Raw genomic sequence first — 576,716 nt, 5'->3', positions numbered from 1 at the left:
GGTGAGGCCGCCTGGCCGAGGTACTGGTCCTCCTTCCCCGTTGTGTCCCTTCCACCCAAACTCTCACGCTTCAGGACACTGCATTTGAGGCGGTAGAGGTGGGATCCCTCGCTGAGTCCGAGGAAAAACCGACCTTGGAGAGTAAACAGATTAAGAAAGAAAGATAATAATAATAATAATAATAATAATAATAATAATAATAATAATAATAATAATAATAATAATAATAATAATAATTATGTGGTTCGTGGTGTGGGTTACCGTAGTCACGTCCTAGCTCGTGAACTATGGGTAGCAGCTGAGTGGCCTAGTAAGTGGTCCTGAGAGTGGGGATACCAGTCGCTATGCAATGGGAGTGGGTATATCCGATATATTCTGTGTCATGGTCCTCCTTGTGCTCAGGCGGCTAGAACTATAGCCTACAATCCACCGGTAGTTTCTAACCCATTAGAGGACAGATGCTCACTGGGACTATGTGTAAGTAGGCTAGCATCCTGCTTCACTGTTTTTCTTGTGTTTTTTTTTACAAGTCGCTGTACGTCACACCGACACAGATAGGTCTATGGCGACGACGGGAGAGGAAACGGCTAGGAGTGGGAAGGAAGTTGCCGGGGCCTCAATTATGGCCCTTGTGTGAAAATGGGAAACCACGGAAAAACATCTGCACAGAAAGTACCGAGTTCAGTACGTGTTTTGCAAACCTCAGACCTATGGAAGTAACGGAGTCCCGCTTCCATTTGACAGGCGAGGGATTCCTTGGAAACAACATAGCGAACGAAATGGAATTCGATATGGGGCCTATTGGAGATTATAAAGTAGATATAGCTGAGTCAGCAAATAGGATGCATCTGGATGTGTTAGGTATTAATGGTTTTCGGATAAGGGGAGATGACGAGGAAGAGATAGGAGATTATAAATTGTTCTTAACAGGTGTCAAAAAGGGAAGGGCAAAGTGTGGGGTAGGACTGTTCATCAAGAATACCATTGCACCCAGCATAGTTCCCGTTAGGCACTTAAATTAACGAATTATGTGGGCAGATTAAGCTGCTGGAGAAATTACAGCACGAATTGTCTCAGTCTATTCACCGTGTGAGGATGTGGATGTGGAGCAAGTTGACAAATTTTATGAAGGACTGAGTGACATCATAGTCAGGGTCAACAGCAAAGATAGGATACTGTTACTGGGTGATTTCAATGCGAGATTTGGAAATAGAACTGAAGGATATGATAAGCTGAACGGTAAATGTGGTAAAGTTATGGAAGCTAATATAAATGGGAAAGGTTTACTAGTCCTCTGTGCTAGTATAGGATTAGCAGTTACGAATACTTCTTCATTAATAAGGCTATTCACTGCAAGGGTGGGCAGATGCAAAGTGGGTTTCGGCCCATAAGTGGCCACGGCTGGTCCATGGTCCGACAGTTCTGCACTCTGACCGGCCAACCGAGCAGAGGAGAGGTGGCCACGGCTCTACCGTGGTCTCTACGCCTCTGCATTCGGGAAACGGGACACGGCAGGCCCCAACCGTCGGCTGTCCTGAGAATTGTTTTTCATGGTTTCCCATTCTCCTGCATTAAGGCGAATGTCGGGACAGTCCTTAGTGTAGGCCAATGCCGCCAACCCCCTCACCTTCTCCGAGCATCACCTTCACCGTAACAAATCTCCCGGTCTGAGAGACGGTGTCACCGTCTAAGAGGCCCGCCTCCCCCTTCAGGGGAGGAATGAAAACATTTTAGTAGTAGTAGTAGTAGTAGTAGTAGTTTAAAGCTACACATGGGACGGTAGGAGCGCCAGATTTATGACAGAATAAGTCATAACCGACTTTGAATTCAGGAAAACTGTTATGAATGTGCCGTTATTCCGGATTTTTTTTTTGATGATGCAGACCGCAGTCTGATCTGTTGTGAACTAAGTACCTCTAGGCCTAGGAGAGAGAAATTGAAATCTGCCTGAGGACGAATAAGGGCAAAAAATCACCAGGACGAGGAAATTATATAGAAGTACATGGACATTAGTGAAAAGTTCCAAACAATAGGCAGTAATCAGATTCAGGATATTGAAAGAGAATGGATGGCATACTGCACAAGGATTTTGTAGTAGAAACAACAAGGGAATGCCTAGAAACAACTGTATTTAAAGATGAGAAAATGCGAATATCTTGGTGGAATTATGAAGTGAAAGCAGCCTGTAAACGTAAAAAGAATGCGTATCAGAAATCGCTCCAAGCAAGGACTGGTACAGGCAGGGAATCGTACGTAGATGAAAGAAACAGAAAGAAGCAAATAATTTTTGAATCCAAGAAGAAGTCTTGGGAAGATTTCGGTAATAACCTGCAAAGATTCTGGACAGTAATAAACCCTCTTAGAAAGGGAGGGGAAAAGGAAATGAATAGTGTTTTGGGTAAATCAGGTGAATTCATAATAGATTCCAGAGAATCAGTGGACAGGTGGAAGGCATATTTTGAAAATCTTCAAACAACGTAAAATGAAATCTTTCTGATGACAACGCGAACGCCCGAGCTCATTGGGAGGAAGACAATCACGTTCGTGAATTGCGGTTGGGGAAGTGGAAAGGATGGTAAATAAAAGTCGTTATAATAAAACCGTAGGAATAGATGAATTTAGAGCTGAAATGCTGAAGTACAGTGGGGAGGCAGGAATGAAATGACTTCAGAATAATAAGATTGGCGTGGAATGTTAGTAAGGAACCTTCACATTGCACGGAAGCAATAACTACACATATATACTGTATAAGCAAGGGAACAGGAAGGATTCCAACAGCTATCCGAGGTATTTCATTGATCAGTATATTAGGCAAGGTGTTCACTGGCACTTTGGAAGGGAGGGTGCTATCAGTAATTGAGAGTAGGATATTTTTTTTTTGCTAGTTGTTTTACGTCGCACCGACACAGATAGGTCTTATGGCGACAATGGGCGAGGAAAGGCCTAGGAATGGGAAGGAAGCGGCCGTAGCCTTAATTAAGGTATAGCCCCAGCATTTGCCTGGTGTGAAAATGGGAAACCATGGAAAACCATCTTCAGGGCTGCCGACAGTGTGGTTCGAACACACTATCTCCTGGATGCGAGCTCACAGCTGCGCGCTCCTAACCGCACGGTCAACTCGCCCGGTGAGAGTAGGATAAAAACCGGTTTGGTTTGAGACCTGAGAGGGGCCGTCAGGATCAGATTTTCAGTATGCGCCAGGTAATATTGAAAAGTGCTACAAGAGGAGTAGACTGTTATGTTTATGTTTCGTAGATCTAGAAAAGGCATGTGACAGAGTAGTGATGGAAAAAATGTTCGCCATACTGGGGGACTATGGGATTAATGGCAGGTTATTAAAAGCAATGTAGGGGCTGATGACCAAGATGTTAGGCCCCTTTAAACAACAAGGTTTATCATCATCATCATTAAAAGCAATCAAAGGAATTTATGTTGACAAATGGGCTTCTGTGAGAATTGATGGTAGAATGATTTCTTATTTCAAGGTACTTGCAGGGGTTAGACAAAGCTGTAGTCTTTCGTCTTCGTTGAAAGTGAAACACCAAGACCGAGAGCTGTGATCACAATGCAATTTATTCCACATATTAGGAACATGACAAGACACAAATGATTATAATTACAAAACTGTACATGCACGGTGATCGTGGAAATTCAGTACGACGTAGCGCCACCACGCACTGCAATCAGAGCCGCTAGACGTCGTGGCATGGAATCAAAGAGCACCCGAACATGCTGCTGGGGAATACGCTGCCATGAGGTTTGTAGGCGCGTCCATAAATCATAAATAGTGACTGCAGGAGGACCTGAACGAACAAGATGCCGACCGACCATATCCCAGACATGTCCAATGGGTGGCATATCCGGCGAACGGGCAGGCCAGAGAAACAGTGGTATATCTCGTTCTAAGAAGAAGGCTTGCACATTGCTCGCCACATGCGGCCAGGCATTGTCCTCCTGGAATATGGCGTCTGGAACGGCCTGCAGGAGGGGCAGTGCCTCGGGCTGTAAAACCTCCCTGATATGGCGGTAGCTGTTCAGATTGCCCTCAGGGCGTAGGAGGCGAGATCGCATGTTATAGGCAAAAGCGCCCCAAACCATCAGACTTGGCGTTTGTCCGCTATGCTGCTCAACAATACAGCTGCGTGATGGCGTTCACCACGGCGGCGTCTAACGCGTATGCGGCCATCGCTGTAGGACAAGTTGAAGCGGGACTCGTCCGGAAACACTACATTTTGCCACTCAGCACGCTAGTGTCGGTGTTCACGTGCCCATTGAAGTCTACGGCGTTGGTGGTTGCTGGTCAATGAAAGCCGGCGCAATGGCATGTGTGCCACAAGTCCGGCCCTTAGAAGACAGCATCGAACCATCGATGCAGATCCCCACACCCGTTGCAGTGCCCCAACGTCGAGCCAACACCGTGTACAGAGCTGTTCTGTCCATTACGGCCAAGCGGACAAGATGGCGGTCATTTCGCGCTGTGGTCACATTGTGTCATCCAGTACCCTGTCGGCGCTGTGTAGGGCCCTCTTCTCTCCAATTGTTCCACATACGCCTCACTGTTGAAGCAGCGTACCCTGTACGAGCCGCGATGTCACGGAACGACAGGCCCATCTCCCGGAGCCGTTCGAACTCACTCAAATGCTGATATTCCCTCCTGTGATGTCGGCGAAGGATAGTGGCACTAAGGTACACGTTTCCACTTCGTATGACGGCTCCGCACTGACTGAGCGTTGCGTAACACTGCCCTGGCCGGTCACACACAGAAGGGCACTGCTGGGCCTACGTGCACGCCATCTCTCTACAATTTAATAATTTAATTTAATTTAATTAATTTAATTAAAATAATTTAAATAGCGACAATTTCGTAGCCAATCGAAAGCTTATAATTGGCACGTACATTTTACATGACCGTATGACAGTTTGAAGTATTGTGTATACTGACTGAGCAAATGTCATGGGATAGAGGAGCACTGATGCGCAGGTGTGTTGTCTGCGCACCACACGCCCCCTGTGCCACCGGCAGTTGTGTAGGAAACCTTGTGAGCAGTGGCTGTGCATGTGACAGGTGTAACATGGAACGTCGTCATGAGCTGACACCGTTCCAACGGGGTATGGTGGTCGGTGCCCGACGGATGGGAAGTGTGATTTCGGAAGTGGTGCGGGAATTCGGCTTCACACGATCAGCCGCTTCCAGGGTGCATCATGAATGGTTGAATGCGGGTGTCACCATCCACAACAGACGAACAACCGGCCGTCCAGCAACCCTCGATGACCGTGACCGGCGACATCTCAGACGGATTGTCAATAGTGACAGACGGGCGACCGTGCAACAAATCACGGCTTAATTCAACACAGGCCGTGCTAGACACGTCTCCCAGTGAACAATCCGTAGGAACATGGGCTCTATGGGGTATGGTACCCAGCGCCGCACACGGGTGCCACTTTTAACCGAACGTCATCGGGCACAACGACGCGCATTTGTCGCCAGTCACCAGGGATGGACACTGGAACAATGGCGTAACGTGATATGGTCGGACGAATCACGAGTTCAGCTGCACCATGCCGATGGGAGGCACCGTGTATGGCGCAGACCACATGAAGCGATGGATCCCACCTGCCACGAAGGTGTGGTCCAGGGTGCTGGTGTCTCTGTTATGATCTGGGGTTCATTTTCCTGGTATGGAATGGGCCTCCTAGTTGTTCTGGAAGAGACTTTGAATGTTACGCGGTATGTTGAGCTACTCGGAGACCATCTCCACCCATTTTTGGCCTTCCAGCGCCCAGACGGTTCTGCGGTGTTTCAAGATGGTAACTCGCCCCCACATCGCTCCCACGACGCCCGGGAATGGTTCCAGGAACATGCAGCGGAGGTCCAACGACTGCCATGGCCACGCAGGAGCCCCGATATGAACCCTATCAAGCATATCTGCGATGTCCTGGAACGCAGGCTTCGTGCCATGGATCCTGTACCCACGAACAGAGCAGCACTGGTGGCCGCTCTGCAAACGATTTGGTGTCAGCTGCGTCCAGAGGACTACCAGGGACTTGTCGACTCGCTTCCACAGCGTCTCACTGCAGTTCGCAGGGCCAGAGGTGGCCCCACACGCTATTAGGTAACTATCCCATGACATTTGCTAAGTCAGTGTATCTATATGTGTATGTATGTATTGTGATCGTTCACAACGTCACGTACAGAATGTCATGATACCCAGGAGATGAAATATGCCGTTTTCCGCGTCATTCTACGGTAAAAACTGTCCAAGTTTGGATTTTCCCACCCGCTCCGGGAAACGAATGGCAGTACGCTGACTCGCGCGACCCAACGCTAGTTGTCGGTAATTGGCAGCGAGGCAGTGCAGGAGCGCTTGTACTTGAAGTTTTCTCACTCCAACTGCGAGCGAGATGAAAAGAGACGCGTTATCACGTGCCTGAGAATCTAGGTCACTAGTAGAGCTCATGGAGGATATCCAACGTAAGAACTCGCATTATACCGTATTTCCCTCATCCATTCACCACTGCCAACTCGTCGAATTCAATTGTTTTCCACCAGATCATTAATATAAATCGCAAAATACTCAACGGAGAGTCACGTGCAAACATTCATTCAAATCAGAGAATTTTACACACAATTATAAAGCCGAGAAGTGCTCTACATAATTGAAAGAACGGTATTTACGCCGTAACAAGGGTGCGCCTTAATGGTTACCAGATGCTGGGTCTCAACCGTGGCAACTAGCTCGAGGATTTTTCTGGCGCTCGTCATCATCCACCGACAGAGACCAAGATTGCTTGAGAATCAACGAAGCTATTTTAATTAGATTCACTCAGTGGAAATAGGAGTACAGGAGCTACAATTCGATACCCCGTTCGTTACTCTCCGCTACGTATTACCGGAGCACATTTCGAGAAAGGGGTGTGTCTTCCCCCCACTGCCAGCTTCAGGTTATCTTGCCTATATAGTTCAGAGCTGCAGAACAGACACTACCAGTTCATTTTCAGTGCGACATCAGTTCGTTACCAGTTCGTCGTGATTTGTGTGCGAGTCCTTTACGAAGAAATCATTCTGAAGTGTGAACAGTGTAATACAGTGATTGATTAAAGTCTGTGAATGTATGTGGAAGTAACCATAATCTGATTATTTGCGCGTACAGTGTGACGCTAACAAATATAGTAGAAACGGTACGAAACCGTGATGATCGCTGTCCGTGTGACGAAGAGGTCGTGCATCGAGCCTCATATATGCTTAAACTAATACGGCTCAATTAACATAGGTAGGCACGCATTTAACTAAGTGCGTGGAACGAATGTATCAGAGACGAACGTGAAATATTTAGGAAAGTGAATGAACGGCTCGTTGTCGGCATGTATAAGGGCACTGCCTGGTCAGACCAATCCCTAACGCAGTAGAGAGCTCGATTTACGTATGACTAAGTGCAGTGGAGTGTGCCTGAATTATTGTTATGCAATACGAGAATGTTAACACAATAGTAGCGAGTCCAGTGACAGGTTTAAGTGAACCAGTGAACTTCAGGACCTAGAGTAGCTGTCAATAACAAGGATAGGTAGATGAGGAGGGAATAATGTTGCGCTTCAGAGACATAACCGTCATTAGGCTGGGTGCTCGTGTCATTGAGCAGATCCAACCATACATTTAATTTGTGATGTGTGATATAAACTAACGCATTCACATGAAATAACTTCCCCTCATTTATATAAGGAGTCTACAAGAACGTCGGAGTGAACGAGATATCTAGCTGCCTGCCGGTATTTCGCCTGGTATAGCAGAATCGTTTGGAACTTCGCACGAGATCAAGCCGTCATGTTCGTGACTCGCCAGTTGGTCACCAAAGGGCTTCACATCGCCGAGTGAATTCATGGGTGTGCCCTCCTGTAAAACTGTGTTCTTGGTTCCTGAAGGATGAGTATATTTCAACTATTAGTATCTTTGAACGTCGTATCCTAGTGTAAATACAAAGTAAATTTGCATGTAGATGTAGCGTAGATCGCCAATATGCTATTTCAGCGGGATTACAGCATTTTATTTGATGGGTTTTATAGGAGATGTTTCTTCATGGTTGGGAAACCATATTTCATTTCTGTTTATTTACAAGGGATTATTGTGCATGACGTAGATTTAAGAACCCTAGATTAACTAACTGCGAAGTGTCGTAAAATAATAGGGCGTAAATACTCTGTATAAATGACTCAGATCATCACTGATTCACTAGCTAACAGGAGTCATCACAAGGTTCTCAATATGTTGATTGGACGCTTCGCATAATGATATAAGAATTCCCCATTTAGGATTTAAGATGTCGGAGACAACGAACGAGACATGAGAATGGAATATGCATTGTGTACCTATTTAGCTCGGAACTGCTTAAGATAACTTGACCCATGTCGTAGAATCATCTGCCAGGTGGCTTGTTTTCAGCGTGTCGAGGAGTAAGAGACAGCTTATTATCCAGGCTATAGTTCAGACTGGTATTGAGAAATGTAAATGAAGCTCCTTTCGAGTAAAATTGCTTAGCGCGTGGCATATGCCGCGCTATAGATAAAATAATTAAGGCTGGAAGTAGATACAAGGTGTAACAAGTTGAGATAAGCCGCCAGGAAAAAAATAATGTATTTCGCTGTGCGGAGACGGATTTAAAGAGCCCAGAGAGGCGACCCTTTAAGTGAACCAGGCCATAGTGAGCGTGATTTATGGTACCCGGCGAAAGGACGAAGACAAGCCGACCGCTCGCCCTGTCTGTGAAGGTTATAGGAGCAATATCTGTCGTATATCCCTAAAACAATTATTCCAAGCTGCCATTTATTATTAGGACCGTTGATTAAGCTGCAGTATTCTGCAATTTCTGCAATCCCGACAATTTCCTCTTTAACTATTTAAAATATCGGGTTACAGATTAGCACAGTCATATCTCAGGAGACCCAGGTTCGCTCCTTGGATACAGTGAAAGTTTGTGTTCACTGTTACTACCAACAGATGGACTGAACCTCCTGAAATTTCATCTAGTGTACTTAAAGTGCATATGTTTGTCTATTTATTACAGGAAATGCAAATTGTATATTCATGAGATATTGGATGTTGAAGTCGTTCCATGTTTTTTTCGTACACAGTGATGCAACGTGGTATATAATGTCATGTTTGGTGCATTTGCTGGAATCCTAATGAAACAAGCGTGTGTATTATATTGCATATTTAGCAATAATTAATTTAGGGAAATGACGTCATACGACTTTCAAATATTTGGAAATATAGTCATAAAACATACAATTTACTTCAGTTCATCCGATGTTAGGGTATCGTAACTTGGTATAAATTGAATATATTGATTTTCGACAGGTAAACAGAATTATAGCAGGGTATGCCCATACTAATTAGGCGTGTGCAATCGTGATAGGCATTGCGCAATGTGAGAAGTGTAAGTGAAAAGTGGAAATAACTCAAGAGGAAACGCCTCTTTAAGTTTGAAATAGTGTAAATAATTCAAGAGGAAACGCCCCTTTAAGTTTGAAATAATTAAACGTCGAATGAGGTGTAGAAAGAGACTAACGAACATTAACGACGTCAAGATCACTCTAAAATATGATATGTAAAGTATGTTGTATGGCATATCCATGTGAATAAGATGTGTTTCATTAGTACAGTAAAGTTGTTATATAAGATATAGTCTCTCTTCTCATTAGTAATGAACTAGTATTCCTCTCATAATTAATTTCCCCTACTATAGAGATTATTAGAAGATTATCGCCCCATCGGACGGCCCATTCAGGCCCGTAATGCTATACCGGCTCAGCTAGCATACTATTCTAGTAGGGGAGATGAGACTTCGATACTGGGCTGAGTCCGAAGTTCATCGGAGGTGCTCTATTCTAATATAATATTTATAAGCCACGGTAATTCGTTTATGTACTGAAGCCTTGGACAGGTACAGTATGTATGTATGTTTGTATGTAATAGTAATAATTAAAATTAAAATCCTCAGCCTCTTTCCAGTCATTCGACTGGGTCAGGAATGGAATGAATGAAGCCCCTATCTAGCGGTGAGGATAGGAACCGTGACGGCTGCCTAAACCTGTCGCACTCCTCTGGGGCAATGATTAGTCTAATGACTAACAGAGGTTTTTTTGCTAGTGGCTTTCCGTCGCACCGACACACATAGGTCTTATGGCGACGAACTGACAGATTTAATGAAATGATATTGGAGAGTGTTGCTTGAATAAAAGATGACAGGAAAAACAGGAATACCCGGAGAAAAACCTACACCACCTCCGCTTTTTCAGCACAAACTTCACATGGAGTGACCGGGATTTGAACTACTGAACCCAGAGGCGATAGGCCGGCGTTCTGCCGCCTGAGCCACGGAGGCTCTAATAATAATAATAATAATAATAATAATAATAACTCCCCTGTTACTGTTGACCACAGCTATAAGAAGTTACTATTGCATTATATCGCCGGAAGACTTCGCTAGTAGGTAATTGTGTACAGGGTTCGTAATCACGGGAAGAAGTTTGCTTTACATTGTGGGTGGAGAATCGTTCAATTTATATTAGTGCTGGTAAATGTGATAACTGCACGCACTATTTTTATCCTTGTCATACTAAGGTGTACTTCATGCTATGTAAATCAAAGAATAGTGTTCGCATCTTTTAATATTCGCTACAATACAGCATTGTACCAAAGTTGCTGTGAATTTTACTTTTACGGAGCTGAGTATCGAACCTGCCAAGTTGGGGTCAGAAATCCGTCTGAGCCACTCAGCCCGGCAGTCGTAATTTTAGTTTTGTTGTACACTCACTGATTAGTCTCAGAAAAATGCATCCTCGGTTATAGGGGTTCTGATGATGATGCTTGTTGTTTAAAGGGGCCTAACATCTAGGTCGTCGGCCCTATAGGGGTTCCACCAAATTATGAGTGGAGAAGCAACCATACAAGGAAATAATAATAATAATGATATTTGCTTTACGTCCCTCTAACTACTTTTACGGTCTTCGGAGACGCCGAGGTGTCGGAATTTAGTCCCGCAGGAGTTATTTTACGTGCCACTAAATCTACCGACACGAGGCTGTCGTATTTGAGCACCTTCAAATACCACCGGACTGAGCCAGGATCGAACCTGCCAAGTTGGGGTTAGAAGGCCAGCGCCTTAACCGTCTGAGCCACTCAGCCCGGCCATACAAGGAAATGATTACCGAAGTTATTTTGTACTGATTTGCATTCTACATTGGTATATTTGAGACATGAACACATATTTTGTTGTGACCCCCCTGAGATTTTTTTTCACGAGCCGCCACTGCTCCGAAGAGTCCCCGGTGTTAGTCTTGAATTGACGCCGTCTAGGCATGATGAATTCTAATGCTGAAGACCGCACATATACACACACGCACACAGCCCCCCCCCCCCCCCCCGAGCCACTGGATTTAACCAATGGTTGTTAAAATCTCGGACCCGGTTGGGCCATTGTGTGTAAATGACAACAAGACGCTAACCGCACAGCCATGGAACCGGACTCCAGATGGATGATAACGGTACACCCGGTGGTAGTGTTATCAGTTGTGTTGCTGGTTAATAGATCTACGTGTTGCTCATGCATTGTGTCTCCATGCTGATTCACATGACCCTCACTTATCACCAGACAGTGAAATGTATAAACAAGTATTGCTTGACTGTGAGTCAGCAGTTGGTCTCGCAATCAGTTGGCTATTCCTGTGAAATTCACCATTGAATATGCCGACCGTCCGCCTCTGTGGTGTAGTGGTTAGTGTGATTAGCTGCTACCCCCGGAGGCCCGGGTTCGATTTCCGGCTCTGCCACGAAATTTTAAAAGTGGTACGAGGGCTGGAACGGGGTCCACTCAGCCTCGGGAGGTCAACTGAGTAGAGGTGGGTTCGATTCCCACCTCAGCCATCCTGGAAGTGGTTTTCCGTGGTTTCCCACTTCTCCTCCAGGCAAATGCCGGGATGGTACCTAACTTAAGGCCACGGCCGCTTCCTTCCCTCTTCCTTGTCTATCCATTCCAGTCTTCCCATCCCCCACCAAGGCCCCTGTTCAGGCCGCCTGGGCGAGGTACTGATAATTCTCCCCAGTTGTATCCCCCGATCCGATGTCTGAAGCTCCAGGACACTGCCCTTTAGGCGTAGAGGTGGGATCCCTCGCTAAGTCCGAGGGAAAAGCCAACCCTGGACAATAAACAGATTAAGAAAGAAAGAAAGATATGCCGACCAAGTGATCACGAAGCTGTTTTACTCTTAGTTATAAAGAAATGGTTGAAAGGAGGTTGTAAAAGTAAGACTATTGAGCGGTATCATATGGCTGATTGATAAGAGAGGCGCGAGGAAGCATGGCATACATATAGAAGAGATACGCTATGGAGGAGGATTTAAAAAGACAAGTACTTATGATCGGTAGATAATGGTAAATAAAAAAATAAACAGCCTATGGAATAGGTTTAAAGCAGTCGCCGAGGAGTGTGAAAACAGGTATGCAACTTAAAATGTAGTAAGGAATGATAATAATTTTATTTCGTGCGGCTATTTCTAGTCGGGTGCAGCCCTTGTAAGGCAGACCTTCCAATGAGGGTGGGCGGCATCTGCCATGTGTAGGTAACTGCGTGTTATTGTGGTCGAGGATAGTGTTATATGTGGTGTGTGAGTTGCAGGGATGTTGTGGACAGCACAAGCACCCAGCCCCCGAGCCATTGGAATTAACCAATGAAGTTTAAAATCCCCGACCTGGCCGGGAATCGAACCCGGGACCCTCTGAACCGAAGGCCAGTACGCTGACCACTCAGCCAACGAGTCGGACGTACGGAATGATAAAGACCCACTATATTATGTTAGAGAAATAAAGAGCTTAAGCCTGAAGCAGTAGCGTAGCCAGGATCGGCCGATGGGTGGGGGTGGGGGGACGGTATAGATACAAAATGATGATAGAACACAATGAAAGTGCTTGTGTGGTGCATGCCTTGTCAATAAGGACATGGATAAAAGTGAATTATGCTGATATTCAGATTACAGTGCACTACAAAACCTTACATTAAAATACGATCAAGGACATCGGTTTTGCAACGAATGGTATGTTCACTTTACAATCTAACATCCAACTTTCGAGGCTTCTTAAAATATAGATAAAAGATCTGTTGGTTCTACAATTATGTCTCTGAATGTTTATATAGTTTATTGTTAGTTTCTGCTTATTTTCTTCTTAATCTGCTTATACCCCAGGGTTGGTTTTTCCCTCGGACTCAGCGAGGGATCCCACTTCTACCGCATCAAGGGCAGTGTCCTGGAGCTTGAGACTTTGGGTCGGGTTACAACTGGGGATGAGGACCATTACCTCACTTGCTATGCTGAACAGGGGCCTTGTGATGGGGATGGGAAGACTGCAAGGGATAGACAAGGAGGAGGGAAGGAAGCGGCCGTGGCCTTAAGTTAGGTACCATCCCGGCATTTGCCTGAAGGAGAAGTAGGAAACGACGGAAAACCACTTCGAGGAGGGAATCGAACCCCATCTACTCAACTGACCTCCCGAGGCTGAGTGGACCCCGTTCCAGCCCTTGTACTACTTTTCGTATTTCGTGGCAGAGCCGGGAATCGAACCCGGGCCTCTGGAGGTGGCAGCTTATCACACTAACCACTACACTACAGAAGCGGACTTCTGCTTATTTTCCTTTTGTAAAATTTCCATGGGGGGGGGTCCTAACCCCCAATACACCCTCTCCCCTCTCCCTGACCACGCCCCTGGAGTGAGGTGCAAGCTAAAAAGAAACAGAGTATGGTTGTGGAAGTAAGGAGAGTTCGAAGGATCTTGCTGTCACTAGGAAACTGAATTTATCAAAAATGTCCTCTAATGATAGCATGATGGCAAGCATAATTTGCAGTCATATGAAATTTAGTGAAAAATTAATGGGAATGTAGGCCTATAGGCACTTTAACACAGGGCAGAATCAGGTCCCATGAAGGATATTCCAGGAAATATTAATGAATGGGAAGAGTGTACGGATATATGTTAGGATTTACAGGAGACAGAAGTATTTAATTAGTAGTAGTTGGGCATCGGGCGAGTTGGCCGTGTGGTTAGGAGCGCGCAGCTGTGAGCTCGCATCCGGGAGACAGTGGGTTCGAACCCCACTGTCGGCAGCCCTGAAGATGGTTTTCCGTGGTTTCCCATTTTCACACCAGGCAAATGCTGGGGATGTACCTTAATTAAGGCCACGGCCGCTTCCTTCCCATTCCTAGGCCTTCCCTGTCCCATCGTCACCATAAGACCTATCTGTGTCGGTGCAACTAGCAAAAAAAAAAAAAAAAAAAAAAAGTAGTTGGGCATAGGGATAATGTCCATGTAATAAAATTTACTTGTGATAGTAAAGATGTTTTAAAAAGATTCAACAGTTGGAAACTAAAAATAAAATAGAAGCTAGAATTTATAAGATTTTGGGGGATATACTTTTTTTGCTAGGGGCTTTACGTCGCACCGACACAGATAGGTCTTATGGCGACGATGGGATAGGAAAGGCCTAGGAGTTGGAAGGAAGCGGCCGTGGCCTTAATTAAGGTACAGCCCCAGCATTTGCCTGGTGTGAAAATGGGAAACCACGGAAAACCATCTTCAGGGCTGCCGATAGTGGGATTCGAACCTACTATCTCCCGGATGCAAGCTCACAGCCGCGCGCCTCTACGCGCACGGCCAACTCGCCCGGTAGGGGGGGGGGATAAACTAATGGCAATGGGTTGGTATATAGTATCATCGAGGAGCATATTTCCAAAACGTCCTTTCTCCACATTTTGAGAAACGGACTTATGGGTACCTTGATAGTGTCCATCCATTTCTCCATTGAAGGATGAGGAGATCTTGAGGAAAAATGTCCTTTCAACAAGCACAGAATTACAAAGTGCCTCTTTTCCATGCAAAAATAGCTGTCTGGAATGCATTACAATTATATTTATAAAGTGGCTCTTCCTCTGTAAACTGCATAAGGAAGACTGCAATTAGAGTTTCATAGCGGTCACCTAACCTCCAAAACAACTACCGTACATTTAAAAGCAACGCAACGCAAATAATTTTATGATATTTATTTATTTACAAATATGTTAAAAATTCTGTAATGTCGACATTGGCGCATTACTATGAGGTAAATTATTTCGTGTGGCTATTTCTAGCCGAGTGCAGCCCTTGTAAGAGGTAGACGGCATCTGCCATGCGTAAGTTACTGCGTGTTAGTGTGGTGGAGGATAATGTTATGTGTGGTGTGTGAGTTGCAGGGATGTTGGAAACGGCACAAACACCCAGCCCCCAGGCCATTGGAATTAACCAATGAAGGTTAAAATCCCCGACCCGGCCGGTAATCGAACCCGGGATCCTCTGAACCGAAGGTCAGTACGCTGACCATTCGACCAACGAGTCGGACATTACTATGAGGTAAAGAAAAACAATAGAGCAACTTATTATAGCGCGGTAATGCTTTGTTTGGTTCACTGCATTAATTTAGAATTAGAGTAGACATCATAAATACTTAAGATCTACCTGTTCCAACTTTGTATTCCCAACTTGACATTCAATTAATTTAGGTTTCTTCCCTACAGGCATCAAAGTCTTGTAAATGCTAATTTTCATATCATACTCGTTGTAACTATTTTCAAGTTAGAATACTGCAGGCTTTCAGCACATTCTGCCATTAATACCAAGTTATCGACATAGGCCAAACTCCTTAACGTACTACATTTCCTCCTAAATGAATCCCTCCCTATCACTTTATACCTTTCAGTAGATGATCCTTGTATAAAATATGGACAACAAAGGTGAAGGAATAGAGCCTTGTCCAACCCCTGTAAGTACCTTGAACCAAGAATTCATTCTTCCATCAACAGCCCAAAGGTCGACATAAATGCCTTTGAATGCTTTTAATAATTTACCCTTAATCCCACACTCCCCCAGTACGGCTAACACATTTTTCCTTGGTATTCTCTCATTTCTAGATCTACGAAACTTAAACATAACTATTTATAGCTCTCGTAGCTTTTTTCGCGCAGCTGTGAGCTTCCATTTGAGGGATAGTGGGTTCGAACCCCACTGTCGGTAGCCCTGAGGATGGTTTTCCGTGGTTTCCCATTTTCACACCAGGCAAATGCTGCGGCTCTACCATTATTAAACCGACGGCTGTTTCTTTCACACTCCTAGCCTTTCCTATCCCATCGTCGCCATAAGACCTACCCGTGCCGGTGCGACGTAAAGCACTTCCTTTTTCATGTTTTCTGTTGATTTGGGTAGATTTTTTATTTTATCTTACACTGCATTCTGTAGCAATTATTTGTATCTGTTTGTGTCCTGATAGGAATATTTTGTTGGAAGAGTAAGAATTATTTAACTTATGTATGTTAGGCCTATACAATGTAAATCTCCCATGATCCCTACCTTGCATTCTACATTCCTTGCCAACCCCCGAGCCCGGGTTCGATTCCCGGCTCTGCCATGAAATTTAGAAAGTGGTGCAAGGGCTGGAACGGGGTCCACTCAGCCTCGGGAGGACAACTGAGTAGAGAGGGGTTCGATTCCCACCTCAGCCATCCTCAAAGTGGTTTTCCCACTTCTCCTCCAGGCAAATGCCGGGATGGTACCTAACTTAAGGCCACGGCCGATTCCTTCCTTCTTCCCTGTCTGTCCCAATCTTCTCATACCCCCGCAAGGCTCCTGTTCAGCATAGTAGGAGAGGCCGTCTGGGAGAGTTGCTGGACCTCCTTCCCACTTGTATCCCCCCGACCCCTTGTCTCACGCTCCAGGACTCTGCCCTTGAGGCGGTAGAGGGGGGATCCTCGCTGATTCCGAGGGAAAAGCCAACCCTGGAGGGTAAACGGATTAAGAAATAAATAAATAAATAAAATAAATAAATAAATAAATAAATAAATAAATAAATAAATAAATAAATAAATAAATAAATAAGACTTCCGAAGATAGACCGCGTAATATGAACTGCAGTAGAGGATTACCGGTAGCGCTCTTTGTCGTTTAACGCATAATAATGATAATAATACTAATTTCTATTAATTTCAACGTACTTTCTCCCTGTTCGATGAGAAACATCTATTAATTTAGGCCGTACGCCCAAGTCTCTTTTAGATCTACTCTTCCATAGTTTATAGAATCGACTTATATTTTCATCTCATAGAAATATTAGGAAGCAATGCTCTCCTCCTGTAGCAATGGGCGATATGTAACTCATGATCATCATTATCATCTGTTTACCCTCCAGGGTCGGCTTTTCCCTCGGACACAGCGAGGGATCCCACCTCTACCGCCTCAAGGGCAGTGTCCTGGAGCTTCAGACTCTTGGTCGGGGATACAACTGGGGAGAATGACCAGTACCTCGCCCAGGCGGCCTCACCTGCTATGCTGAAAAGGGGCATTGTGGAGGGATGGGAAGATTGGAAGTGATAGGCAAGGAAGAGGGAAGGAAGCGGCCGTGGCCTAATGGTAGGTACCATCCCGGCATTTGCCTGGAGGAGAAGTGGGAAACCACGGAAAACCACTTCCAGGATGGCTGAGGTGGGAATCGAACCCACCTCTACTCAGTTGACCTCCCGAGGCTGAGTGGACCCCGTTCCAGCCCTCATACCACTTTTCAAATTTCGTGGCAGAGCCGGGAATCGAACCCGGGCCTCCGGGGGTGGCAGCTAATCACGCTAACCACTACACCACAGAGGCGGCTTGTAACTCATGATACACATTAAATTACGAATATTTCATAGTGGATGCGTAAACTCGCTTTTGGAACTCCCTGTTCCTCTCCCGCGCTTGCCATCGTCAAGCCTTTATCTGTGGACAAGCAACGAGCCACTCTACTGCTTTCTCGACTGCAGGCAGTAAACGACGGTTAGTTGAGCGATTTAATTTCATTGTACAGGTGTAAATCTCAATTTCTCCTGCCCTTGTGTTAGGAGACCACCGCCGATAGTATAGCACCTTGGCACCCGGTTGGTTGAGGTTCGGTTCCTGACTTTCAGACTGGGACGGGGGCACTCGCCATCATAAGAGGTTTTTTTAAATTTGCTTTACGTCGCACCGACACAGATAGGTCTTATGGCGACGTTGGGATAGGAAAGGCCTAGAAGTTTTGAAGGAAGCGACCGTGGCCTTAATTAAGGTACAGCCCCAGCGTTTGAAAATGAAAATCCACAGCCTGTTTCCAGTCATTCGACCGGGTCAGGAATGGAATGAATGAAGCCCCCATCTAGCGGCGAGGATAGGAATTGTGCCAGCTGCCGAAGCCTGTCGCACTCCTCCCCAAGCATTTGCCTGTGTGAAAATGTGAAACCATGGAAAACCATCTTCAGGGCTGCCGACAGTGGAGTTCGAACTCACTATCTCCCGAATGCAAGCTCACAACTGCGCGCTCTTAACCGCACGGCCAACTCGCCAGGTCCATCATGGAGTATAAATATATCAGCAATGGAAGCAAACCCGTAGCTACCAAGACGGCTGCTACCCAGGCGGATGACTTGCAGATATTGCAGTGTCACGTCCTCAGCATGATGATTTCCTCAGCAGTATTGCTTGGGCTTCGTAACCGTTTACGCTACCTCTTATATCATATAGTTCCTTACTTGGTCTTACGAGGTGAATTAAACCCCGTTGCAGCACTAAGTCCGGGATTAAAATCCTTGGACGAGGCAGGAATCGAGCCCAGGTCCTCCGGGGAAGAGGCAGACACGCTAACCCTACACCACGGGGCTGGTCATGAAGCAGAGAAGTAGATTCACGTCCAACTCTCCACATCCTAGAACCCTACAATCGGTAGCCCTGATGATGGTTTTCCATGGTTTCCTGCTATTTCCAAACGAGTTTGTACGTTATATAAGGCCAGGACCGCTCCCCTCTCAGCGTCGCCGATCACCTATGCCAGTGTAATGTGGAACAAAGGAGAAAAAAAAATTCACTCCTACTTAAACACACGGGACTGTTAACCAAATTGTTTCGAACTGCCCTACACGACAACGATAAAAGGGGCTTTCTTATTAACATGGCCTCGCCACATATATCTGACAAACTGATAATGGTCCAGATTGTTTACTGCACTTTAACGGGCATGACACACTGAGCCATAGGGTGCACTGACTTTCTGACTGCTTTTCTGGTTTTGTTAGCAAGCTTTCAGTTCGTACTTTTTTTTTTTTTTTTTTTTTTTTGCTAGTGGCTTTACGTCGCACCGACACAGACAGGTCTTATGGCGACGATGGGACAGGAAAGGCCAAGGATTTGGAAGGAAGCGGCCATGGCCTTAATTAAGATACAGTCCTAGCATTTGCCTGGTGTGAAAATGGGAAACCACGGGAAACCGTCTTCAGGACTGCCGACAGTGGGGCTCGAACCCACTATCTCCCGGACGCAAGCTCACAGCCACGCGCCCCTAACCGCACAACCAACTCGCCGGTAAAATAAAGAAATGATTAGAGGACCCCATGATAATGTCCAAGTCATTGTAATGAGAAGTTTAGCTCAAAAGTGGATACAACTTTGATACAGCGATGTCAAGAGAACTGTTAGTAGAAGTAATTCAATCCGTAGAAACCACTGCATTTAAAGTTAGAGCAGTTGTATGTGACATGGGACCTTAAAATAGGAAATGTATGACTGATCTGAGTATTTCGTTGGACAAAACCTCGCTGGAAAACCCATCAAGTAAAGAACGTAACATGTGGTTTTCTTGCCTGTGCCTCATGCACTTGAATTACTGCGGAAGGATATCAACTGAAAAGTGGGCAATCTGTTACAAAAGAAGCATTTACAAAATTAATTGAAATGCAAAGTGGGGGCGAAGACCTGCAATATGAGCATACTCTTTCAATGAAGCATATTCTTGTGACTGGAACGGAGAGGCAAAATGTATGGAAAGCCGCTGAACTGTTATCACTGACTGTGGGTAAAGCAATATGCCACAACTTTCCAGAGCTCAGCTATGTAGGAGAGACTGTAATCACTATTAATAATGGATTTGACGTCCTAAACTCCCGTGTCCATGTGTGTAGTACAAACAGCTTAAAAAGTGCCTATGGGAATTTTATAGAGCAACAAAATCATGCTCTTGACAAATTATTCGAATTAATTTTCAACATGGAAAGCCTCTTTCCCCTAAAAACTAGTGACCCCTGACATGGTGGAAGAGGTTAACATTTCCTCAGGGGATTTTGACCAACATTCCACCGGCCAGTACACATTTATAAATAATTACTTATACAATAATACAATGTTAGGTTTTTACAATACTACTTAATAGTAACAATTCGCCAAAACAACGGTAAAAAGCATCCCGTGCGATTGGTCATCTTTCTTTATTTTTAATAAGTAGTTTTAGAAATAAAGTCCGCCTCTGTGGTGTAGTGGTTAGCGTGATTAGCTGCCATGCTTTAGCCAAGTACTCAATCAGCTGACAGGTGAAAGAGAATGATATGATTATTGTTTCAATGTCCGACTCCATGGCGAAATGGTTAGCGTGCTGGCTTTTGGTCACAGGGGTCCCGGGTTCGATTCCTGGCATGGTCGGGGATTTTAAACATAATTGGTTAATTCCGCTGGCACGGGGGCTGACTGTAGGCTGTGTCGTCTTAATCAACATTTCATCCTCATCACGACGTGCTGGTCGCCTGCGGGAGTCAAATAAACAGACCTGCATATCGCGAGCCGAATTTGTCTTCGGACACTCCCGGCACTAAAAGCCATATGCCATTTCATTGTCTCAATAAAGAATAGCTCAATGTTTTACGATGCTACACGGCCGGAATAAAACCTGCAACGCCCTCAAGGACTGTGTTTAGTGGCACGAGGGTATAATATGTGTATACTGAGGGGTTGTTGTGTTATATACCGCATACTACTACTACTACTACTACTACTACTACTACTACTACTACTACTAAAATGTTTTCATTCCTCCCCTGGAGGGGGAGGCCGGCCTCTTAGACGGTGACGCCGTCTCTCAGACCGGGAGATTTGTTACGGTGAGGGGATGCTCGGAGAAGGTGAGTGGATTGGCGGCCGTGGCCTATACTAGGAACTGTCCCGGCATTCGCCTTAGTGCAGGAGAATGGAAAACCATTCTCAGGACACCGACGGTTGCGGCCAGCCGCGAGTCCAGGTCTGTCCCGTCTCCCGAATACAGACCCGCGGTAGAGCCGTGGCCACCCCTCCTCTGCTCGGTTGGCCGGTCAGAGTGCAGAGCTGTTCGGCCACGGACCAGCCGTGGCCACTTGAGGGCCGAGATCCACTTTGCATCTACCGACTATATACCGTGTATGTTTACAACACTTTTCCCTTCTTCATATTTCATTTCAGAAGAACATGAAAACGTTCTATCATTTATACGCAATCGTAGTTATTTTGAGGGGGAAATTATTTATTAGAATATCTCCCTTGACAAATTATTCCAATCCCTAATTCCTCTTCCTAGAAACGAATATTTGCCCCTATTTGTCCTCTTGAATTCCAACTTTATCTTCATATCTTTCCTAGTTTTAAAATCTCCATTCAGCCTTATTCGTCTACAAGTGTCGATCCACGCTATCTCTCCGCTGAGAGCTGGGAACACATCGCGCAGTCGAGCAGCTCGTCTCCATACCCTCAAAGTTTGCAACATTTTCGTTCCTGACTTTGGACAGTGAACCAATCAAGATTAGTGCCTCAACTATCCGCGACAAGAACTTAACACAATGTATTTTATTGCGAAAACTAACGTAGTGCACTAACCCAGGATTAAATTTCCTTGTCCGTTCGTTAAGTTTGCTAGGTATGGAACTACAAACTCGTTACCTACTTATTTGCTGCTATTCTTTTCGTCTTGGGCTGTACCGTGACTATACGCCTCTGCATTCGGGAGACGGGACAGGGCTGGACCTCACGGCTGGCTCCAACCGTCGGCTGTCCTGTGAATGGTTTTCCGTGGTTTTCCATTCTCCTGCACTAAGGCGAATGCCGGGATAGTTCCGAGTATAGGCCACGGCCGCCAACCCCTTCACCTTCTCCGCACATCCCCTCACCGTAACAAATCTCCCGGTCTGAGAGACGGCCCCACCGTCTAAGAGTCCCGCCTCCCCCTTCAGGGGAGGAATGAAAACCTCTTACTAGTAGTAGTAGTTCGTCTTGTCTTTTTTTCTAATTTACTGGCATCAGCACTTGCTGTGGATTTTGCCCAGTAGCACGGCCGGATGTCCTTCCTGACGCCAACTCTACGTGAAGCGATGCATTGACTATTGCGTGCTTCTGTGACGTGTTGTGTGTATATGAAGAGAAGTGTATTAATATCCAGTCTCCGGAAGAGAGGAATTAAATCCCCCGGCCCACCACAAATCGATTCTGGGGTCCCCTGAACCTAAGGCCGGTATACTGTCCATAGAGCCAAGGACGTGCAGTTTATTTTCATTTGTCTCTCTACGTAAAAATGAAATGACGCCTGCCTGTCTTCCTTCCGAAACGATATAATGTCTAAACCACTCGGCGAAGTTTCACGCAATTTTAACAAACCTTCCCAGAGAGACTTGTCACATGACTAGGTATGTTTTATTTCAAAATAAAGGTCTGAAAATATATTATTTGTGAAAATGTTTGAGGAAAAATAGTGTAATAACCAGGGCCAGGATTTTGATGACCTAAAATGTTTAATAATGATCTGTAAAATGACGGCAAAAATCCAGCAAAATGATCCAAAAACTTTAAAAAATTACATAAATTTTAAATTAAATTTTACATTCAATTTACTAATCGAGTTGTTACAGCCTATATTTACGTTATAGACATTTTAATAAGCTTTTGGGCTTTTGTGATGCCAAGAAAACAAGGTGAAATTCCTTACGTTTCGCAGAGAACTTTGCTTCGCGTATTCAAAAAAAAAATCTCGACTGGTCACGAGCAAGACTTCTCCAATTGGAGGTGTCTCTCTTGGAACGTGGGGAAGTAAGTGGTGAATAAAGTTTCTTTAGTCCCCAGATTGATAAAGCGTTGTGAAGATTCTCAAGTCTCCGTATTCACCTTCACTTAAAGTTGCGACAATATCCAATACCACACGGTTAAATGCTTCGAAATCCTCAAACATGTAAGAAAATTACTCAAAAAGTATAAAATAGTGTAATACATTTTAAAATGACCAAGTAATGGTGTATGATTTTAGACAGTCGGGATCGAGACAGCGTACAGTGCAGACGTGTCAGTGGAAACGAGGAGTGAGTGATGGGGATAACGGGGCAGCAGTACAGGATAAGGATAGGATGTTGGCAAGGAGCAAGGTGGTGCAGGACGATGTGTGGAGTGGAAGGAGGGAGAGATGAAACAGCACTAAGGCTGCTCGAAATCATGTTATGTGCGGTGGTGATAGCAACGCTGTTGGTGGTGCGAGGAGTAGGAAAGAACCCAGGCCCCAATTCGGGACCATTTCGGTGGGAGGAATTGGAAGAAATAGAGTGGTAAAGGAAGCGAGTAAGTGAGAAGAGATTAAAGAAATGCTGCACGAACGCCGATCCACACAAATAAGAGAGATGAAGGACCTGAAAACTTTTATAAAAGAAGAAGTTGATGGTATAAACGATAAGATAGCTGCCTTAGAAGAGGAAGTGGGAGGTTTGAGAGAGAAGGTGGTTGCATTGGAAGAGGAATTGGCATAAATGAAGAAAGGAACAAGGCTGGCGATGCAGGAGTCAACAAGAAAGAATGTTTTTGTATGTGGAGTACCAGAGGATAAAAAAGAACCGAAAGTGGAGTTGGTGCTGAAAGTGATAGATATAATTGCAAATAAGATGAAAATGAACTCCTCTGGAGTGGACATTGAAGATTTGTACCAAGCAGGAAGGAACAATGCGAATAGGCCGCTGAAAATAAGAATGATTTCAACCCTGATGGCGGACATATTATTAAGAAATGTAGTGAATCTGAAAGGCTCACAAGGGTGAGAGGAAGCAGATGGAAATTTGAAAGCGGCATATGTGGAAGGCAAGAGCACAGGGCCTGCGAGGGAAGATAGTAGGGAAGTGTTTGGTTACAGCAGATAGGAAATGGTCGCGAACTTGGACCCCGGAGAAGCTGCTGAAGCTGGAAATGGGCGGAGAAGAAGGGAGTTGCAGTGACCGAGCACAAGACGTCATCAGCGGAGATAATGGAGACAGAAGAGACGGCAGTGTCAGCACTCAGCTGTTGATGAATGCGGACACTTTGGTGACTCAAAGCAGCACAGGTGTAAATGAAACGAGAAGAGAACAGGAGATGAAGGAGAGGGAAGAGACATAATTAGACAGGGTAGGGATCCAGCCTCCCCGATGAAGGGGAATACAGATAGGAGTGTGGAGAGAAGACAGGCGTTGAATAAGGGAAGATCAGTAAGTCTGAAAGATTTATAGGGGTATAAAGGGTTCCAGCTCAGGGAAGGGGTAGGAGGGAGGGGACAAGAAATATAAGGAAGATGAGAAGGCTGAGGAGGGCTCACAAGGGAGAATTATGGGAAGCAAGGCAGGCAGTGGAGTAACACATAAGCCGAGAGGGGGGAGGAGAAAATAAATAATTATATATATCGATAGGGATGCTGAACATTGAGGCGTTAATGGGGAACTTGGAGAACAGAGAAATTGTGGAATTAGTAAAAAAAAATGAATTATTGAACTAGTCGAGTATTGGTTAGGGCAAGGTGTAGAAATTGAATGGGACGGATATAGAGTAGTAAATGTGATAACGAAAAAAATAGGGAAGGTGGGAGGGAACCCAGGGGGAATACTAGTTTTAATAAGAAACGAGGTAGTCGGGAGAGTAGAGAGACTCCAGAGTGAGGTAGACGGGGCAGTATGGTTTAGAATAAATATGAGAAGAGGGGATCATGAGTCAATTTGTCTGGCCCTCCTATACAATCATCCAAAAAACTCAGTATATGCGAATATTTTTTAAGGAATTAATTGAGAAAATAAACACGATTAAAGTGTTGTATGAAGAAGACGGAATGATTTGAATGGGTGAATGGAATGTTCGAGTTTGCAATAGAGTACCGGATTATGGGAGATATGATATGGAAGTCAGGGGGTGCCGAAGGAGAAGTAAAGATAAAGGTTTAAATAGTTATGGGGAAAGGTTGCTGGAGTTATGTGCACTAGAAGATTTATATATTTTAAACTGGTGGATGAAGGGAGATTGTGATGGGGAATAGACATACATAACAACGAATGGGGGGATCGTAGTGGATATAGGAATGAGTTAGGAGATAGCTTTATGGAGAGTGATAATTTATGAAGTGTTAGAGTGTGGGTTGACAGAACACATGCCAATAAAATTAAAATTGAGAAGCGAGGTAGATGAAGAGGAGGGAGATGTGACAAAAAGAAGGCGATGGTATAAGGCTGAGGGGTGGAAGTATGTTTGGAATGATACAACGGGAGAGAAACTGAGGTTGGAGATTAGGGAGAGGGGAGAAATATTAAGGGTGGGAATTGAAAGGGCTTTGGAAGGAAATTACATAGATGGGATGTTAGAGTTAATAGAACTCCCAGTGCGGAGTGTGAGGAAGAAAGTTAAGAGAAGGGAAGATGGAAAAAAGAATAGAGAGACTGGCTGGTTTGATGAGGACTGTAGGAGGAAAAGAGAGGCTGTAATGAGAACCCTAACGGAGTATAGGAAGGTAGGAGAACAAGGGAAGAGGGAGGAATGTTGTAAATTAAGAAGAGAATACAAGGGGATATTAAATGAAAAACGTGGGTTGAAGGAGGCGGAAGCAGAAAGAATAAATGGATACTGTAGGGAAAATAGAATAGATAAGATATGGGAGTCTATAAATAAGATAAGGAGAGCGAGACCAATGGAGAAGGGGATAAGCATAAGGCAGGAAGAGTGGGTGGAATATTTTGCTATGTGCTTTACGTCGCACCGACACAGATAGGTCTTAAGGCGACGGTGGGATAGGGAAGGCCTAGGAGTAGGGAGGAAGCCGCTGTGGCCTTAATTAAGGTACAGCCCCAGCATTTGCCTGGTGTGAAAATGGGAAACCATGGAAAAACCATATTCAGGGCTGCCGACATTGGGATTCGAACCCACTATCTCACGGATGCAAGCTCACAGCTGTGCGACTCTAACCGCACGGCCAACTCGCCCGGTGTGGAATATTTTAAGAGGCTTTTAGAGGGGGAAGATAACTGGTATAGAGAAATCGGGAAAATATAGGAAGAGAATTAGAAGTAGGAAGTCAGATATTAGATGAGGAGATAACAGAGCAGGAAGTAATTAGAGTATTAGGTAATACAAGACCCAAGGCAGCGGGGGGTGTAATTGGCATTACTAACAGTGTGTGGAGGGAAGTAGGAGCCAACGAAGCGATGTTAAGGGGGATAGTAAAATTCTTTAACATATTGTTTGAAACTGCTAAATATCAGAGTGAATGGAGAAAGGAGGTATTATGCCCAATTTATAAGAATAGAGGAGTTAGAAGCGATCCGAATAATTATAGAGGGATAACACTCCTAACCGCCTTGTCAAAGGTGAACACGGGGATCTTGGCTAATAGGATAAAGAATTGGGCGGAGCAGTATGGGAGAATATAGGAGTTTCAGACCGGATTTAGGAAAGGAAGAAATACGGTTGATAATGTATGTGTCACCGGTCGATGGGACGGAGAATTGGAACTACAGTGTGCTTAGAAATATAAATTTTAACGTTTTTTGTGTGGCTTATCTGAAGGATTTCATTTTTGTTTGTAATATTTTGAGAAATTAAGAAATAAGAACTCTGGACTCTGCTGGAATATTTTTTTATGTAACTGAAATATGTTTGTAATTGTTTTTAAAAATATGGAAACATCACGATAATATGGAACTGTAAATGAACATTGCAAGATACGAGAATTGTTTTCGAAGTGATTTTTTTGTATGTAAATTTTATGTAATTTATAATTTAAATTAATGTCAGCAAGGGTGTAACTTGTCCAAAGGTTGATTTGATGTTTGTAACGTGATTTAAAAATGTAAAAGGTTATTTAAATTGAATCACCCTGTACCACACGTGTGGTTTCCAATGATGAAATTTTGGTGTTGTAATCGTAATGTTCCAGAACTTGTGCAATTGCTAACGATGTTAAAATGACCATATATGGTCACGAGATTTCCTATTGGCAAAAAGGTCTAGGAATCTAGGGTAAGTTTGATCTTATTGGTTAATTGTAATCGGGCCATTTCCGGCCTTGTGGCCGGCTTCGAAAAATGATGCGTGAGCTCGGCGGCAATTTCCATCCGACCGCCCAAGCGAGCGTTCGCGCTCGAGGGCTACTACCCTCGGGAGCTCCATCTTTCCGCGGTAAGTGTTTTTCAGTGTTTTTGCAATGTTATTCTCAATGTTTTCTGGTTTCGTTTCACTTAGTTTAATTCCTTTTGTGTTTCATTATTTCTTTGCTTAATGTCATTTTAAAAGTTTAATTTAATGTGTCCGAGTTTACCCTAGGTTCCAATTGCCGTAGTTTCAATTCTTTCATCCATTAAATACTTTCGGTTTAAACTATACCTTTAATGTAGCATCACCTTCTTTGTTAAATCAAATTTTATGTTAAGTTACTTAAGTATGTCTTGTTTCCGTGTCGTGGAACTGTATTTTGTAAAATTTTCTTGTCATTTTTAATATAGTTGAGCTAGAGGGTGTTTCTTGTAAGTCTTTTCTCCCCCATAACGTCATACGTTCCCATGGACCTCATAGATAGGGCTTCCCTGCACGTTCCACTATCCTGTCTTAGTTGTCATTTTTAGGCCTGTAAGTGTTCCCTGTATTTGGTTTATATGAATTCTCCGCCACTGCGTCATTTTCCTATCTCATTATTATTATTATTATTATTATTATTATTATTATTATTATTATTATTATTATTATTATTATTATTATTATTTATGTGTAACTGTAGTTGTACCGAAACCAGCGGTTACAGTATGGATACTGAACACATTGATTACGAAATATGTGAGGATTGCAGGGCTCGAATTGTACGTAGCGGCGTTTGATTTAGAGAAAGCTTTTGATACAGTGAGCAGCGAGGTGCTACTCACGAGATTAAGGGTTATCGAAGAAAATGAGAGGGGCAATTGAAATAATTTATAAAAAAGTGAACTCGTACCCTTATCCCGAGGTGGTGCAGCTCTTCTCAGGCACACCCCCGCTGGAGGTGAGCTTTATGTACCATTTCAACCACATACAGCCCTGCTGCCATTCTTAAATTCCTGGTACTATCGGGAATCGAACCCGGGCCCCCTAAGACGGCAGCTAATAACACTAACCGTTACACTACTGAGGCAGACATTCAAATAATGTAATGAAGGTATTTCTGATGGTAAAATTACAGGGAGGAGAGTTGAGTAATTGTATTGAGCCGAAGATAGGTGTGAAACAAGTGTGTAAGCTATTCTCAATATTATTTATAAATAATATATTAGAGAGCCATGGAGGGAAGAGATGGCAATGTACATGGATAGGGAGGAGGGAAGTGCCAGGTTTGCTAATCTTCTTCTGCTGCTACATTTTATCTGTTTACCCTCCAGGATCGGTTTTCCCTCGAACTCAGCGAGGGATCCCACCTCCACCGCCTCAAGGGCAGTGTCCTGGAGCTTCAGACTCAGGGTTGGGGATACAACTGGGGAGGATGACCAGTACCTCGCCCAGGCTGCCTCACCTGCTATGCTGAACAGGCGCCTTGTGGCGGGGGGGGGATTGGAAGGGACAGACAAGGAAGAGGGAAGGAAGCGGCCGTGGCCTTAAGTTAGGTACCATCCCGGCATTTGTCTGAAGGAGATTAGGAAAGCACGGAAAACCACTTCGAGGATGGCTGAGGTGGGAATCGAACCCACCTCTACTCAGCTGACCTCCCGAGGCTGAGTGGACCCCGTTACAGCCCTCGTACCACTTTTCAAATTTCGTGGCAGAGCCGGGAATCGAACCCGGGCTTCCGGGGGTGACAGCTAATCACACTAACCAATACACCACAGAGGCGGACGGTAGCGTATTTCATCAAGCAATAATGTATCTACGATGTTGGAATGCATAATAATAATAATAATAATAATAATAATAATAATAATAATAATAATAATAATAATAATAATGTCCGACTCGTTGTCTGAATGGTCAGCGTACTGGCCTTCGCTTCAGAGGGTCCCGGGTTCGATTAGCGGCCGGGTCGGGGATTTTAACCTTCATTGGTTAATTCCATTGGCCCGGGGGCTGGGGGTTTGTGCTGTCCCCAACATCCCAGCAACTCACACACCACACATAACACTATCCTCCACCACAATAACACGCAGTTACCTACGCATGGCAGATGCCGCCCACCCTCATCGGAGGGTCTGCCTTACAAGGGCTGCACTCGGCTAGAAATAACCACACGAAATTTAATAATAATAATAATAATAATAATAATAATAATAATAATAATAATAATAATAATAATAATAATAATAATAATAATAATCCGAAGTTCAAAGGTAAATTGATAGATTCCATGATTTTGATGTAAAATGAAGTTAGAGAGCTTAAGTCTAATGGTAGGTAATCATGTTTTAAATAGAGAATAATATTACATGTTTAAGTAGGAATCCATTGCTGACTTGCAGAGATATAAATGTTGAAATGTATTTCGATCTAGAGGTCCGAAATGAACGATGGAAAGGGTGATTACGAGTATGAAATGGCATCCCTGAATATAATTAAGAAGTGTCCGGCTCCTTGGCTAAATGATTAGCGTGCTGGCCTTTTGTCACAGGGGTCCCGGGTTCGATTCCCGGCAGTGTCGGGAATTTTAACCTTAAGTGGTTAACTTCGCTGGCACGGGAGCTGGGTGTATGTGCCGTCTTCATCATCATTTCATCCTCATCACGATGCGCAGGTCGCCTACGGGAGTCAAATAAAAAGACCTGCATCTGGCGAGCAGAACTTGTCCTCGGTCATTCTCGGCACTGAAAGCCATACGCCATTTCATTTTTTTCATTAAGAAGTAAAAGAATAGAGTCTAGAGGACCATGTCGCGTATATTAAATGAATATCGTCTTATGGAAGAGGACGACAAAGTGAATCTGTGAAGTTATTTAGCTCAAGTGAATTAGAGCAAGTCTACGTTGAAATAATGAGAGAAATATGGGGAATGATGATATTATTAGCTTAAATGAAGGGAGCTCAAATCTACGTTGAAATATATAAGAGAAACAGAGCTTGGATTTGCCAGTAAATCAAGTTATTAGCTCAAGTGAATTGGAGCTCAGGTCTACGTCGATAAAGATAATTGAAGGAAAGTGTTGAATACACAAGATATAGCAGGGATGCTGAGATACTCAGAGATACTCCAATGAAGGGAGGATGGACCGAGATAAAACACGAAGCCGTTGAGCGAGGTAGCAATGAGATAGGAGTTATTTTGTGATTCTTGAGGAAATGATTTAATTTCTAGACTGAAATTTTGTGCTTTGTGTTATGAGTAAAATGAATTTTTAGATTGATTGGCACCAATAACACCTCAGCGTATGTAAAAGGTAATAATAAAATTATAACCGCGTGAGTTAAAGTAATCGTTGACTTAATATGTTTTGATGTATCGTGAGGACTTGTGTTATTCTGTAATAATAATTCAATTAATTAACCCTGATTAAAACCAGTTCGCGTAGAAGTTACGCGGATATCAGAGTATTTTATTGAATTCATTATAGGCGTAGGTTAGGTTTGTTTGTGTTTTGATCTTCCTTTGTTTATAATGAACGCTATGTTGACAGTGTTGTGTGATATTTGTAAATATAAATTTCAAGCAGGATTGTTTATAGTTTACAAGGACAGCCCGTTACTCGCCATCCATAAACCATAGCATATTCTTTACGCTGCTAAAGGGACCGCATAAATAAACAACAAGGTCACAACCACAATTTATGTAAATTAGGCTTGAATCATGCAAATGAACCGACCTTGGATTGTATGCAAATGTAAAATAATACCGCAAAATCTACTTCAAGAATGTGGAACCTGCCGCCAGTAACAATGCAATGTGTTACATATGAATTAAGTAGGTTGAAGGTAGCAAGCGGTAATGTATCTTAGGTGTAGAAGGCGAGTTCATTTGACTTATGACAGAACAGAGGCATTTCCTGTCATTGTAATATTTTTTTGTCCAGTAACCATCACAGTGAACAAATTTAGATTTTATTATGGCTTATCAATTAATTTGTGACGTTTATTTGATTTAAGAGTAAAGACGGCCATGATAGGCAACTTTCAGCCACTTGGAGATAATAGTGTATCAAGGTTTATAACAATAATAAGAGAAGTAATGTCTCAACTGGAGAACAGTGTGTTCATGGTATAATTTGGTTTAACATTATTTTCATGGTAAATTTGAGTTATTTGACTAGGTTGGAGGTCATGATTTGAGAGTGTGAAGTTCTGTTACTATTTGTGTTGTGGCAGCTAAATATTAATTATTTTGATTGGTTAATTATTTAACTTGAAATAAAATCAAATCACAATCTCTTTATTTGCAAATGAGGCGTCTACCTCGGTGGTAAATGGTACACTAAAATACATTATTGGCAAGCACTAAATTTTAAATTAACAAAAGAAGAAGAAAATTTTCCTAGAATACAGTATTATACAATTTACGCTAACAATATTTCTATTAAACACACAGCTCACCCTTAATAAATTTATGTTGTTTACAAAATTCTACTTATAATATCTCCTGTACTTACAAACATAGTCAACTCATTGACAGTACGTGGAATTACAACTGGTATAAGATTAAAATTTACATTGCATTTATTTACTTATTTATTCTTTACTCATTATGGAACCTAAGTAGCATGATTTTTAATCATGTGGTAATTTCAATTTGAGACTTTAGTTTATGATATTATGAGCCTAGCCTAGATTGCTAGAAGATTTGGAGAAGACTTTATTGCATTAGCGCCCTTTTGACGAGCATGAGTTAATCCATTAGTTTTGTTATTTAATTTGGAATTAATCCATTTGGTTGGTTGTTTAATTTAAGTGAACCTTTTCTTTTTGTTAATTAATTTCATTTAATCCAGTTTAATGCAATTAAATTGAAATTCAAATCTGTGCTTAATTACTTTTGCTTTCGTTAATAAATTATATTCATTTAATTTGAATCAGTCTTGGGTAACGTTATTTGTAGCTAGCTTGACCCCTAGTTACTTCTTTCCAACCCCCTCCCCACATCAGCCCTAGTACGAGGAAACAATGGACGCACCACGCCTGAGGTAAGAATCAACGCGTACGGTGAGTATTTTTATTTTTCAGCAGCAACCGAGGCAAGAGTCTACATGAGGATCACCGCCACATATGCCTTGAAAAGGGCACAATATATATTTATTCTTTGGCCGGTAGATGCAGAGTGGGTCTCGGCCCACAAGTGGCCAATGGCTGGTCCGTGGTCCAACAGCTCTGCACTCTGACCGGCCAACCGAGCAGAGGAGGTGTGGCCGCTGCTCTACCGTGGCTCTACGTCTCTGCATTCGGGAGACGGGACAGGGCTGGACCTCACGGCTGGCCCCAACCATCGGCTGTCCTGAGAATGGTTTTCCGTGGTTTATTATTCTCCTTAAGGCGAATGCCGGGACAGTTCCTAGTATAGGCCACGGCCCCCAAACCCCCAACTCCCTCACCTTCCCTGTGCATCTCCTTCACCGTAATACATCTCCCGGCCTGAGAGACGGCGTTACGGTCTAAGAGGCCCACCTCCCCCTTCAGGGACGGAATGAAAACGTTTTGATAGTGGTAGTTGATATTTTTACTGGCAAGATCTTTCTCTGTTGAATCATTGGTTCTATTCACATTCGCCTTAATAAGGACTTTGAAATACTTGTCAGTCAGCTGTTACATATACGTTCACTACATGCATTCATTCACTCATAGATAAAAGAAACAGTCAGTTAATTTCCTTCTAATTCCATGCGTGCTTTCCAACAAAAACGATTTTCAAATGTTCCTGATATTTCGGCAGACAACTTCCCACCATACATATTTGGAAACATCATTTTGGAATTATCATACTTCTTGACTCATATGTGCAAATTTTCCATGCTATAATACTCATTATAAGATTACAATACATCCCTACACACCAGCATGAAGCAATTTGCTACATGCCCAGTCCATGACATAATGGTTGCTGTCTCCTGTACAACATCATATCCATACTCATTTACCTGATCAACTAGCTCACGCCATTTAGTGACATTAGCTTCAAAATTGCACTTCATTGCATCATTGTGAGTCAACAGAAAGTTTGCAACATCAGATTCACAATTACTGTCATGAAAAGCGCAGAGCAATTGATTTACCATTACATCTCTTATCGCACTGCGAAATTTTGTTGCATCTGGTGTTACACTGTTACCTCCTTTTGCTCTAATGATGGAAAAAAGTTCAATGCAGCCCTGTGTGATCGTCCTTGTTAATTAATAGTGGAAAGCATAATCATTGTGTAATTCTGACCACAATAGTTTCAGTGCAGAAATACCACAATATACTATTGCTTAGGAGAATTATGTTTCTGAATTCCGTTTCTGTAAAGTGTCCGAGCACACTACATAACCTTTATTCAAATTTTCTGGTCCTTTGGACCTCAGAATCTCATCTAAATCTGCCCTTATGCTCTTCACAACCCATTGAGTACACCTGAAAACCGATTAAATGCATAGGTTTAATCATAATAATGTTTTAAAGAAAGTACGTTCACATAAATAGAACAAGTACAGGTACGTAAACATTAACAGGTATGCTCACAGCATGTTGTTTTTATAATCAGTCGAAGGACTTGCGATCACTTAGTCCTTTGCAAATATTTTTTTTTTTGCTAGGGGCTTTACGTCGCACCGACACAGATAGGTCTTATGGCGACGATGGGATAGGAAAGGCCTAGGAGTTGGAAGGAAGCGGCCGTGGCCTTAATTAAGGTACAGCCCCAGCATTTGCCTGGTGTGAAAATGGGAAACCACGGAAAACCATCTTCAGGGCTGCCGATAGTGGGATTCGAACCTACTATCTCCCGGATGCAAGCTCACAGCCGCGCGCCTCTACGCGCACGGCCAACTCGCCCGGTCCTTTGCAAATAAAAGACCCGTATATAGCACAAATAACTCCTCTTCTGCAATTTCAAAATAGTGATATATCGGGTGGTACAGCTGCCCCTATTTTTCCCAAACATATGCAACCAGCTAGGATTTAAATCTTGCGCAACATTTTACAGCAATTTTAGTACGTATAGTCCGATAAAGACTTCCCCGCACAATGCAAAAACGGTACAAGAGTCAGTAAGTGAGGCCCATCTCAAAATCACTGTACCATTTTATGTGGAGCGCAATCCAGTACTCCAGTCATTATTACGAAATGTTACTAGTCTGTACAAACCATAACCACTCCTTTAGCTGTCGGTAAAGAATTGCGCACCTGATTGGTTCAAATGCCATTTCCTTTTGACAGAAAATGTTGGTCACGGTATCATAGAGAGCATGATAGGTTAGGACCAATTACAGACATGCCAATTCGCCGGTCCGCCTCTGTGGTGTAGTGGTTAGTGTGATTAGCTGCCATCCCCGGAGGGCCGGATTCGATTCCCGGCCCTGCCACGAAATTTGAAAAGTGGTACGAGGTCTAGAACGGGGTCAACTCAGCCTCGTGAGGTCAACTGAGTAGAGCTGGTTTCGATTCCCAAATCAGCCATCCTCGAAGTGGTTTTCCGTGGTTTCACAATTTTCCTCCAGGAAAATGCTGGGATGGTACCTAACTTAAGGCCACGGCCGCTTCCTTCCCTCTTCCTTGTCTATCTCTTCCAATCTTCCCACCCCACTCCACCCCCAGGCCCATGTTCAACACAGCAGGTGAGGCAGCCTGGGCGAGGTACTGGTCGTCCTCCCCAGTTGTATCCCCCGACCCAGAGTCTGAAGCTGCAGGACACTGCCCTTGAGGTGGTAGAGGTGGGATCCATCGCTGAGTCTGAGGGAATTGGGGAGAATGGCCAGTACCTCTCACAGGCGGCCTCACCTGCTATGCTGAACAGGGACCTTGCGGAGGGATAGCAAGCTTGGAAGGGATAGACAAAGAAGAGGGAAGGAAGCAGTCGTAGCCTTAAGTTACGTACCATCCCGACATTTGCCTGGAGAAGTGGGAAACCACGGAAAACCACTTCGAGAATGGCTGAGGTGGGAATAGAACCCACCTCTACTCAGTTGACCTCCCGAGGCTAAGTGGACCCCGTTCCATCCCTCGTACCACTTTTCAAATTTCGTGGCAGAGCCGGGAATTGAACCCGGGCCTCCGGAAGTGGCAGCTAATCACGCTAACCACTACACCACAGAGGCAGACCAAGTAATAGGTACACACTCTAATCGCAGGGAATGGTTGAAACTATCTGGGCTTAAGAGAGACATGATTCTTTAGCATGGTGTTTGCAGCACCGGACGAGTTGGCCGTGCGGTTAAGCGCGCGCGGCTGTGAGATTGTATCAAGGAGATAGTGGGTTCGAATCCCACTGTCCGCAGCCCTGAATATGATTTTCCGTAGTTTCCCATTTGCCGACCAGGCTGTACCTTAATTAAGGCCACGGCCGCTTCCTTCCAACCCCTAGGCCTTTCCTATCCCATCGTCGCCATAAGACCTATCAGTGTCGGTGCGACGTAAAGCCACTAGCAAAAAAAGTGTTTGCAGCAAGGTAAACCTGTCTGCACATTCGAATTCAGAAACTGTAACATACAAGACCTCCCCTGTGAACCATGTGACCTTGCCGCGGTGGGGAGGCTTGCGTTTCCCAATGAAGCAGGTAGCCGAGCCGTAGGTGCAACAATATCGGATGGGTATCTGCGAGGAGACCAGACTAACGAACGGTTCATCGAAAGGGGGGTAGCAGCCATTCGGAAGTTGGAAGGGCGGAAATCTAGATTGACTGATATGGTATTGTAATATTACTTAATATGACTTAGCTATATTGATACTGCTACACAGCTGAAAGCAACGGGAAACTACAGACGTACCGTAACTAACTCCCGAGGACATGCAGCTCTCCCTGTATGAATGATGCACTGATGATGGCTTCCTCCCAGGTAAAATATTCCGGAGGTAAAATAGTCCCCCATTCGGATCTCCGGGTGGGGACTACACGCGAGGGGGCAATCATCAGGAAGATGGATACTGATTTTCTGCGAGTCGGAGCGTGGAATGTTAGAAGTTTGAATCGTTGTGGTAGGTTATAGAATCAGAAAAGGGAGATGGATAGACTTAAGTTAGATATAGTTAACATAAGTATAGTACGTTGGAAGGAGGAGCAGGAATTTTGGTCAGGCTACTACAGAATTATCAACACAAAATCAGACAGGGGAAATGCAGGAGTTGGTTTTATAATGAATAAGAAAATAGTGCAGCGGGTAAGCTACTACGACCAGCATAGTGAAAGGATTATTGTTGTCAAGACAGACACCAAACCAATGCCCACCACAATAGTGCACGTCTATATGCCTACTAGTTCAGCGGATGATGAAGAAATCGAAAAAATATACGATTAGATAGAAGATTTAATGTAATATGTTAAAGGTGACTACAATCTAATTATGATAGGAGACTGGAATGCAGTGGTAGGCTAAGGAAGAGAAGGTAACATAGGAGAATTCGGATTGGGACGAAGGAATGAAAGAGGAAGCCGGCTTGCAGCGATCATAATTTAGTCCTTGCCAATACTTGGTTCAAACACCACAAACGACGCCTGTATACATGGACGAGACCTGGAGACACTGGAAGGTACCAAATACATTTCATCATGATTAGGCAGAGATTCAGAAACCAGGTGTTGGGTTGCAAGACTTTCCCAGGAGCAGATGTGGACTCTGACCACATATGAAATGATGATGAAGACGAAACATACACCCAGCCCCCGTGCAAGCGAAATTAACCAATGATGGTTAAAATTCCAGACACTGCCTGGAATCGAACCCGGGACCCCTGTGACAAAAGGCTAGCACGCTAACCATTTAGCCGTGGAGCCGGACACTCTGACCACAGCCTGTTGGTCACGAAATTCCATCTGTAATTGAAGAAATTGAAGAAAGGAAGGAATGCAAGGAGATGGGATCTAGACAAGCTGAAAGAAAAGAGTACAAGGGATTGTTTCAAGGAACATGTAACACAAGGACTAAATGAAAAGGCTGAAGGAAACACAGTAAAAGAAGAATGGACAGTCATGAAGAATGAGATCAGTAAGGCTGCTGAAGAAAAGTTCAGAAGAAAGGTAAGATCAACTAAGAAACAATGGATAACTCAAGAGATACTAGACCTGATTGACGAATGACGAAAGTACAAGAATGCGACAAATGAGGAGGGCAGAGAAGAATACAGGCGAATAAAGAATGATATAGATAGAAAGTGCAGGACAGCTAAAGAAGAATGACTGAAAGAGAAGTGCAAGGATGTTGAATTTTGTATGGTCCTAGGAAAGGTAGATACTGAATACAGGAAAATCAAGGAAACCTTTGGAGAAAGGAAACGTAGGTGAATGAATATTAAAAGCTCAGATGGAAAGCCACTTCTAGGGAAAGAAGACAAAGCAGAAAGATTGGAGGAACAAATCCTACAGTTGTATCAAGGTAAAGAAGTAGATGATAGGGTTCTGGAACAAGAAGAGGTTGTTGATGCTGATGACATGGGAGACCCAATTTTGAAGTCAGAATTCGACAGAGCTTTGGGAGACTTAAGTAGAAACAAGGCATCGGGAATTGATGACATACCTTCAGACTTACTGGCTGCCTTAGGAGAAACCAGCATGGGGGGGAGGGGTTATTCCGATTAGTGTGTAAGATGTACTGCATGATACAGGAGAAGTGCCATTCGATTTGGGGCAGAATGTTCTTATACCTATTCGCATGAAAGCCGGTGCTGACAAGTGTGAAAACTACCGCACCATTAGTTTAGTATCTCATGCCTGCAAAATGTTAACACGCATTATTTACAGAAGAATGGAAAGATAAGTTGAAACTGAGTTGGGAGAAGATCAATTTAGCTTCAGAAGAAATGTGGGAACACGTGAAGCAATCCTGACTTTACATCTGATCTTAGAGGACCGAATTAAGAAATACAAGCCCACATACATGGCTTTCGTAGATCTAGAAAAGGCATTCGATAATGTTGACTGGATTGATTCTGAAGGTGTTCGGGATCAGATACCGAAAAAGGAGAACTATCTACAATCTATACAAAAATCAAACTGCAGAGATAAGAATCGAGGGTTTTGAAAAAGAGGCAGCAATACAGAAATGAGTGACGCAAGTCTGCAGTTTGTCCCTTCTCCTTTTCAATGTTTACATAGAACAGGCGATAAAGTAAATCAAAGAGGAATTTGGAAAGGGAATGGAAGTCCAAGGAGAGGAAATCAAAACCCTGAGATTTGCCGATGATATTGTTATTCTGTGTGACTCTGCAAACGATCTGAGAAATTGCTGAACGGTACAGACAGAGTCTTGGAGAAGGAATACAAGATGAAAATAAATAAGTCCAAAACGAAAATAATGGTGTGCGGTCAAAGTTAGGTGGTGCAGGAAATATTAGATTAGGAAATGAAGTCTTAAAGGAAGTAGATGAATGTTGTTACTTGGGTAGTAAGATAACTAATGATGATAGAACTAAGGAGGACATAAAATGCAGGCTAGTACAAGCAATGAAGGCTTTTCTTAAGAAAAGAAATGTGTTCACCTCGAACATTGATATAGATAGGAATTAGAAAGATGTTTTTGAAGACACGCGTCTGGAGCGTGGCATTGTATGAAAGTGAAACATGGACGATATCTAGCTCAGAAAGAAAGAGAATAGAAGCTTTTTAAATGTGGTGTTACACAAGAATGCTGAAGGTGAGATGGGTAGATAGAATCACGAATGAAGGGATACTGAATCGAATTGTTGAGAGGAGATCGATTTGGCTAAATTTGACCAGAAGAAGAGATCGAATGATAGGGCACATCTTCAGACACCCAGGACTTGTACAGTCGGTTTTTGAGGGAAGTGTAGGTGGTAAGAACGGTAAGGGTACACCAAGACACGAATATGACAAGCAGATGTAAGATGTAGTAGTTATGTAGAAATGAAAAGTTTGGCACAGGATAAGGTAGCATCAAACCAGTCAATGAACTGTGCCCTTTACAAGGCACCCAATGCGGTGGTCTTCTTTCTTGACATGTGCGCCGGCTACTCCTGCAAATATTGACATTTAAAAAATACCTACCGCCTCATGTAGACTCTTCTCCTCAGGGGTGGTGCATTCTTGGATCCCTCGGGTTGATGGGCCACACGTCGATCGGGGGTGAGGAAATGAAAGATGGGGTAAACTAAACTATTAAATGACGGTACCCAAAGACTGAATTAAAATTTAAATAAATAAAATGATTTATTTAACAAAATTTGCAAAGTGTAAAATGAAAGTAAAATGGTGTAAAATAAAATAATATGAAATGAAATTAAAATTTAAAACAATTAAAAGATCTGCATTACAATAAGTTAATTATCTGCATTAATAAATTTCGACTGAAGGTCGCTTAAATTTAAATATTCTGGATTACATCGAACCACTGCCTCCATGACAATGACGTGACTACATTCAAAACACTCGTCAAAAATACAGCCTCATTTGAATAAATAATTTACAATACCTTGGAAAATGTCCTCTCAAATAAATTTGAGTAATTAATTAGTTAATTTGTTAATTCGTCAAATTGACGTTGACTTTGAGGTGTCTATCAAATATTTAACCCATATTCAAATTCAGTTGGGAAACACCCAACTCTAAAATAATTATAGAATGCACTAACCATGTGTAACAATAAAAAGAAGAGAGGAAAACCATGAACATGGTACTTTATCCGTTATATAACCTTTGCCACATACTTAAGCTACTCGTGTCTGAAAACAAGAAAATTTATTGAACCAAAAACCTGAGTGCTACCATCACTCATTTAATTAGTTAAACCTTACTTATTTAACTGTGATAGTCTGGACGCTTAGAGTACTTAAATTAATTAGGCCAAGTGCCTCAAGTTTTCTCCTTAAATGAAAGCGATCCCTTTACATCGTTAACTTTACCTAGTTTGCCGCTGCCTGCATTTTCATTGCGAATGCATATTTGTGTGGTACCAACTCTAGATGTAGGCAGATTCCATCTTATTTATGTAACTCATTTGCGGCACTTGTGATACAACTGCTTATTAAAGATCGCTTCATTTGCCTAACTGAAATGTAGTGGATTTCTAAGGCTTGGTAATTACTAACTGTCTTCTGGTGTGAGCATACCACTACTATGGTTTTGACTATGAACTAATCGATGATCTATTACCCTAACACATGAAATCTTATTTACATAAATGAGCATGTCAATGGAGAAACACTGTTCCCAAGAAATAATGAAATTAAAATAACCTGACTACACCTATTTTATTTACATAAATTAAATACAAACACTATTCACGTATCATTAGATTCTAAAATAATACGGTGACAAAATATATGCAAAGAAAGGATATTGTAACAAGAATCCAGATCCCAAAAATCGCAGCCTAATAAAATTTTAAAATAAAAAATGTGCAATATCGAAATATAAAATATTACCCCCACACTGATTCAAGTAGCAAAATTATGTGAATTTTTGGCAATCTTCTAACATCAGACGAAAATGTCTGGACATAACACTATTCAATCTTTACGGACAATAATTATTGGTGTTACATGTCATCAATGATTATACATGACTGTCGAAACACACATTGATCGGTCGCTCTGTTCACGATTCACTTCGGACCCTAACTTGCATATTTTCCGAGCATCTATTTTCCCTGGAAACTATTTGAAACAATACAGGCTTTTCACCTACAACCATCACACATGTCGTCGCATATTTAACACTCTCGGTTAAATTATTCATCTCTCAATTCTATTTATTCATCAATATTCTCGACGTAGTAACTCATAGTACGGCCTCGCTCGTATCAGGCGGGCGAAATAACTGTGTCGTTCACATATCCATTTTTACGACATTATTCATGACATGGTCCAAATATCACATTTTCCATTTTTCAACGCAGATCATCAGGGATATTACTATTACTTTGCTCGTTATCGTGATCATCTACCGTTTCACATATTATGAAATATCAGAGTTAACTAATCAATGGCTTCCTGTCACTAATTATTTAACTGAAATAACAAGATTGCCTCTCAAAAACTACGGCTATCGAAATGTGTAACCACGTTTACATAAAGAAATTAAATTTTGCGTATCAACCATATCGTCGCGAAATACAAAGTATGAGAGCTACCGGAAACGGTCATCTGAATAATGATTACATAACATGAAATAATAAACTGGATGCGCTAATAGCAAAAGTAAGCATTTAAACTAACATGGCGGCATCTACAAAATCAAAACGTCAACAAAATAACACTCATTACCATTGTTATTATTATTATTATTATCATCACTTTAAAATCTGCACTACACTATATGTAAATTTCTTAGTAAAATAGAATTCTCATATGTCAAAATGACTTACTTCAAAATGATCCAGAAATAATATGAAAAACATTTACTTAAGGAAACTACGCAAATAACACTCGCTAACACTTATTTATTATTATTATTATTACGATCCTAATTTTTATAATTACTATTATTGTGACACTATGGCATTTATATTCCGAGTCGTCAAATATAATTGTCGTAGTCTCACGTTTAACTCAAAAATGAAAATGATATCAAACTACAATTAATACCATCCGACACGTGAATTGTTTACGATCCTATCTAAAATTCTAAACTACATTTTTGATCATCGATTGTTCATAATCCTACATATTTACATATTTATATTCTGCTCATTTACCTTATTTGTGCTGGAGGCAGGTCGGATCACCCTCCGGTCTCCGTCATGATGAATTTATTACTCCATCTTCAAGCTGATGTGGTTATCCGAGATGTCACACGCACAAACTTGATGCATTTTTACGATAGCGTTGCACACGTCCACATTTATATTAGCACTCGCATTTTAACACTCCTATGAAGATTATTCAATGACACTGCATTGAGCATCTGACGTGAAGTTGAAAGTCTGGACTCCGCTACCTGCCTAGCCTCCTACTGTCGTCTCTCTCACCCCTCTCAATTTGTTTGTGTAAAGGATTATTGGTTATTCACCTTCTCTGACCATAACACTGGACTCAAGGTCTTAGTGCCGCAGCATTCCACTAGCGAAAACAAAGTCCTTCTCCCTGTAACTGTCTTGACTAATTCTGCTCTCAAATATCTCACTTGCAATAGTAGTTCTATGAGAGTGTGGAAAAATTTAAATGTAATGTTCCCGATGATATGTGGAGAATTTTTATAATAATCGTCCTCCAAAATATGACTTTTCCACGAAATATACAAGCTACACATGAACTAGGGAAAATGTTATGCAGCTACGTGTTACGAAGAGATTCATTGTTCATCTCGGTCCTAGTACGTTATAAGTTCATTCAAGGCAAGTGTTGAGAATATAACTACCATTGTCATTTGTTAATTTAATTGCCTGATTATCTCTGCATAAACTAAAGTTGAATAAAAGTTTGTCAAAGTGTTCATTTCGGCTAAGATATTACTCACACAAGTAAATATATTACTCACTCGGATGCCAACAACTGTCTCTTATCGCGTTCCGTAGAGTCGCCTCCGTACATTTAAGTTCTCCCGCAAGACTGTCGGTTCGGACAAGAGCAAATTCTCAAACAAGACCGGAGATTCTTACAAGACTGAGAATTCACCACACTGGTGTCGTTGGTTTTGTAAACTGTCCCCCGCCCACTTCGAAAATAGTTCTGTGGAAGGGATGTGGCGTAATAATCCTGCACTTGGGACCGATTTATCATACGTCCGTAGGTTAGAATTTTAGGAAATATGTTCTAAACATTCCTAATTTTGGTCCGATTTACGTGTTACACTGCGTTATGAGAAACGATCACAGGTTAATTTATATGATGGCGCGCGTCACTGGCTCTATTTTCTGCAAGAGTATGGCACCTTCGCGCCATGACTGTTCATTTCCTGGGTCATACCACTCTTCCGTGTAAAATTGAAAATTTCTTATTTAACCACTGATTAACCATACATTTGCACTGATAAATCCTCAAATATTGTTTGGAAGTCAGAACACAATCTTTCACAGCTACTTCGGGCACCAAATCGCGAAATACTAGCTGTAGATTCCCGCTATGACAAGACATTAAAATTTGCAATTTTTTGATTGGCTGAGACGTTCGCGCTCTTAGTAGCTTGGATTCTTCCACTTTCTGCTAAGGGATGACGGGCATTATTCGTTTCTCTCTCACACATCTAGGTAGGGCAGATTCCGATGTGCGGATTCACGTGGGAACTGGATAGAAAGTTTCCACCTCTCGTCGGCATCATAAACATAATTGGACGTACCACTCAGGCCAGCTACTTCCTGTTCGTGCCTTAAGACGTATTCTGTGGATATATTTTCAGTCTGAACGGCGCCTGAATGTTGCTTTATGAGACTGCAAGCTTTTCCCAGCCTTCTGCAGTATTCCCATATGCGAATTATTAAACATTTAATTTATGCATCTATTACGCACATTCGCTCATGGGTGCAGAACTGATGGCCAAAACTCAACATACAAGATCAATTTCGAAGCGATAGCGTAGTTTATTCCATTAGTACAGAGATACGAGACCTAGTCTTAGCCGCCTGGAGTGGCTACATGGTACTAATCGCAGCCAGCATGTGATTTTTCCGACGGATTCAGAGATCGAATCTAGCTACGTGCTATACTCTTAAGGCTTTTGTAGTTAAGGTTTAACTTATTAAGATTTAACTTCCCTAAGTCTCAAAAGTCACTCTTCACCTTTAAAAAGAAAGCATACATCAAAAAGGAATAATAACATGCGACTTTTATATGGCAAACGGCTACAACGAAGCGACTACACTTATTGTCAGCATTATGCCACAACCATTCAACAAAGTAACTGCGTACGTTCGACTCGAAGGCGACTGGACTTCATACGTGGGGCACATGAAACAGCACATAGACTAGTAATCTTTACAGCAGAGTGCAGGCAGGTTCCACCCTATACGTTGCAGCAAGCAAGAATGACTTAACTCTACCGTACTCAGATATGCATTAAATAAGGAGGTGGTCATATTGAACATTTCCTTCATTAATCGAATGGCCGTCCGCCCCAGTGGTGTAGTGGTTAGTGTGATTAGCTACCACCCCCGGAGGCCCAGGTTCGATTCCCGGCTCTGCCACGAAATTTGAAAAGTGGTACGAGGGCTGGAACGGGTTTCACTTAGCCTCGGGAGGTCAACTGAGTAGAGGTGGGTTCGATTCCCACCTCAGCCATCCTGGAAGTGGTTTTCCGTGGTTTCCCACTTCTCCTCCAGGCAAATGCCTGGATGGTACGTAACTTAAGGCCACGGCCGCTTCCTTCCCTCTTCCTTGTCCATCATTTCCAATCTTCCTATCCCCCCGCAAGGTCCCTGTTCAGCATAGCAGGTGAGGACGCCTGGGCGAGTTACTGGTCATCCTCCCCAGTTGTAACCCCCGACCCAGAGTCTGAAGCTCCAGGACACTGCTCTTGAGGCGGTAAAGGTGGGATCCCTCGCTGAGTCCGAGGTAAAAACCAACCCTGGAGGTAAATATATAAAGAAGGAGAAGAATCAAATGGCCAACATGCACAAGCCCATTGCACCTCAGTCGGTAATAGCTTATTTTACTGCAAACAGCTCATTTAAGAGCTACTTACAAAATGAACATAATTGAGTACCTGCAACATAAGAACTGATCATGATTTAGATTTGTCTTCAACAACGCGATTCACACGAGCATTTAACAACAACAAAAATGTCTTAAATCGGACTCAATCCGACGACATATAAGCATCGCTTTCCTCCTCTAACTTCAAGCACTCTCGGCTACCACGAGCTGTCGTTCGCCAGCGTTATATCAATACTTCATTTTCATTCAACCATCATATTCTCTGTACATGAAATTTCTGTGATACAGAATTTTCACGATTCTATACAATCATTCGGTATTTTATAGTTAATGCTGATTTCTTTGATACGAATAAACGAATTATAGAAACTGTAGTAAGCCAAGACATCGCTGTGAGTTGCCAAGGTCAATTCTCGATTGAGAACGATGGAAGTCTAAAGCACAGTATAATGTAAGCTGCTGACACACTGTTCCATTTACAAAACTTGAAAGCGGTGAGAACGTCGCAGGTATTTCTGAGAGCAAGGCATCGGAGACTGATATTGCTAGTTGCTCTACGTCGCGACTGATATTGCAGCCCAGACTTTGGTCCGTCTCCCCTCTACTCGTCCCCGCGGCTTGCTGCTGTATATCGCCAATACCGGATAGGAATGGCACCGGGGGGATAGGTGTGCTAGGCTTCGGTCCATCAGATCGCCACTTCTATCAACCATGCGTTACTCTTCGGATATACTTTCTCACCTCATACTTTTGACTTAATCGTATAGATAACAGAGTGCTGATATTTCAGTGGCGTGCCAGGTGCGACCGTGCCGCATGCGACCCGTGCCACTAGCGACCGCATAATCTGTAACCGTGCCGGATGCGACCGGCGTTGACAAGCAAATTGTCATTTGATGAGTTGTGTCATCACCCAAGATAAGGTAAGCTAAACAAAGTGCAATGTCATTTCAATAAGTCCTATAAGCAGCTACTGCCCCGACTTTACATAACACTTCTGGGCAAAACTCATTTTACAATACGAAACATGGTGATGCGTTTACGTTTTTACCAGGCGAGTTCGTCATGCGGTTAGAGGCGCGCGGCCCTGAGCTTGCATCCGGGAGATAGTGGGTTCGAATCCCACTTTCCGCAGCCCTGAAGATGGTTTCCGTGGTTTCCCATTTTCACACCAGGCAAATGCTGGGACTGTACTTTAATTAAGACCAGGGCCACTACCTTCCCATTCCTAGCCCTTTCCTATCCCATCGTCGCCTTAAGACCTGTCTGTGTCGGTGTGACGTAATGTCACTAGCAATAAAAAAGATCCTAATTCTCTGAAATTATTTACGACTTAGGCCTACTTATTTATCGCGTCCTATTAATGCCAGGAGTGTCCGAGGACGTGTTCGGCTTGCCTGGTGCAGGTCATTCTACCTGACTCCCTTGGGCGGCCTGCGCCTCTGGATGTGGGATTATGATAATGAAGTAGGGAGAGATGAAACCAGGTTTCGGCACGTAGCCTACTCCTCTCGAATAATACCAAGGGGTCTGCTCAATGCTTTACGTCTCCATCCGACGGCCGAATCACCATTAACAGCATCATATCCCCTCACTCCATTTGAACACTGCGAAAAGGTTTGGATTTGAATCCCGGCTTTTGGCATGCAATCTAGTGATTAGAAACTGTCTACCACCAACTTTCCTACCCTGCCGGCCAACATTCTGATGGTGATTTTTTTTTTTTTTTTCATCCAGGCTAAGTGGCTCAGACGGTTGAGATGCTGGTCTTCCGACTCCAACTTGGCAGGTTCGATCCTGGCTCATTCCGGCGGCATTTGAACGTGCTCAAATACGTCAGCTTTGTGTCGGTGGATTTACTGGCACGTAAAACAAGTCCTGTGGGACTAAATTCCGGCACCTCTGCGTCTCCTTAAACCATAAAAGTACTTACTGGGACGTAAAGCCAGCAACATTATTATTTCTTTCGACCAATGGCACTCGAACCTGCTAACAACGGTGTCAGACCTTTATTTTAGAAAAGACCAAGTTAGCTACTTATAAGCAATCTGCCACTTGGTGACAGCCCTTAATGCAGATCAACTGTAAGTGATTGATGGATCGCATGCGGCACGGTGCTTATCCGCTCGGTCGCTATTGGCACGATAATGGCCGGGTCGCATCCGGCACGGTCGCACCTGGCACGTAACCGGTATTTCAATCCCGTTTACTTCTACATCCTTGTAGGCCGGGCTGAGTGGCTCAGACGGTTGAGGCGCTGGCCTTCTGACCCCAACTTGACAGGTTCGATCCTGGCTCAGTCTGGTGATATTTGAAGGTGCTCAAATATGTCAGCCTCGTGTCGGTAGAATTACTGGCACGCAAAAGAACTCCTGCGGGACAAAATTCCGGCACCTCGGCGTCTCCGAAAACCGTAAAAGTAGTTAGTGGGACGTAAAGCAATTAGCATTATTATTATTATTATTATTATTATTATTATTATACATCCTTGTAGGAAGACACTGCAGGGCTGCTGTTATAGGAGCGGTATAGTTTTCTTTTTATTGGTAGATCTGCTAAAATGAAATGCCATCTTTCAGATTTAGTGTTCTCTTTTGTTGGCTGGAATCGAACCCGTGATCACGGGTCGAACACCACCACTGATCTCCCGAGGAAGCTAATTGACCAGTGAAGGATGGGTACGACCGCTGTCAAATTCAACATATTTATTTAACAACAACAACAACAACAACAACAACAACAATAATAATAGTAATAATAATAATAATAATAATAATAATAATAATAATAATAATAATAATAATAATAATAATAATAATGGGGCATGGCATCTGTATAGGATTGGTGGTGACCTAATGAGGATAGAATGAATGGCGAAGATGTCATAAACACCCAGTCTCCAAGCCGGCGGAATTAACAGTATGAGTGGGTTGATTCTGAAAACTGAACCGCGGCCATCGGACTAAAGGCAAGCATTCTATCCATTTAGCCACAAAGCTGGACTTCGATTTGCTAGACCTTAGGCTACCATCTCCACTGATCAGGGGTTGAGCATAGGCAGTAGCAGACGCCAGGGCAGTAGCTTCTGAAGCAGCCTTGACAACACAGCAGGCTTCTCCCCTGGCTATTTGGCTGCAGCTCAAAACGCTTCAGGCTTGACGTTCACTAAACCAACCATCAGAAAGGGGTAACCTAAGTCTAGTGGTACCCCACGTCTTGATCGCAGCATACGCCACTGGCTATAATCTACGGGTTCCACAAAGTTGAGTGAATAGGGGCAGCTGTACCGTTCGGCATAACAAGCACAAATCAATCAGTCAATACTGATCTGCATTTAGGGCAGTCGCCCAGGTGGCAGATTCCCTATCTATTGTTTCCTAGCCTTTTCTTAAATGATTTCAAAGAAATTGGAAACTTAGTGAACATCTCCCGTGGTAAGTTACTCCAATCCCTAACTCCCCTTCCTATAAACGAATGTTTGCCCCAATTTGTCCTCTTGAATTCCAACTTTATCTTCATATTCTGATCTTTCCTGCTTTTAAAAGACACCTCTCAAAGTTATTCGCCTACTAATGTCATTCCACGCCATCTCCGCTGACAGCTCGGAACATACCACTTTAAATGTGTAAAATTTTATTGCGTCCACCTCTGTGGTATAGTGGTTAGTGTGATTAGCTGCCACCCCCGGAGGCCCGGGTTCGATTCCCGGCTCTGCCACGAAATTTGAAAAGTGGTACGAGGGCTGGAACGGGGTCCACTCAGCCTCGGGAGGTCAACTGAGTATAGGGGGGTTCGATTCCCTCCTCAGCCATCCTGGAAGTGGTTTTCCGTGGTTTCTCACTTCTCCTCCAGGCAAATGCCGGAATGGTACTGTACCTTTACGTTACAGTCCAGATGCAGGACAGGCAAAATGGCGCACGGCAACTTCAGGCAGAATAAATAGCCTATATCAAAAATGTCACCAAAACTCAGATCAACTTAAGTTTAGAAGGCATGGAGTTGCAATGGCTACGTATAAGAACGTTGAGATGGAACAAATATTGTTTTAAAAGAATAATTGAAACCTAATTCAGCCTTTACTGGAAGAAAAAAAGATTGCATTACGTAAAAAACATCGGAGAAGAAGGAAGACTGAATCTGTCGTCACTGCGGATCGAAAGAACAATTTAAATATAGATTGAAGAAAAATTGCGTGCTATATAGCATGGGAAAAGAAATATAAATACGAAAAAAGATACGATATCTTCAACTTTGAATACCGGCTGAACGTGATATCGAGACCGCTGTAGAGGAGCGATAAGGCAAAATTCCGTACTTCAGGCAATGTAGTACATGGAAGATAAGTTGGATTAGTAATTGAAATCCGCATTAGCCTGGGAAAGATTTATTTACAAATAAGAAGCTGTATCCAGATAGTAATAGATACCCAATTTCAAGTCTGTCTGTTAGGTCATCAGCCCAGAGGCTGGTTGGATTCTCAAATAGCATCACCAAAGGCTATGCAGTTATAGGGAAACCACAAAAACCAATGGCAGTACCAAAATGAGGCGTACTAGGCAAGATGAGGAGTGAGGTAGTTTGCCAGTGCTTTCCTCACTGGGCCAGACAGTGCTATTGTAGCACACTAACCCTATGAGCAATACCTTTCATGACACTCAGACACACTGGTTGTGCTCTGAATGTCATTAATCAGCACCATCCATACCCCAGCAGCTTCCATATTGTCACAGCCATGGATGAGACTGGGACTTCAGTGGAAGCTACACTTTGCTCTGGCCTGTGCCAAGAGATGGATGCAAAAGTACTGTATCCATGAAGAAATGGCAGCAGGCAGCAATTTCAAGTAGCAACAATAATAGTATATTAAGAGGCTAAATGAGTATTTTAAATATGTATTCTGCCAATCCAATGTTGATTTCTACTTTCATGAACAACTGTAACATCATGGAATCCGCTTAAGCTGAGGGAGAAGATTACGTAGGATGCCATAACGAAGCATAGCAGCATCAATGCATTGGGACCAGAGATAACGTCCGGAGAGGCGGTAACCAGCCGCATGGAGCACAGGTAACATCTGAGAAGAAGGAGGCAGTTATAGAGGAGTGACGAGATACGAGATAATTTTCTTGTTTAAAGGTATTTATATCATTACCTAGAAATATTTCCTTTCAACAAAATTCTCAGTCAGATTTATTTTATGTGCCAAAATTCTAACCATCAATAGAAGATCTTGGTCATAAAAACCACGAATATTATTTATTTTAATTGATATGTATACTGACATGTAAAGTGATATGGTTATGTTGATGCTTTTAGTGAGCATATTACATATCGATACATGATACCAGTCTACTGTGGAGATGGATCCTACCTGAATTATATGAGTATTGCAGAAGTAATATCGTCGCGGGAGATTATTATCGGTTTTTTTTGCTAGTTGCTTTACGTCGCACCGACACAGATAGGTCTTATGGCGACGATGGGACAGGAAGGACTAGGAGTGGGAAGGAAGCGGCCGTGGCCTTAATTAAGGTACAGTCCCAGCATTTTCCTGGTGTGAAAATGGGAAACCACGGAAAACCATTTTCAGAGCTGCCGACAGTGGGGTTCGAACCTACTATCTCCCGAATACTGGATACTGGCCGCACTTAAGCGACGATTATTATCGTAACAAATGAGATGTTATAAGGAGGAATAATGAAATGAGAAGAATGATGGCTAAGAAGAGATAGATTTGAATTGTGTATTAGTGGAAATATTGAGAGTTAAGTGTTTTTATTTCGAAAGGTTATATGTAAGAAGAAGATATTACGAAGTTGTATGATATATATCGATAGAGGATCGTATTGGATAACTATTATAGGGTTATTCTCATGTTGAGAAGAGTGTATTAGCAAGAGACCAGCTGATTTTATGTCAATTTGAAACACATAGTGACATATTATGAGTAGTTGTTAGCCTCCACATGCGTAATGGTTGAAGATGTAAGGATATATAATAAGAGTAATCGACGTATTTAGGGTCTTTCTTTTCCAAACGATCCGTAGATTGAGATATTGAGTTAATTCAAGTGAATGGCAAGGTGGAATATGAAATGAGGTTAGACTATAATTGATGGTGGAATAATAATATGACTGCTTGGCACATACATTCGTTTACTATACTAGTTGATGATTAATGAAAGGTAAATTTAGCTTGTTTATATTTGTAATATCACTGATGAATTTTAATACATAGCATAAATTTAAGAATATTTCATTTCTAATAACATTTTTGAAGGTATGGAAACAAATTTTGGTCATATGAAGGAAACTTATCAAATATCTCGAATCTCACAATTAAAACATGGTCATAAGAAGAAACCCAAACACTTTGTGTGAAATAATAAAATTGGACATGCTAGGGCTCCAATTATGAAAATTCCCACATATAATAAAGATGAAGGTTTTGTGTAGGGACGTCAGGATGGTCAAATATGAATGAAGTTAGATGAAAACTAACCATACTACATGAATTATATTTTCAGTAGGGCATCTTATTCATAACGTTAAACTTAATTTTCCTCCCCTGCGAACCATGTGACCTTGCCGCGGTGGGGAGGCTTGCGTGTCCCAATGAAGCAGATATCCGAGCCGCAGGTGACACCCTATCGGATGGGTCTCTGTTGAGAGACCAGACTAAGGAATGGTTCATCCAAAGGGGGATAGAAGCCATTCGGAAGTTGCAAGGGCAGCAGTCTAGATGATTGACTGATATGGCCTTGTAATAATATTAAACATGGCTTAGCTGTGTTGATACTGCTACACGGCTGAAAGCAACGGGAAACTACAGCCGTAACTAATTCCCGAGGACATGCAGCTCTCTCTGTATGAATGATGTACTGATGATGGCCTCCTCCGGGTAAAATATTCCGGAGAGAAACTAGTCCCCGATTCGGACCTCCGGGCGGGGAATACACGAGAGGGGACGATTCACAGGAAGATGGATAGTGACATTCTGCGAGTCGGAGCGTGGAATGTTAGAAGTTTGAATCGTTGTGGTACATTAGAGAATCTGAAAAGAGAGATAGATAGACTAAAGTTAGATGTAGTTGGTATAAGTGAAGTACGTTGGCAGGAAGAACAGGATTTTTGGTCAGGCGACTACCGAATTATCAACACAAAATCAAACAGAGGAAATGCAGGAGTTGGCTTAATAATGAATAAGAAAATAGGGCAGCGGGTAAGCTACTACGACCAGCATAGTGAAAGAATTGTTGCCGACAAGATAGACACCAAACCAATGCCCACAACAATAGTGCAGGTACATATGCCTACTAGCTCAGCGGATGATGAGGAAATCGAAAGAACGTATGAAGAGATAGAATATTTAATACAATATGTAAAAGGTGACGAGAATCTAATTGTGATGGGAGACTGGAATGCAGTGGTAGGCGAAAGAAGAGAAGGTAATACAGTAGGATAACTCGCATTGGGCCAAAGGAACGAAAGAGGAAGTCGGCTGGTTGAATTCTGTACTGATCATAATTTAGTCCTTGCCAATACTTGGTTCAAACACCACAAACGACGGCTTTATACATGGGCGAGACCTGGAGACACTGGAAGGTATCAAATAGACTTCATTATGATTAGCCAGAGATTCAGAAACCAGGTGTCGGATTGCAAAACTTTCCCAGGAGCAGACGTGGACTCTAACCACAACTTGTTGGTCATGAAATGCCATCTGAAGCTGAAGAAATTGAAGAAAGGAAAGAATGCAAAAAGATGGGATCTAGACAAGTTGAAAGACGTGAGGGATTGTTTCAAGGAACATGTTGCAAAAGGACTACATGAAAAGGCTGAAGGAAACACAATAGAGGAAGAGTGGATAGTCATGAAAAATGAAGTCAGCAGGGCTGCTGAAGAAATGTTAGGAAGGAAGAAAAGATCAACTAAGAATCTGTGGATAACTCAGGAGATATTAGACCTGATTGATGAACGACGAAAATACAAGAATGCTAGAAATGAAGAGGGCAGAAAAGAATAAAGGCGATTAAAGAATGAAGTGGATGGAAAGTGCAAAGTAGCTAAGGGAGACTGGCTGAAGGAGAAGTGCAAGGATGTCGAAGGTTGTATGGTCCTAGGAAAGGTAGATGCTGCATACAGGAAAATCAAGGAAATCTAAGTGTATGAATATTAAGAGCTCAGATGGAAAGCCACTTCTAGGGAAAGAAGACAAAGCAGAAAGATGGCAAGAACATATCCAACAGTTGTATCAAGGTGAAGATGTAGATAATTTGGTTCTGAAACAAGAAGAGGCTGTTGATGCTGACGAAATGGGAGACAAAATTTTGAGGTTAGAGTTTGACAGAGCTGTGAGCGACCTAAAAAGGGAACAAGGTACCTGGAATTGATGACATTCTCTCTGAGTTACTGACTGCCTTAAGAGAAACCAGCATGGCAAAGCTATTCCATTTAGTGTGTAAGATGTATGAGACAGGAGAAGTCCCATCCGATTTTCAGCAGAATGTTGTTATACTTATTCCCAAGAAAGCCGGTGCTGACAGGTGTGAAAACTATCGCACCATTAGTTTAGTATCTCATGCCTGCAAAATTTTAGCACGTATTATTTGCAGGAGAATGGAAAAAGAAGTTGAAGCTGAGTTGGGAGAAGATAAATTTGGCTTCAGAAGAAATGTATGAACACGTGAAGCAATCCTGACTTTACGTCTGATCTTAGAGGATCGAATCAAGAAGGACAAGCCCACGTACATGGCATTCGTAGATCTAGAAAATTCATTCGATAATGTTGATTGGACCAAGCTATTTAAGATTCTGAAGTTGATTGGGATCAGATACCGAGAACGAAGAATTATCTACAATCTGTATAAAAATCAGTCTGCAATGATAAGAATCGAGGGCTTTGAGAAACAAGCAGCAATCCAGAAAGGAGTGAGGCAAGGTTGCTGTTTGTCCCCCCACTCCTTTTCAATGTTTACATACAACAGGCAGTAAAGGAAATCAAAGAGGAATTTGGAAAGGGAATCACAATCCAAGGAGAGAAAATTAAAACCTTCAGATTTGCGGATGATATTGTTATTTTATCTGAGACTGCAGAAGATCTCGAGAAGCTGCTGAATGGTATGGACGAAGTCTTGGGTAAGGAGTACAAGATGAAAATAAATAAGTCCAAAACAAAAGTAATGGAGTGCAGTCGAACGAAGGCAGGTGATGCAGGAAATATTAAATTAGAAAATGAAGTCTTAAAGGAAGTAGATGAATATTGTTACTTGGCTAGTAAAATAACTAACGATGGCAGAAGTAAGGAACACATAAAATGCAGATTAGCACAAGCAAGGAAGAGCTTTCTTAAGAAAAGAAATTTGCTCACTTCAAAAACTGATATAGGAATTAGAAAGATGTTTTGGAAGACTTTCGTGTGGAGCGTGGCATTGTATGGAAGTGAAACATGGACGATAACTAGCTCAGAAAGAAAGAGAATAGAAGCTTTTGAAATGTGGTGTTACAGAAGAATGCTGAAGGTGAGATGGATAGATCGAATCACAAATGAAGTGATACTCAATCGAATTGGCGAGTGGAGATCGATTTGGCTAAATTTGACGAGAAGAAGAGATAGAATGATAGGACACATCTTAAGACACCCAGGACTTGTTCAGTTGGTTTTTGAAGGAAGTGTAGGTGGTAAGAACGGTAGGGGTAGACCAAGGTATGAATATGACAAGCAGATTAGAGCAGATGTAGGATGCAGTATTTACACAGAAAGTTTAGCACAGGATAGGGCGGCATGGAGAGCTGTATCAAACCAGTCTATGGACTGATGACTCAAACAACAACACACTTAATTTTTCCTGACAGAGGAGTCGAATTGTGATTTAGATGCTACAAGATGGTATTACATAATTCAGTGCCATGAAGTTCAGTATTGGATGGATAAGTTTATATCCTAAAGAAAATCCCATTTCAATAATGGGTCATTGCCAGAGAAAAATAATGTAAATACACTTAAGAAAATTGATATTACAACACCATGAAGGCATTGGCCGTTTGTGTTGAATTTCAAGATATGGAACGATGCCATGTAGGTATGTAAACGATCAAAGTTTCAGACCCATTGGATTGTTGCTACAGGTCTCCCCACGTGATTGGTCGCGGATGAATCCACTCCAGTATACGGACTCTGGTGTAGCGTAGTTGTCTTGCAGTCTGTGCAGTGAAGTGTTCCCCGTCAAACATGCCTCGACGACAGGGAAGAGCACGCTATCAACAACTGTCGCCGTTTCAGAGGGTTCGGATAATTGGGCTGTGTGAGGCTGGATTATCGCTAAGGACTGTCGCTGCACGTGTTGGCCGACAGGTATCTGCGGTACAACGTGTATGGTCAAATGAAGGTACTCACACTCGTAGACCTGGCACAGGCCCAGCGCGACAGACAACTGTGAGAGACGATCGCCGCATCATTCGGATGGCCCGGATGGAACCCCATGCAACAGCAGCGCAAATTCGAGCAGCTGTGGCACTCCACGTTACACAACAAACAGTTGGTAATCGCCTGCGTGCAGCTGGCTTACGAGCCAGTGTCCCTGCAGAAGGTGTTCCATTGACCCCACAACAGCGACGTGTAAGGCTTGCCTGGTGTCGAGAAAGATCGACGTGGGTCGACGAATGGCATAGGGTCGTCTTTAGTGATGAATCGCCCTTCTGTCTTGCCCGCAGTGATCGCCGGAATCGTGTGCGCCGCCGTACAGGGGAGAGGGGCCGCCCAGATCTTATTGTCGTGAGGCACACAGGGCCAACACCAAGCATTATGGTCTGGGGAGCTATTGGCTTTAATGTGAAATCACAATTAGTGCTTGTTGAGGGCACTATGACTGCTCGACAGTACGTTGATAGGGTACTCAATCCAGTGGTTGTCCCTATGATGGCGAACATTGCTAATGGGATGTTTCAGCAGGACAGTGCCCGGGTTCACACTGCACGCATCTCCAGAGAAGCTCTCCACATCACAACCTTAGAATGGCCTGCCAGATCCCCGGACCTCAGTCCTATGTGGGACATGATGGGTCGACAACTGGCCAACCGTCCTCAGCCACCCACAACTCTGGAACAACTGACCCGTGCAGTGCAGCAAGCATGGGCCACAATTCCTCAGGAAGCGATCCAGGGCCTTATTGACCCCATGCCTCGACGAATTCATCAATGTATTGCAGCTCGTGATGGGTACATCCTGTATTGATTGTTGTCCAAACTTGCAGTCAGAGGGACCTGAAAATGTAACCATCGAATCACAACCGAACACTCGTCCTGCACGTTCAATTGCAGCAATGTAGCACCACTCCTTGTGGGTGTTACAATTTCCATTTTCTTCAGTGTAAGAAAGATGGTATCACAGATGATCACCAGAAATTATTTATTACTTTTTTGACTTTGTATAGAAGCACATTATTCTTTTCTCGAGATTATCAGAATTCATATAACTTTTCTTCAGATTAGCATGCTAATAAATTAGTATAAATGATGAAATGGAAATGGCGTATGCCTTTTAGTGCCGGGAGTGCCCAGGGACAAGTTCTGCTCGCCAAATGCAGGTCTTTTGATTTGACTCCCCTAGGCGACCTGCGCGTCGTGATGAAGATGAAATTATGATGAAGACGACACATACACCCAGCCCCAGTGCCAGCGGAATTAACAATTATGGTTAAAATTCCCGACCCTGCTGAGAATCGAACCCGGGACCCCTGTGGCCAAAAGCCAGCACGCTAACCATTTAGCCATGGAACCGGACAGTATAAATGATAATTTGGATTTATTATTTATGTAAGATAGGGTAAGATATGTAGAGTTAAGGTTACAGATCCATTTGCGTCGAGGGTTATTGATACTGAATATCGAATGGAGACGTCCACCGACAAGAATATGATTTATTGAGCGATATTTAGAGGACTGGAAGGCGATCTTTCTCGGAACCTACGATGAATAAATAGAATGTGGCTGAAATATTTTTTTCCTGAGATGCTACCGGATTATCTTCACTCCGACGTAGACGCAGGTGGGGTAGAGTACATAACTTAAGGCCACGGCCGCTTCCTTCCCTCTTCCTTGTCTATCCGTTCCAATCTTCCCATCCCCCGGCAAGAGCCCTGTTCAGCATAGCAGGTGAGGCCGCTTGGGCGAGGTACTGGTCATTCTCCCCAGTTGTATCCCCCGATCCAAAGTCTCACGCTCCAGGACACTGCCCTTGAGGCCGTAGAGGTGGGATCCCTCGCTGAGTCCGAGGTAAAAACCAACCCTAGAGGGTAAACAGATTAAGAAGAAGAAAGTAATTTTATTGTGTACTATTTTCCACCTATTCAATACAATCAATCATAAGATTAATGTTCTTTCCTCATTAAACTATGAACATGGGACATGTTTCGCCCCTTATAAAGGGCATCGTCCGCCTCTGTGGTGTAGTGGTTAGTGTGATTAGCTGCCACCCCCGCAGGCCCAGGTTCGATTCCCGGCTCTGCCACGAAATTTGAAAAGTAGTACGAGGGCTGGAACGGGGTCCACTCAGCCTCTAGAGGTCAACGTCAGTCATCCTGGAAGTGGTTTTCCGTGGTTTCCCACTTCTCCTCCAGGCAAATGCAGGGATGGTACCTAACTTAAGGCCACGGCCGCTTCCTTCCCTCTTCCCTGTCTATCCCTTCCAATCTTCCTATGCCTCCGCAAGGCCCCTGTTCAGCATAGCAGGTGAGGCCGTCTGGGCGAGGTACTGGTCATTCTCCCCAGTTGTATCCCCGACCCTATGTCTCACGGACACTGCCCTTGAGGCGGTAGAGGTGGGATCCCTCTCTGAGTCCGAGGGAAAAACCAACCCTGGAGGGTAAGCAGATTAAGAAAGAAAGAATAAAGGGCATCATCAGCTTTATCATCGCCTCAATACCAAAACAGGTACCTGTTTAACTATGACATAATCTAAAAATTCTTATAATTTAAAACATTAACATGATTTATAGTCGTTATTTAAGGAACTTGATTAGATATGAGAATCATTAGGCCTAATATGTTAAATACTTCGGTCAAGGGTAAAAAGTGATTAATTTAATCTATATGGCACAATAGACATTGGTAAAATTGAAGTGAGTTAAAACATTTTTAAACAAGATTTAAAAGGGATATACCTTCCAGCGCTTAAAGTTTTGACATATTATTTAACTATATGCTCAAATCTAGTGATTAGTTCTCATTCAAAGGTTTATAAAATTCGATGTTTGCAACTTTCGAAGGTAGAAGTTATTTTATTGTGTATTCTTAATTGGTCCGCCTCTGTGGTGTAGTGGTTAATGTGATTAGCTGCCACCCCCGTAGGCCCTGGTTTGATTCCCGGCTCTGCCACGAAATTTTAAAAGTGTTACGAGGGCTGGAACGGGGTCCACTAAGCCTCGGGAGATCAACTCTGTAGAGGTGGGTTCGATTCCCACCTCAGCCGTCCTGGAAGTGGCTTTCCGTGGTTTTCCACTTCTCTTTTTTGCTAGTGGCTTTACGTCGCACCGACACAGATAGGTGTTATGGTGACGATGGGATAGGAAAGGCATAGGAGTTGGAAGGAAGCGGCCGTGGCCTTAATTAAGGTACATTTGCCTGGTGTGAAAATGGGAAATCACGGATAACCATCTTCAGGGCTGCCAACAGTGGGATTCGAACCCATTATCTCCCGGATGCAAGCTCACAGTTTCCCACTTCTCCTGCAGGTAAATGCCGGGATGGTACCTAACTTAAGGCCATGGCCACTTTCTTCCCTCTTCCTTATCTATCCATTCCAATTTTCCCCATCCCCGCCGTAAGGCCCCTGTTCAGCATAGCGGGTGAGGTCGCCTGGGCGAGGTACTGGTCATCCTCCCCAGTTGTATCCCCCGATCCAGAGTCTGAAGGGGCCGATGACCTTAGATGTTAGGCCCCTTAAAACAACAAGCATCATCATCAAGCAGAGTCTGAAGCTCCAGGACACTGCCCTTGAGGCGGTAGAGGTGAGATCCCTCCCTGAGTCCGAGGGAGAAACTGACCCTGGAGGGTAAAGGCATAAAGAAGAAGTATTCTTAATTGAAGGCTTATTATTGAGTACTATATTTGGTGGCGCATTAAAATTGTAATAGTGTCATTAACTATATTTTTTTGTATACACTAGAATTGTGGTGTTGGCGTGCTGCGTCGATGTTGTGGCATTCTAATGTTAGCTTGTTGATCGAAAGGAGAACAGGCTGTGGGATAGTTGTGATGTCACGCTGTCGGGTGTATATAAGCTCTGAACATCGGCGACCACCAGTACTCACACATCAAGGTAACAAAAGGAATAAACAAGAATTACACAATTCTAAGCTGCAGTTAAGCCTATCCTAATTACAACTACAGAATTCTAGTAAGAGAATTTCTACGCATACCTTACGGATACCTCTACTATACTACACAAATATTTTTCAATAATAGAATACAAAACTATTTGGCTTACAAATGTGACACTTCCAACGGACACAGCTGACTGCAGTAGGAAATGAAGTTAGTTCCTCGATCTGCTAGATGGCACGTAGAAGCGGTCTCGCCAGTTTCTAACAGGAGTTTCCACTATTACCATATTAAGCTATATGGTTATACGTCGCACCATTACACATAACGTTGCGTTCCGAATAATCCCTTTCCTTTTCTTTAAATATGTTATATTTTGTATTCTTTGATTTGTTTATTCTCTGTGACTCTGTTTTTGTGTACCTCTTTTGTGAGTATGTTGCAAACGTTGCCTACGTTATAATACAAGGCCTGGAAATAGAGCCCGTAAAACGCTATGGAAGTGGTTACACTGAAGTTCAATGCCGAGCCGCTAGGATCGCTTTCTTGCCCCCTGTGTATCAGGCTCGCGCCTTTAAACGTGTTCATTAACTGAGTTGGTTGTGAATGTATTATGTATTTGTCTGATGTTAAGCATTCGCAGTTCCAGTCATGGTTTATTCACGAGAAATTAAAGGTAGTGGAATTTCGTTTCACAAGTTTGCAGGGAATGTTCAATGTTCGAAACATTATACAGAGGAAGTATTACGCATGAGATACGACTTCAAGCTGATCGAAGTAGGCCTCTGTTCCTAAGTTTTGATCCGAGTTACGTCATAAGAATCGGGCGATCCCAAAATTTGTCACTGGACGTATTTTAAACTATGCTACCGTGACCGGCAATCATTTGAGAGGCATCTTCAAACTCAGAAATCTTAAATTAGGAAACCAACGAGAAAAATAATTTGCCCGACAAATTTGGAGAAAATGAATATAGCAAGAGCTAAAAATATTGTATTTTCCCCTGAAGCAATCTCTGGTTTGAAAAGTATGGAGGTGGTTTTGTCCCGAGAGCATAAAATACAGTTTAAAATAAGCCATTTGTTTTATGGAGCATTTTATTAAATTGTTCAATGCGCATAACGTCTGCAACACCTCACATGGGACATATTCCAGGAACGAGAACAAACGGGCATCTTTTAACCGGGCGAGTGAGTCGTACGGTTAGGGACGCGCGGCTGTGAGCTTGCATCCGGGAGATAGTGGGTTCGAATCCCACTGTCGGCAGCCCTGAAGATGGTTTTCCGTGGTTTCCCATTTTGATACCAGGCAAATGCTGGGGCTGTACCTTAATTAGGGCCACGGCCGCTTCCTTCCAACTCCTAGGCCTTTCCTATCCCATCGTCGCCATAATACCTATCTGTGTCGGTGTGATGTAAAGTCACTAGCAAAAAAGAAAGCATCTTTTAGTACTGAAGATGAACTCCTCAGTTGGTTAATTAATGATTTCCCGTCATATATTAAGAAACTTAAAATGCATTCAGAGAAAGTAAAAAAGAATCATGAGAGAAATGTATCAGGCATAAATCGTGACTGCCCAGTCCACTGTGGCCTGCGTAAAATACCTCATAAGTATACATTTGCATTATGCATTGACGAGGAACATAACGAGCTATGACATCGAGCTCTTCTTCAGCTACCTAAGACGCCAAGCGGAATACAATGCCATTATGGTTCGTGTGGCAAAAGAAAAAACAGACTGTAAATGCTGTTTAGAACATATCTGTTCTCCAGCTACTCAAAGTCCAACATTGTGTCTTATTCGTTTTCAAGATCGAAGAGCCCTCAGATACCGAAAATCATCGTCTGTGGCACTTCTGCAGTGAACGACGGAATTTGTCACTTCCGCTACTCAGTAGCCTACTTGTCCCGAAGAGAGTTAATAAAAGGTGTACGTTTATTTTTTCGAAAGTCATGTTCAACAGTGAAATTAAGTGTGGAAAGTGTAAAGGCGACAAACCATCCCTTTTTCTACTATCAAAATTTCTGAGACCTCTGTTAGACAACATTGCTTTGAGCCACTCAAGTAGAAGAGAGAAAGTTTTGAATATTGACAGAGAAGCCCCTCAGAAGGAAAGTTTTGAAACTTCAATGACATATCCAAGCCAATACAGCGCCGCTCTATAAATAAAGTACTGTCAATACTCGCAAAAACATTCAGTTCTTTTTATTTAGGATATACTTTACTTATTGACATCTACGGCCATGCGAATACAAGGGGGCAAGACCGAGATCCTAGCGGCTGAATGGTGAACTAGGCAGCAACCCGTTTCCACGAGTGCATTTCAAGGCCTTGTATTATAGCGTAGGCAACGGTTGCGAACGTTGGAATCTAAGAACACCTATCAAATATGTTAATGTTCGATTGTTTCTTATTAACGTAATGAAACAAACGATTGGTTACACCCGTTGGTTACGCTATTATACAAGGCTGGGAAATGAGCCATGAGAAGTGAGGTCACCGAATTTAGTTTTCAGTTCTCCCGCCAGGATCGCCTTCCTTAGACACAAGTTTTGAATATCTTCCTATGTTCAACATGGATGTTGTGACAAGTGCTTGTGGAAATTCGCTAATATATAGCCAATTATGATGTTGCTCGTGATCCATTTTTGTTGTAGTGCAAATAATCCCGTCAATATGATATTAACGTGTCCTGTTGGAAACTTTTTTACATCAGTATCTTTAGGTTATGAGTCGTCGTAGTATGGACCCACAGTCAACTCGAATTTGTACATATTTACAAAGGTGTTTTAAAGTGTTTGGGAAATATATACCGTAGTCAGTTTATACTCACGTAAAAGCTATTACTTAAAATGTTGTATTTGTAATGGGTCTCCAGTTCAGAGCCACCATTTGAATCTTACATCACTGCCGAGCCTTACTTAACTTTAACACTTTTCTGTTCAAAGGTTTTCGGTCCAGATTCGGAATATTTTTTTTTCACTTTGATGAAATGTTCCTTGCAATATTGTCCAACAAAGGCCTGAGTAATTTCTGCAGCAACAATAGTGGCAATGTTTCGTTATTGCAGGTCCTGCACATGAGTTCCCTTAAAAACCTGTCTTTCAGGTAGAGGGTACAGATCGGTAGATAGTGTTTTGTTGGGAGATAGTGTATTGCTTCAATAACAAAATCGTAACACATTTGTATCAAAGTCTGAAGAAATCGTTAGGGTACCTTAACCCTCCCCTGCCTTGAAAACGGATTAAGCATACTGAAGGACTATCAGTGGCAGGTAAGAATATTATCTGTAGACAACTGTCACAGCCAGTTTCTTCTTCTGCTACATGTATCAAATATCCAGCTATCATTGACAGTGAAATTGATGACAGAGTAACTACAGATTCTGAAAACAGAAAAAAGTAATTATCACTGCTGAGTTAAGGATCAAATCATTTGTAAGCACTTTTAAAAATGTTTGTTAAATGAGCCTGAAGATGACCTGTAGGACAGTAATATGCAGACCTTTATAGTGTTCTCTCTGAATTTACACTTTTGTTTAAAAAAATTCTGAATCACCGGGCGAGTTGGCCGTGCGTGTAGAGGCGCGCGGCTGAGAGCTTGCAACCGGGAGATAGTAGGTTCGAATCCCACTATCGGCAGCCCTGAAAATGGTTCTCCGTGGTTTCCCATTTTCACACCAGGCAAATGCTGGGGCTGTACCTTAATTAAGGCCACGGCCGCTTCCTTCCAACTCCTAGGCCTTTCCTATCCCATCGTCGTCATAAGACCTATCTGTGTCGGTGCGACGTAAAGCCCCTAGCAAAAAAAAATCCTGAATCTGCTCAATCAAGAAATTTGCTTTCAAATCACCTTGTTCAGCTAGTAGTGTAGTAGTAGTGTAATTTTATTTAGTTGACTGTCAAGTCCGTGTTTATTTTTTTCATTTTTGAGTTGATGCACCCTTTCTTTTAAAGTTGTAAAAATATATTTTTGCTTTGCTATAAGTGCTCTTTGTTTCCTACATTTCCTGGCTATTCTTTTCAGTTTCAAACCTAATTTAGTGCAGTGTACTTTATGTTTAATAGAACACTGTGTGGCTGTGGTTTTATATAATGGTTCACTGATAAGTAGAAGTGGAGGGTCATTCTCTTCACTGGCTGTAGACGTGCTTGGTTCCACATGAAGTTCAATTTTCTTGTAGGGTTTAGCTTCATTTCCCACTTCTAAAGCCTTCCTCTTAAGTGGTCTTACTGTATGTGATTGTGTTTGTTTGTGTTCGGGAAAGTCTTGAAATACGGATGGAATGACGTTCGGAAGTAGGATTTTTAATGCTGTTCTCACACTGTAATCCGAGTCCTTAAAATGCCTACTGCAAACAGTGGAATGTATACTAGGTTTCCAGCGAGATCCCATCTATTTCCCTGACGAGAAATTTCCAAACACTATTTAGTTTTAAGTTCTTCGTCTTTGGGAAATCTATGAAATGAAATACCACACCCTTTCGAGATCTTTGATTTGCAATAAGGAACACTACAGCACACCATGCTTTTTAAGTTTATCCGATGTTCATATTACGTAAATACGGTCATTAATTTCAATCACTCAATTATAAGCACCTGCACTAGTACAAGAAAGCTCATAAAATGCGAATATACGTCTTGACACGCTCGTGAATGTTTGAATGAGTGCCTCGCCCGCGCAATTTTATGTCTAAGAAGCGCGCACCTAGCGGCAAAACTATGCGTTTCGCAAGCCCGAGCGGGAACCAGTTTCACGACCAGCGAGGCCTTGTATTTCCCAGCCTTGTATAATAGCGTAAGCAACGGTTACACCCGAATCAGGTAAATTCTGGTCCCTAACAAGTTAAGGTGACCTCGAATAGGCTCATTGGCGGAAGTTAGTGAATGCAATTGGAAAATTGTATTTATGCTACGGCAAATCACATGTGTCGACGATGGAGTTAGACAAGTTAATCAAGGCAAGGAAACTCGTAAGGATGTACGCTTGTACGGTATGCCTGAACAACATCTAGGATGCGAACGAAGAGGAACTACAGTTTCTACCGACCAACATGGAGAGGTTAGGAACGGAGATGGTGACGCTGGACGAAAAGGTACTGAAGATGCTGCTCGAGCAGGATGACGACGCATACACCAGTGAGTACGAAACCATTGATCATTGTAGAAATAAGTTGGACAGTGTTAGATTGAAAGGTTCCAATAGGCTGCAGTCTATTTTCGATAAAAGGGCTCGAGAATTTGATCGTTCGTCGTCTGATTTGTAAAACCAGAAGACAGTTAAAACTGCCTAAGATTGAATCCATTAAGTTTGGAGGAGATGTTAAAGAATGTCTAGGATTTTGGGGATAATGCAAACGTATCCACGAGGATGGGGATATTGAAGTTGAAGATAAGTTTCAATATCTCATTCAGGCCACAAAGGTAAGCAGTGGAGCCAGAGAGTTAGTAAATGGTTTCCCACCGAATGCAGAAAATTACCAAAAGACACTAGAGTATACAAGGTAGGTTTGGACGAGATGGTTTAGTGACTGAATATTATGTGAGGGAGCTTATAAGTTTTGTTACCGGTGTTGCAAATGTTGGTAATAGGAAAGTAAAAACTAATCTTGCTGCTTTGCATGATAAACTTGAAACCCAGTTGAGAGCGTTGTAAGAGTCCATCCGACCGGGCGAGTTGGCGGTTAGGAGCGCGCGGCTGTAAGCTTGCATCCGGGATATAGTGGGTTCGAATCCCACTGTCGGCAGCCCTGAAGATGGTTTTCCGTGGTTTCCCATTTTCACGCCAGGCAAATGCTGGGGCTGTACCTTAATTAAGGCCACGGCCGCTTCCTTCCAACTCCTAGGCCTTTCCTATCCCATCGTCGCCATAAGACGTATCTGTGTGTCGGTGCGACGTAAAGCAACTAGCAAAAAAAAGAGTCCATCCGTGCCACTAGTGATAGATATGTGGCTATGTTGTTTCCATTGGTTTAGTCTTGCCTCTCTGAGGAAATTCAGCATGTGTGGACGAGGAATCAGTCGACTACTGCAGCAGAGCAAGTGTGTAACCATGCATATAAACTAGGAGTGTTACTTACCGGTATCTTATTTAAAGGGGAAGTGAAAAGTGAGGAAAGATTAACTATTGCTCAGGCTGGTAACACATTTAAGTTGAGGGAATCTGAAGATAACCCTCCACCTACTGCCAGTGTTTTGTTTACAAGCAAATTTGGGGGAGAGGAAAATATGTTGTACCATTTGTAAAAGACAGCATGAAAGTAAGGAGTGTCGTTTCGCCCAAGAAATTAATTTAAACGACAAGCGTAAGCAACTAGTGGAGAACAAATGTTGTTTTGCATGTTTAAGCGTTGGTCATAGGGCAACAAGTTGCACAGCAAAATTGAGGTGTCCAGTGTGCAGCAATAAGCATGAAGTGATTATGTGCCCTAGATTAAATGTCAATAAGTTTTCTACCAAGGATGATGTGATACTCAATGATAAGAATATAGATAATAAGGAAAATGGAGTTGTGAGCCTCAATACACAAGCAACAGCTCTTCAAGAGGTTTTGTTGCTTCTTGGTTAAAGGGGCATAACATCTAAGGTCATCGCCCCAAGAGGTTTCGTTACAGACCCCTAGTGTTAGACTAGAACACAATGGGAAGGTGAAAATTGTGCATGCTCATAGAGGTTCATAGAGGTCTTACTCACGAGAAAGAACAGCGATGGAAATGAAGCATGTCCCTCTAAAAACTGAGAGGATAGGCCATAGGCTGTTTGCAGGTTCATCAATCAGTGAACGGGACCACTATGTCTGTGTTTAATTACTGCACTGATGGGGTGAAAGTTCATGGCGATCATTGTAAGTACCTAGGTGTTAATATAAGGAAAGAAGTTCATTGGGGTAATCACATAAATGGGATTGTAAATAAAGGGCACAGGTCTCTGCACATGGTTATGAGGGTATTTATGGGTTGTAGTAAGGAAGTAAAGTTTTTTTTGCTAGTTGCTTTATGTCGCACCGACACAGATACGTCTTATGGCGACGGTGGGACAGGAAAGGGTTAGGAGTGGGAAGGAAGCGGCCGTGGCCTTAATTAAGGTACATCCCCAGCATTTGCCTGGTGTGAAAATGGGAAACAACGGAAAACCATTTTCAGAGCTGCCGACAGGGGGGTTCGAACCTACTGTCTCCCGAATACTGGATACTGGCCGCACTTAAGCGACTGCAGCTATCGAGCTCGGTAGGATGCAAAGGAGAGGGCATATAAGTCTCTGGCAAGACCCCAACTACAGTACGGTGCCAGTGTGTAGGACCCTTACCAGGATTACTTGATTCAAGAATTGGAAAACTCCAAAGAAAAGCAGCTCGATTTGTTCTGGGTGATTTCCGTGAAAAGAGTAGCGCCACAAAAAATGTTGCAAAGTTTGGGCTGGGAAGACTTGGGAGAAAGGACACGAGCAGCTCGACTAAGTGGTACGTTCCGAACTGTCAGTGGAGAGGTGGCGTGGACGAATAAGTTTGAGTGGTGTTTTTAAAAGTAAGAAAGATCACAATATGAAGATAAAGTCGGAATTCAAGAGGACGATTTGGGACAAATATGCATTTATAGGAAGGGGAGTTAGGGACTACCAAGGGAGATGTTCAAAAAATTTCCAATTTCTTTGCAATCATTTAAGAAAAGGCTAGGAAAACAACAGATAGGTAATGTGCCACCTGGGGGACTGCCTTACATGAAGATTTTGTTTGTTTGTTTGATTGATTGATTGATTGATTGATTGATTGATTGATTGATTGATTGATTGATTGATTGATTGATTGATTGATTGATTGATTGATTGATTGATTGATTGATTGATTGATTGATTGATTGATTGATTGATTGATTGATTGACATTTTGGCTAGTGGCGAACGTGATTTGAAGAAACATAAAATACAGGTGTTATGCCAGATTGTAATATGTGGAAGAATTCCAAGGTTACAATATGGTCAGTGGATGAATGAAATTAAGAATCGAAACATTTGGGTTTCCCTGATTTTGGTCCAGACCCTCCTGTAATAGAACTACTTATTGGTACTGATACTGCTGGTCGAGTGTTCACTGGGGATTTTGTTCAGCTGAAATTTAATGATGATGATGCTTGTTATTTAAAGGGGCCTAACATCGAAGGTTATTTGCCGTGAAAACCATTGTTCAGCTGAAATCTCGGTTAGTTGCCATGAAAACCATTCTCGGTTGGACAGCTATGGGAAAGGGGTTACATCGCGCATTCCTATCTACGAAATGTCACTGTAAAATTTGTCACAAATGGAACATAATAATTGCTTTTACTTGAATGAAGTGAAAAATCTGCGGTAAATTAAGAAATGCCGTTGTTGTTAGAGAAATTTGAATACATACTTAAGGCCTGCAGACAGGACTCCTTTATGTCGTATTCCGCTGCTGGTGCCGTCTTTTGTTAATTTCTTGAGGTCCAGGGCTATCACCGAGGAATGGGATAATTGCTTTTACTTAAATGAAGTGAAAAATCTGCGGTAAATTAAGAAATACCGTCGTTATTAGAGAAATAGATAAGGCTTGTTGACAGGACTCCTTTATGTCGTATTCCGCTGCTGGTGCCGTCTTTTGTTAATTTCTTGAGATCCAGGGCTAGCACCGAGGAATGGGAGTGCTATGTCTGTGGATTCTCATTATCTTTGTCCATATGACTAGAGTGGCCAGTTCAAACAGCAAAATGGAGGTCAACAGCATTCACGATGTTATTTCGTTCTTCAATGAGGCAAATGACCATGTTATAGTGATGTGGCTGGAACTCTACGGAAAAACAACTAAGGACGCATTCGACAACTTGGTGCTGCACATTACATAGAAATATCGCAGGTACCACAAAAATGATTTTTGTTGAAAGAAAAATAGCATGATCCCTGGACCAATAAATATTATTTTTTTTGTTCGAACGAAAATAGCATGATCCCTGGACCAATAAATCACTAGTCCACAGAATTCTTCTTATGTACATTGGCCATAGCTTTTTGTCGCCTATTAAATGTTGTATATGGCGATACAATTCAGGAAATGATGTCATTGACAACTGAAGCAAAGAACTTCAGTGAACACTGACATCACACACGAAATTGTTGAAAGTGTAAGCCAAACAAAAGACATACGTGTGTTACTGTGAGCGTAGCACCAAAGGTACTTGTAAAGTAGTAAACTAGGTGTACATAATATTCTCCAAAAATAAAATATTTCTTAATTTATCGCAGATTTTAGACTTCAACTGTGTAAAAGCAATTATTATGTTCCATTTGTGACAAATTTTACAGCGACGTTTCGTAGATAGGAATGCGCGACGTAACCGGGAAAGGTTTGGCAGAAACTTGAGGACAGCGAATCTAGGCTCTCTATGGTAAATTACTTGTTTGTGTAAAACATCCCCTTTCATGAACTGTGGAGTGTGGAAACTACCGCGATTAGAGATCCCATTCATACTCTTACTAAACAAGAGGCGGAATTGCTACTCTTAATGATTTTCAAGACAATGTCAGGATGAACGAGGAAGGAAGATATAATGTTGCACTTCATTGGAGGATAGTTGGCGTCTTATGAAAGGAAATAAGGATATTGCATTGAAGAGTCTGAGTTCTGCTACTGATCGTCTAAAGTAGGAAAGGAATTTTGAGTGGTACCAGCTAAGTTCAGGGGCTGCCTGGCCGAGGCGGTAAAGGCGTGATCGGTTCGCCCGGAAGGACGTGGGTTCGAATCCCCGTCAGGAAGTCGTAAAATTTAAGGAACGAGATTTCCACTTCCGGAGGTGCATATGGCCCTGAGGTTCAATCAGCCTACACCAAAAATGAGTACCAGGTTAATTCCTGGGGGCAAAGGCGGCCGGGCATAGAGCTAACCATTCTACACCATCACGTGCCGAGGTTAACAATGGTGGAAGCCTTTACCTTCCACTCCTCCAAGGGCCCCCCAAGGCTTTTTTACCAGCTAAGTTCTACAAGTGGGGAGCAGAGGGGATTATAGAAGAAGCCTATGAAGAGGACATTTAGGATGCTGGATATTACCTACCACACCGAGTCGTCTTCATGGATGGTACGACCACTGCTGTCGGACCAGTGTTTGATGCGTCCTGTAAGTTGAGTGGAGGACCGTCACTTAATGATTGTCTCGAAAAGGAACCCAATTTACTGGAGATTATTCCATCAATCTTGGCCAGGTTCAGATTGAAATAATTGGTGTCATATCGGACATAAACAAGGAATTCTTATAGATACCTTGTCCGCGATGCTGACAGCATTTTTTTTTTAAATTTCTATGTTTGAAAGATTGGCATAAGAAAAGGCTTAAAGTTTACCGTCATGAAAGGGTAGTGTTCGGGATCAATTGCAGCCCATTCTTACAAGGAGCTGTTTTGGATCTTCATCTGAAAGACAATTTAGATTTTCTGATACTGCGACAAAATTAAGATGCTCTCTGTATGTGGATAACTGTGTGATTGCCGTGGAAACTGTAGAGGAGCTCACCCAATTTATAGACGAATCGAGAGAGTTATTGGCCGGTGCTAAGTTCGACCTTAGGGGTTGGAAGCACACGAAAATGACATTGAAGGAAGGTGAAATGTTAAAACACCGGGCGAGTTGTCCGTGCGGTTAGGCGCGCGCGCAGCTGTGAGCTTGCATCCGGGAGATAGTGGGTTCGAACCCCACTGTCGGCAGCCCTGAAGATGTTTTCTGTGGTTTCCCATTTTCACACCAGGCAAATGCTGGGGCTGTACCTTAATTAAGGCCACGGCCGCTTCCTTTCCACTCCTAGCCCTTTCCTATCCCACCGTCGCCATAAGACCCGCCTGTGTCGGTGCGACGTAAAGCCACTAACAAAAAACAAGTTAAAACTTTCTCCTGTGTTAGGTTTGTTCTGGGATCCTGTTGCAGATGTCTTGTCGTGTAAACGAGCAGATTTCGGAACAATTAGTGAAAGGGTCACTCGAAGAAATGTTTTATCAGTGCCACAAAGCATTTTCAATCCCATTGTTTTTACTTGTCCTATTTCAATCGTACCGAAAATATTTTTACAAGAAAGTTGGCAGCTGAAAATGAGTTGGGACGATGAAATGAGCGAGGTCATGAAAAACAGATTCAATAGATGGATGAAAGATCTGCCTGCAATTTGTGAAGTGAAGGTTTCCAGGCAACTGGCAAGCAGCGAATGTGCATCTTCCTGGAGCTTTCATATCTTTTGTGATGCAAGTCACGTGTAGTACGCAGCCGCTGTCGTTTTAAGGTCCTTCGAGGGACGGAAGATTAAGGTTCAGTTTGCATCTGCAAAATCCCCTAAAGAGCACCACGATACCGAGACTGGAGTTACAGGCCTGTACAATAGGATCTCGTCTAGCTGCCTCAGCAATAAGTCGTCTGGGTTTAACTGGTGTCCCTGCTACTTTGGAGTGATTTTCCACGGCACTTTGCTGGATAAAGAAAGGGGAGTCATGGGGAACTTTCGTTACCAACAGAGTCAAGGAAATTAGAACTTTGACGGATCCCGAATGTTGGTCTCACGTGACCGGAGTAAACAACCCAGTTGACCTGCCCTCTAGGGGTTGCTCCGTGTCCCAGCTGATAGCTTCTAAATGGAAGGAGGGACCATCGTGTTGAAACTCCCAGAAGATGAATGGCTGTCCACGGCTACTCCAACAGATGAAGAGGAAGTAAATAGAGAGAGATAAAAGAACGTTGCCATTGCCACCACTTTAAATCCAAGTCCATCCGGATGGACCAAGTACTGCCTCGGCTAGGTAGCGCCTTTTATAGGGTAAGAGTAAGTATTTCGGCCTGTACATACATCTGGAATAACTAAACGATCTCACCATCTCTGGTTTCGACAGTAGCCAGAATGCTAACTTACTGGGCTGGCGAGTTCATAATTAAAGGAATTGAGTTACAAAGCTAAAGGTGTGGTTTCCTCCTCAAAAATATCTGATTCTCCTACATTTTAAAATCAGAAAACAATTATTTTTGTTCTTCTTTTTTGATGCAGCAAAGCTCATGCATGCAGCTCACAGTTTCTCTAAGAAAGAAGTGAGTTATCGGAACGACCTGTCCTTACATCGGTGTGTTTTCAGACCGACTTTGCTGTACGGAAGCTGGGTGGATTGAAGAGATCGTATTCATAAGTTAGAAGTAACGGACATAAGAGTAGCGAGAATGATTTCTGGTAAAACAGGTGGGAACAGTGGCAGGAGGGTACTGGAAAAGAGGAGATAAAACAGCTAACTTAGGAGTAAATTCAATGGATGAAGCTTCGATAGATGGGTCATGTAAGGCGAATAGAGGATGATAGATTACCTAGGAGAATAATAGACTCGGCCATGGAGGGTTAAGAGAAGCAGAGAGATACCAATGTGACGACGGTTAGACTAAATTTTTAATCATTTAGTTATAACAAATGTGGAACTAAACGAGGCCACAGAGATAGTTGGAAAGAGCATTGTGTAACCGTTTAGTTATTTCAGTCTTGCAGACAACGCTGAAATGTATGACAGACTATACTGATATATGTAGGCCTATGTATTGAACCCTTTAGGTCCATATTGAGGGATACCTACCTTCCTTACCTATCAGCAAAGTTCATGAGATCTGTCTCTTGGGTCGTTTCGGGTTCTTCGTCACTTGCTGAGGTAAAGGTAGGGTTCATTAATTCTAATCTATCTACTGGAATGAAAGGTCTATTTAAAGGATTCCTATTTATTCAGGAAAATTCTGAAGTAATTTACTATGTCAACGGTGTCATAGTCAATTGTGTCCACTGGACACCACAATCATTTTTACATAAATGTCAGAACACTGGTGTGAGACTTTAACATAACTGCCTGATGGGCATTCTTACTAGAAACCATTGTCTCAATTATTAATCATTTAAGAAAGGAAAGTCTGGAAATCCTTAAATTCGGCTTCCATGTGAGATCACATGTACCATCATAGTGATTCGTTATGGTCCAGCCCTCGTAACACGAACTCTGGACTCTGAGTATAATTAAGGCCGTCCAATCGGTGTGTGCCACACAGTGGTTCTACGGCATGGACCCTTAATTGAATCGATGTGACCTGCGTCTATGTCATGGACCGACCTCTAATCTTTTAAGTTACTTTAAAGTCATTGTGGATGATGACCGCAAGGAAATGATGCTACAATGGCATATGGCCCTAATCTAAGTCACTGAGGTTGATGACCCCCTGACCATCCAAGTTTCTAGGCTGAAGGCTAAACACAATTAAGTTACATCGGTTGATGACCAAAGTTTCCACTTTACTATCCCCAGCACATTCACTGCTCAATCAATCAAAGTTCAATAATTACAACAATAGCAATGCTCGCAAACTTTGTGGCAGTAAAATCCATTTCCTTCGGATATGTCCCTTTAATCTTTACTTTATTTTTAATATTCCCCAGACAACAAACTAAAATTTCCAGAATGCATCTCCAAGTTATTCGCTTGATTAAAGTTATTTCAAAATGCGGTTTCACTGAATTTAATAATTTAATAAATTTAAATGATTTATCGAAATGTTAAAGAACAGTAAATTTTATCTCCGCGGACTCTGGTTTCTTCACAACTTTCTACGCAGCTGCGATGTGAATTCAATATTGCGATGTTTATCTGGCTGGAAAAGAATTTGTTACCTCATTCATGTCCAGCTATATATCTCGTATCGTGATATCACACTTTAAAAATCTAATCTAATCCTAACCGTTATTAACACTTGGATATCCTAATAATCCACGTACAAACCAAACAACTCGCCATATAATTACGATGTCATATCTCGTCATTACCATTATGAATTTTGCACACCCCTCGCAGACAAATCGATCATCACGACCATCGCTCTATATTTTGGACAACCTTGAAATTGGGTTACTCTGTTCCTTATACTCAAAGTTCATGGTTTCGAATGTTCATTACGTCCCCAATTACAGTACTTCACAATACTTAGATCATTACCGGCTATGAATTTTCAATTAAATCCAGCATTTTAACGTTTCCCTGGCCGAGAATACAGTCTCAATACCAAGCCTGTCCCGTTAGATAGCTGAGGTGTCTCACCCCCCTCGCTCGCTTGGCAGTTACAGGAACCACCTGGTTTATTCACAGATGACTGACTTCTCAAATGTTCCCTTTAAACTCTGCCGACATAATTAAACAAATACGATATTCTAACCAACAAAATGCACAGATTATGCTTCAAGATGCCCACACTAATTATACGCGTCGCCAATTTTACCGCTATGGATTTCTATGAATTTCTTTCCATTCTCAACATTATAAATATTCCTCGGGCTATCATATCCCGGCTTCAATGACAGGACTCTAACCTGATTCGCACATCTCATCTCAACTCATATAAAACATTCCTCGGGCTTCCGGGTCCCGGCTTCAATGACAGGTCCAACCTGATTCACAAACCAACCTCTGTTTCCCAGCTCCACAATTATCATCGACCAAGAACTGGAATAAAATCCCCACTAGAAATCCCAACATCTAATATCGCACAATGCATTACTCATGAATAACTTCGCATAAATTATATCGTATTTAATAACTTGATTTTTACGAGAAATGACTGAAACATTCTACTAGATCTTTTATTGTCAGTCAGACACAGTTTAAAATGGGCATAGAAAAACGTTTCTCTCCGTGACAAATTTCATCTCCCTTGGCTCTCACCCGACAGCGCGCTTCCTCTCGATTGAAAATGAGTAACCATGGATTATTATTATTAACGTCAAATTGCAGACAGAAGAATTTTACATCGAATGAACATCTTACTTCGACATCACAAAATACATGCAGTACATTCACACGGATGACGATCTACATTGGACGTGATATCACTTCGGAACCCTATTCAATAACTTTTTACAACATTATATGGCACTCGCAAGACTTCAAAAATTTATCCAAGTGGGAAATAAAACAAATGACTCTTTTAGTCGTACTCTCACATTTACAAAACTTAGTAGGGGTGACCACTGCGTCGTAAATCCCCATTCAAATACAAGAAATCACGAGACAAGATATAAGAGGTAGTAAGATGGAAAGCCACCTACCTCATGTCCACGCCAGTATTCGTCTTAGGGCTCACCTGTGACCCTGGCATTTATTTAGCCATCTTTACATTCATGGCTGTACATCTCATTATGTTTCTTCAGGTTTCCTGGAATAAAGCATAAAAAAAAGAAATACCCTTCACTTGTTTGCGGAGCGCACACGATGGATTATAATTATTCCCGCACACGAATTACTTAATCACATTAGAATATTTCAGTACTTTGACCGTCCTATCTGATACACTTATTTCTCTCAAGAAAACTATCTCCCCATGGAGTCAAGACTTAGCCGCAATGGCTAAAATCTGCAGCCGAACTCAGTCTACTTTCGTTGGTTTGATTTCGCAGAGCAGGTCAACAATTTGTCGTCCGCTATGTATCACAAATGCCGAAGAAGGAAGCTTCGTCATGGCGTCCCTTCATATTTATAGCAGTTACCCCCTCTCTTCAGGTCTCTCCCTTTGCCGCCAAGAAAAATTTTATAAATTTTCTGACTTACCTAAACTGTAATTTCAAGAGTTTTGAAAGTGACTACATGCTTGCTACATTTCTGGCGGTAGTGTTCATGGACATTTAAAATTTTTACGGGTTCGATTTGTGAGATGATTGACGTCCTTTGATAGGCACTACATTTTTTTGACTTGGCGTGGTCACGCCGTGTACACGCGCTTTGGAATAGTTCATAAAATTTACTTGAGATTCTTCCGCCGTCGACACGTGTGGTTGACGTCACGTACCCCAGAGCGTGGGACCGAAGGTAATCACCCCCTCGTCGCGTGTCAAATCCATGCTATCAAGAATCCAACTTTTAATTTAATTGTTATACTATGCATAATGTTCTTAGGGCACAAAGGTCATGGGTTCATATTTCCCCCAAGACACGAATTCCTTTCGCACAGTGACAAGGAATTTCCTTTAAATACTCCAGATGGCGAAATTTCTAATTTTGACGTTTGATGAAACATGACCTTTGAACATAAATTCCTTTCCTCTCTCTTATGCAGTTGTTCATCTTCTGGTGTACGGATACTGGTTGATGCCTTCAGCTTCCTGGTAGTTCTTGGTTGCTTGGAGAGTTCGGGGTTGCGGGGTAGATCTCCAGTGAATTGTAGTTGACTTATTGGAAGTTGGGTGGTTTGTCCTTCCAACTTCTTGACGAACTTGCATTCACATCAAAATGCGAAGTTTCTGGGTTCAAATCCCTGTCTTCATTACTGTCGTTGTCACTGACTTTCTTCATTTTTGCTGGTGGTTTACCGTTCTTCTTCTTCATCATTCTGCGCATCTTCTTCATTTTAGCAGCTGGCCGACCCTTCTTCTTCATCATCCTTCTCATCTTCTTCATTTTAGCAACTGGCTTGCACATCTTCTTCATCATCCTCATCTTCATTTTAGCAGCAGGCTTACCCTTCTTCTTCATCATCATCATCCCCAAGTTCTTCATTTTAGCAGCTGATTTACACTTCTTCGCATTTGCTTTAGCCTTTCTTGACGGACTATAATCGTCATCGCTGGCATCCTCGTCTGAATTTTCGTCCCTCTCATCACTGCTGCTTTTCATAGGCCTCTTCTTCTTATTGGCACCAAATCGTTTAGGTTTTGCTTTTTCCTCTTCAGACCCATGCCATAGATCAGAATGTCTGGATTTGTAATCATTCCATCTTCTATCGGCTTCATTTCCACGATGGCGTCTGCGTCTTTGGTAAGAATTTTCTCGACATCGACCCTGGTTCCTCCTACATGGATCACGGCGTCTATTCCACTTTCCGTACAGGTAGCTAGGCTGTTCCACGTTCTTACTATCCTGGATTAGTATGGTTTCAAACCGTTGCTCATTATTCTCTTGTATGACTGCCTGCGAGACATCCCTATCCGGTCTACTCTCTTCGATATGGTTTGCGCCATTCACTTGGTTTTCCACATGCTTAGTTACTTGTGGCGCTGATTTAGGAGACTCCATGTTAGTAAAATATTCAAGTAGACGGGTGAATATAACCTCCACTGTTTCTAACTTCTTGTTCGAGTCTTTCGCATCCGCCTTTATATTTTCACTTGGTTCCTTCAAGTCTGCCTGTACCTCCTCAATACTCCTAGGCGTTTCTTCCTGAGTCGTACCTAATTTTCTTATATCCTCTTCTACCTCTGTCTTCAGATCTGCCCTAGGCTCAGCTTGATCTGACATCAACTGCTGATGTAGTTCCCTACTTCCGTTGACGTGCCTATCGAGGTCTCCTCTAATTATGTCCCGATTTCCCCTGAGAACACGATGTAGCTCGCGAGTTTCTATGAACTGCTGATCAATGTTATGTTTAAATTCACCAATGTCCTTCCTAATATCAACGCTAGCTTCCTTACAACTATCCTGAGTGTCCTGCACTTTAATGTCAACATTTTGAACAACTTCCTTCATACCTTTTAATTCTACATCTGCACTATCTAATTTATTGTCCATTGTTCCTACGACTTCCTTCATACCTTTCAATTCTGCCTCTGTACTATCCAACTTCATACTCATACATTTAATATTCACACTTAAGTCCTTCCTATCGGCATCCATTCTCTCCATAAAGTCCTTCATCATTTGGACCACCTGCCCTTGGGCCAATTCTCCCTCCTGCATAAACATACTGTATTTAACAGAAAACGATAGGTCATCGGTGAGCCCGAGACTTCAACGGCGTATAATAGGACTACAACGATAAACATCACAACATCCTCCTATCTAACACATCACACTGTTAATGCAACATTCTCTAAAATTTTTATTTAATAAAACGTGAACTGCAATGTTCACTCGATCAAAGTGATCAGCCAAAACACTCAAACCAGTATTCAAAAATTTGGGAAATTACACTAACACACTTAAATTATACCTTTCATTCAGTAGATAAATTATTCTTATAGTGGTATCTCCTAGCCTTACTCATCGGGCGTTTATCTATTTCTTCGAGTTCACTATCAACTCTGGCGCACGATTTTATCATCCATAATGTGGCATAGCCTCAACATTATTTCTCTTTTCCTCTAGTACACGATTTTTCCAAATATCCTTATCGTTATCGTGACTTAGGTTCCCTCATCGTTATCGTGACTTATGCCCCATCGTTGGTGCGACATTTTAATGGTCGACCAACGTATAACAATCCTACAATTGGTCATCGTTTCACTGATGTCAACCAATTTAACTTGTAGTTCTTCTCTCGATGTACTTAGGCCCTGTCTTACGTGACTGAAGCCACCACGTTGGGCAACATTTTAATGTCGTCACTTGCTGAGGTAAAGGTAGGGGTTCATTGAATTCAATATCTATCTACTGGAATGAAAGGTCTATTTAAAGGATTCCTATTTATTCAGGAAAATTCTGAAGTAATTTACTATGTCAACGGTGTCATAGTCAATTGTGTCCACTGGACACCACAATCATTTTTACATAAATGTCAGAACACTGGTGTGAGACTTTAACATAACTGCCTGATGGGCATTCTTACTAGAAACCATTGTCTCAATTATTAATCATTTAAGAAAGGAAAGTCTGGAAATCCTTAAATTCGGCTTCCATGTGAGATCACATGTACCATCATAGTGATTCGTTATGGTCCAGCCCTCGTAACACGAACTCTGGACTCTGAGTATAATTAAGGCCGTCCAATCGGTGTGTGCCACACAGTGGTTCTACGGCATGGACCCTTAATTGAATCGATGTGACCTGCGTCTATGTCATGGACCGACCTCTAATCTTTTAAGTTACTTTAAAGTCATTGTGGATGATGACCGCAAGGAAATGATGCTACAATGGCATATGGCCCTAATCTAAGTCACTGAGGTTGATGACCCCCTGACCATCCAAGTTTCTAGGCTGAAGGCTAAACACAATTAAGTTACATCGGTTGATGACCAAAGTTTCCACTTTACTATCCCCAGCACATTCACTGCTCAATCAATCAAAGTTCAATAATTACAACAATAGCAATGCTCGCAAACTTTGTGGCAGTAAAATCCATTTCCTTCGGATATGTCCCTTTAATCTTTACTTTATTTTTAATATTCCCCAGACAACAAACTAAAATTTCCAGAATGCATCTCCAAGTTATTCGCTTGATTAAAGTTATTTCAAAATGCGGTTTCACTGAATTTAATAATTTAATAAATTTAAATGATTTATCGAAATGTTAAAGAACAGTAAATTTTATCTCCGCGGACTCTGGTTTCTTCACAACTTTCTACGCAGCTGCGATGTGAATTCAATATTGCGATGTTTATCTGGCTGGAAAAGAATTTGTTACCTCATTCATGTCCAGCTATATATCTCGTATCGTGATATCACACTTTAAAAATCTAATCTAATCCTAACCGTTATTAACACTTGGATATCCTAATAATCCACGTACAAACCAAACAACTCGCCATATAATTACGATGTCATATCTCGTCATTACCATTATGAATTTTGCACACCCCTCGCAGACAAATCGATCATCACGACCATCGCTCTATATTTTGGACAACCTTGAAATTGGGTTACTCTGTTCCTTATACTCAAAGTTCATGGTTTCGAATGTTCATTACGTCCCCAATTACAGTACTTCACAATACTTAGATCATTACCGGCTATGAATTTTCAATTAAATCCAGCATTTTAACGTTTCCCTGGCCGAGAATACAGTCTCAATACCAAGCCTGTCCCGTTAGATAGCTGAGGTGTCTCACCCCCCTCGCTCGCTTGGCAGTTACAGGAACCACCTGGTTTATTCACAGATGACTGACTTCTCAAATGTTCCCTTTAAACTCTGCCGACATAATTAAACAAATACGATATTCTAACCAACAAAATGCACAGATTATGCTTCAAGATGCCCACACTAATTATACGCGTCGCCAATTTTACCGCTATGGATTTCTATGAATTTCTTTCCATTCTCAACATTATAAATATTCCTCGGGCTATCATATCCCGGCTTCAATGACAGGACTCTAACCTGATTCGCACATCTCATCTCAACTCATATAAAACATTCCTCGGGCTTCCGGGTCCCGGCTTCAATGACAGGTCCAACCTGATTCACAAACCAACCTCTGTTTCCCAGCTCCACAATTATCATCGACCAAGAACTGGAATAAAATCCCCACTAGAAATCCCAACATCTAATATCGCACAATGCATTACTCATGAATAACTTCGCATAAATTATATCGTATTTAATAACTTGATTTTTACGAGAAATGACTGAAACATTCTACTAGATCTTTTATTGTCAGTCAGACACAGTTTAAAATGGGCATAGAAAAACGTTTCTCTCCGTGACAAATTTCATCTCCCTTGGCTCTCACCCGACAGCGCGCTTCCTCTCGATTGAAAATTAGTAACCATGGATTATTATTATTAACGTCAAATTGCAGACAGAAGAATTTTACATCAAATGAACATCTTACTTCGACATCACAAAATACATGCAGTACATTCACACGGATGACGATCTACATTGGACGTGATATCACTTCGGAACCCTATTCAATAACTTTTTACAACATTATATCGCACTCGCAAGACTTCAAAAATTTATCCAAGTGGGAAATAAAACAAATGACTCTTTTAGTCGTACTCTCACATTTACAAAACTTAGTAGGGGTGACCACTGCGTCGTAAATCCCCATTCAAATACAAGAAATCACGAGACAAGATATAAGAGGTAGTAAGATGGAAAGCCACCTACCTCATGTCCACGCCAGTATTCGTCTTAGGGCTCACCTGTGACCCTGGCATTTATTTAGCCATCTTTACATTCATGGCTGTACATCTCATTATGTTTCTTCAGGTTTCCTGGAATAAAGCATAAAAAAAAAGAAATACCCTTCACTTGTTTGCGGAGCGCACACGATGGATTATAATTATTCCCGCACACGAATTACTTAATCACATTAGAATATTTCAGTACTTTGACCGTCCTATCTGATACACTTATTTCTCTCAAGAAAACTATCTCCCCATGGAGTCAAGACTTAGCCGCAATGGCTAAAATCTGCAGCCGAACTCAGTCTACTTTCGTTGGTTTGATTTCGCAGAGCAGGTCAACAATTTGTCGTCCGCTATGTATCACAAATGCCGGAGAAGGAAGCTTCGTCATGGCGTCCCTTCATATTTATAGCAGTTACCCCCTCTCTTCAGGTCTCTCCCTTTGCCGCCAAGAAAAATTTTATAAATTTTCTGACTTACCTAAACTGTAATTTCAAGAGTTTTGAAAGTGACTACATGCTTGCAACATTTCTGGCGGTAGTGTTCATGGACATTTAAAATTTTCACGGGTTCGATTTGTGAGATGATTGACGTCCTTTGATAGGCACTACATTTTTTTGACTTGGCGTGGTCACGCCGTGTACACGCGCTTTGGAATAGTTCATAAAATTTACTTGAGATTCTTCCGCCGTCGACACGTGTGGTTGACGTCACGTACCCCAGAGCGTGGGACCGAAGGTAATCACCCCCTCGTCGCGTGTCAAATCCATGCTATCAAGAATCCAACTTTTAATTTAATTGTTATACTATGCATAATGTTCTTAGGGCACAAAGGTCATGGGTTCAGTATGTATGTATGTATGTAGGCTATGTATGTATGTATGTATGTAATTAATTTAATTTCGTGTGGCTATTTCCAGCCGAGTGCAGCCCTTGTAAGACAGACCCTCCGATGAGGGTGGGCGGCATCTGCCATATGTAGGTAACTGCGTGTTATTGTGGTGGAGGATAGTGTTATGTGTGGTGTGTGAGTTGCATGGATGTTATGGACAGCACAAACACCCGGCCTCCGGGCCACTGGAATTAACCAATGAAGATTAAAATCCCCGACCCGGCCGGGAATCGAACCCGGGACCCTCTGAACCGAAGGCCAGTACGCTGACCATTCAGCCAACGAGTCAGACTGTATGTATGTATGTATGTATGCTTGTCTTTTTGAATGCTGTTTGTGACAAGACAAAGGATAACTTAGTGAGTTTCGGATGTTTCCAAGTTAAGTGATAAAATGTCCATCAATGTGGCGAGAGCATAAGTGTGCCAGATGTTCTTCACTGATCCAGAATGCCTTTAAATATCCCTGTAGTTGCATGTAATTTGTAATAAAAAGGTGTCGTTGATGAAATTTATTTCATAAATGACTAGCAGTTTCCCGCTGGCTCCGCCCGCAATGTGCAATGTATGGTGTTGTTCGTTACTATCCTCACGGATGTATTTACAAAGTTCCGACTTAATGAAATAAAGCACATGATCTGCTGCGGTAATAGAATGTAATATTGTGTCAAGAAAATACATTGCACAAAGAAATTGATTTAAACGTTCCTTGGAACAACACTACGCGACGAACTATTAAAAAGTCCTTCAAAGATCTTCGTCATGGAGACAAATGTACTCATAACTTTTCTTAGAATCTAGAAATTTAAGTAGTTATTACCTCAAAAGAAAGCGCTTGATCCACTGAGCGTTTTTAGACCAAAACGAACTGCGTATCTCAATTAGAACGAAAGATATGATTGATTCAATGATAAAAAATGTTGAAATGAGACGTCAAATTTAATGTGCACTCATAACTTTGCTCAGAATGAACCAATTTGAATAGTTAAGAGCTTAAATGAAAGAACCTGATCCACTGAGTGTTCTTAGGCCAAAACGAACTCCGTACCTCAATTAGAACCAAAGATATGATTGCTTCAAATATACAAAAAATTGAAAAAATGAAATAATTTGAGGAAGGTGGAAGTTAAGTGATTTATAGTACCTGATGACAAATTTGTGCATGAATACCCTTAAGTTAAAACAAAAATGAAGGAAATCGACCAGATAGAATGGCCGGACTGACTGACTTTAATTTTCATAAAAGAAATTTAATATATAAAAAGCAGCTTCCCGCTGGCTCCGCCCGCAATGTGCAAAGTATGGTGTTGTTCGTTACTCTCCTCACGGATGTATTTGCAAAGTTCCGACTTAATGAAATAAAGCACATGATCTGCTGCGGTAATAGAATGTAATATTATGCCAACAATACACTTGAAAATACATCACACAAAGAAATTGAATTAAACGTTCCTTGGAACAACAGTACGCGCTGAATTGTTGAAAAGTCCTTGAAAGATCTTCGTCATGGAGACAAATGTACTCATAACTTTTCTTAGAATCCAGCAATTTAAGTAGTTATTACATCAAAAGAAAGCGTTTGATCCACTGAGCGTTTTTAGACCAAAACGAACTGTTAACGAAAGATTTAATTGCTTCAATGAGAAAAAAAATGTTGAAGAAATGGGACGTCAAATTGAATGTGCACTCATAACTTTCCTCAGAATCAACCAATTTGAATAGTTAAGAGCTGAAATGAAAGATCTTGATCCACTGAGTGTTCTTAGGTCAAAAAGAACTCCCTACCTCAATTAGAGCCAAAAAATGTTGAAATGAGACGTCAAATTTAATGTGCACTCATAACTTTGCTCAGAATGAACCAATTTGAATAGTTAAGAGCTGAAATGAAAGAACCTGATCCACTGAGTGTTCTTCAAAGAGACAAAAATTGAAAAATCAAATAATTTGAGGAAGGCGAAAATTAAGTGATTTATAGTGCCTGATGACAAATCTGTGCATGAATACCTTTCAGTTAAAAAAATGAAGAAATCGACCGGATAGAATGGCCGTACTGACTGACTTTAGTTTTCATCAATTTTTTTTAAATATATAGATAACTAGCTGATGTACCCGTGCTTCGCTACGGGATTCTCAGAAAGACTGACTTGGTGGTTTTCCTAACTGAATTCAACATAGGTCATTACAAAAACGTCAGTAGAAATATAGCGATTGAAAGCAATGTTATCATGTACAATATTGGATCAAATGAAAAACCGCACACTTTCTCACTTTCAACGAACAGTACTACGGTGCCGATCTACGAGTCCAAAGTTCCAGAGCTGGAATAACCAGGTCGCAGACGGACGTGAACACTCCTCTGTCATTATTCAGTTAAATATGCACACTACTCATTCCAATCGGTGCCTCAGAGTAGGGATTGAATAGCTCGAATACTATGATGAACCAGTTTGTTACGTACCAGATATATCAGAAAATGTATGAACCAGAGGAATGGCATGCTAAAGAAGAAAGTTATCTTACTCCCCAGCTACTTCCCGCCAATATACAGGCAGGCTGTTACAGTCGGTACGACCAGGCAAGTTGCCCGTGTGGTTAGGGGCGCGCAGCTGTGAACTTGCATCCGGGAGATAGTGTATTCGAACCCCACTGCCAGCAACACTGAAGATGGTGTTCCGTGGTTTCCTATTTTCACACCAGTCACACCGGGCTGTAGCTTAAAGCCAAGGCCGCTTCCTTCACACCACTATTCATTTCCTATCCCATCGTCGCCATAAGACCTACCTGTGTCGGTGCGACGTCAAGCAAATTAAAAAACCTCGGTACGCTGCAGTAATCCTATCTATCGGGGATGAGAGGAAACAGAAGACAAAAAGCACATCACAACAAACAATGGTCAATGTAATGTTATTGTTGATAAAGTTTATGAGCTTTCTATATTGCAGGCCTTCACATTAGTTTTCTTTCGACTCTGTGATATTAGGGTGTCTTACAAAATTATTTTCGAGATTTCTGTTTTTTCCTGCTCCTTATAAAGGGTCTTTATTTGATAACTGTGCAGCCGCAGGAGAAGAACTGAAGCCACAGCAAGGTGCTGCATTGACATTTGTTCGCCAGCTGCTAAAATACGTGCCGTATTTGCGCACTACTCAACGTCAAATAACTGTTACAGAAAGCTGTTTATGATGAAATTAAGAGACTAAAAGTTACCCGGCATTAAAGGAAATATTCAAAGAGACATCTCTCAGTTCTCAAACACGCTTGGCACCAAGTAAACAGGTTTGCAGACACTCAGCGAATTTCATCCTACGTGTATTTGTTAAGAGCAGACCCGGTAGAGCGGGACTTCTTCACTCTACTCTTATTTTCTTTCTTAATCAGCTTACCCTCCAGGGTTGGTTTTTCCCTCGGACTCAGCGAGGGATCCCACCTCTACCACCTCAAGGGCAGTGTCGTGGAGCGTGAGACTTTGGGTAGTGGGATACAACTGGGGAGGAGGACCAGTGCCGCGCCCAGGCTGCCTCACCTGCTATGCTGGACGGGGGCCTTGTGGGGGCCATGTCGGGGTGGGTGCGAAGATCGGAAGAGATAGACTAGGAAGAGGGAAGGAAGCGACCGTGGCCTTATGTTAGGTACCATCCCGGAATTTGCCTGGAGAAGTGGAAAACCACGGAAAACCACTTCCAGGATGGCTGACGTGGGAATCGAACCCTCCTCTACCGAGTTGATCTCCCGAGTCTGAGTGAACCCCGTTCCAGCCCTCGTACCACTTTTCAAGTTTCGTGGCAGAGCTGGGAATCGAACCGGGGCCTCCGGGGGTGGCAGCTAATCACACTAACCACTACACCACAGAGACGGACTCATTTCTTACTTAGTTAAATGCAGCATTTCACTGCTCTTGAAACCGTTGGCTACTTTATGACAAGAATGGGTGGAAAGTTTGTTTTTAGTTCAGAGTTTTGACCTCAGAAATTTGCTTTCCTTTTCTGTGATTCGTTAGTGGCGTATACTGGGGGCTACCAAGGCTATCAGTAAAGCCCAAACCTCAATTGAGAATGATGGAAATCTAAAGTACATTATATTGTAAGCATCTGACACATTGTTCCATTTACAAAACTTGAAAGGAGTGAGATAAAACGTCGCACGTATTTTTGAGAGCGAGGCATCGGAGACTGATATTGCAGCCCAGACTCTCGCCCCTCTCCCCTCGACACTCGCGTCTTGCTGCAGTAGGCCTATATCGGTTAGGAGCGGTGACCGAGGGAGATGGGTGTGCTAGGCTTCGGTCCGTCAGATCGCCACTGCTATCAGCCATGCGTTACTCATCGTATATACTTCCTCACTTCATACTTCTAACTTAATTATATATATAACAGAATGCTGGTATTTCACTCCCGTTTACTTCTGAAGGCATTGCAGGACTGCTGTTATAGGAGCAATATAGTTTTTTTTATTTATTGGACGATCTGCTAAAATGAAATGCAAGCTTTCAGATTTAGTGTTCTCTTTTGTTGGTTGGAATCGAACCCGTGATCATGGGTCGGACACTACCATTGATCTCCCAAGGAAGCTAATTAACCAGTGAAGGATGGGTACGACCACTGTAAAACTAAACATTTTATTTAATAATAATAATAATAATAATAATAATAATAATAATAATAATAATAATAATAATAATAATTGTACCAGGAGGTACACCCTAACGCCGCGCATTTAAATGTTGCGCCTAATAGAACTCCTCTACGGGAGGAACAGTGAACTTGAAACTAGACCTTCTTAAACTTTTACTCAGAAGATGTCACTACAGTAATTTGACGTAAATTTGTTATTGTGAAGTTTCCAGTACTGTGTGAATTTCTACTTGTTTTGTTAGCCCTTTATCAAGAAGTTTGAACTTCCTTCAACAGATGTCACTGCTCAAAAACTATGATCATGCACCCTGGTGCGAAGTGGATGAACTTTGATTTAAAGTAGTTTTGTATTCATAAGTTTTTCTTTACTAAATTTCGTTCATTCATTTTTGGGTTGGCAATATTGATCATTTCTTTCCGCCAGTTTTGAATCCAGCCAATCCCTAATTTTTGTAATTAATTTCCAACCTATCCCGTATTTCTTCTTCTATTCTGAGTGTCACTTTTAAATTTGACCAATAAAACCGTGTGGGTGTGTCTTCATTATTCATGAAAGGTCTCGAACTTCCCCCGAGGGTTTATAAACTGCGGATTTTCACGTATCTTAGCCAATTGATCGTCATCTAACTTAGTGTGTTTGTCAAGCAGGAGGCGGGAGGCGCCTCTTTCATCAGGCAGCAGTTCTTCAACAAGGGTTAATGGCCATCTAGCATCTTGCTATTTTGCTAGCTCCGCAGTTTAACCTGAGGGAAAGGTCCGAAAACTTAACTATGTAACCAACTTCTCTAAAATGTAAGTTCTGCCGGGTAATGTAAAAATTTCATAAAATCTCCAACTGTGATTCGGGGATAGAGAGTGACGTACCCTCTCGAGCTCCCCTTCATATTGGTTTGAGGTGACTACGTTTTGTAACTGGTTTTCTTCCTTTCCGTAATGTCTTAAATTATTCTTATACGAGTCACCTCCATAGTTTGGGAATACCCCCTGTTTCATCGGCCTAGTGCCCCTTAGGTTTACAGACTTCATATCTTGGAGTGCAGATACACGCCTCCAACCTATTTGTGTTTTGGGCCATTTACTTAACCTGTTCTTTTCTACTACGGCCCAATAGGTTGGGTACTAGATACCCCTGTTTCAAATTTTGTAAGTTGTGCCTTGATAGCAAGTAGAACTGAGAGCACGTTAGCTCTTTTTCTAGTGTTGTAAAAGTGCCTCTGGGAGGCCGGATCTTGTAATTGCTGGAGCAAGGCCTCCACGTATTAGGGGATTTCTTCCCTTAAGTAAAGTTGTGATCTTTGTAAAGTTGAGCGTGTAGCTCAGGAATTGTAAAGTGAGGGCTTGAAGCCCAAGATCTGTTTATACCACCAATCTTGTCTTTCCTAAGACTTGTTCATTGCTACTGGTACCTGTACATTGTTACTTGTTTTTTTTTTTAAAGAAAAAAATATACATAACCTTTGTTACATTTTTAAATTAACTTTGATTTTGTAGTTAGACCCATTCACCCCGGCACCTTTTTTTCACCTCTGCTGGTCCACGGGTAGCCCCGTAACAATAATAATAATAATAATAATAATAATAATAATAATAATAATAATAATAATAATAATAATAATAATAATATATCGGGCGAGTTGGCCGTGCGGTTAGGGGCGCCCGGCTGTGAGCTCATCCGGGAGATAGTGGGTTCGAATCCCACTGTCGGCAGCCCTGAAGTTGGTTTTCCGTGATTTCCCATTTTCGCACCAGGCAAATGCTCGGGCTGTACCTTAATTAAGGCTACGGCGGCTTCTTTCCAACTCCCAGGCCTTTCCTACCCTATCGCCGCCATAAGATCTACCTGTGTCGGTGCGACGTAAAGCCACTAGCAATAATAATAATAATAATAATAATAATAATAATAATAATAATAATAATAATAATAATAATAATAATAATGGAGCATGGCATCTGTATAGGCTTGGTGGTGACCTAATGAGGATAAAATGAATGGCGAAGACGTCATATACACCCAGTCCCCAAGCCAGGTGAATTAACAGTAGGAGGGGGTTGATTCTAAAAACTGAACCGCGGCCATGGGACTAAAGGCAAGCATTCTATCCATTTAGCCACAAAGCCGGACTTTCATTTGCTAAACCTTAGGCTACCATCTACTACACTGACCAGGGGTTGAACATTGGCAGTAGCAGAGGCCAGGACAGTAACTCGTGAAGCAGCCTTGACAACACAGCAGAGTTCTCCGTTGGCTATTGGCTGCAGCTCAAAACGCTGAAGGCTTGTAGTTCACTAAACCAACCATCGAAAAGGGGTAACCTAAGTCTAGTGGTAGCCCACGTCTTAATCCCAACATACGCCACTGTCAAAAAGTTCAGTTCTTAAAACATTTAAAAATTGTAAAATGGTCATTTAGATTGTAAATGATGTAGGCTAACACTAGTGGTTAACAACCTACAACAACAATGGCAGGCTACTATTCCATTATGACAATAATCACATAATTCACAAGAAATTAGCCACCGTACTATTGCACACCTTAAGGCCGGTCTTCACTGATTAACATTTAAACACCAACATGTTAAATTTAACATGTTACAATTGACATGTATATTGTGATTGTGTCTTCCAATTGACTTTGCATGTTAACTCAGAATGTTGAGGTTAACACTTTTAACATTTTGGCGTGTTTTCCGCTCCAAGTGGAAAACATGTCAAGTTAATTCGTTGTTCATGAGCTGTTGGCACAGCTTCATCCAAGCTTCATCAACTTCCTTTCCGGTTCCATGTCAACAGATAGCCAAACGATGCAAACGACGTGCTTCTTGTGAAGTAGAATTATAGTTACAACACTCCGCAACACTCATTCTCTTTTTTTATAAGCTACAAATACAGTACTGGTACCGATACGCGCACGTGTCTCATAAAAGGAATGCAGGGATAAAGCGAAGAAAGCCGACATTTTACAGGAATTCTAAATTATCCTTAATTGTTCCCGCGAATGCATCGATAAAAAACCTAGCGTCCCTCCGCTCCCAGTACAGTCGAGTATTGCAAAAAAAATCATAAGTCGGGTGCGGGAGCGGACGAAGTTTATACTTCAAATTGGTTTGCTTTTGAAGCAATGAGAAGGATGAGGGGAGGAAAAGTGCCTAATAAAACTGCATTTCTAAATCATAAAAAGAAGCAACAGTGGCAATAACTATAAGGTCCAAATCCTCTTCATTTGAGTCCATTGTCCTTATTTGAAAATACTAGACACCACCTAAATGTATTACCACAAATTGTTATGATGAACTACTTAGGGCCTATATATAAACAAAGAAAGTCAAGTTTAACATGTTTATTAAGTGTGGACACAATGTTAAATGGAACAGTATTCAACATTTAACATTGAACATGTTGATGGTGTCACCAGTTAACATTTAACACTTTTTTAACATTAAACATGTTGTTGTTAAATGTTAATCAGTGGAGACCGGCCTTTAGAAATAACATTACACAGCATTTCGCAGCACGGATAACGATCGCGGTAAGACGAAACGGCGTAAAATTAGGCTAGAGGACAATAAATAGTCCGCTCTGTAAGCACGACCTTACGGGACCAAAGAGAATTAGTACGGGAGTAGTATCTTACTAGTTTAGTAGTTGAGGTCCGCTAAAGGTGTTGTAATGTCTAAAAACAATTCCAAAACGTGCCTTCCCTTATGATCACTGCCGAAGGCAAAATACTAAGGATGGAGGGGTGGCAATGGAATAGTTAGTCGCTACTGGCGATAGTGTTAAGGAAACGGTAAAGGCGTGCTCGGTTCGCCCGGAAGGACGTGGGTTCGAATCCCCGTCAGGAAGTCGTAAAATTTAAGAAACGAGGCTTCCACTTCCGGAGGTGCATATGGCCCTGAGGTTCACTCAGCTTACACCAAAAATGAGTACCAGGTTAATTCCTGGGGGCAAAGGCGGCCAGGCGTAGAGCTAACCACTCTACCCCATCACGTGCCGCGGTTAACAAAGGTGGAAGCCTTTACCTTCCGCTCCTCCAAGGGCCTTCATGGCTTGTACGGAGGTGTCTTTGTTTTGCTAGGACTGCGAAATATTGCGCAACATTGTATCAGGTGGGGGAACATGATGCTTGGGACTTATTACGTATGGCGACAGTTCCGGAACAAAAAATTGTCTCGGAACAGCCTTGAGGCCCATCACTTACCTTGCTCGTCACGAGACACGTGGGTATCGCGACAGTCCCAGAACACAAAAAAGGTCTCGGAACAGCACTGAGGCCCGTCCCGAGACACGTGTTCCATGACTTTGTCCCTAGGTGTGTACTAGACTTTAACACCACTGTCAATATCCACACATATTTCCAGGAATTCCGTGTTTTTAAGGAATAACAAAATTTAACTTCCATTTTCGACTGTCTCAAATGATGTAATTCGCATAGACGTGTAATTAATAATTGTCACCTGCCTCGCACAACAGTTGCAACAGATACAGAATATTGTTGTTGAACGAATATAATCTTAATGATCTTATGGGGCATGTATATTCCTTTATACCACGATATAGTTATACTTGACCGGCTCCTTGGCCGAATGGTCAGCGTCGAGGATTCTGAGTTCGATTCCCGGCTGGGCCGGGGTTCTTCACTCGCTCTAGCCAATTCTTCTACCTCGGGGACTGGGTGTCTGTGTTTATCGTAATAGACACAACACAGCACACTACCATCCACTACAAAACAAGTAGTAGTAGTAGTAGTAGTAGTAGTGGATATATCCTTCTACACAAGGTTGGCAGCAGGGTTTTTAAAATTGTATTATTTATTTATTTATTTATTTATTTATTTATTTATTTATTTATTTATTTATTTATTTATTTATTTATTTATTTATTTATTTATTTATTTGATAACGGTTTAACGACACGCCAACTCAAGACAGCGATCGTAGTCTAAATTAAGGTAGGCCTACAAACTGGCGTGAAAACTGAAAACCATAGAAAACAATTTTCAGGGCTGCCGATATTGGGGGGTTTGAACCCACTATCTCCCGAAAGCAAGCTAATAGCTAAACGATCCGAACCGCGTAACCAACTCGCTCGAAGCGTCAGGAAGGGTATCCGGCCGTAAAGCAGGGCCAAGTGCATTTGTGCGACACAGTGTGCGTCCATGACCCCACTAGTGTGCGAGAAAGGCAGTGGTAGAAAAAGAAGAAGAAGAAGACGTAATAGGTATTACAAGTGCAATTATAAGTAAGGTTCAGTAAATTATGTTTTCCGGCTACCTGGCTGAATGGTCGGAGTACTGGCCGTCGGTTCAGAGGTCCCTAGGTTTGATTCCAGGCCGGGTCGAGGATTAATTCCTCTGGCTCGGAGACTGGGTGTTTGCGATCCTCTTAATACACTTCTCCTTATCTACATACAACACACCGCACTGCCAACCACCAGAGAACCACATAATAGTGAATACATCCCTCCAAATAGCGTTGGCGTCAGGAAGGTCAACCAGCTGTAGAATAGGGCCAAATCCAGAGCATATTACCGACGCCATTAAAATTTGAGAAAAGGCCAGGAAGGAGAAATTTAGTAAACTGTGTAGTCTACGTACTATCCAGTGGGTGATAAATAATCATCCCTGGTTGGAACAGCTCGTTTTATAACTAGAAGGTGGGAAGGCTCGACTCTGAGGGAGGGAAATACCCCTGCCCATCCCCCTTCAAATCGCACACGGAATTTGTGGGATCGAATTCTAATAACTTACAATCTATTGGTCTTCAGGAGTATTTAAACAAGAGAGAGCAGTATCTGCAGATCTACAGGTACGTTAAAGAAACAGAGTGTCGTAACAACAGAAGTTGAAGGGACGTTAAACGCACATCACTATCACTAATAATATTGTTACTGATCTTACGTCCCACTGCCTACTTTTACGGTTTTCGGAGACGCCGAGGTGACGGAATTTTGTCCCGCAGGAGTTATTTAACGTGCCAGTAAATCTACGTACATTTTTTAAACACCTTCCACTACCACCGGACTGAGCCAAGATCGAACCTGCCAAGTTGGGCTCAGAAGGCCAGCGCTCTACCGTCCGAGCTACTCAGCCCGATTCATCATCATCATCATCATCATGATCATCATCATTCTGTTGCTCCGGGCCTTGATATAAGCAGGTTAAGTATATTTCTGAACTACAGTCCAGGTGAAGGATAAGAATCACTCGTTTTGCAGCTCATTCTGCGAATGACGATGGTGCCATTAATGAAGATGAACCCGAAATGTTTACTAAAGGTAAATCAGTTTTGTGTGTGATAATCTTTGCTTCACTTTAAGGACTAGGAAACATGCGTTTATCATCTCGAATATTTCCGCATGTGAAACCTTTCCGACTACTACTACTAAAATGTTTACATTCCTCCCCTGAAGGGGGAGGCGGGCCTCTTAGACGGTGACGCCGCCTCTCAGGCCGGGAAATTTGTTACGGTGAAGGACATGGTCGGAGAAGGTGAGGGGGTTGGCGGCCGTTGCCTGTACTAGGAAGTGTCCCGGCATTCACCTTAGTGCAGGAGAATGGAAAACCACTCTCAGGACCAGCCGACGGTGGGGACAAGCCCCTCTCCGTCCCTCGGTTTTTTACACCAACCATACATGTTTCCGTAAAAATTGCGGGTTCAAATGCGGCTCAAGTCGGTCGCCTTTATAGGGTGTTTCAAAAGTAATAACTCCGTCTCGTTGGGTTTCGGCACATTAGAGAACTTCTGCGGGACAAAATTCCGACACCCCAGCGTCTGTCAAGAATTAGGATTTAGTATGGACGTAAAACAATGATTATTATTAGTATTATTGTTATTAGTATTAGTAGTAACAGTAGTAGCTACTACTACTATTGTAATGCAGATACAAAGCTAATTAGGGTAATAAACCAAACGAAATGCAATTACTCTGTATCGAAACATCGGAGACCACGGATCTCTTATACTAATATATGCAGAAGATTTCCCTGAACAACCTCCGACACATTTCGTCGGTGGATTTCGGGTTCACCCTGTACCAGGTGGCTCTCGAACGCCGTACTTTCTACTTATAAATGCCCCGCATGCACAAATGATGAATGGGATGTCTACCAACTGATTTTCACAGCGGAACTACTGCCAGCGGGCAGGTTACGTCAGAATATGAAGAGATAAGAAACGGAGTGTCGCTCGCAGCATGCTACCGGTCTAATGCACCCCCTGCATTAGTAAATATCGTTTTCGACCGCATAGTTCTAGGCTGGTGTATGGTGGTGTATGGTACCACCGCACTATATTTGCTGTCTGCATATCGGCAATGGCTAGTGTGATCACCAGCGGTGAATACATAGACATTATTTAAAGCTGGACAGCCTGGTCGGAGTGCAACAGAAGCCCCAAACAGACATACGCTTTCTACAAACTTATTTCGCCGAACAGTATTCGTTTTTATTCCATACAATCAACTCTTTTATCGAGTGGAATGTCTACACGTGTCTGAATTAATAAGTTATTAGATTTCATTTATTGCATCTTTGGCATGTCTACAAACTGTAGCGGCGGTTAGGGGGTGGTGTGAAGAGGGACGGTCGCTTCCGCCCCCACTTTGTAGAGTAAATATTACATTTTATTCCACTTTAGCCGGCTGGAACAATGAATTATTTTTAAAAGCTATTTTTACAAGCCTTGTTGTCTTATATGCTAAATATTTCCTTTATTGTATAGCGCTACGGCAAGTAGTGGAGACTGCATGTGCTGTGAGGAAGGGTAGTAGGGGTACATACTTTTTCTGCCGAGGTCGTGGCCACTGAGTTATAATTCACCCGCTTGCCGCGCGCATTCGTCAGTCTGGCAATCTCTTTATTGTCTGTTAGTTTCTTAGTGTGCATTCAAATACTAAATGATTTTTAATTGCATAATCATGGCGTACATCTATGTAATTGTACCGGGCGATCTGGCCGTGGGGTTACGGGCGCGCAGCTGTGAGCTTGCACTCGGGAGATAGAGGTTTCGAATCCCACTGTCGACAGCCCTGAAGATGGTTTTCCGTGGTTTCCCATTTTCATACCAGGCAAATGCTGAGGCTGTACCTTAATTAAGGCCACGGCCGATTCCTTCCCATAAGTTCTATCTGTGTCGGTGCGACGTAAAGTCAATTTCAAAGAAAAGATATATTTAATTATAATTTCATCGCGAGAGAATACCAACTTTGCTCTCACCGGACTAAATTATTCCATTTGTATTATGTTATTTTATATGCAAATGTAATTAATCTGCCCCGTGGATTATTCATAATAATAGTTTTTTTGAGATTTTGATTCAATGCTGTATAATAAAATTTTCACCAAGTCTCACAAACATACTAAGGGGCATTTACTTAATAAATAACATAACACAAAGAAATAATTTAGGAACGTTGGTATTAGCTCCTGTTGAAATACGATTACAACTGAATAGTTTTTTTTTACAATTGGCTTTACGTCGCACCGGCATAGTTATAATTTATGGCGACGATGAAACAGAAAACGCGTGGAAAGGAAGCAACCGTGGCCTTAAATAAGGTACAGCCCCAGAACTTGCCTGGTGTGAAAATGGGAAACCACGGAAAACCATCTTCAGGGCTGCTGACAATGGGATTCGAAACTACTATCTCCCGAGTGCAAGCTCACAGCTGCGCACCCGTAACCCCACGGCCAGATCGCCCGGTATAATGAAATAGAAGTACGGTATGATTGTGCAATTAAAAATCATTTAGTATTTGAATACTCACTAAGAAACTAACTGACACTAAAGAGACTGCCAGCCTGATGAATGCGCGTGGCAAGTGGGTGAATTATAACTCAGTAGCCACGACCTCGACAAAAAAATATGTACCCCTACTACCCTTCCTTACAGCACATGCAAAGTCTCCACTACTTACCGTACTGCTATACAAATTGGTTAGCCGCGACGAACAGATTTTGTGCGTATTTCCGGCAATAATGAAGTTCATAATTAAGGAAAATAAACGAAGGAATTAGCAGATAAGATAACAAGGTTTGAACAAACAGCTTTTTAAAAATAATTCCTAGTTCCAGCTGACTAAAGTGGAATAAAAATATTATGTTTACTCCACAAAGTGGGGAGGCGGCCTACTGTCCCTCGTCGCCCCACCCCCTAATCACCGCTACTGTTGGTAGACACGCCAAACATGCAGAAAAGGTAATCTAATAACTTATTAATTTATACACGTGTAGACATTCCACTCGATGGAAGAGTTGCTTGTATGAAACAAAAACTAATACTGTTCGGTGAAATACGTGTGTAGAAGGCATACGTCTGTTTGGAGCTTCTGTTGCACTCCGACCAGATTGTCCAGATTAAAATAATGTCTGTATATTCGTCGCTGCTGATCACACTAGCCATTGCCGACATGCAGACAACAAATATAGTGCGGCTGTACCATACACCACCCTAGAACTACGCGGTCGAAAACGATGTTTACTAATGCAAGGGGTGCATTAGACTGGTAGCATGCTGCGAGCGACACTCCGTTTCTTATCTCTTCATATTCTGACGTAACCTGCCCGCTGGCAGTAGTTCCCCTGTGAAAATCAGTTGGTAGACATCCCATTCATCATTTGTGCATGTGGGGCATTTAAAAGTAGAAAGTACGGCGTTCGAGAGCCACCTGGTATATCTATAAACAGTGCTGTGGGCTCATATTCGTTAATAATTTTGAATTTACTTTTCTGTTTACTTTTGCAGTCGTCCTTTATTATACGAACCAGGTACGGGTATTTCGTTTACACATGTTTGAGCCAGGAGGGTGCAAGTACAGTAGACCTTCGCGACGCCTATATCCGGAGTAATGTGATAACTAGAGCCCGGATTTCCATGCAAATGCATGTTTTTAAATAAGCTGGTTATGCTACATTTCTCAAACTTTGCAAATATTCCTTTTATGACTTAACGATTCCAAATAACCGCTCTTTTTCCCTGCATGTTTGTATGTTTTGGCCTTTTTAGAAGAAAATTCATGCATAATGCATATTTTGAAGGTGTTGGATTTAATAGTAAATATTTGTACGTTTAATATTGCATATTATGACCTATTCTGACTGGCGCATGCATAATGTTAACTTGCATGGTAGTGCCTTTCATGAATGTCAGTGTGCAGAATTTGCGACCGTTTTTCCACGTTATACTGTATGTCTACTTCGTATTACTGAGGGACGGAGAGAATGTATTCCTGGCACCCTATGTTACAACCAAAGTTTGTACATACGGTGGAGGTCCTATAATCCAATTAAACAAGCACTGTCTTATCTGTTGCTTGAATAAACATTTACGTAAGCCGGAAGTCCCCACGTCGATCCCTGTAAATTCTTAGAAATAAGGTGTCCCAGTTATACATTGCTATAAATTGAACCTTAAATTGTTCATTACTCATTGACGGCACATTTGCCGGTCTATGTTAGACGAACAAAACAAAACTTGTATCACACTTCTGTGACTCAGCGTTACTGAGATAGCAGCTTACAAACCTTGGTTTTGCACTGAACCCTCTTCCGTTCTTATCCTGGAATTTCCTACCCGGAATTCTCACTCGTCACACATCTTCGTTACCGCAGCAGGCAATCGTTACAAGTTATTGAGGATATTAAAAAATGTCTGCAATCATCGCATGGAGAACTAGGCTAGCTGCGGCAGCTAGAGAGAGGTCGAACACAGTGATCCGTTCAAATCCTGACTTTGACTTCGTCAAGCTTAGGTCCTATATAAGACGTATTGTGGTGAAAATGCAAAAGACGTACAAATTGACCTCACTTTGTCCCAAATGTCTTCATTTAAGTATGCACCTGCCACTTCTTGTGACGTAGAAAGATCATTTTCTGTGTTTAAGGATATGCTGACAGATAACCAGGTGAGCTTAAATCAAGACAATTTGGAGAAATTACGGTAGTTGTTGTACAATGTTCCAAAAGGAATTGAATTTTGATAGTGCATATTTTCCAGTTTATTGTACATGTTTTGCCATATGACAGTGCATGAATGCATACACATATTTTGAGATTCGATAGTGGATGGGAATACGGGCTCTAGACTGATAACTAAATATTTAATTAATTTGGTGGATACCATAGTCTGTGTTATCTCACTAAAATGTTAACTTGCATGGTAGTGCCTTTTATGAATGTCGGTGTGCAGAATTTGCGACCGTTTTTCCACCTTATACAGTATCTGCACTGCAGATTACGAGGGGCGTGTGGTCAGCACGACGCATCCTCTCGGCCGTTATTCTGGGCTTTCGAGATCGGGGCCGCCATCTCACAGTCAGATAGCTCCTCAGTTCTAATCACGTAGGCTGAGTGGACCTCGAACCAGCCCTCAGGTGAGAGAAAAATCCCTGACCTGGCCGGGAATCGAACCCGGCTCAGACGGTAGAGTGCTGGCCTTCTGAGCTCAAGTTTACGGGTTCGACTTCACATCAGTCCGGTAGTATTCGCAGGTAGATCTACTGCCACGTAAAACAACTACTTCGAGACAAAAGTTCCGGCACATCAGTGGCTCCGAAAACCGTAAAAACTATAGTTAGTGGGACATAAAACCAGTAACATTATTATTAACTAGAATGAAATTTATTCACCTTCCAGTCAAGAGTAAATAATATCGACTTCAAGTCACTGTCATAGTGGTCTGTACTGTAGTGTAAATGAAGTGTAAAGAAGAAAAAAATATGAGAGGAAACATAATCTATATATATAAAGTAGCTTGTCCTGACTGACTGACTGACTGACTGACTGACTGATTCATCATCGCCGAGCCAAAACTACTGGACATAAAGAAATGAAATTTTGGGGATATATTCATATTACAATGTAGGTGCTCGCTAAGAGAGGATTTTTGGATATTCCGTCCCTAAGGGGGTGAAAAGGGGGGTGAAATTTTAAAATGAGTGTGTCTATATCTCAAAACTTTAAAAGTTTATAGATGTCAAAATTGGTATTTAGAATCTTCTTTAAAAATAAGGAAACACGTATTTTTTTGTTTTCAGACAATCCCAATAGCAGGGGTGAAAAAGGGTGAAAAAGGGGTTGAATGCCTTTAATCAGGATACCTGTACTTATATCTCAGAAACTGAAGATATCACAGACCTCAATTTTGGTACTTTCGATCGCTGTCAAAAATAAAGAAACAAATATTTTTTGTTTTTGGAAAATCCAATTAATGCGAGGGTGAAAGGGGGGTGAATTTTTAAAATGAGTGCATCTATATCTCAAAAGTTTTAAAGTTTAGAGATGTAAAAATTGGTATTTAGAATCTTCATTATAAATCAAGGAACACGTAGTTTTTTGTTTTCGGAAAATCCCAATAGGAGGGGTGAAAAGGGGGTGAAAATTGGGTTGAATGCCTTTAAAGAGAATACATATATCTTAGAAACTGAATATATTACAGATCTGAAAATTGGTATTTGGGATCTACTTTAAAAATAAAGAAACCGGTATTTTTTCGTTTTTGGAAAATCCAAATAATGGGGGGTGAAAAGGGGGATGAAATTTTTATAATGAGTGTATCTATATCTCAAAACTTTTAAAGTTTATAGATGTAAAATTTGGTATTTAGAATGTCCTTTAAAAATAAAGAAACACGTATTTTTTGTTTTCGGAAAATCCAAATAGGAAGGGTGGAAAAGGGTGAAAAAGATGTTGAATGCCTTTAATGAGGCTACTTACATTTCAGAACCAGAAGATATTACAGACCTGAAAATTGGTATTTGGGATCTACTTTAAAAATAAAGAAACAGGTATTTTTTCGTTTTTGGAAAATCCAAATAATGGGGGGTGAAAAGGGGGGTGAATTTTTAAAATGAGTGTGTCTACATCTTAAAACTTTAAACGTTTACGGATGTAAAAATTGGTGTTTAGAATCTCCCTTAAAAATAAAGGAACACGTATTTCTTTGTTTTCTCTAAATCCCAATAGGAGGGGTGTAAAAGGGTGAATAATGGGTTGAATGCCTTTAATGAGGATACATATATCTCGGAAACTGGAGATATTACAGAACTGAAAATTTGTACACGGGATCTCCTTTAAAAATAAAGAAACACGTATATTTTTGCTTTTGGAAAATTCAATTAATGGCGGTTAAACAGGAGTGGCAAATTGGGGTGAATTTTTTGAAAGACTATATCTACAGAATATCTGAGAAGCGTAAAATGTTACAGACGTAAAAAGTGGGTATTTGGAATCTCCTGTAAGTGAAAAGAAACATAGGTGATTTGTCTTTGGAAACTCCACTTAAGGGGAACTAAAAAGTGGTGAAATTTTAAAATGAGAATTTCTACAGTATATCTTAAAAAACTTAACATGTTACAGAAGTGAAAAATGGTAATTTTTTAATTCTATTAAAAATAAAGAAACGTGTATTTTTAGTTTTCGGAAATACCACTTGGGAAGTGGGGGAGGGGGGTAAAAGTGACTGAAAATGGTGTTGAATTCTTTTAATAATAATGTTATTTGTTTTACGTCCCACTAACTACTTTTTAAGGTCTTCGGAGACGCCTTGAATTCTTTTAATTAGGCTACTGATATCTCAAAAAATGAAGATGTTACACACGTGAAATTTGATTTTTGGAATCTGCTTTAAACGTAAACAAACACGTATTCTTGGAAAATCCAATGAAGGGGGTTTGGGGGGTTAAAGGATTGAAAAAATTGACTTAATTGTATGAGAATACATACATCTAATAAAAACTAAAGTTGTTACAGACGTGAAAATTGGTATTTTGATCTCTTTTAAAAACAAAGAAAAGCGCGTTTTGGGGGGGGGGGGAATAACCTCGGGGTGGGGGGAGTGAAAAGGAGCTGAATTCCTTTCATGAGGACACATAAATCAAAAACTAAAGAGGTTAGAGTGGTGATAATTGGTATTTAGAAGATCCTTTACTATTAAAGGAACAAGTATTCTTTGCCTTAATATCACTTTGTGAGGGGGGGGGGGGAGTGTGAAAGGAAGTTAAAGAAAGTGAATTATTTTTAAGGGGATACTTATATCTCAAAACTGAAGGTAATAAACGTGAACATTAGTATTTGGAATCTCCTTTAAACATAAAGAAACACACCTTCTTTTAATTTTTTGGGGGGTGGGGGTAAATAAACTTAACGGCGGTGGGGTGTAAAAGGCGGTGAGACCAATTGATTTTACTGTTCATAATGTACTTATAAGGAGCCTCCGTTGCTCAGGCGGCAGAGCGCCGGCCTCTCACAGCTGGGTTCCGTGTTTCAAATTCCGGTCACTCCATGTGACATTCGTGCTGGACAAAATGGCGGCGGGACAGGTTTTTCTCCGGATACTCCGGCTTTCCCTGTCATCATTAATTCCAGCAACACTGTCCAATATATGATTTCATTTGTCACTCATCGATCATTGCCCCAGAGTGGAGCTTCGGCAGCCGGCACAATTCATATTGTCGCCGCTAGATGGAGCTTTATTCATTCCATCCCTGATCCTGTCGAATGATAGGAAACAGGCTGTTGACTTTCGATGTACTTATTCTGATCATAAACCGATCATTTTTAATCTTTCCTGGGTTCTTTTTCAACAGCCATCTTTTCCTTCGGAGAACGTTCTTAGATTAGAGTAGATTCTCCTGGCATATAAATAAAAATTTAAACACATTTGAAATAAACGATAGGAATGATATTGACCGTCAAATTGTTCACCTCTATAATAAGGTCACTAATACACGGAGGTATGTCATTCGTATCGCCAGAAATCCCGCTCACTTGCCTACGCGCGACAATGGTGCTGGCCACATTTTCAACAATGACAATGGCAGCAGATGTAATTTACCGCCAAGTAGCGGTCTTGCATATTGCTGTGGGGTCCAGAACATATAATAATAATAATAATAATAATAATAATAATAATAATAATAATAATAATAATAATAATAATGTTCTGGACCGTCGTCACATGTGCGGACCACGCTGGAAACGGGTCCTGGACGGCTAATGACTAAGAATGCAGTCCGGCCGCGGGTTCAGTAGGCTACCGCCAAGGCACCCAAGACGACACCACGACAGATCCCCTGAAGGATTTGATTCATATTAAAAATGCTTATAGGAAAAGACGGCAAAGATTTAGGGACCCAACTAACTGGGAGGAATACCTGGACCTAGCCCAGGAAGTACGAAATCGTTTGCTGGAAAGAAAGATTGAAAAATGGGAGGAAACTTGCCGTAATCTATTAGAAAACGAGTCAGATCGCGAATTTTGGCGGATTCTCGCAGAAAACTGGTCAGATCGCGAATTTCGGCGGATTATATATCTAAAACAATAAGCATTCAATTATAAATTTCAGTATAATACCGTAGCGAAGCACGGGTATCTTGCTAGTCTATATATATAAAATAACTTGTCCTGACTGACTGACTGATTCATCATCGCCGAGCCAAAACTACTGGACATAAAGAAATGAAATTTTGGGGATATATCCATATTAAAATGTAGGTGCTCGCTAAGAGAGGATTTTTGGATATTCCATCGCTAAGGGGGTGAAAAGGGGGGTGAAATATTAAAATGAGTGTATCTATATCTCAAAACTTTTAAAGTTTACAGGTGTAAAAATTGGTATTTAGATTCTTCTTTGAAAATAAGGAAACACGTATTTTTTTGTTTTCAGAAAATCCCAATAGGAGGGATGAAAAAGGGGGAAAATGGGGGAAAATGGGTTGAATGCCTTTAATCAGGATACCGGTACTTATATCTCAGAAACTGAAGATATTACAGACCTGAAAATTGGTACTTTGGATCTCTTTTAAAAATAAAGAAGCACGTATTTTTTTGTTTTTGTAAAATCCAATTAATGGGAGGGTGAAAAGGGGGTTAATTTTTAAAATGAGTGAATCTATATCTCCAAACTTTTAAAGTTTGCAGATGTAAAAATTGGTATTTAGAATCTTCATTAAACATAAAGAAACACGTATTTTTTTGTTTTCGGAAAATCGCAATAGGAGGAGTGAAAAGGGGTGAAAAAGGGGTTGAATGCCTTTAATGAGGCTACTTATATCTCAGAAACTGAAGATATTATAGACCTGAAAATTGGTGTTTGGGATCTCCTTTAAAAATAAAGAAACACGTATTTTTTTGTTTCTGGAAAACCCAATTAAGGGGGGTGAAAAGGGGGGTAATATTTTAAAATGATTGTATCTATATCTCAAAACTTTTAAAAGTTATAGATGTAAAAATTGGTATTTAGAATCTCCATTAAAAATAAAGAAACACGTATATTCCGCTTTCGGAAAATCGTAATAGGAAGGGTGGTAAAGGTTGAAAAAGGGGTCGAATGCATTTCATGAGTCTACTTATATTTCACAACCTGAAGATATTACAGACCTGAAAATTGGTGTTTGGGATCTCCTTTTAAAATAAAGAAACACGTATTTTTGTCTGTGGAAAATATAATTAATGGGTGGGGGTTGAAAAGGGGGTGATTTTTTAACATGAGTGTATCTATATCTCAAAACTTTTTAAGTTTATACATGTAAAAATTGGTGTTTAGAATCTCCTTTAAAAATTAAAAAACACGTATTCTTTTGTTTTCGGAAAATCCCAATAGGAAGGGTTTAAAAGGGTGAATAATGGGTTGAATGCCTTTCATGAGGCTACTTATATTTCAGAACCTGAAGATATTACAGACCTGAAAATTGGTATTTTGGATCTACTTTAAAAGTAAAGAAACACGCATTTTTTCGTTTTTGGAAAATCCAAATATTGGGGGTGAAAAGAGGGGGTGAATTTTTTAAAATGAGTGTGTCTACATCTTAAAACTTTAAAATTTACAGATGTAAAAATTGGTAGTTAGAATCTCCTCTAAAAATAAAGGAACACGTATTTTTTTTGTTTCCCGTAAATCCTAATAGGAGGGGTGTAAAAGGGTGAAAAATGGGTTGAATGCCTTTAATGAGGATACACATATCTCATAAACGAAAGATATTACAGAACTGATAATTTGCATATGGGATCTCCTTTAAAAATAAAGAAACACGTATGTTTTAGTTTTTGGAAAAGCCAATTAATGGCGGTTAAACAGGAGTGACAAATTGGGGTGAATTTTTTGAAAGACTATCTACAGAATATCTTGGAAACGTAAAATGTTACAGACGTAAAGAGTGGGTGTAAATCTCCTGTAAATGTAAAGAAATATAGGTGATTTGTTTTTGGAAACTCCACTTAAAGGGAACTCAAAAGGGGTGAAATTTTAAAATGAGAATTTTTACAGTATATCTAAAAAAACTTAGCATGTTACAGAAGAGAAAAATGGTATTTTTTTATCTCTATTAAACATAAAGAAACGTATACTTTTAGTTTTCGGAAATACCACTTGGTTGGAGGGTGGGGGGGGGGGGGGGGAGTAAAAGTGACTGAAAATGGTGATGAATTCTTTTAATTAGGCTACTAATATCTCAAAAATGAAGATGTTACAGACGTGAAATTTGATATTTGCAATCTGCTTTAAAAGTAAAGAAACACGTATTCTCGGAAAATCCAAAGAAGGGGGGGGGGGGTGAACGAATTGAAAAATTAATTGACTTAATTGTATGAGAATACATACATCAAATAAAAACTAAAGTTGTTACAGACGTGAAAATTCGTATTTGGACCTCCTTTAAAAACAAAGAAGAACGCGTTTTGGTGGGGAAACCATCTTGGAGGGCGGGAGTGTAAAGGAGTTGAATTCCTTTCATGAGGACACATAAATCAAAAACTGAAGAAGTCAGAGTCGTGATAATTGGTATTTAGAAGATCCTTTACTATTAAAGAAACAAGTACTTTTTGCGGGAAAATTCACTTAGGGGAGGGGGGGGGAAGGAGTGTGAAAGGAAGTGAAAGAAATTGAATTATTTTTATGGGGATATTTACATCTCAAAACCGAAGGTAATAGACGTGAACATTGGTGTCTGGAATCTCCCTTAAACATAAAGAAACAAGCATTCTTTTAAATTTGTTGGTGGGGGGGGGGGGGTGGCGGTAATTAAACTTAACGGCGGTGGGGGGTGGGGTGTAGAAGGAGGTGAGACCAATTGATTTTACTGTTATTAATGTACTTATCAGGATCCTCCGTTTCTCAGGCGGCAGCGCGCCGGCCTCTCACAGCTGGGTTCCGTGGTTCAAATCCCGGTCACTCCATGTGGCATTCATGCTGGACAAAACGGAGGCGGGACAGGTTTTTCTCCGGATACTCCGGTTTTCCCTGTCATCAGCCATTCCAGCAACACAATAATAATAATAATAATAATAATAATAATAATAATAATAATAATAATAATAATAATAATAATAATAATAATAATAATAATAATATTCCGGACCGTCGTCAAATGCGCGGACCGCGCTGGAAACGGCTCCTGGACGGGTAATGACTAAGAATGCAGTCCGGACGCGGGTTCAGTGCCACCAAGGCACCCAATATGACACCACGCCGGATCTCCTGAAGGATTTTATCCATATTAAAAATATTATAGGAAAAGATGGCAAAGATTTACGAACCCAACTGACCGGGAGGAATACCTGAGTCTAGCCCGGGAAGTACGAAATCGATTGCTGGAAAGGAAGATTTAAAAATTGGAGGAAACGTGCCGTAAAATCATAGAAAACCAGTCAGATCGGGAATTTTGGTGGATTCTCGCAGAAAACGAGTCAGATCGCGAATTTCGGCGGATTATATATCTAAAACAATAAGCATTCAATTATAAATTTCAGTATAATACCGTAGCGAAGCACGGGTATCTTGCTAGTTTATAATAGATTTCTTTTTTCTTTTCCTTTTCCCCACGGCACTTAACGCCCTTGAAAGGGCCTTGGCTGCTCAGCCCGAAGGCCTGCAGATTACGAGGGGTCGTGTGGTCAGCACGACGCATCCTCCAGGCCGTTATTCTGGGCTTTCGAGACCGGGACCGCCATCTCACCGTCAGATAGCTCCTCAATTCTAATCACGTAGGCTGAGTGGACCTCGAACCAGTCCTCAGCTTCAGAGAAAAATCCCTGACCTGGCCGGGAATCGAACCCGGGACCTCTGGGCGAGAGGCGGGCACGCTACCCCTAGACCACGGGGCCGCATTGACTTCTTTAGAGAGACAATTTCCCATAGAGATATAAAATAGAGTATGTAGCTGTCACCATGGTTTAAGAGTTTGCATGTTAGTTTCCTGCCATGATGATCTGCTAACAAGAAAATTAAATCCTAATACAGAAGTTGGAAAGGGGTGCACTCTGCGTCGTGAAGGCAGCTGAGAAGAGAAGTGGGTTCGAATCCCATTTTCGCCTTTCTATTCCGTAGTTTTATGCCTCAACTTCAGGCAAATGCCGGGATGGTACTAGGCATTGGGTTACACCATCTCAATCCAAAACTCACTTTCTTACAAATACATGCACCAGTAGAGAGACCGCAAACTCCCCAAGTCCTCATACAAACTGTTGACCAAGATGGTGCAAGATCCTTACACCTAGCCTATTTAGAAATCTGCCACGCCCACAGTAGGTTAACTCCGGAGACCTTAATATGAGGGACAGGCAGTTGAATAAACAGGGTTATTTAAATCTGTCAGATGCTATTCCTTCTAATTAAAGATGCGAGATATCTCTGTCAGCGATTCTCTCAAGGAGTTGCCTAGTATCGATCTTAAATCATTGTTGTGATTGTAAAATAGAATGCCCGAAGTAAACGATCTTCTCTTTACTCCGATATAAAAGTAGAAATTATGTCCTCTTATGAAGATTGAGATTTTAAAGGATGCATGCAACAAACTGCAAAATATGAATGTTGATCTTTTATGCAGATAGGTGTAGGAATTATCATGAAAGACACACAATTGATAGTTCTTTAGAATTGTTCCGAATTCTCACACTGCTCAACTGCAAAGAATGCCGTTCATGCATCTACGATTGCTTAGCCTGAATAGGTAGTCGCTTATTGCTACGAAAAATAATTGTTCATACGTAGGGACTACTTAGTGAACGGAATGATGTAGGAGCAAATAAGAGCGCGGCGGCGCCGGGCTAAGCAAGGCAAGGCTGCTAACGAGCTGTGCTCACCCCTCGGCGCGTGGTGCGTTGGGACAGATATTGATGATTCCCAACGTTTTGAGAGAGAAAGAGAGCGTTTAATATAAAGAGTGAGAGAGGGAATTGCTTGTGTGACTTGGTGGGGCTCCGCATAATCATTGTTGCCAAATTGCCAACGTACCCCAGTATAAAGGACTTTACTAGCTGGAATGTTGATAAATTTGTACCTATGTCCATCACTTGGCCAGCTACTTCTCATATACGGTAATGAATGAATGCATGAGGTATTCTAGTGCAGGTATGAGAAGCAGTCCAACTACAACGAGCACAAGAAAGTAACACAACGTGTAGAGTACATTTACAGCTATAAGTGGATAGTAAATATAGAGATATGCGTCCTATCAAAGTATATGTATATAATGTCAATAGGGCTACCGGAAGTACTGGCTACATGCGCTAGGCTACGAGGTCTTATCATTACACACATTTCTGTTGTTAATGGTTCATACTCTGAAGTAATATCGAAGTAATTACACAGTTAGGATGCGAATACTACGACGACGGAAATCCCTTAAGGGCTCATAACCATTGAATAATTATATGAAAGGACAGTTTCGATTTGCTGCTCGTTAATGGCCTAAAATCCACCTGAAAGCACATCACCTTTCCTTGTATATCTGCCCATAATAAGTCCAAATATGCCAAAAATATTCTGCCACCATATCATTTTTACGAAAGGCTTATGCACCATATCAGGTGTACGAACCAATTTCCCAGTCATATTTTAGCACTATACCCTATATAGTACAATATGACAGCGCATCCTACTTGCGATCCTCAGTTCCTATTTAGATCCCAACTAAGCTACATCCCCCCATTGCCTTAGGCGTCCACGAAGCTCCGAAGGAGAGATGAGCATAATAGGATCGTTCCCAGCGGCACAGTACAGTAGCATTTTGACAATCGGGGTGGGACGATTTTCTGAGATTTATTACTTTAAATCCCATGATATAGCAGAAATGCGCAGGGTTTCTGAAGTGAATTTGAAATTCTATCAACATTTTTGTCCACAGGTATTAATTAGTCTCGCGCTTGGTGTGAAAAATGTCACCAGACAGGAGCGTAAGCCTCACTGAACAAGTTTTTCCTACTGCACTTGTAGAATCTGTGAATAACAACGGATCCTACGCTTTGTTATTCTGTATCTTATTCTTTCCCACTCCAGATAAGAGGATCAACATGGGAACAATTGTTTACATTCCACGGATAATATAAATAGTATCAATGCATTATAATATAAGAAAACACAGTACTGCAGTGGGGTTTAGTTCAGATTTAAATTCTTTGGAAGGATTAGGGAAAATTATTTATTTCTAATGTATTTGAGATCGAAGAGAAGTTTAAGCGGTAGCGAAAACTTTTAAGTGTAATTTTGAATGAATAATGCGTTACTTTACGGATTCCTAATTGATCATGCACATTTTTATCCAGTTTGACGAGCTTGTAAGTTGTTCAGTGAGGCTTACCGCTCCTGTCTGATGACATACGATACTTTTTCGTCCCCACTATAAATCGACTTAATCAACAAATTTATGTTAATTAGGAATTTCATGGCAATATGATGCTTTTCACTCCTAGTGCCCCGCAGACTGATTGCTAGTGAGGATGAGATTGATTCATAGTAACTGTCCATGCTAAACAATCAAAAAATAAATCTGTCATAATTTTTATCCTTACGCAGTCATGTAACGGGAGTCTAAAACTGAAATTTCTTAAGACGCTTACGCGTTTCTATCGGGGGACACTCAAAGTAAATTTACCCGCATTTAATTTATTCCATTTCCTTCCGAGCCCGACGATAATTTTGGAGGAAAAAAAGATCCGCTCTAAACTGTCAATAATTCATACCGCGGTATCGTCTGTGAGCGGGTGGGCTTATTACATTTGGCAACAATGTATAAAGGTACGGATATTTTGCCGTGTGAGCGCCTTTCAGGGGTTTTAGCTTCTCTTCCTGAGTTTATAATGTGAAACCGTATTCATTAAGTCAATGGCAGTGTTAGATTCATCCCATATTATGAGTGGTCTCCAGAAATGATCCATGAATTGGTTTAGAGTGCAATTAATCGTATGCGGATTGTTATTAATGTGTCTGTCAGATTGAGAGGGAAGTTGAAGTCGATGTCTGATGGAGTTGTGCGAGAGCAATTATGGTTTGCAGATGCATGGAGGTGAATGTGGAATTTCCTTAAACACTGAAATGTACCATTACAAGAATAGTTCTACTGGCGTGCAGCTGTGGTGGAAGTGAATGAAGATTGCTTCCTTAGTTTTCTTCCCAACGAAAGTGTCATGTCGGCAAATCATTGTGTTCTGTGTTAAGGTTTGATTAAGAATGAAGATGACAAATTATTAAAGTATATATTACGGTCGTGATAAACTTTAATTATGTATCCGTGTATTTGACTGAATTTCTTGAACGTCATTGGTTATGGAGGTACGTACAATTCAAAAGTTTTCCTTGTGGAGTAGAAAATAACCTGTGTCAATAAATGCACACGTAAAATGAAGGCTCGGGGTGTGAATGTGAATGAATTGTCCTAAATCTTACTCAAATGACCAAGTTACTGAGTTTCTTCCAGACACCGATGTTTTAAAGTCCCTGTCCTTGTCACAGTTGTAAACACAAACCAAGATTGAAGAGCAGTGGTGTAGAGATTCGCTTATTCAGAAAGAGAACAAAAGTGTTATTTACACCCTCGTGATATTTTAATTTGATTGTTGAATACAATGTGACGTTTATAGCTAATCATATGGTGGCAGCATCGGTATTTAGGTGAAAGGGGTCTTGATTTGACAGGTTGAGTGAGGTTAGGTTAACAAGGTAATATGGCCAAGTTATGTGTTTTTGAGATGTTGATTTTTGATATTATCCGATAAAAAGTCAGTATCTCAAATATATATGTAACTCCTAACATACATTTCTGTCGTCAGTCACGGCAGGATGGATGAAATGCTTGTTTTAAGTAAGTAGGAAAGGATGTGCAAACAGTATAGCCTAGAAGGAGAAACCCATTTTTCTCATGTTGGGGAAATTTAGGATAGGCCTAACATAACTTACTTTTGATTTACACAAAAACAGGTAATATAAGTTAGGCTTAACGTACTTTTTATTTACTCAAATACAGAGCACTGATAACTAGTTTGCAGGCAGCTTATAGAACTCCTAGAATTTATGTTACTCTTCCTGCATTATGGAAGAACAGGTTGCATGACACTTCCTACTGACCAAATTAGTTTGCATTCTAACCTATTAATGAATAAAACTCCAATGTCTAATTATAAAAAACAGCATAACATTAAAAAAATAAATATGGGTATAAACTACTAGTAGGAAGGCACTGAAAGGAGAAATTTGGCTTAAATTAAAGAGTAAGGTGGTCAAACACTACTGTTGAATTTCATAGTGTTATAGTGACTTAATATTTAGGTTCCTGAATGTTAGCTGTTTATTATAATTAGATATTGGACTTTTAGGCATTAATAGGTTAGAATGCAAACTAATTTGGTTTGTAGGAAGTGTCGTGCAACCCTTTCTTCCATAATGTAGCAAGAGTAACATAAATTCAAGAGTTCTATAAGCTGTACCCCTAATGTTGTATGCAAATCTCATAGCATAACAGTTGTTCAGGATAGTATACACTTGTTCCTCACTGAAGTAAGTTTGCGTTCTAACCTATCAGTGCCTAAAAATCCGGACTCTGACAATAATACCTAGGATATGCAAGCAGTTTCCTGTTTTTAAAGGGACTGTAAATAAATGTGGAGCAGTAAGGAGTGGAGGGGAAGTTTAGTAAGACATCCTTGAAGATTTTAGGAAGATTATGGTGATTATTGTTTTAAGAAGTATGGGTTATTTATAATTGGTCACTTGATTACTGGTACATAGATTTTAATAGCACAGAAAAGCAGATAAGGACTATTATGAATACTTATGACTGAATTTTGTTGTGAATAGGAACTCTCAGTATGATGGTGTATAGCTCAATGATTTCAAATGAGTCTGTATTGGGTGCGAATAAAACTACTATTGATGTTGGTTTAAATAATGCCCGTTGGACAAAACTTTCACATCTGTGGAACGACTTGTTTGTTTACATGCTCGCGACCTTCTCGGGAAGGGGATGTTGTCAAGTGGTGGAGTGCTGACAAACTCTGTACTTAGGAACTAATGAGTGAGTGGAGCTTCGATAGCTGGTGGTGGTGATTATTGTTACACGATTGGTGAGGAGTTGTTCTTGCCATGTGGACGTTAGGATAGGACCTGGACAAGACCAGTGACCGGGGGTTGAGGGGCGTAAGCCCCAGGTTAAAAGGCGCGAAGTGGCCCTAGTAGTTTTGTATGGAAACAAGATTGGTCTGGACTGTTCTTGCCGTGTGGATGTTAGGATATGATCTGGACAAGACCTGTGATAGAATGACAGCAGCGCATTCTATGAGGTCTAGTGTTTGGAATATGAATTACAGGTTCCTTGTGTACTTTTATTCGCTACTTCTCATGTTACATTTTCTTGCGCTTTTATTGTGCTGGGGTTGGTAATGGATTATGATTAACATTATTGACGGAAAGGAGATCACGTGCCACATTACATTGGCCAATAGAAATGCAAGTAGCTAGTTCAGAAATGAAATGGCGTGTAATACTCTTCATTAGGTTATAAAAGTAAATTTACTTCTTGGGGCGGGATGGTGGGTTCCTGGACACGCAATGAACACATCTCTCCTCTGAGATGCACTCCAAGTAAGATTTCATAATTTCCACTTAGTTTAGAAATATGTTCTCCAACGGGCTGGACTATGAGGTTTGGTGTTTGGAATATGAGCAATTGTTGTTGCAAGTGTGTCAACCTGCTGTGTTGAAAGAAGTTGAATGACAGCTCATTATGAGTTCACTCAAAACCCGTACTATAAGTGCGTATAAGTTAAGGAGTTTAGACCAAAACACAGTTAAACCCATATTTTAATGTTTTCAGATCAGTAGACAATTGACAGACACATTAATTGCTGATAAAAGATTAGATGCATCCGGGAGATAGTGGGTTCGAATCCCACTGTCGGCAGCCCTGAAGATGGTTTTCCGTGGTTTCCCATTTTCACACCAGGTAAATGCTGGGGCTGTACCTTAATTAAGGCCACAGCCGCTTCCTTCCAACTCCTACGTCTTTCCTCTCCCATCGTCGCCATAAGACCTATCTGTGTCGGTGCGATGTAAAGCCACTAGCAAAAAAAAAAAAAATAACCTTAGACAGACATACCATATTTGGTACTGACAGTGAATGTGAGGTTATGAACTATTGCGTTATATTAATTATATAAGGAGCACTCGAATGAGTATTAAGTTTGTTGTCCCAATTTACATTGTGCTGTATTCTGTTCGAGTCTTTATTCTGTTCTTGCACTTTAGCAGATGGTAGCGGTCGCACTTTTCCTTACACAGTGTACAAACACAGTCATCTGTTGGATTGTGGAATTTTGTCTTTGCGCATATTTTGTGGTGGAAGCCATGTATTGCATATCTTGTTATGACATGTCTTTGCTCTTGAAGTTGCTTGGTCCAGTTTCGATCGATCATGGCGTCATTTCCGTAGAATTCTGGGTCTATTTCCGCGCGTTTCTTGAGAAGTTTTTTCTGAAGCTCTTGGAATGGGCCGGTAGATGGCAGTGGTAGATTGAGTCGTAGATCCTCAATGAAGTAAGTTTCCCGTGCCAGTACATAAACAAGTCTGGAGGGTGCCAGTTTGCCTACTCCTAGGGCCTTCTTCAGGAACCTTGCTTTGACCCTTTCTATCCTCTCCAAGTCACCGATTGTCAGGTTATCCCATATTATTTCGATTCCGTACGAGACAATTGGGGTTATTGCGGTCTTGAATAGAGTCATCGCTGTGTTAAGGGATAGCATAGAAATATTCTTGATATTGTGGATGGCTCTGATTGCTGCTGTCGTTCTGTCTATGACGTGGCTGTTGAAGGATGCCATGCTCGTTTGGAACGTGATGCCCACGTATTTGAATTTCTTGACTATTTCTAGTGGTTTATTATTTAATGTTATAGCGTCGTCCTTGGCCGCCTTGCCACCTTTTCTGAAGACCATCTGTACTGTCTTTTCCTGGTTAATTTCAAATTTGTTATCTGAAGCCCAAGCTTCTAACTTCATCACTGTCGACTGTAGTTCTGCTTTTGAGCTCGATCCCAGAGCCATGTCATCAGCGTACATTATTAGAGTAGTCTCAGGGGAGTCCGTCATTATCTGTGTGATATCTGCTGTTGCTACGTTGAATAGTAGCGGGCTTAGCGGGTCTCCTTGGGGTACCCCGTTTGTTTGAATTACTTTCCCGGATGAGGATGCTCCATCTTCAATTTTGATTAGGTTGTAGTCTAGTATGGTCTCAACGATTCTCACGAGCGTGTTGTCACCAATCATTTGTTTCAATTTTCCTATCAGAATATCTCTGTCGATAATATCAAAAGCCTTCTTATAGTCAACAAAGAAGATGTAGTACTTCCCTTTTGGATGCCTCAGTGCCTCTTCAATTTTTTCTTTCAGGCATGCTGCGGCTTGTAACGTGCTTTTTCCTTTGCGGAAGCCTAGTTGGCATTCTGGTATGAATGGGTCTATTTCGTTGTTCAGGCGATTCGCTACAATAGTTGCAAATGCTTTGTATAAGTTGCTTTCTAGAGCTATACCTCTATATGAGTCGGGGTTGTCAGTTTCTCCTTTCCCTTTGTACAAAATCTTCAGCGTTGCCGTTCTCCAAACTTCCGGTATTTTGCCTAAATTTAGACATTTGTTGAATAGTTCTGTCCAAAGCTGTAGTAAATGGTCTTGAGTACTTTTTAAGTGTTCTGTATATATGTTGTCCGGTCCTGCTGACTTCCCTTTTTTTCCTTTGCTGATTACCATCTGTACATCCCCTGTGGTTAGTCTAATTTCGTGTTCTGGATCGATAGGGTGGTTTGCGGTGTCACCTTTTGCTCTGCTGTCCCTGTTTAGAAGCGCTGAGAAGTGTTTTTCCCATGTTTCCATTGGTATTTCCCTCGCTCTACACTCTTGCTTTTTCTTGAGGGCCCGAAATGGGTCTGTTTCTGCCTCGACTGCAATCTTCTTGGCTTCTGCTTCCAGGTATTTAGCTCGCTTCTCTTTTAGAAGTTTCCTGTAATTTCTTCTTTTGATGGCATATGCTTCCAAGTAATCAGCGGTCTCCATTTTTCTGGCTGAGTATAACGCGCGTAAGGTGTCTTTTCGTGCTATGTAGCATTGCCTGTCAAACCACTTTTGCACTCTCCTTTCTTTCACAGGCAAAGCGGTTTCCTGTATCAGATTTGTAGCAACTTCTACTGCTTCATCTAGATGTCCTCGAGCTACAAGTGCTCTTGCTTTTTGTATATTCGGGTGGTTTTGCAGTTTCGTTCCATCAATATTTCTTGAAATTGTGATGCTTTTATCATCGGGGATTAGTGTTTTCCGTGACTCTTTGTGTTCAATTTCTGTGCAGATGGGTATATGTTTTCTGATTGGCGTTGACCCTGAGGACCATAGACCTTCCTGTTTCCTTATCATAAATTTTTCACCTCTGTAGAATAAAAGATCAATTGCACTAGAGCCATTTGGTGCAACGTATGTTTTAAGGTCTTTTCTGTTTATCATTGTGTAACCTTCATCCCTCAGGATTTGAATAACTAACTCCGATTTTGCGTTCGGCTTGTCTATCCTGCAGTTGAGGTCACCCGCGATTATCACTTCTTCCGCAGTATTTACTTTCCCTATTGCATTAAGTACTGATTCTACTACATCTTCTATTGAATTATCTGGTGCAATATATATTCCTATTAATGTTAGGTCAGTGGTCTTAACTATGATTGTATTTTCACTTCTCTGGATTTCATGTACTCTTCCAACAGTTGGTTTGAGGAAGCATGAGACTCCTCCAGCCGGTCGACCTCCTGTTGGCGTTGCAAATGTGTGGTATCCATAGAATTTTGGTAGGTCTATTGGTTCTATCACATTGAATTCAATTCCATTGGATTTTTAGGTATTAATACGTTAGAATGCAAACTAATTTGTTTGTAGGAAGTATCATGCAACCTGTTCTTCCATAATGTAGGAAGAGTAACATAAATTCTAGGAGTTCTGTAAGCTATAGGCCTGCCCTAATGTCTATACAAATCTCGTAGCATTCCAGTTTCAAGTTTCATAGCTTACAATAAAAAAAGCCAGAAGACAGTAAGGTTCGCATAGGCCTAATTGTTGTTTATAAGTTTCATTTCCGTATTGATGGATATTACTTTACATAAAAACAATATATATACAATTCTCCACCTTATCAATACGAGTTTATTTTACATTACAAATATTCAAGACTAGTTTCGACCCCTATGGGGTCATCCTCAGTAATTGCCTAATTGCTCGATTTTGCTTATTTACTGATCGAGGTTTATAGATGTTAACTTTATCTGTATTGCATAGTATAGTTTCAAGTTTCTTTGAATCATTTTTAAATTCTAGTTTTCAAATTACGTCTCTTCATTCACTAAGCACTAACATGTTTGCTTTTCAGTCAACTTTTTTATTTTCCTACAATAATGTTTCTCTTTAGCAATATAAAGATGTATTTATTAAACTTGGGAGCAGGAATTCATCCTTTATCCTCATACTCTTGCCTGTTATTGCATTTTCTCTTCACCTAAAATTTTCAAACTCTCCTCATTTTAAGAATATTCTTTACTCATTACTCATTGTTGGCATTTATAATAGGGCAGTGAAACGCTCTCTGTTTGTAGAATGTCTACTGGACCTTTGGGGAAATACAACATTTTTCTTATGAAGGAAGCTTGTGGTTTATGACTGCTAGCTACTCAAAGAAGCAAGTTATTTATATTTTTGAACATGCATTGCCATTAATTTGAAACCATCATGTGTAGCTTAACACTACTACTGTATAACTAATTTAGTAAGAGACTTGGGAGTTTGCATTGCCTGGCAATCATTGTTTGATTGGTAATACTGATTAGGAATATTACAGTCTGTTACTTTTCAACAAGTATTTTCACTCTCACTCCAGCCTGATCATTACTTCTGCCTGCATTACCAAACTTTCACCACATACACGTATGCACAGAACGACTGTCCTTTGTTTACGTCTCGCAGCCTTCTTATGCGACCGATGGAGTCGAGCGGTGCACGAGGTTGCCAACCTCTCTAGTTAGGAACTGCTGGGAAGCCAGTCATATGGGGACAAGCAGAGGGGGTCCGGTAGGCCTCTGCTTTCCTGTGGAAACTCCATTGGTGTGTACTGGTTAGGGGAGGACCTGTAGTAGACCATTGAATGGGAACAAGCAAAGGGGGCTTCGGGGCATAAACCCCCAGGTTAGAAGCCACGAAGTGGCGTTAGGCCTCTAGCTTCCTGTGGAAACACCATTGGCCTGTACTGGTTAGGGTAGGGCCTGGACAAGACCATTGTGCTTTTATTGTGCCCGGATTGGCAATAGAATCTAGTTGTTATGATTGATGGGAATGGCGCCACATGCATTATTACGTTGGCCAATAGGAATGGAAGTTGCTGCTTCACAAAAGGAAAATGGCGTGTATTGCTCTTCTTTACGTTATAAAAGTAACTGTATTTCTGGGGGTGGGGTGGTGGGTTTCCGGACATCGCAAAGAACTCATCGCACCTCTGACACTCTTTCCAAGCAAGATTTCATTAATCTCTACTTCCTTAGAATCTCACAAACATAAGGTAGTACGGAATAAATTTTTATGGATGATTTTCCATAATTTTCCATTTTCATACCATGCAATTACGACCTGGGTTACTTCCATACCAATCCTAGTCCTGGCCTATCCCATTGTTGCCATGAGACCTGTCTGAGTCGATATATAAAAAAGTACCACACAGAACACTGTAGGTTAGAGTAGATTTTATAGTTCCTTGACCTGATTCACAGACTGATCAAAAGCAGACCTGGGATCAGGTTCTGGAGTGCATGGATTTAAAACATTAAGTCTCTTCTTGGGAAAATATGCCACGCTGTTCCAAACTGAAATAGGCCTCTTGGCTATATGCAGTCTTGCAATGCACGTATGAATATAAGAAGAACTTTTGTCAACAAATGTTCTTATATTCCCATACAGCCAAGCAGCTCATACGGCTTTACTGTGTTCCAAAGTGACTTCTAAACTGGTAAAAGAATATGTCAGTACTCTGTTGAACCTTGGAGAACAGTGATGTATGTGTGTTGTGAATCCCAGGTCACACAGGCATTGAGGGAAATGAAAGAGCTGACAAAATTACCTGGCAAGGATCAGCATCATGTTTACTAGGACCAGAACCTGAGAATACCTAAGTGCTCCATCAGCGAAGTGATCACGGACTGGTTCAAATGATCCAGAGTTGAACACCTCAAGAGGTGGAAAGCAACAACTGATATCAAGCATGGGAAACTATTTATTATTATGATGATGCTTATTGTTAGGGGCACCGAGCTCGATAGCTGCAGTCGCTTAAGTGCGGGCAGTATCCAGTATTCGGGAGATAGTAGGTTCGAACCCCACTGTCGGCAGCCCTGAAAATGGTTTTCTGTGGTTTCCCATTTTCACACCAGGCAAATGCTGGGGCTGTACCTTAATTAAGGCCACAGCCGCTTCCTTCCCACTCCTAGCCCTTTCCTGTCCCATCGTCGCCATAAGACCTATCTGTGTCGGTGCGACGTAAAGCAAGTAACAAAAAAAAAAAAAAAAAAAAAAAAAAATATTGTTAGGGGTCTAACATCTAAGGTCATCGGCCTCACTATTTATTAAGGGACCGTGAAAGGAAAAAAAAAACCCGAAACATTACATAGATGCAGTAGAATTCATTTCATTCATAGTAGCTTTACTCTGGAAAGACACAAACAAAACACACACATGTGCGAAGAAGCATTTCATATAAAATGAGAACTCTAAAGAACAGCCTAGAATGCACATAATGCAGGAAGGAGATTATTCATCATATAACCTGCTTATGAGAGGCTCTGGCCTGCAAGGGGTACAATACATTTAGAAATATGATCATTGAACCAAAGGAATTAAACAGACTCGTTACTGGGACTGTTCGTTCTGGTTAAGAACATGGAAATAATGGACTGATGTTAATATCAAACAGGGTAGTACCTTATCAGTATAGACTGCGGTACATCCAAAACAATGCTGATGGGGCTTTCTTTCCAGTGTGGCAAACATGGGTCACGAGCAGAGTCTGACATTGTTCTCATTTATTTGTGATAGGTGTGTACTATCATCTTTCCCATCTGACCTCCTTTGGTCTTCTCTTATTCCCACAGTGGTATTGGTTATTCATAGTCCTGGATGATTGTCAGTTTTGCCTTTCATGGTCCTCCTTCATTGGATCTCGGTATCCTAATTATTTGATAACTTGAGCCCATGGCCAATTTTTTCCTAGTCCACCCATCCCAGTATTGCTGAAAATGTATCAGTGTTAACATGATGTCAAAGCGCTAGTAAAATCCCCGAATTCTTTGAGGGTTCCTATTCCTTCTCTTTCTTCTTTGGAGAAAAACATGACTTGATAATAGCATCTTTATTGTTCAAGCTTTAGTCATGATTCATAGAAATTTAATTTTTGTTTATGATATACACTACTATCTATGATAATATATTACTTCTTAAGTATATTAATACTTAAGAGCTGACAGGCATAATTAACCTCATAGATCAGATCTGCCTGTATGAATATAATTAAAAAGTGGACAGATGTGGTTTACCATTTTCACGCCAGGCAGATGCTGGAGCTGTATCTTAATTAAGGCCACGGTCACTTCCTTCTAAATCTAAGCTCTTTCCTTCATATAGATGGGCTGCTTCATCACCACTCCCAGTTACTTTATATTCCTCCTTGGCCCCAGATGAGCTTCTTTGATGGGAGGATCAGCACTTGTCTAGATACCTGATAGATCATCTTGATGTAGGAATTGACTTTGATTATCCTAGCAGCTTCTATCAACAGTATTTTGCTAGAAAGGAATGTGCTCTTGGATGAAATTATCCTTACATTGCTCTGTTTTCAGTCCAACTTCATTTTAAGGGAGTGAAAGCTGGGTTGACCAAGGATATCTTATTCATAAACTGGAAGTAACAGATGTGAAAGTAGCGAGAATGAATGTGGCTGGAAACAATGGCAGGAGAGCCACTTGCATGAGGAGAAGGTAAAGACTAAGAATGAACTTGATGCAGTTGTTTGTATTAACAAGCTCCAGAGGTAGAGCTGTTAAGGCAAATGGAGGATGATAATAATGGATTTGGCCATACAGGGTAAGAGAAGCAGAGAGACCAAGTTGATGATGGTTGGGTTCACCTTTTGTACTGAGAGAAGAGGTGCGAGACTAAATATGGCCACATAGTTAGTTGCAAATTGCGGCCAGTATCCAGTATTCGGGAGATAGTGGGTTTGAACCCTGCTGTCGGCAGCCCTGAATATGGTTTTCTGTGGTTTCCCATTTTCACACCAGGCAAAAGGCCACGGCTGCTTCCTTCCTACTCCTAATCCATTCCTGTCCCATCGTCGCCATAAGACCTGTCTATGTCGGTGCGACGTAAAGCAACTTTACATGTTATAAATCTCATTGCGACTGTATTGGATATCAGATTATAAAAATTGTAATTGAAAACAATAAGTTAAACCATCTCTCCAATACTTACCAATCCTTATATTTAGGATACAATCATTACAACTGGTGTTATGAGTTGGGACATGTTTCGCTTAACTGTCATAAACATCTTCAGCTACAATAAACTTAACCTAAAGTTTGTTCAGGGCCCTGAACCTAGCAATCTCAAAGTGTAGTAGTTCTCTAAAATCTAATGTTCACATTAATGAAGATCAATAACCATAAAACTAGTGTGCAAGGTTATAAAAGTTTCAAATAATTAAGATAATGAACTAAAAACACTACATCCATATTGACAAAGGTTAAACTACATCAAATTATATGAGCTGACTAGCTGATGTACCCGTGCTTCGCTACGGAATTCTCAGAAAGACTGACTTGGTGGTTTTCCTAACTGAATTCAACATAGGTCATTACAAAAACGTCAGTAGGAATGTAGCGATTGAAAGCAATGTTATCATATAAAATACTCGATCAAATGAAAAACCGCACACTTTCTCACTTTCAACGAACAGTACTACGGTGCCGATCTAAGAGTCCAAAGTTCCAGAGCTGGAATAACCAGGTCGCAGACTGCTGTGAACACTCCTCTGTCATTATTCCGTTAAATATGCACACTACTCATTCCAATCAGCGGCTCAGAGTAGGGATTGTATAGCTCGAATACTATGATGAACCAGTGTGTTAGTACCAGATATATCAGAAAATCTATGAACCAGAGGAATGGCATGCTAAAGAAGAAAGTTATCTTACACCCCAGCTACTTCCCACCAATATACAGGCAGGCTGTTACAGTCGGTACGACCAGGCAAGTTGGCCGTGTGGTTAGGGGCGCGCAGCTGTGAGCTTGCATCCGGGAGATAGTGGATTCGAACCCCACTGTCGGCAGCACTGACGATGGTTTTCCGTGGTTTCCCATTTTCACACCAGGCAAATGCTGGGACTGTACCTTAATTAAAGCCACGGCCACTTCCTTCCACTTCCTAGACCTTTCCTATCCCATTGTCGCCATAAGACATATCTGTGTCGGTGCGACGTTAAGCAAAAAAAAAAAAAAATGGTATTCCGTGGTTTCTCATTTTCACACCATTCACACCAGGCTGTACCTTAAAGCCAAGGCCGCTTCCTTCGCACCACTATTCATTTCCTATCCCATTGTCGCCATAAGACCTACCTGTGTCAGTGCCACGTCAAGCAAATTAAATAAACCTCGGTACGCTGCAGTAATCCTATCTATCGGAGATGAGAGGATGATTAAAATAATTTATAGCCTAGATTGTAGCGGTTCATCACCCGACTTTACATTCCGATTTTCATTAAATTCTCTTCAGCCGTTTTCTCGTGATGTGTGTACATACATACATACATACATACATACATACATACAGACAGAGAGAAATTACGGAAAAGTAAAAAATGCATTTTCTTGTTACTGTGGACATGACCAATACAGAAATACCATTCTTTTCAAATTCTGAGCAATGTACAGACAAAACTCTTATTTTATATATATAGATTACATTTCAGGCCTTCCCCTAAACTACCATTTCACTCAGTGGGAATAACATTATTGATAGCCTAGATTATAGCGACCTATTCCCCGACTTTGCATACCAATTTTTGTGAAGATACGACCAGTAATAAAATAAATATTTGACAATTACATTTTAGGCCTTCCCCTAAACTACCATTTTTCTTAGCGTGTATAGATTATAATGTAGCGACTTATTTCCTATCTTTGTCTAGCAATTTTCATTAAGACACGACCACTAATAACATAAATATTTGAGAATTAAATTTCAGGCCTTCCCGTAAACTACAATTTCACTCGGCGTGATTAAAATAATTTATAGCCTAGATTGTAGCGGTTCATCACCCGACTTTACATTCCGATTTTCATTAAATTCTCTTCAGCCGTTTTCTCGTGATGCGTGTACATACATACATACATACATACAAACAGACAGAAATTACGGAAAAGTAAAAAATGCATTTTCTTGTTACTGTGGACATGACCGATACAGAAATACCATTCTTTTCAAATTCTGAGCAATGTACAGACAAAACTCTTATTTTATATATATAGATAATAAAGTAAATAAAAAATCATATTAGATTTCACATTGCTATCTGTCAGTCACTAAAATGATTTTTTTAAAAATACTATTAAATTTTTTTTAATTTTTCGTTGAGTGAAGTCTAAGGTAAATTGGAATAGTCACTAGTTAAATCTCATTCTGTTGCATAGAAATGAGTCAGGTACGAAAAACCACTTTATAGTTGTTTGACTAATGGAGTAGTTCATCTTAGAATGGGACTCTTTTCCTAAATTTGCAAATGATAAGGTGTCAGTCACGATGAGTAAAAAACAAGCAGTTTTAGAAAATAAATTGACATTTCTTAAAGAGTCAAAAATAAAATTAGTCAGATCTTTCAAAATCACTAGAACACCCTCTCCCCAAATCAATGTTGTTCCAAACACTGTGAAGGTGCCCAACACAAGCTTTTCAGACAGTAAAATGTACCTTTTAACAAAGGTTTTAAGTTTAACTGGCCCAACCCCAATAAAATTGATGATCTGGTTACCAACACTACAGAAATCGAATCTAATATTTCAAAACTTCCTATTGAACATCATAACGATGTTAAATATGATATAAAAAAGAAGCTTCTTTTCTTAACTAATGAAATAAAATCCAAGCTTTCTTTAGATCTTAACAAGCAATTATCTTTTGTAAAGAACAAAATCAAAAACAATAATATAATAGTTACAAAAGCCGACAAAGGCTCTACAACTGTATTATTAAATAGAGCGAATATATTGAAAAAACTGAAGACTTCTTTTCCTCCATTACTTACAAACGAATCGACAAAGATCCCACTTTAAAGATCCAACGTAATTTAAAGAACTTGTTGAAAAATTCGTCTTTTCTCTTTCAAGAGCATGAACATTAAAAACTCACTATTATGAATCCCAGGTTACGTACGGCCAAAGCGTTACCGAAAATACATAAAAAAAGGGTACCAATGCACCCTATTATAAACAGTCGAAATAGTCCCACCTATAAGGTATGAAAATTTCTACACCGCTTTTTAAATATTCATTATAATTTCAACAATGAAGTCTACGTAGAGAATTCAATTGATTTTTTCAGTAAACTTTCTAAATTTAAGTTGCATGACAGTTATGGTTTCGTATGATGTCACTAGTATCCAATAAATGAAACCATTAGTATAATAGAAACTAACCTTTTGAAACAGAACACTATAAGTAAATGTGAAATAGATGTTGATCAAATTGTTAAAATTTATCTTAAACAACAATTTTTTTTACACTTAATAACAAAATATATCATCAGAAGGGACTAGTGATGGGCGACCCGATATCTGGAATCCTTACGAACATTTTTATGGATAACCTGGAGACTAATAAGATAATCAATAAAATCAATGGTTTACAGCTTTGGCTAAGATACGTCGATGATACATTTGCCATCATCGACACCCACCTTAATAATAGTGATAACACATAAATGACCTTTAACGTCTGTGACAGCAATATCTGGTTCACTAAGGAGGACAAAGTCAACAAGTCTTTGAATTTCTTGGACCTAAACTTGACCAGAGTCAATGATAATTTCATTTTACAAATTTACAGAAAGCCCTCCGCTGCTCCTTTGACAATAAGGAACGAGTCTTTACATCCTCAGTCTCAAAAACAAGCAAATTTCTACAGTTTAGTTTATCGAGCATTAAATGTCCCACTATCTACTTCTAATCGGAAAAAAGAATTCAAATACATAAAAGAACTAGCAAAACTTAACGGCTTTAAACCTGGCATGATCAATAAGATTATTGGTAAAATAAAATCAAAAAATTCCACAAACTTAAGTTCTGATAAGTCTAAAAGAATAAAAATTGCCACCTTCACCTTCACTGACCCAGCTGTATACAGCATTACTAACCCGTTAAAGAAGCACGATATCAGAATCGCCTACTGTACTCGCAACACTAATCGGAACATATTTTTAAATTCCAACTCTGTAAAATGTTTCTCAGGACAAGTTTTCGAATTCTGGTATTTACAGACTTAAGTGCACCCAGTGTGAATTTTCTTATATTGGGCAAACTGGCCGTAGTATTAAAACTAGGTACTTGGAACATTATAACGCCTTAAAGCATAAAAAATACTCAGCTATGAGCAACCATATGAGGGATTCCGGCCATAATTTTACTACAATTGATCAGGACTTTCGCATTATTAAATATGTAAATAAAAGCAACTTAATGACCGAATTTGAAAACTTTTTTTTTTTTTGATCAGCACTTTAATAACAATAATAATCATTTGAATGAAGTTTCTGAAAGCAATAGCCCGATAATTGAACAAGTCCCCAGGTTGCTTACTAATTTTGATATAATGATATATATATATAATGATATAATGATTTAATGAGAATTTTCAATTATAAACTCTTAAATAACACCCCAGTCTTAACAGCAGCTTCCGCCTTATCTCCTCCTTATGCCATAACTTCGCTGACAAATTCTAGCGCTCTCAAGGTTGCGCCTACCCCTCCCCTCCTGACTTGCTCTCCGCCCATGCAGGCACACCCCTACAACACACGTAGCAGTGGACAGACGATTACCAGACCTCCTCGAGCGGCTAAGGTGACTAGTCGCCTCTCTACCAACATAAGCGGTCTTAGACTCTCACTTTATTGGGTACTCTATTTTTTTAGAAGCTGACGCACATCTTTTATCTTTTATATTTTCAGACCTCATTACACGCTCATTGCGTTTCATTCTCCATCTAAGACTTTTTGAACTCCCAGTAGAAACTCGAGGACATCTGTTTTCAGTTTCAACCTTTTATTGAAGGAAATCTGGACATTTTCTGCTACATACTTAGGTTATGCAGTTTCAGGCGTGATTCAATTCTGTGATGTGAACTGCTCCATTAGTCAACCAACTATTAAGTGGTTTTTCGTACCTGACTCATTTCTATGCAATAGAATGAGATTTAACTAGTGACTACTCTAATTTACCTTAGACATCACTCAACGAAAATAAAATAATAGTATTGTAAAAAAACCATTTTAGTGATTGACTGATAGCAATGTAAAATCCAGTATGATTTTTTTTATTTACTTTAATATCAGCTCATATAATTTGATGTATTTTAACCTCCGTCAGTATGGATGTAGTGTTTTTAGTTCATTATCTTAATTATTTGAAATTGTTATCGTACACACTAGTTTTATGGTAATTGATCTTCACTAATGTGAACATTGGATTTTAGAGAACTACTATACTTTGAGATCACTGGGTTCGGGGCCCTGACCAAACTTTAGGTTAAGTTTATTGTGGCTGAAAATGTTTACGACAGTTAAGTGAAACATGGCCCAACCTATAACATCAGTTGTAATGATAGTATCCTAAATATAGGGATTTATAAGTATTGGAGAGGTGGTTTAACTTATTGTTTCCTTTTACAATTTTTATAATGTAAAGCAACTTGTAAGAAGATTTCAATTGTGAACCAATATATCTGGCCCAGCATAATATATCATATAACAAATATCAAACACAGATTTTTAGAGGACATCGATACGACTGTGAAAGGATGAGCTAAGGAAATCGTTGGACTTCCTCGTGATTGTCCTGATGGAATGTTAAATGCTCCCAAAAAGTATTGAGGCCTACCGCTGATGAGGGCCACTTGGGAAGCCTCAGTTCAGTACATTAACATATGTAATACCTTGCTGCACATCAGCCACTCATTTGCACTTTCTCAGAAATCTTCCAATGGAAAAGGCTTTAGCCCTAACTTAAACAACTAGCCAATCAAAGCCATTTATTGGACTGGTAAACGCGTATGGAAGGAACTTTGAAATGATGCCTTTAAGACCTGAAAGGCCTTTTAAGAGGCAAGGGAGTCATTCTGTACTCAGATGTTCCTCAAGCTAATTCATGGGTGAGCAATAGAAAGGGTATTTCATACTCCAAATGGACAAATGCTCTGAAGATGTCATGCATCATTACAGTGGTTCGCACAATATCCGGTCCATGTTCCAGCACAGTCCGCTGCCATTTTCCAGACTGCAGTGAAATTGAAACTCTTGGACCTCTGCTGAGCTCATGCCCCAAACGTGAATTGCTGGTGAACGCAAGACATCGCTAATTGAGAAGTGCTTTAGCTTCATCCTTGAGATCATTAGGATGGGAAACCCATGAATTCCTGCAGGGTGCTGGGGATGAACAAATGGGTGTACATGAGCAGTCAGCAGGTTCCTGTAATGTTAGCTGGTGAGGGATGTTGACAGATATGCCAGGGCTACCATTTTATACCAAGTGAACAGTCTTCATACGAGGATACCACCACCACCATCAACTAAGCTGTAACCTACTGGCAAGAGGGACCCATTGTCATGTGTTCTGGGTGACTCAATCATAACCTGTCAGCGTGTACCACCTGGTACTAGATTCATCTGACCAGGCGACCTTTTGCCACACTTTGAAAGTCCAAAGGCAATGTTCCTATGCCTTCTGATGTGTGGTGAGCAGAGGTGCCCTGTGGGATAGTGACTCCTGTACACTGTTGTGAGGAGATGGTTCTGGATGGCATAACTGCTCTTGATTCATTGTTGTCAGCATTGAATTTTCTAGTGATCTGCTATGTTCTAGACCTGTCTATCATTGACCCTGATGGTCTTGGTGGTATTTCCTGAATCCATGTACTCATTGAATACACTTGACGTCATGGTCCATGGAAGGCCAGTACCTCAACGCCTTCGGAGATGGAATGACCCATACGGCTGGCACCAATAATCTGTCCACAATCAAATTTGTAGAGATCTCGTGTCTTGCCCATCCTGTGGTCAACTGTTACTCACACGGTCAGTACAAGGTCTGACGACATTGCAGTCAAGCGCTACGCGATACTATTGCATTTACTGGGCCGACCACAACCCATTTGCCCAAAACAGAAGCTATCTCTAATTCACTTGTTCATCAGTGTGTATTATTGTTAATTGCACTCAGGTCTAGCTACTATTGTGACATTTTACCCACAAAATAAACATTAATAGAACAAAAAGAATGATCTAATACTTATTGTTTTTTGTGTGTAGCCTCCAGACAGGCATGGTGCAGGTCTTTTGAGTTGACGCTTTGCAGGTGACCTGCGTGTCTGCGAGGATGGGACCCTACCTAAGATGATGATTCCTAATTTTGAAGATGGCAAAAACACCTAGCCACGAAGCCAGAAAAATTGACCAATGAAAGTCAAAATCTCCAACCTGGCCTGGAATCGAACCCAGTACTCTTTGACCAAAGGCCAGCATGGAGCCATGGAGCCAGACATTGAGAACATGACATCTCAACATAGTAACCATGTCGTACAAAGACTAAACAAAGTGATGAAACTAAATTTTTCACTCTGTGGTTAATAAAGCCAGCCCTGTGGCATGATTACAATTGAGGAGCTATCTGACTGTAAGATAGGAGCCTCCGTCTAGAAAGCCAAGAATAAAAGCCAAGAGGATTTGCCATGCTGATTACATAACACCTCGTAATCTGCAGACGTTTGGGCTGAGCAACAGTCGCTTGGTAGACCAAGGTCCTATAGGGCAGTTGTGCCATGGGATTTGATTTGTTTGGTAGTTAGCAATTTCATGTTTCAGCTTTTATCTTTTACTTTTAATTGGAATTTTGTTCGACCGACTAGAAAATTTGTTATAATGGAAGCCGGTCATTGTATTTCCAATTTGATGCTTCAGTCATTGTACTTTGTACTACTTCCTATACAGTGTTTTTGGTAATATTGTAGTTAATTGGAGAGAACTAATTTCTCAATTTTTATTGTGAGTCACAGTCTGTCCTTTCTCATTTGTGCATGGTCATTTTGTATTTTGTTTTTATTGGGTAGTTATCATCATGAAAAAGTTATATAAAAATATGTAAAGTAAGAAAAGTTGTTTCTCTTAAATAGAAGATGAATAAGAACTTAACCGAGCAAGTTGGCCCTGCAGTTAGGGTCTTGTAGCTGTGAGCTTGCATTTGGGAGGTGGTGAGTTCGAACCCACTGTTGGCAGTCTTGAAGTTGGTTTTCTGTAGTTTCCTGTTTTCACACTAGGCAAATGCTGGGGCTGTACCTTAATTAAGGACACAGTTGCTTCCTTTCCTGTCCTAGCCTTTTCGTAGCCCATTGTTGGCATAAAACCTACCTGTGTTGGTGCAGCGTAAAAAGAAAAGGACCCATTACTAACCATTCAGTCATGCAATTTCCTACAGTTATAGAACTTAATATGAATAATGTGAACCTTTGAATTAATTCTTGTTTATTTCATATAGTTTGTCACCACCTACGCGAATAACAGTAATGGAACACATGGAGGAATGTGCCGTATATGGCTCCCTGCTTTAATAAGCACCAAGGCAGCAATGCCAATTTACAGTTTTAACTGAAAGGATACCCATTTCTATTGCATACATAGTTGATCGTAAGCAACCACATTCAGCGATGTAATTATTTCCTCAGTCAGACGCGTAGCACTGATGGAAAGGAGTATTGAAGTGTGAATGTTTTCAAATGTGGTACTGTTAGGAATTATCCATTGGTCAAGACAAAGGCTTCGTATGATTCGTACCTCTTCTTGATGTCACCAGACAAGTCTGTATACAAACGACATCTGAAGCATCATGCTGCCATGTCTTCAATGTTCAGAATGTTGGTGCAGAAATGGGTATAATTCAATTTATAAGAAGAAATTTAATATCTCTGCCTTGGTATGTGTTAAAGCTAGGGACATACTGCACATTCTGTCCTGTGCTCCTTTTGTTATTCACCTTGATGAAATCCACTTTGTGTAATCTTCAACTAGTCGGAATATATTTCAGGTAAAAAATTTATGTGGGCCTCATTTGTCTGAGTGTGTGTGTTTAAATTCATGGATAAATGTGTACCATCTTCAAAGAATGTACCTGTAGTAATTGTTGATGGTATGAATGTTCTTGAAAGGATAACTTTCATACTGAAGTAACAGGAATTTAGGTAAAAATATCAGTTAAAAATAATTATTGCATGAAAGAAAATTAATTATTTGTTTGGTAATTTTCTATGCTTATCTATGTCAAGTGACTAACTAGTAAATGTCCGTTCCAGTGCTAGTAATATATTAGCGCTTAGCACTGTCTATTCTTCCACAAATATCAAGGACAGTATTTTCATATAAGTATTTCAGTGAGTGACAGTTAAAAATGTCTATACACTTCATCTTGAATCCACAGGCTGCTTGTATCCAGACATGTCATTCTTCTCAAATGACCTTTAAAGCTCTTAATCCTTATTAGTATTTTAGATATATATATTTATATATATATTTTCTTGAGAAAATATTATCTGAAACTGATTTAGGCTCTTGTATATACAGTGACCACTAAATAAGAGTTTACGGCAAACTGAAGGAGTCTTGCATAGTGAGTTGATGTAAAAGAGCCCTACCGCTCCTTCCCACTGGAAACTGCCACTGTTCTCTTCAGCAGAAAGGATGAGGAAACAGTCTCATTATCATAAAAAAACTCGGAAATAAATAAAAAGTTGCTAGTGTTTTTCCTTTTCTTACCTTAATGTCATAGCAGCTGCTAAAAATGACTTCCATTTTCGTTTATGCAGACCTGGCATTTTTTTTTTGAAGGACATTCTGTGTCACCCATCATAATTCATCTTCTGTTATTTCACTCTCTACCCCCTGTGGATGGGGGACGCAGATGAAGAATACACCCACGGTATCCCCTGCCTGTCGTAAGAGGCGATTAAAAGGGGTCCAAGGGGCTCTCAACTTGGGAGTGTGGGTTGGCGACCATGGAGCCACTAACCTGAGTCCTGGTATTGCTTCCACTTACTTGTGCCAGGCTCCTCACTTTCATCTATCCTGTCCGACATCCCTTGGTCAACTCTTGTTCTTTTCCGACCCCGACGGTATTAGAGTATTCGAGCCCTAGGGAGTCTTTCATTTTCACGCCCTTCGTGGCCCTTGCCTTTCTTTGTCCGTTACTTCATTTTTCGAAATGACGGATGACTACTTTTTTCTTCCTTTTTCTCTTTATCTACCCCCTGTGGGTGGGGGACACAGACAAAGAATACACCCACGGTATCCTCTGCCTGTCGTAAGAGGCGACTAATAGGGGCGACCAAGGGATGATCAAATTAGAAGCATGAAACTATTCGTGATTAGTACCACCACACGGGGAACACCATGGGTCAACTTTCTTGCGCGTAGTACCACTATGTTGGGTACCAAATAGGTTTGTGATTAGTAGCAAACGTGGGCACAATGGCTTTTACAGTACCTGTGATTAGTAGCACTATATGAGTGACACCATGGGATGAAGGAACCCATGGTTCTGGCTTGCCTATGATTAGTACCCCCTATATGAGGAACACCACGGGATAATACGAGTCCCTGTGGTAATTTATCATCTTATTTCATCACATTTCGTACCATTAGGGGCCGATGACCTCGATGTTAGGCCCCTTTAAAAAACAAACATCAATCATCAATCAACAACAATATTTCACTCTCTTGATTTTGTTTTCCAGAGCCTCCATTAGACCTGTTTCATAATTTCCCCACAAATAAAAGTCTCACATCCTTAGACCTGGAGAACGAGCTGGCAAAATCCCCTACTGATTATCTGGTCATCGAACACATTTCTAATGCAGCCATAGAAATACTTGCAATGTGGGCCATAGCACCATTTTGCTGAAGGTAGGCGTAGTCTCTCTCTTCCCCAGTCAAAATTTTAAAGAAGGGATGCACAATAGTGTCTCCAGTTGTCATTCAGAGGTCAGTGTTTCATAAAAAAATGTATGGGTCCAGTTATTCTTCCCTCACTATCTGCACACCAAATGCGCACTCTTGTATCATGAAGCGATACCATGGGGATTTTCAGTGTCCCTGTATCGAGTCCAGCAGAAGTTAACGTGAGGGACAGAACCAACAATATTTAACTTGTGCACTGTGGAAATCATATAGGGAAAAATGTTGGAATTTTAAGCCCTCTCACCACTGATGTGGATGCTAAATGGCTAGACGGTTTATGAGGGATAACCTGAGGTCTGGCTCCCATATCTTAAAATTTTTTGTCAGCTAAAACACTCTTCTGATAATGTCTTTTTCTGTTTAAGATAGATTCAGTTGCACGCCACTTTACAAACAAAGTGCTAACATACGGCTTTTATGGTATAGAACTTTTGGTAATCATTTGCAATACTTCTGCACTTATCTATCATACGATTTTTTTTTTACCTTTATACCTTCCATTTGAATGCATTGAGTTCTGGATGAATTGCGCCTTGATTGGATACTTGCCTAACATTCCTTGTATTTCCCATAACAGAGGTTATCACAGCATCATGGACTCACAGCTTTAGGGTTTTACACATGCAAGAACATTTTTAGACATATGGTTCCAAATTACACTGTTAAAAGTTTGATATTTCTCATGCTAGCATCTTTTAGCAAATCATGGTGGGCAAGATCTCTATAAATTGACTTGATGAGGAGCATTGCTTCTTCAAGAAGTTCATGGTGTTTGTAGGCTTCCTTATTTCTGCTGTAATTTTGTAATTGTAATATCTATACCAGTTAGGTTCTTCAGATAGCTGTGCTCTGTGTAATAAAATAAAGGTACATATATAAATGTAGCGTGGAGAGTGAAGTCTGGAGGGGATGTGGTATTTCTAGTTGGGAGGGTAATGAAAAATGATAATTTAAGCATTTGGAGTGCAAATTTGATAAAATAAAAGGTTGCAATTTATTGTACACATATTTTGAGGCATTTAATGCCCCTTACAAGGGATGTTTATAGTGGGACCAGCTATTGCAACTGGAGGTGCAATGGATTTATGGGCTGCGACAACACAGTTTCTCAATTTTTGTCGCAGCCCTCCTGACTTTTTAAAATAAGGCAAACAAACCAGCCAACATTGTGAAACAATAATCGAGAATGGGACCGCTAGATTGAGAAGAAATTGAGAATGCTGTTGTTCCAAAGTTTTAAATTTCATCGACGTTTTTCCATCACTTGTCACATGCATTTCGCCTGCAAGTTATCTCAGGCTTGATTTCTCAAACTTTTACGCTCCCGCTCCCCTCCTAGCCATTCGATGTGATGGTGTCTGTACAAAAGCAGACATTCGGCCTGAATTTTCGACACAGTGATTTCATACTGTTTTGAATTGTTATATCTTTTCTTCTTAGGTTAACACAGTTTTTAGATTCAATTATGTTTAGTATTAACCCCTTTTTTCACTGAATTTTATCGCAGTGAGTTATTTATTGCTCCATATAATGATGTAAATGTTGTATATTGTGCTGTTTTTATTTCCGTCATGTCTCTCTTTTGCTTTTTCATTTGTTCCTTCATTATGCTTTTTGGCACATTTTTAGCTTGTATTATATAAATTACTTTAACCCTCCCCCCCTTATTTTTTTTACTGAAGATGGCTCAAATGAGTTAAAACATGTTTGTGATTACTCCATCTAATGATGGAATTACATGATGTATTGAATTAGGACAATACACTTAATTTTTCCTTTGTAAAGTAAAGCAACTTGTAAATAAAATTAAAATTAAAAAAACATGAGTGAAAGAGGATTTAGAACCCTCAGTGCTCTGAGAAGCCAGCTATCTACTCTGTATAATTCCATACAGCTACTTGAAGCATGCAGCTTTGCATGTTATAATGCTGTATTCACTAGGAGACAGAAGTGGTCACTTTAAAAATCTGCTTGTGTGTTAAAGCCAAATGGCCCAGTTTTAAGCCTTCATTGAACAGTAGTAATTATTGGCATAAGCTATCACCTCTGAAGCATACGATTTATGTGCCATAGTGAGTAGACATGTCTGTAATTGGTCCTAACCTATCACGGCTTTTATAATCCTGCATCCACCCTTTTTCCCTCGAAAGGAAACAGCCTCCTTGACCAAGCAGATACTCAGTTCTCAAGTAACAGCTTTAGATAAAGTAGATGAAAGTTTGCACAGTACAGTGACATTTCATGAAAACTATTAGGGAAGTGGACTCGACAATCATAAAAGGGTACAGTTTTTTCATGATGTTCCTTATATGATAATATGTTGCATAAGATACAACTACAAGATATTTAATTCCTAGCAGGTTGAACATATTTCAGAAAAAAGTCACAGCTGATTCACCTGATACATAGAATGGTATGGATCTGATTTACTAGGGCTTTGTTCTTCTGTAAGTCACTGGATCCCACAGTGGTCACGATAATTATAGTAATAGAACCTCTCAGAGTTGGTAGCCTACTCTTGGTAACTGTGACAGGCAAACTTTGTGAGGATTGATACCATATTTGAAACACTTACTATTAGTCTAGTATCCATAGCCAATCAGTGTTATGAGAAACACCTCTTTTTTATTTAAGAATCTGTTGGAAAAATATGATTAGGTCTATCACTAATTTTAATTAGCGATAAATTGGTTGAATTGAAAATATTTTAAAAAATCTTCGTAATATTCTAATGTGATTTTTGAGCCCTTACTTGTATATTAATTATGTTTTCTTTTCTTTCACAGAGAATGTTAATACTTGTGAAGTGATCCGCCATTTGGCGTATGCCTCTGGTAGGTATGGAGCCATTTGTCACTCGAATAGGAGATGTTACAATCGAGAGGGTGGTACCTAGGGCAAACAAGGAGCCCAGAGATAGCATTCCAGTGCCGTCCGTCAGTCTTGCTAAACGAGGCGGTGAAGAAGAAAACATCAGTGATGGAATCAGTGTTAGTGATGACCTTCAGATTTTCCTCAAACCTCCCCTTCATGATTCAATAGAATCCAAAATTCTCTTGGATCATGGAACTAGAGAATGTTTACCCAATGTTCGTAAAAGACATGCAAAATTGTCAACAGATGATGAGGGAAGCGAGGAAGAAAGTGATCTGGAAGATGAACAAAGTAGCAGAGGTGTGCATGATAATGTTGACAGTGAGAGTGAAAGTGATACGCGAGTGAATGTAAATCAAGTGGAACAGGATGTAAGAAACGAAACTTGTGTTCAAAGGGAAGGTAAAGTTGAACATCAAACTTCTATTATGGCAGGGGATCCAGTGGGACTAGGTGATGGCATAGGATCCAGGGAGAAAGAGAAAGAACTGATTGAGATGACAAGTAGTCAGGCATCTTCTGATAAGGCTGAATCGAACAAGAGGAAAGCAGAAATAAACTCCAGTTCTCTTATGATGAAGAAGAAAGCTAAACTGTCTGGTGAGTACCATAGCACTGTTATGAAAAATGTGTTAGCATTGAATAAAATAGCAGTAGTGTGTATGGTAAATATTTTCTTGTTTAGTGTAAGTGTCTAATAAAACAGTTAATTGTTCCTTTAATAGTGTAAATCATTCAGCTTTCAGTTATTTCACTATGTTAAAAATATCTAATTGAGTAGGTACCAGGTATGGTCAGTTGTATGCCCTAGTTCCACCTAGACATGGCTTTTGAAGATTCCGATAAGAAATCTAGAAGAATGCTGCATGTTAAAGGAGAATTGAACCAAAAATTTATACATTTATGTTTGTCAGGTTGGATTCGTCTGATAACAGTACAGTCAAACCTCTCTTTTGCGGACATCGTTGGTTACATGAAGAAACATCCGTTACGAGAGGTGTCCGCTAAAATAAGGTTGTAAAAATTAATTTAACATTTTAACGGCAAGGAACATTCACCTTAAATATGCGCATACATCGTTATTTTGATTATTCTAATTAATTTCTAACTAAATACTTGCCTGGGAGATATTAGAAGTAATTTTACAGCCTTTACAATCATATCTTCAGGAAGCAATAATTCAGCTGGGTAAATTTAGCACATTTTTCTATACTGCATTCTTTTTGAAAAGAGAATAATGACCCAGCGTGAGACACAAATTCTTTACTGATTTAATCTCACCTTTCAAATTACTTGAAAATTCTTGCACGTTTTCTTGTACCATTTGCCCACTCACTCTGTTTCTGTGTTTGAACACATTTGAACCACTCATACACGGTAACGTTCACTTCTGCGAAAATTGACTCCCACATTCTTTTCACTCCTCAATTCCTATTTTTCTCTCACTCACTTAAAATTTTATTTTTGTTCTTCACAATTGTGTTTATTTTAGGTTTCCTGGAGGGAGCTTGATAGACTTTATCTCATTTGAGTACTCTCCTGGTATTCTTCCACCTTTTTGTAACAGCAGCCATTCTTCTTACTTTCATGTCTGTTACTTTTGACACATGAATGCTGTATTCTGAGCCCACCCAGCTTTCACTCCCATACAACAAAGTCACATTGTAAACAGACCGTTGTAAAGAGCTTCATCTGAGAACTTGCTTGCAACAGCAAACTCACTGCATTAGGTTTGCTGCACCTTGAGATTCAACTTCTCTTTTTTAGAACTACCCTCTGTTGAGAGTAGATCGTACAGACTCGGTATACCGTCATTGATTTAATAAAATTGTTGTCTATAAAATAAACTCCCTAGCACGTAACCCTATACACTACAGGCACAAACTTACTCTTTCTTCCCTTAATACTGAAGGCAGTGATTTTTAGTTATTTTCTAACAGTTGGGTTCAGTTCAGTGTCGCTAACCATACAGTTTATGAACCCTACTTGCCGATAATGACGTCTTACAGATACTGTTAATCTGGCACGTTGGCACTATAACATCATGGTTTATTTCGTGATTTGCGAGAATTACGTATTGCCACTACTGTATTGTTAAAATCACTAGTGTTACATTTGCGGGTATAATTAAAGTATATTTTCTTTTTCTGTGGGATTGTAAATCTTAATACCAGGTAAGTAGGCTACAGTTGTGGCATGTTCAGATAATGCATTTGTTAAATGACAAATGCAGCATTTTATTAATTACGGTCTTATTTCATCCAATACTTACGTATAAAATTCAATTGGGCTGTCTAAGAAGCAAGAAAAATCTGCAAGCACTCCTCTGAAAAGCAAAGCAACGTTACGTTCTCTATAAAGATCAGTTCATTTGAAATGGAAGGAAATTTCATAAACTAACCTTGTTTTGTCACAAATTTGGTATGGTTTGCAGATTTAGCCGTTGTGTATTCTTATTGATTTACGGGGTGAGTGTATGTAATACATTTGCTTGTGTGTATTAGTACAGCGTGGTTTCACTTCAGTCCGACAAGTAATAGCAAATTTCAGGAAGGGAGCTGAATTATTTACACATGGCAAACAACAAAGAATACGGTTATAGTAATGCGTATATCAAAAAAAGGAAGAAATATATAATATTAAATTGAGTGAGGTTGACAGAGTGAGTGTTTAGTTCCTTAATTCCTCACTGAGTTGGAAAACCAGCGTAATTATGAATATCTTGAATGATAATTTACTTGGGTAAGGGAACCTCCATTATTGATACTAGCTCAGAAAGAAAGAGAATAGAAGCTTTTGAAATGTGGTGTTACAGAAGAATGCTGAAGGTGAGATGGATAGATTGGATCACGAATGAAGAGATGCTGAATCGAATTGGCGAGAGGAGATCAATTTGGCTAAATTTGACGAGAAGAAGAAATAGAATGATAGGACACATTTTAAGACACCCAGGACTTGTTCAGTTGGTTTTTGAAGGAATTGGAGGTGGTAAGAACGGTTGGGGTAGACTATGGTATGAATATGACAGGCAGATTAGAGCAGATGTAGGATGCAATAGTTATGTAGAAATTAAAAGTTTAGCACAGGATAGGGTGGCATGGAAATCTGCATCAAACCAGTGTATGGACTGATGACTCAAACAACTACAACAACAACAACATGTTGAGGTTCGTTTGTTGATGATTATGTCCTGTGATTTCAATATGTAGCATTTTGCAGCAGTGATGAGCCATTAACCCTCCAAGCGGCAAACGCCTGATATGAGGTGTGTTATGCGTTTGCCCAGTGGCAGCGCCTGATATCAGGCATTTTGACAGGCTCTTTATTTTATTTCGGTAATCGAATTATTATTTATAAAAATGTGCTAATTATGAATCAATCGAAGGAGAAATCTTCGGTCATAATCATGAAACAGTTTGTATAATAGCATGTTGCACTAATCTAGTGTAAATCGTTGCCAAAGTAGCGTCAAAATCCCACTGTCCTGTGCTAGCTGCTACGTACTCAGCGGCCGGTTACACGTATGTCTCAGCTGAGCCAGCCAGCTATATTTAGCCGCCAGTTTTCCTTCTGATATCAATGTGAAGTGTTGATATGCACTCATGTCAGCAATACTGAATCATTTCCTCACACAAACAGTGAATAAATCTTCAAAGGGATGTCTCACATTGTTTTAGGTACAAAACATGAACCTAGGCAAACCGTTTACTTTAGGCAAGGTGACGTTCTACTGGTTGCTTATAAAGAGAAAACACGGAAACCAGTTTATTGTCTCACAACTGGATGTCACGCTGAGGACAATGTTGTAAGGAGTCGAAGGGTTGAAACCACTACTGATTCATAAGTACAATATCTTCATGGGGGTTGTAAATAATAAAGATAAGTGCATTTACCATGCCATTTGTTCCAGACCAACCAGAAAGTACTGGAAGCAAATTTTCTCAAATCTTCTAGATATGACATTATTAGATGCATACATTCTGTACATAAAAACAAGCCTTTAGCGAGACGAGACTTCATGGTCAGTATGGTAAGGGGATTGCTAAATGATCAGTTCCCTATATCTATTACTTCGGTTTCTCTATAGAGCTCATCTGGTTTTACCAGCACCACTTCCAGAATATTCTTCCCTGTAGCTGGTTTCGTCACTTTCTGAATCAGCTTTCCTTCCCATATTAACTTATTTGCCATTTGTTGGTCATGCTTCCTCTCGTTCGCATTACCTTCCCAATTGACATTTGGTAAATTGAGATCTCCCGCTACAATCACATTATTTTCCATGCTGTTTCCCATGTAGCTGCTTATCTTATCAAATAATTCCGAATCGGCGTCCATGCTACCCTTTCCTGGTCTGTCCTCTCCAAAGACACCAAGTTGCCTGTTATCTTTAGAGATGAGCCTTACACCTAGAATTTCATGTTTTTTCATCTTTAACTTTTTCGTAGCTTACAAATTCGTATTTCACCAGAATGATTATTCCCCCTCCTACCATTCCTGTCCTATCTCTACAATACTCACTCTAGTATATTATCTTAAAACAATTAAGTTTTTTTTAAATGGTCAACCTATTCAATACAATACATTCATAAGAATGTTTTTAACTTATACATGACACTTAAATTGGGACATGTTTTGCCATAGTTGCAGGCATCTTCAGCCTAACTTTCATCCTAAAAATCAAATGTTATCGAGATCCTGATATTTTCATATTGAACCATTTTTTTTTTTTTTTGCTAGGGGCTTTACGTCGCACCGACACAGATAGGTCTTATGGCGACGATGGGATAGGAAAGGCCTAGGAGTTGGAAGGAATCGGCCGTGGCCTTAATTAAGGTACAGCCCCAGCATTTGCCTGGTGTGAAAATGGGAAACCACGGAAAACCATCTTCAGGGCTGCCGATAGTCGGATTCGAACCTACTATCTCCCGGATGCAAGCTCACAGCCGCGCGCCTCTACGCGCGCGGCCAACTCGCCCGGTTGAACCATTTTAATAGCTAAAATAGTATAAGTTAAGAATACAATATATCGGTCTTATTATTGACAGGTGAACAGTTATTTAATGGAGTTCTTGAAGCAGTCTTTAAAATTAATTCACTAAAATATCTGGTGTTTGCACCTATTAAAATATTATCATGTGGTTAGTTACCCTCAGTCTTATAAATCATTGTTTAACAAATAAAGATATATTAACACTTGATACAAAATAAACCCCACATTAGGACACTATGTACAGTCACAGGATAAAGAGATTTAAGATAAAAGTTATGTGGATGTTACTTAAAAATTTATTGTCTGATAACATCTATCGATATTATTCAAAGGATATTAGAAAAAACCTCTTGATGTATCTAAAATCGTAGTCCTATTTTTTCTAAGTTCAAGCCTTCTTTACAAACGGCACATTAACACATTGTGAAATCAAAACAACTGTGAGTTAATATTGTAGCCAACCACTTGGCTCATGCTCATTTAAGAATGATTTTTAATTGTCTGGCGACCTAATTTACACACTGTAATGGTTTGGAGAATATGAGATAGTAAGGATAGTTAGATCACCAATAATTCCAGAGTGCTCGAAGTATGTTTTCTGCCACAGTGCTGATGCTGGTTAAATGGGAGACTCTCGAAAAACAGCCTTTAAGACGGAAGAATGATATCCATTGAGGAAGTAAAGTTGTTAGCTGCAACACTCGGAAGTGCGAGAGCAGTAGCTGTCAGTTGAGTTGGTGACACGAGTGATATGATCTTGCCACATAAAACACAAGGAGACTTTCTAACAATTTTATTTCCTCAGTGGATATCATTCTTCCGACTTAAGGACTGTTTTTCGAGAGTCTCCCATTTAACCAGCATCAGCACTGCAGCAGATAACATACTTCGAGCACTTTGGAATTAACGATCGTTGATCTAACTATCCTTACTATCTCTTATTCTCCAAACCATTACAGTGTGTAAATTAGGTCGCCAGACAATTACAGATCGTTTTTAAATAAGCATGAACTAAGTGGTTGGCTACAATAGAACTCACAGTTGTTTCGATTTCACAATGTGTTAATGTGCCTTTCGTAAAGAAGGCTTGAAGAAAAAATAGGACTACGATTTTAGATACATCAAGAGGTTTTTTCTAATATCCCTTGAATGCTATCGATAGATGTTACCAGACAATGAACATTTTAATTAACATCCAGATAACTTTTATCTTAAATCTCTTTATCCTTTGACTGTACATGGTGTCCTAATGTGGTGTTTATTTTGTATCAAGTGTTAATGTATCTTCATTTGTTAAACTTGACACGTCTTATAAATCAAACACGGAGGGTACCTAACCACATGATAGTATTTTAATAGGTGCCAACACCAGATATTTTAATGAATTAATTTTAAAGACTGCTTCAAGAACTCCATTAAATAATAAGACCAATATATTATATTTTTAACTTAAACTATTTAGCTATTTAGATGGTTCAATATGAGAATATCAGGATCCTGATAACATTTGATTTTGAGGATGAAAGTTAGGCTGAAGATGCCTGCAACTAGGGTGAAACATGTCCCAATTTAAGTGTCATGTATACCGAGCTCGATAGCTGCAGTTGCTTAAGTGTGGCCAGTATCCAGTCTTCGGGAGATAGTGGGTTCGAATCCCACTGTTGGCAACTCTGAAGATGGTTTTCCATGGTTTCCTATTTTCACACCGGGCAAATGCTGGGGCTGTACCTTAATTAAGGCCACGGCTGCTTCCTTCCCACTCCTAGCCCTGTCCTATCTCATCGTCGCAATAAGACCTAACTGTGTCGGTGCGACGTAAAAAAAAAAAAAGTAATGTATAAGTTACATTCTTATGAATGTATTGAATAGGTTGACCATTTTAATTAACTTAACTCTTTTATGATAATATACAATTTTCACTACGGACCACCATGAAGTTCATTACATGTAAACTCGCTCTTAGTTCCATAAAAACATTTCTGCATCCATTATATCATTTCTCAGCTGTGATTCAACTCCTATTACAATATCTGGTAAGTGTATATCTATTAAATTACTTAATTCTATTCCTTTCTTTACAATACTTCTACAGTTCAACACTAACATTTTCATGTCATCTCTTCTTGAATGTTGGTATACCTATTCCCAAGAAAGCCGGCGCTGACAAGTATGAAAACTACCACACCTTTAGTTTAGTATCTCACACCTGCAAATTTTTAACACATATTATTTACAGAAGTATGGTAAGGCAAGTGGAAACTGAGTTGGGAGGTGATCAGTTTGGCTTCGGAGGAAATGTAGGAATACGTGAAGCAATCCTGAATTTATGCTTGATTTTAGAGGATTGAATTAAGAAGGACAAGCCCTCATACATGGAGTTCATAGATGTAGAAAAGGTATACGATAATGTTGAGATTGTGAAGGTGATCGGGATCACATACCGAGAACGAAGAATTATCTACAATCTATATAAAAATCAGTCTCCAGTGATAATTGAGGGCTTTGAAAATGAACCAACAGTCCAGAAAGGAGTGAGGCAAGGCTGCAGTTTTTCCCCTCCCTCTTCTTTTTGTTGTTTATATAGAACAGATAGTAAAGGAAATCAAAGAGGAACTTGGAAAGGGAATCACAGTGCAAGGAGAGGAAATCAAAACCTCGAGATTTGCCGATGTTGTGTTTATTTTATCTGAGACTGCATAAGATCTGGAGAAATAGCTGAATGCCATGGACAGAGTCTTGTGGAAGAAGTACAAGTTGAAAATAAATCAATCCAAACCAAATGTAATGGAGTGCAGTCAAATGAAGTCAAGTGATGCTGGTAATATTAGATTAGAAAATGATGTCTTAAAGGAAGTAGATGAATGTTGTTACTTGGGTAGTGAAATAAGTAACGATGGTAGAAGTAAAGACAACATAAAATACAGACTAGCACAAGCAAGGAAGGCCTTTCTTAAGAAAAGAAATTTGCTCACTTCGAACAGTGTTTTAGGAATTAGAAAGATGACTTTGAAGACTTTCATTTGGAGCATTGTATTGTATGGAAGAGAAACATGAATAGTAACTAGTTCAGAAAGAAAGATTACTTAACATGCTGATGAAAAAAAAAGGAGATAGTGAACAAAAATATTATTTTATGAATATGTGAATGAATTGGCTAACAAATGATTTCAAAAATGATTCTGGAAGATGATTTAAACTCAAACCTTTTCATTTTCTTGATCAGCTATTATGTTTGTTTATAAACCAGCTGCCTTGTGAAAGGTGAAACACACCGGGCGAGTTGGCCGTGCGCGTAGAGGCGCGCGGCTGTGAGCTTGCATCCGGGAGATAGTATGTTCGAATCCCACTATCGGCAGCCCTGAAAATGGTTTTCCGTGGTATCCCATTTTCACACCAGGCAAATGCTGGGGCTGTACCTTAATTAAGGCCACGGCCGCTTCCTTCCAACTCCTAGGCCTTTCCTATCCCATCGTCGCCATAAGACCTTTCTGTGTTGGTGCGACGTAAAGCCCATAGCAAAAAAAAAAAAGTGAAACAGTGTGAAAACAGTATAAAATAATGTTCCTAGATTGCTCAAATGTACACTGACCAGCAATTAAAGTGGATCATTTAATTTTTTAATAAGCCTGAAACTTTTTTTTTTTGCACAATGCATTGCATTGGTTGTGTCCTGTGTGCATTATCCTCATCACCAAATTCTCCTTACAATATGACATTTTTCAAGAAGTTGTAATTTTTAGCATTTTTGCTGAATCGAAGTGAAGGGACAATTTTTAATTCATGATCTTGCAACTGAACATTGTCTTTGCTATCCTTGACCACTTTCATCTCGCTACTAATGTATGTTTCCACCCCCTGATGACATTTCCTAGAGGGTGGGCATCCAGTCCTCCAGTAGTGCTGGCCTCATCTCATGGTAGGAAAATGTTGACATCAGACATTTCGGCCAAACATATCCCACTAGTTCCTTTCTGTGAGATGCAGTTAAGGAAAAAACATTGATCAAAAAAATGAGAAGATTTGAGTTTAAATCCTCTTCCAGAATGCTTTTTCCAGTTCCAGAGAGATGGTGATATTACTTGATAGTGTGCCCTGATAAAGGAATGGAAAGTAATGCAATGGAAAGGATTTGGTAAACAAATGATTGAGTATGTGCAAGCAGTGTACAAAAATTGTTGACGTGTGCTGTCACCACTGTTATTCAGAATGGTTATGGACAAAATTGTGAACGGGAGAAAGGGGACAGGAAGCTGAATGTAATGCTGTTTGCAGATGATGATATGGTGTGGTTGGGAGCAAACAGGAAGTACAAGGGCAACTCTGTATATTGAGTGAGATTATTGAAAATTATGGAATGGAAATAAGCATAGTAAAGATGGTGCTGTCTAGGAGAGAAAGGAATTGAGTAACATGTTTCAGAATAGCTCTACGTCCACTTTTTTTTAAGAAACTATTTCCTCAAGGGTAAATCCATCATCGAGTTTAGGAACGACGTATATCTTAATATGATGCTGGCAGATGTAGCCATGAGAGTTTAGTGTTTAGTGTTAGGCTTATGTCCAGGACATCAGGCAGTTCTGCACTAAATAAAATTGTGGGCTCAGTAGGGTGCGCTATAGTACTACCCAACTAATCACGTGGATTACTTTCTAGAAGGCTGTGAGTTGCATGGAAATTAAAACAAAACTCTAGTCTCTTTGTTACTTAACAAATTACTATACTTGTTCAGCTTTTGTCCATATTATGAAAATGAGTGAATGAGAAAGTGAGTCACTTTTGCAAGAAGGTGATGTACCAGTTCCTAGTACCAGGAAAAGGAAGAGAGGTATTACACGTCCTTCTGCATATAAGCAAAATGTGATTAAATATTCAAAAGTAAAGGGATTAAAATATAATAACCAGAAAGGCAAGGTGATTCCTGCAAAAACTGTAGGACCCGCTTGTGACTGTCACAGTAAGTGCTTTGTCTCTATAAATCAAGATGACCAGTTGTCAATTATTAGCCACTTTGTTGACTTCAGCATGAAGATGGACATGACTTTTATCTACCAGGAATGACTGATGCTAGTGATGTTAAACTTCACAGATCTAGGCAAGCTAAGAACCCAAAGAACAACAACTTCAAATATCACTGCATGATTGGAACAAATCCTGTCCTGGCTTGCTGGGAAGCCTTTTTAAACTTGCATGCAGTCAGTGAAAAATGAGTCTAAAAAATTCACCAGCTTCTTCTACATGGCAAAAGTCACAAGGATGGGAGAGGCAAAGGAAAAAATGGCAATGCAATGCAATGCCTGATTACAAACTTGCCAAGGTCCATGAACATAACATCCTCATTTCCAACCACCGAATTCCACTCTTAAGGCAATGAGTACCGTTGTTTAAACAGGAGAATAACAGGAGCATAAGGAGAAACAGGAGAATAAGAACAGTTAAGTCATCCTGATTCTCTCATCAAGTACAAATGTTATTTCAAAATTTTAAATCATGATTTACAGTTTCATTTCGGCAGGCTGCAAGTAGACACGTGTTGAGAATGTCAGATGTTATCTGTCAAAATCAAGAACAATTTTTTTGAATGAAACATCTAGAAATGTGTGAAATGGTGGTACATGAAAGGCTAAAAAATGTATGCTATTTTGAAAGTTAGCCAGACACTTGCAACCAAAAATGAAGCTATTTTGGCCCTGAATTTTTATTATATGCAGAATATAAGTTTTCTGAAAATTCCAGTGCAAGATTTGTTTTACTTTGCAGCAACTGACTGTCAGTGAAATAATCAGATTATGTCAAACTTCTGTAGACAGTGGGAGGTTCAGGAAAATAGAACTGATCTTTCCATTTAGAGGTCACTCCTTGTCACGCAACCGAGGCTTTGGTTGCATGAAACGGGAGCTTCGAAGATCAGACAGAATCTATACTGTAAACGACTGTATAGAACTAATCGTTGCCTCTTCTGTTAAGAATAGGTTCATGGTACATATTGTACAGATGTCTGAAATTGTGGACTTCAAGACCTGGTGGAAGCAACTGTATAAGAAGACTGTTAAGTTAGTGGAATTTGCATCTGCATCAAGGGACCAAAGTGTGGCTTTCCATGTGTCAAACTTTCATCAAACATCTTTTCTGGAGATGCATTTGGGACCATGAGAGCATCTGCCATGATGATTGGGTTAATTTTCCATACATTCCAGTTTGGTTTGCCTAGAGTTTCATGTGAACATGTGTGTTTTCCCATCGAATGATCTTATCTTGAGGACTGCATTCCAGTGAAAGGGAATAAGATGGAAGGTATTAAAAAATCAGCTTCTTATGTCATGCAACAAGAGGAACTTGTTCTGGACTTTTGGAATGAGATTCTCCAGTGGTTAACAGATTGAAGAGCTCAGAGTAGAGAAGGGTGTGAATTATTGAAAGGGTTAAAGAAAATTACACTTTTGTGTAAGAAAATGGTAAATTCACTTCTTTTTTTGAGGGTATTATTCATACTTTTATGTTTTTAAATACAAATCGACCTGAAAAGTGTGTGCCTAGTTCATATTTTTGTACTAATGCTCACTATGTGTAAAATAAGTATGTACAGTTATATTGAAATTTATTATAAAGGAAATAATGAATTATTGCAGAAAGTGCAAACACTTTAATATTGTGATGTTTATGAATTTATATTCCTTAAATGTTGTAGACTATCAGCTAAGAACGGTATCTTTTCAATCCCTATAGTAAGCAAAGCACAAATCATTATGTCAGTCTGATGAACAGTTTTTTCCTTCTCGAAAATAGATGAGGTGGCCATATGGCCTTTTTCTGAAATAAGTTATTCTGTTATAATAATTAGGGGACAGAACCTTGAAATTGTGGAGATCTTGAAGTACTTGGGAAGCGAACTGATGCATGATGCAGAGCTGGACATGGAGATCGGTAAAAGGATACAACAGAGAAATGCATTCTACCAGAGTGTGAGAAAGTTGATGTGGAGAAAAGTAGTACCAATGAAGTGTAAAGTGGTGATTTATTAGAAGTGCTGCTGCCCAATATTGATATATGCATCGCAGATCTGGACACTGACAAAAAGAAGGAAAATAAAGTCCAGGCCAGTGAAATTAAATTTTAGTAAGTATGATAGCAAAGACAAGAAAGGACAGAGAAAGAAATGAAGATGTCAGGAAGGAAATTGGAGTGGAAAAGCCTTATGACAGAATGGAGAGGGATAAACTTACATCGTTTGGTCATGTTGAGAGGATGGGAGAAGGAAGGATACCGAAGCAGACTTTGGAGACCCAGATAGAAGAAAGGAGGGCAAGAGGGAGACCTAGATTAAAGTGGTTGAAAACAATTAAGAATAGTTTGAATAGCAGAAACCTCGATTGGAACACATTCTTTTTTACAACTTGCTTTACGTCGCACACAGATAGGTCTTATGGCGATGATGGGAGAGGAAAGGACTGGGAGTCGGAAGGAATCAGCCACGGCCTTAATTAACATACAGCCCCAGCATTTGCCTTGTGTGAAAATATTATTATTATTATTATTATTATTACTATTTATTTTACGTCGCACCGACACAGATAGATCTTCTGGTGACAATGGGATAGGAAAGTCCTTGGAGTGGGAAGGAAGCAGCCATGGCCTTAATTAAGGTACAGTCCCAACATTTGCCTGGTGTGAAAATGGGAAACCACGGAAAACCATCTTCAGGGCTGCCGACAGTGGGGTTCAAACCCACTATCTCCCAGATGCAAGCTCACAGCGGCACGCTCCTAACTGCATGGCCAACTCGCCCGGTGTGTGAAAATGGGAAACTATAGAAAACCAACTTCAGAGCTGCAGACAGTGGGGCTCGAACCCACTATCTCACGAATGTAAGCTCACAGCTGCGCACTTCTAACCGCACGGCTAACTCACTCGGTTGTTGAAACACAGTTAAGGAGGAACAATGGTGGGTGGGTAGAGAAAGACAGAAAGGTGCCGTAAACATCTCAATTCAGCCGTAACTGGATGAGGGAAATTGTTGTTGATTATGTTACCCCGTAGGTGTTCAATTTGATTGAGGTCTGGGCTAAATGCTGGCCAGTTCTCGGTTTGTATCTCAACATTGCAAAGAAAATCACTCAACCATCGACATAGGGCAGGCATTGTCTTGCATCAATCTTAAGTTTTTGCCAACAAATGAAGCAAAGGACATTACACTTAAGTTTCTCATTGTATCGGTGTGCATTCAGAGCACCTCCATCAATGATGACAAGCTCCATTTGCACCTAGGAGCTGATATCGCCGCAGACCGTGAGAGAGTTACCTTAAAATCGACACCCTCTTGAGATATTGCAGTGTTTTATCGCTGCCCAGTCCGTTGTCATACTCTTTCTCTACTATTAGGTGACTGGATACAAAATCACGACCTATCTGTGAAAAGCACTATTAACCACTGGTCCACAGTCCAGTTCTGGTATTGACACTCAAACTCTAATAATTGTGCTGCTCGGTGCAGGGATGCGAGGTGCATGCTAGTGGCGAGTGTTATTGACGTTAGGTCGACTTTCAGGAGACTTTGTCTTACAGTCCTCTCACTTACTGCAACGTTTCTAACTTCCTTGAAATGATTTTATGGCCTTGACTGGTAGTGTGGTGATCTTAAAAGATCTGTCATAAGATATAAACTAAATAATTGATCTGTATTGACAGGATTCACAATATTTCAAGTGAAAATAAGTCCACTTATTCAATAAAAGTTCAATGTCAGATTAATAGATCTTACTTGCATTGAATAGGTGGACCCTTTCTGAACTTCACTTCAAATCTTGCAAAATCTGACGGGCCAGAAACCTGGCAGTTGTATATCTCCGATGGCCTGATCCATGTCATCCCTGATAAGTAGAGTTTGTAGAATTGTTTCAGGACATGCTGGATACTTCTAAATGATGCACCAATCACATTTGTGGCATAACAAATATATCATTCATCCTAGATTGATGCAATAGCTCTTACAACATTTTCTGAATCAAGAGGTACTTTCTTTACTCAACAAATGTGAAAGTAAAACTGAAGAAATGTTAATTGTTACAAAAATCGTACCATATGTAGATAATCCATCAATAGCCTCCGTTCCAGTATTGCAAAAGCTTTTCCAAACTGAAAGTTTCTATTGCCCATGGGTGCAATTAAATCTGCGCTTAGCACATAGTCTTGACAAGTGGCTCATAGAGGCTGAACCTCCTTCAGTGGAAACCACATCTATATGTTCATGCTTGTTTCTGATACAATTTGTACACATTTATTTGTATTTATTTGTATAAATTTACTTACGTATATTGGAATCTTGAATGCATTTGAAGACTTACAAAAATGTATCATATCAGATCCATGGGAAAGACAGACATAATATACATAATATCTCACAAGAACGTATTTCAGCATTCACACACACACTCTCTCTCTCTCTCTCTCTCTCTCTCTCTCTCTCTCTCTCTCTCTCTCTCTCTCTCTCTCTCTCTCTCTCTCTCTCTCTCTCTCTCTCTCTCTCTCTCTCTCTCTCTCTCTCTCTCTCTCTCTCTCTCTCTCTCTCTCTCTCTCTCTCTCTCTCTCTCTCTCTCTCTCTCTCTCTCTCTCTCTCTCTCTCTCTCTCTCTCTGTAGAAATGTAGGGTTAATGACACCACTAAGCACAAAGAACTGAAACACAGACATTAAATTCGTGTAGGTTTAGAAACTTGAATGTAGTGAATGCCTCAAATTCTTCGTTGGGCAAATCAGTCAAGATTTCAAAACAAGATACACAGAATACTTTAGAGCTCTCAAACGTTAAAAAAATCTGCATACATTTGCTAATCATTTTCTAGGCACAGGATTTGAATACACAGGATTTTGTGCTGATATTGAGGTTTTGGTGGGCCGTAAAATAATCCTGGAAATTATCAGTGCATCATTGTCATTGTATTATTGTCTATCCTGCCCACCATAAAACTTACAGGATGGCTGTACAATTATGAATGGAACAGTCTAGTCTGTATTATATGCTGGAAAAATATATATTTGACCAGGCACAAGACAATCGTTATACCGTATATTGTATACAACGGTAGTCTGAGCAAGTTGGCTGCATGGTACAGGTATCATAGCTGTAAACCCTGAAGATGGTTGTATGTGACATCCTATTTTCACTCCAGGCTGTACCTTAATTATGACCACTACCTCTTCCTTCACACTCCAAGCTATTTCTTATGTCATTGTAAATGTTAATCGTGTATGATTAATTCTTCTGGCTCAGGTACTTGGTGTTTGTGTTTGTCCCAACATTCTCCTCTTAATATTCAGGCAACACACCACACTACCAACCACCACAGAAACACGCAATAGTGATTAAATCCCTCCACATAGGGTTGGATTCGGGAAGGGCATCCGGCCGTAAAACGGGGCCAAACCCACATTTGTAAGGAATAGCAGCAGCAGCAGAAGAAGAAGAATCAGTTTCCACAGATTTGCATTTAGGGCTGTCACCCAGGTGGCAAATTGCATGTCAGTTGTTTACACACTCTTTTCGTAAATGATTTCAAATAAGTTGATAATTTATTGAATATCTCCCTTGGTAAATTATTTTAATCCGTAATTCCTCTACCTATAAACAAATGTTTGCCCCAGTCGGTCTTCTTGAATTCCAACTTTCATCTTCCTATTATGAATTTTCTTTCTTAAAAAAACAAAAAACAAACTCCGTTCAGGTGTATTAGTCTATTAATGTCATTTCACGCCATCTCTGTACCAACAGCTTGGAACATACAGCTTAGGCAAGCAGCTTGTCCTATTGGAGGTGACCTACATATACATACCAGTCCTCCTGCCAATCTTAAAATCCTTCCAGAAGGGCATAGGGAATGCTGTAACGGATCAAACACCCTATATAGATAATTAACAACAACTGCACGCTGGACGCCAGGCTTCGAAATTAAATGTAACTTGAAACCGAATTTAGATATAAAAAGTATTAAACATAATTTAATGAGACTATCTCAGTCGTAAGGTATAGGGATACTAACCATTAAATACCATGTGGAAAAACATAGCGAACCTACAAAAAAAGTCAATTATTTAACGATGTAAAAAGCAAAAAGTTTTATTCTAAAATAATATGAAATTACGTAAAAACGAGTTTTTTAAATCAAAATTAAAAATTACTGACTGAGATTACAATTCAGTACTACACTCGTGGACTTGCGATAACAGGGCTAACTCATACTCACCGGAGTTGATCTACTCGTAGTCTGCTTCCGTGGTTGATCGTTGTCGTCCCTCTTCTAACAGCATCATCCTCGTCATCTGCTTCATGGAATGGATTCCACCCTGAATCTATCACTCCCTATTTTGCTGAGTACCAAAAACATAGTACCAGCCTTACAATGTGAAATTCCACATCGGAATTAATTGAATAGAGAGAACGGAAAACATCCAGTCCTTCTATATTATTTGAACTTGTCTTTCTAAATAATCTGAGTAAGTCTCACAGAGCCGATAAGAAATGTTGAGTATAAGCACATAGTAAGCGATGCACTCAAATAGCAGAGTTGGATGCAGAATGCCGAATACAGAATCAGAATCAGAATCAGAATGGTGAATGATCTTCACCACGCCGTGTAGATCTATATAAATCCTCTTCAGATTCCCACTTTCTCCCTTGGTGTCACATGACATCTCGTTCCAATGAGAGCCGATATACGTCACCTCCCCGTCTACATATAGATGAAGTATCTGTCCTTGACAGAAAAAGTCCTCCTGATAGGAGCACGTGATATGGGGTAATTTTGCGTCCCAGCAACGAAATTAGGTATCTTCCTCTTGCTGTTGCGTACGTTTCCAAGAACTATCTAAAATTAACCTTCCTGGACTATTGCGAGACACCAAGTAGCCTGTTAGCGCAATACCTGTCTTGACATTAACACGGAATATTCTAATATATTACAATTAAAAATTATTTCTTGTTCTTACGTACAATTACATAAATGATGATGATGGACGTTAATAATGAATAAAATTACATATGATACATGATACATATATATACAATTAATTCGGGTGGGCAATCAAATTATGTAAATGTCGTGGCGACCATGATTATTACAATGCATGTAGAATAGAAAGGACAGACGACTGGCTGTGAATAATGTCTGCATTACCTGATGATTGCTCAGGCTTGAATGTTCTCATCTCTCTCATATAGTGTAGTTCTAAGGAATATAGAAAGAGGAAATAAACTCGTGTTGTGGAGAACCTTGCCAACCCGCATTTTATGAGCACTTCATGTCGTCCCTTCCAGTGAGAGGTTGTTTATCCCAGTATACAGTCTGACCTCTGTACGTCAATAGCTTCACTACATTTCTGTCTCTTCCAGTGTGAGGTTGTTTATCCTAGTCCATAGTCCGACTCTCTAGGTCAATGGCTTCACTTCATTCTCCTCTCTTCTAGTGAGAGGTTGTCTGTCCTAGTATCAGTCTGACCTCCCTAGGTCAACAACTTTACTCATTCTCTTCTAGTGAGAGGTTGTCTTGTAGCAGCTATACAGAAAATAGCTGACACTGGAAATGTCATGCACAGACGTGAAGCTGGTGGGGATAGATGTGACCTTCATGCAGAGAACCCGGGTTGGGGTATTCGCCAAATCGTGGTAGTGGTAGGAGTGTCCCATTGGACCGTTCTACAAACATTACAGGAACACCGACAACATCCGTGTCATCTGCAGCGTGTTCAGCATGTATTGGAGAGAGATTATGCACCGCACATGGCCTTGTATAAATGAGTCCATCATCCACCCAAAGACTTCGTGAATCATATTTTGTTAAACCACAGTATGTTGTGGCTACGTTACAATCCGTGAAGGATGGGCGAAGTTCTCCCAGTCACTCTCGATCACTGCTGCGATACCCAAGTTTGAAATGGAGGCAGAAAATAATGAAAGGAGGAGGACAGAAATCCATGTCATTTTCAATTTACGTTATATGAAAAAAGTTCATTGCAGGTTATGTATTTTGTATGTATTTTGACCGGATAGGCCTACAACCTCAAATATTTTTATAATGTTTGTAATGAATTACAATTTTCACTATTATATTTTAAGAGGTGCTTTAGAAACAGTTTTAATATAATATGGAGTTACGGTGGATAAGCCGTTGCTTGTGAGTGTTTGGGTTTAAATTATCTGATAAACTCACCAACAATCCAATCATGCTTACCGGGAATAACATCAATGAGGTTACTTATTTGAAGGCATACTGTACATCTATCTGGTAGATATATTTACGTTGTTGCTGTACTTTGATCTTGGATAGTAGCCTAAATATCTATGTCGTCACTTGTGCTGAAACTCCCTCTCGCCATTTAGAGGCTAGCTGTTATCACTGGTCACCTGTTAAATTTCAAATACTATTTTCAGAAATTCAGTGAACAGGCAGAGTCACACAACACTACTACACTTTGCAAAATAATTGTTGCATTATGTAATTATATTAATGTTTGCTTAATGAATAACAAAAATTTTACTTAAAAATAAATGAAAATACTGTCATTCCCATGCAAGGAATTGTAAATCATAGCTTGTATGCCTAAACCCTGTACCTTTGTAGATGGTAACACAAACATTATAACTTTTCAGTTTTCTCTGAATGAATAAATATAAGAAAATAAAACTGTTTATATCGAGGGCAGTATAAATCAAACTGGAATATCTTGAAAAGGTCAGTTTTTTGTTGCTATTATAGAGTTTTATTTTAAATAATGTATCCCAATCAGCACTTCAGTGAGTAGTGGAGGAGAACTTCGTTATCACAATCGAACGTCAATGCTCCCTCGCTTCCCTGCGAAGTGTGTTCGCCCTCTCACTGCGACATGTAAGCTGCTTACATCTACGTCACGCCAGCCCGGCCGCACATGCAAGCCTCAACAGGCGCCCAGCTGAGCACCTCTGTCATAGACTGACTGGCATATCTTATCTACATTTTCTACCAAGCGAGTTGGCCGTGAATTTAGGGATGCGCAGCTGTGAGCTTGCACTCGGTTGCTACTGAGTTTGTACCCCACTGTCGGCAGCCCTGAAGATGGTTTTCCATGGTTTCCCTTTTTCTCATCAGGCAACTGCTGTGGTTGTACCTTAATTAAGACCACGACTGCTTCCTTCCTACTCCTAGCCCTTTGCTATCCCATTGTCGCCATAAAACCTATCTGTGTAGGTGCGACGTAAAGCAACTTGTAAAAAAAAAAATACATATATATATATATATATAAATTTTGTAGAAGGCACTCTACCACTACTACTAAAGAATGTGTACCCAATGGCTCAAGTGTTCCCAGCATGATGGAACACCCCTGCACATTTCCAATGCTGTGTATAATGGAGTAGGTAGGGTCCACCTATTCAATACAAATTTTAATGACAAATATATTTTATGTTATCACTATCTTGGGACTAGACCAACTAAGAGGTCATCCTTGGTCATTTACATATACAAATTGGCAGAAATCATTAAAATAGTGAACACTAAAAGAGTTCAAGAACAATTAAGATGTGCATGAACATAGGCATGTTGAAAAGATTTCATAAAATCTTCATGGAATCTGTGAATCACTGGTTATGACTATGCATGAATTGTCTTCTTTTCGGGGTACATGAAATCTGAGGTGTGTCCAGACATCCTGCTAGCAACCATGTTCTGCAACCAAACACTGGATGTATAGAGTGTGGCCAGATACCAGACAACGGACTGCAAGAAGTAGACCCAATGAATGAACACAGTGCCATCAAATGAAGACTTTGAATATATTGATCATGTTAGTTTTTATTCACACATACAAAACCATGGAAAATATTAAAAACAAAATATTATGAATTGTGGCTTTGTGCTACCAGACTACAAAATGTAATTGGCTGTGTAATGAGTAGAACATATGGGATGGAATTGAATAATAATAGAAACATTATTTTCTTTTACATACAAGCAAAACTTAATAAACTATACTTTTAATTAATAAAATAAAGAGTTTAGAAAACAAACAAAGCAAATTACTTGCAGTGAAGTTTTTTGACTTTACCATTATTCTGCAACATGTCCTGTAATTGAAATATTACTGCAGAAGGTTTTTGTAAAACTGTTCACTTTCATCCTTCAGGTAATCCATCATATCCCGCAAGTCTCTCTTCTTCTCAGTTGAAAGTCTTCTGATGCAATTCAGGACAGCAGAAATGAGGCAATATAGTTCAAATTGACTTTCTTCCTGAAAACAGCACACTCGGCCCACTGTTGAAAATCATTGAAAGTAGTGCGAATCATCAGTATTCCAGGTTTCTTCTTAGTCATTCTGATCCACCGAGCTTTTCAGATATGAAGTTTAGGTGTTACAAGAGTTTCTTTAGAAGCAGTTTTAAAGTCATAGTAGTCAGATGGATCCATTATACTGCAACATATGGATGGGAAATTATTGAGGAAATAATAACTTTTACTAAATATAAATATGCTTACGTTTTTCAATTTGAGCAAATTCTCAATCACCACTTCAGAAAGTGTCTCCTGAAAGTAGGTATTGTATAACGGTATTATTACGGTAAAAATAATGTTGTGATGTTTACTTCACTCAAAATAAGTCCTGAATGAGAATAGGTTACTGTAATGGCATAGAGTTTCATTATAACTAAACAGATGACACTGACAGCACAACAGCACAAAGCATGTTATATCTTCAAACATAGATGTACCATGCTTGTAGTGCCATCTTTGGAAAAGTCCAAGTTGACTTGACCCATTATATATTTAAATAACAGTTGTTTCATAGCACATTTAAGACAAAATTATGAAAATCAATATTTTTCTCACTTGGTCCTTTTATATATATTCAATGACTTCAATGCCTACTTGTAATTTAACCCATTCAAGTCACAATAAATGTCCACATTGTTGACTGTGGAATCAGATTTGATTTGCCTGCCTGTAGTTTGAGTGTACCTGTCACACACAAACATGCATAAAATACTAACTAATGAAGATAATACACTCACATTTTGCATCCATTCCATTGAAAATTGAATCAGTCATTTAAGAAAGGGCACATGTCCAAATTGTAGTTTTCTTTTTTTTTTCTTTCAGATTAACATTCCTTTCATCCGAGCGCACCTTGTCACAAAAGAAAGGTCACTTATCCAGCCAGTAACATGCTGATATTTAAGGTTCATTTGGGTGTTGTTTGGAAGTCATTTAAGAAAGGGCACATGTTCCTGGATAAGTGCCCTTTCTTGAATGACTTCTTTGCTTACCGGAAGGAACATCTGCCTGTTCTGCCTGAAGAAAACTGCATTAGAATGCAAGAGTAATCCAGAAATACTAGGACTGTGTTTTGATTACGGTCAAAACCTTTCCCTGCCAAAAATACCAGTGCAGGGCATATTCTACATGCAACAGCTTTGGGTGAACACGTTTGGCATTCACAATATGCAAAACTATTCATCAGTGCTTTATGTTTACCACGAAGGTGAAGCTTGTAAAGGTGCCAATGAATTGCGTAGTTTTTTGTTAGACTATATCCAAACATGTGTACCAAAGAGTGTAAAATAACTTTGATTGTTCTCTGATGGCGCTGTAGGGCAGAACAAAAATCATACAGTGATCCGATTATGTGCAGCACTTGTTGACATGAAGCGATTTGAAACCATTCACCATTACTTCCCTATGCGAGGGCACTCATTCAATGCCTGTGATAGAGATTTTGCTATCATTAAACGAGCTGTTAAAAAATTGATCGAATTTATGATGTGAAACAATATTGTGAAATCATCCTACGGGCACCTAAACGTCATGACAAGTTCACCATCATTCTGGTAGAGACGAGTGACATTCTTAACTTTACTGCATGGTGGCCGAAATTTTATAAGAGGGGAGGGTTGTCAGATGAATCTCGAGGAAGAGGAGGGCCTACCAACTTGAAAATTCGTTTCCAGCCAGCATCATTCAAGAACTTTCTTTACTCTGCCAATGATCCGGGAACCGTACGGACAAAACAGTTCATCAATGGCCTTATTGAACACACCTTCCGTTTGCATCTAGACAGCAACATTCAGCTTCCTAACGAACTAGCCTACGACGAACCAATCCCTACTGACAGGAATAAAATGAATGACCTAAAGCGTCTAGAAGTGTACATTCCGGGAGAGTACAAAGACTTTTTCCACGAAATACTTGCGTGGCCAACTGTTCGTGTGACTGATGATGATTGTGATTAACTGTCATCATTCAAATGTTTATTATTGTAGAACAACGACACAGTGTGTCTAAATTATCAGAATAAACAAAGTGTTTTTGCTCCAAAACTGATTTTCATTCAGCCATCATTTTAGAAAGGGCATATATCCATTTTTTTAATCTGCCAATTACCGTGAAGTCCTTCATCTTTATTCCATATTTTATAATGTAACCTATCCACAACCGTTAACACTAACGGACAAAATACATACATTTAACGTAACTAGAAAGATTGGCTTTTAAATAAGTTTTTTGCTCCTCCTGAAAAGTTGCATTTGTGGACATGTGCCCTTTCTTAAATGACTGATTCAATTATGACTTACCCATTCTTCATTCATTGAGTGACTGCTGGCTGTGGTACAAATGTTTCATTTGAAATCATTTCCAAAAGAGCAGATCCGTGTACTTCAAAATCGTTGCAAGTTCAAACGGTGGGCGGACTCAAATTTTTCGTAAGTATTTCTGAAACACCTCTGTATCCATGAAATGGATATACATCAGGATTATTGTCTTTTTTCTCCAGTTTCCATTCACTATGATTCTTTTGTGTCACCGCCTATGCGGGTGGGGAAGACCTGGCGTGGCACTTTCACTCTCACTTTCTTCAATGCTCTTTGCACTCGAGTAACTTTCACTGTTTCTGTCAGTACCCTCGAACTCTGATTCATTTTCCGGTATGTCATTATTGCCATGAATGCTATCTAAAACACCATCTACAAGCACTTTCAAACTCTCGTCATTACCATGATGCTGGTTTGCCAGGCTGAGTGTCTCAGATGGTTGAGGCACTGGCCTTCTGACCCCAACTTGGCAGGTTTGATCCTGGCTCAGTCTGGTGGTATCTGAAGGGGCTCAAATATGTCAGCCTTGTATTGGTAGATTGACTGATACTTAAAAGAACTCCTGCAAGACTAAATTCCAGCACCTTGCCATCTCCAAACACTGTAAAATTAGTTAGTGTGACATAAAGCTGATAACATCACCATCATTGTTATTAGTATCGGTATTACCGCATATTGAATACTGAAACCGATGAAAATAAACTGCTGTTCAACAATCCCAGTGTCACACGGAAATACAGGCAGCATTGTTACCAACAGCACATGCCTCTAATTCCTCACAGTGTGTATTGTGGGAGCTTATATTGCAAAGGGAATCTAATATACAAAGATAAATGAGGCACTGCATCATTGCAAGCTGAGCTCGTCGTTTGATCCATATGCCAGAACACAGTGCGCGACCACAGCTTGTCAAATGAAGCGAACAGGTTAGGTGTTCAAGATATTGAAGACCACTTCTCTTCCATCTTTTTGAATCCAATAATTGCCTATGAAAAGAGTACCCAGACTGCATCAGTGAAGCACAGCAAACACTCAGCAAATTTTATGAGATAAAGATAAGCAAGAAGAAGGTAATTTGTGCAACAAGTAAAATAGCAGTTGATACAGCCTGTACAATCTTGCTGCTCAAAGGAGGAGAAGAGCTAAATCCATCAAATTGGAGAACTATATGTTCCGTATTACAATGTATTATGGAGAGGGTTTTTGAGGCCAGATTAAGGATTTTTGTGCAGTTCATTGAGAATCAGGGAGGTTCACTAGATCACCCCGTTGTCTCATCAACAGTACCATTCTGAGTTCACCGAGCGAGTGGCTGCGTAGTTTGGGTCACGTAACGGTCAGTTTGCATTCAGGAGATAGTGGGTTCAAACTCCACTATCAGGAGCCCTGAAGATGGTTTTCTACAGTTTCCCATTTTCACACAATTAAGGCCACGGTCGCTTCCTTCCCGCTCCCTCCCCTTTCCTAAGCTGTCGTCTCATTAAGACCTATCTGTGACCGTGCGGCGTAAAGCTGATTGTAAAAAAGAAAGAAAAAAAAAAAAGAATCTGGGATACATCCTTCAACGCACTAAACTTGGGAAACAAGATGTAACACTCCTTTTCCTCAACGTAAGTGAAGCCTTTGTCAGTGTTTGCCACTTACATCTAAGACATACTCTTAGTTCTTCCAATTGTCCCTCTCAGTTAACTAGAATCATTTGCAATCTCCAAGAGAAATAATCAGCCTGTTTCCGGGTCTTCTTGGGACTAAATCTATTACTTTGCATCATTGCAAGGGTCCTGTTTCACCTGTCTTACACAATATCGCTACTGACTACATATTTAGAGAACAATGAAAACAATGTATCTAATGAATATGGATACACTATGGGCATTGTGTTAACTCCACTGACAATTCTGGGCTTTGCTAATGATACTGTGAGAAAACAATCTGTGCTCGAAATTACTAACATAACATTTGAGAGATTTTAGAAATGAGGGTTGGAAATATATGCAAACAAATCAATAGCCATCACCATTAATAAAAGAAAAATCAGCAGTAGGAAATACGCATATCAAACAAAACACCTATGAGGTGAATTTCCGGATCTGAATGGATTAAACACCTGGGAGTCCACTTTGCTGACGCTGTTGTATTTGATCCTAAGCAGTCTGTCAAATTACTGCATGTCTTGAGAGCCATGCCAAGAAAACAGCATTAAATACAAATGAATGCACCGTTGGTTTCAGCTAGTGTCACCATAGCGAACTTGCTTTGCTGCGATTCTGTCAGCTCGGAGGTCAGTATTCAAACCACTTCCCTGGCAAAGATTTATTCTTCGACTGGTGCTATCTCGTCGGTCTTTAGCCAAGTACAGATTTAGCAACAGTGCTGTGCAAAGGCCATTTGAATTCGCCCACGAAGTGATCTGATTAGCAACTTCAGATGGGCTTTGCGAGGCGGTGTTGCTAAATCTGCACATAGCTTATGATCAGCTTGAGAGCACCAATAGATGAAGTAAACTTTTCCAGGGGTGGGACTTGAACAAGGAACTCTGTGCCCCATAGCAAGCACGCTACGGTGGCATTGGCTGAAACCCCCAGTGTGTGTTTGCTCATTTCTCGGCATGGCTATTAAGCCCGACCAAGTCACGTGTAGATGTAGCAACAGCGCCTCGTAAAGCCCATTTGAATTCGCCCATGAATCGATCTGATTGGCTAACTTCAGCAGCTGATAAAATGACGAGCCGGGCTGAGTGGCTCAGACGGTTGAGGCGCTGGCCTTCTGACCCCAACTTGGCAGCTTCGATCCTGGCTCAGTCCGTTGGTATTTGAAGGTGCTCAAATACGTCAGCCTCGTGTCGGTAGATTTACTGGCACGTAAAAGAACTCCTGCGAGACTAAATTCCGGCACCTGTATATGCTCATATACTCGGTTCACGTTTTTTCCGACCATCCTGTATAATGTTACTAATCATATCTTAATACATCATTACCCAGAATATCAAGCTGGGACAGAAAACATCAGTTAGTGAAATACATTTTTATATAACATGAGGTGTATTATATAACAGTATACAGGTAAAAAAAAATCACATTATTCACAGCAATAAGTTAATTTTTGATTTGGTACATAAAAATAAGAAATAATCAAAGCTTTAGATATACGTTAGTACTGGCATGAAAGATTTACTACGTAACGTTTACGTAACATATGTTCGTGCTGTTAGTATTCTTATATCTGCATTTGTTAGCATGGCTGTCTTTTCCTTGGTCAATGTATCAGGAGTATCAGGGTACAGAGGTGAAGGTGAAGGTCCACAAGGATGTAGATAGTTTATTTTAAACTCATCCTGTGTCTTCGTCCATATTTAAGTCAACCTACCTGCCAGTAACCATCATACACGCAACAGACCCTGTTACATTACCGAGCTCTGGTTCATTTTGACCTCTTGTCAGTGATTTCACTTTTACTTCATCAGAATTTGAGAAGATTTTTCTCTATAACCCAGATGGTATAACACACTGTAGCTTTTCTGTACCTGGAATTGTGTGAATCTTTTCAAAATGCTTATGAAGGAAGGAATCCTCTTCATCATATTCCATGTTAGTGGAATAATAAAAGTTACATCATGTACTGTTTTCTGAACACCATTCAAATACACTGGTGGAAAATGAAATCACAAAACCAAGAAGGAGTTGTGCTAGATAAACAAAATTTGGGAGGTGTTTTTGCACATCTGAAAGATGATGCGTATTCAGATTTGCGTTCTAGTTGACGAAGAGTGGTGCTGGTAGCGGCACTATGATCTTGCAGAGGAAGTTTGCTTTAAATACGTGCTGTACACTTTGTGAGCGTTAGTCATTGTCCGGTATTGACATTGTGAGGTAAGTGTGAGTCAAACATGCCTTTATGGAGATGAAGACTTGGCAGGGATATATCCATAGTGCATCGATGTTGGCAGCAATGTTCATGGGAAGGGTTCCAGCTGCACACGGGCCACTAAGGAGAGGGAAGACTGCTTTATTCACCATCTGGTTGTAGTGGATCGTACTCCATCTGCAGCAGCTGTTAGAGCTTCAATTGGCACCCGAGCGACAAAGTGAACTGTAACTAATCGATTACTTGAGGGACAGCTCCGAGCCAGACGTCCTCTAACGTTTGTGCCACCAACTCCAAATCACTGCCATCTGCGACTTAGTGGTGTCAAGCTAGAGTTCCTTGGAGGGTGGAGTGGAGATCTGTTGTGTTCTCAGATGTGAGCCGTTTCTATCTTGGTGCCATTGATAGCCGTAGGTTGGTAAGGAGGAGGTTAGCTGAGCACCTGGAACCAAGCTGTCTACAGCATCAACACACTGGACCTATACCAGGAGCTATGGTCTGGGGAGCAATTTTCTTTGACAGCTGGAGCTCTCTTGTCATTATGCTGAGAACCTTGACAGTGAATTTGTACGCTAGAGTGATAATTGAACTGGTTGTGCTGCCATTCATTCACGGTATTCCAGGGGGTATTTTCCAACAGAATGACACTTGTTCTCATACCGCTGATGTCATGCACTGGGCTGTACAGTGTGTTGATTAGTTGCCTTGGACTGCAAGATCACCAGATATTTTGTCCATTGAGCATGTATAGGACATCATGGGACGACAAATTCGGTGTCGTCCAATACCAGTTTTAACTGCTGCTGATTTGACTAAGTGCGACTGGCACGTAACTCCATCCCTCAAAATGACAGACGGCACCTGTACGACACAATGCATGCTTGCGTTCAAAATTGTGACGATTACAGCGGTTATTACAACCGGGCGACTGGACTGGGACATTGATGATGATGATGATGATGATGATGATGATGATGATGATGACAGTGTTTATTAATGTACCACCATGTCACATGTCTTCTCAGCCGTGTTTGAACCTGTGACCTGGAAAATTTAATCAAATAAATGTTGCCTAAACAATCGCTTAACCTATATTGCGTTCCTCTAAAGTAATGTCTTCTTGTAGACATTATATAAGCTTTTGTGTCAAGAATACATGGTCCTTTCTCTACGTTTTTTGGAGAACTTTGCACCGCATCTTCAGAAGAAAATCTTGACTGTTCACAAGGAAGACTTCTCTAGTAGTGAAGGTTTGAACTTACAAATGATTTACCGTTGTTCTAAGTAAGTGGTACTCATTTGTAACGAGATGGCACACTGTATGCTAGCACAGCGCTAGCATTCCAATTGGGAGCTGACATCACCATCTAAGCTCCAATTAAGATGTATCTTGTTACGCTGTATGTGCATTGTGAAGTAACAAAAAAGTCATCGGGGGAATCAGGGACGAATGTGGTAGAAGAAATAAATAGAAATAAAAATAACAAAACAAAATAAAGTGCAACAATAGACTCCCAGGATAGAAGAAAGGAACATTGATGAAGAATGGAAGGAAATTGTGTAGGAAAACAGAGGTTAAAGAGTGTGAGTCAATCTGGGAGGGGGGTATTACAGGTATACACATGTTTTGAGGTAACCTGGAATGAACCATCTAGTGATGAACGTGCAAATTTGGAAAAACACCAAAACGAAATGACAGTAGTGAAAGGACTGGGAAGAGACCTATCTATGTAAATCGTTAATGGCTGCATACCACGTATTAATTGATAGCCAGTGTCCCTGTTGAAATTGTTAGGATTTTTTCATATTTCAACAGCTTCCTGTACAATTCAAGACCTGTAATGTTTAGTGAGGGTAAGATCTTGGAACATCTTGGAACACGACAACATGTCCCGACGATGGGGCGTGCTCAGCTATTGCCGACTTGTCTGGCTTATTAAGATGGATATTTTGTTGGTGTCCTTGATACGAGTACCAATGGACTGACATGTTTGGCCATTGTATACCTTGAAGGAAGTACAGGGAGTTCTGTACACACCAGGGTGTAATGCTGTTGGGATTTCACTTTCTGCCAGTGTAATTGCCTAGGTGTCATATGATCTGCAAGTTGTATGAACACTGCAAATTGGTATGAGCAGCAAGTCTCTTGACAGTACCTGCTATACCGTTACATGGTCCTGTGCGTATGAACTGTGTGAAGTGACAAAGAAATGTTGTTTTGCTGATATATTGATATCTTTATAATGGAAACAAAGGTCAGCAGAAATATTACTTCTTTTTATACTGCACTGCAGACCCATCAGAGGAGTAATAATATTATTAGATGTTCTCTTGAAATTAGATGACAGAAATTTTATTAAGTGGCCTTAGAACAATGTTCACTGGCACACTGACAGTATCATGCCAAAGGCATTCTGATACTATAACAAAGGAATTATGATCTATTCCAAGAGTTTCAGAATTTCTGTAATAAGCTACGCATGGGTGGATCATGCCTTGTGCATTATTCCGATAAAGACCCTTCACCTCGGCCTGAAGAGCAAGTGCATAATTTTCTGCAAAATCACATATATCAATATATTCATTGTCAGTAAGCTTATTTTTCAGTTGTGGTAAAAAACAAGACTCTTGGGCTGCTATAAAAGAATGTGGCAGCAGATGATTTAATTTTTCCTCAAAGATTTCTATACATTTTTTGTACAGGATGATAATTGTTTGAGGTGTTGTTCTTTTTGTAGATGTCCATATTTATAAGTTATCTCATCAATTCAGTTTGTCTCAAACATAACAGCTAAATATTCTTCTAAAGTAGATGTGCTTGACCAGTTCTCACCTGATGAGAAGTAACACCTTACATGAGCTGGATTACAAATGACTTAAGAAAAACAGTCTTTGTAAGTGTTTGAGTGGAAAGTCTTAATCTTTTTTTTTTTTAAAGAAGGAAGCCATAGTTTCCAGTGTGACTCTGTTGATGGAACTTGAAAGCTTCTCTTTCTACCCGTCTCTGCTGAACAGAGTTATTGCCTACAGCATTCCCCTCACTCCCCTACATAGCAACCACAACCAGAACAAGAGAACTGGCTTTAGTCAAAGCGTACTTACTGGAGGTAGTGGACGATTAGCAGCTTAAATTAAGCACTGAAAACTTTCTCAAGTTACTAAGGTGACAGTGGAAAACTATTGCGATCATAATTTGTCTCACTTGTTCATAACATCCCTATTTCACTATCATTGACAAAACCATACAAAGTAAATGATATTGTACATGTATACAAATAGTTTAAAGTGATTTTATAGAATCTGAGGATGTTCTTATAAAACAAAACATGCCATTCTTGTTTATTAGTGTGTGTTTTTTTACATGTATGTTATAGTGTTATTTGTGTTATAATGTGTTTTCGATAAACTGTATAACTTGAAACATGTTATATTAATCATTTATCAACTCATTTAATATACAACTTCCAACATTAACTTAACATTCTGAAAGCAGGTATAAGTACCAACATAGTTGGGGATGTGTGGGACCTGGTAAATGCAGCACAGGTGAAGTTGGGGATGTGTGGGACCTGGTAAATGCAGCACGGGTGAAGTTTAAGGAAGCGGAGATTGTTATAAGTGGAATACTGTGTAGGAGGGATACTGACTGGAAGGTGACTGGGGATTTAAATGAGACTATGGAGTGGGTATGTGGGAAACTGGGAGTGAGATTTCTAGATCCTAATGGGTGGGTAGGAGATAGGGATCTGCGCTCAGATGGCCTTCACTTAAACCGCAGTGGTACATATAAGTTAGGAAATTTGTTTAGAAAGGGGAGATACATTCAGGGAAACAGGGTGGCCTAGGGAGCGGTGTTAAGGGAACAGGGAACTGGAAATCAAGTAGGGATGACATAAAAATGTTAGTGCTCAACTGTAGAAGTATTGTAAAGAAAGGAATAGAATTAAGTAATTTAATAGATATATACTTACCAGCTGCCTGCTGCCATTTCTTGAAGGATACAGTACTTTTGTATCCATCTCTTGGCACAGGCCAGAGTAAAGTGTAGCTTTCACCGAAGTCCCAGTCTCATCCATGGCTGTGACAATATGGAAGCTGCTGGGGTATGGGTGGTGCTGAGCAATGATATTCAGAGCACGACTAGTGCATCTGAGTGTTATGAAAGGTGTTGCTCATAGGGTCAGTCGTGCTGCAATAGCACTTTCTGACCCAGTGAGGAAAGCAATGGCAAACTACCTCACTCCTCGTCTTGCCTAGTACGCCTCATTTTGGTGCTGCCATTGGTTTTTGCGGTTTCCTTATAACCGCATTACCTTTGGTGGTGCTATTTGAGGATCCAACCAGCGTCTGGGCTGATAACCTAACTTAACCATACTTACCAGATATTGTAATAGAAGTTGAATCATGGCTGAGAAATGATACAATGGATGCAGAAATTTTCTCACGGAACTGGAGGGTGTATCGTAGAGATAGAATAGGAATGGTAGGAGGGGGAGTATTCATTCTCTTGAAAGAAGAATTTGTAAGCTACGAAAAAGTTAAAGATAACAAATACGAAATTCAAGGGGTAAGGCTCATCTCTAAAGATAATAGGCAACTTGATGTCTTTGTAGTGTGGGTAGCACAGATACTGATTCAGAATTATTTGATAAGATAATCAGCTATGTGGGAAACGATAAGGAAAGAAACGTGATTATAGCAGGTGATCTCAATTTACCAAATGTCAATTGGGAAGGTAATGCAAATGACAGGAAGCATGACCAACAAATGGCAAATAAGTTAATATGGGAAGGGCACCTGATTCAGAAAGTGATGGAACCAACTAGAAGGATGAATATTCTGGATGTGGTGCTGGTAAAACCAGATGAACTCTATAGAGAAACCAAAGTAATAGATGGTATTAGTGATCACGAAGCTGTTTTTGTGGTAATTAACAATAATTGTGAAAGAAAGGAAGATATTAAAATTACGACTATTAGCCAGTAACATATGGCTGATAAAACAGGCATGAGGGAGTTTTTAATAAGTAACTATGATCGGTGGAAAATGGTAAATCAAAATGTAAACAGACTCTGGGATGGGTTTAAAGCAACTGTTGAGGAATGTGAAAATAGATTTGTACCTTTAAAGGTGGTAAGGAATGGTAAACATCCACTATATTATAACAGAGAAGTAAAGAGACTAAGAAGGAGGTGCAGGTTGGAAAGAAATAGTTAGAAATGGCTGTGGAAGTAAGGAGAAATTGAAGGAACTTACTAGGAAATTGAATCTAGCAAAGAAGTCAGCTAAGGATAACATGTTGGCAAGCATAATTGGTGACCACACTAATTTTAATGAAAAATGGAAGAGTATGTATAGGTATTTTAAGGCAAAAACAGGTTCCAAGGAGGACATTCCAGGAATCATTAATGAGCAAGGGGAGTGTGTATGCAAGGATCTTCAAAAGGCAGAAGTATTCAGTCAGCAGTATGTAACAATTGTTGGTTACAAGGATAATGTCCAGATAGAGGAGGTGACTAATAATAAAGAAATATTAAAATTTACCTATGACAGCAATGACATTTACAGTAAGATACGAAAGTTGAAAACTAGAAAAGCAGCTGGTAATTGATAAGGTTTCGGGGGTTATACTGAAGACAATGGGTTGGGATAGAGTATCATATCTGAAGTACTTGTTTGATTATTGTTTGTATGAAGGAACTTTATCAAATGAATGGAGAGTTGCTATAGTAGCCCCTGTGTATAAAGGAAAGGGTGATAGACATAAAGCTGAAAATTACAGGCCAGTCAGTTTGACATGCATTGCATGTAAGCTTTGGGAAAGCATTCTTTCTGATTATATAAGACATGTTTGCAAAATTAATAACTGGCTTGATAGAATGCAGTTTGGGTTTAGGAAAGGTTATTCATTGAAGCCCAACTTGTAGGATTCTAGCAAGATACAGCAGATAGCCTGGTTTCAGGAGATCAATTGGACTGTATCGCGATTGACCTGTCTAAGGCATTTGATAGGGTAGATCATGGGAGACTACTGGCAAAAATGTGTGCAAATGGACTTGACAAAAGAGTGACTGAATGGGTGGCTCTGTTTCTAGAAAATAGAACTCAGAGAATTAGACTAGGTGAAGGTTTATCTGTCGCTGTAATAATTAAGAGGGGAATTCTTCAGGGCAGTATTATTGGACCTTTATGTTTTCTTATATATATCAATGATATGTGTAAAGAAGTGGAATCAGAGATAAGACTTTTTGCAGATGATGTTATTCTGTACAGAGTAATAAATAAGTTACAAGATTGTGAGCAACTGCAAAATGACCTCGATAAGGTTGTGAGATGGACAGTAGGCAATGGTATGATGATAAACGGGGATAAAAGTCAGGTTGTGAGTTTCCCAAATAAGAAAAGTCCTCTCAGTTTTAATTACTGCATTGATGGGGTGGAAGTTCCCTTTGGGGACCATTGTAAATACCTAGGTATTAATATAAGGAAAGATCATCATTGGGGTAATCACATAAATATGATTGTAAATAAAGGGTACAGATCTCTGCACATGGTTATGAGGGTATTTAGGGGTTGTAGTAAGGTTGTAAAGGAGAGAGCATATTTGTCTCTGGTGAGACCCCAACTATAGTATGGTTCCAGTGTATGGGACACTCACCAGGATTACTTGATTCAGGAACTGGAAAAAATCCAAAGAAAAGCAGCTCGATTTGTTCTGGGCGATTTCCGACAAAAGAGTAGCATTACAAAAATGATGATAAGCATGGGCTGGGAAGACTTGGGAGAAGGGAGACAAGGTGCTCGACCAAGTGGTATGTTAATACCAATATAAATGGTCCATTATTGGACATTATAAATTTTCCAGCTAACTCATTCCTCGCTGCCAGTGTTTTGCCCCTGTTTGCTAGGTTGGGCTCATCAGTTGGTACCTAGCACACCCACCAAGACGCTGGCTAGTGTATACCGTGGAGGCCACTGCGTAGGCTACTTGGAGCCACCGGCAGTGCCAATGCACTTTGAGAGACTTCGTCTCTTTAGAAAAAATATATGCCTGCTTGGCCATCATATGATATAGATGTTGATTCCCATAGGGAACCTGAAATATTTGTCCCGAATGAGTAAATTTATAATACCAATATAAATGGTCCGTTATTGGACATTATAAATTTTCCAGTTAACTCATTCCTTGCTGCCAGCGTTTCGGTCGTGTGTGCTAGGTTGGGCTCATCAGTTGGTACCTAGCACCCCCACCAAGACGCTGGCTAGTGCATACCGTGGAGGCCACTGCGTAGGCTACTTGGAGCCACCGGCAGAGCCAATGCACTATGAGAGACTTCATCTCTTTAGCAAAAATTGGTGCCTGCTTGGCCATCAGGTGATATATATGTTGATTCCCATAGGGAACCTGAAGTATTTGTCCTGAATGAGTAAATTTATAATACCAGTATGAATGGTCCGTTATTGGACATTATAAATTTTCCAGCCAAGGCAGTTTGGATTTAGGAAAGGTTATTCCATTGAAGCTCAGTAGGATTCCAGCAAGATAAAGCAGATATCCTGGATTCAGGAGGTCAAATGGTCTGTATCGTGATTGACCAATCTAAGGCATTTGATAAGGTAGATGCTACTGGACTAGACAAAAGAGTGACTGAATTGGTGGCTATATTTTTAGAAAATAAAACTCGGAGAATTAGAGCAGGCGAAGCTTTATCTAACCCTGTAATAATTAAGAGGGTAATTCTTCAAGGCAGTATTATTGTATCTTTATGTTTTCTCATATATATATATATATATATATAAATGAGTAAAGAAGTTGAATCAGAGGTAAGGCTCTTTGCAGATGATGTTATTCTGTATAGAGTAATAAATTAGTTACAAAATTGTGAGCAACTGCAACATGACTTCGATGATGATGCGAGATGGACAGCAGGCAATGGTATGATGGTAAACGGGGTTGAAAGTCAGGTTGTGAGTTTTGCAAATAGGAAAAGTCGTCTCTGTTTTAATTACTGCATTCATGGGGTGAAAGTCCCTTTTTGGGATCATTTGTAAGTATCTAGGTGTTAATATAAAGAAAGATCTTCATTGGGGCAATCACATAAATGGGATTGTAAATAAAGGGAACGGATCTCTGCACATGGTTATGAGGGTGTTTAGGGGTTGTAGTAAGAATGTAAAGGAGAGGACATATAAGTCTCTCGTAAGACCCCAACTAGAGTATGGTTCCAGTGTATGGGACCCTCACCAGGATTACTTGATTCAAAAAATGGAAAAAATACAAAGAAAGCAGCTCGATCTGTTCTGGGTGATTCCGACAAAAGAGTAGTGTTACAAAAATGTTGCAATGTTTGGGCTGAAAAGACGAGCTGCTCGACTAAGTGGTATGTTACATGTTATAAACTTCATAGTGGATTATACATAGTATATAGATTAAAGTGTTCACAGTGTAATTTTTCATACGTTGGACAGACTGGAAGAAGTTTTTTGACAAGATATATGGAACATGGTAATGCAGAAAAGCACAAGAAATACTCGGCGATGGGTTTACATATGAGGGAGACTGGACACTGGTTCGAATCTATAGAGAAAAATCTGACAATAATTAGGAATATGGGAAAAGGGAGAATGTTAAATGAGCTAATAGGTTTGTATATCTATTTAGATCAGACATATAATAAAGATCAGAATCTTAACGATGTCACGGACATTAAAAACTCTTTACATGAATTAACACCTGATTATTAAATACGGTCAGTTCAGGTAGAGTAGAGATCCCTCATATATTTAATTCTTTATGCCCAAAGGCCCCTTCCGTCTCTCCGGCAATCGGGCCCGCTCCTGCCAGTCAGAGTAACTCCCCTCCTTCGACAGTTTGACGTGGATAGCCCTGCCTACCCCTCCTCCCTTCCACACTTCTTAACCCTTCAAACCCCCCCCCCCCCAGTTCCCCAACGTCTCTGCCGCATAGATACAACATGACTAACAGAGCTAACAGACAAGTGAATACTGCTGTAACAGAAGGTCAGATGTAATATTTCACAGTGAACATGTAAGAACCCGCTCTAATTTAGTCAAATAGAAGACCCCTCTCTTTTGATTTCTGCTTTTAAGATTTACTTTCCTTCTCCTTACAGAGAACGAATTGTCCAGTAGGCTATCAAATGTTCTGTACAAGAAGACGTACATACTATGTGACTGCATGGTATTCTGCATTTTAGCTTCATGATTTTATACAGTGGTTCCAGGTCACACCTAATTTTACAACTAGGACCCTAGGAGAGTTTAAAATGCTTTTACATCTAATGACAACAGTAGCTGCATGACCACGTCTTACGCAAGACATACTTCCTGTGCTTATGACTTCACGTTTCCTTTGTTAGAACATATGTTTTTACCATTGCATTTGGAGAAATAGACAATTCAGAGAGACATTCTATAAGGACTTCACAAGTTCATATAAGATGAAGATCTAGTTTTAGTCTCGGAACACATGGTTTTAGAATGACTAAGTGATAGTTTTTCAATGACATTTTGTGGTGATGATGATGATGATGATTGTTGTTTAAAGGGGCCCAACGTCTAAGGTCATCGGGCCCCAATGCATTTTATGACCGTTTTTATTTAGTGTAGTCCATATACCACACTTAATGCACCAGAATTTTAAGTATATAAGGTCACAAGGCTAATTACCTAGCTTCTTGTTTTAATACTTAAGGTTAATATTTTAAGATTGATTTAAGGCTGAAGATGCCCTGTAGAAAAGTCGGAACATGTCCCGAAGGTATTTGTAATTGTATGTTTTTGTAACCACTTACAAGTGGACAGTATTGAATAGGTGGACTAATAAAATACCTTTACTGGATTTTAAGTGGCATGTTCCGAGCTGTCAGCGGAGAGATGGCGTGGAATGACATTAGTAGACGAATAAGTTTGAGTGGCGTCTTTAAAAGTAGGAAAGGTCACAATGTGAAGATAAAGTTGGAATTCAAGAGGACAAATTGGGGCAAATATTCATTTATAGGAAGGGGAGTTAGGGATTGGAATAACTTACCGAGGAAGATGATCAATAAATTTTCAATTCCTTTGAAATCATTTAAGAACGGGCTAGGAAAACAACAGAGAGGGAATCTGCCACATGGGCGACTGGCCTAAATGCAGATCAGTATTGATTGATTGATTGATTGATTGATTGATTGATTGATTGATTGATTGATGTTATATAATAAAGGACGTTACTGTGACCAGCAGACAAGAGGAGAAACGATGTGGTGCATTCCTTGATTGACAAGTGTGTCTTAATTACAGTGTGTTCTTGTATTGTGTGTGCAGTTACGACTGTCTAATAAACGAACTGTAGATATTACCTGTAGGAGACAAGGACAGTCCTGTGCGAGTCGAATGGGAAAACTTGTGCATATGCGCAGAGCATTATCTCTGTCTCCATCATACACCCCACTTACCCTTCTCTTACCTGAAGCACGGCAGCGGCTTGTGCTCTGGCATAGCAAATACGGCGAGTTTGTCCATTCGAATTGCGCACCCGGATGTAACAAAGTAACTTCATTTTCTAAAAAAAGGAACATTTTCTCCTCTAATGCGATTGCTCCATCATCTATATAATATTATATATAAAATAACATGTCCTGACTGACTGATTCATTATCGCCGAGCCAAAACTACTGGACATAAATAAATGAAATTTTGGGGATACATTTATATTAGGGTGTAGGTGCTAACTAAAGGAGTATTTTTGGATATTCCATCGCTAAGGGGGTGAAAAGGGGGGGGGGGTGAACTTTTAAAATGAGGATATCTATATCTCATGAGGAGACTTATATCTCAAAAACTGAAGATGATACAGACATGAAAATTGGTATTTGGAATCTCCTTTAAAAATAAGGAAACGTGTATTCTTTGTTCTCGAAAAAAGAAAAAAGGAACGTTAACGGGGGAGGTGTGGGTGTGAAAGAATTGAAAAATTAGTTGAATTATCTGTATGAGAATATTGTACCAGGAACTGTTTTAGCCAGGTATATTCTTTTAAAGTTGCCGAAATATTTGGGAAAAGGACGGCAGTAATATGTGTTCATGTGCCCGACATCTTATGTGAGCTCGATACGAAGTTCCTCGTGGCAGGCAGGACACGTCACGAGCGATGAACCTGCGGGTGACGTCAGTGCCACATGTTGTATGCCTTTCTCTCGAATGTACTGGAATTATAATTTACTAACTTTTTAATCGATGAAGATACAGACATGATACATACTTCGTCGTGTAGCTAGTATTCTGAAGGCAAACATATGTCAATCCCAACAAATTCCATCAAGGCGTTCAAGAGATAATAAGCGAGAAAGAAACCACATTTCTCCTCGTGACGTGGCGAGTAAGTAACCTTGGCCTTACGGAATATAAGCCGCGGTCCGGAAATATCCTAATAACCCCCTAATAAAGTTATTAAAGAAACCGGTGATAAGGGATATACTCTAAAACACAAAGTGTAAAAATCATATATTGTAACAATCAATATCACATATATAAGATCACAAATAACCCAACAAGAAAATGAAAAACGTGAAACAGTTATTGTAACACTGCAAAACACATTGTAAAAACACAAAATATGTAAATTGTAACCCAACTGTAGAAACTGAAAAGATCAATAAAACACTTAGCCAAGCGGTCGAAACCCCTTCCCCACTCCTTCACCGTATCAAAACCCCATCTCCCCTCTCACAAAATCCATCAATCCTCCAAACCCGCTGAATCTCCTGGCCAGAGAGAAGGCGTTACCTTCTAGGTGGCCCGCCCCTCCCCTTCCGGAAAGGGAATGAAAACCTTCCCTAGGTCCGAAGCAATCCAGTTCAAATTCTTCGCTCACAGCTGGCTTACCAGTCATGCTGTTCGCGACAACTGAAGTCGAACTTAGTGTTCATTCTACGGGAACTTTGTGATACTTGTATAATTTTCGACAGCAAGTTGACAGTTATGTAAACACCAATGAGTAACCAGTGGATTTTCGTGAGAAGTTGTTGGACTTACAATTTGTCAGGGATATTTGAACTTCGGAATTTAATGTGTTTATAACGTCGAAGTTGTAAGACTTGTAATATTTCGTCAATATTGGAACTTATAAAATATCTCGAATCCGTCTGAATAACTTTGACTAAATTGAAGCTAGCACGACTACTTTAAATTTTAATAATCACGAACTGTTTCAACTTAGAACATCGTGAGTGTAGGTTCACACATTAACTATTTTGAATATTATCAAAGTCTAAAACCACTTTAACTTGTGCATAAAGACTGTTTCCTCACTTTCGTAATAGACTGTACAATCTGAAAGCAATTCGTGTGAATAGACTGTTTAATGTACTGTAAATGCGCCGTAATACATTACGCATACTTCGTAATTCAGTGACATTGTGAATTATAGGATTCGTACACGAATACTTGAACTGTGACAGTGAGAAGGAACATTACGATATATTACGAGTGAAGAGCTATTTATTTCTTTACTGTGAAAGTGAGTCATGATAAACTGTGCTTCGAACGAGAATTATTTCTGACAATACGAACGGTGTGCAGCGAGTGTAAAGATGAACTATGCATATAAATGTGTTTTTCATTTTCCATTTATCGCAACTTAGAAAAGAAACAGTGCTTCGACACATTTCTCATCTAGCGAATGGTGATTATTTCTGAAACAGTTACAATCAGTTCTAACAGCACAAATCAAATGGTGCTCGTTTCAACATAGCCCACGCTATCAGTGGCCTAGTCAAATGGACTTTCTCGTGTTAAAGCCACTCTTTTATTAACATGAGAAATCCTGACTCAAGACGACGGAGAACGACGTAGATTTGATGCAGATCAACGCGGAACGTGGACTAGGTACTACGAGGGACGGTTCCTGAGACGTGGTACTATGAAACATCGTGGTGCTTGCTGTTAGCTGAGTTCCAGATTCTATTTGACTCCCGTAGGCGTGATGAGGATGAAATGATGACGAAGACAACAATTAACCAATTAAGGTTAAAATCCCCGACCCGGCCGGGAATTGAACCCGGGACCCTCTGAACAGAAGGCCAGTACGCTGACCGTTCAGCCGAGGAGTTGGACAACAAGACGACCTAATTCAGGTGGATATAAGTGTCTTTTCATTCAGAAACATAATTCTGCTTTCAACAGAACTGTTAAAGACAATGTCATTGCTGACAAAGAACTTCAATTCCATTCAGGGCCTGGGTAGGAGGGGTTTCGGGTGGGGAGAACTTAAGATACTGAAGAATTATCACCTTGTATTTTCTATCCCTTCACTTTCCTTCAACTTCCGCCTGTACTTCACCAGCATCCATTTAACCTATTCTATACGTAGTTATTCCACTTATATATTCGCATACTAATCTAATTTTACCTACCTGATATAAATTCCTCGCGACAGGCCGTCTTGAACCAGCGATCTTCAACTCCGTAGTTCAGCAGCTTATCCACTCAGCTAACATGTTCCTTGATAGTTTCAGATGTAAACGATATCTATATATATAAAATAACTTGTCCTGACTGACTGACTGACTGACTGACTGACTGACTGACTGACTGATTCATCATCGCCGAGCCAAAACTACTGGACATAAAGAAATGACATTTTGGGGATATATTCATATTAAAATGTAGGTGCTCGCTAAGAGAGGATTTTTGGATATTCCATCGCTAAGGGGGTGAAAAGGGGGGTGAAATATTAAAATGAGTGTATCTATATCTCAAAACTTTAAAAGTTTACAGGTGTAAAAATTGGTATTTAGATTCTTCTTTAAAAATAAGGAAACACGTATTTTTTTGTTTTCAGAAAATCCCAATAGGAGGGATGAAAAGGGTGAAAATGGGGGAAAATGGGTTGAATGCCTTTAATCAGGATACCGGTACTTATATCTCAGAAACTGAAGATATTACAGACCTGAAAATTGGTACTTTGGATCTCTTTTAAAAATAAAGAAGCACGTATTTTTTTGTTTTTGTAAAATCCAATTAATGGGAGGGTGAAAAGGGGGTTAATTTTTAAAATGAGTGAATCTATATCTCCAAACTTTTAAAGTTTGCAGATGTAAAAATTGGTATTTAGAATCTTCATTAAAAATAAAGAAACACGTATTTTTTTGTTTTCGGAAAATCGCAATAGGAGGAGTGAAAAGGGGTGAAAAAGGGGTTGAATGCCTTTAATGAGGCTACTTATATCTCAGAAACTGAAGATATTATAGACCTGAAAATTGGTGTTTGGGATCTCCTTTAAAAATAAAGAAACACGTATTTTTTTGTTTCTGGAAAACCCAATTAAGGGGGGTGAAAAGGGGGGTAATATTTTAAAATGATTGTATCTATATCTCAAAACTTTTAAAAGTTATAGATGTAAAAATTGGTATTTAGAATCTCCATTAAAAATAAAGAAACACGTATATTCTGCTTTCGGAAAATCGTAATAGAAAGGGTGGTAAAGGTTGAAAAAGGGGTCGAATGCATTTCATGAGTCTACTTATATTTCACAACCTGAAGATATTACAGACCTGAAAATTGGTGTTTGGGATCTCCTTTTAAAATAAAGAAACACGTATTTTTGTCTGTGGAAAACATAATTAATGGGGGGGGGGGGGTTGAAAAGGGGGTGATTTTTTAAAATGAGTGTATCTATATCTCAAAACTTTTTAAGTTTATACATGTAAAAATTGGTGTTTAGAATCTCCTTTAAAAATTAAAAAACACGTATTCTTTTGTTTTCGGAAAATCCCAATAGGAAGGGTTTAAAAGGGTGAATAATGGGTTGAATGCCTTTCATGAGGCTACTTATATTTCAGAACCTGAAGATATTACAGACCTGAAAATTGGTATTTTGGATCTACTTTAAAAGTAAAGAAACACGCATTTTTTCGTTTTTGGAAAATCCAAATATTGGGGGTGAAAAGAGGGGGTGAATTTTTTTAAATGAGTGTGTCTACATCTTAAAACTTTAAAATTTACAGATGTAAAATTGGTAGTTAGAATCTCCTCTAAAAATAAAGGAACACGTATTTTTTTTGTTTCCCGTAAATCCTAATAGGAGGGGTGTAAAAGGGTGAAAAATGGGTTGAATGCCTTTAATGAGGATACACATATCTCATAAACGAAAGATATTACAGAACTGATAATTTGCATATGGGATCTCCTTTAAAAATAAAGAAACACGTATGTTTTAGTTTTTGGAAAAGCCAATTAATGGCGGTTAAACAGGAGTGACAAATTGGGGTGAATTTTTTGAAAGACTATCTACAGAATATCTTGGAAACGTAAAATGTTACAGACGTAAAGAGTGGGTGTAAATCTCCTGTAAATGTAAAGAAATATAGGTGATTTGTTTTTGGAAACTCCACTTAAAGGGAACTCAAAAGGGGTGAAATTTTAAAATGAGAATTTTTACAGTATATCTAAAAAAACTTAGCATGTTACAGAAGAGAAAAATAGTATTTTTTTATCTCTATTAAACATAAAGAAACGTGTACTTTTAGTTTTCGGAAATACCACTTGGTTGGAGGGTGGGGGGGGGGTAAAAGTGACTGAAAATGGTGATGAATTCTTTTAATTAGGCTACTAATATCTCAAAAATGAAGATGTTACAGACGTGAAATTTGATATTTGCAATCTGCTTTAAAAGTAAAGAAACACGTATTCTCGGAAAATCCAAAGAAGGGGGGGGGGGGTGGTGAACGAATTGAAAAATTAATTGACTTAATTGTATGAGAATACATACATCTAATAAAAACTAAAGTTGTTACAGACGTGAAAATTCGTATTTGGACCTCCTTTAAAAACAAAGAAGAACGCGTTTTGGTGGGGAAACCATCTTGGAGGGCGGGAGTGTAAAGGAGTTGAATTCCTTTCATGAGGACACATAAATCAAAAACTGAAGAAGTCAGAGTCGTGATAATTGGTATTTAGAAGATCCTTTACTATTAAAGAAACAAGTACTTTTTGCGGGAAAATTCACTTAGGGGTGGGGGGGGGGGGGGAAGGAGTGTGAAAGGAAGTGAAAGAAATTGAATTATTTTTATGGGGATATTTACATCTCAACACCGAAGGTAATAGACGTGAACATTGGTGTCTGGAATCTCCCTTAAACATAAAGAAACAAGCATTCTTTTAAATTTGTTGGTGGGGGGGGGGGGTGGCGGTAATTAAACTTAACGGCGGTGGGGGGTGGGGTGTAGAAGGAGGTGAGACCAATTGATTTTACTGTTATTAATGTACTTATCAGGATCCTCCGTTTCTCAGGCGGCAGCGCGCCGGCCTCTCACAGCTGGGTTCCGTGGTTCAAATCCCGGTCACTCCATGTGGCATTCATGCTGGACAAAACGGAGGCGGGACAGGTTTTTCTCCGGATACTCCGGTTTTCCCTGTCATCAGCCATTCCAGCAACACATAATAATAATAATAATAATAATAATAATAATAATAATAATAATAATAATAATATTCCGGACCGTCGTCAAATGCGCGGACCGCGCTGGAAACGGCTCCTGGACGGGTAATGACTAAGAATGCAGTCCGGACGCGGGTTCAGTGCCACCAAGGCACCCAATATGACACCACGCCGGATCTCCTGAAGGATTTTATCCATATTAAAAATATTATAGGAAAAGATGGCAAAGATTTACGAACCCAACTGACCGGGAGGAATACCTGAGTCTAGCCCGGGAAGTACGAAATCGATTGCTGGAAAGGAAGATTTAAAAATTGGAGGAAACGTGCCGTAAAATCATAGAAAACCAGTCAGATCGGGAATTTTGGTGGATTCTCGCAGAAAACGAGTCAGATCGCGAATTTCGGCGGATTATATATCTAAAACAATAAGCATTCAATTATAAATTTCAGTATAATACCGTAGCGAAGCACGGGTATCTTGCTAGTATATATATATAGATACATATAGTACATTACCAGTAACAAAGATGGCATCGCAAAGTAATTAATATTTACCCCAAAAGATGACACACACACACACACTCTCTCTCTCTCTCTCTCTCTCTCTCTCTCTCTCTCTCTCTCTCTCTCATCTTCTTCTGTCCACTCCTGTGCCAACTTATGGTGAATACCCATAAATTCATATCCTGTCTCAGTGATTGCAGTATACTCGTATGTATAGTGTTGCTGTCCCATTCGTGATGCAATCACCAAATTCAACAGTCGCTCAATTCGCAATGCTGTCGCACCTAACTGAATCTAACCTAACGTCTCACTACCAGTGGTTTTCGGTGGATCACAGCCTTACCCTTCATTATCAGTGGTTTTCCGTGGATCACAACCTTACCCTTCATTATCAGTGGTTTTCCGTGGATCACAACCTTACCCATCATTATCAGTGGTTTTCCGTGGATCACAACCTAACCTGTCACTATCAGTGGTTTTTGGTGGATCACCCCGCTGAATTAGTAATGCTGTCGCACCTAACCAAACCTAACCTAACGTGTCACTACCAGTGGTTTTTGGTGGATCGCAACCTATCCTGTCTCTATCAGTGGTTTTTGGTGGATCGCAACCTATCCTATCCCTATCATTGGTTATCGGTGGATCGCAACCTAACCTGTCACTATCAGTGGTTTTCGGTGGTTCACAACCTACCCTGTCACTATCAGTGGTTTTCGGTGCATCACACCCTAACCTGTCACTATCAGTGGTTATCGGTGAATCACAATTGCTTTCGTAAGGGATGCTAGAGGCTGTTTGCCGCTTCGCTTACGCCTCCAAACCCCATTTGCTTGTCTCCAGACCACTGGTTTTGCCACTAGCCGGACCTAAACAAACCAGACCAATGCTTTTCATACTTGCCGGACGTACTTAATATACGTAAAGTTTTCGCGAAATCAAGTCAGCCCCATCATATCGCATCGTGAATATCTATTTCACGAACCAACTAGTCAAATTGTAACCCAATCTAGTGCCTGTGAATTGAGTTACGCAGTCTCAAACAGCTAAATATACCAGACCATTAATTCATACATTTACCAGCCGCTACACGTTCCTTCGAATTATCCGCCACAAACATCAGCTCGCTAAACAGCAGCAGCCGCAGAGCCCGTGCTCGCCCGTGCCGGCGGATCCTGGACTTATACCCAGAGGCTCACTTACTTAATATTTGGACGAACAATTATTAGCAGATTATAAACGTCAGAAATTAACGTTTTACAATACTTAAACATACAGACAGACTTTTGGAAGGCGGTGTGCTCTCGTAATATTGTATGCTCTCACTTGTTGGAACTTTAGAATTTCAATTCAGTGCTTTATTTATAGTGAAGGGGAATAATACTCTTAATTAGCAACATACATAAAAAGTGTATAATATGTTACGTAAAATAGGACAATACTTAGAACTTTCTACCAGAAGATCGAATTTAATTTCAAGTGTTTTATATTTGAATATAAATAGTTTGAAATGTTCACGAGAAGGAATTACAAACATTACTTTGTTTAATTTACGTAGAAAACATACTCTGGAATCACAGGTGATAAGAGAAAGGACTTTAGGATTTCGTTGAAGTGGAATATTAACTTACTTTCAACATGCTTTATTATTTTATATCAAGAAAGTCATGATGAACATAACTGGTTGAAAAGAACATTATTCAGTTGGATTTTTACACGACCAACATAATTTTTTCGATATTTTGTTGTTGGAATTGGGGTATATTTTCCAATAAACATCTATGATAATTACAATTCAGCGATATAATAGGGTAACTTTTCAGATTGAATAAATGGAAGAAAGTTATGATGTCTATTATTTCGCCTTGCGATCCTACCTCTCTGTACCCACCCTAAGGACTAGGCACCCCTCAGAACGACCTCATGCTCATTGAAATTAATTTTTCATGTTACTATATATACAACTAGCAAGATACCCGTGCTTCGCTACGGTATTATACTGAAATTTATAATTGAATGCATATCATTTTATATATAACCCGCCGATATTCGCGATCCGACTCGTTTTCTGAGAGAATCCGCCAAAATTCGCGATCTGACTAGTTTTCTGAGAGATTACGGCAACGTTCCCCCCATTTTTCAATCATTTTTCCAGTGATAGATTTCGTACTTCCCCGGGCTAGGTCCAGGTATTCCTCCCGGTCAGTTGGGTCCCTAAATCTTTACCATGTTTTCCCATAAGCATTTTTAATGTGGATTAAATCCTTGAGGAGATCCGGCGTGGTGTCGTCTTGGGTGCCTTGGCGGTACTGAACTGGCGGCCGGACTGCAGTCATACTCATTACCCGTCCAGGACCCGTTTCCGGCACGGTCCGCACATTTTACGACGGTCCAGAACATTATTATTATTATTATTATTATTATTATTATTATTATTATTATTATTATTATTATTATTGATGTTCTGGACCCCACACAGCAAGATGCAAGACCTCTACTTGGCGGTAAATTACATGTGCTGCCATTGTCATTGATGACAGTATGACCAGCAACATTGTCGCCCGTAGGCAAGTGTGCAGGACTTCTGGCGATACGAATGACATACTTCCGTGTATTATTGACCTTATTATAGAAATGAACAATTGCACTGTCCATCTTATACTTATCGCTTATTTCAAATTTGTTTAAATTTTTATTTATATGCCAGAAGAATCTACTGTAATCTAAGAAGGTTCTCCAAAGGAAAAGATGGCGCTTGAAAACGAACCCAGGAAAGATTAAAAATGATCGGTTTATGATCAGAATAAGTACATTGAAAATCCACAGCCTGTTTCCAGTCATTCAACCGGGTCAGGAATGAAATGAATAAGCCCCCAGCTAGCGGTGAGGATAGGAATTGTGCCGACTGCCGAAGCCTGTCGCACTCCTCTGGGGCAATGATTAATGAATGACAAATGAAATGAAATGATATTGGAGAGTGTTGCTGGAATTAATGATGACGGGGAAAACAGGAGTACCCGGAGAAAAGCCTGTCCCGCCTCCGCTTTGTCCAGCACAAATCTCACATGGAGTGACCGGTGTTTGAACCACCAAACCCAGCGGTGAGATGCCAGCGCGCTGCCGCTTGAGCCACGGCGGCTCCTGATAAGTACATTAGGAACAGTAAAATCAATTGCTCTCACCTCCGTTTTCACACCACCGCGGTTAAGTTGATTTACCCCCCCCCCCCAAGAAAAAGAAGGCGTGTTTCTTTATGTTTAAAGGAGATTCCATATACCATTGGTTCACGTGTGTAAACTTCAGTTTTGAGATATAAGTATTCCCATAAATATAATTCACTTTTTTCACTTACTTCCACACTCCCCCCTCCATTAAGTGAATTTTCCGGCAAAAAATATTTGTTTCTTTAATAGTAAAGGATCTTCTAAATACCGATTATCTTCAGTCTTTGAGATATGTGCCCTCATGAAACGAATTCAACTCCTTTTCACACCCGCCCCCAAAGATTATTCCCCGCCCCAACCCCAATACGCGTCGTTTTATTTTTAAAGAAGATCTGAATACCAATTTTCGCGCCTGTAACAACTTTAGTTTTTATTAGATGTAAGTATCCTCATACAATTAATTCAATTAATTTTTCAATTTTTCAACTCGCCCCCACCTCCCCTCATTCGATTTTCCGAGAATACCTGTTTGTTTACTTTAACAGGAGATTCCAAATACCAGTTTTTACGCCTGTAACATTTTACGTTTCTGAGATATGCTGTAGATATAGTCTTTCTAAGAATTCACCCCAATTTGTCACTCCTGTTTGACCCCCATTAATTAGATTTTCCAAAAACAAAAAATTAATGTTTCGGTATTTTTAAAGGAGATTCCATATACTAAATGTCTGGTCTGTGATATCTTCAGTTTCTGAGATATAAGTATCCTCATTAAAGACATTCAACCTCTTATTCACACTTTTCACCCCCTCCTATTGGGATTTACGGAAAACAAAACAATTACGTGTTCTTTTATTTTTAAAGGAGATTCTAAATATCAATTTTTACATCTGCAAACATTTGAAGTTTTGAGATATAGATACACTCATTTTAAAATGTCACCCTCCCCTTTCAACCCCTCGCTATTTGGATTTTCTATGAACAAAACATACATGTTTCTTTATTTATAAAGGAGATCCCAAATACCGATCTTCAGGTCTGTAACATCTTCAGTTACTGAGATACAAGGATCCTTATTAAGGGCATTCAACTATTTTTCACCCCTTTTCACCCCTCCTATTGGGATTTTCCGAAAACAAAAAAATACGTGTTTCTTTATTTTGAAAGGAGTTTTTAAATAACTTCTACGTCTGAAAACTTTCACAGTTTCGAGATATAGATACACTCATTTTAAAAATTCAGACCCCCCCTTTTCACCCCCATGTTTGGATTTTCCAAAAACAAAAAAATACGTGTTTCTTTATTTTTAAAGGAGGTTCCAAATTTACATTTTTATGACTATAGCATCTTCAGTTTTTGAGATATAAGTCTCCTCATAAAAGGTGTTAAACCCATTTTCCCCATTTCTCACCTCCCTTTATGGGATTTTCCGAAAACAAAAACATACGTGTGTCCTTATTTTTAAAGGAGATTCCAAATGCCAATTTTTGTTACTCTAAACCTTTAAGTTTTTGAGATATATATATTCTCATTTTTAAAATTAACCCCCCTTTTCACCCCTTTAGCGACGGAATATCCAAAAAACCTCCCTTAGCGAGCACCGATATGTTAATATGAATGTATCCCCAAAATTTCATTTCTCTATGTCCAGTAGTTTCGGCTCGGCGATGATGAATCAGTCAATCAGTCAGTCAGGACAAGCTATTTTATACATATAGATTATTTTATTTATATATATATAAAAATCTAAAGATGTTACAAACGTGAAAACTGGTATTTGGAACCTCCTTTAAAAGTAAACATGCATTGGTAAGGCGGGGGATGAAAACGGAGACTAATTTCATTTACGAGGATACATATATCTCAGAAACTGAAGATATTACAGTCGTGATTAATTTGTATTTGGAAGCTCTTTTAAAGAAACGGGTACTGTTTGTTTTTTCAAAATTCACCAAAGTGGGGAGTGTGAAAGGAAGTGAAAAAAAAATGAATTCTTTTTCTGGAGAAACTTATATCTCAAAACTGAAGGTTACAGACATGGAAACTGGTATTTGGAATCTCCTTTAAAAATAAACTCAACTGGCGGCGTGGAGTGAAAAAGGAGTTGAATTCTTTTCATGAGGATACTTATATCTCAAAAACTGAAGATGTTACAGACATGAAAATTTGTATTTGGAATTTTCTTTCAAAGTAAAGAAACACATAATCTTTTGTCTTTGGAAAATCCACTTAAGGGGGTGAATTAAGTGGAAAATTAGTTTAATTCTTTGTATGAGGATACTTGTATCTCAAAAACTAAAGATGTTGCCGACGTGAAAATTAGTATTTGGAATATCCTTTAAAAATAAAGAAACTTGGGGGCGGGGGCGGTGGAAAAGCTTAATTTTTTATGAGGATACATATATCTCAAAACTGAAGTTGTTAGTCATAATTGGCATTTGGAAGCTCCTTTATGAATAAAGAAACAAGTATTCAAGGTTTTCGGAAAATTCACATAGGGTGGGGGGTGGGGGGAAGGTGAAGGAAGTGATAAAATTTAATTATTTTTATGGAGAAACTTTTATCCTGAAAACTTAATGTTACACACGTGAAAATTTGTATTAGGAATCTCCTTTAAAAAGAAAGAAAAACGCATTATTTGGAAGGGGGATCAACTTAACCGACCTGGGTGAAAAAGGAGTTGAATTGAGTTGAGGATACATATATCTCAAACTGAAGATGTTGAAAACGTGAATATTTGTATTTGGAATCTCCTTTAAAAATAAAGAAACAAGCATTTGTGGTTTTTTTTTCTTCGGAAAGTCGACATAAGTGGTGTGGGGTTGAAAATAAGCAAATAAGGAGTTGAAATATGTTTATGAGGATACTTTATCTTAAAAACTGAAGCTGTTACAGACGTGAAAGTTGATATTTTGAATTTCTTTTCAAAATAAAGAAACGCGTATTTTTTGTTTTCGGCAAGTCCACTTAGACAGGAGAGGGGTGGAAAGAAGTGAAAAAGAAGTGAAATTATTTTTATAAGTATACATTTATCTCAAAAACTGAAGGTGTTACAGACGTACAGGCATAAAAATTGGTATTTGGAATCTTCTTTAAAAATAATGAAACACGTATTTTTTTGTTTTCGGAAAATACAATTAAGAGGCTGAAAAGAATTGGAAAAGCGGGCGAATTTTTTAAATGAGGACCGGTATATCTACATTATGTCAAAAACTCAACATGTTGGAGACAAGAAAGCATATACCTTTATGTTTTCGGAGAAGGCACTTAACGGGGAACGAAAAGACGTGAAAAATAGGTAAATTATTTTGTATGAGGATACTTACATCTTAAAAACTGGATATGTTACACACGTGAAAATTGTTATTTGGAATCTCCTTTAAAACTAAAGAAACATGTATTTTTGTTTTCGGAAAATACACATAGATGGGGTGGGGGAAGTACTGATCAGGGAGTTGTATTCTTTTTATGGGGATACTTATGTATAACTCAAAAAACTGAAGTTGTTACAGATGTGGGAAGAGATTTGGAATCTCTTATAAAAATAAAGAAAACCGGGCGAGTTGGCCGTGCGCGTAGAGGCGCGCGGCTGTGAGCTTGCATCCGGGAGATAGTAGGTTCGAATCCCACTATCGGCAGCCCTGAAAATGGTTTTCCGTGGTTTCCCATTTTCACACCAGGCAAATGCTGGGGCTGTACCTTAATTAAGGCCACGGCCGCTTCCTTCCAACTCCTAGGCCTTTCCTATCCCATCGTCGCCATAAGACCTATCTGTGTCGGCGCGACGTAAAGCCCCTAGCAAAAAAAATAAATAAAGAAAATTGTATTCATTTTTTCGACTTCAGAGAAGACTGTTTCTCACATGTACAGTTCTATGTCTCATGGACGTCTTAGCCCCAAAAGGTAATACCACAAACATGATTTACAAAGAATTTCTGGGGTAAATGAAACTCAGTTTTTGGGTTAGTTTTTATACTTTAGGAATTTTCAGATAATGTCGTAGTACAATTGCCGAGGAACGATTACTTTGATCAAATTACGAAATCCACGCGAGTGAAGCCGCGGTTAATTGCTAGTCTATATATATAAAATAACTTGTCCTGACAGATTCATCATCGCAGAGCAAAAACTACTGGACATAAAGAAATGAAATTTTGGGGATACATTCATATTCACACGTAGGTGCTCTCTAAGAAAGGATGTTTGGGTATTCCGTCGCTAAGGGGGTGAAAAGTGGGGTGAAATTTTAAAATGAGTGTATCTGTATCTCAAAACTTCAAAAGTTTACAGACGTAAAAATTGGTATTGAGAATCTTCTTTAAAAATAAGGAAACACGTTTTTTTTTTTTTTTTTTTTTTGGAGAGTCCAATTAATGGGGGTTAAACAGGAGTGACAAATTGGGGTGAATTTTTAGAAAGACTATATCTACAGTATATCTCAGAAACGTAAAATATTACAGACGTAAAAATTGGTATTTGGAATCTGCTGTAAAAGTAAGGAAACATAGGTGATTTGTTTTTGGGAACTCCACTTAAGGGGAACTTAGAAGGGGGTGAATTTTAAAATGAGCATTTTTACAGTATATCTCAAACTTAATATTTTACCGAACTGAGAAATAGTATTCTTATTCTCTATTAAAAATAAAAAACATGTATTTTTTGTTTTCTGAAAAACGACTTGGGTGGAGGGGTAAAAGTGACTGAAAATGGGGTTGAATTCTTTTAATTTGGATACTGATATCTGAAAAGGTGAAGATTTGGAATCTGCTTTAAAATTAAAGAAACACGTATTCTCAGAAAATCAAATGAAGGGGGGGGGGGGAGGTGAAAAATTGAAAAATTAATTGAACTAATTGTATGAGGATACTTACATCTAATAAAAACTAAAGTTGTTGCAGACGTGAAAACTGGTATTTGGATCTCCTTTAAAAACAAAAAAGAAGCGGTTTTGGGGGAAATAATCTTGGGGTGGTGGGGGGGGGGCGGGCGTGAAAAGTAGGTTGAATTCCTTTTATGAGGACACATATCTCAAAAACTGAAGATGTTAGAGTTGTGATAACTGCTATTTAGAAGATCCTTTACTATTAAAGAAACAAGTATTTTTTAAACAGGAAATTCACGTTGGAGGGGGGGGGGGGGATTGTGAAAGGAAGTGAAAAAAAGTGTATTCTTTTTATGGGGATATATATCAGAACTGAAGTTAACAGATGTAAACATTGGTATTTGGAATCTCCTTTAAACATAAGGAAGCGCACATTCTTTTTATTGGGGGGGGGGGGGAAATCAACTTAATGGCAGTGGGGTGAAAAAGGAGTTGAGACAAATTGATTTTACTGTTCATAATATACATATTCTGATCATAAACTGATCATTTTTAATCTTTCCTGGGTTCATTTTCAAGAACCATCTTTTTCTTTGGAGAACATAAAGTTAGATTACAGTAGATTTTCCTGTCATATAAATAAAAATTTAAACACATTTGATATAAACTATAGGCATGTTATTGACCATGCAATTGTTCACCTCTATAATAAGGTCAATAATGCACGGAAGTATATAATTCGTGTCGCCAGAAATCTCGCGCACTTGCCTACGCACGACGATGGTGCTGGTCACATTGTCAGCAATGACAATGGCAGCAGATGTAATTTACCGCCAAGTAGCGGTCTTGCATCTTGCTGTGGGTTCCAGACCATAAATAATAATAATAATAATAATAATAATAATAATAATAATAATCTGGGCCATCGTCGAAATGTGCGGACCGCGCTGGGAATGGGTCCTGGCCGGGTAATGATTACGATTGCAGTCCGGCCGCAGGTTCAGTACTGCCAAGGCACCCAAGAAGACACCACACCGGATCTCCTCAAGGATTTGATCCATATTAAAAATGCCTATAGGAAAAGATGGCAAAGATTTAGGGACCCAACTGACTGGGTGGAATACCTGGACCTAGCCCGGGAAGTACGAAATCTATTGCTGGAAAGAAAGATTGAAAAATGGGAGGAACTTCGCCGTAATCTCTCAGAAAACAAGTTAGATGGTGAATTTCGGCAGATTATATATAGGTTAAGCATTCAATTATAAATTCCATTATAATACCGTATCGAAGCACGGGTATCTTGCTAGTTCTTAATATAACATGAACATCCCTGATTTTTTTTTTTTTTTTTTTTTTTTTTTTTTTTTTTTTGTCTGTAATGTTCTGATACATCCTGTTTATGCAGAAATATATGAATACCTTCTGAATATGCACTAACCTTCAAAATAAGCATTTGCATTTGTGTATATGCATTTTTAAAACTCTGGGCGCTGTTAATTACAAATTTTATATTTCATTGTGTTTTAATTATGAACTTCATTTTACATTTCGCAGGAAAGGACATACCAGATATCAAAATGGAACCAAACAAGTCATCATGTTCATCTGATTCTGACGACACATTCGAAGGAGACCACAACAAACCTGCAATGGAACGCAAAGTTTCCAACTTAAGACGGAACATTCGTGAAGTTATGAATGAGAGTCAACTCGATGAGGAAACTTTAGCTGCGCAACGGCAAGAAATGGAGCGCTTACGTCGTGTTCAAGAGCAACAGAGGATAATACGAGAGGTGAGGTGAAAATAATAGTAATTTCAGTTGAATGTGAATAATAATTGTTTAATGTTTATGGTAACTTAGAAAATTTCTACGTTTTAACTCCTTGATTTTTGTTGTAGTCACTATGCAAGTATCACATTGTAAGTATCACACCTTATAGCTGTTAAAGAATGTTAGTGAACATGGCAAAATAATATTTTGTTGATTAAAGTGTTTAAATAATGTATTCTGGATATTATTTTTTGCTACGGCTGGGTGAGTTGGCCATGCGGTTAGGGGCGTGCAGTTGTGAGCTTGCATCCGGGAGATGGTGGGTTCGAATCCCACTGTCAGCAGCCCTGAAGATGGTTTTCCATGGTTTCCCATTTTCACACCAGGCAAATGCTGGGGCTATACCTTAAGGCCACAGCCTCTTCCTTCCCATTCCTAGTGTGACTTGCTATTGCTCACTTATTTAAAAAGTATAGGACTGAAGTAAAATGAAACAATATTAAAATATTTAATTGTCAAACTATGTACTTACTTTTAGTACTTACCTGATTACTTGGACATATAATTGTTGATGGGTGCCAGCTACAAATAGATGTAATGATAATAGAATGAGAGTCTTGAATATCTCTAGGGTGTGAGGTATTAGGCTTACTTTGGCAGCATAACATATAGGTTCTGGGAAAAGGAAATTGGCGTTCGGTTTCCCCATTAAAATATGAGATTCTGTGATCTACTATAGAAGTGAAACAATTAATTTGTTTGATACTAAACAAAATATATTCCTTAAATGCTGATTTTAATGAGTGAGATTTACTGCAATATTTCAAAAGATAATATAAAACTCTGACATTACAACGGAGGGAAACTGTAGGCATTAAATTTGAAATCCTCTTGACTGGACATTTGAAAGTTGTACAAGAAATTTATCCCTCACTGGTTCACTTAATTGTACCGTGAACACTTTGAGTGTTATTACGACGTATTCCTTTGAATTGGCATCAGCTGTAGGTATCTCAAACCTAATTTGGTGATGTATCATTTTAGTTTCACAAATGAGATATAGGATGGCTTGAAATTAAATTCACACTTCACAATCAAATTTACAAGTAATTCACTGATAACTGTTAGAGTGCATTACGACGACTCCGTATTTGGCTTTCACCAAACTGACACAAGAACTCGACCGAACAGATGCACGAAACACACTCCGAATATATAATCCATTTGGTCACTGACGATTACGTTTCCATATCACTGTTCCCCATTCGTCTCCTTCCAATTGACTTCATGGCAATTCTCTCCATTCATCTTCTTCCAACCAACTGAACTATCCAACTGACTGTCACTATAGGATACACTTTTATATATATGCATGAGTTGGTACACCCGCATCAGAGTTTAAAACAGATATGATGTCACTCCCACCCAGCTACAAATGTTATATATTGTGTTGAAATTGCCTCAGGTGAACTAGGAGTTTCCTGAATATGATCTCATCGCTAAATGCATACAATGACAGAGCAATGACTCGACAATTACTGTAGCAGTATTACACCATATGTAGCAATGTCGGAAGGTTTCACAAAACATATCCATATCTGATATTAAGCATGAAGTCTCACTGTACATAATTTTAATGCCAATATACGCGTGCGCGCGCACACACACACACACACACATACACACACACTCTCTCTCTCTCTCTCTAAATTAACTACAATGAAGCAAGCTTTAATTAATATATGGCAAAATCAGATTATAGAATTGAATCAAACAATAATAATAGTTAACTACAACAACAACAACAACAATAATAATAATAATAATAATAATAATAATAATAATAATTTATTGGCTTATTCTATATTGTTTCGATACCTACTCCCCACTATGTATGTTTGGGATTATTGGATGTTTGTTATTTTGCAACTCTAGCTTTGCATGTGCTGTGGTAAAATTGTTCAGGAATGGTAGGAACAATGGAAAATCCATGTGCATTTTATAGTCATGTGAGTTTGTTTCCAGTGAACTTAACTATAGATTGTCATGTAGTTTTTTTTTTTTTTTTTTTTTTTTTTTTTTTTTTTTTTTTTTCCATTGTTCTCTGTGTTAAGGAAAGTGGGTTTGCTTGTCCAGCAGCTCTGCGAAGGGGCTCTTGTGAGCATGGCTAGTTACTAGGGTTTGTGGTAATGGTGATGTTCATCATGAAGCTAGCCTTCATATATTCCTAATCTTGAGCGAAAAGATAGTCATGAATGGGGTAAATTAAAGGAATGAACTTCTCCGATAGTGAGGTGACTTGCAGTAAAATGAATTGTTTGGAATGCAAGTTCTTACATTCTGATAAGCATTAAGGAAAGACAAAGATCTTATTCACGAGCATTTGTCCTACCTAGTGCCTGGGTCTGCTGTGCGTGTCCATTTTGTTCGGTCATGGATCATGTCAGGGTGTAGATTTACTGTCTTCATGACTTGTAGTGTATCTACCTTGCACCTTTTTCCGATGACTTCCAGTATCAAAGGGTAGAGAAGGGTCCACCTATTCAATACTATTAGCTTAATATAGTGTCCTATATAATTGGTACTAGTTTTGACCCCACATACCCTTTGATAATGATCGTCAGTATGGACCATAACTAAATTCATAACATATAATGACTTCCATTGCATAGCCCAAGTTTGGAATTGTACCTGCTCCTGCTTGCAGCACAAGTCTAAACCCTATCGGTCTCCTTTCATACATTTTCTTGTGGATCAGCACAATGCCAGTCCAGCTCCATGGCTAAATGGTTAGCGTGCTGGCCTTTGGTCACAGGGGTCTGGGTTCGATTCCCGGCAGGGTCGGGAATTTTAACAATCATTGGTTAATTTCGCTGGTACGGGGGCTGGCTGTATGTCGTCTTCATCATCATTTCATCCTCATCACGACTCGCAGGTTGCCTACGGGCGTTAAATAAAAAAGACCTGCATCTGGGAGCCGAACTTGTCCTCGGACACTCCCGGCACTAAAAGCCATACGCCATTTCAATTTCAGCAGAATGCCAAATTGTTTCCTTATATCTACATCGGAAACACAATCAGTGTAATGACACTGGCTGATCATCTCAGCACCTTTGTTTCCATGATGTTTAGTTGATGTTCTGCCTTTTTTGTAGTTTGACAAATTTGGTTGACGATAGCCAACTTTTATAGGAGGTGAACACAAGGTTTTTAATGCACCTGGATGATATAGGAAATGATGGGTGTTGCGTCGGTCACTCATCCATTCTTGGGTTTGGTTTTGGAAATAAGATTTGCTTTTGGTGGCTAATGTGATGTCGTTAGCAATGAGAAGGATCCAGGGTATTGGTTGGTGCTGGTCTGCCATAAGAGTCTCAATCACAATAACGAATAGAAATGGTGATGAGGCTGGACTCTGATGTCAGTTGTAATGTCAACATCGTCCTGCAGAAGCAGTGCAACTTAAATTGTATCAATTGTGTTGCAAGTTTTCTCAAATCTAGCTTTGTTCTTGACATTGGCGGTGATAAGGACCCTGCAGACCCCGTGAGGTGGGGGAGCCCATGGCTTATGAGGGGCCCATGACTATTTCTTAATTCAGTAGCCGAGGAGTGATTTTACATATTGATAAAGCTACAGCACACAACCCAGTAATATTTGTATTACAGAGGGTTATTCCAAAATTAGGCCGTCGTAGTGGAAAGCTTCTTTTGTCAATAGGACTACGGTAATTATTTCTGAAAGAATGTGGGTTTTTCAACATGTTCCGATCATAAACATCCCTTGCTGCCACTCACAAAAGTCAACAAGGCTTTTGAAGTAATTAGCCAGTTCTGAGAACCCAGTAGTCAGTGCAGATGCAGTAACTAAGATGTTCTGATCTAAAAAAATATAAACTCTAAACACTGAAGTTTCGAGCCTGTTTATAACTCTCGGGAGTCAGTGTAGCTGAGTAGGCCTATGATGAACGGTTGAGTTGTAAATAACAGTAAATTATTTGGTCCAAGGAACAAGATTATTTCTTAATATTCTGACAGCATGTTTTGGTTACTATAATAGGAATATGCATTTCTTTTGTGTGTGTGTGTGTTCATACCATATAAGTGTATTATTTTAATTTCTTCGGATTTGAAAACTTAATTGTGTAGCTTTCTCTTCTTCTTCTACTTATTATCATTGTTGCTGTTCATTGTAATAATATACAACCTTGTACTATGAAATAAACTTTTAACTTTCCTTATCGGGAAACAAGGGGGCTATTTTCAATTATTGCAAGGGGGGCGGCAAGCTTCTTAGCGCTGCTACTCATTCTTGACCATTTTGACAATTTCATATTAACATTTCTCTCTCCATAATCACAGATCTTTCTCATATGGCTTAGATGTCAGATTGGGTAGTAGCACACTCGCCGGAACTTCTCATTTTGAAGATGATTATAGTGATATTCCATTGTTAGTCAGTTGGTGTTTGTCCCTGTTTAATAATTTGGTTGAATGACAATGTTAATCTTTTCACTCTGGTGAGCTGCTGTAGCAGTTGTGTGGGAGCGATGACATACAGCCGGTGGACTGCTGTAGCAGTCAGGTGTTGTTCTACAGCAGACTGTTGGAGAAAATTTTGACCTTCATGATTCTCTCAGTTGTCTTGAGTCTATAGTTACTAGTAGTCATCAGAAATCAGGGGCAATCAGTTAGAAGGTAAGGGCCAATTGCAGAAATGATGCTTAGAAGATATCTACTGTTGAACAGTGTCTAAGTATGGCTGTAGCATAGCAGAGACGTTATTTATCACTTAGATCCTATCTAAAACTGATGTTCAACCAGCCTTGTTTAAGCTCTGCCAAGAACATTCATGTCAATATTATGAGATTTAATTTCCACCTAAAGCAATATTATCTGTGGGCCAGTCATGCTCATGCTTAGCCATATTTGAGTAATGTGTAGGAAGACAACAGCTGACTAGCATTCGGCACACACACTGACAAATTTCATTGGTTGCGACAAGCAAAGAGTTCCATGAAAAATACTTCTACCTCCATTTTTGAACCAATATTAAAACTCTAAATGATGTCTAGTTAAAAAGCTTTGTTTTGGTAGACGTTGTCTAAGGCTTAAAACTAGTAATTGTTTCTTCAATCGGTTCTAAGGGTTTGATTGATCTTTGCATTAATAATTTGACATGTAACTGCTGTTCACTGCCAACATGTTAGTGCTTCTGTGGTAACTTCAACGCATTGTGGTACTGCGTTTTATACTGCATAAGTGGATGAAGGTCTTATCTCCATATCAGTTAGCGACTTTGAAGAAAATAAAAACTGAACTCTGCCAATGCTGTGTCCAATGCCCCGGATCTAAAAAAGGGCAGCTTTGAATGAATGAAGATGACTTAACATATACGCAAAGGTATTTGACTGAACTCATATATATATATATATATATATATACAGGGCAATTCAAAATGATGGACCTGATTTCATAAATTTATTGTATGAAATCTAGTGAACATATCATACTGTGAGATATGTGCAAAGAAAGGCAAACTCTCAAAATTTAGTCGAGTTTAGATTTCATCGTACGTGGTTTCATTTTCAGCCGTTACAACCGCGCAGGAAGCGAGTAAAGAAAATGGCTGTGGCTGGAGAGCAGAAGTCGTTCTGTGTGCTTGGTTACCATGTAAACAAGTCTGTGATTAGTGTTCAACGCCATTTCCGTACTGGAAAAGCCATTCGTGCGTGGTATGCAAAATTCAGAGACACGGGCTGCATCTGTAAGCGAAAGTCGACTGGCCATCCTTTGACCAGGGAAGAGACAGTGGAACGTATTCTCGCCAGTTTTGTGTGGAGTCCGCAGAAGTCCACCTACCGGGCAGCGAGGCACCTTGAACTTTCACAGGCAACTGTTTGGCGCATTCTGCGGAAACATTTATGAATTAAACCCTACCACTTGCAACTGGTGTCGGCCGTAAAAGACACTGATTATGATGCTCGAGCGTCCTCCTGTGCTGATTTTCTCGCATTAATGGAAGAGGATGGGTTCTCCAAAATGGTAATATTCAGTGATGAAGCAGCTTTTCACCTTTCTGGGACTGTGAATAGATACACCGTAAGGATCTGGGGAACTTCTAATCCCCATCAAGTTGTGGAACACCACCGCGATTCTCCCAAGGTGAATGTGTTTTGTGCCATTTTCCATGAGAAGGTTTATGGACCCTTTTTCTTCATTGAACCTACTGTGACAGGAAATGTTTTTCTTGATATGCTGCAACAATGGCTCCTGCCACAGCTCAAAGAGGATAGTGCAGATTCATCCTTCAACTGGATGGTTCCCCTCCGCATTACCATGGCAACATTCGGAGCCATCTCAACGAGACATTGGCACAGCATTGAATAGGTCATGCATCTCAGGAGGATCAAACTCTCGTTCGTTGGCCACCGCGTTCCCCCGACTTAACCCCCTGTGATTTCTTCTTGTGGGGTTTCGTAAAGGATCATGTTTACGTACCACCTCTTCCACTAACATTGGACGACCTTTGTGCCCGCATCACAGCAGCCATCGCAGAGATTGATCGCGACACACTACACAAGGTTTGACAGGAGATAGGCTATCGGCTTGATGTATGTCGTGTTACGCGAGGTGCTTGCATAGAACACTTGTGATATGACTGAAATTTTTTTTGAGAGTTTACTGTTCTTAGCACATGTCTCACATTACGATATGTTTATTAGATTTCACAGAATAAATTTATGAAATCGGATCCATCATTTTGAATTGCCCTGTGTGTATATATATCTTGTACCAGGAAATTATTTAATAATAAGCCACGACTAGATGTATCGGAAAGTTAAGATATCTCAATTACAGGGCACACTGGGTGTAGACCTGGAGATGGGTACAGAGAGAGGTCCTAACTACAATGAGCTCAAAAATTTTCTTTTAGTTGAATTTATTCACATGAGGTTCACCTTACAATTGTGCTGGTTGCAGTGAAGTTGTCTCCATAGATCCTCCTTGATGTACAGCGACCCAACAATGGAAACACAATCCCTCGTGTTCAGCAACCAAGCAATGGAACCACGAACCCTTTATTGGAGCAGTCAAACCATGGAAACAAGCTCCCTCATGTTCAGCATGCAAACCATGGAACCACGATCCCTTATAGGCAGCAGCCGAACTATGGAAACACAATCCGTTGTAAGCAGCAATGGGTCGACGTTCATTCTTGAAGGTCTCGGTGTGGGCTAACAACTCGCTGATTATGTTACGCGAGTGTCGGCATTTAACTGTCCCCTGAGTATTGGAATGATTTCACGTACCCCACTGCACTTTGTAACCTTAATGTAATATTTAATCATTGACTCAGCTCTGACTTAGACCAGAATGTTAGTTTGGTAAAATAAGTTGCACTTGTGTGAAAAAATTGTGGCCGTTTCCCCACACACACAAAAACAAAGTTTGAATCCCTTCACCTAAGTGTCAGTTAGCAAATCACAGTTCAAATGGAAATTTCACTCGTAATCACAACATTCTATATGAATGTCTGAAGTAACCTACGACTGCACTTGTGACATCGCAAATTACAGTTCAATTGGAAATAGCATTTATAATTACTGCATTCTACACAAAGCTCTTATTATTATTATTATTATTATTATTATTATTATTATTATTATTATTATTATTGTTGTTGTTGTTGTTGTTGTCGTTACTGCTTTCACGGCCCGTATTTAAAGACATGATACTGTATAGGCTTTTGGGCTATGCCGTGTCAAGGAAATAAAGTGAAATTCTTAACGCTTCGCAGGGAACTGTGCTCTGCGTCCTCAGAAGAAATCTCAACTATCCACGAGAAAGGCTTCTTAAACAATGACACTTTAAATTTGGACGTTATAATAGAAGTGGAAAATGGAACGTTCATTCGCCACCAGATGGCTCTCAGGATGTGGCAACGCTAGCGTTCGAAGCGGAAGCTGACCGAACCATCACAATCAGTCTAAGCGGTTCACATAACGTGTTTGCGTAACACATCACATTGGTAGGTGGATGGCATAGACACAAGCCTGGAATGAAACATCTGGTGACGAGGAACGTACGAATTTGGTAAACATCGAGACACTTCCTCTAAAGCATTACTTTGTCAATTTTATATATTTTTCATCTAACAGTGTTATATGGCTGAAGATGTTGATAATATACGAAACATGTACCACTTTTGACCATTAAAAATTGCCTTAAGCAATCATTGTATCGACTAGGTGGAAAATAAATTAAATACTTAATTGTGAATCTAATCTTAGACCTGTCGTGTCTAGTGTGGGTAAGAGCTTGAACATCTTGGAACGTGACATCATGACCCGACAATAGGGTGTGTTCGCCTATTACTAATTTTTCTGGCTGGTCGAGACAAATATTTTGTTTGTGTTCCTTGATATGAGTACCATTGGACCGGCATGTTTGGTCAATGTATACGAGGGCAGATCAGAAAATAAGTTGCACTTCCCAGTTATGGCCATTTCTTACATCACCTATACAACAGCAACACTACTATAACGTCATACGCTGTAACGTCACTTTTCCACATAGTTTCCAAGAGACTCCAAACATGTCTGCGAACGCACAACCAACTTGTTGATGCCGCATGCATAGAAATTTCCTCCAGCGTTCTGCAACCACTCGGAGACAGTGGCCTTCACCTCCTCATCGGTCTGGAAACGTCAACCACCGAGCTCCGTTTTGAGCTTACCGAACAGGTGAAAGTCACATGGCGCTAGGTCGGGACTGTAGGGTGGATGTTGCCAGACCTCCCACTTGAAACGCTGCAGCAGTTCTCTCGTTTGGCAGGCCTTGTGAGGTGTTGCGTTATCGTGCAACAAAATCACACTGGCGCTCAATTTCCCCTGGCGCTTCTCTTTAATCGCTTTATGCAACCGGTGCAACGTTTTGACAATACGACGCCGCGTTGATTGTCGTTCCTTTCGGCATGAATTCCACGTGCAGCAACCCCTCCATGTCAAAGAACACTGTCGCCATAACCTTACCGGCTGAAGGTTGAACCTTAGCCTTCTTTCGTTGTGGTGATGAGGGGTGCACCTGTTCCATTGATGTTCGTTTCGTTTCGGGGGTGAAGTGGTGGACCCACGTTTCGTTGCCTGTAACGATTCGCCGCAGAAACCCGCTGCCGTCTGCGGCATAGCGTTGCAAAAATGCCAGGGAGGATTGGAAACGTTGTCCCTTGTGCTCATCGGTGAGAAGACGTGGGACCCATCTTTGACACAGCTTACGATATCCAAGGTCCTCGTGAACGATGGTGAACACACTGCCATAAGACATGCTCAGCTGCATCGCGATTTCTCTCAGTTTAATGCGCCGGTTCTGTCTAATGATTGCATTCACACTGTTGACCGTTGCATGGGTCCTGGACATTGCGGCCTGCCTTAGCGAAGGTTGTCCGTGATATCCGTGCGTCCGGCTTCGAATTGCTGGCACCACTTTACGATACCCTGCTGGGAAATGGCCCGCTCCCCATACACAGCACTTATTTCACGATGAATGTCCGTGCAATTTTTCCTATTGGCACATAGGAATCGGATTGTCGCACGCACCCCATATTTGGAGTGAACGTCCAGTTGACGCGCCATTGCATTTGGCCCCTATTCACACAATACTAGACGAGACACCACAGCAACCTGCCTAACAGATGTGTGGGCAGTGTTTGTCCCTATCTCCGCTGTGCCCACGTTTGCAACACACAGCATGCTGCTGCAGCGTGTTAGTGCAACTAACCTTTTGATCCACCTACGTACCTTGCTGCAATTACAGGGAATTTTGCACACCCCAGGATGTAAAAATGCGGGGACAATTTATTTGGTTTTACCTAGATTGCTCACAATCTCAAGTACTTGGATGGAGCCTGGCTGAGTGGTTGAGGCTCTGGTCTTCTGACGCAAACTTGGCAGGGTCAATCCTGGCTCAATCCGGTGGTATTTGAGTGTGCTCAAATACGTCAGCCTTGTGTCGGTAGATTTACTGGCACATAAAAGAACTCCTGCAGGACAAAATTGCGGCACCTCGGCATATCTGAAAACAGTGAAAGTAGATAGTGGGACATAAAGCCAATAACATTATTACTCGCATGGAAGACTGAACATGTGATGAACAAAGACAACTACTCCACAAGATACAGGTGGTTATTTTTCTAGTTCTATAAGCACACACTGTGTTCGACACATGAAAACTACAGGGTGGCACACGAAATGTCATACACTGGAAATTGTTTATAGAAAATATAATATACAACATATTGAATACAAAATGGTGTTACAACATTCACTGACGTGTGCTTGGTTAGTCCGTGTGCAGGACATGTTCAATATGTCCACCTTCTCGGTGTACAACAGCTTTGAGACGAATCCGCATGTTCATGATCACTCTACAACACAAGTCCTCACTCAACCCTCGGAAGAAAATCACAATGGCCGCTTGCAATTGCTGTACATTTTCTGGTTTATGGCGGTAGATTGTCTCCTTCAAATATTCCCACAGGAAGAAGTCGCAGGGATTGAGATCGGGGCTATGCGGTGGCCAGATTGAGCCGCTCTGAAAACTCTTGGGATATCGATGGGACATTACACGGGGCCCTAAATGTTCATTCAGGACGTCCAGAACATTTTCTGTGAGCGGACAAGCTCCATCCTGCATGAACCATTGTGTCTCTATTGGTAGTCGTGATGCAAATAGTTCTGGAAGGAAACTGTTTGTCAACATGTCCAAGCAATGCGCACTATTGACTGTGTCATTGAAAAAGATTGGCCCAATAATTCCATGACTGGAAATTGCAGCCCACACACACACTTTCACACCCTCACTTTCAACCTTGTGTACAATAGCAGGCCGTTCTTTCGCCCAAAACTGAATATTCTGTTTGTTCACTGCACCATTGAGATAGATGTATGCCTCATCACTGAACCATGTGTTGTGCAATACGGGATCACCTTCTGCAATAGCCCACACAGCAAATTGTACTCGCCGTTACTTGTCAAGCGCCATTAGTTTGACCTGTTGTCATTTTGTATGGAAACACGTCAAGGTCAGTCTGCAGTATTCTCTGAATTGACCGACGAGAGATGCCCAGCTGAATACATGCAGTTCTGGTGGATTTGGAGGGGCTCCGAGCCACAGCCACTCTCACAGCAGCAACATTCTCCGGTAGGCGGCCCGGCATGAGGCAGGGCCGTTTTCTCTCCAGTATGTTGCCTTCTGTTTCAATTGCCTGGCCAGTCTGTATTCCGTCTGCCGGCAAGGAGCCCACCAAGTACGGAAATGAACACGAAACCTTTCCTGGGTCCGAGCTACGCTCTTTGTTTCCGCATAAAACAACACTATCTTCACCTTCTGTTCACGCGTCCATCTCCCTTTGTCCGCCATGCTGTATAACTGGCAGCCGGTTTGGATGCGCGATATGGGGTGCTGCTTGTCGGATCATGCATGAAATAAGGTTTCTGTTCATGAAAGGACATGGTTATGAGCCCAGGTTTACACATTTTATAAAACATTTCCATTGTATGACATTTCATGCGTCACCCTGCAGAAATATTCTGGGAATTAAATCTGTAATGGCATTCCTTGTGTATCCTTATGAACACTTCATACACTTACTTTTAAAAATCAACAAAAAAATTGTAGTTTGTGGTGTGTCATTCGTAAAGGCATAATTATGATGGGAAATTTGTGATTATTACGACTGAATCATAATAGTTGGCATTCTGATAATGTATAATCATACATACGTAACTCCTATGTAAATATATGAAATGCATGAACTTTTGGGCCGTAGTTACTGCTATGTAATGGATATCAGCAAGAAATATACAAATCTTTTGTTCAATTGTGCATCTATGAAGGTACTTCTGTTGATTTTTTATTAATTCTGTTTCGCAGGTGCAGCGTCAGATCGCACTCAATAGACAAAACACCAAAACCCAGACGAGGGTTATCTCTTTACTTCAAGGTAATTCATCTATCCTGAAGCAAATCCCTGGTACTTCCGGTTCCTCAGGCACCCAGGTTCGATTACCAAACACAGTACTCGTCAAGTTGGCTTCGTCGTCATCATCAGCAGCTAACAGTGCACCACAAAATAGTAGTAATAACAAAAAGGTAATTGTAGACATATTATGAAATAATACCTGCTAGCTTAGTTCATTGATAAGTGTGCATAGTAGCTGTGAAGTTCCAGTGTTGTGTATGTTAAAATTGTTGCTAAAATTCTATTGGCAAACCATCCAGAGTGAAATGTTTCACCCTCTTTTCCATAGACCATTCTTCATATGTGAAGCCTCCGTGGCTCAGGCGCCAACGCGTCGGCCTTTCACCGCTGGGTTCCGTGGTTCAAATTCCGGTCACTCCATACGAGATTTATGCTGGACAAAGTGGAGGCGGACAGGTTTTTCTCCGGGTACTCCGGTTTTCCCTGTCATCTTTCATTCCAGCAACACACTCCATTATCATTTCATTTCATCTGTAAGTCATTAATCATTGCGGAGTACAACAGGCCTCGGCAGCCGGCACAAGTCCTATCCTCGCCGCAAGATGGGGGCTTCATTCATTCCACCCCTGACCTGGTCAAATACCGGAAAACAGGTTGTAGGTTTTCATTCATTCAATCTTCATATGTATGATATATATTACTGAAAACATCTAATACAGGACAGTTGTAACCATTCTCTGGGGTCAGTTGCATGAAAGAAGAGCTGCAGTCAGCTCTTAACTCAATGCAGTAGAATTATGAAAGCTGCCGCTCTGCTATAGGCATTAGTTTGGTGGCTTCCTGTCCCTCGGCTCAAATTTTAATGCTGGTTTGCAGTGTCTAGAAAAAGTTATGCTCTATCTCTGGAACACAGTGAAGAAGTGAGTTAAAATCACACTTCTCACCATCTTAGAAAGTTTATTGGTGGTTGACTGTGTAGCCTTTTCTATTCAAGATTACTAAAATATATTGGCATTTAAGCATAATTAAATGTTAGAGATATATGACAGTATATTTATTGGCATGGTAAGAAACTTATTTTCAAACAAAATATCAGCATTCTCTTTCTTAAAATGATGATGATGATGTTGATAATAGATTTACATTCCAGGAACTGCTGTAATGACTGTTATGGTTTTTGGAGATGCTGAGATGCCAGAAATTGTCTTATCACAGTTCTCTTAGATACTGGTTAATCTACTGACGCAAGGCTGATGTATTTGAAATTATTATTATTATTATTATTATTATTATTATTATTATTATTATTATTATTATTATTATTAAATTCCACATTAATACTGGGATATCTAACGTATAATCTTCCCAATCTTCATAACCACTGCACAACCCAAAGTAGAAGTTGGAACATCATGAAGATCTCTCTCTCTCTCTCTCTCTCTCTCTCTCTCTCTCTCTGTGTGTGTGTGTGCATGTGTGAAATTGTTCTGTACTGCCTGACCAAAAAAACAAAGCACCCTGAAGGGGAGGAAGTAATGAAAAGAAATGAAACTTCACGTTTTGGGAGTGTATGTTATATTATTCCAGTGATTACAAAATTGAGTCAAATTTACCAAGAAATTGGTAGTACGAGCACACTTATCAGTATGACGTTGCACCCCTTCTGGCCTGGATGCATGCACTGATTCAGATGAGAAGGGTGTCATAAAGTCATATCCTCGCCTGAGGCAAGCTGGCCCACAACTGTTGTAACTGGCCCTTGATATCCTGGATACTGGCACTGGAATGGGGTTCCCGTCCGAGCTGGTCCCACACATGTGGTATCGGGGACAGATCTGGGGATCTTGCTGACCTCAGGAGTACCTCAGTATCACACAGACAGTTCATAGAGACACGTGGGGTGTGTGGACAAGCATTGTCCTGGTGAAAAATTGTCCCACGATACTGTCGCATGAGAGGAAACGCATGAGGACGCAGGATGTCAGTGACGTACCGTTGTGCCATCGAGTTTCCTCAATCACTACCAGCTATGACCTGAAGTCACACCCAATGGCTCCCCACACCATGACACCAGGAGTAAAAATGCTCTGTCTCTCCAAAACATTGGAAGAGTGGCACCTCTCCCCAGATCACCGCCATACTCACAGACGATGGTCATCCAGGATAGTGTAGAACAGTAATTCATCGCTTAAGACAATGTAACACAATTCATCAGCAGTCCATGCTTACTCCAAATGCAGCTGTTTTTGTTGTGGTGGTAACAGCAGCCTACTCATGGGACATTAATTCCCTAGAGTGACTGCTGCTAATTTCTGACCAATGGTGCAGGATGACACAGAATATAGCAGGGAGTCCATTACTTGTTCTCAGATGGCTGACACAGATGTGAAGGGGTTACGATGTGCTTGGTGCACAGTAAAGCAATCCTCCCTTGTGGTTTTCAGATATGGTCAACTGGAACTTTGATGATGTGTATACCTACCCTCACGTTTCCATGCAGTCCAACTTCGGGCCACTGTCGCATCCGAATGCCCCACAAATCTGGATATTACATGATTCGACCAGCCGGTCAAATGGAGGACCATTTCAAACTGTCAGGTGCTGATAACTGTGTCTCACGCGAGTACGTTGCATCTCCGTGTTCTTCACAGTGACCACTCAACATCTGACGCTGTTTATACCCCTTATATACCCTACCAGGCCTGGTAACTCTAAACACCAAGGTCAGTCTAGTAAGGTCTGGACATGCTACCACAATCCTTTGCGGTGACGGCCATATTGAGTCTTAAGCATCATTATGATGTGGGCGAGTTCGATGTGATAATGTGAAATGTATTTCCATTTTTAAGGAAAATAGTGTACTGCACTTCACCAAATTATCAGTATAAGTCAATTAGTAGAATTCAAATGTTTTGCTTTCCAGTGATAAGCAGTGGTGAGCTAAGTGGGTATGGTACTGTATTATTGGCGTGATAAATGGCAACCCACTTATAATTCCGTCTCGTTCAAGGTTCTTGCTGTAAGTTATTACAGTGAATTTATTCCTGAAGAATCATATATTTATATGAATGATTTTTGTATTTGCATGTTTCATCATGTATTTGCTTCAGATATCATTTTGATGAATCGTGTTTTGAACAGAAGAAGGTAGATGGACAGAAATATTCAAGTAAATTCCATCCAAAAATGTTCCTAATCCACCCAATTCTTTAAAATGTTCTAGCAAAGTTTCCAAACAACGATTTTTTCTTTAAGAGAAGCAACTAAGTAATAGGATCTATATAATAATATTATTCCAGTTTTCTTTTTTGTGTTAAAAAAATATTGATTTTTAATATGTTCACTATAGTTCAAGGTCATCATTTTAAGATTAAGTTAAAGAGCTGAGGATGCTCATTAAGTGAGCGAAACATGTCCCATAAAGAGATATAATTGTATGAAACTGTAACCACCTAAAGGTGGATAGTATTGAATAGGTGGACAATAAATAATTTCATATTATAATTGTTGTTGATATTAGAGCAATTGAAGCCTGGGGAGTCTTTCATTTTCATGAACTTCGTGACCTTTCTTTCTTTGGCCGATACCTTCATTTTTGGAAGTGTCGGATTCCTTCAATTTTTACCTCTGATTAGTGTTCATAGCAGATGGTTGCCCAGGTGTAGTTCCTCTTAAAACAGTAATCACCACCACCACCACCACCAGCACTTTATATTATTTAGCTGCATGGGTAATCCTTAAACTACCGAGCTCGATAGCTGCAGTCGCTTAAGTGCGGCCAGTATCCAGTATTCGGGAGATAGTAGGTTCGAACCCCGCTGTCGGCAGCCCTGAAAATGGTTTTCCATGGTTTCCCATTTACACACCAGGCAAATGCTGGGGCTGTGCCTTAATTAAGGCCACGGCCGCTTCCTTCCCACTCCTAGCCCTTTCCTGTCCCATCGTCGCCATAAGACCTATCTGTGTCGGTGCGATGTAAAGCAACTAGCAAAAAAAAAGTCCTTAAACTAATTAGAGTAGCTAAGAACATCACTCTTGTGAAGAGTATTTTTGCCTCAGAAACCAAGGAATTTACCACATCAGTGGATAACAACAGCTAGCAAACATAATTAAATGCACTCAAGTGGCATTAGATATTTATCAACATGCTGAAGTAACCTTTTAGAAATGCAGCACCAGTAAATAATTTCTTAGTAAAGGAAATGCCGAAAGTAATTTACTACAACTCTCTTTAAGTAGGTACTTTAAGTTGAATATTCCATGTATTTTTAATATAACAGAGGTACCATACAGATGTCTCTGTTTCTGTCAATGATGTTGCATATTTTGACTGATGATATTAACTAGAATACCAGACAGCGCAAAAGCGTTCCTCGGCGAGCGAGCGAAAATTGCCGGGAACGCAATAGCGCTCCTTACGCAAGCAGTTTTATATTTGCTTGTAGTTCTCGGTTTTCGTACAGATAGCAGCACAATACAGGTGATCTAGATTCTTTGGAACCTGTAGTTTCTAAATCTACCACAACTATCGCGCCAATCACTGTATTTATGGAGATATGCTTTTTCAAAGCGACCTATATTCTGTACACCCTAAAAGTTTGTGAGTGGGAAAATGGACTCTGCCGCGCGTATGTGTTCCAGTACGATGACGATTTAGCTGAATATATTAAGTGTCTGTGCCGATGACAATTATATTGATTCTGATGAAGGTGTAGCTATATCAGGGTCATGTAATAATGATGTTAGTGATGTTATTTCAGAGATAGGAAGTGAGTGTAGCGATGACATTCCACAGTACAATAAATCTTGTGGTATTGTCATTAGTGAATGTGACAGTGATGCTGATTCGGAAAGTGACGTAAATGAAGACCATGTAGGCTGTGATGCAGGCAGTAATAACAACGTCTATATGTCGTTTAGGGGAAGGCCTAATTCAGTTCTCAAAAATCTATGCTATTAGTGTCCTAATGATAAATACTACATAACAAAAGTTATATAGAATTTAAATTCCAATCATTTATTATGTCTAATACGTTTTTACCATACTGACTATGATAACACAGATATTCGTGAATTTCAATTTGTGTTGCTAAGACCATATCAATGCCAAGCCATGAGAAAATGAGTTAACATAAATCGGTATGTCAGAAAATAAAGCCCTACAGCAGGGCCTCTCAAACGCCCAAACTCTCACGCGTGCAGAGCGAGGTGCATAGGCTCTGTGCACTGTGCATCGGTACGCTTCGCCTCAACTCGGCTTGACTCGGATGGTGTAGTGTGCTGAGAGCGACGAAGCGTTTGGTGGTAGACGACGTGTTTATCAGTGAAATAGACAAGCGCACGACAACAACATAATAATGGAGCAACCTGTTTTGAAGAAAGCAAAGACTTCCGAAAGTCCATTTCAATCGAACTGGGAACTTTCGTATTTTTTTTTTATTTGTTTGTCGTGACGATAACGCCAAATGCTTAATCTGTGGGACGATAATTACGTGCGTAAGAGAATCATCTATTGAAAGACACTACAACAGACTACATTCGGAAAATTATTGTGAAATCATAGGAGACGTCAGAGAAAAAGAATTAAGGAAGTTGAAACAGCTTGAAGAAGAGCATTCTATATCCACAAATGAGTTTTGTTCCAGTACTGTAGCATTTTCATTTTGGTTACGGGTTCTGCATTTTTTAAAAATTATGTTTACATTCCTCTCAAACATGTATGTGTATTTCTAATTCACTTTTTTAATTTTTTTAATAACGCTGGTAACCTTGTCCCATACAACTGTGCGTCTCCGCTCACCACACATAAACATTTCGCAGTGGGGGAGAAACAGCAGTGAAGGTGAGGAACGCGGAGACAGGCCGAACGGGGAGACAGGTGTAGGGAGAGAGGAGTGGGGGGTCTGCACTCTGGTCGACCAAGCGAAGTCGTCTTTTGCACCGTGCACAGTGCATGCACCACGCGCATGCACCCTGAGAGGCCCTGCCCTACAGTCAAGGTATAAATAACTTTATTCATGCGGATGAAATGGTAGTTTAGGGGAAGGTGCCTAAAATTTAATTTTTAAATACCTACATTATTATGCAATTGAATAAAATCTTCTTCACAACATGTACACGACTCCATCTAGATTTCTGTATACAGTGTAGAATTCCGTAGCAAAGCACAGGTACACCAGCTAGTATCAAATAAAATCTGGTCCTTGAGCAGTTCAACAACAATGGAACAGGTCTTCACTGGGAGCATTTCAGGGCCTTGAAGACTGAAAAGTCATGATGACTTGTGGTGCATATACCCTGTGTCTATTGTAAAGGAGCTTATAAACGTGTTGCTTTGTATCTTAAAACCGTATAGGAATAAACATATTTTTTTCTTCTCTGAATTTGGAATATTGCCGCATCTGCTGGGAGTGGTAGAGAATACGGTGATCGTACCTTCAGAGTCCGAATTCTGGACATATTAATGGGTCATATCAGTTGGCGTTGTAAATTCCTCTCCCCCCTCCATCCTCTTAGGGTAGGCATTGAAATAAAGCATGCCTGACTTTTGTTATTATGAATATATATTTACGTGTAAATTGAAAACAATTAAAATAACAATCTTAGGCAGTTTGTATCAAAATTATTTATTACAGAATATTCTTTTCAATAAAATTTATAGAAAGTAACAAACAAAAATCATGAATTGCAAACATTAGTGTAATTGAAGTTTGTAGGATGTAAATAATTAAGAATATCAACCATAAGAAGTTTGAATCAAAATTATTAGGTTATACAAAAACTACTTTCATTAAAGTTTCTAGAAAGTAGCAATTAAAAATAATAATTGTAGGTAGTTTGAATCTAAATTATTAATTTAAAAAAATAATTTATGTTTGTAGAAAGTAACAATAGTCATAACTATAGGTAATTTGAATCAAAGTGATTACAACAATTACAATTAAAGAAATAGTTTCATTAAAGTTTGTAGAAAGTAAGTTCTGCGTCATTGGCACTGAAGAATGATATAATATCCTAAGTGCTGGTAGACACACATGTGCATCATCGATATAAAAAACCAAAACCAGACCCCATGGCACTACAGCCCTTGAAGGGCCTTAGCCTACCAAGCGACCGCTGCTCAGCCCGAAGGCCTACATATTGCGAGGTGTCGTGTGGTCAGCACAACGATCCCTCTTGGCCATTATTCTTGGCTTTCGAGACCGGGGCCGCTATCTCACCGTCAGATAGCTCCTCAATTCTAATCACGTAGGCTGAGTGGACCTCGAACCAGCCCTCAGGTCCAGGTAAAAATCCCTGACCTGGCCGGGAATCAAACCCAGGGCTTCCGGGTAAGAGGCAGGCACACTACCCCTACACCACGGGGCTGGCCGCATCATCGATATGCGTGTTATTAATACAATATATTGCATTGTAACAAATGATATTACATTGTTATGTAGTAATCATTCACACTAAGAATATCCTTCAGTAACTGTTTCTGATGCAGTACTCAATATTATTGTAGACATTCACATCATGTATAGTGCTTAGTTGTAAATCCTAAAGCAAATGTCCTAAACAAAATGCTGGAATTTCTGGGCATTGTGGACAACAATAAATGAAATAACGTCTTTTCTCCTTATCGTACCACTATTTACACTGCTTTGTCATTGATTTGCCTTTTGGAGTTACTTTTTGTTTTGCTTGGAGGTGGTTTGTTACCTTTGGTGACTTAAGGTTTTATTGCTGGCACTGTTGACAAAGACAGAAAGATGTCAAAAAATAGTGTATTGAAAGTCATATAAAGATATTTTCACTCCGGAAAACCTTATGTATAAATTAAGTGTATTGACCAACATCATTTGGAAGATATGCACCAATTTTCTTATAGCAGCAAATTGCTTTTCTTTCACAGGATTAAAATGTGAGCATTTGGTTGCCAATCAGCATCAGGAGATTATACTGTAGTACAGTATTTCTTTTGGTTTGTTCTTGGTTTGACCTCTCTTGTTTACTGTGTTGACCATTTTATCTTTAAATTCTGTGAAAATGAAGAGATCTCTCTTACCATTCCACTTAGGCTGGGATGTGTGTTCAAAATTTTGCTTTAGCCAATTCTTTAGGATTTCTTTTGCTATCAGTTTGAAGTGTTCCAGTTCAGTAGGTGTTCACATTCAGAAACTGTATGGCCAAGTTGTAGCTGTTGTAGGAATTGCCCATGAAGAGCGAGTGTCCTACATTCAGTTTTCTGTCCATTAATCTCAGTAGAGCATTAGCAGTATGTCTCTTTATTCCCACATTGTATGCTTGATCTGCATACACCATAACGTGTAGTACCATACCACTAGGCTCGATCAACATGTACAGATTTATGCCATATTTGTCTCTCTTCCCTTTTTTTTTATGTACAGTTGGAATACTTAATCTTCTTCTCCACAAAACCATAGATTCATCACTTGAGAGATTCTTTCCAGGATAATACAAATTATCAGTGGTGGTGTTGAAAATGACTTATGCTGGGACTGTATCTTGATTAAGGTCATGGCCGCTTCCTTCCCACTCCTAGCCCTTTCTTATCCCATTATTGCCATAAGACACACCTGTATCGTGCGACGTAAAGCAAATCGTAAAAGAAAAACTATTGCCATGACTTTACCCATCGAGGGCATGTTTCTAAATTTCTTCTTGTATGGTGATGTAGTAAAATTTCATGGACAATTTCTTTGCCTCTGGGTCATAATGTTAGACCCACGGTTCATCTCCTGTTGCTGTGCACGAGAGAATCTTTTCTCCCTCAAAAGTGTTCCATTTTAGAAGTTTGAAACAGATGTCTTTCTTGGCCACTTTATGCTTGTCAGCCAATTTTCAAGACCCACTAGGAGCAAAAAATTTCTGTAACCAAATGCGTGTTGATCACAGGTGCTTTTCCAATACCCACTATGTTACAAAGTTAACACTTAGTACAGTGAAGCTAAAGACTTCTAGTAACCATCTAGTACACATAACATGATGAAGTGCCAGGTTTGAAAGGAAAAAAGTAGGAGTCATTATTTTCTGACTGCTGTAATAATTATCCAGTATTTGTTGTGGAGCACAAACCCTATTTTTTAAGATTTCTAAATCAAGAAGTTAAGTTATAGAACTGAGAAAAATCTATGACATTAGTCTTCAAGCTTGCTAAATCATTTGGTTTGTCTTTTAAACATGGAAGAAAATGAAACATACAATACACCCCCTGTGGGTGGGGGACGCAGACGAAGAATTCACCCACGGTATCCCCTGCCTGTCGTAAGAGGCGAACAAGGGATGATTATGTAGAACCATGACTGCTTGTAATTAGTACCACCACGCGGGGAACACTATGGGGCGCTTTTACTTGCGTGTAGTACCACTACGTTAGGTACCAAATAGGTTTGTGATTAGTAGCAAACGAGGGCTCGACGGCTTTTACAGTACCTGTGATTAGTAGCACTATGTGAGCGACACCATGGGATGAGGGAACCCATGGTTCTCGCTTGCCTATGATTAGTACCCACTATATGAGGAACACCATGGGATAGTACGAGTCTCTGTGGTTAGTACCCTTATGTGATGAACACCGTAGGTTTGTGTTGCCTGTAAATGGCGCCGCAATGTGCGAAACACCGTAGGTCTGTAATACATGTGCTAATTTCTTTACCTGTGAGTAGTACCATAATGTTTGGAATACCACGAGTCTATGCTACTTTTGATTAGTACTGCAACATGACAAATACCATGGTTCTACTATCCTAGCGATATGTACCATTGTGAGTGGCTGCTGACTTGGATTTTCGACCCCTTTTGACTACAAGTATCATCGATTGAGTATTGTGCTATAGAAGCAGTCCCTTGGTCAGTACTACTATTGTTCTACGCCAGCTTCTGTGCATGTGAGGCACTATGGGTCGGTTCCACTGATCGTCTTAAATCCATCCATTCATTCTTCGTCCTCATGTTTTGAATTGTGGTCAGTGGATGTTTTTGGGCTTTTAATTTGTCATTTCATTTCATTTCATCTCATTCCGCACCATTAGTGGCCGACGACCTAGATGTTAGGCCCCTTTAAACAAGAATCATCATCATCATCAAAACATAGGATACATCATCTTAGTCAAATGGGTGACAGTACATTTTCATTCATTCATTCATTCATTCATTCATTTAGCTTCCATAAACGATATTTAAAAAAAGGTGATAAAAAAGAAATGCAATAACTACAGTGGGATCACCCTTATTGCCCATGTAGCTAAGATATTTGAGAGACTATTGGAAGTGAGACTAAGGAGAAAGCTAGAAGGAGAAATGGAAGAACAGTATGGTTTTAGTTAAAGACAGATGAAAGTTTGACCGGATCTTTACATTAAGACATATGATGGAGAAAAGATGGGAGTTTGGAAAAGACATAGTGATGACATTTATTGACATTGAGAAGGCTTATGACAGTGTGTCTAGACAGTTGGTATGGGACACATTAAGGGAAAAACAAGTTAACGGAGTGGAAGTGAGTCGTCCATTTGCAATACCCGTTATGTCCATTTTTTCTCAAAATGAGTTATCACCACCATTGTATGCAGCTCATCAAAATACACAATCCAGTAATGTAATACGTGAGCAAAGGTCATTTAATTCATATGTTTAAAAGTGACAAATAACGGAATTGCTGCAGAAGTCGTTATGTCCAGCGTGTGTTATGCAGCAAAGCTCGTTATGTCCCAGAACCCTGTAAGAGGATCATACTTACACGAACAAAATCAGGCAACTGTGTGATAAGAGGTGAAGTAAACTATAACAGCGATTGTGGTGGAAGCAAAAAGCATATTGAAGCATGGTAAACCCTTTTCTACTATTGTGCCAGTACCACTGGAGGAAGGGGTTCCTCTGAAAAAAGAAAAGCTCATTGACCTGCGCACATTGCTGACCAAACATTACAGGAAAGAGTGGATAAGGAACGACAACCTCACGTTCTACAAGGCACTGTTTGACCAGCGGCAAAATTTAAACAATGAAATGTCAGACTGTGGCATTGATGTAGGAGATTTTCTTGAGGATAATAACGGATTGTTAATATAACTGTAAAGAATGTTAAAGAACTTATAAAACATCTTGAATGAGTGATGATTTCTTGATGTAATCATTAAATCAAAGAGCGGGGATTAGATATCAAAACATTATATCTTAACTTTAAATTATTTCACTCATGCTATTTTTATAGCGTAATACTTTCAAACGTAGTTAATAAAACACTTTCACCTGAAATCTGCACACTCTATTCCATATACTGCTGCAGATATCTTTTATCTCCGCAAAAATGCTGCAAAACTATTTTCGAAATGTTTTTTGCAAACAAAATAGGTTCTATAAGTTAATTTTTGTGGAAATATTGCAGTATGACAAAGATGAACGCTTACTGTTTAATTACCAAATTTCAACCTCCTGTCTTTGTTGCATAACAAATGACAGTTTTTTTTTACACTTTCTGAAAAATTTCTTTGTTTGCACATAATGGGTTTTGCAACTGGATGACTCAGGTGCAAATGATAAAAGCTATGTACAAAAATTGTGTTAGTAGTGATAGACTAGTATAGGAAAAACAAAATGGTTTAAAGTTGAAACTGGTCTCCGACAGGGAAGTGTACTATCCCTCATACTATTCATCATAGTCATGGATGAAATTCATAAGAACATTAAACAGAGATTGGGAAGACAGGCGACAAAAGCCATGTTGTTTGCAGATGATATAGTGATATGGGGTGAGGATGAAACGGAAGTGCAAAAACAAGTAGATGTATGGAATCAAAAGACAGAAACATTTGGGATGAAAGTAAGCACAGAGAAAAGTAAAACAATAGTGATGACAAGGGGAAGGAAGAGGAAAGATAAAACTGCATGGTAAAATTCTGGAAGTGGTTAAAAGTTTCAAGTACTTGGGAAGTGTGATCACAGAAGATGGAAAGATTACTGAGGAAATTGGAAAAAGAATACAACAAGCAAACATATTCTGCCAGAGTGTAAGGGGTATTTCGTGGAACTAGGATGTCCCAAAGAAATGCAAGAAAGTATTATATTCAGCCTATTATGCACTCATACTAACCTATGCAGCTGGATCGTGGACTACAAAAAAACGAGAGGAGAGTAGAATACAGGCAGCAGAGATGAAATTCCTAAGAGGTATCGAGGGCAAGACCAGAAAGGATAGAATTAGAAATGAAGAGAAAAAGAAAAGGACAGGAATCTTGAAACTTCAAGACAGGACAGAAACAACGAAGCTAAAGTGTTATGAGCATATGATGAGAATGGGAGAAGAGAGAGTGCCAAACAAGGCTTTTTCAGAGAAGTTAACAGGAAAGAGACCACGAGGAAAACCCCGAAAGAGGTGGACAGATTCAGTGTGGGAGTGCATAGAGAATGGCGAGGAAAACCAGAAGATGTACTTAAAAAAGGAAGAGAATGGTAGAGACAGGCAGCGATGGAGATCCTTGATTCACAACCCGACCCGGGAAACGGGAAATGATGATGATGATGATGATGATGATGATGAGACTGTGCTGTACAATCATATATTTTGAAATATGCCAACAGTATAGCAATTGTAGAGTGATTTTTTAATACTAACAATAATATATGCACAATAATAAACATTTTGAAAAGGAAAAAGGAAAAACACCACCATCAAATACCTCAATGTTAGGACAGCACATCCTAATTTTTGAAAATAATAAATAGTATTGATAATCAATATTTACAAGACAAAATAAAAATCTATGAGTGTGGTGTTAACAATACGCACATAATCAATGTGACAACATATTTTTAAGGCTATATACTAGATATTAAGAACGTTTACAAGTTAATAAGTAATAGCATCATTACCAGCACTTCGTGTATTCTTCTTTACTATAGAAGCAGCTACTCAGCAAGAGATTTTTTAGAGCTGTGGTAAATGAACTGTAGGGACTAATATCTTTAATCTTATTTGGAAGCTTATTATATAATCTGATTCCAACAGAGTCTACATGTCTCACGGCAATGGTTTTACTCTTGTGCTCGATAAAAATATTATTTCTTGTTTGCGTCTGGTAATTGTAATAGTTAAAAGTTTTTCTGAAGTGACCATTTTTTAAAATATTATTATTATTATTTTTTTTTTTTTTTTTCCACGTGTAGAATGCATTGCATGACGTTTATGCTTGGTACTGGGAGTATCCTTAGTCTCTTAAATAATGGCCTGCAATGATCTAACCTGTTACGTCTCGATATAATTCTGATAGCTTGTTTCTGTATTCGAAAAATAATATTAAGATTTGATTTGTAGCAGCCCCAGAGACCAGTAGCATGAGATGACTGAATGGAAATATCCAAAATATGCTATTCTGACATATTCTTCACTACAACTATTAGACAAAATCCTTTAAGGCAAAGCAAACAGAACTCAGAGACTTCCCTATTTTTTAATATGATGATCCCATCTTAATTTTTCATCAACATGGACACCTAGAAATGTTGTGGTCAGCGTATTTTCAATTACATTTGCATTTAATATAAGGTTGCAAATGCTGGGGCTGTACCTTAATTAAGGCCACGGCCGCTTCCTTCCCACTCCTAACCCTTTCCTGTCCCATCGTCGCCATAATAAGGCCTATCTGTGTTGGTGCGACGTAAAGCAACTTGCAAAAATATTCTTCAAAGACTGTATGATTTTAAGACCTTCCAATTCTGTTACTAGAGTTAATTACGTAGAGTTTTGCACAAAGTTTGGGGTTCTGGTAATACATCTGATGTATTTGCATTTTCAAGTTTGTATGGTAAGGATAGAAAGAAATCATTTATATTATTAGCCAGATGATGAGGGTCATTCATTAGTATTCCCTTAGCATTTTTTATGGCAGCAACTTTGTTTCCAACTGAGTGTCTGTCTGTTGGTTTATCCCTTGATTACATTCCATATGGTTTGTGATTTATTGCACGACTCTTTAACTTTCTTGTTATTGTGCATTATCTTAGCCGCCCTAAGAACTCTTCGATAGACTGATTTGTAGTTTTTAACATACTTGCAAAAATCCAGGTCACAACTCTGTTGTACTGTAATTAACTCCATTAACAGAATTGGAATGTCTTAAAATCATACAGTCTTTGAAGACAATAACTATGACGTCGTTTGATGAGAGTTAATCAACTTTCCTCAAGAGGATTTTCACTACTTCTGAAAGGGGGACACTTGGTTGAATAAAACCTGTCACTTCACTGTCAGCTTGCAGTTCTGCTAGATTTGTTGAAAGGCCTCGACCGTGACTATTACCAAACAGTTTCACTTTCTTCTCCTTCCTTACTTTCTTGATCACGTTATCGGCGTGAATTCGTTTTTTGTTGTTGTCGGAGAACTCTCATCTTGGGAGAAAGGAGTGCGTCCTTGCTCTTCCCGAACTTCAGGTAAAACGCTGAATCTGTTCATCACTGCAAGATGATTTCCAGGTGAATTAGGCCTAGTTAGCGACATTTTTCTTTGCCGCTACATAACCTCGCTCCATGACGCGCCAATGCCATCACCATCGCAATTTTTTTTAGTTTTTTTCACTTTTTCAATCAGATTTACCCTTTCAGACCGTACGTTTTTAATTACAAGGTTTGCTTCTACCAAATCCTTATGTAGCACTTCTATTATTTTGTGTAGTAATTCAACAGTTTCATGGACAGATGAAGGCACCATTTTAGCCCCCCCCCCCCACACACACACACACACGCAGTGATACAGAGAGTGCTGAAAATATTGTATGTGAGAGAGAAACAGAGCCTCCTTCTAAACGAAAGAAGAAAAACATGGCGAATTCAGAAGCTATTTTATCACTATTTTCGTGGCGGATGGATTACTTTTCTCCACCAGACTTTCAAGTAACTGTGACAGACTGAGGACCAAGTAGTATTTGATGACAACCCAAAAATCATTGATTTTTAAAAAACGTTTGTGCCAGTGGAGTTGGTGCAGATAGTTGAACAAATTGGCATCACAAGCAACCAGTAGAAAACATTTAACTATCACCACATTCCAGGTTTAGAAAGTATTTTAAAATATCAGCTTATGTACTTGTAAAAAGTTACATGTGTTAGTTGCCCACAGATTTTAGGAAATATTATTATTTTGGGCTCTTTACTTTGTATAAAGATAATGTACGCATTGGAACAAAAGTGCAATTTTGTTTTCTCTCAAAATAATATTGAACATAAGTGTAGGATTTTCCATTTGCATTTAGATTTATAAAGAACCAACATTTATAAACACTTTTAGCTAATCACCCCACTGATAAGTTAAAATTTGAGAGGCTTCTACAAAATGTTTGACATATGAATGAAAAAACGCAGCACTGAGGTGCCAAACAGTCAACTGGAAACTCAGCACTTAAAAGGTTAAATGATGACAGTGAAAATAAACAACCCTATAGCTATGACTGGCGAGTCAATTGGTGACATCTCGGACTTTATGGACAGTGATTCCGATCTTGGTGACGAATCAGGTGCCGATTTCGCCTCAGAATGTGTGCGGAATGTGACTACTTAACAAAGCGATAGTCATGATGTTGATACTAATAGTGACTGGGAAGAAAGTAATGTTGACCAGGACAGTCCTGTGCAGGATCCACAACAGTTCCTGGACTCGTTAATTCTTTAATATCCTCCTCTTTTACACCACTCGTCTTACACTTCAACGCCTTCACATGCAAACAAGTCAAGGAACTTTAAATATTGCTCAAGATTATTGAAAGACAGAAAACAAAAAAATATTGTCAGAACAGGTTTGCTTGAACTCTCTAATGGTTGTGCCAGGATTAGGCGCCATTTTCAGTCTAGAAGGCCATCAAGGGATAAAGAAATAAAGCATCTCTCAGAGCGACGTTGACAAGTTTCGTTCATTTTTTTTTTTTTTTTAATTGCTCACAGCGACTCTGGCACCAAAAGAGTTAATGTGGATCCCAGCTTGAAAAAAAATGAATCTGATCATGGAGATGTATCCTGCTGCTCATTTGAAATGAGATGTAGGATCGGACACTAGGACTGAGGCAGACTGCTGCAGACTACAAGATAATATTGAGTTGTGCTTTTTCAACCAATCTATTTGGCACGATTTCTTCTGCTCCACGACTGCTGGAAATCAATCCACATTCATCAAGGCACCGCAGCTGATTTTAAATTGATAAATGAGAGAGAGGAAAGCTGTAGTGCGCTCTTTTCCTGAGAAGTGTGCTCTACAGCTGGAAACAGTAAAGTTTTAAAAATAAGGAAGTTGGAATGAGAATTTACTTCATATGGAAATGTGAGAACGATCAAAGGAAAATGAGCGTTTTTACAGAAAATGATGTGAAGTGCTCTGCCTTGACACTTTACTGGTAGCTGGACTGCTTGCTTTGTGTGTAGGAGGTTTACTGATAAATTAGCTGATATAAGACCTCATGTTAGGCTCTTCTAAGGCTCGTGTCTTTAATTGACATGTTTCTTCTTTCCCTATTCACCCCTATCCTATCCCATTGTCACCACAAGTCCTCTCCAAGTCATTGTGACAAAAACAAATAGCAGGTCTACATCACACTAAACTGTCCATAATATGGTGAAACAATTTAGAGAGACTGGGAATGTGAAATACACTCATGTTCATAAAAACCAGAACACCGTGGAAGACTAGCGACAGGAAGTTCATATACACAGGACGTGTGCATTAGTATATTCTGAAGAAATAATTAGCATTTGAACCATGTCGGCCTTCAGGTTCAAGGTCCACATCGATATCTCGACGCACCACCACCAACTGGTAAAATGTGCCTGCGGCTCTCGTTGTCGAAGGTAATGGATCAGTGTGACTTGAGCAGACGTGCAGGATGCCTCGCAGCCTTATACAAGAACCGTACCATCAAATGAGTTAGTTTGAAAGAGGGCGCATTATTGGCATGAGAGAATGTAATGCATCCATCCGGGAAATTGCTGCTCTTGTGGGACCAAGTGTGTTGGCAGTGCAACGGGTGTGTACAGAATGGTTCACAGAAGGCCGTAGAACATGACGAGATGGATCTGGTCCCCCCCCCCCCAAGAAGATAGACACCTCATCCGAATGGCATTGCAGGACAGATCCACGTCCTCGGCTCTGGAGCAACAGTGGAACTGTGTAACACATTGTACACTATCAGGAGTGACAGTCTGTCACCGTTTATTACGGTCTGGGTTACTGGCGCGTCGTCCACTTCTCCGCCTACCTTTGACTAATATGCATAAACGTGCTAGACTGCAATGGTGTGTGGAATGATGTCACTGGGGACAGGAATGGGAGCAGATAGTGTTTTAGGATGAATCCAGGTTCTGTTTGTTTGAAAATGATGGCCGCATTTTGGTTCGCCGCAGACAGGGGGTGAGGCTTGACATTGACTGCATTCGCTCAAGACATACAGCGCCAACTCAAGGCCTTATGGTGTGGGGTGCTATTGGGTACAACCACAAATCACAGTTGGTGCATGTTCAGGGCACTGTGACCAGTTCGACCTACACGAAATGACATCTTGCGACCCGTAGCCATACCTTTTCTACACGACACCCCAGACGCAAATTTCAGTAGGACAATGCGTGACCACATGTTGCTGCACGAACATGCGCTTTCTTGTTGTTACAGGATATAAGACTGTTGGCCTGGCTCGCCCGATCACCGGACTTGTTGTCAATTGAAAATGTGTGGGATATGGTGAAATGATGCATGCGGCACTATGACCCAATGGCAACCACCTAAGGTGAACTGTGGAAACAGGTGAATGCAGCATGCATGGCTATACCCCAGGACGCCATTCACACCTTATACGTGCCCATGGAGGACCCAGTGCCTACTAGGCAACAGGACACATGCTGAACCTAGGTGACGGAAATGCTAATCGCTTCTACAGAACATACTAATGAACATGTCCTTTGAATATGAACTTCCTGTCTCCTGTCTCCTGCGTGTACATTAATTGGAATGCTAGATACATGAAATTGCTCTAATACTTGGTCACTTTGGTATGTAGCATAACAGAATTTAGAAAAACCGAGTGCGTTAGCCATGCAGTTAGCTATCAGCTTGCATTCAGAAGATAAAAGGTTCGAACCCCATTGTTGGCAGCCCTGAAGATGGCTTCTCAGTGGTTTCCCGTTTTCACACCAGGCAAATGCTGAAGCTTTTCCTTCCCACTTGTAACCCTTTCCTATCCCATCATTGCTGTAACACCTACCTGCGTCAGTGCAACGTAAAACAGATTGTTTAAAAAAATGTGGAAATTTTCAACTACAAGAGCAACAATAATGTTAAATCTGAAACCGTATAAAATTAGTGTAGTGCAGGAGTGACGAGACTATGACACACCCACCAATATAATTTTTTGTAGTGGTTCTTAGCCCTGGTTTACAGTAACGTATTAGACCCTGAGAACTTGTGGTTTTATCCTGCCATTCAAAAAACAAATGAACTAAAGATACCTCACAAAATACCCCTTGAATCTTGACTCATGATCAATAGGTTAATGTCTGGTGCAGTATTATTGAGGTCAGAATTATTGGCCATCTGTCTTCATTTTTCTGTTGGGGGTCCGATGACCTGGATGTTAGGGGCCTTTAAGCAACAAGCATCATAATTTTTTCTGCTGAACTAAGTGAGGAAGGATGATGTTATATTGCACTGAGATTCTGTCATTGTACATGAACCAGTAAATGTAATATATTTTATAAATAGTAATAATCATTTGTAATAATGCTATTATTTCACTGTTTCATGAATAACAATGCAATAATGTAATAAAATAACACTCCGGCCATCAGTTGGCAAATGAGAAAGACGCTGGCACACAGTTGGCTTTCCAGTCACCAGCGATGCCGTCATGTAAGTGATCAAGGTGTGCAGAACTTCCTTGTACTCCAATAAATGATCAATGTAATCCAATATGAACATGTTACTTTTCCTTGAATGGAACTGGAGCTATTTTATAGAATAGAATAGCATAGCATTTCACTGATTCATTTTACTTTTATACACTTTCACAGGTATTTGAACTGTTAAGAGTGCAGAAGGGAACAACAGGACGTGGAAGTTCTCCTGTCAACAGGTCAAGTTCTGTCCGTACTATGTTGGGAAAGACGCGTTCCCCTGGACAAGTACACATGATGACGCCATCTGTCTCTATCGCTCCCGTGATGTCCTCAGTTCGGAATACTGAGCCTCCTTCAGAGTCGGAATCTGAAGGGGAAGAGGGTTCTGACAAAGATGCAATGGCTCGGGCAGCTCTAAAGAAGGTTGGAGGGAAACCAAAAGGGAAAGGTAAGTAATCACTTCATTGTTCTGTGTTCTTATGAAAAGGGTAATATAATTGAGCCATATCTAGAAGGATTGAAAGGAACACACAATAGGATAAACACAATGACAGTTCAGTATTGGAAAGGAACAAACAAGTGTTAAATAAAGTCATTATAATAATAATAAAGTTTTATTGCAGCCAATGGCCATATATAAATTGTTCTACTCTTTACTATATTCATGTAAGGTCTTTTCTCTTTTGTTACACTTATTGAAGTGGTATTGTTCACATATTGTCCCACAATTTGCACACACGTTCGTCACTTGGTTCGTGATATCTCTTTTACACATAGCTTATGATGAAATCCGTGTACAGCCAGCCTGTTGATAGCACTGCGCATGTTCTTATTTGGGCCCATCCAGTCTCTGCTTGTCATAGCATCCGTAACGTAAAACTCTGGTCAGATTTCTTCTCTTTTGCTTAACCTCAGATTTACAGTAGGTGAACAATGGCTTGAGGTGTCGATGGTAGAGAAAGATATCTAAGATCCTCGATAAGGAAAGGCTCCTGAGCTAACTCATAAGCTAGTCTAGATGGAGATGTCTTAGAAATACCTAATATTCTTTTCAGAAAGGTAGCTTTCACTTTTTCAAGGGTAGTTTGGTCTGATATTGATAATTTGTCCTAGATTAAATCTATGCCGTATGTCAGAATGGGTAATAACTTTGCATGGAAAAGTTTCATTGCCGAGCCTATTGATAGTTTGGTTGGGTCTTGTATATCATAAATTCTTCTTATTGTTGCTGCTGCTCTTTCCCTTACATGTATTTTGAACGAAGATCCTGACATTTGTAGAGTGATGCCGAGGTAACGAAACTTATTTACTGTAGTCAAGTCTACCCCTGCATATGAAATTCTGTCTGTCGCTGCTATTCTTCCTCCTTTTCTGAAAACCATACAGACCGTCTTGTCCTTGTTAACCTGGAAGTCGTTTGTTTCGGCCCACTCCTGTAATCAATCTATCTATCTATCTATCTATCTATCTATCTGAAGATCTTCCCTGTTTCTTGATCCTATTATCATGTCATCTGCATAGGCATAAGCACTGGCAATAGATTATCTGTTATTCTTGCGATGTCTGTTGTAGCTACGTTAAAAAGCGTAGGGCTAATGGGGTCTCCTTGTAACACACCGTTTGAGTGATGTGAGAAGAGTGATACCCCATCATTTATTCTCACACTATTGTAGGCTAGAAGATTATTTATTACAATCTTAAGTTCATTGTCTGCTCCAATCATACTGTCTAATATTCCCATTAGCTTTGATCTGTTGAGCAAGTCAAAGACCGTACTGAAGTCAATGAATACAGCATAAAATTTTCCTTTTTGATGCCTAAGTGCTTCTTCCACTTCATCTAGTAAATTAGCGACAGCTTGTAGAGTTCCTCTGCCTTTCCTGAACCCGAATTGTTCCTCTGGAAGATGATCATCTATTAATTCGTTAAGTTTTGGTTAATGATTTTTGTATATACTTTCATGATGTTCTCTAACGCTATCCCTCTATGTGAGTTTTCATCATCAGGCTCTCCTTTTCCCTTATATATGATTTTTATGTAGGACATCCTCCAGCTCTCTCGTCACTTCATCTATTGTTATTTCTAGATTTTTTGTCGAACTACATTTTAAGACATATAGTGCTAATGTTCGTCCTCCTGTATTTAATACATTATTAAAGTGGTATTCCCATATATTCATATTTATTTGATTCGATGGATTCCCCTTTTCTTCTTTAAAGCCATAAAAGGCTCTCTTAAAGCTTCTTGGGCTTTCTGTTGTGCCTGCATTTCGGTATGATTGTTCCTTTTCATTTTCAATAGTTGTTTATAACTTCTTTGTTGTATCGCGTAAGCTTGTAAGATGGTTACAGTTTTAAGTCTTCTGACTATATGTAGTAAGTTGAGCATTTTTCTTCTTTCTACGTAGCATTCTACATCAAACCATTCTTTGGACTTCCGAGGTTTTTTGTGGAACAAAGAATCCCTTATTATTCTATTGATGATACCTAAAGCTGTTTCGAGATTACCTTCCTCAATGAGCTTATGAGTCTCTTCTATCCTTTGGCTGTTTTCCCTGAGTTTGTTTTCGTCTATACTTTTTGATCTTATGTGTATATTCTCTGTTTCATGTGGGACCTTTTGTCTAATTAAGAAATTTGCCGAGACTGGTAGATGTTTCCTTTGTGCGGCGATACCTTGATTTCTCATAATCTGATGTCCTATCAATTTAATATTTCTTCCTCGGTAGAAGATTAAATCGATGGTACTGGAACCGTTTGGAGCCAAGTAGGTGACCTCTTCACTTTTATTGATTAGACGGTATCCTTCTGTGAGCAGCATTTCTAATACGATACCTGTTTTGCTATTCTGTTTATGCAGACAACAGTTAAAATCTCCAGCTAGTATTACATTTTCATCCTTGTCAGTAAAGGCTAGAAGTTTGGCTATTTGCTCGACAGTGTCTTCCACTTTTTTCAACGGGCTAATATATGTTCCTACTATAGTAATTTCTTCTGCTTTCAAGATTACTAAGTTTTCATCTATTATTGTATCTCTAAGTCTTCCCATTTTGTTGTTGTACGTGCAGGTCACCCCTCTTTCTGGCCTTCCTCGGTCCTTATGAATTGATAATGCGTGTTTGCTGTAGTAGCCTGGCAGGTCCATCCTCTCTGTCAGCATTGTTTTTGTGATCACAATTATATCATGTCCTGCCGAAGGATTTTCTGGAGTTGTTGAAAGCAAGCCTCTTATTCCTTCTACATTCCATAAAATCAAGTCAAGTGTGAAATTTCCTGAATCAAAGTTAACTTTTTTGATTAATGTGTTCATTAACCTATTGAAATTTTGCGCCGCCTTGCCTTCTGTTTCGAAAATGAAACTGTCTTACTAGAACTCCGGCTGACCAGATATCTGGTTCCATGGCTTGTTCTTTTTCTGTAAGCGGGATGGAAATTTTAAAAGATTTGAAATATCCTCTAGTTTGTAATTCTTCACAAGTTACCTCGTTTGTTATTCCTTGTTTTTAAAGATGTTCCTTAATTTTTTCTTCTGTACAGTAGTATCTCTGTGAAGTTTTCCTATGTATAACAAAGCCTTTCTTTTTCCATCTTGAAGCTCGGTATTGCTCATTGTCCCAATTATTGTGGGCTCATTACCATCCCTTTTATTTTTCTGATTATATTATCGTGTCGGGGTACTCCTGGGCTCTTCACTTTTCCCATTTCCACATTCCTATTCATTGTGGTTTCATTGATTTTGGATTTTGTGTCCATTTCAGCATCCTCTGTGATTTTTTGCATTTTTCCTTTGTATTTCCAAGTGGTTTATTCCCTGTATTACTGATTATCTAGATGTTTGAGCAAATTCTGTATTATTTTGCTGTGGAGCTGTAGATGTTATTGTAATTAGGTCAGTTTGCTTAAGTTATGTCTCCATTAAAAGTCATTTTTGTCATTAATGTTTCACCTAGATCTTCTATTTTGTCTTCTAATTCTTTATAATTGCTATTATAGTTTCTGGCTATTTCTGATTCTTCTTGCGAAGTTTTACATAGACCATAGTTTTGAAGCCTAAAGCAACATGATTCGCCCATCCATAGAAGGTTTCCCTTTCGTGAGTTCAATGCCTTGATTTTGGTTGCTCAGAGTGATGTACATGAATTGTGATGCCATGAATTGCAGCCATCACATCCTATGGAATTATCATGTGTAAGTTCTATGGCGCATTTTGTACAATGTTCAGTGTTATTTCCTTGTGTTGCTGGCATAATTGTCTACTCTCTGATTTTTGGTGCATCACAGTCAATATAAATAAGTACAGTACTCTCTACAGTTGAGATTATTACTCTTTGATGTTTTATATAAAAGTTCTACAGGAAATTCTCTGTATGTATAAGTTCTTGGTAACTACTAGAAGACCAATATGTCGACCGTTTCTATAATGAATGTGTGTTTAAAAATTAAATCACTTTTACACACGAAACTTTCACTGGTCTTTCGGCAAGTATAGAATCTCGCCTTTTGCTGGTGTATTCAGCTTCGGTTCACTGTAATAACACTCGTTTGTTCCCAAATTAATTCACTTTAAACGCACACCAAATTAAAATACCTTCTGTCCTTTTTTTACCACCTGTATTATCTTATGCTTCTTCCCTTTTCCTGTATTTATCCGGATTTTTTCTTATCCTATACTTCCCACATCAAGACTGTAGATCTGTCAAGATGGCCCGGCCTCTCAATGAGTGTTGATGCCCACCCTCCTGATCAAGCTGGGAAGCAGAAACAAGCTTGTCGAAGGGGGAAGGGGGGGGGGGGTGGCGGCTGTAGATGGATGGGGATTGATGAAGAATGAGTCTATGTATGAGGCATGTTCTTTAAGTAAGTACCGTTTTGATGTAATGGAATTTTTAAAGAATTTTTTTTTTCATTTTTTTTTTTTTTTTTTTCATGTAACTGTACCTTAAACTACTTCTCAACATAAGTTCCAAGCATAAGCCACTTTAAAAAAATAATTTGCTTTACGTTGCACCAACACGGATACAGGGTGACGCACGAAGTGTTATACACTGAAAATTGTTTATAGAATGTTTAATATAGCATATTTAATAAAAAGATGGCATTGCAACACTCACTGAAATGTGCATGATTAGTCAGTATGCAGGGCATGTTCAGTATGCCCACCTTCTCGGCGTACTACAGCTTTGAGATGAACCTGCATGTCTAAAACCAAGCTGTAAGATGTGTCCTCACTCAACCCTTGGAAAGAAGTCAGAATGGCTCTTCGCAGTTGCAGTACATTTTCTGTTTTATGTCAGTAGATTATCTGCAACAAATATCCCCACAGGAAAAAGTTGCAAGGATTAAGATCGGGACGATATGGTAGCCATATTGAACCACACTGAAAAGTTTGACATATTGATGGAAGATCACGTGGGGTCTGAAAGGTTCATGCAGCAAGTCCAGAATAATATTTGCTGTGTGCAGACTAGCTCCATCTTGCATGAACCATTTTGTCTCTCTCTCTCTGTAGGTAGTCTGTTTTGCAACATGTCCATGTAACGCATATTGTTGGCTGTCATTGAAAATAGTTCACGCAATATTTCCGTGACTGGAAATTGCAGCCCCTGCACACACTTTCTTAAGCCAGGCTGACTGAATCAGATGGTTGAGGTGCTGGCCTTATGACCCCAATTTGGCAGGTTCGATCCTGGCTCAGTCCGGTGGTATTTGAAGGCGCTGAAATGCGTCAGCCTCGTGTCAGTAGTAGATTTATTGGTACGTAAAAGAACTCCTGCAGGACACAATTCTGGCACCTCGGTACCTCACACCATGTCTGTCTACCTCGTGCACAATATCAGGCTCTCCTTTCGCCCGAAACCAGACATTCTGTTTGTTTACAGCTCCGTTGAGATAATTGTATGCCTCATCACTGAATCAAGTGTTATATGGTATGGGATCACCTTCTGCAATAGCACACGCAGCAACCTTACTCGCTGTAGGTTATCATTTTGTATGGGAAGAGGTCAAGCTCAGACTGCAGTATTCTCTGAATTGACCAGCGATAGACGACCAAACACAGACAGTTCTGGTGGATTCTGAAGGGCTACGAGTCACAGCCACTCCCACAGCAGCTTGAGACGGGGTTGTTTTCTCTCCATGATATGATCTTTAGTTTCAGATTCGATGGCTAGTTTGTATGCTGTCTCCCGGCAGGGAGCCCACCCAGTATTGATATGAACACGAAACCTTTCCTGAATCCAAGCTACACTCTTTGATTTTACACGAAATGAAAGGAAATGGCGTATGACTTTTAGTGCCAGGAATGTCTAAGGACAAGTTAGGCTCGCCAGATGCAGGTCTTTTTATTTGACACCTGTAGGCGACTTGCGCGTCGTGATGAGGATGAAATGATGATGAAGACGACACATACACCCAGCCCCCGTGCCACTGAAATTAACCAACTAAAGTTAAAATTCCCGAACCTGCCGGGAATCTAACCCGGGACCCCTGTGACCAAAGATGAGCACGCTAACCACTTAGCCATGGAGCCGGACATTTTACATGAAAGCGCTCTGCTTTCACTTCCTGTTCATGTGTCAAGATGAAATTCTAAAAGAATTTGTGTAAAGTGTGAGCTTGCATCCCGGATATAGTGGGTTCGAACCCCACTGTCGGCAGCCCTGAAATGGTTTTCCGTGGTTTCTCATTTTCATAAACTTCTTGCGTCAATGTCACCCAATACACTTCTCGTTGTGGACATTAGTAAGGCCTTTTTTAAATGCTCTAATTCATTTTCTTACCATTCCTTCACTCATAGTGTGTTCTTAATATACTTCACTAATCTGCCGATGAATTTCAACAGCTTTCACATCTTTTGCATTGAGAAAACGAATCATAGCACGTACTTCACACTTCGCAGGACCATTGTCAGAGCCATTTTCAATACGCACAGACAAATGTAAATACGGGTGAATGCTTCCGTAATGGTGTTTGTGGCTAGCCTACAGATGTACGTACTGAGCGTGCCTGCTCCGAATGACAACCGAAGCGCCGCAGCGTCTATATTTAAAAACGTTCTTACTTAAAAAACCTGCTACTTATTTGAAGACTACAGTTTGTGAAGATGTGGAGATTGTCCTTGTCTTTTTGTGTTTTTTATTATTGTCCTTGTCTCCTCTTTCTGTGCTCTCTTCCAGCTCTGACCCGTCATTGTGTTTGTCTTGTTGGGTGTTCCTTTTCTTGTTCCTCTGTCTATTTATGACAATGATAGGTCAGTGTGGGAAGATTTGGATCTAGAAAGAAAACACAAAAGAACAAGGACTATCTTCACGTCTTCATACACTGCTATCTTCAAATAGAGTTGCTCTCTTCTCATCAATCCCAGTTCTTCCACATCCATTTCTCCACATCCCCTAACGAGCTCATTTCTGCCTTGCAGCAGCATTATCAGTAAGTTGGGCTGAACACCCACTGAGGGACGTTCTTGACAGATCTTCAGTCTTGATGTAAGAAGTGTAAGAAAAGAAGAAAACCAGGTCAGCACAGAAACGGACAAAAAAGAAAAAGATGAATACAGGTAGTGAAGAGCTAGGAGCACAGGACAGACACTCGAGGAGAAAAGGATCATGACGGGTTAATATAAGTGTTACCGTGTTTTAGTGGTAGGTAGAGGTGAAAGAAGGTGCGGGCATGAACGGGTCTCAAACTACGGAATCAAAGTTAATGTAAAATTTAACAAGGTTATATTTTCTTTTTAAAATGAAGAAATAACAAGCATTGCAGGTACAGAGTTGCAAGTCAACAAAATGTAGGTACAATATTTACTGGATTTGGGCTCAGCGCCCTTACATCACAATTCGTGGGCAATCAGCCCAACCTTACTTCAAAATAAGTTTTACCAGAGGGGCAGAAAACCCCATTCATGTTCAGGAGCACTTGCTCCAAATTACACTGAAAAGCCTCCACGAGGCATACAACACTCAATTTTCGAAAAAGAGCCACTCGCTCTCAACTTTAAGCCTCTCAAAGGCCACACCAAACTCCACCTTCAAGTTGTCCTCTCTGGACATAGACACAGGGGTAAAATACCCCAACCTACTGAGGTCTATTAAATGTAAAAGGGTAATTATATGACCTCTAAAATAACAATTTGAGAGGAGGCGAACTGCACTCCTAATGTATTTGTTTCAAAACCTAATTTGGCTCTAGGCCACTGATGCAAGGGCTAATCCCATACTACGGAGGTGACTTTAGAAAAGAAACAAATTTACATAATGTTAAGGAAGAATAGGTTGAGAAAATAAGTTCACCTCAAAACAATATGAGTGGGAGCTCGAGAGGGTTAAGCACTCTCTATTCCAATACGTAGTTTAAAAGATAGAATAGATACAAGTTTCTTTACATTTTTAAGGAAGGTTACATAATGGAAAATCTTCGGACCCGCCCCGAGAGTTAAACTGCTGAGCTAGCAAGGAAAGAAGTTATTAATTGGCCATTACCTTGTTGTTGACCGCTGCCGAAGAAAGAAGATGTACAATATTATAGGTTAGGATCCACCTTTCAATACTCCGTAATAAGATGGTAAAAAGTAGTTACAACCTGTTTAATGGGACCGGTTTCAACACATTTTAAGTGTCATCATCAGCCAATTTGCGAAGATCTTACAACAACTAGCACATTGAATACAGGCAAAAAATTAACATTGTATCATAACGTAGCAATTCAGTAAATGTTCAAAACACAATAATCACAGTCAAGAGAGTAAACAGAACATCACTATCTTGCGCCGAAAACAAATATAGCTGAAGTTCATAAGCAGGTCAAATATTCGCTTATGTAAAGTCGTTGCTAGGCAGGTCTTGTAGGCATTTGTTTCTCCGGCCGAAGAGCAAAAGGTGACGTGAATGAATATATGGATATATAGGTTTTATAAAATAATTTAAAACGTTAAAAAAGAATAAAGCCAAATAAAAAATATATTTAAAAAATAGGAAGAAATAATGAAAGAAATACGAGGTTCAACTCGAAACAACTTGCCGTAGTAATTGATAAAGAAATGATAAATAAAGAAAGGGGGGACGTTAATTAGAGGGTGGTGATGGTGGTGGTGGTGGTTATTGTTATTAGAGGAAATACAATTGGGCAACAATCCTTAATATAATACTAATTCGAAGAAAAAAGAAAAAGAACCGACACTTCGAAAAATGAAGATATCGGTTAAAGGAAGACAAGGGCCACAAAGGGCGTGAAAATGAAAGACTCCCTAGCCCTCGCAAACCTAATAGCATCGGGGTCGGAAAAGAACAAGAATTGACCAAGGGAGGTCAGACAGGATAGATGAAAGTGAGGAGCCTGGCACAAGTAAGTGGAAGCAATGCCAGGACTCAGCTAAGGGCCCCGTGGTCGCCAACCCACGCTCTGAAGTTCAGAGCCCCTGGGGGATGGAGGATGGGAAGGAAAGAAAAAATGGAAGGGATCCGATACTTCGAAAAATGAAGATATCAGCCAAAGGAAATTTGACGAAATTAAATCCTACACTGTTTTCCTAGGACTTCATTCACGTCACCTTTTGCTCTTCGGCCGGAGAAACAAATGCCTACAAGACCTGCCTAGCAACGACTTTACATAAGCGAATATTTGACCTGCTTATGAACTTCAGCTATATTTGTTTTCGGCGCAAGATAGTGATGTTCTGTTTACTCTCTTGACTGTGATTATTGTGTTTTGAACATTTACTGAATTGCTACGTTATGATACAATGTTAATTTTTTGCCTGTATTCAATGTGCTAGTTGTTGTAAGATCTTCGCAAATTGGCTGATGATGACACTTAAAATGTGTTGAAACCGGTCCCATTAAACAGGTTGTAACTACTTTTTACCATCTTATTACGGAGTATTGAAAGGTGGATCCTAACCTATAATATTGTACATCTTATTTCTCTATTCAATACGGAACAATAATGAAGTTTTTAGCCGAAGAAAGAGGCGCTTCCCGCCCCTTGCTATGTACTTTACACACTGAAAGATGGAACAGAAGTGGCCCGGAGACCCTAAAATCAGCAGTTTATATCCTCTCGCGGAAGGTTCGAGGCGTTAGGGGAATGAAAACACCCTCCCACAAACTCTTTATTGGGTAGGATACAGCAACATATTCAAGTTGGGGGAAGATAGATCCAATTGGTCAGAAATTACTAAAAGAAATTCGGGATTGGCTAAATACAAAACAAGGGGAAAAGGAGGGGTATACAGCCAACTTAAACAATAACAGAAAGAAATTTAACAAGAAACAAACTTTTGAAATAAAAACTTCTCCAAAAAATAGTTCTTTCACTCCGCACTAGGGTGCACTATGGTTGATCTTCAGTAGTGTCCTCTAGAAGAGAAAGTTCACACTTCTTACTACAAGCAAAACAAAATACGTCGAAAATGACACAGTTCAAAAACTCTAAAATTTCCAGGTAGTGACATCTTCTGCGAAACTTGAAAATTAATACCGTCAATAAAGTTCAGACTTCCTCCAGCAGAGGAGTTTCAACTGGCGCACATTTTAAATTAGCGGCGTGGAGGTGTACCGCCCGGTACAGACCTCCCCCCCCCCAAAAGTTCCTCCAGGGGTGACACATGAAATCTGTTTGAGACAAGGTCCAAGTGATGATGTGGATATGAAGATTGATTGCAGAAGCATTTATAAGATTTTCTTAATTTGGTTTGATTCAGTTTCAAAAAATTTTGTAGTAACTGCGGAAGTACTGTTTTAATGTTTGTAGAAGGTGAATTCAAAAGATAAACTTTAGTTTTAAAGTCGAGGAAAAATTTTCTAAGTCCACCAGATTTTGTTGTTGAATTCCCAAGTGTAGTCATTGCTTATAGTAACTGTCCATGTAGTTGATGTTGATTAAGTTGGATGGCCGATCCGGCCGGGAATCGAACCTGGGACCCTCTGAACCGAAGGCCAGTACGCTGACCATTCAGCCAACTAGTCGGACTAGAGAGGTAAAGGAAATATTAATTAATAAACATGGAACATCATTTCGCTGACAGATATTAAACCATGCTCACTCCCATAGATCTGTCAGTTAATGATAACGGTTCGCTAAGGGGGTGAAAAGGAAAGTGAATTTTTAAAACGAGTGTATCTGTATTTCAAAAACTTAACAGTTTAAAGACGTGAAAACTGGTATTTGGAATCTTCTTTAAAAATAAAGAAATGCATATTTTTTCAATTTCGTAAAATCCTCTTAAGGGGGGGGTGAAAAAAGGAGAAAAAGGGGTTGAAGACCTTTTATGAGGATACTTATATCTCAAAAACTGAAGATTTTACAGTCATGAAAATTGGTATTTGGAATCTCCTTTAAAAATAAACACGTATTCTTTTGTTTTTGGAAAATCCAATTAAGGGGGTGGGGGAGATAAATGAATTGAAAAATGAATTGAATTCTTTATTTGAAGATACTTATATCTCAAAAACGAAGGATGTTACGGATGAGTAAATTGGTGTTTGGAATCTCCTTTAAAAATACACATATTTTGTGGTGGAGGAGGGGGGGATGGAATCCACTTGCAGGGGCGGGGGTGTAAAAGCAGTTGAATTATTTTTATGAGGAGGATAAAAATAAGAAGTGGACTTAAAAACAATACACCCTTAGGGGGGTCTTGACTGGGGGAGTGTGGTGGGGAATGATGAGAAAAATGTGCATTTATATGAAACCGTTTGAATTATGAAGTTAAAATTTCAAATGATATCCTAGGTATTAAATAACAGAAGGTTTGAAACAAATTTAACCGCTTAGAGAATTAAAGGTGAGGGGTTAGGATCCGAAAATAAATATATTTATTTCTTCCTACAAAACGGTTTAACGTACGAAGACAACATTCCAAATTGCGGTATATATTTTAAATCCTAGGGAATATTACAAGATGGGTGTTCTTTTCCAGTCTAGAAAGCCAAGAATAACAGCCGAGAGGATTTGTTGTACTGACCACACGACACCTCGTAATCTGCAGGCCTTCAGGCTGAGCAGCGGTCGCTTTGTAGGCCAAGGTCCTTCAAGAGCTGTAGTACCATGGGGTTAGGTTAGGTTAGGTCAGGCTCTTCTTTTATGTCCTAGGTGTAAAATATCGTGTACTTCAAAATATTTCTCCCCTAAGGATTTAGATGGTGGTTGACGGTCAAAAACACAAAATCCATTCTTCCGAAACCGTTTCAGGCAATAACTTATTTTTTTATGAAGGTTGGTATTCTGTATCCTAGATGTTAATAAATATTTTAAAACATTCACCCCTTAAAAAATATTCATTCCTCCATTATTGTTTGACGTACAAAATAAAAATTTTACAGGTTGGTCGCTTTTACATCCTAGATTTTAAATAAGATAGGGTTTAAAACATTCAAATTCTTCCGTATGGGGTTCAAATGAGTGTTAGATCAGAAAATAAATAATCATTCCCCCAAAACCTTTTGACATACGAACTGAGGGCATATTTTACAGTCTCAGCTGACAGCCGACTCTCCAAAATTTAAAACTTTGAATAATAATTTTCAGTTTAAAACCGTAGCAAAGCAAGGGTATCTTGCTAGTGGGAAATAGAATAAAAGGATTAGAGCTTTGGTTGAAGTACGTGGATGATGCATTCGTTATTGTCAATGAACAGGAACATAATCCGGATAGTTTGTTAGAACAGTCAAATCTATGTATATAAAATAAGAGTTTTGTCTGTACATTGCTCAGAATTTGAAAAGAATGGTATTTCTGTATCGGTCATGTCCACAGTAACAAGAAAATGCATTTTTTACTTTTCCGTAATTTCTGTCTGTCTGTCTGTCTGTCTGTCTGTCTGTCTGTCTGTACACGCATCACTAGAAAACGGCTGAAGAGAATTTAATGAAAATCGGAATGTAAAGACGGGTGATGAACCGCTACAATCTAGGTTATAAATTATCTTAATCACGCTGAGTGAAATGGTAGTTTAGGGGAATGCCTGAAATTTAATTCTCAAATATTTATGTTATTAGTGGTCGTGTCCTAATGAAAATCGCTAGACAAAGATGGGAAGTAATTCGCTACAATATAGGCTATACACCCTGAGAAAAATGGTAGTTTAGGGGAAGGCCTAAAATTTAATTGTCAAATATTTATTTTATTAGTGGTCGTATCTTCACGAAAATTGGTATGCAAAGTCGGAGAATAGGTCGCTGTAATCTAGGCTATCAATAATGTTATTCACACTGAGTGAAATGGTAGTTTAGGGGAAGGCCTGAAATGTAATCTATGTATAAAATAAGTGTTTTGCCCGTGCATTGCTCAGAATTTGAAATGAATGATATTTCTGTATCTGTCATGTCCACAGTAACAAGGAAATGCATTTTTTACTTTTCCGTAATTTATTTCTGTCTGTCTGTCTGTCTGTCTGTCTGTCTGTCTGTCTGTCTGTCTGTCTGTCTGTCTGTCTGTCTGTCTGTCTGTCTGTCTGTACACGCATCAATAGAAAACGGCTGAAGATAATTTAATGAAAATCGGTAATGTAATGTCGGGTGATGAACCACTACAATCTAGGCTACAAATTATTTTATTCACGTTGAGTGAAATGATAGTTTAGGGGATGGCCTGAAATGTAATTCTAAAATAAGTTACTTATGTTATTAGTGGTCGTATCAATAAATACTACATAACTAACATAACTTTAGTTATGTCGTAAGTTAGTAGTAGTTATGTAAGAAGTTATTAAATTTCCGAACACTTAGGTCTTATACATTTTTACCGTACCACATATAATCAGAGATATTCATGAATTTGGATTTTTGTTACTAAGTCCATATCAGCGCCGAGTCACGAGAAAATGGGTGAACAGAATTTAGTGAAAATCGGTATGTAAAGTCTGAGAATAAGGAACTACAGTCTACGATATAAATAATTTTGTAAGACACCCTAATATCACAGAGTCGAAAGAAAACTAATGTGAAGGCCTGCAATATAGAAAGCTCATAAACTTTAACAACAATAACATTACATTGACCATTGTTTGTTGTGATGTGCTTTTTGTCATCTGTTTCCTCTCATCCCCGATAGATAGGATTACTGCAGCGTACCGAGGTTTTTTTAATTTGCTTGACAGCGCACCGACACAGGTAGGTCTTATGGCGACGATGGGATAGGAAATGAATAGTGGTGTGAAGGAAGCGGCCTTGGCTTTAAGATACAGCCTGGTGTGACTTGTGTGAAAATGGGAAACCACGGAATACCATCTTCAGGGTTGCCGGCAGTGGGGTTCGAATCCACTATCTCTCGGATGCAAGCTCACAGCTGCGCGCCCCTAACCACACGGTCAACTCGCCTGGTCGTACCGACTGTAACAGCCTGCCTGTATATTGGCGGGAAGTAGCTGGGGAGTAAGATAACTTTCTTCTTTAGCATGCCATTCCTCCGGTTTATACATTTTTTGATATATCTGGTACGTAACACACTGGTTCATCATAGTATTCGAGCTATTCAATCCCTACTCTGAGGCACTGATTGGAATGAGTAGTGTGCATATTTAAGAGACAGAGGAGTGTTCACGGTAGTCTGGTTATTCCAGCTCTGGAACCTTGGAGTCTTAGATCGGCACCGTAGTAATGTTCATTGAAAGTGAGAAAGTGTGCGGTTTTTCATTTGATCAAGTATTTTATATGATAACATTGCTTTCAATCGCTACATTTCTACTGACGTTTTTGTAATGACCTATGTTTAATTCAGTTAGGAAAACCACCAAGTCAGTCTTTCTGAGAATCCCGTAGCGAAGCACGGGTACATCAGCTAGTAATATAGATAAATATGCCCAGTTTACAATTTAATCGTGCAGTCGAGTAAGGAACTAAGTCAGATTTTGCTACTTTTCAGGAGAGCAAAAAAACTGATTTTCTTCGACACGCTTCAATGAATAGTTCCCATTATTTTATATAATATTTAGTTCAGTGATAGATATGTAACGGAGGTAACAGGAAAATGTTCAAGAAAAATTTATAAATTTTATGACCGTTTGAACTTTTTTGACTTGGTTCCTTTCTCCAATAATACCGGAAAAAATTTTGAGTTTGGGAATAAATCTCTCATACAAACTACACCAACATTTGTTATATATTAAACATAGCATAATGCAATACATAAGCACTGTTTACAGTTTATCCAACAGAAAAAATCAGGGAAAACAAATACAAATGACCTTGAAACGCCAAATAACCACAGTATTACAACTGAGACTACTAACCTAAGGGGAATTCATTGGCTGCGAAATAATGTCCAAATAAAATGCCAAAGCATCCTCATTCGCAACATATTTCAACAGCTTACGCAAGTCCTTTATCTTCTCAGCTTTTATTGGAACCCCACCCTCTGGATATGCTGCCATTGGTTGCAAGGAAAATGTGCAAAAGTTACCTTTCCCAAGATGAAACGTATGTTTCACAATGCTGTTTATGAAGGGAAGTGCTACAAGAACTTCTTGTTTCTCTGCCCTATATCTGTATTCTTTAAACGAAGGAGAAAATGCAATCTTTCCAGCACGAGGAGTATTCTTTGTCGATGTTTCAGCTGATAGTCACTTTTTTTAAAAACTCAGCCCACCACTTGTCAAAATTAAGTACTGCACTTGAGTCTACTAACTTAACTGTAACATTTGCTTTGCTGTTTACAATAATTGCCATATACTCTTCGATAGTATAAACTCTGTCTACTTTTTTAATGTTTTTTCTTAAATACCCCAAAGTCCCTGTCGCATGGTAGGAATGAATGACCCCTCTCGGGAAAGTACTGTCTAATCTCCTTAAATCGATTTGAAGCTGCCAGGCCTAGCATTAGTCTTATGACCGTATGGTTCTTATTTTGGCCTGGAGAACCATCAGAGAAAACGTGTAACTGGTCAACATTTTCTGACACAAATTCGTCTGTATAATCTTTCAGGAAAGAAGCAACTTCATTCGCACCCTTCTTTCCTTGGCCTTCATGATACATATACACAACACACTTGTCCGTTGCAAGATCATGAATACAAAACACATTCACCCACAACTGTCTCATGTAAAACACTTCTTGCACCGGTATGTGTGGCAGGGGCAGATTTTGCATAAAGTCAAAGGCAAGGCCTGTCACTTTGTCATTTGTTCTGCATAGTGTTGCAACTTCTTTCAAAGACCTGTAGAATTTCCTGCTTCTTCTTTTATGAACATCATATTCAGCCTGAGCTGCACGCTTTGCTGATTCACAAATATGTGGACTCCTAAGTTTAGCTGTGAACTCCTCACGTTTGCTGCAGACATCGATCTGTGGTTGTCCGAATCGGTAGTTATAATTCTCAACAAAATAAGTCCTGTAGAAGCTGTACTTGACTCCACACTCCAGGTATTTTGTGACAAACATATTGTGCATTTCTTTAATAGTTAAGCGGGCATCTAAGTAATGCACTTCTTTCCCTCCATAATGAGTCCGTTTCAGAGGGAATGATTGAATATGATCGGATATCAGTTCAGTGACATCTTTCTGGTATTTGGATTGGTTCCTCTCTTGTCCCTGGGAATTTCTCCATGAAGAAGAAGAAGCATTGTGATACGGAATACTCTTTTCTGAATGACGGCATGCATGCTCATAAAAGTTGAATGACATACCTTCTTTCTATTGTTGCCATCCATAACAAAGTAAGTGAAACTTGCTGCTCGCTGCTTTGAATTTTCATTCCTTGGTCTTTTGGTCTTAATTTCATTCTTCTCGATGAGGCGCTGCAAGTGTAAATCTTGTGCATCCTTACTGGGAAGTTGAAGAAACTTGGAAAGAATGGACATGCGAGCCTCTTCGTTGATAATCTCAAAGCACTTCTTTCTGCATCTAGAAGAATAACATATTATTAATACTAAGTATAAATCTGTACCATACGTATTGTTATCTAAAACAAGAGTAGAAAGTTTGGTTGCATGTTAGAATATTATTTACTAAACAATCCCTAGTAATACTTCTCAAGCTCCTTACTTACCTGCAGTCAGAACCGGTTTCTTTGCCTTCCACAACTCTCCCACGTTTATTCACATATGCTAGTCCTCTGAGTCTTGCGTGTTTCAGAACACTATGTTTATGGCCCTCAGGCTATGCTTTCCTTTTCTGAGTCATATTCTCAAACGTAATACAAAGATCACTTTGTCATCCACCGAGATACAAACTGAAATACTGTACACTATAACCCACCATGTACCGTACGATTTCTGTTTCCCTCCAGTATGTTGTCCTTTGTGTTGTACCAATGCCGTAAATTGAAATATCCCCTGTTATACCTACATCGCATGCAACGTACAGCAAAGAATGGAACTAAGTCATGAATAGCAAGTGGTGAAGAAACGCACTAAGTCTGACTTAGTGCGTTTCTTCACAATATGCCTGATGTCCATCCACTGTTTCTCCTACAAGGAGAAGGCTGACTTATTTCTTTCCTTTACCAAATGATAGGTCTTGGTTATGTGAGGTAAATGAGGCAATAAAATGAAAATGGCCGATTTTGACTTAGTTCCTTACTCGACTGCACGATTCAATTGAAATGGAGGAGAACAGAAGTTTGAACTATTTGGATGTAACAATAACTAGAAATAATGAACATTTGGCATACCAAGCAACCCACACAAACAGATGTCTTAATAAACAGCAGTTCTATCCATCCAGGACTACACAAGAAGGCAGTATTCTATAGCATGATTAATAGAGCCATTAACATACCATTAGAGAGAAATGAATTCAATAAAGAGATGAACATCATATATGGCATTGTCGGAAGAAATGGTTGGTCCAGAAATTACGTAAATAGGATCAAGAGTAAGATGGTGAATAAACCTAAAACTTTCCTCGTAAACAAGAAAGAAAAGAAATTTGTGACAGTTACATCAATAGGCAATCATATAGTCTGGCCAAACTTTTTTTTTTTCTTTTTTTTTTTTCTCTTCTTCTCCTTCCAGGTTTGTGGGTTCTTTAAACTATGAAAGCATTGAATAGCATACATTTTTATCAACAAGAGGACTACTTTCTTGCCCCACTTGATGGTTTTACTCACAGTTGAGTAGTACAACAAATGCTGGTCTGCTCTGTCCTCTCCCTTCATGTATTTCTCTTGCTGAAAGGTGTACCCAGGGTTCTTCACAACACCACCTCTTCTAGTTTTAGCAGGCTTGATGGTAGCTGTATGTACGTTGCTAACCATTCGCACCACCTGCTTGTCTTTCCAACCTTGTAATACCCCATCTCTCTTTTGGAAATACATGCTTTCCCCTTTCTCCTTTCTGTTTACAGCAGCTGGAAGCTCATATGGAAGTTTCCTATTGGCATTTATAGTCCTACTAATCCTAGTCTTCCTTGCAAGCAACTTATCTGCAGTTACTACACTGTTGTAATAGTTGTCCTGGTCTAAATATGGTTCCAGTACAGAAAAAGTGGTTTCTTTCAGTCTTTTACACTTCCTACTATCCATTTCCATATTACAGATATACCTGTAGTGGCCTCACACACACCATTTGCACCATTAAGCCATATTTTGCCAGCTTTCCAGGATTTTAGGTCCTAACTTTAGATTGCAGAATCATGGCCTCATCAAGTGATAACTGCTGGGTGGGTTTTTATAAGGTCTGAAATCAATCAATGAAATTTTTGAGTACAGGTCTGGATCATCCTCCACTGAATTATCAGTAAAGTGCTATGTATTCTATATCTGTTCCCAACAATTGTGACTCAGCTGTCTGAAAACAGGAGTACCAAGGGAGTTGGCCATGCAGTTACTGGCGTGTAGCTGTAAGCTTGCATTTGGGAGATAGTGGGTTTGAATCCCACTGCCAGCAGCCCTGAAGATGGTTTTCTGTGGTTTCCCATTTTCACACCAGGCAAGTGCTGCGGCTGTACATTAATTAATTAAGGCCACAGCTGCTATCTTCCCATTTGTCCTTTCCTATCCCATCGTCGCCATAAAACTTGTCTGTGTCGGTGGGACGTAGAGCAAATAGTTAAATATAAAATGTAGGAGTCTGTCAAAGGGTCTGTACTCCAATAATCCCTGTAACTGTCTATCTTTACGTGTCCCATCAAAATTAATTACAACCAAACACCATATAATATCAGTAACTGAAATGTCAGTCCACTTTAGTGTTTCTTAGGGATTGTTTTATATTTATGTACATTCTAACTATGGTAAGATGAGATTTATTACAAAAATGTTCAATAACTCGTAAAAAAAAAAGTTAATTGCAACCTTTGAAATACTATACAGATCATCGGGAACAAATGTCAGACCTCAAACAGTTCCAAATGTGTGACTGGGGATTGTCTTTTGTGTAGCCACTGCTCATAGCCATTCCAAATACACTCATAAAAAAAAAAAGTTTATTACAACCTTTGAAATACTGTACGAATAATTGGGAACAAATCTCAGACCTCAAACAGTTCCAAATGTGTGACTGGGGATTGTCTTTTGTGTAGCCACTGCTCGTACCCATTCCAAATACACAAACTTCTACCTGAATATCACTGCCTACCATCTCATGCACGCATTTTCAGTTTGAAGTGTAAAAAATTGTCTTGATTTTTTATTCATTAGAAGGTTACAAAATACAATCACATTGAAAAAAAAAAAAAAGAAATAATAGTTCATTTTCTTTGAAAATTACACAGACCTCATATGAGGCCTATGTGCATGAAGGGAGTCCATACACACCACACCACAACTGAACTGTGGAATAATTTTCTTGGAAGATATTGTGCGCAGGATGTCAGTTTTACACGCATTTTTTACCAAACTAAATTTTGGATTAAGAAGTTGCTGTTGTTGTTATTGTTATTTCCTGCTAAGGAATTCCTCAAAACGCTCTGGACAAAGGGCTTCTTGGCAGCGACTGGACATACGTGGTTTTCCTTGAACAACCATGATGCATAATCTTTGTTGGTTTTTTGGGGATAGTGAGCACCCCCCCCCCTCCCCAATCCTTCCTCAGCTCATCGGGAGCCTTCAATTTCAACTTTTGTTGTTGTTGCTGGTGGCATCTGTGAAGCGGGTCTTCCTTTCTTGGGTTGATGGCTGCTTCCCGTGTAAATGAGAGAAGTAGCTACTGAGCCTTTTGGTGTATCGATAAAGACCTACGAGCAAATCCATTATATCTACGCCACCCATGTGGAAATTGTAAATGCTCCTGGAATATGGTCGTGGAATGTCAGTGATTGCTTGCAGTTTTCGACACCATCTCTTAGCAACACCTACTGGTTCTGCTCCCGCAAATGCAGTTGCTACTTGTAGAAAAGAATTATCATGCCAGTGGGTTATTGTGATGTTGGACTGCGACGTTTTAACAGAGTATGGCCCTCTCGGTTCCTTCTTCATGGTTTTCACAGACCACAGCTTGAGATCAGCACCACAAAGCCTGTTAACTCTGACAGTCCTGGAAGCATAAATACCATCTTCAAGAAGTTTCTCGAGAAAATTAATCAGCGTAAACAGATTATATAAAAAAAAAAAAAAAAAAAGGCTTATGGCTTTTGAACTTCACGTCTTCACATAGCCTAGGAACAACATCACCAGTTGCTCCAAATTTAGAATGACCCTCACCATTTTGCACTTTTCCTTGGTAGATTTCAAAGTTATGGACGTATCCTAAGGAACCGGCTAAGATCCAAATTTTGAAGCCCCTATTTTTGGGGTTTACTCTTCATATATTGTTTCAGCTTTGATCGGCCTTTCAAACTGACCATCATCTCATCAACTGATAAAAATTCTTCTGGCTGGGAAGAACATCTAAAGACGTGCTTGGAATGGTCAGACATAGGACGTAAACGTATAAACCTATCATTGTTGTCTGCTGGAATGTTCTGATTGTCAATGAAGTGCAAATACTTCTGTATCTCACAAAAGCAATTGTATGTCATATTTTCAGCTAATATTGACAATTAGTACCATGCTTGGAGCTCCAACACTACCTCAGTCGTGCATACCGTAAGTAAGTAGTGATAAAGTTGATGCCCAAGTACAATTTCAGTTTAGGAATTGTCAGTGAATTGTCTTTACCGTTCTGGCCAGCATAAAGATTCGACTAGGTCACGATCTCAGCCATTACCGCTGATATTTGATTTGTGCTTTCCTTCAAACTGTGGGGCGTTATTTACAAGGTCATTTTCTTTCTCGGCGTACCACAAGACAAGTCTTCTATGTTGTATGACACTCTGATTGTTTCCATCTTCTGCTGGAACAGGTTGTTCTGGAATTTGAAAAGGGTCAAGATCGTAAACAATGTCAGATCTTAGTGGCTGCGTTTCTACATCTGGTGGGCATAGTTCATCTTCTGACTCAGAAATTCCGTCCTCAGATCTACTGGGGATATCCAATAGTTGATATATTTGGTCATCAGTCAATGTAGAGGGATTTTCCAATTTCCTGAAATAGGAAACCAAATTGTTGAAGTAGTTCAGTATCGAAAGAGACAGCATATGGTACATCATAAATTACAGTGTTCAGTTCTCTTCTAGTGTGCCTGGACTTTAGAAGTGTAAGATATAATCCTAATATAGCCTAAGAGCAGTTCATATACAGTATTTTGTGACATGGAATATTATGAATCTTATTTACCTCTTCTCAGGACACAGAGTATATTGTGAAATTCGTTGTGAAGACTGTATTTTTTTACAGACAGCCCTGGTTCTTCGTCCATTTTTTTTTTTCTAAAAGCATAGAAATGAGAATATATGACAAATGTGCCATGAAACACCAGCAGTCTGTCTTGATTAGCATTGAAACTTCCATCAAAACATCACCAAAACACTACAAAATGGTGTAGTTTCAATTGAGGTTATGATTGTGAACCATAACCTCTCGTACATTTAGACCTCATATGAGGCCCCTATATTATTACACAAAATAATGGTAATGAATTGCATGTACAATAAAAATACTAATACCATGGAAAGAGAGTGCTTTTCTACTATATAAAACATTTTTACTTACCAATTATATATATGTGTAATAATGTAGTTTGCATATGATGCACCCAAATAACAACTGCGCCACAACTGCCTACATCTTTGCAGCTGCAAGGAAGTGCTGCCATCTCATAGATATAGTTGTAACTAATATCACACCTCACATGATGTCTGAAGTGAAGAACCCAAATTCATAACAATATTAAATAAATGGCCCACAAAACTAAACATGATTTAGGGACCTGAGGCTTGTGCGCACAAGAGGGTTAAAAAAATCTTAAATAACTCATATCAAAAAAGTTAATTACAATTACAATCATTGGGAACAAATGTCAGACCTCAAACAGTTCCAAATGTATGACTGGGGATTGTCTTTTGTGTAGCCGCTGCTCGTAGCCATTCCAAATACACAAACTTCTACCTGAATATCACTACCTAGAATCAAAGTCACTCACCAAAACACAGGGACTTTTTGTACGATTAGTCGATGTCCATTTAGTGATAGGATAATAGAATACTTTTAATAATTGAATAACATCCATCCAGTTATTTAAATAGTAGAATACATAATAAAAGAAATGGCTATTATTGTAAATTTATGTCAAAGGAAAAAATACCTTATATTAGCTTTAAGACCACAGCAAATGATGATGATGATGATGATGATGATGATGATGATGATACAGCTATCTCTCTTTCATTCACCAGCTGTTATTTTCCCCTGTGGCTTGGTGTGCTAGAATAACATCCATGGTATCCTTTGCCTGCCTCATAAAAGGTGACTAAAAGGGGTCCCAGGAGCTATTACATTATTTAAGAAAAGTCTAGGTGAACAATTGATAGCAATCTGCTACCTGGACAACAGCCCTAATTGCATATCAGTGGTGATTTGATTGATTGATTGATTGATTGATTGATTGATTGATTGATCGAGCGTGGGTTGGCAACCACGGGGCCCTGGCCGAGTACAGGCATTGTTTCCACTCGTGTCAGGCTCTTTACTTTCATCTGCCCTAACCGACCTTCCTTTATCAACTGTTGTTCTTTTCAGACTCTGACGGTATTAGGTTTCCAAGACCTAGGGAGTCTTTAATTTTCATGCCCTTCGTTGTCCTTGTCTTTCTTTGCCTGATACCTTCCATTTTTTGCCTCTGATTAGTATTAATAGAAGACAGTTGCCCAGTTGTATTCCCTCTTAAAACAGTAATCACCACCACCAAATTTTCCTTCAATGTTTTCAGCCCTTATTGATTTGTGTTGTCCATTTACACATTTTCTTGCATTTTCTTGTCTGGGGAAAGAACCATAATCAGTGTTGCCAACTTAACGATCCAGAGTCTTTTTGGAGTCATTTACTGGCAGAATTTCAAAGATAGCAACTTCACCATATTTTAGAGAAAATTCTGATAAATTTTAATTTATGACTTGATAAATTGGATGAGCCAAGTAGTCAACACTGTAGCATTGTGCTTCGTGTAACTGCGTGGGCGCTTGATGCAATATATTACTCTATGCGCTAAAAATAATGGCATCTGAGTGCATAACTCATTCATTTCCAGAAGACTTATCAGAGACCGTTTGTCCCACTCACATACTTCCTTTAAGGGAATGGAAATAGGTAACTTTAATTTCCCTGTGATGAGATTGATGAGAACATTTGGATCACTTTTCATTAGATTATTTTGAAAGCATTTGTTATCCAGTTACCCCATTCATTCGAATGGAGTTTTGAAGGAGTAATAGAGAAATAATAGTATGGAAAAAATAATTTAATAAAAGATTGAATAAAGTGGAATAATCAAATAAGCAATTATTTTGTATTCAATTATCCGATCACTATGTTGAGGGGCCCAAAAACACTGCCACTATCACTATTTTCACTCTACTTTATTTGGCACATCAGATAATGAATCTGCGTATTAAGGCGACACTCTGAAGATAAAAATCGATATTTTGGTCATTTTGGTGAAATTTTTTTAATGACTGAAATTGGAAGGATTGAGTTTCTTTCTTCTTGGCATGAAGTTATTCTGCTGAATTCAAACAATTTATCACTGTAATAATGCTTTGTTTGCCAATTGTAATTTTACATTTAAATCCCATTTTTCTCCCATAATATTCTGCCAAATGTAACCGAATTTGTGTGGTATATTTATCACAGCTATATTAAGGAACCTGTATATGGAATTTTTGATTGCAGAATTTTTTCAAGTAGTAAGAATTTTTAAGTCCAAAATTTTAGAATGTAAAAATTACACAAACTTTAGTACAATGAACCTCCTTATATAAATTGTGTAGAGAAAAATCGATACGTAGTGCTTTTAAAAGAAGTATTATCTACCTAAATCAAATTTACATGAACATGTTAATTAAATTTCATGAAAAAATGGAATTAAAAATTGTTTAAAAAATATTTTGGAAAAACTATTAATTGTATAGAAATGTTTGTGATATCTGTACTTTTATGTAGGTTACATTCCCACAAAATTTTGTGAAAATCCATGCATTAGGTAAAAGTATCCTTTTATCTCCGGAGTGTCATCTTAATCGTTCATCATACAAGGCACATTGCTATGGGCACACCATCTTGTACATTGACTCTAGGTACATCAAGAACGCCCATGTGTGTAGGTGATTTTCATGGCTACAGTGATTGTACAAGTGGAAATATATATTAGCTCTAACATCTACAATCCCATTACTCCACTACATGACTGCAACTACTTTGAAGTTTAGTCAACAGATAGAACGACAAGATGCAACAGAGCCTGTGTGTAAAAGCCAAGATTTCCAAGGCCCATCATCCACTGCTAACTGAAATAATACGGAGGTCTCTGGAGCCCATCATCAATGTGTTCATAAGAAAAGTATTTCTTCTTTCTATTTAAACTTTCTTCCCTGAATAAATGAGCAGGCTGATGTGATAGTTTGTGTATTTGATTATGATAAGATGTACCTGCTTGATTATTGAATTTATAATGTCCTTAGTGCTTGTAATGAGATTTGAATTTTGGTTATTTAACAGATGTGGTGACTATAAGCAGTAGCAGTGATGATGATGACTGCATTCTGCTTTCTGAGCCGTCGAGTGGTGATGAAGCCGACCCAGTAGATGATCCCACTAATTCAGGAATGCACACAAATGACCTATACAATGTACCGGATGAGCACGGTCGTGTATTAGTTAACGTGGGACATCCACCAGAAGAGGAAGACATTTTTCTAGCACCTCAAATTGCACGTGTAATCAAACCTCATCAGGTAAGTGTATTTAAATGTCAGTACTTGTTAACTGCAACAAGAATGGTGTTTGTGAGTAAATTGCTAATTACAAGAAAAATTGTATTCTACATATAATTTCAATCATCAGTCACCAGTCACCATTGATTTGCTTGCATTTTTAAGGCTGTCACCCAGATGGCAAGTTTCCTGTTGGTTGTTTACCTATCTTTTATTAGAAGATTTCAAAGAAGTGGAAAGTTTATCCGACATCTCCTGTGGAAAATTGTTGTCTTTAATACGTCTTCCTTGAAAGAATATTTGCCACAATTTGTTTTCTTGAATTCCAAATTTATCTTCAAATTATGATATTTCCACTTTAAAAAAAACTTCATTCAAGCTTATTTGTTTACTAATGTCATTCCATGCCATCTCTTCTCTGACAGCTCAGAACTTGCTGCTTAGTCCATTCATCAGTTTGCCTCCTTACTCCTAAGTTTTCCCAGCCCGAAGTCTGTAACATTTTGATAACACTACTCTTTTGTAGAAAATCTCCCATAATAAACTGTGCTGCTTTCCTTTGGCTCTTTTCTAGTTCTCAAATCTAGTAATCCTGGCGAGGGTCCATACACTGCTTTGCAGTCCTACCAGTGACTTATATGCCCTCTCCTTTATATACCCTCATAACCATATCAGGTGATTCGTAACTTTTATTTACAATCTTGTTAATGTGATTACTGCAATGAAAACCTTTCCTTCTGTTAACACCTAACCACGAGGTACTTTTACTTCAACACCACCCCTTAAAACTGAGAGAACTTTTCCTCTTGGTGAAACTTTCACCTCATTTACCATCGTACCATTGTCTGCTGTCCATCTCACAAAGTTATCGAGGTCTTTTTACAGTTACAATCCTGTAACTTGTTCATTACTCTGTACAGTTAAACATCATCTGCTAAAAGCCTTATCTGTGATTCCAGATCTTTACTTTTATCATTTCTATATATATAAGAAAACATGAAGGTCCAATTATACTGCCTTGCAGAACTCCCTTCTTAAACATTATAAAATCATCTCTTACTCTAATTCTCTGAGTTCTGTTTTCTGTAAATTTATCCACCCATTCAACCAATTTGTTTTCTAGTCCATTAGCCCCCATTTTCATTAATAGTCTCTTGTGATCTACCTTATCAAATGCCTTGAGTAGGTCAATAGCAATTCATCTATCATTTAACCCTCTGAATCTAAAATATCTGCTATATCTTGCTGGAATCCTGCAGGTTGAGTCACAGTGGAATAATCTGTGCTAAACCCAGACTGCTTTCTACCAAACCAGTTTGTAATTTTGCAAGCATGTTCAATACGATCAGAAAGAATGCTTTCCCGGAATTTACATGCGATACATGTCAAGCTTGTAAATATCCGCTGTATGTTTATCACCCATTCCTTTGTACATTGGGGCTACTCTAGCAACTCTCCATTTATTTCGTACAGCTCCTTTATGCAAACGGTAATAAAATAAATACTTTAGATTGGCACTATATCTCAACACTTTGTCGCCTATGAATTTCAGCAGCTTTTTCAGATTTCAAACTTTGTATCCTTTTTCTAAATATCATTATTATTGTAGGTAAATTTAAGTACTTTGCTAGTATTAGTCACCTTCTCTGCAGGGGCGTTATCCTTATGTCTGACTGTTTTGACACACTGCTGTCTCTAAATCCTTGCATATATGCTCCCCTTGTTCATTGATGACTTCTGGAATGTCCTTCCTAGCACCTGTTTCTGCCAAGAAGTGACTATACAAAACCTCCCATTTTTCACTAAAACTCATGACTGCCAGTTCTGCTTGTCATCATGTTATTTACAGCTGACTGTTTTCTAAATCAATTTTCCTAGTAAGTTTCTTCTTCGCTTCCACAAACATTACTAACTGTTACTTCTTTCTAACCTGAAACTCCTCTTTGATTTCTTTATTTCCCTGCTGCAGTATCATGGTTCATTACCATTCCTTACCACTTTTAAAGCTCCATGCCTATTTTCACATTTGTCAAAAATTCCTTTAAGCCCATTCCATAATTTGTTTATATTTTTATTTACCATTTCCTACCAGTCATTTTTAATTGTTTTAAACTCCCCCATGATTCTCTTATCAGCCATATGGTACTGCGTAATAGTCCTACTTTTACAACCTTCCTTTCTATCACATTTATTTTTGACTGCGACGAAAACAGCTTTGTAATTACTTACACAATCTACCACTTCATTTTCCCAATAGAGCTTATCTGTTTGTATCAGCACCATGTTGGTTCCATCAGTTTCCGATTCATTTGTACTTCCCAGGTTAACTTATTTACTGGTCATGCTGTCTGTCATTCGCAATAACTCTGTTGGTAAATTGAGATCACCCGCTACGATCATGTTCCTTTCTACGTTGTTCTCCACATAGCTGATTATCTTATCAAATTATTCAGCATCACCCCCTTCCAGGTCTGTACACCCCAAGAACATCAAGTTGCTTACTATCTTGAGAGATGATTCTTACCCTAGAATTTCATGTTTCTGATACTGAAATTTTTCATAGCTTACAAGTTCGTCCTTCGCCAGTGTGAATACTGTATTTCACCACATAATCATCACACTTTTTATACAAACATTTTTTGGAAAAAGAAATATATTAATGTGCAACCATCATGCAAAGAATTTTTTAATACCATTATTTGTATTACTCCAAAAATGAATTTACCGTATTTCACGGCATAATCGTCGCCACCGCGTAATCGTCGCATCCTTTATTTTCAATACAAAAATCGGACTTTAAACCTTTAATTACATAATCGTCGCACGTCCAAATTTTGTTCACTAATCTGGTTAAAAGGTAAATGGAACTGCAACTTAAGTTGCACATGAATGCGCAATTTAAATACGTGTATGGTTTATGGGCAATTTGGCAACACAGTCACGTTTGCGACATGTTGCACAACGTATAAATAAATAATACTGATATATGTACGACGCATGGCTTACTGGTAGACTATCGGCAGTTTGACAACGTGGTCGCGAGACAGTGTACTATTTATTCACCACCTACATATTATGAGTTCCCATTTGAAATATGTAAGGCTGTAAGTTATCGCTTATCGGCAACGTCGCCAGGAAATACCGGCTAGGTAGGTTGAATGGACCTCGAACCAGCCCTCAGATACAGGTAAAATTCCCTGACCCGGCCGTGAATTGAACCCGAGGCCTCCGTGTAAGAGGCAAGCACGCTACCCCTACACCATGGGGCCGGCTCCTGTGTTATTGCGCACGAAGTGAAATCCAAGACGATAACGCAGATTTCCACGGAATTATTCAGCCGAATTATTTACGATGTCTCAGTTGTCATCGCTAGACTCTTATCTTACTACTACGTCATAAGTGTCCGGGCATGGGATGAAAACTTTTATCCAAGCAGTCAAGATAATTATTATCCAATGCTATTAAAGTTTTATTTTATAAACTCGTCGGTAATGTAATGTAAAATCATCAATAACTGGGAAGAAATATTAACCTAATTACCGTATGTTTAAAAGAAATTGAAAAAAATGAATGTTTGTTACTGACGTCTCGGAATACAGTCAACTATACAGTAGATCTACACCGCGCTAGCTAGAGCTCCGGTTTGCGAGCTTTGCGCAAGCGCAGTAGTGTGTCGCAACCAACGAGCTAAACTGATAAATTGTTGCATGCTTCCTTGCTGCCTAACAGTATTGGCTGCTCTGGAATGGACAGATCACAGATGCATTTATTTGTTTCAGATTTACGTGATTACTGTAGACATGTGTGCGTGAGAATTTAAGTTTTTAATTTGTGTTTTGGATGTTTGCAGAAATAATTTGTTTTAATAGTGAACAATTACGGAAAGTCATTTATATCGCAAAACATTAACGTGTGAAGCATTTATAAGCGATTATGGGTAAATATAGAAACTATTCTGCGGGCTTCAAGCTAAGCGTAATTGCCTTCGCTGAACAGCACGGGAACAGAGCTGCAGAAAGAAAATTTTCTGTGAGTGAAAAGTTGGTGCGTGACTGGCAGAAAGTAAAAAACAAGCTAAAAAGCACAAACCCTTCTAGACGCGCGTTTAGAAGTCCTAAAACAGGGAAGTTTCCTATAATTGACGAAGAAGTGTTTAGGTACGTCAGTGAAATACGTAACAATGGCTGCAGTGTATCATATGAAATGTTACAAATTAAGGGACAGGAGGTAGCGCGCAAACACAACATACCGGTAACTCAGTTTAAGGCGACTCGTGGGTGGATTAAGAGGTTCATGCGACGACACAATCTGTCAGTGCGAAGGAGAACAACACTAAGCCAAAAGTTGCCTGCTGATTACACGGACAAGATTGTAAATTTTCACCGATTTGTCATACGTTTGCGCAAGGAGACTTCCTACTTGCTTTCTCAAATCGGTAATGCCGATCAGACTCCAATCTTTTTTTGATATGCCTCGCAACAGCACTATTGCGCTAAAAGGATCACGGAGTGTATTAATGAAAACCAGCGGTAGTGAGAAGTTGCGATGCACGGCAATGCTAGCCATTACAGCTGACGGGAGAAAGTTGCCGCCTTACATCATTTTCAAGAGGAAAACGATGCCTAAGAATATACAGTTTCCCCGTGGAATTCATGTACGAGTGCAACCAAAGGGTTGGATGGACGTAGAACTCATGCTGGACTGGGTTAAAACTGTGTGGAATAGAAGACCTGGTGCACTACTAAAACAACCAGCTCTGCTTGTTTTAGATAGTTTCCGAGGTCACCTCGTGAACGAAGTGAAGCAAATTCTCACTACAAATAAGACACGACAGATAGTCATTCCTGGTGGCCTAACATCTGCTTTGCAGCCACTAGACGTAACAATAAACCCTTTAAAGACCACTTACGTCGATTTTACAACGAGTGGATGATGAGCGGCGATCAGCAATTGACGCCCGCCGGAAATATCAGGCGTCCACCCTTGGACTTGTTATGCTCGTGGGTGAAGAAGAGTTGGGATCTTATACCACCTGAACTAGTCTCCAAGAGCTTCAAAAGGACTGGGATTTCGAATGCACTAGACGGTTCCGAAGATGACGCAGTGTGGCAGGGAGACGAAGAATCTGATACTGGTATTAACAGAGGCGAGGACGGCGCATCAGATAGCCAAACCTGCGATAGCGACACCGAAGATTTGGAATAAATTGCGTACCGGTAAGTCCGCATTTCACAACAAAGCGATAATTTTTTGCAAGTGTAATATTTTAACTTTAATACTCAAATTAATGACTAATTAACTTAATACGTTCATTTTTATTTTCAGGTTGGAAAAACGTTCGCCGAATTGTTGCAAAAAATTATGAATTTTGTTTTAGACTATTTTAATTATTTTTATGTATAAACGCGAGTATTACGTGCATCTTAAATTTGTATCAAATACAATTTAGTTATAAATACATTTTTTGAGTAATACAAATACTGGTATTAAATATTCATCGTATAATGGTCGCACCCTACAATTTTTTTCGAAAATTTTGGTATAAAAAGTGTGACGATTATGCCGTGAAATACGGTATAACAAAATTGTATTTGATACAAGTTTAAGGTGTAAGTAATACTCATGTACTTAAGTGTATGCACTCCACAGACTTGACATAAAAAAGGAAAGTCTCCCCCCAAAGATTGACGGAAGGAAACTACGCGAAATTATGAGAAATCGATCCTTTCAGTCGTGGTGTCAGCTACCACATAAAGGAAAAGGAGTAGTGTTGTATTCAGACTGCCCGAAAGCAAACTCCTGGATGACTCATAAATCACCTCTGTCCTCCTCTGAATACATGAATGCAGTGAAGATGACATGCAACCTCACCGCAGTCAGGTCAGTTCCCGGTAGGTCATTCAACACAACCCGTTGCCGCCAAAATGGCTGGAACGAGACAGAAACCCTTGGACATGTGCTGGGATTCTGCCGGAGCACTGAACTAATGCGCAACCACCGCCACCACCGTGTAAGATCGTCGATTGCTCAAGGCTTGAGACAGCGTGGATGGGAGGTGCACGAGGAGGTTCACTGCATCTCTACCGATGACTCTAATCGGAGGGCAGACATCGTAGCCATCAACAGAGAGGACATGAAAGCGATAGTCTTAGATCCCACCATTCGCTTTGAAAGGGACCTGGATCAGTCTCGGGATGTGGACCTAGAAAAGCAAGCTATTTATATTCCATGCTTGCCTTACCTTTCATCTAAGTATAAAATACCTATCGATCGGTGGATTGTCAGAGGCCTGCTATTCGGAGCAAGAGGCGCCCTCCCTAGTCAGACATCAAACTTCCTACAAAACTTGCAAGTTCCATTCTGCGAGTTAGAAAAAATAGTAATACAGATACTGAGGGACTCTCTGCAAATCATTCACTTCCATCTGTACCTGAGAACGTGATTGACATTTCTCCCCCACTAACCCCGGGAAATAAGATAACAGCTTCAACGATTAAATCTTCATTTCTTGATATTTTTAAACTCCATTGAAATTGAAACTGTATTCCGGATCCAAATGGTCACCCTCATTAGAGGACGGACGATTTATTTCTTTAATAAATCTCTCTCTGTCAAAATAATTAAAATAGTCCAAATCAAAATTCATAATTTATTCCCAACAGTTCGGCAAACATTTCTCCAGTCTGAAAATATAAATAAACTTATTGTCATTGATTGAGCATTCAAGTTAAAATATTACCCTTGCAAAATATTCTTGCATTGTTATGAAATACGGACTTACTGGTAAACAATTTACTCTAAATCTTCAGTGTCGCTATTGCTGGTTTCGGTATCTGATGTACCGTCCTCGCCGCTGCTCACACCACTATCATATTCTTCGTCTCTCTACCACACTGCATCAATTTCAGATCTATCTAGTGCATTCGAAATGAGAGCCGTTTGAAGCTCTTGGCGACTAGTTCAGGAGGTATAAGGGCCCAATTCTTCATTACACTTGAGCATAACAAGTCCAAGGATAGACACCTAATATTTCCAGTGGGCGTCAATAATTGCTGATTGCCACTTGTTGTAAAATCGACGTAAGTGGTCTTTAAATGCTTTGTTAATTATATATGTCCAATGGCTGCATAGTAGATGTTAGGCCACTGGTTTTCATTGAGAAGTTGGTTCTCTTCATTCACGAGATGACCTCGAAAACTATTAAAACCAGCAGAGCCAGCTGTTTCAGTAGTGCACCAGGTCTCCTATCCCACACAGTTTTCACCATGAGTTCTGTTTCTGTCCAACCCTTTGGTTGCACTCGTACATGAATTCCATGTAAAAACTGTATTTGCTTAGGCATAGTTTTCCTCTTGAAGATGTAAGGCGGCAATTTCCTTCCGTCAACTGTAATGTCAAGCATTGCCTTGCATCATAATTTCTCACTGCCACTGGTTTTCATACATACACTCGGTTATCCTTTTAGTGCAATAGTGTTATTTCAAGGCTTATCGAAAAAGACATGAACCTGATCAACATGACTGATTTGAGAAAGTAAGTATGAAGTTTCCTGGTTCAAACAAGACAAATTTATGAAAATGTACAGTTTTGTCTATGTAATCAGCAGGCAATCTTTGATATAGTGTCGTTGCATGAACCTCATAACCCACCTATAACTCGCCTTAAACTGAGTTGTGGGAATGTTGTGTTTGTTCGCTACCTCCAATGCCTTCATTTATAAAATTTCATATGATACTGTACACTGCAGAAGAAAAGAAGACAGAAGAAAATAAAAGTATGGGAATTAAAAAAAATTAAAGAACTCGCCAGAAATTTCAGCAGGAATTAAAACAGCATGTCCCTATATCAGAAATACAAAGTATAGAAGAAGCAGGGATCAAATTTAAAAACATATTGGTAAGCTGTGCAGAGAAGGTTTGTGGTAGAACTTCGGGGAGAGTGAAGGAAAAGGAGACACCTTGGTGGAATGAAAATGTGGAGGAGGTTGTTAAACAAAGAAGAAAGCATGGAAAGAATTGAATAGAGATAGGAAGGAAGGAAGGAAGGAAGGAAGGAAGGAAGTAAGATTAAGCATCAGGAAATTGAAAGTAAGTGTAAAAAAGTGGAAAATGAGAAAAAGAAAAAATGTTGGGAGAGATTCACACAAGAATTGGAAAAGGATTTAATGGTGGAAAAGGGATGTTGTATGGATTGATAAAAAATAAGAGGAAAGAAAAAATCTGCACAAAACAAGCAAAGAGAGTGGAAATGTGATAACAGACCTGGAGGAGACAATGAATAGGTGGAAAGATTATTTCAATAAACTCCTGAATGTGAGAAATGATGCAGAAGTTAGTGTAGTGGTAAATGAGGATGATTCAGAAATGGAGAGCGATATGGCAATGGCAGAGGTGGAAATGGCTGTTTAACAAATAAAAACAGGGAAAGCAGCAGGGATGGATGAAATATGTGTGGAAATGATAAAGGCAGCAGGACCTATCGGTCTACCTTGGCTATATAGGCTGCCAAGGTATGTATGGAGGAAAAAGAAAGTACCTGATGATTGGTGTAAAGATGTAATAATACCAGTGTTTAAGAAAGTCGACGGGAGGAGGTATGTTACAATTATCGAGGAATTACACTGTTGTCACAAGTATCCAAAATATTGCAGAGAATAATAAGGAGGAGGATGAGAGGAAGGGTGGAAAGAAATTTAGAAGAAGGAGAAGAAGAAGAAGAAGAAGAAGAAGAAGAAGAAGAAGAAGAAGAAGAAGAAGAAGAAGAAGAAGAAGAAGAAGAAGAAGAAGAAGAAGAAGAAGAAGAAGAAGAAGAAGAAGAGTATGGATTTTGACAGGGCAGGTCAATGATAGACCCTATATTTACCATGAGGTTACTGATGGAAAAATAGTGGGAATATGGAAAAGATCTGGTGATGGTTATTCCTTGATATAGAGAAGGCATACGCTAGTGTTAATAGAGAAAAGGTGTGGAAAACTCGGGAAAGAAAAGGATGTAGATGGCAGTCAAGGGAACTTGTGAAAGCAATGAATAAGAATTGGTCCATTTGTATCCAGACTCCAGTGGAGAGAACAGATTGGTTTAGAAACCAAACTGCAGGTAAGTGTATTGTCTCTAATTATGTTTATAATGGTTATGGATAAAATTCTAAAGGAAACAAAGGCAAGATATGGAGGTGATATAAAAATATTGTTGTTTGCAGTTAACATAGTGGTCTGGGGAGTCAATAATACAGAAGTGCAAACCCAGCTAGAGGCTTTAAATGACAATATTGAGAAATATAGTATGAAAGTCAATGTGGAGAAGAGAAAAACGGTAATGACAAGAGGAGAAAGGGGAGGAAAAAGGAATGTTTTATATCAGGGGACAAAACCTTGAGGTTGTTGAATATTTTAAATATTTGGGAAGTGATGTAATACAAGATGCAAGGTTGGATAAGCAGATCAGCAGAAGTGTATAAGCGGGAAATATGTTCTACCAGAATGTAAGAAACCTTGTCCGGAACAGAGAGGTTCCTGTGAAATATAAAGTGAGAATGTACAAGATGTACTATACCCATATATTAATGTTTCCTCAGAGACTTTGACTTTGACAATGAAATTAGAGTAAAATTCAGGCCAGTGGGGTGAAGTTCCTGGGGAGTATGGTAGGGAAGAGAAGGAGAGACAGAGTAAGAAATGTTGAAGTCAGAAAAGAGATAGGGGTAGAAAAACAGAGTGATAGGATGGAGAAAAATAAATTGAGATGGTTTGGACATGTTATGAGGATGCAGGAGGAAAGGATACCAAAACAAGTGCGGGAGACTAAGGCAGAAGGAAGGAGGGTAAGAGGGAGGCCCAGAGCAAGATGGATGGACTCTGTCAAGAACAGTATAAGAAAAAGAAAACAGGACTGGAATAAAATGAATGAAGAGGAGTTGTGGAAGGAGAGGCAATGGTAGAGAAGTTCCATCAACACCCCGACCTGGCAGGAGCTGGACAAGGGGAAATGAAAATGACACTGCAGCCATTGTTACGTAATTCATTGAGGTACACAAACACATCTTTATCGTTTTTATTAATGTTCCCGGTTTTAGGACCTCCAAATGCACATCTAGAATAGTTTATGCTTTTAGATTGTCTTTTAATTTCTGCCAGCCCCGTACCAAATTTTCACTCACTGAAAATTTTCTTTCCACAGCTCTGTTTCTGAACTGTTTGCTGAAGACAATTGTGTTCAGCTTGATGCCCGTAGAATAGTTTTGATAATTATCCATAATCGCAAATAAAGGCTTCGTATATTAATGTGTTACTGTGTAAATTACTGTCTGTAACTGTTCATTATTATAATACTCAATAGAAAAACATTTCTACAAACATGCCAAAAACAATAAAACTTAAATTCTCATGCACATCACATCAGTCACAAACACACATGTGCATCTATACATTCCAGAGCAGTTATACTTCTGCAGGAGTATCTAGTATACTTGAAATAGGTAAAAAGCTGTATACCTCCAGGACATGGAGAGGTCCACTTGAAGTGAAATACAAGGATTGCAAGCAGGGAGGGGTGTGCCTATTCATAAATTTCCCAGTACGGGCTGATGTACATAATACTGGAATGTTCAATTATGTACTAATAACAGACCACAAGAATGTGGCTGGTTACATGACAATGTTATGATTTTTTTTTCATTTTTTCATTTTGATGTTTACCATTTATAAGAACAAATCTTAACTTTTTTTTTTCTTCTCGTGAATTAGATTTTCAGTGACTCATTTTGTCGCCGTTTGCCTGCGCTTTCTGATACCATTGCACCTCTGGTTGCAAGGTTTTGAAAGCCGCACTAGAAAACAAGTATGTGCAGTGTCTGTATTTCCCGGCGATGTTGCCGTCCAGTGATAACTTGCAGCCTTACGTATTGCAAGTGAGAACTCATAATGTGCCGCTGGTGAATAAATTGTATATTATCTCGCGACCATGTTTTCAAACTACTGATAAGCCATGTGCTATACGTATGCTGGTATTACGTATTTATTTATACATTTTGTGACGTGTCACAGACATGACTGTGTTGCTAAACTACCCATAAGCCATAAGCAATTTATGTTGCAGTTCTGTTTACCTTTTAAGCAGCTTTTTGAACAAAATTTGAACATGCAACTATTATGCAATGAAAATTTAAAATCCAATTTTTGTATTGAAAATAGAGGAATGTGACAATCATGCGGTGAAATACGGTACCCCTGCATTTAATTTTATGCTGTCTCTCCAATAAACACTCAATTCTGTGACAGTATTTCTGCATCCATAGTATCATTCACTTTTTAAGGTGTATTACTTCCACCTTTTAATACAAATCATGATATATGTTAAATCATCGAGGATAACAAGTCATGTTAAAATGTTGGACATGTTTTGCTCCTCTTGTGGGACATCTTCAGCTACATCATAAGTTTAAGTGATAAAAATATGCATATATGAATGAAAATATACCACTGTGTTGCATTAAAATTGAATTTGGGAATTTGTCAATAATCCTTCCATTGTTTTGGGTGCACTTAATAACTCTGTGAACAAAAATGCCACTATAAAATACTACAGCACTGTTACAAGACACACACAACTCAGTGAGAAATGTGCCAAAACTTTGAATGTTCATCAGATATATTGAGAATACAGGTATTGAGAACCAATGTCACCTTGAGCAACTCTGATTGTTATACAAACTTTTAAGAAGTAGTGGGGAATGCCTCTCATAAAGTGAAAAACAGTTTTTCAAGAAGAATCTTAATGTAACTATGGATTGAATGAACCAAATACTGAAGGGAACTTTCCATTGGCAATTGTAAAATGATGTCCCACCAGACATAAAAGAGGAGTCACTAAAGAAAAAGGCAGAAGAAAAGAAAACTGAAATGAAGTGGGAACCGCAAAGAAAAATGAACCAAACTAAGCGATGCTGAAACATACTATTTACTCCCCCCCAGCCCTATTGGATATGCTGTTTTCTGCTGCCATGTTTGTGCTCGACTGACTGCAACATAACTGTGGTTGCTGAGGAGCAGCCTTGTTGAGGGAAGGCAGAGGAAGAATGCGGGGAGGGACTAGTGTGGGCATTTTCCTTTCAGTTCCCATTTCACTCTACAGTAGTAGTATTTTTTTCTTTTTTCTCTATAGACTCTCTTATGTTTGGTGGAACATCATTTTACAATTGCCAATGTCAAGTCCTCTTCTGGACTTGGTTCATTCAATCCATACATACATTAAGATTTTTCTAGAACAGTCATTCACTTTCATCATGAGAAGTGTTCCCTGCTACTTTGGACTCCATCAACATGACTTGTTTATTACCTATATCTTAAAAGTTTGTATAACAATTACAGTTGCTCAAGGTGACATTGGTTCAACACCTTTGTTCTCATGATATCAGTTGAAGATGCACGTTTTTAATGCATTTCTCATTATGTTGCATGTATCTTGTGACAGTGTTCTATTTTATGATGGCATTTTTGTTCACATATTTATTTTGTGCACCTAAGACAGTGTATGAATTTTTGACAAATTTCCAAATACAATTTTAATGCAACACAGTGCTATTTTTAAATTCATACAGTATATGTATATTTTTATAATTGAAGTTTATGTAGCTGAAGATGTCTCATGAGGAGGAGGACGAAACATGTCATTCATTTTAACTTGACGTGTTATCCTTGGTGATTTAATGTATATCACAATTTGTATTGAAAGGTGAAACTAACATCTCTCTTCAAAAAGTGAATAGTCAATGTAAATATGGAATTTAGTATGAAGTTTATTATATACAATCCATAAAATCACTTCTTAGCCATGATTCAACTCCTGTTACAATATCTGGTAAGTATATAACTAATTAATTTCTTAATTCTGTTCCTTTCCTTATACATACTACTTTTACAGCGTAACCCTGACAACTTTGTCCTCTGTACTTGACTTCCAGCTCCTTGTACCCTCATCACCTCCCCCTTGTCCATCCCTTTTCTCTGAATAAACCTCCCCACAACCCTTCTAAACAAACCACCTAACTTATAAATACCCTTGTGATTCTTTGATGTCTTTGATTTATGAAAATTTGCCAGTGATATCTGAGGTGTATGCTCATTTAATTTTTACAGATTGGAGGAGTCAGATTTTTGTATGACAATGTTGTAGAAACAATAGAAAGATTCAATACTTCTACAGGCTTTGGCTGCATTCTGGCCCACTCTATGGGTCTTGGCAAGACATTGCAGGTAGGTAATGCTGAACCATAATTGAATATAAATTATGTGATAGTTTGGTGAGAACCGAGCAAGTTGGCTGCGCAGTTATGGTCGCATAGCTGTGAGATTGCATTCGGGAGATGGTAGGTTTGAATCCCACTGTCGGCAGCCCTGAAGATGATTTTCCATGGTTTCCCATTTTCACACCTGGCAAATGCTGGGACTGTACCTTAATTAAGGCCACAGCTGCTTCCTTCCCAGTCCTAGCCCTTTCCATCCGATCGTCGGCATAAAACCTATCTGTGTTGGTGCGGCGTAAAGCAACTAGTAGAAAAAAAACCTGTAAAAAAAAAAAGTTGTAAATGAGGAAAAGAAAAAAAAAAGTCGGGAGAGATTCGCACAAGAGTTGGACAAGGATATGAAGAATAGGTGGAAAGATTACTTTATTGCCTGTTTCAAGTTTACCATTTTTTGTTTGTTGTGTTTTGTTGTTTGATGATGTTGGTGAACTTGATATTTTTTAGTTGCTGTTACAGCTGTGCTATAATATGAAACAAAATACTTCAGTCAGTTGGAAAGTCTTCATATTGGGATACATTTGCTTTCTATTTTCATTAATCTGTCACATTCTTATCCTTGGCTATGACAGTGTGAAAATGCCTGAGGGATGAGCAATGCTAGTAATGCCATTCCTAATGCAGCCAGTCCCTGCTATGAATGGTTTTGAAAATGTTGCTCATAGGGTAGGTTGATGCATACATTTTAGTGGGCTTCACAGAGTGATATATGATAGCAACTTCTCGCACAGTGAGGAAAGCAACAGGAAATTACCTCGCTCCTCATTTACCTAGTACACCTCTTCAGTGATGCCTAGGCCATCTATGACAGCTAATGGTGGAGCTGTTGAGGATCCAACTAGCCTTTGGGCTGAGGACTGTACATACATACATACATACATACATACATACATACATACATACATACATACATACATGAAACAAATCAGTGTGACAAAAAAAAAAAAAAAAAAACCATTCCTCCACTAACTTGATCTGGTAAAATTACCCTCTACGAAAACTTGGTAAGAAATCTTGGTGTAATTATAAATGAGAATCTTAACTGGGGGGAGCATGTTACAAATATCTGTAGAAAAAATGTGACCGCAACAGATAACAGTCACCGTACTGTAACAAAGTCCACAAGGTTTTGTAGTAGCAGTCAAAGGGACGCACCATCATTCAAATATTATGACCGAGCTCGATAGCTGCAGTCGCTTAAGTGCGGCCAGTATCCGGTATTCGGGAGATAGTAGGTTCGAACCCCACTGTCGGCAGCCCTGAAAATGGTTTTCCGTGATTTCCCATTTTCACACCAGGCAAGTGCTGGGGCTGTACCTTAATTAAGGCCACGGCTGCTTCCTTCCTACTCCTAGCCCTTTCCTGCCCATCGTCGCCATAAGACCTATCTGTGTCGGTGCGGCGTAAAACAACTAGCAAATATTATGAAAGAAACAAATCAACTCCTCAAGATTTTGGATTGACATCCCTTTTGACTAAAACCCTCATAAATACAAACTACTACCAACGGAAAATCTGATCGTAAAAACAAGACTAGTTCGATGAAACTAACTAATTCAACATTTTACTGTTCAAAAATATTAAATTACAGTAGCAAGCCTCAAAATTAAAACTTGAAGCTGAATTCCAACATATCCAAGATTTTAATCTTCAGACACCAATAAGTTTTAACTATAATTACGACTCAAATTTTAACATAGAAGTCAAATTACAATTATTTTTAATAAACTAGAACTTTGAGAAAGAATTTTAGCCAAATTTTCAAAATTTGAAGATACTGTGCTTTGGACGTCAATATCTTTAGAATTAACGGTTATTCCAATTTTTAGTATAGTAATTCATATTGTTAAACTATTAATATGTTCATAAATTCCTATGTTTATATATTTTATTACTTAATTTTAGAATTATAATTAAGCACTAATTTGTCAAAGCAAATCAAATCAAATATGACAGGTCTTAACCTTGAGATGATTATATAGGCTGAGGATGCTTGAAATTCAAGCGAAACATGTCCCTATAAAATATTATTGTAGCATTATGATCTAACAACATAAAACCAATTGTATTGAAAAGGTGGAATAAAAATCACAATATTGTAAGCATATTATAGCAAATTCAATATGGGTCTAATCATGAGATTAGTTACATGTAACATACCACTTAGTCGAGCAGCTCTTCTCCTTTCTCCCAAGTCTTCCCAGCCCAGACATTGCAACATTCTTGTAACGCCACTCTTTTGTCGGAAATCACCTGCTTTTCTCTGGATTTTTTTCCAGTTCTTAAATCAAGTAATTCTGGTGAGGGTCCTATATGCTGGAACCATACTCTAGTTGGGTTCTTACCAGAGACTTATATGCCCTCTCCTTTACTTCTTTACTACAACCCCTAAATACCCTCATAACCATGTGCAGAGATCTATCTGTACCCTTTATTTACAATCATATTTATGTGATTGCCCCCATGAATCTTTCTTTATATTAACACCTAGATACTTACAATGATCCCCAAAAGGAACTTTCACCCCATCAACACAGTAATTAAAACTGAGAGAAGTTATCCTCTTTGTGAAACTCACAACCTGACCTTTAACCCCATTTATCATCATACCATTGCCTACTGTCCATCTCACAACCTTATCGAAGTCATTTTGCAGTTGCTCACAATCTTGTAACTGAACCTTTTTTTTTTTTTTTGAAAAGACACATGTCAAGATTTTGCCACAATTGAGTTAAGGCAAGTAATACAGTCTTTAAGTATAGATCTATCGTTTTCTGCAGAAACTACACACGTCACTGCATTGCTTTTTCCGGTAGCTCTGCCTGGTAATAATAGTTTGTTGGAGACACTGTACGTTTTAAGTGGATATCTCCAAACTAAGATTTATTGATATGTGCTGTTTAAAAAAAAACCCGATTCAACTGAATTATTACTTTATACAGAATAACATCATCTGCAAAAAGCCTTATCTCTGATTCCACTTCGTTACACATATCATTGATAGATATATATATATATATATATATATATATATATATATATATATATATATATAAGAAAACGTAAAGATCCACTAATACTGCCTTGAGGAATTCACCTCTTAATTATTACAGGGTCAGATAAAGCTTCGCCTACTCTGATTCTCTGAGTTCTGATTTCTAGAAATATAGCCACCCATTCAGTCGCTCTTTTGTAGAGTTCAATTGCACTCATTTTTGCCAGTAGTCTCCCATGATCTACCCCATCAAATGCCTTAGATAGGTCAGTCGCAAAACAGTCAATAATAATAATAATAATAATAATAATAATAATACATCACCAACAGTTCTCTTCTCCTTACGCATTAAAAATTAAGTAGCTACAACACAGTCCTTTAATGAACTATGGACCACAACCTGTTTCACCACAACCAGAGCAAGACTTATAAGAGTTAATTGTGCATGAATGGACATCGCATACCTCCCAACTTTCTCAATTCAGGCAGGAGACTCCCTATTTTTGACAGTTTTTCCAGCCTTCTGATTATTCTATTATTTCTTCTGATTTTAGCTTATTTGCAAGTAATCAGCTTCATTTTCCGTATCAAATTCTAATCACAGTGACTTACAGTAATTGAAAATCTTCCACCTTTTTGATACTTTTTATTTGCTTTTTAGCAAATTAATTAATTATATACAGTACATGTTTCGTTCTCACTTGAGAACATCTTCAGCTGTTCTTAACCCCTCAGCGTCGCAGCCATTTAAAGAGCTTCCTATCCCGCGGCCATATGAGATTTCAACTACGCGCAACTGAAATACATTGATTCACTTCAAGCATTACTAAAAGTATAAGAGTAGCCCGATATTCACAAAATTTGGAATTCCTTATGATAGAACTATGTACATGCAGATAATTACATAATTGTTTCACATTTCCTTAGTAATTTAGTTTCATGTGATAAGAGTTCGAATCACTCTTCGAGACAGAGACCCAAGTCACACTCCTGGCAGCAGTGCACAGACTTCTTCTTTCCGCCGTGTTTTGAATATACGATACGTCTCTGAGGTTTGGATTTCTCACTCTTGGGTGCTAATTTCCTGATAAAACATCTTTCCAGCAACCTTGGAACTGTATCATCTGATGCGCGCCGGCATTGAATATTTCGCTCCCCACCCGAGCGAGCATATTTTGTAAACAAACCTTCCATCAGCTGAACCCAATAAGATAACTGCTGAATGTTTGTCCCTCTGACTTGTCTGAATATTACTAGAGAATTCAGGAATCAGAATTCACTGTTGAAAACTTCCCGTTGACCTGTATAATTATCCATATTCTCCCACACAAAATTTCCAAGTACTGGTTCCTCCTTATCGTCACTCTCATCTTTTACGACTGCATCCGCTACAGCCACATCATCTATTTCATTATCACTGCTGCTAATACTGTCACTGCTACTTCCGACTAAACTTTCATCAGAATTATACAATATTTAAAGCACGTTACTGTCAGTCAAACCACGGCTGAGCGCGGCGCGTCACACGGACCGATGAAGCTGCAGCGAGACCGAAAGCAGCAAGACGAAATTGAATGAAGGGAATAACATTTATGACGAAACAAACCAACTCGAAACATATTTCAGATAAAAGGTCGAGACATCGTCTTTCAAACGAGACATATACCACGAACAACTGTTTCTCGTATTGTATGACAGAAAGCAGCAATAACTCATGCCTACACAGTGCGCTTGTGGAGAGTTACGAAAATGTTATAAGCTGAGAAATAAAGACAAATATAATAAATAAACCGCACTCTTAATGTAAAATTAGAGCAAAGAACATCACGTGAAAAGACAAACTTCTCCGAATATCATTTCTTTATTTTATTCTGTGCGAAAGAATGAAGCAAACATACTTTTAAATAAAACAGAGATTAGTGCTCAGACTTACTGGACAAATATTTATCCTTGCAAAAAACAACTTCATTTTAACGATTTTCAATTCTTTTTTACAACACCGGTAAACCCGAAAATGTCTTCTTGGAAACAAAACAATTTGCATATCCATAACACGAAAACTCTTCACGCTATAGCCGTAAATGCGAAACCATGTATGGGTCTATACCACGTATAGAGGTCGGCGGCTACGGAAGAAAAGAGGGTCTATACCACGCATAGAGGTCGATGCTGAGGGGTTAAGCTTAGGTGAATTGTTAAGTTTCTGAGTACATTATTTTCAGGTACATTGTTCCTCTGAAAAACTATTTGAATATAAATTAAATTAAAATGATGTTTAAACAATGTGGGGGTTAATGGGTTGATGAAATGAGACAGGATGAATACATAGTTCGCCTACTTAAAAAACTATATATATTCATTGGAATAGTTGTTAAAAGTTTCAACTCAGTTACACTAAAAATATCTGTTTGTCTTCCAGTTAAAAGGTTTTAAAAAAAATGATTGACTTCTTGACACTATTCTAATTATTGTTGAATGTTCATTCCTTTCACTCCTTCCAGGTTGGCTGTTAATTATTTTGAGCTTGCTTAATGTGCCCTAAATTGAGTCTAATGCAGAACTATGAAGCTGATTGCCGTTCACTTTTTGAGAAGGAAGCTTCGTCTCAATTTCTTACTGTTGTTAAACTCCTATTCTACCGTGACCCTGGAGGGGCTACGTTTGAAGCTGCTTTATGTCTTGTATAATAATAATAATATAATAATAATTATTAATAATATAATAATAATTATTATATTATTATATTATATTATATTATTATTATTATTATACAAGACATAAAGCAGTTTCAAACGTAACCCCTCCAGGGTCACGGTACAATAGGAGTTTAACAACAGTAAGAAATTGAGACGAAGCTCCCTTCTCAAAAAGTGAACGGCAATCAGCTTCATAGTAAAGCCAGTTGTGAAAAAAAAATTTAAAAAATGAAGAACTGGGTAATCAAAGGGCATAGAAATTTACTAATATTTTGTGTGCAGATTCTTATATGGATATATTTATTTGAATTAAGGTAATATTACTTTCATGTGTTTAGTTGCTATCTTCTTTTAATTGGATCGTTTGTACCTAGAATTACTCGATTGAATTTGTTTCAGGTTGTGTCATTCTGTGATGTGTTCTTGAGGCACACGAAGGCACGTACAGTGTTATGTATAATGCCCATCAATACCCTTCAGAATTGGCTTGCTGAATTTAACTTATGGCTTCCTGATAAAGACATGCAAAATAGTCCACTGGCTGTCCATGGTGAGGTGCGATCAAGAGAATTCCCTCTTCATGTCCTTAACGACTCTCATAAGTCCATGACAGCGCGGTGCAAGGTAAGAACTGAACATTATATGTTTTGGTTTTCTTTAATCAAATTTTGCATTACTGTAATTTATAACTGTTAGGTTCTTCAGTCTGCCTAAACTAATTTTGAATAAATACATTTATAAACTGCCTAAAAATAAGCATGGTATCAGAATTATCCCTGAAAAAAATCTTTCATTCTTGAAAGAATACGATTAGATTCTATCACATCACCCTCAAAAATATTTAGAAATGTATCAACATTTATGTTTAAATTCTGTTTAAATCCTTATAATCTTGTTGGAATTTATCTTAGAGATTTCCTCACTTCTCTCCACTCTAGCCTAGAATGCAGGTTGGTACTGGTACTCTGTCGCTGGCATGAGTCCAGCTGGCTAGTTACTCCGTTAACGCAATGCCCCCGCCCTGGCTAGGTCATCGATATGCTGAACCGCACTTTTAGGTGTTTTTTACTCTTAGTGTTTCCCTTAATGTTGTTGTTATTTAGGGCTCGGATGTTTAGGAAAAGACATATTTTTTCTTTGTCTCTATTTTTGTGCCTGATGGATATTGGTGCAAATCAGTTGATTGTAGTCACAATTAAGTGATTTTTATTTGTCATATAAATGCATATTTTGGCTATTTTTTTGTCTTAAGGTCATATTTTAAGCTATTTTTGTAGAAACGTCATTTTGGTCATATTTCGGCAGTTCGACAGCTGTAGCTATGCAGTATCATCTTCAATTTATCAAATGCGAACTAATGTTCACAAAACTACTTCTTGGTATCACATCTGCAAATCAAATCAAATATGACAGGTCTTAACCTTGAGATGATTATATAGGCTGAGGATGCTTGAAATTCAAGCGAAACATGTCCCTATGAAATAGTATTGTAGCATTATGATCTATATTTTGTCGCAATAAGTTGTTTTTTACTCTGCATATTGATGTAAATATTGTATATTTGAGCTAATTTTGTTTCCATCTAGGCTCTCTTTTGTTTGTTTTTTCATTTGCTCTTTCATTATGTTTTTTAGCATTTTTTCAACTTATATTATGTAAATTATTCCAACCCCCCTAATTTTATCACTGAAGATGGCTCAAGCGAGCCGAAACATGTTTGAATTTGTTTGCTCCGTCTAATGACGGAATATATGATGTATTGAATAGGAGGATACTCTCATTTTTTGCCATTGTAAAGTGAAAACTGTCAAATATCTTCTAATATCTTGTAAGGAAACGTTGTCCACTAGTGTTAAGTTACAGAGCTTTGTTAAGGAATTCGGAGAAGAATATTTCTGTACAGACGGTTTAGTTCTATTTTGGAAGTTGTGTGAAGTAAAATCGTGGCTGAAAAAACATTTTAATGTGCAACAACATTGTAACACTGCAAAACACAGCAGCAATGTCAAACGACAAGACGTCGATAAGAAGAGGCAGCACTTGATATTTTATAAGGCTGTTACATCTTCAGCAATGGACAGATGTTCGGATTTTTCAAAGGAACTTTGTGAGATGATGATGTCTGCAAACATTCCTCTAAAGGTGCCCATAGACGTGCAATATTATTGCGCAAAATGGATTGTACAATATATCGTTAGCTGCCCACAGATGTACAATATTATTACACAACAATCTGGTTTGTGCAATAAATAGAATCGTGTGAAGATAATATTGATGGTTGAGCAGTATATTGTGCAAAGCGGTCATAGACGTACAATATGCGTGGCAATATATATTCAGTCCATGCCGGTATTTTGTTTGGTGAACACTCTTTTTCTGTATCATGAAGCCACTCCACTCCACTTCCTTCCGGAAGTTTGTGCGCAGAGAACTGATTTAAAAAAAAAAAAAAACTTCTTGCTTGTCAGCGTTCGAGTACTTTTCGCGATATTTCTCAATAAGCACCTCGTTCTGTTCATCTTTTTTAACGCGATTGCTGTAATCTTTGCTCTTTACGTCCCATAGAGCCGGAAGGCCATGGTATGCTTCGATAAACTCCAAAATAAACTTTTTCACCACCTGTTTGTCTGCCATCACGATACGTTTTCCCCCACTTGTTGATACCAGCTGGCGGGAGGAAGGGATATTGCACAATATTGCCAACACACGGCACAGTATTTTGCGATTTGCGCAATATATTTCAAACTTTTTTTTATTTCATACAATATATTGCACAACCCTTCAATATTAAACACACACTATCAATTATATTGCACAAACCCCGATATTGGGCAATAATATTGCACGTCTATGGCCCCTTAAACAATGTGAACAATCCCCATTTCAAGAACTTCCTGGAGAAATATGCAAAGAAATCTGTTCCTACAGAATCAACACTGCGATAAAAGTATTTATTGCATTGCTACGAAGATACTCCAAATCGAATACGACACAGTGTAGCAGACAATAAGATTTTGATATCTATTGATGAGATGACTGGCACTGCAGGTAGATATATAGGGAATGTAATTATTGGAACACTCCGTGCTGATAGCCCTGGGGATATTTTTCTACTAACCTCAGAAGTTTTAGAGAGAGCAAATCATTCAACTATTGCAATTCTTTTTGATAATGCACTAAAATTTTGTGGAAGGATGAAATTAAGTGGGAAAACGTTCTTCTCTTTGTTATTAATGCTGCTCCATACATGGTGACAGCTGCTAAAGGCCTCAAGATGTTTTATCTAAGAATGACTCGCCTCACTTGCCTTGCGCATGCTCTGCGTAGGGAGGCAGAACAAATTCTGGAAATATCCTGAAGTCAATAAATTAACGTCCAACCTCAACATTTTTTTTTTTTTTTGAAGCACCACTGCGGGTTGCGACTTTCAAGGAGTTAGCTCCCTCCTCACCACTCACTCCACAGACAGTTGTTACTAGGTGGGGGACATGGCTCGCTGTTGCGTTGTATTATTGCAAAAACTACTCCACTATCAAAAACATTGTTAATGGCTTTAAAAAAAAGATGATGCCTCTTCTATCAAGATTACGCAGGAATTGTTTTCCAATAATTTGTCAGAAAGTCTGGCATATATTAAGTCGAACTTTGGAATTATATGAAATGCAAGTACTTGTTTAGAAGCTGCTAGCTTATAGAGCGTTCCAACCTTAAATTGCAGTACAGCGTAGATGGAGCGCGCTGTTGCGAAATCGACTCGTGAAGATCACGCTCGAGTGTGACTCAAACAGGGCGTAACAGTTACACATTTTTCGTTTGTAATTTTGTAATTTTAAGTTCATTCATAAATTGATATTTGTAGGATGGTAAAATAAATACAACATACCTTAATCACTGTTGTTGCTCTCAGACATTGGACCTACACATTGTATCATTTCTGCAAGGCCTGATGTTCCCCCTTTGGATGAACTGGGTTCGGGAGATGAACTTGAGGATGATCCGGACGATGAAGAAAGTGTTATTAAAAACTTTCCATCGTCGACATCGTCCTGTAATTCGTCTGCTTTCCACAAATCTCTTTCTAGTTCGTTCACGTAATTTGCCCAATTGTCTTATGTTCTTATACGCAGCGGTGTTAAATTTTCCATATCATTTTTCTTGAATGATACGTTATGATACCGGATGTAGTTTTTCACCTGGAACCACACCATCTCAATAGGGTTTAACTCGCAGTTATAAGGCGGTAGACGTAGAATCTGCCAACCTGCTGCTTTTGCCATTTCATCTATTCTCTGATTATCATACAGAGCCCTATGCTGAGAAGCGATGTGCACCAGTTCTCACTTGAACATCCCGTTCTCAAGATATTTGCTTTTTAAGTAACCACTGTACGATGTCATCTTTTCGCAAGAAGCCACCGGCAAAGGTTCCAACTTACGGGAATGATAAGTGGCATTATCCAGCATGATCACAGCACCTTCGGGAGTGTTCAGTAACAGTTTTTCCGAAAACCACTTCTCATAAATTTCACCAGTCATTTCTTCGTAGGCGGCCGCCGTGTTTTTATGGCATAAAAATGTTAGTTCAGCATTTGGAATAAAACCATGTTCATTACCCCCGTGGATTAAGGCGAATCACGGTCCTCGGCTTTTCGGTGGCCTAAGTCCCGAACTCACACCTTCAATGGCGGCCTGCCGTGCACTTTTCACTTTTGTATCCTTCCATTCTTTTGTCACTGTCTGCCCAATATTTATCCATGATTCATCTATGTAAATTATAGCTTTATTTTGTGCCCTCAAACGTTTTATCTCCCTGAGATATCTGTGCCTCCAATGAATAATTTCATTGGTTTCAGTGAAAGCTGCTTTACTACCTCATCTTAAATAATGGAAGCCTATATCATGTAAGAAGCGATACAATGTAGTTTTGGAAAATCGTGGCAAAGAATCTTCTCCTTTCACCCGATTCAAAATCACGTTCAATGTATGTGGTATGATAGCAAATAAGAGTGAACCACCCGATGCACTACACTTTGCACAATTTCATCATATTTAATTTTCCTTGTATTTTTCTGCCGTCCTCCTCTTTTTTGCTTTTTATGGGAGTTCGCAAAGGACCATGTGTGTGTTTCTTCCTTATAGCATAGATTGTTCTTTCAGAACAACCTGTAGCTTTAGCTGTTTCACTGACTGCGCTACTCACATTCATAATCCAGGACACTCATTACAATATTGCGTTCTTTTCCCTGAATTTACCTACGGAACGTTTCTTTTTAATTTGACGATCCATTTTACATCCTTCTGCACTTTTTCTTCGAATTAAGAACCCCCCGCACGAGCACGAACTTGCAACTACGCAGACTACACAAACACAACAAACACAATCCACTTGTCCTCAAGAACTATACAATTATCACTGATCTTTATTTAATCAATCTTATAATACTGATTAAATGAACAGCATTGCACACGGCTGTCAGTATATTTAAAAGCTCACTGTTTGGAGATCCCTACTGGCCAGCCAGCCAGCCGAGTCACTCGTGAAACGTAAACAAACGAGACGTTCTCCATGTCATAAATTAAGAGATAATGAGATAAGGACTTGAGGTATGATTTAAAAATAACTTCCATATCCGAAGACCATTTGCTTGACTTTAAACAAGCCATGATCCTTCTGCACTTTTTCTTCGAACTAAGATCCCCACACACGAGCACGTACTCCCGAACCACACAAACGAAATACACTTGCCCTCAAGATTTGTACATATGTCACTGATATGTATTTAATCCCTATTATACATACTACTGACAAAATTAGCACTGCACTGCATGCGATTGTCTGGAAATGTTAAAAGCGCATGTTTGGGAGATCACTACCGGTACTTCAGCCAACCAGACAGCCAGCCAGCCAGCCGAGTCACGCGTGAAACCAAAATTCAAGGAGACATTCTTCCTGTCACAAATTTAGAACTAAGCAAGATAAGAACTTCAGGATTGTTTTAAAAATAACTTCCATATCTGAAGTCTACTTGCCTTGATTTGACCCCCCATGCAAATTCAGTAGGCCAGCGACTGACTTTTTCGTGAGTGCACATAAAAATCCCTGATCATGACTGAAAATAAACGCATATACTGCATTTTGTTATCATTTAAATTTAAAAAATAAACTTATCTACATCAAGTTAAAATGTTTCTTTACTAGCAGTGAAAAAATTAGGAAAATAATGAATATAAAATAGGAGTCATGACATGATAAGTTCTATGCAATGAAGATTTCGCATTTGGCTAACTTTCCATTCTATTACCATTTTCACACTAAATGATTTTTTTACATTTTTTTGTTAACCGCATCAAATGCGCCTTGAAATTCTGGACATAACATGTTAGTCGCCCATTTTAACTGATAACATTCTGATTTACGGATATTTGGCGAACCCGTTGCATTAGAGTAGGACAGTGCTACCCACAAGACATGGGAGAAGGAAAGAGACAGAATTATCCCATTACTGCTGTACTGCATTTTAAGGTTTGAACGCTCTATAGAAATTCATGCAAGTATCGAAACAGAGAAATGTTGAACTTTCAGTACAACAATCACATGGAATAATTCACGACAGTGTATAACAGAAACTTCAAAACGTGATTAATCGAAATGACTGTTTTCGCCGTGTGTGCAAGATAAATGATGTTCTTAGAGGAGAAGGACCAGTACTCTTCAAGATGAATGCATACTCGACAGCAGTGATTTAACATTATTTAAATATGCACCAATAACGTCTTGTGACGTTGAAAGGAGCTTCTCTTCTTACAAGAATGTACATACATACATACATACATACATTATCATTATAGACTGTTATGCCTTTCAGCGTTCAGTCTGCAAGCCTCAGAGAATTTACTAAACGTCGCCACAATCCTTGATTTGCAACTAGTGTCGTGGCCTCATTTAGTTCTATACCTCTTATCCTTAAATCGTTAGAAACCGAGTCTAACCATCGTCGTCTTGGTCTACCTCTACTTCTCTTACCCTCCATAACAGAGTCCATTATTCTCCGAGGTAACCTATCCTCCTCCATTCGCCTCACATGACCCCACCACTGAAGCCGGTTTATGCGTACAGCTTTATCCATCGAGTTCATTCCTAAATTACCCTTTATCTCCGCATTCCGAGTACCATCCTGCCATTGTTCCCGCCTGGTTGTACCAGCAATCATTCTTGCTACTTTCATGTCTATTACTTCTAACTTATGAATAAGATATCCTGAGTCCACCCAGCTTTCGCTCCCATAAAGCATGGTCTGAAAACAGACCGATGTAAAGATAGTTTTGTCTGGGAGCTGACTTCCTTCTTACAGAATACTGTTGATCGCAACTGCGAGCTCACTGCATTAGCTTTACGACACCTTGATTCAATCTCACTTACTATATTATCATCCTGGGAGAACACACAACCTAAATACTTGAAATTATCGACCTGTTCTGGCTTTGTATCACCAATCTGACATTCAATTCTGTTGAATTTCTTACCAACTGACATCAATTTAGTCTTCAAGAGGCTAATTTTCATACCATACTCATTGCACCTATTTTCGAGTTCCAAGATATTAGACTGCAGGCTTTCGGCACAATCTGCCATTAAGACCAAGTCGTCAGCATAGGCCAGACTGCTTATTACATTTCCACCTAACTGAATCCCTCCCACCCCAATGTGGCAGGTTCGATCCTGGCTCAGCCCGGTGGTATTTGAAGGTGCTCAAATACGCCAGCCTCATGTCGGTAGATTTACTGGCACGTAAAAGAACTCCTGTGGGACTAAATTCCGGCACCTCGGCGTCTCCAAAAACCGTAAAAGAGTAGTTAGTTGGACGTAAAGCAAATAGCATTATTATTATGAATCCCTTCCTACCATTTTATAACTTTCAGCAGATGATCCATGTAAACTACAAACAGCAAAGGTGTCTAACCCCTGTAAGTATCCTGAACCAAGAACTCATTCTACCATCAATTCTCACTGAAGCCCAATTGTCAACATAAATACCTTTGATTGATTTTAATAATCTACCCTTAATTCCATAGTCCCCCAGTATGGCAAACATTTTTTCCCTCGCTACCCTGTCATATGCTTTCTCTAGATCTACGAAACATAAACACAACTGCCTATTCCTCTCGTAGCATTTTTCAGTTACCTGGCGCATACTGAAAATCTGATCCTGACAGCCTCTATGTGGTCTGAAACCACACTGGGATTCATTCAACTTCCTCTCAACGACTGATCGCACCGTCCCTTCCAAGATGCCAGTGAATACTTTGCCTGGTATACCAATCGATGAGATACCTCGATAGTTGTTGCAATCCTTCCTGTTCCCTTGCTTATAGATAGGTGCAATTACTGCTTTTGTCCAATCTGAAGGTACCTTACCAACACTCCATGCTAATTTTACTACTCTATGAAGCCATTTCATCCCTGCCTTCCCACTATACTTCACCATTTCGGGTCTAATTTCATCTATTCCTGCTGCTATATCACAATGAGTTTATTTACCATCCTTTCCCCTTCCTCAAGCATAATTTCACCATCACTTACCTCCTCCCCATGAGCATGGCTGTTCGCAACACCACCAGGATGATTTCCTTTTACATTAAGATGATGTTCAAAATATTCCCTCCACCTCTCCAGTGATTCCCTGGGATCTATTATGAGTTCTCCTGAATTACTCAAAACACTGTTCATTTCCTTTTTCCCTCCCTTCCTAAGATTCTTTATTACTATCCAGAAAGGTTTCCCTGCTGCTTGACCTAGTCTTTCCAGGTTGTTACCAAAATCTTCCCACGACTTCTTTTTGGATTCAACAACTATTTGTTTCGCTCTGTTTCTTTCATCTACGTACAAATTCCTGTCTGCCTCTGCCCTTGTTTGGAGCCATTTCTGATGAGCCTTCTTTTTACGTTTACAAGCTGCTCTCACTTCTTCATTCCACCAAGATGTTCGCCTTTTCCCATCTTTACACACAGTTGTTCCTAGGCATTCCCTTGCTGTTTCTACTACAGCATCCCTGTATGCCACCCATTCACTTTCTATATCCTGAACCTGCTTACTATCTACTGTTCCAGACTTCTCACTAATCATATCCATGTACTTCTGTCTAATTTCCTCGTCCTGGAGATTTTCTACCCTTATTCGTTTGCAGACAGATTTCACTTTCTCTACCTTAGGCCTAGAGATACTTAGTTCACTACAGATCAGATAGTGGTCTGTATTATCGAAAAATCTGCAGAAAACTCTTACATTCCTAACAGATTTCCTGAATTCGAAGTCTGTTAAGATATAGTCTATTATGGATCTGGTACCCCTAACCTCCCATGTGTAGCAGTGAATAGCCTTATGCTTGAAGAATGTATTCGTAACAGCTAAACCCATACTAGCACAGAAGTCCAGCAAACGCTTCCCATTCCCATTAGCTTCCATATCTTCCCCACATTTACCAATCACCCTTTCGTATCTTTCAGTTCTATTCCCAACTCTCGCATTGAAATCGCCCATTAGCACTATTCTATCCTTGCTGTTGACCCTGACCACGATGTCACTCAATGATTCATAAAACTTGTCAACTTCATCCTCATCTGCACCCTCACATGGTGAATACACAGACACAATTCTAGTCCTAATTCCTCCAACTGACAAATCTACCCACATCATTCGCTCATTTACGTGTCTAACAGAAACTATGGTGCGTGCAATGGTATTCCTGATAAAGAGCCCTACCCTAGACTCTGCCCTTCCCTTTCTAACACCCGTCAAGTATAATTTATAATCTCCTATCTCTTCCTCGTTATTTCCCCTTACAAGAATATCACTTACTCCTAGCACATCCAGATGCATCCTCTTTGCTGACTCAGCCAGTTCTACTTTCTTTCTTTCTTTCTTCCATAAGCCCCATTAATATTGATAGCTCCCCATCGATTTCGATTTCGTTCGCAAAGTTGTTTCCAAGGAGTCCCTCGCCTGTCAAATGGGAGTGGGACTCCGTTACTCCCATCGGTCCGAGGCTTGCTTAAAATGTTCTGAGCTCGGTAAATTCATGAAGCAGGATGCTACCCTACTTGCACATAGTCCAAGTGAGGATCTCTCCTCTAACAGGTTATGGACCACTGGTGAATTGTTTAGTCCTAGCCACCTGAGCACATGGAGGGCCATGACTCAGAATATGTCCGAGATGCCCACTCCCATTCGATAGCAACTGGTATCCCAACTCTCAGGACCACTTACTAGGCCACTGAGCCGTTGCCCATGGTTCACGAACTAGGACGTTACTACAGTAACCCACAAACATGAACCATGTGTTTAGTGATAATTGGAGGTCTTTCGCACCTGATGCTTTGAAGATGAATCTTGTCATACAATTCAGTTCCACTTGCAGAGAAGAAAGGAAAATGTTCGTGAGTTTGCACAATAGGCCCTGCCTACCATAATGTATTGAAAGACATGTACTTAATTAGTTTCGTGGTGTTGAAATTAAACTTTAATACATTTGAATAATATTAATGGTATTTGGGCTTAAATGTTTCAAAATATATTCAAAAATAGGTTGATTTCTAGTTTTGTTGTATTTCAAACGACCAATGCAGAGCGCAAACATGTTTTGACTTTTAAAATGTTGTGTGATCTGATAATCTGAATGAACTTAGTACTTTATAGGTATGTATTTACAAATGTTTGATAAGTGAATCAACGACAACAGACTGTGAATAACTGCTAAACATGTATATTCAGAAAATTAATATGAAACTTAGACTAAAGATTTTAGTTAACAAATATGTATCAAAGGAATTGCCATTGTGATTTAGGCCCTATACTGTAATTTATTTTAAAATGGCCATGTTTAGGTTAATCATTTTTGGGTCATATTTTTTAACTTTTATATCATATTTTATCACTTTAGAGGTCATTTGCTTACATATTTTGGCTATTTTTATGTCTTAAACATCTGAGCCCTAGTTGTTATTATTTGTTTTATAAACTACTAGCATGTGCCCATGGCTTCACGTGTGTTTATTCATTCAACCACGTTAGAAGTTTCTAAACCATTTGCTCAAACTGTGACATGAATATCCGACTGGCGCATTCAAATCACCGTCACAACGATGACCGTTCGTCTGCTTCCAGTGCATGCACTCAACTGTCTCCTGCAGGGACAAGACTAAATGACATGGTACCATACCACTGCGCCATCATGCGGTCAATCTCAGAACTTAATGACATGTACTACATACATGTTGCTCTCATAGGACTCAAACGTGTTCCAGATGAAATAATTTGTTTACTGCCCAATGTAAACTACCAGTATTTGTTTGGAACATCTTAACAACCATTATCAGCTTGTTTTGCCTGTTATTTGTACATAATCTTTTGAATATTTTAAAACATTGTTAATTTGTATGACACAACCTGTACACAGTTGGAACATTCCTATCGTTAAAGTAATGTAAAAGAACTCCTGCCAAACTTAATTCCAGCACTTTGGCATCCACAATAACTATAGAAGTAAATTAGCGAGGTGTAAAACCAGAGTTGTTGTTATTAATGAACTTCTCCAGAGTTCACACTAATGACCAACAGCACTTTTTCTCCATCACTACTCGGAGAGTTTGTAACGTTTTATCGTAGACATGTTTATGTTAAACTAATAATACTAATGACTTCTAGTGACTATTATCACCCTGATGCAGTGCTTTTAAGGCTGACCTTCTAATGAGGGTGGGGCATCTACCATGTGTAAGAAACTGCTTGTCAATATAACAGAGGATTATGTTGTGTGTAGTGTGTGAGTTGCAGGAATGTTGAGGACAGAACAAACACTCTGTCCTCATGCCATAACGATTAACCATTTGCAATTAAAATCCCAAAACCTGGCTAGGAATCAAACCCGGAGACCGAATGCAAGACACTGACCAGTCACTCAGTGATGCAAAATACTTGGAACTGATCAAAGAGGTTAGGAACTGTTGCTCAATTTCAGGAGAATATTGACTCTTAAGAAACTTATTCCTCCATTAAGAGATTCCCTCTTGTACAGTGACCAGGTGGAGGCACGGACCATGCTGCACATTGCTCAAATGCTGGCTACTGGAGGTCAAGAACGTATAAAGCCTTACCCTTCTGTATCACTTATTTTACTTTGATGTATCCACAAAGACGTACACAAAATGCTGTCGGTTGTATACCTAATTTTATTACAAACTGTTGTACATTTGTCACACACACATCAATAAACCACCATTTTGAACAACTATGTATCATGAAGAATGAGGTGACTGCAACCAATGCATGTCAACTACCAACTCAACAAAACCAATTCACATACTTCAAACACTCGCTAGCACGACTTCTAGACATGTCTCATCAAAACAACTCTTTTCAAACAACTCAACTCCACCATCAAGACTGCCTCCTTATATATGTTGCCTGGCCAGGCTTCTAGAAAGATATGTCACAACAGATCTTGTAAATTCTAGAGTGCCTAATAGCCTAGTTATAACGTAAAGAACTTTCTATAACCATCTAGTGTCAAAGATACACCATTCTGGATATTACAGTGTGTTGCACTATATTGTAGTGGATTGTACATCATATGTGTGTATATGTTATCTTCAGCCTTAAGGCTGGTTGGATTCTCAACAGCTCTGCCATCAGCTGTCATAGATGGCTTAGGCATTACTGAAGAGGTATACTAGGGAAATGAGGAGTGAGGTAGGTTCCCATTGCTTTCCTCACCGAGCCAGAAGTTGCAATTACATATCAGTCTGCCATGCCCACTGAAATGCATGCACCAACCGAACCTATGACCAACATTTTCACACCATTCATAGCAGGGACTGGCTGCAGAAGGAATGGCATTACTAGACATTGCTCACACCTCAGTCACTTTAATATTGTCAAAGCCAAGGAGAAGACAGACAGATCAACGAAAGTAACAAAATTGCTCTAGCCCATACCAGAAGACATAGTGCAATGTAAACACTAGGTCCTGCCAGCAAAGGCATAATACATCATAAATATACAGGTAATAATAAATTTTATACTATTAATTACATGTTCCTACATTAACTAAGTGCATATTAATATATATACAGCACATTTTTTGTGACATAACCTCACAAATAATACGACCGTCCATTAATAATAATAATAATAATAATAATAATAATAATAATAATAATAAATGGATGTAAACACTTCATAGCCATACCTCACAAGTCAAAATAATAATAATAATAATAATCATAATAATGATAAAAATAACGATGATTCGAGCTCGATACTTGCATTATTTACCCATGGGTTACAGAACATTTTTTTCGAGTTATATCAGTCTATTACACTTGTGTCAACCTTTCCTTTCTTTCCTACATGTTTTCGGTTGATTCTTTTGTGTGGGGGACGCAGATGAAGAAGACGCCAACGGTATCCCCTGCCTGCCGTAAGAGGCGACTAAAAGGGGCAACCGAGAGATGATCGAATTAGAACCACGAGACTACTTGCAATTATTACCATCACGCGGGTAACACCATGGGTCGCCTTTACTTGCGAATGGTACCACTATGTAAGGTACACAATAGGTTTATGAGTAGTAGTAACAGAGTGTGAATCAGAATGGGGTTTACAGTACTCATGATTAGTACCAGTACACGCAGAACACCACGGGCTTACGTTGCCTGTAATTAATACCATTATGTGAGAAACACCATGGGTCTGGGCTTTGCCTGTGATTAGTACCACTATGAGCGACACCGTAGGTATGCATTGCCTGTGATTAGTACCCGCTATGTGAAGAACACCACGGCGTAGTATGAGTCCCTGTGATTAGTACATCTATGTGAGGAACACCATAGGTTTGTGTTGCCTGCAAGCGGTGCCACAATGTGAGAATCACCATAGGTCTGCGTTACATGTGTGTGTTACATTACCTGTGAGTAGTACCATAATACGTGGAATACCGTGAGTCTACACTACTTTTGATTATTACTGCAACATGACAAATTTCATGGTTTTACTTTACTAGTGATAAATACCATTATGAGGGGCCGATGACCTGGATTTTGGACGCCATTAGACAACAAGCATCATCGATACAGGAGTGTGCTTTAGAAGCAGTCCCTTGGCCAGTAATACCATTGTTTTACGTAAGTTTCTGTGGATGTAGGGCATCGCGGGTCGGATCCACTGATTGTTTTAAATTCATATTCATCCATTCATTCTTAATCACATTGTGAATTCTGGTCAGTGGATGATTTTGGACTTTTAAATTGTCATTACATTTTGTCTCATTTCGTACTATTGGGGGCCGATGACCTAGATGTTAGGCCCTTTTAAACAACAAGCAGCATCATCATCGTGTTTTCGGTTGGCCTGAGATGCAATTTATAAAAACTTCATGTTAATATAATATGTAGCAACAGATTAAGAAATTCTGTGCCTCAGATTATAGCAGAGAAGTTTTATTTCCTTATGAATTTTTAATATTTTTGTTTTGTGTCATAGTTTATGGAAAAATTATTTAATGTTTGACTACCACCTTAATGATGTGATTTTGTTCTATTCAGGTGATCCAGGAATGGGGCAGAGATGGGGGTGTGCTACTTATTGGCTATGAACTTTATCGCCAGTTAAGCCTGAAACGTGCACACAAAACTAAGAAGAAGAGAAAGAAAAATTTGGATTTTGTGGATGTTGATGAAGAGGACAAAAATAAAGCCCTTCTTGATGGTGAGTTGATTTTTGACATTGTGTAATCAAGAATGCTGTACAGTAGATTGCTGATAATACAAACCTTAATTTATCAAACAAGGTTTCATATCTTCTTCTTCTGATGATGATGGAACATAGTAATTTTCGAAGTGTTAAAAATACAGTCGATGTCTATAGTAGATGCCATGTAAGCACATTTACTGAGGGAGCAATCTAATTCTTTCTCCCCTATTATCACTGAAGGTAGTGATTTATAGTTTTTTTTCCCTAACTATTTGGTTACATTCTGTGTTACCAGCCATACAGTGTAAGGACCCTTCTTGCGATACGAAATCTTGCAGTTAAATTTTCAACTTGCATGTTGGCATCATCTGCCGTGAGTTGCACAGTGAAAACCCACTGCCAACATTTATGTTGTGAAAGTCGCTGCTGGTGCATTTCGCAGTGAAATTGCTTAATACTCTTTCTATTTAGGATTGTAAATCTGTGAAGATAATACTAGGTAAAAAGAATTGAGGCATGTTTGAATAATGTAATAATAAATAATAATGTTATTTGCTTTACGTCCCACTAACTACTTTAATGGTTTTTGGAGACTTCTAGTTGCCAGAATTTAGTCTCGTAGGAGTTCTTTTACATGCCAGTAAATCTACCAACAGGAGGCTGACGTATTTGAGCACCTCCAAATATCACCGGACTGAGCCAGGATCGAACCTGCCAAGTTGGGGTCAGAAGGCCAGCTCCTCAACCGTCAGAGCCACTCAACCTGGCTTTGAATAATGTATTTAATAACCTAGTTTGAGTAAAATTACGAATGACTTTCAGGAAGCAAATGGTGTTATTAGTTCCTCCAGTTCATATTTACATTTTCATTGAGACGTTCAACAAACAAGCAAAATCTCTAAGAATGCTTCCAAAAATGAAAGTGAACTTATATATACGAGGAATTGAAAACGTAGAAACATGGGGTGTAAGAAGATCTGAAGTAGCAATCCTAACAAGAGTTGCTAAATTGGTGAGGTAAGTGCTTTAATCTTGTTTCTGTGTTAAGTTTCCAACCTAATGTGAATTAGGCATAATTTAATCAAATCTTTACTTTCATGATTAACCTAACCTAGCAGTACCACATTGTTCAAATGTTATTCTCAATTTCATGGTGGTGCTGTTTGTATTCTGTCAGTATTCTCAGTTATGGCAAATGTGTATGTTATATATTTATTATTGTATATTATTACAGCATACATTCAATACAGTTAAGAGAGGGAAAACAAATTCTAAGGAAGGTGCTTGACTTCTTACATGTGGCAGCGAACCTCATCGCTCGAATTGACAGTCTTACTAAACAAGCCATGCAAGCTTTATTCATGGTAAATTACATCAAGGCAAGTTAACTTCACAAGGAATTGCAAGATTATTTATGATGAATTATATTCAAACAAGATAACCCTCAGAAATATTTTTGGCAAGTAGACTATACTGTTTTTTAAGCTTATTATTACCTCGACTTCTCTCTCCACAGGGGAAGTAATAACTGCTGCAGAGTTCTTCTCCAAATGACAAACGTTTCACAGAGTTCTATCAGTGGTTCTCATCTAATACTGATTTTGCCTTCTCCACTGTTAAGGGATTTCTGGTCATTTTAAAGTCTCACCTCACATACAGTTTTTTAGACCAAGCATCAACTACAGAGGGGTATTTCTTTGGTTTGTTTTGTATTTTGAAATTCACTTGTCAGTGTATGACTGATGTTAGGCATGCAGAGTTAGACTTCATTTACATGTGTTTATTCTGAGGGTAGCTTACTGGGCATTACAGTAGAAGTTCGTTATAGCGAAAATTCATAACAGCGAAAAATTTACTCGCTATAACAGATTGTCGTTATATCCGATTTTTGTATAAAAGTCTGAAAACCCTTCATGCACTTTAAAATCGGTATGAAACGGCAATCAGTTTGTTCAAAACTTGCGTTTCCGCAGATGATATCCACACTATGGCTTACTTGTTTGTTATTTTTCGTAATCCGATACTACGTGAAAGTGTATGTTTAATTTCATTCTGAAAAAAATATAGTTCCATATTTCTCCGAATCCAGATGAACCCCACTTTTTCCTTCAAAAAAATTTAATCAGGCTCAAAAAGAAGTTTGTAAAATCGTACAGGCCTACGCATTTTTAGACTATTTTTAGACGCCAAACATTGACTTTCATCACGCCGTAATTCATTTTTTTTGCGGCTGCACAATTATTCTCTATTTCCGCAGGTTTAAGGACCATTAACTTAACATTGGCATCATAATACTGAAGAGAACTCGTTGAAAATTTTCCGGCAATACCTATTCCATGCGTCTCTACAATACAACGATCCATCAGGAAATTATTCTTGCCGTCTCTAAAACTGTTACTTTTACGCAGCGTCAGATATAACCGGCTACCGCTACACGCACGTCTCGCTTGTCGGGTGCGGCCATTTCAACGGCTAGTGATGTATAGACCTAATCGTGACCGTTGAAAGTCAACGAACAAATATTTTTGCGCCACGGTATGGCCAACCGCCCTTGCGTTTTTCGTGCACATACCTCACAATTTCATCATCGACTTCTTTAAAGTGTCCTTGTTGTGGACCACTGAATGCATTTTTTGTACAGTACCGGTACGCATTTTTTTAGCTCTTTGTCTTCACGCTAACACCAAATGTTGGCTTTAGTTAGGCCTATGCCGTATTTTCTTGCGGCTGCACAATTATTCTACATTTCCGAGTGTTTAATAAACACTAACTTAAAATTGGCATCATAATATCGACTAGAACCCGTTGAAAATTTGCAGGCAATACCTTTTCCACGTATCTTTACAATACCGGTACGACTATCCATCACGAAAATATTCCTGCTGTCTATAAACCTTAATTTTACTAAGCGTCAAGTACAATAGACGCGTTATGACTCTGCCACTGAGTAGCCCTGGCTTTTCTAAGAATTCGAAGGGTCGCATGTTTTGATGGCATTCTGCAGATTTGAGAAACACACAGGCACTGTACACTGTACAACCGGTAGTGATGTGTAGTAAAGAAGCGGTCATCAATGAGTTCTGTGCGCGTGTGAAAAGCAGCAGCGTGGTTACCGTGGTAGTTACCAGTGGTATCCATTATCTTACTGTTAGGCCGCGAATGACATTCTGAGAGAAAAAAGTCTTGGATTCGGAGAAATACGGTATCACTCCAGAGATTTCTATGGCAAATACCTAAACTTTATTCTTCAAACAGCGTCACCTAACCTAACCGTATATGTAGCCTATCATGAAAACATATTTGAAACACATGTAGAGAAATAACCTCCTCGCGAAAAATTTACATGTAAATAGCCGTAACTAGACGCGAGAAGATATGAAATATCCTCTGAAATCAGTGATGCACTCTGCCATATCTTGAAGTGTATGACATTCGGCCACGTTATTTACGCATTTATTACGAAAACGTGTTATCCTCTTTCATTTCGAATATTCTTTAGAGAACAGCAGTCGATGGGTATTACTAATCAACTGTCCGACTCGTTGGCTGAACGGTCAGCGTACTGGCCTTCAGTTCAGAGGGTCCCGGGTTCGATTCCCGGCCGGGTCGGGGATTTGAACCTTTATTGGTTAATTCCAATGGCACGGGGCCTGGGTGTATGTGTTGTCTTCATCATTTCATCCTCATCACGACGCGCAGGTCGCCTACGGGCATCGAATAGAAAGACCTGCACCTGGCGATCCGAACCCGTCCTGGGATATCCCGGCTCTAAAAGCCATACGACATTTCATTTTTCCACTAATCAACTCCAACATCGCCTTTGAATGTCAACGAGAGAGTTTGCAAATGCACAAAGTGAGGAAAATATACCTTACCGAAGGTGATCGATCGCATTTTGTTGCAAACGTTTCAGTTTTCTTATTCAAACAGCGTCACGTATCCTAACTTAACCGTACTATACGTATGATGAAAACACACTTCAAGCGCCGGTAGAGAAATTATACCTTTCTCGCTATAAATTTTCATAATAGCCTTTCTGTAATTTAACCAGACGCGACAAAATACAAACTAACGTATGAAATCAATTAAGCACTCTGCCATATCTCAAGGTGTATCCCATTCTTACTTAATTGCAGTATTTCGACTCAAAATTAAGCGGTCGTTTAGTCAGCCTTAATTTTTAACGAGTTAACAACCGTTATCGGACACGTTATTTACGCATTTATTACAAAAATATCTTCTCTTTCATTCCGAATTTTCTTTACGGAACAGCTGTCAATGGATATTACTAATCAACTCCGACATCGCCTTCGAATGTCGACGAGAGAAATTGCTAGTGCACATAGCGAGGAAGATCCCGAAGGCAATCGATCGCATGCAATATCATCGCTGGGGTGCATAAATATCGGTAACGGAAAAATTCGTGCACGCTTAATTGCTCGTAAGAACGGATGCGCCAGTGATAGGGTTCTCGCTGTAACCGAAGGACGACAGACAGGTTAATATAGGAATTTTGAAGGGACAGAAAAATGTCGTCGCTATAACGTAGTTCTCGTTATATGCCGTACTCGCTATAGCGGACTTCTACTGTATTTATGCTGGAACAGAAGACTGCTGTCGAGAACAACAGAAATTTACCAAATTTCATATCTTGCATTACTTGAGTAAAATTATTGTTGACATAATTACACTGGAAAATTACATCACAACAAGATTTCTGCCATAATGTCTCTTTGAAAAAACTTTATTACACTATTGTTTTCATATAAACAAGAGCCCACATGACAAAATCACACAGTCACACATTTTCAATCCTTCAGCCTTAGCAGTGTTCAAACTATTCTGCCTCATCGTGTTACAGGAGGTTCCTTCAAGTAAGCTGGAGGTGAATTCTTGACACCACTTTGATGAGCCACCTTGTTTCTTAAGTCTTCAGCCGAGGTAGTCAATTCCAAAGGGAAGATCTGTTCTACAGGTCTAGTGAGTTCTCCTCCAGCACCCTTAACCTTAACAACACTGGGTTTGCCATCTCTGCCAGGATATACTTCAATTACCTTGGCCATGGGCCACAAGATTCTCCCTTTTCTTTCCTTTTCCACCCGAGCAATGTCCCCAATCCTTATTGTGTTCGTAACCTTCCCAGGTAGTTGCAACAGCTAACTCAAATATTCTGCTCGGAATTGGTTTTTCAAATCTTCTCTTTATCTCTGTTGGTAATATATCCTCTTATTAAGGTCCTCCTTATCAAAGTGATCAATATCAGGAACTCCCACTGTGGAAGTTTCTTGAAGCAACATCCCTGGGGTTAATGGTTGTTAGTCTGTAGGATCTTCAGATACATATGTCAGTGGTCTTGACTTAACTACAGCTTCACACTCATACACCATAGTCAGTAATTTTTTATAATGGGGAGCAGCCTGCCCAGGGATTCTTCTTAACAACTGCTTCACCAAGTTTCCATTAGTCAGAAATACAAGGTACCACTCTTGCCAACCTCCCCACCGTGCAACAATGGGAGAATTAAATTTCCACTCAATTCTTGCTACAGCAGTCTCGTTTCACAAGCAGAAACCTCTCGCTGAACATTCTTGACTAACAGCTTCTCTGCTTAATTCCTCAGTTGGTTAGTTCTCAACCAGTTCTTGGATATTTCTTCCATGCATTGTTGACAGATCTCAATATCCATGCGATCACTCTCAAAATCTTGGTATACTTAGAGAAGTATGTACAGTACCAAGGTTGTTGGTTTGTAACATCAACTTGTGTTGTTACTACATTGCCTTTTCTTTCCATGTTTACTTCCTTCTCATTCATTAAACTGTCTGATTTTGGCCAAGTATCCTCTTCTTCCTTTAGCAACCCTGGCCCGCCCACCATCTGGATTCTAACAATTTCTTCACTGAACATCCACGAGAGGGAAATCTGCTGGGTTGTCTCGCCCTGGGATATGATACCAAGCTTCAGTCTTGTCAGAGAAAGAATTTATTTCATCCTATTACTAACAAATGTTGCCCAACATTCTGCTTTTTGTACCCAACAGTGTCATTGTAGAGTCAGTCCAGTAGTATTTTTTATAAACTTTTAAACTCAATGTCCTCGTTACTGATGTAGTCAACTGTGCTCCAATACAGCATGCCAAAAATTCAAGTTGGAGTATCATTAAACCCATAAGGGATGCAACTCTCGCTTTTCCTTGAAGTAGTTGAACAGTGATTCTCTCATCATCTTGACATCTCAAAAAAACTGCAGCAGCATAAGCTAAACCTGAAGCATCACAAAAAACATGTAGGTCATATGCTTTGGAGTTGTGAAGTGACACACATCTGGGAATTTTCACTTCACTCAGTCAAGATAATTCTTCTAACCAATTTGTAAATCTCCTCCTGGTTTCATCATGTATCAATCAAATCATTCAATAGTGATCTGCATTTAGGGCAGTCGCCCAGGTGGCAGATTCCCTATATGTTGTTTCTTAGCCTTTTCTTAAATGATTTCAAAGAAATTGGAAATTTATTGAACATCTCCCTGGGTAAGTTATTCCAATCCTTAACTCCCCTTCCTATAAACGGTTATTTGCCCCAAAATTGTCCTCTTGAATTCCAATTTTATCTTCATATTGTGATCTTTCGTATTTTAAAGACACCACTCACTTACTCGTCCACTGATGTCATTCCAAGCCATCTCTCCCCCCTGACAACTCGGTACCACTTAGTCGAGCAGCTCGTCTTCTTTCTCCAAAGTCTTCTCAGCCCAAACATTGCAACATTTTTTTTAACGCTACTCTTTTGTCGGAAATCACTCGGAACAAATCGAGCTGCTTTTCTTTGGATTTTTTCCAGTTCATGAATCAAGTAATCCTGGTGTGGGTCCCATACACTGGAACCATACTCTAGTTGGGGTCTTACCAGAGACATACATGCCCTCTCCTTTACATCCTTACTACACCCTCTAAACACCCTCATAACCATGTGCATAGATCTGCACCTTTTATTTACAATCCCATTTATGTGATTACCCCAATGAAGATCTTTACAATGATCCCCAAAGGGAACTTTCATCCCATCAACCCAGTAATTAAAACAGAGAATTTGTCACATAAGGAACATAATCTATATCTTCTTTCTCTATAGAAACATGCAGAAATGCTTGCTTTATATCTGCTGCAACTTCTGTGTACTTTTCACAAAATTTAAGCAGTAGAGAAATAATTGTTTCCAGAAAATTAGGTCCATTCATTCGACAGTCATTCAAAGATAGAGATCCCTTTGATTTACAGGAAGCATCGAACACATGTTGAACAGGTGTAGTTGGACTGTCTTTGAAGACATCTCTGAGGGAGGTAGTGACAATTAGAACATTCAGTCATTTGCTCAGGAACTTCCTCAGTTACTCTATGTCCTCTTGCTTCCAGTTCTGTAAAACCACATCATAATGATGAAACATAGCTAGGTTAATCAGTTTTGCAGAAGTAGAATTCAATATTATCTCTGCAATACCCTTGTTGTCAGGTAAGTCCACTCGGTTGTCCTTCTGTGGGAGTTTCACTTGATAATGACCATCATCAATCCTCGTCAAGGTCTTTTGAAAATGGTTAAGAATAATTTCTTTTTCTTGGCTTCTTGTCATACCTTCACTGGCGTCAGAAATTCCTAAAACATCAAGTTTCCATTAGTCAGAAATACAAGGTACATGTGTCAGTAAAGTTGTCTTAGCAATCTGATTACTGGTACTTGGTTCTCCAATGGTTCTGCCCATCATTACCCATCCAAGGAATATGTGAACTGCCACTAAACCAGATGATAAATTAATCACTACTCCTCAATACAACGTTCCAGCATCGTCGGCTCCTAAAAGAAGATACTAACAGTACCAACCTAACAATGGCTTTGTACCTGGTGTGTTTTTACAATAGTTTTCCTGTTTTTTTGTATTGAAGTTGACTCTGTGATATGGGAAGGGGCATTGTGACTTGCTAATCATGAAATTCTGAGTGTTGCCTTCATCTGTTATGGGATCTCTGATCATTCTAAACACACAGAAACAGATACACATACCCCTTACATATTTTTAATGCAAAGAGTTAACTTCAAAATGGTATTTACCTAAAATCATCTCCAGTGTATTTTCATGTTGGTATACAGTGGAACCTCGATTCTCCGTTATTGGAGGGACCCCCGGAAAAAAAAAAACCGGGAATGAATGAACCATGAACAGTTTGGCTAAACATCACAAAAAAGAAATATGTATACTTAATACACCTCTAAACCAAACCAAATTACAGCCCTAATGGGCTTTCCACCTACCGAGTGACCACAGCTCGGTCCGAACGCCTGCAGATTACGAGGTGACGCATGGTCAGTGTGACGAATCATCTCGGCCGTTATTCCTGGCTCTCTAGACCGGGGTCGTCATCTCACCATTAAATAGCACCTCAATTAAAGGTAATCGTAGAATGAGTGAACCTGGAACCAGCCCTCATATCGAGATAAAATGCCTGACCTGGCTGGGAATCAAACCTGGGGTCCTCCGGGTTAGAGGCAGGCAAGTTCAACCGCGGGGCCGGCTTCAAACATTAATTCCTTGTACGCGACTTAAAAGTCTTGAAACTGTAATTCAGTTTTACCGGGGAAACTTCGTCGGTTTCCTCCAAAAACTTCTTTCAGTTCAGCAACTTTGATCTTTCAAACTGTTCGAAAAACCTAAAAACATCAAGCCAAACAATCGACCACAAGTATTTTTTAATTCTCTAATCTAATAAAATAAAGCACATTGGATACAAAAGCGCCGAACATGATGGCGAAATCCCTTTTTCTTTAAATCTTCCATTGTAATTTGGTCACCGGTATACTGTTCGTAGTCAGTTTGTGGAAATCTTGTACCGCGCAAATTAGGCCTTCGGCCTACATAGACTTTTAAAGGTTATGTTGAACTCGAGAATATTGTTTAGAATGTAAGTATCGATTCTAAAGTTTTTGAATGCATTATATTCAGTTATGTCCGTCACTAATCACGATTAAATTGGAAAGAGAAAAGTATCATCAAAACTTCCGAATTTACGGTTATTCGTGACCTTGACCTCAGCTGGAAAACGCGCTCGCTGTCCAAGTCGGTACGAGTACGAAATGATGCAAAGGTTTTTACATGTACCGTTACGTGCGCATATAAAACGACTGCGGTTTTGACATTTTAACACAATAACGTGAAATTCCTAGTCTTACATTTAGGACCAAAACAGTAATAGGTAATCCCAAAACCTCCCATGGCTTTATGTATGTAAGAAGGTGCAACATCTGTTCTGGTCTCGATAACGTAATCGTATGCAATAATATTAAAATACTAAATTTGCGTTACTTAAGAAGGAGCTGTTTAGATTCCTGCCTGAAAGCTGCGACTATTCAGTGCCCTGAAGGAAATGCCGAAAACCTGTTCGGCGATACACTCAGAAAAAAAAATAAAACAAAGAAAAGAGAAGTAAACATCTAACTCTGGACATAATGTAGACGCTTTGCAAGTACGAACATTTGATGAAACTCGTTCCGTCTTCACGTAGAGCTGTCGAAATGCGCTCTGTCTCCTTTAAATTGTTGTGGACACTCTCTGCTTTGTGATTTCGATTCTCTAAACAATACCACCCGAATGGGATGCTAAGATGGTCCCTAATGCAAGTTCACCGCCGATCACTTTTCCGCTTCCTCAAATTACCGCAATGACTGGACGTTAACACCAAGATCCGCAAGTATGCATTGCCGTCTTTTTGTGAGATACAGTTTCATGAAAAACGCGTGATCGAGAATTTAGCGTTGATGGGACTGAAGTTTCTGAACGGGAAATAGTTTCTTCGAGGAACGGGTAATACGGGATTTTTACAACGTGATTTATTAGGATGCTCGTGGGACCACGTAATTTGAACGGATAATACAGGAAAATGTAGCTTCCGGGAACGTATAATCGAGGTTCTACTGTAACCACTTATTCTCAACTCGCAATTTACAGTAATCGGATCAAACGCATTATGGCTTAATCGCAATGCCAAAAACACTAAAAAATGCACAAGTGTTAGGAGTTACAGTAATATAAGCACAGGAGTTACAGTAATATAAGCACAACAAACAGTTACGCATGAGTCTGCCTTTGGCAAATGTCGAGTTATTGCTGGAGTACATTGAGGACCAGTACGATGCTCTCATCACCGAAAAACTTGTTTTGTGAAACTTAAGAAGCAAAATAAAGAAAAAGTGCTTCTCAGCACAAAAACAGAAAACCATGTCTGATTATTTTCAGAAACAGTAAAGTTAGGTAGTCTAAATATTTTTTCTTTGCCTTATTAGTTTCAACAAAAAGTGCCGTTTATTTTTCCATTGATTAATTGTGCTAAGTGCTACCTTTACTGCAACGTATTGGGTAAGTTAATAAAAAACAATGCTGTAGTATCATTTATTACCAGTTTAACTGTACTTTCAGTACGCCTATTCTATTTTTAACTTTTTGCAGGTTAACCATGATTTTACTTATCCGGGGAAGCCTTAACCCTACATTATCCCGGTTAATTGAGAGTTGAGTGTACTTGTACCTATTAGGTTTGTCAATGTGTGACTGCTGCATGTCAGACATTTACTTTCTAAGCATCTTATTTCTGAGGACATACCACACCAGAACACACTATGCATGGAAGTTGCTCAGGAAATGGCCAGGAGTGAATGTCTTAAAATAAGTGATGGACTTCCAATGCAGATATAATTGAAGTACATTCATAAGAAATTTTAGTGCAGTTTAGTCATTCGATCACTTCAACTTTCGGTTTCACTGCATTTAAGTTGCTCTCACTTAAAATCAGCCTTTTTTTTTTCATTCAACACTAATCACAATTTTTGTCTATTAGTATCCCCGAAGAAGGTGATCTGATATTTCTAGGGAATACTTTTTTTTTAAGAAAGCAGGTCAAGTCAGGATCATCCTGCTACCATATGTAACAGTAGATGGGAATATCTGCAGCTGTCTGGCTGAGGGGTCAAGTGGCCTTTACCAAACTTGACACAATAAGGGGCGATCAACGACTATGGGTGGAGGAGTCCTCCCTGTGGAGGCCAGGAGAAGCCTTTGTGTAGGAAACAACACATGAATTCACCAGAAAGGAGAATTTGATCAACAGTTTACATGGTGGAAGAGGACCCCAGGCCCAACAGCAGATAAAACTGAAGAACTTCCTCCTGTCAGCAACGTCTGTACCTCAGTGAAGCATTTGAAGAAGGCATCTGTACTCACCAAGGAGTGGCCTGAAGTTACACCTGGCAGTAGGTATAAAATTCATCTGGGAAACGTGACTTCATCATCTTAATAGCCTAAATATGTATATGGTACTTGTATTTATTTATTTATTTATTTATTTATTTATTTATTTATTTATTTATTTATTTATTTATTTATTTATTTATTTATTTAATTAATTTGTTGCATATTTTTGTCATCATCACCACCATTATCATCTTCCTTAAAATGTAAATAAACTAATATTTAAGGTAATAAATTATGTTTATCTCTTTGTATTCATTTATTTCTATTTCTTTGCATATTATAATGAGATATATTCCTATGACAACTTGCCTTCTTCAAAATGTAAATACCGGTGTACAAGTATTTAATCCAATATATATCTTTACCTGCAAAATTGAGATACGGCAAACATCTTTAATTAAGGCAGATATGTATAATTGAAGAACTGAAGATCCACGTACATGTAAGTGGGTTGTCCTCTAGTTGAAGTCTGAACTGTGTCTCATTTGGGACAGTAAGTGATGACGAATCACGAGAAACTGAGTGACTTGGTTGTGCCACATCGCTGTGAGCTTGCATTCAGAAGATGGTGGATTCAAGCCCCACAGTCAACAGATCTGAAGATTTTCCATTTTCACTTCAGACAAATGCTGCACCAGTACTTTAATCAAGGCAACTGTCGCTTCCTCCAATTCCAGTCTTAGCATTCTCTTGTCTCACTGTTGTCATAAGACCTGTCTTCAGTCGGTCTGACTTAATGCCAGTAGCATGGTGAAGTATAGTGGGAAGGCAGGGATGAAAATGGCTTCATAGATTAGTAAGATTAGCATGGAGTGTTGGTAAGGTGCCTTCAGATTGGACAAAAGCAGTAAATGCACCTATCTATAAATAAGGGAACAGAAGGATCGCAACAACTATCGAGGTATCTCATTGATTAGTATACCAGGCAAAGCATTCACTGGTATCTTGGAAGGGAGGGTGCGATTTGTGGTTGAGAGGAAGTTGGATGAAAACCAGTGTGGTTTCAGACCACAGAGGGGCTGTCAGATCAGATTTTCAATATGCGCCAGGTAATTGAAAAATGCAACGAGAAGAATAGACAGTTATGTTTGTTTCATAGATCTGGAGAAAGCACATGACTGGGTACCGAGAGAAAAGATGTTTGCCATACTGGGAGACTATGGGATTAAGGGTAGATCATTAAAATCAATCAAAGGCATGTATGTTGACAATTGGGCTACAGTGAGAGTTGATGGTAGAATGAGTTCTTGGTTCAGGGTACTCACAGGGGTTAGACAAGGCTGTAATCTTTCACCTTTGTTGTTCGTTGTTTACATGGATCATCTGCTGAAAGGTATAAAATGGCAGGGAGGGATTCAGTTAGGTGGAAATGTAGTAAGCAATCTGGCCTATGCTGACAACTTGGTCTTCATGGCAGATTGTGCCAAAAGCCTGAAATCTAATGTCTTGAAACTTGAAAATAGGTTCAATTAGTATGGGATGAAAATTAGCCTCTTGAGGACTAAATTGATGTCAGTAGGTAAGATATTCAACAGGATTGAATGTCAGATTGGTGATACAAAGCCAGAACAGGTAGATAATTTCAAGTATTTAGGATGTGTGTAATATAGTGTACTGGCAGCAGCGGTATAGAACAAAGTCCCCGCAGTTAAAACTTAAACTTCGCGCTGCGTGCTGGCTCAACAGCAGACGACAGCCAGAGACAGCGAGCAACCTGTGTGTGTGACGTGGAGCGGGTTGACGTCACAGCGTCTCTCCCCGTGACAGAGAGCCTACGTCAGTGTGGAACATTTGAAATGTTCTTTGTTTAATAACCTTCCTCACAGTAAGGTTTGCATTAAATCAACATCATCATCGTGTAGCCACATGTTACCTTCATTTCTGCAAAATGTGGTAGAAATCCAACAAGTGACAACTGAGTCATTAAACGAAATGTAAAGACAGACTTTCGCTCGATTTGAATATAAATCGAGAGCAGTTTCCCTAGGCAGGGTTTTGTGTGTGTATGTGTTGTTTTTTTTTTTTTTTTTTTTGCGAGTGATAAGTCTTATTTCACCAAGTCTTAGGCTTAAACTTTGTAACACTGTGTGTGGACTTGTAAATTTTCCGTGATTCACGAGTGATAGAATCTAGCCTCAATTAAGAGTGGTTTAAACTGTAATTTGCCATAGATTCCAAGCAATTTAATATTTGAGCAAATGTTTCATACTTACATTTCTTTTTAAGTGTTGATGAAATAATGTGAACAGTGATGGATTGTGAACGATATTCGCCTTGCCAAGTAATTGAAATAATTTTGAGAGTTTTATGCTTTCAAACTTAGAATTTCTCAGTCTGTGACAAGTGATTGATTAATGGATTCATTTCAATTTGTGACTGTGTCACCAGACTTACAGAAGTCGTGAGATTTTCCAATATCTTGTAGACGTTCATAGTAGACATTGGACTGTGAATTAATTTCAGTCTGTGAACTACGTATTTCGACTGTGCATTCATTGTAGACATTGGACAGTGTGTCAATGATAGACTGTAAAATACTTATTTGGACTGTGCATTCATCGTAGACATTGAACTGTGTGTGTTAATGACAAACTGTCGATTTCATATTCGAACTGTGCATTCGTAGTAGACATTGGACTGTGTTTAAGATGTGCATTTACAATAAATGATGAACTGTGAAATTAGACTGTGCATTTATGACAAGCAGTGAACTGTGCACTTGAGCTGTGTGTTTCCAATAGACAGTGTATTTTGTATGATCAAATGTGAAGGAATAGAATCCATTTAATTTAATTTCAAGTTTACATTAATGAACCAAATCAGTTTACGAATGGAAGACTTTTTATTTTATTTTATTTTTTTTTCAAGCGATTGAGTTTAAATTGCACAGAAACTTGAAAAAAATATTTTCTGTGTGAGAATTTCAAACTGTTTCAAGTGTCACATTTTTTCAGTCAATTTTATTGACATTTGACGACACTAAATTACGAGTGATTCTTTAGTTCAACCTTCAAATCTGTTAATTTATAGTCAAGAAACTCTTTCCGTGTCCCAGGTGCAAATGTGTACAGAAGTCATTCTCTGTGCAACCAAATCTCAACGCTCACATTACTACGTTATCTCGATCTTCTAGATGTTTTATGGATATTCAAGAACTTCTAGAATTTCCATCGTGGGAGGAATTGTGGTTCCATGGTGCAGATAGGAGACTGATGGCAGTATGAGGAGAGCAGCCAGATTTCGAGTACATCACCACCCCGGATGAGGAAAGAATCTTTACCTGTATATCTGCTGTACGTAGGTGATATCATTTTGAACTTTGTTAATAAATTCAGAATTTTAACAAATTTACGAATCATTTCTAGAAACCCTCTCTTCCTCTGTAAGCACTTCAATCAGAAACAGTACATGCTCATCAAAGTACTGTATTTACTGTTACAATAGTAATATGGTAATATAGTAAGTGAAACTGTATCAAGGTGCAGTAAAGCTAATGCAGTTAGCTCGCAGTTGTGATCAACAGTATTCTGTAAGAAGGAAGTCAACTCCTGGACGAAACTATCTTTACATGGTCTGTTTTCAGACCAACTTTGCTTTACGGGAGCGAAAGCTGGGTGGACTCAGGATATCTTATTCATAAGTTAGAAGTAACAGACCAGGCGAGTTGGCCGTGTGGTTAGGGGTGCGCGGCTGTGAGCTTGCATCCAGGAGATAGTGGGTTCGAATTCCACTATCAGCAGCCTTGAAGATGGTTTTCTATGGTTTCCCATTTTCACACCAGGCAAATGCTGGGGCTGTGCCTTAATTAAGGCCACGGCTGCTTCCTTCCCATTCCTTGGCCTTTTCTATTCCCATTGTTGCCATAAGACCTATCTGTGTCAGTGCGATGTAAAGCAAATAGAAAAAAAAAAAGTAACAGACATGAAAGTAGCGAGAATGATTGCTGGAAACAAATGGGTGGGAACATTGGCAGGAGGGTATTCGGAATGAGGAGATACAGGCTAAGTTAGGAATGAACTCTATGGATGAAGCTGTACGCATAAATCGGCTTTGGTGGTGGGGTCATGTGAAGCGAATGGGGGAGGATAGGATACCTAGGAGAATAATGGACTCTGTTATGGAGAGTAAGAGAAGTAGAGGAGACCAAGGCGACGATGGTTAGACTCGGTTTCTAATGATTTCAACATAAGAGGTATAGAACTAAGTGAGGCCACAGCAGTAGTTGCAAATAGAGGATTGTGGCAACATTTACTAAATTTACAGAGGCTTGCAGACTGAATGCTGAAAGGCATAATTATGTATGTATGTATGTATGTATGTATATTAAGCGAGTGAAGGAGAGTGTGTATGTATAGCTCAGGCAGTAGAGGGTTGGCCTCCTGAGGTCATGTTGGTGGGTTTGACCCCAACTCAGACCGGTGATATTAGAAGGTGCTCAAATACGCCAGCCTTGTGTCTGTAGATTTACCGGCATGTACAAGAACTCGTACAGGATAAAATTCCAGTACCACAACATCTATGAAAACCTTGAAAGTAGTTAGTATGACATTAAACCAATAATATTATTCTCACTTCCTCAGTGAGCTAACCTAATTACGTAGCTTGGCTCATTAGTGCTCTTGTACATTTGCTGGGTAAACTTGATGAAATAACCATCCCGTAAGCTGAAAATATGCCTACTAATGTCCCTTCTTTTGCTGCTTATGGGAGAAAGAAGAAAACAGTGTTAATGCAAAAGAAAGGGCAGATATATGTTCAGTAAGTTCCAGAACTTTGAAAATCACACTACAAATATTTATTAAATAAATGAAATCATTCAAGATGTATCTCTCATTTTAAGAATATATTATAGAAACATGCATGTCAAAATAAAGACAGAAATATATAACATTAAATTGAGCAAGGGAGAGAGTGTGTGGGCTTTTTTTCTGTTAATACCTCGGTGATCTTGAAAACTGACTTGATTATGAATATTGTGATATGGCATTGTATCATATGGCAATACTAGCAACATACCCGTGCTTCGCTATGGTATTATACTGAAATTTATAATTGAATGCTTAACATTTTATATATAATCCACCAAATTCACGATCTGACTCATTTTCTGAGAGAATCCACCAAAATTCGCGATCTGATTCATTTCCCGAGAGATTACGGCAAAGTTCCTCCCATTTTCCAATCTTTCTTTCCAGCAATCTATTTTGTACTTCCCGGGCTAGGTCCAGGTATTCCACCCGTCAGTTGGGTCCCTAAATCTTTGCCATCTTTTCCTATAAGCATTTTTAATATGGATCAAATCCTTGAGGAGATCCAGCGTGGTGTCGTCCTGGGTGCCTTGCTGGTACTGAACCCGCAGCCGGACTGCATTCATAGTCATTACCCAGCCAGGACCCGTTTCCAGCGCGGTCCGCACATCTTGACGACGGTTCAGAACAGTACTATTATTATTAGGGTGGGCGATATTAGTTGAATTTAGGTGGTTATTATTATTATTATTATTATTATTATTATTATTGATGATCTGGACCTCACAGAAAGATGCAAGACCGCTACTTGTTGGTAAATTACTTCTGCTGCCATTGTCATTGCTGACATTGTGACCAGCACCATCGTTGCGCGTAGGTAAGTGCGCGGGATTTTTGGTGATATGAATGATATACTTCCTTGCATTATTAACCTTATTATAGAAGTGAACAATTGCACCGCCAATATCATTCCTATCGTTTATTTCAAATGTGTTTAAATTTTTATTTTTTATGCCAGGAGAATCTACTGTAATCTAAATCCAACTTTAGGTTCTCCAACGGAAAAGATGGCTCTTGAAAACGAACCCAGGAAAGATTAAAAATGATTGGTTTATGATCAGAATAATTACATTATGAACAGTAAAATCAATTGGTCTCGACTCCTTTTACACCCCACCGCAGTTAAGTTGAATTACGCCCCCCCCATAAAAAAGACGGCGTGTTTCTTTATGTTTAAAGGAGATTCCAAATACCAATGTTCACGTCTGTTACCTTCAGCTTTGAGATATAAGTAAACCCATAAAAAGAATGAACTTCTTTCACTTCCTTTCACAATCCCCCCTCCCAAAAGTGAATTTTTCGGCAAAAGTACGAGTTTCTTTAATAGTAAAGGATCTTCTAAATACCAATTATCACGACTCTAACATCTTCAGTTTTTGAGATATGCGTCCTCATAAAAGGAATTCAGCTCCTTTTCACCACCGCCCACCAAGATGATTTCCCCCAAAAAACATGTTTTTCTTTATTTTCAAAGGAGATCCAAATACCAATTTTCACGTCTGTAACAACTTGAGTTTTTATTAGATGTAAGTATCCTCGTATAACTAATTCAAGTAATTTTTCAATTCTTCCACCTCCCCCCTACTTCATTGGATTTTCCGAGAATATGTGTCTTTTTTTAAAATTTAATTTTATTTTTTTAATTACTTTTAAAGCAGATTCCAAATACCAATTTTCATGTCCGCAAAATCTTTCGCTTTTGAGATAATAGCATCTTCATGCTAATGATTCTACTAATTTTTGATTCCCCCTCCACTTTAGTGGATTTCCAAGAACAAATATTAACTATTTCTTTATTTTTAAAGGAGATTCCAAATACCAAATTTCATGTCTGTAACATCTTCAGTCTTTGAGATATCAGTATCCTAATTAAAAGAATTCAACCCCAATTTCAGTCGCTTTTACCCCTCCACCACCACCCAAGTGGTTTTTCCAAGAACATGTTTCTTTATTTCTAATAGAGATAAAAATACCATTTTTCACTTCTGTAACACGTTAAGTTTTGAAATATACTGTAGCAATGCTCATTTTAAAATTTCACCCCCTTTTTAGTTCTCTTTAAGTGGAGTTTCCAAAAACAAATCACCTATGTTTCTTTACTTTTACAGGAGATTCCAAATACCAATTTTTAATCCGTAACGTTTTACGCTTCTGAGATATACTGTAGATATAGCCTTTCTAAACATTCACCCCAATTTTTAACTCCTGTTTATCCCTCATTAATTGGATTCTCCAAAAACAAAAAAAACAAAAAAATGTGTTTCTTATTTTTTGTAGGGGATCCCAAATACCAATTTTCAGGTCTGTAATAGTTTGTTTCTGACATATAATTATCCACATTAAAGGCAGCCCCTTTTTCACCCCTCCCATTGGGATTTTCCAGAAACAAAGAAATGCGTGTTTCTTTATTTTTAAAGGAGATTCTAAATACAGATATAGATACACTCATTTTTATAAATTCACCCCCCACCCCCCCCCCCCCACCTTTTTACCCCCTTAGTGACTGAATATCTAGAAATCCTCCCTTATCCAGCACCTACATTGTGATATAAATGTATCCTCAAAATTTCATTTCCTTATGTCCAGCAGTTTTGGCTTGGCATTGATGAATCGGTCAGTCAGTCAGTCAGGACATGTTCTTTTATATGCATAGATGGAAGACAGTGATACATCTTAACATTTTTGAACTACAGTATTGACTTTGGCAAGGGAGCCTCCATTATTGATGCTTACATTGAGGTTAGTTTATGATTGTTTGATGTTAATATGTATCCAGTCAGATTGGGAGCAGTGATGATCCTTTAACACTGGAAAGATGGACGGGTCATTTTTGACCCTTTTATGAATTCAACACTGCTGTTGCCATAATTTATCTTAGATTTCATTCAGACTATGGCTTTTCATCACTTTGACTTCATTTGCTGTCAACGTTTTATTAAAAGATTTCGGGTCCACCTTATTCAATACCTTACAATTTTCTTGTGTAGATATCAATTACAGCATATTATGATTTCATTTGGTACTAGTTTCGACGCTATACTGCATCATCATTAGCTGAACGGAGGTTTTTGAAAAATTGGCAATCATGTAAGTTTGTCAACATCAACTTCATCACATTTAAAATCATATTAATAGCGAAGAAACTGTGTTAAAAAGTATACTGTGTGTTTGTCCGTCCTTATTTTTCAACAAGTTGAAGACTTGGGGGGGTCTTATGCAACAAACTAATAGAACATATGCAAACTGGTTTGCTCAATTATAATACAGATGAATTCAAAATAGAACAACAGAATATAAAATAGAAATAGTCTTGAAAACTACTAGTGCCTAATTGTTTGCACTTCGTAAAACATCACGTAGTATCATAGTAAAAATAAGTTCCCTAAAAACTACAGTGTCCCTTTGACAGTGTTGTTGAATGAAGCAATCCTAATGAGGTGGAAACGAACACAAGTCCTTTAAGGTTTTATCAAGAATAACATTTCCCAGTTCAATGCGGACCTGTAAATAACAAAATATGCTATAATTATCACTGCACCTAGAGGCAAGATATAAGGTTGTGTCCTATAGCGTAATTGCTTCTACGTGACTCACCTCAAAAGGTCGCTGACTGTGCGAAGTGCAATGAAGCACAGCAAGCAGTGATGTGATAAAGAGTTCAAGTGCCCAAGGTGAGTTGGGATTGAAGAGGAGGAGTAGGGGCATGTGGGAGGAGCAAATGAGGAGTGGCAATGTGGTTGGGCTCTGGAGGGCGTGGACGTAAGAAGCAACTTGCAAAGCTATTATGGATATTACGAAACCCCAAACTAATGACTGGGACCTGTACATTTTAAAAACGCAATAAGAAAATCAAATAAAATTTTTGATTTTTCAGAAATCTCATTTAAATTAAGGTTTGGATTGAAGTATTGATCTAAGTGTATAAAGCAACATTCTGTAACATCTAGCAAAATTCCTTTTTCTAAGTTCACCAGGACCTCAATGTCACGCTCTATAGTTGTGAATTTATGATTCAGATCGTGCATATGCTGGCCTACAGCGGAAAACTTGTTATATTTTAAGGCACTAATATGTTCTGTATATCTAATTTTAAAGTTGCATCCTGTTTGACCCAGATATGTGAACCCACAGTCGTTACATCTAAACCTATACACACCCGATTTGGAATAAGGGTTAGATCTATTGATTGAGGCCAAATTATGCAATACCTCAGTATTACTATTATCGGTACGAAATGAAACCCTGACGCTTCTTGAAAATATTAGTAAACCTATAAATATCCTTGTTAAAAGTAAATATTGCAAAAGCCTTTTGACTAGGTTTGTCTTTGACCAACGTGGTTTGTGAACGATACCTAATCTTGTTGATTATACATTCAATAAAGCCTTCATTAAAATCCTTAGCCTTAGCCATTGAACGGATGGTGTTCAGTTCTTTATTCAAATTAGCCTTCGACATGGGGTCCTCAAAGCTCATTCTACTAAGCTATTGTATGTAGAGTTTTCTTGATTCGGTGGGTGCTCTGAATCTTGCCTAATAGTAACAGCTGTTTGTGTAGGCTTTCTAAAAATACTGTAGGAAAAGAAGAATCGGATATGTTAAGTCTAGAAAATTAATTGATTTCATGTTTTCTGATTCCAAAGTAAATTTTACCTGTGGGTCAATGTTATTAAGCACCTCTAAAGTAGAAGGTGCGTCCCTAACACATTCGTGTAAAATTATGAACGTGTCGTCCACATATCTAAACCAAAACAGAATGTTCTCAAATTCACTGTCGTTCTCCATCGTGTAGACCTCTAAAGAATCAAAGTAGATTTCCGCCAAAATCCCTGAGGCCGAGACCCCATTGCCAAACCATCCTGTTTATAAATGACTGCCAAAGATGAAATAGTTATTTATTAGCAACTTGACCATTTTTATGAAATCTTGAATTTCAAGTTCATTTAGGTGACTGTAGGTCTTTAGATTCTTGATAATAATAGGAAGCAGCATATTGGTTCTTATACTCAGGAACATATTAACGATGTCAAATGAATGTGCTTGCTGTGCTTCATTGCGCTTCGCATAGTCGGTGACCTTTTGAGGTGAGTCACGTAGAAGCAATTACGCTATAGGACACAACCTTATATCTTGCCTCTCAGTGCAGTGATAATTGTAGCATATTTTGTTATTTACAGGTCCGCATTGAACTGGGAAACGTTGTTCTTGATAATGCCTTAAAGGACTTGTGTTCGTTTCCACCTCATTAGGATTGCTTCATTCAACAACACTGTCAAAGGGACACTGTAGATTTTATGGAACTTATTTTTACTACGATACTACGTGATGTTTTACGAAGTGCAAACAATTAGGTACTAATAGTTTTCAAGACTATTTCTATTTTATATTCTGTTGTTCTATTTTGAATTCATCTATATTATAATTGAGCAAACCGGTTTACAAACGTTTTATTTGTTGATTGCTTAAGACCCGCAAGTCTTCAACTTGTTGAAAAATAAGGATGGACAAACAGAACAAACAGACAGGATACTTTTTAACGCAGTTTCTTTGTTATTAATATGAATTTAAAGGTGATGAACTTACATGATTGCCAATTTTTCAAAAAAACCTTTGTTCAGCTGATGACATGGTATAGCGCCGAAACTAGTACTGAATGAAATTATAATATCTTGTAATTATATCAACACAACAAAATTGTAAGGTATTGAATAAGGTGGACCCAAAAACGTTTAATAAAACATAATTTAGTTCAATACGGACAAACAATGAAATCAGTTAACTTTAAAAATTAATTTGCTGTCATCAAAATTTGGATGCCCCAGCCCTAACAGCTTATCCCCTATAATTCAGTTAACGTAGAAGGCTGGAAGGGTCATTTTTTACCCTTATTAGATTTTACAAGAACTCTCGTCATATTTCCATAACTTTGCTTCTAATTTGTTTTCTATGCGTGATGCAGACTGTTTGTACGTTCCCCTACTCAACTCCATCTGCTACCTTTAGCTGTATACCCCCTCCCCATCCTCCAACATGAGTCCATGTTAGAACAAATCTGCCATCCCGCCATTCACAGTAAGGAGCCTGTGAAACTTGTATTATAAACAGTTTGTTGTAGTTTATTTATTGAGCTGTTTGGTGTGGTTGTTTTATGAATGATTCCTCAACTATGGAGCACAGAAGATATTTGAGACTGGACAATATTGTAATTTCTCTCCAGGAACTATGTGAAGGTGACTCTGGGGACGAGTCAGGTCCAGCACTACACACAAAACGAAATATTGCTGATGGGTATGTCACAAGCGCATAGAGACTCTTCGTGGATGAATTTATCTTCAAAAACACACAGAAATGTATGAAAACAGGCTGAAGGATGGCTACAATGTAAGAACTGGTCTGTGACTATGGATTAACTTGATGAATTTCTAAGTATATGGTATACTCGTGGTGGGGGGGGGGCAACTTGTGCGAGAACCCGGATTTGAAATCACTGGTCCAAAAAGTGGGGACTTGAATTGTGTAAGAATGCTATGTACCGAGGTCGTTTTGTAGAAATTTTGAGATTCTTGAGATACGATATACGGAGCTCGATAGCTGCAGTCACTCAAGAGCGGCCAGTATCTAGTATTCAGGAGATAGTGGGTTCGAACCCCACTGTCGGCAGCCCTGAAGATGGTTTTCCGTGGTTTCCCATTTTCACACCAGGCAAATGCTGGGGCTGTACCTTAATTATGGCCATGAACACTTCCTTCCCACTCCTAGCCCTTTCCTGTGCCATCGTCGCCATAAGACATATCTGTGTTGGTGCGACGTAAAGCAACTTGCAAAAAAAAAAAAAAAAAAAAAAAAAAAAATCAGATCCTCAAGGTCAGAGAAACTTAAAACCAGTAAGTTTGCCCTGATATCAGAAGTATGGGAAAGGTTTATTTCAAATTGTCAGATTCGCTCTAAACCTTGTGCTTGGATTAACATTGATGAGCAGTTGTTCTCCAGCAAAACTCGCTGTCACTTTTTGCAATTAATGGCATCCGAGCCTGACAAATATGGGCAGAAATTCTGGACGGCCATGGATAGAGAATTGAAATACATCTTGCATGTAATTCCTTATCTAGGAAGGGATGAACAGCGCCCTGAAAATGTGCATTTGGATGATTATGTTGTTGAGAAGTAAATGGCCCCTTTCATAAACAAGGGTGGGAATATCACTTGAGACATTTTTTGTGTATCACTGCAGCTAGCTGAAAAGCTGAAATCCCAGATAACCACTCTTCTTGGTACAATAAGTCGGGTAAGATGGGAGGTTCCGCCGGAGGTGAAAACTTCGCGAGCACAAGTTCTAAAAAGGAACAATATAACTTTCGAGTATTTATCGAGGCAAGGTCTGTAAGAATGTACATGTTCTCGGTTCACTTCATCCGGATGTCTAGGTGGGAACGGACAGAAAGAAGAAACCAGATACCGTAACATTGTTACAACGGAACTGAGTATAGAGTCGACGTTGTGGAACAAATGGTCGGAAAGTATATCGTCAACCCAGCTGCACGTAAGTGGCCATTACACACATTCAGTAATGTTCTCGAATTAGCAGGAATAAATGCTTGAGTGTTGCACAGATAGATTACAAATATCAAGATCTCGCGAAGAAACTTTCTCATACAACAATCAGTCAGTACTGATCTGCATTTAAGGCAGTTGCCCAGGTGGCAGATTCCCTATCTGTTGTTTCCCTAGCCTTTTCTTAAAAGTTTTCAAAGAAATTGGAAATTTATTGAACATCTCCCTTGGTAAGTTATTCCAATCCCTAATTCCCCTTCCTATAAACAAATATTTGCCCCAGTTTGTCCTCTTTATCTTCATATTGTGATCTTTCTTACTTTTTAAGACACCACTCAAACTTATTCGTCTACTAATGTCATTCTACGCCATCTCTCTGCTGACAGCTTGGAACATAGCACTTATTAAATAATACAATTGTATTGAATAGGTGGGTGAACAATAAAAACATACTAGTGTGATTTAATATAAATGCAGTAAAAGTCTGTTATAGCGAGTACGGCATATAACGAGAGCACTGTTATAACGATAACTTTGGTCCGTCTCTTCAAAATTCCTATATTAAACTGTGTATTATCCTTCAGTTACAGCGAAAGCCCTATCACTGACGCATCCGTTATTACGAGCAATTATGGCGCTCGGTTTTTTCCGTTGCTGATATTTATGCACTCAGTCATTATACTGCATGCCATCGATCGTCTTCGGTACCGTATCGTTTTCTCGCTATGCCCACCAGCGAGCTCTCTCGTCGACATTCAAAGGCAATGTCGGGAGTCGATTAGTAATACCCGTCGACTGCTCTTCCGCAAGGAAAATGAAAATGAAAGACGAGAACATGTTTCCGCAATAAATGCGTAAATAACGTGTCCGATAACCGTTGTTAACTCGTTAAAGATAAACGCTGAATAAACGATCGCTTAGTTTTAATGCTAAATACCGCAATTAAGTAAGAATGAGATAGGCCTACACCTCAAGATATGGCAGAGTGCATCATTGATTACGAGGTTTGTTTATATTTTCTTGCGTCCGTTAGATTACGGAAAGGCTAATATCATGTAAATTTATAGCGAGAAGGTTATAATTTCTTTACTGGCTCGTGAAGTATATTTTCATCACACACACACAGTACACATAAGTTTAGGATAGGTGGCGCTATTTGAGTAACAAAACTGAAACGTCTGCCACAAAATGCGGTCGATCATCTTCGGTATGATACAGTTTCCGCGCTATGTGCATTTTTTTGCTATTTGTTTTACGTCTCGCAGACATAGGTAGGTCTTATTGCGACGGTGGGATAGGAAAGGCCTAGGAATGGGAAGGAAGCGGCCCTGGCCTTAATTAAGGTACAGTCCCAGCATTTGCCTGGTGTGAAAATGGGAAACCACAGAAAACCATCTTCAGGGCTGCCGACAGTGGGGTTCGAACCCACTATCTCCCGGATGCAACCTCACAGCTACGCTCTCCTAACTGCACGGCCAACTCGCCCGGTGCCATGTGCATTTGCGAGCTCTCTCTCGTCAACATTCGAAGGCGATATTTGAGTCTATTAATAATACCCGTCGACTGCTGTTCTCTAATGAAAATTCGAAATGAACGAGGATAACACGTTTTCGTAATAAAAGCGTAAATAACGTGCCCGACAGCAGTTGTTAACTCATTAGAAATAAAAGCTGAAGTAAACGATTTCTTAATTTTTATTGTATACCGTATACGGTACTGAAATTAAGTAAGAATGTGATAACACCTCAAGATACCACTTAGTCGAGCAGCTTGTCTTTTTTCTCCCAGGTTATCCCAGCACAAACTTTGCAACATTTTTTTTAATGCTACTCTTTTGTCAGAAATCGCCCAGAACAACTTGCTGAGGAATTTACTGCAGCAAAACTCAGCATAGAAATAAAAGGACAGATACTGCCAACAATGATGATAGTGATATAGAACCTTAATCTAGCCAAAAATGCAGGAAATGCCAAGTGCGCAACAAATGCAAGAAGGACATGAAAGATGGGCGTGTTGGTAAGACATGCACAAAGGTTTTCTGCAAGAGATTTATTGGAAAAGAGAACATCGTCACCTGTGTAGAAATGTCTATAATTTTTAAGGTTGACGATACACTCATTCACAGACAAACTGTACTTCAACATGTGATCTTCAGACCACTGAAGAATGTGCTTAGTATGGATACATAGGTTCCTGAAAATAGAAAACCAATCACACAAGAGACTTTCATTTTCTATCCATATAATAACTTATTGTGACTTTTAGTTGATTTTACATCCATTTTTAACTGAATTTTTGATATGACTGTATGGTGTAGATAATAATATTTAATATAACATTCAATCAGGAAGATCATTTATATTTACTTTAATTGTGGAAAATATATCCCTACATCTGTATTCACAAATAATAGAATAAACTTGCATATCACACGAGGGGCATTTTTTGACCCCTCCGTCTTTCTAGGTGGTGGGACTCATTCCGTCTTTCTAGTGTTAAAAAATGAAAATAGGGCAGCCATATTTTGTTTTTTAATGACTACCCTTATGTTATTCAGAGTATAGATTAGTTTTTATAAGTTTCCTGAATTATAGTTTGATAATCCAAACAAAATGAAAATCCAAACTACTCCCAGTCCCAGTTAGCAGAATCTGAATGGCATTTGTGTTGAAAAGAAAAGAAATCAATGCTCTACTACAATGTTTTTCAGTCTATGGTACATGATGTGTTATTGGGTGATGTACAACAAAGTGGCTGGGCAGAATTGTAAAACATTATTAGAATCTTAAAATAATAATAGAAGGATTCTCTTAAGACTAAATAACTGCTACATGGCCTCTAATTTTTAATTTGAAATTATTCATTATTTGCCACCCACTGGTAAGTCTGCAACATATAAGGTTTTTTGTTCTGCTTCTTTTCTCAATCTTCTTGGAACATTTATACACCTGCTCTCTTACATGAACTGTGCAAAGCGTAGTAATAGCATTGGTCTGTTTTATCTTTTTTTTTTTTCCTAAGTGCAATAATGGTTATGTATTGAATTTGTGTTGTAGAATGGTGAAGTGGTCATTGTGTACAGCTATTAACACTAGAACAGCAGAAGGGGTCAAAATGACACTCGCCTTCAATTTTTCTTTAATAATGTGCTCATTCTTGTATCATTTCTCCTCAGATATCTTTACTTTTCATTGTTTTTCGTCCTGTTTATGGTGATGTATCGCACCTAGTAAAATATGTACATTTTCATAGAATTTCAATATGACATACCCTGGACAGCGTTAAGGGTCATTTTGACACCTGTACAGTTACTTATTACAACGCAGCAGTTTGCAATGTCAGACAATACTGTGTACCTGGCCTGGATTATTAGTGTTGTTTAGCTCTTACTGCCAAATGAGTGTTCCAGTTAGCTGGATTATTGTATTAATCTCGTCATTTATACAGTGTCCTTCTTCTGGACATGTCCTGTTAACGTTCATCTTTCTACTGACGAGGTGTCTTGTATGCTAGAAAATTCAGATGCGAGCCTGAAAGTGAACTATCGGATTCAGATGATGATTTCTTGCTTGAGACAAGCGAGACTAGTGAGGACGAAGATCATAATGAGACAAGAGGATGAATCAAAAGTGCTAACCTGCCTATGAACGCGCCCCAAATGTCTTTCTGAGGTGTTTCATCAGCGAAGATGGTCGCCCGAAACGGAACCGAGCAGGTGGTCTTGGATTTGAACTCATCTGGAAGGCGGGCTGCAGTGAACGTCCTGAAAGAGTGAGAAGGTCCTACCACATATGCTTACCACAGAATTGACAACTCTGTCATTAGTGCCTTTCGTCTCCTCTTTGACGAATCGATGCTTCGTCTAATGAAACAAAACACAGAATCAACCGCTCAGAAAGAACTCAAGAACACTGACTGGACCATGTCGCTCGAGGAGTTGAGGGCTATGATTGCATCAGTATACCCACGGTGTCATATGTTCGAAAGGTGTATCTGTGGACCATCTGTGGTCACGTTTTTGTGAACAGCAGTTCATGAAGGACACAATGTCAAGTGATAAATTTCGAGAATTTCTCAGATTCCTCCGTTTCGAAGATAAATCAACTCGGACTGAGAGCCTGCCAGCTAACAGGTTTGCTCTTGACTCTGAAATCTGGGATAAATTTATGGAAAATTGCCTTCGCTGTTACCACCCAAGTGAAAATACTCCAGTTGATGAACAATTATTTCCCAGCAAAACCCAATTTATGACAAACAGGCCTGACAAGTATGAACTCAAATTCTGGATTGCTACAGATGTGGACTCAAAATACATCTTAAATGCCTTTCCATACCTTAGTAAAGTCAACGATTGTCCTGATAAGCAGCCACTGGAAGAGTACGTTGTACTTCACCTCATGGAGTCATTTCTAAACCAAGGGAGAAACGTGACGGCAGACAGCATCTTTACATCTCTCCAACTTGCTAAGAAGCTCCAAGAGGAAAATACTTTATTGATGGGAAGAATCAATCCCATTCGTCGGCAAATCCCTACTGAGGGGAAGTATTCCAAGTCTGAATTATACTCTACAACCATCTTGCGACAGACTGGGAACATACAGTGCACCTTGACAGTGTATCAAGGGATAAAGAACGGCCTTTTTCTCAGCACACTGCACGAAACAGCATAGATGTGGTCGACCGAATGTCTCGTAAATATACCACCAAGGCTGCAAGCAGGAGGTGGTCAATATATGTCTTTTACAATATCCTGGACCTACCAAGCTGTCAATGCGTGGGTCATTTACAAGCAAGTAATGGGTAGGAAAATAAAGTGGAAGTAGTTCATCCTCCAGCTGGCAAGTGAAATAACAAGGCAGGACGAGCAAGGGCAACAACAACAACAACAACAAGAGGAGACTGTAGGACCGTAGGTACATTGAAGCCCATTGAAACTGGTTGGCTGCAGAAAATACAGATTTTTTTTTTAAGTTAAAAGGAGTCTATGGAACAAGCATAATGCACATCTAAAGGGCTTGTGGATGAAAAATTAGAGAAAGTGGGTTTTTGAACAATCTGAAGTTGGAGGTGGTTATCAACAGTAGTACAGTAGTACAAAAGTGTCCAAGTTTCACTTTTCTGCACTAGATAGAGCTGCCTTCACTGTTATAAGATACCTCTGCAAAATTTTGCTTTATAATACTGGAATTCAGAAAGATGTTTGTGCCAAAAGTCTTAGAACCTTGTATTATGTTTAGCTAACCAACGTACTTTGTTATAAATATTGTGTAAATTGATTTCAAGGTTTATTATAAAGTTTCAAATATCTTTGTAAATATTGGAAAATTAAATTTTTCTCAAACTTCCTGAATTAAAATCACAAATGAAAATCATTGCCAGTTGTTTCTCAAGAAGTAATTTAACAGTATTTCTACTTATAACATCTGCAGCATTGCAAAAACTGGAAGGCTATGGCAAGATTTAGCAACTATGGAGCTACGAAAACTTGAGTGTATAAACCACATCACGAGTGACAAGAAGAGGGTACTTCAGAAGGGAAAAAAAAAAAAAAAAAATTCCTTATTTGCCAGGAGAACTCAAACAATGTTATTAAAGAATTGTCGAGTGAAGGTTTGCAGTTTGTGTGTATAAAATTATGGCTGCATCAAAATTTCAAATATAATAAGTTTGATAATGTAAGTTGATACGTTGATTAGTTACAAGAACGTGGTACACAGGTACTTTTTCAGTTTTCATTCATGTGTTTTGTATCAAAGCATTATTTTTCTTGGCAAATATACTTGCTTAATATATTTCTGTGTAGGGTAGGGCAGGACTATTCCACCCACGGGGCGTTCCCACCTGAAACAGGCAGAAATTGTAGTGACCAGCCAACTTGCACATGTGATATCTCCCTTTGTGTTTAGAGTGACCATTAATCCGTGTATTACTAGATCTGTTGTTTGTTTGAGACTTATAGTCTGAGTGTTGGGAAACAGAGGAAGGATAGTAATACCAATATAGTTGGTTCGTTATTGGACATTATAAATTTTCCAGTTAACTCATTCCTGGTTGCCAGTGTTTTGTCCCGGTGTGCTAAATTGGGCTCATCAGTTGATAAATAGCATATCTATCAAGACGCATGGCTAGTGCATTCCATGGAGGCCACTGCATAGGCTACTTAGAGCCACCGGCAGTGCCAGTGCACTACGCGAGTCTTTCTCATTTTCAAAAATTTATGCGTGGCTAGCCATCAGGTGATATAGATGTTGATTCCCATAGGGAACCTGAAATATTTGTCCCGAATGAGTAAATTTATAATACGAATATAGTTGGTCCGTAATTGGACATTATAATTTTCCCAACTAAATTTTCATTCATTCACCTGGTAGTCTGAAGGTTAAGTTACATTTTGAAATAGCAGATAGGGCATTTCCTTTGTATTATTATTATTATTATTATTATTATTATTATTATTGTTGTTGTTGTTGTTGTTGTTGTTGTTGTTGTTGTTGTTGTTGTTGTTGTTGTTGTTGTTGTTGTTGTTGTTGTTGTTGTTGTTGTTGTTGTTGTTGTTGTTGTTGTTGTTGTTGTTGTTGTTGTTGTTGTTGTTGTTGTTGTTACAACTCTTATCAAAGATATGGAATAAATGAGGAACAGTCAGACACTCGGTCAAAGGTTGCCAATGCACTGGTATGTTTCCGTTTAACCATTGGCCATTCCCGAACACAAAATTTTACCTTCAGACTACTTTCAACCAGTCATTTCTGAGCAGGTTACTAGTTCAACAAGCAGTACTCCACAACGTTCTGAATTACCTGTTTTACCAACAGCAGGAGGAAAGAAGTCTCCCTTTTGCTCAATAATTCCAACCCCATCAAAAAGGCAATCTATGAAAGAATCTCAGAAGAACTCAAGAAATCGGACGTGGACTTTCGAAGAGACAAGGGCAAAACTGAGTTTGAAATTCAATAAGTGAGATAAATGAAATGTTGCTAAGAAACCTTTCCAAGACAAACCATTGGGACCTACAGACTTTTCGACAAGAGGACAGTGATCAGGAAGAGACACCACGTAGATTTTGTGGCGTAACTTTCTATTTTGCTTAGTCACATCAAAGGGTGGCTGGATACAATGCCAAGACTGTGGAACATGAATTCGCACTGTGGGTGTTAGTGCTACAGAAAGGATAAACTTCATTTGTAACAATGCCTTTGAGAAAGAGACATTACATTCTTTGAGCGAAATAGCCCCACACTTGGGTGTAATAGCTCCACTAATGCTGTAATTTCTTAATCTTACTTAAATTCACATTTTAATTTGACCAGTCTGTACAAAGAAATATCAGTATTTTTTTCATAAATATATGTAATAAGAGATACATAAGGTGTGTTTTGTTGTGGGTCCCATCTCAGAACAATGAATGGTTATTGATTTATAATGCTTACAATTTGGGCCGATGACCTTCGATGTTTGGCTCCTTTAAACAACAAGCAAGACAATTTGAAATGAGCGGAATAGCCCTGCCCTACCCTATATATATATATTCTACCAGGAAAAATGTCTTTAGCTGCTGATACTAGCTTGAAGAGCATGGAATATTTCTAAGGGGTGGAACGCAAGCATTAGAGTTGGTACAGAGAGGGGTACTAGTTCGTTGAATTTATATTCTTTTGAAAATCTGGTTTTGTTGTTCATTCGAAACAAATTCATATCGCCTTTTACACAAGTTGAGTTGATGCGTTGTAGCAGCCTGGAACCTCCAGACTCCGGGATGATTACTGGGCTCGGTCCTTGATGCGAAGTTCTTGACGTTTTGGAAGTTCTCGAATTTCTAGGTGTACACGTAGTGGGGTTAGATCTCGCATGAGAATACTGAGAGGTGAGGCGTGACGAGCCCAAGTCCACTGTATGATATTCAACTCGCTTGTATCACTGTCAAATAAATTAATTCTTGCTCTAAATACTGGATTGATTCATTATAAGTGGGATATGTCTAATGTTAATGAAATTGACACTTGAATCTTTGACTCAAACACCTCGTTGAATCACAGGTCAAAGGTTTATGAAATTGACACTTGAAAAGAAAACTATTGAACTGAGTAACTGATCACACGTTGCATGTCAGCCGTATTGATTCTTGGGAAAATTATCTACAAATTTTCAATGTCAAGTTCGCGACGTAAGTCCGCTGATATTGGCACGACAGTCTGAAATATTCTATTAGGTCGCTAACTTGTATTATCACTGTTCCTAATTGACTGGCTTCGTCACTTTTATGATTGGAACACAGCTCTGAACGTAATATTTACAGTTTGTTCAAGTTCAGGACATATTAGCATGTTTGTTATAAATTAAACAAGTTTAATGGTACTCGGAGAATGTTCAACACTGTCTATAAATAATTATTGAAGTTTTAGTGCATTCGAGGACTGTTCAACACTGTCTATAAATAATTGTTAAAGCTTAACTGCACTTGAATGTTTAACACTGTCTGTGAATAATTATTATGAAGTAGAAACTATAAGCTTAAATGCGGCTTTGAAAATTCTATGTTCTCTCGGAACTTTACGAGAAGAAAACAAAAGTTCAAATATGGCATTAATATTCTATGTTCCACAGTTTGTTTCGAAAACACAAGTTCAAATGTGGCACTCGGAAATATTCTGTGTTCCCACAGTCTGTTATGACAACACAAGTTCAATACGACTGACCCGCTCACTCACTCCATAGGCTTTGAGGGATGTGAAGTTCCCGTGCCGATCTCGCAATCCTCTTCCATCCTTTTCGATCTTGAGCCTGCTCTTCCCAGTTATCATTTTGAAGGGTCTGGCATACCTTGTTGATCTCCTTCTTCGGTGTCTTCCTAAAGGTCTTTTCCCATTAAGATATCTCTTGTATAGATCTGCTGGTGCTCTCATATCCTGCATCCTCAGTACATGTCCAGCCCAGCGCAGTCTGTTGGATTCTATCACACCCATTATAGTGTGTTGTTGAGAGAGGGTGTAAATCTCATAATTAGATCTTTTCTGCCAGCTTTGAGAGATAGGACCGAACCATAGGCCAAATATTTTTCTATAAACTTTATTCTCAAAGATATGCAACTGCTGCTGCTGCTCTTTCTTTCTCCATGTCTCGGAACCATACAGAAGTACTGGTCGAATGATTGTACAGTATGCGCCAAAATATACAGTACTGGAAATTATGTTAGTCTTATTATCATTACCTTACTTATTGAGATGATAGTGTAAATGTTTAAAATGTGATCCATTGTGCTGTAGGCAGTGTTCATAATGATCATGCAGATTTTCCAACATATTCTGGAACATAGGTTGCTGCAGAGTCCCGAAGAACGAGACAATCTTCTGACGTTATGCAGGCACAGTTTTGGGTGGATCTGGACAATTGAAAATTTGCTCCTTTAACATTCCCCACACATAAGCATCAGGTGGTGTGAGATCGGGGGAATGTAATGGGTAGGGGAACTGAGCCCCGCGGAAAATTACTCGTCCTGGAAAGGTTTCTTGCAGCATGGCCTTAGTCTCATTATTTATAAGTTTCATTTCCGTATTGATTGTATGCACCTATGTAGCCATAGTCTGTCGAGTGGTGTAGCAGGTCGCCCCGTGTTGCTGGAACCACTGCCTATTCATCTGCATGTTCCTGGCGTTGACACAATACACTACCCGTACGACGAAATGTTTTAACAATAGATAGCATAACTGTGTTGCTAGGTGCTGGCTTATTGAAGTGTTCACGATATTGTTCCGCCACTAACTTTAAACTTGGTCCACTATGATAACCGTTTAATTACAAGCGAAAATAATACTCCACTATAAACACCTTTTCCTCCGTCACGAGACCCATTGTCACTTCCAGTCACAGAGCACAATGTTCTCTACACAACTAACAATTCATCATGGCGATGCAACAACATGCAGACGCTCAGGCGTGTGCATGCGCACTGCGCAAAAATGAGTACTGTATATTTTGGCGCATACTGTATTGTAGGTAATCACTTTAGCATTCCTTGTTAAAAATTTGGAGCTTAATATAGGGCTCATAGAGTAAAATGCCTTATTGGCATTCTTAATTCTATCTTGGTGTTCCTGTTGCCTTCGGTTTTGCTCGCCGATTAATACACCAAGGAATTTAAACTCCTCTACTCTTTTAAGTATGTATTTCCCAATCTTCAAAGGCAATCTGTCAACCTCCTCATGATTCGGTCTCTGTACAACCATGTTATGTGTCTTTTTATCATTTACCCGTAAGCCAATTTTTGCTGCCATTTCCTCTAGTTCCACAAATAACTGGCTAATTTCTAATTCATTGCGGCCAATAAGAACAATATCATCCGCATATGCAAGGACTTTATGTTCTCCCCAATATGATGCCAGCAGGTACAAGAGCTAATTTCCTGATAATCTTCTCCAGTGCAATGTCGAATAGAAGTTCAATATGACACTTGGAAAATTTATAACCCTTGAACAAATTGTAACAGTTGGAAAAATTATATGTTCCTTTGGAATGCCACTGTTTGTAAAGAAAACACAAGTCCTAATATGGCACTTGAAGAAAAATACTATGTTCCACCGGAAGAAAGCACTACGGACGGAGTCAGTGTCATCTCACCGCAATACCGAGTCCCGGCTGGACATAGCTTCAGACTGCTGCACTTGTAGAGCTCCACCCTCACTCGTATCGCAGAGACGGTGGATTAATACTGTCTCCCTGTAGCCTAGATCACCGTGCTTTTATACCTGGAGCTGATGAAGCATCTCGAAACGTGGATATTATCCACCTCTATAACTCCTGAAGTACTTAGTAGATTTGCTCAAGAATTTGTTAGTTTGTTGCTGTTATCATAGCCTCAACGTTGGTGGTCCAAAAATAATTGTATCTTAACTCAGAATAGTCTTTTTTCAGATGGATTAGAACATTACCAATGTGGTCATGTGATATAGATGTTGATTCCCATAGGGAATCCGAAACATTTGTTCCGAATGAGTACATTTATAATACAAATATAAATGGTCTGTTATTGGACATTATAAATTTTCCAGCTAACTCATTCCTGGTTGCCAGTGTTTTACCCCCGTGTGCTAGGCTAGGCTCATCAGTTGGTACCTAGCACACCTATATCATCTGATGGCCAAGCAGGCATCAATCTTTGGTAATGAGACAAAGTCTGTCATAGTGCATTGGCACTGCCGGTGGCTACAATTAGCCTACGCAGTGGCCTCCACTGTATGCACTAGCCATGCGTCTTGGTAGGTGTGCTAGGTACCAACTGATGAGCCCAGCCTAGCACACGGGGGCGAAATGCTGGCAACCAGGAATGAGTTAGCTGGAAAATTTATAATGTCCAATAACGGACCACTTATATTGGTATTATGAATATGGTCATGCTCGCTGAGCGAGGCCGGCCCGAGGCGGCCACGTCACTGCTGTGTACGTCAGCCAAGTTCGACAGGCTTGTCTATCCTTCTCCTTGCGCAAATTTCAACTCTCATACTTCGAACTTGCTTTCTTGTAGCGGTGTTTCTGGTACAATATTCATATGAACATTAGTACATGTACTGTATGTGACCGCAAGGATTTTTAAAATTACAAAATCACTAGTAGACATAATGTTACAATTTGGAAAACTGGGCGAGTTGGCCGTGCGGTTAGAGGCGCGCGGCTGTGAGCGTGCACCTGGGAGATAGTGGGTTTTAATCCCACTGTCGGCAGCCCAGAAGATGTTTTCCTTGGTCTTCCATGTTCACACCAGGCAAATGCTGGGGCTGTACCTTAATTAAGGCCACGGCCACTTCCTTCCAATTCCTAGGCCTTTCCTATCCCGTTGTTGCCATAAGACCTACTTGTGTCGGTGCGACATAAAGCCACTAGCAGAAAAAAAAAACATAATTTGGAAAAAAATAATGTGTATGCACAAATAAAGATCTACTTGGTCTCATACTTAAATACTTCATAGAAAGAAAATGCGTAAGTTTCATAGGTTAATTTTTGCACAAAATGGTGTAGATTGGCAATCATGAAATACAAACGTGGTGGTGCAGAATGCTTAACGAGTGTTTTTAATGCCTATTATGATATGTTGAGTGTATTTCCGGGCATACCTAACCCTTTAAAAATATTCCACGTGTATTTTGTAATTCCTTCTGTGCTACCAAATGACAATCCTTTAACTGACCCATTTTCATGTCAGATGTTGTAATGTTTGCTAATTTCTTTTTTAACATTTGCTTTACGTCGCACCAACACAGATAGGTCTTATGGCGACTATGGGATAGGGCTAGGAGTGGGAAGGAAGTGGCCATGGCCTTAATTAAGGTATAGCCCCAGCATTTGCCTGGTGTGAAAGTAGGAAACCATGGAAAACTATCTTCAGGACTGCCGAGAGTGGGATTCGAACCCACTATCTCACAAGCTCACAGTTGCACACACCTAAGTGCATGGCCAGCTTACTTGTTATGTTTGCTAAAAAAATGGGCGGTATGGTTTATAAGTATCTCTCTTTTCTATGTCGACCTCAATCCCCTGCTCAATGTCTCTTTCAAAACTTATACTGTAGTTGGATCCAACACTAAAGCAGTGTGCTTTTATGGGTGAATGGCAGTCTTGTCTCTCTTATTATACTGATATGCATCATTTTGCTACAGAGAAACTGTTTAAATTTTTCAATTCCCCTATATGGGAAGTTACAAACCTCATATCTCGTTTCATTTCATCATGTCCAGTTTTTTTAAAAACAACTTTTTTAAATTCATGAAATTGTCTAAATACTGAAATTACTGTAATACATATCTTTACATCAATTATATTATTATTATTATTGCATTAAAGCTGGTAATTTAGGCAATGGAATCACTAAAATCTTATAACTGAAATTAAAAATTATGAACAAAGTATCCTATAATTATTTTTTCTTGCTTGATATTGCAAGGACACTTAAAAAAAATCAAATTTCTACATTTGTATGAATGCCATTCCTTGAAACTAGCAGGTATAAGCCATAATTGTGTATTAATTTCATGTGTCATATACCAAACACAGTAAATGGGTAGTGCTCAGAAATTATATTGTTCTTTTGTTTATTTAAAAATGAAACTTTTGAAAAAAAAAGTGGAGAAAAGTTAAAGCTGGTGTACTTGATGGAACAGAGATACACGGCCTAATGAGGGATCCAAATTTTCAATCGTCAATGAATGAAACAGAAAAATCTGCATGGCGTTCATTTAAAAGCTTGACAGAAAACTTCCTAGTTTACAGGAAATCCGTTAATTACAAGGAAATTGCCAAGGAAATATTAGCTAACTTAAAATCTCTAGGTTGTAACATGAGTGTAAAACTTTCTCTTCTTAACCATATTAACTACTTCCCCAAAAATCTTGGTGCACTGAGTGAGAAGCAGAGTGAAAGACTTCATCAAGATACTAAAACAATGGAAATAAGATACCAAAGCAAGTGGAATGAACCAGTTTTAACAATTTATTGCTGGTGCTTAAAGAGGAGTAAATCTCAAAGTCGCAGCATGGCATCAAAACGGTACAACATTTCGACCAACAAATTGAACATCTGAATGGCTGTATTTTTATTAATATAATTCAATGTTTTATAGTTAGTCACATTCCACAACTCACACGTAACACACTCAGCACTGGTAAGACAACTGTGCTGAATAAAATATCCAATCAGCCGCTCCTGAATCTGTGCCACCACTATTGTGAAAGACTGATTTGTCACATGAAGCCCTCACACTGTGATTCCCACTATATATATATATATATAAAAATCTGTTTTACGTCCCACCAACACAGATAGATAGATAATGCCTTTATTGGTGGTGAAGTTAGGGCTCAAGGCCCTCTCTAAAACAGTGAACGAAATAATATAAGATGGAGAAATTATTCATAACACATGAAATTGGAATAATGTAATGAAATAGCCTATTATAAAATATTACAATTACAGTAATAATAAAACAATAAAGTACTATGGTGGAAATTGTTCATATTCCTTGGATGATAATAATAATAATAATAATAATAATAATAATAATAATAATAATAATAATAATAATAATAATAACATACATACATACATACATACATACATACATACATACATACATACATACATTATCACAATAGACTGTTATGCCTTTCAGCATTCAGTCTGCAAGCCTCTGAGAATTTACTAAATGTCGCCACAATCCTCGATTTGCAACTAGTGTTGTGGCCTCATTTAGTTGTATACCTCTACCGAGTCTAACCATCGTCATCTTGGTCTCCCTCTGCTTCTCTTACCCTCCATAACAGAGTCCATTATTCTCCTAGGTAACCTATCCTCCTCCATTCGCCTCACATGACCCCACCACCGAAGCCGGTTTATGCGTACAGCTTCATCCATCGAGTTCATTCTTAAATTAGCCTTTATCTCTTCATTCCAAGTACCCTCCTGCCATTGTTCCCACCCGTTTGTACCAACAATCATTCTTGCTACTTTCATGTCTGTTACTTCTAAGTTATGAATAAGATATCCTGAGTCCACCCAGCTTTCGCTCCCGTAAAGCAAAGTTGGTCTGAAAACAGACCGATGTAAAGACAGTTTCGTCTGGGAGCTGACTTTCTTCTTACAGAATACTGTTGATCGCAACTGCGAGCTTACTGCATTAGCTTTACGACACCTTGATTCAGTCTCACTATATTACCATCCTGGGAGAACACACAACCTAAATACTTGAAATTATCGACCTGTTCTAGCTTTGTATCACCAATCTGACATTCAATTCTGTTGAATTTCTTACCTACTGACATCAATTTAGTCTTCGAGAGGCTAATTTTCATACCATACTCATTGCACCTATTTTCAAGTTCAAAGATATTAGACTGCAGACATTCGGCACAGTCTGCCATTAAGACCAAGTCGTCAGCATAGGCCAAACTGCTTACTACATTTCCACCTAACTGAATCCCTCCCTGCCATTTTATACCTTTCAGCAGATGATCCATGTAAACTACAAACAGCAAAGGTGAAAGATTACAGCCTTGTCTAACCCCTGTAAGTACCCTGAACCAAGAACTCATTCTACCATCAATTCTCACTGAAGCCCAATTGTCAACATAAATGCCTTTGATTGATTCTAATAATCTACCTTTAATTCCATAGTCCCCCAGTGTGGCGAACATCTTTTCCCTCGGTACCCTGTCATATGCTTTCTCTAGATCTACGAAACATAAACACAACTGCCTATTCTTCTCGTAGCATTTTTCAATTACCTGGCGCATACTGAAAATCTGATCCTGACAGCCTCTCTGTGGTCTGAAACCACACTGGTTTTCATCCAACTTTCTCTCAACGACTGCTCGCACCCTCCCTTCCAGGATGCCAGTGAATACTTTGCCTGGTATACTAATCAATGAGATACCTTGATAGTTGTTGCAATCCTTCCTGTTCCCTTGCTTATAGATAGGTGCAATTACTGCTTTTGTCCAATCTGAAGGTACCTTACCAACACTCCACGCTAATTTTACTACTTTATGAAGCCATTTCATCCCTGCCTTCCCACTATACTTCACCATTTCAGGTCTAATTTCATCTATTCCTGCTGCCTTATGACAATGGAGTTTATTTACTATTCTTTCCACTTCCTCAAGCATAATTTCACCAACATCCTTTTCCTCCCCATGAGCTTGGCTGTTCGCCACACCACCATGATGATTTCCTTTTACATTAAGATGATGTTCAAAATATTCCCTCCATCTCTCCAGTGATTCCCTGGGATCTATTATGAGTTCACCTGAATTACTCAAAACACTTTTTCCTTTTTCCCTCCCTTCCTAAGATTCTTTATTACTGTCCAGAAATATTTCCCTGCTGCTTGACCTAGCCTTTCCAGGTTGTTACCAAAATCTTCCCATGACTTCTTTTTGTGTTCAACAAGTATTTGTTTCGCTCTGTTTCTTTCATCTACGTACCAATCCCTGTCTGCCTTGGCCCTTGTTTGGAGCCATTTCTGATAAGCCTTCTTTTTACATTTACAGGCTGCTCTCACTTCATCATTCCACCAAGATGTTCGCCTTTTCCCATCTTTACACACAGTTGTTCCTAGGCATTCCCTTGCTGTTTCTATTACAGCATCCCTGTATGCCACCCATTCACTTTCTATATCCTGAACCTGCTTACTGTCTACTGTTTGAAACTTCTCACTAATCATATCCATGTACATCTAATTTCCTCGTCCTGGAGACTTTCTACCCTTATTCGTTTGCAGACAGATTTCACTTTCTCTACCCTAGGCCTAGAGATACTTAGTTCACTACAGATCAGATGGTGGTCTGTATCATCAAAAAATCCGCGAAAAACTCGTACATTCCTAACAGATTTCCTGAATTCAAAGTCTGTTAAGATAGAGTCTATTATGGATCTGGTACCCCTAGCCTCCCATGTGTAGCGGTGAATAGCCTTATGCTTGAAGAATGTATTCATAACAGCTAAACCCATACTAGCACAGAAGTCCAGCAAATGCTTCCCATTCCCATTAGCTTCCATATCTTCCCCACATTTACCAATCACCCTTTCGTATCTTTCAGTTCTATTCCCAACTCTTGCATTGAAATCGCCCATTAGCACTATTCTGTCCTTGCTGTTGACCTCGACCACGATGTCACTTAATGATTCATAAAACTTGTCAACTTCATCCTCATCTGCACCCTCACATGGTGAATACACAGAGACAATTCTTGTCCTAATTCCTCCCACTGACAAATCTACCCACATCATTCGCTCATTTACGTGCCTAACAGAAACTATGTTGCGTGCAATGGTATTCCTGATAAAGAGCCCTACCCCAGACTCTGCCCTTCCCTTTCTAACACCCGTCAAGTACACTTTATAATCTCCTATCTCTTCCTCATTATCTCCCCTTACCCGAATATCACTTACTCCTAGCACATCCAGATGCATCCTCTTTGCTGACTCAGCCAGTTCTACCTTCTTTCTTCCATAAGCCCCATTAATATTGATAGCTCCCCATCGAATTCCATTTCGTTCACCAAGTTGTTTCCAAGGAGTCCCTCGCCTGTCAAATGGGAGTGGGACTCCGTTACTCCCATCGGTCCGAGGCTTGCTTAAAGTGTTCTGAGCTCGGTAAATTCATGAAGCAGGATGCTGCCCTACTTGCACATAGTCCAAGTGAGGATCTCTCCTCTAACGGGTTATGGACCACCGGTGAATTGTATAGTCCTAGCCGCCTGAGCACAGAATATGTCCGAGATGCCCACTCCCATTCCATAGCAACTGGTATCCCGACTCTCAGGACCACTTACTAGGCCACTCAGCCGTTGCCCATGGTTCACGAAGTAGGACGTGACTATAGTAACCCACAAAAAAAAATAATAATAATAATAATAAAAAATGTTGTATGACCTCCAAAGAGGTCTGGTGCAGGTCTTATGATTTGATGTTGTATAGGCGACCTGTGCGTCTGTGGAGATCGAGTTGTACCTATGCTGAATTCTAATGCTAAAGACGGCATTCACACCCAGCCCCCAAGCCAATGAGGGTTAAAATCCCTGACCCGGCCGGGAATCGAACCCGGGACTCACTGGGCCGAAGACCAGCAGGCTAATTATTTAGCTAACAGGACATGATAATGATAATGGCTGCAAAGGAAGTGGCAGTGGCCAGATCCAGCATTTGCCTGGTGTGAAAATTGGAAGCACAGAAAACCACCTATCAGGACTGTCGATAGTCGAATTCAATCTCACTATATCCCAAATGCAAGTTAAGAACTATATGGCTCGAACCATGAAGCCAACTCGCTCAATAGTAGTAGGACTGAAAGTCCTCATATTACTCCGTATCGTAGGCAGAGGGGATGAGGTGACAAGGAAATTCACTCTGTCAAGCAGAATACTGTTTATGGCGTTTTGCTGTTTAATTATTTCCTACAAGAAAAGAAAAGTAAGCCTGCTGAACACATGCTGGATTGTGTTACAAGCAAAAGCAACATAATTCTGCTAATCACCAAAAACTGTGTAATTTACTAAAACACTTATTTGAAAATAAAGATGCATATCTTTTCTGTTTTTTTTTTTTTTCTATGGTTTGTGATATTTTGTACCGCACACAAAGGTGGCATAATTTATACAGTTAATTTATTCAATCTAATCTAAAGTAACTCACTATAAACGAACAAAACTGTGTGGATGGTGCTTAAACTATGGTATTGCCATTTTGCCTTTGCACCACCCGGCGTGCTGTAGCACTCAATTTAGCCACTCGATAGGCTCCTTTCTATCTTGTTGGGCAACATTGAGTCCCAAGCGTGTGTGGGGAAACACCGGGATTGCATCATAGACACATGATATCCAGCTTTGCATATCTAGTATCGTTGGTGAGTCGTGCTTCCCTGCTCGCTATCCTGCTGTTCTGTGCTGAAACATATTTCCCACTCCTCCGTAGTGAACAGCTAAATGCTCATTTCTTATCTGAACGAGTCCTGTTATATAGGAGTCATCATTGTCATCAACCACATTCCTTGCACTCGCAGATCATATTACACATTAGTAGAAAATGCCAGGGCATGCATTTTTAAGCACAATAAAAATGGTAATATCCTTTTAATATCCCATTTAAGGGCATAACACCCAAAATATGATGCATCTATTAAAAAAACAAAATATGCAATTTTATGCAAAATAAAAGTGGTCGTATTCTGTTCTGATTTTAGTGATTTGCATGAATAATTTACCATCATATTCATACATTGGTGGGAACATTTTAAAATTATAGTATTCATATATAAAATAAGAGTTTTGCCTATATGTTGTTCAGAATGAAAAAAGAATATTTCTGCATCAGTTGTATCCACAGTAAGAAGGAAATACAAATTTTAATTTTCTGTCGTGTATGTATGTACATCTGATAAACTTCATTATTAGGTACCCGCATTGACGCTATATAATTAAAGTCGAGAACTTTCCACCTTTCAGTGCATATAATTTATTATGTTGTCGTGGATAACACTTGATCATAAGGACATGTTTCATTTTTTATTATGAAATATCTTCAGCTTAGTTACATATAGATTGACAACATACACACTGAATTAAAACACATGTAATGAATTGATGAAAAGTTTGTTACAACATATAATATTCTGTGGTAGATTTCTTCTTCTTCTGAAGAAACACAGTCTTTATATTGTGCTATTCTACTTGCAGGCGATTAATAGATTCAAAACCTTAAGCAATGTATTATGTATGTTTTCCTTGTTGAAAAGTAAACTAGAAAGCAGGGGAAATTACTCAGTTGAAAACTGTAGCTCAATACGGATATCCCGAATTATATGTCTCCGGTGATATTGGATGTTATGGGAGTCTCCCTACTGGTCCCTTTAGAATGTGTACTGCCTCGCTTTGCAGTCGACTATATTTATTTATTTATTTATTTATTTATTTATTTATTTATTTATTTATGAATCGCCACACTCGCTAATTACTGTCTAGTTACAAGTATCTCTTCCTTACTGCATAGCAGGTGCTCAGGCCTATTGGTTTTATCTGGGGACGGCTATATAATCTTTACTTTCATTTCTCCGAGTCCAGTCACTTCATACAGCAGCTGTGTGTAGACCGCTGGATTTGAATGCATTGCTATTGGCTACATAACATATGACTCCAGAGACAGTCTAATAATGCACAGTCACATGCAGTGAACAACTAAACAGCAACAGCTTAAGAATATTCAACAGCAGGATGATACAGCAGTGAATATTAACACAGATCAAATTACCCATGCACTCACAATAACTGCTTTGATCTCTGACTCATGGTGGTCCTCCATTGCCGGAAGCACACACGTACACAGTACTCGTTAAGTCTTCTGTCCCATAGTCTTGAATATGGCTACTCGTTGGACACATTGACACACAACAGTTCCTTGTTTAGACCTCGGTGGGACACTAGTGACAGCCATGTAGCCAAGACATCTTGTCACCCTCAGCCCAGCCACTGAACCCCAACACACTGAGTCTCACACTGACTCCACTGCAGAGTCCAACACTGACTCTGCTGTCACTTTTTATAGCTTGGGCGATATGCACCAGAATATTCGCGATGTGGCTAGAGACGAAATATTGTCATTGCATCATGCGGTTGAGGGCATGCAGCTGTGAGCTCGCATCCGGGAGATAGTGGGTCCGAATCCCACTGTCGGCAACCCTGAAGATGGTTTTCCGTGGTTTCCCATTTTCACACCAAGCAAATGCTGGGGCTGTACCTCAATTTCACGGCTGCTTCCTTCCAACTCCTAGCCCTTTCCTATCCCATCATTGCCATAAGACCTGTCTGTGTCTGTGCGACATAAAGCCACTAGCAAAAAGAAACTCGCAGGTAAACCAGCTGACGAGAACAATGGATGGAAATGCCAGCCATGCCCTCCAGGCCGGCTGGGAGCTCCCCGGTCAGCTGACTCACCAGTCCCTTCCAAGAAGTACCGAAAGGGGCTACGAGAGGGCTGGCACGTAACAATATATTTAGTCTCCATGAAAGATAAGTTTGGACCAAATCAGAATGAACCAAGAATTAAATATTAAACAAAAGACACATGAAAATCTATTTTTCTTCCTCACCCACTGTCCCCCATTATGAGAAATAATAAACCTTAAAACTGTTACGTTACATTTCCGAATTTCTGACTACCTTCCCCCCCCCTCTGGATCAGGTCATCTGTGAAGAGGATCATCGAATCAAAAACAGTCCTGCTTCAATATTTCAAGCTCTGAAACAGATCTGCAGTAAACATTTTATTGTATTAACTGGTTATCCACTGCCGAATAACTTGTTAGAAAACTCTGGCTCAAATTGATCCTACAGATCAACTGAAAAAATTGAACATATGACAGATACCAAGAGCTGTGGTACTCAGCATACTTTTGAAGGTGTTCGACAACTTCCCTGGCATGGTCTTTAAACCTTGCCCACTGAATATGCATGAACTGTAACAAAAACCCTGCTGATATTTATACAGTGCGTACATCTAATGAAGCATCAAATCTACTGCTCCACAAAACGTAGTGTGTTATGATACGTTACTTACTATCTGTATTACTATTTCCTATTAAATATATTAGCCTGTATATTAACATATAGGGTGATTGTGTAGTGTATTGACATGATCCTTGTACTGTTTGCACATATGCATAACACTTTCTAATCTGTACATATGTTGACTTGCACATGTGGTAATTAATTGCAGCCTAACCATCTTACTTGTGTGCATAATCTTAATTGCAACACATGGTCAGCATGTTCCAATTTTATTTTTTGTTTTTATGTTTCATTTCTCTGTTGAATTTATGATTTTGAAGATGAATAAATTTGCTTCTTTTCTTCTCTTTCTAGAGATCCATTCAGCACTAGTTAAACCTGGACCGGACCTGGTAATCTGTGATGAGGGTCATCGAATCAAAAACAGTCATGCTTCAATATCTCAGGCTCTGAAACAGATCCGCAGTAAACGTCGTGTTGTATTGACCGGTTATCCACTGCAGAATAACTTGCTTGAATATTGGTGCATGGTAGACTTTGTTCGCCCTAATTATCTTGGTACCAAGGCAGAGTTCTGCAATATGTTTGAACGGCCTATCCAGAATGGCCAGTGCATAGACAGCACCCCTCAGGATATTAGGTTAATGAGATACAGAGCACATGTGTTACATTCTTTGCTTGAAGGTTTTGTACAGAGGTGAGTATATTCATTTTAATTTATGTATGTTTCGAGAAAGTTTACTTTATGTGTTAGATACCTCATCAGTTTCATTCTTTTATTTTTGTCTGAAACGTGATATAATCATCATCGTGTGTACATTGTTTTTCACAGGCGAAGCCATTCAGTTCTGCAAGTTTCCTTGCCACAGAAAGAAGAATATGTACTTCTTTTGAGGATGAATGCATTTCAACGTAAATTGTATGATACATTCATGAATGAAGTAGTTCGTACTAAGGCTGTACCAAATCCACTAAAGGCTTTTGCTGTGTGCTGCAAGGTAAAGTATTTAAGTAGAGCTTTTCTCAGTCTGAAATTGCCTGCCCTATTGTAACTTTGTACAAGTCTTTTGTCTCATATATTTTATTACCTCACACATTACTCTAAGGTATTATGCTGAGGTGAGTTGAAGCACAGCCAAAAACCAAGAACTATTCTGCCACCCACAAAATCAAGCCTTACTTTGTTTTATTTTACCCACATGTTAAAAACAAATTTAATGTGCGAGTTATGACATGATGTTCAAAACAAACCTATTTTGAATTAAGCTATCAATACTGTTCAATAGTGGTTGTACCACAACATTGCATGCATCTAATTACACATTTGTGGACCTTTTACTGAGCATTTTACACTGGCAAATCCTGGACAGCCACTCTCTGCAAAATAACGATAAACGAAGGAAGTGGAGAATTGTATGTTTATCAGGTCCACAACCAAATTGTAGAAACAGTTGCAGCATGATATGTCTATGGATATTGGTAATTACAGCTTTCTGTAGCATTATCAGTTACACTCGCCAACATGATTTTGCGGTAAAATTAGAAAATATGTAATTCTTATGGAAATCTCTGCCCTGATTCCGAAAATGATGGTATTTTTTTCCTATCGCATATAGTTTTGACGCAATTCGGTGTTTTAATATCTGCATGAATTCATAATATGTAATATTGAGAGATGTTCTCGCGCAACTTTTTTTAGAATACAATTATGTGATTTGATTTGTTACTGTTTGCATTTTATTATAGGTTTATTGCTGTCTAAATTTTCATTTTGTAGTTGGGGGTTTCCTGGTAAATTCATAACAAACTCCTCCAGATACGCAACAGACCGTGAGGTATGTAGGATTGAAGATAAGACAGTTGAGAGTTTGTCTTTCATCTTAGACCATTTGAATAAACAGACGTGTTAAAAGCCCCAGCCCTTATGCAATGTTTATGATGAACTGATAAAGCAGTTTCCTTTCAAATATAACAGTCTGTGATAAAGCAGTTTCCTTTCAAATATAACAGTCTGAAAGTATTATACTCAAGAAGATGAACTTGTATTTTGTACGGATGTTTCAAATCTTCTATGTCAATTGGGGGAGAAAGAGTATGATCCTAGTAACTGGCGTGTTTTTATTGACTCTTCCAAAAGAAGTTTAGAGGCTGTTTTGCTTCATAATACAAATGTTCTGGCATCCGTACCACTTGCACACTCCACAAAAATGTCTGAAACATACGAGACCTTAAAGTTGGTGGTTGAAAAAATTAAATATCACGAGCATGGGTGACAAATTAGTGGTGATTTGAAGATCATTGGATTGTTGCTGGGACAACAAAAAGGCTATACAATCTGTTTCCTATGCGAATGGGATAGCAGGGCACGGGATAAACATTGGGATACAGTGAATTGGCCAGAAAGGAAACAACTACAACCAGGATCCAAAAATGTCTTGAATGTAAGTCGTATTGACTGTGAAAAAATTCTACTTCCACCCTTGCACATCAACAGTATGTCAAGGCATTAGGTAAAAGTGGCCTATGCTTCCAATATTTATCCATTAAATTTCCCTCAACAGATGCAAAAATCAAAGAAGGCGTATTTGATGGACCAGAGATTCGAGGTATGTGCAAAGTACGGTGTAGTAAAGAAGGGTGGCTGGGAGGGTGGGGGTGGGTGGTCATTCATTCGACTCGAGCGAGGAGTTACAAGTAACTATTCTCATTTTGGTTCCGTATTGAAGTTGACGTATGTCTCAAGTATTATTACAATATTATAAGTCCACCTGTTCAATACAATACAATATGATCCACTATTTCATATGGTCAAATATTTTTTATACATAATACATAAAAGTCAAAGGTACATGTTTCACCCTCCTTACGGGCATCATCAGCCTATATCAATCTTAAAAATAATACATATACTTATAAATTATAGGTTAAAATGTTGAAAAATGGTTTCGAAAAACATTATACAATAACATCTAAAACAACGATAATGCACCAAAGTATGTTAAAAGAGAGTGAAATTAACAGTTTTGAAGCTTAAAACGTGATTAAACATAAAATTTTTGAGAGTCTAAAACTAAAATGGATCCATATTTTTATAATATCATTAAGACTGTGATGGCCTTGAGTATAAACACAATCATCAAAGGGGGATGTTTCTTCAATTCCCAAGTTGAATCCAAGGTGGTAAAATCACTGTCAGTTATTTAAAACGTAAGTGTGAATGTAATAAACAAGTTTAAAATGTATATGTTTGGGATATCTGAAAGTCGAGAAGAAAATGGAACTTCTGTAGAGGCGTTGCTTGTGATAAAACGTATGTCAAAGCTAGCGGAGTTCGGAAATTATGGTAGTCGAATGGATCTAAAAGATAGTCAAGTTGATATTATAATTCCGTTGAAACATTTGTTGGAAGAAATGTTCAGGATTTTCTGAAACAAAATGTAGAAGAAAGTTGGTTAATAATACCGTACTGTACAAGAGACTTCCCGTACGTCAAAGATGGCTAATGAGGTACTTACTCGTACGGAGCGTATAAAGTACATCAGGTTGTTACAGCAACGCTAGCTTGACTGGGTTTTCGACTTCTAGTATTATAACGGTGTGGCTGAGGCAGTGAAGGACATGGAGGGGGGGTAATGGTGGGTGGATCCTTGCGCGCATGTGTTGTTATTGGTGGGCTGTTAGGAGCAAGAGGGGCGGGCCTATCATTTGACGAGGTGGTGGAAGCTTTAGAACAAGAAGTTCTAAAAGTTGGCGGGATTGTATTATGTTTTGAATTCACCATGCCTAATAACTTTGGAGTTAGCTCATATAAAGGATTTTTTGTTTCCGTGATATCGTTAAGATTATGGTCTTTGTTATAGGCTTGGTCTAAAAAGATGTAAAGATTTTCTAATTCATTCATAAGTTTTCCTTTGCCTATGCATTTTAGAATAGTGAGATCTTTATCAATTGATGTAAACTGATGTCCTGTTTCACTCATGTGTGAGCTCATCGCTGAATATTTGTTGTGCTTTAAAGCATTATAGTGCTCCATATATCTCGTATGAAAGCTGCGCCCAGTCTGTCCAACATAACTAAATCCACACTGAGCACAAGTGAGTCTGTAAATACCAGATCTCGAAAAACGGCTGTTTTTATAATTGACTTTATTATGATTAAAAAATATACTTTGATTTGTATTGACTGTTCTGAAAGCAATATTAGTGTCGTATTTCTTCAGTGTGTTGGCGATCTGGTGGATGGCTGGGTTATTGTATGTAAACGTAGCGAAACTAGTTTTTTTAGGTTTATCCGGAATGAGATTCATGGATAGTTTATATTTAACTTTACTGATTAACTGGTTAATCATTTCAACCTTGAACCCATTAAGCTTGGCCAAGTTCCTTATGTAGTTTAATTCTATTTTTAAGTTGTTAGGGGATAGTGGGATTTTTAAGGCTCTGTGTATTAAATTATAGAATGACGCTTGTTTTTGAGATTTAGGATGTAAAGAGGAATTATTTATGGTTATAGGAGACTGTGTGGGTTTTCTGTAGATTTGAAAATCGAAAGTATTATTGGTGCGCGTGATCGTTATATCTAAAAAATTTAAGGACTGTTTAACTTCGTCTTCTTTAGTGAATTTTACATTAGGATCAATTTTATTTAAAATCTCTAAAACTTCGTCGCTGTTAGTAACATTTTTGTCAATAACTACAAAAGTGTCGTCAACAAATCTCAGCCATAAACATATACCTTTTATATGTTCTTTAATTTTCGTGTATTCTATTGAGTCCATGTAAATATCAGCCAAGATGCCGGACAAAGGGTCACCCATGGCTAAGCCAGTCTGTTGATAAATCTTACCATTAAAGGAGAAAAAGTTGTTATTCAATACAAAATTCAGGATCTTCATAAATTCATCAATTTCCAGCTTACTCAGGCTGCTATGTTTTGAAATATTGTCATAGACAATTTTGACTGTTTCTTTAGTAGGTATATTTGGGTACATGTTTATGACATCATAGGAACACATTATATGGTTAGGTTGTAAGTCAGATTTACTTAAAATATCACAAAATTTGATTGAATTCTTTAAAGGAAGTTTATTATTAAACTTATAATGTTGTTTGAGAAAACCGTGGATATATTTGGAAACTTTATAGGTAGGGCTATTACGGCAGTTAATAATCGGACGTACGGGAATGTTGTTTTTATGGATTTTAGGTAGGGCTCTGGCTATTGGAATGCTGGGGTTCATGTTGATCAGTCTCTGTTGTTCCTGTTCATTGAGAAGGAATGTGGAGTTCTTAATTAGAGATTTTAAATTACGTTGTATTCTTACGATAGGATCTTTGCTAACTATTGTATAAATCTTATCCTTAAAAAATTCTTCAGTTTTATTTATGTAACGGTCCTTATCCATTAACACCATAGACCCTCCCTTGTCAGCTATTGTGACTATGATGTTGTTTTCTTCTATTTTCGTTCTCAAATTACATAGTAAAGATTTTTGATTAGAGTCGGATTTAGCATTAAGTTCTTTAGCTAGTGTAGGTAATTTCTTTTTTATGTCAAATCTAATGTCATTTTGAACTTCAAAGGGGAGTTTAGAGATATTAGCTTCTACCTCAGCCACTGTGGTAATAATATCTAAGTCCTTTTTTTCACTAGGCCAGTTATATTTTGGACCTTTATTCAGGAGTTCCGTTTCTGTTCCAGAAAACTGCACGTTGGTTAAATTAACAATTGTGGGTGTGTGAACATTTGAAGTAGTTGTTCTTTGTTTATCTGTATTCTGTACAATGGATAGCGTTTGAGATTCTTTTAAATGTGATAATTTCTTGTCTAAAGTGGCCTGCTTCTTGTCGAGTAAAACCATCAATTTGTAGTCTACGTGAAATTGGAAAGAGTTCCATTCTAATGGGGTTAATGCCTGAGCTACCGTTAAATGAATTTTATATAGTTGTAAGTTCAATTGGGATTTCTTCTTGTATAGTGACTTAATTTCATTCCTTAACCATATTACATTTACTTTATCTTGGACTTTGTTCATACTTGGGACGGCTGATGATGCCCGTAAGGAGGGTGAAACATGTACCTTTGACTTTTATGTATTATGTATAAAAAATATTTGACCATATGAAATAGTGGATCGTATTGTATTGTATTGTATTGTATTGAACAGGTGGACTTATAATATTGTAATAATACTTGAGACATACGTCAACTTCAGTACGGAACCAAAATGAGAATAGTTACTTGTAACTTGGTAGCCAACCAGGCAAATTCCAAACTAAATAGGTTTATCAATCTTAAAATTAAATATCCAAGTTGTCTAAAGATATAACATTTTTAAAGCAATGTTTAAAACTAAAATTGATCCCAAAATTTTTGAAACCTACACAAAGAAAGAACTTAACCGTCCCAAGTATGAACAAAGTCCAAGATAAAGTAAATGTAATATGGTTAAGGAATGAAATTAAGTCACTATACAAGAAGAAAGCCCAATTGAACTTACAACTATATAAAATTCATTTAACGGTAGCTCAGACATTAACCCCATTAGAATGGAACTCTTTCCAATTTCACGTAGACTACAAATTGATGGTTTTACTCGACAAGAAGCAGGCCACTTTAGACAAGAAATTATCACATTTAAAAGAATCTCAAACGCTATCCATTGTACAGAATACAGATAAACAAAGAACAACTACTTCAAATGTTCACACACCCACAATTATTAATTTAACCAACGTGCAGTTTTCTGGAACAGAAACAGAATTCCTGAATAAAGGTCCAAAGTATAACTGGCCTAGTGAAAAAAAGGACTTAGATATTATTACCACAGTGGCTGAGGTAGAAGCTAATATCTCTAAACTCCCCTTTGAAGTTCAAAATGACATTAGATTTGACATAAAAAAAGAAATTACCTACACTAGCTAAAGAACTTAATGCTAAATCCGACTCTAATCAAAAATCTTTACTATGTAATTTGAGAACGAAAATAGAAGAAAACAACATCATAGTCACAATAGCTGACAAGGGAGGGTCTATGGTGTTAATGGATAAGGACCATTACATAAATAAAACTGAAGAATTTTTTAAGAATAAGATTTATACAATAGTTAGCAAAGATCCTATCGTAAGAATACAACGTAATTTAAAATCTCTAATTAAGAACTCCACATTCCTTCTCAATGAACAGGAACAACAGAGACTGATCAACATGAACCCCAGCATTCCAATAGCCAGAGCCCTACCTAAAATCCATAAAAACAACATTCCCGTACGTCCGATTATTAACTGCCGTAATAGCCCTACCTATAAAGTTTCCAAATATATCCACGGTTTTCTCAAACAACATTATAAGTTTAATAATAAACTTCCTTTAAAGAATTCAATCAAATTTTGTGATATTTTAAGTAAATTTGACTTACAACCTAACCATATAATGTGTTCCTATGATGTCATAAACATGTACCCAAATATACCTACTAAAGAAACAGTCAAAATTATCTATGACAATATTTCAAAACATAGCAGCCTGAGTAAGCTGGAAATTGATGAATTTATGAAGATCCTGAATTTTGTATTGAATAACAACTTTTTCTCCTTTAATGGTAAGATTTATCAACAGACTGGCTTAGCCATGGGTGACCCTTTGTCCGGCATCTTGGCTGATATTTACATGGACTCAATAGAATACACGAAAATTAAAGAACATATAAAAGGTATATGTTTATGGCTGAGATTTATTGACGACACTTTTGTAGTTATTGACAAAAATGTTACTAACAGCGACGAAGTTTTAGAGATTTTAAATAAAATTGATCCTAATGTAAAATTCACTAAAGAAGACGAAGTTAAACAGTCCTTAAATTTTTTAGATATAACGATCACGCGCGCCAATAATACTTTCGATTTTCAAATCTACAGAAAACCCACACAGTCTCCTATAACCATAAATAATTCCTCTTTACATCCTAAATCTCAAAAACAAGCGTCATTCTATAATTTAATACACAGAGCCTTAAAAATCCCACTATCCCCTAACAACTTAAAAATAGAATTAAACTACATAAGGAACTTGGCCAAGCTTAATGGGTTCAAGGTTGAAATGATTAACCAGTTAATCAGTAAAGTTAAATATAAACTATCCACGAATCTCATTCCGGATAAACCTAAAAAAACTAGTTTCGCTACGTTTACATACAATAACCCAGCCATCCACCAGATCGCCAACACACTGAAGAAATACGACACTAATATTGCTTTCAGAACAGTCAATACAAATCAAAGTATATTTTTTAATCATAATAAAGTCAATTATAAAAACAGCCATTTTTCGAGATCTGGTATTTACAGACTCACTTGTGCTCAGTGTGGATTTAGTTATGTTGGACAGACTGGGCGCAGCTTTCATACGAGATATATGGAGCACTATAATGCTTTAAAGCACAACAAATATTCAGCGATGAGCTCACACATGAGTGAAACAGGACATCAGTTTACATCAATTGATAAAGATCTCACTATTCTAAAATGCATAGGCAAAGGAAAACTTATGAATGAATTAGAAAATCTTTACATCTTTTTAGACCAAGCCTATAACAAAGACCATAATCTTAACGATATCACGGAAACAAAAAATCCTTTATATGAGCTAACTCCAAAGTTATTAGGCATGGTGAATTCAAAACATAATACAATCCCGCCAACTTTTAGAACTTCTTGTTCTAAAGCTTCCACCACCTCGTCAAATGATAGGCCCGCCCCTCTTGCTCCTAACAGCCCACCAATAACAACACATGCGCGCAAGGATCCACCCACCATTACCCCCCCTCCATGTCCTTCACTGCCTCAGCCACACCGTTATAATACTAGAAGTCGAAAACCCAGTCAAGCTAGCGTTGCTGTAACAACCTGACGTACTTTATACGCTCCGTACGAGTAAGTACCGCATTAGCCATCTTTGACGTACGGGAAGTCTCTTGTACAGTACGGTATTATTAACCAACTTTCTTCTACATTTTGTTTCAGAAAATCCTGAACATTTCTTCCAACAAATGTTTCAACGGAATTATAATATCAACTTGACTATCTTTTAGATCCATTCGACTACCATAATTTCCGAACTCCGCTAGCTTTGACATACGTTTTATCACAAGCAACGCCTCTACAGAAGTTCCATTTTCTTCTCGACTTTCAGATATCCCAAACATATACATTTTAAACTTGTTTATTACATTCACACTTACGTTTTAAATAACTGACAGTGATTTTACCACCTTGGATTCAACTTGGGAATTGAAGAAACATCCCCCTTTGATGATTGTGTTTATACTCAAGGCCATCACAGTCTTAATGATATTATAAAAATATGGATCCATTTTAGTTTTAGACTCTCAAAAATTTTATGTTTAATCACGTTTTAAGCTTCAAAACTGTTAATTTCACTCTCTTTTAACATACTTTGGTGCATTATCGTTGTTTTAGATGTTATTGTATAATGTTTTACAAAACCATTTTTCAACATTTTAACCTATAATTTATAAGTATATGTATTATTTTTAAGATTGATATAGGCTGATGATGCCCGTAAGGAGGGTGAAACATGTACCTTTGACTTTTATGTATTATGTATAAAAAATATTTGACCATATGAAATAGTGGATCATATTGTATTGTATTGTATTGTATTGAACAGGTGGACTTATAATATTGTAATAATACTTGAGACATCGAGCGAGGAGTCCGACTATATGCTGCTCATGTCCGCTGCTTCGCTCCTCCCTCCCTCACCGCCACACCCAGATACTCCCGCGGCACTTCTAATTTTACAACTATTTATTTGTTCTATTTTGGCGTTTAAACTTGCACTGGGGACATGCAGTTTTCAACTTAGCATTCTACTGCCTCCCACAAATATTCCTACCAAATTTCAACTGAATCCGAGTGAAACACATGTATGTGTTCCCTCGTTAGTATTGATTAAATTTGATATATTAATGTAAATTTCAGCATGCAAAACGTAATCATATTTTGCATGCATTAAATACGCATAAATGCTGCTTTGTAAGTAAGTAGATGGTCTGTATTATATTTTAAATGTATATTGAAATTCGTGAAACTGAAGCATAAAGCGGCTATTTAGTCTCGGCTGTACAGTTTGCTTTTAAATTAATATAACCGTACCTTGAATAAAAATTACATGGTTAAACATACATAGTTTTGTTACTTACATTATGTGCAGGCTAGATTCACACCTCCGTCTTTTCCAGTTTTCCGTGGAATTTCCGTATTTTTGAAGTTCTTGAATGATCTCTAGAAGGGCCGTCTCGTGCAATCAACCAACAGTATTCGGCCATCATATTCACATCCCAACGTCCCTGACAGCGTTCCACCAATCAGAGGGCTAAAACCCCCGTGTTCGTTCAACGTGACTCGTAACTTCTAGAAGGTGATCTACGCCCGTGTTTTTTTACATGTAGGTGCGGTTACTCACCGTCTACGTGACTAACCATCGTTTGACCAAGCCATGTCACCTTATTACACAACTGGGCTGCGCATTTCCTTCTTCCAGACTCAATACTTCTCCCATATTCTAAAATCTTATGAGTTCTAACATCTATTTTACATCAAATTCTCCTCTAATAATATGCACACTCATTGTGTCAATTATCACCATACATAGGTATAAATATATATTATATTCTCCCATTAATACCTGGTCATGCCTCAGCAACACCATTCCTCCTACGTTCCTGACCTCAGGTTCGATCCTCGGAAGAAGTGGTTGTCCTGAGCTCAAGTCTGGGACGGACACGACAGGAAATTACAAACAAAATTACCTCATGCAATAGTCATTATTTACTTTACAATATTTGCAATGAATTAGGAAATGATCCTATTAAGAATTAAATTAAGAATTAAACTGTTCCCTAAGAGATTATGTAAGTGCACATTATAAAATCATATTAAATCGTGTTCTCATCCTCATATGGCCGCTTGACCTCCAGCCAGACTACCCCTTGGCTATAGCCAAACAAGTTTCTTATTTACAAAATATGAGTCTGTTTCTCAACTTCCTGCCACTAAAGTACCAGACTAACTTGCTTAGCACAATTTTCACTGAATGTGCAAAGTAATCTTTGCAATTATAAAGCTTTACTCTCCTCATGAAAATACATTCATTCTGTTTTTTGGCATGTGATGTCTTATAGGCGAGTAAATATGGTATATGCTCGTTATAACAGCTGTCGGAAGATGAGGGTGCACATTAATGAAGGATTTTTTCAGTAAGGCAGAACAATTTGTCACATTTTCTCACACTCTGGTAGACACAAACTTTGCAGCTTTGCACACAAATTGGAAAATAATTATCTTTCCATAGTAATAAGTCCAAGACCTGAAATTTAGATAACCAGGGAGTGCATGCAAATTACAGTAAATGTTATAGAAAATGAATAACTAGTATGGGGAAAGGACAGTATTACAAGTACCGTAATTCAACTTATGTGGAACTTCATTAAGGTTTCTTAAGATTCGTCACTGAGCTTGGAATAGAACTCTGCATAACCTATTTCTTTTGCACAAATTGTTGTCTGATGTGATTTTTTTTTTGCGCGCATGTGTGTGTAAAAATAAGCCTGTTTTTAATATCCTGTTCATGCTGAATATTACTGCCCTAGAATCATGAAAAATTGTCTCTTGATTAACTGAGGTATTTATTGAATCACTGTTAAATGTTTTAGTTAGTACATAAGATAGAACGTTCTTGATATATTTAACAGTCAGAGTAGTCTGTAAGATATCATATGTTCTGTAGCACAGAAACCCAGTAGCGTTTTCTTCTATGCATTTCTTAATTTCCGGCGGATATGCCCAAAATTAATTTTTCAACTAGGGTATCTCTGTATGTCATAGAAAGTCATAGAAAGTCTGGTCGCTAATATCTAAAAAAGTGCATTTTCTCTTTATGGTTACATGCATTAGTACTCTTTACACCATCATCAAATCATGTCTATCAATTTCAGAATTGCACCACAGTTTTGGGAAGCTTGTGCTTTCAAATGGGAAGAATTTTCCTACAAACATTCTAGAGCAGTTATGACCTCTGTAGAGAACTTCAGCTCTTTTTACGTTCATATTCTTGCACAGTGTGTTTCCTTGTTTTTCCTTTAAGTTGTCGCACTGATTGAAAATTTTATAGAAATCTTGTCAATAGTTAGGGAGCACATTCTTTCGACTTCATTCAGCCTTCGCCGTTCTTATTTAAGCCTTGCTCTCACTAGGTCTGTTACACCGTATTGTAACCCCCATATAGTGGCTCACTGTGCTCCTTAATAGCAATTTAAACAAATTGTTTCCAACATGGTGAAATAAATTTCCAGATTGTACACGTTTTTAGAGAATTTTCGGGCCATCTGGATGATGTATTAAAATTCACAGTTTTACCTAAAATAAACATTTTTATGTACGAGAGTTGCATTCGTTACTTTCTAGCATATGTTTTAAACATGCATGGTACTGGTTGTCATACTGGTGGAACTGCCTCGTCTGAGATTGCAGCTCCATTTTTCACTTTTTCACTTCATTAATTTGTCTGCCATAATTATATTCTTTGTGACGACAAAACTCTTTGTGGCACACAAATAATTTATTGTGAGCATTATTTACTGTCTGAAGTTAAATGGACTGTTATGTACGTCAAATTGGTACATTGGGCATCACTTGAATTTGCATCACATCTTCCTGTTTTTTGCTGTAGCAGTAATGTCATTATTGCCGTGAACCATGGTGTGAATTTCTCTTTTTTACCATGGTTCACATTGTTTTAAAATTGTTCTCCATTCTGGGGTTATTGTAGGTGTGGTTAAGGAAATTTTAGTACTTAAGTTTACGTTAATTTATTTCATTTTCTTAGGTTGGCTTTATACGTTGAAAATATTCTTTGGTAGGTGTTATTAGCTGCATGAAAAAATAAATATGGTTACCAGTTCTTTATTAATAGTGTTTCATGGTCCTCTGCACACAAATTGACTTGCTTGAAATTCAAGATACCATCATAGTGAATGTCAAGATACTTGAGAACAGTTATTTAAATATTGTGAGTTGGCGAGTTTGTGTATGGTATTGCATAATGAATTTCGTTAACCGATAATTTGAGTAACAATGCTGGCACATTCCATCAGCCAAACAGCGGCATCGTAAAATATTGGCACCAATAGTAACTTCTAGTAACATACGCATAACATCTAAGTTAACTTGTAATGTCGCAGGATACGTATACTGTAGTAACGTCAAGTTCATTATCGTGTTTTAAAGACGTGTACATGTATATCAAGTTCCTGTTTGTAAGCTTTGTCAAGAAGCATAGATAATATGAAACCTTCCATGTTTGTTTGGCACTTCGCATCACGGGATATCACCCGCTACACCCACCATCTCAAAGCAGAGCCATCTTCTGTCAAGGAATATAATTGGGCTTTGTCTTCAGAATATTATTTATTCCCTTACCATCCCTCAACTTTACAGTCTTACATAACTTCTGTGCCAACTTGGATGACGCGAACAAGTGCTATTTAATCACAAAAGGAGGAATTCTTAAAACAAGTGTACTCACTTTCGTGAATTCTGACTCTGATTCTGCGGATTGCAGCTTAATTGAAGTCAAACTGAGTAGGTTACATTCCACTTATGATGAGTTCAAACAAATTCAAGCTGAACTTGAATCCTACAATGATGATAATTTTGATTCCCATATTGATTATTGTCAAGAATTTGAAGATATTGTTGATCGTCTTGAAGCACAGTTTAGAAAAGTAATTCAAACACAAATGATGAAATGTTGTCTGTCATCAAATAACGTATCAAGGCAGATAAAATTACCCAAAATTAACCTCCTAACGTTTAGCAGAATATTAACAGAGTTGCTGCATTTCAGGGATCATTTCATAACCTTGTTGTTAACAATACTAATCTATATTGAAAAATTCCATTGTTTGTTATCTTAACTGAAGAGAGAAGCCAGGGATACCATTAAAAACATTAGTATTTCCAACTTAAACTTTTCAATAGCTTACAATCTCTTACTGAGAAGATACCATTCACCAAAATTAGTAGCCGCAGAATATGCCTAATAACTTCTAGAACCACTCGGAAAGACATGCTCAACCCAAAATAAAATACGACAGTTTCATCAACAGATTTCAAGACAGCATAGTCACTCTCAGTGCTCTGAACATTCAACTTAGCCTCCTAGATATACTCTTAAATGAGCTTGTGCGTTCACGCCTGGACAGGAAATTGAGGTTAGAGTTTGAGACAGGGCATTCATATCTTGATGCAGTAGGATGTAAGAAGGTCATTCATTACCTTCTTGGAAAAACTGTCAAATACTGCAGCTCTGTTCCTCTAACCAACAATCCAGTACAGATCTGAGCGATTATATCAAGCCTAGGCAAAGAATACCCCCAGAACAATGTTATGTTACCACTCTGAGTCAGTGTCCCCTTTGCTCAGAACAACACAAGTTGTATAGATGCCCAGATTTTCTTGAGTTGAATTTGTACTGTGCAGTAACATTATACACATTTAAAAATAAAATTAAAAAAAAAAAAGGCAAAGAAAATTTAAACAAAATACACAAAACAAGAAAGACTAATGGTAATGGACTGATTGCAGAAACAATGACTAGTTTTAAGTCTTCGACAGCGTCCACCTAAACGATATCTAAGTTGCACACACACTTCTATTGCATAACCAATGTTCAGCTGGTTTTTAGCTAGACATCATTTAAAGTTTCAATATTGGTTCAAAAACACAAATAGAAGTAGCTTTCATGCAACTCTTCGCTTGTCGCAGCCAATGAAATTCGTCGGTGCGCGCGCCAAACGTTAGTCAGTTGTCATCTTCCTACACTTTACTCAAATATGGCTAAGCATGAGCATGACCTGCCCACAGATAAGAATGTCGCTTTCAGTGGAAATTAAATCTCACATTATTATCAATGCTAAAGCGACGCTCCACCGTACGAGGAAGAGTAGCTTTGATTATAATGTGTAATCTAAATAGCTTCGGCGAAAGGAAGATAAAACTACTAGATATATTACTGTGTAACAGAATGAGTTGTATGGGCCATATAGATGTAGCTTGCATCCTGGAGATTATAGGTTCAAAACGTTCCATCGGCAGCCCTGAAGATTGTTTTCCGTAGTTTCCCCACTTTTATACCAGGCAAATACTGGGGTGGTTATTATGGCCATGGCTCTTCTTTCCCAGTCCTTGCCTTTTCCATTCTCATAGTTGCCGAAAACTTATCTGAATTAACGTGCCGATCATAAAAATAAAACCACACACACCCCCTACTTTTTAGTTGTCACTATTATGTATGCTTACTTTGAGGTAAATATAAGTGAATCTCTCCCAGTTGATGTATGTGACAGCCCTCTGACGATCGGGACAAGTAATTCTGATATGGGTGTAGTCGAAGTGATGTGTAATTCCATGGAAATTATGCAATGTATAATAAAATATGTTGGTTGTCAAGAATTGTAGTAACGTTGACAGTTACCGCACTGTCTCTTGTGTAGTTATCAAGAAACAAGTCTCTTGAAAAGCATGAGACCGTTGGACTAACCTTTCTTCCCAGAATTGTCTCAACATGGTAATAAAAGTAATATGTTTCATGGTACATAATCTCTGATTGTGATTCACTCCTCACATTTGAGGTTAAACAGTGTTCTCACCATTGTTTAAACATGGCCGGTTGAACATCGGTTTCAGTCTAAGTGATGAATGACGTCTTTGCAATGTGGCAGCCATACTTAGATATTGTTTCGCCGTAGACATTGTCTAAACGCCGTTTCTGAATTTGGCCCAATATAAATAGACAGAGAACAGGATGTGGATGATGCTGGACAACCGTGCTAAAACCGTAACTTGGTTGTGCATTCTTGAGCATAACAATCAGGTTCATTAAAATATCGTTTATTGAACATAAAATTCCTTAATAGCCTTAAAACATTTGATGCTAAAACATACATAATTAACTATATTAACAGACATTGACACAGTGCTCAAAGGCAGTCGTAAAATGATTTGAAGATGATATTTATGTTTTTTAATTCAAAATCATCCATCTGCTTTATAAAGAAGGTGACCGTTGAGGTGTAAGACTATAAAACAATAAATATTACATTAAGAAACTACCTTTAAAAACCTTTAAAACAACCAATCATATCGACACCCATGCTCGCCGGCACATGGGGGTTGGTAGTTCTGCCCTCAGAACCTGAGAGATGTCCCTACTGATTGCAGATTGCCACCTGGCATAAAATATTATGAAAGGGGTATTTTAGTTCAGAATAAATTAACAGTATAAGAAATGAACATAATTTAGCAAAGGAGTTAATTTAAAAGAATGTCTAGGGGATTCTGAAAATATGACCATGTAATTAACTTCCATATAATGGACATGTACTATGAGGAGGCAGCATATCCATTTACAAACTTATTTAGGAGTTGAAGATTCTCTTATTGCATTGGGCTAGTCCCATTTTACCAGAAACAGGCAAACAACGAAAGTTACATTGACACGAGTTACTTTGCAAGTAATATGTTAAGGTTGCCTGCTCCCACAACAAACTGTGTATCATAGTGCTGAAAAGTGCTTTTCTGATTAAATTAAATCATCATTAAATTCTGCCCCATAGAATTCCTGCAAGTGAAAAGGTTTCTTACATTATCTCATTATCTACGCTGGAACTCGCTGGGTGGAGCAACACCTTGGAACAGACACGTCCATCTTTTCAGTGATCCAAGATTAGAATGCAAGATGCTAACTCCCGTCTTAGGATATATACCCCCCAGTTTGCTTGTGACACCCTTCCAAAACAAGGGAACCAATTGACCAATCACATGCAGAACTTCGCCAGGGCAGCATTCACATGAGGGTTGAACGTTCTCACACCATTTGGCAGTTGCCAGAACACTCTGACACTTGCCAGAACATCACAAACAAGGGTTCTTTCTGGCATCATTCACATGCACTCTGGTATTTCTCCAGAACGCCAGAAACAAGGGTTCCTTCTGGCATTAGTGAGATGAGAGAATGAAATAGCCAGGCCTGCCGTAGGGTGTTCAGATAGTCTTAATCATCATATTACTGCGTAGAACAGGAATCCCCCTCCCCTTTAAACACGCAACTCCAAAGATAATTTTATGTGTATTTTATGAACTGGTACAGAATTCAAATAGAAAACTGGAATTCGTAAGAAACAGAAAATGCTGTACAAACTGCCCTAGTTCCAAGCATTTGTGGAAGGCATGTAAGTCCCAAACCGATGGCCAGGTACCGCCATACACTACTCCGTCAGGAAGATGTTTTGAGTATCAACTTTCCGAGGACAAATACCTGGTTCCTCAGCACTGTACCAGTGAAGTGCCAAACCACACCAATCATCGTATCATTCTTCGAGACGTTTGAGTACCGTGGAAGCTCAGGTACTCCTGAGTACTGTTTAATTCAAGGTCAAGAATCATCAAGGAAGATATCACATATTGTGAGCAGATTGGATAGTGGCTCACAGAGAAACTTCATCTCCAACAGGCAGTGCGACAATTAAAGCTAAATAAATGGAAGACAACTGCCGTATCCCTTCAAGCTTTCAGCGACTGAACATCTGAAGCTGATTCTGCAGTAAATATCGAAGTCCACTCAACTGTCGGTGACTATCGAATGTGTAGTATTACCTAAAATGACTGGAAGTATTCATACAGCGAACATAGGTCTTGAGAAGTGGAACCTTCCCAAAGACATCATCCTTTCTGATCCAGATTTCCATCTCTCACTTGCCAATTGGTGCCCAATTCTTCCTACAGCCATGAAGACTGAAATACGAATTAGCCGAGATGATCCCACTCTTCAAGACACACACTTGGGATGGATATTAAGCAGGGAGTATCCACACGAGTATGGTGGATATGGGCTAAGATCTCTCTTCATTACATCTGATCTCAGCCTGGAAATTCTGATGCAAGGATTTTAGTCTCTTGAAGTGTATCGTGCACTATTCTCTCCAGAACGTAAGGAATGTGTTGAATCACTTCAGGAGCACTACTACATAGGATGAAAGTGGACAATTCACTGTTGAATTGCCCTTAAGGATGCAAACCAAATTAAGCAACATAAAGGATATTGTTAAATAACGTTTCTGTTCTCTGGTGAAAAACCTGCAAGTTCATGACAAGCTTTTCAAGAATACTTAAATTTCATGAGGGAGTATCAGGTAGGTGGACACATTGGAGAATGTTAAGGAAATTTTAGCACGCAGTTGTTAGTGAATTATTTTTTTCTTAGGTTGACTTTACATATTGTAAATATTCTGTGGTAGATATTATTGGGTGTGTGACAAAATTAATATAACTACCAGTTCCTCGTTAATGTTTCAGGTGTTTTAATTACAGTAGAATTGAATGGGTGCTCGCAAAAACGGGCTAACCAACGAATTTGGAAAAAATTAGTTATGTGCTGCCATCAGTTGCGGAAGGTTCAAAGTATCTTCTGTGAGTTGGGCTAACCTGAAGCAATCCTGTGTGATGAGATACAATGCTTTGAATTTTATGCCATTTTATTTAGGTCAGTTTTGTTATTGCAAAATCGGGCTAACAGACGTTTAAGGAGGAGGCAGTAAAGATGGCGTTGCTGTATTTGTAGGTTAGCTAACCTTATCCCCATGTATACTAGAGGCTGTGAGTGTTTCTTGTAATTTTGTGTCAGATGAATGGAAGGGTTTAGTAAAAAGAGCTAGAGTAAGAAAGCCATTTCAAGTAGTAAAAATGACAAGTGATAAGTTTGTGAGCACTCAACCTTTGCTAGAAAAATTAACCAAGAGAATGGTATCTGTAAATAAGCAAAAAGTACTAATTAGTAAAGTTTCAGGCAAACTATTTATGAAAGATGTACCATTTAGGTATTTTTTAAAATATTTATATGGTATTGTTGAGTAATACGATTGTGTTGACCTTCACAAAAAGAACAGTAATGGTGGTCGGCCATCACTTGCTAGTGTTCAGCTGTCACCAAAGTACAGTGTTACAAGGCCAATAAAGCCAGCAAAGCTTAAGGACTTGCTTGAGCTACTTGAATATGCCCCTGCAATATATCACCAGTATTACAGAGAACTGACAGCTGGCAATGGCCAAGAGGTGACTGAGGAATCATTTTCCAATGCATTAGAATATGACCCCTATGGCTGATGATTGTCGCATGAGGGAAAGTTATGTCATATTTCAAAATAAGTATGAAGCATTTTTATGTCAAAAAAAAAAACCCACGGCACTTATGCCCTTGGAAGGGCTCTGGCCTGCCCAGCGACCGCTACCCGGCCCGAAGGCCTGTGGATTACGAGGGGTTGTGTAGTCAGCGCGACGCATCCTCTCGGCCGTTATTCTGGGTTTTCGAGACTGGGGCCGCCATCTCGCCGTCAGATAGCTCCACAATTCTAATCACATAGGCTGAGTGGACCTCGAATCAGCCCTCAGGTCGAGAGAAAAATCCCTGACCTGGCTGGAAATCGAACCCGGGGCCTCCGGGTGAGAGGCAGGCACGCTACCCCTACACCACGGGGGCTAGCATCTTTATGTCCAGTTTACTGTATAAAACACCTTTTTTGTATTTTATGAACATAAAATAAAGTTTGGTTACTAATCTAAGGTAAACTATTGACTACAGCTAGGTCAACGCAGAAGTCAGTTTTCTTCCATATTTTATATTCCTATTTTTCCAAGCACTTTTCATTTTTAATACAGTTCCAATATATGATATTGATAATTTAAAGGTACTACATCAAGATAAAATAATGAAACAAATATTATTTTTATGGTATAATTTTTGTTTTTTGACATTTGCAAAAGTTGATTTATCTCTGTTCTGACAATATGTTGGTTAGCCCGTTTTTGTGAGCACCCATTCAATTGCAATATAATCTTTAAACATATCCCCAACTCGGGAGGTTCGATCCTGGCTAAAGCTGGTGATATTTTAAGGTGCTCAGATATATCAGCCTCATGTTGGTAGATTTACTGACACGCAAAAGAACTCCTGTGGAACTAAATTCCAGTACCTCGGCATCACCAAAAACCGTAAAAGCAGTTAGTGGGACGTAAAACTAACATTAATTATGAATTAATTGGAACTGGAGGCAAATGGGAAAGCATTATAAGCATAGCAGATGGCAAAGTGGTGAAACAAACCTGAGCTACTCCTTTTCCATTACTACTATGCGATTCGGAGCGTGGAATGTTAGAAGATTGAATCCTTGTGGTAGATAAGAGAATCTGAAAAGGGAGATGGATAGACTAAAGTTAGATGTAGTTGGTATGAGTGAAGTACGTTGGCAGGAAGAACAGGATTTTTGGTCAGGCGACTACCGAATTATCAACATAAAATCAAACAGAGGAAATGCAGGAGTTGGTTTAGATAGATAGATAGATAGATAGATAGATAAAGAATGGGTGAACCCTGCTTTCGCAGGGCTCCACACGTAGGTCTGTGAAGACCCTTTGTGTCCCTTAAACGGGTTTGCCTAGTCCAGACCTAGTGCTCCTATGAAGGATACCAGTGTCCGGATGTTGGCATTCCTGATGTCTTCCAGGCTCACGAAATGTGAGCCAAGGTATCGATGTCTAGTGCTTGCAAGAGCCTCACACTGACATAACACATGCGCGGAGGTCTCCTCCTCCCTACCGCATCTTCTACACATCGGATCCTGACTGATTTTCATGATGTGTAGGTGTCTCTGTAAGGTATTGTGGCCTGTCAACAGTCCAACTACCATTCGCATTCTGGTCCTATTCAAATTTATCAGGACCTTTTTATAACTTTGGCTAGGCCCTTTGATAAGTTCACGTGCCTGCCTTGCTATAGTTAACCTCTTCCAAATGTCTAAGTGAGACTGGTTTGTCCACTGGGATATTACCAGTTTCACGCTTCGGAGTGACACTCCCAGGAAGGGCTCTGGTCCTATAAAAGGACCTTTTGAGCCTTGTTTCACTAGTTTGTCAGCTTCTTCATTTCCACTGATACCTGTGTGCCCAGGGACCCATAATAGGGTAACTGAGCTAAATTCACACAGCTGATCTAACATCCTTTGGCATTCCCATACCATTTTTGATGTTGTTTTAACTGCACATAGTGCTTTTAACGCTGCCTGGCTATCGCTGCAAATAGTGATACATCTTCTGTGTCCAGGCATTTTCCGTATATATACAGCACAGGCCAGTATTGCATATACTTCGGCCTGGAAAACAGTAGCGTATTTACCCATAGGTAGGGACAGCCTTGTCTTAGGCCCCCAGACCCCGGCGCCTGTGCCCGTCTCTGTCCGCGAGCCATCTGTGTACCATGTACAGCCCCCAGACCTAAGACGGGCCCCAGCATCCGCGGCCCACTCCTCCCTTGTGGGTATCACCACTGTGAATTTATAGTTCAAATTAAAGCTAGGCTTCATCAGGTCCCCAATCATCATTGTCATAGGGCAAGTCTGGTGAAGCCTTGTGAGAATAGAGGCATGACCTCTATTCGGATTCTTGAAGGACCATCCTCCGAGTGACCAAAGGCGGTAGGCACTCATTCCCGCTATTTCCTTAACATATAGATGTAAGGGGGGAAGACCTAGGATGGCCTCCATTGCACATAATGGTGTAGTATCCAGTGCCCCTGTTATTCCTAGACACGCAAGTCTTTGGACACTGTTTAACTTGGTGGTCACAGTTTTACTTTCCGAGCCTGGCCACCAGACTAAAGATGCATAGGTGATCGTGGGCCGTACAATAGAAATATAGAGCCACTGGACCACCTTAGGTACTAGGCCCCAAGTCTTTCCAACGGCCCTGCGACAGGCCCACATAATCTTGCGAGCCTTATCCACCTTATGGTCTATGTGTTTCTTCCAGCTCAGTCTTGCCTCAAGGATTACCCCTAGGTACTTAACTGAGGTTGTCTTAACTAATTTTTTCCCAAATAGGAAGGGCTCTGACAGTCCGTCTAGCCTCTTCCTCCTGGTAAATACCACGAGCTCCGTCTTGTCGGGATTAACCGACAAGTCCGTGTCGTGGCACCATCTTTCCACCCTATGTAGGGAGCTCTGTACGAGCTCTGAGACCGTACTGGGGAAATTTCCAACCGCCATCAGGCTAATGTCATCTTCATAGCCTTGGGCGTAAATTCCTCCAACATTTAACCTGGTAAGTAGTTCATCCACTACCAGACACCATAATGTTGGTGATAATACTCCTCCCTGTGGACACCCCCTGTCTATATTAGCTCTCAACATAACTGCGTTGAGGGTAAACAGAACTTGACGGCCCTGCAGCGAGGCCATAATCCATTTTATGAGCATCCTGCTCACTCCTCTTCTCTCTAGACTAAGTTCTATGGAGCCCAAAGATGTGTAGTTAAAGGCCCCTTCTATATCTAGGAATACAACCATAGCAAGTTGCTGCTGATCCAAGGCACTCTCCAGCCTAGAAACTAGCTGGTGTAGTGCCGTCTCAACCGACTTCCCTGGTTGATATGCATGCTGATGAGGATGCAGGGGACAGTCTCTTAAAACTTTCTCCCTGATATGTCTATCCACTAGTCTTTCCAAGGTCTTAAGAAGAAAAGACGTTAGACTGATGGGTCTATAATCCTTAGGTCTAATATATGAAGACCTTCCGGGTTTAGGTATATATACTACCTTCGCCTGACGCCACAAGGAGTACACGTACCCCATAGTGAGACAGGCTCTAAAAATTCTGACCAGGTATGGTATAAGGACCTCACCCGCTTCCTGAAGAAGCGCCGGGAAGATCCCATCCATTCCTGGGCTTTTGTAAGGGGCAAAAGATTCTAATGCCCACTTCACCCTTCTGTGGGTAACAATCTCTGCGGCTTCCCTCCAGCCACTTCTATCGGGTCTGAAGGATCCGCTCGATTCTACTTCACTATTTGTGACTGCTGAACCTGGAAAGTGGGCATCAAGCAGTAGGTTCAGGGTCTCCCTCTCTGTGGATGTGTATCCGCCCGAAGGTGACTCCAGTGAGCCCAGCCTTGCCCTTCCATCCAAGGTTAGAATTTCATGAAGCCTTGCCGCTTCATGTTGACTTTCAATGGAGTCACAAAACTGTCTCCAAGATTTCCTAGAAGCCTTTTTGACTTCTGACTTATACCTTCTTTGTGATTCTTTATAAGAATCTAGGCTTTCTTGATCCTGAAGTTCCCTGTATTTATTCCAGAGCCTTCGTGTGTTTCTCCTCAGGTGTTCAAGATAACTATTCCACTTGAAACTTCCTGTTGCTCTTTTTGCCTTAACAACTGGGCAGTTTAATTCATAAGAGGTAACCAGTATTTGTGTGAGAAAGCTCACACCAAGCTCCAGCTCCTCTTTGTTCTTAATTATATTTGAGGGTCCTCCTTCCAATCCCCTCCTCACGTCCTCCCTAAAAGACGTCCAGTTGGTTCGTCTAGGGTTTCTATAAGGTGGGATCTCGAAGGAGCCCTCTATATGAAACACAATGTGTCTATGGTCTGACAAGGAAGGTTCTAAAGAAACTTTCCAGTCTTTAAATTCCTGTATAATTCCCATGGAACCCAGGGTAAGATCTATGATCCCCTCACTCCTGTTATTGATGAAGGTAGGGGTATCACCTATGTTCATGATCTCAAGATCAGTTGTACATAGAAATTCTATGAAATGCTCTCCCCTTCGGTTTGTGTGTTTGCTTCCCCAAATGCTGTGATGAGCATTGGCGTCGCATCCTACTATAAGGTTTAGTCCTTGTTTCTTACAATATATCACCAGTCTCTTGAACTCCTCCGGCGGGGGTGGAGATTCAGAGTCTCCTGGGAAATATGCAGAACAGACAACCAGATCTCTTGGCTGTCCGCCCTCTTCATATCTCACTAGAACTGCTACAAGGTCTCTAGTAATGAAGCCTGGTATAGCCCAAGCGTTATGATCCTTAACTAGTATACATGCTCTAGGCTTATCCTCTGCTATTCCACTGAATAGAGTGAAGCCTGCACATCTTAGTCCCATGATACGCCCCTGTCTAAGCCAGGGTTCTTGTATCAGGGCGACCGAAAACCTGCCTTTCTGGATACTTCTAATAAGTACCCTGGAGGCCGCTATACAATGTTGTATGTTTGCCTGTATGAAAGTAATCATTCCTTACTTTCATGCAATACTTTACCTTATGCGGTCTCCGGAACGTGCTGCTCCGTCTCCCGCGATGAATCTTGAGGCTTGGCTGGCCCCGGTTCCTGTCCGGGCTCCCGCTCTTCGCCCCTGCTAGTCTCAGTGTTGTCTGTGGTGGGGTTGGTCCTCTGCTTGTCGCGTTTGCCCTCCACCAGGGTGAAGGTAGCAACATGCACCCCGCAGAAGATCATCTTCCCCACCACTTTTTCCACATCTCTGGAGTCCATGCTGACCAAAAGTCGGACACCTCTCTTCTCCTCCTTGCGGTCGTAGACCCTCCAGCTGTTGGGATTTAAGCCATGGTTCTGGCGTGCCATTCTTCCCAAAAGGATGTTGTTGTCCTTTGGTTGTCCTGGAATCCAGACCATGACTCTCTTATAGGAAAGGAGTTTATCCATGCCCACAATTGTGAGCCTGGCTCCTTCCCACGGTTGTAGACCTGTAACAAGACTAGAAAGCCATGCTACAGTCTCATCATTCTCTGCGATAATGACGGCCGCACCTCTCGACAGATAGCAATCCAGGAACTGAGGCTTAATGGGCCCCTGCTCTGGAAGCCCGTCTATCAGATCGGTGATAGCCTCCTCCACAGATTCTACTTGTTTCTCGGTTAGCTGCTGGTCAGGATATCCTACAGGTACAATGGCCATCCTGATCCCAGCTTTAGCTATCCTAGCATACTCCACCTTGGGTTTTTTGTGAGTCGGCCGATCTTCTTCTGGGGTTTCCCCCCGACAGAAGTCGTTTCCCCACTGGTGTCTTGGTGGGTGGAGTCCTCTGTGCCCTAGAAGCAGAGCCCTTTTCAGGGTCCCGCCTCTTGTGCCCATTGGATCCACCCACAGTCGTCGCTGTCATGGCAGTAGAAGGCCTCTCAGCTCCAGGAGTTTGGCCATCTTTGGCCTGCTCCCGGGCCTTTAAGGCCTTCTTGTACCTCCTCTTCTCAGCGCCGGAGCGCTGTTGTTTCTTCTTCTTCTTCTGGACTAGTAGATTGCCCACCTCTAGAGTGAGCTCTCTTACTGTCGAGGTCGTACTATCCGAGGGTATCTCCGAAGAGTCCCCATCGGTTGTTGAACTGGTGTTTCTCTCGGAGGCCCCAGAAGAGCTCTCCGGTTTATGGGTAGCTACAGTACTCATTTAGGTCCCACGAGGAGCTAGGGAAATATATGTCCGCCCAGGCAGAGCCCCGCATACCCGGGTAAGGCTACTTACTTCGAGAGGGCGCCAAGTATCTCGAAGGCTCCGTTCAGGACACATCTCCCATGTGCCATGCACCCCATCGGCACGGGTCGCGTTACACCTTAGGGTTGGGTGGTGCTTTAGCTTCCTCCTCCTTGTATACCGAATGGTTACCCAACAGGGCTCCACTCGGCATCGCAAGAAAGGAGCTACTAGTCCCCCCCACCACGAAGAGGATCTTCAATTGAAGAGGGTAACCAAGGTTAATCCCCTACAATTGTAGAAGCACACACGAGGGGGAGGAGTTGGTTTAATAACGAATAAGAAAATATGGCAGTGGGTAAACTACTACGACCAGCTTAGTGAAAGAATTATTGTCGTCAAGATAGACACCAAATCAATGCCCACCACAACAGTGCACGTCTATTTGCTTACTAGCTCAGCGGATGATGAGGAAATCGAAAGAACATATGAAGTAATAGAAGATTTAAAACAATATGTAAAAGGTGACTAGAATCTAATTGTGATGGGAGACTGTAATGCAGTGGTAGGCCAAGGAAGAGAAGGTAATACAGTAGCAGAATTCGGATTGGGACAAAGGAACGAAAGAGGAAGTCGGCTGGTTGAATTCTGCACTGATCATAATTTATGGCTTGCCAATACTTGGTTCACCGGGCGAGTTGGCCGTGCGGTTAGGGGCGCGTAGCTGTGAGCTCGCATCCGGGAGATAGTGGGTTCGAATCCCACTGTTGGCAACCCTGAAAATGGTTTTCCGTGGTTTCCCATTTTCACACCAGGCAAATGCTGGGGCTGTACCTTAATTAAGGCCACGGACGCTTCCTTCCCATTCCTAGGCCTTTCCTGTCCCATCATCGCCATAAGACCTGTCTGTGTCAGTGCGACGTAAAGCAGATAGCAAAAAAAAAAAATTTTAAAAAAAATTACTAGGTTCAAACACCACAAACGACGGCTTTATACATGGACGAGACCTGGATACACTGGAAGGTATCAAATAGACTTCGTCATGATTAGGCAGAGATTCAGAAACCAGGTGTTAGATTGCAAAACTTTCCTAGGAGCAGACGTGGACTCTCACCATAACTTGTTGGTCATGAAATGCCATCTGAAGCTGAAGAAATTGTAGAAAGGAAAGAATGCAAAAAGATGGGATCTAGACAAGTTGAAAGAGAAGAGTGCGAGGGATTGTTTCAAGGAACATGTTGCAAAAGGACTAAATGAAAAGGATGAAGGAAACAATCGAGGAAGAGTGGATGATCATGAAAAATGAAGTCAGCAGGGCTGCTGAAGAAATGTTAGGAAGGAAGAAAAGATCAACTAAGAATCAGTGGATAACTCAGGAGATACTAGACCTGATTGATGAACGATGAAAATACAAGAATTCTAGAAATGAAGAGGGCAGAAAAGAATACAGGCAATTAAAGAATGAAGTGGATAGAAAGTGCAACGTAGCTAAGGAAGACTGACTGAAGGAGAAGTGCAAGGATGTCGAAGGTTGTATGCTCCTAGGAAAGGTAGATGCTCCATACAGGAAAATCAAGGAAACCTTTGGAGAAAGTAAATCTAGCTGTATGAATATTAAGACCTCAGGTGGAAAGCCACTTCTAGGGAAAGAAGACAAAGCAGAAAGATGGCAGGAACATATCCAACAGTTGTAATAAGGTGAAGATGTAGATAATTTGTTTCTGGAACAAGAAGAGGCTGTTAATGCTGATGAAATGGGAGACCCAATTATGAGGTCAGAGTTTGACAGAGCTGTGAGCAACCTAAATAGGAACAAGGCACCTGGAATTGATGACATTCCCTCTGAATTACTGACTGCCTTAGGAGAAACCAGCATGGCAACATTTAGTGTGTAAGATGTATGAGACAGGAGAAGTCCCATCCGATTTTCGGCAGAATGTTGTTATACCTATTCCCAAGAAAGAAGGTGCTGACAGGTGTGAAAACTATCGCGCCAGTAGTTTAGTATCTCATGCCTGCAAAATTTTAACACGTATTATTTACAGAAGAATGGAAACACAAGTTGAAGCTGAGTTGAGAGGAGATCAATTTTTCTTCAGAAGAAATGTAGGAACACGTGAAGCAATCCTGACTTTATGTCTGATCTTAGGAATCGAATCAAGAAGGACAAGCCCACGTACATGGCATTCGTAGATCTAGAAAAGCCATTCGATAATGTTGATTGGACCAAGCTATTTAAGACTCTGAAGGTCATTGGGATCAGATACCGAGAACGAAGAATTATCTACAATCTGTATAAAATTCAGTCTGCAAAGATAAGAATCAAGGGCTTTGGAAAAGAAGCAGCAATCCAGAAAGGAGTGAGGCAAGGGTGTAGTTTGTCCCCCCTCCTTTTCAGTGTTTTCACAGAACAGGCAGTAAAGGAAATCAAAGAAGAATTTAGAAAGGGAATCACAATCCAAGGAGAGGAAATCAAAACCTTGAGATTTGCCGATGATATTGTTATTTTATCTGGGACTGCAGAAGATCTCGAGAAGCTGCTGGATGGTATGGGCAAAGTCCTGGGTAAGGAGTACGAGATGAAAATAACTAAGTCCAAAACAAAAGTAATGGAGTGCAGTCGAATGAAGGCAGGTGATGCAGTAAATATTAAATTAGGAAATTAGGTCTAAAAGGAAGTAGATGAATATTGTTACTTGGGTAGTAAAATAACTAATGATGGCAGAAGTAAGGAGGACCTAAAATGCAGATTAGCACAAGCAAGGAATAGCTTTCTTAAGAAAAGAATTTTGCTTACTTCAGACATTGATATAGGAACTAGAAAGATGTTTTTTGAAGACTTTCGTGTGGAGCGTGGCATTGTATGGATGTGAAATATGGACGATAACTGGCTCAGAAAGAAAGAGAATAGAAGCTTTTGAAATGTGTGTTACAGAAGAATGCTGAAGGTGAGATGGATAGATCGAATCGCAAATTAAGAGATACTGAATCGAATTGGCAAGAGGAGATCGATTTGGCTAAATTTGACAAGAAGAAGAGATAGAATGATAGTACATATCTTAAGACACCCAGGACTTGTTCAGTTGATTTTTGAAGGAAGTGTAGGGGGTAAGAACGGTAGGGGTAGGCCAAGGTATGAATATGACAAGCAGATTAGAGCAGATGTAGGATGCTGTAGTTACGTAGAAATTAAAAGGTTAGCACATGATAGGGTGGCATGGAGAGCTGCATCAGACCAATCTATGGACTGATGACTCAAACAACACAACTATGCACCAGATCAATGGAGCAGTCTGATTCTTGCAGCAACACACAGCTTTTTATTTTTTCTCTTCATGATACCTTAGAGCAGAAGTTTTAGTAAGTGCACAATATTTAGAGGTTTGCCAGAAAATCTACAGGCCCACTTTTCTTACTAGACTTACTCTGTATAGCGAGGCCAGCATGATTTCTTGAGAAACCAGTTTTTGAATGGGTTCTGTTGGGTCAAAGGCGATGACAGATGGTTCATTCACTATTATTCATTAAATAATAATTTCAAGTACCAATGTGCTTATATGTGGATACTTTTCACTTGTTTTATATTGCAGAAATCGTTCATGTTTTCCCGAAGGAGGACAAAACGATGCCCTTTAGTGCAGATGTGTTAAGTGACTCTTTAATTCTCGGGTTATTTGGAATTTCTCACTGTTGAACGGTATTTTACCCACTGCACAGGCATAGTATGTGAATGTTGGATGTACAAACCTGTTCTAGTCAATGCCTGATGAGGTAAATGCAGTATTTGTTTCAAAAATAAATGGACCGATGCGGTATGTGTGCTTACAACAATTGAGCATTAAGGATGAAGGTAAACTGCTTACACAGATGTGCTAAGTGGTCACTTACTCCATCTGTGCACAACGTTAAGTACCAGAGCCGCAGCAATTCTGTCCTGAAAAGAATTTAAGCCTGTTTCATTCTATGTTTATTCAAAGATTTTTCATGATGATCCTTCCCTGATCTTCTAAAAGGGTGCATATATGAAAATGGTAAAAGGATATATGAAAACGATAAAAAAAGCAGAGTAAGTGGCTGCACAGTTTGGGTCACGTAGCTATCAGCTTGTATTCGGAAGGTAGTTGGTTTGAATCCCACCGTCAGCAGCTCTGAAGTTTCCTATGGTTTCCCATTTTTGCACCAGACAAATCCTGGAGCTGTACCTTAATTAAGACTATAGTTGCTTCCTTCCCACTCGTAATCCTTTCTTATCCCATCTTCGTCATAAGACCCGTCAATGTTGATGCAATATACAGCAAATTGTAAAAATAAAGAAATGTTATTAAAGGTGGAGGAAAAACTTTCAGAGGAATAACCTTTGATTTGTGATCAATTTTCTCAATACCACATGGTGCTAAATGAGAAATATATTATAAACAGAAATTAAATGTGTACAATTTCACAATTTTCGATGGCCACAATAAAGATTGTCACTGTTCCAGTTGGGACGCCAGGCTGAGTGGCTCATATGGTTGAAACACTAGCTTTCTGATTTCAACTTGGCTGGTTTGATCCTGGCTCAATCTGGTGGTATTTGAAGGTGCTCAAGTACATCAGCCTTGTGTCTGTAGATTTACTGGCACATAAAAGAACTCCTGTGGGACAAAATTCCAAAAAGCCATCAAAAGTAGTTAGTGGGACTTAAAAAACAATATTGTTATTTTTTTTTTTTTTTTTTTTACATCGTTATGCCCTACTCAGGAGCACGGTTGAACTTGCTTAGCTGATGTGTTGGCCTTCTTTTCCTCCCAAAATCTCTTCATCCTCTCGCTGAGCTTCTTCCTTCGTTCTTCTGTCCATGTTATAGTAGCTTTGGTGTTGGGATTGTCTTCAAAGTGGAGATTGTCGATTTTGGTTCTGAATTTACATCTGTCCTGTACAATGTCTTGTGAGATGTTGATTTCCTGGAGATCTGTTTCAATTTCACGAAGCCAGCTGTTCTTGGTTTTTAATGAAAGGGCCAGGTTGAGAATTCTCTTAGTTAGCCTGTTAGTGTTCATTCTGATAATGTGTCCATAAAATTTCAATAGTCTTTTCCGAAAAGTGTGAGAAATTTTTCAGAATGACAATATATCTCCTGGGATGATTTTTTTTCTCCATATTCAATCTATACAAACTGGGCCAAAAATTTTTTGTAAAATTTTCCTTTCATGTTTCTCAATGTCTTTGGTTAAGGATCCGCCACCAATGATTAAGGTTTCTGAGGCACATAACGCTTCAGGTTTGATCACTGTATTATAGTGTAAGTTTTGCATTTCGAGATATTGATTTTTTATTATACCTGTTCCAAGTGATCCTGTATACTTTCTGTAATTTGGATTCTTTCTTTATTTGTTTCACAGTTTAAACCATATGGCTGAAAAATTTCTCATAAATATTTAAATTGGTTCACAGCTCGCCAACATCTTCAGCAACCTCTGAAGCTCACTACTTCAAATGTAACCATGACACCGACATAGATCGATGACCCCAATACTTTTAACTTGATAGCATCATTATTATTACTATTATTATTATTATTATTATTATTATTATTATTATTATTATTATTATTATTATTATAATTATAATTCGCTGGGGCCATCAAGGACCACGTTAAGTCTGTTGCATTTGACACTAAACTTGGCCTTCTTTAGAGCCCAAATTTCCCTCATTCTTTGTGAGTGGGCCTGCTTACGCTCCTCTATCCAAGGGGCACCGTGTCTTCTCTTCGGTTGCTCGTCTCGGTTTAGCCCATTCGTCAATATTTTCTTGCGGAAGAGATCTCTGTTAAGGGCGTCTTCAGCTGAGATATGTAGCATTTGCAGGTCTTCTTCGGTATTTCTAAACCAGGCAATTGTGGTTTTGGGGTTTAAATAAAAAAGTGAAAGATTTCTTTAGTTAACTTTCTTCCGTCCATTCTTTTCAGATGACCGTAAAATCGTGCCCGTCTTTTTCTGATTGTATCGGTAATTTTCTCTATTTTGCTGTAGATTTCCTTGTTGGATCTCTTTTGATGGATTCCATTTCTGTACTTTGATCCCAAGATTCCTCTCACAATTTTGCGTTCTCTTTTCTCCAGTTCTTCAAGGAGTCCTTTGTTGGCATTTAGAGACAGGGTTTCGGCTGCATACAGAACTACTGGCTTCAGAACTGTTTCATAGTGACGTATCTTGGTGTTTTGGGAAAGGCATTTTTTGTTGTAGATTGTGCGGGATGTTTCGTAGGCTATTTCCAGTTTGTGTACTCGCTCCTGAAGTGCTTCTTTGTCCAGTCCATTTTTCATGATGATCTCACCCAGGTATTTGAATTTGTCTACTCGGGTGATGTCCCCGTATTTTGTATGGAGTTTTGGTGGAGCCTCTTTGATGTTAGTCATTACTTCTGTTTTCTCAAACGATATCTGCAAACCACTTTGTTCGGCAATTTCCTTTAAAGCTCTAGCGGTTTCTATGTCGTTTGAGAGAACAGCAATATCATCGGCAAATGCTAAGCAGTCTGTTGCGATCCCCTTGGATTTGGTTCCTATTCTCAATGGACTGTAGTTGGTTTCCTGTAATCTCACCCGCCAGGTTCTGATGATCTTTTCAAGAACACAGTTGAAGAGTATCGGGGATAGCCCATCACGTTGTCGGACTCCTGTTTTGATGTCAAAGGAATGCGAGAGACATCCGTGGAACTTCACCTTGGATTTTGTATCGGTCAGGGTGGCTCTAATTAATGCCAGCAGTTTCAAATCAACTCCAAATTCATTTAAGATGTTTAGCAGGACTTCCTGGTCAATGGAGTCATATGCTTTCTTAAAGTCCACAAAGACAGACACATACTGCTTGGACCTTAGTGTACAATATCTGATGATTGTTTTGAGATTTTGGATCTGTTCAGCTGTTGAGCGACCTTTTCTGAACCCTCCTTGGTATTCACCTATTTGATGTTCGACTTGTGCTTCCAAACGCTCCAGGATGGCAAGTGATAGAATTTTGTAAGTCACGGGTAGCAAAGATATTCCTCTGTAGTTGTTGATGTTCTTCATACTGCCTTTTTTGTGTAATGGATGGATCAAAGCTATTTTCCAATCTTTGGGTAGGGTCTCCTTGTTCCAAATTTCTTCTATTTGCTTTTGCAAGATATCAAGTGATTCCTCTGGGGCATATTTCCATAGTTCTGCTACTACTGAGTCTTCCTCCGGCGCTTTGTTATTTTTGAGACGGGCAATGTGGCGCTTGATTTCATCTCTGTCGGGTGGTCTGGAATCTGGGTACCTGAGTAAGGGTTCCTTGGTCTCAATGGCGCTTTGCGGTTTAGAGCAATTAAGTAAATTCTTGAAGTAATCTGCCAGAATGCTGCAATTTTCTTCATTTGACGTCGCCAGTGTGCCGCCCTTTCGCTCAAAGCATAGAGATGGTGGTTTATAGCCAGTGAGTTTGCGTTTGAAGGCTCTGTAGTAGTCTCTGCTTTCATTCTTCCTAAAGTTTTGTTCTATCTTTTCAATGACAGATTTTTCGTATTTACGTTTCTCAGTTCTGAACACCCAAGCTGCTTGGGCACGTTGGGTTTTGTAGGTTTCCCAATCATTTTCTGATTTCGTAGAGTAGTACTGTTTACACGCATTGAGTCTTTCTTGGAGGACTGATCCGCAGGTACCATTCCACCAGGCATGCTTTTTGCTTCTCTTGATTTCTGCAACGTCTTTGGCGGCCTCAGCAAGGAGACTTTTGGCGTTGTTAAAGTCACAGTCATTTGGTCTAGCTTTCTCCTGGAACTCCTCGACCCTTTGCCGAAGTTTATCATTGTCGAAGCGTGTGATCTGTTTGGTTGTCTTCCTTGTGTTTGCGGGAATTGGTTTGAATTTGATAAGAGACATATAATGATCTGAGGCCACATCGATGCTTTTCTTTACCTTGACATTCATAATCTCAGGGCTGTTTCTCCTGGAGATTGCAACATGATCAATTTGGGACTCTCCGAGAGCTTGGACGGGAGAACGCCAAGTCATTTGCTTTCTGGGTAGATGGCGAAAGTGGGTCGACATGACCTGCAAGTTGTGATTTGCGCAAATGGACACCAGTCTTTTGTCGTTGGGATTGGTTCTTTTGTGAGCAGGGTAATTTCCTATAACCTTCTTGTACTTCTGTTCACGACCTTGTTTCCTGTAGGGCCATTATGGATATCTGATTTTCGTGAAGAGCTTTGGTGAGGGTTTTCAGCTTGCCAGTTTGTGTAAGTGAATTTATGTTGAAAGTTGTTAGAAAGGTTTTAGATTTTGGCCTTAGTTTTTGACTCTTCGGGGTACACTGAGACGCTCCGACTCGTCTCTTGCATGATGTCGAGTCTCCCCCAGAATCCGAACGAGACTCGTGCGCCGTGGAGTTCACGACGAGGTATTTATCCGAAGATTTACCCCCTGGGGTATGTTTCTTGAAATATTGTGTCATATTGCTTTTTGACTTGACTTTGCTTTGGACGGGTACCCATCCTTTTACAACTAGGGTTGTTAGCCCTAGAGGTTGCCTCAAGATGTTTTCTGGCTTCTGGTCATTTACCAGTCTTCGCCGTAACCCTGGCAAGGGACCAGTTTTTTTTCACGGTGGTATTTTATTTCCCTACTACCCTCTGACTCTTCTGGCGGCAGAGCCAGCGAGCTTCCCCAATTCCAATGGGACACGCCCGATGGAGGTAACCGGTAAATCCCCACACGGGTATTATTATTATTATTATTATTACTATTATTATTATTATTATTATTATTATTATCATTTATACATTCACGGCCCATGTAACTATTCATGAAGTATATTTCGGGCTTATTCCGTGTAATTAATTGAAAACACACTCTATGTGTTTCAAAAGCAACCTTGCCTTTCTTCATCAAGAGACAAGAGAAATGAAACGACGCATTTAAGTTTGCTAGGAGAAAGCAACAAGGAACAAAATGGTGCCCTAAGATGTAAAAGGGACGCCATTTTAGCCCCACGCTAGAGACAACGAATGGCAATAGAAAAGCATCATTCTGTAATGGTTCTGATAATAGGTAGCCATGATTCACTGGGGTTGTAGCCTGTATCACAGTTGAAATTATTTGGGTGTTTACGTATTTTAACTGCCCCCCTGATAATTCTTGTGTGATATTGCTTTATATGGGCAAGAACATTCACTTCTTGGAACAAGACATCATGATCAGGTGTTAGGGCATGATCAGCAACAGCTGATTTATCAGATTGGTTGAGTCTGATTCACCTGGTATGTTCTTTGATGCAAGTACATACCGTTCTCGAAGTCTGTCCAATATAAACCTTGCCACAAGTACAGGGAACTCTGTAGATACCAGGTTGTTGCAATTTAGGCAAACTATCCTTAGTTGGTCACAGGAGTTGCTTAATCTTAATTGATGTTCCAAAAACAGTTCGTACATGGTGCCTACTTAAGATTTTAGCAATACGATATGTCGTGTTATGTATGTATGTAAGGTAGGTAAGCAATACCTTTTACATCTTTCTCCTTAACAGACGTCCGATTATGCGTTGATTATTTATTATCATCATCATCATCATCATCCTTTGGGATGAATGCTGTGGCATTATGGGAAGCAACAAAATCAGCTCTTGCTTGTTCAATTATTTGTTTCTGTTAACTACTGCTATTCAACATGTGTCTGGATTTTGTGACATATGGTGGACGGAATCAAAACAAAAATATTGGTGCTGCAGTGCTGTATGTTGCCAACTGCATAGATCTCTTTCTTTGGGTAGAAGATTTCACGTGTATGGGAGAAAAAAGGCATAGCTATTTAGAATCGGATGCAGTGCATGCTATATTTGAGAGAGCTATGAAACCTAAAAAATGTACAGTATTAGGGAATGAGCAGCGTTGGTAGGAGCTGCTCGGCTGAATCCAAAACCGTACATTGTGCGAACACTACATCATAACAATTTTCGAGACTTCAAAAAGATGGATGCTGAGGGGCTATACAACACAACGGACCATATTACAGTGATTCAATAAAAATTATAACCACGCCTCATTAGAAAACGGTACTCCATGAACCTACTACACTGGCGTAGCAGGGGGAGAGGTGTTACTACCACGTGGCACGTCCCAGGTGGTGGATAGGGGTTCCTAACCGGTTTGCCGGCGGACTTGAAGGAAATAAAATACCTCTCGTGGACCACACACACTACCCCCTGCGGGTGGGGGACGCACATGTAGAATACACCCGCGGTATCCCCTGCTTGTGGTAAGAGGCGACTAAAAGGGGCTACCTAGCTGCGGACATGGATTGCGGTTTGGTATAATGTGTTGGACCTCCTGTGCATGGGAGAGGCTGAATACATCCACCGGTAATCCCTGCCTGTCATAGAAGGCGACTAAAAGGGTCATCTGGCCATGGTCCCCTCTTTATTTTTTATTGTTTTTCCGAGGGTCAGTTGTAGACCATATCAAAATTTTTGATGTGCGTGCTGCTCGGCGATGGAGCTCCTACGTGTGCGACTACATTCGAAAACCCCTTGTCAGTAACCACCCGGGAAGCGGCGGGTGGGAGTGTGATGTACCCGGGCAGTAGTATTCACCTGACAACACAGGTCCCCCCGCGCAGCCGAATGCCAGAAGGACATATTCTTATTAATAATTTTTATTTATTTTTACTTATATTTATTGATCTGTATACGCTATGGGGTACATGCTATTGCGGGTGACTGGAGGGAGTCCTCGTGCTCATTGCCTCAGTCCTCCCGTATTAGGCATAGTTCAACATCGGACCCCGGGCAGTACCTGCTATGACCAGGAGGGTATTGCCTTGGCTGCCTGGTTCGGCTACAGAGACCGCTGATAGGAGTGGGTGGCATTCAGGGAGGATTATTTCGGGCATGGCGTCGAAACCACTTCCGCCTGCCACCTCGGGTAGTTCGCTATCCAGGTCTTCAACTTTTGATTCCCTAAGGGGGGGGGCAACCCTTGGGAACAAGCCCAACGTATCAGTCTGGGTTCCAGCTTCCCTTGATTCCTGGTTGCTACCAGAACCGATGGGCACGATTTAAGGCTGGTGAAATAATTCTATTCAGTCGACACATGAAATAATTCTATTCAGTCGACACATTGAAGGTGTATACGGTGAACTTGAGGACCTTACGAAAATGCGCAGTGGTGATTTGCTTCTCAAGACGAGCACTGCACTCCAAGCCGATCGGTTGCTTAAGTGCAACCACTTTGGCGATATCTTCGTCAAAGTGGAAAAGCACAAAACCTTGAATTTGATTCGTGGAGTTATTTTCCACCGTGATCTTGTTCTGAACACTGACGATGAACTGATGGAAGACATGAAGCACCGTGGCGTGACCCACATCCGGCGCATCACACGCAAAGACAATGGTGAAGACATTGCCATGGGTGTGTTCATAGTCTGCTTCAAATTGTCAAGAGTTGCCAGAGTAAGTCAAGGTAACAACCTATCATTGCGATGTGAGGCCGTACATCCCGCCTTCTGTGCGATGTTATCAATGCCAGAGATTTCGGACACTTTGTATCTCGTTGCTCGAATCAATCTGTGTGTGGTACATGTGGGAAAGTAGCTCACGGCACGGAGGAGTGCACACCTCCGTATAAGTGCACGAACTGCTCTGGTCTTCATTCTCCTCGAGATTGGAACTGTCCGACCTATCTGAGTGAGAAGAAGATTCAGGAGATCAAGACCCTGGATGGTCATTCCTACCAGGAAGCGTGCTGTAAGTTTAATTCTCTGAATGCACTGGCCAATACACTAGACTTCAGCATGATAGCACAGTCTCTCCCAGGTTCGTCATTTTCAACTGGAACATCTATCCAGAAGGTTGCTGCGCCCAAGGCGGCAGTTGCTCCTGGGAGCAATGCTGCAAAGAGAACAAGCTCTTAGGCAGGTCCATCCCAGCCTTCGACCACCAATAAGCCTGTGCCAGCTAAGAAACCTATGCCGGCACAGAAGGGGAAGATGTCTCCTTCCCCCACGAGGTCGGCGAAAGCCGCGCCTGAGCCGGTGGAGGCGGTATCGTTGACCAGGGCTGGGAAATCATCTCCCAGCCCGTCTAAACAAGAATCGACGGCGGGGAAGAAGAGCACCCTTACCAGGCGTTCTTCCACTTCTCCTACAAATGGGGCTTCACACTCTCAACCTGGAGGGCCTGATTCTGCGCCTGCGGGTCTTCCTCCTGGAAAACCTGCGCGCTCCCCTCGTAGGAAGAAACCCTGCCCCCGTACTACGTCGAAGACCTCATCTGTGCATCACCGGACGAGATGATGCACATGGAGCATTTATCTCCATCTTCGGATGGGGACGTGAGTGTAGCTTAGTTAGTATTACGCTGCTTCTAACCTAAACCTCAGAAGTCCACACCTACACTATGGCACTGTTACAATGAAATTGCAGCGGTTATGACAGGCATCTTGCTGAGCTACTTCAGCTCATTAGTGAGTACGCAGCGAGTATAGTTTGTATTCAGGAGACTAACTTCAGACCAGGTCATCATACGGTCTTGAGAAATTTCAGACTGTACACGACAGAACAATATTATGCCCACCAGGGGTCTGGTGGCATGGGTATTTTTGTCCGTTCTGATACTTACAGCGAAGAGGTCCCTCTAAGGATCCCACTGGAAGCAATTGCGGTGCGGGTACCGCTGCCTGTCATAGCAACAGTGTGTAACGTTTATTTTCCACCAGGCCAGCCTCTTAACATAAATGATGTCACTGACCTTATAGATCAGCTTCCACCTCCCTTCCTTTTATTGTGCGATTTTAACGCTCATCACCCCATATGGGGCTCTGAGGTGCCTTGCCCCCGGGGCGAGAGCTGGAAAGATTAGTAACAGAGCTGGATTTATGTATTTTGAACACAGGGGAACCAACTCACTTCAGTGTACGTTATGGCACATATTCTCACATAGACGCAAGTCTATGCAGCCGAACGTTGGTTCTGCTGTTTCGGTGGAATACACACGATAATCTCTGTGACAGTGACCCTTTTCCCATTATCCTTACTTTGTTGAAACAAAACTCCATCAAGGCTCCCCCTCGATGGATTCTTAACCATGCCGATTGGCCCAAGTACACATCACTAGCTGTCTTTAACGACGATATCAGGCAGACCGTCGGCGAGGAAATATCTTTTATCACCCAAGTTATTCTATCTGCTGCTGAGGAGTCCATTCCATTTTTCTTGGGGACTCCTCGCTGAAAACTCGTTCCTTGGTGGAACGAAGAAATAGCAGCAGCTATCAAAGAACGCTGTCACTCTTATAAACGTTACTGTAGACAGCCTACTGTGGCCAACTTGGTAACATTTAAGAAACTCTGCGTTATGGCGCGAGTTCTTATTCGCCAAAGTAAGAAGGCTTCGTGGGAGAGATGTGTCTATGACGTCACATACCCCATCATCTCAAGTGTGGTCTAAGCTTCGACGTATTTCGAGTATCCAAGGATCATCTTCTGTACCGGGAATTTCCATTACAGGAAGTGTCGTCACTGACACACTCTTGATTGCTGACCATCTAGCTAATCATTTTGTGGATGTATCTGGCTCTGGGAATTACCATCGAGATTTCCTCGCTCTGAAGCGGGAGGCAGAACGTCATCAACTTAGTTTTGCCACTCAAGCTTCAGAGGACTACAGTGTGCCCGTTACGGAGTGGGAACTCCGCAGCGCGTTAGTGCTTTGCAAGGACACGTCTCCGGGACCACGACAGCATTCATAACCAGATGTTGAAACACCTTAGTGATGATAGTCTACTATATCTCCTTCGTGTATTCAACCGAATCTGGATAGAGGGTGATTTTCTGTCTCAGTGGCGAGAGGGTATAGTAATTCCTGTCCTCAAGCCTGACAAAGATCCTAAGTTACAGACCAATTTGTCTTACAAACTGCCTCTGTAAGCTATTTGAGAGGATGGTAAATCGCCGACTTGTGTGGAGTCTGGAGAAACAAGGACTCTTTTCCGAGTACCATGTGGTTTTCGAGCCTCTCGCTCGACCACTGACCACTTGTTAGCCTGGAGAGCTCTATCCAGGATGCATTTCTCTGCAAATAGCATTTGGTAACTGTTTTCTTTGACTTAGAAAAGGCCTATGACACCACATGGTGATATGGTATCCTTTCAGTCCTGCATCAGTGCAGATTCCAAGGTCACTTGCCGGTATTTATTGCGAATTTTTTGGCCCTCCGTCTATTCCATGTCCGAGTAGGGAGGACATATTCGCAATACCACGTTCAGGAAAATGGGGTTCCACAGGGATCGGTCCTTACTGTCACTCTGTTCGCGATTGCCATAAATGGTATTGTTGCTGCTGCTGGTTCAGCAGTACTACAGTCGCTCTATGTGGATGATTTTGCTCTGCACTATAGCTCGCGTAATATGGCAGTCGCAGAGCGACAATTACAGCAAGCTATTAGGAGAGTGGAACAGTGGGCCTTAGAACATGGCTTTCGGTTTTCCACCGCAAAGTCCTCTGTTGTCCATTTTTTGTCGGCTCCGTACTCTTCATCCACAACCTGAGCTTTATTTAGGAAATGTCGTTCCTCCAGTTGTTGACACTTATCGATTTCTTGGGCTCCTTTACGATAACAAATTGTCGTAGGAGCCACACGTGCGGCAGTTAAAAGTGCAAGTACACATCACTAGCTGTCTTTAACGACGATATCAGGCAGACCGTCGGCGAGGAAATATCTTTTATCACCCAAGTTATTCTATCTGCTGCTGAGGAGTCCATTCCATTTTTCTTGGGGACTCCTCGCTGAAAACTCGTTCCTTGGTGGAACGAAGAAATAGCAGCAGCTATCAAAGAACGCTGTCACTCTTATAAACGTTACTGTAGACAGCCTACTGTGGCCAACTTGGTAACATTTAAGAAACTCTGCGTTATGGCGCGAGTTCTTATTCGCCAAAGTAAGAAGGCTTCGTGGGAGAGATGTGTCTATGACGTCACATACCCCATCATCTCAAGTGTGGTCTAAGCTTCGACGTATTTCGAGTATCCAAGGATCATCTTCTGTACCGGGAATTTCCATTACAGGAAGTGTCGTCACTGACACACTCTTGATTGCTGACCATCTAGCTAATCATTTTGTGGATGTATCTGGCTCTGGGAATTACCATCGAGATTTCCTCGCTCTGAAGCGGGAGGCAGAACGTCATCAACTTAGTTTTGCCACTCAAGCTTCAGAGGACTACAGTGTGCCCGTTACGGAGTGGGAACTCCGCAGCGCGTTAGTGCTTTGCAAGGACACGTCTCCGGGACCACGACAGCATTCATAACCAGATGTTGAAACACCTTAGTGATGATAGTCTACTATATCTCCTTCGTGTATTCAACCGAATCTGGATAGAGGGTGATTTTCTGTCTCAGTGGCGAGAGGGTATAGTAATTCCTGTCCTCAAGCCTGACAAAGATCCTAAGTTACAGACCAATTTGTCTTACAAACTGCCTCTGTAAGCTATTTGAGAGGATGGTAAATCGCCGACTTGTGTGGAGTCTGGAGAAACAAGGACTCTTTTCCGAGTACCATGTGGTTTTCGAGCCTCTCGCTCGACCACTGACCACTTGTTAGCCTGGAGAGCTCTATCCAGGATGCATTTCTCTGCAAATAGCATTTGGTAACTGTTTTCTTTGACTTAGAAAAGGCCTATGACACCACATGGTGATATGGTATCCTTTCAGTCCTGCATCAGTGCAGATTCCAAGGTCACTTGCCGGTATTTATTGCGAATTTTTTGGCCCTCCGTCTATTCCATGTCCGAGTAGGGAGGACATATTCGCAATACCACGTTCAGGAAAATGGGGTTCCACAGGGATCGGTCCTTACTGTCACTCTGTTCGCGATTGCCATAAATGGTATTGTTGCTGCTGCTGGTTCAGCAGTACTACAGTCGCTCTATGTGGATGATTTTGCTCTGCACTATAGCTCGCGTAATATGGCAGTCGCAGAGCGACAATTACAGCAAGCTATTAGGAGAGTGGAACAGTGGGCCTTAGAACATGGCTTTCGGTTTTCCACCGCAAAGTCCTCTGTTGTCCATTTTTTGTCGGCTCCGTACTCTTCATCCACAACCTGAGCTTTATTTAGGAAATGTCGTTCCTCCAGTTGTTGACACTTATCGATTTCTTGGGCTCCTTTACGATAACAAATTGTCGTAGGAGCCACACGTGCGGCAGTTAAAAGTGCAATGCGCTAAGAAGCTGAATATCATGAATTTTCTTAGCAGCACTAATTGGGGTGCTGACCGCACGGTGCTCCTACAATTCTATAGGGCACATATTTTATCCCGGCTAGACTATGGCAGTGCAGCATATGGCTCAGCAAGACCAAGCGTCCTTGCGAAGCTGAAAAGCATCCGCCACAGCGGGGTTAGGTTGGCGATGGGAGCTTTTTGTACAAGCCCCATAGCTAGCCTGCTCGCTGACTCTGGTGTGCCGCCTTTACACCTGAGGCTCCAGCAAATGCTTCTTTCGTACGCTGCCAATTTGCGACAGATGCCACTTCATCCAAGCTATCCTTGCATATTCAACAATGGCAACCCTTTGCTGTACGCTGCTTGCCCTTGAGCAACGCAGCCGGTTGGAATATGCTTTGATAGCAGTCGCAGATTGTGTCAGGTGCCTTTGGTTCCTTGCCTTGTCAGACATCCAAGTGGTGTACCTCCGTGAGTAGTACGACGTCCTGAAATAATCCTGGATCTGCACACTGGCCCGAAGGAAAACACGGACCCTTCGATTTATCGGAGGCTCTTCCTGTCCGTTGTTGGCCGGTATCCAGGCTCATTCGTCGTTTACACGGATGGCTCGAGAACAGACACTAAAGTGGGCTGTGCATTCATTGTTGACACTGATAGGTTTCTTTTTGCTCTCCCAGAAACCTGTAGTGTGTACACTGCAGAGCTCTGCGGTACACACTGTTCAATGAGCGCCGACACTTTCTTGTGTGTACTGACTCCTTGAGCTCGCTACAGTCTATTGATACCTGTTTCCCTCGGCACCCTCTGGTGCAGCAGATCCAGGACCTGCTGGCCGGGTGTTCTGATGCCAGCACAGAATCACGTTTCTGTGGCTCCCAAGCCACATGGGTGTAGAGTCAAACAAGTTACCAGATCAGGCTGCCAAGGAGGCAGTTACACTGCCCTTGATGCCGTACAAGGTTCCAGCAAGTGATATTCGCTCTCACCTGAGACACCTGGTTATGTCCCATTTTGAGATGGAGTGGCAGGCCACTCCTCTTCCAAATAAGCTGAGAGCGATAAAAGGTACAACGAAGGTATGGAGGACTTCCATTCGGGCTTCTCGGAGGGAAGCAGTTATATTATGTTGTCTTCAGATCGGCCACAGTATTCTGATGCACTCCCATTTATTGAAAGGAGAACCCCCTCCGGTGTGTACTTGCGGCGATCATCTTACCGTGGTACACATCCTTACGGAATGCGTGGACCTGGTCGATCTGTGCCGTAGTCTAAAACTCCCGCGTACCATCTCCCTCATCCTGCGAGATGACGAGCAGTTAGCAGACCTCGTCATCCGCTTTATGAGGGATAGTGGTCTTTTTTATCGTGTGTAATGATGTCCTTTGTGCTAGTGTATTTGTGTTAATTGTGCTTTTATCCCATTGACCTCATTTTAGTTTGTATTGCGTATTTTAATGTGTTCTTTTAACATCTAACGTAAATTTTATATATATGCACTTCCAGGCAATGCCTTATTGCTTTGTATTCTGTATTTTCTCTTATTCTAATAGAAAATAAGACATTGTGAATTAGATCCACTGATTGTTTTAATCTCACACTCATTTTTCTTCATCACCATTTTTTTAACTCTAGTCAGTTCATATATTTTAAAACTTTAACTATTATATGTCATGTCGTCCATCTCGTTCCATTAGGGGCCGATGACCTTTGATGTTAGGCCCCTTAAAACAACAAGCATCATCATCATCAGAAAACGGTACTAATTCAGGATTTAATTTAACACTGTTAGCAGATTAAAGAAACGAATTGCAGTAATGTTTTCCTGCAGCTGGATCTCTTGGGCTTAAACATTGCACTTCTTTGGCTTTGTAAGGCTTCAGTTTGCTTCCTTGCCACCCACCATGTAGTGGATATGAAACCTCACTTTGCTGAGCTAGTTTCCTTAAAGATTTTCGGCAGGTTGCTCAAGTCTTTCACAAATGTTCTGAATTTTTCGTCAGTTAATGCAATCTGCTGTTTTAACTTTTTTTTTTAGTACTGAATCCACAGTTTTGAAAATATTCACAATTTTCCTAACTCCTTTGCGAATACTCGCACTCCAGGAAATTGTTTACAGAATTCTCTTCTCATTCTCTGAGCTGATTTGTACAAAAAAAAATTCTACAGCACACGAAAATGTACTTTTTGTAACTTAATTCAGAAGTCATGAAGCACACTAATCTGATCACCAACTGCTCTGTAAGAAGCCATCACACACTACGCTGTTCAGAAGCTAATCGCAGAGTAGCTGAAACCATGGCATCACTGGGCAAGCTGTAAAGATCAAGTAGCTGTTGCATCATCCTCTCGCCCAGACACAGCCCAGGGAATAACTCTCAACTAGACTGAGGCTCAGACTGCATAAAACATAAGTTCACATTGGGAGCCACTTCTATGACCTTAGAAACTTGATTGTTGGTTTAGCCGGTTAGTGTATGAGCTCTGTCAGAACAGAATCCTATACCTTTTTACCTCTGTCCTGCCAGGTTGCTGTTTTGACAGTACTCTATTCATTATGTATAAGATAAAGTTTTACCAACTGTTTCTTTTTATGTAATCATTGCTTGAACTATTGTTGACTGGTTTAGAGAACATAGCAGAAATGGACAAAACCCTAATTCAATATTTTAATATGCTCTTCTTTGTCTCTTGAATTGTCATTGACCCTCGTGGGCACAAGCGGGGAATATGTTTGCCGATATGACAGGAGACTGAGATGTTGCTGAGTGAGTTCACGTTTTACGAGCAGTGAATCTAACCTATTTTCAAGTGGTCTCATCCAGTACTTGTTTGCTGTGATCCATTTCCTTCAGCAATTAGTTCGACAGTAGTGGCCATTTGTTGATGCGTGCGCATGTGTGTGAATTTTTTACCCCGCATGTGCCTGTCTGCCTCAAATAACTGTTTTCATTAAGAGTGTTAACAAGAATGAGTAGAGGAAGATTGACAGATGAAGCATCAGCTGAAACTATTCATTGAGATACATCGTTGTCATTTGAGGAACACACACGAGACAATGATCGTAACCCTCCATCATCACAAACCTCTGAAAGTGATCAGGATTACATGTCAGAAGTCCTTCCGAAGATGATATTGTCTTGGTAATAAGACTTCACTACTTCAGAGGAAAGGATGGCACTATTTGGTAAAAGGAACTTCCAAATGAAAAAGGAAAAATGCCTGCTTAAAATTTTGTGACTGCATAAATCAAATAGCTAAAAGTCCACAAACTGCTGTTGAAGCTTACTTACACTTTACGTATGAGATGATATATCAGATTGTAAAGTACACTAGCATTCAGATAGTTCCAGGGAACATGAGCTTCGTTACCAGTACAGAAGAGATCAAAGCACGGTTTGGATTACTATGTATTACTGGTGTTACGAAATTTGCACTATGGCATGGAAACAATCCCACTTTCAGATGAACTCCCTCAGTTTTGATGACAAACCTATTTGTAACAAGATAAAAAGATAAGTTTATATATGTGCAGGAGATATTTCAATATTATGTAAGAAACTGTCAATCTGTATATTTAATATATGAATATGCAACAATAGATGAAGCATTTCACAGGTCCAGTAGCTTCGCTTCAAAGTATTTATGAAGTCCAAAGCCAGCAAAGTATGGTTTAAAAATCTTCATCTTCACTGACTTGATCATTTTTCGCTACAAACATGGAGCTATATATGGGAAGTAAACCTGATAACCCCTTTTTAATCATCAGTGCTGCATGTGACGTTGTCAAGAGGCTGATAACTCCGATATCACTGACGGGAAGAAACATAACTGTTGACAACTGGTTTATCTGTATACCTCCAGCCCGAGATCTTCTCCGACATAAATTGACACAGGTCAGGACAGTCAGGAAGAATAAAAGATAAGCATGAGTTCATAGAAGTGAAGAACAAGCCAGTCTTTTTCGGTGCATTCTATTTTGGCAACAAGAAGTTCACCCTTGTTTCCTATGTGCTGAAGACCAAGTGTGTACTCTTGTTGCCAGCAACGCATGACACTCCATACATTGATCCTAAAACTGATGAAGCACGGAAGCCGGAGATCAGCACTTGTTATAACAAGACGTGTTGATGTAAATTAGATGCACCAGAACTATTCAGTGATCTTGGATCCGTTGGTCACTGACAAAATACCATGTCCAGTTGAACGTGGGTGGCATGAGTGCACAAATAATAGTGCAGGAAAATACTGGAAGAAAAGTTTCTCCCAGTTTCTTCCTAAAAGACTTTGGAAAGAGTCTACTCAGTGACTTATCTGAAGAAAAGTGCATCAGCATTTTGCTGAAACCTCTTCAAGTTAAAGTGAAACATCTGCTTAGACCTGTGGAATCAGCTGAACCAATAAACACCAGGAAAGGAGAAAGATGCTGATTTTGTCCCAGGGCCAAGGATCTTAACCCTCTTGGAGCCAAGAGCCGATCTGGTCGGCCGCTCCCCATCAGCTGGAAGAGGCTAGGGCTCCGCCTCCACTTTACTACTGTAAAGTGCCAGGCCGTTTTCAGTGGAAATACATGTATTTAAAATTTGCATATATCTACCGGTGTATAGCAAATACCGACATGAAATTTTCTACATATCGACTACGTAGAATAAGAAACGGGTCTGGAGTGATATAAAGAGTCAAAGATGTTTTATTGTTGATTTATAGTTGTCGAAAATGTTTATTTTTAGGAAGAGAAAAATATTTTCGAACTTTCTCTCTCAATATCTACTTTGACAAAATAGTTTACGATACAAAAGAATATGCGTAATTATATATAATGAATTTCTAAATACAATTCTATAGAATAACTAATGTGAACGAGAAAAATAAAAACGTAAAAAATAAAAATTCAAACATGTGTCACTAATAAAAACAAGACAGTTTTACTCACCGATAAAATTCGCGTGTATGTATCGATGTTTGGCAAATACTGACAACAAATTTTCTACGTGCGGACAACATAGTATTAAAATAATTCTGAATTATTAAATAAGTAAAAAATAATAGTTGATATTATAGTTTTTGTTTTCAGAAAAAAATAGTTTCTCATTTTCGGTTGTAGTATATATTAGAAAAATAATTTTACAATACAACAGAATTTACGAAATTAAGAAATGTATGGCACTAAAGCCGTGATTTGCTTTGACCTACTAAGCGATCGCTGCTCAGTTCGGTACCTGCAGTTTACGAGGTGAATCATGGTCAGTGAGACGGATCCACTCAGTAATTATTCTTGGTTTTCCAGACCGGGGTCGCCCTCTCACCCTCAGATATCTCCTCATTTGCAATCCCTTAGGGTCACTTAGATTGAGTGAACCTCGAACCAACCCTCAGGTCCAGGCGAAAATTCTTGACCTGGGCGGGAATCGAACCCATGACCTCCGGGTGAGAGGCAGGCACGCTACACTTGGCCTGCGGAGACCGGTATTTAGGTAATGATAGAAGACTATATGTGACTCTAAGGTTTAGCAGAGAGTAAGTGAAGAGTAAATTGAAGTGTGATATGGGCGGAGAATCAGACGGTAGGGCATGTTTAGGTCCAAGAACTTCCTTGAAGGAGACAGGAGGTTGAGGAATGTTGTCGGATTCATTGGGGCAAATTTCCACAAAATGTTCTCCAGAGACGTCATCATCATCATCATCATCATCATCATCATATTCGTTATCACTAATTTCATCTACCACCATATTCAGAGTAGCTTTAGTGCTGTTAGACACAATTAAATGTCTCTTCTTTAGCTGCGGTGATTCCGCGGACGTGTCCGGTATAATTTCGTCGCTACTGTCTGAACTAAATTCCCTATCGCTATCCGATAAATCATCAGCGTTAACTTCGCACTGTTCTAAATACTACATTAATTTATTGTCATCAATACCTGCTGAAAAATTATCATGTGAACAACATGCCATTTTCCTGTCACAAATCCACTCACTGCAAGTAGCAATCTCTTACTGACCGGTTAGCGGTATTTGTAAACACAGGAAATGACTCTTGTGAAAGGTGTAACACCCTCTTAGAACTGCCAAAGCAAGGCCAGGCACACAATAACGTGTAGCCCCTTTACTACAGGTTATAACAAAAGTATGCACGTCACTATAGGTTGCCTCAAAATTACGTATATCACAGAATTTTAAGCTGGCTGATGTAATCGGCTCTGGCAACTTCCAGCTGGATTGTTAACGGCCGACCAGATCGGCTCTGGCAATTTAAAGGGCGGATGCTCGCACTACCGCCTGGCACCAAGAGAGTACCAGGAAGTAGCCAGGGCATTTAAACCTCCAGCCCAGCCATTTTCTTTTAAGTCCTTGCCTGCCAGTCCTGCCTTCTATGCTGTGGAACAACATTTTTTTCTATTATATTACGCTTTGAAATAATGTGAAAATTAGAATATACCTGGGGAAGGGATTCTAGTATGATTTTAAGGTGTGATATCTGGTGTCGCATGCTCCAGGGTGCAGAGGGATGCCACACTTCCTGCAGTACCACCTTGTGTCATACTTTTTTCTTCTTGAAGCAAACTCTACATTTTCTTGTCGGGTAAGGGTCAGTTTTCAGTGGTGGAAACTTGAGCAGAATATGTTCACTTTTCCATCCAGACGTGATGGGGGATCTTTAGCTGGTGTTCTTTGTAGGGGTGGGGGTAGGGGGCCTGGTGAATGAAATGCGGTAGAATGGATGCTAGTGATGACGTTTCAGAGAGAGATGGAGAGGCTGTTCTGACTTGGGTCGGGGCTGAGACTGGGACAGTGGCAGAAGGATTATGACCTTAATGATAGTATCTGGAAACTGCCTGTATGAACTGTAGATAGGTAATTTTCATCTGGGTATTGGACTTCTGGAAGAGACGGAAAGAATTGAAGAGGGTGCACTGTAGTAAATAGAAGAAAACCTTTTTCGGCCATTTACAAGTTTTTCTCACGAAGGGATGTAGAGCAAGGTATTGGTCAGCGCTGTCTGTTCCATGCATTTGCTGATTATAATCTGCAATGGACAATGGCTTTGTTGTTTTTCTGCTGAACTTTGAAGTGACTTCAACCATTTCAGCAGAACATATGGATGAAATCATTGTGATTATTTTCTTGTCCATCCAAGAGTCAAGAAGAATTTCCTCATCATGTTTGAATGTCATTTGCTCCTCTTTTCAAGGATTTTTGTTGGTCCTTAAGGTCCTTTGGTACTCCCCTGTTTTGCCTGATTGTCCCACAAACGGTAGTATTCTGTTCACGTAAGGTTTTTGCAAGAGCAACACTGTTGTAATAATTATCCACGTAGACAGAATACCCTAGGCCTAAATATGGACTGAGAAGTTCAAGGACAGTACTATTTAAGGCCATTCCACTTGCATCATAAATAGCAGTTTGCAAATATACCCAGTTTTTCATTCACACACCATCCTAACCATAATGCCATACTTAGTTATTTTAGATTGATTGTAAACTCAACAACGTAACCGGCCTTTTCAAGCAAGCATGCCCTCATCTAAAGTGATCTTTCAGTCGGGACTGTACACCACTGAAAACTGATCTGAAAGTTTTCTAATATTGGCCTGATTTTATGGAGCCTATCGTGAATAGGGTTCGCGACGTGCCTCTCGCGTATAACAGAGTGAGCAAACGCACTCGAACAGGATTCGAATCCGCGACCTCCAGGGTATAAAGTCTGAGATATGAGGAGTAACAGGTATATGAACACATGTAGATATGAAGGGAAATTACAGGAGATTCTGTATAATTAATAATAATAATAATAATAATAATAATAATAATGGGAATGATAGAAATAATATTTCAAAGAAAGAATCAGAACATTCTATGTGAAGTTGAAACTTATAAGCCAGAGCGTTGACTCAATATTACGAAAGGTAATTATCCAAGTGAACTGCCTATTTCTTGTGGATGTGACGTGTAAGGGACATACGGAAAACGCCCACAATGTTCGAGAACGGAGTGTGTAATTGCAACCTGACAGGGAGGTTCCTTGCTAAGAGACCAATCAAAGAACAGTGAGACTCTGACATGTACGAGTGACTAAGGGTGGTGATGTGTTGGTCAGTGGAGTGTTGTCGACGGAATAGAAGAAACTATATAAACTGAAAACTCATAAACAACAAGGCTTTTTTACTTTCAGCTTTTTGACTGTGTTGGCCGAAGGCTCTGTCGGTCCGTGAACTGATAGACGGCCAGGGAGAACTGTTAATGGAGCTGGTAAACTTCGAGTAGAGCCGCAAGTGTGTTAGCTAAAAGTGTTAGCAATTTCGGGTAATATTAGGCTCTCAGGCGGAGTGTGATTCGTTAGTGAACGATCACAGGGTTTTCCACACCAGAAGTCAGTTAGGTGTTAGAACCTAAATCAATATAAACCAGCTATTATTCTTATTGGGGAAGTATCGCCTCGCTGTCGAAGTAGCGGATTCCAGAGACCCCAGCATAGAAGAAAGAAGAAAAGAACAGAAGTCCTGTCTGCACTGTTTCCATAGTTACTGCTATCGCTAAAATGTAAAAACATCATGATGCTTTTGAATCTGTTCCTGGACACTGTCTTGGAAAATACAGGCGTTGAAAACATGGGATCTTCGGTCCAGTACATTTTTAGATCCAGCTTCTGTATAAATCCGGTAACTAACATAAACTTTATACCATCTTCTTTTATGACCACATAGGATCAATTTGGTCAGTCCATCATTCAGGTCTCTTTGAAGGAATTGTTCAGGCTTTGCGGTCCTCCCAGTACTACTTCAGATGCTCCGATCTTCGTGCCCTTTCCTTGGTTGAAAATATGTGTGTTGTTGGTTTGTTTCGTGTAAGGGTAAAGTGGATGTTTTGTATTCTTGAGTTTTGTATTCAATTTTATCTTATTTGTGGTGTCTTCTGTTGTAAGGCCTATTTCCTTCAGATCCTCTCTTACTTCTCTCAATCAATCAATCAATCAATCAATCAATCAATCAATCAATCAATCAATCAATCGGTCAGTCACTACTGATCTGCATTTAGGGCAGTCGCCCAGGTGGCAGATTCCCTATCTGTTGTTTTCCTAGCCTTTTCTTAAATGATCGCAAAGAAATTGGAAATTTATTGAACATCTCCCTTGGTAAGTTATTCCAATCCCTAACTCTCCTTCCTATAAACAAATATTTGCCTCAATTTTTCCTCTTGAATTCCAACTTTATCTTCATATTGTGATCTTTCCTACTTTTAAAGACACCACTCAAACTTATTCGTCTACTGATGTCCTCCCACGCCATCTCTCCACTGACAGCTTGGAACATACCACTTACACGTAAAGTAAATACAAAAAACCACAAAAAACTCACCTTACGCAATGTAAAGCGAGCTTGCTGGTTGAGTGCAACTACCAGAGTGAGAACGGCATGAAGGTGAGTTCTCAATGTTTGTTCCTTTTTCCGCTAGCCTCGTTTCTTCACTTTACTTTTTCTCGCGTTAATTCAAACTCTCTTTTCTTCAGGTTCATTTTGGTTCCCTTTTGAATTGGGATTACTCCTTTGCACCACAACAAGATTCAATTTACCTCAAGATACATTCTACATCTCTGACATCTTTTAACCTCCGCTCTGGACTTTTGAACAAAAATTCCCTCTGCGCAATGTTGATCCACATCTTCTAGAACCTAATGGAAACTTTGGACTTTGTTTATATCTGATTCAACCAATTTAAATGTGCAACTCCGTCAACTAGAGCTGTTTATTCTATTTGAGATAACAGTTGATATTACTGTTTTTTAAAGATTTTATTGTCACTTTTTAAATAATTTTGTCACATACTACTGTTCTCATTTATATGTATATCATTTTCACCCCATTTTTAGGCCATTACTTCGTATTTCATGTCACTGCATTAATCTGTTTTAGCAATATAATTTACACGTGTCTTGGCTTGGCTGATGATGGTTCTTAACAGAACCGAAACTAGTACCTAATCATAATGTAATGTTACTGTAAACATTGCAGGATTGATATGTATTGAGAAGGTGGAAATAATAAGTTTTTGTATTTACTTTACATGTAATCTCAACTCAATACGGAACCAATTATGAAGTTTATAACCTTAAACATACCGCTTAATCGAGCATCTCGTCTCCTTTCTCCCAAGTCTTCCCAGCCCAAACTTTGCAACATTTTTGTAACGCTACTCTTTTGTTGGAAATCTCTGATCCATTTACATTTACATTCTGTTGTGGTATTTTTTGAGATGTCTCAATGTTGTATCAACTTTATATAACAATAAGTTATTTTATTATTTTGCCCACCTAATCAATACATTAAACACATACAATTAGGACCTTGTGCTTATTAAATTGTTCATTGTCATATTGTTTAAAAATAGGGTACATGTTTTGCCTTAATTATGTAGGCATCATCAGCCATGATTTGACCTTAAAATAAAATCAGGCACCTGATTGACTTATGAACTAATGTTACAGTAGGACTGTATTAAAAAGAATCTTAAAAGGGCGTGTATAAAAATGAACAAGTCGCAAACTTTTTTTTACATTGATAGCTTTACAAGGCTTGTAACTATGAATGAGGTGAATAATCTAACAGTTCATTGTGAACTTGTGATTTAAGCAAATTGATACATAATAATATTTAACTAGCAAGTGGTTGAAAACTGAAACATTCTGAATTATCAAATCAAATGTCGCCTTGATTAAATGTAATGATAAACATTGACATTTAAAATGTCATTAAAAGGTGGTATAATATTTTCACTTTATTGATGGTGTGAAAGCTGGTAGTTCTTAGTTGATATTTTAATTTGATTTGGACTCCTTTGAACCATCTCACTTGATGTGATGTTTTGACGTTATTACGAATTGCAAGTTTTGTTGATGTGCTGGTCAAAGGGGGTGATGCTAGAGTTGTGTGTAGATAAGCATAATGATCGTTGATTCTAAGGTGAAGTCTGTAATTGAAAACCAGAAGCGTGGTGTTAATGTTGGAAGAAGGATTCATTATTAAAATTATGTGAAGAACATGCAAACTTACTTCTTGGCTTGTAGCGAAAGTAACTTTTTGTGTTGTGATCTTATGAACTGTTGGCAACTGTCAACTTCCAAATCTACAGAATGCCCTTCTTCACTCCAGCAACCATAGAAAAAAATAAAACATAACATCCTAATTTGCATAAGAAAGCCACTTGCTATAGTCTTATTATATAGGGCATTAAAAATCCCTATGTCATCTAATAATCTTAAAAAAAAAAAAAAAATGCAATTCATAAAAGAAATAGCCGAATTCAATGGATTTAATGCGGTCATGGTTAATAAAATCATTAACAAAGTAAAATTGAAACTAGCCCCATATTTAACCCCATTAAAACTCAATAAATTAAAATACGCTAAGTTCACGTTTACCAACCATAGCATTCATCCGATTACCAATTCCTTAAAAAAACACCAATCGTAATTTATTTTTAATCATAACTCAATTAACGCTACAGAAAATCATTATTCTGGATTAGGTATATACAGATTAAAATGCTTTTACATGCAATTTTTCTTACGTTGGCCAAAGTGGCTGCAGTTTTTCAACCAGATATGCTGAACATTACAATGCTCAGAAACATAATGTAATGGTTATAATGTCTGCCATGCCAAGTCGCTACGCGCCGAGCTCGTCACCCATCGCCCCACCCCCTTAGGCTCGAGCGCGCCAATCACGAGCAACATTTAAGTGCTGGGCGGGTCCTTCTCTCTTCTGGCCGAGGTCGCGCCGCATGGGGCGACGGAAATTACTCGACGATTAATCTGGAGTCTACCATCTCGCGAGGTTCCTGGAGACATCTAGCATCCGGACTGTTCTGGAAGACCCAGAGCAGGTATATAAGGAGAGGAGTAACTTGGAGTGACAGTCAGTGAGAGACGGAGTTAGTGAGTAAGAGTGAGTGAGAGCAAGATTGAGTTCGCTGGAGCGCAGTCAGTGATAGCCTGGGAGAGTGCAGCCTGATGGAGTGTCTGCCTGTTCGAGCTGAGGACTTGTTCCTGTTCCCCTGACGTCGTGTGTGTATGAGTCCGTTGTGACCGGCTGCTAGAGAAGAACCTTGGGTGTTCTGGAGCAGCGAAGAAGGGTACACTGGGTGACGACGTGTGTAGACTGCGAACGGGGTTTGACGGATTGAGTGAACAGTGGATACTATCCCGACCTGCGTGACTGACTTGTGGGCCTTGGACCGTGACAGCGCTAGCGAGTGTGACGGAGGGTCAGTTAGTGTGTGTGTGTGTGTCTCTCTCTCTCTCTCTCTCTCTCTCTCTCTCTCTCTGGCGGAGTGGTTACTGAACGGAGTTCTAACAGGGACCAACTGAAAACAGACTTAAGTGAACGGAAGTGTGAGCAGGTAAAGTCGGAAAATGAAGTGCGCTCTCTCGAAAAAGAGGTCTACAATAACGATGTGCAGGACGAGAACGAACAGGACGGGAAGCGGTCCGAAGAGATGCTCGCGGTTGTGGAGTCCGAAGTTCAAGGCCCAGTTGTGGAAGCGAGTGCCCTGCGTACAGAAACAATGGCTGTGGAGACATGAATGAATTCTGCTAGCAGCGACGGCGGCTTCACCATCGTGAAGTTGGAAACCCTACAGGACAACGGGATTACTTCCAAGAGAACATGCCGGACCCAGTTCGAGACCGGATCGACGCCCAAGAAGAGTGCCGAATACCTGATCACCGGACTACATGTACAGAAGATGATAGTTCAACGTAGCCCCCATCCAAGTTCGACCTACGAGGAGGTTGTGGGAGTGCTCGATGCACACTGTGGTATCTACCAACTGAGAGCCACCTACAGAGTCCAGCTGCAGGAAAGGAGTCAGCGCACCGATGTAACACCGCGGGAATTCAATGGCGAGATTGAGCGACCAGCAGACGTGATTTTGGAAGAGTTATCCCGAGGTGACACCAAGCTTGCTGATCGTCATCAATGGGGACGAGGACACCGTAAGATAGGAAACTTAAAAGGGTCCACCTTTTCAATACAAATAAATGTTATAAGTTTATTTACAACATATATTTACACTTGGAACTAGTTTCGACGCTGTTTGGCGTCATCTTCAGCCAAAATGTGGGAAATAGGCATAGGTGTAAGCATGCAGACATTTACGTTATACAAGACGTTAAATCAGTGTGATTAAATAAGAGACATGAAATAGTGAATTACAATGTCATTTTACAAAATGGTCATGAAGGGTGAGTCAAAATTGTATAAACATGAGTGCTCAAAAACATAATCACTTAAAAAAACATATAAACCGCAACAAAACCACATGGAAGTTCGAGATGATATTGGCATTGGAGATTCAAATTATTTCAGACACTCTTCCATTGAATGTTGCCTGCCGCGAGTGTAGTACAAAACATAGGTCAGATTTTAACAAACACAGTCGTCTCAAAAATGCACATAACATTTTAAAAATATTTATGGGTTGAGGTGAAATTTGGCAGTTAGGGATTGAAATCACTTATTCACTAAGCGTCAATTCAAAACCAGCTGTGAAGGGTGAGGCAAAATTGCACAAGCGTGAGTTTGGACTCGATAAATGCAAAACCTGAAAACACATGCAACACACTCGAAACTGTAGGTTCGCGATGAATTTGGCACATAAAGGTCTGCGTTTACTCATTCATTGAATGTCACTGGTGCGAGTGTAGTTCAAATACGAGTTAGGATTTAACAGAATCAAGCCTCTTAAAATTGCACATGACAGCTGAACCCATGGTGCGAGATGAACTTGGCAGTAAAGGTTCGAATTTGTAGATATTCAGTAATGCCACTTCAAAACAGTCCATGAAGGGTGAAACGAAAACTATAACTCACACGAGTTAGGACTCATTAAATACTAATTTGAAATACATATAACATATTCAAATTTTTGTAAGTACAAGGTAAAATTGACAGTTAATGAATTAAAATTTGTAGACACTTCGTCAGATGCCATATAGGTCAAGCGCAGCATAAGTATGAGAACAGGGCTCAACATATCCAAACTTGTACAAATGCATATAACATATCTAAATCCAAGTGTGAGATGAACATGGTAGTTACAGAATCACATTTGTTGAGGGTGTAGTAAACATATTCAGCTCGACAAGAATACAAAATTCGAATTATGTAAGTTGTTCCTCTGAGAGCTTAGAAGTTGACTGTGCTAATATTTGTGGTCTATTGTAGCAACGTTACGTGTAGGGTGGGGGCAGTTTCTATGATGTTCACAGTTCATTGCAGGACCTAAGACGGTAAAGCTATGGTGCGAGATGTAGAGGAACAGAGCACGGTGGATAGTTCAGGTCGGGGGAACGGCCATTGTTGGATTAGGAGGGGAGAGGGAAGGAGGAGGAGGAGTGGAAGTAGGGGGACTATGGAGGGTGATGTGGTGAAAGTGTGTGGTGTGACAAAGTATTATGCATAATGTGAAAGACAGATCTGTTTTTCGGAATATTAATATTTTTGAAAAATTCAATAAGAAAGTCAAACAGGATCTTTGGTTTCTCTGAGATATCATTTAAGTTTAGGTTTGGATTGAAATATTGATCTAAATGAATATAGCAGCTTTCAGTGACGTCTAGTAAAGAACCTTTGTTTAGAATTTCGAATACCTCAAGATCTTGATCTATTTCAGTAAAGTTGTACTTAAATTCTTTTATATGTAGGCCGACCGCGGAAAAACGATTGTGCTTTATGACATTGACATGTTCTGCATATCTGATTTTAAAACTGCGTCCTGTTTGACCTAGGTAAGAGCTATTGCAGTCTTGGCAAGAAGACCTATATACACCTGATTTTGAAGGACTACTTTTATTTATTGATGAAGAGTTATGCAGGATCTCTAGAGGAGGACGAGGACACCGTCGACCGGATCCAGCGGATCCCCCATGGGAAGGTGGTGGCCAACCGAACAAACCGTATTGCAGCGTATCGCGGAGCAGCTCGGGACGTGCAGCCCTAAGGAGGGAGCAATGTAATTTTTATAGCGTCCGCCATGCCAAGTCGCTACGCGCCGAGCTCGTCACCCACCCCAATCGCGAGCAACATTTAAGTGCTGGGCGGGCCCTTCTCTTTTCTGTCCGTGGTTGCGCCGCATGGGACGACGGAAATTACTCGATGATTAATCTGGAGTCTTCTATCTCGCGAGGTTCCTGGAGATATCTAGCATCCTGACTGTTCTGGAAGGCCCAGAGCAGGTATATAAGGAGAGGAGTAACTTGGAGTGAGTCAGTGAGGTAAGCTGTTCTATTTAAAGTTAGGAACTTCATTTTGGTCCGTATTGAATCTAGATTTACATTATAAAGTGAGGATAATTATGTCCACCTGTATTGAAAAGGTGGACATAATTATCCTCAAATCAGTGAGGGACGGAGTTAGTGAGTAAGAGTGAGCGAGTGAGAGCGAGATTGAGTTCGCTGGAGCACAGTCAGTGATGGCCTGGGAGAGTGCAGCCTGATGGAGTGTCTGCCTGTTGGAGCCGAGGACTCGTTCCTGTTCCCCTGACATTGTGTGTGTGTGTGTGTGTGTGTGTGTGTGTGTGTGTGTGTGTGTGTGTGTGTGTGTGTGTGTGTGTGTGTGTGTGTGTGTGTGTGTGTGTGTGTGTGTGTGTGTGTGTGTGTGTGTGTGTGTGTGTGTGTGTGTGTGTGTGTGTGTGTGTGTGTGTGTGTGTGTGTGTGTGTGTGTGTGTGTGTGTGTGTGTGTGTGTGTGTGTGTGTGTGACCCCCCCCCCCTTGTGGCCAGCTGCTAGAGAAGAACCTTTGGTGTCCTGGAGCGGCGAAGAAGGGTACACTGGGTGACGACGTGTGTAGACTGCGAACGGGGTTTGACGGATTGAGTGAACAGCGGATACTATCCCAACCTGCGAGACTGACGTTTAGGCTGTGGACCGTGACAGCGCTAGCGAGTGTGACAGAAGGTCAGTTAGTGAGTGCAGTGTACATAGTCGATGACTCTCTGTGTGCGTGTGCGCACGCGTGTGTGTCTCTCTCTCTCTCATTGTAGATGGAACATGAAAAACTAAGAGAGAGAGAGCGCAAACCGTGTGAGTGTACTTGCGTAAGTTGTAATCTCGGATATCGCGCGCGCGCGCGCGCGCGTGTGTGTGTGTGTGTAGTTCTAAGTTAATAAATCTTAGAAATATGTTGCTACCAGGTTCTGTACTCATTCATTTACTTATTTACCCTGCCAACACGTTTCAATAATAAATTCACCTCATTCATAGTTACAAGCCTTATAAAAAGCTATCAGTTAAAAAAAAATTACCACATGTTAAATTTTATACACACCCTTTTAAGATTTTTTTAAATACAGTACTATTGTATCATTAGTTCATAAGTCAATCAGATGCCTGATTTTATTTTAAGGTCAAATCATGGCCGATGATGCCTATATAATTAAGGCAAAACATGTACAATATTTTAAGATAATATGTCAACAAACGATTTAATAAGGACAAGGTCCTAATTGTATGTGCTTAATGTATTGATTAGGTGGATGAAATAATAAAATAACTTATTGTTATTACATAAAGTCAAATATCAACAATACGGAACCAAAAATGATTTATATTACATGTAACTAACATCAAACCGATAAACTGTTTCATTTTGATCATTGACACAGGTTTCAAAGTTTGATAGATTGAATGTTTAGTGAATGGACATGGTGCGCTACTGATAACTTGCTGTGCATATAAGTTAGTCTGTTCACAAACATGCACAAAAAGCTGTTGCTAATAAATATATTTACGAAAGACATTATATCTTCACCGTTTGGAACCTCTACATTAAGGCCTACATTCCCTAAAAACTCTGATAACAGGGGAGAATAGCTCGGAGAGATGTCAGATAGAGGAACGCTGTCTGGTATTTCAATATGATCGCACACTGTTGTTTCGTCCTCATCACTTTCACTATCTAAATCTGGGATGAGTCCTCACCAGAATCAACATTATAAATTATTTCAATAGCCTCTTCAACACACACAAACTTACTGCTCGCCATACTGTGTCGTGCTAGTGGCACTAACACAACAACACTGAAGGCAAGAGCGCGGGCTTGGAATGTGCCCGGAAAGAACAATTTTTTGCTGGGTGATTGTAGGCGGGAATTACTGTTTTGACATACGTTAACGAAGGTCAGAACGTTCATCTAACTACCATCTATGAACGCATGAAGGAACTACGACCTGTAGCGCAGTTTTTAACTTGGAATTTTCGTGCAAGTTCTTATCACGGGAGAACACACTGGCAATATGTTATCCGCCTTAAGGCGCCTAGGGGAGTCAATGTGTTAAGACTACGAAGTGCTGTGCCAACTGTGGGAAGCCAGTCTGCATAGGCTGTTTTTCAGCGGAGTGAAAATGCATGTAGGTTCATGTGATGGAGTATTCTCCATACCGTTTCTCAGACAAATGAAGATGTGCCAAAGTGTGTAAATAAGTGCATAGTGTATACTTTACTGTGAAATTGACAACGATAAAATTGTCTTTAAATGAAAATAATTTAACAGTAAAAAATTACCCGACACGAGTTCTAATGTAGGTCAAGTGGGCATGGGTCCTAGAGGGTTAAGTGTTTTGTTTTATTGTAGTGTTTTCTCTTTCTCTGTACATTGCTGTGGGGTGGAAGAGAAAGAGTTTTTATTATTGTTTCTTTTATCTTGCTGATTGTATTCTCTAAGATCATCAGTTGTTTAAGGGGCATTGAATATTTACCTTTCTGTTTTAGATCTGGAATCACCCAGATGTCTTATATTATTTCTTGAAGAAGCGTGCTGGAGGAGAGGATGTAGATTTAGACATTGAAGAAGCCACAGGTTCTACGACATCACCATCTTCTGTGCCTCTGACTGGCAGCATATCTCCTCGAGGTGTTGCTACTAAGAGAGGGCGTGGGCGAGGTGCACGTGCGGGGCAGACCAGTAAACGTGAGAAAAAGGTAAACTGCTACTTGTGAACTGTGTTCTTAGTAGTGCTGCCATTGTTGTAACTATGGTACCAGCCTTCATTATTTCTTACTTATTTGTGTTCCAGGCATTTGGTCTTCAAGTTGGAAATACAGGAATCAAGCCTGCTGCTACAATAATTCCAAATAACACAAACTTGAATTCAGATCCATCTGGCCTTTCAGCATCACCAAATAACGTCAACAGAATGGGCCATAATCCTCATGGTCAAATTTCTGCAATGGGAGGAACTACATCGCAGATGCACAGTCAAATGCAACAGCCTCAGAACCAAAGTTTTAATATTATTCATCAGAATCAAAATCAGTCCTATAGTGGAAATCAGAACTCATACAATATGCCATATCATCAGAATGCAGTTCAAGGTCCTAGTCAAAGCTACAATAATCAAGGTACATATGGTGGAACAGGTTATCAGCATAACTCAGGTAGTACAAATTTTACAGGCATGGACACTCATGGCTATGCTGGGAATAATCATTCATCAGGTTATGGAGAATGTAGTGAATCCAATAATCAGACGACACCAACATATCCTGGAGCCCAAGGTCCAGTGTATTATTCGTCTAATAATGGATCAAATCAACAAGGAGAATACAGTTCCTACTATGCATCTCCTTCTAATCAGCAACAAAGTAGTGAAAGTGCATACTCGTGTAACACGGACAGTACCTCAAATTATTGGCAGAATAATACTTCCTTTTATCAACAGAATATACATTCTCAAAATAATGCCAATACTGACAGCAATGAAAATCAGTATTATGGAAACAATACGAATGGAGCCTCATACAGCAACACTGATGAATCATACTACATGAATCAACATCAGAACCAATCTCAGGACTATAGTGGGCAGATTAATAACGGTGTTTACCAAAATATGAATTCCGAAAATAACTTTTTGGATGAAATGGGGCATCTTCATGGCTCTCATAACTCTCAGAACCAACTTGGAGGATCCCCTAGCAGAAATAGTGGTGCCCAGACTGGTCATATGAGAAATGCTCCTTCTCTTTTGAGTAGTAATTTCTCTGGACAAATTGGTAACCAAACAGCAAATTTACATAATCAAACCAACAACAGCGCACTGAATAATTCTAATCAAATTTCTGGATCTCAGAATCAAACGGGGAATTCTGATCAACTTCAAAACTCCCATGTTTCAGCAACATGTCCGCTTAATCAAGAAAATAATGGGCAGACATCCAGTCACAGCCAGATGAGAAATTCACAGAATCATATGCCAAACACTTGTCATATTAATAACCAATCACACTTGGGAAATTCTAGCCACTTTGGTAATATTAGTAATACTTCTAACCCTTCAAATCAAATAGTGAACACAAGTCTGCTTTCAGGTTCTCAGAATCATATTGGTAACCAGACAGGTAATACTCAGAATCAGATGTCTAATGCACAAAATCAGATTGGAAACTTTAGTCATTTAGCAAATGCTCAAAATCAAGTTGGTAACTCTACAAATACAATTCCTCAAAATCAGTTAAGCAATAATAATCAAACTCAGATTCAGAGTAATGATAATAGTCAGATTTCCACACCTCCAAATCAGTTGGGAAACTCTAATCACATCACTAATTCTCAGAGTCAAATGGCTAACTCTAATGAGATTGTAACCTCATCAGATCAGATTGCTACCTCACCAAATCATGTGGTTAAAAACAATCATATTGTTACGTCACCAAATCAGGTAGCTGGTAATAATAATCCGATTGTTCCTCCTCCTAATCAGATAAGCAGTAATAAACAGATTGTTACCCCTCCTAATCAGATGGTCACGAATAATCAAATAGTTACTTCACCTAATCAGGTGGGTGGTAATAATCAGCTTGTTACCCCACCAAATCAGATGGTTACTAATAATCAGCTTGTTACCCCACCAAATCAGATGGTTACTAATAATCAGCTTGTAACCTCACCAAATCAGATGGTCACAAATAATCAGCTTGTGACCTCACCAAGTCAGATGGTCTCAAATAATCAGCTTGTTACCTCACAAAATCAACTGATCAGTAATAATCAGATGATTATTGCTCAGACGAATATTCTCAGTCAGGATCATATTAGTAATTCCCAGCCTCAAATGATCACTACTAATCGGATAAGTGATAACCAAATTGCAAATACAGGAAATCAAGTTTCCAATCATGGTAGTCCTTCTCAAAATCATCTTAATCAAATGATCTCTTTGCAAAACCAGATGTGCAACTCACAAATTCAGACTGGCAGTTCTGAGTCACTGTCTGCTATACAGAATGAAATGAATGAATCTAATCAACTTGGAGATGCAGTTTTAAATAATCCTAATCAGAGTTCACAGAATAATTCAGTTGAACCTGTTCTGGCTATGCAATCGTATAATCCAGTGAGTAGTCCTGACGAGAAAGAAAGCTTGCAGAACCAATGCAGTAATCATAATAAGTTACCATTACCAAGTGTTCAAAATACAGTTGATAATCCCAATCAGCGTCCAGATTCACAGAGTCAGATGACAAGTACCAATCAAGTCCCTAGTTGTGAGAGTCAAATTAATTGTGGTCAGACTGTAGACTCACAAAATCAAGTACGTAATATTAGTCAGGTTGCAGATTCACAAAATCAAATAAATAATGTGAACCAAGTTGTACATTCACAAAATCGGATAATTAATGCTAATCAAATTTCCAGCTCTCAAAATTTAGTAAATAATAGCAGTCAAATTTCTGATGTACGTAGTCATGTTAATGGTACCAACCAAATTGCAAGTCCTCAGAATCAAGTTAGTAATTCCAGTCAGCTTTCAAATTCCCAAAGTCAGATTGCAGATCTTGATCAAATAAACTCACAAAGTCAAATAGGTAGTCTAAATGAGTTGACCAACTGTCAAAATCAGATGGATAGCCTAAATGAAATTATGAACACTCATAATCAGATGTGTGGTACAAATCAGGTCAACAATTCTCAAAATCAGATTAGCAGACATGATTGTTCAGGCAGCTCTAATGGTCATAACACAAGTCTTAGCCATATTACAGTACCAGCAGATGATGTGAGTAACTCAAATCAAAGAAATTCTCAGAGTGAAAGATCTGATCTTACAGTGGCTGCCAGCTCTGATAATAATATTTGTAATAATCAGAATGACAGTTTTCAAAATCAGCTGAATAATCATGCAAACAGTGTTGACATTGGTGCTGCAGCAGGTGATGGTAGTACCAGCAGTCATATACATTCTGAAACTGAAGAGAGTGGTCGTGCAGTGGTTAACAACCCTGAAAGTCATGTGACTAATAATCAAAATCTGATTAACAGCTTACATGACCAAATTAATAATCACATGCAAGGACCAAATTCACAAAGTGATCATGACTTACCTCTCAACTCCCCAAATCATTTGAGTAATCTTAATTCTGTTCCCAATTTGCAAATATCAATGAGTAACTTTAATCAAATTCAGAATCAAACAAGTAGTCCCAGTCAGACCATAAACTCACACACTCAAATTACTAGCTCAAACATACAGATAAATAATCCTAATCAAGTGACCATCTCAAATCAACAGATTGATAACTGTGGTCAAATTGTTGACTCTTATTGTCACAACAATGATAGTAATCAAAATACTGACTCCCTAAACCAACTGAACAGTTCATCTCAAATCAGTAATTCACATGATGCCGTGGTTGATTCTGATCAAGTTTCTCGAAATCAGGTGAGTAGTTGCAATCAGTTAACCAAATCTCAGAGTCCCAGAAATGATGCTCAGGGTTCTATCACACAAAATCAGATGGTAAATTCAGGTCAGCTAGGTGGCTTTCAACATCAGCTTATTACTTCTAATCAGAATACGGACATAAATCAGTTGTCAGCTACACAAAATCAGATGAGTTTTAATCAAATTGGAAACCTTCAGAATCATTTCAGTACCTCTAATCAAATTGCTAGCTCACAAAATCAATCTGGAAATTCTAATCAGGTTCTAGACTCATCTAATAAGATCCCAAGTTCCAATGAGTCTCAAAGTATACAAAATAAAGTAAGTAATCCATCAGAAATACCTTCCTCAATAAATCAAAGTACTAATCATAATCAGTCTGTTAATTTCCAAACTCAAATGGGCAACTGTAATCATCTTACTCAATTGCAAAATCAGATTGGTGGTGCTAGTCAGATTGAAAGTGTACAGACTCAGTGCAGTGCCCTTAATCAAATAGTGAGTCCACAGCATCAGGTTAGTAATCCTAATCGTTCCGGAAATTTTCAGAATCAGATGTCTAACAACAGTTCTGTTTCTAGTCCACAAGGTCATTTGAATGTTTCTGATCAAATTGAAGGTTCTTGCTCTCAGATGAGTCCTTCATGTCACATTGGAAACAGTCAAAAATCATCAGACCAGCTTAATGTCAGTGATAAGTTCCAGGAAAGAATTGATTCTGCCAATAAAATAAGCCATTGTGAGAATATTGAAAACTCACAAGAATGCTTAAACAGTGCTCTTGATATTGACTGTAAGAATGCCAGTAAATCCAGTCTCTCAAGTAATGTTGATCAGGTGATGTCATCAGACATACAGAATTCTAGTAGCTCTGAGCAGGGTATACATAATCAAACTATGAATTCTCAGAAATCAGCAATAAATTGTAGTCAGGGTGGTAATAGTCAGGAACAGCGAGAGATAAATGATTTACATGCCAGGATCCAAGATATGCACAACACAGGAATGAACAGTTTCCCTAACCCATTAATGAATATCTCTACTTCTGTGGGAAATCGGAGCAATACATTGGTAAGTTCTCAGAATCAAATGGGCACTCAGGATGTTGCGAATAAAGTAGACGCCATGACAATTTCATTTTCCCATCAGTCAGAGACCTCACACAGTGCTGGAACAACAAGCGGGCAGCATACTCCTTTTCTTGGCCAGTATGGGCACTCAGGAATTACAGATAGTTCACATAGTCAGTGTAGTAATTATAATACTGTTGACCAGTCTTATTCAGCTGCTGAGCTCAAGCCTGAGAGTGATCCAAATTCTCTTAGGTGCGGTAGTTCACTTGGCAATATGGGAGCCATGTATGCTCACTTTCAAAATGAAGAAGTACAGGGAAGAATGAATCAATGGAGTTCTGAAAATTACACAGGTGAGTCAAACACATCTGTAAAACAGGAGGGTTCTGAAATTCAGAATAATGAAGATGCAAAATCTGCACTTAAAAATACATCTCAGACTAGCCAGTTTTCATCAGAGGCAATTGGACATTTTGATTCCCAGACATCACTGAAGGTTAATCCATTTCAAGAGTGTTTATCTATGAAAGTGGAAAATGGTGATAAGTGTGATAGTGAAAGTGGTAAATCCTTACTTAGTTGTAATGTGACCAACAGTGATAATACTGGTTCTGAAGCAAATATTACATCTAACAAGGGTAACCTTGTTAACAGTGGTGAAATCAATACATCATCAAACGTCAAAGTAGAGGGTAGTGGGATTGGTTCAGATTTTAAAGATAAGGCAACCTGTGTTGCTTCTAATTCTCCAGCAAGACCACCAGATATGAACTCTCCAAAATCTGAACACAAGCCTGCAGGAAATGAACAACGTGAAGTATCTATGTGTGATTCTAAATATGTAGAAACTGACTGTAGTCACAATAAAAGTGTTAGTATAGGGACTGATGCCAATGAAGAAGATTGCAAGGATGTGGGTTGTGGTACAGCGAGTGACAACTTCAGAAATGGAAATGATAGCAAACAGTTTGCAGATCTAGGTACAAATACATCCAGGGCATTTGTGAAAGAAGAACTGGGCATTCCATATGACTGGGTAAGTAATAATTATAAGCTGTTAAAATTTTTTTATTCATTGGTAGAGGGAAGATTTGTATGGTTAAGAAATGTTTAAGTTATGCATGTACTGGTGCTGCATGTCAAGTAAAGCCATCTTTATGAAGGACCTTGGATGAGTGGAAGGTAAAGGCTTCTACTTTTCGTAACCTCATCACTAAGTGGGATAGAGTGGTTAACTCCACGCCCGGCCAGCTTTACCCCTAGGAATTAACCCAGTACGTCAAGCTTAAGCAAGCAGAGACAGCAGATGTGTTGAGCAGTTAGTGTCGAGATATGGGTATTTCAGTGCAACAATGTCGAGCAGTAATTGGAAGATGGCAGAGGAGCGTGAAGTGTCAAGTGAAAAGGAGAATGGAGATATGGAGAGTATGAAGGAAGTGGCACTCGTGGCAGCAGTGGTGGCAGTTCTATTGACCATCGGAGGTGTGGAAATGAATCCAGGCCCTGGACTAGGGGGCGCCATTGGTTGGGTTGAAATCAATACGATTAAGGAGGTGGTTAAAGAGGCATATCAAATGGAGCAAGTTAAGGAAATGATAAGGGATCAGTTGAATGAGATAAAGGATATGAAGAGGCGTATACAAGAATAAAATGGGAGAGATGAAGTTGAAGGTGGAAAGTAATGCAGAAGAACTAGTGTTCTTGAGAAAGAAGGTGAAAAATCTAGAAGAGGGGTTGGGTAAGGTGAAGAGAGATGGCGTAAATGATAGTCAGGAATCTATGAGGAAAGGCATTTTTATTTATGGTGTTCAAGAGGGAGTGAAAGAAAATAAAGTGGATTTAGTGTATAAGGTGGTGGAGGTGATCCAAAATAAAATGAAGATCAACTCCAGTAAAGTGGACATTGACGATGTAGAAAGAGTAGGAAAAGTGAAAGTGCATAGGCCAATAAAGGTCAAGTTATTATCCACCTTGATGGTCGATATTGTGGCGAGAAACGCAGGGAATTTACAAGGTGAGAATGTGTGGGTAAAAAGAGACCTAGGGAGTGAAGGAAGTAAAAAACATCAGAATTTTAAGCGAGCACCTAGTGATACCCAGGAGGCCAGGGCTGAGGGCTGAGAGCATACTTCAGGGGCAAACAACTGGTGGTGGGGAATGGAAGATGGACTAGAACATGATCAGTGACTAATTTGGCTAATTTACAGCAAATAGATGAAAAACATAAACAGGTCTGGTGACAAGTCAATGTGAAAGGAAGGTTGCCGAGAGTACGGATGGTGATGACAAGGCAGAAAGCGGCAGCAAGGGAGAGGACAAAGACCAGGACAGTGCAAGTTCGGATACTAAAGGTCAGCAGTCGGAGGTAGAAGGGAAAAGTGAAGAATCGGGGATTTTGTCAGCAGGGAGCACGTACATGGGAGAGCAAATGGGGATCGAAAAGAAAAAAGAAGAAGAAGTGAGGTATTGGGTAGATGAAGAAGTTTGATTTTAAAAGATCTTTGGGGGAAAAAAAATAAAGGTCAGGAGGAAAAGGTGGATAAAGAGTGTCCTAAAAATGTCTAAAAGAAGATGGAACAGAAGTGGAAAGAGAGTGCGGTAATAACAATAAGTACATCAAGTAATGTGGCAGAGGGAGGTAAAAATAAGGGAGGAAGGGGAGAGGCAGATGAGGGGAATAAATAACTAGAATGGAAGATAGGTTTTGTAAATATTGAAGGCTTGTTAAGTAAGACGGGGAACGAAGTGATAAAATTAGTAGACCTACATAGAAACATATACAACCAAGGCTATGAAATTACTAGGCATTCTCTATCGCGTCACAGAAATTTCTGACCCCATTGCTCTTTGTCACTTCTTCCTCATGATCATTTCAACCTCTCTTAAACTACTGCTCTCCGATCTGGACAACAGCCCCCCCTCCAATACTAACCAGTTAGACGGAGCAGTGTCCTTCTTTGCTGCAATTGTAAGCTCAGAAATCTGTCTACGCAGCAGGTATTAATGGCAATTAATATGTCACTGCTGCACATCAGGCGACAGGTAGCTGACCTGAGTTTCCTCCACGCGATCTTAAATGGGCATTACTGCTCGGAACATCTTGTCTCACTCTTCACTCTCCGTGTTCCTTCCCGCTGCACCAGAACCAAAGACCTTCTCCACATTCCCCACACTCAGCACTAAATACTTCAACGATCTTTCCTAATCCGCCTCCCAACACTCTTTAACCCTAAAGCGGGCGTGCCTATAAATGTTACATTGCTGGGCGCGTGGTGAATTTCGTGACACGTACAATTTCCTGGACAGATACCGCTACACTGAGAGTATCGATAAGACTTCGCAGGAATGTACTAGCAGCACAATGGCTGTAGCTCTTAGGAACTAAAAACTACAGATGAAACACTCAGGTTGGTGAACGAAATTCACCAGCGTGCCCGGTTTAGGGTTAACAATATTAATAGGAGACAAGAGCATCAAATAGAAGCATATTCGAGAGGGGTGTAAATAGTCTCTTAAAGATAAGTTGATGTGAAGGGATTATACTGTCATCTTGACCCACGACGACTTGGCTATGAACATGGACATTCTCATGGTTTTCGATTTGGACAGTTGTTATTAGTAGGCCGTGTACCTGATCTTGTTATATTTTGTCATGTTTGTTATATTTTATTATGAAAGTTTACGTTTGTTAAATAGTCTGTTGACAGTGCAAGTGAAATTCGCTCAGTGTAGCTGTATCTTGTGCTTCGTGAATTATTAAATAAATAAATAAATAAATAAATAAAATAAATAAATAAATAAAATAAATAAATAAAAAATATTGTGGCTCTGTTAGACACATGGCTAGAAATAAGGAAGGCGTTAATGTGGAGGGGTTTGAGGTTAAGAATAAAACTAAAAGGAAGGAGGGGATGAGGGGTAGGAATCTAGGGGTTATAGTGGTTTTAATAAACGAAATAGTGAATGAATTTAAGATATTGAAAATGCGATGGAGGATGTGGTTTTGATCAGGCTTAATATGGGGAGGGAAAAAGATATAAAGTTGTGGCTGGTTTTCCTATATAATCATCCAAAAGTATTGCCATATGCTAATGGAAATGTTTTTGATTAACTATTACTGGACCGGGCGAGTTGGCCGTGCGCGTAGAGGCGCGCGGCTGTGAGCTTGCATCCGGGAGATAGTAGGTTCGAATCCCACTATCGGCAGCCCTGAAGATGGTTTTCCGTGGTTTCCCATTTTCACACCAGGCAAATGCTGGGGCTGTACCTTAATTAAGGCCACGGCCGCTTCCTTCCAACTCCTAGGCCTTTCCTATCCCATCGTCGCCATAAGACCTATCTGTGTCGGTGCGACGTAAAGCCCCTAGCAAAAAAAAACTATTACTGGAAATTACTGTAATTGGTGGGAAATATGAAGACGACGAGATGCTTTTATTAGGTGACGGGAATGCTAGAATGGGCGGCCTAAGCCCAGTATATAGCAAAGAGGGTAGGATGATGACTAGGGGAGTGAGGCTTAGTGAAGATAAGGAGAGAAATAGTTGTGGGATAAAATTGCTAGAATTATGCGCAGTAGGCAACCTGTATATTTAGAATGGATGGTGGTATGGGATAGGGAAGGGAAACTGACCTGCATTACATCGCAGGGGGTGGGAAGTGTTATAGACTTGGTAGTTAGTTTGGAGGACATGTTGGATAGAATTGTTGTTGTTGTTGTTGTTGTTGTTGTTGTTGTTGTTGTTGTTGTTGTTGTTGTTGTTGTTGTTGTTGTTGTTGTTGTTGTTGTTGTTGTTTGAGTCATCAGTCCATAGACTTGTTTGATGCCGCATTCCATGCCACCCTATCCTGCGCTAACTTTTCATTTCTATGTAACTATTGCATCCTACATCTGCTCTAATCTGCTTGTTGTATTCATACCTTGGTCTACCCCTACCGTTCTTACCGCCTACGCTCCCTTCAAAAACCAACTGAACAAGTCCTGGGTATCTTAAGATGTGTCCTATCATTCTATCTCTTCTCATCAAATCTAGCCAAATCAATCTCCCCTCACTAATTTGATTCAGTATCTCTTCATTCGTGATTCAATCAATCTATCTAACCTTCAGCATTCTTCTGTAACACCACATTTCAAAAGCCTCTATTCTCTTGCTTTCTGACATAGTTATCGTCCATCTTTCACTTCCATACAATGCCACACTCCAGGCTAAAGTCTTCAGAAGCATCTTTCTAATTCCTATATCAATGTTTGAAGTGAGCAAATTTCTTTTCTTAAGATAGCTCATCCTTGCTTGTGCTAATCTGCATTTTATGTCCTCCTTACTTCTGCCATCGAAAGTTATTTTACTGCCCAAGTAACAATATTCATCTACTTCCTTAAGACTTCATTTACTAATGTAATATTTCTTCCTGCCTTCGTTCGACTGCATTCCATTACTTTTATTTTTGACTTATTTATTTTCATCTTCTACTTCTTACCCAAGACTTCATCCATACTATTCAGCAACTTCCTGAGATCTTGGGCAGTCTCGGATAAAATATTGTCAAATCTCAAGGTTTGATTTCCTTTCCTTGGATTGCGATTCCCTTTCCAAATTCCTCTTTGATTTCCTTTACGGCCTGTTCTATGTAAACATTGAACAGGAGGGGGGGCAAACTGCAGCCTAGCCACACTCTTTCTGGATTACTGCTTCTTTTTCAAAGCCCTAGATTCTTATCACTGCAGACTGATTTGTATACAGATTGTAGATAATTCTTCATTCTCGGTATCCGATTCCAATCACCTTCAGAATCTTAAATAGTTTGGCCCAATGAACATTATCGAATGCCTTTTCTAGATATTCGAACGCCATGTACATGGGCTTGTCCTTCTTAATTCAATCCTCTAAGATCAGACTTAAAGTCAGGATTGCTTCATATGTTCCTACATTTCTTCTGAAGCCAAATTGATCTTCTCCCAACTCAGCTTCAACTTGTCTTTCCATTCTTCTGTAAATAATACGTGTTAAAATTTTGCAGACATGAGATACTAAACTAATGGTGCGGTAGTTTTCACACTTATCAGCACCGGCTTTCTTGGGAATAGGTATAACAATATTCTGCCAAAAATCGGATGGCACTTCTGTATCAAATATTTTACACACTAAATGAAATAACCTTGCCATGCTGGTTTCTCATAAGGCAGTAAGTAGTTCAGAGGGAATGTCATCAATTCCAGGTGACTTGTTCCTATTTAGATCTCTGAAACTCTGTCTTCAAAATTGTCTCTCCCATTCCATCAGCATCAACAGCCTCTTCTTGTTCCAGAACCAAATTATCTACATCTTTACGTTGATACAACTGTTGGATATGTTCCTGCCATCTTTCTGCTTTGTCTTCTTTCCCTAGAAGTGGCTTTCCAACTGAGCTCTTGATATTCATGCACCTAGATTTCCTTTCTCCAGAGGTTTCCTTGATTTTCGTGTATGCAGCATCTACCTTTTCGAGGAGCATACAACCTTCGACATCCTTGCACTTCTCCTTCAACCATTCTTCCTTAGCTACCTTGCACTTTCTATCCACTTCATTCTTTAATCACCTGTATTCTTTTCTGCTCTCTTCATTTCTAGTATTCTTGTATTTTCGTTGTTCATCAATCAAGTCTAGTATCTCCTGAGTTATCCACTGATTCTTGGTTGATCTTTTCTTCCTTTGTAACATTTCTTCAGCAGCCCTACTGATTTCATTTTTCATGACTATCCACTCTTCCTCTACTCTGTTTCCTTTAGCCTCTTCACTTAGTCCTTGTGCAACATGTTCCTTGAAACAATCCCACACACTCTTTTCTTTCAACTTGTGTAGATCCCATCTCCTTACATTCCTTCCTTACTTCAATTTCTTCAACTTCAGATGGCATTTCGTGACCAACAAGTTGTGGTCAGAGTCCACGTCTGCTCCGGGGGAATGTTTTGCAATCCAACACCTGGTTTCTGAATCTCTGCCTAATCATAATTAAGTCTATTTGATACCTTCCAGTGTCTCCAGGTCTCGTCCACGTGTACAGCCGTCGTTTGTGGTGTTTGAACCAGGTATTGGCAAGGAGTAAATTAGAATTAGTGCAGAATTCAACCAACCGAATTCCTCTTCATTCCTTTGTCCCAGTCCAAATTCTCCTACTGTATTACCTTCTCTTCCTTGTCCTACCACTGCATTCCAGTCTCCCATCACAATTAGATTCTCATCACCTCTTACATATTGTATTAAATCTTCTATCTCTTCATATATTCTTTTGATTTCCTCATCATCCGCTGAACTAGTAGGCATAATGACCTGCACTATTGTGGTGGGCATTGGTTTGGTGTCTATCTTGATGACAATAGTTCTTTCACTATGCTGGTCATTGTAGCTTACTCACTGCCCTATTTTCTTATTCATTATTAAACCAACTCCTGCATTTCCCATGTTTGATTTTGTGTTGATAATTCTGCAGTTGCCTGACCAAAAGTCCTGTTTTGGCTGCCAACGTACTTCACTTATACCAACTACATCTAACTTTAGTCTATCCATCTCCCTTTTCAGATTCTCTTACCTACCACGACTCGCAGAATATCAGTATCCATCTTCCTGATGATCGCCCCCTCTCGTTTAGTCCCCACCAGGAAATCCGAATGGAGGACTATTTTACCTCCATAATATTTTACCCGGGAGGAAGCCATCATCAGTACTTCATTCATACAGAGAGAGCTGCATGTCTTTGGGAATTAGTTATGGCTGTAGTTTCCCTTTGCTTTCACCCGTGTAGCAGCATCACCCCAGCTAAACCATGTTGAGTATTATTACAAGGCCATATCAGTCAGTCATCCAGACTACCATCCTTACAACTTCCGAAAGGCTGCTATGCCATCCGCTATGGTTGGACCTGGGGCTCGGCTGTCTGCTTCATTTGGGACACGCATGCCTCCCCATCGCGGCAAGGTCGCATGGTTTGCAGGGGAGGGAAATAGAATAAAGGAGTTCAAAATAGGGGACTGGAATGAATCCCATCATGCTCCGGTATATGCAAAGCTGGGAAGAAGAAAGAGAAAAAGAGGGAGGAGTTAGAAGGAGGGGTAAAGAGAAAAGTAGGAATCGTATTAAATATAAGTTGTCAAAAGGAAATAAAATTGGAGGTAAACCATCTTACAGAAAATGACCTACAAGTTATTAAGTTAGGATGGGAGTTAGCTTCAAGTGAAGATAATTTGGATAGGGTGGTTGAGTTAATTGAATATCCGATAAAGAGGGTAGCTGAGATATCAAGAAATTTAAAAAAAAGGAAGGTAGAGGAAGATGGGTTGTATAATAAAGAGTGCAAAGAATCTAGGAAAGTAGTCATGAGGGTGCTAAAATATTATAGGATGCATGGAAGGAGTAAAATAATGGAGGAGTTTTGTAGATTATGGAAAGAATATAAGAGAAAAATCATAGAAAGAAAGAAAGAAATTATGGCTGAGAAAGCAGAGGTGATAAATAGTGTAGAATGAAGCAACCTGAAAAGGTGTGGGAGAGAGTGAATACAATTAGCAAGAGGGCAGAAGAGGTATGATAAACCAAAAATTGACTATGATTCATGGGTAGAGTACTGTCACAATTACAGTAGAAGTCCACTATATCGAGTACAGCATATAATGAGAACCCCGTTATAACGCCAATTGTTTGCTGTCCCTTCAAAATTCCTATATTGAACTGTGTATTATCCTTCGGTTGCAGCGAGAACCCTATTAATGACGCATCCATTATTATGAGTGATTAAGCGCGCATGATTTTTCAGTTACAGATATTTATGCACCCCAGCGTTTGTTGCATGCGATCGATTATCTGTGGTATTGTTTCCTCGCTATGTCCACTGGCAAGTTCTCTCGTCGACATTCGAAGGCAATGTCAGAGTCGATTAGTAATACCCGTAGACTGCTGTTCTGTAAAGAAAATCCAAAATGAAAGAACATATTTTCATAATAAATGCGTAAATGTGTCCTCCGTTAAAAATTAAGGCTGACTAAATGTGATGCAAGTGTAGTATAGTGTGACTAGTATAACTTGGAAACAATGTTCTCTAACCCATGGGTAAATAATGGACATTATAATTCGCTGGGGCCATCAAGGACCACGTTAAGTCTTGTTGCATTTGACACTGAACTTGGCCTTCTTTAGAGTCCAAATTTCCCGTATTCTTTGTGAGTGGGCCTGCTTATGCTCCTCTGTCCAAGGAGCACTGTGTCTTCTGTTTGGTTGCTCGTCTCGGATTAGCCCATTTGTCAATATTTTCTTGTGGAAGCAATCTCTGTTAAGGGCGTCTTCAGCTGAGATATGTAGCATTTGCAGGTGTTCTTTGGTATCTCTAAACCAGGGAATTGTGGTTTTGGGGTTTGAATAAAAAAAGTGAAAGATCTCTTTAGTTAACTTTCTTCCGTCCATTCTTTTCAGATGACCGTAAAATCGTGCCAGTCTTTTTCGGATTGTATCGGTAATTTTCTCTATTTTGCTGTAGACTTCCTCATTGGATCTTTTTTGATGGATTCCATTTCTGTACTTTGATCCCAAGATTCCTCTCACAATTTTGCGCTCTTTTTTCTCCAGTTCTTCAAGGAGTTCTTTTTTGGCATTTAGAGACAGGTTTTTGGCTGCATATAGAACTACTGGCTTCAGAACTTCATAGTGATGTATCTTGGTGTTTTGGGAAAGGCATTTTTTGTTGTAGATTGTGCGGGATGTTTGGTAGGCTACTTCCAGTTTGCATACTCTCTCCTGAAGTGCTTCTTTGTCCAGTCCATTTTTCATGATGATCTCTCCCAGGTATTTGAATTTGTCTACTCGGGTGATGCCCCCGTATTTTGTATGGAGTTTTGGTGGGGCTTTTTTGATGTTAGTCATTACTTCTGTTTTCTCAAATGATATATGCAAACCAGTTTGTTCGGCAATTTCCTTTAACATTTCAACTTGAGCTCTAGCGGTTTCTACGCCGTTTGAGAGAACAGCAGTATCATCGATAAATGCCAAGCAGTCTGTTGTGATCCCCTTGTATTTGGTTCCTATTCTTAGTGGACTGTAGTTGGTTTCCTGTAATCTCACCCGCCCGGTTCTGATGATCTTTTCAAGAATGCAGTTGAAGAGTATCGGGATAGCCCATCACGTTGTCGGACTCCTGTTTTGATGTCAAAGGAATGCGAGAAGACATCCGTGGAACTTCACCTTGGATTTTGTATCGGTCAGGATGGCTCTAATTAATGCCAACAGTTTCAAATCAACTCCAAATTCATTTAAGATATTTAGCAGGACCTCCCGGTCAATGGAGTCGTACGCTTTCTCGAAGTCCACAAAGACAGACACATACTGCTTGGAACTTAGTGTGCAATATCTGATAATTTTGAGACCTTTGATCTGTTCGGCTGTTGAGAGCGACTTTTTCTGAACCCTCCTTGGTATTCACCTATTTGTCCAACTCGTTGGCTGAATGGTCAGCGTACTGGCCTTCGGTTCAGAGGGTCCCGGGTTCGATTCCTGGCCGGGTCGGGGATTTTAACCTTCATTGGTTAATTCCAGTGGCTCGGGGGCTGGGTGTTTGTGCTGTCCCCAACATACCTGCAACTCACACACCACACATAACGCTATCGTCCACCACAGTATCGCGCAGTTACCTAAACATGGCAGATGCCGCCCACCCTCATCGGAGGGTCTGCCTTACAAGGGCTGCACCCGACTAGAAATAGCAACACGAAATTTTTTTTTATTCACCTATTTGATGTTCGACTTGTGCTTCCAAATGCTCCAGGATGGCAAGTGATAGAATTTTGTAAGTCACGGGTAGCAAAGATATTCCTCTGTAGTTGTTTTCATGTTACCTTTTTTGTGCAATGGATGGATAAAAACTATTTTTTCAATCTTCCGGTAGGGTCTCCTTGCTCCAAATTTCTTCTATTTGCTTTTGCAAGATATCAAGTAGTTCCTCTGGGGCATATTTCCTTAGTTCTGCTACTACTGAGTCTTCCGTCGGTGCTTTGTTATTTTTGAGACGGGCAATGTTGCACTTGATTTCATCCCTGTCGGGTGGTCTGGAATCTGGGTACCTGAGTAAGGGTTCCTTGATCTCAATGGGGCTTTGCGGTTTAGAGCAATGAAGTAAATTCTTGAAGTAGTCTGCCAGAATGCTGCAATTTTCTTCATTTGACGTCGCCAGTGTGCCGTCCTTTCGTTCAAAGCATAGTGATGGTGGTTTATAGCCAGTGAGTTTGCGTTTGAAGGCTCTGTAGTACTCTCTGCTTTCATTCTTCCTAAAGTTTTGTTCTATCTTTTCAATGAGAGATTTTTCATATTTACGTTTCTCAGTTCTGAACACCCTAGCTGCTTGGGCATGTTGGGTTTCGTAGGATTTCCAATCAGTTTCTGATTTCGTAGAGTAGTACTGTTTCCACGCATTGAGTCTTTCTTTGAGGACTGATTCACAGGTATCATTCCGCCAGGCATGCCTTTCGCTTCACTTGATTTCTGCAACGTCTTTGGCGGCCTCAACAAGGAGACTTTTGGTGTTTTTAAAGTCACAGTCATTTGGTCTAGCCTTCTCCTGGAACTCCTCAACCCTTTGCCGAAGCTTATCGTTGAATCGTGTGATCTGTTTGGTTGTCTTCCTTGTGTTTGCAGGAATTTCTTTGAATTTGATCAGAGACATATAGTGATCTGAGGCCACATTGATGCCTTTCTTTACTTTGACATTCATAATCTCCAGGGCTGTTTCTCCTGGAGATTGCAACATGATCTATTTGGAACTCTTCGAGAGTTTGGACGGGAGAACGCCAAGTCATTTGCTTTCTGTATAGATGGCGAAAGTGGGTCAACATGACCTGCAGGTTGTGATTTTCGCAAACGGACACGAGTCTTTTGCCGTTGGGATTGGTTCTTTTGTGAGCAGGGTAATTTCCTATAACTTTCTTGTACTTCTGTTCACGACCTAGTTGGGCATTGAAGTCGCCCAAAAGAAGCTTGACATGGTGTTTGGGAATTTTGTTAAATTTTTCATCCAGTAGGTCCCAGAAATGATCAACTTTGTCTGTTTCAGACTTGTTCTTATTGTTTGTAGGAGCATGTGCGTTAACTAGGGTGTAGGTTTTGTTTGCATATTTAATTATTAGTATAGACAATCTGTCATTCACAGGTTCGAAATTTGCAACCGATTTAAGGATCTTGATTCTAACAGCAAACGCGGTTCCTAGCATCACAGCTCCATTGAGGATTCCTCTTTGTGCTTTGCTCTTGAAAAATCGGTAGCCTTCGGATTAAAAAGTCTCTTCATCTAGGTACCTTGTTTCTTCTTATTATTATTATTACTTGAGGTGTGGCTATGAAGTTGTTTAATCTCTATATTATTAGTACTATTACTATTTACATAGTTATGTACGGATGGTCCTATTATTTGTAAGGTTATGTCACGAAACATCTGCTGTATGCATATTAATATGAGTTTATTAATGTAAAAACACGTAATTAATAGTATGTAATTTATTATTACCTGTATATGTGATGTATAATCCACTGCAGTATTGTGCAACACACTGTAATAAGTCCAGAACAACACAATGTGCGACTGGAAAGTTATAGAAAAATCCATTCATTGTAAATAGGTTATTGGATTTAAAGTTAAAAACTTCATGATAGTTCCGTATTGAATAGAGAAAATAAGAAGATGTACAATATTATAGGGAAGGATCCACCTTTCAATACTCCGTAGTAAAAAGTAGTTACAACCTGTTTAATGGGACCGGTTTCAACACATTTAGAGTGTCATCATCAGCCAATTAGCGAAGATCTTAAAATAACTAACATATTGAACACAGGCAAAATATTAACATTGTATCACATCGTGGCAATTCAGTTAATGTTCAGAACACAATAATCACAGTCAAGAGAGTAAACAGAACATCACTATCTTGCGCTGAAAACAAATATATTTGAAGTTCATAAGCAGATCAAGTATGCACTTATGTAAAGTCGTTGCTAGGCAGGTCTTGTAGGTATTTGTTTCTCCGGCCGAAGAGGAAAAGGTGACGTGAATGAAGTCTTAGGGAAACAGTGTAGGATTTAATTTCGTCAAAATCAAAGTGGATATATAGGTTTTAAAATAATTTAAAACGTTAAAAAAGAATAAAGCCAAATAAAAATATATTAAAAATGGGAAGAAATAATGAAAGAAATACGAGGTTCAACTCGAAACAACTTGCCGTAGTAATTGATAAAGAAATGATAAATAGAGAAAGGGGGTGGGGGACGTTTATTAGAGGGTGGTGATGGTGGTTATTGTTATTAGAGGAAATACAATTGGGCAACAATCCTTTATATAACACTAATTCGAGGAAAAAAGAGGAAGAGAACCGACACTTCGAAAAATGAAGATATCGGTTAAAGGAAGACAAGGGCCACGAAGGGCGTGAAAATGAAAGACTCCCTAGCCCTCGCAAACCTAATAGCATCGGGGTTGGAAAAGAACAAGAGTTGACCAAGGGAGGTCGGACAGGATAGATGAAAGTGAGGAGCCTGGCACAAGTAAGTGGAAGCAATGCCAGGACTCAGCTAAGGGCCCCGTGGTCGCCAACCCACGCTCCAAAGTTCAGAGCCCCTGGGGGATGGAGGGTGGGAAGAAAAGAAAAATGGAAGGGATCCGATACTTCGAAAAATGAAGATATCAGCCAAAGGAAGACAAGGGCCACGAAGGGCGTGAAAATGAAAGACTCCCTAGCCCTCGGAAACCTAAAAGCGTCGGGGTCGGAAAGGAACAAGAGTTGACCAAGGGAGGTCGGACAGGATAGATGAAAGTGAGGCGCCTGGCACAAGTAAATGGAAGCAATGCCAGGACTCAGCTAAGGGCCCCGTGGTCGCCAACCCACGCTCCGAAGTTCAGAGCCCCTTGGGTGGGGAGGGGGGAACTAAGGAGGATCGGGGGGGGGGTGATGCGGAAGGGGGAAGTGGCATGAGAGGGTATTGTGTAAATTGTGAAAGATTGATTCCTTATTTGTTGACTTCAGGTTATTTAAAAAGGAGATGAGAAAATCGAAAAGGGCATTGGGTTTCTCAGAAATATTCAGATTAAGATTTGGATTGAAAAACTGGTCAAGGTGTAGAAAACAGTTTTCGGTGATGTCTAGGAGAGGGCCTTTATTTAGAGTGCTGAGAATTTCAATATCCTGGTTTATTGTAGTGAAAGCATGTTTTGTGTCATGTATGTGTTGTCCCACTGCCGAAAATCTGTTGTGCTTTATTGCATTAACGTGTTCAAAGTACCTAATTTTGAAGTTGCGACCAGTTTGACCTATGTAAGAAGAATTACAGTTGTGGCACTTAAAACGGTATACACCTGATTTAGAAAAGATACTTGTTCTATTTAAGGAGTAGGAGTTATGTAATAATTCAAGGTTTCTATTATTAGTTCGAAAAGAAATCATGGTATTGTGTTTTTTGAAGACATTAGCTATACTATAGGTGTTTGTATTGAATGTGAATGTGGTGTAAGCAGCTGGTTTGGGAATATCTTTTAAGAGTGTTGTGTTAGGGCTGTGTCTAAATTTGTTAATGATTTGTTCAATAAAATAAGAATTATAACCGTTAAATTTGGCAATAGAGCGGATGATGTTTAGTTCTTTATTTAAGTTTTCCTTTGATAGCGGAATTTTGAAGGCGCGGTTAACCATACTGTTGTATGAAGCACGTTTATGTGACTGTGGGTGAAAAGAGTCTTGTTTTATGGTATTAGCTGTATGTGTGGGTTTTCTATAAATCATATATGATAATGAGGAAGGTAATCTGTTTATTGTTATGTCTAGAAAATTAATTGATTTGTTTGATTCTGTTTCAAGAGTGAATTTAATATGTGGATCAATTTTATTGAGGCTATTAAGAGTAGAAGCTGCATTGAAAACTCTATCATCCAGTATAACAAATGTGTCGTCCACATATCTAGCCCAAAATAATACATGTTTAAAGTCGTCATTGTTATCAATGAAACTGTGTTCTAAAAAGTCTAGGTATATTTCTGCAAGGATCCCCGAGGCTGGAGAACCCATAGCTAAACCATCTTGTTGATAAATTATATTGTCAAAGATGAAGAAGTTGTTAGTAACTACTAATTTTAAGAGGGTCATAAAATCATTAATTTCAAGTTTGCTTAAGCAACTATATGTATTTACGTTATTTTCAATAATAGGAAATAATTTTTTGATATTAATACTGGGATACATATTGACAATATCGAAAGAGTGTAGAGAATGGTGTGGTTGGATTTTAAAGTTATTTAATTTCTCAACTAGTTCTATGGTGTTTTTTACAGACTTATTTGATAAAAATTTGTAATTATTCTTAAGAAATTTATGAATGAATTGTGCTAATTTGTAAAGTGGGCTGGGTCTGTAATTAATAATTGGTCGAATAGGGACGTCAGTCTTATGAATTTTAGGGAGAGATTTAGCGGTTGGTAGGCCTGGATTCATGCTTAATAATTTTGTTTTTTCATGTTCAGTAAATAAGAAAGAAGAGTTCTTAAGGGTTTGTTTTAGGAGACGTTGAATTTGTTGGGTAGGATCTTTCTTTGTAATAGAAAAGGAATCATTACTGAAGAAATTTTTGGTTTTCTCGATATAATCAACTTTATCCATTATTACTGTAGTGTTACCTTTGTCAGCTTTTGTGATAATGAGGTTCTGGTCTTTAATTTTCTTTTTAAGGTTAAGAATGTGTTTACGTTCAACGAAGGGAACAGTGTTGCTATTATCATTAGATGTGTAAATCTTATTAAGTTTCCTTTTTACATCAAGTCTAATTTCGTCCTGTAGTTCTAAAGGCATTTTTTTGATAGCTAATTCAGATTCAGTGATTGTATTAAAAACACTGTTATTTTTATTTAAGTTAGGCCAGTTATGTTTAGGGCCTTTTGATAGGATTAAGTTATCATTATCATCTAGGATTGTTTTGGATAAGTTTACAACAGGGGGGTGAAACTTACTAATTATATTGTCATGATTTTTTGGTTCATTAGGTTATTTAGTAAAAGGTTTCCTTGTCGTAGAGATATTTTTGAGATTATTAAGTTTTCTGTCTAGAGTTGATTGCTTTTTGGAAAGTGTGAAGAATAATTTATCGTCTATATGGGATTGAAATAAGTCCCATTGAGCACTTGATAGTAGGCGAGTTGCTTCGAGGTGAGATTCGTAAAGACGAAATTACAAGAAAACATATTGTGGCATATTCTTCTAGAAGCCTGGCCAGCCAATGTATATAAAGAGGCAGTCTTGATGGTAGAGTTGAGTTGTTGTTTTAATGAGACTTGTGTGGAAGTTGTGAACTCATGATGTGACATGCTAATGCTGCAGTCTTCTTATGCTTCATAGCAGTTGGAGTTGATTTTGTGAGAGTGATGAGTGCAAATCATTAATTGAATAATGAATTTGTTATATTGGTAGTTGGCTGACATGCAAGTATTGCAGTCTCCAGTCTTCTATTTATTCTTCATAGTAGTGTTTTGTTTATGATGGCAGTTTATTAGTTTGTGTGTGTATTATGAGTAAGTAATTTGTAAATAAAACAGTGTACACAATTGACAGCATTTTGTGTGTGTGTCTTTGTGAATACATCAAATGATCGTTTAATTTTAATGCTAAATACTGCAATTAAGTAAGAATGGGATACTCCTCGAGATATGGCAGAGTGCATAATTGATTTTAGAGGTTAGTTTATATTTTCTAGTGTCTGGTTAAATTACAGAAAGGCTATTGAAAATGAAAACCTACAACCTGTTTTCCAGTCATTGACCGGGTCAGGGATGTAACGAATGAAACATATATAGGCTGTTATTACAATGGAGTCACCACTCCCAAGGTGATTTATTACTGAATGATAAATGCTATGAAATGATAATGGAGAGTGTTGCTGGAATGAAAGATGACAGGGAAAACCGGAGTACCCGAAGGAAAACCTGTCCCGCCTCCGCTTTGTCCAGCACAAATCTCACATGGAGTGACCGGGATTTGAACCATGGTATCCAGCGCTGAGAGGCCGACGTGCTGCCATCCCGAGCCATGGAAGCTGCACGGAAAGGCTATTATCATGTAAATTTATAGCGAGAAGGTTATCATTTCTCAACTGGCGCTTGAAGTGTCTTTTCATTGTATGTATAGTATGGTAGGATGGGCGACACTGTTTGAATAAGGAAACTGAAATGTTTGCCACAAAATGCGATCGATCATCTTTGGTACGGTATAGTTTTCCCTGTATGTGCATTTGCAAGCTCTCTCGTCGACAGTCGAAGGCGATGTTGGAGTTGATTGGTAATGCCCATAGACTGCTGTTCTCTAAAGAAAATTTGAAATGAAAGAGGATAACAAGCTTTCGTAATAAATGGGTAAATAACGTGGCTGATAGCAGTTGTTAACTCGTTAAGAATAAAGGCTAAAGTAAATGATCTCTTAATTTTAATGTTATATACTGAAATTAAGTAAGAAATTGATGCACCTCAAGATATGGTAGAGTACATCACTGATGTCAGAGGATAGTGTACATTTTATCATGTGTAGTTAAATTTTGGAAAGGCTATTCACATGTAAATTTTTAGTGAGGATAACTAGTTTCTCTACATGTGTTTCAAATATGTTTTCATGATACATGCATGGTTAGGTTAGGTGACTCCATTTGAAGAAGAAAACTCTGGAGTGAAACAGTCTTTCTCCGAATCCAAGACTGTCTTTTTCCCTCAGAATCTCATGCGAAAAATCAAGGGTTGTCTTGCATTCGCGGCCTAACAGTAATGAATACCACTGGCAACTACCATGGTAACTACACTGCTTCTTTTCACACGTGCGCGCACACACATTATTCATTGACAATTAACAACCGCCTCTTTATTATACTTCGTTAGCCATGACAATGGGTTGTACAGTGCCTTTGTGTAACATCACTGGATCTTGGGAAATAGTGAAGAGAGAATGACAGTCTGTTAGCCTCTACAAAAAAGTTTCTTAAATCTGCAGAATGGCATCAAAACAAATTGTTACAAAGGGCACGGCTACTCAGTGGCAGAGTTATAACGGGTCTACTGCACCTGACGCTTAGTGAAATTAAGTTTTATAGACAGTAGGAATATTTTCGTGATGGATAGTGTAAAGATACGTGGAACAGGTATTGCCGGGAAATTTTCAACAGGTTCTCGTCGATATTGTGATGCCAATTTTAAGTTAATGGTTATTAAATACTCTGAATTGTAGAATAATTGTGCAGCAGCATGAAAATATGGCATAGGCTTAAGTAAAGCCAATATTTAGCGTTGGCGTGAAGACAAAGATAGCTAAAAAGATGTGTACTGTAAAAAAAAAAAAATTTCATTCACCGAGCTCGATAGCTGCAGTCTCTTAAGTGCGGCCAGTATCCAGTATTTGGGAGATAGTAGGTTCGAATCCCACTGTCGGCAGCCCTGAAAATGGTTTTCCGTGGTTTCCCATTTTCACACCAGGCAAATGATGGGGTTGTACCTTAATTAAGGCCACGGCCGCTTCCTTCCCACTCCTAGCCTTTTCCTGTCCCATCGTCACCGTAAGGCCTATCTGTCTTGATTGATAAATTTCATTTTTATTCCGTATTGATAGTCACCATAAGTCATAAATGAAAGAAAAGTTCCACCTAATCAATACTATTTTATTGTCACACGTAGGACCGGTTTCGACCTCTCAAAAGGTCATCCTCAGCTACACTAGAATTGCATTTACATATTATGCCTCATATTGAGAGCTAATGACATACTCTAGAATTCAACGATTTTAAAGTGGTTATACCCATGCTGAGAATTCAATATTATACATTTACAAAAATTAATTGCTCTTATTACACTCAATGTACATATGTAAGAATCTAATATGAGTTCATCTTTTCTTTAGTGTGATGAGTATGTCGGAGTATTTTTAAACATAGGCATTTGCCTAGTCAGTTTAATTGATCTCTAATCTTATGAATATTTAGTCCTGTATGAAATGAACTTAGTTGAACAATTGGAAATAAAAAGTATTATAGCCGTTTTTACCATAATTTACACTAAATGTAGAAATATACATGTTGATAGTTTTATTGTGTTTTATACATCACTAGCTGCTGAAGTTGGCCAAACCCGGCAAGCGAGACGTGAGTGTAGCAGTAGCTGGTTATATCTGATGCTGAGTAAAAGTAACAGTTTACTAGACAGCAAAAATATTTTCCTGATGGATCTTTGTATTGTAGAGATGCATGGAATAGGTATTGCCGGCAAATTTTCAACGGGTTCTTTTCAGTATTATGGTGCCAGTTATAAGTCAATGGTCATTAAACCCATGGAAATAAAGAATAATTGTGCAGCCACAAAAAAAGAAAACAGCATAATGAAAGCCAGGGTTCGGCGTTTAAAAATAGTCTAAAATTGCTTACTGTACAACAAAGGCATTCATATTGATATGTGCCAGCCCCGTGGTAGCTCCTTTCATTACTCCCAGGAAGGGGCTGGTGACTCGGATAACCTGGAATCTCTCAGCCGGCTTGTGGGGTGTGGCCGTCCCCTTGGTGTACTTTCTCTGCGGCCTGCTTACTTGTGAGTCTCTTGGAGATTCAATGGGAATGTTGTGCCTCTAGTGACATCGCAGAATTTCTGGGCCAAATCACGCGAGCTATAAAAAAGGGAGGCTAGCCGCGGCCAGTCAATCAGTGTGGGACTCAGAGTCGATGTTGGACTCAGTGTGAAACTCGGTGTGTTGGGATTCGGTAGGTGTGCTGAGGGTGACAGAGGTGTTGGCTGTCGCTAGTGTCCCATGGAGATTTGAACCAGGAGCTGTTGTTGTGGTGTCGGAGTGACCAGTGAGTGCATGAACTAAAGGCGACAGAACGGTAGTCTGTACTGTGTGTTTGTGTAATTCTGTGGATTGAGGATCGCCGTGAGTCAGCAACGAAAAGTGCTATCGTGAGTGCGAGGATAAATTAACCTGTGTTAATGTTCGCTGTTGTATCGTCCTGCTGTTGAATACTGTTGACTGTTTAGTTGTTCACTGCATAGGACTGTGTGAAGTAATGGACTATATGTGGAGTCGAACCAACGAACAGTCGTCGTGTGTTGTACAGCCAGCGGCACTGTGTTAAAATCCAGCTGTCTACGCCCAGCGGCTGTAGGAAATGACTGGACATTGGAAAAGTGAAAGTAAGGATTATAGCTGCTCCCAGGTGTGTATACAGAAGAGAAATTTATACATAGACTAGTAATTAGTGTGGCCATTCATAACTGGTTAGAATGGTTTGTTTAAATACGTGTGTCTGCACTTGTAAGGCCAACCTGAAATAAATTAGAGTAATGAAACAGATGGAGTTTTACTCCTAACAATATGACCTTGCTGGGCTGAGTGGCTCAGACGGTTAAGGCGCTGGCCTTCTGACCCCAACTTGGCAGGTTCGATCCTGGCTCAGTCCGGTGGTATTTGAGGTAGGACTGTTTATCAGGAATACTATTGCACACAACATTGTTTCTGTTAGGCAAGTAAACAAGCGAATGATGTGGGTAGATTTGGCAATTGGAGGAATTAGGACGAGAATTGTCTTAGTGTATTCACCATGTGAGGGTGCAGACGAGGATGAAGTTGACAAGTTTTATGAAGCATTGAGTGACATCGTAGTCAGGGACAACAGCAAGGATAGGATAGTGCTAATGGGTGATTTCAATGCAAGAGTTGGAAATAGAACTGAAGGATACGAAAGGGTGATTGGTAAATGTGGGGAAGATATGGAAGCCAATGGGAATGGTTAGCGTTTGCTGGACTTCTGTGCAGGTATGTGTTTAGCAGTTACGAATACATTCTTCAAGCATAAGGCTATTCACCGCTACACATGGGAGGCTAGGGGTACTAGATATACAATAGACTATATCTTAACAGACTTCGAATTCAGGAAGTCTGTTAGGAATGTACGGGTTTTTTGGGGTTTTTTGATGATACAGACCACTATCTGTTCTGTAGTGAACTAAGTATCTCTAGGCCTAGGGTAAATAAATTGAAATCTGTCTGCAAACGAATAAGGGTTGAAAATCTCCAGGACGAGGAAATTTGACAGAAGTACATGGACATGATTAGTGAGAAGTTTCGAACAGTGGACAGTAAGCAGGTTCAGGATGTAGAAAGAGAAAGGGTTGCATACGAGGACGGTTTGAAAAATTCTCGGAATCACCGCTAGATGTCAGTGCTAGAGCAACAAAGTTCCCCCGCAATAATCGCACATCCTTTGTGAGTGAACACGTGGCGCATCAGTGCTCTAGCTGCAGGAGTGTGGTACTGACGACTCTTTGTTGTTCCCACGTAGTGATTTGTGACAATGGAAAAAACTGAGATTTGAGCAGTGATTAAATACTTTGTAAAGAAAGGTATGAAAGCAAAGGAAATTCATGCCGGCTTTCAGAACACACTGGGGTACTCTGCTCTTTCATTTTCAACTGTTGCTAAGTGGACCAGCGAGATTTTGGTCGGGAGAGCTTGGATGATGATCCGCGTAGTCGACGGCCAAAGAATGTTATGACCCCAGAATTTATTGCAAAAGTGCATAAAATGGTCATGGAGGATCGTCGACTGAAAGCGCGGGAGATTTCTGAAGCTGTGGGGATGTCTTCTGAATGGGTATATTATATTTTAACCGAAGAACTGGGTATGAAAAAATTATCCGCAAGATGGGTGCCGCGGCTCTTGACATTGGACAATAAACGCACCAGATTGGTAATGTCCGAACGAAGTCTGGCCAGTTTTCAGTGCAACCAACAAGAATTTTTGCGCCGGTTTGTGACTACAGATGAAACTTGGGTCCACTACTATACCCCAGAGACAAAACAGCAGTCAAAGCAGTGGAAACATGCTGATTCACCACCACCAAAGAAAGCAAAGGCAGTGCGTTCGGCCGGAAAGGTCATGGCCTCAGTTTTCTGGGATGCAAAAGGCATTCTGCTGATAGATTATTTTCCTACTGGCCAAACAATTACGGGACAATACTATGCAAACCTTCTAGACCAACTACAGGAAAAGATACGCAAAACAAGGCCTGGTTTGGCAAGGAGAAAGGTCCTCTTTCATCAGGACAACGCTCCGCCGCACACAAGTGTTATTGTCATGGCAAAACTTCATGAACTGGGGTACGAATTGTTGCTACATCCACCTTATTCATTTGATTTGGCACCATCAGACATCTATTCCCCAAGCTGAAAATTTTCCTTGGTGGACGGAGATTTTATACAAGGGAAGAACTGACAGCCGAATTGGAGATGTATTTTGCAGGCCTGGAGGAATTTCTTTTTCGAGATGGGATCAAGGCATTGTAACATCGCTGGACCAAATGCATTAGTTTACAGGGAGACTATGTTGAAAAATAAAAGCAGTTCCACCGAGGTGAGATACTTAATTCTAGTACATTCCGAGAACTTTTCAAACCACCTACGTACAACTGTGTGTAAAGAGGGGGGGGGGGGGGGAGCGAACATCTTGGTGGAATGGTGAAGTGGGAGCAGCTTGTAAACATAAGAGAAGGCTTAATGAGAAATGGCTCCAAACAAGGGCCTATGCAGACAGGGAATTGTATATAGATGAAAGAAACAGAGGGAAACGAATATTTGTTGATTCCAAAAAGAAGTCTTAGGAAGATTTTGGTAATAACCTGGAAAGGCTAGGTCAAGCAGCAGGCAAACCTTTCTGAACAGTAATAAAGAATCTTAGGGAGGGAAAAAGGAAATGAACAGTGGTTTGAGTAATTCAGGTGAACTCATAATAGATTCCAAGGAATCAACGGACAGGTAGAGGGATTATTTTGAAAATCTTCTCAATGTGAAAGGAAATCTTCCTGGTGGTGTCGCGAACAACCAAGCTCATGGGGAGGGAGAAAATAATGTTGGTGAAATTACGCTTGAGGAAGTGGAAAGGATCGTAAATAAACTCCATTGTCATAAAAGCAGCAGGAATAGATGAAATCAGACCTGCAATGGTGAAGTATAGTGGGAAGGCAGGGATGAAATGGCTTCATAGAAAAGTAAGATTAGTATGGAGTATTGGTAAGGTACCTTCATATTGGACAAAAGCAGTAATTGCACCTATCTATGAGCAAGGGAACAGGAAGGATTGCAACAACAATCGGGGTATCACATTGATTAGTATACCAGGCAATGTATTCACTGGCATCTTGGAAGGGAGTGTGCGATCAGTGGTTGAGAGGAAGTTGGATGAACACCAGTGTGGTTTCAGACCACAGAGGGGCTGTCAGGATCAGATTTTCAGTATGCGTCAGGTAATTGAAAAATGTTACGAGAGGAATAGACAGTTGTGTTTGTTTCGTTGATCTAGAGAAAGCATATGACTCGGTACCGAGGAATAGATGTTCGCCATACTGAGGGACTATGGAATAAAAGGTAGATTATTAAAATAAACCAAAGGCATTTATGTTGACAATTGGGCTGCAGTGAGAATTGATGGTAGTATGAGTTCTTGGTTCACGATACGTACCGCGGTTAGACAAGGCTGTAATCTTTCACCTTTGCTGTTTGTAGTTTACATGGATCATCTTCTGAAATGTATAAAATGGCATGGAGGGATTCAGTTAGATGGAAATGTAGTAAGTAGTCTGGCCTATGCTGACGACTTGTTCTTAATGGCAGATTGTACCAAAAGCCTGCAGTCTAATATCTGGGAACTTGTAAGTAGGTGCAATGAATATGGTATGAAATTTAGCCTCTCGAAGACTAAATTGATGTCAGTAGGTAAGAAATTCAACAGAATTGAATGTCAGATTGGTGGAACAGGTACATATTTTTAAGTATTTAGGTTGTGTGTTCTCCCAGGATGGTAATATAGTAAGTAGTAAAGCGAATGAAGTGAGCTCACAGTTGTGATCAACAGTGTTCTGTAAGAAGGAAGTCAGCTCCCGGACGAAACTATCTTTACATCGGTCAGTTTTCAGACCAACTTTGCTTTACAGGAGTGAAAGCTGGGTGGACTCAGAATATCTTATTCATAAGTTAGAAGTAACAGACATGAAAGTAGCAAGAATGATTGCTGGTACAAATAGGTGGGAACAGTGGCAGGATTGTACTCAGAACGAGGAGATAAAGGCTAAGTTAGGAATGAGCTCGATGAATGAAGCTGTATGCATAAACCGGCTTTGGTGGTGGGGTCATGTGAGGTGAATGGAAGAGGATAGGTTACCTAGGAGAATAATGGGTTGTGTTATGGAGGGTAAGAGGAGTAGAGGGAGACCAAGTTGATAATGGTTAGACTCAGTTTCTAACGATTTAAAGATAAGAGGTATAGAACTAAATGGGGCCACAGCACAAGTTGCAAATAGAGGATTGTGGTAACGTTTAGTAAATTCACAGAGATTTTGCAGACTGAACGCTAAAATGCATAATGGTCTATAATAATGTATGTATGCAAAATGTGGGATTCGTCTCGAATTAGGAGAAATATGGGACTGTAATTTTTTCGGAACGAAATTAAACATACACTTTCACATGGTATCGGATTCCGAAAAATAACAAACGAGTAAGCCGTAGTGTGGATTTCGTCAGCAGAAATGCAAGTTTTGAACAAACTGATTGCCATTTCATACTGATTTTAATGTGTATAGACTTATACAAGAATCGGATATAACAACAATCCGCTATAGCGAGTAAATTTTCTGCTGTTACGGATTCTCGCTGTAACAGACTTCTACTGTAATTAGGAGGGTGTGATAGGTGGTGAGAAACAAGAGGGAAAAGGTTATCCAGAGGGGAATAGTTGTACGGATTTATGAGTTGAATAAAGAGATAACAGAAGAGGCGGTAAGGGAAGTGATATTAATTTTGTGTGGCTGTTTCTAGCCGAGTGCAGCCCTTGTGAGGCAGACCCTCCGATGAGGGTGGGTGGCATCTGCCATGTGTAGGTAACTGCGTGTTATTGTGGTGGAGGGTAGTGTTATGTGTGGTGTGTGAGTTGCAGGGATGTTGGGGACAGCACAAACACCCAGCCCCCGAGCCATTAGAATTAACCAATGAAGGTTAAAATCCCTGACCCGGCCGGGAATCGAACCCGGGATCCTCTGAACCGAAGGCCAGTACGTTGACCATTCAGCCAACGAGTCGGACAGGGAAGTGATAGGGAAATTGAAGAACAGGTCAGCAGGAGGAAAAAATGGAATTAATCATTCATTTTGGAAAGATGTATATCAATCACTACTGATCTGCATTTAGGGCAGTCGTCCAGGTGGCAGATTCCCTATCTGTTGTTTTCCTAGCCTTTTCTTAAATGATCACAAAGAAATTGGAAAATTATTGAACATCTCCCTTGGTAAGTTATTCCAATCCCTAACTCCCTTTCCTATAAAGGAATATTTGCTTCAATTTGTCCTCTTGAATTCCAACTTTATCTTTCCTACTTTTAAAGACACCACTCAAATTTATTCATCTACTGATGTCCTCCCATGCCATCTCTCCACTGACAGTTCGGAATATACCACTTAATCGAGCAGCTTGTCTCCTTTCTCCCAAGTCTTCCCAGCCCAAACTTTGCAACATTTTTGGAACGCTACTCTTTTGTCGGAAAATGCCCAGAACAAATCGAGCTGCTTTTCTTTGGATTTTTTCCACTTCCTGAATCAAGTAATCCTGGTGAGGGTCCCATACACTGGAGCCATACTCTATTTAGGGTCGTACCAGAGATATATATGCCCTCTCCTTTACATCCTTACTACAACCCCTAAATACCCTCATAACCATGTGCAGAGATCTGTACCCTTTATTAACAATCATATTTATGTGATTACCTCAATGAAGGTCTTTTCTTATATTAACACCTAGGTACTTACAATGATCCCCAAAAGGAACTTTCATCCCATCAATGCAGTAATTAAAACTGAGAGGACTTTCCCTATTTGTGAAACTCGCAACCTGACTTTTAACCCCGTTTATCATCATACCATTGCCTACCGTCCATCTCACAACACTCGAGGTCACCCTATAGCCGCTCACATTCTTCTAACTTATCTATTACTCTGTACAGAATAACATCATCTGCAAACAGCCTATCTCTGATTCCACTTCTTTACACTTATCATTGATATATATAAGAAAACATAAAGGTCAAATAATACTGCCTTGAGGAATTCCCCTCTAAATTATTACAGGGTCAGATAAAGCTTCGCTTACTATATCTCCGAGTTGTATTTTCTAGGAACATAGCCACCCATTCAGTCACTCTTTTTTTCTAGTCCAGTAGCACTCATTTTTGCCAGTAGTCTTCCATGATCTACCCTATTAAATGCCTTAGATAGATCAATCGCAATACAGTCCAATTGGCCTCCTGAATCGAGAATATCTGCTATATCTTGCTGAAATCCTACAAGCTGAGCTTCAGTGGAATAACCTTTCCTAAACCCAAACTGCCTTCTGTCAAACCAGTTATTAATTTTGCAAACATGTCTAATATAATCAGAAAGAATGCTTTCCCAAAGCTTACATGCAATGCATGTCAAACTGACTGGCCTGTAATTTTCAGCTTTATGTCTATCACCCTTTTCTTTATACACAGAGGCTACTATAGCAAATCTCCATTCATTTGGTATAGCTCCTTCAACCAAACAAATAAGTATCAAATAAGTATTTCAGATATGGTACTATATCCCAACCGATTGCCTTTAGTATATCCCCAGAAATCTTATCAATTCCAGCTGCTTTTCTAGTTTTCAACTTTTGTATCTTACTGTAAATGTCATTGTTATCATAGGTAAATTTTAATACTTTTTTAGTACATTATCCTTGTAACCAACAATCTTTACATATTGCTGTCTGAATACTTCTGGCTTTTGAAGACCCTTGTATACACATCCCCCTTGTTCATTAATGATTCCTGGAATGCCCTCCTTTGAACCTGTTCCTGCCTTTAAGTACCTATACATACCCTTCCATTTTTTACTAAAATTTGTATGATCACCAATTTTGCTTGCCATCATGTTATTCTTAGCTGACTTCTTTGCTAGATTCAATTTCCTGGTAAGTTCCTTCAATTTCTCCTTACTTCCATAGCCATTTCTAACTCTTCCTTTCAAACATGGACCACCTCCTTAGTCTCTTTACTTCTCTTTTATAAAATAGTGGATCTTTACCATTCCTTACCACCTTTAAAGGTACAAACCTATTTTCACATTCCTCAACAATTGCTTTAAACCCATCCCAGAGTCTGTTTACATTTTTTAAAACCATTTTCCAGCGATTAGTTACTTTTTAAACTCTCCCTCACGCCTGTTCTATCAACTATATGGTACTGCCTAATAGTCCTAATTTTAATACCTTCCTTTCTTTCTCATTTATTTTTAACTATGACAAAAACACCTTCATTATCACTAATACCAACTATTACTTCAGTTTCTCTATAGAGCTCATGCAGTTTTACCAGCACCACATCCAAAATATTCTTCCCTTTAGTTGGTTCCTTCACTTTATGTATCAGCTGCCCTTCCCATATTAACTTATTTGCCATTTGTTGTTCATGCTTTCTGTCGTTTGCATTACCTTCCCAATTGACATTTGGTAAATTGAGATCACCTGCTACTATCATATTCCTTTCCGTATCTTTTCCAACATAGCTGATTATCTTATCAAATGATTCTGAATCAGCGTCAGTGCTACCCTTTCCCAGTCTGTACACTCCAAAGACATCAAGTTTCCTATTATCTTTAGAGATGAGCCTTAAACCTAGAATTTCATGTTTTTCATCCTTAACTTTTTTGTTGCTTACAAATTCTTCTTTCACCAGAATGAATACTCCCCCTTCTACCATTCCTATCCTATCTCTACGATACACACTCCAGTTCTTTGAGAATATTTCTGCATCCATTATATCATTTCTCAGCCATGATTCCACTCCTATTACAAGATCTGGTAAGTATATATCTATTAAATTACTTAATTCGATTCCTTTGTTTACAATACTTCTATAGTTGAGCACTTACATTTTTATGTCATCCCTACTGCATTTCCAGTTCCCTGTTCCTTTAACACCACTTCCTAGGCCACCCCATTTCCCTGAATGTACCTGTCTAAAACCCTTCTAAACAAATTTCCTAACTTATATGTACGACTGCAGTTTAAGTGAAGGCCATCTGAGCGCAGATCCCTGTCTCCTACCCCCAGGATATAGTACAGGTGTTTAACAAGATATTTGAGAGTGGTAGGTTTGTGATTGAATGGCAAATTGGGATTATATGTCTAATATGTAAGAAGAAAGAAGAGGGGTATCTCCCGAGTAATTACAGAGGAATAACTTTACTGGACTCGTTGAGCAAGAATTAGACGGGTATACTAGCGAATGGGTTGAGGAACTGAGTTGAAGAGTGGTTGATATTGTCGATTTTCCAGAGTGGTTTTAGAAACGGCTGAAGGACATCAGATAATATAATAATAGGATGATTTTGAAGAAATATCTGAATAAGGAAGGAGGTAAAGTGTATATAGCAGCCATTGATTTTGTAAAAGATTTTGACACAGTGAGTAGAAGCACATTTGTTGCAAAATTAGGAAGGGTAGGGGTTTCAGGAAAGATGATTCCATGCAGTAGAGGCCATATATGATGAAGTTTACTATTGTATTAGAAGAAGGTGTGGTAAGTGACTTGATTGAATGTTATATTAGTTTGAAACAAAGTTGTAAACTATCACCTATTTTATTTGTAATATTTATAAATGATATTTTGCAAGGGCATTGGAGGGGGTTAAATGGGCTTGCCCAGTTTTATTGGATCAAGAGATCCCAGGATTGATTTTTACTGATGATCTGTTATTAATGACTCTAACAGGAGGGGCTTTGCGAAGAAGTTAAAATGCGGTCTCAGGGTATGCTAGATATTGGTTGCTGAAAATAAATTGTAATAAGACGAAGGTGATGGTAGGCCGAAAAACAGGATGAGAAAGAAGAGGAGGAAATGGGTGTTTCAGGGAGAGATAATAAATGAGGCAGAAAAGCTGGATTTTTTTACAAAAAGGGGGATGGGAAGATCAGATTAAGAGAGCAAATGGAAGGGGTTAGCAACTCTTCCAGTTATTATGATTTTGGAGAACAAATTCCTGGGAATAAATTATAATATACAAGGATGGTGTACAAAACAGTGGATTTTAGCAGAGTATTTTATGGAGCAGAAATATAGGGTGGAAAAAGAGAGATGCTGTAAATCAGATAACCAAAAGATTTAGCAATATATTAATGCAGCTACCGGAATGCACAGCCAACGCAGCGGCATCAGTAATTTGTGGGGATTATATGGAATTTGAAATTGTGAAGAGAGTACCAAATTACTGGATGAGATTAGAGTTCAGAAGGGGGCCTACTGCTACAAGCTGCTTATCAGCACCAGCTTAGAGGTATGTATGGGGAGAGCTGGTGTGTAAAGGTTAAAATGAATATGGCAAGTTTGGGACTAGGGTACCTATGGTACGAGGATTGGGATAAAAAGGGAAGAGGGTTCTGGAGGATTATTATAAAAAGGGTAAAAAGATATTCAAATGCACAGTCAGATGGAGGAATGTAGGAGGAGAGCAACTGTAAGTATATTTAATAGGATAAGTCAAGTTGTGAGGATAGTATTAGTAATGTAGATCTGTGAGAGGAGGTTTTTATTATGGTTGATGTTGGGTTTATACACAAATAAGGATTGGATACAGAAAAAGGACACTACGCTATGTATACTCTGTAGTGTAGTGAAGTGAAGGAAGATCTTAATTTGCTATTAATGTGTAAAGAGATGCAAGGAATTAAAGGGGAAAATATTGAGTGAGAGACAGCTAGAATTGTTAAAACATCCTGGCAACAAACAGAAAATTGTTGGATGGGTTGTGAAGAGTGGAAAACCGTAGGTAGTTTAAGTTTGTATTTAAGTGCAGTGATGAAATTATGTATAAAGAAATTAAAGGAAGTGGATATTTTGAGGTGATGAGAAGGACAGCTGAGGAAGATAGTGTGAGGGTAGGGTGCTTCTATGGTTGATGATGTTGAGTTGTGCTATAATTTGGGTTATGTAATAATAAGGTATTTTCTATTAGTATTGGTACTGTATTAGAGAATAGTGAAGGACAGTGGAGTATTATTGTTGTGTGTGTAGGGTGTTTGTCATGTTTTGTTCTGTTGTTCGGTATTTTGGGTTCCTGGTAAATAAGGTAACGAAGGTAGGGCACTGAGCTCACCAAGTGCACACAGTGGACTCCCAGTGTGGTTGGATACCAGAGCGGGAGGGAGGTGATTTGAGTCAACGCATGGGTCTTAGGTAAGGACAGTGACCTGGCTTAAGGTAGTGAGGCAGGTCAAGTTAAAAAGGAACATTCCGTCATGTGTAAAAGGGTAGTGTTAGGAGGGCTAGAGGAAAAGCAGTAAGTAACGAGGCTCCTCACTACCAGAGATCCGTGCAGGAAGCTTAAGAAGTGCGGAGTGTGCGGTCGGGGAGACAATAGTTCCCTTGCTTACCACTGGTTGCCATGGGGGGGAGAGGGGAAAGGAAGGATCTCTGGCAGGACTGGAGCCCCCTCTCCTAACAACAGGAGAGCCATTAGAAGGAGGGATAGAACTCTCCACTGCAAACGGGAATATTAGATACATGACCAGGAGATGAATATGAGCATTACCGTAAGTTTTGGTTTCCGGGGTGAGGGCTTGATGACCAAGCGCGCTGACTCAACCCAGGCTCAGAGATACTAGGCTTGACATTTATATACCGTTTTAAATATTTTTTGTTATACATTTTCTTCTATTATAATCTAGAAGGAGAAATCTGTAGAGATATAGAAGATATAAAGGTATACTAACTTAAAAATTAAAAGAATTAACCCAGTACTCATTTTTGATGTAGGCAGAGTGACAAAGTGAGAAATTACTTTACTTTGTTTATGCCTTAGTATGTGTGCTTTTTAATTACATGCGATTCATACGGGCACTCTCCCGGCCCCAAGCTCAGCAAGTTGCCGTGTGCTCGTCTGACCAGCTCGCCCATCTACCTACTGTGATGCAATTCACTTTGAGTGAAAGACCCTGTAGTTTAGAATTCTTGATAATGATTCCGCAGGTTCCTAAGAAACTGCCTAATTTCTTTCTCCGTATTATCCTCAGGAATATCTGCTTTCACACTGGGAGACTGTCGGAATCCTTTATCTTACGAACATATGATTAAAGCCAAGAGTTCAGCACAATAATTCATAAATTGTTCACTTTGGAGGCCAGTCACATTGCTGCTGGTCACTGCTAATTAAGTACTTGTTATATCCTTGCCCATTGGATCCAGCAGTTGATAATTGCAGTATTAACATTATTTGTTTTATAGTAAACCACTACGTGGGATCTGAACTAAGTGTTTTTCTATGAATTAGAATATGTAATGTGAGGTTCGTTGTTTATAGGTTCACGATACCAAGTGGAAATGGGTGTTGTAGCAACAAATATGTAATCCTGGACTCACTTCATTTGAAATTTGTACATATTAATAATACAAGAGATAATCTATCACAATTACAATAGGAGAATCTTACTTGCGATTTTGGCTGGGGATAATATATCCATCATCCACATGTTGTATATGATATAAGCAGAGTTAAATCAGTACTCTTACCGGGCGAGTTGGCCGTGCGTGTAGAGGCGCGCGGCTGTGGGCTTGCATCCGGGAGATAGTAGGTTCGAATCCCACTATCGGCAGCCCTGAAGATGGTTTACCGTGGTTTCCCATTTTCACACCAGGCAAATGCTGGGGCTGTACCTTAATTAAGGCCACGGCCGCTTCCTTCCAACTCCTAGGCCTTCCTATCCCATCGTCGCCATAAGACCTATCTGTGTCGGTGCGACATAAAGCCCATAGAATAAAAATTTAAAAATCAGTACTCGACCAACAGCCTGAACACGAGGAAAAGCCAGCCCTTCCTATGTTAATGTCCACAGGGCTACATTTTAAACTCATTTTAACTAATTTTGACGACACACTCATGTGGAGTTAAATTTAAATTCTAACACTGATGATGGACCTTAGTGTCCAAGAGTGTGCTGATAGGACTGTATATGATTAATAATAATAATAATAATAATAATAATAATAATAATAATAATAAGTAAGCAGAGTTGTTCACTGGGTGACCCAGAGGAATATTATCTGAAGTCAAATGTGCAAGACAATACAGTATATTCTGTTACAATACGCTGTAAGATGGCAGGCGATATTAACATGTTCACTACTAGCTCCTCAGCAGGTGCTTTAAACCTCCAGCCCAGCCTTTTTAAATCCCCTCAGCTTTATGGTGCACTCGTTTACATTAAATGTTACTCTAAGAAATTTAGATACAATATTGAAAATTTCAACATACCTTGAGGATGATTACTACTAGTGCTTTGGGGCTATGATACCGTATCGATACAACACTAGAAGTAGGAACTTCAAACAGACTAATGCTGCAGATACATTAGGACATACGTTACATCTTGAGAATGAAATGACAACATTGTTTACTACGGACATCCACGTCTACATGAGGCATTTTCTGGTTACACGAAATTGTCATTTGACCTACTTTCTTTTATTTGGATAATTTTAGCAGCGTTTTCGACAAATTCTTTGATGTTTTTTAGCGCTTCTCGACATCTTACGATTTTTATCCAACATTCCAAGATGTCTTGATCTATACAGCCTCCAATTCGACTACGTATTTTCATCCTAATTTTAAATATTAGACTTCAACCTCATCATAACACTATATCTTTTAACTGTATTGTTCTTGTCCTGTGAAGCCTTGGTTTTGATGATCTGTTCTCCAGGCATGATATACATTGTTCAAGCTTTTTATCAAAAAGATCCATTTCAGTGTCAGACATGGATTATTTTTAAAAAACAATGTGTGACAATTACTTTTAGACGAACGTTTTAATTTTCAAAGTGATTTTAGTATATGTATCTATTTTATTTAATATTTTTTGTGCTGTAATCATTATGCAACCACAGTATCAACCCCTGTAAGTGTTCATCAATACATTTTATGTAAATTGTTAAGATTCCTCAGACCAGTGTGTGTTTTAAGATTGAACGAGGCTGATGATGCCCAATAAATAGTGGGCGAAATATGTACCTTTAAAATTCTGGTAATTTCTATGTGTATTTGACCACACAATAGTGGAATAAATTGTATTGAATAGGTGCTATTAAAATTACTCATTGGGTAAACTTTGTGATAAGCTATTTTTCAATATGGAATAATGATGAGAATAATGGTTTGTACACTAATTAACTCGGACATTACTTCTACCACTGCATCGTTTCATGTCCTTTCAAAGTAAAGAAGCATGCGCGGGAGTAAAGCCCTACAGAACCGTTTTGTGTCTTCTGTGAGGGTCAAGGCCATTGGGCTCAGGACTGCAGGACTAGACCAGATGTAAATAGCTGTATTGCTAAACTGAAGGCTGCAAACTGATGTTTCCTTTGCCTTAGTCATGGCCACAGCTCCAGCACATGCAGTGAGAAAGGGAGAGCACAGTGCTCTAACTCTAAAGGAAATCATCAAAAATCAGTTTGCCACACCACTGGAAATTGGACACTACCAAATCCACAAACCACTACAACATCCATTGGTAAGAGCGACGTTTCCTCTCCAGATTTCACAAATTTGCTGAACAGCGCAGATGTGGATTACTGGATCTGCAGAAATTAGCAAGCTTACCAGAGGAGTTTTCGACATAGTTAGCCAGTAAGTTAATTTATTAATTTGACCACCTAATCAATACAATAAATCTTGTCTTTGTTGAATTACATAGACATGTTAAGTAAAATGGTACATGTTTCGCCTTACATACAGGCATCATCAGCCATGGGTCTAACCTTGAAATAAAATCAGGCACTTGATTCACATATAAATAAAATAAAACTAATTTATAAAAAACCTTGAAGAGACATGAAAAAAAAATTAACATATGGTAAAGACTAGTACAGTGTTGGTTTAAAAGATATTGCTGTGAGTGAGAAGTTGACAATTGGTGAAAGTATTTGCAATATTGACATTGGAAGACTACTATTGTAAGTAAAATGAGTGAAGCAACAGTTTGTTATAGACAAATGGTAAAATTGCTATAAAATGATGTTGACCGACTAGCGGTTAGAATTAGATAATGACGAGAATGATGATCAAAATGGTATTTTTTAAAACATAATGCTGAATAAAATAATGTTGACAGATGGTCAAGTGACCTGTAATTATTTGTTTACGTAAGATAAAAGTCAATAGCATATGTTGAAGTTGTGGTTCACTTTGATGAAGTACGAGGTTGTAGTTGAAGGTTAATATACGATGTTTATATTGGACCTCTATGGACCATCTCATTTGATACAATGCTATAACGTTAAGAATATGGGTTTATTGAATGCTGGTCGAAAAGGCAATGTGACAGTTGAATGTAGTTAATATGTTGAATGTTGGATCAGAAGTGGAATCATTTGACAATGGTGAGGGTAACTTGTTATGTTATGAGCTAAAAGCTATTGACAACTGTTGAGCTCGACTCGTTGGTATATTCTTCACATAAACAGATTTCACTGCAGCAATAGGGGATGTATGTGTGCATGCGTGTGCACACACGTCTGCCCATCCAACCCTTGTCTCGTTTTTCTACAGGGTCGGTTATAAAGTGGGATGAATCTTTGTAGCAAGTTTTTGTGACTGGATGCCCTTCCTGACATTAACTTCATCAGAGTAGTTAATGAGATGAAATGAATGACATGACATGATAATAGGAAGGGAAAGGACGAAAACTATTGTTGGCATGTAGCCTGCTCCTGTCGAATAGTACCAATGGGTCTGCTCAAAGTTTAACTTCGCCATGCGACAGACAAATCACCATGAACAGTGTCGTATACCCTCACTTTATATGAACACTGCGGAAAGGCTTGGAATTTCCAGGCTTTTAGCACACAATCTAGTGATTAGAAATTGTATGCCACCATCTCTCCTACCCTGCTGTCCAACATTCTGATGGTTGAAGATATTTTCGATCAACAGAACTTGAACTGGCTAATAACTACGATATCAGACCATATGGACTTGATGCCTTAATTGTCATGGTCACCAGGCGGGCTAAGGAGGAAAATATGGTACCTCTTTGAATTTATGCATCCCTCCTCTTCAGACTATTTAATTGCCCCCCCCTCTTTTTTCTTTTTTTTTCTTTCAACTCTTTTGCTCTTCTATTACATTAGAGATCAGTAAAATTTTAGAAATGAGATGTCATATTTTACCTTTGTGTCTTTCTTTGAGCATTAAATGTAATGATCTGAAAATAGTAAGATAATGCAAAATTTACAGTTAGAATTAAAGTTGTTTGTGCTGCAATTTGTATGGAATAACTGAATTGCTCAATATGTAAACAAGAATTCCTTCCTTCTTCACTCATTCAAAATTTTATAATGTCAGGTTTAAAAAAATAATTTTTCACCTAATATCCTTGATTGGCCAGTATATAATTACTTTGGTATTTTGAACATAGTTTGTATTTTTATTATCAGCTTTCCAGACCTATATCTTACTAACGGGGGTTTGAAATAATAAATATTTGTTTTCATTAAAAGCATAATGGAGAGAGCCTGTAACTCTTGAGCAAATTTATAACTCTTTCTAAAATATGAATATACAGTAGTTGTGGAGTAGGCGGCATGCGCAAATCTAAGTAAAAACAAGAAATTTATTATTCCACCTATTCAATAAATTTATTGGTTTTACTTACATTTGATCTTCAATACAGGTTTTTAAAATGAGAATAGTCACTTGCAATGCACAAATCTATCGGCATGTACATTGCTTAAGGGCATACGATGGATTCCCTGAGAAGCCTGTTTTGTTTTTACTCTCCGAGACTTAAGCAGCAGTACGGGAGAAGTGCGCATAGTTCTTGACCTTGCAAGCAGCCTGCTAGTGTTCAGCCTAGCATTTGCTAGTCTGAATCTCAGCTGTTAAGATGGCGAGACAGTTATTTTCATATGTAAAAGTTGTTTTAAGTACAAGTCTGCTCTGCGGGCACGCGATGAATTTGTTCAGCAATTTCCTGGTGAAGTGTGCCGCCTTCACTAGCACAGATACATGTAATTGTAAATAACTTGAAACTACTGGCTCAGTGCTCAATAAAAAAACATGTGCGCACGTGAACAGTTTTAACATTGTTTAAAACCTGCTGATCCAGTCCCAAGAGTGAGGTATTTTGAGTGGTATCTTGCATCATTTAATGATCATTTATTCAACCCACAGCTTGTGTTCTTTTCAGATGAGGCCTGGTTTCATCTTAATGGTCGTGTGAAAAGTCATAACTCTCGCTATTGGTGTGCAGAAAATCTTAATTGTGTTTATGAAGTTCTTGATAATGATAGGAAGATTGGTGTTTGGTGTGCTGTAAGTGAAGGACAAATAACTGAGCCTATTTTTTTTTTCAAAACAACAGTAAATGCAGTGTGTGATTTTTACTTGTTAGGTTAACTGAAAGAAAAGTGTATCGAACAAATTCTCACACATTGAAGGAACTGAAAGAAAACATGACAAATGAAATCAGAAACATTGCAGTGGCAGAACTCGCTCGCGTCAGCCAGAATGTGGTTACCAGATGCAATGCCTGTATAAACTAGGAAGGACGACACTTCCAGCATCTTTTATTAGGTAGGATTTCATATAAGATTCTATACACGCTTAATGCCATGCACACCATTAGTTCGGCTGAGGCAGAGTACAAATACCATGCGCTCGGTCTGGGTTTATATGAAAGACCCTGTATATATTTAAAGTACCATAATCATTCAGGTAGGCCCCTTGAGGTGACATTATCAGTACAACTTGATCTTTCATTTCTATTTTTTATTGTTACAACTTCCCCCATGCGGAGGCTGCCACAAGGACAAAGTATGTCGACTACACAGTATTTTGTCTTCTAAGTTACTCTTGACTTTGCTAGTGGACCAGGTAGAAAAATCACCACAAGGCTCAGGAATAAATTTGCAATATGGTTCTTCAGATGTTATATAGATGATTACGGAGTATGGTCACTGAACCTCGTATTGCGGCGATAGCGATGTTGTGAAGTCGTGTCCGGCTGAGACCGAGAGAATCCCATAGCTGTACAATAAATTTAGGAATTGTGCCTCGAGCTCCGATCATGAGTCCATGGACAGAAATATTGTCTAGGTGATATTTATCTTTATATTAGTTCACAGTTGGCTGGTAAATTGACTTCTTTTCGGCGTCCACCTCTTCAGCCTGGCCAACGTGCGACTCGAAGCGTATCGTGGGATCTAGGATTAGTCCTTGCTTGCTAGCTGATTGAGAGGCTATCATGTCAATACGCCTGTTACTCCCATCGGTAGCTAGGCCAGAGACCTCTTCGTGCACCGTGAAACCGTGATCCCTCAGCGAGGTCGCAATAATGTGTCGTATTGTATGATGGCGGGAATTTCTCAATACCTCCCCGTGAGGGCAGGCTCCCAGGACATGGGCAAGAGTTTCGTGCTCTCTGTGGCAACGCCGACAGAGGGTGTTGTCCTGGGACCTTCGTGGCACGGAGCTAACGGCGCACACATTCGCTGCCATCTTGATGGCCTCTCTCCATTCCGCACAGGATAAGCCTTGGTGATCTCTTATCCATTGGTTCCCTGACGTGTATTCCTGGAAGAATCCAACGCCCTTTCCTTTGAGCGGCAACTTCGTCCATGACTGAACTTCTCTGTCTCGTAGTATCTATCGGACCTTCCTTACATTGGGAAGATGGGTATTTTTGGACATAATTTGATCATTCATTTCTATGCCTAGATCTTGCAAACAAATAGAGAATATATGGCTATGTGAAGAACATATTTTTGACATCTGTAAAAATACATTTAAATGCTAAAAGTCTCAGTTATGAAGACTGATCTTTAACATGATGGTAACAATCGGGATTCTGTCCACCACCATAGCTACTGAAGGTAAACGCCTAATCAGCTGTGCCACACAATCCATAATGAAGTATTTCTAAAATCTTTCTACATAGAGTGCAAAATACATTACAGTCATCCATTGTCTTGAAAATGGAGGTTGTAACTTAAGAATGTTGCTCAATTTGGTGTGTGTAGATGCTGGAAAAATTTCCTGTTACGAATGATCCATTATCTTTTTGCCGTAGGTTAGCAATCTACATTTTGCACTAGAGTACATTTTGGAGATAATATATTTTCTTATTTAGCAGACTTTAATTAAATGAAAATGGAAAACCTTAGCATTTAATGAAAGTGTAGTTCAAGACAGAGCTGGAGATTATTATTTACTATTTCAAACTTTATTTCAATCCAGGCCACAGAACTTCTGAAGGATTACGTGCCAGGCAACATCGAGAATTCTGCTAAGATGGTTGTTTTCTTCTGCATACTGGAGGAATCTATGGCTTTGGGTGACAGGATTCTAGTGTTCAGTCAGTCACTGTTCACCCTAAACTTGATAGAAGATTTTTTGCAGCGAACAAATCTTCCTGGTAGACAAGAAAAGTGGGCGCGAAATTGGAACTATTACCGTAAGTAGTTACCTGTTACGTTTTGTTTCTATTTATTGTTCAGTGTACCTCAACCTGCCAGAGTGAAAACTTATTTTTCTATGCATGTTTTATTTTGTACTGATTAACCTGTTTTCGGTTAAACTTTAGAAGCATTCATTTATATTGTGATTTTATATTTGAATAAAAACTAGTGTTCTGCATATTTATTTGTTTGGCTAAGAACGTAGTTGTTACAGTCAAGGCAATATTTTCTAACAGTGCTCACTTTTACCTTAAGAATATTTAAATTATAATAATATCAACACAACTTACTCATACCTAAATAGATTTTAAACCAACAGTATAACTGACATTGTTACATACTACCTTACTAGTATTTTTATAAATTACTTAACCAATCCTGTTTGGTATAACATGAAAATAGATGACCACATACTTTTTTTATTTTCACCCATCATCAAGAGTTTAAAAATTCTTAGGTTCATCTCGTTGTTGACTTCAAATTTAATTATATTTTGATTTGTTCTGTAGCACATTTTATAGATTTAAATGCATCCATTAATACAATCAAACTTTACTCAGTATCTGTACATACAATTTATTTTAACAATTGAAATGTTTACATTCTTATGAATCATCAGTAGCTTTACACTATAGTCTCTTAGAATATGCACAAATACCTTAAGGTTTTGTCTACAAAATCCTTATGGAATATGCATTAGTCATATCAAAATTGTATTTATTTACTGAGCACTGTACAGTAAATACAAATACAGCAGTAGTCATGTGCCATGCATTGAATGAGGGCAGCGCGTGCATGATTAACGTGGAATGCACTGATCAATCTTTTTTAAATTTATGTTGTGAAAATGCTATACTATACCTCTAAAGTTTAGAAAGAGAAAACCGTTCCATACAAAGTCTCATTCACAAATTGTGGAAAATACTGAAAACCCTGAATGATAAATTTGAGAATAATGAAAAGTTCAACAGCTGTAATAGTAATCCTGATCTATTACAGTCTAGTTTGTAGTTTGTTATTTTCACCTGACACATTCAACAATCATGTTGCCTGTTCTTGATCCACAATATTTTCTCTCATTTTTCCTTCAGATATCCTGAGAAATGATATTCAGTCTGTTTACGTGCAACAGACATCCAACTAATGGGCTTAGGAAGGTGTTGCTTTCCAGCCTATTTCTGTGTAGTGGGAGTAAGGTCTTCTTCCTTTGCAATTGAAGTATTGGAATGCTTCTATTTCATTTCATTTTCAATATTAATGAGGATAGGTCTGGTGCGTGGTAGACAGCACATCAGCTTTGTGATGTCTGAATGCATGTTCAACTGCATCATTTCTCATGTTGGTTCATATGACAGTGAGTTATGTGTTTCTTTATTGTGGTATTATACTGAGCTTGATATTTCCTATATCACACAGTCTTGCAAGAACAAGGGAATAATGTCATTGAACAGCACTCTGGCGAATAGCGATTGGCCAATTTTCAGTATATCATATTTTTTTTCTACCGCTTTTTCCCACACCTGTGGTGTCGCGGGTGCAAGCTGTGTCACATATGTATTTGGCCCTTCTTTATGGCTGGATGCCCGTCCTGATGCCAGCCCTATACAGAAGGTTGTAATCACTGTTGCATGTTTCTGTGGTGGTTGGTAGTGTAGTGTGTTGTCTGAATATGAAGAGGAAAGTGTTGGTACAAACACACACACACAGCTCCCAGGCCAGAAGAATTAATCAGAGGCCATTAAAATCTCTGAACCAGTCAGGAATGGAACCCGGGACCCTCTGAACCAAAGGCCTCAATGCTGAACATTCAGCAAGAGTCGGGCAATTTCCAGTTTATATCATATGTTAAATATGTATACCATTGTACTTTTCCTTCTGTCTTTAGAAATGTACACATTTTTAATTAATGCATGCAAGAGAATTAGGTGTTTTGCAATTCAGTAGTTCTACTTGCCAGATTCAGTACCTTCCCAACAACATTGCTAGGACCTTCTGTGTAAATATACTGTGACTTTAGGTTCTAAAAAAATGTTACCAAGCCACCTAAAAATGTAATCATGATTGATGATTAAGGATTAATCGGTTTCAACCATCAGTCATGACTAATGACTGATCATTCTGTCATGTTTTACAAAACTGAAATTGTGTATGACTACCTTTTTGTATTTTGTATAGCTTAAAAATTGTTTACAAAATTCATTGCAGTCAAATACATATCTTAACACAATATAGGAAGAAGAGAATTAAAGTAATTTAAATTGCTCTTTATGATAACTCATTTTTCAAACATATGAGATAATTTGTGAGATTTTTGGCGAGTTAGTCATGGTAGTTGTAATGTTATCAAGGAAATGCTATCATGAATATTTTTTTTTTGCACTTTGAGTTTCTTTTTTCCCTCCTGTCATTGAAATGCCAGGTCTCTTCAAGTAAATAACGTTGAAGTCATTGTGGTTGAATTTTAAATTTATTGAATGTAGTTCCTTGATGTGTTTATCAAATACTTGAAATGAAACCTGCTGATGTGAGTTAATCATACAATGTAAAGTGCTGGTGATCATAACAAGCCTGCATTTTTTATATACAAGAAAAATTGAATTCTATATGAAAGTAAAATTATTGGAAAGGTACATACCACTTCTATAGAATAACATGACCCACAACAATGTGAGTAGCACAAATCAGAATCTTTAAATTTTTTGTGACTTATGTATGATAGAGATGGTGATTTAGGATGTTGACGCAGTCTTTTATGATATTTACTGTGATGTTCTGTAAAGTAGGGTGATGAATACCCAACCCCTTCATGAGACTCCATGTGTACTAGGTTACACTGCCTCTGCCTATTACAGACCATCTATCTGGATGGAAGTTATAGTGTTTACTGAGGTATGGGATACATGCTTTGTAGATGTTCCTCTTTTCAAAGTCAACCTCATTGGCTTGTTCATCTATCTCCAAATGGACAGCTGGATCGACCACCATGGCATCTGTGATTGTTAAAATTGCTGTGAAAGTGTCGTTTAGTATACTGGAAGAAAGAGCTGCAGAATTAATGGTAATAATTGATGGTAATAAATACTAATATTGTAAACATCTTTGTTAAGAGATAAGGTTAAGTAACCTTGATGGAAGTTTTCTTGTAACTTTATGATTTTAGATCAGCCTGTTATATGGTCCAGGGGTTTCCTCAGTTGAAAATGGACTTTGGATGACAGAACTGAAGAAGAGAAACATTTCACTGATGGATGTTGGCTACACTGATGAGCCAATAACTGGTAATTGTGAACACTTAGTATCAGGACTTGTTACACTTGAAACCTGCCTGGGTTGGATGTGAAAAGTCTCTCAGAGAGAGATTAATTATCCGAATACGGCCATGATGTTGACGTCAGTGTTCACTAAGGAAGCTGATGTTTCCGTTCTGTGGAGGCTGGATTTGATTAGGATCACTGAGGCAGCTGAAGAGGAGTCAAGGTTTGAACAAGAATTCTCAACTAGGCAGCATTTTCTGGAAACTTTAAAAATCAATTATCCGGGATGGTATGAAGTTTGTTTACCTTGACTTGAAGGACACCCATCTCTTCCCAACAATAAGGACCTTCAGATGATACAGATGTTGATTCCCATAGGGAATCTGAAATATTTGTTCCGAATGAGTAAATTTATAATACCAATATAAATGGTCCGTTATTGGACATTATAAATTTTCCGGCTAACTCATTCCTGGTTGCCAGCATTTCGGCCCCCGTGTGCTAGGCTGGGAGCATCAGTTGGTACCTAGCACACCTACCAAGACGCATGGCCAGTGCATACCGTAGAGGTCACTACGTAGGCTAATTGTAGTCACCGGCAGTGCCAATGCACTATGAGAGCATGTATATTGGTATTATTATTAAGGACCTTGCAATGAAAAGGCTACAGAAACATTCAAAGAAGCTTGTCATATGATCTTTTTATGCACTATGAAGAAATCCTACAACAATGGACGAGTGAAGGGATTATTGAGGAGTTCCTACAGAAGAAACACGTTATGCATATATTTTACCACACAGACCTGTAGTGCAAGCAGTACAACTTGGATCTGACCTGTGTTTGATGCTTCTGATAAATCTCATAATCAGTGTTCTCTAAATGAGTGCCTTGATAGTGGTATTAAAGTGATTAAGGTGATCCCAGTGGTCTTGCTAAAGTTTAGGGAAAAGAAGTTTGGAGTAATAGCAGGCCTAAAAAAAAAAGGAATTTCCTATGTTTTCTCTGGTGGGATAAAAGACTGAATTTGATAAAGAGGTTTCATCACACCAGGGTTATGTTAGGGGTTGCTTATAGCCTTTCCTTGTTGGGAGCCATCATTGGGTCCCATACTAGAACTGATTTGGATGATCGTGATGGGGTGTAACAACTGATCAGAAGATTCTACTAGGTAATGCTGTAACGTAAAATCTCTTGAGGATGAGCTATGACAGCTTCAGAAACCACTTAATTTATGAACAAAGGACGTTTTGAATTAAGAGGGTGGGAGACTTTTTTGAGTGAAAAAGATTAGAGCTCCTCGTCCTGTTCCAGAGTCGTATGGGACACAGAAAGTGGTGCCCTGCAGCTTAATTTATCGTGGATCAGAATGGATCAACATGAAGTTTGTCATAAAGAGGACAATACTGTCAACAGGCCTTTTGACCTTGTTGGTGCTACCTCACCTGTGATAGTATGTCCTAAGGTACTGTTCTAAAGAACCAGGCAGTTGGTAATTAATTGGGATATTAAGGTCACTAATGAACTCAAAGAAGGATTTTTAAAATGGATCGATGAACTCCATATTTTGGCCAAAAAAGAAATTGAAAGTGGTAAGTACAGCTACGAAAAACATAAACTGTACTACCTGCACTTCCTGCAATGCATGTTCAAAGGTTTATGCCACTGTTACGTACCTGAGAATAGAAAGAAATGGCTATGTCGTGGCAAGTTGTCTTGCTGCCAGCATTAATAAGAGCACGCTTGACAAATTCTGTGGTAGGACCACCTTAGTGGAGTGGTATAAAAATATACAAAATTGGTAATAACTGGGGTTCTTCAATCTGGCAAAACTAATTCAGTTTAACATAAATTTTAAAAAAGATCTGTACCAACAGGGGAACTGTAAAACAAAAATGTCACCTGTTTTATGATATACAGCATGATAGTTCATGAAACATCCTTTCCATGCAGAATTAACAGGAACCTGTTTCCTGTTAAAATTTACATCATTAACGTTCTTTAACCAGAAGTGCGAGATTCAATCCCTTGATGGCACATTTCTGGACATCGTTCCTATTTTGAAACTTTCTCTCTTCAGACTCCTTTACAGGCCTTGGAAGTTTCTAGTAGGAATTGTGAAACAGACTGTGAACATTTCATTATGTTAAGTTACATCCATGAGGTGCAACTGTGTCAAATTTGAAACATAAGTGAAAACTGGTACAAGATAGTTCCTGCAGTATTCAGTGAATTTTAGCATATCGCAGTAACATAAATCCCTTTCAGTACTTTGCAAATGTTGAAGGGGCATGATTTTGTGTTACAGGCTTGGATGGAAGCACTAGTGCCCTAGAACGTGAGAAGTTAATTAATGAATACAATTCAAATCCTAACATTCACTTATTCTTGGTATCAACACGAGCTGGCTCATTGGGAATTAACCTGGTGGGTGCAAATCGTGTTGTTGTGTTTGATGCATCATGGAATCCATGCCATGACACACAAGCAGTGTGCAGAGTGTACAGGTAAGCAGAAGCTTTAAAATATATTTGTCATAAAAGTATGACATGTTGGTTAAAAATAATGTTTGAGTACTTTTATAATTTTGGCGTAGTCTAATTACATCTACCTATGTTGTGATTTCTTGAATGTTAATAATGTGTAACATGTATTTTGGATTTATTTTAAATGTCAGCCAAGCATCATCTCAGCCATTAATAGAGCACGGATGTTGACGACCTAAAATGTATTTAAAAAACCTTATAAAATGCCCCAGAATTCTCTTTGAATGGTTGCAAATGTAAAAAAAATAATAAAAATGATCAGTTTCATAATAAGTGTCTTAGACAAATAATGAATAGTGGTTTGAAGAATTGTACTGTAAAAAAGACATTCTCTGTATAGAATTAGCGTGTTACTACTGACCTATTAATCAATAAATTGACGATTATCACTTTGTTATTTTCATTTCTACTAAAATAATATGAAAAAATCTGGCATTGCAATAAACCACCATAGTTATCCTCAAGTTATCGAAAGCGAAGGAATGGCAGTTATCAGCTAATACTATTTTGTACTTTCAGAAATTTCTTTCTACTTCCACTGATGTAAATGGGAGCACATTTGAAATACACTGTGTCACTTGCTCTTAAATCCTCTTCAGAAATATCAATTCTGAAGTTTTCTCGTGACAAATTACTGCCTATTTGGCACACTGTCTGATACCCTTTTTTATCCACTACAAGCCTTATTTTCTGTTTGACTGTGTCCCCAAGTCTCATCTCTTACATTTTGTATACAATCTTCAGCATCCCTGGCTAACTCTTTTGACTTGTCCAGTACCATGCCACTTTCTTCTAACAAGTTAAGGTTTCAAGAAAAAATATTTAACAAGTCAATTTACCTTCCATTTGAGGATCAGAAATCAAATGCTGTTAAATGCTGTTCACTACTTATCTCACTATCTGAAAATTGTCACAATTGGATGGTGTTATGCATCACTTGACCAAGCGCCAAAAGTAGATTTTGAGATATTGACACAAACGCAAAATCCTTTGTATTAATTCACATTTTCTGTTAAATGTGAGGTATTCTATACCAAAATGAAGACAGAAACATAAATTTTCTTCTTAATGTATAAAATTTAGGGATATTTGAAGTATATTGTCGTAATCTGAGATAATGGCGCTTGGTCACTTGATGCTTTATTGCGGTTACCTTAGTTTTTTGTTTAGCATCACTTGACCAACAAATAAAACTGTCATTTAGTGATCGAATGGACTTTCAAAAATTCAGTGCAGTGTAAAATATGATACTTGTTAACTAATGTTATTCCTTATTTAAGTTCAGGATTAAGTTATACATAACAGAATACAACATGACATAGAAAAACATGAATTTTAGAATATAGTATAGAAATTACACTGGTGTAACATAATGCAGGATTTTAAGAATTTTCGAGTTCAAAATCCATATTTCCACAATCAGACCCATCTATATCATCGTCTATTCCAGGTTCACTAAACAGGTCCTTATAGAAAGGCTTAGCATCGTTGGGAATTCGCTTCATGAGGGAGCGCAGGTCGTCCAGTCTGGGGAGGGGCGGCTCGAACCACTATCAGACGCCTGCAATCATTCCAAAACAAAGTTCTCCGTATCATCACCAACGCTCCTTGGTACGTCCGAAACAAACAGTTACATCGTGAACTTCAGTTAGACACTTTGGAACACGTGATTTCAATGCACGCCAAGACGTTCTTCAAGAAACTCCAAAATGTGCCTGGTGCTGTGTTCTTCGCCCTTGGAAAACGATCCACACTTCCACGACGGATTAAAAGTAGACTTCCTCAAGATCTTTTACTTTCGCCAAGAGAAGAATCTGAACATGAACAGTGAATGTTTGTGTTTATCAAAAATAAAATACATCAACGTGAACGAATTTCCACTCGAGTGCTATTGATGCTTAGTGCTTCTTTTATTCAACTGCCCATTTACTTCTCAATGAAATATTAGTATAACAAGCATTACCAAGAAAATAAGAGTTACCTTGCCTAGAAAAACTGGAACATCTCTTTGTGTTAGTGACCAATTGATTTTTATTTTTTTAAATTTTATTATCCGTGTGTGTATCTTTTCCAGCACTTTATTACAAACTCTCCTCACTTATTCTAGTTACAGAAGGGCCTGCAGGAGGTCGACTTCAAATCTCGTCCTTAGTAAGTGATTATTTTTGCCGTGTTTTGTTATGTACTAAGATTTTTGTTTGTAGTTTGTTTGGTTGTTTTTATTTTATCTCTTGTCAACAGTAATCTGATATAGCATGTATTTATGCTGAACGATTAAGTACTACATTTAAAAAAAATTTACAAGTGTGTTTAACAGGATATTGTATCGTGACATATGATATCTAATAGGTGTAATGGTAACGGGCCACATCAACTTACCACAAATTCGCATAATGTAACCAAAGAATTTCGGTCATCTGTCAATGAACTCAGCGTTATGAAGCTGTTCGTCGACTGCCAGTGATCTGCGTTTATTGAAATGGGCGTAGCGTTTGCAGGTGTGATGGAACCCTCTAAAATATATTTGGACTCCTAAGATAGGAACGTATTTTAAATACATAAAACAATACATATAAGCTCTGATTTGTGAATTAACAGAAGATTATTGAAGCATCTGATTCTAACAAGAGAATTCGCTCAGACCGTGATATATGAGGATAACGATCCATTGCTATGTTCTTAGACTTAAGTACTTATTACCACAATGACGGATTTCAGTGAATAGAGAAAGAGTAGGTTAACTACAATGATGACACATTGCGGAGAAACAATGCAAATTCGAAAGCTGTGTAACAAGGAAGAAAACCTGCTCGTGAATCTGCGACACGGGAATCCACATTTAGCATCATACGACCAAGTGACTGCACGCGTGTCGTGTGGTCATTTGATGCGTAATTCAGACTCAGAAATGGTGGTTGGTCACTTGATGCAAAACTTCAATTTAATGATTGTGAGGTTGGCGTTTGGTCAAAATGCATTTCCTGCGAAATCATATTGAGAATAAAAGTCCGAACCATAACCTATGTAAAGTTTACACCTTTCGCTACCAGATGGTGCAATAATCTAAAAAAATCGATTTTGGCGCTTGGTCAGTTGATGCATAACACCATCCAATTGTACGTGCATGTAGTCAACCAGGTACCCCAGTGTATTAAAACTGGTGCTGGGGGTAAAAGTACACCTGGTCTTGTTTTTGAATTACTTAGTTCGGTGCTTTGACAAAGACTTTCTTTACTGTGGAAACTATCTACTTCAGAAAATTTTGATCAGACCTTTTCTGCATTTGGATGAAAAGCCTGGGCCAGACGAGTAACATGTAAAATTATCTGATAGATTTTGCTGCCCTTGCCATGTAAGGAACTGCATCTGTTAGGAAGAGGAGCTCATTCTCATGTATTCCACATGTATTATACACATGGATTTATCGAACAGTGTGGTTAACCACCTCCAAAACCTCTGAGGGCAGAAGAAAAGTTTGTCCAGGATTATTAGTTTGTAGGGTCCCTCTCACTTCATTACCTACATAACGTTCCTCTGAATCTGTAAATGATATGTCTTTTTTTTTTTTCTCATTCACATATTCGCGTATTCAGTTTAATGTGTCTTCATAACATTGTGATAAGTAGATTTATGCAAACTTGATTCATCTGGAATTGTATAACCAGTGTGACATTCAAGGAAATCACTTAATTTAGGATTGCTTGGTTTTCCTGGCAGAATATTTGTACTAACAAACTTATCATCATCATTATTTCCCCTTATCCAGCTCCTGCCGGGTCGGGGTATTTATGGTACTTCTCCATCTTCCTCTTTCCTTCCACCATTCCTCTTCCATGATCTTGTCCCAGTCTAAATTTTGTCTTCTTATGCCACTCTTCACTGATACAATCCATCTTGTTCTAGGTCTTCCTCTTGCTCTCTTGGCCTTACACTTTGCCTCCAGCATCTGACTTGTAATTCTATTCTCCTCCATCCTCTTTACATGTCGAAACCACCTTAGTTTATTCTTTTCAACTCTCTCATTTAGCTTTCATATCCCAACTGTGTTCCTAACATCTTCATTTCTCACTCTTGTCTTTCCTTGTCTTTCCTATCATACTTAAAAATTTCACCTCACTGGCTTGAATTCTACTCCCCTGCCTGCTAGTCAAAGTCTCAGCTGCATAAGTCAGCATGGATACATAGTACATTTTGTACATCATCTCTTTACTTTTCCTTGGTACTTCTTTGCTCTAAACAAGTTTTCTACACTTTGGCAGAATGCATTACTCTGCTGTACCCTCCTGCTTATTTCCATGTCCACCCTAGCATTTTGCATTAATTCACTTCCTGGGTATTTAAAGCTGTCCACAGTTTCCAGACTCTTGACTTCCAATTTTCACAGTGCCCTTTACTCACCTTTTGCCTCTCGACATCACCATAGTCTTGCTTTTTTCTGTACTGATTTTCATGCCATACTTCTCAATTTTTTCGTTCACAAAATCTAGTTGTTGCACTTCTTTGCTGTCCTTTCCCCCAGATCACATCATCATCATCATCATCTGCAAACAGCAGTATCTTCACCTCTTTATCTTGATAGGGTTCCTTTGTTTCCTTTACAATTTTGTCCATGACCATAATAAACAAAAGAGGTGACAGCACACTCCCCTGTCTTAGTCCAGTGTTAATCCTAAACCATTCTGTCTTTCCAACTGGAGTCAGTACTCTGCTAACACAGTTGTTGTACATTGCTTACACCATTTCTAACATTTCTCTTCCGAGTCTCTTTATAACCATGGTTTCCCAAACCTTCTCTCTAGGAACACTATCATATGCCTTTTCTATATCTATGAAAGTCATGACCAGATCCTTTCCATATTCCCAGTTCTTTTCCATCAGCTGTCTCTTGCTAAAGATTGAGTCCACTGTAGATCTTCCACTCCTGAAGCCATATTGTTCTTCTTGTAACTCTCCTTCAATCTTCCTTCTCATTCATATTTCTAATATCCTTTCCAGTATTTTAACTACCTGCAATATAAGTGTGATTCCTCTATAGTTATCACAAACTTTCTTGTCCCCTTTCTTAAACACTGGTATTATTATACCTTTTTTTCCAGTATTCTGGTACACATTTGTGTTTCCACATACACTTTAGTAGTCAGTACAACCATTGCATACCAACAGGTCCAGCAGCCTTTATCATTTCCACACTGATTTCATCCATCCCTGTCGCTTTTCTCATCTTCATCTTTTATACCCCTAACTCTACCCCCCGCATTGTTATATTATCCTCTGTTGTTCAGTCCTCACACTGTATTGCTTCGTATCCCTTGTATAGTTGTTCACATTCAATAGCTTATCAAAATGCTCCTTCCATCTTCTCTTTATCTCTTCTAGGTGTGCTAACAGTTCCCAATCTTCCTTTTTCACCAGCTTTGTGGTAATTCTTTCTGTCCTCTTACTTGTAAGTCCATACAGCATCCTTTTATTGCCACTTACATCCACTTCCATTTTTTGTGTAATTTCTTCCCAACTCCTCTTCTTTTCTTCTCTTACCACCTTTTTACATCTCCCTTTACTGTTGAGATACTTTCTTTTGCTTTCTTCTGTTTGATCTCGGTTCCATTCTTGCCACGCTGGCTTCTTTTCTTTCATTACTTTCCTCACTTCCTCATTCCACCACAGTGTCTCCTTTTCTTTCACTCTTGTAGATGTCCTGCCACAAGCACTCTCTGCTGCACTAACAAATGCCTTTTTAAAATTGGCCTACTCCTCTTATTTTCCACTTCAGTAACTGGGATTTGTTGCTTCAATCTCTCCTGGAAATCTTCCTGTACATTTTTGTCTTTCAATTTCCATACTTTTATTTTGCTTTCTTTTATCTCTTTTAGTTTTCCATTTTTTCCAACTGTAATTTTGCCACCACAACTCTATGGTCCCTATCAAATGCTTCTCCTGGTAAAGCTGCCACATCCATCAACTTCCTGCGATTTGTCCTTTCAACCAAAAAGTAGTCGATTACTGATTTTGTTCTTATGTCACCCCACCCATATCTCTTAATTTTCCTGCTGTTTTTCTTTCGAAACCATGTATTCCCCACTATAAGTCCATTCCTTTCACAGAAGTCCACTAGTTCCTCTCCTTCATAATCCTTTTTTTCCCATATCCATCTGGCCAATGACTTCTTCCTTTCCTTGTCTCTCATTTCTGATCTGTGCATTCAGATCTCCCATAATAATCACTTCCATACCTGAAATTTCTGTCTAATCTCTCCAAGAATCCTTCAATATCTTACACTTATATGAAGTCCATCACTTCATTCTTCATCTTTAGTCTAATCTTCATTATTCTGTCACTCACACATTCTATCACTTCAACATACTTCTCCAATTGCTTTGAAATAATTAATCTCACTCCGTTTATTGCCTTTTGGCCACCACTCCAGTACAATGTGTATCCTTTCCTCAATTTCTTCCGTTACCTTTCAATTTCACTTCACTCAGCCCCATCAATTCCACCTTCTCCTTCTCCATGAAATCTAAGACTTCCTCCGCCTTTCCTGTCTGGGTCATAAGATTTACTATTGCTATCTTAATGTTGACACTAGCGGACTATCCACTTTATTCTTCATAAAAGGAAGTTTACGTGTTACTTGATGTCGAAGCCGTTTCTTTTAACAGTAATTTGGACACTTTCCTTTTCTTCACATTGTCAACAGCTCAACGAAAGTTTTTCGCATCCAACATGCATGGTGTACCATTCATTTGTAGTGACCTGAATCTTACACACTTTAGAGAAAAATACAGTTCCACCAGTTGGGAATTTGTTTTCACAGAATTCTGACACTTACTGTTTTTAAAGACTTGCAGTTTACTATTTATGTTTTGTAATTTCAATTGCACTACACAAGAAAAAGAGAGAGAGAGAGAGACGCGCGCACGCCTACATTTCCCTCTAAAAGTCCTATAGTTGCTGGCTAACTTAGTGAACGAGCACAGCTTGTGTCAGAGCTGTCAACACTTCTAATAAAGCAAAACTCAATGTAAACTATATGGCACTGAGGGGAGTATCCTGGGTTCTTTGCTGAGACTGACATAATCTACTTGTGATCATGAAGAAATTGGATACAAACTGTACTCTATACACAAATGCATCGTTGTCAAGAAAGATTAAAACTGCTGCATGGATAAGAAATAGGTAATGAAAACAGATAAGCTGTACAGAACTACAGCACATACAGTAGGTTAAGCCTATATTGAAAAACAGAGCTTAATAGCGGAATGTAGAGAGAGAGTCTCTTTATCAGTGTTAAATAAATTGGTGGAAGTAATAAACCTGAAAACAGAGTTTGAGGGTAGAAGGGATAAGAGAGGTTTGTATTGGTGGGTATTGGGTATTCCGAGGAACAGAGGATGGGTAGGTAGGGAGAATAGTGATAGATGTGTGTTATGTGGAGAGAAGTGGGAGGACCTGCATATTTTTAATCAATGCCGAGCTTTGGAGGAGATAAAGATCAGACTACTAAGTAATAAGGAGCTGGATATTGTAGGGGAAAGCTATAAGATGACATCTTGGTTATGTAGAAAGGAATGTGATTGTAACGGGTGATCTCAATTTACCAAATGTCAATTGGAAAGGTAATGTGAACGACAGGAAGCATGACCAACATATGGCAAATAAGTCAGTATGGGAAGGGCACCTGATTCAGAAAGTGATGGAACCAACTAGAGGGAAGAATATTTTGGATGTGGTGCTGGTAAAACCGGATGAGCTCTATAGAGAAACCGAAGTAATAGATGGTATTAGTGATCACGAAGCTGTTTTTGTGGTAATTAAAATAATGTGAAATAAAGGAAGATACTAAAATTAGGACTATTAGGCAGTACCATATGGCTGATAAAACAGCCATGAGGGAGTTTTTAATAAGTAACTATGATCGGTGGAAAACGGTAAATAAACATGTAAACGGACTCTGGGATGGGTTTAAAGCAGTTGTTGAGGAATGTGAAAATAGGTTTGTACCTTTAAAGGTGGTAAGGAATGGTAAAGATCCACTATATTATAACAGAGAAGTAAAGAGACTAAGGGGGAGATGTAGGTTGGAAAGAAATAGTTAGAAATGGCTGTGGAAGTAAAGAGAAATTGAAGGAACTTACTAGGGAATTGAATCTAGCAAAGAAGTTAGCTAAGGATAACATGATGGCAAGCATAATTGGCGGCCATACAAATTTTAGTGAAAAATGGAAGAGTATATATACTGTATGCGCACTTTTTAGTGATAGATTTTTGTACTCCGTGAGGAGTAAGAAGGGAGCACTGCCGGTTCTGGTAAATACTGCCAACTGAATGGAAATTAAATCTGAATTGAATCGATAATATGATCGATCGATACGAATTTTCTAAACCTTTATTATCTTAACGCCAACAACTGTGTCACACACACAAAACATAATACTATATAATATTTCCCGATGCGAAACGTGTTCCTAGCATTAATTCTATAGTTTGGCTTTGCTGTGTAAACAACAACAGTACGAGTACGTAAAGTGTACGCCAGATGTCGCACAGCAATGATAAGCGATTCTTGGTTTGTGTTTCATAGGTTGCCAATACGAATCTCGAAAGATAACCGAAGTCGACCGATTCAGCACTAGGATGTAAATCTATCGCTAAAAAGTGCGCAGATAGTAGGTACTTTAAGGCAGAAACAGGTTCCAAGAAGGGCATTCCAGGAATCATTAATGAACAAGGGGAGTGTGTATGCGAAGATCTTCAAAAGGCAGAAGTATTCAGTCAGCAGTATGTAAAGATTGTTGGTTACAAGGATAACGTCCAGATAGAGACTAATGCTAAAGAAGTATTGTACCCTCTCGGGCCTGCCCCATGGATTATCACTGACAGCACTCTACACTCAGGGTCTTAACAGGTTCTTCTTGTTGTGGGGCTATTTCAGAAAGTCGCAGGTTTTTGTGTGTGCTGCAGCTAGCTAAGGTGTTCAGACGAATACGTGTCGCATCTGTGGTGAAAACTCGGATTTGGAATCCTATCGGGCGACCTAGTTTCTGAATTTCTGCATTGAGGTTTTCAGTCCATCGCTGTTCAGTTTGCATTATCTATTTTTATAATTTGTACCATGCATGTTAAGACCGTGACTTTGTTTTAGGTTAAAGTTACTCATATTTCAATATGACCTTGAGGTTTGAATTAAGTTTACAGGTAAGGTTGTTTACATCTAGGTTATAATGAAACGATGGAGATATTCTGGATTGGATTTTGTTTATTGATTTAAGTGAACCTGCCTAACTAAGACAAAACCAAAGCGTGACCCTAATTTTAGATATTTGAAATCATTGATAATGACACTAAGACAGCTGATGTAATTCAATTAATTTAGACCTTTTTCAACATAATGCAGTGATCTTGAGTTAATTAATCTTCATTTTGCCAAGAGCTATTTGAAATTACGAACACGTTTACATTTATTCATTAATCGACATGAAATTTGAAATTAATAATTATTTTCGAGATCTCATTTTTAACCCGTTCTGTTTGCCTATATCACCTGTCTGATCATACTCTTTGTTTACTTTCATTGTTATGGGTACCCCTTTTGTTTTACTTTCATACAATGTTTACATTACGCTAAGTTTAATTTTACTCTCATCGAACAAGTCCAGCTAATAATAATGCCTTTTCATGTGATCCCTGTCCTACCTAAAATCAACAATCATCACCATCCTAACTAACTTATGCTGTCCTGATGAGGCTCGTCTCGACGCAACAATAGTTATACGCCCATCCTCGCACATACCTTCGAGGCGTATTAACTTAATACTACTGCATAAAAAGAATAATAAGAAACAACACATGTAAGAACAAGAAATATGTACACTCGAATATCAACAAAACATCACATGATATCTCTACCACTTAAACTTAACTACTATGTCCATGAAGTGAAACACCTAACCTAACCTAACCGATATCATGGCATGTGTCCTCGTGGTTATGTGCGTGATAAGCTTCCTGCATGCTGCAAACATATCGCCATCGTACCAACTGAAAATCATAGTAACCGAACGTAAATTCCGAATATGGCATCCGTAATGTCGTGGTAATCGACTGAATAACCGTGGCCGACATCGCATCGCAATTAATAATCAACATCATCATTTTAGCTTGTACTTACATATGAACATTACAATGTTAGCATTCACTCATGTATGGATATTACAACCTTAGCATTCACTTACACATGGATATTACAATGTCAGCATTAACTTTTACATGAACATCACACCTCCATTTACATGATCTAACTTCACAGTAACATAACACAGTTAAATAGCACGTTCTACGTAACGACTTTAGGATGAATTTTCACTATCACATCTCAGTTTATTGTATAATTCTCATGGCGCAGCACTTTTCACTATTTCAATCACTAAACCTCACATGAGCTCGCACACACATCAAAACCATATCACGATATCACCCTACTCTATATTATTTATCAACACAATAAGTATCACCATCGCAGGCACCTAATACACTTGGCACTCACATCATCATTATTATTATTATTATATTTATTTCACGTCGATTCACATTAGTATCATCACTCGTAACTTCGTTATATTTGTATCACTTACCTGCAGAACATCTTCATTGATACTTTGACACTCGCCGGGCTGAGTGGCTCAGACGGTTGAGGCGCTCAGTCCGGTGGTATTTGAAGGTGCTCAAATACGTCAGCCTTGTGTCGGTAGATTTACCGGCACGTAAAAGAACTCAAGCGGGACTAAATTCCGGCACCTCTGCACCTCCGAAGACTGAAAAAGTAGTTAGTGGGACGTAAAGCAAATAGCATTATTATGATACTTTGACATGCCATTGCTTCATGACCATTCTCGTAATTATAGTAAACCTGCTGCAATTATCATTCGAAGAACAACGTACTCTTGAACTTACAACGTTCACTGTCTCCGTACTTGTATTAAATCACGTATCCATTTACCTGCGTTACCTGTGTTAACTTCACAATAAATATGCTCAGATTCTATGCTAACGCATGTTACATGCGCATACATAAGCTCGTGCCTTTCAGTAATCGCGATACCACAACATAATATAAACAATGCCGAAGTCCCTACTGACATAACTAATCATTCACTCACAAGATACCATAGAATTTTGAATACAGTGTCACCAAACGCGTATATGGATTACTACAGGCCAAATTAACATAATATCACGTCGCTCATTGTGCAATCATCATTACGTCATAATGAACTACTTCAGGACATGTACTGAATATACACTACTATCTACATTGAGGATACTAGTAAATAAAATAGAATGCAAATAAATGCTGCATAAAATAAAATACACAAGGCATACACTATTAAGAAGAATGTAAAATTACTGACTTGGATGGCCAGGGTATCGGAAAGCACATGGCCTAGGTTATCCTTCCTCGTAACCACGCCATCATCTCAGCTGGACTTGCTTGTATCAGTTTAACTCTCCATGCTCTCTTGTGTACTTGTATTTCCTGGATATCTTTCTGACATTGTTATTTTACTTTTGTGCAGATCACACCTGAAAAAGGCTAACATTGTATTATTCAATACACACACAATCGCTATTGAACCAACAATGCATATACTTCCAATTATATGTAGATGTTTGCGAGATACCGACAATTTCTATTAATATCGCGTTGCTCTCCCTGTAATGGCTTTGCCTTGTACGACTCTTAAGTATTTCATTGTTATTTCACCCTATTTGCACTCATTTACCGCGTACATATCACCTAATAACTTCTTTTCACATTCAATTTACATAGAGTAGTAGTATGCTAGTTTAGCAACAACTTTTCTTAAACTTCCGTGTATCAATTTCATACTACCATTACATCGACACCAACAACGAACAAAGACCAGGCTTTGTATTGTGCCTTTTCGTTTTAAAACAAGACATGGAATAACAGAATTACACACTAGATGTTGAAGTTTATCTTACGTACCTACTTATATCTATCAATACCTAGGTGTCGCCATCGTCCTTATTAACAACTATCGATGTTTTACATTGCATAACATTACCCTTGTATGTACGATCTTTGGTTTCGTCTTATTTTATACATTTTCAATTTTACATTGAACTTAATTTTAACGTTATTTACATGTATTTACACTACTTTCCGCTCAAAGATGAAAGCAAAGTCTCTATCTTCACGATCACTTCTTCGCGTATTCAACATATGTAGTTGAGTTCTCGCCTAGACTGTTCTGGCGCCATGTTTCCGGACCTCGTGCTCGCTGTTTTCACTCGTGCTGTGGTGCATGTTCCACATGGAAACGGCACAGTATTATAAAATTTACATAGATAACCATGATATTTTTACAATAAGGTACAAAAGTTGAAAACTAGAAAAGCAGCTGGAATTGATAAGGTTTTGGGGGATATACTAAAGACAATGGGTTGGGATATAGCATCATATCTGAAGTACTTGTTTGATTATTGTTTGCATGAAGGAACTTTACCAAATGAATGGCGAGTTGCTATAGTAGCCCCTGTATATAAAGGAAAGGGTGATGCACATAAAGCTGAAAATTACAGGCCAGTTAGTTTGACAAGCATTGCATGTAAGCTTTGGGAAGGCATTCTTTCTGATTATATAAGACATGTTTGCAAAATTAATAAATGGTTTGATAGAAGGCAGTTTGGGTTTAGGAAAGGTTTTATTCCACTGAAGTCCAACTCGTAGGATTCCAGCAAGATATAGCAGATATCCTGGATTCAGGAGGTCAATTGGACTGTATCAGGATTGACCTGTCTAAGGCATTTGATTGGGTGGATCACGGGAGACTACTGGAAAATGAGTGCAATTGGACTTGACAAAAGAGTGACTGAATGGGTGGCTCTGTTTCTAGAAAGTAGAACTCAGAGAATTAGAGTGGGTGAAGCTTTATCTGTCCCTGTAATAATTAAGAGGTGAATTGCTCAAGGCAGTATTATTGGACCTTTGTTTTCTTATATATGTATATATATCAATGATATGTGTAAGAAAGTGGAATCAGAGATAAGGCTTTTTGCAGATGATGTTATTCTGTACAGAGTAATAAATAAGTTACAAGATTGTGAGCAACTGCAAAATGACCTCTATAATGTTGTGAGATGGACAGTAGGCAATGGTATGATGATAAACGGAGATAAGTCAGGTTGTGAGTTTCACCAATAGGGAAAGTCCTCTCAACTTTAATTACTGCGTTGATGGGGTGAAAGTTCCCTTTGGGGATCTTTGTAAATACCTGGGTATTAATATAAGGAAAGATCGTCATTGGGGTAATCACATAAATATGATTGTAAATAAAGGGTACATGTACATGGTTATGAGGGTATTTAGGGGTTGTAGTAAGGATGTAAAGGAGTGAGCATATTTGTCCCTGATGAGACCCCAACTAGAGTATGGTTCCAGTGTATGGGACCCTCACCAGGATTACTTGATTCAGGAACTGGAAAAAATCCAAAGAAAAGCAGCTCGATTTGTTCTGGACGTTTTCCGACAAAAGAGTAGCGTTACAAAAATGTTGCATAGTTTGGGCTGGGAGGACTTGGGAGAAAGGAGACGAGCTGCTCGACTGAGGGGTATGTTCCAAGCTGTCAGTGGAGAGATGGCGTGGGAGGACATCAGTAGAAGAATAAATTTGAGTGGCGTCTTTAAAAGTAGGAAAGATCACAATATGAAGATAAAGTTGTAATTCAAGAGGACAAATTGGCGCAAATATTCCTTTATAGGAAGGGGAGTTAGGGATTGGAATAACTTGCCAAGGGAGTTGTTCAATAAATTTCCAATTTCTTTGCAATCATTTAAGAAAAGGCTAGGAAAACAACAGATAGGGAATCTGCCACCTGGGCGACTGCCCTAAATGCAGATCAGTAGTGATTGATTGAAGTCTTCAGAAACATCTTTCTAATTCCTATACCAATGTATGAAGTGAGCAAATGTCTTTTCTTAAGAAAGCTATTTCTTGCCTGTGTTAGTCTGCATTTTATGTCCTCCTTACTTCTGCCATCGTTAGTTATTTTACTACCCAAGTAACAATGTTCATCTACTTCCTTTAAGACTTCATTTACTAATCTAGGAGCCTCCGTGGCTCAGACGGCAGCGCGTCGGCCTCTCACCGCTGGATGCCGTGGTTCAAATCCCGGTCACTCCACGTGAGATTTGTGCTGGGCAAAGCGGAGGCGGGACAGGTTTTTCTCCGGGTACTCCGGTTTTCCCAGTCATCTTTCATTCCAGCAACACTCTCCATTCTCATTTCATTGCATCTATCATTCATTAATAAATCACTTTGGGAGTGGCGACCCCATCGTACTAACAGCCTATATCTGCTTCTTTCATCACATCCCTGACCCGGTCAATGACTGGAAAACAGGTTGTAGGTTTTCATTACTAAGCTAATATTTCCTACATCACCTGCCTTCATTCGACTGCACTCCATTACTTTTGTTTTGGACTTACTCATTTTCATCTTGTACTCCTTACCCAAGAATTCGTCCATACCATTCAGAAACTTTGAGATTTTCTGCAGTCTCAGATAAGTGTCATCGGCATATCTCAAGGGTTTGATTTCCTCTCCTTGGATTGTGACTCCCTTTCCAAATTCCTCTTTGATTTCCTTTACTGCCTGTCCTATGTAAAAATTAAAAAGGAGGAGGGACGAACTGCAGCCTTGCCTCACTCCTTTCTGGATTGCTGCTTCTTTTTCAAAGCCCTTGATTCTCATCACTGCAGACCGATTTTTATACAGAATGTAGATAATTCTTCGTTCTCGGTATCTGATCCCAGTCACCTTCAGAATCTTAAATAGCTTCCTAGATCTACGAACGCCATGCACATGTGTTTGTTCTCCTTAATTCGATCCTCTAAAATCAGACGTAAAGTCAGGATTGCTTCACATGTTCCTACATTTCTTCTGAAGCCAAATTGATCTTCTCCCAACACAGCTACAAATTGTCTTTCCATTCTTCTGTAAATAATACGTGTTAAAATTTTGTGGGTATGAGATACTAAATTAGTGGTGTGGTAGTTTTCACACTTGTCTGCACCGGCTTTCTTGGGAATAGGTATAACAACATTCTGCTGAAAATTGGATGGCACTTCGCCTGTCTCATACATTTTACACACTAAATGAAATAACCTTGCCATGCTGGTTTCTCCTAAGGCAGTCAGTAATTCAGAGGGAATGTCATCAATTCCAGGTCCTTTGTTCCTATTTAGATCTCTGAAACTCTGACCTCAAAATTGGGTCTACCATTTCATCAGCATCAACAGCCTCTTCTTGTTCCAGAACCAAATCATCTACATCTTTACCTTGATACAACTGTTGGATATGTTCCTGCCATCTTTTTGCTTTTTCTTCTTTCCCTACAAGTGGCTTTCCAACTGAGCTCTTAATATTCATACACCTAGATTTCCTTTCTCCAGAGGTTTCCTTGATTTTCGTGTATGCAGCATCTACATTTCTTAGGAGCATACAACCTTCGACATCCTTGCTTTTTTTCTTTGCTAGTGGCTTTATGTTGCACCGACACAGATAGGTCTTATGGCGACGATGGGATAGGAAGCTGCCGTGGCCTTGATAAAGGTACAGCCCAAGCATTTGCCTGGTGTGAAAATGGGAAACCACGGAAGAATATCTTCAGGGCTGCCGACAGTGGGATTCGAACCCACTTCTCACAGATGCAAGCTCACAGCCGCGCACCCATAACCACACGGCCAACTCGCCCGGTCCTTGCACTTCTCCTTGAACCATTCTTCCTTAGCTACCTTGCACTTTTTATCCACTTCATTCTTTAATGGTCTGTATTCTTTTCTGCCCTCTTCATTTCTAGCATTCTTGTATAATATCTCCTGAGTTATCCACTGAGTCTTGGTTGATCTTTTCTTCCTTCCTAATATTTCTTCAGCAGCCCTACTGATTTCATTTTTCATGACTATCCACTCTTCCTCTACTGTGTTTCCTTTAGCCTTTTCATTTAGTCCTTCTGCAACATGCTCCTTGAAACAATCCCACACACTCTTTTCTTTCAACTTGTCTAGATCCCATCTCCTTACATTCCTTCCTTACTTCAACTTCAGATGGCATTTCATGACCAACAAGTTGTGGTCAGATTCCATGTCTGCTCCTGGGAAAGTTTTGCAATCCAACACCTGGTTTCCGAATCTCTGCCTAATTATAATGAAGTCTATTTGATATCTTCCAGTGTCTCCAGGTCTCATCCACGTATACAGCGGTCAACCAGTTGACTTCCTCTTTCGTTTCTTTGTCCCAGTCCAAATTCTCCTACTGTATTACCTTCTCTTCCTTGGCCTACCACTGCATTCCAGTCTCCCATCACAATTCGAATCTCGTCACCTTTTACATATTGTATTACATCTTCTATCTCCTCACATACTGATTTCCTCATCATCCGCTGAACTAGTAGACATATAGACCTGTACTATTGTGGTGGGCATTGGTTTGGTGTCTTTCTTGTCAACAATAATTCTTTCACTATGCCTTTCGTAGTAGCCTACTCGCTGCCTTATTTTCTTATTCATTATTAAACCAACTCCTAAATTTCCCCTGTTTGATTTTGTGTTGATAATTCTGTAGTTGCCTGACCAAAAATCCTGTTTTTTTTTTTTTTTTTTTTTTTTTTTTTTTTTTTTTTTTTTTTTTTTTTTTTGCTAGTTGTTTTACGTCGCACCGACCCAGATAGGTCTTATGGCGACGATGGGACAGGAAAGGGCTAGGAGTGGGAAGGAAGCGGCCGTGGCCTTAATTAAGGTACAGCCCCAGCATTTGCCTGGTGTGAAAATGGGAAACCACGGAAAACCATTTTCAGGGCTGCCGACAGTGGGGTTCGAACCTACTATCTCCCGAATACTGGATACTGGCCGCACTGAAGCGACTGCAGCTATCGAGCTCGGTAATCCTGTTCTTGCTGCCAACGTACTTCACTTATACCAACTACATCTAACTTTAGTCCATCCATCTCCCTTTTCAGATTCTCTAACTTACCACAACAATTCAGACTTCTAACATTCCCTGTTCCGGCTAACATAATGTCAGTATCCATCTTCCTGATTATCGCCCCTTCTCGTGTAGTCCCCAGCTGGAGATCTGAATTGGGGACTAGTTTACCTCCGGAATATTTTATTGGGGAAGAAGCCATCTTCAGTGCATCATTCATACAGAGAGAGCTGCATGTCCTCGGGAGTTAGTTACTGCTGTAGTTTCCCATTGCTTTCAGCCGTGTGGCAGTCTCAACACAGCTAAGTCATTTTGAGTATTATTATTATAAGACCATATCCTTCACCTCCGTGTATCGTGTATGCTTTACCGCTGGGGATTTGGGACGAGAATCGTCCTACAAGCAAGAGAGACTAGTGCGTATTAGCAATTCAGTTAATTGGGACGAAAGGATGAGTTTGTTATTGCGTGGTTCGCGCACTGCTAAAATTGTTTCTGTGCATATTTTTGCACGAGTTGTAGGCCACGTGTTTTTTTCTCTTGCGGTTCTGTGCCTTTCCCCCCTGTGATTGTCGTATCTTAATAATGTATGAGACACATTAATCAGTGTTGTATGTGGCAGTTTCTCGTATTTCTGTGCGTTTGCATGTATTTCAGGGAGTTGTGTCAGTGATAGTTTCTGGTATTTTCTCTTCACGTTATGGCCAAATAACAAGTGTTATCTCCAAGTTTTGGGGATTTGGGACGAGAATCGTCCTACAAGCAAGAGAGACTAGTGCGTATTAGCAATTCAGTTAATTGGGACGAAAGGATGAGTTTGTTTTTGCGTGGTTCGCGCACTGCTAAAATTGTTTCTGTGCATATTTTTGCACGAGTTGTAGGCCACGTGTTTTTTTCTCTTGCGGTTCTGTGCCTTTCCCCCCTGTGATTGTCGTATCTTAATAATGTATGAGACACATTAATCAGTGTTGTATGTGGCAGTTTCTCGTATTTCTGTGCGTTTGCATGTATTTCAGGCAGTTGTGTCAGTGATAGTTTCTGGTATTTTCTCTTCACGTTATGGCCAAATAACAAGTGTTATCTCCAAGTTTTCAGAGATACCTATAATATAAAATTCCCCTTCATTTTACAGTCTAATAAAGGGAACTATTTTGCAATTTGTTGCATGTATGAGTGTGATATAAATATTATTATTCATATGTATGTGTCATTAAAGAGAATGATTAAGTACATCTTCTTGTAACCATTTTATGTTTTTTTAGTTCAAGGTTTTAAATTTTATGGTCAATTCGCATTGTAACCGTAGATATGTATGCCTTTCATTCTGTCCTTTTTTTCACCTAGATATGGTGCAATATATCTGATGAAGTCCAAGAATTAAAAAATTTTCCATTTTTATTTCTAAAAGTTGGCAGGTATGTTTTTAGTTATCTGGGTCTCAAATGGTTTCTTAAGGATATATTTTGGAATCATATAATCAGCTGGCATGTGAAAACTTCCCCTATTATTACTCTGTAAATTTTACAGTGACGAAGATTGGGCCTTTGAACCTTCCAGCATCCATTTTGCTCCGATCGATATGAGCTCATTCTAGCCTGTCCCTCTATAAAGTTACTTAATGGAGGGAGATCTAGTAGAGTGTTCAAGGCTTCTGTCAGCGTAGTTTTCATTACTCCAGTTATGGTTATGCATGCCATTCTCTGAAGGCTATTTAGTTTGCTACTGACTTTTCTTTGACTTGCTTTCATCCACCAAATGATTGCTGCATAATTCAATCAGTGGTCGAATGATCATTGTGTATATCCACATTACCTTTGGCTGGCTTTAGACCCCATGTTGTCTTGACTGCCCCCTTGCATGCATACAATAGATTCTTAGCCCGGGTTATGTTTCTTTCTGTGTGTGGATTCAAGGTTAGCTTTTTGTCTAATATTACACCTAAGTGTAACACCTGTTCCTCCATACAGATTTCTTGCCCAAAGAGCTTCAGTGTTCTCGTCCCCTCTAATTTCTTCCTTCTTGTGAAAGGGACCAGTGTTATCTTGCTCGGGTTGACTGTGAGTTGTCCTTCCTGACACCATTTCTCCACAAGGTTAAATGACCTTTGAATTAGGTCCTGGATGACACTCATCACCTTACCTGTTACCACAATAACTAGATCATCTGCGTATCCTAGTGTGTAAAATCCCTGTTTGTTGAGCATGGCTATGATTTTGTTCACCGCAAGGTTCCACAGAAGAGGAGAAAGAACTTCTCCCTGTGCACAACCTCGAGTGGCTCTAACCGTTGGTGCGTCTTCAAGCAGAGTTGCCTTTATTTTTCTCTTGTCTAACATGGATCTAATCCATGTTACAACAGTATTGCTCACCCTACTCTCTTCAACAGCTTTAATTATTGAGTTGTAAGTTGTATTACTGAAGGCCCCTTCTGTGTCTAGAAATGCCACCAGAGCAATTTCTTTGTATTCTAGGCTTTCCTGTAGTTTGCAAACCAATTGATGGAGTGCTGTCTCAGTGGATCTGCCAGGTCTGTATGCAAACTGATTTTCATGTTGAGTTGAGTTCAGTTGCACAGTTTTCTGGATGTATTTATCCAGCCAGTATTTTCTCCATTACTTTCATCATGAAGGAATTTAAGCATAATGGTCTATAGACTGTGGATTGGGCACAGTTCACCATTCCAGGCTTCGGTATAAATACCGCTTTAGCTTCAGACCATGATTTCGGCACGTACCCCAGAGCTGGGCTTGTTCTAAAAAGGTCTGTCAGGGCCTTGATGATTATCTCCCGTCCTTCCTGCAGGAGTATCGGGAGTATCTCATCTGGCCCCAGAGCCTTTGTGGGCTGAAACATGCTGATTGCCCACCTCACATGATTAGGCTTAATTAATTGGGTGGCACAGTTCTAATCTGCTCTTTGTGATCTGGCCTCTTACCACCATTTCTTCCCCTTCTACTTCCTCAGCCTTAGAAAAATAACAAGGTAGCAACATCTCAGTCTCCTTTCCCGCCTGAGTGGATGTTCCATCAGGTTTTTCCAGTGCTCCCACTTGATTTATATGTATCGTTTCAAGAACCTTCTGGAGCCTTGTTGCTTCAGTGTTTGATTCCACTTTCTCGCAGAACAGTCTCCAAGAGTTTCTTTTTGCTCTCCATATCTCTAGGTTACACTGCACGAGTTTCCTATGATATACGTCCCACATACCACCTCTTGATGATATTTTGTACAACGCTCTAACCTCTCTTCATTTTGGCTATATTGTTATTCCACCACCTAACATTTTTGGTGGTTTTATTTTTTGTAAGGGGTCAGTTGTCATGGTATGCAGCTAAAATTTCCTCTTCTAATTGTTCCACTGCCTCATCGAATTCCCTCTGTCCCGTTACGTTTGTTTGGATCTTTTGTACATTATGCCCTAAAACTTCTCTGTATCCATCCCAGTTCGTTCCTTTAGGATCTGTACATTCCAATTCCACATTGTCTCGCATCTATCGCAAATTGGATATGCTGCTGGTCTGCCAAGGATGGCTCATCCAGCACCTTCCAATCCTTAATGAAGTTTGCAATATGTGTGGTGCTCAGTGTGATATCTATTACCTCTCCATGATTCTTATTTACGAACGTAGGTTTATTTCCTAGGTTTAATATTATCAGTTTTGTTCTAATAATAATAATAATAATAAACTCTAGTAAGGACTCGCCTCTTGCATTGCAGTTAGTACTGCCCCATGTAGTGTGATGTACATTTGCATCTGCTCCGAGTACTAAGTGTTCACCTTTCCTCTTTGCTTTACAGAGCATATTGTTATTTCTCTGAGACCTTCCCAATTTCCAAGTTTTATCTTGGCCGGCACTAGATCCCTTGAACAATGTTCCTGTAATAGAAGGCATTCACAAATAAACATGTTCTGGGCATACCTGACTTGATATCGTACATTAGCTTATCTCCAGATTCTGCCAGTCCAGCTACTCTGCCCTTGACTACCCATGGCTCTAGTATAAGAGCCACATCAATAGCCTCAGGCTTGAACTTCCTGATGAAATTGGCAACAGCTGCTTTTTTATGTTGAAGGTTGGCCTGAAGAACTTTCTGCACCATCCTTGCCAACGCTAGGTTTTGTTTCCCTTAATTACTTTGAATTTGATCTGCCCAAGTTCAAGCTTGGCCTTAAGGCCTCTCTTCTTGAGTTCTTCAAAATCTCTTTCATTAAGGGCCAAAACAATTGTCCTTCCTGTGTCGTCAGTAGTTGTCACATTCAGCACTCTCCACTCTTTCGTCGGAAGTTTGGTGTCGTACTGATGGATTTTCACAAGAACATCTTCTACCTTCATCTTGTCAAATGGAGGTGGAAACTTGGTGATGACCTTTGTTGTATTCAGCACCTTCTTAGCTTCTGCAACCTCCAAATTCTCCCCTTTCCAAGGGTTGCAATTGGCTACTGTCTGTTCCAGCCAACTTTCGGTTTCCGGATTTGTGCAGGTCAGTACCATTGCTCTACTTTCTAGCCTTGCAAACTAAAGGAAGCCTGGAAGACACCCACACAACAGCGGTAACATCTGCTCTACTAGAACGTATGATAGCTCTTTCACGCCTTTCTCCTTCAGTTTCCCATCTGGAAAGGTTTTAGGTATTATGGCTACCTTGATTGAAGCGAGTCTTTCCGAAAAGAACATGAGGGGTAGCCTCTCGCCGTTCCCTGTTCCTTGACTTCTTCTCCATCCAAGTTCCAGCCACTATTTTGGCTTCCTTCCTTGCTCTCTTCCTTTCCTTGTAGTATGCACTGTTGCAAGGTGGTCTGTCAATATGTAATCTGTTGATTTTGATGCAGAAATATTCAGTTCTTTCTCTACGGATGTTCCTGATTTGCTTGTGGTAACAGTCTACTCTACTGAAGCTTCTGTTGCCATTTCTTGTTTTGTGTTGGCGACAGCCTGTACTACTGGGACTTCTGTCTCTATTTTTCATCCTGGGCTTGCTTCCGGATCTGCTCTGCTGGAGCTTCCATGGCTTCCCTTGATGTCAGAGTTTTTGAAAATAGTTCTTCTAGGGTCCTGAGTGTCGTTCTCACCATCTGTGATGAGGCATACAGCTAGATATTGTCCTCCCGCAACTCGGGCTCTCTGTAGCAGAAACCATGCCCCTTAGTCGTCCAGCCAGCAGTCCGCCCCTGGCCCAAACCTAGCCAGGTTTGTTCCCACTTCGGTAGGCCTACTCACGTGGTTCCCACTTGGCATTCCCATGACTGAGTTCATAGTCATGAGTTTACCCCTAGGTTGGGTTCACCTCTTTCCCAACCCGCGGCTTGTCCAGGCTATGTAGAGCAAAGTGATGTGTTGGTTCCAGCACCCCGCTGTGAGCCTGAACCTCAGTCACCAGCACCACTTCACCTGAACCACCGTATCACCCATGTGGTGAAACCATCGATGCCTCTCTAGCATGTGGGGGCAAGGCTTCCACTTCCAAGCTTTGGCTTGGGCTAGTAACAATCATAATGCCTCAAGATGTTTTCTGGTAATACCTGTTTTTGGTCTGCGAGAGGTATTTTATTTCCCTCAGACCCTCCAGACAAGTCCATCGAGCCCCGCTATCCGCCACCTGGGATGCGCCCTTAGGGCTCATGGGAATGTCATGTTCAGAACACTACACATAAATTTGATGATGAGTGTGTGAATCCTTTGTTGCATCGTAGCACTTGTTTGAATAATTATCACAAAGGGAGGTGTGCATTTTCATGTGGAGTGATGTTAAAGAATCAGTGTTGTTCAATGAAATAGAGTTATAACATATTAAAACCACTGCACATGTTATAAAATCCTTAAAGAATTGTGCCTCTTGATGAAGAGAACATCTTTTTGAAAACACTGTGCGTCATTGAATGAATTAGCGTGATTAAATCCTGTAGATATACGTGAAAATCTCGAAGTTGAGATGTTGAGAAATGTGGTTATTAACTATGATGTGGTCAACATGTTGTTGACTTGACAAAATAAAATCTTGACTTGGATGATAGATGTTCTTGAAAAATGAACTGGATACTTTTCTGTCTGCTGATATTCTGTCAATTCTGTGTGGCTTGATGTTAATTTTGTTTTTAAGAATTCCCCCACTGGACCCTTAGAACGTGCTTTGGCTCGTCCACACCGGTGGACTCAAGATTCTACATTCGTATTGTACTGTATTTGTAATTGCAAAGAATTTTCCCACCTGGGTATAAAGCCCTTTCACTGTTAAAAACAAAGACATTCAGACAGCTTAATGAAGATTTTTACTAATGATACATCATTAACTTAAGGAAACATCATATAAGACGGAAAAACGTTATCAGGAGGACGTAGAACTCAGTTGCATAGAGAAGAAGGAAGACAGCAACAGTGTCAATGTTCTGTAACTTTTTAAAATACTATCATTTTTGTTTTAAATGTGTCTATTGTCATTTTATATATGATTTCTCTTCTCAAGCTGAAGATTTCCCATAAATAAGGGACAAAACGTGTACTTGTGATCAAATAAGTGTTTTCTTGATAAGACAAAATAATATATATGTATTGAAAGGTGGAATTCTCTCCATTTTAATTGAATATCATCAACACGGATACTTAATAACAAAGTTTATATACTTTATTGGCTGATTCATCTGGCTTGGGAGCTGGCTGTTAGTGATGTCTTCAGCATTCAATTGGGGAAATAAACAGGTGATATCCGCTCTTCAGCCACCACAGATGTATCAGCACAAACTGATTTAGTGTGTCTCGCTGAGGAATATTAATACCCCGATTTATCACAGCCCTCAGAAACAGCACGTGAAAGAACACACTCAAGAACAGTCTGGAAGCATAGTGACATATTGTGTGATGTAGTAGGTGAAGTCATGCTGGAGATGAAGAAATAGTCTGGGTTAAGGTAGAGTAGAGACTAGTAGTGCAGATGTGATGAATGAGGTACTTACTTGAAGATGATATGCTGGATCCAGATTGAGGTAAATCTATGTTGTTACATAATCAGGTTAATACTCTTTAATGCTTGTCATTGCTGCTATATCAAGAGCAAGCAAAGTCACCTCTGTACAGGTCATGAAAGCCCTTGGAGGTGTGGAAGGTAAAGGCTTCCACTGTCCGTAACCTCGTTACTTGATAGGGTAGAGTGATTAGCTCTATGCCCAGCCGCCTTTGCCCACAGTAATTAACCTGGTACTCATTTTTTGTGTACGCTGGGTGAACCTCAGAGCCATGTGCACCTCCGGAAGTGGAAATCTAATTTCTTAAATTTTTCGACTTCCTGACAGGGAATCAAACCTATGTCCTTCTGGGTAAACCAAGCATTCCTTTACCACCTCGGCCAGGCAGCCCCTAACTACAGTATATCAAGAAACTAAAGATATTGATGAGTTCGAGCTCTTTCATTCGTAATCCCTGAAATGCTCTCCCATTTCAGCTCCAGTAAATACTGGAATGGTGCCTTTCCTTATGGTCACAGTTCTCTTTCCTTAATCCTAATCCAAATCCAATAGATAATAATTACACTTCCATCAGAACAAACTCTACAGTAATGTAGAACATCGGGGCTCTCTCGCATAGTATATAGATTAAACTAATACTCCGTATGCCCTGAGTTGACAGTCTTTTCCTGTGCGCTAAGATCTTCTCTCTTAATTTCCAGGACTTTCATCTTTGGAGGTTTTCTTGCTGTATTTTTTCGTCAGAGCTAAATAATTATGAAATAAGAGTAGAATCAAGATCTCAGTCCATAATAGTCATGAGGAGGATTTGTTCTGCTTAAATTTACACAGTTCATTTTAACTTTTTGTAGTAATATATTTTGTTTCTTCTATGATTCTCTTTTACAGGTATGGGCAGAAAAAGCCGTGCTTTGTGTATCGTCTTGTTATGGACAATTGCTTGGAAAAGAAAATATATGATCGGCAAATTAACAAGCAAGGCATGGCAGATCGTGTGGTTGATGAGTGTAATCCAGATGCACATCTGTCAATAAAGGAAGTTACCAATTTGTGCTGGGATAATGAAGAAGAGACTGAAGTCCGAGATTTCAGCAAAGAGAAGGATAAATATATTGATGTTGTGATGCAGAAAGTTTTGGACAAATACAGCACAGTTTTGTCGAAGGTAAGATGTGTCTTTAATTTTTCTGGTATACTCTAAATTTGCAGAGGCAATAATAAGGATCAATTCTTCCACTGTTAAACATCCTTGAAATGTTTTTTCTCCATTTCACTAGCAAAAAAGTGCCCATCTATAACTGTGAGGTTCTTCAGTCAGTTGAAACTAATTCAGGATAAATAAAATAACAATTTTTTTTTTAAAGAAAACATTTCATAACATATTATTATACTTGGAAAAAGTAAAATTTTATTAAAAATAGAATATATTCCATTCTTGAAGAGACATCATTCTTTTCTATCAAACCACTTTTTCATTAATTATTTAATAATTTATTTAATAATAATAATCGTATGGCCTCAGCTACCGTGTGCAGACATTTCAATTTGACGCCATCTGGCTGTCTGCTTGTCAATTTCGACGTTCCGTTTTACTCTAGGTCCCCACTAGATGGCAGACCGAGTAAACCGAAACTCTCTTGGGCATCTATGGCTGAGATTTAATGAATTTTGTCGGGTTAACACCAAATGTGTCACCAGAGATCTTTTACATGCCGACATCGTACGACATGGAGTGTCGAATGGACTTTTTTCCGCCCTTCAAAAATCAGACTACCTCTGCCGGGTTTGAACCCGCTATCTTGGGATCCGGAGGCCAACACTCTACCGCTGATCCACAGAGGCAGCTTATAATAATAATAATAATAATAATAATAATAATAATAATAATAATAATAATAATGTAACATATTGTCGGGTAGATAACTACACAACTGGTGGTGTTTACTCTTAAGATTTACTAACTAAAACTAATTACTTATATAACTACATAGACACACAGTTATACCAGTGCACGCTCTCTCTTTACTCACACTCGTCATACTAATCATTCACTCTATCGCTCATAAACTAAGACACTTATAGTCTAAATCAGTTCCTCAGTCATTCTTGCTGTCGTTATCACAGAAATTCAGTTCACAGTCCATGCACAACAGTCCTACAATCCTGTATGATGTACATCGTCTGTTCTCTTTTTCAATGTCTTTATTCATTTTCCCTTGCCGATTGCACATTGAACTCTCCCATTCTGCAGCAGAAACGGTGCTCACTTAACAGCAGCTCGACTGAGAGACTCAACTCATCTTGAGTTGCTCGATAATATGGCATGAGATGATTCGATTGTGTAGCCGTCATCTTCCCATGGGAATGCTCTGTGTCTGGTGGGCGACATCGATGGTCTTGGTGATGACAGTCCGTGGACCTTCGCATGGCAACTGAAGCTTCAATAACTTCCCTCTTCTCTGTACCTCTGTTTGCTCCCAGAGCCTTTGCGCCTTTGTCGTACACCGCTGCGACACACATGACTGGCTCACACGAACCAAGCTTGGTCCTGCTAGATATCCGATCCCATAGTGTTGAACTAATGTTCAAACTGGCATGTGTCTTGGTCAGTTAGCACCCTCATTCGGTGGTCATTGGTTCACGCTCCATTAGCATGCATGTGCCAGTGGGGAAGGTGCCTCCAGCCATGCCATCACCATCACTGCCTCCATCATCACAGCCATCTTGAGGTTCTGCTCCCCGCCAAACATCATCCTTGAACAGATCTCTGTGTCGTGGAGCCTTCTGCTGGTGTCATCCCGGGTTGGCTCATCCAAAGTCACATTGGCTGGTCGCTCAAACTCAGCAGCAAATTCCCACAGAGTTCTGTCGGCGCGCTGAGTCTTATCTTGTACCTCGATGCAGTAGGCAACTGTCAGCTGCTGATAACTGTACTGTCCGTCGAGTACTCCCACAACCACCTTGTAGGTGGCACCCGGCTGGGGGCTGGGAAATACCTCCACCTTCTGCCCATGTAGTTTGGCGATCAGGTGTTCTGCCCTCTTCTCTGACATCCATCTGTTATCCACATAGCTGGTCTTGAACTGAGTCCGGTACGTTCTCCAGGAAGTGGTCCAGTCATAATGTGGATTTTCTGCTTTCACAACACTGGAGTCGCCATCACTGCTGGTGGACTCTGTTCAGATTTCTACAGCCATCGTCCTTTCACACAGTGCACTTTCCTTCATCAGGTCTTGACCTCTGGACTCCACAACCTTGACTATTGCTTCAGATTACATATCGACCAGTTCGTTATCATCCTGCGGGACACCACTCTTCAACTTGGTTTCAAGAGAGCACACTTCACATGTTCTAACTTTAATAATTGTGCCTGTTTTACCTTAAACTTCAGTTCTTTTAGTACTGAGCTTGATAGCTGCAGTCGCTTAAGTGCGGCCAGTATCTGGTATTCGGGAGATAGTGGGTTCGAACCCCACTGTCAGCAGTCCTGAAGATGGTTTTCCGTGGTTTCCCATTTTCACACCAAGCAAATGCTGGGGCTGTATCTTAATTAAGGCCACGGACGCTTCCTTCCCATTCCTAGCCCCTTCCTGTCTCATCATCACCATAAGAACTATCTGTCGGTGCGACGTAAAGCAACTTGCAAAAAAAGAAACAAGTTCTTTTAGTTCCAACGTCAGTCCTGGTTAGATTTCAGTAAATGAGTTGGTCAGAGCTAGATTTAATTTCACTGCTAGGTTCACAGAGCATATTGAGAAAAGTCCTGGATGTTTTCGGTCTCCATTTTCTACTCGCTGTGGATTTCTACAGACTAAAAACTATGCTACCAGTTTGCTTCATTCTGACAGCATTTGTAAGAGGGGATTTCCTCAAGGCAGTATTATTGAACCTTTTTCTTATATATAAGTGATATGAGTAATCAGAGATAAGGCTTTTTGCAGATGATTCTATTCTGTATAGAATAATAAATAATTTACGAGATTGCGAGCAACTGCAAAATGACCTCGATAATGTTGCGAGATGGACAGTGGGCAATGGCCTGATGATAAAATGGGGTTAAAAGTCAGGTTGCGAGTTCCACAAATTAGGAAAAGACCTCTCAGTTGTAAGTACTGCGTTGATGGGGTGAAAGTACCCCATAGGGATCATTGTAAGTCCCTAAGTGTTAATATAAGGAAAGATCTTCATTGGAGTAATCACATAAATGGGATTGTAAATAAAGGGTGCAGATTTCTGCACATGGCTATGAGGGTAATTAGGGGTTGTAGTAAGGATGTAAAGGAGAGGGCATAGAAGTCTCTCGTAAGACCCCAACCACAGTATTGTTCCAGTGTATGGGTCCCTACCCTTTATTACTTGATTCAAGAACTGGAAAAAATCCAAAGAAAAGCAGCTCGATTTATTCTGGGTGATTTCCAACAAAAGAGTAGTGTTACAAAAATATTGCAAAGTTTGGGCTGAAAAGAATTGGGAGAAAGGAGACGAGTTGCTTGACTAAGTGATATGTTATAGATGTTGATTCCCATAGGGAAACCAAAATATTTGTCCCGAATGAGTAAATTTATAATGGAAAATTCTAAATTCCCATGGAGGGAAGACCAAGACGCATGGCTAGTGCATACCGTGGAGGCCACTGCGTAGGCTACTTGAAGCCACCAGCACTGCCAATGCACTCTGAGAGACATTGTCTCATTACCAAAAATGCGTCTTGGTGGGTGTGATATTTACCAGCTGATGAGCCCAACTTAGCACACTGGGGCAAAACGCTGGCAACCAGGAATAAGTTAGCTGGAAAATTTATAATGTCCAATAATGGACCATTTATATTGGTATTAAGTGATATGTTCCAAGTTGTCAGTGAAGAGATGACATGGAATGACATTAGTAGACTACAGAGCTTGATAGCTGCAGTCGTTTAAGTGCGGCCAGTATCCAGCGTTCGGGAGATAGTAGGTTCGAACCCCACTGTCAGCAGCCCTGAAAATGGTTTTCCAATTTTTTTTCCCATTTTCACACCAGGCAAATGCTGGGGTTGTACCTTAATTAAGGCCATGGCTGCTTCCCTCCCACTCCTGGCCCTCTCCTGTCCCATCGTCGCCATAAGACCTATCTGAGTTGGTGCGATGTAAAGCAACTTGTCAAAAAAAGAAAAGACATTAGTAGACTAATAAGTTTGAGTGGTGTCTTTAAAAGTAGGAAAGGGCCGATGACCTTCGATGTTAGGCCCTTTAAAACAACAAGCCTCATCATAAAAGTAGGAAAAAATCACAATACGAAAATAAAGTTGGAATTGAAGAGGACACAGTGGGGCAAATATTAGTTTATAGGAAGGGGAGTCAGGGATTGGAATAACTTACCACAGGAGCTGTTTAATAAATTTCTAATTTCTTTGCAATCGTTTAAGAAAAGGCTAGGAAAACAACAGATTGGGAATCTGTCACCTGGGCGACTGCCCTAAATGCAGATCAGTATTGATTGATTGATTGATTGATTGATTGATTGATTGATTGATTGATTGATTGATTGATTGATTGATTGATTGATTGAACGAACGTATTGCTGGGTTGTTAAATAAGTACACAACTGCTTGTGTTTACTCTTAAGATTTATTAAGTGACCCTGTGTATACAGCTACACAGGCACATAACTACACCATTTTGCACTCTCTCTCTACTCTCAATGCTCAGTCACACTAATTGTTCACTCTATTGCTCATAAACTTGAACAGTCAACACTACACACTGTTCCACAACTGACACTTTTTATAGTCAAAATCAATTCTACAGTTATTCTCGCTGTCACTATCACAGCCATTCAGTTCACAGCCCATGCATAACAATCTCACAATCCCATATGATATACACCATCTGTTCTCTCCAACAGTCTTCGTTCACCGTCCCTCGCCGATCCTATATTGAACTCCCCTACGCTGCACCTGACACAAGGTTCACTTCACAGCAGCTTGACCGAGAGACTCAACTCCTCGATGACAGACAGACAGAACAAACCCTCCGATTCAAGGACAGAACACTTGCAGAGACTGACACACAGACTGCCCCCTTAACTGGGGCTGAACCTCAACTCGAACTGTCACTATCCACAGCGGCACACCTTGACAGCACTCACTCTCAGACTGAACTGAGTGTGCTCTGCACTCTGTTCAGACCTGTTTGGCCCACCTTAGAGACGGATGCCAGTGGTTCCAGAACAGTCCGGAAGCTGGATACTCCCAGAAACCTTGCATTCCCCCAAGCGTCTCAAGGTTTCTGGTAATTGCCAGAGGCTCTCGGGGAGACCAGGGGAAGGTTAGTGCATGCCACTACAGGTCCCTTCTGGAGTGGACGCGCAAGCAGCGGCAAATAGCCCACCTGTGGCACCATTCCCTTGTGGGCGGGGCCAGATCAGCTCACTCCTCTTGGCTCGAAATCACCATGGTGGACACAGTCACATTATTATTAGTAGTAGTAGTAGTAGTAGTAGTAGTAGTTTTTTTGTTATGGCAGGGGAAAATCTTTTGAAGACACCACTCTGTGTGGGAGTTGGATTTCCACCAACTAAAAACCCCTGCCCTCTTCACTCAGCCCATTCTGGAACTGCTTGTCGGCATGACATCAGAATGGAGTGATGTATATTATTAAGTTCTTCTTTTCTCTTCTTTTTCCTTCATCCCCATGATGCTTGTCGCTATTGCCTTTACTGTGTTCCAGGTAAACAGGCTCTGTAACATAATATGAACCAGATTCCCTGGCGTGAGTCGTCGGCCAAGTTGTTGGCAGGCTTTACTTCGTTCTTCTTCCCATCAAACACAGTAGAAAAAAGTGTGTTCTACTGTATCCCTTTCAGAACAGTACAGACAACCATCTCCCTGCGTCTTTCCCATCTTGATGGTGTATACGCCAAATCTTCCATGTCCTGTCAGGATCTGTGACAGATAGTAATCTACCTGCCGATGTCTACATTTAAGCCAGTCTCCTATGTCGGGTATTAGCTTTTTTGTCCATTGGCCAACATCGGTTGTGCCATCCCATCGGTCTTGCCAGTCTAGTAAGGGTTGGTTCCTCAAGGCTTTCTTTTCTTCAGCAGATATAGTCGCACCCCTTTCATGTCAAAGTTTTCTCTCTACAACGAGGAGGTCAATGGGAATACTGGCAGCTACAAATTGTAAAGCTGCTGTCGAAACAGTTCGATATGCACAGGTAACTCTGAGCAGCATTTTCCTCTGTACTCTTCTTTCCATAGCTCTTCGGTGAATCTTCCTCCTGAGTGCATTGTGCCAGATAGGTGCAGCATAAAGTAAAATGGAATATACTGCAGAGCACATAATCTGTCTCTTAACTGTTCTTGGTCCCCCGATGTTAGGCATAAGTCTGGCTAATGCCGATGCCTTCTTCTCTGCCTTTTGGGTTACTGCCTTCACATGTGCACCAAATGTGCAATTCCTGTCAGTAAGAACCCCAAGTATCGTACAGACTTCCCTGTTATAATCACTGTATCATTTAATAAGAAACGGACATTTTTCCAATTCCTGGAACCTTTCAAAATTACAGCCTCAGTCTTATGTGGAGCCAATCTCAATTTATTATTTACCATCCAAAGGTTAACTCGTCTCAGTGATTCATTTACTCGGAAGGTCAGTTCTTCTACATTCTCTGCTATTACCACTATTGCAAGGTCATCTGCATAACCAATAGATGTTGTCCCTTTTGTCAGCTGCAGGCGTAAGACACTATCATATAGAATGTTCCACAAGGTGGGTCCTAGGACAGATCCCTGTGAAACGCCAGCACTCATTTCAAGGTCTTCTAAATCATGAAGTCGTATTCTTCGTCCTTTGAAGTACTTAACGATTATTTGTTGTAGATACCGAGAAATGTTCATCCTACGAAGTTCTCTCAAAATAATGCTCCAAGAAGCACTGTTAAAAGCATTTTTGACATCTAGCGTTATCAAGGCAGCCCATTTCCCACTGCTTTCTGCCTGTATTTGAATCACCCTCTCAATAGCTTGGGTTGTGGTTCTACCCTTTCTAAATCCAAACTGGTTCGAAGAAAGTCCTCCCTGTTGTTCAAGTTCTTTCTCCAGTCTAGTTTTAATCAATCCTTCGTAAAGTTTGCTCAAGGTGTTTAATAAGCAGTGGCCTGTACGCTGATGGATCTAATGATAGTTTCCCTGCCTTCAATAACAGCACTAGCTTGGCTATTTTCCACTCGTCGGGGAATTCACGCTTTGTTAATAAATCATTGAAGACTGATAAGATCCAACCAGGTGCCACCTCAACTGCATACTTGATGGCTTCTGGTGGGATTCCATCTACACCTGGTGCCTTACCAGTCTTCATATTGCGTGCTACCTCTTGTAACTCAACCACAGTAAACGGTCCTGCAACACAAAAATCTGATTCCGTTTCAAGTCTGTCATTAGTACAAGGGAACAACTCCATTGCTATGGCTTTCCTTCTATCAGCTGGGAGCTGAACTGGTACCCTGTTGATTATTCGACCGGTCACTATCTTATATCCCGCCCCCCAGATATCACTGCCTAGATCTTCGCATAGCTTTTGCCAGAGATTTCTCTTAGAATCCTTTATTAGCTTCATTAGTTGCCTCTTTGATGCCTTATAGTCAGCTTCTGATTGTATTAAGTTGACCTGGCTGATTTTTTTTCCTAGATCTTGTAAGAATTCGTCTCTTGCGATTGCAGTCTGTCCTTTGCATGTCTATTTCATTGTTCCACCAGTAAGGGACTCGTGTTTTATACACTGACTGACAGAGCAAATGCAACACCAAGAAGGAGTGGTCAGAACTTTATGCCAATTGCAGGGTAGACTGACGTCACTGAGGTATGCTCATGATGTGAAATGCGCCGCTGTGCTGCGCACGTAGCGAACGATAAATGGGACACGGCGTTGGCGAATGGCCCACTTCGTACCGTGATTTCTCAGCCGACAGTCATTGTAGAACGTGTTGTCGTGTGCCACAGGACACGTGTATAGCTAAGAATGCCAGGCCGCCGTCAACGGAGGCATTTCCAGCAGACAGACGACTTTACGAGGGGTGTGGTGATCGGGCTGAGAAGGGCAGGTTGGTCGCTTCGTCAAATCGCAGCCGATACCCATAAGGATGTGTCCACGGTGCAGCGCCTATGGCGAAGATGGTTGGCGCAGGGACATGTGGCACGTGCGAGGGGTCCAGGCGCAGCCCGAGTGACGTCAGCACGCGAGGATCGGCGCATCCGCCGCCAAGTGGTGGCAGCCCCGCACGCCACGTCAACCGCCATTCTTCAGCATGTGCAAGACACCCTGGCTGTTCCAATATCGACCAGAACAATTTCCCGTCGATTGGTTGAAGGAGGCCTGCACTCCCGGCGTCCGCTCAGAAGACAGACGTGCACGCCTGGCATGGTGCCGGGCTAGAGCGACTTGGATGAGGGAATGGCGGAACGTCGTGTTCTCCGATGAGTCACGCTTCTGTTCTGTCAGTGATAGTCACCGCAGACGAGTGTGGCGTCGGCGTGGAGAAAGGTCAAATCCGGCAGTAACTGTGGAGCGCCCTACCGCTAGACAACGCGGCGTCATGGTTTGGGGCGCTATTGCGTATGATTCCACGTCACCTCTAGTGCGTATTCAAGGCACGTTAAATGCCCACCGCTACGTGCAGCATGTGCTGCAGCCGGTGGCACTCCCGTACCTTCAGGGACTGCCCAATGCTCTGTTTCAGCAGGATAATGCCCGCCCACACACTGCTCGCATCTCCCAACAGGCTCTACGAGGTGTACAGATGCTTCCGTGGCCAGCGTACTCTCCGGATCTCTCACCAATCGAACACGTGTGAGATCTCATTGGACGCCGTTTGCAAACTCTGCCCCAGCCTCGTACGGACGACCAACTGTGGCAAATGGTTGACAGAGAATGGAGAACCATCCCTCAGGACACCATCCGCACTCTTATTGACTCTGTACCTCGACGTGTTTCTGCGTGCATCGCCGCTCGCGGTGGTCCTACATCCTACTGAGTCGATGCCGTGCGCATTGTGTAACCTGCATATCGGTTTGAAATAAACATCAATTATTTGTCCGTGCCGTCTCTGTTTTTTCCCCAACTTTCATCCCTTTCGAACCACTCCTCCTTGGTGTTGCATTTGCTCTGTCAGTCAGTCAGTGTATTTTGTTGATCCCCTCAATCGGCTGGTCCTACAAGCATCTTTAAGGACAGCAGTTACATCTTTTAGAGTATGTTGCACTGTATCTACAGTTTGTGACATCCACTCGATTGCAATTTTAAAAGTTTCCCAATTATAGTTCCACACCGTTTTCGTGATATCATTAAGCTTCTTCGATCCCTTAACTTGAAAATAAATAAAACGATGGTCGCTGAGAGTTTCATCTTCCATAACTTCCCAGTCAACAATGAATGATGCTATACCCTGCGTTGAGCAGGTGACGTCTATGAAAGACTCTGAGCTCCCTCTGGAAAAAGTTGGTAAGATTCCAGTGTTATGAATCACCAAGTCTAGGGTCGCTATCCATTCTGCCCAATATTCTCCCCTACGATCTGCAGTTGGTGCCCCCCACAGAGGCGACTTGACATTTAGGTCTCCGAGAATGATAGATTCAATACCTGACGCCATACTGTCCTGAACTATTACATCTACTTCAGCTTTGAAATTATCAAAAGGGATGTTAGGAGAGATATAACAACAATAAATCTGATATTGCTGAAGTTGAATACGCAAATATCCTTCTTCTGCCCTTATGCTTAGCACCTTCAACTTATAATTTCAAAAATATGCAGCTACATCACATCTTTTGTCCGTGAACCAACCACCTTCAGCTACTCGCCTTCTGTTTGGCTCGCTGACAAGCACTAAGTCTACTTTCTTTTCCAAGGCTGTCCCATACATAATGTCATGACTATCGGATTTCCTCATGAGATTCGCCTGCAGTATGTCCATTATTGATCGTTTAAATTCAACTTCCTTGCCTCTAATATTAGCTTCCTGTAAGTAGGGCATTTCATTTGATCTGAGCGGTGGCCCTCCACTTGGCACATGGTGCAAAACGAAATGTTCCCACAATCCTTCGCCAAATGGCCTTCTTGTCCACAATTTAGACAGCTCCGTGACCGGTCATCCTTAACGTCGCAGTGTGGCACTTTGTCCAAATCCAAGACATTTAAAACACCTTGCAACTGTAACTCTTTCCTTCACCATGCAGGTTGCCCATCCCACATTTATTTTCTTTTCTTTAACAGTATTTTCGATGGTTCCGTTGGCAAGATTACGGTAGCATTCAGATTTCCCGGTCTTACGGACGTAATATTGATCTGAGATTCTTCAACAGCAGCTTCTAAGGAGAGTGCTGCTCTAAGATAGTTTTCATTTAAATCCGGATCCATACCGTACACTAGAATTGTTGTCTCCTTCCTTTTTGTTGAAACCTCTATTTCCTTGATGTTTTTAGTTATCTCGCGTTGTAATACGTCAGCATTTCCTTTGCCTTCTACAGTAAGTATAAGGTCATCCTTTGCTGTTTTCCTTATTCGTTTTATTTTAACGCCAATTTTTTCAATGTTTACTCCTTCCTTTACTGTTTTAAGCAATTCGGCGTACGTTTTGCCCGCAGCTTTGCACATAACTGTTTCCTGAGTATTATCATTTAAGGATTTCTTTTTTGATGTTAATCCCACAGAGACAGCCTGTTTTACCTGATTCCAAGCACCCTATTTCAATATCACTCTTACGAAACATCCATTCCAAGATTTTCCTTATATAATTCCGATCAGGGTATCCGGGATAGTTATCAGCACCTTCTTTCTTGCACGAGTCTCAATTATCTCTCTCCAGTGGGTGAGACATGAATACAGGTTCTGCAGGTCATTTACTCCATCCTGATTAAATGAATATGGTATTACATACACATATCGCAGCTTCTCCCGCTCTCCTCCTCGACTCGTGTAGGTTTGCGTAACAGTGCGCAGGAATTCCGTCTTACCCTCCTCCAGATTACAGTTCAGCAAGTCAGAAATTTCTGTATGCATATTCTTCATGCTTCTCATAATTCCATCCTCCTCTGTAAGATGTTTGGGATTTACAACCATTGATATATCCCAATCAGTCAATTTCCCTATATTTCCAGAGATGACGTGCGTGTTACTGTAAACACAGTCAGGCCATTCCTTATCCGATAGCTTCGCAAACTCGTCAAAACACGTAGCTTCCAAGAGGCTCTGGTCTATATCTAGCACTCTGTCACTGAATTGCGCCTGTGTCCCAACATCACGGGTTATTTTCTTACTGGAGGTAGTGCCCTGTTCCAAATCACTCCTAGCCTTTGGATCTTCATTCACATAAAATTGTTCCCATTCCCACGAACGACTACGAATGATTTCTACCATTTGTCCCATTTCTTTAATACCTTTCTTTATCTCCGCTTTGGTATTAGGAGTCATCTTAACTAATGCTAATAAGTCTTCACTATGCTTGACTAACTTATCAATTTCTAGTCGCATCTCTTCTAATCCTACTCTTTGGTTTGTAGTCTTCGTACTCTGTAGTTCCATGGTTACGTCCAGCTCCTCATCCGACATAGTATCTCTTTGGTTTTCTACATCTATTTCAACCTCTTTGGATTTGACATTGCTATTCTCAGTACCTCTACTCGCTCTTCTCTTTACCTTGTCAGAAAAGGGATGCCTCTGTAGCTCATCAAAGAGAGATAATACCACTGAGCTCGATAGCTGCAGTCGCTTAAGTGAGGCCAGTATCCAGTATTCGGGAGATAGTAGGTTCGAACCCCACTGTCGGCAGCCCTGAAAATGGTTTTCCGTGGTTTCCCATTTTCACACCAGCCAAATGCTGGGGCTGTACCTTAATTAAGGCCACGGCCGCTTCCTTCCCACTCCCAGCCCTTCCCTGTCTCATCGTCGCCATAAGACCTATCTGTGTCGGTGCGACGTAAAGCAACTAGCAAAAAAAAAAAAAAAAAAAAGAGAGAGAGAGAGATAATACCGCGTTCTGAAGGGCAGCACTTCCACTTATAATCACAATATATTTTATCCATACACAGCCTTTAAAACACCACTTAATTAAACAAATACGCGGAGCACTAAACAACACCAGCCATTCAATAGCAGCACGTCAGTAGTAGTAGTAGTAGTAGTAGTAGTAGTAGTAGTAGTAGTAGTAGTAGTAGTAGTAGCAGCTTTACCTGTTACTTGAGTTTCAGAAAATAGCATTTAAAACTAATCGGATGTCCATTGATAATAGCTGGCCTCTAAATAGCAAGCGAGTTTCATCGCTAGTGAAAACAAATTTTTCCTATCCAAGTACAATAGTATTGTAAATGCAATAACAAGTAGATATTCAGAATGTCTTGAAATAAATTATATAACTAATGTTATTCCCAATAAACATGATTGATTGTTGATGAGTTTATCAGATCATTTAAACTCAAGCAACAAGCCACAGCTTATCTGCATTTCTCCTTATTATATTAAGAATGTTTCTAAAGCATAACCCTCTTTAAATATAATAGTGAAAATTATAATTCATTGCGTAGAGAACTATGCAGGGCAATTCAAAATGATGGATCCGATTTCATAAATTTTTTGTGTGAAATCTAATAAACATAACGTAATGTGAGACATGTGCTAAGAACGGTAAGCTCTCAAAGTTTTTTCAGTCATATCACAAGTGTTCTATTTGAGCACCTCGCGTAACACGACATACATCAAGCCGATAGTCTATTTCCTGCCAAACTTTGTGTAGTGTCTCATTGGTCAGTCTCTGCGATGGCTGCTGTGATGCAGGCATGAAGGTCATCCAAGGTTAGTGGAAGAGGTGGTACGTAAACATGATCCTTTACGAAACCCCATAAGAAGAAATCACATGGGGTTAAGTCAGGGGAGCGTGGTGGCCAACGAATGAGAGTTCGATCCTCCTGAGATGCACGACCTATCCAGCGTTGTGCTAATGTCGCGTTGAGATAGCTCCAAATGTTGCCATGGTAATGCAGAGGGGCACCATCCAGTTGAAGGATGAAATCTGCATTATCCTCTTTGAGCTGTGGCAGGAGGCATTCACAGTCCCGGAAAGGTGAAAAGTCGCTTCATCACTGAAAATTACCCTTTCGGAGAACCCATCCTCTTCCATTAATGCGAGAAAATCGGCACAGAAGGACGCTCGAGCAGCATTGTCTTTTAAGGCCTGCACCAGTTGCAAGCGGTAGGGTTTTGTTTGTAAACGTTCCGCAGAATGCGCCAAACAGTTGCCTGTGGAAGTTCAAGTTGCCTTGCTGCCCGGTAGGTGGACTTCAGCGGACTCCGCACGAAACTGGCGCGAACATGTTCCACTGTCTCTTCCCTGGTTGAAGGATGGCCAGTCGGCTTTCGCTTACAGATGCAGCCCGTGTCTCTGAATTTTGCATATCACGCACGAATGGGTTTTCCAGTAGGTGGATCTCTTCCATACCTGGTATGGAAATGCCGTTGAACACTAATCACAGACTTGTTTACATGGTAATCAAGCGCACAGAACGACTTCTGCTCTCCAGCCGCAGCCATTTCCTTTACTCGCTTCCTGCGTGCTCGTAATGGCTTAAAATGAAACCACGTGGGATGGAATCCAAACTCAACTAAACTTTGAGAGTTTGCCTTTCTTTGCGCATATCTCACAGTATGATATGTTCATTAGATTTCATAGAATAAATTTATGAAATCGGGTCCATCATTTTGAATTGCCCTGTATTTTGAGGTACGAGTAAACACTTTATTTTATTTCGACAGGTGCAGTGACAATTCATTAAAATTCGTATCCACCTTATTCAATACCAAAAATGTTAAGATGAAATTACAACATGTATATTTATTTAATCAGGAGTAGTTTCGACGCTTTATATTGCGTCATCATCAGCTGATATACACTGGAAACATTGGTAAACATATATAAGTTTATCTACGTCACACACATTATAAAAACTACGATAAAGATTTAAAAACCATATTATACTTACACTATTTCCGAGTCCATATTGTCCAAGACTTGCAATTATTAAACTTTGGATTGCTAAAATCTGATGCAATTTGGTTTTAAATAATCATTAAAATTAAACAAAACTAATAATAAAATCACGATCTTCTTAAAAACATTAACTTTGTTTGACGTTTTCTAAAAAATGTTTTTGTAGAAACATATTAAAACCATTCAATAAAGTCCTCAGGCTATTGCCATGTAGTGAACATAATGTCGCAGAATAAGGTTAAACAATCTTCTTAAATGACATTGACACTGTTTGACACTTCAAAATCTTTTAAAACCATATTAAAATTATTCTGTGAAATCTTCAAAATGTTGAAATGTGGCGATCGTGAAAAGAGGCGGACTCAGAAGCCGGTGCTTTATGAAGTTACCAATTATTTCATTCTCAGTTCAATGCGGACCTGAAATAATATGAATATATTAACCTTCACTTTAACTGAAAAAGTGTAAACTTTACGTCTTATAACATGTGACTCACCTCGTGAGATCGCTGTCCTTGCCAAGCATCGTGTAGCTAAGTGAATGTTTTTAATGGTTTGAATGGTTTTAATATGTTTCTACAAAAACATTTTTTAGAAAATGTCAAACAAAGTGAATGTTTTTAAGGAGATCGTGATTTTATTATTAGTTTTGTTTAATTTTAATGATTATTTAAACCAAATTGCATCAGATTTTAGCAATCCAAAGTTTAATAATTGCAAGTCTTGGACAATATGGACTCGGAAATAGTATAATTATAATATGGAAGATAGGAAAACTTAAAGGGTGCACCTTTTCAATACAAAAAATGTTATAGTTTATTTATAACATGTATTTGCACTTGGAACTAGTTTCGACGCTGTTTGGCGTCATCATCAGCCAAAATGTGGGAAATAGGCCAGCATGTAGGCATTTATATTATACAAGGCGTTACATTAAACAATACATCTTACAAGGAGATAAAAACAGGGATGAATATAGAAACAAATGAATCGTTGAGAAAGCAAAAGTTATACATATTAAAAATAACCTTAACCACAGATCTTGCAGTGCGAAAGTAATCTTTTTGAATGATTCCTGAATATAAAACACACGCGCACACATTTCTGAAGAGCCAGCAGGCAGGACAAAGTAAAGTGAAACCTTAAGAGTTCTTCTGAGAAGTGTTCATCATTTTTTCTATGTTCTGACTAACTAATGAAGTCTCCCTTGAGTTTCAGATAAACATACACAACAGGAAATTCTCCTTCACTCTCAACAATAGCTATAAAGACCAACGGTAAATTTCATTTTAAAGATTGTGCAGAGACGTGAAAGCATGATCTTGAACATGATATAACTCCTTCATTTAACCCAATTTTTTACACAAGGTGTTACATTAAACAATACACATCTTACGAGGAGATAAAAACAGGGACGAATGTAGAAACACATGAATCGTTGAGAAAGCAAAAGCTATACATATTAAAAATAAGCTTAACCACACAACTTGCAGTGCGAAAATATTTGCCTTGAATGATTCCTGAATACAAAACGCACGCGCACACACTTCTAAAGAGCCAGCAGGCAGGAAAAAGTAAGGTGAAACCTTAAGAGTTCTTCTGAGAAGAGTTCATCATTCTTTCTATGTTCCGACTAACTAATGAAGTCTCCCTTGAGTTCCTGATAAATATACACAACAGGAAATTAAACAATACACATCTTACAAGGAGATAAAAACAGGGAAAGTTATACATATTAAAAATAACCTTAACCACACATCTTGTAGTGCGAAAATATTCGTCTTGAATGATTCCTGAATACAAAACACACGCGCACACATTTCTGAAGAGCCAGCAGGCAGGAGAAAGTAAAGTGAAACCTTAAGAGTTCTTCTGAGAAGAGTTCATTCGTCCCTGATTTATCTCCTTGTAAGATGTATTGTTTAATGTAACGCCTTGTAAAATATAAATGCCTACATGCTGGCCTATTTCCCACATTTTGGCTGATGATGACGCCAAACAGCGTCGAAACTAGTTCCAAGTGCAAATACATGTTATAAATAAACTATAACATTTTTTGTATTGAAAAGGTGGACCCTTTAAGTTTTCCTATCTTCCATTCTCAGTTCAATACGGACAAAAATGAAATTCTTAGGTTTAAATAATTATAATATGGTTTTTAAATCTTTATCATAGTTTTTATAATGTGTGTGACATAGATAAACTTATATATGTTTGCCAATGTTTCCAGTGTATATCAGCTGATGATGACGCAATATAAAGCGTCGAAACTAGTCCTGATAAAATAAATATACATGTTGCAATTTCATCTTAACAACATTTTTGGTATTGAATAAGGTGGATACGAATTTTAATAAATTGTAATCTTGGTTCAATACGGACGAATAATGAAATTTATATACTTAACTGAAGGTGCAGTGACGTTCAGTTGTGACTATGAAGCTTTCCTCATACCATTCAGCAAAATGTTGATTGGGGCAGAGTACAAAAAAAAACTATAGTTGAAGGAAAAAAAGGCATTTTAAAAATATTTGGGTTTGATTTATACTGTGCTTGATATCAGCAAACTCGCTTTTATTCTCCTATATTTACACATTCAAAGAATACTGACACATTACAAGTTTTGTGATACAATATACAGATATATGGGGTTGAAGTGTGTAAGCTATAATTTACTATTTCTTGAATGGGAATGACAAGAATTTCTACTAAGAAAAGTAAAATTTCTATTATTCATTCAGTAAAACAAAATATACGTACTTACTTCAACAATTTAAAACTATCAAGTTCTTCATTCTGCCAAAATTAATTTATGATTAAATTTAGGAACTACCTCAAAAAAGAAAAAACAACCAAATTATACTTGAAAAAGAAACAACCCAATTAAAATCAGAATAAAATGTTTCATTTTGAAAAGAACATCATCAGATTCTATCAAATCATACTCAAAAATATTTGTTTAAATTCTGTTTAAATTCTTAAATACTTGGAATTTATTTTAATGGAATCCTCACTTCTCTCCAATCTAGCACACAATATTCAGTCATTATACATAAACAGAATAGATATAACTAATCTCATAACATAAGTTATATTGAAAATTACCTGGATTTCTGTCCACTGGAAATAAAAATGTAACACTATTCCCTTAATACTCAAATGAACGTTCATCTTTCAAAATACTCAAATGAAAGTTTTCCATTCATTGACCTTTACAGCTTATGACATAAACACAGTATTGCTTTCGCTGAAGTGCAAACGCTCATCGCTTGCCCACCCACTTGTATGCTGTGTGTACCTGGGACAAAAAGCCCAGTGTCAGCACCTCTGCTCATTTATAGGAAGGGGAGTTAGGAATTGAAATAACTTACCACGGGAGATGTTTAATAAATTTCCAACTTCTTTGCAGTCATTCAAGAAAAGGCTAGGAAAACAAAAGGTAGGGAATCTGCCACCTGGGCGACTGCCCTAAATGCAGATCAGTGGTGATTTGATTGATTGATTGATTGATTGATTGATTGATTGATTGATTGATTGATTGATTGATTGATTGATTGATTGAACATATTGATGGGTTGTTAAACAAGTACACAACTGGTTGTATTTACTCTTAAGATTTATTAACTGACACTGTGTATACAGCTTCACAGGCACATAACTACACCATTTCGCACTCTCTCTCTACTCTCGCTACTCAGTCACACTAATTGTTTACTCTATTGCTCATAAACTTGAACAGTCAACACTACACACTTTTCCACAACTGACACTTTTTATAGTCAAAATAGGTGGCAAAATAATAAGTATTTTCTTGTATAGCACCTCTGCTGTCGAAGCAACAAATAATTTTTCCATCCCATTGTTTGTGCTATATGTCCAATCACAATAATTTCAATTATTTTAATCCCACTTCAATACGGATCATGAAATTTCTAAATATCAGTATATCCAATCCCCGCTTCTTTTGTTATTTTCAGGCATAATTTTTTATTCATTTTGTTTATTTATTTATTATTAAGTTCAGCCAGTATCCACTATTTAGAAGATAGTGGTTTTCCGTTGTTTCCCATTTTCATGCCAGACCTTAATTAAGGCCACGGCTGCTTCCTTCCCACTCCTATCCCTTTCCTGTCCCATCGTCGCCATAAGACCTATCTGTGTCATTGTGACGTAAAACAACTTGTGAAAAAAATTATATATTTATTTACACGGCATGACTGAGGCTGTGAAGCCTGCTATTCTGCCAGCCCATGTATTATAATGTATGTACAGTTCAACAATATATTACACATACTACACACACAAATACACACACTATAATGCTAAACTGTACACATAGTTATAACATATTACAGGAAAGAGAAAGAAAAACGTATCTAAAATACTTCAGAATAAACAAAATTGTCCTAATGCATCAATAAAAATAATTTAGTAATACCTCTTGTTTGTCTTGAAGTTTTCTGAATGTACATGTTCAGATATGTTGTTATTTCAGGAACCATTTCAACATGAATCATTGTTGGTGGATCGTAAAGAGAAAAAGTTGTCCCAGGCTGAAAAGAGATTGGCAAAACGCAGCTATGAGCTCGAGAAGCAAGCGAATATAAACTACAATCGACCACAGTATACTTATTACCCCTCTCCTGGTGTTGGAAATTCTGGAGTGCAGACAGGCCTGCAGATTAGGTAAGGCAAATAACTGGCAATGACAGTGTGAGAGATTACATTTATGGAAAGAACTCTTTTATATTTCATTGTTGTGCATTATACTATGATCTTCTTAGACATCGTTTTCCTTCCCCTGCAATATGGCTCCTCTGCCTCCATTGGATTGGTTCATGTACCATGCTCTTACTATTATGAATCTTTAATTGGTTTAACTCAAATCGTGTTCTGATTTACTTTCTTCTAATGCAATGTTTGTTTAGTCATCAGGCTTGAGATATGTTTTATCCTTTAAAAGTACCCCTCCAAGTGATGCATTTATGGAGAAACACCAATAACCCAATGACGTTGTGTTATAGTGAAGAATATTGGACAAGATGAAGATCTCACAGAGCCAAAAAAGTGCCTTTTCCTTCCTAGTACCACCAAATTGCACCTTTCATAGCATCCATAGGCAATGATCTTGTCTTGAATATTGTTACTTTTTACCATTCCTCAGTAGTTTCCATGTTACTAAAGTCTTAATGAGACAGAAATATCAGTGCAATCTATATTTCATTCCTGTGTGAGACTTTAGCTCATCCTTTGACACTTTTCATTTTGAATTCATTGAATATAAGTCTGATCATCACCAGCTAGGTCTGCCTCAGCATATTGTAATCTCTTCCGCCTAATATATTGGTGTTTGAATCTGTTCATCCATTCGTACTATGGTGGAAAGAAATAAAGAAAGTCTATTCATAGGTTCATTTGCATCAGCTGAAGTGATGTTATCTACTTTGTGAAAGCATGTAACGGCTCCCTCTTCAAAAGACCACCTTGTGACTGTCAGTAAGTGGGGAAACTGGTTTACAACTCGACCTCAACCAACACACACCAACAGGATACAGTAACACAAGAGAATTAAGCAGAAGTGCAGGATAAATTTATTATTTATTGCTATGGTTTTCCACTCATACTGTCCATTCATTATTGCTCAATACTTATAGTTTTGAGCTATATCAGCAGTTAAGTGTGCTTATAATGTACAAAGCAGTTACTCTATTCCTTAATATACTGTAGTTGTAAATACAGTAGAGCCCCTGTTTCACGTTTTTGTAGGGACGTGATTTTTTTAAACTTTAAATGGGGGTTTACCTTAAATTGAGGTTTGAGATCTTTGCCTGTATAAGCATATTCAGTTTCATTCTTAAAAATTGTAATAGCATCGCTCCAGAGGCTTGTGGCAAACATTACATAGTGACAGCAATAAAACAAGGAGATATCTACCCTACACACTGTACCGTAGTTACGGTTTGTGCTTCATTTTGACAGATTCTTCATGGCGAATGCAAAACTGCTTCACTTTAAGGTTGTTTTTGTAAAGTTATATGTGATTTTCCATAAAAGTCAGGAAGTGTAACCATACTCACAGAAAAAACACATTAAAATCTGTGTGAAATGGCAATCTGTTCATTTAAACATTTTCACGGATGTTTTCCAAGCAGGGGCTTACTCATTAGCATGCATTCTCGAATTGCAATAGTCTGAACAAGCATATTCAGTTTCATTCTTAAAAATTGTAATAGCATCACTCCAGAGGCTTGTGGCAAACATTTCAATTTTCTTACTTCAAACGGCTTCACCTAACCTAGGTTTACAGTGCATGTATTATGAAAACATTCTCATTGTAACCGAAGGATATTGCACAGATTAATATAGGAATTTTCAAAAGTTATAATAACATTGTCATTAAAACAGGGGTTCTCTTCTACTACAGTAGCCACGGTCGGATGTGTATCAGAGTCCGACGTCTCACTTTAGCCCTAAGTGCCCGCGCTCGAAATTCCTCTTCTACCTTGAATCATTGTTATCAAGTTTACGGCGTCTTTTTCATAGGTTCTTAATGTCCCAAAACCAAAACGAATAGAAATAAATATTTGAGAAGTTTAACATTTCCTTAACGCTAAATGCAGATTTTGCCCTATAGTGATTTACGTTAAATCGAATATAAAATTGCATTGCTCCTATGGAGTAATTTTCGGGACTGGAAATTTATTCCGTTCAATGCGGGTTTACGCTAAATTGAGGTCACGCAAAATCAGGGTTATACTGTAACAATTCGGCATGTTATTTTAAAACTACAAAAAATAAGTGTGTGGTACATTGGCATACTAATTATCAAGCTGTTCGCACACCCAGAATTATTATTTAAATTTTGCACTAATAGCTATTTGTTGTAACTGTACAAATATACGATCCCCAAATTTTTAGGTTAGGAAATTTTCGTAAGATAGTTTGTAATATTGAAGTCATGAATATCATGTAATTTTGTTCATTTATATGTAAAAACATAATATAAGAAGAATTTGTAGTAGGGAATTTTGTATATGTTTAATTTTAATTTGTGCAAGTGTCTGCACATGGCATGGCAGTGTAAGTTGCTGAAGAATTGTGCAACACGGAAAACAGTAGATATATCGGGAAAGGCGCTTGAAGTCAGTTGAAAGTGTTGCTACAAAGTGGCTTGGAAACCCGGGGTACTGCAGGTAGTATAGGCTGAAGATTGGAGTGGATCATTGTGGATGTACGTGAGTGGACGTTCTATGTCACATCAGACGCACGATAGCCAATACGAGGGCTTTGTTTTAAGCGAGGTTGGGTTGACTGAGTGACGCGTGAAGAAGTGCCTGTGAGAGCGTTGTTACCAGTAAACTTTTCAGGACGCTATAACCACGTGTAGCAAGCCTATATAAGTATGTACGCGTGTACGGCAAGTCATTCCGATTCTGATTGTTTGTGTTTCTCATTCGGACCGGTGCACGGGAGCTACATACTTCGCTCAGTTTCTTATGAGATGTTCTACTGTTCTTGAGTATCCATTACGGAGTGAGCAGTGAGCACTGTAATCACAGATGCTAACGAGTTTCCGGCTTACCGGTGGCTGTTTAGTAAAAGACGCTACTAAGTGTTTGTTACGCAAACTCTGTATAATAATTAGGCCTATACTATAATTCTTCTGTAAGATAATGTACAGTGGATGTGGTGGTGCATACTGAATCTACATTATAATTACATGCCCTCACGGACCATTTTATAGAGCTTGAACAGCTCTACATTTCTTGGTAAAGGAATTCGTCGGCCGAGCATGCAGTTTCAGTTGGAGAAACGTGAGGCATCACACTAACCTGTGCGGCAATCGGGAAGGACTCAAGACGTCGATGAAGAAGTGTGTAAATAAGGTTAGGGATGCTCTTCGTAAAGAAGGTTGCATCCGTACGTAGAGAAAGTCGTCGTACTTGTCTCTACCGGATTAGGATTTTCTTCTGTAAGAGTAGAGAGTGCAGTGGGACTCTTACCTGGAGGTATGTTAAGAAATGTATATAGTGAAAATAATTTTTATTGGTGGTATGTAGATGTTTGTAATTTGCCTTTGTAAACGGCAAACACAAGTAGGTCTCGTCAAGTAATGATTTTTGTTGGTCGTAGTTGTTTGTAATTTGCCTTTGTAAACGGCAAACACGAGTACGTCTCGTCAAGTAATGATTTTTTTGTTAGTGGTTTTTAGTTGTCTGTATATTTGCCCTTTGTAAACAGCGAACAGGAGTTGGTCTCATCAAGTGATGATTATTGTGGTATTTGTCATACTTTTTTTTTATTATTATTATTATTTTGGAATGAAACTTGCACTAAATCTTTTATCAGTGGAGTAAGGATGAACCTGGCATGCTACCCAACTTCAATTTCAGGGGTAAATAGCAACAGGTAAGGTAGTAAGTGTGGAGCTTCGTCAGCCTGATGACCGTCGCCTTGGGAGAGGGAGTTGCTTGTTGCTCTACAGAGTTAATTATTCCTGCAATTGTTTTGCAGGTGGCACCCATTCTTGTTATTTATACTTATTTTAGTCACCATTTATCCATTTGATAATTTCAATAGCTTCCAGATGTTACATTGTAGATTCTCATACAAACGTGAATTCATAAAATGAAAGTCATAAATCTTACATTTTCATGGTGTGGTAAATTCTGAAGCAGTCAGAGATGTTTGGCTAAATTAGGTGCTTTTGTAGGCCACAGAGTTGCCTGTGTAACGTTGAAGTGATACCACTACTAACAAAAAATGAAATTTTTGAGTTGCATTGCCTTCCCTCCCCCGCCCCCCCTCCTTCATTTACAAATTTTCTGATTCACTGTCACTTTTTTGACTCCTACCATTTATCGTTCTACGTCGTGATTTTATTTTACGTAAATAAATATCTACATAAATATATCAATATAAATAGAACACGTTCACTTCCTTATATAATTTACTTTATTTACACTGTACGTCACAACACACAATTATACATAGTCGCATATGACACTATATACAACACTCGATAGCGGAGTACCCTGAAGTCGATTCTGACCAGTATATATATCAACTGACTCGCGCACTCTTTTGAATTCCCCGCCTAACTCACTCGAGTCCAATACTCGGACTCCACCTCGGAGCCCAACAGTCACTCCCAGTCCATCACTTGCCTAAGTCTCGAGAACTAAGAACTGCGAACTTAGAACTGACTCCACTGACTGACAGCTCGATATTTATACTGCTCGATCAACCATCTAGAATGATCGACTTCTGGAACAGTTCTTACAACACTCGAAACATCGATTGACCAGCTAGTCGAATGGGTACTCGAACTTTCCTTCAATATTTACAAACACCCATGGAAATATCTACAACATTCATAATGTCTCTACATGTATCTGGATAATAAAACCTTACAGTAAGTTTCCAGAACCCTTCATATATACCAAATTATAGTACAATAAGTCTAACATATGAACATTATGGAATTTTCTACCGTTTTCGACTCTATAAATTTTGAGGTTATACACAATACGTATTTGAGGTTATACAATTTTATACTACATATTTACAGAGAAACCATATACTAGTCATGTTTAACACTTAATAAAAGATAATTTAGCATTAAATAAACTATAATTAAAATATATTAAACATACTAATTGAAGGTTTTGCACCAATTACGATGTCATACCTATGACACATTGTAATCATTACCACTAAACAGTTCTTCATAGTCTAGACATTTCTGACTCACACTCTCGATTTTATTCAGAATTTCAAAATATCACAACTCACTAATGATACGTGCCGACTTCTGTGAGACATGATTAATATTGCATTTCTCAAATCTGTCACTGTCATCATCTTCGCTAAACATTTCTTCACAGTGTGACATTCTTTCTGACTCGCCTTCACTCTCGCTTTTGTTCAGAATTTCAGAAATATCACTGCTTGCTAACAGCAACCTTCTACGCGACACGATTACTACTATCGGCTGTGGGTTGGATGGAAACAGGTGTGACGGGTGGTTATATTCAATGTCGAACTGAACGTCAACTAGTCAAGATAATCAAACGCAGTTTTCCACATGAGAATGAGCAGTTTTTCCTCTTTCGAATGGTAAGTCATGCCATCTCTTGGCAAAACACATGAAATACATGCTCAGATCTGTTCAAGCTCATGCGGCTCTCTGGCACAACACCTGAAATATGTGCTCATATATGATAAAGCTCGCACGACTCTCTCACATACAGTGTAACATCGATTCTCCATTTTCGGAGAGACCACGGAAAAAAAAGTACAACACAGGAAAACGGAAAATCCGGGAACAAATTTGGCTAAATATCACAAAAATGAAATATGTATAATTATAATCTTACAAACACTCCTAAACCAAACCAGACTACAGCTCCATTGGGCCTTTGCTTACCAAGCGACCGCTGCTCAGCCTGAAGGCTGGCAGATTATGAGGTGATGCATGGTCAATGTGACGAATCCTCTTGGCCGTAATTCTTGGCTCTCTAGACCGGGTTGCTGTCTCACCATTAGGATAGCTCCTCAATTAATCATGGAGGCAAAGTGGACCTGGAACCAGCCCCCATATCCAGGTAAATATACCTGTCTGACCTGGCCAGGAGTCAAACCCAGGCCCGCCGGGTGAGAAGCAGGCAAGTTAGACCGCGGGACCAGCTTCAAACATTAATTACCTGTAATCGAGTTCAAAATCTCTATACTTAACATTCAGTTTTACCGCGGAAACTTCCATTAGCTGAGTAATTTTGAGTAACTTGAAGTAACTTCGACAAATCTAATAACAAGTTACAAGTAACTATTCTCATTTTGGTTCCGTATTGAAGTTGACGTATATCTCAAATATTATTATAATATTTATAGATCCACCTGTTCAACACAATATAATCCACTATTTCATGTGGTTAAAATTTATACATAATACATAAAAGTCATGGGTACATGTTTCACCCTTTTTTTACGGCCATCATCAGCCTATATCAATCTTAAAAATTAATGGATATGGAATCTTTCTAATCTTGTAAACTATAGAGTAAAATGTTTACAAGACTTGCAGTACATGGATTCCACCATGTCAGTTGCGAAAACCCAGCATACCATGAACCGTCAAACTCATGCAAGTGTACATTATGTGAACATTTATGTGAACGATATCACTTAGAATTCTGCAACAAGAGGACTAGATCAATCAGACTATGCGACCAATGGTGCAATTGTTAAATTGTTATAACACCTTTCACTAATGTATGGCTATTTTGCTGCAATAAATGTTTTAATTTAAAAGATGCTGAAAGTGTCATCCTTCATAATGAGGGACTTCATAAAATTCATTAGGATTTTCTGCACACCAATAGCGAGAGTTTTGACTTTTCACACGACCATTAAGATGAAACCAGTCCTCATCCGAAAAGAACACAAGCTGTGGATAGAATAAACGATCATTCAATGATACAAAATACTACTCACAGTATCTCACTCTTGTGGCTGGATCAGCAGGTTTTAAACAATGGGCCCATGTAAACCTGTACGGTTTGATGTGAAACAGCTTTGTAGGTCTGTGTGCAGAAGAAACCGAAACCCCTACTTGTTGTGCTAATTTTGTGAGTGACTTATTCAGTGACTGTTCAAGATTTGCACCACCGTCATCTAGCTGTTCCTCCGTTAAAACTGTTTGCGTCTGTGTGTGTGTGCTTTTTTTCATTTTTTAATTTTTTTTATTAGCACTGAGCCAGTAGTTTTAAATTTATTTACAGTTACATGTATCTATGCTCATGAAGGTGACACTTCACCAGGAAATTGCTGAACAAATGCATCGCGTACCCGTCGAGCCGACTCATACTTAAAATACCAATACAAATGGTCCGTTATTGGACATTATAAATTTTCCAGCTAACTCATTCCTGGTTGCCAGCGTTTCGCCCTCGTCTGCTAGGTCGGGCTCATCAGTTCGTACCTAGCACACTTACCAAGACGCTAGCTAATGCATACCGTGGAGGCCACTGCGTAGGCCACTTGGAGCCATCGGCAGTGCCAATGCACTATGACAGACTTCGTCTCATTACCAAAAATTGCTGCTTGCTTGGCCATCAGATGATATAGATGTTGATTCCCACAGGGAATCTGAAATATTTGTCCCGAATGAGTAAATTTATAATACCAATATAAATGGTCCGTTATTGGACATTATAAAGTTTCCAGCTAACTCATTCCTGGTTGCCAGCGTTTTGCCTTCATGTGCTAGGTTGGGCTCGTCAGTTGGTACCTAGCACACCTACCAAGACGCTGGCTAATGCATACCGTGGAGACCACTGCGTAGGCCACTTGCAGCCAATTAAAATAAGCTCTGTTGACGAACATTCTAAAATTGCACATTTAAAAAATGTAATATGCCGGTTTTAAAGTAAAATTCAAATGCTTCTGTTGAGCTTCTACTTGAATTTTACTTTAAAACTGGCATATTATATTTTTTAAATGTGCAATTTTAGAATGTTCGCCAACAGAGCTTATTTTATTCCTTTTGCAATAATTGTATGATAAATATCCTTATAGTTTAATTGTATGTGACATAAATCCAAAATTTTATTTGTTACTGATTAGCATAACAATATCACTTCTATAACAGTTAATTGGTTCACCATTTTATATGTACATCATTCCATCACATATTCAGTTCATTCTTTTATATTTCATTCCACCGTGTAATTCTGCTTTAGGACTTTGGCATATCAATATGCATCTTGGCTAGGCCGATGATGACCCACACAGGGTCGAAACTAGTACCTCGTAATATATTGTAATGTTCTTATAAACATCGCAATTATTGTAATTGTATTGAGTAGGTGGATTAAACCTTTGTATTTTATTTTATGTGTAATCTTAATTCAATACGGAACCACTAGTGAAGTTTATAACCTTGAATGCATTTTAAATGACAAAAATAAAATAATAACTTCAGAACCAAGGTACATTCACAGCTAAAATTTAGTACAGGGTCTAACTGTATTACAATACATGTGTACATAAAATTTGGTTCCAATAGCATGTAAATTGTAGAAGTTTTAAAATTCAGTCACAACTCCTCTTCCAAATTAGCTCATGGAAGGCAGGAGTTGTATGATGAAATTTTGGAATGTTCATTACCAAGTAGATGCAAGCATTCTGAGCTCCCTGAAGCCTATTAGAGAGGGTGCCACTTATAGTTATGAATTTCATTGGGTTCCATATTGAAGTGGGATTACAGTAAATTAAAATTCTTTCAAGGTCCACCTATTCAATACAATGACATTTGTGATTCAATCACATGTCAAATGGTACTAGTTTCAGCATCTGTGTGCCATCATCAGCCTTTAGTACAAATTAAACAATTATATACACATGCCTAAATCATCTAAAACACTTATGATGATGATGATGATGATGATGATGATGATGATGATGATGATGGTGGTGATGATGGCACATAGATGCTGAAACTACTACCATTTGACATGTGATTGAATCACAAATAAATGTCAGGGTGCCACTTAGTCTGCCGATCACATCATCACAATAGTGAAACAAAGGTATTATTAGCTTTTCATTCAACTGCTTTCTGACCTTGAAAGGAAGTAAATATTTCATTCTTTTAAGTGGGTGAAGGGAGAAAAATACCAGTATTCATTGGCATATATCTGTTATGTGCTCTGTCCAGTGAAGGTTTTTGTCCAGTATTTAGGCGACACTCTGGAAATAAAAAGATATTTTTACCTAATGCATTGCTTTTCACGAAATTTTGTGGGAATGTCACCTGCATAAAAGTAGAGATATCACGAACATTTCTTTCACATACAGTTAATAGTTTTTCCAAAATAAATTTTTGTTTTGAAATTTTTAATTCCATTTTTTACATGAAATTTAATGAACATGTTATTGCAAATTTGTAATTAAGCAGATAATACTCCTTTTAAAAGCACTATTTATCAATTTTCCTGTACATAATTGATATAAGGAGGTATATCACACTAAAGTTTGTGTAATTTTTATGTTCTAAAATTTTGGACTTAAAAATCTCTACTACTTGAAAAAATTCTCAATTCAAAAATTCCATTTGCAGGTTTCTTAATATAACTGTGATACATATACCATACAAATTTTGTTACATTTGACAGAATATTATGGGAGAAAAAGGGAATTTAAATATAAAATTACAATTAGCAAACAAAGCATTATTACAGTGATAAATTCTTAGATTGTTTCTTAGTTTTGGGCTGCTGCTTAATTGTGAAGGAACGTCCTACACACTTAAAAACAGTTTTGTGAAAGTAATCATTCCCGTTGATGTGTTACTTGGCCTTGGGAGGGAACTTACGATTATTCGTTCAGTTCATACTAGGTGGATCTGTCTGTTCCTGCAGCACCTGCAGCCCAAAACTAAGAAACAATCTAAGAATGTATTCTTCACATTCATTGTCAACACATTTAACAGGAAACCAAGAAGTTTATATTTTCAATCACAACAAAATTAATGTGGTTTTAAACAATATTATCCAGCCTACAAAAACAATCGGTTTTAAGTCTCCATTGAATTGGTTTTGTCAAGATTAAGTAAATGATATACGTGGGTCAAATGAGCCCCCGGGTGAATATATTCTTTACCTGAGACCATTGTCATCCTAATGATCCTCAAGTTGGATGAAGAAGATCCATTTTAGTTTTGGACATTTTTTTAAATTAAATAGAATAGGACTGACAAGTTTTAATTTGTGTTAAAATACCATTAATTTATGTCACTTACATTTGTGTATTATTCACATTTAAAAAAAAAAAATTGTTGTGGCATGTTAATTTTAAGAGGTTATTACTGTGTAACATTAACGTCCATATTTCATACTATATATGATTAAATAAGGTCCTGGACCTTGACCTTAAAATTCACTACAGGCTGAAGATGCCCAAGAAAGGGTGAAACATGTACCTGATAAGTCTATATAAATTAATGTAGATTTAATCCACATTAAACATGGTATGTAGTGAATAAAACCAAACCAAACCCCACGGCACTACAGCCCTTGAAGGGCCTTGGCCTACCAAGTGACCGCTGCTCAGCCCGAAGGCATGCAGATTACGAGGTGTCATGTGGTCAGTACGACGAATTATCTCGGCCGTTACTCTTGGCTATCTAGATCGGGGCCGCTATCTCACCGTCAGATAGCTCCTCAATTCTAATCGCGTAGGCTGAGTGGACCTCGAACCAGCCCTCAGGTCCAGGTAAATATCCCTGACCTGGCCGGGAATCGAACCCGAGTCCTCTGGGTAAGAGGCAGGCACGCTACCCCTACACCACGGGGCCGGCTTAAGTATTGAAAAGGTGGTTTTATTAAATTATATCTAAGATATTTTTGCCTAACATCAATTTCAATAGGAACAATTATGAGAGTTATTACATGTAACATACCGCTTAGTGGAGCAACTCGTCTTCTTTCTCGCAAGTCTTCCCAGCCCAAACTTTGCAAAATTTTCGTGACACTACTCTTTTGTCAGAAATCACCCAGGACAAATCGAGCTGCTTTTCTTTGGATTTTTTCCAGTTTTTGAATCAAGTAATCCTGGTGAGTGTCCTATACACTGGAACATACTCTAGTTGGGGTCTTACCAGAGACTTATATGCCCTCTCCTTTACATCCCTACTGCAACCCCTAAACACTCAAATAACTATATGCAGAGATCTGTAACCTTTATTTACAATCCCATTTATGCAATTAACCCAGTGAAGATCTTCTCTTATATTAACACCTAGATACCTACAATGATCCCCAAAAGGAACCTTCACCCCATCAACGCAGTAATTAAAACCGAGAGGACTTTTTCTATTTGTGAAACTCACAACCTGACTTTTAACCCCGTTTATTATCATACCATTAACTGCTGTCCATCTCACAACATTATCGAGGTCATTTTGCAGTTGCTCATAATCTTGTAACTTATTTATTAGTCTATACAGAATAACATCATCTGCAAAAAGCCTTATCTCTGATTCCAATTCTTTACTCATATCATTTATATATATATAAGAAAACATAAAGGTCCAATGATACTGCCTTGAGAAATTCCCCCCTTAATTATTACAGAGTCAGATAAAGCTTTGCCTGCTCTAATTCTCTGAGATCTGTTTTTCTAGAAATTTAGCAACCCATTCAGTCACTCTTTTGTCTAGTCCAATTGCACTCATTTTTGCCAGTAGTCTCCCATGATCCACCCTATCAAATGCTTTAGACAGGTCAATCGCGATACAGTCCATTTGACTTCCTGAATCCAAGATATCTGCTATATCTTTCTGGAATCCTACAAGTTAAGCTTCAGTGGAATAACCTTTCCTAAACCCGAACTGCCTTCTATCGAACCAGTTATTAATTTCACAAAACATGCCTAATATAATGAGAAAGAAGGCCTTCCCAAAGCTTACATGCAACACGTCAAACTTACTGGCCTGTAATTTTACGCTTTATGTCTATCACCCTTTTCTTTATACGCAGGGGCTACTATAGAAACTCTCCATTCATTTGGTATAGCTCATTCACGCAAACAATAATGAAATAGGTACTTCAGATAGGGTACTGTATCCCAACCGATTGTCTTTAGTATATCCCCAGAAATCTCATCAGTTCCAGCTGCTTTTCTAGTTTTCAAATTTTTTATCTTATTATAAATTTAATTGTTATCATAGTTAAATTTTAATACTTCTTTAGCATTAGTTTCTTCCTCTATCTGGACGTTACACTTGTAACCAAGAATCTTTACATACTGCTGACTGAATACTACTGCCTTTTCAAGACCCTTGTATACACACTCCCCTTGTTCATTAATGATTCCTGGAATGTCCTTCTTGGAATCTGTGTCCGCCTTAAAGTACCTATGCATACCCTTCCATTTTTCACTAAAATTTGTATGACTGCCAATTATGCTTGCCATCATGTTATCCTTAGCTGACTACTTTGCTAGATTCAATTTCCTGGTATGTTCCTTCAATTTCTCCTTACTCCACAGCCATTTCTGACTCTTTTTCTTTCCAATCAGCACCTCCTTTTTTTAGTTTCTTTATTTCCCTATTATAGTAAGGTGGGCTTTTACGATTCCTTACCACCTTTAAAGGTACAAACCTGTTTTCACATTCCTCAACAATTGCTTTAAACCCATCCCAGGGTCTATTTACATTTTTATTTACCGTTTTGCATCGATCGTAGTTACTTTTTTTAAACTCCCTCATGCCTGCTTTATCAGCCATATGGTACTACCTTCCTTTCTATCATATTTATTTTTAACCATGCCAAAAACAGCTTCATGATCACTAATACCATCTATTACTTCGGTTTCTCTATAGAGCTTACCTGGTTTCACCAGCACCACTGTTAGTTATTTAAGAAAATAATTTAGTGATAATACAACTTCCACCTAAAACAAATAATGGTTACTGGCTTATCTTGGAAAGAAATTATGTAAAAGCAAATTGTTCATTCAACTCAGTTAAGTGAATCAGAGTTATTAGTCTTCAGTTTGGCAGTTCATTCGTACGGTTGATGCGAATTCTTGAGCCATCGGATTTTGTAATTATGATATCGCCTTGAGAAGATTTCGAGTCCAAACCGCTGGAATGCAGCATTCACAACCAAGAGTCTAGTGGATGTTAGGCCCTCTCGAATAGTTATCGTGCCTTTCAGTTTCCCTTCATTGTTGTACACTTCCTGCTTTGCCCTGTACAATGTAAATTTCACGATAATCAGTCAGGGCTTGCCACTCTGGCTACAGTCACGATAACTGCGGTTGATATCACTGGAATTCACAATTGCACCTACTGTATGTCCCTGGAAACATTAACTGCCATTTCATCAGTATTTTCATATGTTCTCTCACCAACACCGTATATTTTTTCTTTACGTCACACCGTCACAGATAGGTCTTAGGTCTTATCTGACAGTGGGATAGGAAAGGGCTAGGAGTGGGAAGGAAGCGGCTGTGGCCTAAATTAAGGTGCCTGGTATGAAAATGGAAAAACGTGGAAAACTATCTTCAGAGCTGCCAACAGTGGAAGAGAGAAAATATAATCTACGACCAAGGCAAAGTCGCCTCTTATGACAGGCCGTGCGTGAAGTCTTCGTCCCCCACTCACAGGGGGTCTGGAATCGTTAAAATAGTGTAATACTGCAATATGAATATGCCTAAGAGTACTCCAGAAGCACTTGGACCGAGCTTGATATCTGCAGTCGCTTAAATGCGGCCAGAATCCAGTAATCGGGAGATAGTGGGTTCGAACCCCACTGTCGGCAGCCCTGAAGATGGTTTTCCGTGGTTTCCCATTTTCACACCAGGCAAATACTGGGGCTGTACCTTAATTAAGGCCACGGCCGCTTCCTTCCCATTCCTAGGCCTTTCCAATCCCATCGTCGCCATAAGACCTATCTGTGTCGGTGCAACGTAAAGCAAATATATAAAAAAAAAAATCAAAAAAGAAGCACTTGGAAAATGAAAACGTAACTCCAGATTTTCTAAGAAATTATGTATCATTTCACTAGAGTTAATATCATAATTCTTTTAATTTCACGAAGTACTGACTGTGCATGTCTAATGTTTTACCGTACGGTAGCGAAGAAAGTTGCCAGAGTGTATCTGTTTCTACATCCCCTAGCAGAAACTCTCCATTTTGACTGATTCGGCTAGCCATTTCACGAGTGTGATAGTGTGTTGAAATTGTTTCAAGTTATAGGGGGGAAAATGATGCAAGTATGTAATGGACTAGTATAACTTGAAAACAATTCTCTAAACTCATGGGTAAATAGTGAAAATATCAAGCTTGATTTGTTGTTGTTGTTGTTGTTGTTATTATTATTATTATTATTATTATTATTATTATTATTATTATTATTATTATTATTATTTGTGGGGTGTGCCTGTGAAGTTGTTGACGTCTATTGTTATTATTATTATTATCTACATAGTTATGTACGACAGGTTGTCAGTAGGGACTTTATTTGGTATTTAACAATCACTAGATCACTTTCCTCTTTCACATATAACATCTACAGAAAACAGCTCAAACGGCCAACATCATAAGGAATGATTCTTCCCATCCTCAAGCTCATAAAACTGCTACTTATAATACTTTAGTTGACAGAGCATTTAGAATACCTATGTCAAAAAAGAATTTAAACAAAGAACTCAATTTAATTCGTTCGATAGCTAAAAGCAGTGGATTCAAGGAAGCCTTTAGCGAGAGAATAATTAACTAGTTTAGGCATCGCCCTAACACTACCCTACTGAGAAGTAAATCCCAAGCGGACTTTTTTTTTTTTTCAACTTTCACTTTTACTAATGAAATTTACAATATGGCTAATGTTTTTAGAAACATAATATGAAGATATCCTACAGAACTAGTAATAGAAGCATTGACATTCTTCATAACTCCAGCTCAGTAAACAAGAGTAATGTTTTTCACAATTCTGGAGTATACAGATTCTGCTGTCAAGACTGCAGCAGTTCGTATTTATGACAAACAGGAAGAAATTTCAGGATTAGATACACAGAACATGTCAACGCCGTCAGATATAAGAAGTTCTCAGCAATAGCCCAGCATATGAAGAATTTTCAGCATAATTTTACTGATATCGAACAAGATCTTACAGTACTACAGGTTCTCAACAACAGTCCTTTGCATGACATCAGTGAGAGTTGTTACATTCACCTAGACCAATATTTCAATTCAGGTTTAAACCTCAACAACATTTCTGAAAAACCAGAAATTTATTTGATTTCCTGGTTGCATTTTTTAGGTTCAGTAAAATCTCCAATAGCAAATTAGTTTTTCACAACATACACAACACGTTTTCACTCCATGCTCGTTCACCGCATCACCATTCCTAATTCCCCTCTTCCTCCTTCCCCTCCCACCCCGTCCCTACTCAAACTCCCCCTTATCTCCCTCCTACCCCATCCCTACTTATTCACCCACTCCTTCTTATCATTTCCCCTGCTTACCCTCTTTCCCTTCCCCTCCCTTCTACTACAACACACAGTACATACTGGTCTTGGTGTCTTACACCTCTCAGTGTCTTCTCTAACATACGTTCACACACGCCGCCAGAGGTGAGTCTCATATTTACTTAAACTTCTTGGGCAGGTTTCGTCCTTTCCAATTTTTCTAATTTCTCCCCCGTTTTTCTTTTTGCTTCAGATCCCACCTTGAACTGGGAATACCTTCTAGTACCCTGGGACAAAATGGTGTCTTTTCTGCCTCACATTCACATTACAATAAAATTGAAAACTTGCAGCAGACCAACTCCAGCCGTAGCTTCGTTGATGAGTGTTTTTAGTTAGAGAAGACTTGTATTTCATCCTTGATTATAGACAAAGATATCTAATATTTTTTAAAATTGTTAACAGAAAGCAGAACTTTAAATATTCATGTTCTTTTCAGATTTAAAAATTTGTTACGTCATTTTAAGAAGGAACATTACATACATTTTAAAAAATCTGATATTCACTCAGTGCTTTGAAAATGGATTTTGACTGAAGTTCCTAATATTCTTCATAACTTTTATTTTACAATTCAAGACTCAGTGAAATTTCATCAAGAGGACTTTCACTCAGTATCACATAAGGCCATACTTATTTTAGAAGGAAATGGTGTTATATTTTTAGTAAAAATTTTTAAGCTAGTGTTATAAGAAATATTTTTCAGATCTTGTTTTAATCATATCAATTCCAACCAATCTTTCATGAGATTATGTACACTCATATGTATTATGCATTGTTTTGTAAGTTAAAATATGTTATAGTCCGCTTTTCAAGTTCATGGCTGAAGATGACGCAGAATATGCGTTGAAACCGGTCCCATTAATAATTAAATGGTATAATTAATCTTATAGCATTGTGTTGTATTGAATAGGTGGATCTTACTGTTTTGTTCGTATTATATTCTCAATTCAATACAGATTTAAAATGAAGTTTTTAAACTTGAATAGGATAGGAATGGTAGGAGGGGGTGTGTTCATTCTGGTAAAAGAATTTGTAAGCTACGAAAAAGTTAAAAATGACAAACATGTAATTCTAGGTGTAAAGCTCATCTCTAAAGATAATAGGCAACTTGATGTTTTTGGAGTGTACAGACTGGGAATGGATAACAGTGACGCTGATTCGAAATTATGTGATAAGATAATCAGCTGTGTGGGAAACAATATGGAAAGGAACGCGATTGTAGCGGATAATCTCAATTTACATTGAATCCATAAAAGTAAATATCCACCTTTTTGATACTACCAACCAATTAGGATCTAGAAATCTCCCTCCCAGTTTCCCACATACCTACTTCATAGTCCTGTTTAAATTACTGTTATGGATTCAACGTAAGTAAGATTTGATACAGGAAATTAAGCTGATTTCTTGTAATCTGAATTTACCAAATGTCAGTTGGGAAGGTAATGCGAATGAAAGGAAGCATGACCGACAAATGGCAAATACGTTAATATGGGAAAGACAGCTGATCCATAAAGTGATGGAATGAACTAGAGGGAAGAATATTCTGGACATGGTGCTGGTAAGACCAGATGAGCTCTATAGAGAAACCGAAGTAATAGATGGTATTAGTGATCACAAAGCTGTTTTTGTCATAGTTAAAAATAAATATGATAGAAAAGGAGGTCTTAAAATTAGGACTATTAGGTAGTACCCTATGGCTGATGAAACAGGCATGAGGGACTTCCTAAAGAGTAACTATAATCAGTGGAAAACAGTAAATAAAAATGTAAACATACTCTGGGATGGGTTTAAAGCAATCGTTGAGGAATGTGAAAACAGATTTGTACCTTTAAAGGTGGTAAGGAATGGTGAAGATCCACTATATAACAGAGAAGTAAAGAGACTAAGAGGTGCAGGTTGGAAAGAGAGTAAGAAATGGCTGTGGAAGTAAGGGGAAATTGAAGGAACTTACTAGGAAATTTAATGTAGCAAAGAAGTTCACTAAGGATAACATGATGGCAAGCATAAATGGCAGTCGTACAAATTTTAGTGAAAAATGGAAGGATATATATAGATATTTTAAGGCAGAAACAGGTTCCAAGAAAGATATTCCAGGAATAATTAATCTTCTTTCTTGCTATTTGCTTTACGTTGCACCGACACAGATAGGTCTTATGGCGATGATGGTATAGGAATGGCCTAGGAGTGTTTATATGCGAGGTTCTTCAAAAGGCAGAAGTATTCAGTCAGCAGTATGTAAAGATTGTTGTTTACAAGAATGATGTCCAGATAGAGGAGGTGACTAATACTAATGACCGAGCTCGACAGCTGCAGTCGCTTAAGTGCGGCCAGTATCCAGTATTTGGGAGATAGTAGGTTCGAACCCCATTGTCGGCAGCCCTGAAAATGGTTTTCCGTGGTTTCCCACACCAGGCAAATGCTGGGGCTGTACCTTAATTAAGGCCACGGCCGCTTCCTTCCCACTCCTAGCCCTTTCCTGTCCCATCGTCACCGTAAGACCTATCTGTGTTGGTGCGACGTAAAACAACTAGCAAAAAAAAAAAAAACTAATGAAGTATTAAAATTCACGTATGATAACATATACAATAAGATACAAAAGTTGAAAACTAGAAAAGCAGCTGGAATTGATAAGATTTTGGGGGATGTTCTAAAGACGATGGGTTGTGATACAGTAACATATCTGAAGTACTTAATTGATTATTGTTTGCATGAAGGAGCTATAGCAAATGAATGGAGAGTTGCTATATTAGCCCCTGTATATAATGGAAAGGGTCATAGACATAAAGCTGAAAATTACAGCCCAGTCACCTTGTCACGTGTAGTTTGTAAGCTCTGGGAAAGCATTCTTTCTTATATTAGACATGTTTGCAAAATGAATAACTGGTTCGATAGAAGGCAGTGTGAATTTAGGAAAGGTTATTCCACTGAAGCTCAACTTGTAGGATTCCAGTGAGATATAGCAGATATTCTAGATTCAGGAGATCAAATGGACTGTATCACAATTGACTTATCTAAGGCATTTGATAGGGTAGATCATGGGAGACTACTTGCAAAAAAGAGTGCTGTTGGACTAGACAAAAGAGTGGCTGATTGGGTTGCTGTATTTCTAGGAAATAGATCTCAGACAATTAGAATAGGTGAAGCTTTATCTGACCCTGTAATAATTAACCAGTGTGTGGGACCCTCACCAGGATTACTTGATTCAAGAATTGGAAAAAGTCCAAAGAAAACCAGCTCAATTTGCTCGGGGTTATTTCTGACAAAAAAGTAGTGTTACAAAAATGTTAAAAAGTTTGGGGTGGGAAGACTTGGGAGAAAGGAGACGAGCTGATTGACTAGGTGGTATGTTGCGAGCTGTGAGTGGAGAGATGGCGTGGCATGACATTTGTAGAGGAATATGTTTGAATGGTGTCTTTAAAAGTAGGAAAGATCACAATATGAAGATAAAGTTGGAATTCAAGGGGACAAATTGGTTAAATATTTGTTTAAAGGTGGGGTAGTTAGGGGGTCGAATAACTTACCAAGGGAGGTGTTTAATAAATTTCCAATTTCTTTGCAATTATTTAAGGAAAGGCTAGGAAAACAACAGATAGGGAATCTGCCACCTCAGCTACTGCCCTAAATGCAGATCACTAGTGGTTGATTGATTGATTGATTGATTGATTGATTGATTGATTGATTGATTGATTGATTGATTGATTGATTGATTTTTTCTATTTGCTCCCTGCTCAGAAAGCATCTAATATGGCAGCAAGAAGTACTCCACTATATGTCATGTTGCAGAGTGACCCATTCGATGTCAAATGAGGTTATGTCTCCATCAGTGTAGTAACAGGGAACAAATTTCGTTCAGAACTTTTAGCATTATCGGTACTGTTTTTTATTTTTTTACTTCTGAGGAAATGAAGCAAGATCTTAGTGAAGCATTAAGTATTCCTGCAGTTTGTCTTGTTTCACACGGCATAAACTAAAAAGACTGTCTTATCGGTAATGATAATAGTGTATGGCCTGGTTCAGGTCTTTCGCCCTATAGGCAACCTGCTCATATGTTAGGATAAGGCCCTACCTAAAATGTTGAGCCAGAGGAATTAACCAATAAAAGTTAAAATCCCCAACCTGGCTATAAATAAAACCCAAGACCCCCTGGACCAAAGGCCAGCATGCAAACCATTTAGCCTTGGAGGTGGACTATGTCTAGTAGAGGGACTGCGAAAGAATAACTCGACATCATTAAAAGCCTGTTGATACAGTAGATCTGGGACTCTCACAAAAAAAAAATATATATATTAGAAATATGAACTGGAATAGGTCTTTGAGGCTAAACCATGATGATTATTATTTGAAACATTACTTTTTTAAATTTTCAGTCACTGTTAATCCTTCCTCCGTCCCTCCCTCCCTCCCTCCCTCCCCATTCTTAACATATAAAACCAAGTGCATTACTACAGTTGGTTGTACATTAAACTTCCTTTGTCTCTTGCAGAGCTATCCGCACTGATGGAGCCAGTGGCAATGTCATGCCTAAACCTGTGGCCAGTGTAAGACCAATGCAGGCAGAGTTGAACTCTCAGATTGAACGTGGGCCACGGTCTACTGTAAGTACTATCAACACCGGACGTTCTCGCTGGATCCCTGCGGATGTGTGGCAGCGGCAAGGCATGAGTGCCCAGGAAATGACACTTCCCTTAGGTACTTTTTTCCTTTACTGAGTTATTTGTAGGTCTATGCTACATCTATTTTAAGTGATATAATTATATTGTTTAATTTGGTTATGAAAGTGTAATGGATATAAATTGTTTGTGGTTCAGAAAAGTTTAAAATAATCCTACTGTCCTACATTCACCTGGCTAGCCCCCTCAGAGTGTGCACCATCTGAATTGGCCCATGGAATCTACTCTATCCAAAATTAATCTGATTGGACAGGACTGGGAGGTACATAAACTGCAAATGAGAATTATAGTTCATGGGGTAAAATCATAGAAACCTGAACTCAGAACATAATAGCATGTTATTTAAAACATCTACATAAACAAGGAAAGCAGTATGTGATCTAATGCCCATCTTGAATGATTCCTGCAAATTGTTGGAAATAGCGTACATTATTTCACGGAGTGGGTGTCAGGTAAGTTCTCCTGTGTGTATGGTCCCTCGATGATTTACTTCATTTGTTTGTGTAAGAGGTAGAAAGATACTGCACCGAATTACTACTATCCCGAAACTTACATGCATTCAAACATTATGCACGCACAAACACATGGACAAGAGACTGGTTGTAAATAAACCCAAAAATCGCTGCAAAGGTAGGACTGAACCTGCAACCATTTGTGTATATGATGCACACAATAAAACAATAACAACAACAAGAAAATACACTGCACCAAAATACACATGAAACGAACAGAGCAGGGAAATAATAGCACGTGGCATACAAATAATATTCAGTAGTCAGGAATAGAAGACAGGGAAATAAAATGACACTCCTTCACAAGAGCAGATGGGCCTCGAATTCCCGTCCTTGTGATTACTTCCACTTCGAACCTTACTTCTTTAATTGAGCTCTCGTGCAGATTGTTGTGGAAATGTAAATCTTTGAGAAAGAAGATATCTTTGTCAGATGTCTGAGTACTGCTTGGGAGACTTCAAACATATATTCCACGTTGGGAAGACAGTACATTAAACAGTAGCACAAGCATGCTACACTCATGTTCATAAAAACAGAACACCTTGAAAGACTAGAGATATAAAGTTCATATTCACAGGACATGTTCATTAGTATGTTCTGTAGAAACGATTAGTATTTCAGTCACCTAGGTTCAGTATGTGTCCTGTTGCCTAGTAGGCACTGGGTCCTCCATGGGTACTGATAACTTGTTCCATGCGTGATGGCATCGACACGTATAAGGTGCGAATGGCGTCCTGGGGTATAGCCATCCATGGTGCATTCACCTAGTTCCACAGTTCATCTTTGGTGGTTGGTATTGGGTCACAGCGCCACACCCGTCGTCTCGCCATATCCCACACATCTTCGATTGGCGACAAGTCCGGTGATCGGGCAGGCTGGGGCAACAATCTGACATCCTGTGACAACAAGAAGGCATGTGTTCTTGCAGCAACATGTGGTCGCGGATTGTTCTGCTGAAATATGGCGTCTGGGGAGTCGTGCAGAAAGGGTATGGGCACGGGTCGCAGGATGTCATTCACGTAGGTCAAACTGGTCACAGTGCCCTGGACACGCATCAACTATGATTTGTGGTTGTACCCAATAGCACCCTACACCATAAGGCCTTGAGTTGGCACTGTATATGTCTTGTGCAAATTCAGACAGTGTGATGCCTCTCCCACTGTCTGCGGTGAACAAAAATGCGGCCATCACTTTCAAACAAACAGAAACTGTTCATCCGTAAACACTATCTGCTGCCATTTATGTCCCCATTGACATCGTTCCATACACCATTGCAGTCTAGCCTGTTTATACACATTAGTCAGAGGTAGGCAGAGAAGTGGACGACGCGTCGGTAACCCAGACCATAATAAATGGCGATGGACTGTCACTCCTGATAGTGTACGATGTGTTACACTGTTCTACTGTTGCGCCAGAGCCAAGGAGGACACAGATCTGTTCTGCAATGCCATTCGGATGAGGTGTTGATCTTCTTGTGGGTGGGGGTAGGGTTCTAGGTGGTGCGACCAGATCCATCTTGTCGTGTTGTACGGCCCTCTTTGAACCATTCTATACACACCCGTTGCACTGCCGACACACTTCGTCCCACACGAGCAGTAGTTTCTCGGATGGATGTATCACGTTCTCTCATGCCAATAATGCGCCCTCTTTCAAACTCATTCATTTGATGACACAGTTCTCGCATACGTCTGCGAGGCATCCTGCATGTCTGCTGAAGTCGCACTGATCCATTACCTTCAGTTTATAGTGGCAAGAGTCGCAAGCACATTTTACCAGTCGGTGGTGGTGCACCGAGATATCGATTTGGACCTTTAAGCTGAGGGCCGACATGGGTCAAATGCTTATCATTTCTTCCGAACGTACTAATGCACATGCCCTATGAATATGAACTTCCTATCTCTAGTCTTTCAAGGTGTTCTGATTTTTATGAACATGAGTGTATATTATATGGTTTAAAATAGGATACTGTCCTTTATAAATCTACTGTTCAAGACATATGGTTTTAAATAGAAGGATACTATCCCTTTTAAGTCTTCTATTGAAGAGTGGAAATGAATTGTTAAAGACCAGAAAATTTGTGGATATCGATGCTTTAGATGGGAAACTATGGCTACATAAACAGAGCTCATGGTGGATCACTCTTTTGTAGGCTAATTACATCACCTTGGCACTATCATCATCCTAGTCTGCAGCCAAAGGGGCAAATACTGCCTTTCCTGGGGGGTGGGGGTGAATAGTCAACTTAGTAGATCTGACTGTCATTAACACAAGTTTTAGAAACATGACTTGCTACTTTCTTTGTGAGAAAACTCTTCAGTTTACAGTCACATAGGCTGAGTGGACCTTGAACCAGCCCTCAAACCCAGGTAAAATTCCCTCACCTCGCTGGGAATCTAATCCAGGACATCCTGGTAAGAGGCAGGCACGTTACCCCTTCACCGCGAGGTCGGCTGTTAGATTTAAAGCAGCAGCTTATTAGATAAGGATGGAAATGTTGGCTTACAAAGGAGGAGGATAATCACTTGTTCAGTCATTTTTATATATGTTTTGCTGGTACATAAGTTATTGATGACTTGGGGGGGGGGGTGGATGTTATTTTCCTAAAAAGTCGCTGAAAATGGTCAATAAAATGCTGTTAAAATTATAGGAAAAATACTATAAAATAAGTAAAAACATGACTGAAAAATCTTTGACAAAACTGAAAGCTGGTGACTGTATAACAACAGTTTCAGGAGCAATATATCCCTGTTCTATTCACTGCACAGCTCCTGTTTTTACAGAAATAATTATCTCCTAATTTATTTGGAAGTGTATATAATGTGGACATAATGATTTGCTGGATGTGCCCCCAAATAACCTGGGAATACTTGTTGTTCCTCGTACCAGTTACAGATTTCAGATGTTTTTTCTCATTTAATGTGCTTCTGAACAATAAATTTCCTTCCAGCACATGCTGTAACACTGCACAATGTTCAAAACAACTTGTTTTCAATTCCTTGTTGTTTCCATTTATGCTTGGACTTGAGGTACACAGGTATGAATAACTGTCTGTAGAAGCAGAGGCGCAGGCTGGTGCATTCCTTGTGCTCTAGACACGTTGGGAAATACTTTGTCCTAATCATCATGGTTCTGTATTGTGTTCCTGCAATTATCTTGTAAACACCAGAGTCACAGGTGTAAATACTTTCCTTAGCCTTCCTTCTTCAGCAACAATTGCTGGTCATTTTGCTTGGTCATGAAAGATATTTAGCAAATTTAGCCAAATGTAAGAACAAATTATAATTTTTTTATGTTGTCGCATGTGAACGTTTATCAGTCTGCCAGCACAAAACATACATAAATTTTAAAATGATCTAAAAAGTCTTCAAAAAGCTACATATTGACCTAAAATTTTCTTGAATGTTGAAATAATGGCTGATCATCTGAAATCTGCAAAAAATGCAAAAGAATGCAAAATAAAAATGTGTTGTTATCATTTGTTATATCGCAAAATTAATTTCTATACTACCGAGCAACATCCTAATCCAAAGAGAAAAAAGATGACATTTCAACAACATCCAGTCCCTATTGATGACCATATACCTACCTGGTAGAGTACGTGGCAAGTTACTGCTTTACATCTCTTTCCTTAACTGGTATCATGCCACTCTATATTTATCTTTCATACCTGTGTGTTATATTCCTCTGTAACATTCTAATAAATTTCAAAATAATAGTGGATTTTGTTGTTTTCTAATTTCTCTTGTATTTTTAAATCTTCAGATGTGGTTATTCCAACAAATTCTCCAGATCGGGCTTCCATTGTTCTTAAAGCTGGTCAGCGTGTAATGGTCCTAAAGAGTCCAAAAGGCATTTACATGCAGCTAGAGAATGGGAAGATTATTGCTATCCGTACTGCATTCAAGGTGGGAGGAGCAGGCAAAGGTGCTGCAGCACAAGATTACAAAGCTACTGCTGCTTTAAATGCTGACAAAGCTGATATGGAGAGTAAATTGGCAGATATTAAAAAAGGTAATGTTTGGGAGATTTTATATTTACTAATAAAATATTTTAAGGAATTTTAAGGAAATCTGTATGTAGTACCTGAATGAATAAATGTCAGGAAAGTGTGACTAGAAATTTAGGTCTACAATTTACTTCTCAGTGTTGGAATTCGGAGTCATTCAATGATGTCGGTAATGTACAGGCCAATTGACATAAGCCACATAAAGCAAATTTTTCAGGAGAGAGAAAAATCAGTTTGCACGTCACTACAGAGACTGATCTGCTTTAATTGTTTATTTGAATTCTATAATGTATGTAAGGTTGTAATTTACTGGGATATGTGATGTGGAATTGTACAGTTTCTTGAAAGTAATTCTTTAACATGAAATTTGAGGGTTATGTTATTTGACTGTTGGTTACAACAATGTTTATTTTAGATTATACTAATTAGAATAAATACAGTAATTATAACAACAACGGTAAGGTGTTTATTATATGAAAGGATGATCATTAACGGTAAGAAAACCATTATAAAACACATTTTCTGGCATGGTTTATTTCAATAAATTACCCTCGCAGAAGTACACTCAAATTCAGAAACTTAAGTATTTGGATATCAGAACATTGAATTATGCTGAATAATAATTTAAGAGTAATAATCTGCACAATAATGAATGACCCCTGCGGGTGGGGGACGCACATGTAGAATACACCCACGGTATCCCCTGCCTGTCGTAAGAGGCAACTAGAAGGGACGACCAAGGGATGATCAAATTAGAACCGTGCGACTACTTGTAATTAGTACCATCACGCAGGGAACACAATGGGTCGCATTTACTTGCGCATAGTACCACTATGTCAGGTACGCAATAGGTTTGTGATTAATAGCGACAATGTGTGAATCAGGACGAGGGTCTTACAGTACCTGTGATTCGTACCCCTATATGAGCGACACCATGGTTCTGCCTTGCCTATGCTTAGTTCCCACTATGTGAGGAATACCATGGGATAGTTCGGCGCCCTGTGGTTAGTCCACTTATGTGAGAAACGCCATAGATTTGTAAATAGTGCCACAATGTGCGAAACACCATAGGTGTGAGTTACACGTGCGCATTACACTACCTGTGAATAGTACCATAATGCGTGGAATACCGCGAGTCGACGCTATTTTATATTAGTACCGCCACATGACAAATAGCATGGTTCTACTTTCCTAGTGATAAGCACCATTGTGAGGGGCCGATGACCTGGATTTAGGACCAGTTTTGACTACAAGCATAATCGATTCAGCATCGTGCTATGGAAGCAGTCCCTTGGTCAGTAATACTATTGTTTTGTGCCAGCATCTGTGCATATGAGACACTGTGGGTGAGTTCCACTGATCGTTTTAAATTCATATCCATCCGTCCGTCCATCCACCCACCCACCCACTGTGAATTCTGGTCAGTGGAGGATTTTGGACTTTTAATTTGTCATAACATTTGGTCTCATTTCATATCATTAGGGGCCGATGACCTCGATATTAGGCCCCTTTAAACAACAAGCATCATCATCGATAATGAATGATGCTTAGATACTGGCAATAAATTCTCATAACAGTAGTCTAATAGAACTTTCAGTTCTTATACACATTATAGGAAGAATAATCATAATAGGAATTTTCCATTTCCAGTTTACCTTAAATGGTGTGACTCAGAATATTAGCAGAGATTATGCAATACTAAGAATGGAAGGAAAACTAGTTTTGTTATTAAAAGTTATAAATTTGAACAGAAATAAGAGCCATGTCAGACTAACATTAGTCTACTGAATAACTAAATATGTTCTTGATCTGTCTCTGGAAGTTCATCTGTAGAGAATGATTAGGAGACATCTGTAGATACTCATTATGATACCTCAGGGATTACTTAACTAGACCCAAGCTTTATCAGGTCATTGTACTTCGCAATCGGTATTGATAGTTTTTAATTGTAAACACGTTTAAGTGAAACAGGTAAGCTCCATTTAGTACACATGTTCCTTACAGTCCCAAGATTTACCGTTTTCTGCTCAGCCTCAGGAATATACGAGTATTTCAGGTTTATGTTGGAAAAAAACCCACCATTAATTGATTTAAATGTTATTTCTCTATTATCACACTTGGCCAGCTTGGGTAGGATGTTCTGTTGGAAGACCTTTAAAACCTGTGAAGTCTTTGTGAGACACTGTAATGACCTCATACGGCTTGGGTTTGACTAGTGCATTTACAATTAGAGTAAGCCACTCTGAAGGAGCCCACACAACTTTATTTTCGAGGTTATTTTCTATTGAAGCAGGGACAGAATCTACTGGGATGTATGTATAACTAGGCTGCAAATAAGTTGTTGAGATGTATTCAATGCTCTTTGGTGTCTGAAGAAACCACAGGAAAGCAGACAAAACCTGATGATTTTTGTTTTGCCCTGGGCACAAGTCACAGTCTAGAGCAACAGTTCTGACATCACCTTTTTCATCCACAATTGACAGATAAGAATGTAGTACAGAACAAATTTAATTTGTTCCTTGATGCCCGTCGTATTCTCCCCATGCAAAGCAGTATACATTTCTGGAGCCATTTTTCATACACTGTCCCATTGCAAACACAGCATTTCCTGGAACAATATAGTAAGATACTATTACCATAACGGTCAAAACTGGCACAGACATATGTTGAGTCCATTTTGGCTTGTTCTTGGTCAAGCTGATGTACATCCTAAGCTTCATGGCTTTCAAACATTGCAATATCATTTTGCATCAGATTCTCTACTGGTGTATTTTTTGGTAGCTGGAATCCAATGTTACTGGGCGAGTTGGCCATGCGTTTAGAGGCGCGAGGCTGTGAGCTTGCATCCATGAGTTAGTGGGTTCGAATCCCACTGTCGGCAGCCCTAAAGATGATTTTCCATGGTTTCCCATTTTCACACCAATGTACCTTAACCCTTTCGGACCGTGTATGCACAATTGTGCGGGTTCGTATTTTATTTATGTCTGAGCTTATTTGATGTTTTCTTGGCGCTAGACTGGACTGCAGTGCTTGTGCGGGACACGTAGCATGTACTTCAGTTGTTTTTATTTAGCGCTTGATCACCAGGGGCCAGCAAGAAGAGTTTAAAAATACAGTTCATCGGCAAGGTGGCGGGAAGCAGTGATGCCTAAAATAAGTATTTATTTATTTATTTATTTATTGCATTCGTATTAATGCAGAAGCTCTACTGAATATCAGAATATAATCAATGATGTGTGTAAATTGAGTGGCGAACGTAAATTGTGAACTTACAACATCGTACGTAATACCATGAGGTTTTGAATGTTGATACGCACAAGTGTGCGGGCTAGGTTTCCCTACAGGCAATGCATGCAAGAGTATTGGGTGCTGCCACCAAAAGGACTGTGAAAGCGGAACTCATACTCTACGTGAGAAATGTAATGTATAAGATTTTAATTGTTTAAAATACATTGTTCCACACTGTAAAATAGAACATTTGATCATGTACATGTGTATATTCACATGTGCTGAGCTGAATTTTTTATTTTTTGTAAGTAGTGAATGAAGTCCTGACATGCACAATTGTGTAGGTTCTGTTTTTTACCCGAAAGTTATCATTTTGTAAAATAAACTGTAAAATCGTATATTGAAGAGCATTTTAGTAAATTTTTGCCGAACAAACTAAAATTCACACCTCCAGTTTTCTTTCAGATCCGATGACAAGGTGCTGCTGCCAAAAGGGCAGTAAAAGCAAAACTCGTCCTCAGTGTAGAAAATGTAATATTTACTTGTGTTTGAATGAAGATTTAATTGTTTTAAATTATTCGCCACTGTAAAATAGAATATTTGATCATGTACATACGTATATTCACATGCACTGAGGTAATTTTTCTTTTTTGTAAGTAGTGAATTAAGTCTTGACACGCACAATTGTGTGGGCGCTTTTTCTCTGATGTTCATTTTTATTTTGTAGAATAAACTAAAAATATATGTATTTAAGAGCATTTTAGTCAGTTTTTGACGTACAAACAAAAATTCGCACCGCCGGTTTTCTTTCAGGTTTGAAAGGGTTAATTAAGGCCACAGCTGCTTCCTTCCAACTCCTAGTCTTTCCTATCCCATCGTCGCCACAAGACCTATCTGTGACGGTGCGACGTAAAGCCACTAGCAAAAAAAAAAAAAAAAAGTAATAATCCAATGTTGAATTTAGTCCTAAAAATAAATTAAAAACCCTTTCACTTGCTACACAGAAATGGTATTTTCTCACAGTTAGTTTTGCACTGCCTGTAATAACAGTGTTCAGTTCTGTCTTGTTCTCAGCATATCGTATCAGTTTTTGTGAAATATCTAGAGTGTTGTGGAGAAACTGCTAGAATACCTTCCTCTGAATGCTAGCAATGGGTGCATAATAGTATTTTGTATACTTCCTTCTGCTGATGGCCTGTGTGGTATATATCCTCTTTATTTCTTGTAACACTCGAAAGTAGGAAGTCTGCATTAGTGATGGGACATTCGATTTATTTTACTGAATCGATTCATTCGATTCCGTTCGCGTTACTGAATCGATACAGTGATCTGATTCATGGCACATTAGTCTCCGCTCCTACTGAAAACGTGTTTTGGGGGGGGGAAACAATCTTGGGGGGCGGGAGTGAAAAGGAGTTGGATTCCTTTCATGAGGACACATAAATCAAAAACTGAAGTAGTTACAGTTGTGATAATTGGTATTTAGAAGATCTTTGATTATTAAAGAAACAAGTATTTTTTGCTGGAAAATTCACAGGTTGGGGAGTGTGAAAGGAAGTTAAAAAAAAGTGAATAATTTTTATGGGGATACTCTGCTATGGAGGGTAAGAGAAGTAGAGGGAGACCACGACGACGATGGTTAGACTCGGTTTCTAACGATTTAAAGATAAGAAGTATAGAACTAAATGAGACCACAACACTAGTTGCAAATCGAGGATTGTGGCGACGTTTAGTAAATTCACAGAGGCTTGCAGACTGAACGCTGAAAGGTATAACAGTCTGTAATGATAATGTATGTATGTATGTATGTATGTACTTATGTCTCAAAACTGAAGGTAATAGATGTGAACATTGGTGTGCGGAATCTCCTTTAAACATAAAGAGACATGCCTTCTTTTTTGGGGTTGGGGGGGTAAATAAACTTAACGGCGGTGGGGTGTAAAAGGTGAGACCAATTTATTTTATTGTTCATAATGTACTTATAAGGAGCCTCCGTTGCTCAGGCGGCAGCGCGCCTGCCTCTCACAGCTGGGTTCCGTGGTTCAAATCCCGGTCACTCCATGTGACATTCGTGCTGGACAAAATGGAGGCAGGACAGGTTTTTCTCCGGATACTCCGGTTTTCCCTGTCATCATTCATTCCAGCAACACTGTCCAATATTTCATTTCATTTGTCATTCATCGATCATTGCCCCAGAGGAGTGCTTCGGCAGCCGGCACAATTCCTATTATCGCCGCTAGGTGGGGGTTTATTCATTCCATTCCTGACCCTGTCGAATGACTGGAAACAAGCTGTAGATTTTCGGTGTACTTATTCTGATCATAAACCGATCATTTTTAATCTTTCCTGGGTTCGTTTTCAACAGCCATCTTTTCCTTAGGAGAACGTTCTTAGATTACAGTAGATTCTCCTGGCATGTAAATAAAAATTTAAACACATTTGAAATAAACGATAGGAATGGGATTGACCGTCAAATTGTTCACCTCTATAATAAGGTCAATAATGCACGGAAGTATGTCATTCGTATCGCCAAAAATCCTGCACACTTGCCTACGCGCGACAATGGTGCTGGTCACATTGTCAACAATGACAATGGCAGCAGATGTAATTTACCCACAAGTAGCGGTCTTGCATCTTGCTGTGGGGTCCAGAACATCTAATAATAATAATAATAATAATGTTCTGGACCGTCGTCAAATGTGCGGACCGCGCTGGAAACAGGTCCTGGACGGGTAATGACTAAGAATGCAGTCCGGCTGCGGGTTCAGTACCGCCAAGGCACCCAAGACAACACCACGCTGGATCTCCAGAAGGATTTGATCCATTTTAAAAATGCTTATAGGAAAAGATGGCAAAGATTTAGGGACCCAACTGAGCGGGTGGAATACCTGGACCTAGCCCGGGAAGTACGAAATCGATTGCTGGAAAGAAAGATTGAAAAATGGGAGGAAACTTGCTGTAACCTATTAGAAAACGAGTCAGATCACGAATTTTGGCGGATTCTCGCAGAAAATGGGTCAGATCGCGAATTTCGGCTGATTATATATCTAAAGCAATAAGCATTCAGTTATAAATTTCAGTATAATACCGTAGTGAAGCACGGGTATCTTGCTAGTATATAAATAAACATAGAGGTCCAATAGCACTGCCTTGAGGAATTCCCCTAGTAACAATTACTCTAATTCTCTGAGTTCTGTTTTCTAGAAATATAGCCACCCACTCAGTCACTCTTTTGTCTAGTCCAGTTGCATTCATTTTTGCCAGTTGTCCCCCATGATCTACCCTATCAAATGCCTAAGATAGGTCAATCACAATACAGTCCATTTTACCTCCTGAATCTAAGGTATCTGCTATGCCTTGCTGGAATCCTACAAGTTGAGCTTTACCAGGCGAGTTTTCCATGCGGTTAGGGGCACGCGGCTGTGAGCTTATATCCGAGAGATAGTGGGTTCGAATCCCACTGTCGGCAGCCCTGAAGATGGTTTTCTGTGGTTTCCCATTTTCACACCAGGCAAATGATGGGGCTGTACCTTAAATAAGGCCATGGCTGCTTCCTTCTTACTCCTAGCCCTTTCCTATCCCATCATCACCATAAGACTTATCTGCGTCAGTGCGACGTGAAGCCACTTGCAAGAAAAGAAAAAACACGTGCTTCAGTGGAATAACCTTTCATAAACCCGAACTGCTTTTTGTCGAACCAATTATTAATTTTCCAATCATGTCTAATATAATCAGAAAGAATGCTTTCCCAAAGCTTATATGCAATACATGTCAAACTGACTGGCGTGTAATTTCTTGCTTTATGTTTATCACCCTTTCCTTTATACACAGGAGCTACTATCCCCCTCCCCCCCCCCCCCTTGGTACTTATGCCCTTGAATGGGCTTTGCCCTACCCAACGACCGCTGCTCAGCCCGAAGGCCTGCATATTACGAGGGGCCGTGTGGCCAGCACGATGCATCCTCTCGGTCGTTATTCTGGCCTTTCGAGACCGGGGCCGCCATCTCGCAGTCAGATAGCTCCTCAATTCTAATCACGTAGGCTGAGTGGACCTCGAACCAGCCCTCAGGTCGAGAGAAAAATCCCTGACCTGGCCAGGAATCAAACCCGGGACCTCCGGGCGAGAGGCAGGCACGCTACCCCTACACCACGGGGCTGGCACAGGGGCTACTATATCCACCCTAAATTCATTTGATATAGCTCCTTCATGCAAATAGTAATGAAATAAGTACTTCACTATTTTTAGATATGGTACTATATCCCAAACTATGTCTTTAGTATATCCCCTGAAACCTTATCAATTCAAACTGCTTTTCTAGTTTTCAACTTGTGTATCTTATTGTAAATTTTGTTGTTATCATAGGTAAATCCAATACTTCATTAGTATTTCTCCTCCTTTCTTTGGAAATTAACCCTATAACCATCAATCATTATATACTGCTGAGTGAATACTTCTGCCTTATGTAGATCATCGCATACACAACTCCCCTTGTTCATTAAGGATTCCTGGAATGTCCTCCTTGAAACCTGTTTCTGCATTGAAGTACCTATACATAGCCTTCCAAACAATGAGGCACTGTGCCATACAATAACATTCTTGAAGTAATTATTTTATCACCACTACGTACACCAAACATCACTGCAGCTCCATCACAAGTGACAGACAAAAGATAATAGTCTTCTGACATTCCAAGGCTTTTATTTTATCATCAAAGTTGTTGATTTCCCCCCCCCCCCTCCCTTATAAGCTGTTTGAAACACCGTAGCGCTAACTTCTTTTTCACGAGACAGAGTTTTCGAACACACTCTTCCCAAATCTTCGTACTTAGCTTGCTGTTTAATTTCCAATGCTGCTCTGTGGGTTGCACTTTCCTTATGGTCTTAAATCATTCCTCAAAGACAATAATTTTCTTTTACAGCCTTCTCCAAAGGTACTGATTTTATCACTGCCACACACTGTAGATATTTTCACACCCTTCTGTTTTTCTGGTCTTAATATCTTGGCAGACCTTATGACATAGCATTTTGTTTCTTGCATTAACCCTTTCCCGCCTGCATTTTCACTCCGCTTATCCCCAGGTTTCAACCTATTATTTAGCAAAAACTGAAACGGTCCGTATTGTTTCAGATAAAGTTAAATACAGTAAAAACTATTGATCACAATGAATTCAAATTTTCAATAACATTAGAAAATATACCATCACATCCATTTCTCTGTTTATTGAGTCATAATGTGTTCTTCAGCCCCCCCTCCTGGTGATACTCGACACAGAGACAGTCTGCATTTGTCACATTCCTATGTTGTCCGAATCCCTCAAAACCAATAATCACGTGCTTATGGAAGTAGAATGATGCCCATGTATATAAAATTTTATTTCATCTGGGTAAGTGTCTTCCCATTCTGTTTTTATTTTACCGGAATGCGACTGTTTGAATGCTACAATGTTATATGCGTAATAGGCTATGTCACTGAATAGTTTTTCTCCTCCTAACATACGTAAAAAATCAATCTTTCCCCTAATACTCTTTCCGAATTATGCGCAGGTTCAGCATCATCCATTTAATCATTCGGAGTAACGAAACGTAATATTTGTGTTACCTGTATTGCCGTGGCATCGCCATCAGGTCCGAGTTATCGATATTCGTTTTCATTCATATCACTGTTATCACTAAAATTGTCTTCGTTGATATATTATTCACTCATTAAAAATTCACCTGCACCCCTAGTCAAGGATTCTGTGTCGCTTTTTTCGCCCATATTCAGCTCAGTTTCAATATACGCGATATTCAATCTCGCCATGTTCACGAACGAAACAGCTGACCCGCGCTCGCGGAAGTTCAAGACCATTGCCTAGGCAACGTCAAGACAGATTATCGCTCTTCCTTTATTTCCTAAGGCTTGTAGATTGCACTGCGTGTTCATAAATGCCTTATAAACACTTCACTGAAGAGAAAAATAAAAAAACTATCTCACAGATCGCAGACGAATGCAGATAATGCAGCCGGGCGCTAAGGACCGGAAGGCTAAATGAACAGTCGGGCGCTTTCGGGCACTAAGGGCCGGAAAGGGTTAAGCCACTTATTTCTCTGGGATGTATTTTTTTTATTTTTTTTTTTTATTTTTTTTTTATATTCATATGGTAGCAAGTTCAAAGTTTCCCATTCCATATCTGTTGCATCCTCGCTATAATGACTTAAAATCTCGGTATTGGTACAGTAAAAACCTTGATTTTGTGTTGAAAATTTTCAAGTTCTAAATAAAAGTATGTGTATATTTTAGATTCTGTAAATTCATTTACATGTTTGATTTGTATATTTTACATACATAAATATGAGCTTAATATATTAGCTTCCTTCCAGTTTATTTGGGATTGATTCCTGGCTCCTGCAATAGAGAATTTAAATCTTTGTATGAGAACTGGGACAAGGTGCACTCAAGTTTGTGAGTAACAATGAAAAGGAAACGTAGCTTGGAATCCTACCCTCTGTCATTCTGGAAAATTTTCTCCGTGGTATATTAATTTAAACTCCACGTTAATTAATACTGGTTTAGTACATAACAAATAGATTATGACAGTTACTTTCTCAGTATTAGTTCCATCAACTAATGCATGCACCAATATAGACACCATTGTCCCACAGGTTATCAAGGAGACGTCACGCACAATAAGTTCAGGGGCTGTTGACCCTGATGCCCCAGGCTTTTAAACTCAGGCAACCCCATCATTTCAGATATATATTCAGATATTTAATTGTTGATATGATATTTCATTGTCTACTTGTTTTAAATTAGCATCCATGAATTGTTGGTCCTTGAAGTTAACAACCCTATGCTGAACTGTTTAGTGTACATAATCTAGAAACAACAAATTTTCATGGATTTTTGAACTAGGATTTTATCTTAATATTTGTTTTTTTTTCCTTTTTTCAGAGGCAAACATTCTCCCTTCAAATCGATGCAATTCGAAAGTCAGCAGTGTTCTTCCTCTTAAAAACAACTCTGCTATTACAATCACCCCAAAAAATAATCCAATTACAAACATAAGTCGGAATGTCCCCAGCATGAACAAGATTATGAGGACACCTGCAACAGTGATGAAACAAGATCCCAGCATGAAGCCATGGGGCAGCCATGGTGGTGGACTTTGTAGAAGTAGATCTTTCTCAGGTAAAGCCATTCATCAGCCAACAGCTGAGGCTAAGCCTTACTTTCATCATCAGAACCAGATGGGACGACTGTCAACAGAATGTTACAGAGTTGGAAGTGGTATGGGAAATCAGCCAACAGCCATGGCCAAACCCTACTTTCATCATGAAGGAGAGCCCAGAGAACCACGAAGCACACATTCCTCCCTTAGTGATGATACCAGTTCAGGAGCTGAAAATATGCCAACATCTGGTTTGCTCCAGGATGAGAAAGATAACTCAAGTCTTGGTGAAAGTGAAATGTTGTTAAAATCTCCAATATCTTCACCTGATTATACTGCAATAGTACATAGGAGGGAAGAAGCTGAACATGACTCAGGTATGTCATATGATGACCTACCACACCACCAGGAAAAGAGTAGGCTTGGTTACCCTCATAATATGGAGGAAAATAGTCGTTTTCCAACTAATAACAGTAACTTTCATCCCGAGGCAAGTAATTGGCAATCTCCTCGAGAGCAAATGGGAGATGGTAGAAATTTTCGGGGAATAGCTTTGCATTCAGATGAGAACAAAGTTCTCCAAAATAATATTATGTCCGAAAGAAATTTCCAGGTTTTTCCAGAGAAACGTTTAAATGCAGATCACCGTAATTTCCAGCTGTCTGATTTTGGAAGAGTTCGTGAAATCTCAAGGGAACAACAGTTGGAGCATCCTGGCTGCAATCCTGTACGCTGTCCAGAAAATTCTAGAGAAGTTTGTCGCCAAGATATTAAACGAAACTCTCATTTCTTGTCCAAAGATTCTTTAAACTCAAGCCCTTCTGAAAAGGGTGCACAAAAGCTTTATCACCAGTCATTCAGCAACACACAAACACAAGCTATAAATGGTCGTAATATGAAGTTGGATGAAAATGTCAGAAATGTTGAAAAGAATTCTTTGTCTAATGTTGGTTGTTCCTTGAAGTCTCACTCTTTTTCTGACCAAATGAAGTCACCTGGAAATTTTCAAGGTAATCTTGAATCTTCATCCAATACCTTCATTGGTTATGAAAGGCCTCTGGGGTCTACCAATCAGGGATCTGAGAATGTTGCTCTGCAGACCAAAACCCAGCAACATAAGAATATGATGGGAAGTTATAGTGATGCTGCTTCTCATAACTCTATGGAAGAATATGGTGGGGAATCAAAGCCAAAGTGTGATGGTACTGGGGATTCACGTTATGAGTATCAATCTGCAAGGAGTAACAATGAGATAGACATCAACGCAATGTCCAACCAGCCTCCTATGAACCAGTCTTATCATCCCAATTTGTCAAGTCAGGCACCTTCAAATCCACAAATGTCTCCCAGTCCTATGACGCCTAGCAAAAAAGGACGACCAGTAAAACTACCAACTTCTGGTTCTGATAGAATATCTGGTGACTTTACAGGTAGTTTTGAAGGTGATCATCAACATATGAAATCATTTCAGAGATCTAGCTCGTCAAATTCACAAAGTTTGGATCAGACTGTTCCAACGTCATCGACTGCCAATTTTGGACAAAATGCAAGCATATCTTCTGAAAATCCACAAAATGAACGAGCCAAATCTCATGTTTCTGGGTATCAACAAGTAGAAAATTCCAAGAATAGCGGACAGCAGACTGCAGAACATTCCCAGTATGCTGGATCTTCATATGGACAATATATTGGTGGTCCTGGTTCTGGTTACTATGGATTTAGTCAACAAGGAACTGGATCCATGGCACAGTTTGGTAATTCATACTACGGAGAAAATCAATATGATAGACCAGTAGATTCTCAGGATCAAACTCATCAGAACAACCAGGAAAAGTCCATTCCTCAAAATGTTGGAAGACAACAGACACAGCAATCATCTGTACTGCCCCATAAGAAAGATTCCACTCAAATAAATACGTCTGAATCCAAGGAGGCAAAGCAAGATTCAAAACCTTCACCTGTTAATGTTCGTGAAGATGGACGAAATGCAGCAAGCCCCGGAAGCACATCAGGATCTCGAAGTGGTAACAACAGTGCTCGATCAACACCTGCTGGAATAAATCAGACAGCATCCTCGTCTGAATCTTCTGTGAACTATACTGCTCCGTTGTCTTCGGTGGCTTCAAATTCAACGTCGTCTAACTTCTCTCCTTATCCCCCTGGAACTAATTCAACTGCTGGTAGTCTTCCTGCTCACCAAAACCCTTATGAATCTATGATGCTGAACAGCTATTCTCCTGGAACCTGTCAATATAATCTCCCCAGTAGCAATACATCCGGAGCATCAAACCCATTTTCACCAGCTACCTCAAATTATGGAAATCCTCTGCGGCCAACTGGAACTGGAAACACAGTACCTCCTTATGGTGCTACATCAACATACGGGAATTCTGTGGGCTACAGTGCTAATTCTGCAAATCAGTATGATTCAGATTATGCAAGGGCTTCAATGTACAGCGCATTCCATCGACCAGAACCTCATCATTTTCCACCCAGTCCTGCAGATCTGGGATCTCCATTCTTGGCATCTATGGCTCCTCCCACAAACCCAGCTCCATTTGGTTTAACTCCACATCGATCTCCACACTTTCCATCAAGTTCATCCCCAACAGCCCAGAATCCAAACTATTATCCACAGAATATGTACGCTCCACCATATGCAGCACGACCTGGTTATGCAGGTCCAGATCCAGCCTATGGTGTTCCTTATGGTACACCAGGTACAACTGGTTTCAATCCCTTTTTAAACCATCACTTACATCAACACCCGTATCCTTCCTTGCAACACCCTGGACCTTCAGCACCTGCACCGTCTCAAGGTTCTAATTCCAGCCCTTCACAGTGAAGAATTTCTACAGGTGTGTACCTTTAATATTTATTGCCTTTAGTAAATTTAATGTCTATTCATAGTGAGCTATCTGCATGCATTTACTGTGCTGTTAAGAGATGGATTGTTATCATCAGTCCATTGAATTTGAGGTGGTTGGTTATTACAGACATTGATAACAATTTCTACTTCAGCTCAAGAAATCCTTAGTTAATATTTCACAAGCAGTTTCATAATCCATGCATGCTACATGTTGCCTCCCAGTTTTGTTGTGTGATATTAAAATCTATAGTTATGCTTCTGTTTTAGAACTGTACAGTGTTTTTATTTTAGTTTTTCTCACATTTTTTCCTTTCAATGCAGAGTAAGAAATATTGACTGAAACTGACTAAGGTTAATTGGAAAATATAGTTTTTAGATTTACAAGCAAAGTTAAACTTGAATGACAGTTGATGTCTGTCTGTTAAGTCTTCAGCCAGGAGGCTGGTTGATTCCTCAAAAAAGCATCACCAGAATTTGCCAACTCCCCCGATTTAGGCGGGAGACTAGTTTTGGTCCTTTCTCCCTCTCTCCTGATCGCAGAGACTTAACTCCCGATTTTGAGAACTGATTTAGTATTCCTGTATTTTTTTTAAATCCCAGGTTTTTACTCATTCTTTAAGGCCTGGTTGTATAAAGACATCTGACTGGAGATCAATTAAGAACTTAGTTCTGAAAATGAACCGAGATTACGACTTCATCGTGTTGTATAAAACTGAACTCGGTTTACACATGTGTAGTTCAAATGTAATCGGAGTTCAAAAAAGTGGACGTGGCAACACCGCAAAACAAATGAAATACGAAATAGCTCGGCCCTTTGGATAATACATAAATGGCGGGATTGACCTGGCCGTGACTGTAAACAAATGAAATACGAAACTGACGTGACTGTCGAAGTAGAAGAAGAAGAAGAAATAAAATTGAAATCTCGCGAAGTAAACATGGAAGGAAATTCAAAGGAGCGTTCTGCGAATTTCACACCGAAATAAAAGTGACGATCTGGTGGATATTGCACTATCGAAGTACAAACATATAATAGAAAATAAAAGAACCGATATGGTGACAAAGTTGAAAGAGAAAGCCGTTGACTTGTCAATTTAAAGAGATCTCCAACAACCATTTGAAAACTTCTTGTAGCATAAAACATACACATGGGTGACAGGGGATAATTTCTTTGAGTAGGTTTTTGTAGTGTGTCCCTTAACTTCAGTTCCAGTCGTTCCTCAACATCTTTCGAGAAACGAAATCTCATTTTGAACATTTGATCACTCATTTCAATCATCGGATTCCGTCTGTACCGAAAGACGCGAGGAGCTCATCGTAAAATCACTCTTCTTCATCAGACGAAAAGTCGGAATAATCTGACATCCCTGCTAAAGAAAATATATATATATATATATATATATTACACAGTTGCTTTGTTTTGTAAACTTGAAACATAATTTAAAATAATTCATTATTGAAGCACTATCATAAAACTAAGTAACAACGTGTTGGTATAGCAGTAGGCTATTGTTTATATGAGATTCACATAACCTCACTTCTGAAACAATCGAGCGATCTTTAGCAATATTATTTACTGTAACTACTAGCATTCAAGATATTTATAACTCATCTTGATATTATTAAGGCGCGGTATTCTTACGCAGATACGATACAAGGAAACACTTCTCAAGTCTTCAGGGCTAGTTCAATGTTTAATATGAACGATAATGATCTAGGTTCAAGGAGATTAACCGACGAATATTCGCCAGTCAAATCTGAACTTAGATCGAGATGAGATGATCTTAGATTAGCGTTTATACAACGGAAAATCGAAGTTAAACTTGACTGGCAGCCATTTTTCCTCGTTAAACTCAGATCAAATGTTTTATACAACCGGGCCTAAGTAGTTTTAGAAAATTGATGTTCAGTGGGCACTGGCATGACAGATGCAATCAGTTGGTGGTGTTCTTAAATATGACAGAATATCTAACGTAATGCTATTTATTTTTATAATTTCCACATGACAGTGCCAACTGTGAGACAATTTGTTATCATATTTACAAGAACAAAAACTCAATTCTGATCAGCTTCCCAAAAATATAATTCTGAAAAGAGATTAAACCTTAAAACCCGTTCAACAAGGCCGGTGCTTTGAGTATAAACCTAGTTCAGAAATTTATGAAGAGGCCTAATGCAGTTACAATGAAGAGTCATGTGTTCTAAAGCTCTGATACATGCAGTATTTCAGTACAAATTAATTACATAATTGAGTACTATAATGTGTTAAATATTCTTCAATGCTGTGTCGTAACATGCCAGGATATGCCACAAGAAAAATCTCCTGATTTTTTACTTTTGAAGGTTGGCACCCTGATCACCAAATATTATCTAGTTGTAGGTAAATATTAAAAACTAATGGCAACACCATAACAAGGCGTACAAGGCGTGATGAAGGCCGAGGTAGTTTGACATTACTTTCCTCACTTGGGCGGAAAGTGCCACTGCACCACGACCAGTCTTATAATTAGCACCTTTCATAACATCCAGACGACCGGGCAAGTTGGCCATGTGGTTAGGGTCGCGCAGCTGTGAGCTTGCATCCGGGAGATAGTGGGTTCAAACCCCACTGTCGGCAGCCTTGAAGATGGTTTTCCGTGGTTTCCCATTCTCACACCAGGCAAATGCTGGGACTGTACCTTAATTAAGGCCACGGCCGCTTCCTTCCCACTCCTAGGCCTTTCCTATCCCATCGTTGCCGTAAGACCTATCTGTGTTGGTGCGACGTAAAGCAAATAGCAAAAAAAGAAAAACAACAAACAAAAAAAAAACAATCCAGACCCACTAGTCATGCTCCAAACATATTCAGGACCACCCATACGTCAACACATACTGTCTCAGCCATAAATGATGTTCAGACTTCAGTGGAAGCTACATTTGTTGTAGCCTGTGCCAAGAGACAGTTGCAGAAATACTGCATCCATCGAGTAATAGTGACATACTAATGATTAATGTAATCTCTGTTAATGTAATCTCCTGTAGTTAAGAATATCAACAAAAACTTCCTACATCCCTTTTCTTTCAATCACCTGTTCTTAGTCACAACTACCTTATTTAGTATTACCAGCATACTGTTTAATTTTCTTTTAGCCACACATTGGATTGGACATGTATTGATTTACATCGTTCTGTGATACCATAATTCACTAGATAAACAATATCCTATTTCATGGTATTCAATCGTTGGTTTCCTGTAGATCTCCAGGATGACACAAGGAAAGCTATCACATTTAAACTTGGAATTGAATGAATAGCGGAAATGTCCCTTTTAGGGCAAAAGCCTCGCGTATAGGGAGTGTCCAGGACTCCCTCTACAGGGATAGCTCACTAGTGCTTATTTGGTTAGCTATTTCAAGCAATTTGAAATTACAAATTGAAAACAATGAACGTTCAAATTGGTAGTCTTCTCTTTGGAAATACACCTCACTTCAATCCATGTTCAATATGGCTTCCATTGCAGCAACTAACCTTTTCAGGGTGAGTTTACATGTCCTTGACAACATTGTTGCCCAAGTGTTCTGTAAACTCACTGCACAAGTGAACAACCCCCACATGAATTTCGGTAACATTGATAGGTCAAGCTTCACTCCCCTCAGAAGGAAGTCACAAGGGTTTAAATCTAAACTCAAAGAAGGGCCCGAAGTATGCATTGCTATATTCCCCTCTGGTGAGACGTTGCACTGTCTAGAAAAATTTCAAGATATTCAGGTAGAATTGTGTGAATAAATCGTGGGATTGAAGAAAATGGACTCAGTCTGTGGATGAATAAAGGTACTCAGTTGGTCACTTTTATCTGAAAACCTCTCCTTTTTATGTTTGCATTAAAATTATATTCTGTTTCCATTATTTACAGTCCCGTTCATGTAAAATTGGGCTTAGTCCCAGAATATCACCTTGGAAAGAATTTCTTCTTGACTTTCCACCATAAAGCATACTGCAACATCTTCTCATTGTCACTTTCTGCAGCTTGTGTGATTTAATTATTTTGCATGGTAAACAGTTTAGGATCACTGTAGTATTCTCTATATACTGTACAGGAAGGTATTTCCATTTCTCGTAAGATTTCTCTGCTTGGCTACCCTTAAGTGCTTGAATATATATCGTGGGCATACAAGGAAAAGGCACTAAGTCCAAAATGATAGTTTTGAAATAAACACATTTTAAAGTTCGATTAGTTCTGAAAAATCTGTTTTTATTTTAAACCTGGTTTTCTTGTCCTTATCCAGTTATACACATATTTGGCTGTATCCCATCATGTATTTACCCTATGGAGTAAATTTTAACCCAGTGTTATGAACACAATGATTGATAGTGCATTACATCATGTATAGTTCTTGGAAAGCTACATTCACATCTGTAGGATTTTAACAGTCATCCTCAGAGTCATCACTTGCACTATCTTCTACTGCAGGTTCTGGAATTCTGTCCGTTAATGTGTCAGATGTTGGTAGGGAGTTGTACCAACCATGAAGCTCCTCAGGGATGATTCCACATCGACATAACTTAAAGAGATAATTTTTCTTTGCGCAACTTGTTGGAAATTGGTGTGTGTAGGCTTTCGGCAGTTGCTTTAAACAAGCTGGTGGTCGGCCCTTTCCAGAAATGTTAATTGCCCTGTATTCTTCAGAATGGACATGTTTATTTTGTAGTACCCATGGAGTTTCTTTCGTGTACTTGAAACGCTTAACTTTGAGCCATTTCACTACATCGCCATGAACATCTTTTGATTTGTTTTGGACTATCCATTTCGTTAATTTCTGAAGACAGATAAAGTCAAAATATTTCAATTCCTTCACAACTTAAGGATCATTCTTCTTATTCCGAAGCCTTTTTGATCGAGCAATTCGAAATATTACAAGCCAGTCCTGCATGCTGAACACAAGGACAAACGTTTTGGTGTTTTCTATGGCACTACACATAGAATTGACCTCCATGTAAGTATGGCCCGTTTCCAAGAACTTGTGTTCTGTTACCTGAAGATGCGTAGTTTCCACAATCCAGAGCATCATAGCTGCAACGTGCTGGTTTCTGTTCTGAGCTCCGCATGTGTCAGAAGACAGGGACACCTCAGTAACATGTTCAGGGAGGGAATGGAGATATTGAGACAAACAGGTACCAATTTCTGTACTACCCCTCCTGCCATTTAACTCAGTCCATGCAAAACAGTAGGCAGAATTCTGTACTGAGCTGTATTCATAAACCGTGAAGTTGTAGACTCAGATCTTTCTGCTGTAGTACAGTTGATCCACATCTGAGGATGGTATTTGCAGTACTGACTGCAAATCAAATGTCGCAGTCACAAAATATGGGTTTGAAGCAGCTCTTTCTTTGTCAGCAGATTTTGCTGTATTACAATGTTCTTTTCTTTCTTGATGTTCATCATACTCATTCTGAAGTAAAGATTTTGCATCACGGGGGACATTTCTGTGTTTTGCACACAAACTACACTGATCTGACATGTTGTACTCTTTACCAAAAATTCGCCTGTATGTTATTTCTGAAGCAAGCTGTTTCCCTTCATTCTCACACATGTCTTTTTACAAGTTATACATTTTTGCAATGCTCAGTCCACTATTCAAGTACAAATGTTTTGTTGTTTTTCTTGAATTATGTGATTCTACCACTGGTAAACTTTCAATGTGACGTTTAACGTCTTTGATAACTTCCGGTTTTGTTTTGTTGGCTGGTGTATGTTTTCCTCTCTGATCCTCACCATTGAAACTACCACAAGAATTCCTATACTTGAAAGCTGTCAAAATTACTTTGTTGCTAATGTGAAGTGTTTTCAGAAAGAAAAAAAAAAAAAAAATCCTGACCGAGCTCGATAGCTGCAGTCGCTTAAATGCGGCCAGTATCCAGTAATCGGGAGATAGTGGGTTCGAGCCCCACTGTCGGCAGCCCTGAAGATGGTTTTCCGTGGTTTCCCATTTTCACACCAGGCAAATGCCGGGGCTGTACCTTAATTCAGGCCACGGCCGCTTCCTTCCACTTCCTAGGCCTTTCCTCTCCCATCGTCGCCATAAGACATATCTGTGTCGGTGCGACGTAAAACAAAATAAAAATATTTTAAAAAATCCTGACACACCCTTAACTGTTCTCCTTCTTGTTCAAGGAAGTACTGATTGGAATATTGACGGTGTTTACCATTGTTCAGACGAACTCTCCTCAAGTTTGGTGTACTGCTGACGACTTTTCGGAGAATAAATTCTTTCTGCCGTATATAATTGTTCAACTTCCAGAAGATGGAACAGATTTCCTTTTGGTGTTTCTCAGAGAAACGTTCAGTACACTTAAATCTGCATTTACAGTCCACAGGTCTTGGAATTTTGGCGTCCCGTTGCAAGTGTTTTATTTTATATGGCAATCCCTCCCAACGTTTATTCCTTTCTATATTCCGTTTCCATTTTCTAGGATTACTTTTCCTCCACCTGCTTCTCTTTTCCGTTACAGGCTCGACAGAAGTTGCGGAATCTTCATTAATTTTTGAAATTGAACAGTTGGACAGTTTCGCTTCCTTGGGTGCTAAGGTAATAGTCATCTGCAACACGATACAGTCACTGTGATTGAATAGATGTACAATATTAAATTACCTTTAAGGGATGTCACATACTGAAATTACAGAATGTACCTTCGCAGGCCTCTGATTCAGGTTTGTAATCAGAATTGAAATCCATAATATCTGAAAGATCACTATCAAAAGCTTACCGAGCTCAGTAGCTGCAGTCGCTTAAGTGCGGCCAGTATCCAGTATTCCGGAGATAGTAGGTTCGAACCCCACTGTCGGCAGCCCTGAAAATGGTTTTCCGTGGTTTCCCATTTTCACACCAGGCAAATGTGAAAACGGCCGCTTCCTTCCCACTCCTAGCCCTTTCCTGTCCCATCGTCGCCGTAAGACCTATCTGTGTCGGTGCGACGTAAAACAACTAGCAAAAAAAAAAACTATCAAAACCATCATGTAATTTTTGCAATACTCCATTTTGTTCACTTGTGATTGGTGAATCCTCTGACGTAGATGGCGCATACTGTTTACTGCAACCTAAAAGTTAATTTCAGCTAAAAGTATTCATCCCCCGTTATTCATAGTAGTAAGTAACATAACCTCAGGCTGTGTAATGGTAATCTATTCCTCCATTTGGTTGTGACACACGACTGAATCAAAGTACAGTAAAACCTCCCTATAACGGACACCTTCAGGACCGAAAAAAATGTCCATTATTAAGGGGTGTCCGCCCGCGAGAGGTTATGAAACCGGTACCATTAAACATAAGTTGGAACACAATAACCCATGTATTGTATGTGTTAACAATTCTCGCAAATGTACTTTTAATTGTATACTGTATACAGTATTGTACAATATACTGCACTGTACTCACATGAGAAAGTTGTAGATGGGCTGCTGTAGCTGCGATGCACTGTATTAAAGAGACAAAAACACTTCTGTGGAAACCTCTATTGAGCACACTGTACACTATTACCGTTCACCATGTTAAAATTAAGAAGAACGTATGAGTTTTTGAAACTTCAAATCAGTATGTCGATGTAGCAATATCTAGCACAGTACAGTAAACCATTAGAACTTGAAAAAATCCTTAATGTTCGTTTGTTTTGTCCATTCCGGTTTAGCAATGATGTTTTCACTATGTGCAATTAAATCCTGGGTCAAATTTACACCTTTTTCATCATTTTGTTTATAATAAAATTCTTTCAGTCGCTTAACAATGCTGAGAGCCTCACTGTATGAGGTTATTGGCAGCACGTTCATTTCCGTATTTTCTTCAAAGTCGTCGTTAGCATCACCTTCACTCCTGCTTTCGTCAGAATCTTCATTTTTGTCCTTCTTCCCTTGGATTGACTGAAGAATCATTTTCGTGTCTCCACTCTCACACTGTTGGAATATCTGAATCAATTTCGATATAGGTGTTCACTTGTACACTGTAACCTGCTGCATTAATCAACTCTTGTGTTGTTTCCATGCTGTCAGGAAGGGTATCCGATTCTATTTCGGGATGTCCACCACTAGCGGGAAACCCAGCTTTCAGAAAGCAGTTACGAATTGTTGAGGCCGTGACGTTTTTTCATGCATTGGTTATCCATGAAATTGCTTGGAGAACATTCAGCCCCTTTGTCAGTGTTTGAAGGGTTACTTCATTCCCGTTAAGTTCTGATACTATGTGCTTCATCACTAACTGTCTGTACAAAACCTTGAAGTTCTGGATCACTCCTTGGTCAAGCGGCTGAGAAACTGATGTTACATTTGGTGGGAGAAAGACGATCTTCACATTTTGCAACTTAATTGTATCTGGATGTGCTGCTGCATTATTGAGGAATAACACTTTTCGCTCCTGGCATATCATTTTTCTGTCCAATTGTCCTAGCCACTCTGTCATTATTTATCTGGTCATCCATGCTTTCCTATTCACTTTCCATTCAGTGCCAAACTTCGTAACGCCCATATTTTTAAAACACCTTGGTTTTGCAGCTTTTCCTATCACAAGGGGCTCCTCCCGTTCTCCACTCATACTTGCACATAACAAGACCGTAAGACTTCTTTCGCAACTTTTCCACCAGTACACCGATTTCCTTTGAAACACAAAGTTTTGTCGGGTAAAGCACGGAAAAATAATCCAGTTTCATCGGCATTCAAAATATTTTCCGGAGCATACCCGTCTATGATTGAAGGTATTTTTTCTTGCCAGTTGTCAACAATCTCCATATTAACATTGGATGATTCTCCGCAAATCACTCTGAAGTTGATACCATGTCGCTTTCTGAATCTTTCTAGCCAGCCATTCGAGGCTTTGAAATCTCCAATACCTAATTCTGTCACGAATTCTAACGCTTTTGCTTGTATCATTGGTCCTGAGACAGGGACATTCTGACTTCTTATTTTAGCGAACCACTCTAGTGTTGCCTTGTCAATGAGAGCTCCACTACCACTTTGAAACAGTCTAATGCGCTGTTCGTTGCCATTTAAATGCCATTCTCTCACTAGTTCCTCTTGCTTTTTCACAATTTCAGCTGCCTGTGCCTTTCCAATCTTAAACACTTCGGACAGTTTACGCACACCACACTTCTCACGTTTATGATAGTCTATTATGCCTACCTTTTCTTTTAAAGTTAAAAACTTCCTCGGAGCCATGTTTACACACACTTACTAACGTAAAATTGAACACATCAAAAGCCCACGAGTCAATGAAAAGTAACCTGACAGTGAAGGTACGAATTCCAGGGCTGTCGAGCATGTCAGATCACACAACTTCCGGAAGTGATAGCGTAGCTTAGTGTTGCCTTCCAAGAATGTGTACAGCCAGGATCAAAAGTTACGGTGTCTATGATTCTTGGAAGTACCGTGCAAAAAGTAAGCGAATACATACTGTACAGGACACAAATACAGAACTTTTTTAAAAAGAAAGTGTCCGTTAGGAGAGGTTTAATTGGAGTTTCTCGTGGCCATGGTGTGTCCGTGTCCGTAATAAAGGGTGTCCGTATAAGAGGGGTAAATTACTCATACACAACATGGCATTTAATTACGGACCTAGAAAATCGTTCGCAAATGAGGGGTGTCCGCCGGTGAGAGGTGTCCGTTAAGACAGGTTTTACTGTATTTCCTTACCAGCAACTACTTCAGCATCGTTTTGCAATGCTAGCTGCACCAATTTCCTTCCTCTACTCAAACTCATATTATTTTAACTGTAAATTGAACAATATTATTTTAACTGTACATTGAAAACATTGATCGGTCACTAAACTGCACTAAATACTACAGGCCACTGCCACATGGATCATGGCCGGGCTGAGTGGCTCAGACAATTGAGGCGCTGGCCTTCTGACCCCAACTTGTCAGGTTCGATCCTGGCTCAGTCCGGTGGTATTTGAAGGTGCTCAAATACGTCAGCCTCGTGTCGGTAGATTTACTGGCATGTAAAAGAACTCCCGCAGGACAAAATTCCGGCACCTCGGTGTCTCCGAAAACCGAAATAGTAGTTAGTGGGACGTAAAGCCAATAACATTATTATGCAACATGCGAGATACATGATCAGTAATGGACTTATGCTTGCACACTATACTTTGAAGAACGCACATTCAGTGAACAGGTAAAAGGCATTATGTGCACTTAATGCATTTTCCCTGCCGATATTTGTTTTAACCTCCTGAGGCCCAGACCATTTTTGTTTTGGTCAAATCTCATAAAGGTGTTTACTTCCCCAACAGTGCCTTGGTGGGTGATAGTGAAGTGAGAAGCATACCACACCAAGGTCAATGAATTTCCAAAAATTGGTAACACCAACTTTTGCTAAATTTTTATTTATTTATTTTTTAAATATAAATATAAATAAATGATCCATATTTGAACAGTGTCCTTTTAAAAGGACGCCAGGCCTCAGGAGGTTAAAATGGACTTACTGCTTTTTTACATGTTATTACGTTGGAAATGGGCAGACCTAGGACTTAGTGCTTTTTTGCGGTGGATAGAACACACATTATTGTACATAGTACCACTAATAAACTCATTTTGGCCATTTCTGGTCTTAGTGCCTTTTCCTTGTATGCCCACAATATAATTTTTATTCTTACAATTGGCTTTACATTGCGCCAACACAGTTAGGTCTTACGGTGACAGTGGGACAGTGGGATAGGAAAGAGAAAGGAAGCAGCCGTGGCCTTAATTAATGTAATTTCCTTGGTGTGAAAATGGGAAACCAGGAAAACTAGTGGCGTATGCTGGGATCAAGGCATGGGCTACCACTATACTTATGTTACCCCTTTTCGATGGTTGGTTTAGTGAACGTCAAGCCTTCAGCGTTTTGGGCTGCAGCCAATAGCGAAGCCTGTTGTGTTGTCAAGGCTGCTTCACAAGCTACTGCCCTGGCCTTAGCTACTGCCAATGCTCAACCCCTGAGCAGTGGAGATGGTAGTCGAAGGTTTAGCAAATGAAAGTCCGGCTTTGTGGCTAAATGGATAGAATGCTTGCCTTTATTCCAATGGCCACAGTTCAGTTTTCAGAATCAACCCCCTCGTACCGTTAATACCCCTGGCGTGGGGACTGTTTATTTATGACGTCTTCACCATTCATTTTATCCTCATTAGGTCACCACCAAGCCTATACAGATGCCATGCCTTATTATTATTATTATTATTATTATTATTATTATTATTATTATTATTATTATTATTATTATTATTATTAAAATGTTGAATTTTATAGCAGTCATACCCATCCTTCACTGGTTAATTAGCTTCCACAGGAGATCAGTGATTGTGTCCGACCCATGGTCATGGGTTCGATTCCAACCAACACAAAAGAGAACACTAAACCTGAAAGATTGCATTTCATTTTAGCAGATCTAACAATAAAAAGAAAACTATATTACTCCTATAACAGGAGCCCTGCAGTGTCTTAAGCGGGAGTGAAATACCACCACTCTGTTACCTATATAATTAAGTCAGAAGTGTGAGGTGAGGAAGTACATATGACGAGTAACGCAGGGTTGATAGAAGCGGCGATCTGACGCACCGAAGCCTAGCACACCTGCCCCGGTCCCCGCTCTGATCAGATATACAGCAGCAAGCCGCATGTGGTGAGTCGAGGGGAGAGGGGCCCGAGTCTGGGGTGTAATATTAGTTTCCGATGCCTTGCTCTCAGAAACACGTGCAACGTTTTTTTCTCACTACTTTCAAGTTTTGTAAATGGAACGTGTCAGATGCTTACATTGTAATGTACTTGAGACTTCCACCATTCTCAATTGAGGTTTGGGCTTCACCGGAAGCCTTGGTAGACCTCAGTATGCGCCACTGGGGAAAACCCTCTTCAGGACTGCCGACAGTGCGATTCAAAACCACTATCTCCCTAATGCAAGTTCACAGCTGTGTGTCCCCTTGAATATTTTGTGGGCAGTATATAGTTAATGTCCAAGGTCACTTTTTCTTCCCCTCATATTGCTTGCCTCATCAGACATTTAATGCAAACTTATGTTGGTAATCAATATTGAAGCCTGCTGGAACCTGAAGTTTGGATATAAATTTTGTCTTCAGCATTGCCATTGTACTTTGGACTGGGCCTAGAACAGTACTGTTTGAACATACTATTGAACAGAGGTGTACTGTAGTCCTCTACAGCAAAGAATATGCTACCGACCTATACAGATGCTTCCAGGACACACGCACGCGCGCACACACACACACACAGAGAGAGAGATATATATTTTTAATAGCATGCAACACTCGCTACACATTTCATTTGCATTTGCTTGAAGAGAGAGTTGAAATATTTGTTAGAATCTACTTCAGAATAACCACTGAAAGCTGATTTGTCCCAAGATCTTACCTTCTGGAAACCTGGTTAATTGTCCTCGACCTTGCCAGCAAGATGGGTGGGCCCTTAGGATTTCTTCATCCCCTTAATGAGCCACTTATTGCCATGTGGATGTAATTATTGCATTAAACATAGTCGAGAATGTGGCTTGTAATATTTTAAGAAAACTTCTAATTTGTTAAAAATGTGTGTACAGTAACTAGATGAAGATTTTATTTCTTCCCTCCTCTGAACTTTTCATGATACAGTTTGTATTGAAATTGTTTATCAGTTAGCTCTGGTGTTTAAACAAATATTTCTTTTTCATGCAGGTACTAGAACCAGTAGACAAACGTGAATGTTCTTGGTGTCAGCTACTCTATTAGCCTCTTCAGGGAAATTCAGCATTCCATTTCATTCCTGTGCAAAAAGTGAAGTAAGTGACTGCTGATAAAGGGATTTCTGTGGTTCACAGAGGGATAAGAAGCATGTGGGTTGAATGGCTGGACAAGGTATTACTTAGAGCAACTTTTTAGATAACAAATTTCAAAATTTTATTTCTTTCCTTTTTTTTCCCCTTAAAGATTGACAGATAGCAAATCTGAAGGAATAAGAAGACAGCATAACAGATTATTAATGAGTTTGTCGGCTCTTACAATATAAGGGACTTAGAAGTCCGATCATCAGGTACAAAAACTTGTAATAACTAGCAGGCAGTTACTGTACATAAAGAAGAGCCCATGGCTCTTGACAGGTACAGAATTTTATAAGAGCAGGATTTGCTACAATCATATACCCCAAGGAGTCTGCACTCCAAAAATACCATAGTCCAGCCTTGCAGAGGCTTCACTTTCTTATGGCACACTCAAGTTACACCTGACAACCTGTCTGTTGTCCTCACATTAAAATATTTATACACAGTTACCCGATGTGGGCTTATCTATTCCTCAACAGTTATATAATTAACTGTTTCCAAAGGGAACTAACACCAGAAACAATTACCGAATAAGCTGGGGCATGATTGCCCATAATAAATGGCCTTAATGACAAAAGTAAAAGGTTGGTTGTAGCTGGCCATAAACAAAATACAAGGAGGCGGAACACCTGCACTACTCCTAGAAATTGTTCAAATCCTAAGTGGGCTTCTGGCCTAAAGATACAGAGGCTAATCCTATACTACACTGGGTTGACTAAATGAGAAATGTTAATGCCAAATAAGATTTACAAAATTTAGAGGTTTTGAAAATTTTAGTCACTCCATGCCAAGTTGAATGGGAACCGATGGAGGGTCATCACTCTTTGTTCCCTTATATTACTTGTTTCCCAGTGGGGAATAGAACAGAGTCCTGAGATTTGCTGAAAATTATACATTTAAACCACCCCATTTAGAAATTTTACATTAAATAAAAAGAGGTTGAAACCTTAACCCCAACTGTCTGCAGGAGCAATGACATGTCTATGAAAATTCTGCCATTATCTTGAGTCACTCTGCCTCCCTCATGCAGGCCGCGCTCCTGCCTCCCTTCATACACGCCGCACTTAAAATACCTAGTGCAATTCAGACAATACGGGGAGTTTCCAGAACTCTTTACTGATAGGCTGGATTTCTGTGTGCGCGCACGCGCACACACACACACACACACACACACACACACACACAGTTTTAATTGGGTAGTACGAGTTTTTGATAGGTTGATTACAATCGAAAAGGGACCAGCTGAAGTGTTGACAACTAAGATACATTTAAAAAAAAACATTTCTCAGAACCATATTGATAAACCTTGGATATGAATTTTTCTTTATGAAATAATTAGAGTTTGGCCCGCTAGAGGGAACAAATAAACTGATTGTAGGGACATCTAACAGTTGAAGGCCAAAGTTTCTTGTAGTTCCCAAGATAAAGTTTGTTTACATAGATGGCCTTAGAAAAGGCGTGCAGTTTAACTAGCCAGGGACGATGTACCCCTGGTACAGCCCTCCACCCCCTAAGGTTTTACAGTGGGATGAACAGGCTTAAAATGTTGAAGTACATTACCGTAAAATTGGATGTGGACACTCGCACTCCATAGGTACCTAGAGATACCATCCTCCCGATATATTGAGGGCTGAAGCGAAAGTAATGACAGCCAAAGGCCAAGTAGCACAGTCACGCCCAAGTATAGAGTGGGAGGTTGTGTCCAGCCTCCCGGCATCTTCCAGTGATTGCAGTCCCAAAGGAGGGAGTTTATCTGGAGTCTTAGTCAGAACAAGGTGGGCCCATACTGCGCCGGCATCTCGCCTAAGTTGATATCACATGGCCTCGGATGAAAGTTGGGCACTGTAACATGCAATTTTGTGGTGACAGTAACTGTTTTTCAAACGGTGCTACATTTGGCGGCTTAGGAGGAGGAGCACGCAGAATTTCTGACTCCGGTTTGGAGGCAGGGGCGGTTAATGGCATTCTATGTAGAATTTATAGAAATGAAGGTGTTGACAAAATAATTTTTAAAACGAACCAGGGTTAACTTACGATGCAACTTAAGCATGTGAATAAATACTAGTTTACATACATAACTTTTGATAACCAAAAGGAGCAGAAGGCTGCCTCATCTTTACTTCCAATAATACTTAAACTAATAAATATCCTAAGGAAAGGAAATATAATTAATTCAAGCAACACAATCATTTGGTGGCATTTAATGAACAAAGCTAATGGCTTTTACACAGGCTTTACTTGAGACAGATGAACACAAAAAATCCTTTCAATTTCCGGATTACTCACCAGAAGGGTGACAGGAGTGAAAAAATCCACAATAACACAAAGTCCATAAAATCTGGAGAACAAGCTTGCCTACGGGAACAAAATTTTTAACCATGACTTGATCTCCAACTTTTAAATCGGTGGGTTTTCGTCCACGGTCATACCTCATTTGCCAAGAAACTAGATAAGGAAAGAGAAACTGAAGTTCATCACAAGAATTACAAAAATAGAAAAAATACAAAATCAGAAAAGTACAGAAATTCCGGAACTTCCTGTGCCATGTCTAACTCACAATGAAATTCAGTTTCAGTGATAATTAACGTACTACCCAGAAGCTACTTCCAGCAAAATCAAGAACCTCATAGTGATAAACAACACCATATCAACAACAAGATAGTTTACTAACCCATAAATACATGCCAGTCTTAAAGCGGGACAGCTCCCACGGAGTGAACAACCCATGTGCAGCACTCCACTGATAGATACAAAATACCAAAACAAGCCTCCTATCAATACAAATGTCCTACCAGGGATAATCCCTCTGGGATGTCCTTATCACACGCATGTCAAAAGGACAAAGCACAAAACTCTTAATTACACAAGCAGTGAGGTTATGCCACAACCTCACAATACACACCAAAAATATCAAGAGAAGATGTATCAATACTCAAAAAACTAGCAACATACTCTCAATACATCCTCCCATCCTCTCACATCATACATACCCTAATCACAAAAGAGAAAAATATCCAAAAAGGGGTGAATAAAACTTCCATACAAAGTCTCATTTCACACAAAATATAATCCTACAAATAATCAAATACAAGGAACATCATGGGTGAACCAAGCAAGAAGGCCATATAGCGGACCGAAATTTAGGGTAGAAACTCATCCCGAACAAAAGCAAGAAGTTCCATATTAAGTAGGCAACACCAGTAAGAAACTGCTAGAAAATATCTATCCAGTTAGAGAAGGAGAAAGGGGGAAAAGCAGTTAACATAAAGGAGCACAATTCAAGTATGCCAGAGGAACTACACAATATGACCAATCTCCAACCGGAGTGGGTTCAAAAGGAGAAAGAATTGCAGAATCCCAACCGAAAGAAACAAATAACTCATTTGACATCCTAGAAATCATTTCCAGATGACTTAGGAGACATACGGTTCATCACTTGACACAAAATCAGAGAAAACTGCGATCCAGCATAGGAAATGAATAGGAATGGAATGAATGGAATAGGTACAGGACCTGCATTGAGAAGGGTATAGGCCAAGAGGAAACCAATTTCCACTCTAAAGAGAAAGCATCTTTTATGGATAGCTCGGACACAAGAGACACAAGTCATAAATGGCAAGAAATGAAAATAGAAACACCCAACTTAAAAAAAAAAAAAAGGCAAATCGTACAAGGAAATACATATTACTATATTACTATGGTAGATAACTAACTAGAAAAACTAGAAACGAGAACCATTTAAGCTTAGCGAAGGGTCAAGGAGCAGGTGGTCTAAACCCGCAACATCAGTACCAGAAGAGTAGGTCTACACCTGAGAATTTACTACACCGTTGTACCCAACGATATCGCAAAAGCTAACTACATCTTAAATTGATGACCGATTAGGAAGGTGAGAAGTAGCACATGTGTTCAGAAGAAATAAGGTCCAAACTACCAGATCAAGGTTACGCAGCCAAAATAACAATCGCCCTGAAAGAAGAAAACTTAAAATGGGGCTTATGCCTGCTGTTGTTCAACAGACTTCCCACTATCTGAGGACTTACTAGGATCCTCTTCCATATTTATAGTTACTGGGGCAACAGAGTCACTCTTCCCACTAACAAACCCAGATGACAACTGGTTCACTTTACTGGACAGCTCAGAAATATGTTGACCCAAGGAGTTAGCCATACTAGAATATTCTTCTCTGAACTTAAGAGACAACAGATCCCCCACTCTATTATAAAAATGAAACAGCCTAGCCTGAACACGTTTAAGTTGGTTACCGGAGGGCTCACCTCCTTCAAGAAAACTCACAACAGATGCAAGGTCAGCAATATTGATGGTGCCCATGGATAAAGCATCACCAAATTCCTTCTCTAAAGAATCCTTTAGTCTAGACGCATCTGTCGCAACAGTGCAGCCAGATGGAAACTTTCTAGTAGCTAATTCCTAAATAATCTCTTCCTTGCGTAAATACCAAAGAGCAAGAACCTCTCTAGGGCCAGACATAATGAATGATATTATGACAATGTTTTGAAAAATCCGAAAATCAAAAGTTTCTATTTTCAAACCCAAAATTTAGAGAAAACCGTAAAAAGGAGCTTTGTCCAGGCCATTCAACCATGCTCTGCTATGACTTGTTATGGGGATTTCTGTGGTTCACAGAGGGATAAGAAGCGTGTGGGATGAATGGCTGGACAAGGAATTACTTACAACAACTTTTAAGATAAATTTAAAAAATCTTTTTTTTTTCCCTTACAAGTGGATAGAGAATCTGAAGGAATAATGAGACAATATAACAGATTAATAATGAGCTCATCAGCTCTAACAATATAAGGGACTTAGAAGTCCAATCATCAGGTTCAAAAACTTGTAATAACTAGCAGGCAGTTACTGTACATAGAAAGGAGCCTATGGCTCTTGACAGGAGCAAAATTTTATTTATAAGAGTAGGATTTGCTCCGATCATTTACGCTACGTAGGAGACTGCGCTCCAAAAATACCATAGTCCAGCCTCGCAGAGACATCAATTTCTTATGGCGCACTCAAGTTCCACCTGACAACCTATCTGTTGTCCTCACATTACAATATTTATATACAGTTGCCCGATGTGGGCTTATCTATTCTTCAACAGTTATATAATTAACTGTTCCCAAAGGGAACTAACATCAGAAATGATTACCAAATAAACAGGGGCATGATTGCCCATAATAAATGGCCTTAATGACAAAAGAAAAAGGTTGGTTGTAGCCGGACATAAACAAAATGCAAGGAGACAAAACACCTGCACTCCTTCTAGAAATTGTTAAAATCCTAAGTGGGCTTCTGGCCTAAGATACAGAGCCTAATCATGTACTACACCGCGTTGACCAATGAGAAATGTTAATGCCAAATAAGTTTTACGAAATTCAGAGGTTTTAAAAACTTTAAATCGCCCCATGCCATGTTGCATGGAAACCGATGGAGGGTAATCACTCTTTGTTACCTTATATTACTTGTTTCCCAGTGGGGAATAGAACAGAGTCCTCAGATTTGCTGAAAATTCTACATTTAAACAACCACAGTTAGAAATTTTACATTAAGTAAAGTAGGTTGAAACCTTCCCGTCAAACTATCCACAGGAGCAATCTCATGTCTATGAAAATTCTGCCATTACCTTGAGTCGCTCTGCCTTCCTCATACAGGCCGCACCCCTGTCTCCCTTCGGACACGCCGCACTCACAATAACTAGAACAATTCAGACAATACGGCCCTAAAGCGCTCCTGCTTTTATAGTACTTTAAGGGGAAGCTTCCAGATCTCTTTACTGATAGGCTGGATTCCTGTACACACCCCCAGTTTAAATTGGGTAGAGAAAATATTTAAAGGTTTTTGATACGTCGATTACAGTCGAAGAGGGACCAGCTGAAGTATTGACAACTTTGGTATATTAAAAAAAAGAGTCCTCAGAACCAGGTGGATAAACCTAAAAAATAAACGTTTCTTTATGAAATAATTAGAATTCGGCCTGCTATAGGGAACAAATAAACCAATAGTAGAGTCATCTAACAGTTGAAGACCAAAGTTTCTTGTAGTTCCCAAGATAAAATTTGTTTACATAGCTGGGCATAGAGAAGGCACGCAGTTTAACTAGCTGGGGAAGGTGTACCCCTGGTGCAGTTTTCATTGGCCATACGTAACTGCTCAAACGTTTTTGAACATACGTGAGTTCCACTGATCTCTATACATGGATCGCTGATGGCAGCTCTCCGCTGCAGGAGAAAGTACGCCAAGTTGAGCGCGCGGTCCGCCATGTTGGCGTACCCACCCTAGAGCTCTCCTTACGGGGAAGCAATGATAATATAGTCAATTTTAAATCGCAATTAATGGTGCATTGGAATAATTAAAAATATAGAGACATGTTCACTCAAAGCATAAGGACATTGGGATCACTGACATGTCATTCCGAGGTCAGAAAATCTCCGGAATGGCAATAAAAATGAGTGTATAATAACGGCCGAAAAAAAATTACTACTGCCTGAAAATGACGTGAAATTAGGGGTGTAACAATGGAAGGGTGGGGAAATGTGATCAAAACACCTTCGCCACTTGCAAGCCTATGACATTGAATAGAGTAAATTAAGGTTATGGTTTTATGACTTCGTTCCAGCTCATAAATTGTTACCCTAAATAACTATTATAGACCTCTTTAATTAAATTCAGCTTGCAAAGCAACATTGATGGTCATCATCATAAAAATGTAACACCCCTTAAGAGCCCCAAATATCACAAACATTATAATGGGATAGCCTAAAACACCCACCACACTTTCCCTTCTCCCACTACTCTAGTGTCTGAAACCCATAATTATTACTGATGTAATAAGGCCTAGAACTCCTCCAGACTTCATTCTCTAAGATTGTTATAAGATCACGTCAATTATTTCAGTTAAAGCGTCAGATTAATGATGACAAATAAATAAAAATATGAGTAAATCCTTACTTGCAGTAAATGTTCAGGAAAATTGAAAACAGTTGGATGGCTGTGCATCACTTCTAACGCGTACAGTTTGTCTAGTTCTAGCAAAAACAGTCTTCCTCAGAGTGATCCGACCAGAGAACAGCTGTTTTAGAAGGCTCCCAATTCTCCCACCTGATACTCCTAATCCATGATCTTAGAAGTTCGGGTCACGAGAAAGGAAACCTACAAAAATTAATTGCCATTTTGCTCCCAGAATATGCGAAATGAGATACAATAAACCTAAAACTCAAAACACTACCCTAGGAAGATTATTATGTACAGTATAAAAGTCACCATCCGTCTCCGTGGTGTAGTGGTTAGTGTGATTAGCTGCCACCCCCAGAGGCCCGGGTTCGATTCCCGGCTCTGCCACGAAATTCGAAAAGTGGTACGAGGGCTGGAATGGGGTCCACTCAGCCTCAGGAGGTCAACTGAGTAGAGGTGGTTTCGATTCCCACCTCAGCCATCCTGGAAGGGTTTTCCGTGGTTTCCCACTTTTCCAGGCAATATCGGGATGGTACCTAACTTAAGACCACGGCAGCTTCCTCCCCTCTTCCTTGTCTATCCCTTCCAATGTTCCCATTCCCCCGCAAGGCCCCTGTTCAGCATAGCAGGTGAGGCCACCTGGCCGAGATACTGGTCATCCTGCCCGGTTGTATTCCCCGTCCCAGAGTCTGAAACTCCAGGACACTGCCCTTGAGGCATTCATTCATTCATTCATTCATTCATTCATTCATTCATTCAGATTTCACATACACATACACATTGAAATTGAATCTTGTAATTTACAGGCATACTACAAGGCAACGAACCTAAATTCATAAAGTACACCACTATTTCCTTTGCAATAACACAGCACAAAACACCCGTGGAACTACAATCAAGAGGCCTGGCGTCCCTGAACTAAGCATAAACAAAGCAAGCACGCTCCTCGTGGTCTACTGCACCATGCGCTCGGTGCCATCTTACTACGCCAGTCACCTTCTATTCGGCTTACTGCTACCCAAGCTACCAGCCATCCATGTATAGAGATCAGTGGTGAGTTCATTAGATAACAGTAGTAATAATCAAACAATTCCAATTTAGCCCTCTACTGCCCAGTGCAACACTGAAGTCACAAATTATATTTTTCTTATTATCTTATTATGTAGGCTGTTATTCCATCTGGGACGAACGTGACTTAGAAGTCACATTATGGCTATGCTTATTTCAGGTTGCTAAGCAACAGTAGGGCAGATCTTTTCCACTAGATGTCAGCTATTTTGGGAGCCTCCTCATGTGTTTATGCTGTTATGTTGTTCTCCTAGTTTTATGTTTGATTTTTCAATGTTTTTATTACTACTGTGAGAAATAGCTTTTTTTAAAGCAAAGATAAGCCTTATAAAATATTTTTATGGTTTTTATAATAACGTGAAAGTTAGTTTTGCCCAATTTACCAATAAAGTTTGCTTTGTAACCTGCAAGTCACATTGGGCAATGGTGAACTATAACCTCACTTTTATTTATTTTCCTGCAGACTGATGGATCCCAATCGTTTCTATGGTAAAGACACAGACAATGCCGTCAATTTGAGGGAAATGAATGGATATAGTTTCGAAGATACTCTTATCTGACTCCGATGATGAATTTGATTTTTCAACACTAACTGAAAATATAATTATTCCTGAAAGAGAAGATTAAGATGGAGACTATGACAACATGTAAACAGAGACCAGTGTTGAAGCAGAAACTGAGAATTCAATCAATATTGATTTTGAAAAAGGCTGAACCAAGTTACGTCAGTGCATTGCCATTGCATAGGGCGAGTGGAGGAAAGTATACTGTTTGGAAGAAGGGTAGCATACGCAAGGCAACTTCTGTATTGGCGTGGAGAGATCAGTTACAACCTGGACCTCAAATACTTGATGTTCCAATAAATTATTTCAGAAAATTAATGGACAATAATATCCTGGAATCAAGAGTGGAACGAACAAATTTATATTCTTTTATATTCGATTCAACAGAATCCAACGAAAACAAGAAGTGTGAAAAAAATTAAATCAAACAAGTTTTTGGGTGTTGTCTACATAGGTCAATTTATGGGTTGTCAAGCTCCCATACGTATTGGAAACAAACTAGTTTCCCAGTTATTGCTGACATAATGAGTAGAAACAGGTGGGAAACCATAAAATAAAGACTTCATTTCAATGATAACATACAGCTTTGCAGCCTTATTTTACTGAGTAAATATTGGTATTTGTCATACATATAGAAATTTGTCTCAACAGTAACGTTTTAAACAAAGAACAAAATAAAAAAAAACTCTATTTTTATGTGATTTGAATATAGTCCTCATAATTTTAAGAGAATGCAAAATAAAAGCTATATACAGTAATACCTCGTTAATTCGAAGTCGTTGGGACTCAAAAATGGACTTTGAATTACATTATTTTGAATTAACCGCCAATTCATAATTCAAAATTGGCAACCTTTGCCGCATGTAGGATGCTAAAAGGTTAGTTTTTTCCACCTATTCAATACATATAAATTTTATAAATTAGGAATTTGCCGCGTTACAAAATATTCTAAGGCCCGTTACTGCATGCAGTTAACCTTGATTCACAGTTTAAACCTTTCAAATGCCATGAAGAAACATATTCCCAAAATGTATCCAAGAAGGTGCATTTACAGTATTCAAATAATGTACTTGGATAACTCACTGACAAACATAACCTCACGCAACAAAAGAAAGAAAAAAAAGCATGATTCAAAGACGAGAAGAAATCTATGCTGGCGCCCATGTGCAAGTGCTGTATTCATTGGATTACTGTACTGTATGCATTTTAGATGCCTTGTACTTCTACAGAATCTACCTGGTGCCCTTAAAACATCGTGGCTAATCGAACTTTCCTATGACTCTATCCTTGTACGATATCCCGCCATGGCACTTCTCTCGTACTTCAGAAATGTAAACACTTGCCGCCTCACAAAGTATTCTAAGACCCATTAATGCAAGCAGTCACCTTGATTGACAGTTTAAACCTTTGACATACCATGGAAAAAACTATTTCCGAAATGTATACAACAAGGTGCATTTACAGTGTTCAAATAATGCAGTTGGATAAATCACTGACTAACATAACATCACGCAATTAAGAAAAAATCACACAATTCAAAGACGATAAATTATGCTGGTTCCCCTGTGCAAATGCATTATTTATTGGATTGCTGTACTGTTTGCATTTTTAGATGCTTTATACTTGCACGGAAAGTGCCCAACGCCCTTAAAACATTGTGGCTTTTCGAGCTTACCTAAGATGAGGGGATAAATTTTCTCGCTTCCGTGTGCATTGCAACACAGTACAATGACCCCCACCCTTGTACGATTCCCCGGCTGGCACTTTCTCCTTTAAAACCATAAGACCGTTTGGGCTCGGCATTAAAACAAAGCAATGCAGTTTCATCGGCAATGACAATATTGTTCGGTGCCTACGAATTGATTATATGAGCCACGCTTTTTCGTCGGAGTTCAACCTGGCCAGTGTTCACGATGCCGGTGATCCTGGTGATGTTGCAGATAATCATTTGCTACCTCAGTCCAATGTGACAGAGGGTCGATGTCTCCAAGGTCACTCGCAGTACTGATAAATCTGAGTTCATAAGAACCTTGGGTGATTAACCTATTAGCGAAGTCACTGGTTATTATTTGTCAAGACTTTCAAAATTTAACACTCATAAAATGATATGTCTCTGTATACGAGGATTATGAATACTTTCAAAGTTCACCACTAGCAAAGTCCTCATCTCTGAATGAATATTGGCAAAAAAAACACAAGTCCCTTCTCATGAAACTATAACCAAATTTAAAGTTCACCACTGGCGATGGTACAAGTCTTTGAATGAACACGGACGAAAAACATAAGTCCATCCACATGAAAATCTGAATAGATTTAAAGTTCATCACTGGCAAAATTTATAAGTTTGAATCAACACTGGCGAATGTACAAGTCTTTGAGTGAACATGGACGAAAAACGCAAGTCCATCCACATGAATAAATTTACAGTCTATCACTGGCGAAATTTATGAAGTCTTTGAATCAACACTGGCGAATGTACAAGTCTTTGAGTGAACATGTACAAAAAACATAAGTCCATCCACATGAATAAATTTACAGTCTATCACTGGCAAGGTATCCAAGTCTTTGAATAAACACAGGTGAAATCCTAAATTTATGTTTTAAAGACGTTGAATGAAGTTAGAGTTCATCACCGGCAAAGTTTATAAGTCTTTGAACCAGTACCGGCAAAATCACAAATTTATGCTTACGGGAACTTTGAGCACATTCAGTGATCATCACTAGCAAAGTTTGTAAATCACTGTTTATTAGAGGAATGAGTCTCTTAACACTCGCAAGTATTGCAGGTTCAATTTATGAGGAATTCGTTCTTTAACACACGTAAATAATACAAGTCCATTTCATGAATAATTGGAAAAATTCCAGTCTCGAACACCCGTAAATATTGTAAGTTCAATTATGAAGACTTAGAAAATGTTCTTTAACACTCGAAATATTGCAAGTCCACTTGAGAATACTTGGAAGAATTCGTTCTCCCACACTTGAAGAAAATACAAGTTCACTTTATGAATACTTAGAAAATTACAGAGTTCCTCGTCGGGACTGTCACAACACAACGATAGTAGCAGCGAGTGTGTCCACGCTGACTACTCAGCTGTAACTGAGTGAACAGGCTACAGTGGGCCCTCCTTTTATTCGATCCGGGACGTCTACGTCACAACACGGCTTGACTGAATATCTCCTGAATCCCTCGATGGATTTACTTGAAGCTCGGGCATTGCGACGTTCAGGTGATCCCAAACAAGATGACATATTGCTCAAGCCGCTAGCATAATTATTACGGGAGTTACAAATTTTTCCCCGTCGAACAATCTGGAAGATGTGACGTGGAATCTAGAATATATGAGTCCAGGCTGGGAACACGTGGTGTGATGGGCGGGCGGTCTAGCTAGCCCCTGTGGCTACGTCACAGCTCACAGCTGTCCTTCACTCGCTTGCTTGCCCCGCTGACAGTAAACAAACCAGGCGTGCTCAGAACATTACGCGTGATAATTAAAAGTCATTTATACTCAAAAAGTACAGGTCGTAATCGGTACACTATGTAGAGGCAGACTTGACTATAAGAGATCCCACATACTGGTTCTGGGTCCACAAAAGGTGTTTCTGACCCTTTTCTTGCTAGTTTATCTGCTTTTTCATTACCTTCTATACCTGCATGTACAACATTGTACTCTGAGATGAGAGCTTCAAAAGAAGTGTATGACAATACCAAACAATTTTGGATGTAACCTGGACAATGTTAAAAGAGAGAGGTTCCACTTATTCAATACAATGATAAACCGTTGCACAAACTTATGTCACAACATGTTTAATTTGGTTTGGGACCCGTTTCGACACACATTTATGTCATCATCAGCTGATAGAAAGGCATGGCAAGAAGTATACAATTATCAGCACGCACGCACACACACACACACACACACACACACACACACACACACACACACACAAAGAAAAACATGAATAACATGTTATTCGTTACCTAGCGACAAATGTATTCCTTGCCTAGCGACAATTGTAAATTATGCTGAATCCTTTAAGATCCTTATGAACCTGAAGATCTAATATATTGACTTCAAAGCTTGCAGCAAGAGTGCTTAAGAACGTCACACTGCTTATGATCTCTACAAAAAATTATCTTCATGGAAAAGTGTTACATTTCACTTGTATCCTTCAGTTCTTTTAACACTCACAACAAGAGTGTAAAAACTACATGAACTTCAGTTGTTCACTTCTTCATGAAAGTGTTGTGTGTGTTACAGTTATCCTTTAATGTGTTTTGTGTGCGTGCGTGCGTGCGTGCGTGCGTGCGTGCGTGCGTGCGTGTGTGTGTTGATAATTGTATACTTCTTGCCATGTTTATTATCGGCTGATTACATAAATATGTGTCGAAACCAGTCCCAAACCATATTAAACATGTTGTGACATAAGTTTGTGCAATGATTTATCATTGTATTGAATAGGTGGAACCTCGCTCTCTTTAACATTGTGATTCTCAGTTCAATATGGATCGATTACGAAGTTTTTAACTTTAAATAATGTAACCTGGACAGCTTCAAGTGCCTTAATGGCCACTTGGCTATCTGTAAATATGAAAATGTTCTTATCTCTGTAGCATTTTCAAGTTTTCCTTAAGGCATGTAATGATGGCTATCACTTCAGCTTGGAAAAATGTAGTGTGTCTGTCTAGGCTCTTTTGGATTGATCTCTCAGGTTTTTCCCCGTTCACCCCTCCTCCTGTTCCTTTCTCAGTCCTTGAGCCATCTGTCCACCACACAATATCTTCCCTATCAGTTTTCCATCTGTTAATGTCCCAGTCTTCCTTTTTAGTTATCTGGGTCTCAAATGGTTTCTCAAAGATACACTTTGGAATCACATAATCAGCTGCCACGTGTAAAACCTCCCCTATTATTACTCTGTTAATTTTACAGTGACCAAGATTGGGCCTTTGAACCTTCCAGCTTCCATTTTGCTCCAATCGATATGAGCTCATTCTAGCCTGTCCCTCTATAAAGTTACTTAATGGAGGGAGATCTAGTGGAGTGTTCAATGCTTCTGTCAGCAAAGTTTTCATTGCCCCAGTTATGTTCATGCGTGCCATTCTCTGAAGGCTATTTAGTTTGCTACTGACTTTTCCTTGACTTGCTTTCATCCACCAAAGGATTGCTGCATAGGTCATCAGTGGTCTAATGATTATTGTGTATATCCACATTACCATTGCCGGCTCTAGACCCCGTGTTGTCCCGATTGCCCTCTTGCATGCATACAATTGGTTCTTAGCTCGGGTTATGTTTCTTTCTATGTGTGGATTCAAGGTTAACATTTTGTCTAATATTACACCTAAGTGTAACACTTGTTCTTCCATATAGATTTCTTTCCCAAAGAGCTTCAGTGTTCTCATCCCATCTAATTTCTTCCTTCTTGTGAAAGGGACCAATGTTATCTTGCTCGGGTTTACTGTGAGTTGTTCTTCCCGACACCAGTTCTCCACAAGGTTAAATGATCTTTGCATGAGGTCCTGGATGACACTCGTCACCTTACCTCTTACCACAATAACTAGATCTTCTGTGTATCCTTGTGCGTAAAATCCCTGTGTATTGAGCGTGGCTATGATTTTGTTCACCACAAGGTTCCACAGAAGAGGAGAAAGAACTCCTCCCTGCACACAATCTCGATTGGCTCTAACCTTTAGTGTCTCTTCAAACAGAGTTGCCTTTATTTTTCTCCCATCTAACATGGATCTAATCCATTTTACAACAGTTTTGCTCACCCTACTCTCTTCAACAGCTTTAATCATTGAGTTGTAGGTTGTATTACTGAAGGCCCCTTCTATGTCTAGGAATGCCGCCAGAGCAATTTCTTTGTATTCTAAGCTTTCCTCTAGTTTATAAACCAGTTGATGGAGTGCTGTCTCAGTGGATCTGCCAGGTCTGAATCCAAACTGATTTTCATGTTGAGATCAGTTGCACTGTTTCCTGGGTGTATTTATCCATTATTTTGTCCGTTGGTTTTAGCATGGAGTAGTTTAAGCATAATGGTCTATAGGCTTTGGCTTTGCATACTTCGCCCTTCCAGGCTTTGATATAAATACTGCTTTAGCTTTAGACCATGATCTTGGCACATACCCCACTACAAAATATTATAATCATTCCATGTTGACGGTTTTCACTTTACAAAGGAAAAATTTAATATATCCTCCTATTCAGTACATAACAAAATTCCATCATTAGATGGAGTAATAAAATTCAAACATGTTTTGACTCGTTTGAGCCATCTTCAGTGTAATAAGGGGGGGGTTAAAGTTATTTACATAATACACACTAAAAATGTGCTAAAAACATAATGAAGGAAAATTTAAAAACAAAAGAGACATGATAGAAATAAAAAACAATGTAATATACATAATTTTGTGAATATATTGTAGTATTGAAAAGGTGGAAACGTTTACGTTGTTATTATTATTACTTATATATTATTCTCAGTTCAATACGGACCAAAAACATGAAATTCATAACCATCAATATACATTTCCATCGTTAGATATTGCATTAAATAACTCATTGAGACAAATTCGGTGTAAAAAAAAGTTAATATTATACATAATTGAATCTAAAAAGTGTGTTAAACCTACGAAGAAAAGAAATGAAAGCAAATGATACAGACGGAAACGAACATTAAGTGCTTATAGTGAGGTTGTGGACCTCTAAAAATTTTGCAGTTTGATACAATTTAAAAAAAGGACGAAATTACTGTGTTGAAAATTCAGAGCTGACAGTCTGTCTTTGTAGAGTCACCATCAGCATGAATGGCTAGGTGGGGACTGAAAAAGCTTGAGAATCCAAGTTTGAGAGGAGACGTCATGGCAGGTGAAATGTATGTAACAACGTGATGGAAAAACGCAGATGTCTCAGTTTCTTCTCATTTTAGCTAGGCTTGCTCTAAAAAGGTCTGTCAGGGCCTTGATGATTATCTCCCGTCCTTCCTGCAGGAGAATCGGGAGTATCTCATCTGGCGCCGGAGCCTTAATGGGCTGAAACGTGTTGATTGCCCACCTCACATGGTTAATCGGTTGGCACAGTTCCAATCCGCTCTTCGTGATCTGGCCTCTGTTTCAACCTTTTCTTCCCCTTCTACTTCCTCAGCCTCAGGAAAATGACAAGCTAGCAACACCTCCAGCGTCTCCTTTCCTGCTTGAGTGTATGTTCCATCGGATTTTTCCAGTGTTCTCACTTGATTTATATGTATCGTTTTAAGATACCACTTTCTCGCACAACAATCTCCAAGAGTTTCTTTTTACTCTCCATATCTCTAGTTTATACTCAGCGAGTTTCCTATGATATACGTCCCACATGTCATCTCTTGATGTTATTTTATACAACGCTCTAACCCCTTTCTTCATTATTCCACCACCTAACATTTTTGGCGGTTTTCTTTTCTCTAAGGGGACAGTTGTCATGGTATGCAGCTAAAATGGCCTCTTCTAATAGTTCCACTGCATCATCCAATTCCCTCCGTCCCCTTACTTTCGTTTGGATCTTTTGTACAATCTTCCCTAGAACTTCTCTGTATCCATTCCAGTACGTTTTTTTAGGATCTCTGTACATTTAAATACCACATTGCCTCACATCTATCACAAATTGGATATGCTGGTGGTCTGCCAAGGATGGCTCCTCCAGCACCTTCCAATCCTTAATGAAGTTTGCAATATGCGTGGTGCTCAATGTGATATGTTACCTCTAAACAATTCTTATTTATGAATGTAGGTTTATTTCCTAGGTTTAATGTTATCAGTTCTGTTCTAATAATAAACTCTAGTAAGGACTCACCTCTTGCATTGCAGTTAGTACTGCCCCATGCAGTGTGATGTACTTGCAGTATTAAAAAGGTAGTCAAAATATAATTCCAAAGAACCTAGCTTGTAAGTAGGTAGGCTATTCAGTTATTCTATTTACTTCATTAGTTTAATCGATCAGTATTTTTATAACTAGTTGACATTCAACAGTAATTAATTAAACTCAGCTCTCTAGCCTACCCGCCTGGCTGAGTGGCTCAGACGGTTGAGGCCTGGCCTTCTGAGCCCAATTTGGCAGGTTTGATCCTAGCTCAGTCCATTGGTATTTGAGGATGCTCAAATACGTCAGCCTCATGTCGGTAGATTTACAGGCACATAAAAGAACTTCTGCAGGACTAAATTCCAGTTCCTCGGCGTCTCTGAAAACCGTAAAAGTAGTTGGTGGGACGTTATTATTATCTAGCCTACCCAATGACTATTAATCATGCTCATGACCACTCAAAATTGTCTGTTTTATATTGGGAAGAACTGCTCAATATTCTCTCAGTTCGTATGTCGCATCATTGCACAATACTTCAGTAATCGAATCACGAGGTCACCAGTTTATGTGGATAGTGAGTAAGTTAGCTGATTGATTCAATAGCTTAAATAAAAAGATGTTCAATCAGAAAACCAGCGGGCTACTGTACATCTCGGGTAGCCTATACAAAATATGATTATTTTAAAAAAACCTCTGTTGATAGAAAAAGACAACCGAGCTAGTTGGGTGTGCGTTTAGGGTCGCGTAGCTATGAGCTTGCATTCCGGGGGTGGTGGGTTCGAATTCTACCATCATCAGCCATTAAGATGGTTTTGCGTGGTTTCCCAGTTTTCACGTCGGGCAAATACTGGTGCTGTACCTTAACAAACCCTCTCAGTGCTGCGCATATTTGTTTAGAGTGCCACCTACTTTTTGTCCAATTTGCAACTCTTTAGAAAAAAATTCATCACTCTTTTAGATTACATCCATTCTCAGTGAAATTTTTTTCTGTTATGTAGAAGGAATGTCCCTTCAAATTAATGAAAGTTTATACCTAAAATCATTTATAGTTAAAATTAAAATAAATCACAAATTTAAGGTCATGGACGCTTCTTTCCCACTCCTAGCCTCTTCCTATCCCATCGTCGCCATTAGACCTGTCTGTATCAGTGCGATGTAAAGCAACTTGCCAAAATTATGTTATTTATGTTATTTGGAGTGATGGTATGTCTTGAAAATCAATATATAAGGTAGAGGTACAGCATCATGAGGAGGGGCATGTTTCGGTCCGGGTGACTCGAGGAAAGCATGAGGTGGATGATGTGGTAAATCACTATCATGGGTAACATCACTGAATAATGGCAATGTGTGATATTGTTAATACCAATATTACTGTGGAAATCTTCGTTACATTCCAAATTATTTCTAACCTCGGCATTGGCGGTGTTCACAGAATCGTTTTCAGAATCACTCTCACCGAGTATAACCTCACTAGAAGTGTTTTCAACAATATTATTATTATTCACTTTCTGACTTGGCATAATCATCGTCATTCCCTAAATTATGTAGGCCTATGTAGTCAGCTAGACCATCATTTGTAAATACGTTGTCCTGTAAGTCCTCCATCACTGTTGACATGGGCACGAGATGTGCAGAAACGGCCTTAACATTTTAAAATATTTGTCAAACAAAAACAATTTTATACGCCTCCTAGTGGCAAATTTGGAGACTACACACCTTCCTTGATAAAAATATACTGATACGTGTTACCATGTAACAGAAAAGGAAGAACTACGACTGTTTCTAAACGAGTCTGTATGAGGGATGAAATATCATTCCTGGCACTTTCGGCAAATTCACGGAGGAATGATAAATCATCCCTTGGCACTCTTAAGTGTTAAGACCACATCCACTTCTGTGTCAGTCTGTGTAACATAAAGCAACTTATTTGATTTATATTTAATATGTAAGCTACTTATTGAGGGCACAGGTACTTTTACATCTAATTCTGTATATGTAATGGAGTTGTGACTTTCAGAGAACTGTGGAAAACCACACAGTAGTGCATAAAATTTGAGTTATTTAAATTATTATTATTATTATTATTATTATTATTATTATTATTATTATTATTATTATTATTATTATTATTATGTAAGTTTTGTGTTGTAATAAGCATGTATAGTATTGCACAAGTACCTATTTTTTCCTGCATTTCAAGTTTTGACTTATTTATTTTGTATTATGTACTTACTGAGAATATCATTAAATTCCCAAGTTCTTTGAAATCAATTTAAGAAAAGACTAGGCAAACAGTTGATAGGGAATCTGCCACCTGCACGACAGCTGTAAAAGCAGATCATTGATTATTGTGTGCACAAATATTTTTCGTCTAACTCTATATACTTATTGAATGGAGTTGTCACTGTAGGGGGAAACTTGATGTGAAGAAGTGGCTGCAGGAGGGTCGAGAATCTGAAAGCTAGATGACGCGTAGGAAAGCATTTCATAGAATGAAGACCAGATGGCAGCAGCAAGCGTTGAATGTTGTTGCTGCTGTCTTATCAGCCAGTACACACTACACAGATGCAATAGGACTGACGACTCTAATGGGCCATTAATCGGCTCGCTGTATCGATTCAGTAAAATGAATCAAATATCCCATCACTACTATGAAGAGGGTATTGGAAAACTTGTTCACCGCTATGACAACTGTCTCAAACTTCATGGTGACTATGTGGAAAGGTAACTGAAGTGAGGTGGGATAGGGATGTAAACAAGTTTGAATTGAGTGAGTTAGGATATGTACAAGGTTTAGCTAGGATAGCATGAGGAAAGTAGTGGACTGTAGGTATAGGACACGAGGTAGGTAGCCGGTTCATATTACTGGATTCCTGTGGAATTATTAACATAGATATATTTACACACTTAAATACACACGTGGTACACAATACAAGAACACACCCACACATATTTACACTCGCTTAAGAATCTCGAATGTGTTAGTTGCACTGACTATGTCAACGTCTGTCTTACAACACACGACCGACGGTTACCGCTTCATCTCACACACTCCCACACTCAGGATGGTGGCAGGAAGTAGCTGGTAGTGTACCACCTTGCTAGTAGTAATACAAAGTAGCACTGTCCTAACCTGACCTCATTTGAGAGCTTGCTAAATTACAGTGGAAGCAAAGCGGCAAAGTTATGTCTGGTGATCAAACAGTAACTTAGATTGTACTTGACTCCCGGTAATAAAATGATTTTTTGATGCACACTTGTCTTTATTATATGCCTCATCGGAGTTCGATAAAAAATGGCTCTCATACTATAGAAACTTAAAGGCTAAAACAAATTAAATAAAAAATATAAACAAATTTCATTGCGTTACAGCCCTAAGGGGCTTCACCTACCAAGTGGCCACTGTTCAGCCCATAGGCCTCCAGATTATGAGGTTACATCTGGTCAACAAGACAAATCTTAGAGCAGGGCCACCATTTCACCATCAGATAGCTCCTCAGCTGTAATCACGCAGGCTGACTGGACCTCGAACCATCCCTCAGATCCAGGTAAAAAAATCCCTGACTTGGCTGGGAATCAAATGTAGGGTTCCCTTAGAATGCAGGGTCAGCTAAAAAGATAAAATCCTTTAATAAAAACAAATAAAAGCAAAGATAAAAAATAACGAGAACAGAATTTCAATTAAAAAACCAAATAAACCAAGGTCTACTGACTGCTCGTCATTAGTCATCTTGTGTACTGTTAAGTTGTAACAGGTTGTCTTTGATAATGCACATCTTTAATAATTCATTCTAGAATGACTTTTTTTCCTTTTCAATCAATCAATTAATCAATCAGTCGGTCACTACTGATCTGCATTTAGGGCAATCGCCCAGGTGGCAGATTCCCTGGTCTGTTGTTTTCCTAGCCTTTTCTTAAATGATTGAAAAGAAATTGGAAATTTATTGAACATCTCCCTTGGTAAGTTATTCCAATCCCTAACTCCCCTTCCTATAAACGAATATTTGGCCCAATTTGTCCTCTTGAATTTCAACTTTATCTTCATATTGTGATCTTTCGTACTTTTAATTTTCTTTTAATTTTCTCATTATTGTCTTAGCCATTTTTGTGAGGGTGAGGTTCACTCTGATCCAGAATGGCTTTGATTTGTTCATTGATGTCTACAGGTGTTAACTTTATGCACAGTTCATCACAATATTTGGATGTGTTTGCTATAGGAAGACCAAATGATAAATTAAAATCAGATCTGAAAATATCTTTTTACATGTATTTGCTTATAAGAATCATTGGGATGTTTCCCTGAACAGTCTGTACATTTTACTCAAATTTAAATTGAATTTTTGATATTCAGAATGTTTGACTGTTATTACTTGTCTGTATTAGATAACTATCAATATGTTTCTTGATCATAATCTCAAAAGATCAGAAAGAGCATGCGCTTACTTGTATATTTACGTCACTGATTGGCAAGAATATGACTTCCAGCCATAATTTTACCGTGAAGACCTTATAGTCTTCAGAGTTATGAAAAATGTGTCGCATATGTTTTCATTATTATTATTATTATTATTATTATTATTATTATTAATCATTATTATTTGTTCCTTACCCAATCTCCCAGACGTTGCCTATCATAACTAGTGGTTACCGATATTTTGCCAGGTGGTACAGCTGCTCACTTGTTCTTGCTAGTGTCGATGCTTTGATATTGAGACAGATCATTCATCTTCTCCCTCTGCTGTGTTGTCTGAGGATTTTTCCTTGAGTAAGTTATAAAACTTTTCTCACCATGCAAAACATGCCCCAAGTAGTCAATCTTCCTGCATCAATAATCAATCAGTCATCATTGATCTGCATTTAGAGCTGTCATCCAGTGGTGGATTCCCTATCAGTTGTTTACTTAGTCTATTCTTAAAAGATTTCAAATAACTTGGGGAAATTTAGCAAAATTTTCCCTTGATAAATTATTGCATTTTATAATTCCTCTTCTTATAAAAATATTTGCTTCTATTTGTCCTCTTGAATTAAATTTATTATCATATTATGACCTTTCCTACCTTTAAAAGCTCCACTCAAGCTTATTCCTCTACTAATGTCATTCCACACCATCTCTCCATTGACAGTTTAGAACATACCACTTAGTCCAGCAGCCCATCTCCTTACTCCCAAGTCTTCCCAGCCCAAAATTTGCAACATTCTCATAACACTACTCTTTTAATCGGAAATCATGAACAAATCATGCTACTTTCCTTTGAATCTTTTCCAGTTCTCGTATCAAGTAGTTCTGGTGTGAGTCCCATACACTGAAACCATATGCAACGTGGGGGTCTTACCAGAGACTTACACACCCTCTCCATATCATCTATACTACAACTCCTAAATACCCTCATAAACATGTGAAGAGATCTGTAACCTTTTGAAACCTTTCTTTAGAACCGTGCTAATGCGATTACCACAATGAAGATCATTCATTATGTTAACACTTATGTACTTACAGTGAACCCCATGAAGTACTATTGTCCCATGAACACAGGAATTAAAACTGAGAGGTATTTTCCTCCTGAGTAAACTTACAACCTGACTTTTCATCCCATTTACCATCATACCATTGCCTGCTCTGCATCTCACAACATTGTCTAGTTTTCTTCTTCTTCTTCTTCTTCTTCTTTTTCTTCTTCTTCTTCTTCTTCTTCTTCTTCTTATTTATTTTTTAGGTCTCACAATCGTGTAACTATTTTATATAGTATATCATCATCTGCTAATACCCTTTACCTGTGAATCCTGTTCTTTACTCATATCATTTATATACACTGACTGGCAAAATTAGTGGATCACTTGAATTTTCAAACGAAAAAGCCTGTTAAATTTTGAAACATTTGTTGCATTATTTACATTTTTCATTTTCATGAAAATATTATCTAAGTAATGTTATCTGTCTGTTATTGCTACCCCTAGTTACATATATTTTTCATGAAAATAATCAATGTAAATATCCAAACAAATGTCACAATTTAACATGCTTTTTCTTTTGAAAATTCAAGTGATCCACTAATTTGTGCCGGTCAGTGTATATACGAAGGTCAAGTCATAAGTCATGGCAACTTTTTTTTTTCTCGCGAACAGGAGACAACACTGAAAATTCAAGATATGCATTTGGAATTACAGGGCATGTACTTATGCATAGTGCCTGAAGACAAATTCTGACTTCAGGAGATTCTCGTAGGAAAGTGACAGAACACAGGCCATTGGTAAACATTGTTTTATTATGGTATAGACAGCAAATACACAAGACTACGTACAAAGGACAAGTCTCCACTGGTTACAGACCTTCGAAATAATCGCCCAAGGTTTCCACTGTGCGTTGCCAGCGGTGGGGAAGGCGCTGAATTCCATTCACTGCATGTGTATCGCTAACGTGTGACACCTCTCTCCGAAATGCTGTTACGATGTCCTCTTTGTTAGCAAACTGTTGTCCACATAATGGCCTCTTGACTTTGGGGATTAGATCATAGTCGCATGGGCTTAGATCAGGTGAATAAGGTGGGTGTGGAAGAACCTCCCATCCCCACCGTTGTAAGCGATGCTGAACGATGGCTGCTGTGTGAGCCACCCACCCAGCTCGCCACTGTTCTCTAGGGTATGGCGTGCACACCTAATGCTTGCCGCAGCTCTGCATGGCATTGGCGTGCATTTCTGCCACGGAGAACTGCTATTTTAATATACGATCGTTGCTCCTGCTTGTTGATTTCCATTTTGTGGCGCTCTCACTCACACACTGAACTTGAGGGCATGCTGAGACCCACACTGTTGTTTACATACACCATCTAGTAGCATCATACGCAAGTACATACCGTACGTTTCCAAATGCATATATTAGATGTTCCATGTTGTCTCCTGTTCGCGAGAAAAAAAATAGTTGCCATGCCTTATGACTCGACCTACGTATAAGAAATTATAAAGGTCCAATAATACTGCCTTTTGGGACCCCGCGCTTAATCATTACAGGGTCAGATTACAATTAATCTACTCTAATTCTCTGAGTTCTGTTTTCTAGAAATTTAGCCACTTATTCAACCACTATTTTTTTTTTCCTAGCCCAATAGCCCTCAGGGAATCTGCCACCTGGGTGACTGCCCTAAATGCAGATCAGTATTGATTGATTGATTTTTCATCAGTAATCTCCCATGATCTACCATATCAAAAGCCTTGGATAGATCAATAGCGATACAGTCCTTTTGACCTGAAACTAAAATATCTGCTATATCTTGCTGGAATCCTACAAGTTGAGCCCCACTGGAATAACTTTCTGAAACCCATTCTATTTTTCACTAAAATTCTTCTTACTGCCAGTTAATTTTGCCATCATGTTATCCTTAATTACTTTTCTGTTAATTTCAATTTCCTTGTAAGTTCCTTAATCTCTTTATTTCCCTGTTATAATACAGTGGATCTTTACCACTTCTTACCACCTTTCAAGTACTTGTTATTGTTTTCACACTCCCCAACAATTGCTTTAAACCTATCCAACAAGCTGTTTACATTTTCCACTGGTCATAATTACTTTTTTAAAATTCCCCCATTCACTTTTTATCAACCATATGGTACTGCCTAAAACCTCCATTTCTATTGCAGTTATTTTTAACTGTGACAAAACAATTTCATGATCACTTATTCCATCTATCACTTCAGTTTCTTTATAGAGCTTATCTGTTTTTATGTCCGACTCGTTGGCTGAATGGTCAGCGTACTAGCCTTCGGTTCAGAGGGTCCCGGGTTCGATTCCTGGCCGGGTCGGGGATTTTAACCTTCATTGGTTAATTCCAATGGCCCGGGGGCTGGGTGTTTGTGCTGTCTCCAACATCCCTGCAACTCACACACCACACATTACACTATCCTCCACCATAATAACATGCAGTTACCTACACATGGCAGATGCCGCCCACCCTCATCGGAGGGTCTGCCTACAAGGGCTGCACTCGGCTAGAAATAGCCACACAAAATTATTATTATCTGTTTTTATCAGCACTATTTTAGAATTTTTTCCCTCTAGTTGTTTCTGTCACTTTTTGATTCAGATGTTCTACCCAAATTAATGAATTTATTTACCATTTGGTAAATTCAGATCACCTGCTACAATAACATTCCTTTCTTTGTCGTGCTCCACATAGCAGTTATCTTATCAAATAATTCTGCGTTAGCTTCCAGGTCTGTACACCCAAAAACATAAAGTTGCCTATTATTTTTAGAGATCAGCATTGCACCTAAAATTTCATGTTTCTCATCCTTAACTTTTTCGTAGCTTACAAAATCCTCTTTCACGTATTTTTAGCCTGTCTCCGTGATTTGTGATAATCACTCCAGTTCTGTGAGAAAATTTCTGCATACATAATATCACTTCTTAGCCATGATTCAACTCCTATTACAGTATCTGGTAAATATAATTCTATTAAATCACTTAAGTCAATTCTTTTCTTTATAATACTACTACAGTTTAACAACTTTGTCATCTTTACTGGGCTTTCACCTCTCTATATTCTCATCACTGCTCTGTAGTCCAGCCAGTTTCCCTGAATGCACCCCTCTGTAACTCCTTTAAACCAACTTTGCAGTTCAAGGGAAGTTCATCTGAGCGTAGATCCCTATCTCACTCGCATTTTCCCATGCACCCTCTCCATAGTGAATTAAATCCCCGATCCCCTTTCAGTGAGTATCGCTTCTACACAGTATCCCACCGATAACAATCTCTGCTCATTTAAACTTCTCCTGCACTGTCATAACCAGATTCCATACATCCCCAACTATGTTATAACTTATTCCTGCTTGCCAATCGTCGTTTGTACCTACATTTTCTCCTCCTTCCCTTCTATTTTCCTCAACATCTGCCGTAACCTAATTCCTTGATAACACTCTACCCTGGTTCCCTTCCCTCCACATACTTTCTCACCGGGCGAGTTGGCCGTGCGTGTAGAGGCGCGCGGCTGTGAGCTTGCATCCGGGAGATAGTAGGTTCGAATCCCACTATCGGCAGCCCTGAAGATGGTTTTCCGTGGTTTCCCATTTTCACACCAGGCAAATGCTGGGGCTGTACCTTAATTAAGGCCACGGCCGCTTCCTTCCAACTCCTAGGCCTTTCCTATCCCATCGTCGCCGTAAGACCTATCTGTGTCGGTGCGACGTAAAGCCACTAGCAAAAAAAAAAGCATACTTTCTCCACTTTACACTTTAATGACTGCGAGTAGTTTCCTTCTTCTGTTTGCTCTTTTCAATAATAAGGGAAAATTACATTTATAATAAGAATAAAGTGCGCTCAGTTGAGCATAGTACAGAATCTTAGTCCTTACTGTAGTCTGTGATAGACTTCGTTCTTTTTGTGCACTTTAGTATGTGGTATGCATCACAATTTTTGCCGCACAGCACACACGCAATCTACGTCTGGTTTGTGAAATCACTTGTTAATACACAGCTTGTACTGAAAGTCTGGCTATTACATGTCTTTGCTTCTGGTTCTCTCAGGTCCAGGACATTTCCAGCATAGCAGGCAAGCTATAAGATTCAAGCTGTATTTCTTCTCTCTTCTTATTTTGGTTCCTTAGTAGCTCTTGATATGGTCCTGTTGATGATTGGTGATGTTGGATCCTGATGTCCTCTATGAAGTAGGTTTATCCCATCATCTCGTATAGAAGTCGTGAAGGGACTGTCTTCCCTACTCCCATTGCTCTTTTCATGTACATCACCTTCACCTTTTCAATTTTGGTTAATTCACCTATTTTTAACTTTTCCCAGATGATCTGTATGCCGTAGGTGATGATCGGGTCTATTGCACTTCTAAATAGTGCCGTCGCCATGCTGATAGACAGAGTCCTAATATTCTGTATGTAGTATATTGCCCTGATTGCTTCCGCTGACCTTTCTTGTATGTGAAGTCTGTAGTATGATGATGCTGTTGTTTGCAGTGTAACTCCTAGGTGGAGTGCCTGGGAACACAATTTTGTTGGTTGCTGATGCTTTTCCACCCTTCCTAAATGTCATCTGTACAGTTTTCTCTTGGTTTATAGTGACATTGTTTTCCCTGGCCCAATTCTCCAGATTGTTAATTGCTTCTTGTACTTCTATCCTTATAGGAGATCTGGTCACCATGTCATCTGCATACAGGATTATAGTTGTATTCTAGTTCTCCTTAATGATTTTCATGATGTCTGGCTGTATAGATGTTAAATAGTGTAGGACTGATAGGGTCCCCCTGCAATACGCCATTCATTTGAATAATCCGTTTTGATGTTTCCACGTTATTTATACATATGTAGTTATACTTCCAGTGCTCCTTTCAATACTCATTAGTTGGTGACATGTTGAACTCAAGAGATTTTTGTTGTTCTTCTATGCTACCAGGTTTCCAGAGCTTCCAACTGTTGAATTGTCTGCTTTAGAGCCCAAGATTCAACCCCATAAAGCATAGTGGACCAAATATAACATTTTACCATTTGCTGTCTTAAGTTTTAAATTGAGAGCATCGTTCCAGAACAGTGGTTTCAATTTCTTGAACGTGGCTCTGGCTATTTCATTATACCTTTTAATTTTGAGATCAGGGTTAAGGTTATCTGTATCCAGCTGCCAAGGTATTTGAATTTGCTTGCTTGTTGGATCGGTTCATCGTTGAATTTTAAGGAACCAGTTCCATTCTTTGTCTAGCTGAAAATCATTAAATTTGCTTAGTTGATGTTTATATTATACCTTCACCAGCTGCCTTTAATAATAATAATAATAATAATAATAATAATTTTGTGTGGCTATTTCTAGCCGAGTGCAGCCCTTGTAAGGCAGACCCTCCGATGAGGGTGGGCGGCATCTGCCATGTGAGGTAACTGCGTGTAATTGTGGTGGAGGATAGTGTTATGTGTGGTGTGTGAGTTGCAGGGATGTTGGGGACAGCACAAACACCCAGCCCCCGGGCCATTGGAATTAACCAATGAAGGTTAAAATCCCCGACCTGGCCGGGAATCGAACCCGGGACCCTCTGAACCGAAGGCCAGTACGCTGACCATTCAGCCAACGAGTCGGACAATAATAATAATAATAATAATAATAATGGGGAGAAATATGTTTAAGAGACCACTTTAGTGATAATCATCAAGTTATTACCTCAAGACCTGAGTATTCTGGAGGACCTAGAATGTTGAAATCTGAAGTAAATCATACAATAGAACTACTATTGAAAACGTCTTACAATCATTAAATCCCATTAAATGAGAGATGCACAGAACTAGCTCTGTAAGCGAGAGCACATATAATGTGTTGAGGCTCTTGCCTGCCACTCCAAACTCGGGACCATTTATCTCGCTCATGACGTTTCCACTACCTCTTCACAAGAATTCAGTTCTCATAATGTACACATAAGAGAAAAGAAAAAACAAAAAATGTTAAATTTTAAGCACAGGTTTCTCAAGTCAACTGTTTTCCCCAATTAGTGTTTCACTATTGAAAATGTGATGGGATCTGTAAGAAGAGAATTTTCCTTTCCTTTAGCAGTAATTGTGTTTTACTTTGCATTATGATGTGGGCTGATAAGAGAAGAGGTAGCTATCACTGCATGCCATGCAGGAAATTGTATTTTTCAAAACTTACCTTGTTTTCATGTTAATAATACTATTACTTTTACGGTTTTCAGAGATGTCAAGGTGCTGGAATTTTTGTCCCACAGGAGTTCTTTTACATACCAATAAATGTACCAACATGAGGCTGGTGTATTTGACACATTCAAATACCTCCAGAGTGAATTTTCTTTTTAAGTTGAACATTGAAATATATCTACCCCCTTCCCCCCCCCATGGCACTACAGCCCTTGAAGGGCCTTGGCATACCAAGCCACCGCTGCTCAGCCCGAAGGCCTGCAGATTGCAAGGTGTCGTGTGGTCAGCACGACGAATCCTGTCGGCCGTTAATCTTGGCTTTCGAGACCGGGGCCGCTATCTCGCAGTCAGATAGCTCCTCAATTCTAATCACGTAAGCTGAGTGGACCTCGAACCAGCCCTCAGGAATCAAACCCGGGGCCTCCGGGTAAGAGGCAGGCACGCTACCCCTACACCACGGGGCCCGCGAAATATATCTACAATTGAGCAAATAATATTATGTAAATACATGAATGTATGGATAACATAAATTTTGGGTTGTTTTTATTCACGAGCACTGCACTTGTCCATTACAAATGCCACACACTGCCATGGTCCATTGCTCTACAGTGAGCTTGGCAATGCTCAGCCAACTTTGCTGAAGGGCATCTCTGTACTGTGTTCCGTATCTCACAGTGACCTTCAGTGGACGGTGTGAGCTGCTTTTGTTAGCATCCCTGACGTAGCTGATACTGCTTTTCTTTATCATTATAATTAAATTAACCATAAAACTCATTCCTAATTTTAGAAACATTATTTTCTTTCTTCATGAAACCCAAAATATTCCTAACGTGTGATTGATACGCAACATATTTCAACTTACCTAAGTAGGATGTGATTTTCCTTTGGCCTCTTTTTCCTCTGGCCGATTGATGTATGCTATATGGCTTGCCTTTCTTTGTTAGAAATTTTCCTTTTAACAACAATCTCTTTAAGCTCTCCTATAAACTTTCAGAACTCTTGTAGGAATGTTCATGCTATTTACTTCTGATGATGATAATAATAATAATAATAATAATAATCCCACTGTCGGCAGCCCTGGAGATGGTTTTCCATGGTTTCCCATTTTCACACCAGGCAAACCTTAAGGCCACGGCCACTTCTTTCCAATTCCTAGGCCTTTCCTCTCCCACCATCGCCATAAGACCTGTCTGTGTCGGTGCGATGTAAAGCAAATAGCAAAAAAGAAAGAAAAAGTGCGCTAGAGAGATGAAAAAGGAAAACTACTGAAATGCCAATAAGATTTATGATTATTTTCATTTCATAAATTAAAGTTTGCGTACCTCCATAGGTCAAGCGGCAGCGCACCGACCTCTCACCGCTGGGTTCCATGGTTCAAATCCCGATCACTCCATGTGAGATTTGCGCTGGACAAAATGGAGGCAGGACAGGTTTTCCTCCGGGTACTCTGGTTTTCCCTCTCCTATTTCATTCTTGCAACAGTCTCCAGTATCATTTCATGTGTCGGGCATTAATCATTGTCCCAGAGTAGTGCGACGGTCTTCGGCAGCCGGCACAATTCCTATTCTCGCGGCTAGATGAGGCTTCATTCCATTCCTGACCCAATCGAATGACTTGGTGTGGATTTCCATTTTTACAAATCAAAGTTTGCATAAGAAAACTGTAATAACTAATAAATTAAAGTTCTCATGAACTGTGATTTACATTAATTGAATACTAACTGTGGGCAAGCAAAGGCCTAGAAAATCAATATGCCAATGGGGTACCTGAGTTGACACTGAGAAGTATGGCTTCCTTCCTAACAAATTTGTTAATGAAGCAATAACATTCTTCTTGGAAATACTGGGTACCTCACTCTTCTTGTTTACCTTACATGCAAATAAAGATGTGTCAGTATCAATAATGGTCATAGTAATCTACATAATCTACATAAGATCTCCATTGCTGGTGGTAATAACTACAGTAGAGTCTCGTTAATCTGAGCTAATTGGGACCGGAGTCTGTTCAGATTACAAAATTTTTGAATTAACTGGAAACTATTTTCTAATAATAGTAATAATAATGTTATTGTTTTTACGCTCCAGTAACTATTTTTACGGTTTCCGGAGACACCTCCTGCAGGAGTTCTTTAACATGCCAGTAAATCTATTTACACGAGGCTGGCGTATTTTGAGCACCTTCAAATACCACCAGACTGAGCTAGGATCGAATGACATTTGCGAGTGCATGGAAGTTGACTATCATCAATTACAGACCAAGAAATTGTATCTATGGTGGAGAAAGGATCTAGAGTTGATTGGGAAAAAAGTGACGATAAAGAAGACCACAATGAACAACTAGCGCCTCATTCAGATGCCGCGGCCGCCTTAGAGCTTGCCATACGCTACGTCGAGCAACACTCCCCTGCTACGTCCACTTATGTGATGTTTATGAGACGCTGGTTTAACACTGCATCTTTGAGTCAGTTCCAATCATTACGGCAAAAGAAACTAACAGACTTTGTCAAGATAAACAACCAGTGATTGATAGTTTATGATTTGTAATTATGTTTACATTAAGTTCTTCTGGTAAAATATGACTAATAAAATGCAAGTAAATCTTCATTCTATAATATGTTCTTTCATTTCAATAAGGAGAATTTTAAAAAAATGAATATTTCACTTCAGATTAACGGGACCCTAGTGTACTCATTTTAGGTATGTGTAGTATTTTAGGTTCATATTGCTAATTACAGATACTGTGTGGCCTTGATTGTTGATGTGCATGTTCCTTACAAATGATCAGAATAATGGCAGAATGTTCTAGTAAACAGCAATACTTTTATAACAATGCTGGTATTGATTAAGCAGTGATGTTAAGAATTAATATTGAGTGATTAACTGCACTCAATTTGTACGCAAAACAAGTTGCCCCTTTTCAAGCAGTTTTAGCTGTTGCTGAAGATGGAAATATATACTGTAATTGGTTGATTCTTATGCTTACCATAAAGTGGTAGTGAAGTTATCTTTTATTGTTAAGATACAAGGTGTTAATGTAAGTATTGGAAAAGAACAAACAAGTGCGATGAGATATGCTTTACTCTGATGCGCAGTGTTTTTACTATAGGCAAGTATGCACTTATTTGCTGTAAGCAGGTTGAGGTCAGTAGTGGGAAGGTAAACCATACAGAGGAACAGAAACAATTTGAAGAAGTTCATTATTTACAAAATTATGTGGAAAGTAGTGTTGAAACTGCCCGCCTTCCTTCTCCCCCACATGTTGGCACCTTGTTAGGAAATCATTGATCACTTGCTGTAGTCCTGCTGGAGTCCTAGCAATTTCTTAGCAAATATTATGTTTCATTTATTGTATGCAGGGTCATCTTGCACACAGCATTCTTTAATTTACCCCAGAGATAATAATCACAGGTGGATAAATTAGGGATCCAAGGGAGCCACAAATCCTAGCTAATAACTCTGTTCTGTGGAAACACTTTGTGAATATCCCTCATAGAATTATTCACATTGTGAGCAGTGGCGAGTTCTGTTGCATAAATGCAATCTCACGCTCCCTGTCAGTTCTCTGATAGGGGTGGGGGATGTATGGTATTCACGTATCAGAAACAGCCAAATTCACACCAAAAAAATTGATCCTATGTTTTTTTCACCACTGATAACACATCATACACCAATTTTTACATCATGTTGGGGCACTTCATGTACAAAGTCAAGTTTAACTGCAATCCAATAAGAGTAGTTCTGTGTACACACATAACCATGGACATGAAACCAAGCCTCATCCAAGAAAAAATATTAAATGTGGGGTCTGTTTGTCCATTGTATTTATTTTCCGGATTCCCCTCACAAAATATGCGACTATGTGCAGGCTCAGCTGTTTAAAGGGTATGTACTGCAGTTATTTTACATGGCTTTAAATATAACAATTTAGTAGCAGGGCCAGTGACCTAGATCAGGGATGGTGAACTTTTTCCAACTAGTGTGCCATTTTAAGTCTGCATTATTACTCCCAACTGTGCCACTTGTTACTTTCGTTTGTAATGGCTACAACCCCCCTCCTCCACCACCACCTTTCATCCCTAATTCAAAATTATGTTTCATAATGTGTTTTTACTGTACATTGTAATAATAATACATTTTATTGCATGTTTGCCAATACTGCAAAAATACTTGGTAGTCATGTCATTTATGATTGGTTCATAATTTGTTGTCTTCAATTACTCACGAGAAACACTTAGAGCTGAACTATTTTTTTAACAATAGGATTTATGTCGCACCGAAACAGATCTTATGGCGATGACGGGATAGGGAAGACCTAGGAGTGAGAAGGAAGCGGCCGTGGCCTTACTTGGCACAGCCCCAGCATTTTTTGGTGTGAAAATGTGAAACCACAGAAAACCATCTTCAGGGCTGCCGGTAGAGGGGTTCGAACCCACTGTCTCCCGGATACAAGCTCACAGCTGCGCGCACCTAACCGCACGGCCAACTCGCCTGGTAGATCTGAACCAAGGCGGTTTCTGTCAACTTCACAACATTCATTGTAGAAAACAGCTGATCGCAGGCATGTGATGGCCCAAACAAAGTAACTAGCGGTATAGTAAGTTTCTTCATGGCCGAAAACATTTGTGGGAGGCTGTTCTACTGTTCAAGTATTAAGTTCTCCGGCTTGTGGGGAGAGTATTCATCATCAACAGCACATTCGATTTTCACCAATGCTTCACCAAGTTGTACGAATTTGTTCACTCATGTACTGCTTTCTTGAAATTCAGTCAACTCCATTTCTAAACTGTCAATATCTAACCACTCAAAAAATTGAATTTAATATCGCTTATTTGTGCAATATGAAGTTATGAAATAAAGTGCGATAGTTTCTCCAGATCTCAAAATTGGGATAGTCTTTGGGCAACTATTTGTCTTACAAAATTAACAAATTAACAACATTAACATTTACACATTAAGAATAATTCCGTGCTGCTGGCCACCAGACACAAGCCAAACTTCACTAATTGACTGATGTGTATGAGCAAATGGCTCGTCCACCACATCTGACATTTACCTCACTTGACTTCCGGACCTATCTATGTTGCAATGTTGCCATAAAGCTCGTCCGAATGGAACTGAAATTAGATTTTCAGTATTTATTTGTTAAACCTAAAACACTATGGCTATACGATGCACGAGATATGTATAGTCTATAGTACAAGACGTACATAGAAACGTTAATATGTGCATGTGGTGTGCCACCGAAATAGTGTTCACGTGTCACTCTCCTTTATGGACTTGGTGTCCCTACCCTCCCAATAGCAACTGCTAATCCCACAGTAGCATAGAAATCCAGCAAACATTTGCTGTTTTTAGGTTCCATGTCTAGTATTTCCCACATTTTCCTAATACCTTCTCATTGTTGATACTTGGTACATCGTTCAGTGCCTCATGAAACTTGTCTATCTAATCCTCATTTGCTCCTGCAAATGATGAATACACTTAGACAATCTTAGTCTTGATTCCTGCAACTGGCAAGTCAATCATCATCCCTTGTTCATTATTTTTTATGCCTAACAGTAACTATCCCAGCCCTTTTCATGCCTATTATAGACATCTTTTAATCTGCTACTTCTTCCTTCTTGTCACCTACCCCAATATAACTAATTTTTTAATATGTTCAGATGCATCCTGTTTGGTTATTCAGCCAATTCTGCTTTCTTCCATAAGCCCCATTGGTATCAATAGCACCCCATTTAATTCCATGTTAGTTTGCTCAGTTGATTTCAAGGAACATTTGGCGTGCCGAATGAAAGCGAGCGCCATCACTCTCATAGGTATGAGGTATGCTGAAATTGATGTGAATGTGCTTCGTAAGTTACTGTGAAGTAGACTTCTGCCCTTACTTACACATAGTCCCAGTGAGATTTATAACCTTACGGTTTAGTTACCACTGTGAATTCCAGTACTCACAATATCTGAGATGCCCTGTCCTATTCCACAGCAGCTGATAACCCAATGCCTGCTCACCAGGCCACTCATGGTTCACAAACCAGGGTATGAATGCATTAATCCACACCATGAACCACTTGATACAAGTTGAATTTATTGTTTGTATTGTTCCTTGACACTCAAAATGGTTTAATAGTTATCAATTGTCACAGACAACAAGCAAGGAAAGTTTATAACACTGAGAAATTTACTACATGCCAAAGAAAGAGAGTATGTATGTTGATAGTGATTATTTTATTGTAAACAAGAGAACTGTCAGTTGAAGATTATTGAATGTTGAAGATATATTGTTTTACATCATCTGCACTAATACAAATGAGCACATCCAAAGGTACCACTCTCCTACCTAAGTATTAAATTTATAAAATCAGCAAACCATTGCCTGTTGGAACTGTTAATGGTGTGGTGTGTTTTTTAGTTCTTGCAGATCAAATGGGCATAAATTGTATTCATACTAAATTTTTCATAATACTATGATCATTATAAGGCAATATTTTACTAAAATTTCATTTACACAGTCGTAAAGAGAATTGACTATACTGTTAGCATTACTCCATTTACTGTTTTCAAGAATGGCATATGTTGGTGTGCTTATTTTATTCTCTTATCTAAATTGACTCTTGTTGAGGATAGTATTTTATTTCAAGTTCTGGGTCATCAATCTCAGTCCTGGATACAAAAATGTTTAATTCTCCCAATACCTCAAACTGAGCAAACACAAACTAGACCTTTCAGACAATTTTCATGAAAGTAAATGCTCATGATGACCAAAGGCCTGTAATTTAAATCAATGATGGTTAAAGTGCTAGTCAACTTATTGTCCTCCTCCTCCTCCTCCTCCTCCTCCTCCTCCTCCTCCTCCTCCTCCTCCTCCTCCTCCTCCTCCTCCTCCTCCTCCTCCTCCTCCTCCTCCTCCTCCTCCTCCTCCTCCTCCTCCTCCTCCTCCTCCTCCTCCTCCTCCTCCTCCTCCTCCTCCTCCTCCTCCTCCTCCTCCTCCTCCTCCTCCTCCTCCTCCTCCTCCTCCTCCTCCTCCTCCTCCTCCTCCTCCTCCTCCTCCTCCTCCTCCTCCTCCTCCTCCTCCTCCTCCTCCTCCTCCTCCTCCTCCTCCTCCTCCTCCTCCTCCTCCTCCTCCTCCTCCTCCTCCTCCTCCTCCTCCTCCTCCTCCTCCTCCTCCTCCTCCTCCTCCTCCTCCTCCTCCTCCTCCTCCTCCTCCTCCTCCTCCTCCTCCTCCTCCTCCTCCTCCTCCTCCTCCTCCTCCTCCTCCTCCTCCTCCTCCTCCTCCTCCTCCTCCTCCTCCTCCTCCTCCTCCTCCTCCTCCTCCTCCTCCTCCTCCTCCTCCTCCTCCTCCTCCTCCTCCTCCTCCTCCTCCTCCTCCTCCTCCTCCTCCTCCTCCTCCTCCTCCTCCTCCTCCTCCTCCTCCTCCTCCTCCTCCTCCTCCTCCTCCTCCTCCTCCTCCTCCTCCTCCTCCTCCTCCTCCTCCTCCTCCTCCTCCTCCTCCTCCTCCTCCTCCTCCTCCTCCTCCTCCTCCTCCTCCTCCTCCTCCTCCTCCTCCTCCTCCTCCTCCTCCTCCTCCTCCTCCTCTATTCTCATCATCTGCAGTCAGTACCAATATGAATTAATCCCATTTTTATGGCCGGATGCCCTTTCCCAATGCTAACCCTATACAGGATCTATCAGAACTATACAGACAAAAAAATCAGGGATGCTCTTCGTGTAATATTAAGATCGATGGTGCAGTCGGATTGGCGGAGAAAAGTTTTCTTTTGAGAAATTGAGGATACTTTGTTACTTCTGGGCGTGCGATTCAAATTGATGAACTTTCCGCATTTTCTATGCCAGATAGCCAGCTGCTGCCTGTTGCTGTGCGTCAACGAAAGGAAGGGAGGGCAAGTAGGAGACAGAGGTAATGCTCGGTGCGAATGGATAAGTTTCTTGTTCGTTTCTTATAGTCCCCTCCCTGCCCCAGTAGGCAGTGTGTACAGTTTGTTCTTCTCAAATTGACTTCTGTGTGAACCCCATAGAAAGAAAGATAGCTTGTACCAAAAATACAGGCAGCTTTCCAAGTCGCTCGTGACACACCACACATCCAGAACAGAGTTCAAAGGTCACTACTACACCACTGTGAACTGTGCATCAAAGCAGGACGGGGGGTAATCAAACCATTGGATGTATTGTTTTCTTCGTACAGTATTTCGTTCCATTTACAATGTTGTGAGTGAAGGAATACAGAATCGTGGGGTGGCAGCATTGCTTGCGTCTTCGAGCATGTTAAATAATAAAGAACATTACTGCGATGAATAGACAAGAGGAGAACGATATGGGGAATTCCTTGACTGACAAGTGTGTCTTAATTACAGTATGTTCTTTTACAGTGTATGCAGTTATGGCTGTTTAATAAATTAACTGTGGATATTGCCTGTAAGAGACAATCCTGTGCAAGTTGAACGAGGAAACTTGTGCATACGCACGGAGCATTATCTTCGTCTCCATCATACATCCCACTTCCCCTCTCTCCCTGTCCCTTCCCAGAAGCATGGCAGCAGATTGTGCTCTGGCATAGCAAATACGGTGAGTTTTTCAATTTAAATTGCACGCTCGGAAGTAACAAAATAACCTCATTTTCTCAAAGCAAAAAATTATCTCTGCTAATCCAATTGCGCCATTGTTGTTTATCTAACACGAAGTGCATACCTATTTTTTGTTTTTTTTTTGGTGTAATTTAGATACCTTTATAGTTATGTAATGTATGTATGTATGTATGTATGTATGTATGTACGTATGTATGTATGTATCACAGTCTGTGATATAAAGAATTAATTGATAACCTGTACTTGTTTTGCAGGTGTACCTGCCATTCTACAAGCCTCAGAAAAGAAGGGACTGTTTTAAGTGGTTGCCTGCTTGTTGTAGTGAGAGGTGCCGGAACCATTAAATAGTGCAGATTGCTATGGTGAAGTGATAAGTGCTTCATTGACAATAATGGCAAGTCTTGTGCGCTTGTTAGTGACACTGATGACACGAAGGCAGCCATTTATCTGGCTTATATAATATACATATTTAGATATGTATAAGTAAATTGTACTGAGGTATAAGTTTAGTGCAAACTTACCATATGCTCCTTCAGGGTGCATAAATTGCAAACAGCTCAGCATTTTGGTGAAAGCTGTAGTACTAAGCTAAGTTAATTAAATCAGCTAGGCATGTAAATCGATATATGTTCTAGAAGAAATATTTATGTTTTAAAGTGCTAGTTGACTGGCCCTAATAGCTCTGTGTTTTATAACACATGAGTAGGGACTACTAGATGAAATATCATCACCTCCAGGAGGTGTATGTAATATAGTACAAACTGTTATTAAAATGTATGTCATGAATGTACAAATTATAATCATTGTGTTGTGTAGATCATGTATTTAATTAGAATGAATTGTGACATATTGAATGTAGATTTAGATTGTTTTGTAGTAGTGTAATATCACTCGGAACGTTCGTGGATTTTTTTATATATACATATATGACTCTAAATGGAAAAATGTTGTCGGCTCATTTATTTAATTTCTTTTCAGTTGTATATATGTTGACTCCAATAATGCACTATTGTGTATAGATATGATTTAAATGAAGCCTACATGGATAAATCTGTCTTCTTTATTTCAACGTTAACAGCACCTAAATATATGTATCCTGACCTTCCTCTTGAAAGTTTTGTGTAAGTAAGTCTGCCTTTTCAGGTTAATGCTGTGAAGTGAAGCACTTAACATTAATTCTGAACAATATGAAAGATTTGTGTGTATTTATCTCAGTTACATAATACTTTTAAAAATTGTTTATTTTCTCCCCTGCAAACCATGTGAGCTTGCCGCATTGGAGAGGCTTGCACGTTCCAATGAAGCAGATAGCCAGGCTGCAGGTGCAACCATATCGGATGGGTATCTATTGAGAGACCAGACTAACAAATGGTTATCGAAAGCGGAGTAGCAGCCTTTCGGAAGTTGCAAGGGTGGCAGTCTAGATGATTGACTGATATGATCTTGTAATTGGGAACATGCATCATTTTCAAAAATATTTTTTTTGAAAAGTACACTAATGAAATAGTACGTAAACGTATTACATTGTGGTATGTTGCCTTGTTTTCTACCATTAAAAAAATATTTAATAGTGCCTTTCCGCAAGGCGAGTGAAACGGCCTCTGACGTAAGCGGCGCGCTGTGACGTCACGATCCAGTACCGCATGGAGCTCTACCAGCCATTGTGCATCAGCCGTTGCTAAAAGCCGATTGTTTATTATTCATGATCGCGAATAACTTCGATATGACAGAAGAAAGGTTCAAAACAGCACAGTCAGACAATCTACCATGTATAGATGTCATCATTCTTGAAAAATGCGACTTTTGTGGCCGCAGAAATTCGCGGATAACAAGCAAGTTTGTAAGTGGCGTCTTTTATATACGTGCAATGTACTGTAAACCATAGTATTAGGATAACAACGAACCTGGATAGATATCACATCACTTTCAACATTTCCTTCTAGACTGATTCCCCTATTAAAGAATAACATTACTAATGCTGAAAGCCCGAAAATGTAAAGTAAGAAATCGGATTTCAGCACTAACATAAATATATAGGTAGCATTATAGTACTAGTCCGCTTCTGTGGTGTAGTGGTTAATGTGTGCCACTCCCGGAGGCCCGGTTTCGATTCCCGGCTCTGCCATGAAAGTTGAAAACAAATAGTACGAGGGCTGGAACGGGGTCTACTCAGCCTCGGGAGGTCAACTGAGTAGAAGGGTTTCGAATCCCACCTCAGCCATCCTCGAAGTGGTTTTTCGTATTTTCCTACTTCTCCTCCAGGCACCTAAGGCCACGGCCGTTTCCTTCCCTCTTCCTTGTCTATCCCTTCCGATCCTCCCATCCTCCAACAAGGCCCCTGTTGAGCATAACAGGTGAGGCCCCCTGGGTGAGGTAATGGCCCTCCTCACCAGTTTCATCACCATACTCAAAGTCTCACGTTCCAGGACAGTGCCCTTGAAGAGGTAGAGGTGAAATCCGTCGCTGAGTCCGAGAGAAAACCAACCCTGAAGGATAAACTGATAAAGAAAGAAAGAAAGATCATAGTACTATAGGGCTATAATCTATCATTCCCAAAAATATATATATTTATGGTTGGGACAACTGGCCTACCCACTTTCGGGGCCCATGAAAGAGAATTAAATATCTTTGTGGAGGGAAAAAGTTAAACATGATAAAGGTAAATATGACTTCATCTAGTTTTCACAAGTCGGGCTGAGTGGTTCAAACTGTTGAGGTGCTGGCCTTCTGACCCCAACTTGGCAGGTTCGATCCTGGTTCAGTCCGGTGGTAGTTGAAGGTGCTCAAATACGTCAGCCTCGTGTCGGTAGATTTACTGGCACGTAAAATAACTCCTGCAGGACTAAATTCCTGCACATCGGCGTCTCCGAAAATCGTAGAAGTAGTTAGCGGGGCGTGAAGCCAGTAACATTAATTACATTTGGCTTTTAACAAGCTGAGCAGATCAGGAAAGAAAAGTGTCCTGGTGACATTTTAGTCGCTCAATACAGGAATGTCTTTGGGTGCTGTGACTTTATTATTATTTTTTTTTTGCCGTTTGCTTTACGTCACACCGTCACATAATGGCGACGATGGGACAGGAAAGGCCTAGGAATGGGAACAAAGCGGCCGTGGCCTTAGGTACAGCCTCAGCATTTGCCTGGTGTGAAAATGGGAAACCACGGAAAACCATCTTCAGGGCTGCCGGCAGTGGGGTTCAAAACCCACTATCTCCCGGATGCGAGCTCACAGCTGCGCGCTCCTAACCGCATGGCCAACTCGCGCGGTATTTTTACCCTTCGGTTTATTGACTTGGCTTGTATAACCTAAAACTTAGGCTAAGTTGGATTATATTTTAAACACCTACATCACTATTTTCACCTGTGTGCAATTATGTTATTTATTTCATTAATATTATGATAATTATTATAATTGAGCATTGTTAACTCATAAGACTCCAACAGACAAGCATTGGTTTTGTGTAGAGTTATACATTTGTTAAATTCACGTCGTTTCCTTTCATGCTGTACACGCCTATTCTTTGTTACATTATAGGGTATGTGCTATTGCACATCGGAACTCTACATCATTTATAAGTTTTCTGCCTCACTGTCTGCGCAGGATTCATTTTAAGTCTAAAATATACCACTCAGATTATTATCCAATGTATAGACCTCGAATTTAACCATACTAGACACTAACGTAAAGTAGAAATACGCGAAGTGTATCCTGCTTCTCACAGCACACTACGTGTTATTTCGTCTGCTAATTCAGTCAACCTGTACGATGACGTCAGGCCAATGAGATCGCGTACTTGCGTGACGTGACATTTTCGTAGATTTTTATCATGTTTGGAGTTATTATTTGTACATTCTGATCACATTTTTGAATTCTGCATGCAATTTTGTATCAGATTAGCATATTTTTAATTAAAACCCCGGATCATGCATGTTCCCTATTATACTCAGCATGGCTTAGCTGTGTTGATACTGCTACACGGCTGAAAGCAACGGGAAACTACAGCCGTAACATACTCCCGAAAACGTGCAGCTCTCTCTGTATGAATAATGTACTGATGATGGCTTCCTCCCAGGTAAAATATTCTGGAGGTAAAATAGTCCCCCATTAGGATCTCCGGGTGGGGACTACACGAGAGGGGACGATCATCAGGAAGATGGATACTGACATTCTGCGAGTTGGAGCGTGAAATGTTAGAAGTTGTTAATATGATCACAACATTTTTATTTAGTACCAGTTTCAGTGTCTATATACACCATCATCAGCCAAAACAGGTTGTATGAACAAAGATATAAAAGTATATAGTACATATAATAAACACTTGATAATAAGTAACGTTGACAGAATGAAATAAAAATACAAGCTTAAAAACTTATTAACAAGTTATGTGCTTGTTGGTCAAAGTATAAAATGAAAGTGATGATATTAACAAATGTTTAAATACTGATCACTTTGGAATGGTTAAAAAGTCTCAAACGTAGCGCTGCTAAACACTGGGTGAAAATAAAATGTAGACATCCAAAACAGAGGTAGAATGCAGTCTTTCCACATTATATTGATAATAATGTAATATAAGGAAGTTTAATGGTCGACTCATAAGAATAAGAATAACATTAAATAATAACTTAATGTTATTATTTCAATCATAAGAAGAAGCCGTCAATTATGAGGTACTCAAAGAAGTGGATCATGTTGCAGGCAAAAAGAGAGTAGTTATATGGCTAAAAATTTCTCGATCCACTGCGAAGCTGGACTGCATTCTACCTCTGTTTTGGATGTCTATGTTTTATTTTCACCCAGTGTTTAGCAGCGCTACGCTTGAGAATTTTTAACTATTCCAATGTGAACAAGTTTTTAAACATTTGTTAATATCTTCACTTTCATTTTATACTTTGACCAACAAGCACATAACTTGTTAACAATTTTTTAAGCTTGTATTTTTACTTCATTCTATCAATGTTACTTATTATCAAGGGTTTATTACATGTACTTGTATATCTTTGTGTTCATACGACCTGTTTTGGCTGATGATGGTGTACATACACACCGAAACCGGTACTAAATAAAAATGCTGTGATCATATTAACAACATATTATGTATTGAAAAAAGGTGGATCAATCAAATTTCCCTCTATTGTATCTTATCTCCTTTCAATACGGACCAGAGGTGAAGTTTTTAGTGTTGAAAGAATTATTGTCGTCAAGATAGACACCAAACCAATGCCCACCACAATAGTACAGGTCTATATGCCTACAAGTTCAGCGGATGATAAGAAAATCGAAAGAATATATGAAGAGATAGAAGATGTAATACAATATGTAAAAGGTGACGAGGATCTAATTGTGATGGGAGACTGGAATGCAGTGGTAGGCCAAGGAAAAGGAGGTAATACAGTAAGAGAATTCGGATTGGGACAAAGGAACGAAAGAGTAAGTCGGCTGGTTGAATTCTGCACTATTCATAATATAGTCCTTGCTAATACTTGGTTCAAACACCACAAACTACGGCTGTATACATGGATGAGACCTGGAAGCGTGGGAAGGTATCAAATAGACTTCATTATAATTAGGCAGAGATTTAGAAATCACTGAGCTCGATAGCTGAAGTCGCTTAAGTGCAGCCAGTGTCCAGTATTTGAGAGATAGTGGGTTCAAGCCCCGCTGTCGGCAGCTCTGAAGATGGTTTTCTGTGGTATCCCATTTTCACACCCTAAATAAGACCACGGCCACTTCCTTCCCACTTCCAGCCCTTTCGTGTCCCATTGTTGCCATAAGACCGATCTGTGTCGGTGCAACGTAAAGCAACTTGCAAAAAAAAATATATTTAGAAACCAGGTGTTGCAAAACTTTCCCAGGAGCAGACATGGACTCCGACCACAACTTGTTGGTCATGAAATGCCATCTGAAGTTGAAGAAATTGAAGAAAGGAAGGAATGCAAGGAGATGGGATCTAGACAAGTTGAAAGAAAAGAGCGTGAGAGATTGTTTCAAGAAACTTGTTGCACAAGGACTAAATGAAAAGGCTGAAGGAAACACAATAGAGGAACAGTGGATAGTCATGAAAAATGAAGTCAGTAGGCTGCTGAAGAAATGTTAGGAACAAAGAAAATATCAACTAAAAATCAGTGGATAACTCAGGAGATACTAGACCTGATTGATGAACAACGAAAATACAAGAATGCTAGAAATGAAGAGGGCAGAAAAGAATACAGGCGATTAAAGAATGAAGTGGATAGAAAGTGCAAGGTAGCTAAGGAAGAATGGCTGAAGGAGAAGTGTAAGGATGTTGAAGGTTGTATGGTCCTAGGAAAGGTAGATAATAACATTAATATAACCATAGACACTCATGATCAAGCAACTAATCTATTAAACTAATCTCACCCATTAAATATGTACAATTCCATATAAAGATCTATAGGGTCTTCTCGTCTTTCATATTCATAAGGGTAAGGATAACGTGAATGTCAATACAAGATGGCTAGAGCTAGTGAAAATATAGGGGAATAATCAAGGAAACATTTGGAGAAAGGAATTCCAGGTGTAGGAAGATTAAGAGCTCAGATGGTAAGCCACTTCTAGGGTAAGAAGACAAAGCAGAAAGATGGCAGGAATATATCCAGCAGTTGTATCAAGGTGAAGACTTAGATGATTTGGTTCTGGAACAAGAAAAGGCTGTTGATGCTGATGAAATGGGAGACCCAATTTTGAAGTCAGAGTTTGACAGAGCTGTGAGTGACCTAAACAGAAACAAGGCACCTGGAATTACTGACTGCCTTAGGAGAAACTAGCATGGAAAGGTTATTTCATCTAGTGTGCAAGATGTATGAGACAGGAGAAGTGCCATCCGATATTCAGCAGAATGTTGTTATACCTATTCCCAAGAAATCTGGTGCAGACAAGTATGAAATCTACGGCACCATTAGTTTAGTATCTCATGCCTGCAAAATTTTAACGCATATTATTTATAGAAGATTGGGAAGACAAGTTGAAGCTGAGTTGCGAGAAAATCAATTTGGCTTCAGAAGAAATATAGGAACACGTGAAGCCATCCTGACTTTACGTCTGATCTTAGAGGATCGAATTACGAAGGACAAGCCCATGTACATGGCATTTGTAGACCTAGAAAAGGCATTCGATAATGTTGATTGGACCAGCTATTCTGGAGGTGATTGGGATCAGATACAAAGAACGAAGAACGAACAATCTGTATAAAAATCAATCTGCTGTGATAAGAATTGAAGAAGCAGCAGCAATCCAGAAAGGGGTGAGGCAAGGCTTCTGTCTGTCCCCCCTCCTTTTCAGTGTTTGCATAGAACAGGCAGTAAAGAAAATCAAAGAGGAATTTGGAAAGGGAATCACAATCCAGGGAGAGGAAATCAAAACCTTGAGAAATTGCTGAATGGCATGGATGAAATCTTGGGTAAGGAGTACAAGATGAAAATAAATAAGTCCAAAACAAAAATAATGGAGTGCAGTTGAACGAAGGCAAGTGATGCAGGTAATATTAGATTAGGAAATGAAGTCTTAAAGGAAGTAGATGAGTATTGTTACTTGGGTAGTAAAATAACTAACGATGGCAGAAGTAAGGAGGTAGCACAAGCAAGGAAGAGCTTTCTTAACCCTTTCAGTCATAATGTCCTAGATATAGGGCGATTGTTCCGTTCACCATAATCATCTTTAAAAAGCTATAGACTCTTGCTTGCTCTACCAGTATACTGTTTCTTAAACAACAACCTCTATGGATTGTATATTATGCCCTCTGTAGGTATGAAATGTATGCGGAAATGATGAATCAAATATGCCATGACATTTATCGATTATACAAAACCACCTTTCTTTGAAACATGTTTATATACTTAGAATAGCTATAGAAAAGAAGGTAAAATTTTTTTGGGTTCAAATAGGCTTTATATTTTCAAGGCACATTATTAGAAACTATGAATCAATAGAATGGTCAGCTGGAGATGTTTTTAAAATATCATGCTAGATCTAGGACAGCATGACTGACAGTAGGCATTATTACATCTAACCTCAACAAAGAAAATACCGATTTACACTCAAAGTAATGTGTGTACGTAGTTGTTACCCTCTGCAAGCATGGATCGTGAGTGTTGCTGGTCTGAGAACAAGGATGATCCTGCAATTAGGCCAGATAAAAGGAAGCTAAATGGCGATGAAATCCTCGATTTACTTGAAAATGTAGATGTATCTGATATTGAGAATTTGTGATGTTGAAGGAGATGAGCTACAGCATTTTGAAGAACCTGAAGGTAAGATAAAGGTATTAGATAAATCAGCATAACTAAGGTTCATCATACTGTAATTAAACTTTATTGATATCAATTTCTAATGCATTTTTACCTTTTTTTAACGGAATTGCAGATATTTCCCTGACGGAAAATCCTCACCTTCTCTTACTCAGTAACTTGGAAAAAAATTACATCCAAGAATGTTTAAAGTCAAAAACTCATAATTGGTTCCTATATTGAATTGAGATTCCCTAATAAATAATGGAGTTATAAGGTCCACCTATTCAATACTGAAGAAAATTATGTGATAGATTCTACAAGTCTGTTAAATCTTCAGATTTCATTTATTTAGTCATATGGGACCAGTTTCGACAAAAATTGTATGTCATCATCAGCCAAAAAAAAGAATACAAAGACTTAAGAAATACATTAAAATTTACATCTCTAGTAAAATTATACCAATATTTTACAAAATTATTCATATTAGGGCTAAATAAATGACTAAATAAAAGAAATGTGAAGATTTAACAGACTTGTAGAATCTGTCACATAATTTTCTTGAGTACTGAATAGGTGGACCTTATAATTCCGTTATTTATTTGTGGATCCAAGAATGTGTCTTGCCTAATGGATATACCTCTGATTTTGGGTAAAAATCATTGTGAGCAGATGAGAATGAAAATGGGAACAAGTATTGCTTCAGTTGCAGTGTTACATGAAAGTGAGCCTCAGCTTTTGAGCATGTGCATGACAGTTAAGGAATTTCAAATGAAGTATTTTGAAGCACAATGTGTCACAGAGAAAAAGGATGTAACATGGATTCCTGATGCAACGTTTCAGACACCACCACTCCAGAACTTTCACATTGAATGTTCAAGTACCACAGAGATTTGAGCACCCAGCATATTTTTTTAGCAATATTTCCATCCAGAGCTCTTAAATATTATGGTTTATTGTACCAATTTGTATGCATTTCAAAACAATGTTGCAAACTTTCAACCAACTACAGTAGAAGAAATTAACACTTCCCTTGGAATTCATCTTCTTATGGGTATCATGGGTTATCCCAGGGTAAGAATGTATTGGGAAGAGAGATTTTGAATCCCTCTTATTGCTGACAGTATGACAGTAAACAGATTTTTCAAGTTACACAATGTTCATATGGTGAACACACTAGAGAAGGACCCACACACACCTGACAGGTTCTGGAATGTCAGAATGTCAAAATCTTAGCATTGATGAACAGATGGTTCCATTCAAAGGCCAGCTGAATGTAAAGCAATTTATTCACAATAAGCCTACAAAGTGGGGTGTGAAGATGTTTGTTTTGTGTGGTGAAAGTGGCCTCGTGTACAATTTTCTGATATACCAAGGTTCTACTATGGAACTCATGTGTCAGTATGTACAGTTGGGCTTAGGGCCAGCAGTTGTGATGCAACTGTCAGAACGTATCACCGCTTCATATTGTAAACTCTATTTTGACAATTTCTTTAGCTCTTACTGGTTGTTCCAATGGCTCTCCGAGAAGAACGTGTATGCTATAGAAACAATACATGTTGACAGATTCTGCAAGCCACCATTTGAATCTGATGGAGATATAAGGAAGCATCGAACTCATGGATTCGTCCAAGAAGTTGTCAGCAAAGATGGCATGACTTATTTCCTTTAATTCCAGGTGGAACATAGGGCCTCGACAAAATTTCTCCAGCTTGCTCTATCTGCTGCCAATGCTTTCACCTAAACAAGATTGGCGACAGTAGACATCCTTGTCTTACTCCAGATTTTACAGTACAAAAGTAGTCTCCATAAAATCTGGCCGGCATAAATTTCGTCTGGTTTCTGTAATGAGTTTAATTCAGGTGTGCGAGTTATTAGCCCACAGCACCCTAAGTCCAGTGGAGGGGCTGCGTACTGTCTGCGCTAGACCCCAGGATTTTTCTGTAGGGATTATCTCCCTTAGCCTTTAAAGATCCCCCTCTACCACAAGGCAGTGGTTTCTTCTTTGTTTATCCCCAAGAAGAAGGGCTGCCTCCTCCACCAGCTTCGCCGTACCAAAGGACTCCTCCGCCGTTGTTGCCGTTGAGGTCTTCACCAGAACCACGTAAGCCGTCGCTTTTCAGGGTTCCTGTAGGGCCTTCACAGCTACCGTAGCAGTCATGGGGCACACAGAGTCCCCACTGTACATCACCCCTACAGGCAATCCCCTACTTCAAGCCGTTGCCCATCTCCCATGACCTGGACGAGGGGTTGGCCTTGTGGAAGGCAAAGCTGGCATAGTCCTTACAAAATGGTATAACAATTCTTGTCATAATTGGTTCCAATTTTGTTGGTGCAGATAACAAGGATGTTTTTAAAAGGTGGAAGAAAAAGAAAAGTCAGTATGTTGAAGTGCAAGAACACAAGCAGTGAAAATGTACAACCCCAGTATGGGTGGTGTAGATAAATTAAACTTTTTGGTTGCCATCTACCGCTCTTTGATCCGTTCAAGAAAATGGACCCTGAGATTGTTTACTCATGCCTTGGACATAGCCTAACTAATTCTTGGTTGGAGTATCAGAAAGAAACCAGAAAAATTGGAGAAGCAGAAAATCAGATCATGGACCTGATTCACAGAATGTAGGTGAGGCACTGATTCTTGCGAATAAGAGTGTTCCCAGGAAACGAGGACGTCCTTCAACAGAGCAGACCAGCCCTGATGTTTATCGTAAGAGGACTGTGTTACATCCCATCAGTGAGGTGCGTTTTGATGGCAGAAGTCACTTACCTCAGTACAGTGATCAAACCAGTCAATAAAGATGTAAAAACCTCTCTATGTAAAGGTAAAACATATATATTTTGTTCAAAATGTAAAGTTTATTTATGCTTATCAAGGGAAAAGAACTGTTTTGCAAATTTCCACACAAAATGGGACGTAAAAATGAAAACTGTAACAGTTTATTTAGGTATTATGTAATTAGATTGTAGCCTAGAGTGTTTTATTTTTATTTCTAATTTTATTCTAATTATCAATGATGTATTTGTAAAAGAAAGGGCCCAGTATAGTTTTAATTTAGGCTAACAATATTTTGACCAACACTCTGGCTGGTGATGATAGTCACAGTGTCCTATATGTAGGATGCTCTAGATCTAGGATTCTAGTTATTGTATGTAATTGTTTTTGGTACAAATAATAATAAACATAAGTGTAACAGAGTTTCAAATTTTTTGCTTAAAAAATGAAAAATGATGACTGAAAGGGTTAAGAAAAGAAATTTGCTCACTTCAAACATTGATATAGGAATTAGAATGATGTTTCTGAAGACTTTCATCTGGAGCATGGCATTATATGGAAGTGAAACATGGACGATAACTAGTTGAGAAAGAAAGAGAATAGAAGCTTTTGAAATGTGGTGTTAAAGAAAAATGTTGAAGGTTAGATGGATAGATCGCATCACGAATGTAGAGATACTGGATCGAATTGGTGAGAGGAGATTGATTTGGCTAAATCTGAAGAGAAGAAGAGATAAAATGATAGGACATATCTTAAGACACCCAGGACTTATTCAGCTGATTTTTGAAGGAAGTGTAGGCGGTAAGAACGGTAGGGGTAGACCAAGGTATGAATATGACAAACAGATTAGAGCAGATGTAGGATGCAATAGTTACTTAGAAATGAAAAGGTTAGCACAGGATAGGGTGGCATGGAGCTGCATCAAACCAGTGTATGGACTGACGACTCAAACATCATCATTTTCTCAGTAAAGTAGAATTAAATTGGTTAAGACCACGACGTGTACCTACCGGTACTTGAAATATGGAACATTTCAGTAGTGCTCAAAAGTGTCTTTCCTTGCAGTATTGCTTGTATTTTTCAAGTTTAATAGAAGGCAATTTTGCATGTATAGTTAGACCTGCTGTATTGTTAATATTTTTCAAGTTTAAGAGGCAAATTTGCATGTAGCCTATAGTTAGATAACCAGATTTTATAAAACAATAGAAAGGGGAACTTAGCTGTCCACAATTTCTGTGCGTGTCCTGTGTTTCAGTTTGTATATAGTACTTTATCAGATAGTTACTAGTGATGGGCAACGCTCGAGACTCTCGAGACTCTCGCGAGAATCTCGAAACCAATCCTCCTGTAGTGCACACTGTGCGACGTACCAGTAACTACAGTACGACTGTAAACTTGATAGTATATCATTGGCAGTTATTCAGTGAAATAACGTTCTCAAATAAAAACGTGTGAGCCAATACATTTTGTCAAAAGCCTGGAAAAGTAGGGCATGTTCAACTATGAACCCCTTAATACAATTAACGAAAGTGAAAACCGAATGTCAGTATCTTAAATTGTTCACGGCTCATTTGAAGTGGACGTCTTACCTGAATAACCCTGCATAATTTGTGAATAACTGTAGATAGGATGTACACCTACTTGGATACCGGTACTAGAGGCGTGCATTATCCGAACTTGAGACGGGGAAGATGTGCTTTGCTACGTATGCAACCCCCATTGCACATGAGTGGAACGTGTAATCTAAAATGCCCGACTTTGCTCCAATTCTTTCAGCAGGGGTGATGGGCGACGCTCTCGAGACCGGTTCTCGTGTGCTGCGAGCTGTTCGACGCGACGTCCCAGTAACTACGAGTGTAAGCTTGATAGTTATCATCAGCAGTTCTCATATGGAAACGTGTGTGACGATAAATTTAGTCAAAAGCATAGGAAATCGATGCATGTTGAACTATGAGCTTCTTATTACCATTAACGAAATTGAAGACAATGCCAGTATCTTACACTGTTCACGGGTTATTTCAGGTGGACTTCTTAGCTGAATAACCGGTATAATTTGTTAATAACTGTTGTTAGGATGTAAACCTACCTGGATGCCTCACAATCGTTGTCGGCAGGGTAGCTTTTTGTGATTCAGACCGGCCGGAGGTGTTCTGTAGTGATGGGCAACGCTCTCGCTCGAGACTCTCGAGACTGGCGTCGCAGATCTCGAGACTCTCGCGAGAATCTCGAGACCGATTCTCCTGTAGTGCAAGCTGTGCGACGTACCAGTAACTACGCCTGTCATCTTGATAGTATATCATTGGCAGTTATTGCGTGAAATAACGTTCGGTGGTACTTCCTTACCTGGTTCGGGGCTGTAAAAAGTATTTAAATGATGTTTTAGAGTACCTGAAGTAGCAGAGAGGAGAGATCCTTCCCGGACGCTTGCTTGTGACCATCCTACCCGCCCCAAAAGCTACTTTTACTTAAATAGTGTAATTAAAACCGGGGCCGCCTGAAACTGAATATCGCCACTATTTTCTTTGTCCCTATTGGCTGGCATCAATCAGCTGTGAAAGGCCTTGACGAAAACAATGTTATTATTCTCTCCGATAGGGTTCGCATGAATTGTAGCCACAGGGTTACCACATTCAGCGAAATAAGGCAATAGCGGTTGTTTGAAAGTAGTAATGGCGTGTGGTGTACCGTACCGATCAGGTTAAATTAAAGGATTATTTAGTAACCCACGGAGTAATTAAGGCTTCTATTCTCTGTGGATCGTGTGCTAAGGTGCTAGAAGTGAAAGTTTCCGGCACCAAGCTACTTTTTACTTGCCGCAAAACCACGTGCAATTTTAAGAGGTCTGCGAAAGTAGGAACTTTCTTAGAGGCTCACCTTTCGCCTGTAAAAATAACCCGTTTTGTGGCATACTGGTTATTAGGTAACAGGCCACAGTACCCTTTGATAAAACACGAACTGAAACTTAGTTCCGAGACTATTTCAGACTGGTGCAGCTACTGCAGGGAAGTGTGTGTCGACTGGGCCGAAAAGAATTCCACTCCTATAGGAGGAGTTGGTTCTATTGCGGAGATAGACGAGGCCAAATTCGGCAAGAGAAAGTACAACCGCGACCGTAGAGTTGAAGGACAGTGGGTCTTTGGGGGCGTAGAAAGAGCCAACAATAAGAAGTTCTTCCTCGTGCCCGTAGATTCCCGTGACAGTGTCACTTTGCTTAACATCATTAGGCAGTATATTCTTCCCAGCACAACGATAGTGTCGGACTGCTGGAGAGCATATAACTGCCTTTAGAACGAGGGTTTTCTTCATTTGCAAGTGAACCATTCGATCCAATTCGTGGACACTCCCAGGAGTGGACAGGTCCACGCATTGAATCAACAACGGCTCGCGGGACAGGATATCGCAGTGCACACTAACACTATTGAAAGGAAGTGGCGCACAATACGCGAATCCCTACCCATATCAGGGCGCAAGAAACATCTCATTGGCTACTTGGCAGAACATCTGTTTAAGTACTGCTACCCCAGGGAGGAACGGATCCACCAGTTCCTACTCGCTGCCAGCACGTTGTATCCTCCGCGCTAATGAAGGTAAGTGAAATGCCGCAACTTTTGTCATTTTTGTATTTTGTTCCAGGGCCTTGTCACTAGCCGGATTCTAACTGTCCAGACCAATGGTCTAACCAATCCAGTCCAATGGTCTTGTCACGCGGGATACTAGAGGCCTAAGGGCCACTCCGCGGCTTCTAACCATCCAGACCAATGGTCTAACCTATCCAGACCAATGGTCTTGTCACTAGCCGGATTCTAACTGTCCAGATCAATGGTCTAACCTATCCAGTCCAATGGTCTTGTCACGCGGGATACTAGAGGCCTAAGGGCCACTCCGCGGCTTCTAACCATCCAGACCAATTGTCTTGTCACTAGCCGGATTCTAACTGTCCAGACCAATGGTCTAACCTATCCAGTCCAATGGTCTTGTCACGCGGGATACTAGAGGCCTAAGGGCCGCTTCGTGGCTTCTAACCATCCAGACCAATGGACTTGTCCAGATCCTATCCTAACCGTCCGCACGGCAAGAATCTTGTCTAGATCCTATCCTAACTTATCTAGACCAATTGCGCTCTTAAAACAATAATCACCACAACCACTCCTACCTAGTTGGCAGCCTTGTATAGCTCACTCTGACGTCAAGCGAGCCGCACCATGTTGTTTGTGTAACAGCTGTGTCATCGTCCGAGCCGCGCTAAGTTTGTGCGGAGCGGCGCCATGTTGGCTCGCTCACGAACCAGGTACGGAACATTTACCTACGTTCCAATATGTAGTGTTGGCTACTGAATGCATGATTCGAAGCAGTGTATCGATTCATTCAAGTGTCCCAGTGAATCGATTCACAGGAACGGCGAGCTCATGGCACATCGAAAGAATCGTGAACGAGCGCGGCTCCTTATCGGAAACTGGCGGCTGGCGGAGAGCCGAGCCTCCGCTGCAGCGAGACGTACAGTGAGCCATCGCACACCGAAAGAATCGTGAACGAGCACGGCTCAGTGAGACACAAGATACACACGGCTCCTTATCGGCTCACTGGACAGTGGACACTGGCGGAGAGCCGGGCTTTCTCTGAAGCAATACATAAAGAACCATGAAACACTGAAAAAAATCGTACGCTAAATGGACTCCCGAGCTCAGCTCATTTGAAAATAATACTGTCCTCTTCTTACAGGGAGGTTTAAATAATAGATGGATTTATTTTCAGTGTTAAAAAAGTAGTCAAAACATAATTCTAAAGGAGCTAGTAAGTAGGTAGGCTATTAGGTTATACTATTGATTAGTTCAATGAATCTTAGTATTATAACTTAGTTGACATTTGACAATTAATTAAACTCGACTCTAGCCCGCCCTGTGACTATGAGTCATGCTCATGGCCACTCAAAAGTACCTGTTTTATATTGGGAAGAACGGCTCAGTATGGTCTCAGTTCGTACGTCACATTGTTGCACAAGACTTCAATAATATGTGGACAGAAAGTGAGCCAACTGACGCAATAACTTAACCAACAGTATGTTGAATCAGAAAACCAGTGGGCTACTGTACATCTCGGGTAGCCTATACAAAATATGACGATTTAAAAAAAATCCTCTGCTGATAGAAAAATACAATACATATTTTCAAAAATGACTTAGCGAGTTGGAAGTGCGGTTAGTATCGCGTAGCTATGCGCTTGCATTCGGGGATGGTGTGTTCGAATCCCACCGTCGGCAGCCGGTAAGATGGTTTTCCGTAGTTTCCCCATTTTTACACCAGGAAATCCTGGAACTGTACCTGAATTAAGACCATGGCTGCTACCTTCATAATCCAGGACCTTTCCCATCCTGCTTCGCCGAAAACCTTCGATGTATTAGAGTGACTAGCATTTTTTTTTCTAAGAAAGGAGTTCATAGTATGAAGACCAGATGGCAGCAGCGAACAATGAATGCTGTTGCTGCTGTCTTACCAGTACATACCACACAGATGCAGTAGGAGCGGTGACTCTAATGTGCCGTGAATCGGATCACTGTATCGATTCAGTAACGTGAACGGAATCAAATGAATCGATTCAGTAAAATGAATCGAATGTCCCATCACTACTAATATGAAAACGTGTGAGCCAATACATTTTGTCAAAAGCCTGGAAAAGTAGGCTACTGCATGTTCAACTATGAACCCCGTAATACCATTAACGGAAGTGAAAACCGAATGTCAGTATCTTAAACTGTTCACGGCTCGTTTGAGGTGGACATCTTAGCTGAATAACACTGCATAATTTGTGAATAACTGTAGATAGGATGTACACCTATTTGGATGCTAGAGGCGTGCATTATTCGAACTTGAGACGGGGAATATGTGCTTTGCTACATATGCAACCCCCATTACATATGAGTGAACGTGTAATCCAAAATGCCCGACTTCGCTCCAATTCTTTCAGCAGGGGTGATGGGCCACGCTCTCGAGACCGGTTCTCGTGTGCTGTGAGCTGTGCGACGTGACGCACAGTGGTCTAAACACCGATTCTAGCCGGCAAAATATCAATAAAATCAACGTCAAGAAATCGCTGAAAAAAGTTTGGGAACATTCTAGACACTCAAGGTACCTCATATCTGCCCTACATAATGTGCTTGGAGTTTACAAGTGGCGGGGAATGAAACACAAACATTATAATTTTAAAAACTTGGAAAAAATTATACCTTTATATCTTATTTGGACCAACCAGGATTTTGAAGAACCCCTTTTTGGAGGGTATTTGTTGAGTAAATTCACAAGGATATATCCTTCTGCACGCGCTAAAATGACCGTATCAACCAGTTAATTTCCCTATATTTTAGACTTCACTGTACTCCGATTTTACGACGTTTTCAGGGAGGGAAACCGAAGTTATAGGTAGTTATGAGTTACTGACTGATTTAATCGATATTATACACTATACTAAAGATTTTCCACCAAAAATCAACTGCCATTTCTCGCAACGTTTTGACCATGTTAGACACAAAGTTTATTTCAACACTGATACA

At 39.6% G+C, this 576,716-nt stretch overlaps 1 protein-coding gene across 1 annotated transcript; it reads left to right on the top strand.

The window, feature by feature from the left end:
- Positions 1–107,473: 107,473 nt before the first annotated feature.
- LOC136863553 (uncharacterized) lies at positions 107,474–560,253 on the top strand. The gene is made up of 23 exons (XM_067139933.2): positions 107,474–107,991; positions 131,827–132,514; positions 184,386–184,407; positions 184,899–185,100; positions 197,013–197,231; positions 216,103–216,376; positions 240,889–241,124; positions 254,237–254,353; positions 260,491–260,715; positions 274,689–274,851; positions 319,880–320,222; positions 320,358–320,523; positions 378,879–379,088; positions 379,184–384,940; positions 422,257–422,473; positions 428,038–428,236; positions 453,125–453,401; positions 471,745–471,935; positions 491,767–491,972; positions 496,228–496,476; positions 506,631–509,705; positions 522,380–522,483; positions 559,411–560,253. Exons 2-21 carry the CDS (start codon positions 131,866–131,868, stop codon positions 509,690–509,692), a joined length of 12,984 nt encoding a protein of 4,327 aa, XP_066996034.2. The 5' UTR covers positions 107,474–107,991; positions 131,827–131,865; the 3' UTR covers positions 509,693–509,705; positions 522,380–522,483; positions 559,411–560,253.
- The last annotated feature ends 16,463 nt before the right edge of the window (positions 560,254–576,716 follow it).

The sequence above is a fragment of the Anabrus simplex genome, chromosome 2 (genome assembly GCF_040414725.1).
Source record: "Anabrus simplex isolate iqAnaSimp1 chromosome 2, ASM4041472v1, whole genome shotgun sequence".
NCBI classification, from domain to species: Eukaryota; Metazoa; Arthropoda; class Insecta; order Orthoptera; family Tettigoniidae; genus Anabrus; species Anabrus simplex.
The sequence above is the reverse complement of the archived record's forward strand: the minus strand, read 5'-3'. Positions and strand labels throughout refer to the sequence as shown.

Excerpts from the sequence above, each read along its gene's own strand:
- LOC136863553 (XM_067139933.2), top strand. The coding sequence starts at position 131,866 with ATGCCTCTGGTAGGTATGGAGCCATTTGTCACTCGAATAGGAGATGTT. Across the intron at positions 254,354-260,490 it reads GTCTTGGCAAGACATTGCAG|GTTGTGTCATTCTGTGATGT; the intron begins GTAGGTAATGCT and ends AATTTGTTTCAG. Across the intron at positions 453,402-471,744 it reads ACAGCACAGTTTTGTCGAAG|GAACCATTTCAACATGAATC; the intron begins GTAAGATGTGTC and ends TTGTTATTTCAG.